Source organism: Malaclemys terrapin, chromosome 2 (assembly GCF_027887155.1).
Source record: "Malaclemys terrapin pileata isolate rMalTer1 chromosome 2, rMalTer1.hap1, whole genome shotgun sequence".
In the NCBI taxonomy this organism is placed as follows: Eukaryota; Metazoa; Chordata; order Testudines; family Emydidae; genus Malaclemys; species Malaclemys terrapin.
This window is the reverse complement of record NC_071506.1, coordinates 106,113,135-106,689,850: the sequence shown is the minus strand read 5'-3', so window position 1 is coordinate 106,689,850 and position 576,716 is coordinate 106,113,135. Positions and strand designations below refer to the sequence as shown.

At 41.2% G+C, this 576,716-nt stretch overlaps 4 protein-coding genes and 1 long non-coding RNA gene across 11 annotated transcripts in view; 3 read left to right on the top strand and 2 right to left on the bottom strand.

Moving 5' to 3' along the window:
• The window catches only part of CDKAL1 (CDK5 regulatory subunit associated protein 1 like 1), a 774,423-nt gene extending 705,921 nt beyond the window's left edge, over nt 1–68,502 (top strand). The window contains exon 18 of the mRNA XM_054018031.1: nt 67,019–68,502. Coding sequence (XP_053874006.1) covers nt 67,019–67,076 — 58 coding nt within the window. The 3' untranslated portion in view covers nt 67,077–68,502. The remainder of the gene's footprint in view (nt 1–67,018) is intronic.
• A 44,956-nt stretch (nt 68,503–113,458) lies between these two features.
• Nucleotides 113,459–118,027, top strand: SOX4 (SRY-box transcription factor 4). The gene has a single exon (XM_054019265.1). It carries the CDS (start codon nt 114,267–114,269, stop codon nt 115,581–115,583), a length of 1,317 nt encoding a protein of 438 aa, XP_053875240.1. The 5' UTR covers nt 113,459–114,266; the 3' UTR covers nt 115,584–118,027.
• A 33,712-nt stretch (nt 118,028–151,739) lies between these two features.
• LOC128832548 (uncharacterized) lies at nt 151,740–570,933 on the top strand. Of its 4 annotated transcripts, XR_008444003.1 has the most exons (9): nt 151,740–151,934; nt 154,239–154,538; nt 263,305–263,384; nt 339,991–340,120; nt 406,317–406,490; nt 417,813–417,962; nt 427,727–427,911; nt 472,616–473,105; nt 570,496–570,933. It is a non-coding gene; the product is annotated as an uncharacterized LOC128832548 (long non-coding RNA). The 4 variants fall into 4 exon arrangements; XR_008444000.1 differs by lacking the exon at nt 570,496–570,933 and having other exon boundaries at nt 472,616–475,642; XR_008444001.1 differs by lacking the exons at nt 417,813–417,962; nt 570,496–570,933 and having other exon boundaries at nt 472,616–475,642.
• Nucleotides 195,629–293,925, bottom strand: LOC128832547 (uncharacterized). 4 transcript variants are annotated; one of them, XR_008443998.1, is made up of 2 exons: nt 276,657–277,193; nt 195,629–198,994 (listed from the first exon to the last, which is right to left on the bottom strand). XR_008443998.1 is itself a non-coding variant. In XM_054020029.1 (2 exons), the coding sequence occupies exons 1-2, from the start codon at nt 293,793–293,795 to the stop codon at nt 198,552–198,554; spliced, it is 639 nt and encodes a 212-aa protein (XP_053876004.1). In that variant the 5' UTR covers nt 293,796–293,925; the 3' UTR covers nt 195,629–198,551. The 4 variants fall into 4 exon arrangements, 1 of the variants encoding a protein (XP_053876004.1); XM_054020029.1 differs by lacking the exon at nt 276,657–277,193 and adding an exon at nt 293,600–293,925; XR_008443999.1 differs by lacking the exon at nt 195,629–198,994 and adding an exon at nt 293,600–293,925 and having other exon boundaries at nt 273,332–276,813.
• Nucleotides 534,914–546,375, bottom strand: PRL (prolactin). Its single transcript, XM_054020028.1, has 5 exons — nt 546,331–546,375; nt 544,306–544,487; nt 542,103–542,210; nt 540,349–540,528; nt 534,914–535,393 (listed from the first exon to the last, which is right to left on the bottom strand). The coding sequence occupies exons 1-5, from the start codon at nt 546,365–546,367 to the stop codon at nt 535,202–535,204; spliced, it is 699 nt and encodes a 232-aa protein (XP_053876003.1). The 5' UTR covers nt 546,368–546,375; the 3' UTR covers nt 534,914–535,201.
• Nucleotides 570,934–576,716: the final 5,783 nt, after the last annotated feature.

Genomic DNA, 576,716 nt, shown 5'->3' with positions numbered 1-576,716 from the left:
ATGCTTTGAGTGACCATGGTTGATAAAAGGCTTTTTGCCTCTAGCATGAACACTGTCTGTGTGTATTTCATGCTCAGGATTGCTTTTATGTACATATTTACAGTAGTCTAATGCTTTCACTTCCTGTAAGCGCTCGCGCTCTCTCTCTCTCTCTCTCTCTCTCTCTCTCTCACACACACACACACACACACACACACACACACACACACACACACACACACAAAATCTTACTGAAATAAAAAAAAATAAGCTGGGGGGGAGAGACAAAAGAACAAAAAAGTAAAGGACTGGGAAGGGAAAGGAGGACTGTCCCAAGATACAGTCCTTTTGGCTAGAAGTAGGAAGGAGCATTAATATGGTCATAGAGAAGTCTTTAAAAATTACTTCCCAGAACTGTGTTTTGGAGTCTCTCCCCTCATCACAGAAAGCTTGGTTCTATAGAGCAGGGCTTGTAGCCAAATGACTCCTATTGCCTAGTGGAAGAGGAGTCTGCCTCAGGGGATAGAAGCTGGGCTCAATGAGTTGGCTGAATCAGTAGGTAAAGAATGGGTTAACATTTAGGAGAAGGACCTCAGATAAATTTGAAAAGATTTGGTCTCACTTTTTAGAAACCTTTGATTAATCCCTAGCAGATGGAAACCAAGACATCGCTCTCCTTTTCCTTCCCTTCCCATTTCTCATGATGCTTCTGACTTTCGTGTTCTAGTACTACAGGTTGTAATAATGTGTGAAGACTGCACACATCTAGCTGGCTGAACCAAGGGCTCTGTTTAAGTTACATATATGGTGCTCAGCTGGGGCATGAATTTATGATAGGCTGAGCACCCTCCATTCCCACTGAAGTTACCGGCCACGTGCAAAAAAATTTTTTTAAAATTGTTTGTGCCCTTTTTTTGATGTTTGTTGTATAAAGAAGGTCTCAATGGTTGTTTGGGTTAGGTTGGGGGCAGGGGGCGGGGACGGAGGAAGAGGGGGGTGAGACCAGATGCAGAGGCATACTGGTTTTTTGACTCTTGAAATATCAGGAATATTAAATCTGGTCTTTCCTGATTCGGCAGAAGGATTTCTTGATGGTCTCAGCAATGTCCGTTGTGAGCAATTTTATCTTAATTAAAGCTGCTTGAAAGTAATAACAAGGATAAGTTTTCTCCTACATGTTCATTAGACAGAGTTCATAGATGTTAACAAAAAATACACAGTTTGACTAAAAGTCCCTCCTTCCGTCAGTGCTGAACTTCTAGTCTTTTATCTTGTGATGTCATCATCTTGCTAGTTCTCCAGTCACCACAGAATCTTCCAGTGTAGACAAGACCTTTATTGCTAATGTGAATTGGAGGCAGAATGCTTCTAGTGTGAAAAATCCCCAACCCTAATTTTCAGTTGCCTTTATACACCATTTATACAGCAAATAAAAGAGTACAGACCTGTTTTATATTCCTTTCACTGGTCAGATTTAAAGGGAGTTCGCACTCAACTCCTCATAGATTGGGCATTAACTGTCTCTCTCCAGGTTTCATCTGTTCTGTGAAGCAATTAGTTGGGTGCCACTTTAAGAGTCTTCAAGATGAAGCAGATGTGGGAAGGCTAGAAAACTAGAATTTAAGAGAACTCATGCCATTTTTGACTATACCTGTTTGAATAATAATAGCTTCCGATAGTGCTCATCATCCTAACTACTTGGACAATGAACATACCTTATACCAGAGTATAAGGTAAACAGTTCATTTACACACACACCTCGCAGTTTGAATATACAGCTAAATCTCCACCAAACTTTAATGCCTCCACAGGCACCAGTAAAGGTGATTTGCATTTAATTGATTAGGGTAAATATGATTTAGCGCACCAATGAGAAATTACAAGGTGTTTAGGTATCAGACTGAAGTAATGAGTTATTACTCTGTTTTATAGGTCAAGGCCAATGCTATATTTGATATCAACTTGTGACCTTGTGCACTTCTGCCTGAGGTCAAATCAGGCCTTCAAATAAAATAATTGACCTGCTGATTGTAAAACAAAGAGAGGAATTTAGGTTGTGACAGTCTTGTCATCTCTAAAGACTTACATCTTTAGTAAACTCCGTTTTAGGATATTTATTTGGTTTAAATGAGTGAGAGAATTGCATTTGGAAAGCCTGGGGAGGAGGGAAAACAAACATATCCCAAGTATTTATTTATATAAGTGTCCTTTACCATGAGCAGTGTGACTTGGTGTGCCTAGGGCAAAAAAGAGAGCAGATACTCCCAAGACTAGTGGGTAACACTGAAGTTAAACTTCCCAACAAGTCACAACTGTGCTTCTGATTCCCCACACTGGTTATCAAGAAGAAAAAAAGAAATCACTCAGCCCCTCCGTTATTGCATTCCAGTTCTCTGGCTTCCGGTCAGCACATAGGTCCAGTACAGTGAGAAGTTATTTTAAAATAACTCTGCTCACATATACAAAATGTTATTCTGATCCCAAAGGATCAGCCACATTACCAGGTCAGTATAAGTTTGGATCTTACCCAAAATACCACGCTGCCAACCAATCCTTTAGTATCTAAAACTAAAGGTTTATTATAAAGAAAAAATAAAGAACAAGCAGAGAGCTGTTAAATGGTAAAACAGTCACATACATACAAAGACTTCAAAGTCCATATATCAGGTTCTTAGCAGTATTGGTGAGTTTGCTGGCTTGAAAGTCCCTCTGGAATACATCCACAGCTTGCATGAGTCATTCAGTCCTCTATTCAGAGCTTCAGTTTGTAGCAAAGTTCCTCCAGAGATAAGAAGCAGAATTGAAGACAAAATGGAGAAGATGCAGCAGCCTTTTATAGTCTTTTGCCATGTGGCTTGTGCTTCCTTTGTCGCCAACACAAGCTTCCCACCACATGGCTGGGCAGCCTTAGTTCTGTACATGGGCATGCCCCTGTATGCCTTGCTGAGTCACAAGGTGTACCCCTTGCCTTCTCTCAGTGGGTCAGTTGTATAGCTGATGGTGCTTAATGGGCCATCAAGCAGGCTAGGCAATGCTGAAACTGTCTCGGGGTGTCACCCAGAAGCATAGCACAAGTTTTGAAATACAGACATACATACATATCTATAACCCACAATACAAAGGTGATACAAACATATAAACAAGATTATCCTATTTAGCAAATTATAACAATTTTGCAGATACCTTGCATGGCATATCTGGCATAACTCACTGCAATTTTACTATATTGATATTCATAATATCCGCAAGTGTCCCCCAGATTCCATACAGCGTCACAAGCAGTATGTGGGGAAAATTATAACAGCTGGGTTGGGTTTGTTTTTTTCCCCCTCCAAACTCTGGCTGTAAAACTCTTCTGCTAACTGAAATCAGTCTTCAAGGTATTTTGTCTTGTGGCAGAAAACCTTCTAAAGACCATAGTGGAAATATAACAGGCTTATATAATCCAGTTTAATTTCATAATATACTGTTCAGACTCAAGCTTTTTCTGATGGTTCTGGTCTCAGAAATTTTACCGAAGGTTTCTGAATGGGACAGGCTATCGGGAGTGTTTTAAGAAAGGCAAGTTGGCTGAGAGATATGGGAAAGAATGGTGTCATAGTCTTCTGTGGTAGGAACTGGAAGTGAGACGCTGGGAAAAGCAAATCCATGTAGTAGGATTTTGTGAGACAGGTTGAAAGGTAGTAGGCAGTGATTAAAGAGTTGGGGACAGGAGTGAGTCCAAGAGGGAGTTCATGAGGTGAATACTAAATTTAATCAAGGCTAAATTTTCTGAAATGGCTGCTTCTAATAATTCCCACCAAATCTGCATGCATGTATATCTGCTGCACCTCTAGACCCAGCATTTACTTACACAAAACAACCAGTTGCACATGTACCTTTTTGCACGTTCAAGTACCCTTTTTGGATGTGTAAATGTGAGTTTTGAGGATATGTTTTTTGTTGGCACACCACCAGCAACTAGTTTTTAAAATATGGCCCTGAGTGTGATTCTAGGATGACCTAAAAGGTTAGGAAAGGAAAAGACTTAGCATTTTCCTTCCAATCTCTGTTTTTGTTTTTAATTAAAATTGGATGGTGAAAGTTGTTGAGCACAATCCTATAATGGTGTATCACTTATGAGTTATCTCAGCTCAACACCGAAATTATAAAACTGTGGACAGAAAATCAAATCTCACCTTTTAATTACCATTTGATGCTTTATGTCAATTACAGGAAATATAAATAATCCTCCCCTGCTGCCATGAATGAGGTTTCCTTACACTTTGCTCGTCACACTATTAGGAGTGTAGTTTGGTTCTGTGAATTCAGGCAGATACAAACTTCAGTAAAATACAGGGTTTTATATATCTAAAGCTTTGGTGGGAATGATATTGATTTTTCCTGTTTTTTTAAAAAGGGTTCACCTTTGTTCTACATTGTTGTTTTATGTAGTTCCTCCAGGTTTGTGCCGTTTAAATGTTTATCTTGTGACAACATGTTTTTAAAAAATCAGAATGAGCAAAATACTGAGTTAGATTTGCTTTTGGCATTTGTTTTTGTACAAACTTTATGCAGCTGTTCAAACTGCTGTAATGAAGCCATAATTTCAAAGATGAGACACACACCAGGAGGCTATAGGTAAGGGAAACTGTGGATTACTTATTTCCATTTCATCACTGGGAAGCCTGATGGAGTTCATCTCTGAATAGAACGGCTTAATGCATGCAGAAGCTTAACTGTTAGGACAGCATAGCCTTTACTATGGAACCTCCACAGTGTGCTCATGCTAAAACTTCCCAGTGGTACAAATCATGGCTGCCAGAGGTTTAACACTTCAAATCCAGATTCTGAGCCACCATCAACACTCAGGGTCCCTCTGTCTAGTATTCAAATTAGGCTGTAACTGGTATAGAGGGCCTGCCACTCAAGTGTAATTCAATTCTCATTTTATCTGCTGCTTCTAAGGTAGGAAAGTCCACTACCCAGAGAAATATTCCCTCTCTAACAAATTTAGAGTAAAGGGCAATTATCTACAGCCAAAGTGTCTTGAAAGGAAAGGAAACAGCAAATATAATTATGGCAAATAGCCTTCCTTTAAGAGACTACATTAGTTGTACTGATTTTCAGATGGGGGGTGGGGACAGATCCTTAAGAGCTATCAACACAGTCAGCAAGCCCTGGTTGTGTGTGTGTTTTGTTTTTGTTTTTAAATAAAGTGTCACATTCTGAACCAAACATATTCACTCACATTTTGTCACAGTGCCGTTGATACCTAGCTTTGCTGTGAGTGGAGAAAACGTAACGATCTAATTAGCATACTGAAATATGACCCTGTAAAGATTTCATTACACTATCTCTGATTATTATGGACCTTATCCCTAAAATTATTAGAGTGGAGGTGATACAAGCTTCTGGGCTGTTTTGTTTACAGTAGTTTGCATGGGTTTTGAAGGGAGGAGATGAGATCAAAGAAAAACAGCAGCGGAGAAATATACATATTTGGGGGAAAATAGCAGGTTTCTTAGCAGAAAGATTTTCTACATGGCCACGAATGTTCGAACAGGCAGCTCACTGCAGCATCTGAATGAAAGTGAATGTAGAGGTTTCTCAGGCTGATGATCAGGTCAACACATTCCATTTTCCTGTTGATGTCAGTATTTTCCAGCATGAGGGAATGCAAACTGCATAGCAGATGAGGCACTCAGATGGGAAGCATTTCATCTGATGGAATGGAAAGAGAGAGCTCTCAGTGTGAGATGCGGGGACATATATTATTAATTGCATTTCTAGCAAAATAAATCTATTTGCTTATAGGATCTCTCTTTTCCCCGGTTCTCCTCTACATGAAATGATCTTGTAAATATGGAGAGAGCAACACTGCAGAATGTATAATGTAATGAAAATTTGCTGTTGCCATGGCACAGGAGTTCTGATTTTCTATCCTAAGACATTATTTATTAGTTTTCATTTGCATCTCCCTGGCTCTCTAAACAGCTACATCAATCATTATGATTCAAACAATTAAAAATGCTGTATTATTAAGAAGAAATTAAAAGAAGTAATCAGCTTAACACAATTCCAGCTCAAAACCCTTTCTTTGGCAGCTCATATGGAAAACACATTTACATGCTGTTAACATCCCAAATTGGCTTAGATTAAAATATATCAGGACAGGATTGAAGCAGAAGCAAATCAATGTGTATGTGGGGGCGGGGGGAGAGACTGTTTTCTTTCGCAATGAACCACGTGGATTTCCATCAGTATTTGTCGTTAACACTTCAAACGAAAAAAACCACTCCCAAACCCACTAAACTGGTAGCTACACTCTCCTAAGTGAGATCCTGTTGATGTAAAAGTCCAGGCCTCCATTTAATTCCTCTCTCTGAATTATCTGAAATGCTTATATTGCCAGACTTGCTCTTGTTCCATCTGCAGTATTCTGATAAGTCAGTGTGTGATTCTTTCAATCTCGATTTTAGTGGATGGATGTAACACTTTATAGAAGTGAAAGGACTGGCTTGATTAGGCAAAAAAGGGACATATGCTGTGCATCTTTGCCTACTTCTGTAAGTGCACTTCCAGAAGTGCACTTCAACAGACTCAGCTATTCCTGTGTTGGATTTCTCTGGAGTACAGAAGGTATCAGACCAGGTGGTTTCATTTGGTGGACCAGGGGACGGGGGCAGGGATGTCTATGATATGACCATCAAACCCATTTTAACTTTGATTAGACACAGTGTTTACCCCAACTCCTACATTCAGAAATGCCTGGAACTGTGAGACGGTTTGGAGCCTGATGTGTCCTGTTCCTTTAGTGGGCCTGAACTACAATTCCAGATCCAAGCTGAGGGAAAGTTTGGATCTGGATCGAGGCTGTGTGTTTTCACCCCATCTGTTTGTGATGGATTTCAACCCAGGTCACCAGAGATGGAAGACTAAGCCACTTCCTAATCCTTGCTGGGATGTGTAACACACCTTAAAGCAGGGGTGGGCAAAGTACGGCTCGCGGGTCGGATCCGGCCCGCCAGCCATTTTAAGCCGGGCCTCGAGCTCCCACTGGGGAGCGAGGCCTCGGGCTTTCCCTGATCTGGCACTCCAGCCAGGGAGCAGGATTGGGGGCCGCTCCATGCAGCTGCCAGAAGCAGCCACATGGCCCCCCCTCTGGCGCTCCAGCTGGGGAGCAGGATTGGGGGCCGCTCCACGCAGCTCCCAGAAGCAGCGGCCTGGCCCCCCTCCGGCTCCTACACGCGCCATGGCCCCCTCCAGCACTCCAATGGGAGCTGCAGGGGTGGTGGCTGCAGACAGGGCAGCATGCAGAGCCGCATGGGTGCGCCTCCGCGTAGGAGCCGGAGAAGGGACATGCCACTGCTTCTGGGAGCGGCTTAAGGTAAGCGCCGCCCAGAGCCTTCCCCCTCAGCCTCTCTCCACACCCCAACCCCCTGCCCCAGCCCTGATCCCCCTCCCTCTCTCCGAACCCCTTGGTCCCAGCCCAGATCACCCTCCTACACCCCCAACTCCTCATCCCCAGAGCCCACACCCTCAGCCGGAGCCCGCCCCCCGCACCTCCTTCCTCACCCCAGCCCGGAGCCCCTTTCCACACCCTGAACTCATTTCTGGCCCCACCCTGGAGCCTGCACTCTGAACTCATTTCTGGCCCCACCCTGGAGCCTGCACCCCAACCCTAATTTTGTGAGCATTCATGGCCCGCCATACAATTTCTATTTGGCCAGATGTGGCCCTCGGGCCAAAAAGTTTGCCCATCCCTGCCTTAAAGTCATGTAGACCAAATGAAAGGTCATTGCCACAAATGTCCCTGATGTCCATTGTCCATTCTTGCCAATATAGGAATTTATACCAGCTGAGAATCTGGTCCCATATTTTTTCCATGTCTGTAAGTCACACTACTTAAAGACAACATTATGAAACAGTCCTGGGTCTAACAGCCCAAATTTACCAGATCTAATCACCTCACACTTAAAGTGAAACTTACCCATGTGCAGAGGGACAGCACAAAGCCAAGACACCATTTTTAATCCCTATTTTGAGAGTAAAATGTCTTTTGCCCACAGTTTAATTTTTTACCCTTTTTTACCCTTAGTGATATTTTGTTAATGTGAAATCCCAAAAGTCTTTTCTAATTGGTAATAACGCATCTGACTTCCTAGTTTATACTACAAAACTTGAAGCATGGAGAACTTTAAAAAAGGGAAAATAATTGTTATTACGATTGGTTTCTTTTGTGAATATGTATACATTGTCGAGGTATAAGCCCTTCTCTATTACAACTCAAACAATGTTGACTAGCCCATTTAAAACGCAATTAAAATATGCAGTGTGGATGGCACATACTTGCCCATAACTATGTTAAAGCATTGAACTATAATAGTATAGAGGGGACCTAAAAGGCATGACTGATTCAAAGGACAAGTTTACTTATTTAAAAGACCTTAGAGTAGTTTTTTCTGACTTTCCCTTCCCAATTTCCCTATTTGCCTCCCAGTATGAGACACCAACTTATATTTAATCCGCATTTTACAGTGTGCTTGAGAGATTGCTTCGTACTGTATGGTGCAATTCTATTTTTCTAGCCCTGGATACCCCCGTCAGCAGGGCCAGTTTGCATACTTGATGTAATATTATTTTTCTAGCCCGCAGCAATCTGAGGGCTGAGATTGTTTGCCTGGTATATTTTATATTTTTTTGAGCCTGCGGTACCTCATGTGGGGCAAGGGAGGAAGGAAAAGCTTTTTCATCTCTAATGTTTATTGTAGTTGTGTTATTCTAACCTCCTGCATCCTTCATAGGGGATGTAGAAGGAGGGGAAATAACTTTAGTGGTGTAGTTTCTACTTTTCTGCTTTATAAGTTCTGTGTCTTAACTGCAAGATGCATGCGTATGTTCAGCTAATCATTACAAATATATTCATACGAGTGCTTCATGTTCTTCACTGAGCCCATGGCTAGGGGGAAAAAAACCCTGCACAGAGGTGCTGAGTTCCATTTCACTAGGGAGCATATACTGTATCCAGACATTTAGCTTATTTTGTGAGAATGCACAATAAACCCACGTTTATCTTCTGGGGCCCACCACTAAACCACCTAAGTTGATGCTTTTGCAACTTTGACATGCTGGCATCATGTTGTGCCCAAAATGAGTTAATAATCATAAGTTCAAGAAAATGTTTTCACCACTTGCAGCTTCAAAGCAGTGACATTTACATAAAAGATTGTAGTTGGGCCAAGTAAGTGGAGTTAAACATCAAAATACATGTGTACAGCACTGACCCATGTGGTCAGCATTTAATAAATAAGAGTATCACAGAAAGCCTTCAGTGAGAAGGATCATAACTATGCTGTAGAGCTGTGGTTCTCAACCTTTTCAGACTACTGATCCCCTTTCAGGAGTCTGATTTGTCTTGTGTACCCCAAGTTTCACCTCACATAAAAACTGCTTGCTTACAAAATCAGCTCTAAAGATCAGATCAAAAGTGTCACCGCACACTATTACGGAAATTGCCTACTTTCTCATTTTTACCATATAATTATAAATAAATCAATTGGACTATAAATATTGTACTTACATTTCAGGTATAGTATATCAAGCAGTATAAACAAGTCATTGTCTGTATGAAATTTTAGTTTGTACGGACTTCACTAGTGCTTTTTATGTAGCCTGTTTTAAAACTAAGCAAATATCTAGATGAGCTGATGTACCCCCTGGAAGATCTCTGCATATCCCCAGGGTTATGCATACCCCTGACCGAAAACCACTGCAGTAGAGAAGAGTAATAATATTGCTATCACATGAAGAATTAGAGCAGAGAGTCTCCAAACTTTTCTATCTGTGGACCATTTTTATTAAGAGATCCTCCAATGGGGTGCCTCCCAATACCTCATTCTCCTTCCCCTCTCAAAATCTGTTGTCCCGCTGATGGACTTGTGGACTACTGGTGATCCAGGGTCCATACTTTTAGAAGCACTGGTCTAGAAATAGGAAAACTTATGATCAGATTGACTATATTTTTAATAAGCACCATGAGTAGGATTCCCATTGCCACAATCTCTATATTAATTTGGTCTGCCAACAATGTTGCTATAGATTTTGAGAAAATCAATGTCTATCTGAAGCAACTAATCTATTCAATGCTTTCCCTACACTCTTCCTTTCCTACCTATCAAAGAAATCTTGGGAGATCTGGTACTGTACCTTGCAATTCAGTTTTCACCTCATGACTCCATCTCCTCAAGAAGAGCTAAAATTAGATACGGTTAGAAAAAGCAAATATTAACAACAAACCTGGATACCTTGGAGAGGACTTGATCTGACATCAGTGCAGGTGGAAAATATCACATTTTGTCTACTGAGAGTAATGTGGAGATTTTTAATTGCACTTCTATAGTTCCACTATTTCCTTTCTTGGGGAAAGAGGAGGGGGAAGATTTGGAGATTTTAGGTGGGATTTCTGAAGAGATGCTCAAATTTCTTTCTTAGGTTAAATGAGAACAATCAACACTGTCCTTTTACATATCTGCTATTATGATTACTATAATCCATACAAACGATTCTAGTTAAAGAACATTTTGAAGTATCAGAGGGGTAGCCGTGTTAGTCTGGATCTGTAAAAAGCAACAGAGGTCCTGTGGCACCTTTAAGACTAACAGATGTATTGGAGCATAAGCTTTCATAAGCACTTCGTCAGACGCATGTAATGGAAATTTCCGGGGCAGGTATAAATATGCAGGCAAGAATCAATCTGGAGATAACGAGGTTAGTTCAGTCAGGGAGGGTGACGTCCTCTGCTAGCAGTTGAGGTGTGAACACCAAAGGAGGAGAAATTTTGAAGTAGTAAGTGATTAAGGGAGACAATGCATCCAGGGTTCTTAGAAATAAACGAAGGGCTTAATCTTTCTGTGTGTTGCTGTAACAAGGAGAGAGCAAGCACTGGGGACCACTTCCTCTGTGCATATGGCAGGGCACAGTCTTTCTCTCTAGTGCACAGTCCAGCACACAGACACAATTAGACAGCTTTGTACTCTGTTGCTACCCACTTGCACTCTAGCCACTTCCTTCTCAATTTTGTATCATAAGTCATCTGTTCCTCAACAAGTCCTTTGAGGATGGCACACTGGTTTTTTTAGGAACCAACCTATAAATAGTCAAGGGCCAAATATAATGTTATAGCTGTGTCCATTTAAATTATACCTTAGAGCAGTGGTTCTCAACCTATTTACCATTGTGGGCCACATATGCAGCTCTGTGTGTTATGTGGACTGCATCCACACAATGTGTATACTATCTGTATGGCCCTGTATGTCAGATGGGCCGGAGGTGTGTGCTGACTGAACTGCAAGCAGGCCACTGGTTGAGAACCACTGCCTTAGAGAAACCAGAACGCCAGTTATGGCCATCAGCCTCCATGGGAGCAGGGCCAGCTCCAGGCACCAGCGGAGGAAGCACGTGCCTGGGGCAGCAAATGCTGAGGGGCAGCATTCCGTTCATTCTTGGGGCGGCACAGTCCGGGCGACTTTCCGAGTGGCTTTTTTTTTTTTTGCTTGGGGCAGCAAAAATGGTAGAGCCAGCCCTGCATAGGAGGGCAAATGAAATAAGTCCTTTGCATCAATAAGAGCATGAATGGATTTGAAAGTGTCCATCCCTCCATCAGCCAGTGCATATGCTATTGTCAGAAGCAGATACGAGCTCAGAGACAACTTTGTTCCTACTCAGAGGAATGGTAAAGTAGACTACACAGTATGTCCCGCAAGACTTCCTTGGGGAATGTTGCCCTTGAAATGAGTCCTTCTGCAGAGGAGGGCACGCTGAATGGAATTGGGTTGGCCAGGACAGGATTTAGCTCATAACATTTATTATTAGCAAGAACTTTTAATTGTGTCCAAAGGCTAAATTGATGTTTAATTTCTCTTAATTTTGCTTTTTTTGGCTCTCTCTACAAAAAGTGGTTTAATGTGGTCATAAGAACGTAACATAAGGGAAAGACAATGGTACTGTACACGTAGCCTAGTGCAGTGGTTTTCAAACTGCGGGTTGCGACCCAGTACTGGCTCGCAGAATATAAGGCACTGGGTCGCGGCAGCTCTGGTCAGCACCGCCGACCGGGCCGTTAAAAAAGTCTCATCAGCGGCGCTGCCCAGCTAAGGCAGGCTAGTCCCTACCTGTACTGACACTGCGCTGGGCCCCAGAAGCAGCCAGCAGCGGGTCAGGTTCCTAGGCAGGGGGGCCATGGGGCTCCGTGCGCTGCCCCTGCCCCGAGCACCAGCTCCGCACTCCCATTGGCTGGCAACCGGCCAATGGGAGCTGGGGCGCGGTGCTTGCAGGAAAGAGCTGCACAGAGCTGCTTGCGTTCCTCCACCTAAGAGCCGGATTCACAGCTGGCCGCTTCCGCGGCGCAGCGCGGTCCGTGGTGCCAGGATAGGCAGGAAGCCTGCCTTAGCACCCCTGCTGCACCGCTGACTGGGAGCCGCCCAAGGTAAGCCCACACCCCAAGCCCACGCCCCAATTGCCTGCCCCAGCCCTGAGCCCCCCCCAAACCTGGAGCCCCTTCCTGCAACCCAAACCCCTCATCCCCGGCTCCACCCCAGAGCCTGCACTCCCAGCCCTGACCCTCGCCTGCACCCTCATTCCTAGCCCCAGCCTGCCGCCCTCACCCCTGCACCATAACCCTCTGCCCCAGCCCTGAGCCCCTCCCACATCCCAAACCCCTCATCCCCAGCTCCATTGGGTCATGGGCATCAACAATTTTCTTCAACTGGGTCATCAGAAAAAAAGTTTGAAAACCACTGGTCTAGTGCATGACTAACAGATCATCAGAACGGCCATATTGCGTCATACCAATGGTCCAAATAGACCAGTATCCTGTCTTTCTACAGTGGCCAATGCCAGGTGCCCCAGAGGGAATGAACAGAACAGGTAATCATCAAGTGATCCATCCCCTGCCGCCCACTCCCAGCCGCTGTCAAGTTATATCCTACTCCCATCCCCAAACACAGTAAATAAAAGGATTTAACATAATAAATATCACCAAGAGGCTTATACCCTCCTTTGGTAAGACCAGCAATGCAGCCAATGGTTGATTATGGCCCTCTTTTTAATTGTCCTGCTTTTCCAAGTGATGCATTAACCAGGACGTTTCTATAAGATTTGGCAGGGGGGTTGTCTGTTTTTGGAATAGGCAGTGGCACCCAAAGACCCTAGTCAGAACTGAGCCCCCGTTGTGCTGGATGCTGCACAAGCACATTTGAAGTTAGTCCCTTATTTTAATGTTTCCTGGTTACCCCAATAACTATTTGCATATATTTGGCAAGGTATTTTCTTATCATACATTACTGAAATATTGTTGCTTGTCCTTCCTTGGATTTCCAGTAAATGTGCCAGTCCATCTGTACCCCTTAGGCACAAAATTTAGGCTGGTGTCTCACTGTTAGCTTCTAATGCTGAAGAACTCTAGGGTAACATTAATTTGTTTGGGAAAATATGACTCTTAGGCACTATATGTCTAGTATGAGTTCTCTTTGACAGACTGTTCTACAGGCAAATTGGGTTTATTACACTTTTTTATTTCTTCAATAGGTACAGAACAAAATAGCAATGGCAATAGTGTAGGAAGAATTCATGCTATGAGACCTCTAGAATTGCTCCCGATCCTCATTTGTTTTACATTCCAATACAAAATGAAAATAACAAAAGATCCACCTATATTTTGAATAATTTGTTTGTTTTATTAAAAAAAATATTTAACTTGAGGAAGAAGTCCCTGTATATAGTGGAGAATTTATAACTAATTCATAACTTGTGTATGAAAATAACAAATTTGATAGCTGCAAAATGAAGACATACTATGATAATTAACAAATTAGATAATGAAAAGCTGTTACTAGCATGGAGAGCAATGTTCAGCAGGGATGCAAAGTGAAGGGAAATCTCCTTGCAGAGTCTCACCATCACCCTGCACAGCACCATTCATAATCTGGCTTTTAGAACAGGAAGTGCATTAAAAGCAGCTGGATGTCCCCAAACAGCTCCTGAAAGGGAAGGGTACTTTGAGACCTGGGGGTAATAGAAAAATATCAATTTTTCCCTTTTAGCACCTCTTCTCTTTCTCCTTTCCCCAACTGCCTCTCTTAGCTTTGTCCAACTGCTATCTTTGCCTTGCTACCCTTTTAACATAACAGGCATAGGGATTTGTTCTTCTTTTCAGTGACAAGCTCCCAGCGCTGCACTGTTGGGAGTTGATATACAGGTCTAATGTCAACAAAAGGCCAGTCAGAATATGGCTTTGGAAAATTAGTGGCCCTGCTAGACTCCTGAGCTCCAGTGGCGGATCTGGCCTAGTAACTATTTTTCAGAGTTGCAAGAGACAGTCAAAGAGAGGCAGACTGGTGTTTATTGTTTTAATGCCCTAGGCTCAGCCTAGGCCTTCAGGAAATTGGTATTTATTTAAAGTAGTGTCTGTCCAGAATATTATCATAAGTGGGATCAGAGAGTGTCAAGTAGAGCAGGTTTCTATCTGGAAGAGGGACCTAGTAGTCCAGAGTTAAAGGTGCTGGGGTAACAGTACAGGCTGGCCAGTGACTAACCCCCCTGGTAGCTTAGGGTTAGCAATCTAGGAAGCATAGTTATTAAATGAGGATCAGTATCAGGGATGCAGAATGAGCGCCTCCCTGAAATTGGTTGGAAAATGTAGCTCTGAACCCAGATAGTGTAGGAATCGTGAGAGCTGATACAAATAGGACTCTGCAGAATAAGTTGCAGGGCCTAAATTAGGTGTACCATAGCAAGTAAAGAAAGGGTGGAAAGTTGTATAGGAAGATGTGTTGTAAGTGTGACAAACTGATATATATTTATTCTTATATGTCTCTTTTGCTACTTTATGTATTTTTTGTTTAATAAAATGGGGACCAGTGTCTAGAACAGGGGTAGGCAACCTTTGAGAAGTGGTGTGCCGAGTCTTCATTTATTCACTTTAATTTAAGGTTTCGCGTGCCGGTAATACATGTTAATGTTTTTTAGAAGGTCTCTCTCTATTAGTCTATATTATATAACTAAACTATTGTTGTATGTAAAGTAAACAAGGTTTTCAAAATGTTTAAGAAGCTTCATTTAAAATTAAATTAAAATGCTGATCTTACGCCGCCAGCCTGCTCAGCCCGCTTCCAGTCTGGGGTTCTGTTCACCAAGGCCTGCAGCGGGCTGAGCAGGGCCTGTGGCTGGGATGCCAGCTGGCAAGGGGCCCGGCAGCTGGGACCCCAGACCTGGGGGGGGGGGTTCAGGGGTCAGGGCAGAGGGTGCAGGGCAGAAGGCTAGGTGTGTGGGGGGGGTTCAGGGGTCAGGGCAGAAGGCTGGCGGGTGTGGGGGTGCAGGGCAGAAGGCTGGGGGTATGGGGGGGTTCAGGGGTCAGGGCAAAAGGCTGGATGTGGGGGGGGTTCAGGGGTAAGGGCAGAGGGCTGGGAGTGTGTGGGGGTTCAGGGCAGAGGGCTGGAGGGTGTGTGGGGGGTGCAGGGCAGAAGGCTGGGGTGCTCGGCTCGTGGGGGTGCTCCCAGCTCCCTGCCCTGAGTGGCTCATGGCAGGGGGCTGGGAGGGATATGCCCTGTTCCACTCCCGTCCAAGGCCCATCCCTACCTCTCTCTGCCTGCTCTACGGAGCTGTATGCACGCTGCCGCTTGGCTCTGCTCTGCTCCCCCTCCCCCTCGCAAGGGCCATCACCAGCAGGGAGAGGGAGAGGGAGGGGCAGAGGGGCCGGAATGCACCAAGCTGTGGGAAGAAGTGGGGGAGGAGGGAAGCTTGGCTGCCGCAGGACCAAGCTTTTGCCTCCTGCCCCGGCAGGGGAGAGCGGTGGGCGGGGGGGCTGAGTGGGGCGGGGGGCCGGGACCCCCCCACACCGCTCTCCCCTGCTGGGGCAGGTGGCAGAAGCTTGGTCCTGCGGCAGCCAAGCTTCCCCCTCCCCCGCTTCTTCCCCCAGCGTGGCGCTTTCTGGCCCCTCCTCCTCCTCCTCCTCTCACTGGGCAGGCAGCGTGCCACTCAGAATCGGCTCGCGTGCCGTAGGTTGCCGACCCCTGGTCTAGAATGACAGACAAAATGGAGTTCAACAACCAGTATGACTGCAGTATAATACTCTGATCACATCAGAAGTACAACTGGTAATATTTTGTGGATTGGGGATGATATTAATACTATGTAATAGTGGCCTACAAACAAAGTGGTTTGAGCAGTGTGTAGGGGATAGACTGAAAAATCAGGTCATCTTGTTAACTAAACTGGTACCAATGTAATATCTATAATATGGAGATATACCTATCTCATAGAGCTGGAAGGGACCCTGAAAGGTCATCAAGTCCAGCCCCCTACCTTCACTAGCAGTACTAGGTACTGATTTTTGCCTCTGATCCCCAAGTGCCCCCCCCCCCCGGATTGAACTCACAACCCTGGGTTTAGCAGGCCAATGCTCAAACCACTGAGCTATCCCTCCCCCTCATTAAGCCAGTGGGCATAAGTGACCTGAAAGGAATAGTGTAAATGACAGCACCTTTCAGATTCCAAGAACAAAACAATCATTTCCAAGTAAGTTCTCTCAGCTGACAGTGCAGCTCTCCCCTTCCATGTTACTACTAGTAAAAATATTTGTATTTCTCTTACACCCTGCAGCAAAAGCTGACCTTCTAAAAGCTATTTTAGAAGTGGAGGAGCACCAGTGGTCACATGAGCTTTAGGCCTTTGAGGGTTTAACCTTCCGAAAACTTTAGTGACAGCCCAGGAAGCCTAATGTACTGACAGCAGAATATCCCTGTCACCCTATCTCAGCAACTTCTCTCTTGCATCCTTCTGAAACCCAGAAGTGCCGATTTGAAACAGGATAATTCACCTGCAATTTTAAAGCTCTGGAAAGATTTTGGACCAATCTTTATTTTACAACCAGATAATCTGCTCCCAGGGGTGCCAATTTTGGAGACGACAATCTCTTTGAAGACAGAAGGACCAACCTGGTAAACTGTGAATCTGGTGAACATACAGTGAGCTGTATTTATTGCTTTAACAGCCCATAGGTGTGTGAGGAGAAGAGACCAGAGACAGAATTCTTCCATGGCCCTTCCATGGAAGTAGGTGCTCCACCACCCTTTTAAAAGGTGCAGCATTTATTCCCCCTGCCCTGACTCAGCATAGCTGGCTAGTATGGAAAGGGCCACATCCTCCCTGCCCTCTTTAGTGAGTCTAATGCAGTTGCTAATGATAGATTCAGAGCTAAAGAGGTTGTGAATGGCTTCTACACACTAGCCCAAATGAGGTGAAGGGTGCTGCCTTATCCCTTGTGGATTCATATAGGGCAACACAATCTGTCACCTTTTTTGTTATAAACAGCTAGAATATGGAATTAGGGCAACGCTCCATCCTGGTCTCTGCTGACCTGGGAATAATCTTAATATTAAAACAACTAAATACATTTTTCTTCTCGCCAGAGTGGCCACACTAATTTTCTCTTTCTGGCTATTGCATTCCTGAATTTTAGGAAAACTGATGTCTTTGACCATCTTGTGTCATGATGATCAATGTCACATTAAAGAGAGAAAAGCCTAAGGGTAGATGTGTATAGTACTGTGAGTATTGCCGTTCATGGAAACACTGGAGTGGTGATACAACTTGCTGTCACAGAAAACTAGACAAAAGCTCCTGATGGAGGGGGTAGCAGTGGCCTGAAGCTATTCTGTTGAGGAAGAGGGAAGGTAAGAGTAAGTGTTAAAGGCAGTAGACGTAGGGAGGAAAAAAGTCAAATGACTATGAAAGAACAGTAAATGTAGTAGCAGACATAAGATTTAAAAGGAAAAAAGAAAAAGACAACCTGAAAATGAATGTGTGAGAAAGGAGATCCAAGTAGTTGAAACCTTTCCTAGCATCCCTCTGAGATATAGGTGCACTGAAGTGGAATATTCTAAAACATGATCAACCTGTTAAGGAGCAGGAAGGAAAATGGAAATAAACAATGATGAGACAGAGTAGATGACTTAAAGTGGTACTGCGAACAATGTCCTTTTTCATTTTCTTCTAAAATTCACTGGTAAATATAATTCCATCTCTTCTTTTGCTAAAATTGCAACATGTTTTTTTGCCCGACCCCTAATTTCAGAATTCATCATTAAATTTGGCTAAATGTTTAGGTCTGCTACTGATCCCACAGTGAGAGGAGAAGCCAATACTGAGGATGCAGTGACAAAGCCAGTAAAATATTAAAGGGCAAAATCCTGATCTCATTGGAAGTTGGTGTGGCTCACTATCTCTGAAAATCAGGCCACTTTTATTTAGGTGCCTAATAAAGTTTGAAAATTTGTTTTGATTCTTTCAGTGGTTCTGAATGTTAGAGGTGCGATCCTGGTAGCAATTTTATATAGCAATGTATAGTGTTTATTTCTCTGTTTCTGGTCATGTGGTGCTTTTTGATGAAACAAGTGTTTGGCATAGGAGCATAGGGAAATTATTTGTATTTTAGTAGTCACCAAGGGCCATAGTCAGAATGTGGGCCCCACTTGCTAGGTGCTGTACAAACACACACAGTCACTGCCCAAAAGAATTTACAATCTAATTTAAGAAAAGATACAAGTGAGTGAAAGAAACAGTCGCAATACAGCGGGAAGCTGAATGAAGGTGACAGTAATAAGAACATATGGGTACTTAGGTAGCTTAATGTACAAGTTGATGGTTTTGAGCCATTTAAAATACAAGTAAGTAAACAACAACAGCCCCCAAAACTGGCCCTCTGCCTCGCTGTTTTATGGTTTTGTGTAATGCTGATACTAGCTCACTGCATATTTTACTATTTATGGCACACTAATAGCATGTTATATTTTTAAAATATTAACACTTTGTTCAAAAAAATCTCATTGTTTGACATTCAAAGCATAGCCCTAGGTGACATGACTTTGTAGGAGCAAAGGGACAGCTAGGCAACAGAGCACAAGATTCCCACAAATAGGAGGAGATAACTTGCCTGGCTTTTCTGTCTGTTTATGCTTTAAATGCTGATGCTGGCTCTCTGAATGTTTTTGTGTATGTCTAATGGGGAAATGTGCACCGCCATTTGGGATGTGTGGCTTTGGTTTTTGGCACTTGTAGTCTAATTTGTTACTTGTGAGTTATTCTAGTCAGAATTCCAAATAAACATCAGGCAGGTACTTACCTTTCAAGCATAAATATTTTTGTTCTGCAATACCCGAAAATCTTCTAAAATGCAGGGAAATTCACACCTGGTGTTTCAACTTTCTCCAGGGGAGAAGCCCTGCCCCCTATTAAATAAAACATTGCCTCCTTACATTTTCCCACACTTGTCTAGCTGTGGGCCTGCCCCTGACAGACGCAGAAACAGCCCCCAGGAAGAGTGGCCCCAGAGGAAGTTCCACAGGAGCAGCCCCTGGAAATGGAGGAAGGCGCAAGGACCAGGGCACAGGAAACAGAAGCTAGATAGGAGAAAAGTCAGGGACACCCCTTCCTATCTCACCTGGGGGTGGGTGGCTTTCACTTCTGGAAAGTTCCAAATGCTTGACCAGGCCTAGGACTTTGGGTCCATGGGACACACTGTGAGGGGCAGCTAAGTGGGCTCACCCTTATTCCTAATACAACTAAGGAGATAAACACTGATCCTTTCTCCTTACTTGTGCACCTGCCTAGGGGCCAGGCACAATTTGCCCTCTGTGTCATGATACTTACTGATGTCTGGTAGATCTTTTCCCCTGAAGATAAGGCACTTCAAAGGTCAGATGCAATGAATTTGTAATAAGGAACTCTTTGTTATATTGAAGGAGAGGCAGGACTTAAATATTTTGTTTTAAAGAGGTTTTATGCATGGTCCATCCCTGAGCCTTTGGTGCATGTGGGATCAACTTCCAACTGGGGCAAAAGATCAAAAATTCTAGCAGTCTGGGACCTCTGATTGTTTTCACCCATGAAATTTAGAGGTGTGTGAAGACCAGATCAAAGAACAAGTTTATTTAGTGAGGGAAGGGAGGGGAAAAGTGACTCTTAATTCTGGAGTAACGGCTAGCAGCCAGATTATAGAAAATGTCACACACCCCTTTTCAAATGTTTGAAGTGAAGAGGACTCTGGAAATGGCTGTTTGCCAATATTTCATACCGTGCTTGAGACATTGCATGATTTACCACATGCTATTATATTAATTAAAACTGTTTTATTTATTTTAAATGTTTGAATTGGAGGGGGGGCTGATCCAAACCTTTGAAGTCAATTGGAGTTTTCTCATTGACTTCAGTGCTCTTTGGATCAGACCCAAAGTGACCTCCTATCAATTTCTGTCACAGTGTTTAAATAGTGAGATCATCTTTGGCAGCTAATGGTATCTTTTTTTCTAATACCTGTGCGAAAGTCTGTGTGGTGTTAGCCTGTTGAACATTAGTTTCTATTACTGCAAAGAAACCAGTGTTTCCTGCTCAGTGCACAGTTTTAACTTTCTCTGTCCTAGTGAAGTGCACAGCAAATGGGGCGGGGAAAAGAATGCACAGTTCAAACATGTGATGCTTTCGCATATCTCTGCAAAGATGCTTGGGGAAAGGGTTTTTCCGAAGGAACAATTCCACACATGCTTACCAAATGTTTCAGGGAGATAGCCTCTTGTACCAGTAACAAATAAATGGGTAATTTTATTTTCCTTACTAAGAATCCCCCATATCTCCGTTAAATTCCTTTACCCCCAAGAGATCTGCTACTTACAGAGCAGTTCTTGCTGGCTCCACGCAATACTTCAGTCAGTCTGTTTTCCTCCTCCTAGCATTGTTTTTCTCTGTGCAAGAAGACTACTTGAAGTCAGTCATCACTTACAATGGCCAATAAAGATTGTTAAATAAACTGTAGTTGCAGTCCCAGTGTGGCTGGCAAAACTGGGTCTCAACCAGCAGCTAATATGTGCACTGACCTGAACATGTCCCAGTTCTCTGCAGTAACATATACATTGCATCGTGCTGACAGTCATTTGTTTTTTAGCATGGGTAATCACCAATATGTTCTTTTAAGTGAGATTCATAGATGCTGATTACATTTATTGCATAAATTACTTCATTATTAAAATCAGGTCATTTGAGCCCAAAAACCATTAACATGCAATCTATTAGCATAATTTCATAAGCTAATAAATCAAGCACAGGAAAAGAATTAAGCGGGTTCTTAGTGATAAGTGTTTCTTCAGAGATTAAGGAACACCATTTTCTTATGAATATATTAACATTTTAAGAGTGAATTCATGCAAAAGCAATTTTTCTGCATATATAAAACTTGTGCTAAATAATTTTCATACTCAACCTCCAGAGCTGTTTCAAAATTAGGGTTTTTTCCAAATCACTGTAAAGCAATTTGATGTTGAACCAATTAACCTGCTGTGATGTTCTCTACCTGTAAAATTCTTACCTTTCCACTTTTATCAAACCGCTAAAGCCAGGAATAAAAAATGTCAAGATCATGTTTAAAAGAAAACAACAAACCATAGTTAATGGAGTGTTCATCCAAGGTGAATTTAAACGTATTCTTTATGTTAAAATGTACCAGTAAAATTATCTCTCTAATTACTATGCTGGATATATCTAATTAATATCTATGGTTGTCTTATAAAAAAGGTGCATTAAAATGGATTTTATTCCTAGTCCTTCTGTCATAGGCTCTGATACTTGCCAGAATAATACAGAAATGGGCTTTTATTCATTTCATCAATTAGATTTTGATTGCTTCTGAGTAAAGCAACTGTAATTATTTGGATACAAGAATGTCGCATGGAAACAGTGAATTCAAATGTAAACTAAACCATAATAAGTAGGAGAATGTACAGAAATTTTACCAAGTACTAGACAACCATGATTTTTTTTTTTTCACTTGTAGATGGTGGTGTTTTTCCAGTCCCTCGCCTACTGTTTTAGTATGTTTAATACACTTCACCCTCAATATCAGACTCTCTGCTGTGACACAAACAATCGTATTTATTGTATAATGCTCACAATGCTTGGCATTTGTGGCCTCATAATTCCTCAGGACAGTAATATCAAAGCTTCTTTCTTCTCTTTGGCACTCTCAAAGAAATCCGGTAACTTTATGAGATTGGTTGAGCACACTGCTGTATACTGACTGGCTCAATGGAGATAATCACGGAAGGAGAAATATACTCAGCCACAGGAGGCTGAGAGAATGCCCCAAACACAGTGGAAGTTGTTCCATTGAACAAAGGTAGTGGGCAAGCAACAGAAAGGCCATGCTGAGAATGCATGTTGCAGAGGGGAGTGCACTAGGATTGCTTTCGCTATGGCAACACACTCCACTAATCCTCGTAAGTCATATAAAACACAGAGGGTGAACTGCTTTAAGTACAAATCAGAATTCCATCCTTAACTATGGCATTGGTATTATGACACCATAATACCGTACCTATCTTTTGTCTGCTAATCCATGGAGTTCTGTGCTGAAGGTGGCAGAAGGTAGAAGGCCTTGCTGTCTTCACTGAAGATAACTTACAGTGCAGATATTTTAGGAGAAAAATCCAATTATATATTAATATAATTCTAAGATTTTTGAGCTAAATTGTGGTTTAAAGCCAGAAGCACCGAACTGAAAGCTAATAGGAGTCATCTGAACAGGGCCGGCTCTAACTTTTTTGCCGCCCCGCCGTAACCCCCCCCCACCCCCAGTGCCGCACCACCGACCTCTTCTCCGCCCCCCCCCCCCCCGTGCTGCGCCGGGCTGGGCTGCCCAAACCCCCGGATCACAAGGCCGCTCAAACCCCCGCCCCCCCGAGCGCCTCGCTGGGCCGCCCAAACCCCCAGAGCGCAGCGCTGGGATGGCCAAAACCCCGCCACCCTCCCCCTCCCGAGTGCCACACCGGGCCGCCCAAACCCCCGGAGCGCCGTGCCTCGCCGCCCCACCCCCCAAGCACCGCACCGGGCCGCCCAAACCCCTGCCTCCCCCTGAGCGCCTTGCCGGGCTGCCCAAACTCCCAGAGCACCGCGCCGCCCAAACCCCAGCACCGTGCTGCCCAAACCCCAGTGCTGCACCGCCAAAGCCCCCCACCCCCAGCACTGCCAAAACACCCCCCCGCGCTGCCCAGCCGAAACAAACAAGCAAAAACCCTCGAGAGCTGCCCCGCCGAACAACAACAAAAAAACCCCAAAACACCACGAGCGCCCCACCACCACTCCAACATTGGCCGCCTCTTCTAAGGTGCCGCCCCAAGCACGTGCTTGGTCTGCTGGTGCCTGGAGCCAGCCCTGCATCTGAATGACTAAGCAAAATTTCTCCCACGGAAACCTTGGTGAATTCTGCCACCCTGGGAGAGGGTGAAATGAACTTAAATGGTCAAAAGTAGAATTGAAAATCTAGCATCTTTATATCTACACAGCATACACCATAGGAAGAGGTCTATCTATTCAATATGCAAATAATGTTACAGTATATAACATATGGATACTGTAAACCTTTTTCAAAAGCACTTTCCATTCAAATAAAAAATTGTCCAATTTTTATGAAATCTAAAGAGATGATACAGTAAATATTAGGAAAACATGAGGTAACTAGACCTGATTGCATATGCATTTAAATTTATTAAATTGATTTTGTTCAAATCTAGCAATTTAAGCCAAATCTGAGAGCTCCTTTCTTTTACTTGTCTTTTCCTTTCTACTTAAACTGATCTCAAATGCATAAAACTATATAGCTGATTAGTGCTTCCAGGCACCAAGTCACACAAAGGTTCAGATTTGTTTCTATTATGAGTAAGGTTACATTTTAGTCACGGGTATTTTCAGTAAAAATCATGGACAGGTCACAGGCAGTAAACAAAAATTCACAGCCTATGACCTGTCCATGACTTGTACCCCTGACTAAAACTTGGGAGCTCTGGGAGCACCGCAGGTACTCTGGAGGGGCGGCCTGAGACCACCGCTGGTGCTCGGGGTGGGGAAGGATGTGATGTGAGGCCTAGGACTGCTGCTGGTGTTCGGGGGGCTGGGGGCCCAAGACTGCCCCAGAAGCGGCCATTGCAGCTGGCCCGGGGGCCTCAGGAGATGCTTGGGCGGCCCTGGGGTCAGTCGCACCAGCCGCTGCAGAAGTCACGGAGGTCCTGTGACAGACTGGCAGCCTTAATTATGAGTTACCTCAGTGGATAGTCCTCCTCATGGGTGTATAAGAACAATGTAATCAGAGGGAAGGCGAGGATGTTATGTTGGTGTCTATAGAGTTTGGAGATTGGCAGCAGATGTTCAATGACATCCAAGCAAACACAATTAATCTTAAATTATGATTTATTCCCCATTAATTTTTAAATTTCCTTTTTCAGCCTATTTATACTAGTAATTGTCTCTATTTCCTGTTATCACTGAATCTTACATTGTTTTCCAAGAAAATATGATGATACAAGGTTTGATGTAGGAGGATAGGAAAGGGGCGGGCTAATAATTTTACACTGAAGAATTATAGGCAATGCTGGTAGTGATGCCTATAGTTATGATTGCCCAATGCTTTCCATTATAACAGTGGTCCTCAACCAGGGGTATGCGTACCCCTGGGGGTATGCAAAGGTCTTCCAGGGGGTACATCAACTCATCTAGATATTTGCCTAGTTTTACAACAAGCTACATAAAAAGCACTAGTGAAGTCAGTACAAACTATAATTTCATGCATACAATGACTTGTTTTCTTCTATATACTATACACTGAAATGTAAGTATAATATTTATATTCAAATTGATTTTTATAATATGGTAAAAATAAGAACATAAGCAATTTTTCAGTAATAGTGTGCTGTGACCCTTTTGTATTTTGATTTGGTAAGCAAATAGTTTTTTAAGTGAGATGAAACTTGGAGATATGTAAAGACAAATCAGACTCTTGAAAGGGGCACAGTAGTCTGGAAGGGTTGAGAGCCAGTGCATTATAAGCCCCTGCTTCCAGTTACTTACAACTTTGCCAATTTTAACTGTCTGGGCTGAAATTTTCCATACCGGTTGTCTGCCTCAGGCTGAATTGATTTTTGAAAGTTTCAACTACAATAGTTCTTCAGAAATAAGTTAGGGAAAATGTTTTTCCCGTGTTAAAATATTCTTAAAATAATGTATTGTGAAGCCTCCATGCTTTGGAGCAGGGGACTTTAAATTTGGGCGGGGGGGGAGGGAGGGAAGAAGGAGAGAGTGTCACCATAATATCACAGATGTGCCTTTCATTGTCTTGTGAAAATCCACTCAAATTCACCAAGTTAATGAGTTTCCAACCCTGTTTGTGTTTTGATGTAATGCAATCAGAAACATAACAAAAAAAAAAAGATAATTAAAAACAGACAGAATATAACAATAATAAACACAGGAAATTCCTGTAATGAAATTTCATCTTTAAACAACTTTGTGTTCTAAGCTGCTTTCCTTTTGCCTTGAAAGGTAATTAAGCAGTGTAAATGACACACCTTCTTTATTGGAGCTAGCAATACTTTATTATAACACTGGTCTACAATTTTTGAGAAGTCGTCTGCTTCAGAGATAAAATGTGCTATTTACTATGTATTTTGATGTGCTGAATTCAAATATGACAATTAAAACAACTGATTGGCTACTGTTTCTAAGATATTTAAGTTTTTACATTTTATGTCTATGTATATTGTGTAGATAGTAGAGTTTTAATCATAAATTGTAAACCTAGGTCTTTTCACGTGTTTATGGTTGCTTTACATGATAATATTTCACCTGTCCTGTTTATGTAACACTTTAAAAATCAGCAAAAGGGTTATATAAATAAAATTTATTATGAAACAAAAGGCAAAAAACTATTATGTACATAGTTTAGTCCTATTCAGTGTCTACTCGGCGCTTCTTGGCTTGTCTCTTGTATTCATTAAATGGAGCATCTCTTGTCACTGTCCAGCAATAGTCTGCAAGCATTGATGGGCTCCATTTGCCCTGATAGCATTTCTCCATTGTTGCAATGTCCTGGTGAAATCGCTCGCCATGCTCATCGCTCACTGCTCCGCAGTTCGGTGGAAAAAAATCTAGATGAGAGTGCAAAAAATGTATCTTTAGTGACATGTTGCAACCAAGGCTTTTGTATGCCTTGAGGAGGTTTTCCACCAACAACCTGTAGTTGTCTGCCTTGTTGTTTCCGAGAAAATTTATTGCCACTAACTGGAAGGCTTTCCATGCCATCTTTTCCTTGCCACACAGTGCATGGTCAAATGCATCATCTCGAAGAAGTTCACGAATCTGAGGACCAACAAAGACACCTTCCTTTATCTTAGCTTCACTTAACCTTGGAAATTTTCCACGGAGGTACTTGAAAGCTTGTGTTTTGTCAATGGCCTTGACAAAGTTCTTCATCAGACCCAGCTTAATGTGTAAGGGTGGTAACAAAATCTTCCTTAATTCAACAAGTGGTGGATGCTGAACACTTTTCCTCCCAGGCTCCAATGACTGTCGGAGTGACCAATCTTTCTTGATGTAGTGGGAATCTCTTGCACGACTATCCCATTTGCAGAGAAAACAGCAGTACTTTGTGTATCCAGTCTGCAGACCAAGCAAGAGAGCAACAACCTTCAAATCGCCACAAAGCTGCCACTGATGTTGGTCATAGTTTATGCACCTCAAAAGTTGTTTCATGTTGTCATAGGTTTCCTTCATATGGACTGCATGACCAACTGGAATTGATGGCAAAACATTGCCATTATGCAGTAAAACAGCTTTAAGACTCGTCTTCGATGAATCAATGAACAGTCTCCACTCATCTGGATCGTGAACGACGTTGAGGGCTGCCATCACACCATCGATGTTGTTGCAGGCTACAAGATCACCTTCCATGAAGAAGAATGGGACAAGATCCTTTTGACGGTCATGGAACGTGGAAACCCTAACATCACCTGCCAGGAGATTCCACTGCTGTAGTCTGGAGCCCAACAGCTCTGCCTTACTCTTGGGTAGTTCCAAATCCCTGACAAGGTCATTCAGTTCATCTTGTGTTATGAGGTGTGATTCAGAGGAGGAGGATGGGAGAAAATGTGGGTCCTGTGACATTGATGGTTCAGGACCAGAAGTTTCATCCTCTTCCTCTTCCTCATCTGACTCAAGTGAGAATGATTCTGGTGCATCAGGAACCGGCAGTCCTTCTCTGTGGGGTACTGGGTGTATAGCTGATGGAATGTTTGGATAATGCACAGTTCACTTTTTCTTCTTTGACACACCTTTCCCAACTGGAGGCACCATGCAGAAGTAACAATTGCTGGTATGATCTGTTGGCTCTCTCCAAATCATTGGCACTGCAAAAGGCATCGATTTCCTTTTCCTGTTCAACCACTGGCGAAGATTTGTTGCACAAGTGCTGTAGCATATGTGTGGGGCCCACCTCTTGTCCTGAGCTCCAATTTTGCAGCCAAAATAAAGGTGATAGGCCTTCTTAACCATAGTGGTTATACTGTGCTTTTGTGATGCAAAAGTCACTTCACCACAAACGTAGCAGAAGTTATCTGCACTGTTCACACAAGTACGAGGCATCTCTGCTCACTTTGGCTAAACAGAAATGTGTCCCTTTGCAAAATCAAACACTGACAAATAAGAGAGCACGACACTGTATGATTTCTAGAGCTGAAATAGGGCAATTTGTTCAGCAGAGTGATGTAAGCTTCGTTATGATTGCATCATCCATGACTTCTAGGAATAACACGATGCAATTCATATCATATATGACGCAATACCAGCTTCAGATTGCATCATTCATTCTTTTGCCTAAAAAGCAAGTACTGTCCAAACCCAGTCATAGATTTATTCATAGATCGAGTCAAAGATGTATTTTAATCATTTCTGGTTTAAATTGAGATCCCTTCCCTTTATAACTCACTTATCCTCCGCCATTCCCAAGTCAAGAGTCGTATATACTGACCCAATAGCATATCTTGAAAACTAGAGCCAATCAACAATTTTAAGCATCATTTTCATTCTCAGTGTCCCAGAATTAGTAAAGTTTGACTACATTTATTTCAGAAGCATTTTGACTGTAGAGCAGTGTAATCAAAAACAATGTTATTTAGTGCTGCAAACAAAAGTCTATTGATCTAACGGGAATTCTCTCAAATTTTACAGGCAATATCAGTTGATAAATTTCTTGAAAAACTTGAAAAATGTTGAAATAAACTTCAAAATTGTCATGGGAATTCTGTCATTTTGATTTTGAAATTTAAGCTAAATTATAGTTCACCTTTTAAACAAAATGTAAAAGGTTTCAATTAATCGCAGTTAACTCACGCGATTAACTCACAAAAATTAACTGCACTGTTAAACAATAGAATACCAACTGAAATTTAGTAAATATTTGGATGTTTTTCTACATTTTCTGTATCTGTGTTGTAATTGAAATCAAGTGTATATTTTTATTACAAATATTTGCACTGTAAAAATAATAAATAAAAGAAATAGTCTTTTTCAATTCACCTCATACTAGTACTATAGTGCAATCTCTTTATCGTGAAAGTGCAACTTACAAATGTTGATTTTTTTTCTTACATAACTGCATTCAAAAACAAAACAATGTAAAACTTCAGAGCCTGTAAGTCCACTCAGTCCTATTTCTCATTCAGCCGATCGCTACTTGCACTACAGTACTTGTATTAGGTGAATTGAAAAATACTATTTCTTTTGTTTTTTTAAAGTGCAAATACTTGTAATGAAAAATAAATATAAAATGAGCACTGTACACTTTGTATTCTATGTTGTAATTTAAATCAATACATTTGAAAATGTAGAAAACATCCACAAATATTTAAATAAATGGTACTCTATTGTTTAACAGCGCGATTAATCACAATTAGTTATTTTAATCGCAATTCATTTTTTTAATTGCTCGACAGCCCTAGTTTACATTGAAAAACATTTTGACATTATTAAAATGAGACTTTGATCCAAACTGACTTCCCCTCCTCTCCCCAGATCTTTGATGCATTAAAATTTTTTTGAGATTTCAATTTTTTCATTCTGATTTGGGACAGGAAAAATATCCCGACTTTTGCATGATGGGATAGCCATTTCCAGCTCAGCTTTAGTAGCCAGCAGAAGAAACTCTACGCAACTGGAGACCAAGCTCAGTAACCATGAATAACGAGAGCTTGAAGACCATTCTCAGTCCCAGGCTTCATGCAGACCAATACAAGGCACTGTTGCAATACCATTCCAGTTAAGTTTCTGCCTTACTTTTAATTATTCATTACCAGTCAGAATTCCTGTAGCTTTCTTAGCAGTTATGTATTCCAGAAGCCAAACGAAGAATAACAATGAATGAATTTGAATCCATTATTTTAGCTAAATAATTCTAAATGCCTCTTATTCTAAATTTTATCTAAAAATGAATATGTGAATGCAAAGTATTTTTTTTTGTTCAATTACGTTATCACATATATATTGTGGGTAAATCAGATATTTGCAAAAGTTTTTTCTTAAAAGTTGGAGAATAGGGCAAGTTTAAATATTCACAGATGTGAAAATGAGCATCTAAGCATTTCATTCCTCTACTGGGTAAAACAGAGCAGCTGAATTTTCATGTCTCTGGAGGGAGCATGTACCCAGATTTCATTATTCACAGGAGTCTTACATGATTCCTCAGACACTGCAATGAAAAATATATTCCCAGTTGTATTTCTTATTAAAAAATATTTGTTAAATGGAGGTTATTTACCTGTAAGTGAGGGTACCCTCTCTGTATTCCACACGTGGGTACATATGTGCCGCATGTGCCTGAGACCAGAGGTTTCTAGCAAGTAGTATCTATTGGTCTGCAGTTTCTCCCCTCATGCTGTGTACCATAGGTATAAAGTGGCAGTGTAGACCAATGCCTCTCCAGTTACTCCTCTTATCCCAAAGCAGAGGAGAAGAAGGGCAGATAGTGGACTACAGATCGGGACCACAAATCTCAAAAAACCTCCAGTTCTTGGTAAGCAACTTCCATGTCTTCTCCAAGTGCAGGTTTCTATGTGTATTCAAACAGAAGTGGGGTGGAAGTAGGCAGTTGGTATAGATGTCTGTAATACTCCTGTCCCAACAGCTGCATCTGTAGATGAGGTCTGGACTAAGGTGCAGTGTTTCATGAAAGTATGGCTGGAACTCCAGGTCTTAAAAATGTCCAGATATTTTTGAAAGAAGAGATGCTATTGAGGTTGCCTGTGGTCTAGTGGAATGGGCCCTCACCCCTCCAGGGAAGGAATACACACCAACTAATAAAGCATGATACAGCTGGAGATCCACTCAGTTGCTGAGAAGATAATGCTTGATCTCATGATCATTCTACTATAGCAACAAATAGTCTAGGGCGGCATTCTCCTAATTGATTTCATTCTTTGCAGACAGAACGCTAAAGCCCATCTGATGTTGAGAGAATTAAGTCTCCTCTTCTTGTTGGAAGCATGATGTTTTGGAAAGAATACTGGTAAGAGAATAGGTTCATGTGAAACTCAGAAATTACCATAGGGATGAATTTATGGTGGAGATGAAGGGGAACCTTCTTATGAAATGTGGAGTAAGGCAGTGCGCCCAGTTCACCTACTCTTCTGGCTGATGTGAAAGTGACTAGGAAGGACAGATGGTACATTGAACACATGGGAAAAATGTACAGAGAAAGGCAATGATTAGGAATATGGAACAGCTTCCATATGAGAAAAAGATGAAAAAGACTGGGACTTTTCAGCTTAAAGTGAAGTGAATAAGGAAGTGTTATTTACCCCTTAACATAATACAAGAACCAGAGGTCACCCAATGAATTTTAATAGGTGGCGAGTTTAAAACAAACATTAACAAGTACTACTTCATACAACACACAGAACGTGTTGCCAGGGGATGTTGTGAAGGCCAAAAATATAACTGGGTTAACAAAAATTAGATAAGTTCATGAAGGATAGGTTCATCCATGACTATTAGCCAAGATGGTCAGGGACATCTGGGTGTCACTAAATCTCTGACTGCCAGAGGCTGGGACTGGATGACAGGATGGCTCACCTGATAATTGCCCTGTACCATTCATTCCCTCTGAAGCATCTGGCACTGGCCACATTCAGAAGACAAAACACTGGGCTAGATGGATGACTGGTCTGACCCAGTATGGCCATTCTTATGTGGTCAACAGTTCAGAGTAGTCTGGTAAGTATTGAGAGTACAAGACTGATGTCCCATTGTGGTGTTTGTTTTACCACTGGCAGGAATTTCCTAATGAAACCTTTCAGGAATCTGATTTTAGTTGGGTGAGTGAAAATAGAATAGCTTTCAACCAGAGGATAGATGACTCTGACTGCTGCTAAGTGGATCCCCAGTGAACGAGTGGAAAGTCCCAATGTACTGAGGGATGAGGAGGTAATTAATTCAGGAATACCTACTGTTTCTGAGGATAACTGGTTCTGTTGCGTCCAAGTAGAGAAATGCCTCCATTTAGCTGGATATATTCTCTGGTAGAGGCCTCTCTGCTGTATTTGAGAACAGTTTGAACAGCCTCTGAACATCAACACTCTAGGTCTGAGGCCCATCCAAATAATATACTGTGAGTTGAAGAGGGCCTGGGTTGAGAGGTCTGATATTCTCCTGAGTGAACAGATCTGATGGGAGGACATTCATAAAAGGTCCGGAAGCCAGAACTGTCTAGGCCAGTTGGATGTGATGAGAATGAATCAAGCTTTATCATGATGGATCTTTTTTAGGACCTTTTGTACTGGTGAGAGGAAAGGTGTACATCGCTCCTGGAGTCTTGGCCTAGTGCTGCTCTGGAGCAAAATAGAATAAACATTCTGTTCCTAAGGGAGGCAAATGGTCCCAGGATAGCGTTCCCCATGAAGTGAAGATTTCATTCAGGAGAAAAATCCCACTTTTAGTCTGTGGAGAAGTGCCTGCTGAGATTGTCTGCCAAAGTGCTGTGTGCACTGGATAGATACGTTGCTGAGACTGTAGTGTGGTTCCTGATGTGCCATTTCCATGAATTGACTGGCTGTGATGGGATGCACACACCTCAAGTGAGCCCCCCCCTTTGGTTGAGTGTGTCCGTGCCTGCAGTTTTCTCCATTTCTCCACTCACTGTGCCCCCATCAGCCACTGTACTTAGGCAGATCTTCGGTGACTCAGCTCTGCGAGGCTTCCAACAGCGGGCCTCAGGGCCTAGTCTACCCCGTCACATGCCTCTATTCAGAGAAGAAGAGATTGTGCTCTGCCTTGTTTTTTACATAGAAGACTATCGTCATGTTTTCAGCCACTGAGTGACTATGACAGATCCGTGTATCTGGGAGGATTGCACTACAGACTGCCTTAGGCTGGGTCTACACTACCCGCCTGAATTGGCGGGTAGAAATCGACCTCTCGGGGATCAATTTATCACGTCCCGTCGGGACGCGACAATCAATCCCCGAATCGACGCTCTTACTCCACCAGCAGAGGTGGGAGTAAGCGCCGTCAACGGGAAGCCGCAGAGGTCGATTTTGCCGCCGTCCCTACAGCGGGGTAAGTCGGCTGCGATACGTCGAATTCAGCTACGCTATTCGCGTAGCTGAATTTGCGTATCTTAAATCGACCCCCCCCCCCCCCCGTAGTGTAGCTGTAGCCTTAGTTCTAGGAGAGCAATAGGCATCCTGGCCTCCATGTGCCTTGCGTAGCCCTTGTGTGCTCCCCATCCTATGAGGGATGCATCTATGATTATGGTCGCATCATGTGTGGCTGAAAGGAAAAGGTGTGTTCCAGGTACATCCAGTGAACAAGAGAAACCATGATCTTGGTGGGGATTGTTACCTTGATACTGTCTTTGTCTAGAAAGTAAACAGATCAGAGCCAGCCCTGTACATAATGGAGGTGAAATCTGGCAAATGGTATTATATAGGTAGATGAGGCCATATGGCTTAGTAGGGAAAGACAGACCTTGTCTGTGGTTCAAGGTCTGAGGATGATCAGGCTGTTCGATGCCTGGAATCCCTCCATAGGGAGGTAGGCCTTTGCAGAGGCTAAGTCTAGAGTGGCTCCTATGAAATCTGTTTTTTATGGGAGTCAGAGGAGACTTTTCTCTGTTTATACAGATTCCCACGGATGCCAGGAGAAGGTCAACCACACGACCTAATCTTTATGAAGACCCTGGGTGCTGTTACCAGGCCGAATGGAAGTACTCTGAACTGGTAGTGGTCTTGTCCTAACAGAAATTTGAAGAACCTTCTGTAGGATGGGTTAATGTCAACGTGAAAGTAAGCATCTTTCACGTCAAGAACCACAAATCATATGCACCTCTCCAGGGAGTAGAATAACTGAAGCCAATACAACTGTAACCAAATGCACCCCTGTATATACACCCTATACACTACTATAGTAATCTTTGTACAAAATATGCCTTGTAAGGTATCATATGAAAACTAAACATAAACCCGGAAACCCTGGACGCCCTATCATCTCAGGCATTGGCACTCTGACAGCAGGATTATCTGGCTATTTGGACACTCTCCTCAGACCCTATGCTACCAGCATTCCCAGCTATCTTCGAGACACCACCGACTTCCTGAGGAAACTACAGTGCATTGACGTTCTTCCTGAAAACACCATCCTGGCCACCATGGATGTAGAAGCACTTTATACCAATATTCCACATGAGGATGGACTACAAGCTGTCAGGAACAGTATCCCTGATGAGGCCACAGCAAGCCTGGTGGCTGAGCTTTGTGACTTTGTCCTCACCCACAACCACTTATACCTTCAAGTCAGTGGCACTGCTATGGGTACCCGCATGGCCCCACAGTATGCCAACATTTTTATGGCTGACTTAGAACAACGCTTCCTCAGCTCTCGTCCCCTAGTGCCCCTCCTCTACTTGCGCTACATTGATGACATCTTCATCATATGGATCCACGGAAAGGAGGCCCTTGAAGAATTCCACCTGGACTTCAACAATTTCCACCCCACCATCAACCTCAGCCTGGACCAGTCAACACAAGAGATCCACTTCCTGGACACTACAGTACAAATAAGTGATGGTCACATAAACACCACCCTATACCGGAAACCTACTGACCGCTATACGTACCTACATGCCTCCAGCTTCCATCCAAGACACATCATACGATCCATTGTCTACAGCCAAGCCCTAAGATACAACCGAATTTGCTCCAACCCCTCAGACAGAGACAAACACCTACAAGATCTTTATCAAGCATTCGTAAAACTACAATACCCACCTGGGGAAGTGAGGAAACAGATTGACAGAGCAAGACGGGTACCCAGAAATCACCTACTACAGGACAGGCCCAACAAGGACAATAACAGAACACCACTGGCCATCACATACAGCCCCCAGCTAAAACCTCTCCAGCGCATTATCCACGATCTACAACCTATCCTGGAAAATGATCCCTCACTCTCACAGACCTTGGGAGGCAGGCCAGTCCTCGCTTACAGACAACCCCCCAACCTGAAGCAAATACTCACCAGCAACTACACACCACACCACAGAAACACCAACCCAGGAACCTATCCCTGTAGCAAACCTCGTTGCCTACTCTGTCCCCATATCTACTCTGGCAACAGCATCAGAGGACCCAACCACATCAGCCACACCATCAGGGGCTCATTCACCTGCACATCCACTAATGTCATATATGCCATCATGTGCCAGCAATGCCCCTCTGCCATGTACATTGTCCAAACCGGACAGTCCCTCCGCAAAAGAATAAATGGACACAAATCGGACATCAGGAATGGTAACATACACAAGCCAGTAAGTGAACACTTCAATCTCCCTGGTCATTCTATTACAGATTTAAAAGTCACTGTCATTGAACAAAAAAACTTCAGAAACAGACTTCAAAGAGAAACAGCAGAACTAAAATTCATTTGCAAATTCAACACCATTAATCTGGGCTTGAATAGGGATTGGGAGTGGCTGGCTCACTACAGAAGCAGCTTTTCCTCTCCTGGAATTGACACCTCCTCATCTATTATTGGGAGTGGACTACATCCACCCTGATTGAATTGGCCTTGTCAACACTGGTTCTCCACTTGTGAAGTAACTCCCTGCTCTCCATGTGTCAGTATATAATGCCTGCATCTGTAGCTTTCACTCTATGCATCCGAAGAAGTGAGGTTTTTACTCACGAAAGCTTATGCCCAAATAAATCTGTTAGTCTTTAAGGTGCCACCAGACTCCTTGTTGTTTTTGTAGATACAGACTAACACGGCTACCCCCTGATATATGAAAACTAATAACTCACTGGTTAATAACATCATGGTGACATGTATGTAGCATCATTATATATAAAGTTATGAATTTCCCATGTATGATAATGATAGCACATGTTGAAACCCACATAGCCTTGACTAGGCATAAGTTGTTAAACAGGTCTATCCTAAACAAAGAAATGTGTTTACACGTCAACTTACATGTAAGTAGTAAACAGGGCCCTTGGGACAGCAAGAGGGGGTAAAGCAGATTCTCAAAGATAAAGGACAAACTGATGCCTCTAGCCAGGTGTCATCAGTTGACTGGCACTCATCAGTCAAGTGGCCTTTCTTTGACAATGAAGTAGGGCAGGAACAGATCAAACTGCATTTTAGCAAGCAAACGCCAAGGAACCTCTTTCACCATGAGACTTTGAGTCCATCCTTGCAGCTGGAAGGAATTTTATCTAGGGCTAACCTTCAGGAAGATGCATTTCAAAGGATGACTGGACTATAAAAGTGAGAGAAACATAACCTGGGGTGTGTTTGCCTTTCTCTCTCTTTCACCTAAGACAACAAAGGAACGAACCAGCCTTTTGTCTTTGGAAGGGATCCTAACATGTAAATTTGGTTAGCAACACTGCTAACCAAAATGTAAGGATTTTACTTTGAAACAAGTTTAGTTTACGCTTCAGTAACTAGAACGCATTTTATTTTTTTCTCTTGTAACCATTTCTGACTTTAATACCTTGTACTTGTAGTCACTTATAATCTATCCCTCTGTAGTTAAATAAACTTGTTTTATTTTTTTAATTAAAACTAATCCATTGTTGTGTTTAAACTGAACTGTTTGGGGTAATTCCAGTTTAAAGTGTTGCATATTGACCCCTTAAATGTGGAATGGACCTATAATATCTGAACTGCCCAGGAGAAGGCTGGACAGTGTAGAGCACACATTTGGGGGGAAATTCGGGAGTGTGTTGGGGTTACCCTGAAGTAGGATGACCAAATGTCCCGATTTTAGGGTCTTTTTCCTATATAGGCTCCTATTACCCCACCCCCTGTCCTGATTTTTCACATTTGCTATCTGGTCACTCTACCCTGAAGGTAGTAACCAAGGTTGGTGGAAGCCATAGTGTGGCTGTTGTGGTGCAGGTAGGCTGCTGGGCCAGCTCTGTAGCTATACACAGACACTCAGGGTATGACCTGCATGCTGTTTGCAAGCAGTCTAGCGTGGAGGCTACAACTACAAAGCAGTATGAGGCACCCAAGGTTGCAGGGCAGGTGGTAACACAATGCCTCACTGGATTGGATCGCACCTGGAATGCGACAGTAACCGTGTGGAATTTTGATTTGTGCATAAAGATATTTAGCTGACAAAAGTCAAGAATGGGTCTCCATCTTCTTTTTCCTAGGAACTATGAAATAGAAGGAACAAACCCCTTTTTCTTGAAGTTGGGGTGGCACTTTCTCTATAGCCCCTTGCCAAAGGATAGAGTCCACCTCCTGAGGGAAGATTTCTTCATGAGAGTGGTCTTTGAAGAGGGGCTGTGAGAGGCACTTGATGTAACCAGAATAGACTATATCTGATATTCACCTGTCTGTTGTTGTTGTCCTCTAGTTGTGGGTGAAAAAGGCGAAGTGGCCACAAAAGATTTGGGAGACCATACGAGATGCCATGCATGAGGGTTCTCAGGCATCCTGGCAAAAATTGGTTGGTGAGTGGGGTTGAGCAGCTGCAGTTGAGAGAGCTGCAAACCTAGTCTTTGTACCCTGTGGCATTTGGGCAGTGGTTCAGAAGAGCCCTGGTGGTAGAATGGCTGAGGAAGAGGTCTTGATTTATACACCTGTTTGTGATGTGTTCTCTTTGGAACTGGGGTATGAATGCCCAGAGAGCAGAGAATTGTCCTGGAGTCTTTTAGCACGTGTATCTACTCATCAGTCTTCTCACTGAAGCAATTAGACTTGTCAAAGGGCAAGGCCTCTATGGTACTCTAGACCTCCCTGGGAAACACAGTGAGTGAAGCCAAGATTCACACCTCATAACTATTGCCATAGCCAGGGGCGGACTAGGGTTTTGTGCGGCCTCTGGGCCAGAGCAAGTGGGAGCCCTTCTGCCACCAGTCCCCCCCTTTCTCCTGGCATTCCTGTTGGGGAAATGGGTTGGGGCGTGAGGGCTTGCCCCACTCACCCCCTGTGGCTAATCTGCTACTGGCCTTAGCTATATAGCTCTAGACATGTTATCAGCCACATCCATTGCAGCTTGAAGAGAGGTCATGGCTACCAGTTTGCCACTGGGACCTTTCCTCCTAAGGGAGTTTGTCTTTGAACTCTAGGAATTTGGAATAGTTTGTAAAATCATATTTTGCTAACAGGTCTGTTAGTTAGCAATACTAAACTGAAGGCCGGTGGATGAAAATACCTTCCTCCCTAGAAAGTCTAGGCATTTAGTGCCTTTGTCTGCAGAGGTTTCCTTGGGGGTGCTGTAGCCTGGATCTCTCTGTGGCTGCTTGCCATAATAGGGAGTTGGGTGCAGGGTGAGTAAACAGACTCTGACTTTTTATCTGGTACAAAGTATCATCACCTCTCAGCCCTCTTTGAAAATGGGGGGCACAGTTAGCAAGTGTTTGTCCGACTGTCCTGGCTGGTGCAACGATGACCTTATTTACTGGGAGAGCCACCTGGCTAGCACCAGAAGGCTGCAAGATGTCCAGCAGCCTCTGCTGCGTATCATGGAGCTCCTTGAGCGGGATCTAGAGTTCAGTCAATGCCCTCTGCAAGAGCTCTTGGTATTGCCTGTGGTCATCAGACAGGATGGGGCGATTGCCTCATTGGGTGAGGAGGATGACACGCCTATCGGAACTGTTGGCACTGGCAGATCCAGTTTGATTTCTTCCTCTGTGTGCTCTAATGGAGCCAGCTAGTGTCAGCTAGGAGGAGAGAGGGCTGGTTGGGATTCATGTATGGCTACGGAGTGCCTAGCATAGGGATCCCCAGGCACTGGGTACTATATGTCTCCTGGATAGTCATAGCTGGGTAGAGGATGGGTCTATCATGGGATATGCAGTGCAATCCAGACCAGTGAGGGGTTGCCACCACCTTCCCTGTAACCCTGGGTGCCTTACAATGCTTTGCTGCTGTAGCTCCCAGCCTGAGACACTCAGAACCGGCTTACAAGCATGGAAGTCACTCCCTGTGTGCTTCAGCAGCTCTTACCCCAGCAGCTCTCCTGGACAGCTCAGAAATAATAAGGTTCATTGCTCCTTTAAAGCAACAAAAGCACATTACATCTGATTAACTTACATGGGGTAAATACACTCTTTCCTTTGGGGGCAAGGACTCTCTCTTACAGGGCCTACTACACTGAGGCCCTCACTCCTGGATGGAGCTGCAGGGTGCCATTATAATAGACACACAAGGCGGCTGGGGGGGCCCTGTCAGATGATGCAGAGTGAACTCAGGATACTGACCTGTATCAAAACTGCCAAAATGTATTTGCCACTTTTGAAAGTGGGTTTCTAGTTTTCTGAAGCTTTATTCTATGGACTTACCTACATTCCCAGCACTGAAATATTCAGCTGAGCCCCACAGGACTCCAGCACTTCATCAAAGAAGCTAATTTCAGCTAAGGGATCATCACAGGGAGGACTCAGAGCCTGAAGAAGGAGAAAATGTTTTCATATGATTTAGAGGGTTAAAAAACGCTGCAGTGAAAAACAATTTGCTAAATTCAAAAACTTGGCACAGCTCACAACAGATGTATGGAAAAGTGGATTTGCATCCTGCCAATCCTGGGGCTGTGAGGGGTGACACAGGCGCAACTACAGTGGTTCTGTGCTACTCGGCGCTGCTTTAATGGACTGTAAGATCTGACTCTATATCAGGACTGCAGAGGATATTGTGGTCATGGTATAAAAGCATACTGAAACATATACAAATAGTAACAACCACTAATTGATCATCTCAAAACGGTCACCAACACTCAAGCCTAAGTTTCCCGCAAACACGGTGGTGAAACAATGAAGAGGATGCAAAAACTACATGTATTTAATAAGGCTAATTTCCTCTTCTCCAGTTCTCGTCTTGATGGAGTCCATACAGTACCTAAGGGCAAGCAGAAGCTTGGAATAAAACATTATTTCAGTCAAACTTCCTAATTTATTTTTTAAAGGATAAGGCACAATCCTTAAAAGCTGCAAAGAACTAAAAAAACCTGCAGACCCAAGACTTTAGTGCACAGCCCACCTGAAAAGTGTGGTGGGGTGTACCAACCACACTGGGTCTGAAGGGGTTAACATGAGTCTGTCGCTGCAATCAGCCTTACCCCACCTTCTCTGCGAGAGCCTGGAAAGGGGAAATAAGAGGAAGAGCCCAGCTCAGTGATGGCTGACTGGAAAAGGGAGCAGACCTCTTGAGCTAGCCCTGTCACGGAAGCTTGGCTGTGAATATTCATGAGAGCCATCAGGCCCAACCACCATGTGAGTGGTAGACCTTGCTTATTGGACTTTCTTGGCATGCTAGACACAGGCTAGGACCCACATGGACTACTACCTGTCTTCCCACCTCTAGGTCTCCACAAGAATTGTGTGAGTATGTGCATGGGATGACATGGGGTGTCAAACTAATATTACACTGGAGCTACGTTCTCTTTTGAATTGGCAGATTTGTGCTTTTACTAACAGTGTTAATACAATTATTAAGAACTCTGCTTTGCCCTCAGTGTGAGAGTCACTGCTGTGCACATGGGGGTTCCCAAACAGACAACAATCTTAATTCTGTTGTGCTTGATTCTGGGGCTGGAACCTGTCAAAGCTCAAGGGTCTAATTACTTTTATCAATTGGGGATTCTAAATCATAGAATCATAGAATATCAGAGTTGGAAGGGACCTTAGGAGGTCATCTAGTTCAACCCCCTGCTCAAAGTAGGACCAATCCCCAACTAAATTATCCCAGCCAGGGCTTTGTCAAGCCTGACCTTAAAAACCTCTAAGATTCCACCATCTCCCTAGGTAACCCATTCCAGTGCTTCACCACCCTCCTAGTGAAAAAGTTTTTCCTGATATCTAACCTAAACCTCCCCCACTGCAACTGGAGACCATTAGTCCTTGTTCTGTCATCTGGTACCACTGAGAACAGACTAGATCCATCCTCTTTGGAACCCCCTTTCAGGTAGTTGAAAGCAGCTATCAAATCCCCCCTCATTCTTCTCTTCTGCAGACTAAACAATCCCAGTTCCCTCAGCCTCTCCTCATAAGTTATGTGCTCCAGCCCCCTAATCATTTTTGTTGCCCTCCACTGGACTCTTTCCAATTTTTCCACATCCTTCTTGTAGTGTGGGGCCCAAAACTGGACACAGAACTCCAGATGAGGCCTCACCAATGTCAAATAGAGGGGAATTATAACGTCCCTCGGTCTGCTGGCAATGTCCCTACTTATACAGCCCAAAATGCCATTAGCCTTCTTGGCAACAAGGGCACACTGTCGACTCATATCCAGCTTCTTGTCCACTGTAACCCCTAGGTCCTTTTCTGCAGAACTGCTGCCTAGCCATTCGGTCCCTATTCTGTAGCAGTGAATGGGATTCTTCCGTCCTAAGTGCAGGACTCTGCACTTGTCCTTGTTGAACCTCATCAGATTTCTTTTGGCCCAATCCTCTAATTTGTCTAGGTCCCTCTGTATGCTATCCCTACCCTTCAGCATATCTACCACTCCTCCCAGTTTAGTGTCATCTGCAAACTTGCTGAGAGTGCAGTCCACGCCATCCTCCAGATCATTAATAAAGATATTGAACAAAATCGGCCCCAGGACCGACTCTTGGGCTACTCCGCTTGATACCGGCTGCCAACTAGACATGGAGCCATTGATCACTACCCGTTGAGTCCGACAATCTAGCCAGCTTTCTATCCACCTTATAGTCCATTCATCCAGCCCATGCTACTTTAAGTTGCTGGCAAGAATACTGTGGGAGACCATATCAAAAGCTTTCCTAAAGTTAAGGAATAACACATCCACTGCTTTCCCCTCATCCACAGAGCCAATTATCTCATCATAGAAGGCAATTTTAGGTTAGTCAGGCATGACTTGCCCTTGGTGAATCCATGCTGACTGTTCCTGATCACTTTCTTCTCCTCTAAGTGCTTCAGAATTGATTCCTTGAGGACCTGCTCCATGATTTTTCCAGGGACTGAGGTGAGGCTGACTGGCCTGTAGTTCCCCGGATCCTCCTCCTTCCCTTTTTTAAAGATGGGCACTACATTAGCCTTTTTCCAGTCATCTGGGACCTCCCCGGATCGCCATGAGTTTTCAAAGATAATGGCCAATGGCTCTGCAATCACATCCGCCAACTCCTTTAGCACCCTCGGTTGCAGCGCATCCGACCCCATAGACTTATGCTTGTCCAGCTTTTCTAAATAGTCCCGAACCACTTCTTTCTCCACAGAGGGCTGGTCACCTCCTCCCCATGCTGTGCTGTCCAGTGCAGTAGTCTGGAAGCTGAGCTTGTTCATGAAGACAGAGGCAAAAAAAGCATTGAGTACATTAGCTTTTTCCACATCCTCTATCACTAGGTTGCCTCCCTCATTTAGTAAGGGGCCCACACTTTCCTTGACTTTCTTCTTGTTGCTAACATACCTGAAGAAACCCTTCTTGTTACTCTTAACATCCCTTGCTAGCTGCAACTCCAAGTGTTATTTGGCCTTTCTGATTTCACTCCTGCATGCCTAAGCAATATTTTTATACTTCTCCCTGGTCATTTGTCCAATCTTCCACTTCTTGTAAGCTTATTTTTTGTGTTTCAGATCAGCAAGCTGGTCACCTGCCATATTTACTATTCTTTCTACACGTCGGGATGGTTTATTCCTGCAACCTCAATAAGGATTCTTTAAAATAATCAACACAGTCAGAATAATCAATAACAGCTCAACCAATCAGGCAACAGAGGGGTATATGCATATTGTAAATCCTGTCGTCTTGCCTTAAGAATAAATACACTTATTTGCTATGTGATTTTGTTAAATAATGGCTTGACAGCTCCTGGAACTCCAGGTGTCCTGCCCCTGAGTTCTATGCACAAGCTACAACACCATACTTGTTTCTCTCTAAGGCCTGATAATAAGAGTTGCTGTTTGCTGGTCACCTCAGACGGAGCTGTGGACATTGAATGTCATTCAAGATCACAATAAAAGGCATGTCACTAAAGGCTCGGTCCTTACAGATGATGAGCACTCTCAACTCCCAACGAAGACAGGATCAGGCCCTAAGACATGCATGTTTGTTTTCACATCTACGTTAGGATTTTAATTAGAACAAATACAAAACACTTTTTCAGCAGAGCCATGCAGAACACCTGCAGTAATCCACACTCAGGAAAACAATTTAAATTAGATATAATATTCTAAAACTGCTTTATTGCAACATCATAGTGCTACTGTCCAAAACTGAGTCTGTATAAAGTGCTATGTTTGCCAGACTGATGTTAGCATGTATGGTTTAAATGATGACACAAGCAAAACTCTCCTCTGGAATGGACAAATTAAAGATACCAAAATATTATGTTTCCTTTTGCCAATGAGAACAGCTGGCAAGATGGCTTTACTGAACACAATTGCAGCCAGCAGACATAGGTTATAATTTTCACAGGCTTTGTTTCTGAAATATGGAGTTAACAAAACATTCTATTTTTTTCTTTTGAAATTTGAGGGTTTATGTCTTTCATCTGGTGAAATTTAGCATAAAAGTGAAAATAATATCAAGGTTACAAGTACCATAGGGAGGCTGCTAATGTGGGGAAAAAGGGCATTTGGCCAGTTAAAATAATAAAAGACTATAGCGCTTTCCCAGTGATGGCTGAAGCCAAGTGAGGTCTTTCCAACTGGAGCCACAATAGTCCTTTTCGGATTATGTGGTTTGGCACAATACAGAATGAGTAAACTTACTTTCCTAGACGAGAAAACATAATTAACAGAAACAACAAGGTCATGCAGTTCTAGGCCTTAGGTAAGCAATCACACACCACAGGGTGTATATTAAACAGCCAATATATGTACACCTTGGATGTGCTGAAGCATAGCAGAATGGCTCAACACGGAATATGCATATTTTGTCTCATGACCCCATATTCTTATTAAAGAATAGATTTTCTATTAGCAATATGTAATTTAAAATAACTGTTAAAGTTTGGAATCTGTGTTTCTGGTACTTGAGCTGCTGTGCTGATACCAACAAGAGGAGTGGTTTTGCTCATTTCATCTCAGATAATAATACCTAGCATATTTAGGGCCAGATTCGTATTTACACTAATGCCACTTTACACTCCTCTGGCAGTGCTAAAGGGCCCTTAGCACTACCGAGACTGTATAAATCAGTCTGAGAATGAGGCACTTAGTGTCTTACATGTTGAAAGCCCTGTACACAAATAGGCTAATTAATCATTACAACATTCCTGTGAGCTAGGTAAATTAGTAATATTACTGCCTCACCTACATTTTACAAAAAATAGATGAGAAACCTAACTGAGAGATGTGGAAAAAATTGCCCAAAAGCTTAACAATTTAGTTAGTAGCAAGGCTGGAATTAGAATTTAGGACTTCCTGACTCCCAGTGCGGTGTTCATTCCTCCAGCCTTTTTAATCTTTTTCTTATATCTTCATGTACCCATCCCAGTCTTCTTTCAAGCCCATTATGCCCCTTTTGTGGACAATTAATTCCATTCTTAAAGTTTGAACTGTTTTCTGGTTTGAGAGTACCCTGCAAAGGATCTTCACTCCTAGTATCACTTAGCCATGCCCTTTCATAGCATTGATACCGCCTTCAGTGTTTTAAACATAGGCTCCTACTTCTCTCAAGAGCTACAACTTGGGGTTTTTAAAAATGGTGATTTATCTTCAGTATGTCTGCCACCTCAGAGCTCTGAGTGGTAAAACATATGCACTGTTTGAGTGTCAGGCCAAAAGTTCAGGCAACTTTGGGAACTTGGCTGAAGGTCCAAACATTACAACTGGGGTGGAGGAAGAGGAGACATGGAGAGAAGAAAATGCAGAGTTGAAGTCTTTTCTCAAGTGACAAATATATAGTTCCTCAGATATTTTAGGCTGCAAGATGAGGTACTTAGGAGTAAGATGTGTGGCTAAGGGAATTCTGTGCCTAAATATTCTGTGCCAAAAACTTAAATTCAGTGTACAATATTTTAAACTTCTGCAAATATTATTTGTCAAAATAACACTATATAATTATGCCAGTTTCAATTGTTTTGTTAATTAATTTCAAAATACCTATCAACAGATATGTCTGTAACAATACTGACACCAAAAAAGATTCAGGAAACGTTTTTTGACATATAGATTCCTTACTAGGCATATTAATACAGAACTTGGAGTAATAATTCATTTAAACTACAGTAGAGAAACTTATTTCCCGCACCTCTGAGAAGCAGTGCAAAGGCTTGGAGGAATCTGGGCTAATGGAGGAGCTGAAGGAGAGGGAAGTAATTGCTGGGCAGAAACCTGGGAGTGAACCTGGAGGGTGGTTGGTGTGAGTGGCCGAAATATGGAACAGGTTTTGGGATGGGATTGTTAGGGAGTTTGGGAAGGATTCAACAAACATGTGGACAAGGGGGATCCAGTGGACATAGTGTACTTAGATTTCCAGAAAGCCTTTGACAAGGTCCCTCACCAAAGGCTCTTACATAAATTAAGTTGTCATGGGATAAGAGGGAAGATCGTTTCATGCATTGAGAACTGGTTAAAAGACCGGGAACAATGGGTAGGAATAAATAGTAAATTTTCAGAATGGAGAGGGGTAACTAGTGGTGTTCCCCAAGGGTCAGTCTTAGGATCAATCCTATTCAACTTATTCATAAAGGATCTGGAGAAAGGGGTAAACAGTGAAGTGGCAAAGTTTGCAGATGATAAACTGCTCAAGATAGTTAAGACCAAAGCAGACTGTGAAGAACTTCAAAAAGATCTCACAAAACTAAGTGATTGGGCAACCAAATGGCAAATGAAATTTAATGTGGATAAATGTAAAGTAATGCACATTGGAAAAAATAACCCCAACTATACATTCAATCTGATGGGGGCTAATTTAACTACAACTAAAGCAGTCAAAAAAGCAAACAGGATGTTAGGAATCATTAAAAAGGGGATAGAGAATAAGACGGAGAATACCTTAGTGCCCTTATATAAATCCATGGTATGCCCACATCTTGAATACTGCGTACAAATGTGGTCTCCTCATCTCAAAAAAAGATATACTGGCATTAGAAAAGGTTCAGAGAAGGGCAACTAAACTGATTAGGGGTTTGGAACGGGTCCAATATGAGAAGAGATTAAAGAGGCTAGGACTTTTCAGCTTGGAAAAGAGGAGACTAAGGGGGGATATGATAGAGGTATATAAAATCATGAGTGATGTGGAGAAAGTGAATAAGGAAAAGTTATTTACTTGTTCCCATAATATAAGAACTAGGGACCACCAAATGAAATTAATGGGCAGCAGGTTTAAAACAAATAAAAGGAAGTTTTTCTTCACACAGCGCACAGTCAACTTGTGGAATTCCTTGCCTGAGGAGGTTGTGAAGACTATAACAGGGTTTAAAAGAGAAGTAGATAAATTCATGGAGGTTAAGTCCATTAATGGCTATTAGCCAGGTTGGGTAAGGAATGGTGTCCCTAGCCTCTGTTTGTCAGAGGGTGGTGATGGACGGCAGGAGAGAGATCACTTGATCATTACCTGTTAGGTTCACTCCCTCTGGGGAACCTGGCATTGGCCACTGTCGGTAGACAGGATACTGGGCTGGATGGAACTTTGGTCTGACACAGTACGGCCGTTCTTATGTTCTTATTTTCTGTACCCCGGTCTGTGACCCTTCCAGCAGCCCCATGTGCCCCACACAATCCGTCCCCATCGTATCCTGTGCCTCCTCACCTGGCCCTGCAGACAGGGCGCTGTGAGGAAAGCAGCCTCTCCTCCCTCTCCACAGCTGCAGCAGCCCTGAGCCGGCTGCCCTCTCTTCTGTTGCCACAGTAGCCCCTGTTGGATGAAAGGTGTAATTGCAGTGCCTCCCCAGAAGAATGTATTATTCTGCAGGGGGGGGAAATCTGCAGGGGCATGAATTCTGTCCATGCTCAATTGTGCAGAATTCCCCCAAGAGTAATATCTTTTAAACACTGCATGGATCTAATTGTTTTTAAACATCTGGTTAGGGAATCATTGATTTCAAATTTCAACAGCAAAGGGATTTGACTGTATATGTGAGATTTTTTTAATTTAATTTTCATAGTATTGTAATAAGATGAGGTAAGCCAATCCAGGAAAAATCAGGAGGTCACATCCCTTCTACAAGCCCCCTTCCAATAAAAAGCTGAGAATGATTAATGAGACTTTGAGAGGTCTCAGTGATCATCGGTGCTCTTACTTCACTTTCATGATCAGGTACATCCATTAGGCTAAGGGGCATAGCTATTGCATGCTGACTAAGATATTAGCTAATTACTCTCACAGACTGTGCTGCACTATCAAACTTTGCTATGGTTTTCTAGCTGCACCTAACTTGGGCAGGTTTGCATATCATGCTAGCAGTAAAGGCCCCCAAAATACCTTTAATGGTGTTCACTTGTTCACAGGGACGATGCCTGAGTTCTAAAAGTGAAATGTTTGGTGACTAGCCTGGGCAGAGTAGTTCAGCCATAGCACCATCAGATTAGGGTCAAAATCTCTTCTGGGAGCTAACATAAGAGAGAGATGAGAGTTGCATAGTAGGAATAGACAGACAGCTCTGATGCACCAATTCTGCACAGCACTTAACCACATGTTGAAATCCTATTGATTTCAATGGGAGTTAAGCACATGCTTCAGTGCTTTACTGAACTTGGGTCTGAAGCAGTAGAGGCACAGCTCAAGAAGGAGTTAGATATCAGTCTCTTGAAGGGAGGGGGCTGAGCTTCTGTAGAGATGGGCTCCAGCAAGGTGTGAGGATAAGGTGGACAAACCCTGTTTTGCTAGGCTGCCAACAAATACCTACTGGTACCTTCAAAATTCTAGTTCCAATCCTGGGAGCCCTTAATGGTGGTGTAAACAACATTTCTGAGAGCTGCTGAAAAAGCTAGAGGTTAAGGTAAGTGGACTCATAGCAGGGCTCAGAAAATTGGAGGAGTACCACTCAATGATTTGCAATAGCCTTTGTTTTTTAAACAAAAATCTAATACAGAAGGATAGCACGTTCAGTTTTTCCTTCCAAAAGAAGGAAAAACAAATACTATAATGTAAAGGAAAGCATGATGACCCTGGGTAAGCATAGACTATGGTAGCATTATGAAAACAATCCTGCTGAGACATCTGGTTATTTCTCTTGTAATGAGATCATTCATAAGAAAACAGGGCAACATGCCAGAAGGAAGTTGGCAGGGGGAAGAAGAGAGAGCTTTGACTCCCACCACCAGGTGGACCACACACCTAAAAGAAAGTAACCAACTTATACCTGTATCATCAAATATATTCATTTGACAACAACTGTATCTCCCCTGCAAGTCAGCCATTTTGAGACTATATAGAAGGTGTTTATATAGTGGAACTTTCTTATTTATTATTTACTTTACTATTATTATAGCAAATTCTGAGATTAGGAGCCCTGATAGGCTACACCAATCTCCATGCACTAGCCTACTTCCTACACCAGCCCTGACCAGTGGCTTTTCCACTTAAAGCTCCTCAAACTGCAAATTTGAAACTGTAAATCAAATATCCCTCAGTGTAGTACAGTCTATTTTTTTTTTCAGTATTCTTTATCTATGTTCCACCACCACCCTATCTTGTAAAAATATATATTGGTGCCCAAAACTCTCCTGTCCTTATAATTGATTAACCTGTTCTGTGCTGGTTTATGACTTTTTCATTATAAAAAGATTGCAAAATAAAATTCCAGGTTTTATTTTTATTATTGACCAAATAAAAAAAAAACCCTCTTATATTTTATTACATATAGTAGTAATAAAAATGGTTTTCACACCTCATCACTACCTAAATATCTCACTTAGAATGTTCACAGTCTAATGCAAAAAAAATGCCAAAATTGTCAAGCAGGCTACCTAAGGTTAGGCACCTACATTTCTGTTTAGTCCCTGATCCTGCAAACACTTCTGCCCATGAGCAATTATTCATGTGACAAGTCCCCTAATTTCAAGGGGACTCCTTTAAAGCACAAAGATCCTCAAAGGTGTAAGTGTAAACAAGATTAGACCCACAGGCACCTAAATAAGTGTTTTAATTTTCAGTTGTGCTGAGTAACTTCAGCCCTCACTGATTTTTGTGGAAACTAGGGGTGTTCAGCACCCCTGAGAATCGGGACGTTTATTCGGGTGCTCAAATATAGATTTATGTGTAACTTTTTAGGCACTCAAGTTTTTGGCTTTACTCTCTATATTTCCATACCAAAAACTTCTTATCTCTGCATCATCAGCTTTGTGCTATCTTTTGTAAATTTCCCACAGCAGAGCCACCCTGGGTATATTCAGAAGAGACACAAAATTGTGAATTGAGAGCAAAATCTGACTAGAAAAATCTCTTTCCAGGTTACTTACCAGAAAATACTCTCTGTATGTTTCAGCATATATAGATGCCAAACAAAAAGCCTTAATGTTTATACTATAAACTCATTAGCCAATCAATACTTCCCATTTCCGTAGGTAATAAAGCTTTCTTATCCTGAAAAGTCTCTCTAGTGCTGCATTTAAAAAATTCATTCACAGATTGCTGGTCAGTGAAAGCTGCAGGAGGGGAAAAGAATTATTTAATAGAAGAATTCTCCTTTAATTTCCTTCTTCATAATTGTTGTAAGGTGTTTCACTACCCTGCATTGAAAATTCATTATTCTGCTTTGGAAAACCAGTGATTTACAGTAGTATATCAATGTTTTTATATATTAGCAAAGATCATGCTAATTATATATGTGACCATCTTGTTTACAATTTAGTTGTGAAAATCATCATTCTTGCCTCTACAGTGATTCTGTTCTACTTCTGTTTTGTATAGATATTGGATAGGCAACCTATGGCACGCGTGCCAAAGGTGGCATGCAAGCTGATTTTCAGCGGCACTCACACTGCCTGGGTCCTGGCCACTGGTCCGGGGAGCTCTGCATTTTAATTTTAAATGAAGCTTCTTAAACATTTTAAAAACCTTGTTTATTTTATATACAACAATAGTTTAGTTATATATTATAGACTTATAGAAAGAGACCTTCTAAAAATGTTAAAATGTATTACTGGCACGCAAAACCTTAAATTAGAGTGAATAAATGAAGACTCGGCACACCGCTTCTGAAAGGTTGCCAACTCCTGGTATAGATACTTGTAATGCCCTTACTCCAATAGTTTCATTAGTGCATTCCAGTAGTGCATTAAGCAATGTGACTGACTTCTGTAGTGTATTCTGTCAATCATTATTACACCTTTATCTGATTAAAAGTAGTAATACAATATACTCTTCCCGTCGCACCTTTTCAATTGCTACATGACAAGTAACTTTGTGTAGGTATTTTGCAAAGACCTCTGTTTTAGCACTGCAGAATAAATCTAACATGTCCTAAAGAAAAGAAATTAATGAGACAGCTTCAGTGAGAGCTTCAGCTTGACAAATACACAGTTACTGACTTAATTAGCAAAGCAGAAGGGGTGGGAGGTAGGAAAAGTTGTCGCCTTAGGGCAACTCTTGTCAAATTGATAACTCAAGAAAGTCATTCAGTTTTAGCTTGGGACTGTTTACTCCTCTGGTAAAATGAAGGTCTGTGAGAGCTATTTGTTTATACTTGTCCCAAATATCTCTCAACAGCTAATGAACAAAGATCAAGGTAAATATTATCTTCTGACATGAGTACCAACTCATTTATACTATTTGCATATGCCTGGTTTATTTAAATCAGAGACTTAGGGCTAATTTTAAAAACAAGGCCTTTCACACTGAGCTTTATATTTTAAATTAACGAGGCTTCCCCACATCCCTAAAGTCACTATATGACACTTACCTGCTTAGTATTATAATAGCCCATGCCTCTCAAATCAAGACATATTCCCAAAGTAGAAAAACCATTAAAAGAGCTGTAGGAAATCAACATTTAATACTCTCACCTTAAACTCTTGAACGGGTAACCCATATTAAAAAATGAACTGGCCCTTCTTTTATCTGAAAAAGCAAAAAGATACCTTATAACATAAGAAACAGCTGTCCTTCAAGCTTACCAGCAAATTTGGCAAATTAGCTAGCAGTTCATATACAGCTCAACATCAAAAGTATTATAGCAACAGTCAAGGTAGGATATTAGGTAAAATTAGTTACCAATTTACTAATAAAATTAGCCTGAATTTCTATAAGCAGCTGAATATTCCTGAAGAGAAGCAGTGTCCTACTGACACCAAGGGGTTCTTACAGGAGTTAAAATTCCCTGCATTAACAGAAAATATACCATACACTTTTCAGAATGCCATAATTTTGAATGAAATCCAAGAAGCTATTAAATAGCACCAATCTGGTAAAGTTGCAGGTTCTAATGCAGGGGTCGGCAACCTACGGCATGCGTGCCAAACATGGCATGTGAGCCGATTCTGAGTGGCACGCTGCCTGCCCACTGAGAGGAGGAGGAGGAGGAGGGACCGGAAAGCGCCACGCTGGGGGAAGAAGGGGGAGGAGGGAAGCTTGGCTGCCGCAGGACCAAGCTTCTGCCTCCTGACCCCGCAGGGAGAGCGGGGGGGGGGTCCCGGCCCCCCCCCCCACTCAGCCCCCCCCCCCCCACCGCTCTTCCCTGCGGGGGCAGGAGACAGAAGCTTGGTCCTGCAGCAGCCAAGCTTCCCTCCTCCCCCACTTCTTCCCCCAGTGTGGTGCATTCCGGCCCCTCTGTCCCTCCCTCTCCCTGCCGGTGATGGCCCTTGCGAGGGCGAGGGAGAGCAGAGCAGAGCCGAGCGGCAGCATGCTCTCTGCTCCGTAGAGCAGGCAGAGAGAGGTAGGGACGGGCTTTTGGGAAGGGGGTAGAACAGGGCATATACCTCCCAGCCCCCTGCCATGAGCGGCTCATGGCAGGGGGCTGGGAGCACCCCACGAGCCGAGCACCCCAGCCTTCTGCCCTGCACCCCCCCACACCCCAACACACACCCTCTGCCCAGCAACCCCACAGCCCCATCCCTCTGCCCTGCACCCCCCACACTCCCTAGTACTCTGCCCTGACCTCCCCCCAACACCCAGCCTTCTGCCCTGCACCTCCACACACACCCCAGCCCTCTGCCCTGACCTCGAGTCGCCCCGCTCACCCGCTGCAGGCCTAGGTGAACAGAACCCCAGACTGGAAGCGGGCTGAGCAGGCTGGCAGCGTAAGATCAGCATTTTAATTTAATTTTAAAGGAAGCTTCTTAAACATTTTGAAAACCTTGTTTACTTTCATACAACAATAGTTTAGTTATATAATATAAACTTATAGAGAGAGACCTTCTAAAAAACCTTAACATGTATTACCGGCACGTGAAACCTTAAATTAAAGTGAATAAATGAAGACTCGGCACACCACTTCTGAAAGGTTGCCTACCCCTGTTCTAATGGCTACTCCATCAATTTCTGTAAGAAATTTTCTAATCCCATTGTTCTGTTTACAGAAAATACATAACTACAAACAAACTAGCTCTACCACTTACTTTTAACAAGGCTACAATAATTTATTTCACCCAGAAAGTAAAAACTGGAACTGTGTGCCTCTTACCTTCCTCCTTAGCACAAACATGAAGTTCTTGCTAAAGTGTTTACCAACAGAATTGCTCTCTGTTCTCTGCTATTATACATATACAGCAGTCTGATTTTATACATCACTGCGCATCTAGCAACAGTATAGAAAAACTTAAGCATTAGGCACTTCCTAAAAGATTTAGGCTATCGTAAAGCGCTTTGACACATTGGTGTTTCAAACATCTCAAAGAACCTGCCCCAGCAACTGAAAAAGCAGAAAAGTATATTTTTGGTTTGTTTTTCTTCCTTTTCCCCTTTAGCACCTTCCTTCCAATCAGATCTGTAACTGCTTCTATCATGTGCATGATATTAGCTAGGAAGTACAGGTTACTTTCCTACTGCTGATGTGGTGGTTTGGGTATCTAGTCTTTTTCCACTTCTTCAGCGTGCACTGCCTTCACTGGTGTATGAGTGGCACCTGGGATTTTAAGTGCGTCTTGTTCCAAAGACCTAATTAGCTACTTCTGCAAACATTGGGCCTTGTTTTGTCTGTAACCAGAGAGAGGGAATATGTACCCAGAAAGAGGTGCATTTTGTCAAGACTAGTCTACCTTCAAATTTAGTTCTGTCCCATCTCCATGTGAAAAACTTATGAACCAAATTTCTTCAAACATGTCAAAAGTACTTGTCCTCATTGAGGAACAAGCATATGGCATATCTGGAAACCAAATAGTTTTGGGGCTATGCAACACAAGAAAAGGTTGCAAACTGAAGCAAAAAGCAGGAAAACGTAGTTTTTTCCTCACCATTTTATAATTTGGAAAGTGCTGAAGTGACTTTTTAATTTTACCAAAAAATGAATCACTGGGATAAGACTAAGCATAAGAAATTTCAGCCCACAAGGAATATTTGTGAAAGTGACAACAAGCTTAAACCAAGTTTTAGAACAGAATGGCTTTTTCAGCCTTAATTACGTAGTGGCTATCATTCCTCCATACTACTGCAAGAGAATAGAAATATCGTGATTTGGCACATAAACATCCCATTTGTGTGCACCTTGTCCTGGCCACACCATAAAAAAGACAAGAAGCACGGATGGTATAATTAGGCCACAACATTATTCACTTACTATATCTGGGAATACCCCATAATAAATTCAACAGTGCAGGTCATCATTTTTTTTCAGCTATTTAGGCTGGTGTCAGCCTTTCCCAACCTGGGAAACAGGCTGGGGCCCTGCCACCCTCCCCTTATATGAGGGTTAAGGGAGCTGAAAAAAGAGGTAAGTTATCTCCCCACTGTACCAGGGGTTAGGAGACCCAAACCTCTTCCTCCGATTCTTTAGGGGATGCCCTAAATCCCCTTCAAATCCTGTTTATCAGAGAACCATATATCCTCTCTGGAATGAGTATGGCACTGGACACCTGCTAACTATTAAGTTGCAACCATTTGACCTAATTTCCTTCCCTACCCCACTGGGTCCCTGACTTGCTGTGAAGAAGGGGACAAAAACCCACCCCCACTTTTGCCAATCTGAGGGGAAGGGAAAAATTCCTTCCCAACTCCTAAAGAAAAAGGCAACTAGCACAGTGCGGATAGCAGATCACTGGAAAAACAAAATCCTCCTCTGATCCTAGGTCAGAGAGTGCATGTTGCTACCCCATGATTGCTGAGACACAGGGCTTCTCCAGAACTGCTAGAGGTATAAATACCTACCTTCCATGAGGATCTGAAGGGGTAGTGTCCCCCACCCTGCCTGGCCACTTCCTGTTCTTCCCTTGATCCGTTCAAGTAACTTCTCCTACCCTACGCCCACTGTAACCTAATTGCAGAGAGGCCCCTTACAGAGCAATGACCCTTTTTCTTTCAGGAAGCTGGACAAAGACCCACCACATTCAATTGCAGTGAGCACATTTGTGAACTAAATGCATTGAGTGCACAGTTAGTAAACAGGTTAAGGCTCGCTTGAGGTTTTGTTCCCTAGTAATTTTTAGAAGTTATGCTTATATCCTTTTATTTTTAATTTGTACATTTGGGTATTAATGTGTCATAGGCATGCTCTGGATTTTGCTAAAAAGATTATCTCAATTTTCCAACCCAACCCAACCCAATAACCACACTATTTTGGGGCGGAAAAGAACAATAAAAACTAGTAGATGCCTCAAAGCACTATAATCTTGAATCGGGTCATCTTCCAAAAACACAAGATGGAATGTGTTCCAAGAAGGAACTACCATCTGTGCCCTGGGAAAATGTAAATGGGATGTAGAGGAAATTAAGCATGAATGGAAAAATGGTTTTGTCCTTGTACTGTCCAAAATAGCTGTTTTGTTTTCTGAAAACATAAGGTAGAAGAACAACAGAAAGAAAATCATGTTTGTGCATAATACAGTAGAAAAATTGTTCAAGCAAGAGTCAACCATGTGTAAATGAGCTCTGTAATTGTTTTCTGTTTTGCAATAAGAAAACAATTTAGCTTGATAAATAGGTACCAAATTATTCTTTAGCAGCTAGGAGCAAGTATTTTTTGTTTTCTCTGTTTCTATACAATTCACTTTCTATTGCATTTATTTTTGTCCTGCTCTGCTCTTTCAGTCTCTGACTGTTTGTTCTAGGATGTTATGACATCAGAATGCTAGAACAGACAAACAGGAGGCAGATAGAAACTGAATGGGATGCAAGAAGAATGTCTGTCTGACTAGGTATGTGCTGTTAGGCTGAAATAGCATCAGGAAACAGTGGCAAAATTACCACAGGAAGACAGAATCTGAGTATTAGGAAGAGCAAGGCAAACTTAATATCTTAGTGAGAAAAACAACCCAAGATTCCGGAAAGCTATAAAAAAAGAAAACACAAGAAAAAATTAAGGGAAGCAAATTCCATAAACATTGTAAAATTTTGCTGAGATTGTGCTGTGGCCTAGAGAATCAAAATTAAAACAAAGTTTTAAGGTTTTCTTGTGCACTCATAATCTATTCCTTTGAAAACCGTAATATTTCCCCTGTTGATAGATAAAAAACTATGGATCACATAGCACTATGGGGGCTCTTTATATTTTTCTGCTCTTGAAACATTCGAAAATACGTCACAGCACTGTACTATTTAAGGAATTGCCATTATTTGAGAACAAGACCAGATTCTTTGGTCAATGAAGCAAACAAAAAAACATGGCAAAGGAGAATTAAAACTGTTTTTTAGATTCTTCAGTAATCTCAAAATATAAAGAAATCACAAATTATTTTGAAAACAAAATATAACAATTATATATGTTTTCATTAATGACACACTGAATATTAAGTAAACACACAGAAACACACATATATACACACACACAATCTATATATTCATTAAAAATCATATATACTTTCCTATTAAATGTGATTTACAAAATCATTTGGAATAAACTGCAACTTTAAGATCTTTACCAAAAATTCTATTAGCAGTTGGTAATAACACACTTAACATTATCCTGAAAAATAAAACATGTAAATAGCAAAGTGAAAATGATGCTGGGCGGGGGGGACCTCCATGAATGGTGCAGCTTGTTCCTCTCTGAGTGGCTGGTCAGCTACATTGATCAGTGTGAAAATGAGCTAGGGAAAGAGACTTGGTTCTCTTTCCTGTCCCCTCTGGGGTGGATTGTGCATAGGAGTAGTTGTCTAGGACCTCCCTCAAGTGCAGGGGGCTGTATTTATCCCCCCCTTGCATGGGGAGCATACAGGAGAAAAACTCTAAGTGCATTCCTTCTCAGCCCCCACTTCAATAACAACAATAATAATTCCTAGCTCTTATATAGCGATTTTTATCAGCAGATCTCAGTGCAAGGACAAGAATTATTTTTCCCAAGAGGTAACTTCTGGCCCAAAAAGTTTCCCTGAAAAGGGTTCACGTTCTTAACCAGAACAGAATGTAAATTAGCCAATAGCAAGACACAGTTGAGGTCCTCATTTAGGGATATCATCAAAATTGGCCAATATGTTGATAAATGTCAACATTTCAGCAAGTGTTTAAAAACACGCCTGCACACGGTTAACTGTCATGTGAAATATGGGTGTGGTCTCAAATATTGTGGGTGAATTTCTGGAGGTGTGCAGAAAATTTGGTCATAAGAATGTGGATTTAGATAATGAGGACTACATTTACAGAGCTCATATTAAAGTGCCTCATGACATGTAAAATTGCACAAGCACAGGAATGGAATTATTTTCAGATGAACAACTCAAATACTTAGTGCGACTGAAAATAAGGGATTTGTGCTGTCCAAAGGTATATCTAAGTGTTCTCAATGGTCTGTACAACTTATTGATAGATTTTCAATAATAGCAAGAGGCTTTTTTACATGCAGTTTTACACTGATCAATGCCATTTTGATGATTAAATATGACCCCTTCTAGTCGTGCATTCATTTGCATTATGGTTAACATCTTATTTCTTGCCATATCAAACAATGGACTTTGCAACTAGGAAGAAAACCAGTAGCAGGTGAAGCTAATTTTCAATCCTCTTGAAACCTATTTGCTATTAATTTCATATAAAAATAATTTAACAGAAAAAATGTTTTTAAGTCCTCACAGGTTAATTAGGGTTTGTCTTGCCTGTACTTCTGAGCTATTTGCTCTTCCACAAATGTTGAAAGTCTGAGTTTTTACTTGTACTCCCAGGGTAAAAATGGCATCTCTCTTCTCTCCATTTATACCTCAATACATCCAGAGGGTCTTGTGGTTAAAACACAACAGGAGACCTGTGCCCACTTTGCCATAGAACTCCTGTTTAACTTTGGGTAAGTCATTTAATCTTTCTGCACCTGTTTTCCAAAATGGAGATATTTACCTACAGTTGTTTACAGTGGCTTAATTAATTAAGCCACTGTAAATTAATATTTGTAAAGCACTGTAAGATCTTCACATTGAGGGGCTATATATACATATATATGCCAAGTATTATGATTATATGCTATGCTGATATAATTAACTGGGATCTTTGATCATTTTTATAAACTCACAGTTTTTTCTAGTATCAGAGGGGTAGCCGTGTTAGTCTGAATCTGTAAAAAGCAACAGAGGGTCCTGTGGCACCTTTAAGACTAACAGATGTATTGGAGCATAAGCTTTTGTGGGTGAATGACCACTTCGTCGGATGTGGGCATTCACCCACGAAAGCTTATGCTCCAATACATGTTAGTCTTAAAGGTGCCACAGGACTCTCTGTTGCTTTTTACAGATCCAGACTAACACGGCTACCCCTCTGATACCTGACACCATGCAAGGCACTGCATTTATCCGTATGGAATGGAAATCTATCAACCTCATGAAGAAACAGTTTTTTCTACACTTTCAGATGTCATTTTATTGGCAACTGCTCCAAATTTACTTGGACTGTGAAATATGTTTGGGGTTCTTTGTGCAAGAACAATTTATTTATTGTCCTAATAAGTATGTGTTAGTGGACAAGATATCAATGAGGAATTTCTCTTATATCTCCACTAGTTAGTTATTTTTCATTTTTGGTGTGTTCTTGTCCTATCTTTTCCGCTTAGTCATGTGTCTCTATATGGTCAATTTTTTAACTGACAATACTTTGATACAAAGGAAATGTAAACAATAGAAGCATTTTCAAAATGTATTCACGATCAGATGTCTGAAAAAACTGATTTGTTGGAGATAGTAAGCAGATTATTAAAATAGTGCTTTTCAGTTATTCATAAGTCCTTAAATGTGGAAATGATAAATCTACTATAGTACCTAGATACCACAGCGACAGGCACCTTTGAAATATCAACACAGACAGTCAGATGCTTGTCATCAATGAAAACTGCATCCCTAATTATTCTAAAAAATACCATGCTGTTTTTCCTAACTCCTAGTACACAGTTTACCTATGTATTTTGCTTTTTTGTTCAAGCAAGAAATAGTGTTTGAACTCTGGACTGATACCTGTTGAAAGTGTTCAAGAATCTAAGTGCACTTCTGCTCCTGATTGGGCGCACAATTCAGGCCCATCTTTAAAAATATGGCCCTGATTGTCTATACTTATAACTTTTATTTTTCTTATCAGCATAACAATAATAACCGACAGATTCTGATGGCATAAGTTGTATGTCCTTCTATACTGATTTTTTTTTTTTTTAAACAACTGACATGGTAGATATATATATTGGGGACATTTCCTTAAATCTATTAACTTAAAAAAAATCAACCTTTATGCTTCTCTGTTGTATTATTTATTGTATTTTCTCTAGAAAATGCAATGAACATTTTCAAAATGTATGTAAACTGTAAATTCTTTAAATGAAAATCTAGACCCATGTCTGACTTGATGACAGGTTACTATGCTGTTAAATGAGGAGAGTATATTTCTGAATATCTCATTTGTAGGATGCGTTCTGTTTTAGGCCTCTTAGCCCAGGTCTACACTGGGGCGGGGGGGTTAATAACGTAGTTGAAGTCGACGTACTTAGATCGACTTACCATGGTGTCTTCACAGTGGTGAGTCATAGAATCATAGAATATCAGGGTTGGAAGGGACCTCAGGAGGTCATCTAGTCCAACTCCCTGCTCAAAGCAGGACCAATTCCCAACTAAACCATCCCAGCCAGGGCTTTGTCAAGCCTGATCTTAAAAATCTCTAAGGAAGGAGATTCCACGGCCTCCCTAGGTAACCCATTCTAGTGCTTCAACACCCTCCTAGTGAAAAAGTTTTTCCTAATATCCAATCTAAACTTCCCCCACTGCAACTTGAGACCATTACTCCTTGTTCTGTCATCTGGTACCACTGAGAACAGTCTAGATCCATCCTCTTTGGAACCCCCTTTCAGGTAATTGAAAGCAGCTATCAAATCCCCCCTCATTCTTCTTTTCTGCAAACTAAACAATCCCAGTTCCCTCAGCCTCTCCTCATAAGTCATGTGCTCCAATCCCCTAATCATTTTGTTGCACTCCGCTGGACTCTTTCCAATTTTTCCACATCCTTCTTTTAGTGTGGGGCCCAAAACTGGACACAGTACTCCAGATGAGGCCTCACCAATGTTGAATAGAGGGGAATGATCACGTCCCTTGATCTGCTGGCAATGCCCCTACTTATACAGCCCAAAATGCCATTAGCCTTCTTGGCAACAAGGGCACACTGTTGACTCATATCCAGCTTCTCGTCCGCTGAAACCCCAGGTACTTTTCTGCAGAACTGCTTCCTAGCCATTCGGTCCCTAGTCTGTAACAGTGAATGGGATTCTTCTGTCCTAAGTGTAGGAATCTGCACATGTGCTGGTTGAACCTCATCAGGTTTCTTTTGGCCCAATCCTCTAATTTGTCTAGGTCCCTCTGTATCCTATCCCTACCCTTCAGCGTATCTACCACTCCTCCCAGTTTAGTGTCATCTGCAAACTTGCTGAGAGTGCAGTCCACGCCATCCTCCAGATCATTAATGAAGATATTGAACAAAATCGACCCAGGACCGACCCTTGTCGCATTCCGCTTGAAACCGGCTGCCAACTAGACATAGAACCATTGATTACTACCCGTTGAGTCCGACAATCTAGCCAGCTTTCTATCCACCTTATAGTCCATTCATCCAGCCCATACTTCTTTAATTTGCTGGCAAGAATACTGTGGGAGACCATATCAAAAGCTTTCCTAAAGTCAAGGAATAACACATCCACTGCTTTCCCCTCATACACAGAGCCAGTTATCTCCTCATAGAAGGCAATTAGGTTAGTCAGGCATGACTTGCTCTTGGTGAATCCATGCTGACTGTTCCTGATCACTTTCCTCTCCTCGAAGTGCTTCAGAATTGATTCCTTGAGGACCTGCTCCATGATTTTTCCAGGGACTGAGGTGAGGCTGACTGGCCTGTAGTTCCCTGGATCCTCCTCCTGCTGCTCCCCCATCAACTCTGCCTGTGCCTCTCGCTGAGCTGGAGTACAGGAGTCGACGGGCGAGCACTCGGGGGTCGATTTATCGCATCTAGCCTAGACGCGATAAATCGATCCCCGCTGGATTGATCACTGCCCGCCAATCCGGCGGGTAGTGTAGCCATACCCTAATTAGCTCTTAGATTAATATAAAACATGTACAGAGCCTCTTAAAATTAACTGCAGTGATGGGAGTCGTTTAGGTTTTCTTTTATTATTTGCATTTAAGTTGAACTTTTCTTTTTGGAAGGGTGTGGAGTTATGTGGGTTTTTAAGTTTAAGTTTTTGATAGATTGTGACACTCAGAGCTCATAAACAAGAGTCTTGGCTGGGAAGTCACAATTCTTAAAGCAAAAACTGGACACACTTCATTAGTTTTGTCTTTAAAATTACAATCACCAGTTCATCACTCCTTAGAAAGTCGTCCTGGTTAACATTGTTTCATTGTTACGTTGCTGATCAATTAGGGAACATGCTCGTTTAAAGTTGCGCAATGCTCCCTTACAACTTTGTTTGGCAGCCACCTGCTTTGTTCACTGCTTGCAGAAAGAGTAACCCGTTGGCGCTAGCTGGTGGGGGCTTGGAACCAGGGTGGACCAGCAGCCCCCCTATCAGCTCCCCCCCCCCCTAAGTTCCCTGTGCGGCAGCCGACCAGCAGGCTATCAATTGCCAGGCAGTTCATCTGTCCCTCCCCCACTGCCTGCTCCTGCCCTCTGCCTTGGAGCTACTTCTGGGAACCTCCTGCTTGCTGTGCGGGGGGCGGGCGGGAAAGAGGGGTGCTAATGTCAGGGTGTCCTGCTCCTGCTCCCTGCTCCTTTACCCCATCTGTCACTCCACAGAGCAGCGGGGGACACGACAGGGCTCAGGACAGAGGGAGCTTGCTGGCGGCAGCTGCTGTCTCAACTTGCTGATCAACTTAAAAAGGTAGTGTACTTAGAGTGGGGTCAGCGTACTTAAAGGGGCAGTGCAGTCTCTCTCTCTCTCACACACACACACAGTCTCTCTCTCTCTGCCATGCTGTCTTCCCCCCTCCCCCCTCCATTCGTGCTGCCTTGTAGAGTGTGAGGCTACATTAACAACAATGTGTTAACCCTTGAGGGTTCAGCCGAGTGCTAATTCATCATTTAGCAGTAAGGCATTCCCTGGGAAATATCCCACCCTCTTCCACCCTCTGACTCCATCACCTCAACCATCCTACACAATCATCATTGCTGTGTACAGTATTAAATTGTTTAAAACATATACTGTGTATATGTGTGTGTGTATATATATGTATACACACACCACACACACACACACACACATATATACACACACAGAAATAGTCTTTTGTCTGGCAAAAAAAAAATTCCCTGGAACCTAACCCCCACAATTTACATTAATTCTTATGGGGAAATTGGATTCGCTTAACATTGTTTCACTTAAAGTAGCATTTTTCAGGAACATAACTACAACGTTAAGTGAGGAGTTACTGTAGTTGAAAATAGATAATAGAATTACATCAGGCTTTTAGGAAACTGACCTGAAAATACAATGCAGATTTTTTCCTCTATAGTTAATAGCATTATTAGTAATTTTTTAACTGAGGCTGGAATGATGATATTTAGAAATGGTATGCTGTTCTCTGAAGTACTGAATACATATTCTAGAGCAGGATGAAAACTAGGTCAAAAATACAAATTTTCAATTTGCTTTTAGTACAGCACTAGCAAATGAAAGAAAACTTCTGAGTAAGGTATGCCTACCTGATGATCCCGTCTTTGTTGATCCAGAAGAAGTGAAAGGATCCACCACAATCCAAGCCATGGGGATGCGGTGGAAATTTCTTCCTGGTCCCAAATTTGGCAAAAATTTTAATCCTGTATAAATGAGCAAGAAATATTGTAGTTAAACAGCGAATCTCATTCATATATTAAGAAACCCACTGATATCCAAATCAGTATAATTTTTTTTTCTTGAATCCAAGAAATGCCTTTAAGGATGGAGAATTGTGTCTTAATTAAAATGTTGCTAGAAATTGTGTGCTCATGCTATCCTTTAAGAGAAGTTTAAATGATGACTTCATTTGTATTTATCATACTTACTATACACAGGGCAGGTAGCACTGCCAATCATTAAAGTTGCTCAGTATTTCCCATTATAAGACCCTATCAGTTACTTATAACTTTACCAAACTTTTGAGCTGAAATTTTCCGTGCTGGGTGTGTGCCTCATGCTTATCATTTCTGGAAAATTTCAACGAGAACAACTCAGCTGTTTCTGAGAACAAAGTTATGGGAAAATATGTACTGGAGTAGTGTCCAGTGCTGGGAGGAACTCGAGGAAAGATATGGACAAATTGGAGAAAAATCCAGAGGAGAGCAACAAAAACTATTAAAGGTCTAGAAAACACGACCTAGAAGGAAAGATCGAAAAAACTGGGTTTGTTTAGTCTGGAGACAACTGAGAGGGGACATGATAACAGTCCTGAAGTACATAAAAGTTTATAAAGAGGAGGGTGATAAACTGTTCTCCTTAATCACTGAGGACAGAACAAGTAGTATTGGGCATAAATTGCAGCAAGTGAGATTTAGATTAGACATTAGAAAAAACTGCCTTACTATAAGGATAGTAAAGCACTGGAACAAATTATCCAGCAATGTTGTGGAATCTCTGTCATTGGAGATTTTTAAGAACAGGTTAGACAAACACCTGTCAAGGATGGTGTAGATAATACCTAGTCCTGCCTCTGTGCAGGGGACTGGACTAGATGACCTCGCTTTCAGCCCTACATTTTTATGATTCTACGTTATTTTGCCCATGTTTAAAAATCCTTGAGACCTTTTATTTGAAAAGCTCAGCTGTCCCCATGCTTTGCAGCAGGGTCTTGAAATTTGGCAGGGGGTGGTCTTTGTGCCAGAGATGTACCTTTTGCCATCCCATGAAAAGCTGCCCAAATTTGACCAAGTTACAAGCCTCTGAAAAATCAAGTTGGTACTATGGTTGCCAACTTTCTGATTGCAAAAAGCCAAACACCCTTGCCCCGTCCCCTGCCCCACCACGAGGCCCCGCCCCTGCTCCACGGCCCTACCCCTGCTCACTCCATCCCCCCTCCCTCTGTCGCTCACTCTCTCCTGCCCTCACTCACTCCATTTTCACTGGGTTGGGGCAGGAGTGGGAGGGGGTGAGGGCTCCAGGCTGGGGCTGAGGAGTTTGGGATGCAGGTGGGGGCTCTGCGCCGGGGCTGAGGGGTCCAGCTGTGGAAGGGAGTGTCCGAGGGAGTGTGGGCTCTGGGAGGGAGTTTGGGTGCAGGAGGGAGCTCAGGACTGGGGCAGGGGGGTTCCCTATGGGGAATCTGTGGGGATTCCCAGCCAATGGGCGCTGCGGAGCCGGTGCTCAGGGCGGTGTCTGTGCCACAGGCAGAGGCAGTGCACAGAGCCCCCTTGGCCACATCTGCACCTAGGAGCCGGAGGGACATGCTGGCAGCTTCTGGGAGCTGCATGGAGCCGGCCACTGCAGCCAACTGGACTTTTAGCAGCCTGGTCAGCTGGAAACCGGACGCCTGGCAACCTTAGTTGGCACATGTTCAGTCAAGATTTCTTAGATTGGAGCAGCTAAATTCCCTGAAGAGTCCATCCACCCTGGGCATGCTCTAGCGTGGGGCTGATTAGGACTTTCCATGAAATTTCAGCCCTGGGACACTGCAGATCATGCTAGATCTGGGCACCTTAACCGTGAGCAGGGAGACTGTCCTTCTTGTGCTCTCAATAACCCCACTACTGGGCCAAACAGCAGTGATAAGAAATCTGCTTGATCTGAATGAAGAAAGGACAAGAATTGGACCTGTGGGGGGTATAGATTGGAACAAGGAGCCTGAGAAAGGAGAGGCTGGCAGAGGTGGGGATGGAAACTGGGAGTTAGGTGGAGGGAGATTAGGGCTGGTTGGACAATGAGACTGGAAGCCGGGGGTGGTGGGTGACTGGGACTGGGTCATCCAGGAGACTAGGAGTCTGGGAAGAAAATGGTTAGGGGAGGTGATAGGTCATGGGGAGACTGAAATTGGATGAAGAACCAAGAGAGAGACTGGGACTGAGAACCAGTGGGGTGGAGGAAGCGGAATAGATCAGATGATGAGCCAGGGAACAAGGGGAGAACTGGCACTGGCTGGGCAAAGAGACTGGTGAGGAGTGGGGGGGCAGACACTGAGATTGGATGAGGAGCCCAGGGAGGGAAACATGAGCTGTGAAGAGAGGACGGGTAGCACAAGACTGGAAATACATCAAGTCATTCCAGAATGGAATATATTACTGAACCACTAAAATACACTTTAAAGGGTGCTTAAGGACCTGATTCAAATCCCACTGAAGTAAATGGAAGTCTTTACGTTGACTTCAATGGAATTTGAATCAGGCCCTTAAATCCTTTATTAAAATACTGTAAATAAAAATTGTTAAGGATTGTGAAGATGATGAGCCAAAGAAATAGCAGTACAAGTTATTGACACACGCATCCTGTTTTTTCATAATGCTGTGAAAAGTGTATTTAAATTAGAGCTGTGCAAAACTCAGTTCATTGTAAAGTTTTCTTTACACTACTGGGGCTCAGTCAGAGAAACCTCTGTGTGAGGAGCCCTTAGTCATTTGAGCAGTCCCATTGACATCAGTGGGCCTAATAGCATGAAAAATGACTTAAGGCCTGGATCTAAAAAGGGACATAGGTGCCTAAATCTGTGAGATAGGAGCCTAAGTCCTGTTTTAGGTGCCACTGCGATCCACAAAACTGCTGCTCAGCTACCACACAACCCTGTAGGTGCCTAAAGTCACTCGGCTCCTAAGTTTTTGCAATAGAAGTTCCCTAAGCACCTATGTTCCTGTCTCTGGGCATACACGCTTCTGCCTCCCTTTAGGTGTCTGGGTTCATAGCTCCTGTCTATGCCCCAGAATGATCCATGAGTGGGGAAGATAGGGGCTCCTCTGCCTAACTCGTGTGCAGAGCCCAGTCTGGTAGGTGTGCTCAGAGTCTCCTTAATGCCACACAAATCAGCCAGGGGGGAACCTCCCTTCAAACTAGGCTTGGAAAAATTAGATTTTTAAATTGGCAAATCTCAGTAAAGTCAATTTCACAGTACACACACAAACTGATGAAAAAATATTTCCATTGATGATCATTGAAATTTACAATAAGCGAAGAAAAAGGTTGCTTGAGAACTTAGAGTTTGATTGAAGGCTATCTGCTTTGTATATTTTGGTATGTGAGGTTGAGAATTTGTGTTTTAAATGGTTATAAACTTTTAACTTTCTGAATCTCAATGTCTACTGTCATTAAATAAGTGTCTGATCCCCCCCCATAATTTCCTGCAACTGTGAAAATTTAAATAGATTAAACATTTTTTAAAAAATGCTTAAAAATAAACATCAGTATTATCCATTGAAATTATTGGGGGGGGGGTATATCAAACCTACTTATAACCTTTAGCCCATTGGTTGGGGTACTTACAGAACTTATAATGCAGGAGGTTCAAGTTTTCCCTCTGCCTGATGAGATGGGATTTGAACAGGGATCTGCCACCTTTCAGGTGAGTGTTCTAACCACTGGGTGATTCTCACTCTCTCTAGCCCAATCATAGGTGCCGACTTCATGGGTGCTCCAGCCCTGGAGCACCCACGGGGAAAAATTAGTGGGTGGTCTGCACCCATCGGCAGCCAAGCTCCCCTCCCACCCCTCCTCCTCCTCTTCCCCCCCGAACGCGCCGCATCCCCACTCCTCTGCCCGGATGCCGCTAAACAGCTGTTTGGTGGCGTGAGCAAGCTCCAGGAGGGAGGGGGAGGAGCGGGAACGCGGCACGCTCAGGGGAGGAGGCAGGAAAGAGGCGGGGCTGGGGGCGGGGATTTAGGGAAGGGATTGGAATAGGGGCAGGGAGGGGGTGGAGTTGGGGCAGGGACTTTGGGGAAGGGGTTGGAATGGGGGCGAGGCAAAGGTGGGGCATAGGTGGGGCCACATGGAAGGGGTGGAATGGGGGCGGGGTAGGGGGCAGAGGGTGGGTCAAGCACCCAGGGGAAAGCGGGGAAATCGGCACCTATGAGCCCAATTAATATTTAATTATTCAATTATTTCATTGAATTTAAATTTAAGTGGAACACCTCAATAGGAGAGACTGAAGGAGAACCACATCAGAATATCCCATAGCTCAGTGATTGGAGCATTTACTTGGGTTTATTGTAGTTCTTATTCAAGAAAACTCTAACTTCAATAGACGTTTGACTTGAGTAAGTAGATGGAGTCAAAACGTTAAAATACAGACCCTAAAATTTGTATCACATGCTGAGAACAATAAACCTGATTTATGCACCTTACTCATAATGAAAATGACATGTCAAGTTAAAACACTGTTCAGAGTACAAACTTTTATTAGTACCATTGCATTACATTTTAATTTAATGCCTTGATATTAACTATCCTATGTTACTTATTTACAGTATTAGATATGTAATAAAATATAAATTAATATATTTAAATTCCTGTCAGTTAAAGGTTGAAGGTTGTCTTTTATACTTGCACAGCAACTGTGAAAGCCAGTGGGATTTTCCTGTTTCAGAAATTGTGGGATAATGCATAAAATGAATCCTTAATCATTTTAATAGACCTTTTCTACTGGGTTACGTTTACATGAAATAGTTGGTATATGTTGGGGCCAGGAGTTCCTGAATAAGCTAAGGTCATCCAGGAAAGAGCTAAGTTATTTATACCCATTTTTTATTATTTTTTGCCTCATGAAAGAAGAAGTTGATTAACTTGCTTCTTGCACAATACTACTACATTTAGATGATTCTAACTCTGTTCATTGCTGAAACATATGGGAGTTTTAGTGAAACAGGAACATACTGACACTGTAGGACTCATTTGATTCAGTGATTTGAGGACTAAAATATAAATTGATATCGCAGACTTCTCAGGAATTTTTGGGTCAAATCCTTCTCATCTTATGTGAGTAGAGCCGCCGAGTTATAAGGGTTATTTGTATGAGTAACGCAAGCAGAGATATGGGCCACATTTTGTAATGAATACGGAGGATTAAGTTATGAGGTCTGTATGGCATTTTCTATTTTAGGCCAACGGCTTTGAGGCCTCACTAACATGAGTCTGAGTCTTTCTACAGATTACTACAGCGCCTTGTCTGTCTGAAGCTTTTTTGATAATGTCTTGATAACTTTGTAAATTATGTAAAGCACGTTGTGCTGCTGTTGCCATACTGTTACATTATATGGAGTTTAAACGGTGTTTGATTGACTTTCTCTCTGGCATTTGTCTACACAGAAATCTAGCACCAAAGGGCTTGATCTCAATGGGAACTGAGCAGTTCTGCTCCTATTAACTTCATTGGGAGCTGACGGTACTCAGCACTTTGCAGGAAGCACCCAACCCTTCACAGCAATAAAGCCAACAACAGGAGGAGAAATCTAGGTGGAGATGTTTTATTTCTGTCATGCAAGCTGAAGACATTACAATACAGCCTCTCTCCCCTGGTTCGGATCATCAGAGGCATTTCAAGCTGAAGCCCAGATGGTACAAACAAAAAGGGTGGACTGCTGACAAGGCACTCTCTTTGGGGGCTCTGCCACTCTGGAATTCACCTGATGGTCAGAAATAGCCTGAATTTAAGGACCATCAGGGTACGGTGCAAATCTTAGCTTTTTTTACAGGCTTTTGAACATGACAGAGAATTGAGAGGGTGGTGAGCTGCTGGAGAAGAAGGGTGGTTTCAGCTTTTGATTTGCTTTGGATTCTGGCTGTGGGTCATACTGAATGTCATTGATTCATGTTAGCTAAGTTGGAGTGTTCTTTTGAGGTTTTGTGTACTTTCAAATTATATCAGGGGGGCGTAGAGCATATGGACAGATACCCTTTTTTAATGTGTGCATATAAATACAAGATATGTAAAGTAAAGGTCTGTCTGGTTTCCATTTTAGGGACCATGGAAATATAAATGCTGCTGTAAGCAACCAAATATTCATGACCATGACTAGTGCTTAGATAATAATGGCAGCTCAGCAGCTACACACAGCTAAGTAAATAATCAGGCACCTACAGACTTTAGCATATGAAGACATTTATTCTTCTTTAACTATTAATGTGCATTTTGGTCTCTCCTCTTTCACTCTTAAGCAGTTGCATGCTAAAACCACACAAGGCCACATTCTGACTCTATTTGGTTCCCCTTCCCTCCCACACAAATGGATACAAATTAATGCTGGTATTACTGCCCAAAATTACTTGTTTTCTATATCTTTTTATTGTGTTTATATAGTACCTAGCACAATCACGGCCTAATCCCTGAGTGTGGTTCCCTGGTACTACCACAATACAGATAAGTTTTATTTTGCACCCACATTCTCATCAGCTCAGGATCCCCAACCAGCTGTCCACACAAATTATTTCTGGACAAAACAAGAGTATTCTGGACAGGTAAGGATGGAAAGTGGCCACAGTGATTCGTGGATCAGCACTAAAACATGTGGCCCCGATCTCCAAGTACCACTTGGAAACAGCTCTCTATGGTGGACTATGAGTATCAATTCCACAGATTTTCAGGGATTGGGACATATTAACTATGTCCTGGCTTTCCTTTCAGAGTGATGAGCTGCCAAAATCTTAGGAACCGGTTCCCTATCGGGTCTACGGCGGCAGCAGGTCCTTCAGTGTTGGAGCGAGTGAAGGACCCGCCGCCGAAGTGCCGCTGAAGACCCGGTAGGGAACTGCCCAGTGAGTACAAGCCCCACCATCTCCCAAAACAGCCTATCCCCCCCCATCCGACCCCCACCCATGTTCTGCCCCCGACTGCCCCGCTCAGAACCCGCAACCCATCAACCCCCCACTGCCGCTCCTTGTCCCCTGACCACTCCTTCCCAAGACCCCCCACCCTAACTGCCCCCCAGAACCCCACCCCCTACCCAATTTGCCCTGCTCCTTGTCCCCTGACTGCCTCAACCCCATCCACTGCCACCACGACAGACCCCCGAACTCCCACGCCTACCCAACCCCCCCGTCCCCTGACCACCACCACCCCGAACCTCTGCCCCATCCAACCCCCCCCCCCCCGCAAGCCCGGAACTCCCTGCCCCTTATCCAACACCCCGACCCCTTACCATGCCATTTACCCCCACCTCCCCCCACTCCCGGAGCCTCAGCGTGCGGCGTCCAGGAGTGTCTCTGGTCAGCACTGCAACGGCATGGTGGCTCCACCAGGGCCTGAGCTCCCGCCGCTTGGCCCGGAGCTCACAGCTCCGCCCTGGCCTTACCACGTGGGTCTGAGCGGGGTAAGCGGCATGGTAAGAGGCCGGGGGGGGGGGGTTTGGATGGGGCAGAGGTTCTGGGGGGCGGTCAAGGGAAAGGGGGGGTTGGGTAGGGGGGAAGGCGGAGGTGGGGCCGGAGGGGAGCCTCAGATTCTCGTGGGGGCCCCGAGCAAATTGCCCCACTTCCCGCCCCCCCCGGGGTGGCCCTGGAGCTCACAGCCCTCCCCCCCCTTACCATGCCGGCGGCTGCTCAAAGCAGCAGGTCTGGGGAGCTGAGCTGCTGGCAGCTCGGCACACTGTGGCTCTGGGGGAGCGGGGGAAGCGAGGGCAGGGCAGGGGAGGTCCCAGCTGGGACTCCTGGGAGCTCAGGTGGGGGACAGGACGGTCCCGCAGGCCGGATGTGGCCTGCGGACTGGAGTTGTTTGCCCGCCCGCCCGGCCCTTTAACAGCCGGTTCTCCACCGGTGTCTATCATTTTCTGGTAATATATAACATATATACCTGTCTCAGAAAAAAAATGGACCTCTGGCCAGATTCAGTCTTCACTAAGGTCAATGGAAAGACTCCCATTGACTCCCGGGGCATTGGATCAGACCCCTAATGAAATTTTCCTTTGAAAGTTCAGTAAAACCGATCAATAATGTGCACAATACAAAACATCTACCAAAAGAACACTATGGACCAAGCAGGTCTGCAGTTGATATGACTGACAACAGAATTTGGCCCAAGATGGATAATCTGGTCATAGATGCACATATATAAGTATGTGATCTTGAGGTTGAGGGGATCTTTTTGTGAGGCTTTATGCATCAAATAGCCATCATGATCTCAAAATTTGCTTTATTAACTGCACCTAAAAATAGGTATACCTAAACTAAAATGTACATGACAATAAATTTTGTCCAGAACAACAGTGATATTTTTATGGACAAAGCGAGAAGATTTTTATTGTATATATTACTAGTATGTAAAAATACTATGGAGATGCCGACAGTGACTCCATAGAAAAGACCAGTTACATTTGGCCATAAAGCCTATTCAACCTCTTTGTTGTGTATGAAAAATACAACCTAGCTTCCCAAATTTGCAGCACTTATTCTTGAGTACAAGATGAATTTACAAATAAATCTGTTAATTTGTTTATGGTTTAAAATAAATTAAAATTTGCGTCCTTTAAGAATTTAGCATTTTGTCAGTCTTTTCTTTGTCCTGAATGATCTTAACGCTGGAATTAAGTAGACTCTTCAATTTTCCATAGAGTTAACAGAAATCTTGTGCATAGGCTACATTTGAAGAAATTAATTTGTAATTAAGATAAGTTATTAATGATCATTGTATCTAATTGTTACGAAAATAAATATTTTAAAAATCTAATCCTTTCAAAATCAATTTAATTTAATTTAGAACCATAGATTCTGATTTAGGCAACTTAGTGTATCATATGGTCATCCTCTGGAGTTACTGCAGGGCAAAGTAAAGTTGTTTGGGTACTTTAATTAGGTTTTTCTTATCTTAAAATGCTTGAGTTTCTTTTCAGTAACTGAGTTGTCTGGATTTCTAATGCTTGGTTTTGGGATGCCTACAACATCCTTGTAATTTGTTTTTAACCTTAATTTACTGTAAGATGGAGTTAAGGTTAACAGCATGTACCATCTATTCTTATTTCCAGAAAGAAAACTATTGTTTTTATATATTATATCAGCCAGAGTACAGAGGACTCTAGAGTTACAATGCATAACTGTACACTCATCAGTTATTCATTTCTCTGCATTCTGAGAGGCTCAGATTTCCATCAGTGTGTACAGTTATTTCTTAGTAACTATACAGTAAAAAAATGCCTGTGCTCTGAAGGACATTAGCCAAATGGAATAGAGGAATGTACAGTAATTATGACAATCCCTCAGCTTTGTCCTCGGTATTGCCCATCCATTAACCCACAGAAAACATGGAAGCCTTAACTTCTGACTTCCCTCTCTACTATGTTACTCGGTACCCCACTTAATTTGCAAACTGGCTCCAATTCAGAAAGGAACTTGAGCATGCACTTAAATCTATTCAGGAAAGTACTTAAGTACATGCTTAAATCCCATAGGACTTTTCTGACTAGGGATGTTTTCCTGAATTGGGGCCTCTGTTTGTGGAGAGAGAGGAGGGGGAGAGATGTGGCTTGTCTTCACTGCAACAGTTAGCTTGAGTTACTATATTCGAGTACTCCACTGACTTTAATGGGCTTTAGATCAGGGAGTTCAGAGAGGCAGTGGCCACCCAGAACCAGCATGTTTTAGAGTATCCATAAGAATGCAAGATTGACAGCCCGGATGGTACATTGCATTATAATAACAGAAATACAATATCTTGCTGTTCCTTGCTAAATGATTAGCCAACATATTCTGGATGTTCATTCTTAGAATTTGTTTACTCCAGGATATGAGTGTTTGAATACTTTGAATACAGGAAGCAACTTCCATTGATCATTTCATCAAATATACTTCACTTATAGGAAAGAAACAAAAGCAACTTTCACAAAAAGCAAAAAGGCCATAAACTTAAAGCAAACAGGACCAATCATGCTGCCGTTGACTTCAATGTTAGAAGAATTGGTCCCAATATTTTGTTATATGTGCTATAGAATTAGGATCACTACCAAGTGTAGCTTTACGGCCTGATCCCACAAACATTTACACATAAGTAATTTTATTAAGGTGAGTAGCTCCATTTAAGTTGCTCATGTGCAAAAGTGACTGGGACCATATTTTGCCCGTATTGAAGATTAAATTGTATATAATTGTATGTAATAGTACATCATTTCAAAGGAATAATAAGTACAAAGCCAGAGCCAATCCACCCTACAATATAATATAGGATTTTAGTTAAAAAGTTTAACTTTGTAGATTGTACCATTTATTTTATTATATGTAATTATAAGAACATAAGAACAGCCATACAGACCAAAGGTCCATCCAGCCCAGTATTCTGTCTACCGACAGTGGCCAATGCCAGCTGCCCCAGAGGGAGTGAACCTAACAAGTAATGAATGATCAAGTGATCTCTCTCCTGCCATCCATCTCCACCCTCTGACAAACAGAGGCTAGGGACACCATTCCTTACCCATCCTGGCTAATAGCCATTAATGGACTTAACCTCCATGAATTTATCTACTTCTCTTTTAAACTCTTCACAACCTCATCAGGCAAGGAGTTCCACAAGTTGACTGTGTGCTGTGTGGAGAAGAACTTCCTTTTATTTGTTTTATACCTGCTGCCCATTAATTTCATTTGGTGACCCCTAGTTCTTATATTATGGGAACAAGTAAATAACTTTTCCTTATTCACTCTCTCCACATCACTCATGATTTTATATACCTCTATCATATCCCCCCTTAGTCTCCTCTTTTCCAAGCTGAAAAGTCCTACCCTTTTTAATCTCTCCTCATATGGGACCCATTCCAAACCCCTAATCATTTTAGTTGCCCTTTTATGAACTTTTTCTAATGCTAGTATATCTTTTTTGAGATAAGGAGACCACATCTGTATGCAGTATTCAAGATGTGGGCGTACCATGGATTTATATAAGGGCAATAAGATATTCTCCGTCTTACTCTCTATCCCTTTTTGAATGATTCCTAACATCCCGTTTGCTTTTTTGACTGCCGCTGCACACTGCGTGGACGTCTTCAGAGAACTATCTACAATGACTCCAAGATCTCTTTCCTGATTAGTTGTAGCTAAATTAGCTCCCATCTTATTGTATGTATAGTTGGGGTTATTTTTTCCAATGTGCATTACTTTACATTTATCCACATTAAATTTCATTTGCCTTTTGGTTGCCCAATCACTTAATTTTGTGAGATCTTTTTGAAGTTCTTCACAGTCTGTTTTGGTCTTAACTATCATGAGCAGTTTAGTATCATCTGCAAACTTTGCCACTTCACTGTTTACCCCTTTCTCCAGATCATTTATGAATAAGTTGAATAGGATTGGTCCTAAGACTGAACCTTGGGGAACACCACTAGTTACCCCTCTCCATTCTGAAAATTTACCATTTATTCCTACCCTTTGTTCCCTGTCTTTTAACCAGTTCTCAATCCATGAAACGATCTCCCCTCTTATCCCATGACAACTTAATTTACGTAAGAGCCTTTGGTGAAGGACCTTGTCAAAGGCTTTCTGGAAATCTAAGTCCACTGGATCCCCCTTGTCCACATGTTTGTTGACCCCTTCAAAGAACTCTAATAGATTAGTAAGACATGATTTCCCTTTACAGAAATCATGTTGACTTTTGCCCACAAGTTGTATTCTTCTATGTGGCTGACAATTTTATTCTTTACTATTGTTTCAACTAATTTCCCTGGTACTGACGTTAGACTTACCGGTCTGTAATTGCCGGGATCACCTCTAGAGCCCTTTTTAAATATTGGCGTTACATTAGCTACCTTCCAGTCATTATATTACTCAATGTCAGCATACTTCAGTTTTGGCTGCATTTTATTAATTGCTTATACAACCATACAAATATTATTGCTATAGTTGCCATTGCTATATGAATATATAGTTATATTTTTAACCATTTTTAATAATGTAACAATGCCAAGATTTATCTAATTTTTGGAAATGTTTTGTATCTCTCCCTCACCCCCATTTACAGTCAGCAGTATATTTCGAGGCACATGACATTTAGAGGCTGCTTATTTTTAAATATACAGCAGACCTAAATGTATAGCTAACTTGCAGTGTTCTCAAACATTTTCATAAGGTGCTTATAGCAGAGTGTCTCATAGACCCCCTCCTCTCCTACTGGCCATCTCATAGCAACCTTCTGGCAACTACAGCGGATGCTTACATTAAAAAAAAGTAATATTAGACTGGACCAGGTACCGGCACTGCTTATTTTGAAGCATGAGGTAGATTTGGAGCTACAGAAGGAATCAATTGGCAGATTAAAGGTGGGACAATTCAAAGAGGATCTGAGTCACGTTTATTGTTAATAGGGGCCTGATCCAAAACCCAAGGAATTCAATGGGATTCTTCTAGCTGACTTCCATAGGCTTTGGATCAGATCATACAAATTTAGGGGAACAAATCAAGACATTGCTAAAAATACATTTTTTTATCTAATACTGTTTTGTAGCTGGAAATGAGGACAACTAGCACCATGTGACCAACCAACTCTATACAGACCATCACCACTGTGATGAACACGGTATAAGGATCTGAACAGAAGGGCTCAATGGACTACCAGTAGTCAACTGTAATACTAATATCAGTGGTAACCCATATTTGTATGGAATTTTTCAAAAATTATTCATGTTCCAGTATGCAAAATTCATATTCTACACTAGTTATTACATTATCTATTATATCTTTAAGATGCATACAAATGTAAAATATGTTATAAAGCAGCTAAAGTCTAAAATATACTTATTTTAATTCTCTCATGAAAAGTTTGGTTTGAATATTGTGCCTTTTATTACCAAGGTAGCATAGCATAGTTTTCACACTTTCACCAAAAGATTAGCAGTCTTTGCACTGTATAAAGACCTTTCTTTGTTAATTTCTGAATACCACTTTAAAAGTGAAGAACACAAAATAGATTTTCACATCACTGATTACACTAATTAATTCCTGATAGTTTAGCAGCTAAAGAATCTGCTGCCTAGGAAAAACTGTTTGCTAAATCACAGTTACTGAATATTAAAAAACCTAAACCTTTTGCATAAGCATATTTAGAGCCTTTTCGAAGCCCTTTGTTACCACAGCACAAACTGCAAAACCTTCTGCCACTTCTACACATAGTATGAACACAGACTGGACTCCTATACTGAAAATTCAGAGATATAACACAGTGTAGGACAACGTAGTATCTTAAAATCCAAAATGGTACCATGCAAAGTTTTAAGAACACTCATAATGAAATCTAGTAGATCCTTATTAAATAATGTTTAAGAGCAAACATTCAATGTAAAAAAAAGAAGTCTTTTGTGTAGCAATTTTAAAAAAAAATGTACTTTGACTAAAGAACACCAATTTTTATTTTAAAATCTACTTTATTTAGTTTTATTAAAAACAGATACTGAGGATATTTTGTACAGTATGCCATGAGATACTAATTGTCTATATAAACCTACAATAGAAAAGTGCATTTTTCCCCAAATGAGATTAGATAGAAAATATTACACAATCATGGAAATAAGTAGAAATACTTACCTTCTTTCCATTCGAAAATATCTTTTGAAGATAAAATAGACCTGATGGTGGAATGAAAATAAAACTGAGGTATATAACTCAAACACATACCAAAAAAACCCACAACTGCCTCCATAAAGAATGCATATTTCTAAACTTCTGTGCCTCTCTCCCACTCCTACTATTAAATGATAAGGACTCTATCTCAAAATACATGTTAAAATACTATCCTGTATCCTAACTGTCAGAACCGACATACTGTATAAATGCTATCTATTGTTTCAGAAGTCATGCATCCCGCTGTACGAAATTATGGCCAGTTCCCAAGTGAAGATTTGTTACCAGAACAGCTTCTCAAGGCGTAATGAGAGCAGATTCAGAAGCACTGTGTTTCCCAGCTTGTTAAAAGAAGTTATTTTCAGTAAGAGATTTCCAATGATCAGCACATATTTTTCAGAGCATACACATATCATGGTTTAATTGCTGAAGAGGGGAAAATATCCTGTTAGTGCTACATACAGTTGTTTTTACTGGCAATGGTGGGCATTTTAAAAATCAAATATTTAAGTAACGCAACCATGACCAGCAATTCCAGAAAAGGATTTTTAACCTGAAAACTATTTAACTATTCAAATAAGGCACAAAACCCATATTGGCTTAATTTATGAAAGCACTGCTATTGCCTTCATAGTGCGGATTCTCCACACTGTTAATCATTTGCTGCAGTCTTTGTGCAAAAGTATACGGTATAAACAAATTAGTAACATAATGCCAACCAGTACTCAGGAGCTAAACAAAATCATGGAGAATCACTCATACCTTAAAACACACTTACAACGCAAATTTTTAACACTGTATATAGATTTTCCTGTGTTTTCAAAGTTAAAAGTACCAAAGATTGAGGCATATACTAAGACATTTTTGTTCCAGTGTGATACTGATCCAATACCAGACATGATGACACACGATGGGCATTAAAACCACACTGTCAGCCTTAGTAAATTAGGAAAATTAGGTATCATTTGATGATATTCTATTGTTGCTATTGTAATCACAGTAATTTTCACTGGTAATGGTGCTTCGTGATGAAGTGCGGTTCTCACAGGAAAATTGTGAAAGGTATCGAAAGATTCAGAATGTAGCATCTGGTTTTAAAAGCTCTTCAGATTCAAATTGGCGTTTTACTTTATCTTGAAAATTTATTAGAGATTCAGATCATGCCGGTTTAAATGGAAAGGTGAAAGCAGGGTAATTTCATTCTATGAATTATTCAGTTTCAGACTGGTGAAATTGCCATCCATGAACTGATTCTCTGACAGTCTCTTTTGCAGAACCTCCATTACGCTTGTCATTTTTATTTCTTTATCTACGATCTTTCTCTCAGTTACTGAGCTTGTCCCTTAGGGCTCTGCTTCACAAACCAAGTATTTCAAATTGGCAATAACCTAAATGTGTTGCTGTCTCAAATCACAGTCTCCACAGGCTGTCTTTTCCAAATCATTAAAAACCACATCCATGAGATTGTCTGTTAGGCTCTTCGATTAGACGAATTTAAAAAAAAAAACAGAAAAGAAAAAGAGGGCGGCATCATATCGAAAAAAAGAGTTATGTTCCTGTAACAGCCCAGAAGATAAAGTGATGCTTTGTGCTTCCTCCTTTGTTGTCAGTGTAACCCATTCTAGCTGCATAGCATCACGCAGAAAGAAACAACTGTTAAAGCAGGCTGACTTAGTGCCCTGATTTCCAGCTAGAGCAGATAAGGACTGCATTACAGACAGACTAATCCACACAAATATACACTTAGAAACCAAGCACAATTAATAGCTGCTTACAGGGAAAGAAGGGGAAAAAAAAGAAGCAATTGGATAACCGAAAGTGGAGTGTTTCATTCTCACAGGCTCCAACTGACACAGATTGCAATCCCAGAGACTCTCCACTTGATGGCTGGTTGTGTCATTGCTAGTCGACTGCTGCCCTGTATCCAGAAGGACTGGGATTGATTTAGGTCAGCGAGTCTGGTTTCTTGTTTGAGGTTTGCTCTAACTGCTGCAGTTTCTTACAATCGATCTATAATGCCAATATTATATGTGACCCTTGGCTCGTTTAGACAGCTTCAGCAGTGAAGTGGCTGCAAAGGCCCCAATCAGACAGTGAGAAGTGCCGCCTCCTTTGTCCTATTCTTGCAGGTATATCACCGTGGTATAAAAAACTATTAGTAAACAAGGTGGGAAACCAGTTGTTCTTCATCAGAGGCAATTTGGGTATCAGGCTCCGAGCAGTAGCTGCTCAGCTGAAAACGCTGCCAAGTTAGAAGCCAATGTGCACATCCAGGCTGTATGTCTGCTCTTATGCTAACAAAAGTAAATTTCCCTCATATAAAAAAAAAGATCGAAGAATAAAAAACCTATGTTGCTTTGTGCCCAGTTCTATGCGTCTGCTTTGCCGCACTGCGACTAGAAAACTGCAGCACTAAGAGCTCTGGCAGTTGCGATAATGTAGAAAGCAGCAGCTCTGTGACACAGCAGTCAGCTGACTTGCAGTGTTATCATTCAGTGTCCTCTATAGGATAAGGCCAGTTTCTAAGGTAGCACCAGAAGGATGACCTTGCATACAAAAATTGGACTAGAAAAGGTAGCTACACTCAGATACACCTGGCAGTGATTTTTGGTGCCATTTTCCATCTACATAGTTTTCAGCAGTTTCACGGGGGTTTTGAATTTTTTTTTAAAAATGCCTTACAAGAATGGAATATGTCTATTGGATAGTTAACCTCCTGTCATCAAAATAAGCAATATGATAAGCTATTGTTAATGACAACAGTTGCTATGACTAAGTACAGTGTTACAAATGAACTAAAAATGCTGAATTGTAAGTCATGTGCCTACAAAAAAGGTGAGGTTTATCTATGGAAGTATCTTGCCTGAATATGAACATGAACATGTCTCTGGCGCTTATATACTATGGGGTTTAGTGCCTTAGAAATATAAGCCAAAATTTGGGAAGATATGTGCTTGAAGTTAGGTCCCCATTTAGGCATCTAAATAAATGACCTGATTTTCATAGGTGCTGCTGATCGTTATGCAGCTCCCAACTGAAGTCAGTCAGTGCTGTTGGGTGCACAATACTTTTGATAATCAGGACACTTGTTCAGGTACCTAAAGAGGGACTTCCAGGGGAGAATTTCAAAGGTACGCGTGGCAACTGGGTGGCTAACTTCCATTCAAACTCGATGTGAGTCAAGTGTCGAACTGCTATTTGTGCCTTTGAAATTCTTCCCCTAGGATCCTAAATTTAGGCATTCATCTTTGAAAATCTTGGCCACATATAATTCTAAATTATTCTTATAGCTATGGCAGTTCCATTAGAAATGGTTATAACACAATTAACTCATCATCTGTCTTAAGAAATAGTGAAGTCCTACAAAAAAGCATGTATATTGTATGGTCTAAACGCACTCGCTTAGGCCAGGGCTAAATTTTCCCCTACTTTTCTACTGTATGCTGTGCATCTCAGTGAGCCACTAATGTCAATGAAAAGTACTTATAAAGGTGTTACCCTGGGGTTTAACACCACTGAGGGCTTGTCTACATGGTGCCAGCAAAGCGCACTGGGGGGGTATGATTTGTAAAGTTGCAGTCCTAATGCCTGATGTGGACCTAATGGTGCATTCTAAAAAAGTACCTACTTCACATTAACGTAGTCAGGACTATGTTAATGTGAACTGGGTACCTTTTAGAGCACACCAACAGGGCCTATACAGTGAAATTAGAGCACAGCACGTTCGTGCTCTTTACCAATCACATCTCTCTAGCCCACTTTGCAATGCCATGCAGACAAGCCCTAAACTAAGCAAAGCAATTGCTATAAACTAGGTTGGTATTAATAGTAATAACTATCATCATACTGAATTAGTTCAGTATTTTAGTGGAAGCAATATGGAATTATACTATAACAATTTGCACCAAAAACTGAATAAACTGTATTAAAATAACAATATTAAAAGCTTTGTTGTGACTTCTAAGCCACAGCTTTGTGTTGGGAGAGGAATGGAAGGCATGATGCCCAGATCTCCCTGATGCACATAGAGCAGACATCTACTGCTACTCTGCTTTGGGGGGTGAGGCATGTGTCCCCATGTATGACCAGATAATGAAGGGGAAACGGCGCCATCATCCTACTTCCTCCCTAACCATTTTAGGGTGATTAATGTCCCAGAGGGCACTAAGAAAGAACGGTTCTGTACTTAGGAAAATACAAGAACTCCAATAGTAACCAGCCCCTATACATGTGGCAGAAAAGTGGGGAAGCTTCTTGTGCCTCCACCCTTTCCCCTGTGCAGGGCTATCCTGAACTAGTTTTTGCTGTGTCTCAGTAATGCCCCATATGGTATTTAAGATTGCCTTTTCATTTACTATTGTGAGACCCCTAACACTTGGAGAAGCATAAAGCAAAAAGAAGCAAGTTAGAATCATAGGGTTGGAAGGGACCTCAGGAGGTCATCTAGTCCAACACCCTGCTCAAAGCAGGACCAATCTCCAGACAGATTTTTGCCCCAGATCCCTAAATGGCCCCCTCAAGAATTGAACTCACAACCCTGGGTTTAGCAGGCCAAAGGATACCAGTTTGTGGAGCTGTTGGATGAGTAGTACACTCTGTCAAATGGCACTTGGTCCCAAGAATTGGCATCTACACAGTCCCTTCTCAGAAGCGTACACCAGAAATGTTAAGCACGTTTGCCTGGCGGCCTCAGATACTATTTGTTCCTTGCCCTGAGATACCCTCCTCTTATATTTGCTCAGGGGATCCCTCTTCCACTGGGCTTCTCCTGGGGCTGAAGTGGCTCCCTTTTGCCCTCTCTTGGCCCTTCCACCATTAGGTCGGTGGGAAAAGGGAAGCATTTTTCTCTTCCACTGCAGCCACCACTCTACTGAGCTGGCTTTAGATATAGCATACACTAGCTAAGGAACACTCTGAAGCATAGGCACTGAGTTTTCTTTTTTCCCGGGGATGGTCCACCCCAAGACTTTGCTCCCACTCCACTCCTTCTGCTAAGGTCCCGCCCTCGCTGTGCCCCCTCCGCCAAGGCCCTGCCCTTGCTCTGTCTCTTCCTGCCCCGCTCCAACCCCTCCCCCAAGGCACCACCCACCTGCTGCTCGCTGCTCTCCGCCCTTCCCAAAGCACCTCCCCCAGCCATCAAACAACTTTTGCTGGTGGGTGCAAAGCACCCACTATTTTTTTTCCATGGGTGCTCCAGCCCCAGATCACCTATGGAGTTGGCGCCTATGCTCTGAAGTGTTTCCCCAATCCTGCTGCTTTATTTCAGTGAGAGGATAGACAGATGCACCCTATTCCCCAAAGTTCCTGTAGGAATTGAGGATTGATCCTGAAGACCGTGCTGGTAGAATGGTGAAAGAAGTTAGTGGGCCGTAGCACAATGAGGGCATAAGTCCTGGGGAGTCACTGAAAGTGAGCTGAGTATGAAATGCAGGGCTGTGCAAATCCCACCGACCCAGATTCAGGAACCTTTCTGAAACCTATGTTGGCTTATATGGACCTTTCAAACAGCCCTGCTTTTTGTTTATTTAGTTATAAATATTGCTGAAGGATAATGAACTTTCCAACAATGTGTACACAGTTCCTTAATCAGGCATGTTAAAAAATAATATCTTTGGTTGCCTTAAAATATTTTTGCAGAAGGTGCATAGTTCAAACTACAGCAGACCCTCAGATTTCCAAACACCTCAGGCATGGAAGTTGTTCATAACTCTGGTAACTCTGAACAAAATGTTATGGTTGTTCTTTCAAAAGTTTACAAATGAACATTGATTTTATACAGCTTTGAAACTTTACTATGTAGAAGAAAAATGCTGCTTTTAACGGTCTTAATTTAAATGAAACAAGCATAGAACGTTTCCTTATCTTGTCACTTTTTTTTTTACACTTTTCCTTTATTTTTTAGTAGTTTACGTTTAACACAGTACTGTATTTGCCTGTTTTATTTTTTTGTTTTTGCTGCTGCCTCATTGCGTACTTGTGGTTCCAAATGAGGTGTATGGTTGACCAGTCAATTTGTAACTTGGGTGTTCATAACTCTGAGATTCTATTGTATTGAGTAGTTTCTGGCCAAATTTTTTATTATATATTTAAACTAGGACATTATTGATCTACAGTTTGGAAACAGTCACTGAAAGATTGAAAGTTTCACATTTTTTGGCCATTCAGCAAGTCAGTGAATAGGACAAATCAATTTTTTAAACAGAAAACTGCATCCAGGCTCATAAACTTGTATGCTAAGATTTAGGCCAACACAATTTGAAACAGCTGAGGTATTATACTGAAAATGTTATCCAATGATATTAAAGGGAAAGCCCTGACAGGCACTTAACTCTAGTACTGCTGACAAGATGCAGTACTACAACTTGTTTTTAAGGCATAATCAAAAAGATTTATATTTTATGTGAAATGATGAACTCAGAACACTTTGCAACTCTTTTTGATGTTGTCTCCACTTCCCCTTCTCCCCTACAAACATATAATTCCATTGTAATGCAGCATTTATTCATCTGCTATTATTTTAAAGGTTTACAATGATTTCTTCACAGTTGGGAGGAAAAACAGGACAAAGTATACACAACAACAGAAGTATCCAATTTGGAGCTATTATACAAAAAAACAGTGCAAAATAAAAGGTTTCAGAGTGTCTCTGTAAATTATTAAGACAAGGGTTTATATTCATGTTCTGTGCACTTTTGTTTGTTTACTCAGTTGCTACAAATGTGGCTGTATTAGAGCACTAGCTTCTTATCTTTAAACTCACGTTGGCAGAGGCCAGCATGGTCGGAATTTTCTAGAACTTGTCAAGATTTTTTCAGCGTGATGGAGTATACCAACCCTACACTGAACCAGCAACAGTTAATGAGGTGCTCTGGGCCCACTCAGCCCTGTCCCGCTACACCTGCACTCACTGTCAGGTAATGAAGGGGCAGTTAAAAGGGAAGGATGGCAGCTCAATAGCTGGCTGACTAGGGAGGAGAACAGACCTTCTCTCCTTTAAGAAAAGACCAGCCCAGAACCTCTTCAGAGACTGATGACTGCTAGAGCCCTCTGGAAGAAGGTAGGCCTGCACCAGGACTATTGAGTGGGTTTTTTGTTTTGTTTTTTGAGTAAAGCAAAAAAGTAGTCCCAAAAACAGCTTTTGGGGCTGTCTAGGACAGCCTCTGGCGCTCAAGGACTATTGGTGTGTCTGTGCTGTCTGGGACAGGCCTGAGAGGCCTAACAAGACTGTTGCATAGAACCCTTTCCCAAAGGTGGGGTGTGGGAAACTGCCTCAATAAATGCAGTGGACTTTACATCCTACTCAAATCTGCCCTGATGTTTGTCTTGGACCCTGAAGAGCATGGTCACATTTGGATAAAATCTGTGTCAGAAAATGCCTATTAAAACTGAAACTCTTTGTAGGAAAGAGACTGTTTCAACACATTTCCCATTTTGAGACTTTTTTTAAGTTTTGAAATTGTCAAGATGTCCCTTTTGACATTTTCTAAACTAAAAAGTTCCATTTATTTAGGTCAAAACAATCTGTTTACAGTTTTAAGCTAATTTTATAGCAAAATAAAATGTAGAAGGTTGACCTCAAAATGAAATGTTTCATTTGGTACAATCAGAAATTTATTTTTCAGATTTCCAGTTCACAAAATTTGAGATTATGACTTCCTCCCAATTGAGGATGGGAAAATTTAAAAAAAAAAATCTCATTCTTATGGGAAGGAAAAGTCGTTTGCCTCCCAGCTCTAGTATCCTCACCCAGTTTTGCCCATATATAGCGTTTCTTCCGTAGGTTTTCCCATGTACACTATACCTTGTTTCTCCCCTTTTTATAGCTACCCCAAATTGTTTTCTCATTATTCCTTCCACCAGTGCTGTTCTTCTCAACAAATGTGAATACTGTATTATCCAAAGCATAAACAAAGGCTGACAAACAGAGGTCCCAGTGGATAATCTTATATATTACTCCATGATTAGACGTTCTCAGATTTATCAAATGCTGCATCAAAATAAGGTAAAAAAATCATAAAATCCCTAATGTGACCCTGTCTGTCCGACCATCCTGAGTGAATCGCTGTTTACTGTCACAGGGAGGTTGGATAACTCTTCGTTCACCTCAAAAAAGCAGCATCTTGTGGTATGTACTGAACATATCTGAAAAACCCTAGGGATGACCAGCTATGACATGCCACGGACAAAGACATCTCATTTGCCTTTCCCTTCACTGATACTCATGCTACATGCCATGTAGCAATCAACACTACAACTTTCTTTCACATTTCAGATCAGCAATTTCCATTGCTGTTGTGTTCTCGCATGCATGGTGTTTTACATAAAATATTTTTATTTAATTTTTATACTAACATTTTTATTTCTAACAACCAGCTTTGTTTATACTTGGATTACTTACATGAAAGATTATCCACATAATTATCAAAGTTGAAAAAGATACATATTCTGAAGGAGTGTAATCTCTTTATTAGTTTATGAACTCTAGGTCCCACAGGGAGAGTCACAAATTCACATTGTCCCCTTGATTTCACATTTAGGTCTCTGCATTAGCTATAAATGTGTAAAACAACAGAAGTAGAGAGCTCCTATTCTATGCATCTGAAGAGTCATAGGCATTATTTTCTTTCACCATATGTGTGAAGTAACTTTCACTCAACCAATTCGATCTTGATGCAATTGTTTCAGAAGGGTTAAGAAATACAAAGCTTCTCTTTCACCTCTGGCACAAGCATTAGGTTTTTGATCAACCCAATTCTGCATTTAAGCCTTGATTTTTTTCACCCCATCAGATATTGAACTGTGCTTTCACACTGCCATTTTTATATACACGCTTGGCCAAATTCAAAGGCCCTTACTCGACTGTTATTCAGTTATTACAAATTCCTGCTCAGTGGGAGTAAGTGACCCAGGATTTGGTTACTTTTATAACCTCTGTCTAAGTAAAATGTATGGAAACTCCAGAAAGCACTGGAGGGTGGTATATAGTGTAGTGGATTGGTGTTCCAGGCAGACCATTTACTAGAAAGGTGTTCTACAACATCTTCATATATTTTAAAACAACATTTCTCCCTCCCTCACCCCCAACCAGGTCCAAGTTTTGCATATTTTTTACATCAGGCCAGAAAGAAGAAAGGTGGCCTAATACTGAAATGGAAATTACATCCATACACTGCCCCTCATCCCTGTATGGCTCTGGAGCCCCCTCCCATTCAGCCCCTGGCTCAATGCTGTCACCTCACTAGCTCTTGAGCCTGTGCCCCAGTCTGTCCCCCTCATTAGCCCTTCTGAACCCCAGCAGCCCCATGAGCCCCACTCTGCCTCCTAACCTGGCTCCACAGGCAGGCCACAGTTACTGCTAGTCAGCCAGCTGTTCTGGAACCACAGCAACTTTGGGTGGGCGAAAGGCAGAACTGCAGCACTTCTTGGGCGGAATGTATTTTCTGCAGGGGGAAAAAAATTCTGCACCAGACATGAATTCTGCACGTGCTCAGTGGTGCAGAATTCCCCGAGGAGTAAACTAAGTCATGGTAGCAAAATGAAGTCTTATACACAAAGTTGCAAAGTGATACTTTAGCACTCCTCAGTTGTCTGCCAGTTTTCCACTAAAGATGTATGATGAACTGAAAAAGCTTGAATAGAATATGTTGAAACAATTGTGAATTTTTTAAAAAAAAAAAAGAAAAAATGGGGAAAGCAGTTTCTCAGAAAAGTGAGGTAAAATTGCATCCAGCCATCAATCATAACAAGAATCTCCAAGTAATAAATGTTTTTGAAAGTTGTGTGTTTGGTATCAAAATCCAATTATTTTCATGTTCACCATTATTACACAGTCATCTCTCAAACTGTATTACATGTAAATAAAACTAAATATAAATTATTCAAGCAAGACATAAAACCTATAGACATGTTGCAGTACCTGTTCCAGCATAAAGTATTTCAGTATCTGTATCTCTAGTGAACATGGCTTAGCCTCCATATTGAATTGAATATCCTGAACAGAGGAAAAACAATGTTTTTCTAGTTAAGCATTATTAAACAGCAAACAGTTTTTCTACATGATAGTTTGTCCTAATCAGCACCAATGTATAAATCATTGTATTTCAGTTCCAGCAGATTGGACAGGTTTTTTTGTTTTTGTCTAAGCTTATGAGGGCCCTACCAAGTAATTACAATTAATACCCAACCCTTTATTTTACTTTGATTTTATTTGGCACTACGAGAACTTTGAAGATTCCAACTGGAAAAATTCCCCTTGTGTAGGGGGAATCTCTACCATTGCAAACCTGGCAGAGATGGTGTAGCCACTTCCTATGGTGTGTGGGGTTTTTTTTTTTGTTTTGTTTTTTTTTTTTTTCCGCCTGCTTTCATTACTGGGTGGTCATGGACTCATGACTTGTAGTAGGAGTTTTCCTCAGTCACTCTGGATTTCTATTTTGATTCATTTAAAAATGATGAATGGGAAGAAACATACCATTCTGCTTTTGCTGAGATTGAAAATATTTAATTACTAATCCATACATTTATGCAATGTTTAAAAATAGATGTTCCTGAAAGTATGCTACAGTCTATTGGCTAGATCTTCAGCCGGTGTAAATTAGCATTCTACAACTCAGTTACTCCAACTTAACACCAGTTGATCTGGGCCTGATCATGTCACCCTTACATGAGAAGCCCTTTGAAGTGAGTATACCCATAGCAGTCATACACTTTCTCAGGGTTCCCAGGACTGAGAGTCCCCATGTTACCCGCCCTCCCCTGCCTTCAGCAAGAGGGAATCTGTCTTGTGGTGGCTGGGTGTCAGCACCTGTACACCACCAATCTTTCAACGACTCTACCAACCCTACTTTGCTTTGCAGGTTAATAGGAGGTGTGTCCCAATCTATGACCATCCTTGAAGAGCATTCCCCTATAGCATCCAGTCCCTATCACTGGACACTCTCAGTAATTACCAGGTTGGCTACTCTAGCATAAATACACCTGCTTGTTTGATTCAGCTGGGTATCCACTCCAATGTAACAACACAACTCTAATCTATTTTATAGTGAAAACAAAATCATGAAAGTGAACAAGGGTAATAAAAACAGGTTACACATAAAAGTAGAATATGTTTTCTAGAGATTAAAACGTAATAGGCTACAATCCTTGTCTAACATAGTCTTACCTCACCTAAGCCTTTTCTGCAGTGTTTCAATCCAGCTAGGTTGAGATCCTGTTTCCATGGATGTAACTGCACTGCCCAGTTACCCCCCTCAAGCACAAGATAAAAGAGGAGTCTGGGGCCTTGGTTCTTACAAACTAAAGCTCTCTTCCTCCCCACACCCCAGAGTCAGGTCGACTCCCTGGGATTCAGACTCTGTGCTCTCCCCAGTTGAGTTCACATTCCCCCCCTCCACACACACACACACACATCCCTTATCAACCTGTTTTTCCTGTTGACTTTTTATATGCAAATGGCACTTGGAGCATTGTAAAGCCAACACAAAGCATTTCCAATCAGAGACTTAGGTAGATAGGTGATTCCATCACTTTGTCTGGCAAAGGCTGCTTGTCAACCCTACCTGGGATACAGATTCTAAACATATTTCCAGTACATACCTACATCTTTATATCCCCCATACATACATCACAAAACCATTAGGAGGATCAGTATGATCTAAGCTTCCATTAGACACTTTGCAGGACTCTTTCTGGGTAAATATTATGAAAGCAGTGTGTTAGGAGTTGCTGTTACAGAAGAGTGACCCCTTTGCCAGTTGGCACTAAAGCATTCTTAGGATCACATAGGATTCTTAAAAATTGCAGGATCAGGTCCTATTATAGTGTTACTGCTTTATATATGACGTGGGGCCAGATTCTGACACCTTTACTCATGCTGAGCATCACACCTTGAATATTAGCCAATGTGAATAATGGTATTCAAATCTGGCCCTTCATGGTTTTTAAATAAAACAAAAAAATTAAACAACAAAACAAGCCTTTCAAATGGCTATAAACGTAGTTTGAGGAGAATTTTGACACTACACCATGAAGCTAATGGAGCTACTTTTGGAGTAAGGTACTACTCATGCATGTGAATATCATAATCTGTTCCTATGTTTCTGCTAAGTGAACCATTTTCACTGAGTTTTTAAATTGTATGTTGAAGAGTCAGGTCTAGGCTACTGGGCCTAAGATGTAGCTGGAGTTGTGCAATAACAACATAGCTGGAGTCGACATACCTCAGGTCGACTTATTGCAGTGTCTACACCAAGCTGGGTGGACGGGAGAAACTTACCTTATGCTTCTCGTTCCGGTGAAGTACCAGAGTCAACAAGTGAGTGATCAGTGGTTGATTTAGTGGGTCTTCACTAGACCCACTAAAATCAAACCCCAGTAGAACAATCGCCATGTGTCAAACCCCAGTAAGCGGAGACAAGCCCAAAGGAAAAGGAGGCCTTCAAACACTCCCAAAAGTGTGTTTATATAGACACACACAGAGACAAAACCTATTTTCAAAGGGGGAGGTGGGGGTCAAAGAATTTACTGATGAAATTATTGGTGCAATGTGTCATACACATTTGAAAGGACAGCTTGAAATATTGCCACTGAATTCTCAAATGAAGCCCAGCAGATCATGCAGTTACATAAAAAGATTGCATATGCACAGAATGTTTTACCAGCTCCGAGTAACATTGTGCTTTTATGGGTCTCAAATAACCATGCAATTACTCCTTAATAAGTACATGGTAATTATCATGTAGTCATAGAACAAGTACATGCTTCAAGTGTAATTGCCATGTAACGTGGTAGGCAACTATGTAACTTTAAATATAATCATGCTTTGTGTAACTTTTAGATCTTTTGGTACAATAATTTGCAAGAAATGCATAACCAAATGACTATTACATGCAAGGTACTGAAAGGTAATTACTAATGGACACTTGTTCTAATTTGTGCATGGATATTTGCATATGCCCAGCTTCTGCATACACAAAATTCTTTCCCCACATGGAACTACATGGTCTCCACATGCAAATATACAAACATAAGTTAGGAATTAAAGGTGTGCATTGGAGTACGCATTTGCACAAGGGTATGCTCAAGGCGTGCTCTCACTTTCAATCTAGTCCTTAACCTTCAATATCTTACTATGTTTTTATGTGTGTGGTTATATAGGCCTTGCAAATTAATTGTTAGATTTATAGACTGGTGAAAATTGTTATAACGTTCTTTTCCCCAGCCAAAACAGCTTTGAGGGAAATAAATTGGCATTTTTTACCACCTCAAATCTAATTCTCTGCTGAAACACATTAAGTGAGTCCCACGCCCTACTAAACTCCGTGGGAATTTTGCCATTCATTTCACCCTGGGGTTGCCCAGATTTCTCCCCCAGTGTTTTTGTTCCCTCAACAGTTTGAAACCTTTTTGGGACAGCAATTGTGTGAGTGCACAAAGGCTCTCTGTGCATGTCTGGAAACACTTATGCCCCTTTCTGGGGAAGTCTTTCTGTCTCAAGGCATAGGAGAACTGATGGAAATATCTCTGAAAGCACCATTGGCTGCTGATGGCTCCCAAAGTGACATCTCCTTGTGGCCAAGGAACGCAAAGTGGCTTGGGAGTCATTAAGAGACTGCAGTGTCAGTTTTCTCAAAGAACAAGAGACTATTATCAAACAGCAAGTCTTCTACACTTGGCTGGATCTATGCCAGAGGTTTGTAATGATGAGATCCTTCTCATCGTAATGGTTAGGGCCATGAACCTGGACGAGGCATCCAATTAACCAGGGCTGACTGCAATGATGTCTTGGCCACTAAACGGCCCTCTGCAACAAAAGACTTTTACTCCTCCCTGAAGGATTCTGGTAGCTGAGCCACAAATTTGGACAGAGCATCCCAGTTCAGTCATGTTAGACAGAAGCACTTGCTGGTTGGCAATACACATCTGCAAGAAAGAGACTGATGAGACTTTTTTCTTTCTATCACATCCAGCCTTTTTGCCTGTCTTTAGGTGCAGATTTATATCTCCCCTGCTGCTCTTATTTGCCTCTGTTACAACCAAGGAATTAGGAGATGGATGTGAGAAGAAACATTTGAAACCCTTCATGAGCATATAGTAGATGGTCAGCATGTTTTGCTATGGGCATTAACATAGACTGGGTATTTCACAGGGACTTAGCAGGCTCTAATATCACTTCATTTATAGGGAGAGCAACTCTCCCAGGAGCTAAGGTCTAGAGGATATCTATTAACTTATGAGTATTTTGAACAAACTCTGCCTGAATACCCAACACTGACACCATCTGTCTTAGGCAGTCCTGACACTATTTGAAGTCCTCCAGCAGTGGAAATGATTAATTGGGTAATTCAGTGTCCTCTGGCAACAAGGATGACAATGGATGCAGACTGTCTTGTGATGATGCTATCAGAGGGGCTAAGGTTTCAGGTTGCTCCAGCACAGAAGGAGCCCCCATCTCTCTGTGGCTGCAGGATTGGTGGCTCCAGAGGGGAACTTCCCGGGTGATCTTACCCAAGAGTGGGCAGATGACCAGGACTTAGCCAAATGAAGGATTTCCCAGGGATTTCACGGAGACCGCTGAGGGTAGGGATATAGCATTGATGGGTAGTAGGATCAAGCCAGGAGCCCTTGTCTCTGGTGTGAGAATGGTACCGAACCTGCTACTGACAAAGACTCCCACTGCATTTCAGTGACCTTCAACCACAGAAACATGAGAGGTAAAGAGACGGAGCTGCCTCAGAAATTGATCATGAAGACTCCTCAGTGGGGTCATGGGGCTGGAGGAGCTATTCCTGAAAAGCCACCATGCACCTCATATCATCCAACGTCCAACACTTCGGTCCAATCGGTACCGAAGGAACAGCTGTTGGCCCTGAGAATAATAGTACTGGCATCTCGCTCAGAGTTAGCCCCAGGACAGGCACTAGTATCAAAACAAGAGTTGGTTCCAGGTCCACAAGATGCACACTGCATTGTAAGCAGCATCAGTACTGAAGACCTCATCTGCATTAGCAACCCTCTCTGTGCTGAGCATAAAGTCTGCTGTGGCACGGGCAATGGTGACCGCAACAATGATACTTCTGTTGCCCATCTAGGGATCGCTGAGAACCGAGGCTAATGCTACTGCAGTCGAATGTTCCTCAATAAGTGGCAAGTCAGGAGCAGAGAAACACAGCAAATCCACTGCTACTTGATATGTGGTCAGTGTGGAAACAGACAGTGCTGACATCTGTCATCAGTACCAGACTCAACGGATACCCCTGAGGTAGTAATGGCATCAACAGTACAGTGTCCACCTAGTCCCTCATCAGCACCGGAGAGTGGGTTGACAGCCCAGTTCTATCTCACCTACCCGAAGACTCACTGTGCTGGTCAGAACTTCCCCTGGAAGGAGAAGAATCTATCAGAGCTCTGAAACAGCCCTAGTTTATTCTGTGGGTTCCCTTCCTCAGGGGACCTGAAGGATAACTATCCCTCTTCCTCTTGGGCAAGAAAACCAAGCCCTGTTGAGGCATCCCAGACTGTACCAGGGCTCTTTGAGAGGTCTAATACTCTACATTGGTCCCTGGTGCTGAAGCAGGACCATGGCTTGCTTGAGAAGATGCTGCTTCAACCTCAAATCTCTGGCCACCTGTGTCCTTCCCCCAGCCCCCCAAAAAACGTACGGATGGAGTACCTTTCCTCAATATATCCCTCCCTGAGGCACAAACATTGAGTGTCACTCTTGGGGATAAGCACTGTCCTTCATGTAGAGTAGCTAACACCTGGTGAGGGCATCCCACGGGGGGGTGGGGGGGAGGAGGAAGCCATCACTAAACATAAGGATACTGACTGACTAATGTACAGAAATCAGAGAAATTGTGAAACAAGCATGAGGTAAAACTACACTGAGCTCTCTGACTCTAGCTGTGGGTGGTAAGAAGGAAATGAGTGGTTAGAGCAGCACTGACCCTGGCCCCACCCATTTGTCTTTCCACTAAAGGAGGATCCGTCTCCCTACATGAGTGATTATTTCCAATCAAGGATTGCTGGCTGTTGCTTGCCATATACATGGCTTTGTAATACCAAGTCCTATTCATTACATGCTACATATAAACAAAGGGTAAAATGAGATTAAATCACCCAACTGCCAAGCTCGGAAGGGACTGTTTCATTTGAAGGACACCACAAATTAGCCATTCAAACCACATAGAAACCATTGATGGAAAGGTTCCTGTTCTTACACACTATAAGCTTTAGGATACATCTCCTCCTGTGCCTCCTTAACAGAGCAGAGTTTTCAAACCAGAAGACAAGCTGAAATAGGATATCAGAAACTAGATGCCAAGTTAGCTAAAGACCTGAACTATGTGTAACTAGAAAGCTTGTCTCTTTCACCAACCGAAGCTGGTCCAATAAATGATTACCTCACCCACCTTCTCTCACTAAACACCTGAAGGCAGTTCAGAAGAGTAAATAAATGATCCTGGGTGGGAGAAAACACACACACAAAGAACCAGTACTAAGGAGAACTTGAGGTCTGCAATATTTTATAGATCACTGTCTGAAGGCCAGATTTGCCTTTACACACAGCCCTGAGGAGGAGGAGCAGAAGCCTGGGAGGTACTAATTCTAAAATATGCTTCCTCTGAGGGAAAAGTAAGTTACTGCCCTTGAAAAGACTATGCTTGCTTTGCCCTTGCGACTGGCCAGCCCTGCCTGCTGCCCACACTTCTCTGCCATTTCCCAGCCCACTTGCTCATGAGAGCCGTTCCTGGAAAACAGGGACTGAACTCCAGACCCAAGATCTGATCTGTCTTGTCTGAACAAAGATAAGGCCCTCCTCATTCTTTCCACACTCACTCCCCTACTCAGCCCTCTAAGACAAGTGCATAATCTAGCCCTAAAAGTTTCTACATCAACGTCATAGTTCATCAGAATGGTCCTTAATTCAAAGTGACATTAAAGTTACAAAAAGTTCGACAAAAAGATAATCGTGTGTCTGCAGGAACATGCATTCAATAGTCTATTAGGGCTTGGATACTTACATGGTTTCAGACTTCCAGGAACAGATAAGATTTGTCTGAGTTTGTTGGTGTTTGAATTTTTCTTTTTTAAGAGGAATAGTTCCATTGTGAATGGAACAGGCATTAAGAATCCTGTTAAGGGAGACAGTTTCCATCAGTGCAGAGACTCACATGTGGCAGATACTATATCCTCAGAGAATCAAACAGAAATTTAAGTCACTTTGTATAATATATTGCAGGACTAAAACCTTAAATACAGCATGAGGAAGTAGCTACATTAGAAATGTTGTCTTGTTAGACTTCACCCAAGGGACAAGTTGAATCCCCCTCCATAAACTGGAAAATAAATATAAGGAATTGGACAATACTGATGTCTAGCTATGACATTTCTAACTGTTTAAAATTACTAAATTTACATCCATAACTATTTTATTGTACAATGAATTCCATACTGTCAAATAAAAATGTGAGATATAAAGAGACTCTATATGAATGTCAAAAAATAAATTGCCAATTCTAAGCTCCACTGAGATATATTAAAGGGAAAATATTGGTATCTAGCTCATGCAATGAGTACTGGTATATATTGTCATGTACAGTGTGGTCTGAAATGTTTCAAACATGAGATTTTTGTTGGGAAGGGTTTGGTCTAAGAACACCACACCATAACCACACTATGTATCCTGCACCATTCTTACTAAAATTTACCACAATCAATAATGCAAGGACTACCATTATATTTCAAAGACTCCTATATACCATTACTCTATTAGAACACAGCCATTTCTTGGATTGCCAGTAGAAAGACCAAAAACTAGGGTGGGTGTGCGGGTTGTTTTTTTTTGTTTTTTTTTTTTTTTTTTTAATAAGCTATTTAAATTGCAGATATTTTCAGCATGGGGACTTTTGTAGAAGCTGTCTATTGAGCCTTTGCTTATAGGAGTTCATGGCTAGAGGAAGGAAATTCAGAGCAGGATAGGAAAAACACACCCTAAAATTTAATTTACACTTTGTACTTCTAATCATTCCTGCACACATCAACATTTGTAATAAGGGTGAAATGTGATTGTGATAGGTGATTAGAGCTACTAAATTTGTGCATGTGAAAACTTAAAACTGAAATTTGATGTTACCTTCATTATGCACTAGGGACATAAGTACATGAAAGCAGCATCTTGAGTAGGTTTTGTAAAATATCTGGTGCAACAGCAAATTGCTTAGAGTCAAGCACTAAACGTGTGAGGAGGCATGAATTTCATGGCATATAAACTGAAATGGGGTATATTATTTCTCTTGTGATCACAACTCAAATGGGGGAGGGAGCAAAGAAGTGGTGGTACTCTCCCAAGGTGTTTCACAATAAGGGCTAGAAACTTTGTTTTGTCAATGAAAGCTCAGATTCTGATGCTATTACAGAACTCTGGGAACTAGGACTCTGCACAGATGGTTATTCTGCCAATGCCTTAATCTAGCCCTGCCCCACTTGAGATGCTCCCTCACAGCACAGAATAGATATGTTCAAAATAGGATCATGCAAGCTCTGCTGAGCCCCTCAGGCTTGATTCTTCAGCAGTAGATTTTTTTTTTTAAATATATATTTTTGGGCAGGGCTAGATTAAGGCATTGGCAGAATAAGCATCTGTGCAGAGTCCTAGTTCCCAGAGTTCTGTAATAGCATCAGAATCTGAGCTTTCATTGACAAAACAAAGTTTCTAGCCCTTATTGTGAAAGAGGCTCAGTTTGCAATAAATTAGATCTACACTACCGCGGCACAGCTACAACACTGCAGCTATGCTGCCATAGTGCATACGCCAGCTACAGCAACAGAAGGGATTTTTCCAACACTGTTAATCCATCCTTCTAAGAGGCAGTAGCTAGGTTGACAGAAGAATTCTTCCATAGAGCTAGTAGTGTTTTTTTCACACCTGAGCAACATAGCTAGTTTGATCGAAGTTTTAGCTGTACTCCAGGCCTGAGTATAAATTCTAATGTCTGCCTGAGTTTGTGAGCAGCCTTCAGCATATGGAGGAACAGCAGTCATTGAAACCACTGACCCCTCAGGATTGGAGCTAACTGGAGGGAGCAAGGGAGCCTCTGTGTAACTAGTTCCCCCCCCTTGTTAGGCCTCAGGGCTCTTCTTTCCCTCTTGCCTTTTGGTTCCACAGGTCAAAATTGGTGTGGTGGGTTTTTTTGTTTTTGTTTTGTTTTAAAGTGGCAGTAGTCTCCAAAACAGTCTACCACTCCCAATAAATTCCACAGGTCTTCATAATGTTACTCCCACTCTTCCATGCTTTGAGCCGCAGTGAAATAGTTATCAATAGAGAGATTTAAATAACGATCACTGGTCAGCTGAGTTAACAGTATATTTCAGGGTTCTTAGAGCTATTATTTCAGGCTCTCTGAAGACTCAGGCAAGCCTCAATAAATTGATTTATAGTCACTATACATTTTCAAGGTTTCCTCCACAAAAACAAGGGCTAGAGACTATTTTTTTTTTTAAATGAAAACTCAAATTTTGGGGAAAAAGATGGTAGTCTCAAAAAAGTGCTGCATCACTGACCTAGCATGACCCAGCCCAGTTCAAGTCCTGATTGTGGTAGTAGATTGATGCCTCAGACCTGTTTCAAGGCCCCACTATGTTAAGCACTGTGCGCATGTGCACACACAGAAGAGTCCCTTGCCCTACAATGCTAATAATTCTAAACATGCAATTGCTTTAAAGTGTGGTGTTTTTTGTTTTTGTTTTTTTAATTTGTATTGTAGTGGTCATCTGAACCACTACCCCTTTAAAAAGTTGCAGCAGTACTTCCCTCAAGGCTAGATGATGCACAGGGAGCAGGCCCCAGGCACATCTTCAGCCTGGTTCTTGCACCTCTGTTGGTATGTGCATCACTAGCTAGATCTCACTTGCACTCACTGCCAGCAGCGTTGTGGCTGCCTCTGGCTTTGCTACACTGGGGAAAAAGGGCTTCCCATGCCCTCTTCCTACTCTATTCACCACTTAGAAGTAGGCACACTATGGCCCATAATATGGAGTTGATCATAGCTTGTAAAGTAAATTACCGTACTTTAAATAAATCCCCCGTCCTGCATTGAGAACTACGTACATGGACCCAACTCCTGCTAAATGCCAAAGAAATCAATGGGATCTGTGTGCAATGGTCTGGCTGTGTAGTTCTCCATGTGGGATTGGGAGCTAACTAAATCTGATAAGTACACAGCACAGAACACTGCAAAACTGGAATCTTTACATATGTTAATACCTTCCACATTAAATTCTGAGAAATGGAATGTCTAATCAAATGTAACATTAAAGAGCATTTTAAAAAACTTAATATAAAATATTCAATAAATGTGAAAATGTAGAAATATGCATTCAATATATGCCCAGTAGAGATGATTAATATGAAAAGTGATTTGAGAATAAAAGCACTGAGTTCACTTTGCTTGTATTTGAGGGCAATATTAGTTCTTACGAAGTATGCAGATAGCTGCCCGGTACTTTGTGAAAACCTTTGTGAACTCCCAAATTTAGCACCAACTATTATTCTGAAAATTCACACCAGCAATGCATTTGTATATCTATTCAAGATTTGTTAGTCCTCATCCTGTTCTTTAAAAAGATTCAATCATGGAAGATCAAGCTATGGGAGCATAAGCAGCCACAGAACAGGGTCTCAATACCAAATTCACCAAATAGTGAATATGAATCAGAATAGTCCTTGTTTGGCAGCTAGAGCAAAATCAAGCTGTGGCAGCAAGATCTAGATTAGTCAGTTACCAGTGTTGTCTGCCCATGAAGAAGTTGACTTCTGGTCAACTGCATGTATGATTCAAACATGTAGGAGAGCTAGCAACTGACAATGGAAACTGCCATTGTTTGAAATCACCAATAACAGTGAAGCAGGGCCGGCTCTAGGTTTTTTTGCCACCCCAGGCAAAAAAAATGTTGGCTGCCCCCCATCCCAGCCCTGGGCTCCTCGCCGCACCCCCCTGCTGCCCCAGCCCTGGGCTCCCCCCACCCCGCCGCCCCAGCTCTGGGCTCCCTCATTCCCCCCACCATTGCCCCCCACACACACCTCCTGCTGCCCCAGCCCTGGGCTCTCTCCCACCCCCACCTGCACCCTCCTTCCACTGCAGCCCTGGGTCACTGGTAACTCACTCCCAGGGCAGGTCATTCAGCAGGAATTTTAGATGTGCACAGAACACAGACAGGATTGGTTCCCATATGGTTACAGAACTGCAGTAAAGTGGAACAATTTTCAGCTTGTGTGATTGGAGGATATCTGGATGCATATTATAAGACTGTCCTACATAAATGAGGAAAAGTTGAGGTGCCTTTATTATTCTTTTGTTCCACTCTTTCTTTCTATGGGGAATTTGCCAATGCAATATCACTGTCTTCCTTTTAAACAAACAAACAAACAAAAAAGGCAATGGTTGTTGAAAATAGCAATTCCAGTCCTAATAACCACTGGGAAGCATTTCTTGCTCAATTTTATCCTACTTTTTCTACAGCAAGTTACAGCTGCCCAAACTGAGCTTGAGCATGCCTGAATTTTGAGGTGTTCAAATCTGGAAGGCAGGTGCTGGAAGGGGGCTGTGGCTCCACGGGGGAGCACGGCAGCATGTATGCAGCAGTGTGTCTGGCGCTGCACGGAGCCAGACACGCTGGTCTGAGTGGCACGGTAAGGGAGCTGGGGGGTTGGATGGGGTGGAGATTCGGGGGGGGGGGGCAGTCAGGGGACAGGCAGCGGTTGGATAGGCATGGGAGTCCCGGGGGTTTGTCAGGGAACAGGTAGGGGGTGGGGTCCTAGGGGGAAAATTGGGGGGGGGTCTCAGGAGGGGGCAGTTGGGAACAAGGAAAAGGGAGGCTTAGATAGGGGCAGGGGTCCCAGGAGGGGGTGATCAGGGGACAGGGAGCAGGGGAGGTTGGATGGGCTGGGGTTTCTGTGAGGGGCAGTCGGAGGGAGTGGATGGTGGCAGGGTGGGGCTACCCTTCCTCCCTGTGGAGTGTCCTAATTTTTGAATGTTAAAATATGGTATCCCTACCCTTCCTAGTGCAGCTCTCCATTCACAGCAGGCTGCAGCATGAGGTCTTGGCTACCTCCCCCCCTTTCCTGTTGGTAGTGGCCAAGGGAATGCTGGGAAATGTAGTTCTTTCCCTGCTCCAGGGCTGGCTCTACAGGCAGGGAGCTAATCAAGGAACTACAGCTCCCAGGGCCCCCTGTTGGTTCTCAGCTCCCATGCTGGATCCCTGCCGCCCCTGCAAATGGGCTGCCCCAAGCACGTGCTTGCTTTGCTGGTGCCTAGAGCTGCCCCTGCAGTGAAGATAGCATCTTACATGAAAGACAGTAGGACAAGGAAGTTAGCACTGTGGTTTCACCTCCCACCAAAAAGTCCCTTTAATGTGGAAGTGTCAAAACTGCTAATAAGCTGTTTTTGTTGTCTAATAATATATCCTCTACCTCACTGCTCAGCCAGCATCCTCTCCACTGCACAGCAGGGATAGTGGGAGCAGACATTTAAAGGCCCAAAGGCAGCAGCACCATCCCACCAACAATGTTGAGACCATGAGCAGATATTCTGAGGCCCACTACAAGCACCATCCTCCTATCAAAACTGGAGAAGCAGGAGTAGGAAGGAGCCAGAACTGGACAGCCAGAGCCTTCTGAATCAGTTGCAGAGGAAGGACAGGTTATAATTTTTGTGAATAACATTAGTTTATTGGAATGTGTACATTTTTGTACTTTTAGGATTTTACCAAATAAAATTCATCCTAGAATTAGACTTATTTTGAATATGTCCTGTACAGTATTAAGTAAATTGTTAGTATTAACTAACAGAACAAAACATTGTATTAAAAACCTGAGGAATTAGAGGGAATTACAATCTGCTCATGGGCAGTCTGTCAGCAGAAAGAGTAAATTCTTCACTACAAATTATTAAAAAAGTCACATGTTTAATGGTTCATAAATATGTTGGTACAGAAGAGAAGTTGTACAAGACAACACTCCAGATGAGGCATTGCTAAGGCCTGATCAGGATGGGGGGCCTACGAGATTACAGCACTTTTCTTCGTTTCTCTGTTGGTTAAAAACACTCAACCTGCAACCTCATGACTTAGGAGAATGCCTTACTAGTCCATTCTATAATTACACCCGACTGCACTGTCTGTCTTATTTATTATTGAAGTTTTGATGGCCAAAACTAGGAACAAATTATCTAAAAGTAATATGCATTTTAATAGAGTATATGCAGATAATAGATAAATTGAATATAATGTACTAACTTAAGAGCAGAGAATAGGGTAGATTGTATGCAAGTGGAAACAAAAGTTTGGAATAACTGAGAATCTATTGCTCACTTTTAGAAACTGCAGACTACTCACTCCTAATGAGTACATTTGTTTATCTTCAAGTAGCTGCTTAATATTACAGTGAAAGAATACAAGAAAGCTTTGGGGGTTGTTCAGGGTTTTGTAAGTGATTCTACTGATAATGGAAATAGGGAAAATGCAAATCTCCTAGCTGCTGCCATAGACTCCTGGGCAGAACAAATGCCTGTAACGACAACCATAAATGTTTCCATGAAAACAAACCTTTACTCCAAATTCTTTCCTTGAAATGTGTACAGATCCCATTGTCTTTAATATGCATGAATCTAAGGACAGAATTTGATCCTTAGTTTTCAGGATATTATTTAAAAGCAAGTTCATACAGACTGCGATTGTATTTAGGAAACTAAGAGCCCAATCTGTCTTGGTGCTAAGCACCTCTCACGAGGTGCTGAGTATCTTCAACAACCAGGAGTTGAGGCACTCTGCACCTGGCAGAACTGGGCCCTACTTAGCAATAGCTCATTCTTTTCTACACTCACCAGCTTTCTTGATCCCCTCTTTACAACATTAAAAGTCCAGAAATTAAATGTTATATTTTGAAAATTCCAGATGTTAGATCCAGAGAAAATATATGAAATGGAACATGTTTAGCAAAACCTACTTTTGATTGCCATAATGGATTCCTCATTAACCATTTTCATTCTAAATCGAGTGCACTAAATAATGAAAAATCTGAAACAATTAAATTCAAATTCAGCAGCTAATACACAAGTCAGGACCGTTTGTAAATAATTTCTATAGCTCTGAGGCAGGATAAATGCTAAAAGGAAATAAGTTTACTTGATGGTTAGTAACCTATTAACTGACACCAACTGTTACAGCTGCAAATAAAACAAATGCATGATAAGATTAGGTATGTCGATTGCACCTGGCCATCTATAAATTGCAGTGTGATTTCCACTAGTCACTGTGATAAGTATGGAGTAACTGCTTTTCACTTTGGTAAACAATGAAGAGAACTTTTGTGCATTTGTAAGAACTGATTTATTTTTCTATTTAGCACCAAGTTTTTTGCCTGTTATTAGATTACTGATTTACAAGAATAAAAGTGCAAGTAGAACAAACAAGGTTGTACCTCACTTGTGTATGTTGATTTACTCATCTAGAGCTGTACTTTTCAGCTAAAGGCAAACAATTTACATTGAAATTACCTACGACATTTTGTTATGAAACCTTGCCATCTTTTTCTTCCAACAGATTAATAACTTGTTCATGATTTATACAGGCACAGTGGTCACATTCTTAGTCTGTTTTAAGTTAACAGTTCCACAAATAGTACTCCATTTTTCAGTATAGAGAACATCTCCCAAACCAGTAGAATCTTTGAAAACAGAAGAAACTTGTAAAGTGACCAATGTATGCACATAACCTGACCCACACAGGAGCAAATCCAACTCCCCGTCTCCACAGGTGAATGCTTGTCAAATGCATTAGAACCAGGGCTGCCCGGGGGGGGGGGGCAAGTGGGGCTTTGCCCCGGGCCCCACAGGGGCCCCCACGAGAGTTTTCGGCTGCATTTCAGCAGCGGGTCCTTCACTCGCTCCGGGACCCGCCGCCGAAGACCCCAGGCCTCCTGAATCCTCTGGGCGGCCCTAATTAGAACGACAGTGGTTCCACTGCATACCAGAGATGAGGAGATGTAAGACATTGGCAGCCATGGTAGGGTGTGCAAAACCTCCTGCACAACATGGACCACAGCTCCACAGGTGCTTCCAGCTGACTGATACAGGAGGGGTTGGGACAGAGCAGGGGGTACATGGGGGGAGGAGGGGAAATGGGGGTAGGATTAATGGGTCTGCCTCTATATGTATTCTTTCCACTGACCACTTTCTCTATGCAGCTATGATGCAGGAGCATCTCTGCTACTACTCATAGTCCTGGAAGGAAGGACTCCTTTCCCTTCTCCAGCTGTGAAAGCCTTTTGTTGCCCACGCTAGCTATTTGTCTGAGTACATGGGCGGGGGAATTTTGCCTTTCAATAAATATTGCTGAAAATTATCAGGATATTCTAAATGCAGCTTTTTGTCTGGTGCTGCACTTGTAGAATGGATTCTGCTAAAGATTTGTGTGCATAAACTTCCTTGCTGACCATTGACTTTACATCAACATACAGATAGATCTCACAATTACTGATGTATCTATTTCCTCTGCAGAAGCACTATGAATCTGAACCTAAACCGTGAGTCATTAATTTTCTTAAATAACTAGATACCTGGATCCAAATGCTTTCTCCACAAAACAGACTCAAAAGTAACATTGTGTTCCCATAGTCTAAATGTCAACTTCTCCCTTCCTCTGGAACAGGAGTAATCTGCACAGTAGAGGGGTGCCTGGGGTCATGGCATGTCAGGGCAAGTGTCCTTTATAATGCATGGATCATATCTTCAGCTCTTGTGGATCAGGAGAGGAATCGCGCTCGTGACAGTTTTAGGAAAGCCAGAATCAACATTCTTTCATTGTCCACCTCAAGCGTTAGCTTTTCTGGTATACAAGGAGGCGCACACACACCAGCCAAAATTTAGCTCTAGGAGCTTGCTATACAGGTCTCCAAACTATAAAATAAACTTATCCATTGGAGTGACTGCCAGGAACCTCTATGTTGAAGTGATAGTTAAGGCAAACTGATTCTTCCATCCTTGAAAAGTGCACGTGGCTATAGCCTCCGATCAGCTGCATTTGTGATGGTAGACCACCAGAATCAGACAGATTTACCCCAAATGCATAACTTGTCTGTTTGCTATCAGTAGATTTCGATCAGTTATAGAGAAACTTCATTACAGCCGAGCTGATGAAGAGTAATTTGTTTACAGGACCTGTGTGACTAATAATGACTTTCTGGATCCAATTGTTTGATAAATTTTGGCTCCAAATTGTTTATGGCCAGTATAGTATTGACTGAAATTTAAAATCTGTTCTTCTCATCTCTTTGTAATTGTAGTTTAAAAATAACTGTTGTTGTTGTTGTTGGTTCATTTGCATAATGTCCTATATCCTAACTGAAGTATTGTAGAATATAGCAGTCCTTATTAAATTATAAGTTCCAGTACTAATGCCAGTTTATGTCCTGTGCAGTAATTGCTAAGAATCCCATTTAGCACCTATATCCCAAAATAAGGAAAGCATCAGGGAAAAAAATAAGTAGATATATATGTGTATAGACACACAGGTTAAACACTCACCATGTCTGGCAGGTGTACAGATGTCATAACTCCTCCCACAGCCAGATGCTTAGAAATCTGAAAATCCAAAGGGCAAAATCTGATATCAGTTCAGCTGCCCTGATCTGCTATTATTCTGAAGTTAAAAAGAGCAAAAATTTAGCTTTTTCAACTTTTGTTTTAATTGGTTTCTGATGCCTGGTTAGGACAGTGGACAGTTTCTTGCCATAAAGTATATGAACTGAAGCTATAAGTGTTACGATACAGTGAAAGTACCTGATTTTAAGCTGTATTTAGCAATGTAAAATAGATACTGGAGCTTCCTGGTGTCCCGTCGAGAGGATTTATTACTTCTGATAGCAATTAAATACAGTAATTTAAAACAGTGATGTAAATTCAAACATCCTGCCTCACTTAAGCATACCTGGCACATTAAGATTAATCATACGCACTGCCTGAATGTGACAGGTTTCAATGTTCTATAGAAAGTGGTACAGAACGCTTCACTTTTACTGGAATTGTGTTAAAAGATATATAATTCTAAGAACAAAAGATTTTAGAAGTAGAAAATACTTATTTGGAAGTTTACTTGGAATATTTATTCATAGTTAAAATTTTAAGTCTTACTCCGCACAGACTCTATAGTCAAGGTAAGATAAGTTACAGGATATACATGTCTGGACATAACTGCCATTTAAACAGTCTATGCAGGAAAACAGAGTATATTTACTAGTTGTAAACACCTTTACTGCTCTTTTTGATAAATAAGAAAAAAGGGAAGAAACTTTGTTGTTTGCCCTGGATACAAAAAACATAGTAAAGAAATCTACTTTTTTTTTTAACTTTTCCTTCATTTTGGACTAAAACATATGTTTTGCATCACCCTTCAAAAACGTGCTTTTTTTTCTTTGGCATTCTAAATTGTACACCTGAAATGCCAAATCAGGAAAATGAAGCTGTGAAGAATATTTGTGCCACAGGATCTAACCCCACATTTTTTAAAGACTGTAGTGTAGAAAGGGCAGGTTTACATTGTGGAGCACTGAGTAATTTTATCCCAGCAGTTACTACAAGTGTTATAGCCTAGAGCAGGGGTCGGCAATGTTCCGCACGCGGCTCGCCAGGGTAAGCACCCTGGCGGGCCAGGCCAGTTTTATTTACCTGCTGACACAGCAGGTTTGGCCGATCGCGGCCCCCACTGGCCGCGGTTCGCCGTCCCGGGCCAATGGGGGGTGGCAAGAAGCCGCGACCAGCCATCGCTCGCCTGCACCGCTTCTCGCCGCCCCCATTGGCCCGGGACGGCTAACCGCGGCCACTGGGGGCCGCGATTGGCCAAACTTGCCGCGTCAGCAGATAAATAAAACTGGCCCGGCCCGCCAGGGTGCTTACCCTGGCGAGCCGCGTGCCGAACGTTGCCGACCCCTGGTCTAGAGAGACAAGATATAGTAAGCCAAATCTTAGTAATTGTCTCTTAAGGCTAATGCAGGGATGTGACTCCCACTATTTAGTTACATGGGGTTCTTTCCATGTAGCCTGGGATCAACATAATTAAAGACAAGCAAAACGATCTGTTATTAGTTGTGTCCATTTTAATATTGAAAGGGGGGGAGGAGGAAAAACTAGCAAAACCAAATCAAAACACACAAAATAAGCAGCAAGCAATAGTTACTTCACTTACAATCTCTTTTGTATGTTGCTCAAAAGAGACTTAAGAGTTTGGCCAACCCTGGTGGCAGGGCCGGCTCCAGGGTTTTGGCCGCCCCAAGCAGCCAAACAAACAAACAAAAAAAAGCCGCGATCATGATCTGCGGCGGCAATTCGGCGGAAGGTCCTTTGCTCCAAGCAGGAGTGAGGGACCATCGCTGAATTGCCACCGAACAGCTGGACGTGCCGCCCCTCTCTGAAGTGGCCACCCAAGCACCTGCTTGATAAGCTGGTGCCTGGAGCCGGCCCTGCCTGGTGGGTACACTCTTCTCTAGTTAAAACCAAAGTATATTATTCCCCAAATGTGTAGAGTTCTGTCTTAGGAAGGAACAAAAACAAAATTCCTTTGTCCAAAGAGTTGGTGAATCCTGCTTAGTTTAGCATGAATAAACCAAACAGTTTATAAATGGGCAAAGGTAAGCGATCTTAAGTGTTTACAGATCCCCACAGTTCAGACACTGGGGATGTGAATTCCAGGATGCACTAGAGTGCCGCTCTGTAATTCCCCCCTCCCCCCCCCCCGTGTGGATGCTGCTGGTGTGAACTAAAAGGTATTTAGTTTGTTTTAATATAGTCCTCTTTCAAAGGAGACTACACTAATGCAAACTAAGATACTTTTTAGTCCTGGTTTACACATGAAAATTAAGTTGGCTTAACTACATCACTCAGGGGCGTGAAAAATCCTAACCAAAGGGGCATAGTTAAGCCGACCTACCCCCAGTGTAGACAGTGCTAGGTCAACAGAAGAATTCTTCTGTCGACCTAGCTACTGCTTCTCATGGAGGTGGAGAACCCCTCCTGTTAGAGTAGGTTGTGCCTAGACTGAAGCGCTGCAGCGGCTCAGCTGTGCCGCTGTAGCATTTCATGTGTAGACATACTGAGTTCATGCCAGCAGCATCCACATGGGGAAATTACAGAGCAACACTCCAATGCATGCTTCAATTCACACCACCAAAGTCCAAACTGTGGGGCTGTGTAGACAAGCTCAAAGTCCTATGAAACTGAAGGAAGTTTTAACTCAGTTACTTAAAAAGAAGCCATTCAAGGAACTCTCTTGAGACAGGCAAATTAACAAATGTTAATCTTAAATTCAAATAAAATTCCACTATTTGTTTACCAAGGTTAGGCTATGTCTATAGTACGGACCTTACAACGGCACAGCTGTACCACTACAGCTGCGCCACTGGAAGGTGTCCTATGCAGCTGCTCTATGCCAGAGCGGAGCTCTCCCATCAGCATAATTAAACCATACCCAACAAATGGTGGTAGCTATGTCAGCGAGGGATGCTCTCCTGCCGACAGTGCTGTCCATGCTAGTGCTATTGTTGGTGAAACTTATATCAGTTGGTGTGTGGTGGGTTTTCCCCCATGCCTCTGACCAACAAACGTTTTGCTGACAAGTGCTGGTGTAGACAAAGCCTTAGCTTCTGTCTCCTTTCCAGGAATATCTTGTATTACAATAGCATTTCAATATCCCACTAAATTAGACTTAAATTTGTTTTTGAAATAATCAGTTGGCAGGGCTTTTACACCTTCTCACCAATGATGCTGAAGTCTCAGTGAAGTCCTATTCACAAGCAGTGCTGGGCTGTATATTTCCTGCTCCTTGATGCTGTATTGTGGCTTTTTCTTCTTAGCTGTTTTGTTGATGTAGTTTGCTTGCTTCTGGAGATAGGATGAAATGAACAGGTCAAGTTGAGATGAATGCTGAAAGTGTAGGACTGTAGGCATGTATAAAGGTAAGAATATAATCATGACTATGCATTTGTATAAAGAGCACAAGAGTTCAGAGGAATTTATATTCTTCTTTCCATAGTCTCACTGAAAGTACAAAGCACATCTTTTTCAGGGTCCTGATTGGATTCAAAGAGACTCCACTTTTATGACTTAAGGATGTATTATCAGTGTCATGACTTAAGCATCGCTCCTCTCTGATTCTGAATAGAGGGCATCCTCATTCTTTTACACAACCAAGTCTCTTTCTCACCCATCCTAAAAAAATTGGTTGCGTATTTCTTGAGATAAAGATCGCATCTATACCAGGCTGGCATCTTTCACAGGGAACAGGGTGGCCATTCACACATTCCAGTACCCCCAGGAATGACATGGCCCTGTCCCAACCCCACCTCCAGCGTGACACTGTCCCCCTTGGTGTCACCTCACACGCACATCAGCCACATGAGAATTGCATTTTGCAGAGCATGCTGCTCCTTTCCCATCAGCATGACCTCACACACATTCTGTGAGGTCACGCCAGCAGGGGCAGAGCAACCTGCTCTTCAAAATTCCACACACACCCCCATCCAACACTGGACAAAACCACATTTGACATACTAGCCATGCAAAAAGATGACTGTCCAGTTTATAATTTGACAAATGGCCTCTCTGACAAGAAGGATGGGGGTCAGCCGTTCCTGAGCACCTGCTCATGGCCAGAGGATGGGGGTCAGCCCCTCTCTGCAGCACCGTGCCTCTGTTTCCCCTCTTATTTCTTTAAGAAACTCAAACTACCCAAAGTTCATTAAAACACTTCTCCTCTGGGGAGCCTAATTTATTCAGCTCTCAGGGTACACAATGGTCCTTCAAGATCACCGACTTCAGTGTGTGTCTCTTTCCCTTAGGTACAGCAGCCCTCTGTTCTCCTTCCCAGGGCTGGGTCCGAATTCAACAGTCACTTTCAGGCTTTACCTGGCTGGAGTTCAGTCTCCTGGCTCTGACTTCTCAACTCCCATGATATCAAGCTCTGCCCTGCAGCAACCTCTCTCACTCCCTGCAGTTACCCAAGTTTCCCCTCCCTTCATAGGGGAATCACCTGTCTGCCCTTCATCACGCACCATCCATGATGATAACACAAGTGGCACAAGTGGGCTGGAGCATTTCCTTCAGTGATCAGGGTTGGCTGGCCCAGGCATCCAGCCCTTAAGAGGCCAGCCACCCTATTACAGTTCTGTTCTTTGAGAAAACTATCTTGTGTTTGTTGGCCTCTCTGACCAAATGATTGCCTAGCTTATTGCATGCCATTTGCAGTACATTTACAACTTGCTGTTGAAGACCCCTATCAAATATTATATGCAAGGCAAAAATCACAACAACACATATACTATCTGTTAAAACATAGTATAAAAGAAAACAGTATACAATATTAAAGCTGTATTCTGGTCAGTGTAAACACATTTGCAGGAAATAAATAGGCTTTCTGGACATAAATGTCATATTTTTTGACATTTTTGGTGCTTGTCACAGGTTGACAGATTTCTTAGGAATTTACTTCATTAGATGGAGCATTTCATTGCAGTAAATAAGCAACCAAAAACATAAGCAGGTGAAGCAAACTATTTTCCAAGAGTCACATGTATAAAATAACTGTGTCCTAAATTCAGTGATGAAATTAAGAGGGTAATAACTAAAGTAAGAATAACAAATTATAATTGTATAAATAAGCATATCTGTTAGTTATGAATAACAATATTATTAACCAATATAGAAGCCTATCCCCTACAGGCAGCTTGCCTTATTATTTAGTGTTGGTCCTTGTGAGTAGTTTTTGTCTCTAGCAGAGAGACACATTTGGAATGGGGACAAAATGGGGGGGGGGGTTGAGAGACAGAAAGGGACAATTGGGAAAACAAATCTCTACTGAGATGCTACCCTCCTGTTTGAAGGAAGTAAAGGAACAACCCTGACCATAGCACTACAGGGCCTTTTGAAATGCCATACAATCAAGATGTTCACACTTCAACCCAGAATACCTGATCACCCTTTGCACCAGGTAGTACATCTACACTGTACCCCAAAGGGGGAGAAATCAGATACAAAATTCGGGCTGCCCCAAGTCTCCCCTTTCAAAGGCTCAGGAATTGTTCCATAGTCACTGTAGAGTCTTTCACCCCAAACAAATATGCAGGTAAAATTCAACTGCGGCTCCTGTCCTCGCCCGCCCCCAAGCCCATGCACTGGTTAAAGTGCCTAGTGAGATTTTCCGCGCTTGTCTCGCCGCGGGTGGATTTAATTTTGCAAGACTAGACTAACCGCTGCCCCAGACTGCAGTCCCTTGCTGGGAAATGCGAGAACTGGAGCCTCAGGTTGCGGCTGAGTTCGACCCGCATCTCCCGGGGCAATGCTCGGGTAATTAAAAAAAGAAAAGTGGCCTGAGCCCGGAGAGGGGTGAATTCAATCCTCGCACACACTCGCAGCCCAGCTGAGGCGGGCCCTGTAGCTGAGCCAGCACAGAGCGAGGGTGTAGGGAAAGCTAAAGCAGCTCCAGCCGGCAGTGAACGAAAACCACCCTGTGCAGCTGCCCTGGACCGAGACGAGCCTGCACCGCGCGCTCCCTGGCCCGCGCCCCGCCCACTCGCCCCTGTGCCTGGCTGGCTGGCGCCGGGCTAGACCGGAGGAGCCTGCGCCTCTCCGACTCCCGCCGCTCCGCGCCACCTGCCTGTCTCGCGCCGCCACGCGCCCGGCCCATACCCCTCCTCCCCCTTTCTTTCCCCCAGACAAGCGTCGCGTGGCAGCTGTTTAGGCTTCCTACTCTCCCCACCCCCACCCCCCCAGCCATGTCTGTGCACCAGCTCTCCCCCCACCCCAGCCCTCCACAGGCTGCAAAAAGGGGGGACAGGCAAGAAAAAGGGATGCAATTAACAGCGAGCGTTTCCTCCACGTGCAACCCCCGGGGCTACATATCTAGCGCTGCTGGGTGTGTGCATGGGACTGGAGTGGTGTGACTCATTTGGACTGGCGGTTCCTGACTGTGTTTGGGATTGGGAGGGTGCGGGGATTATATGCCCTGGGTTGGAGCGGTTGTGCGCATTAGATTAGCGCTTCTTTGTATGCAGTCGATTGGGGACGTACGGGCATATTGCGTGCACTGGGTTGGAGGGCTCAAGATTCCTCCCCCAGTATCCCTTATAGCTCTAAAGCGGGTAGGTTGACCTGCGGTTTTTTAACTGTGGAAATAGCGATAAAATTGACTGCGTGGTAAGGGTTTTAAATCTCTCCGTTGGGCGAGTTTCAGGCACGGCGCTAACGGGCAGTGACAGCGGCTTTCCGCACAGGGAAGTTGTAGGGACTCTTGCTGAAGGCTCCCTATTTGCATGCGGTGCGCCTGGCTCTGAGAGCTGTGACTTCAAAGTTCAGCTACAGCATGTCAAGCCCTGAAAAGCTTCTCCGCACTGATGCCAGAGGCAACCTTCGAAAGCGACCTGTTACCTACCTGCCATCTGGTGCCTCATCTTCTGTTCCTGATCAAACTTGACCCCTCCTCCTCCCACAGGTGCTTTGATCCTCACAGAAAGCAAAGGGTTCTTTTAAACTAAACGCTGCCTTGTTTTTCTATAAGCGGCTGCATCAGCTTCCTCTGTTTCCAGTTTCTCTCCGCGACCCCGTCACAACCCTCTGGGGAGAAAACAGGAAAAGGGGGGGAGGATGGAATAATTAGCTTCAGTGCTTGCTGCTCTGGGGATTCAGACACAGCCTGCTTTGCTGCCCTTCGCTGTGCATTTATAGTGGGGAGGGGGTAATGGGAGGGTCAATTTTTTTCCTCTGCAGCTTTCAAGAGATAAGTGATCAGAAAGCTTATAACCGAATTGTCTATTAAATCTTATCCTAAGCTCTACTATGGAAAATACATGATAAACAAGAATCAGGAAAACAACAGTTTGGAGTTTGGATGTATATATATTTATAAATAAAATACATGAACTATACCATAAAGCATACATTTGTAGAGTTAAAGCACACTGCAGTGGCGATGCATGTACTGTATATCTACAATGTACACACTACATTCAATATATACATTATGCACTATATAAAAATACAGCAATACGCTGCATGTTTAAAAGATATGTCGTATGGATGTGATATTTACTAAAGTATGGACAGCAGTATACTGTATTGTAGCTATATAGGGAAATGGTATTCTGTACGCAGGCATTAATAAGAACACTGACTTCAGAAGGAATCAGCCATTCCCCATGTTTGGGGATTCACAGAAACTAGTTGAACATTTTGGCACTGTAAGGTGTAATTGACTATATAGCCACTTTTAAGGCCATGATCACTTCTTATTCATAATTTCTTATGCTTATTGTCCAGTCATTATACTTGAAAGGGAGAGAAGTTTTTAAGTGTGGCTGACAGCAACATGTCAAAAACATGTTTAACACTAGGAAAGGCTTGTTTTCAAAAGCACAATCTTAGTCGATTCCAATTAATTTCTCTCAGCACAATCGAAAAAAACATCTTCAGCAGCTGCTATTGAAGGTTGAGCACCATTAATCCTTGTTTTAAGAGAAAGAAAAGATCTGCTGCATTATTAAATCAGACATTTTAACTGATGGAACCATCTTTGTACCTTGCTAATTCTTAAGTAAAACTTCAATGCCTTTATTTTTCATATTGCACATATATCTTGAAGACATTTGTATGAATAACTGATCTACTAAATACTCCTCTGTTTTATAAGCAAGAGATAATATAACACAATCAATTGTAAACTCTAGTTTTCTGCTATAAGTATAATAATTTAATTAACACTAATAACGACAGTGCTTAATTTATGCCAGGGCTTGCCAGGGCTCAGGCTTGGCAGTTCAGCACCTCTGGGCTTGCTGCATCAGTTATGAAAGTAAAAACATGGCTCGAGCCCTAGCACCTCTTTCATTACAAATTAAGCACTGAATAAAGACCTTAATTTTCCTTGTCAGATTGAGATTTTCTGTCAACTGGAAAGTGCGTAACGTGTGTGTTATTCCTCATGAGAGGTCCTTTCTAGAAACCCACTGGAGTTCTTTCAGAAACTTTAGAGCTGTAAGCTGCTCAGTAAAATGGGGGTGGGGAAGGATAAAACCTTGGATTTGTTAGATCCACGTTTTCCCACGTTTATTTGTCCAGAAGAGGCTCAGCTCTGCCACCTAGCGTCCTTTTTTCCACCCCCAGACTTGGAAAACCTACAGGTCCAGTCCTTTTAAGTTATTAAACGTGGAGAGATTTTGACAGCGCTGTTAAAACTGCCTTTTAGCTGAAAGCAGAATGTTCGCACTTTACTTATATGTCAAATTTCTTTGGCCAGTCTGAATGGTTCTCAACCCACGTTCAATAATTAAGAATGGAAACCTTGATTAACTTAAAGGACGCTGCCAAGAAATTATCATAAAATACTTTTAAAATTTTAGTTACAATTACAAGGTTCAAATTTTTACCAACCATTTTGTCTTTTTCCAGTTAGCAAAAATTGATTTTCCCTTCCCACACACATACTCTTTGAATGGAGATAAAACTGACATGACTGTTTTAATTAACATAAACATTGACTTATATTGCCACAGTAGTGATAGTGATCAAGACCCTGCTTCTGGTAACAAATTTAGAGGAAAAGGTTCTCTTGGACTCATTTTCCTGTAGGTTTATTTGCTACCTTTTCTATCTATCTCTACAAATGCCTTTAGATGTGGTATCTTGATTTCTTCTTTAACCTATTTAGAAACATGAGGCTATTTTAGATATCTTGCAGTTTAAATACATTTACAGTTAGATTTTAACTATACATTGAAATGTCTGTAGATACCCAAGATAACAAGCAAATCAGTGGACTTTGTTACTGGCTCTGTTCAGTTACAGCTGTTTCAGGATTTTACACAGGGATAGAAATGGTGTGAATAAAGTCAGTAGCACTTTAGGACAACAAAACACTTTTGAACCTGTTTAGACTCCCACTGATTGCAATAGATGTAGGTACTTTGAAGTAATATATTTAATGTCAGCACAGCTGTGAGAAAAATGTGCCAAATTCCTCTCTATACTGGTGTAAATCAGATGTAACTATACTGATGTTACTGGAGTTGCCATTGTAACTGAGAAGAGACTTTGATCCAAGGTTTGAAGAAGCTACTTCTGAAGAACCAACAGACTGAATACAAAATATTAATTGTATAGGCCCAACAATAAGAGACTACTGTCTTTTTAAATAAATATCAGTGATTTAGTTCTAGGTTTAAAACAACAAACATAGAGAGCAGATAGTTAGAATTCACAGGACCTTTCTCAGCACTTCATAGCAGTTCTAGTTTGGTTCAAATTTGGAGCCTAAAATCTCATAGCTTGTATTCAAACCAAATAGTCTTTGAAAGGACACTATCATAGGCTTTCCATTTCTGAAAAATATATAACTTTTGTATACTACTTTCTTAGAACCTTGAAACGTTCCCTACAATGTTATTTTTTTCTATTTAGCAAACATTATTTTCATTATTTTCCCTGCTCTTTCCCCCTTCCCCCTCCCCCCCATTGGAAGTGAAATTGACATATCTGATTTGCTTAACAGCATTTTGGTTACTGGCATAACCACTGATGTCAAGGAAAGTTTGGAAAAGAGTGATTTTTGTTGTTTTTTGTGGGCCTATGCCTTTAACCCCAGTGTTTATTTAACTGGTGCTACAGAGAATGCAGGAGAGCTCTATTGCACATATCATTATTACATTTTATCCTTTTAAAACTTTACTGATTTATTTTATTTACTGGAGGCAGAATGTTGGATTAAAAATATCCCTAAAATATCTGTTTTCCATCAGGTTATAACAATTATAGCACATACGAGATTAGAGGCCTAAACTACTTTGACAGTGTTTTTAAAATAGACAAAAACAATAAAGTACGAATATGTGTGACAATTTAGATATCTGTTCTAATTAGAAAAAAATCAAAATAGCACCCAATTTATAATCTTGTCAGTCATGTCTGCAAACCCTTCGTTGTTGAATATATTGGTCACAGAGTAGCAACTTCTCACAAGAGATACCCCTTTCCTTCCCTCATCAGATTTAAAAAAAAAAAAAAAAAAAACACAGCCCTGTCACAATACTCACTGTGTACCAGGGATGCTGCAAGAAGTTCAATGACAGATGTGGAACTCCATCACCTAGCCCCAGTGCACCCTGAACCAAGTGGGCTTGCCAGCAGACAGGATGCCAATAGTACAATGATGAAGCAAACAGGAGGGTGTGAATGGTAAACATTAGATAAGAGAAATGCCTCTTCCTCCCACCCAACTTCCAAAGGAAAATGAGATAGAAGCTACACAAAAATTATTTATAATTCTATTATTATAATAACAGAACTGTGTCCCAAACTATGTCCCATGGTTCATCCTTCATTTGAGCCTTGGAGAAAATGTGATCTGATTGCAATCATTGCAGTGTTCAAAAAGCAATGTTTGGGAGGAATGGGAATCTTTGAATTTCCTATAAGCATTGCAAGTATTTTGTGATAATTATAAGTGAATAAATTGTTGTAAGGAGTGTTATACAATGTATCAGCATCTGTGATATAGGAATTAATGTGAAAATATTTGTGATGACAGGTGTCTACCCACTTTCTCAGTGGCTTTTAAATCATTGATTTATCCTTGCTGTCTCTCCCCTCCCTTTCCCTTTTCCTCTGGTCCTTTCTCAGAATGAATCCTATCCACAAGGAACAGATTTTTTACACCACATGCTGATTTTTTTTCTTTCGGTGCTGAAAGGAACTAATATTCGCAGATAATCACTTTTCCCTTTATGCAGAAAGTAAAGCTCCCATGTACAGTATTTCACTTCTCCCCATCCAACTTATCTAACATAAAGGATAGAATATATTTTCCCCCTTCCCACTCCTCAATAATTTAGTGCATTATCACACACACGGAGGTGGGAGGGAAGAGAAGAGGGGAGGAGAAATGCAAAAGGAAAAAGAGACTCAGAAATCTCAGCTGCACTTCTGGCCCTTTTAAAAAGTTTGCTCTGTAAATTGGAATGAGGTCAGATTTGGAGCTTCTCATTGCACGCGGTGATTATTATTGCATCGGGTTCCAAGCCAATAGCAGCCGGCGGGGTGGGGTTTGGCACGAGGAAGCGTTGGATACAGCGAGTGATTGGCCGGGTCGAGGACTGTGAAAGGATAAAGAGGCGCTAGGCGGAATTTGGGGTCCGCTCTAAGCTGCAGCAAGAGAAACAGTGTGTGAGGGGGAAGAGGCCAATACCAGTAGCCCCGGTCTGTGTATGTGACTCTCCTCTCTTTGGGGTTGTGCATGCAAAGGAAGGGAAAACGGGACTAAATATATTTATCGCATTAGTCACCGCTCTTCCTACAGGGAAGGCACACATTTATTAATGCTACCCGGTTGCATGAGACGGGTTTTTTTTTTTGTTCAGTACCTCTCAACAACCAAATAATTAACTGCACAAGCTCCTGATCACTGACTGCACAGCCACGAGTCCTGGAGTCCGGTTTTTATTTTTATTTTTTTATTATTATTATTTTTTGTGTGTGTGTTGCTGGGCACAGTAGTGGGAGGCTTTACCAGCGCGTGTGCTGTTTTCCTGAAACATCTTGGGCAGAGAAAAAGCACTTGTGAACTGGAATCAACTGCTTCGGGGAGGGGAGGGGGGAAACACTGACAAGGAGAGGGGGAATTGCAGCATTTTTAAAGAAACTCTGTTTCTGTTCCACTTTGAGCACTGGCTGCTGCCCCTAAATTAATAGAGAGCAAAGGGGGAAGGACTGCACAGAGCGCTGGAGACGAGCCTGTCTGGAACTACAACTACTTAGCAGAGGGGCTGCGCGCTGGCGAAGGGCTGAGCATTTTGCTTTGGTTTGGGACTGTTTGATTCGTTCCCCTTCCTTGTACCTGTTAAAGTTGAGAGCTTTTTTTTTTTTTTACGTTGCACTGGTGCCGAGCTGAGCCCCGGCGACCTCCCTGCAAGCAGCCGCCGCCGCCGCCGTGTGTGTGAGACCCAGCGATGGTGCAGCAGACTAACAACGCGGAGAACACGGAAGCGCTTCTGGCCGGAGAGACCTCGGACTCCGGGGCCGGCATCGAGCTGGGCATCGCCTCCTCTCCCACGCCGGGCTCCACCGCTTCCACCGGGGGCAAAGCGGACGACCCGAGCTGGTGCAAGACCCCCAGCGGGCACATCAAGCGCCCCATGAACGCCTTCATGGTGTGGTCCCAGATCGAGAGGAGGAAGATCATGGAGCAGTCCCCGGACATGCACAACGCCGAGATCTCCAAGCGCCTGGGCAAGCGCTGGAAGCTGCTCAAGGACAGCGACAAGATCCCCTTCATCCGGGAGGCGGAGCGGCTGAGGCTCAAGCACATGGCGGACTATCCCGACTACAAGTACCGGCCCAGGAAGAAGGTGAAATCGGGAAACAGTTCCGCCAAGCCCGGCGAGAAAGGAGACAAGAGTGGCGGGGGCAGCCCTGGCGCCAGCGGGGGCGGCACCGGCAGTGGCAGCAGCGGGGGCAGCACGAACTCCTCCAAGCCCGCGCTGAAGAAGAGCGGCGGCTCCAAGCTCTCCCCCGGCGGCGGCTCCGGGGCCAGCAAGCCGCACGCCAAGGTGATCCTGGGCAGCAAAGCCGCCCCCTTCCCCGCCGAGCAGCCGGCTCAGGCCGCCCTGCTGCCCCCGGACCACCACTCGCTGTACAAATCCCGCGGCGGCGCCTCCAGCTCCTGCTCGGCCTCGGGCAAACACCTCTCGGAGAAGAAGCTCAAGCGGGTCTATGTCTTCGGCACGGGCGGGGGCCACGGGCAGAGCGCGTCCTCCTCCCCGGGGGGCGCCGTGCCGGCCAGCCCGACCCTGAGCTGCTCCACGGAAGCCAGCGACCCTCTGAGCCTGTACGAGGAGGGGGGCGCCGGAGGGTGCCAGCAGGACGGAGACTGCAGCAGCATCTCCTGCCCTTCCCCGCCGGGCAGCAGCTCCCCCTCGGATCACCGCAGCTACACCAGCCTGAGGGCCTCTTCTCCGGCCCCCTCCACCTCCCATTCCTCCTCGGCTTCCTCCCATTCCTCCTCGTCCTCTTCCTCCTCCGGCTCCTCTTCCTCGGACGACGAGTTTGAAGACGACCTGTTGGACCTGAACCCCAGCCCCGGTTTTGAGAGCATGTCCCTGGGCAGCTTCGGCTCGTCTGTGCTGGACCGGGACCTAGATTTTAACTTCGAGCCTGGCTCGGGCTCTCATTTTGAGTTCCCGGACTACTGCACCCCGGAGGTAAGTGAGATGATCTCAGGGGACTGGCTGGAGTCCAGCATTTCAAACCTGGTCTTCACTTACTGAAGAAAATAAATAAATAAATGCCGGGGAAGACGTAGACATACACTATTGAGAGGACTCGCCCACGCTGTTGGGTGTATCTTTTTTCCTTGGAGGGGCAGATGAAACTGACTTGCTGTGCTTTTAAAAAACCGAGATGATAAAAGGGATCATCCTTTTTTAAAAAAAATAGACACACGCTCGCTCCCTTCCTCTGCTTGGAGATAGACACACACACACATCCCCCCCACGCCTCTTCCGATGCCTGATGTTAATTTTTAGAGACTGGCGGGAGTGATTTTTTTTTTTTTTTTTTGAGAGAGAGAGAGAGAGAGAGAGAGAGACACAGAAGGGGGAAAACCACACACACCTCTGGGTTTTTGATATTTTTAATCCACGCTATGTAAAGAAGAAGGGGGAGTGAAAAATTGTGCTGAGTGCATTGGCGATCTCGAGTATTTTGTTCTGAGAGAGATGAGAACTGTTTTAAAAAAAAAAAGACTGCAGGGTTTACATGGTGTGGGGGAAGGGAAGCGAATCCTATTTCGATTTTTTTCCTGCAGCAAGAGGAGATGAAGATGATAGGAGGCGGAAAGGGCGAATTGAGCTGGGAACTGAACTGAGATCCTAGTTGGACAGAGAAAAGAAGGGGTTTGGGGTTTTTTTGTTTTGTTTTTTGTTTTTGCCTTTTTTTTTAAAGATGAACTGGAAACACGACTAGAGGAAGATAATAATAAACTGAAATGCATTTGCACGTATAGAGGAGAAGGTGGCAGCGCTTTTCTCAGTCACCTTATTATATAGAGAGAAATCAATCAATAAAATGGAACTTCATGAACACGGAAAACTTTTTTTGAAACGGAGACAGATACAAAACAGTTTCTATAATGATGTGGTACAGGGGAAATGGAGGGAGGGCGATTGCTTTTGCAAAAACAAAAAACAATGTTTTTTCTTCTTACTCAGAATCGTGATGGTGTTGGATTATTTCACTGGTGGGGTTTAATATAGCATGTTATCCTGTCTATCTTTTTAAGATTTCTGTAAGACTGTTGAACAGTTTAAAAATAGTGTTAGGATACTATAAAAGCAGATAGATGGCGCTATGTTTGATTCCTACAAAAAATCACCAGCTTTTTTTTCATTCTTAACTCTTTAAAGGATTCAAACGCAACTCAAATCTGTGCTGGACTTAAAAAAAAAAATCAGGACCAAATTTTTTCTCAGAGTATGTATGTGTTTGTTCCTTATAGCTGTAAATGAAAAGACTGTTTTTTCTCACCGATGCTCTATTCCTTTATTGTTTTTTCCTTGTAAATGTAATCGGATGCCATTTTATAAGTGGATGTATTTATACTGGCCAAACATTTTTGACTTGTATTTCTTTGTCCTTTTTTGGTAGTCCTCGTTGTTACTCGCACCATTTTTATGTCTCCTTCACTGAAGGGCTAGAGTTTTAACTTTTAATTTTTTATATTTAAATGTAGACTTTTGACACTTTTAAAAACAAAAGAGAAGAGAGATGAAAACGTTTGATTATTTTCTCAGTGTATTTTTGTAAAAAATATATAAAGGGGGTGTAAATCGGTGTAAATCGCTGTTTGGATTTCCTGATTATAATTACAGGGCCGCTGGTTAATGTCTCACCCATACACACAAAAATCAGCCCCTATTTTCTCCATGTTTACACTCCAATCTGCAGGCTTCTTAAAGTGACAGTATCCCTTATACATACCACCAGTGCCCAGTGTTTAATCTCATTGATTTCTATGAGGGGAAAGAATAAACGTAATACACTGTCTCCTAACTTTAAAAAAATCCCATAATTAAGTACAACCATATATCGTACAGGCGCTTTAAAGCAACTGGTGCATTTTACAGAAAAAAGGGATCCTGTACCTTTAACTTGTAAACCACATCTTTTGCACTTTTTTTTATAAGCAAAAAACGTGCCGTTTAAACCACTGGATCTATCTAAATGCCGATTTGAGTTCGCGACACTATGTACTGCGTTTTTCATTCTTGTATTTGACTATTTAATCCTTTCTACTTGTCGCTAAATATAATTGTTTTAGTCTCTTATGGCATGATGATAGCATATGTATTCAGGTTTATAGCTGTTGTGTTTAAGATGGAAAAAGTGAAAACATCTTTGTACATTTAAGTCTGTAATATAATAAGAAAAAAGAGGATTGTGTGTTTATGTATGTTAATATAACATGACAGGCACTAGGACGTCTGCCTAATGAGGTGGTTCCGTTAAGGGTTTTTTGTTTTGTTTTTTGTTTTTTGGTCATCCATCCTGTGCAATATGCTGTGTAGAATATTTTTGTCTAACGATCACCCCACAACACAACGTTGGGAAAGAGGAGAAAAAAATCATGCCAGCTAATCATGTCCAGTTCACTGCCTGTCAGATTGTTGATATACCTTCTGTAAATAATCTTTTTTTTTTTTTTTTTTTTTTTTTTTTGAGAAGGAAATAAAATCAGCTGGAACTGAACCCTAAACTTTGACTGTTTTTGTCATCATTGTTATGCTACAACTTTTCTATGTGGTTATTCTGTAATGGTCTTAGACACTGGTACTCTCTGTATTAGCCGTTAAATAAAATGTACTTACAGTGACGACTATAAAATACATCTTTTTTGCAGGAACATGTTTCGTTCCCCGCCCCTCCCCCGTCCCCCCGGAGAGACTTGGCAGGCCAAAGTCTGGAAGTAAATGGATGTTAGTCTGAATGTGTGCCATCGCTGAATGCTCTCTAGGAATTTTCGTGCATTAACCAAATGCTAATAACCTTTCGGTGGAAGTAGCAAAGACTGCAGTGGGAATGGGGGATGGGGAAGCTGCACTCAGGAGCTGGGCGAAGCCCGCTGCCATCCGAGACGAAATCTAGACAGCAGGAATGTGTAGAAGAGGCCACATCAACCGTTTTGTTTGACCTTGTGACTTGAATCCTGCCTTGCCATTTCAGTAACTATCTTGCAGGAAACCTGCCCGGTGGGAGGATTTGTTCATTTCAGTCTCACCTCTTCAAAGTGAAAGAGACATTGCTCAGTATCCTAACAAGAGAAAAGAACGCCGTGCAACGGATTGAGTTTGTTTATAAATACATCTTTTTGTGGGGTGGGGTGGGGTGGGGGCTAGATTTACCTCCAACAATTTCAAATGCAAAAGAAAGAGATTTGCTCTGCTGCCCTGCAGTGTTCCCAACAGATACATTAATGAAGAGAAGTGGACCCTTTTTCTCCCAACACACCTTTGCTAGTCGATATGAGAGGGAGGGCTGCCAAAATAACCCACAACCTATTTTGCCATTAACTTTGGCTCTGTTCCCCAGCTTGGAAAGAGTCAAGCTTTAACATATGCAGACGTCATAGCAACAAGGAGACTGTAGGGAAGGAAAATAATTGTCACCATTTATTTCTACAGTACAGTAGGCATGCTGTTTGCAAACTGAAAGGGCAACTTTCTGGGTGCCTTGGGTTTTACAAGATTTCCTCAGTCAGGGGGCTGTTTATATTCCTGTGTATCTTTGTCACAACTTCTTAAGCAGAGTGAGAGTGAGAGGCTATGGGAAAAGCTGTCAAGAGTTGAGGAAACTTTGAAATAAAGTAGGTGTGGGGAAGCGTAGTATTCGCATTTAAACTAGGGGAGGGGAATGTGTGAACCTAAACTAAGCAGTTCATTGTACTGTAAATTCAGTTAAAATTGAGTGATTTGAAAGTAGTTCAGCTACAGTATTTCAATAAAATGTCTCATTTGGAAAACCTATGTGTCTTTAACTACTCCAGTAATATACGAATTCCAAAAAATCCAAGACTTCTTGTTTTTGCTGTTTATAATTTCTTTACAAATTAACACTATATTCATTAGACCTGAGTAACTTTTTACATAGGCAGTTAGAAGAAGTCACCTTTAACTTGAACCTGTGGCATTCTGATTATAGGTGGCCTGTTTGAATCAAGGACTACATTTGGGTTTTTGCAATGACAGACTACTCTTTGTCCACTTTTTTGGCCAGGTGTCTTGTCTAATGTGAGCTTAATGATACTAAACATGTGCATGCTTTCTTAAATCTGAATCAATTTTCATTCCCATGGGGGTATACAGCAGAACTGTAATAATAAACAAACTCAAAACTTAGGAATGATTGGACAACTTTGTTTCAGGCAGCCGAGCACTGATGCAAAGTAGATTCTCTGGAGGATTTTCATTAACTCTTTGCAAATGGTGATAAAAACCAACACTAAGTTGAGCACAATTGGAAGAGGGGTGGAAATAGGAATGTGATGATTTCATAGAGTGTTAGAGTGGACCCAATCGGCCTGCAGCTAGATCCATGATTAACTGCAGGGCAAGAGGGTAAACCTGAGGAGAAGACTGCCTGAAATGATGGGTTGAGTGTGTATAGGCTTCTTGGCTCTGCAATTTCTCTGTTCACTATTGTGGAGCATGTTATTCTGCTAGATGCCTACTTGGTGTGGGAAAAAGCAAAGGTGTTCAGGAGGCCAAGGCAAACCATTCAGTACTCACATGTCCTTCCCCTCCGCCCATCCAAAAAAAAATAAAAATAAAAACAAAAATCTGTATTGTACTCTTAATATTTTGTCAAGCGCATTTTAAAATTCCATATATATATTTAATATAATTCCACCTGGGTGTTAATTTACTGTTGAGTTTAATCCATAAACATTCCTTTCTTTGAAAAAAGACCATACATTTAATTTGGGATTTTGCAAAGCTGCTAATGTGATGGAGGTTACTTTTACACCACACTACCCTAAATCAACTCCTGTATAGTATTTCTAATTCAGATCTCTCCAGTCAAAGGCACTCTAATTTTTCCCTTAACATCATCCACCCAACCTTATTTCTAAGTTCTATCATTTCATGATAGCATTTAAAAATAAAATTGAATGAAAAAATCCCAGTAGGAGCATCAGTGGAGTTTCTCCCACATTTGCTACCCAAAGGACTCCTACACTTCCTTCTCAAAGTGTGTGTAATGGGGAGGGCCGCATCCTTTTGTGGGTGGTGGGAGATGGGAGGTGGCAGGGGGAGTGATGGAAATTATAGTAGTAATTAATGTGTGTAAATAAAAACCTCACCATTGTAAGAATTTTTAAGTGCCTAATACACACAGGCTTTTGAGACTAGACACAGATGATGGAAAAAAGGATATGGTGGGGGGAGGGGTGGCAAGATTGAATTGCAGATTCTTCCTACTGACAGCATTTGGAATTCAGTCAGACCATGAGCCCTGAGCATTTAGATTGTGCCACAATATGTCTATTATCTCTAATGAGATTTTACCGTTGACTACAGTTAACTTGAAGGGTTTTATGGTTTCCTGCATAAGTTGTTTTCATTTTCAGTTATAATAAAGTTCAGTATTACCAAACTGATTTAGATCTCTGGGGAATATTTGGTGGCACAAGTTGCTGCATTCATATAACTAAATGGAAATTGCTGTCTTACATTCTTTTTAAATTAAAAAATATTTAGACATTCTTTGCTTTCTGCAGTAAGAGCCTACGCAGTTGCTTTGTCCAGAGGAGATACACCAAATTAAAGCACAAAATATTAAAGAAAATATAATCCAATATTATTTTATATACTCAATTTTGTTTTGCTTAAAGAGGAGTATAATTAAAATAGCATATCATTAATTTTTTTAGAAGAAAAATTAATAGTAAACAGGAAAATCTGAAATCTAGTGTACATAAAGAGGGATTTTTATTAGTAAAAACTAGTTTAGGGTAGTTCAATTAGCTTCTGTATACAACACATAGACCTGCTGGTGCAAGGATCTGAACTACTAGTTTCTAACTTATTTAAAGAATTATCATACCAATGTAATTTTTTAAACAAATGGTGCTTATTTTTAAAACAAAAACTGGACTTAAAAGATATGTGATTGCCGTTTATTCATAGAGTCTGTGATTTTATACCATTCAGGCCTGCCTCTTCTTTGAGTCATTTCATTGCCTTCCCTGGGAAGTAACGTGGGATGTGACTGCATTCACAGAACATTTTCTCTCTTTTCCAAAGCAAAGTACCCCAAGAGTGCTTAATAAAAAGAACACTCTTTGTACTTTCATGTTTTACTTCTGCCATGGTCTCCAAGTGGCAGCAGCAGGGCACTGGAGCCTAAAATAACCTCTCCCTGCTCTTATCCAATGTGGTGCACCTCAAAAGCTCAGAGGAGAAAAGCTAAATTGCTAATGTAGACATTTTAAGTAAGAGTTATGCTCTTTAAATGTAATTGGGGGTAGGGAGAGGAAAATCGTAGTGCATGAAGAGCAAATTATTTAATTGAGGTTTTGTTTTCTTTGTTTGCAGCATTAGTGTAAATTACCCAACTGAAAATTAAAATAAGTGTTTGCATGTAGAAGTTCAACAACCAACTACTGTAAAACATTTTGTTTTGATATATAGATAAAGATTAACATGAACAGCTTTTATATGAGATAATTTTCACTCAGCTTTTAAAAAGCTCTGAAGTCATTACAAATATTTAATGACTGGCTATATAAATGTAAATACAGTAGAGTTTTTGGTTTTCCAGGATACAAAAATGATAACGTAGTGTGTGCTTTGTGGAACCTTTCTTCTAAAGATCTTGAAGTACTTTAATAATATTACCTATGCCGCTTGTCATCCAGATGAGGAAGGTAATATGATTGTCCTTTTTTTATGGTGGGTGAACTGAGGAACATAAGTTGATTTACCCAAGACTGCTTACTAAGCATGGATTACTTGGAGTCTTTTTTTTCTTGTAGACAATTAAGGGTGTTAACTTGAGTTTTGCAAGTCCTCTTACAAACATATCTCAGTACTAGTAATAATGTTCACTGAATCTTTTTAACCCTCACCAAAACTAAATAATCTGGGATGTAATGATTTATGCATGTACTTCAATGAAAACTTCCTAATGCACCCTGCCCCCATTATAATTTCTAAATGCACTCTCTCCACATCTTGCCTTTTTCCTAGCAACACAGTAACTCCCTGCTCTTGCCCCCCAACCTTCTGACATGGCTCCCTCAACCTTCAGCACCTTTAAGAGGTTAATACCTCTGTCACATGACTGGTGTCAGTATTTGCTGACTCCAGTAGTTACCCTTACATCTGCCTTTTTATTTGAATTTTATTTAAAAAGAAGATAATGTACCGGTAGCCACTGATATCAGTGTCCACTGACCTCTGCTATGTGATAGGAACTTTTTGTAATCCTAACTGATGCCATGTTACTGGAGCCAGGAAATAAAGGCCAGGCTCTCACCAGCATTCCTGCCTGTCCCAACTTTATTACAAGTAGGTGGGTGGAGAATTTTAAATTCTTGAAGACTTGAGGAGTATCCATCTTAGTGAGGATAGGTACAGTGGCAAGGGCAAGAGGGAATAGCTCACGGTGGAGAGAGGGAAGACAAAGTGGATGGGGAACAAGTCTTGTAGGATAAGCAAAGGTATTGTTCTTGTTTTGGGAAGGGGGGCAGTCACAAGTGTGGGAGAGAGTGTAATGGGCAAGTGTCTGACAGGAGAGTGGATCTCTCAGAAAATGGGAACTAGACAACAGGGGAGCTGTGGGCAGTGGTATCTACAGAGTACAGGAAGCAGTTCTTCCACAGCACATCAGCCTCCTTTGAAATAAGAGTTGACAGTCACAAAGGTTTCCCCTGCAAGGAAGAGTTTAGTATTGTGTTATCTGGGCAGTTGGATCCTCCTCCAACCTATGCCAACAATTTTGTGCCTAAGTATGGAGTATTAAGTATTATTAGTGCAGTGAGAGGGAAGCAGGAACTCGGGCCAAGTCTACATTACAAACTTTTGCTGGCCTAGCAATGTTGGTCAGGGATGTGATCTCTGACCGACATAGCTCTGCTAACAAAAATCCATAGTATAGATGCAGTTATACTAGAAAAACTGCACTTTGCTGGTATAGATTATTGTGCTTGGGGAGATCAGAGGCTTGTGTAAACTGCATCCCCAGTAGGAGCACTTTGCCAGTAGAGACTACTGGTATAGCATACCACTATAGCTATGCTGGCAAAGTGCTCCTCATGTAGACCTGGTCTTACTTACCTTTTCATGGGAGGAGGAAGGGAAAGGTTGATCGATTTTTCTTTCCCTGCCCCATTTTCTTTGTACTTCATTTGTTTTTTTTCTATGGCTCTTGTCCGTTTTTCTGCTTTTGGCTTAATATTCACGTCTCTTTCATTTTCCCCTGCTTCTCCCCGCCTTCATGGAATCTTCTGATTCCAGCATTGAACCTCTTTTTCTGCAAAAGGGGCATTGTACAGAACATATCAATAGAGGACGATGGACCACTGAATATGGATCTACTACATATACATACTAGGTATCACTAAGGAGCTATCACCTTGGTCTCAGACCCCATCTTTCAAATTAGGATATTTCTATATGTTGTCTGTCTTGACATATCACCAAATCATGCTGGGTACAAGCTGTGACTGTATCCATTAAGGCTAAATTAAAATAGCTGGTGACCTACATAAATAATGTAAAAGATTATTGATCAAACTGACTATTTTGAATGGCGGGGGAGGAGCTTACCATGAAAAGGTGAGATCAGACTAGATCTAGCTGTGTGATCTTATCACAGATTATGAATACTTATAGTTTCATGTTCAATCACAACAGATCTTGCAATTTTATATAGGAATTCTTGGCATATCTGAGGAAACAGAAGTCAGTGACTTCTTATTTTAGCAACATACGTGAAGCTTTGCAGTTAAATATGATTAACAGTTCCATCAATCTCAAGGCAGTGGAACAAATATTAAAATATCTTGTCAAGACTCCAGAACTACAGTCATTAAAAGTGCAGTCCACTTTTAATGATACCAGACTAAATTCTGTCAGTGTTGGATGGGTGTAGGGTGTAACTGGGCATACGGAAATCCCTCCTCCCTCCTCATATTAAACATCAGCACAAGACAGCCACGTAGCACTCTTCTGTACTAGATGAACCTGGCTAATACTCTTGTAGATGCTTCAGGATTGCACTGGGGCATGGTCTGCTGACTTGAGCAGGTGGCCAGACTGCAGCACAATCTAGAAAGGGACACATACCGTTTCTTTTGGAGTACCAGTATGGTTCATCCCACGAACACCATACTCTCCACAGGACTTCACTGAGCCACCCTGCTCTACATAACTATGATGGATCAAGGATGCTCAGAGTGGCTTGGACTTGCTTTTTTCTTCCTCCACACACCAACACAGCTACTAGCAGCAAGTGTTATGGTTACCATTTTGACTGACACAGGCTGTTGAATTAGGGATCTGAAGAGATCTACTGCTTCAGCTAACCTGTCAGGCTTTCTGTAATAGATTCATATCCTCTGTAGATTGGGCACAGACAGGGACACATAACTCACACTGATCAGTGGATTACACAGGTACAAAATTCATTACTGCCATAGCATGAATGACATATTGAAGAAGCAATTTTCAGGAGAATCCACACAATTTTTTCAGATCTGGTTCTTTCAACATAAAGAAAGGAAATGGGATTAAAACAAATTTACATCCTTTTGGATTTAGAAAATATAGTTTTTATGGGGATGGTATAGCTTAGAATCCTTGTAGCTTACTGGTTCAAATTTACCTCAGGTCATCAGAAAGAAAGGCAAAGCAACTTCAAAGTTAACATGAGGTATTCTCTATGTAGGTGTAAGAGCATATGTTCTGTAACGTAGGGTTGCCAACTTTCTAACTGCACAAAACTGAACATCCTTGCCCGGTCTCTGCCCCACCCCTTATCTGAGACCCCGCCCCTTATCTGAGGCCCCACCCACACTCACTCCAGCCCCTTTTCCTCTATCACTCGCTCACTTTCACTGGGCTGGGGCAGGGGTTTGGGGTGCAGGAGGGGGGTGATGACTCCAACTGGGGGGGTGGGCTCTGAGGTGGGGCCAGAAATGATGGATTCAGGGGGCTCTGGGCTGCAGCTGAGGGGTTTGAAGTGTGTGGGGGGGTGCGGGGTGCAGGCTCTGGGAGGGAGTTTGGCTGAGGGAGGGGGTCTCAAGGATGGAATAGGGGGTTGGGGTGCAGGAAGGCATGTGGGGTGCAGACTCTGGGAGGGAGTTAGGGTATGGGAGGGGGTTCTGACCTGGGACAGGGAGTTTGGGGTGCAGGCTCCAGCCGGGTGACGCTTAACCTCAGGTGGTTCCTGGTTGGGCACACTGGGGCTAAGGCAGGCTCCCTACCTGCCCTGGCTTCACGCTGCTCCTGAAAGCAGCGAGCATGTCTGGCCCTTAGGCAGAGGCCAGGCCAGGCGGCTCTATGTGGTGCATGCTGCCCACACCCACAGACGCCGCCCCTGCAGCTCCCATTGGCTGCAGTTCCTGGTCAATGGGAGCTGTGGAGCTGGCACTGGGGGGCGGGGCAGCAAGTGGAGCTTCCCTGATTGCTCCTGTGCCAAAGGGCTGGACATGACGGCTGTTTCCAGGAAGCTGTGCAGAGCCAGGACAGGCAGGGAGCCTGCCTTAGCCCCACTGTGCCACCAACTGGATTGTTAATTGCCCAGTCAGCAGTGCTGATTGGAGCAGCCAGGGTCACTTGTTGACCGGGTGTTCCGGTCGAAAACCGGACACTTGGCAACTCTATCTACATGTAGAGGGAACTTTTGCAAGATACAGAGCATAATCCCTAGATAGGGACACATTTTTCTGTAAGTATTCAGATATTCTGGAAATCCATTTATTTTTATAGTAAGTAAATACCAGTATTATATTGTAATGAAAGACTGTACATAGTTTAAATATTGCTGAAATGTATTGCTGTCAAATGTAGCTTTGGCAGTGGGGAATTGGGTGTTGCACTGGATAAATCAGCAGACTGGGAAGTAGGCCTCCTCAGTATTATTCCTGGCTTTGCTGTTCTCTGGAGCCAAGACTAAAAATAAATAGAGAATTTTGGTTTCCCAGTTTTTTTTATATGTTACATTTGAGATAGTCTGCTTTTAAGGGGATGGGTATTCAGCACTTTCTGAAAATCTAGCCCCCTTTATGTAGTTTCAAGTTGTGCTCTCAAAAATGGAGGCATCCGAATCATTAGTCACTTTTGAAAATCTTAGATATGTTTTTTTCGCTTGGTCAGGCTTCTTATGCCTCATTATACCTGTATGTAAAAATGGGCATACTGATACTTACCTATTTTGCAAGGTTGTTATAGGATTTTGTTATTGTTAGTTAATGTTTACAGAGTCAATTGAGATTCTTGGCTGAAAAGTACCAGTTAGGTGAAAAATACAAAAGAGTACAGAGAATTAGTAAAGGATTGTTTGTTCCTACATTTCTAGTAAACTAGGTCAGGAAACAAAATAGGAAGTAGGTAATTAGTGTCGTGTTAGGATTTTCAATGATTTCTTGTCTTCTGGAATCAGTTTTGGAAAGGAGTGTGAGAATCTCCCTTCCATTGGCACATGTACATACTCAACATATGTTACAGAGAAGTAACTACTTGTGCACAGTGTAAAAAAAGGTTTAACAAATTACAAAAAGGAATGATAATTGTCTTAGCAAACTGTGTCCTTTGTTTCCCCCGCCCCAGGGAAAGCAAAATATGCACAGACTACATGTGAACTTGCTTCAGTGAATTAGATGCAACTGAATGTGCACAAATTCTAATTCAACTTACGAAACTGATGCATTTAGTATAATGGAAAAATGACATATTACAAGAAAAAGTATAATATATGAAATAAAATTAACTATAATATTACTAATCAAGGACATCTGTGATGGGGTGTGCACCCCACAATGGCCCTGCAAGAGCTGAGTTGGATCGGGTGGGCCCAATCAGCTAATTAGGCTGCAAATGGGGAAGCTTTAGGCTGGAGTAAGCTAATTAGAGAAAGGTCACCTGTGATAGACAAGCAGGGCTTCTATAAAAGACTCATAGACATTAAGCTTAAAAGGGACCATTGTGATTCTCCTGTCTGGTCTTCTGCAAATTGCAGGCAACAGAACTTCACCCACCCATGCCTGTAATAGACCCCTAACAGCTGGCTGAGTTACTCAAGTCCTCAAAGCATGATGTAAAGACTTCAAGTTACAGATACTCCACCATTTACACTAGTTTGAACCTGCAAGTGACCTGTGCCCCAGGCTACAGAGGAAGGTGAAAAACCTCCAGGGAAAATGGAAACAGAAGGGGCACCAGGGAGAAGGCTGCAGCCACTCCCTGGGAGAAGGGAGGAGCGTTTGAGGGGCTGCAGGGACAAATTACCTAAAGTTACTCCGAGGAAGGAGAAAGTGAAGAGATTGGAAAACCCAGAAGAGTGGGGAAGGCCAGGAGGTTTGGAAGCAGCTCAGGGAAAGGCAGCAAGGGGCAGGGAATGGACTGGAGTACAAGTCTAGAACTTGGAGTACAGGATTGGCCTGTGGTACTGCAGGAGTGACACTGAGAGGAAACAAAGCAGAAGACTGCCTGAGACAGCAGGAACCTTAATACACTCCCCCTGGAAGGGGAAACCACAATAGTAACCTGGCCGGAGGGCTGAGTCACTAAGAGGACAGCTGTGGTTCCTGAGAGCAAGAGAGGGATTGTAGAGGAGAAACTGATGGGCTGTAACCACTGGAAGGGGCGTCGGCCTGACCGAGTTCATCCCCAGAACTACTAGCAGGCGGCACCATCCAGCAGTGAGTAGAGGATCCTATCTCTCACTCTCATTTTTTTTTTTTTTTTGGTAATTTCATTATTAAATTGCTATATATTTTGAAAAACAATAATATAGTAAACAAATAACAAATCCTAATACTGTTGGGATGAGGCTGTAGGAGAAATCTCTGGGTGGGGGAAGAATCTGTGTAACTGGTTCTATCCCTGTCCTTTTCTAGTGTATGGGGTGTAGTCAGAGGAAAAGGGACATAAAGTGCCCTTGAGCTATAGCAATTCTCAGCTGCTAAAACAGGCCCATGGGTGCAGTTGCAGCTCATGCAGTTTAGGGCAGTTCTGAGGCTATTCTGAGTTGTTGTTTGGGACTGGACTGGCATCTGGTGGCCTAAGGGTCAAGTATCATAATGGCTACTTACAGCTATTTTTGTGGTTTGCCTGTGGTAGCACTGACTACCAAATGGCCAGACTTGAGGATCTGGTTCATAGTTCTTTAATCAAAAAACATATTTTAAATTTAAAAATAAATTATTTATAAACAAAGGAAGTATTATCTGTAGATAGTAAATTGAACTGATTATTTCTAGTCAACCTGTCCTTCAAGATTTTAGAATTAGTAGATCTCATCCTCTCACACTTGGTTTTATTCGTAGACTGGAAAAGGAAAACAAGCTTTCCTGCTTTTTCAAGTCCAAACTGTTCTCTCAACTTTCAGTGAACTTGTCATTGAAATAAACTAGTTGAATAAACTGAAATTAACAAAATGGTCTCTCTGCACCTGCAAAAGAAGCTGCTGCTGTCAAAAGCACTTCAACAAACTGGAGTTCCATGTGCTTAGCCAATGACTCCACTAGTTCAGTGGCTTAACATACTTGAAAAGTGTGCCAGCAAACATACACTACTTTAAATTATTTTAAAAGATTATAAGAAGTTTGCCTTACCATAGAATTGTCATAATTTCATATTTAATTTAAATACCTTTCTTTTTTAAAAAAACCTATCTAATTTAAATTAAAAATCTGTTATTGATTTTTTTAAATCAATTATTTTTACCTACGCTATCTTACATTACCAGAAAATAACCACCCCAGCTCCAGGACCATTGTAGTCAGTGGGTGGCTGTAAAGTCCTCTTTACTCCTCCCCTTCTTCTGATTCTGAAGCCACTCTTGTAGAGCCTCCTATCTTGCTGAGATTCTGATTGTTCTGCTATCTCCAGCCCTGCCTCATTATCTTTCTGAGCAGTTCCCCTTTATCCTGTTGCATTGGTATAACTTCTTTTTTTACTCAAAGTTAACTCCAAATATTTCATTATAACAAATTAATCTTAACCCAATGTGTGAAATTCAGGACAGGATTTCAGTAGATCTTCAGTACTGATGGAATATAAATTCATTTTAGACGTACAAAAATAGGAAATATTTCCTATTTAAAATTTGATCTTTGTGTGATGGCATTTTGTGTAAAGTAAATAAAGTAACTAGTCAGGTTAAAAGTAAGTTCATGTGATGTTCTATACAGTAAATGTTATATTGAAATAATATCTTCCATCTGATAACCTACATCAGATATTACAAATGGAGCAAAAACATCGCTTATGATGATTCAGCAAAGTATAAATATGAATAACTTTAATAAACATCTAATAAAAGATACATTTTTGAATTATTCAAATCAGTTTACCATAGCAAGAAACATATTTCTGTTAACTAAGAAGTAAAGACTGTATTTAGTCCAATATAGAAGTATTTTCATTAAATATCTTTTAAATAATATTTAAATTCAGCTTTATCTTTAGACAAAACTTTCTTCAGAAAGAAAATGATTATCTTATAAGACACCTTATAGCCTGAACATTCTAACCTTGATTTTAATCAAGTGAGACTTGCTCTATAGAGGGTTCCTATGAACTTGTGTGTAATTGCTGTAAGTTTCATAGTTTATTAATAGGAAATCAAAACTAAAACCGCCTCTGCACACAGCTAGGAGAACTGTGCTCATGCAGTAAATAAAAAGGTATCTCCAAGAGAATAGAATGATTCTGCTAGAGAAGCTTTTAAGTTGATAAAATAGCTACTTTATCATCAGAAATGATCCCTGACATATACTTAAATATTATTATTATTCTGGGACTGATCTTCTGTCCTCCCTCAGGGAAAAAGATCTCATTTAACTGAGCAACATCAGTTTCTGTGCAGATACATATTGAGTTATGAGACGACATTGCTGCATATACAGCTGCTCCCAGACTCCACCCCTTTCTCTGCTACCAAAGCCCTGACAGAATGGGAAGTGTCATAGAGGGGCATTGAAGACTCAGGAAAAGAGAGGAGAGAGCTCTGGCTCTATTTTTCCTATTCTCTGTGTCTGGGGGATTTTCCACCCCTATTTACTCTGTTCCACATGGGAGACTTTAAACGACGGGAAGTGAAGACCCAGAATTATTTAAATAACATTGATGCTACAAAAGGGGAAAGTGTGATCTGCTCATCAGTTAGAGTACTGTCAATTAAGCAATTTCACCTTATTATCTATGATACTCCATGAGAACTGAACTAGAAAAATCTGTCATGTTTTCATGGTTGTTTTTGGTCTTTGAGAGCAGTGGTCTCCGAACTTTTTTGATCGCACACCCCTATCAGTAAAAAAAATTTGAGCACGCACCCCCTGCCGTGCCGCAGGGCCGGCTCTACCATTTTTGCTGTCCCAAGCAAAAAAAAAAAAAAAAAAAAAGCCGCTTGGACTCCTGCCTGACCTGCCGAAGCGGGGGGGAAAAAAAAAAAGCCGCCCGAACTGCTGTGCACTCCAAGGGATCCTCTTGCGCACCCCACTTTGGAGACCACTGTTTTAGAGCTCCCTAATGAGAACACCTATAGGTGATATTTGATTAAGGTGTGATTCAAAGCCCATTGACACCACTGGAAAAGCTCCCAATGACTTAAATGGGCTTTGGACTAGGCCCTTAGTATTCTTTCTAGTCAGATGTTATGCTTCTGACATAATTTTCATCAAGTTCTAACTTCATGACTGCTGTATTCAATGAATCACGTCTATACAAGTAAATTCTGATTTACAAGTTTTTGTTGTTGTTTTTGCCAGTAAGAGCTGAGGTAACTCAGTTCACAGTTACTGTAAAGAGTAAGATTGGATTAACTGGTATTGGAAGGGATGTTGTGTGTTATAAAGGTATGAAACACGGTGATACTAAGATGGGACAAATCTTTATTTCCTGGCCCTATCACATAGTATGGGTCAGTGTTACAGAATGTTATACCTCCTTTTCACTTGTCAAGGGCCACTATCCATTGACTGCAGCCGCTAATTACCATCCCCCTTCTAAAAATAATTCCATGCAAATAAACAACAACAAAATCACAAACTAACACAGCCAATTAATACAACATGCAAATAGTAACTTTGAGGATGGAGGTAATAGTTTTGGACATCTATCAATAACTACTATTTCTGAATCTCAATGGCTCTCTGAACAATAGGTTCACTTACTGTTCTCAGAATAGTAGCATAAAAACATCTGTGTAAAATATCTTTAAAACATTTTCATTAAAATATACAAAAATCACAGTAAACAAGACGGAATCCAGTGCACATACCAAATTAGAAAAGACAGTATCAGGACACTGTTTGGTTTTCAGCTTTTGATTCTGGTTGTAGATTGTGCATTTTCACAGCTACAGATGGAAATTCCTGGAGGTTGCATATCTCATAGCAATATGTGCCTCAGTTTATCATGTGGGTTTAAGCTTTATTCAGCTGAGTTATTGCATGGAAACAATCATTTGTAACAAAACAAATGAGAGTGACAAAATTGACAAAGGTGAGTGAGGTGATATCTTTTATTGGACCAACTTCTGTTGGTAAAAGACAAGCTTGTACACTGTTTTAGTTTTCTTTACAATTCTTGTTCTGAACATAAGGATGAATTTCTTAGCTCCCGTTACTGCTAAGTATGAACATTAACATACTTGATCCAGAGAGATTCCTGCTGATAAAAATGTGAGGTAATAAGTTCAATGACTAGCAAAATATTTGTGCTGAACCATGATTTTATGAAGGCATTAGTAGTGACACAATAGTTAAAGCTGATCTTAAAGCAGGGAGTTAATCTGTTTGGTATGTATTAAAAACACAGTGTATCCTCCCAAAAATTACAATACTTAGCCTTTCAATAGAAAATGAATTTTCTGAAAATTTACAAGTAAAACTTGTTATGTAGGCATACAAATTAATTAAAAGTGGGTCCTTTAAGAAATTTAGCAACCACTGCCATTTTTTTAAAATTTTTATTTTTTGCCTTCCAAAATGTCAGTAACCTCCCATATAGTTAAAACACAGAGGACAGGATGAAGGGGGAACTCCAGCTGTTTTGTGCTGCTCTGGCAAAGCAAAGCAACTCAAAATGCAGTTAGCTGGCCTATAAGCTTTGGCTGCTTTATGATATTCACAAGTGGGGTAAAGCTGTGGTGAATCTGACCATAAAAGTTAAAAACAAATATAGATAGGTAGATTTAAGATTGATGCGTCATATTTTCAAATCATATGAAATATCGATGCACATTGCACAGCACCATCAGTGGGCATTGCACCACACCATCTCTTTCCCAGGGTTCTGGAGGAGGGTGTTGAAACAGTTGGCTCTGGAGTAGGGCTTTCAGTTTCTATCACTCACTGAGGCCAGGAGAAGGAAGAATTAAAATATAAACGTCATTAATAGTGGTCTCAGGGCTCTGAGTTACATATATTATAAGTGAGTTATCATTTGGAATAATGTCAAAATGGAATTGGAGTACAGTAACTCCTCACTTAGTCGTCCCACTTAATGTTGTTTCGTTGTTACGTTGCTGATCAATTAGGGAACGTATTCATTTAAAGTTGTGCAATGCTCCACTCTTACATTGTTTGGCTGCCTGCTTTCTCCACAGCTGGTAGCCTCCCTATGCCCCCGTCCCCACCAGTGCCTCCCGCCCGCCGGCAGACCCTATGGATCAGTGCCTTCCCCATCCTCCCCCGACTCCTGCCCACCTGAAAATCAGCTGGTTTGCAGTGTTTTGGAGGCAGGAGGAAGGAGCGAGGACTCCGCGTGCAGACTCCCCCTCTCCTGCTGGCGGCAATCAGCTGGCTTGCCACATTCGAGAGGCAGGGGAGGGAGGGGGAGCCTGCACGCCGAGTCCTCGCTCCTTCCCCTCCCTCCTGCCTCCAAAATACCCCCAGCCAGCTGAGTGCCCTGGGCAGGAGGGAGGCAGGAGGAGCAAGGACTCGGCGCACCTCCCTTCTCCATCCCCTGCCTCCTGCTGGTGGCAATCAGCTGGCTTGTGGCATTTTGGAGGCAGGAGGGAGGGGGGAGGAGCGAGGACTCGGCGGGCAGGCTCCCCCTCCCTCCCCTGCCTCCCAAACGCGGCAAGCCAGCTGATTGCCCCAGCAGGAAGGAGGGGGGAGGAGCGAGGACTCGGCGTGCCTCCCCCCTCCCGTACGCGGCAATCACCTGGCTTGCAGCGTTTAGAAGGGAGGGGAGAGCGGGGGGAGGAGCCAGGATGCAGCGAGCGAAGTAAAGGGTGAAGAGGTGGGTCAAGGTGGGGGCTTGGGGGAAGGAGTGGAGTGGGCGGGCTGAAGGTTGAATCCCCTGCCTCTTGTGCTTGCAGAGTAGGGGAAGCTGCCCTGGAACCTAAGCTAACCCCCCCCTATTTACATTAATTCTTATGGGGAAACTGGATTCGCTTAACATCGTTTCACTTAAAGTCGCATTTTTCAGGAACATAACTACAACGTTAAGTGGGGAGTTACTGTATTCACCAAAGAAGGAAGGATTTAGGCACTCAACAAAAATATTTAGAGCCTGATTCTCCACTGCCTTGGCGCTTTTGTCATAATTTATACCCATGTAAAATTTTATCATTGACAATGGGTGGGGAAATGATGAAAATAAATCCTTTGTCAGTTGAGTGGTTTAGGAGACTTGTAATAGGAAGATGGTCTCTACTCCAGATTACTGAGCAAAATCCAGGTTACAAGTAGCCAAAAGTCATTACCATCTGATGGTGGGTGAATGACCTAGGAACTGAATTGGAGGTGTCAGGCAGAATGCATCTCTGAACTTCCTGAAATGCAAGGCAGTGAATTTGGTAGTGTGCCCCTTTATGGGTTGCAGCTAGCTAAACCTTGTGTGTCAGCCCCAATCTGCAGGCATAGTGGAGGGGAGGGAAGCATGGCCTCACCTCCTACCGATCCCATTTGTGGCACTTTGCAAATGGGGATAGAGCAGTGTCTGCATTCCACTGAGCACAGGAACTGCAGGCAATTCTGCCTTGCCCTTACCTGGGCTACATAAAGGGAGCAAGACTCCTAGTGCTCCTCACCCCTTCCACTGTATAGTCACTAACAGCCAGGCAGAATAAGGCCTTTTCTGATGATGTGGTAAACTTCAAGCAAAGGAAGCAGCAGATGTTCAGAAGGGATATGGGTACTTATTGCATCAAGATATTATAACAAAACTAATGAAACAAATAGCACATTACCTTCAGTTATGGAAACCACAGACTTTCTCTCAGATCCTTAACCTCATAAAATTGGAATTTCAGCCATCTTTTCTTAAGAAGTACTCAGATTTTCCTAAACTATACTCCCGGTAGCTGACCCTTTGAATCTGGAGAGAGAACCAGCTGCTGTCCTAAGGTAGTCATTTTGCCTCACTCTGACTTTCAGCTGGTAAATATTTACTTCTTTTTAATATTACAATTATTTCTCCTGGCTTTGTCTCTCATCACTGAGGAATTTATAGTCAAAATATATGCAAGGAGAATCATTGCTAAATGTGTAGGAAACTTAAAAAATACCTAAATAGCAACAGAGGAAATATTAAGGGTATTACTACTGTTTAATGTTGTCATCTTTTCCACAATTAGCTTAACTTTATAAGAAAATGAGTATCACACACATTAGTGAAAATATTTATTATCTGTGCTACTTCTGTTTTATATTGGAATCTAATACAATACAATCACTGACAGACCTAATTAACATCTTGGTTTCTGCTGGTCTAGAAATCTTGAAATTTGGTGTATTCATTTATAATGGCTGCAGAAAACAAGACCAAATTTGAAATTTGACCTTTCAGGCAGTGGTTATTGAAAGATCATCAGTTTATTTAGTAAGGTTTCAACCCCTTACCTATTAAGGATAAGAATTTTCAAAAATTGTATTAATCTGTTCTAGGATCCATTTTTGTTGAGCACAAAGCATCACACTTGGAGAAAAGAAGGTCACTGGAGTTCTAGTTATTGGATTTTTGTCAAGAACATTTCCATAAAAATATTTATCAGGCAGGTAAACCCTTAAATTTGAACGTTACATGCTATTGTCCCCAACTCCTCCTACCTTCTCCTGGCCCCAGTGAGCAATAGAAACTGAAAGCCCTGATCATGGAAACATTTATTCATTTGCTTATCTTTACTCCTTTGAAGTCAGTAGAACTACTCATGTGCATAAAGCTACTTGCATGTGTATTTGCAGGGTTGGATTCTAAAAGTGTATGTATTTGGTCATGGGTAACTGCATATTGTACTAGGACATATTCAGTTATGACTGATATCAATCTTTAGGCTTGCTCTACTGAAGTAAGTCGGAATCTTTCAATTACTTCAGTGGGAGTTAGACTAAGCCCTTGGTACAAAGAAAATGACTAAATCCCATATGCTACCAGTGTAGCGCTTCCACAGTTTCTAAAGGGGTAGAAGCAATATGTTCTTGTGATTATTAATATAACTTGTCTTAGTTTTACTGCATTTTAAGGTACACTGAAATGAATTCCATTTTTAGCAAAGTAGGATTATTACTTATATTCCGGTAGTGACAAGAGGCCCCAGTCAGAATCGGGGGCCCTTTGTACTGGGGCTGCATAAACACATATTAAGACAGTCCTAAATTACAACTATACGTGTAAATAAAAATAAAGACATGCATATGAAGCTGAACATCTGTATTTTTATGACTAAGGGACAGATGATTATGATAAAAGCATCCTGTATTGATCACAGGCACCCTGCTGACAAAAATAATAAAACTAAATAATGTCACAACATTTAAAGTCAGTCACTGATGTAGTCTGAGTATACCAGAAGTGCTGACCCTGATAATCATATAAGCCCAAAGGGTTGACTGCTATCAACTGCTATACTATAATACAGGTTATAAACCAGACAACTAGTTCATCCTGTGTATATATATCTCTACATCTTTGCTAGAGCTGGATTTACCAGACCTGATACATTGCAATTGTAATAAAAATGCCAGGTTGAGAAACTTCTATATTTACAATGCCCTTGATCTTCCTTGAGATGCATGTAATACCGCATCTATTTTCACAAAGAAAAATGGGTCCCTTTTTATTGTTTGGTTTTACTATCACAGATACATGTTATTAATTCTTGCAAATTTGACTTTTTTCATATGAAAATGAGGGTCTTAGCAGCAATTCAATATTCATATAGGCCCAGAATCTAAAAAGCAGCACCATGGCTGAGTTGCCAGATCTGTTGCTGGGAAGATGCATTGTGCAGAGGGAGAGGAATCCGCTTTTACAGTCTGCAGAGTGACTGCAGAATAGCTCCATTGAGACTCCTCCAGCTTAATGCCTGGAGTAGGCTCTGGAGTGTGTAATGTGGCCCTTATGGGCTGCTGCTGCACAGAGCTGTGTAATCCCTGTATGCCCATCCAGTTCTTCCCAGTTCCACTGAATGGGGAGGCTCCATGGAGGTAGGGGATGGATTTAGACAAACTGAATAGCTCTAGCTACCTATCTAAGGATTCATTCCACTCAATATAGTGGTATCTGAGAAACTAACCAGCTAACTTTTATTAAATATTAGTGCTTTAAAATTGAAAACCTTATTCAGGTCTTCTCCCTGTCTTAAGTAAGTACTTCAAAGACTGACAAAAATCAGAAATGGTCTTTTAACAAAGGTGAAACATCATTGTACTCAGATTCACACCTGTGTTCATTATGTGTTGGACACAGATGAGGGAACTAAGGTGTCTGCAAAGGATGTGTTTGTGGCTCATCAGAACTGGAGGATTGGGTCTACTGGCCTGGTCCCAGGAACGAGGGTGGCTGCGGCTGCAGTCATAAAGACACCAGCTGGGGATCACTGAAGTGAATAGCACTCAGGACCTTTTGCCTGGCACTGTTCTCTACATGTCCTCTACACTGCGGAATGCCAGAGAATAAGGATTGTGTAGATCTCTACACTAGTTCGGGATTCCTTTATGCTGGGGGAATCCCCAACTCACTGGTTAAGCCAGATTTATGGTTTGTTTGTGCTACTCTCAAAGGGGTAACATTGGGGCTAGGATTCTGTCTCAGTACTTTGTGGATATGTTAGGGGTGATCTCTTAAAATAAGATGTTATCGTAGTAATGTTAGTCCCTTATACAAGTTTCATGTGGCAATCTCTTATGCTACTGGGCTTCTAGACTTGGATAAATTTATAAAAAGTCACCCCATGCTCATTATTAAAATATTTAAGGATAGCCTAAGTCATTTTGATGTGTTCTGTATTGTGCTAATGATTATAGAGAGACAAGGTAGGCAAGATAATATTTTATTGGGCCAACTTCTGTTGGTGAGAGAGGGAAGCTTTTGAGCTTACACAGAGCTCTTCAGCTTGTCTCTCTCACCAACTGAAGTTGCTCCAATACAAGAGATTACCTCACCCGTTTAGTCTTTCTAATATCCTGGGACCAACGTAGCTACAACACTGCATACAACTAATGATCATAATTATGTCTGAAGTGAACTGAAACAAATTCACAATTGGGAGAAAACAACTGTCCTTTTCTGCCTATTTTTTTTAAATAAAACAATCTTGTTTTAACTCGAAATAGCTCTTTCAGTCATCACAATGAATGCTCTCCCTACATCAGATCAGCAACTGAAATTCACTGTATACATACATAAATTATAATTCCCAGACAAATTCAAATAAAGGGTTTGATGCAACAATATATGTATAGGAATACATCGATGAATCAAACCCCTATTGGAGTTTGTCTGGGAATGATTATGTATATGTTTAATTACCAATTTCTACAGTATCTATTAGATGGTCCCTAGGATACTGGATGAAATAGTTAAAATAATTGAAATAGAATTGAATTTATGGCACTGAGCTTACAACTAGACTGCCAAATGGAAGAAAATAGACAACAAAAAGGAAAACAAAAAAGAGTAGGCGATAAAGGGGGGTCAGCATGGGCTAAGATGACAAGGGGACTCTGGCAGATATATTCAGGGAGAAGGTTGGATTAACTGAATTCCAGACCTTTCCCCTGGCCTAATCAAGTGGACCCTTGAAATAAAGAGAATACACAATTTAGCTAATCTCATTTGACTTCAGAGAATATATGGAAAAAATCATTTGCTCAAGAATTGATTGCAAATCCTTTTCCTCTATATTTTGGAGGTCGTGAACAACCTCTAGGTGGGTTAAAAGAATGCTGAGCTATAAAGCGTGTGTTTTTCTATGCTCTTGGAATAACACTGTTGTTTTTTTTTTCATCTGAAAGTTTCCAGTACTCGCATATCCAAAATAAACAGACCATGAATTTGCTGAGTATGTGTCTCCAGACAAGAACATATTCAAGCCAAAACAGCTCTTTCATTTTCAGACTCATCTGTCTTGATCATTACATCTGCAGGAGTAGATTGAACCTAATGATTTAACTCATGCTTCCAAACAAAAAAATTATTGTTAATTGCAGAAGCATCTTCTGTAAGAGGAAGAAGCTGCTGGTAGGAAGCAGGGAATGGAAAGCAGTGCACTGCTTGGTCAGCAAAAGCAAAGGACATCTAGAGAGCTAAGATAATGTGAGTTGGCAGTTAAAGGAGAAACCCATTGCCCATCTCCTACTATAAGAGAACTATGGGGAGAAAAAGATTCAATTGCCTATTATTCTAGGAAAAATAATGGGACCTTAATATTTGAGTGTAAATAGACCTGGTGACAGAAACACCCTGTAAGAATAGCCTCTGTGTAGGGAGCCTGATAAGGGGCCCTATAATGGCAGCGTAGCAGTCAGCCAGAGGCACAGAAGCCAGCAAGGAGTGTTGAAAATGGCAATTTGAGTAGGAGTTTGTAAGGGGAGCTTGGGGGAGGGACTGTGCGGTGTTCTGGTTTTATTTTGGAGTGTGTTTATTTTCTCTGACTGGAGCTTAGGCAGAAAGGCTATGACAGATGCAGAGGCAGCAGTGGAAGTGACCCAAGGAATGGAAGAGACAATTAAGATGATTGGATGTGGAAGCTGCGGCATGTACGTTTTCCTGGAGTGGGTACCCAAAAAGAGCCTTGTTTGTTTGAAGTACTGCCTGATAGAGCTGATGGAAGAGAAGATCCGAGATTTGGAGATGCAAGTGGTAAGTATGGTTGAGTTTCAACGGGGATTTGAGCTGATGATGGAGGGAAGGCAAGAGGAGGCTGAAGGGAGAACTCAAGACTCGCAGAGGCAAGGACTGGAGAATGGTGAGGAAAGCGGCCAGTGGAGGGATGTGACTATGAGAACCAGGCAGAGGAAAAGACCAGGTAATGAAGGAGAAACAGAGCTCAGGAACAGATTTGCTGAGTTGGAAAATGAAGAAGGTGCATAACAGGCAATGAAAGAAGGTGGTAAGGCAAGGAAGAAGAGAAGAGCAGCTAGTCCTCCAAGAAGAGGGCAAGGGTCAATGGAGTAGCCAGAGTTTGGAGCCCCAAGAGGATAGAGGAGGACTCACAGAAGATTGCAAGACTGGACAAAAGACAAGAGGACTTGCAGCCAAAAGGAACAGGAGGCAGGCTGGAGAATTGCACCAACACAAGGAAGAGGCAGGTCTATGTGACTGGGGACTCTCTGCTAAGAAGAATGGACAGGCCTGTCACCAGAGCGGATATGGAGAACAGAAGGATGTGCTGTCTGCTGGGAGCCAAGAAATGGGATTTGGCCCTAAGGCTGAACAGGATCCTAATGGGAGCAGGAAAGAATCCAGTGATTGTCCTTCATGTAGAAACAAATGATACTGCTAGATTCTTGCTGGGACACCTCAAGGGAGACTGTGCTAGGCTGGGGAAGACATTTAAAGAAATGGAGGCTCAGGTGATCTTCAGTGGGATTCTACCTATCCTTAGAGGAGGAGAATGAAGGTGAGACAAGATCATGATGATCAACAGATGACTCAGGCATTGGTGCTATAAGGAGGGCATTGAGAAGTTCAAAGACTGGGAGGCATTCATGGACAGAGGACTGTTCTCATGGGATAGACTTGACCTAAGTAGGGAGGGAAATAGACTTCTGGGATGGAGGTTGGTTTACCTGGGGCAGCTCCCGTTTGGTGCACGGGGTCGGGATGTGTGTGTGTGTGTGTGTGTGTGTGTGCAGGAGTCAGGGAGGGCAGGTGGGTGGGGGTATGTGAGGGGGTGCAGGAGTCATGGCTGAGGGTGTGTGAGGGGGGTGCAGGAGTCAGGGAGGGCAGGGGGCTGGGTGTGTGTGATAGGGTGGAGTCAACGGGGGGTGCAGGGTCTGGGAGGGAATTAGGGTGCAGGAGCGGGCTGGAGGTTGGGGTGCAGGGTCTGGCCAGGAGTTAGGACGCAGGGGGAGGGCTCAGGGCTGGGGCAGGAGGTTGGGGTGTGGAGTGCTTACCTGGGGCAGCTCCCATTTGGTGCAAGGAGTGCAGGTGGGAATGTGGGAGGAGGGTGCAGGAGTTCCTGTTTGGTGCTCAGGGTGGGGGTGGGTATGTGGGGGGGGAGTGCAAGAGTCAGGGCATAGGGTGTGTGGGGGTTGGGTATGTGGGAGGGGTGCAGGAGTCTGGGGGGCTGGAGGTGTGTAAGAGGGGATGCAAGACTCAAGGCAGGGGGCTGGGGTCATGGGGGTGTTCCCAGCCCCCTTGCCCCACTCCAGCCCCCTGCCCTGAGCAGCTCACAGCAGGGGGCTGAGGGGGGCATGTGTAGGGGGAGTGCGGGGGCCCCGCCTTTGGTCTGCCCTGCCCTGATTCCACGCACTTCCTCAAGGCCCCAACCCCGCCTCTTCTCTGCCTCCTCCCCTGAGTGTGCTGCGGCCCTGCTCCTTTCCCTCCCTACTGGAGTGACCTGAGCTCCGGCAAACAGCTGTCTGGCAGTGGGGGAAGCACTGGGAGGGAGGGGGAGGGACGGGAACGTGGCACGCTCAGGGGAAGAGGCAGGGAACAGGCTGGGGGTGTGCTTGGCTGCTGGTGGGTGCAGAGCCCCAGGAGCTGGCAGGACCAAGCTTCTGACCCCGCAGCTGCCTGGTCCTGGGGATCCTGTGCCAGGGCACCCTGTGTTTTACTGTTGTGGAAGTAGAGCAAGGCCTGACAGGGATTGGAAGGGGATTTTAATGCAAACAGTTTTTTTTGTGAGCAAAAATCAGGCTAATTATAACCCTAATAACGCGAGATTTGTAGAAGTAAGAATTACGTAAGGCAAGTAAAAAAAAACTAAAGTTGTGTAAATAATATAAAATGTAAACTAAAGTCTAAATAAATAAAATAAATAAATAAATAAATAAAATATCAAAATGACCTATGTATAAACAAAATGCAGCTGTTGCTTATTATTGTATGTAACAAAAGGAATAAATGCTTGCTATAATTGTTTACCTTTAGAGAGACCTGTATAGTTCTCTTCCTCCACGCAATTGCTAGAGATAATAAAGTATCTAACTTTGCTGCACCCAATCAAAAAGTAAAAACTGGTGTTTTTCTCCAACACTGTAAATCCGCCTCTGCCAAAAGCGAAACAGAGTTGGACCTTGCAAGGGAAATTAAAACCAATAGTAAAATGTTCTATAGCCATATAAATAAAAAGGAAACAAGGAAAGAAGTGGAACCACTAAACACAGAGGATTGGGTGGAGATTAAAGATAATCTAGGCCTGGCCCAAAACCTAAACAAATGCTTTACCTCAGTTTTTAATAAGGGTAATGAGGTGCTTAGGGGTAGTGACATGGTGGCTAATGGAAATGAGGATATGGAAATAGAAATTACCACATCCGAGGTGGAAGTCAAATTCAAACATTTTACCTGGATTAAATGAGGAGCCCGGATAATCTCCATCCAAGAATATTAAAGGAACTGGAACATAAAATTGCCACCCCAATAGCAAGGATTTTTAATAAATTTGTTAATTTGGGGGCCATACCCTATGAATGAAGGATTGCAAATATACTACCTGTTTTTAAGAAAAGGAAAAAGTGATCCAGGAAATTACAGTCCTGTCAGTTTAACCTCAATTGTATGCAAGGTTTTAGAACAAATTCTGAAAGAGAAAACAGTTAGACATAGAGGGAAATGGTAATTGGGATAAAATATAACACGGTTTTACAAAAGGGAGATTGTGCTAGACCAAACTGATCTTTCTTTCAGAAGATAATTGATGTTTTAGACAAAGGAAATTAAGTAGATTTAAAATACCTGCATTTGATACAGGAGGTTACTAGTGCAGTTCCTCAGGGATTGGCCTTGGGACCAATCTTACTTAACATTTTTATTAATGACCTTGAAACAAGATGTGGGATTGTGATAATAAAATTTGCAGATGGCACAAAGTTGGGAGGTATTTCCAACATGGGGGAGGATTGGAGTATCATACAAGAAGATCTCGATAACCTTGAAAACTGGAGTAATAGAAATGGGATGAAATGTAATGGGAAAGTTCAAGGTCATGCACTTAGGGACTAACAACAAGAATTTTTGGTATAAGCTGGGGATTTACCAGTTGGTAGTGACAGAGGAGGAGAAAGACCTGGGTTTGTTGGTTGATCACAGGATGACTATGAACCGCCAATGATAATGCAGCTGTGAAAAAGGTTAATGTGATTCTAGGATGCATCAGTTGAGGTAGAGACAGGGAAGTGTTAGTACCATTATACAATGCATGGGTGAGATGTCATCTGGAATACTGTACACAATTCTGGTCTCCCATGTTTAAGAAAGATGGATTCAAACTGGAACAGGTGCAGTGAAGGGCTATTAAGATTATCAGAGGAATGGAAAACCTACCTTATGAGAGGAGAGTCAAAGAGGTGGCTTGTTTAGCCTAACCGAACGAAGACTGAGGGGAGATATGATTGCTCTCTATAAATACATCAGAGGGATAAATACCAGGGAGGGAGAGGAATTATTTAAGTTAAGCACCAATGTGGACACAAGAACAAATGGATATAAACTGGCCATCAACAAGTTTAGGCTTGAAATTAGACAAGGTTTCTAACCATCAGGGGAGTGAAGCTCTGGAACCACCTTCCAAGGGGAATTGAGAGGGCGGGAGGAGAAACCTTAACTGGCTTCAAGACTGAACTAGGTAAGTTTATGGAGGGGATGGCATGATGAGACTGCCTACAATGGCATGTAGCAGATCAGCGATTGCTAGTAGCAAATATCCTCAATGACCCCTGTGATGGGACATTAGATGGGAAGGGCTCTGAGTTACTTCAGAAAATTCTTTCATAGTGTCTGGCTCTTGGATCTTGCCAAAATGGTCAGGGTCCAACTGACCACCATATTTGGGGTGGGGAAGGAATTTTCCCACAGGTCAGATGGGCTGAGCCTGAGATCCTGGGTGTTTTTTTTTTCCTGCCTTCCTCTGCAGGATGGGGCTTTGGTCACTTGCAGGTTTAAACTAATGTAAATGGTAGATTCTCTATAACTTGAGGTCTTTAAATCGTGATTTGAGGACTTCAGCACCTCAAACAGAGGTTATCAGTCTATTACAGGAGGAGTGTGTGAGGTTCTGTGACTTGCCATGTGCAGGAGGTCAGACTAGATGATCATGATGGTCCCTTCTGGTCTTAAAGTCTAGGAGTTTGAGCTTTTCTGGCCAGTGCAGAACTGGCATGAAGACTATACACAAGCCCTGATTCCAACCCCTGGTTATAGAGGGTGCTTTGGAGGTGAGCCAAGTGCAGGTAAATCTAATCTATCAAAGGTATAATGTAAACTAGTGGTTGGAAGTTAAGCCACACAAATTCAAACTAGACATAAGGTACACATTTTTAACAGTGAGGGTGATGAGCCATTGGAACAAACTTCCAAGGGAAGTGGTTGATCCTACATCTCTTGATGACTTCTGATCAAGACTGGATGTATTCCTGGAAGATATGTTTTGGACAAGCATAAGCTATTGGGCCCAATACAGGAATAAATGGATAAAACTCTATGGCCTATGTTATACTAGAGGTCAGACTAGGTGTTCTAATGGTCCTTTCTGGCAATAAATTTATGAATCTCTGGCTAGAGCGCACTGCACTGCAGTTGTTCTCTGCTTCGCAGATCCCATAAGGGCCCTGGAAAGCAGAATACGAGTTAGAGCAGCCCCCAAGGCTAAAAGACTTAAACAATAACTTCTTTGTACAGTAGGTGATGAAGGATTCTAAAACTAAATCAAAGGAAATAAATGTTAGGTGAGTGCAGCCATCTGTCCCCATTATTTAGGAGCTCAGAGATGACAGTACTGCAACTTTCTCTAAAACATCTATGACTGTTGTTGAAAAATGGTTTTATTTGAAAGTGGAGGATAAAGTTCTATTCAGACCCCTCTTACAGCAACTATGAAATCAAGGTCCAAATAGAGAGGAAAAGGGAAAGAAAGGGCCCTTTAGATATTGGATGAGAGTTAATCAAGTGAGAATATGATGTGGAAAAGGAAGGCATGGAGATCCAGGACAGCAAGGTGAAACGTACATTTGGGGTGGGTTGGCAAAGAGATTTTATGTTTCAATGAAATATGGCAGCAGCAGGAAACCTTAAGTTTTGCAAATACATACATTTATAGAGTTGAAGGTCAGAAGGGACCATTAGAATGTCTAGTCTAACCTCCTGTATATCACAGGCCATTACATCTCACCCAGTTACATCTGAACTAAGCCCAATAACTTGTATTTGACTAAAACATATCTACCAGAAAGTACTGATTTGAAACTATCAAGAGGTGGAGAATTTACCACATCCCTTGGTAATTTGTTCCAGGGCTAATCACCCTCATTGCTCCAAATGTGTGCCTAATTTCTAATTTGAATTTGTTTGGCTTCAGCTTCCAGTCATTGGTTCTTGTTATGGTTTTCTCCCCAAGATTAAAGAGCACTTTAGTATTTTTTCCCTGTGAAGATACTTATACACTGTAATGAAATCACATCTTAATCTTCTTTTTGATAAAGTAAACAGATTGAGCTCTTTAAGTCTCTTGCTATAAGGCACTTTCTCCAGTCTTGGAATCATTTTGGTGGCTCTTTTCTGCACACGCTCCAATTTGTCTGTATCCTTTTAAAAATGTGAACAGTATGCAGTATTCCATTATTGGTCTCATCAATGCCATATACAGAAATAAAATCACAACCCTACTCCTAATTATTACTCCTCTGTTAATTCAAGGATTGCGTTAGTCCTTTTTGCCACAGCATCCTGCTGGGAGCTCATGTTCAGTTGCTTGTCCACTGTGGCCCCTAAATCATTTTCAGATGCACTCCTCCATTCTGTAGGTATGTCCTGCATTCTTTGCTCCTAGATGTGTAACTTTGCATTTCTGTATTAAAACATGTTTTAATGGTCCCAGGTTACCAACCAATCTTGATCATTCTATGTGACTGCAATGTCCTCATAAATATTTACCCCTCAACCAATCTTTTTGTCATCTGTAAATTTGATCAGCGGTGATTTTATATTTACATCCAGATCACTGATAAAAACGTTGCATAAAGTCAGGTCTAGTATCAATCTCTGTGGAAGCCCACTAGAAACCTCCCCTTTGATGACAATTCCCCATTGACAACTACTATTTGACATCTGCCAGTTCTTAATCCATTTATCATGGATTCCATTGATATCGCATAGTGCTATTTTTTAAAAATCAGAATGTCAAGTGCTATTAAGTCAAATGCTTTACAAAAATCTAAGTATATTACATCTATACATGTTTGGTTGATAAAGGTAACAATAACCTCAGCAAAGAACAATTAGGTTTGTTAGACAATACCTATGATCTGTAAAACCATGTTGACTGGTGTTAATTATATTCAATATTATCGTCATCATCAAGGCATATGCCAGAGGGACATAGCTTCTTTGCTGATCGAATGTCACTCAGATTGAGATTGATCTCTAGTTACATCCTTAATACAGACTGGCTGGATGTTCAATCTATGTCCAAAAGTGGTGAATTTATTGTGCCACTAAAGCTTTTGGCAATCATTATCACTGAAAGTGGCATTTCTTGGTAACCAGGCTTTGTAATTGTTTATATTCCTATCCTTTAATTCTTTATCAATTGAATCCCATATCAGGTTTTCTGTTTTTCGCCTGAGACTGTCATCAATATAACTGGTCTATTGTTACCTGGATCCTCCTGCTTTCCCTTTTTGAATATTGGCACATCATCACCTCTATTCTAGTCTTCTAAGAATTTCCTTGCTATTCCAAGATTTATTAAAATTAACACCAGTGGGTCAGAGAGCTCCTCAGCCACCTCTTTTAGGATTCTTGGGTATAGGTTATCTGGGCCTGGTGATTTAAAAATGTTTATCCCTTGTAACATCGTAACATCCTCCTCAGTTACTAGTGGACTGGAAAGTACTTCACAAGCCTCATATAATGTGACACCATCATCCTGCTTCTTTCCAAATACAGAACAGAAGTATTTATTAAACATTTCTGCTTTTTCTGCATCATTGACAATTTTACCATCTCTATCTAGTAATAGACATATACCATTGCTAGGATTTCTTTTGTCTCTAATATACTTTAAAAACACCCATTATCCTTAGCCTGTATTTTTCCCTGCAGTCTTTCGCTTCCCTTTTCAATTTTCTGTACTTTGTAACTTCCAGGATATATCTATTTCTATCTGTTCCCCCTTTCTCCGCTTGTTATATGTTGCTTCCCCCACCCCTGATTGCTGCCTTAATTTTGCCACTTGAATCAGGATGGACTTTAGCCAAAGTTGTCATCTTTCTTGATTGTGAATTATGGCTTTTTGGCCATCTAATAAACTCTTAACCCCCAGTTTTCATTCATATTTTTCTGCCTATTTTTTCCTCACAATCAGTTTAATTCATAATTTTCCTCAGTTTTGGGAAATTAGGCTCAGACCCTCAAAGGAGGTAAGCACCTAAATACCTTTGAGGATATTGGCCATAGCCTTTTTGAAACACTAAGTCTGTCTCTCTGTGTGTGTGTGTGTGTGTGTGTGTATGTTTTTATATATACATATATATAAAAAATCTGGTAGGGACTGTTTTTATTTTCTCTTATTAAATGTAACCAGGTCATGATCACTGGTCTCAACCATCAACTTCCAGTCCAATGATTAATTCATCTTTATCTATCACAATGATGTCCAAAATAGTTACCCCTGTGTTGTGTGCAATACTTTTTGTTAGAAAATTATCTATAATTTTTGGAAACTCTGATTAACTACCATTTGAATGAGATGTGTGGCATATGTCTCTCAAATTGAAGTCTACCCATGACAGGAACAGTTTTTCATTAAGGATTTGTGGGACATGGAAATTATTTATAGGGTGGCTACTGTACCTTTTGTGGGCACTGCAAGATTCCTTGTGGCCACAATACATCTGGCTACTGCTAGGAAACTGTTGGTGGGGTTGTTGAAACTTCCATCCAGGTTGCAGTCAGCATAAGGAGCAGGTGCGAAGCTGGGATTCCAGCTACTAATTCAGATATCAGAGACAGCGCATGGGTCCCAATGCACATGTTCTCTGCAGAGTTTCTTTCTACTGCCTCTGCTCTTCCAGCACCAGCAGTAATGGGAAAGAGGAGTCTCTGAGCTGGGGAGATGTTTTGAAGTAGGCGATAAGGTGGGAGTGAGACAAGGTTTCTGATCCTTACAGTGTCATAGAGTGATTGCCAAGGGTGGCAAAAATATAAACAAATTTACTAAATAACCTCACTTACCTCCATTTCTCCTCAAAAATGCATTTCTTCCTTTGCCTTCCTACACATTTTAGTGTTGTTACTCCCATATCTGTAGTGGGGGAGGGGAAGCACAGGTGATACTGCTAACCCAGACCCCAGGGAATGGTGGCAAGTCACAGTTAGTGCTTCTCTTTGGGCATACATTGAAAACAACTGGGGCTGCAGGTGTTCCACACTTCTAAAAATCACCCGCAAATTGTTTTGGATCAGGTACCTAAAAACTGAAGAATCTGAAATCAGTGCTTACTTTTGAAAATGTGGCTGTTGGCCTTTTCCCAGAACAGGATGATATGAAAGACATGCTGGCAGGATAAGGACCTTAAAAGAGGTCTATTATTTCTGCCTATTCTCACCACAAGATTCCAGTCAATATATTCTACTGGGTTATGGAACAGGAATAAGCGAGAACGTATAAGTGTGATTAAGGCAGCAGTGTGCATGAGGAGGAGTGTATATGTGACAGGTAGGAAGAAAGTAGGGATGTATTGAGGACATACGTTAAAAGGGAAGGAGTGGGGAAGAGACTGAGGATGTGGACAGGTTGAAAATAAGTAAGAGAAGGATGAGGGGGAGACGATGATAGAACAAAACCCAGAATTAGAAAAAGAGGAAGAAGTGGGATGGTAAGAAAGTGAGGAAAAGAGGAAACAATTATTATACACTACAGGAGAATAAGTTTAAGAATATGAGGGAAACCAAAAATCATGTGTGTGGTGGGGGGAAGGGATGACAAAGGAAAGAAAAAGCAGAGTTAACACAACACAGACCTGGTGGGTACTTAATATAAAACTGCTTTAATGCCAGAATGTTAGACTGAGTAGCAATAAAAAGTAAAATATAGGATGGGATAAAATAGGGGGGGGAGCGCACACAGTGTAGTTTATCTAAGGCAGCAAAATGCCTACAGCAAGCGCGGCAGGCCCCAAGAATGGGTGTGAGCAGGATCTAGTTGAAACAAGAGAGGTTTTGAGCCAGGGTGGAGGACCATTTGGGAAGAGAAGGGTTCAGAGCTGTGCGCAGGCCACTGGATAGGAAGGATTTTATTGGGGTGGGGAAGAGGATGGATCCTAGAAGGAGGGGAATGGTTTTGAGCTGATGGAGGGGAAGGAACTCTGAGCCTGGTAGGCTCAGGTAGCAGTGGATAGGTGTGAGCCTAGGATGTGAGGTTCAGCTGTAAAGAGGTTTCTGTGGGGATAGGGGGATGGGTTGAAAGGACCCAAAGGAACTTGTATGGGTTCTGAGCTGGGTTGAGCTGGCAGAGTTGAGTGGGAGGGTGAATTGGTAGGTGGGAGGGAGAGACAGAGGAACAATAGAGGATATTGCTGGGTAAGAACAATAAGACCCTACAGGGTCTTGGAAATAAATATTAGCTCCTAAAGGGTCCCAGAGGGCAACTGTTTTTTCTCTCCCCTGCCCTTTTATTTTAAGAGTAGTGGGAGTGGGGGCTTCTTTTCCCTTCACCTTCCCTTTGACTCTCCCTCTCTTTCAGTTAACTTTGAACAACGATCTCTCCTGTGGGCCCGGGGAGGGGAGGCGGGAGCGCAGCGGGGGCTTCCTACCCTGCAGCCCCATCATGTATTTTGGACACCGCCAGTATAATGTGTCGCGCTCCTGGCCGCCCGGCAGCGGGGTGCTGCCCTGCGCGGGGGCCCTGCGGGCGTGGAGGAGAATAGGAGGAGGGCGAGCCCAGCGCTGCCGTTTTATGCTCGGGGTGGCCGCTTCCCTTGCTGGTGGCTGGGCCGTGCCTGCGGTGGGGACTGGAGGGCGGGATCCCAGAGCTCAACAACAAGGCGCGGCCAGAGCCTCTCCTCTCACACGTGCACACAAAGGGACCCAGAGCAGCCGCCGCCGCTTCTTCCCATCGGACTAATAACTCCCCTCCCTCCCTCCTGTCATCCTCCTCCTCCAAAACAAAAACGCGCGCAGACACACAAACCGTGTAGGGGAGTCAGCAGCACCTCGCTTAGGCGTAGGGCTGGTTCCTGCAACTTCTAGCCCCTGCTCCGATGTGAGTCAGAGTGAGGTTCACTTTCTGGGTGTGTGTGGGTGGGGGTGGGAGTGTGTCGTTTGCTTGTTAGCGAGGGGTGCAGTGGTTGCAGCTCAGGACTGATTTGATTTCTTCCCTCCCCCCTCAAGGCACTCCGTTTGAATTGGGCTGGAAAGTTGCGAAGCGGGGTGGGCGGCATGCGAAAGTTAAACACAAAGCGAGGAGCGCTCCTTTGTTCTGCTAGGGGGGACCTTTGGAGAGGGTGGCTGAGCCAGACACATGCAGGTCAGAAGCGATCGACAGCAATTAGCCTTTCCCGTCAAACGCCTCCCTCCACCCAAAGGAGCCAGGCGCTTGGAGGAGGAGGAGGAGGAGGAAAGCGGAAGGTGTATCACACCAAGGTGAGTTGCGATTTACTCTGCTTTCCTTTTGTCTTGTTGCGAAACTAACACGCCGTCCATCCCACTGCACCCGGTTTCCTTTCCAAGACAGTGAAACTTAAACAAAAAGTTAGCGCACAAGGTTGCTGCCCATGGCGACTATCTGCTCCATCGCAGATGAAATGGAGAGAGAGCGAGAGCGGGTCCTAGAGCCAGAACTGGCCTTTCTTTTCCTTGGGGTGGAAGGGGCTGTCTAATTTTCCTGGCTAAATCGTCGGCATCAAGGAGCAAGTGAAAGGGGTTCAAGCTCTGAGTGTGGTGTGATTTATTTGTGCAGATAATGAATGGGATGGGCCGGCGGGCAGGGCTTCTGGAAATCCCCCGTCTTCCTGGCTGCAGATTAGATTTGGGGCTCTTGTCTGTTGTTACCTTTTCTTCCCTTCTGGTTTTATTTGGAGAGGGGCTGAGTAGATGGTCTGGTGGCTGGGGGACAGGTGAAGGAGCAGTGTGGTTTTTGAACTTTTTTTTTTTTTTTTTTTTTGGTGTGGTTTGCCAGGGGATGCTGCTGGCCCCATCTCTGTGGTTTGCGCAACAGGTAGAGATGCCAAAGACTGGAAATATCTTTTGTTGTTGGTCTCGTGTCCGGGGATTAAGCTTTTGTTCTGAAGGCTGGATGTCTCCACAAGTGAAAGGACAAAGTCTTGCCAAATCCACTCGCGCGAGTGTGTGTGCGCCTGTAAATGAACCCTTCCTCCCCTCTTGTTTTTATATTTTCCTTTAATCTACATTTGTCCTACAGACTGTAGAAGATCAAACTGACCGAAACCAGATACCAAGGGGATTGTTCTCCGTGATTGTCAAGGGAATCCAAACAAAGAGGTGCATCTACCGGAAATAATGATTTGAGAGATGTCTCTCTCTCTCTGTCTCTCTCTCTCCCCCCTTGATTGAAATTGTTTTTCTGGGAGGCTCAGTTAGCAGGAAGTTTGGACTTGTAGCCTGCTAGAGATGGGGAGGACTAACAATTGCAGTGTTAATTGAATGGAGGAAGAAGAAGAAGAGGGGAAGGGCAGTGTTGGACCTGAGTTGCTCCTTTGGATACGCAAGGACTGGGGGAGGGAAAAGGGGGGGAGAGGCAGAGAGGAACCTGCTGCCGCTTGCTGGCTCTTTGTCTGCTCAGGGAACTTGAACAAAAGGAGAAACTCGGATGAACTCTCCATCTCTCTCTTCTCCTGGGTTATCTAATCTTCGGGAACTTTATCCAGAGAGCATTACCCAACTTCCTTCAAGCTCTCTCAGTACTTACAAAACAAACGGCCCCATCGTGGCCTCATAAGGAATTCCCTCGATTTCGTTTTCAGACTTTAAAGAAGAGAGAAGGTGAGTTTTTGTCCTATGGTTTATTTGTTCTTTTCTCCCCTCCCCCTGTTACAGGCTTCAGCGTGAGTTGAAAGCGTGAAGTGAGGGTGCTCTAGAGGGAAGTCACAGGCTAGAGGAATCTTTTTCTTTCTTTTGTACTCGTAACAGCTCATGGAAGTATTGTTTTATGACGGCAACTCAGCTATTCTGTATCTGCTTACGTAAAACAGATTGGTGGACGCTAGTCAGTCCTGCCCCCGTGCAGGCTTTCTTTAGGATATAGAGAACTTTAAGAGTCTGGATGTATTTTTTCCTGGGAGGAGGAAGGATCCGACCAGGAAAACTTCCCAGGATTATGGGAATAATCGGAACGAAAAATGTTCAGGAATGCTGGCAGCAAAATCTGGCGGGGGCGGGGGGGGGGGGCGAGGGGCATTTTAGTGGTAAGGGGAGAGCCCAGCAACGGGAGGGTGGGGGATGTGTAGTGCATTTGTGGAAATGTGGGTAAGATGCTGGGAAGTGCCTGGTATTTAGACACTGCTGGTATGGGACTTTCATGGAAAGGTAGAGTAAGGTGTGCAGGAGGGCATAGGTGCAACCACATACAACCAGTTTGGGGAGCGGAGTAGAGACTAGGGAAAGGGAATTTTGTTCAATTTACGATGGTGAATTTAGGATGGCCAGACCAGGCTGGTCCCAAGTGAAATCCCCTTCACCCCCACAGTATTTTTTTAACCAATGGCCTTAAAACAAAACAGAAAACCAAACCTTAATTGGTTATTTATTGTAGTGTTTTAGCATTTGTGCTTTCTATTAAATACTCTGCAACTCTGGAAAACTTATTCTGTCTTCCTCGTATTTCTTCTTTTCACTTCCTTCACTTTTTTTCTGTATACCTTAGCTATTGTTTTTACCCATATTCCTTCTCTTCACTTCATCCCACTCCACAACTTTCCCCCTTTTTTTCCCTGTGGTATTCTTTTCCTACCCTGGGCATCCCTCTCCCCACCCCCACTACCTCTCTGTCCTTCTCCTTTTTACTTCCCCTTGCCAATGTCCCTGTACTTTTCCAGACTCCAGCTACGGTCACACATTATCCTCTCTCCCTTCACTTGCCTGCCTCACGTACCAAAAATCCTTCTCATGTGCTAGGGTCTCCCCCAAACCATGCACACGGGCACACACCCACATCCACTCAAGGGTGCAGGCTCCTTCCCTACTCCTCCCCCCACCCTCCAAATAACTTTCTCTTTCACTCTCACACATATGTAGGCTCCCCCTTTACATACACAGGACTCATTACACAAACTCCCCCACACACATAGACTTCCCCCCACCAAGCCTCCTCTCCCCTATACTGGTGCAGTCTCCCATCCTCCTCTCTATAGGCATGCCTCATCCTCTCCAGAAAGGGTTTCACTATTTCTCCCCCTCCCTCTGCTATGTAGAAGTTTGTTCTCTCTCTCTCTCTCTCTCTCTCCTTCCTGCCCATCCAGCCCTGGTAGCACAAAAACAGGTTCCCTTACACACACCCCATCAACATACACAACTCTAGTGTGCACCAGCATTCCCCTCCCCCCTAAAATTTCCCATTGCTGCTACCACTGAAGGAGCCACACCAGAGGCAGGAGCAGTGGGAACACTAGTGTAGACATGTTGCTGCTTTTAATTGCTTTGTCATCTGTTCTATGTAGGGCCAGGTCTCAGCAGCAAGGTTTGAAATACTGCCAGCACCTTGTCTACACTAGCACTCCCACTGGTGGAGATGCAATACTGGGAAACCTTAGCAGGGGAAGGCTACTGTGGACAAGGCTATAGGTTCTGCCCTGCCCCGCCCCCTATCCCAGCTTTGTAAGTGTGTCTGAGCATGTGCACTCCCTTACTCATCACACTCTCCCAGATACTTTCTTACTTCCCATATCTTTCTAACTTCAAGCTTTTGAAATATTTCTGAGGCCTTTTGAAGATCCTCTACGTCACTTTTCCCCTTCCGCTTTAGGGTTTTCTAAGATGTAAGAGTACTCATTGTGTAAAGAAATACCCATGCCTGTTTCACGGGGTATTGAAAGTACTAAATAATAATATCCAACTGGATTCTTTTGAAGTATTCCAACATGATGAAGTTTTCCAAGTTTAAACAATCAGCAAATTTAAATTTAGAATATGAACAAATAATCTATTAAATAAAACAACTGAAGTTATTCAAATGCTAGACTGTAACTTTGATATTTATACTTGAGCCAGAATGGTTCTGCAAAAATACTATATAGTATTATTGCTCATGTGTTTAGAACTAACACTCACTCATTAATTTTATCTGAATAGGTAAAGTGTGATTGTCAGAGAAGCATGATGGCTGCCAAAACACCTTATAGCAATAGTTGCCATATTGCATTTGCTCTTCAAATGGTGGAATACAGCTGTGGATACTTTAGTGGGGATTAACAGAGTACAAACACTGAATGACTAAAGACATCAAACATCATCATTTGGATTTATATATCTATTAATAAACTGATAAAACTGGTGGTAGTGGCTCTTGAAGAAATCAGAAAATATGGAAGGTGCTGTTGAAAATGGTCTGGTGATCGCTTTGTGACAATGATCTTCTACAATTAAAATAAGGTATGTTTGTTCTCTAGTCATTGCAAAACGTATTTTTATCCATTGAAATATTAAATATTATGTTTTCATTGCAGACAAACTTGTATTTGTTCTTTCCATTTTCTTTTATAGCTATCAATAGCATTATGTGGTGTAACTGAGAAGAATGTCTCTAATTTTGCATGCAACGTACATTTCTTAAATTTAGGCAGAATACAGTAAGTTATTTATTTATGGCCTGATTTTGTCAGAGGTACTGAATAATCACAAATCCCTTTGAAGTCACTGGGAATTAGAAGTGCTGGGAATCCCTAAAATCAAGCCACTAACTTTTAAGAAAAGAAAGATTAAAAACAGTTTAAACACATTATGACTGTAGGGAATGTAACAGAATGCTGTTTAAAGGGCCAATCCTGCGTTGAATTCAATCTAAAATCAGTGTGTTCTCTTTAAAATATATCAATTAAAAATACCACACTCAAAACAAACATTTTTACAGAAGTTAGGATCAATATAATTTTTCATTAACAAAAATAAAATGAAAAGTTTTTTTTTTTTTTTTTTAAGTTTAGATTTAAACATTCTTGTTCTACCATATTTATTTGCAATTCAGATCTTACAGCATTGTGGGAGTTGATGAGATCTGGACAGTTGAACCTGACTCCATTCTCTTTTGGTCGTTCAAACTGAGAGACAAGCAAAAATTAAGGTTTATGGAGAAAAAGTAAACTATTAAGCATGGAATAACATCATGAATCTAAGATGTTAATAACATAGTTGGGGAACTCTATGCTGTCTCTAAATGAATTATGACGTTTGGAAAGAGAATCATAAGTTTTCAGTGCAAAAAAGACTTGATATCAATTTGATGCCTGTTTTGTATGGAATGTATTTGCAACATAGTATGAACAATATTAAAATGGTGTTTGGTGTTGCTTTAGATATATCCTTTCGCTCCTCTGGCCTATACAAGATGTAGGGCAGACAAGTGTACATTATCTTAAGAAAAGTGCTGAGCTGGTTGGCCTAGTTTAGAGCAAAATTAGAAATCTGAACAAATCACTTGTTATCCTTTATAGCTGTAAAGAGAGACTGATAGCCTTTGTGCTTGTTTTGTGTATAGTTACCTGTACCTGATTTTTGTGTGTGTGTAAAGTAATGCAGATGTATTTTTTTATTTCCGTTGCTTATACTGAGGCTATGATCTTGCAAACTACTGAATGTCCTTAATATAGTTCTAGATTTGTACCCTTAAAATTTGTTTTCTGTGGATATTTTTCTGGAACTTGGGACACCTTAAATCAGCAGTATGGAAGTCTTTGTTTTCAAGTCCTGCCACAAAGAAAGTACTGAGATGTTTGTAAAAAGATCTGTGCTGCATGAAATTTTGCCATTTAGCATCAACTCAGAGCAAAAGCTCAGTCATTAAGTTATAAAAATTTAAAAAAACTTGTTTTCAATGAAGATAAATTCTCTTCCTCACCAGTTGCTTACCCCTTACCCATCTACAGCTCTTTGCCTTTGTTCAAAGTTAATTTTACTAGTTTTTCTAATGAATCATAGAATCATAGAATATCAGAGTTGGAAGGGACCTCAAGAGGTCATCTAGTCCAACCCCCTGCTCAAAGCAGGACCAATTCCCAGCTAAATCATCCCAGCCAGGGCTTTGTCAAGCCGGGCCTTAAAAACCTCCAAGGAAGGAGACTCCACCACCTCCCTAGGTAACGCATTCCAGTGTTTCACCACCCTCCTAGTGAAATAGTTTTTCCTGATATCCAACCTGGACCTCCCCCACTGCAACTTGAGACCATTGCTCCTTGTTCTGTCATCTGCCACCACTGAGAATGGAATGGAAAATGTGATTTATTTTTACATCGATTTGAAATCTGTTAATTTGATCAAAATTTGATAACTGTAGCAAAATTTATATAAATCTTTAAGAAGGGATGACTACTGTGCTTTACAATTATTTGAGTCTTTGGTGTTATTGAGGTTTCTTGCTGTCATGGTTTTCAGGGCATAAAAAACAAATTACTGTATGATATTTTCTTGTAATACTTTGATTTGCATTTGCATTACATTTCTATTGTTAATATCTTAGGGACTGAAATAAGATTTAAGGATAAAAAATACAATTTATGTTGTCTCATATTACTTTGGACCACTTCCAGGAAAAATGAAAAGCAGGATTCAAAGAGAGAGAAGGAAAAATACAATGGTTAGAGAATGCTTTTGAGTTACTTTATTAAGTGAAATAAGGTCTCACATTACAACTGACTAAAGTTAGGGAGAAAACCTTATGCTATAAAGTTGTCTTCAGATCCACCTTAGGTCTAATTATTCAACCTGTTGTCACTGAATAATGAGAACATCATAAGAAAAGCTTTTGACCCCACAAGCTTTGGTTGTAAGAAATACTCTTTTTCCACATTCTTTTTATTTCTTATTGACGTGAAAATGACCATGGGAATGACACAGAGCAACAGTTAGAAGTGGAAGTTAGAGAAGAGAATATAAAAGGTATGCAAGTGCTTTCACAGTCTGTCATGGATGGTTAAATTGTAATATTGAGCTTGATCACTGGGAAGAAAGGAAGGAAGAAACAGGGATTGTTGTAACTTCTGTTTTGTAGGTACTTAAAGGGGTGGTGCAGTTAGATGTTATGGTGAATAGCGGCCATGCAGAGGAAGGGGAGAGATTGCCCTCTCCTGTAGGAAAAACCTGCCGATTGGGGGCCCCACGGAAAGGAAAACTCAGTGAGGTCCTGCCCCCTCCCCCTTCATTTCACTTCCTCCTTGAGCTGTTCTCCCTATCCCCCAAAAGAATGAGTTCTCCAATTCTTGCAGAAGAAAGAACCCGAGATCTGCACAAATTCTCAGTGACTATTTGTCAGAGGGCCCTATACCTTGTGCTAGCTCTGTGGGGCCTTTCTCATTTCCAGTGGACTAGAGGTGCGTGAGCTTCCTTCACTGGCAGCTGCACCCAGCATAGCAATTGGGGAACAGCGAGAGTTTCGATGTTTAGACTATGAGGGCAATTTAATGCAACGTTGAGATTGAGATTCCTGGCCTCAAGGGGGTGGAGGGTCTTTAGTAGCCCAGAGACTGAGTATTTAGGGCAGATAGTGCCTCCGAGGTGGTTGACCCCATATTTTACACTAGGAAGGTGGGGAGAAAGATGTATGGAAGAGCTCCTCTGCAAGCAGATGCACAGAATGTAGTCTGGTTTATTGTCTCTGATTGTACAGATTTTTACATTTAGCTTTGGTGCTAAAGAAAAGGCATCAATCTATTGTTTTTTGTCTCTTATTATAATATACGGAGATATACCTATCTCATAGAACTGGAAGGGACCCTGAAAGGTTATCAAGTTCAGCCCTCTGCCTTCACTAGCAGGACCAAGTACTGATTTTTGCCCCATATCCCTAAGTGGCCCCCTTAAGGATTGAACTCACAACCCCGGGTTTAGCAGGCCAGTGCTCAAACCACTGAGCTATCCCTCCCCAGTGCCATGAATGGATGGGTAGGAAGGAAGGAGGGGGCGGGGGGAAGAATCCCAAACTTCTACATAGCAGAGGGAGGGGGAGAAATAGTGAAACCCTTTGTGGAGAGGATGAGGCATGCCTATAGAGAGGAGGATGAGAGACTGCATCAGTGCTGATTCATATTGACATCTGTTATAGTTCATAATTATAGCTAAAATACAGTATTCTCTTCTTCCATTCGGTATCACCTCACTGGTTTGTCAATATATCTAGCATTCTTAAACTGAATTATTAGCATTTCGAAGGATCAGTACAAATATTGGGCCTTGATCTTTGTAAAAAATTTATATTGACTTCATGAAAAGAGGATGGTTTGTGGCCCAGTAAATGTTGAACAATGTTAGAAGGGAAGAGTTACTCTACGTGAATTATGTAGCCATGTTTTTTTTAAAAAAGTAATACCTCTATATTAGAGCTCTGACTCAGAAATATTGAGGTGCAGCATATTGCACAAGCAAAGCTTAGGCACCAGCATGCAAGCACTTGCTTTAAAATGCAAAGTTATAGGTCAGGAGGGAGGTGAATAGTTATTGGAATACATTTTTCATCTTGCTCTATTTTTCATCTCAATTGTATTTATTTTTATATAACCTGGGTGGTGTTTCCAATCCACCAGCAGACTCTATTCTGATCTTTTGTACTTAAATGGACATACTTTGAAATTTGCTGCAGACCTTCTGTGAAGCCTGAGCTGTATGCTATTGTGCTTGGTATCTTTCCCTTTTGTTGATTAAAATGCATAGACATGTTTAGGTTTCTAGAGGGGATTGAGCACTCTGTCTTTTAACACAGAATCAGATATGGCCACAGAGGGAGAAACTTTCCCCTATATGGTTACAATGAGGCTGCAAGTGCAGATTCTATGTGCATAACTGTACACATTGTAGAGCACATTGCTAGGAAAATACTTGTATTTACTTACTGTACAGAAATAGAACACTTCAATCATTTGCCTTAAATCAGGATGATCCTGTTGAAAGTCACACATGCAACTTTTCAAAATAGGTGAAATTATATATAATTACAGTAAACATTTACATGTTGTGTGTGGTTGTATTTCATATGATTCAAAATGTCATCTCTTATTCTATTCATTTTATTGTCTGTTTTACAACATTATGTAATGTTTGTAAAGATCTTGGTAGATGAAAGCACTATGCAAGTGCTGAATGGTAGTATGATAGTAATATTATTGTTTTGGATATAAACATGAGTATTTTCCATTATGTGGAAATAATGAACCAGCGCTTTAGTATACCTAAGCAACTAGACACAGGAGTTTGAATTTTGCTAAATGTCTTTACACCTAAATGCAGTGTTGGAAACTAAGCCATGTGCTACAGTCATGCAAGCTATTTATTTAGCTAGAAGCACACTTTTGAATATCTAGTTCCGGTTATGTTAAATGTCTCCAAATAAAATATGTTGTTAATACTGATAATATATTTAACATGCAAAAAATTATTTCAAACTATCAACCAAACAAAAATGAAGACTTTTTTTTTAACTCTTAATTTCTTTCTGTTCTGAAATGTTGCCTTAGTCATCATGAGTGTAGCACTTGTAACGGTCATAGATAGGTAATACTGGTTGTAAGATGGCACTTGAAGAGTTGATCTTCTATGGCTGTTACTGGCTGTGTGCTCACAATTTTTTGCTGTATATTCCTTTTTGTGTAGGAAGCGTTCATTTAGCATTTTAAGGATTAAATCAAGAAGCACTAAGGAATGCCTAGTGCCAATACAAAAATATAATTTAAAAAAAAATAGATTTTGGGGTAAAATTTTCAGATTTGTGACTCAGAGAGATAAGGTGGACCAACTTCTGTTGGTGAGAGAGACAAGCTTTTGAGCTTATACAGAGCTGAAGAAGAGCTCTGTGTAAGCTCGAAAGATTATCTTTCTCACAAATAGAACTTGGTCCAATAGAAGATATTACCTCTCTTGTGTCTCTAATATCCTGGGACTGACATGGTTACAACAATACTTCATATTAGTTATTTAGTCTCCTGAGTCCCATTTTCAAAAGCGACTTGGTCCCTTAGGTACTTTGAGTACTTTAGGTACAGAGACTTAAAATACCTCATATTGTAGGAAAAATGTTTAAACTTGTAGTTTAACTGGTATGCCAAGGGTGGAAAAATAGTACCAATGTATCTATGTACAGATAGGGAAACTGAAGCTCTCAGTTTTATTGGATCTCTTGTGACCCACCTTTCTTGACCTTTGATTGCAAAGGGATGGACAAGATAACCCAAGAGGTTCTCTTTAACTTTATCTGTGAATATTTTATTAGAGATCTAAACAGGAAGCTACTCAATATTACTGCTAATGTATTAATAATTTATGAAAATATGCTGGCTGACAAGCATTGACATGTTCAAAGATAAGCCATTCTGAGTAGATCTATAGTATGTGAGTTACTTAGTTTTGGTAGAGCTCTATTTGCATAATTTTAAGTGAACTTGTTTGAGTTTTCAAACCCAGTAGTTCGTGGGACACTAGTTTGCCATCCTACAAGCTGAGCATTTCTTTTATCTTGTGGGACTTCTTTTTGGATATGGCTGATATGAAAGTAGGCATATTTATACCTCCATGATCATTCAGGTGGATGTTTAAATGCAAATACCAAGAGGTGGTGTCACAACTTCCTAAATATATTAATTCTAGTTCAGGCCACAGCTACTCTTGATGTCACTGGAAACAACACTTTTTATGGGAGAACCTGCTGTCTCATGGACATTATGCTCCATTCAGTGACTCAAGGATACATCTTGCCATACATCCAGGTCTCTCAATTCAACCTTCTGGGATGAAAATCCCCTTTAGAGGTCCTCCCTCCACCCATCTTTCCAGTATTCCTTTCTGCCACTTGATTAAAAAATGAATTAGGGTTTCTTTTTGACAAGGCATATAAAAAAATTCAGATCTTCCTTCAACATCTCAGACGTACAAAATGAATTGGCTGGTCCTGGATTTTCCCTTTCTTCTTCTGGGTTATTTCCATTTTAGGAAGTGTCCAGATACTGGGGGAGTTTTTCCTTTTTGCTCTTCTACCCAGGGCCGGCTCTAGGCACCAGCAAAACAAGCTGGTGCTTGGGGCGGCACATTTTTAGGGGCGGCATGGCCGGCGCCAGAATGCCGCCCCTAAAAATGTGCCCCGGCCGCCCTAGCTCACCTCTGCTGCTGCTGCCACGGTGCGCGAAACAGCTGATTCGCGCGCCGCCACTCGCCCTCCCTCCCAGGCTCTCAAACCTCCCACCCAGGCTCTCAAACCTGGGAGGGAGTGGGAGCAGCGGCGTGCGAATCAGCTGTTTCGCGCGCTGCGGCGGCTTGGGGTCTCCCCCTCCCTCTCAGGCTCTCAAACCTGGGAGGGAGGGGGAGATCCCGAAACAGACATTTCGCGCGCCGCTGCTCCCCCTCCCTCCCAGACTTGAGAGCCTGGGAGGGAGGGGGAGAAGCGGTGCCCGCGCCGCGGCCACTTGGAGTCTTCCCCCTCCTTCCCAGGCTCTCGAACCTGGGAGGGAGGGGGAGACTCCGAGTGGCCGCGGCGCGGCGCTGCTTCTCCCCCTCCCTCCTAGGCTTGAGAGCCTGGGGGGAGGAGGCAGGGCTGGGGATTTGGGGAAGGGGCGGAGTTGAGGCGGGGCCGGGGGTGGGGTAATTAAATAAGGGGGGGGGCGGCCAAAATTGTTTTTGCTTTGGGCGGCAAAAATCCTAGAGCCGGCCCTGGTTCTACCTATAGGTAGAAAAAAAAATTAGTTCCAAATAATGAACTAGACTCTGGTTCATTTAAATGCTACTTCTATGAAGTTTAAACAAGTTTCTTTAGTTAAATGTGAAATTTTGAGAGATGCAGAGTGAATACTATGAGATTGGAATAGGGGAGAGAATTAACCCTGTTGTTTGCAATAAATTATGTGTCTCAAAATTGTGCCATCAGAGTGCTTCAAATGGGAAAAGTTAGTGAAGTCCTTAAATGGGTATGATATGGGGTATAGCTATCTTGGGGATCAGTGGGATTGATCCCCATATAGTGAATGAAAAAACTGTCATACAGTGCTCTGAAAAAGGGAAAGTGCTTTTTTAGCACTATATGTTCTGAATGAAATTGTTCTCTGAAATAACTCTGCTATCCTCAGTGGGGTTACACGTGGGATAAAATTAGCCTCCTCTGTTTAAGTTTGCAATACTATGTAGTGTAAGAAGGCCTTTAGCTAAATGCTAACATTTGTCCTTCAGAAAATTCAATAATTTAATACTTTGGATATGTGCCACTGTTGGGCTTATAATCAATTTTTCCACTGTAAGCAAGTACTAGCTTTAACACAGTGAAATTTGCTAAATTCATACATGCTGTAAGCAAGGATTTGTGTGGCCATTCACTGAGCAATTTTCAGAATTTGCTAATCTACTTTTGGTCAGAGTCCATGGGTCAGTACCATTACAAAATTGATGATGGATTCAGAATAACTAAGTTGACGGATGTTGAGACGTCGGTGCTTATTGCGTGTTTGGCTTCAATCTAAAGAGGCTGCAAAAGTGTAGTAAAAGAGAGACTTTGTGTGTGTGAAGTTCATAAGTTTGAAAATGGGGCCTGATGAACAATTCATATCCTCATTGATGAAAACTAAATTTACAAAGAAAAAAATTAGACATGTTTTTCTGGTGATTAACACTTTCCATGTCAACACAATTTGGCACTATAATATAGACAGTAGCTCCCCTCATTAGAAGCTCTGCACTCAGAACTGGGAATGGCAGTCAGAAATGAGGTGCTTTGAGAGATCCATGTTTGGGAAATTTTGAGTGTTCCTGCTTGGGTGTACTTGATGTTCTCAATATCTCACTTTGTTGATCATTGAAATTCATTAAGATCACAAAACAACTTGTGAAATACACTCATTTCTAAAATAAAAGTATGCTTCTTATCATGTAGGTGTGCTGCAGCTTCATGAATCACATGTGTAATTTTATGGTCAGTCTTAATTCTAATCCATGCATTCTATAGGTTATCAGTTTAACACTTCTCTTCTGTGCATGTTTAAAGATTATGTCCATATCTACTTGATTTATCTGGATGAACTGACATTTCTTTCATATATTCTTTTTATCAATATCAAAACCTGATATTTGAATACTGTCATTCAACTTTATATTTACCTGATGCATGAGACTATTTTAGTTGACGATCTGATTGTTCAGCAAAAAAACTTTGTTTAAATCAAAATGAAGCTTTTGAACAATAGAATCTCTTGGTTTTGGTCATCTGAATGAAATTTAGGAAGTTCTGAAATATATACATTTTCTGTATGCATTTCATTATTATGTAAAGCATGTGACCATCAGGTACTGTACATTATGTTGTATGTTATGGATTGATCACGTTGCTTTTTAAAAATATAAAATGCTTCAATGAAAACAAAACCAGCAAAAATTTAAACCAGCTATCTTTATAACAAGCTGCATTACCAACTCAAATTATAATCCTATGCAATTTTTCAGGCACATGCTACTTGAGATAATTGTAAAAGTTTAAATTTCTAATACAATTTAAAGTTGATCAGTTAAACTGACTTTAAAATTATCTGCACATGTTTTAGACACTCTTTCCCCTTAAAAAAAAAGTTTTTGTGGTCTAGGGCAATTTAGCATAGCTGACAGAAATGGAATGAGATTTCATCTGTTCTGGGGTAGTCAGATTTCTTGAGAAACACCAGGGTTGGAGAACTAATACTATATGCCATTGCAAAGCTGGAATTTTCAGTTTTACATTGGTGTGTGGTACGACAATTACTTCTAGCTCTAGCAGGCTGCAAGACACCAGATATCCACGTCATTCTGATGACCATCTTTCTTGAAATTCCAACATTTTATCAGCGGTATCTCAAGAAGAGCTATAGCAGAAATTGAAGCACTATACCTGAAAACATGAGATGTAAGTGTTTGAATGGTGAAGACAGTGATGACTTGTCTCGCAGTTTGGAATATACTGTTGCTGGTGTAGCACTGCAGTTGCATGTCATTTTCACCCATAACATTTAAAGTCCAAAATTATTTCAGTGCTAGTAACGGTTAAGAAGGCTAACAGATACATTTTCAGACCCCCAAACATTCCAAAACATTGGAAATGGATAAGTGAACAGAAAGGAGAAAAGGTTGACTTAGTACGGGGTATTTCCTGTTTTTTTTTCTAATTTCCCTTGTTACGTCTTTTCACCACTTTCAAAAAGTAAATGTAATTGTGACCTTGCCTCACACTAAGTGGGTCTATGAGGCTCCCCACAGTTCCCTTCTGAACATCAGACATAAGGTGTAGCTGGAAACAGTTGGTGATCCTACCTTCCAAAGGACTAAAGTCACTTTGGTTTTTATGGTGGTCAGAGACCAAGCCTTGTGCACACTTTCCCTGCATGGCAGCAGATCAAGTTTTCCCAACAATGTGTTCATATAGGAAACTTAATATATTAAAACCAACAAAAACAAAACACCTCTTTCCTGCCCCTAACAATAACAATTTGTTTAGTTCTTGTTCACACTGCTTTTGGATCCAGTCATAATATAAATGCCTAAACATTCAGGATTAACTAGAAATTCTCTATTAATTTTCCATTCAAATGCCTCCTTTAAAACTCATGTTAACTCACCTAATTCGTAAGAGCTTTTCCATATTCAGAAATTAAAACCAAAAGTAGGCTACTTAAGTGCTTAAAGTTAGGCACCTATCCAGGGTCATTTAAATCATTAATATTAATCATGATTTAAATCAGCAAACTTGATAACTTCTTCTTGATAACCAGGAGGATACATTATTTCTATATGCATTTATTTAAGTGATTAAATAGCTTAATTTACATATATTTAGAGTCTTTAATTTTTACATTTTTTATAATGTTAAAAATGGTGCATTTCTTACGTACTAGATTATGGTGAGTTTTTTACTTGTGACTTGTGTCAAGCTCTAATTGCATGGAAATTTTAATTCAATTAAATACAACAAAGACAGCATTTTTATTAGTAACATAACACTACCTTAAGTGTGCTGGATATAGAAGGAAAAAAGTAAGTTTATTAAAACATGTTTTTACATTTAAAACTTGTCATGGATCCACAGGTTCTGTGCTACATCTCAGCTTTTAAACAGTCTTTTGGAGGAACCCTTTCAGTGTGCCAGACCCCCAAAGGGTCTCACCCTTCCTTCAGGGTAGGCCATACAGCTTCACAGTCTCTTAGACTGAGCCTCTGGGCTTCAGAGTCCTGCAAGTCCAAATGAGCTAGACTCTGGGTCAGGGTGGATTTGATTTAAATCATGATTTAAATCACTAGTCAGGAAGACTCGATTTAATCATGGATTTCTACATTTTTTGTTGGTTGTTATAACCTTATTATATACTCTTCACAAGTCAGAGATAGATGTAGGTTTCATTTTTAAAAGGTACACACTATATGTTTTTAAAGTGATTTATTTTGAAAACTTTTCAGATTAGTTTTACAGCTATATCAGAAAATGAATGATCATTTGATTATTTCATTTACCAAAGGGGAGGGAAGGCTAGCTCAGTGGTTTGAGCATTGGCCTGCTAAACCCAGGGTTGTGAGTTCAATCCTTGAGGGGGCCACTTAGGAATCTGGGGCAAAAACAGTACTTGGTCCTGCTAGTGAAGGTAGGGGGCTGGACTTGATGACCTTTCAGGGTCCCTTCCAGTTCTAGGAGATAGGATATCTCCATATATTATTATAAAGGTAATTTAAGCAGATATTTATGAAGTCATTGGGAGGTGAACTATCTCCAATTCAACAGGTTAATCATTAATATTTGGAGGATTTTCTTGCCATGCTTTATTAGGAGGAGAACATCACCAGACAGACATTTAAAATTGTTTTAACTAAAACAACAATGTTATCTATTCTGGATTTTTTTTCAACAGCAAACATATAATATTTTAACAAAACAAGCATATGAATTTTTGAATGTAGTTAAACATTCAAGTTTTTTAAAATCCGGTTTGTTTTTGTTAAAATTGGTTTTAACTAAAATAGTTAAATGAAATATTTTTTAAAAAACAAAAACAAAAATTAAATCTACTACATCAGCCAGGTCAACATGAGAAACGTAAAATATTGGCTTCTGCAGCTAACTCAATTGTCTTCACCTTCATTTTCCTGTTTGTTCATAATCTGGAAAAGAAAAACAAGCTTTCCTGCTTTTTCAGGTCCCAAATGATTTCTCAATTTTGGAATGAATTAGTCCAAAGGAAGAAAATATTCTTTCTACACTGGCAGAAGAAGCTACTGCTGTTAAAAGTGAGATTATCACTTCAACGGTCTCTGAATCCAAGTGCTTAAGTGACTTCCACCAGTTCACTGTTGTTATCTTTCTTTAAAACATCATCAGCAAACATATATTTCTTGAATGGTTCACCCTTAGCTCTGAAGTTTATTATAGTTGGAATTATGGAGGGATGATTGCTGGATGTCCTTGTCATAACCTCTTCTTCAGCAGTTAAGATTTGACCCTGGTACCGAGTACTGAGAATATTCACAAGAAAATGAGCTGGAGATAGTGCTTGTCCCATTCGGTTTTTTAATGCTTGTAATTTAACTCTGTCATTGCAAATTTCTCTTTTTAAGATCTCACTCAGTTCCTTCCACATTTCAACAGCGTCAGCAATAAAACAGCTATTTCCCTGCATTTTGTTCAAGGCTACAGAAATAGGCTTCAGGGTACTCAGCATGTGTTCAACATTTCTCTTAAACCCAATGTAGAGAACTTTGGCTGTAACCGTGCCGTCTATTTTTTCACCCCAACTATACATACAATATGATGGGGGCTAATTTAGCTACAAGTCAGGAAAAAGATCTTGGAGTCATCGTGGATAGTTCTCTGAAAATGTCCACGCAGTGTGCAGAGGCGGTCAAAAAAGCAAACAGGATGTTAGGAATCATTAAAAAGGGGATAGAGAATAAGACTGAGAATATATTATTGCCCTTATATAAATCGATGGTACGCCCCCATCTCGAATACTGCGTACAGATGTGGTCTCCTCATCTCAGAAAAGATATCCTGGCACTAGAAAAGGTTCAGAAAAAGGCAACTAAAATGATTAAGGGTTTGGAACGGGTCCCATATGAGGAGAGATTAAAGAGGCTAGGACTCTTCAGCTTGGAAAAGAGGAGACTAAGGGGGGATATGATAGAGTTATATAAAATCATGAGTGATGTGGAGAAAGTGGACAAGGAAAAGTTATTTACTTATTCCCATAATACAAGAACTAGGGGTCATCAAATGAAATTAATAGGCAGCAGGTTTAAAACAAATAAAAGGAAGTTCTTCTTCACGCAGTGCAAAGTCAACTTGTGGAACTCCTTACCTGGGGAGGTTGTGAAGGCTAGGACTATAACAGCGTTTAAAAGAGAACTGGATAAATTCATGGTGGTTAAGTCCATTAATGGCTATTAGCCAGGATGGGTAAGAAATGGAGTCCCTAGCCTCTGTCTGTCAGAGGGTGGAGATGGATGGCAGGAGAGAGATCACTTGATAATTGCCTGTTAGGTTCACTCCCTCTGGGGCACCTGGCATTGGCCACTGTCAGTAGACAGGATACTGGGCTAGATGGACCTTTGGTCTGACCCGGTACGGCCTTTCTTATGTTCTTATGTTATGTTCACAATTTTGTTCACAAACTGTCATCAGATTAGGCCAGTTCCTGATATAGTGCTCAGAACAGTCCACTACTGAGTTCCATCGCACGTCTTGTGGGAGAGTTAGCTTGGTTCCTCCCACTTTTTTCAGAGCAGCTGCTGCAAAGTGGTTGTTACGGAAGTATTTTGCAATTTCAACAACATTAGCCTTTATTTCTGGAAAATTGAAGTCTTTGGCTAGGAGGTGCATCAAATGAGCACTGCAACCATATGTTATTAGCTTGGGACTCTCTTCTAAATAATTTCTTCTCATCTTGGATACATTTGCAGCATTGTCTGTGACCAAGCTGTGTACTAGACATTTTAATTTTTTTTCACAGTTTATCGCTTTTACTGCTACTTCTCGTAAGTATTCTGCTGTGTGTGCATTTCCTGATGTATCAATTGTTTCTGTAAGGAAGACATTCCCTTCTTTTGTTGTCACACAAGCACGTGCAATGTCCACAATGATCCTGTTGTTTCACCCATCAAGTCTCAGGTTAACAATTTCACCCTCTAGACCTTTTGCACACTGCTCAATTTCTGTTCCATGCACTTTATCCAGCAATTTGCCTGTGACATCTGCTCTATTGGTTGGACTGTATCCTGTTCTTAATGACTGAACCATGTTAATGAAATGTGGGTTCTCAATCATACAGAAAGGAGAGTTTGTTGCATAAACAAACAGGGCAATTTTTTCATCAATTACCTCTTTTTGTAATCTGCTGGTTCTTATCACAAACTTATCTAAGGTTTCTGGATGATTTTTTTTTTTTTTTTTTGCTAAAGGAGATATACTGTGGCTATGTGACATACATGATGTAACTGAAACACTAATTGGTAGATAACTCTGAAACTATAGAAAATGATGGCGATCTTGAAGGTGGATGGTCTTCAGAATCCTGTATGTTGAGGATGGATTCTTCTAAACAAAATAAGTCAACACAGTTATTTAATTATTATTACCATACTGCTCATTTAGTATTACTCATTGTGTTCACTGACACTCAGTACTACTTTAAAGGTGAAATTGTGAAAGGAAGATCTGCCTTTTTCAGCTATTTATTTTTTATCACAACGGCATCTAAAATGGTAGTACCATAGAGTAACAACTATGTTTTTTGCTCAAACATGAGAATTCAAGAGTAGTCCAGAAGAAGACAGGCAGTCCTTAAGAAAAAAGTATGAAATAAAAAAGTTTACCAACCTGAAGATCCTGCATATTCAGACATGTTCCTTTCATCATCTTCAACGCAGCTTCCTCCTGAGAAGGAACATTTCTCGTGATGTTGTTTCATTTGGGCAACCAGGCCTTTGTTGCACTGTTTGCATTTTGCACGCATGCCTGTCTTACCCAAAGGTAGAGGAACTTCATTAAAATATTCCCAAACAGGGTCACTTTTATGGCTTTCTGCCATTATAGGTTTTCCCTTCTAGTGAGAGAATGGTATGGTAGATCTCAAATCAATGAAGGCTACACTCAGAAAGATCTCAAGACTTCTGGAATATGCTGCTCAAACAGTTTCACTTTTGTTTCTACTGCCTGTCCCTCCCTTCTCATATTTATCTCCAGACTTCTTTTCCTTGTCCAGATCTATTCGGCCTCCAACAATCTTCTATTCATTGAACTTTTTGAAACTTTGCACTTTTAGAGAGAGGTAAGGGATTGACTCTGTGTACACACATTTACAGTGGTACAATAGGGTTGAGGTCTGTTATGTCTCACCTCTATATATTATTTATTTAAACACATTTTTGCTGTTAACAAGCATGTTATCTCTGGGGAGAGAAATCCACAGTTTGAGAACTGTGAAACTAAGCATCTCTGATGGTATCTTCTAGATCGAGTACTGAGTCCCATTGGGTAGATAGAAAGCTTAACCTAAATAAGCTATACAGAAGCCCCTGGAAACCCATAAGTTTGGGTCCCTAATCCATGAACTATAGGAACTCATTTACAAAACTTTTCTTAAACGTTACATGAATATATTGTCTCATACTATAGACTTAGAATTTATAATCTCTATTCCATGATGAGATATCTTTGAGCTATAATGTATCTTAATTAAAATTATCTTTAGATAGGTTTTTTCCTCAAAAAGCGTTTTATAAAAAAAAATCCGATTTAAATAAAAAAAAATCAATTTTTTTAAAAATCGTTGATTTGTATCCACCCTGCTCTGGGTAGAGACTTTTACACTCCCCAGTCAGTATTTGCAGTGACACCCCAAACAACAAAGTGGATTGATTAGTCAACTAGAATTCAACATTGGAAGTCCTTAGGTTACCACAGAGAAACAAAAGCTAAAGCATAGTCCATTCCGGTCAAGCCACAATTCACCAATTGTAGTGAACTCAATTTTTCAGGCTCTGTCTCCCTCTCTGACTTTCTTTCTGAGGCCTTGTCTACACTACAGTGGAAATTCAATCTAACTACACAATTTGAGTTACGTGACTAGTGTAACTCAAATCGACGTAGCTTAGAACTACTTACCGTTGTTTCCACACTACGTGATGTCAACGGGAGACTCTCTCCCGTCTACTCCCCCTACTCTTCTCAATCCAGTAGAGTATAGGAGTTGACGGGAGAGCGATCTGTGGTCGATTTAGCGGGTCTTCACTAGACCTGCTAAATCGACCGCCGATGCATCGATCGCTGCTCGTCGATCCCCCGGTAAGTGTAGACAAGCCCTGAGTCAGTTCCCAGATGAGAGAGCCAGCTTCTTCCAGAGCTCAGACTTGTTCTCTGCTGGACACCTCTGTCCTTTGATCTTTAGGCCAGGCCCATGTTGAATTCACAATTCCCTTGGCTGATGTGCCCAGCTGTTGAGTGTTGATTCCTGAGTCACTGGAACTTGCATTGTCTCTATGGACTCTTTGTTGATCTGGATCAGTTTCAGCCAGTTCCTTAGCGACTCTATTTATTCCAGACAGGGTGATGACATGCCTATGTCTCTGAGTCTGCCCTGAGAGGAAGTAATCCTTTCCTTCTGACTGGGTAGCAATGCAAAGAATAGGGGGAAACTGAGGCAGACATAGAACTCATGAAAATACTGCAGAAAATTCCCACTTTGTCTCAAAACTAACAAAGGAAAATATTGTCAGTAGTTAATGAATTGAACTGATTGTTTCTGGTTGCCATGTACTTCAAGATTTTAGAGCTATTAGATTTCATTTTTATTTATAGATTGGAAGAGGAAAACAAGATTTCCTGCTTTACCAAATCCCATCTGGTTTCTTAACTTGGAATGAATTACAATATAGTGATTTGAATAAACTGAAATGAACAAAATATTTTCTTTGCACTGCAGAAGAGGCTATTGCTGTCAAAAGCTGGTTTAGCACTTCAACTGTGGTTCCACATGCTTAGCCAGTGTCTGCCACCAGCTCTTTGACTGAGAAACTTGATAGCAAACACGTACTGTTTAATATATTTTTATTTAATTTAAATGATTTGAATAGATTATAGTAAGCTTAGGTTTAACATAGGTTGGTTGTCATTTCACATTTAATTTTAAATAGGTTTACTTTTAAAAATAAATCTGTATTTAATTAAAAAAAACAAATTTAACTAAAAATGTGATTTTTTTTTTAAATAAAAAAAATCACGGATTATCTACCTTGCACCAGACATTGAAAATGATCACCTTAAATTACAAATCTCACGGAGCAAAGACTTTCTTCCATTGTGTTTTATATAGCACCACTGCACTATCAGTGCTTAATAAATCTCTTCCATTTTCCTCAGAGAACTCTGATAAGTGTTCTGTTTTGACCCTGTCAAATGAGTCAACTTCTCCAGAAAACCCACAAACAACACCTAAATAAGTATATTGCCTATTTTTCTCAGAAAAGACTCTTCTACCCTGCAAATGTTCATAAAAAAATATAAGAGAAAGGGACATTAATTGTATTTAGTTGTGATCAGAGACATATGGAAAGAATACCGACATAATCACCTGTTAAATATTTAATCTCAGTTCTTAGGTATATGATTAATTCTTCACCACCACCCCTCTCCAAACTATAACAACAAAAAAATAAGGCACATCTGAAGCAGAGCTATGACAAGTTTTATGAAAATAGTTAAGTTTTGCGCCTGGTATTTATAGACAGATTAATAATTTCCTGTGGTGGTTTTGATGGAGTTCTGGACCCCATCCAGTGGCACAAATAGAATGTTCATAAAGAAGTGGCCCAGAACTCTCCCCCATCACTTCCCCCTCTCCATCCAGTCCTGAGCGCTCTCACACTGCCTTTTGCACCCAGACCCAGATCCCTCCCCCGTACCCAGCTCCATACACCCTCTCCTCCTACTGCCCCACCCCCAATTCTGACTCAGAGAGGCAGTCCGGCTGAAAAGCACCATCACCACCAGGGACCAGGGCATTCTGGGAGCCCCAATTACCATCCTCTTCCTCTGTCTCCACTTCTCCAGGAAGCACAAGAAGCCCTAATCCAATTCTCTTGGGTACTGAGGGTTCCTGGTACCGCATGTTCCACTTTTCCCCAGGGTAGCGTTGCCAATTTGGGGGGGACGTATTCCTGGAGGTTTCATCACAGGACATAATCTTTAATTAAAGATTAATCTTTAATTCCTGGAGGGTTGCCAACCTACCCCGGGGGCTGGGGTGCCTGGTGCCCATGGGTGCCAGAAGGACTGTAAAAGGTGGGGAAGCCATGCAGGCAATTGGGGTCACAATGCCACTCAAATTTGGCCTAGCCATGCCTCCGTGATGCCAGTAGGGAAGGGGCTCCACTTTTATGCCACCCAGCTTTGATATGGGCCAAAGGGAGTGGGGATTGGGCCTCCTGCATGCCCCCACGTTGCACCCCTGACCCATCATATTAAATAGTGCACTGTGTGGTATTTTGAGTACTCAGAGGAGAGGTTCTGATGTGTGTAGTGTTAACTGTTATGGATTACAGACGGTATGGGTAGTGCATGTTTCTGAGACGAGTCAGATGATACTTACAAAGCAAAAACCGAAGCATTCATGGACTCATTTCAGAACATTTTACAGAAAGCTAGGAATTCGTGTCTAGCTGCTCAGTTCCTCAACGTTGCAATGCAGCGCATTTGGAATAGTCCCTGCTTTGCATTCAGTAGCAAAGGACCTTATAGCCGAGAGGAAGAATATGGGGGAAGAGGCCACTTGCTGATGGAAGTGGCCAAGTTCCCCTCCAAGTGATTAAGCAGCCACCAGTCAACATGTAGAGATGGCAGCTCAGCGTATACCTTCTGTGCAAAGTTTGTGGGTGTAATGGATCACAGTTGTGTAAAGAAGATCTGATGGAAGCTGACTAAAAATGTATATCAGATATTTAAGAGAAAAGATGATGGCATCTGGACATATGGGCACTGAATTGTCTGTGTGATCAGGGAATAACTACAGGGATTATATGACTGAGTACTCTGATGTGTTGCTTTCACATGGCAAAAATGGTTTATCAGATGTAACTGGTAAACTAATGGAGGCTGCTGGGTGCCTGGTGTGGGTACAGCTGTGGGGGCAGGAGAGAGGCTGAGAGGGGTGCAGAGGACCAATGATGGGGATGAGAGAGGGAGGGGGTAGAATGGTAACCCCCTCTGGGTGTAGTGGTGGATAAGGAGAGTCCAGGGAGGGAGACAACAAATTGGGGAGGTATATTGCTGATCTGGGGAAGGTGAGAACCCAGGAGGCAGTGAGATGGGGGAGAGGAAGGGGGAGTCAAGACAATAATAGGAAATGTATGGTAGTAATAGTAATTTGCCTTTCTTAGGGGCTAGGAGAGAGGGTAAGTGGAGTCTCCTTCTGAGCAGCCAGAGAGAGGCTTGCACTTTTGTGTGAAATGAAAGGCTGACTTTTCAACCTGAAATTATCTCTCACAAATAGCCGCAAGAAGAGAGGAGTGTTTAAAAAAAATCAAGAGACAGACTAAAAAACATGGTTTGATTTTAAAATCTCATGATTTGTGGGGCCAGTCTCATGATTTTTGATCTCTTGAGGCTGGCAATACTGAGCAGGGTGTTTGATGCTTGTACATGCCCACTGTAACCGTGTCCAGGGTGGATTGATTTAAATCAAAGTTAATTAAATCACCAATTTTAATCAAGAGTTAAATCAGCAAACAGGAAATCCTGATTTAAATAGTCAATTTTAATCATGTTTTGCTTTTTAGTTATTTTTCTCTTTGGTTGGTAACCATTAAAACCTTTTGATTTGCAACTAAATATAGCCTTTACATTAATTTGGTGCTTTTTTTTTTTTTTTTTTCCTAACCAGGAGTATATTTATACACATTTTAAGCAATTATATAGTTTAATTATATTCAGATCTTTAATTTTTACTTTTTTTATTGTTAGAAATTGATGAATCATGCATTTCTTATTTATTAGATGAGGCTTGATTTTTTTTTTTAACTTGTGATTTATGTCAAGCTCTCTTTGGATGAAAATTAAATTAAAATGCACAAAAATGTTATTTAATTTTTTGTATTAAATAATCCTACCTTAAAAGTACTGGATACATAAGGAAAAAAAGTTGATCAAATATGTTTTGTATTTAAAACTAACTGATTTACTAAACAAAGGAAGTACTAGCTGTATTTACTGTATTGAATGGCTTGGTTCTGGTCACCATGTCTGTAGAGTTTTAGAACTAGTTCATCTCATCCTCAGACCTAGTTTTCATTCATAGATTGGAAAAGGGGGAAAAAAACTTTTTTTTTCCAGCTCCCAACTGGTTTCTTAATTTGAATGAACTAGTAATTGAACTAAACTCGTTGAATATTCTGAAGAAGATATTCTCTCTGCACCTGCATAAGAGACCACTGATGTCAAAAAGTTATTTAGCACTTCAACAAACTCTAGTTCCAGGTCTTTAACCAGTGATGTCAGTGGTTTGACTTTCTTTAAAACTTGCTTAATATTTTTTTAAATTTAATTTAAATGATTTTAAGAGATAAGTTTGTCTTAAAATAGGCGTTCAATTTCAAATTTAATTTTAAATAAGTCTACTTAAAAAAAAAACCCTGTATGTAATTTAAATAATAAAATTTTTTATTTAAATCTTTTTTTAAATAATTTTTATCCACCCTGCTGTTCACATAGGCAAGAACACTCTTTTCTGAATAATAGATAATGGAGTAACTCTGGTGAATGGGACAAAGTAGTTACTTGTCAGGAAACATGCTTGGAAGTAGTTTGCTTTCAAGAGCTACGTGGGTATTTTGTGCATCTCTGTATTGAATTAGGTCCTCTGTCTCTAAAGTTTGAATGTTCTCATTTACAGTTAGCATATCTATTATGCACATAAAGTATTTGATGTATCTGTTTCACTGAAGTTTGACTTAATATCCTTCCTTTTTGATCTTAAAAAAACAGCACATTGAGAACATTGATGTGAGGAGTTGGGTGTCTGAACTTCCTCACTGGTGTCTAGCTCTCCACTTTCAGTTTATCAGTAATTATGGACCTGGCAGAGGAGGTAGGTGGATAAGCCTAATAACTAATTATTTAGTTTTTCTTAAAAAAAAAAAAATTCATATGGATAATGGCTGCTGTTAAAATTATTACCAAAAGTGCATGTTGCAGTTATTGCATAGGGAAAACTTCCTGATTCCTGCTCCACTATTTTGTGAAACTTAAAATCAATGGAAGTTTTGCAAGGCAATTTTCCCCTGAGTAAGAGGTCTTATGGGAGTAAAACCCTGGAATTCACTTAGGAAGGAAACAGTACAAAAATGCCAGGCAAATGACAATGTTTACTGAAAATGATGTTCTGTTTAATGCTTCACGTCTCTGAATCTCTTTTTAGGAGAACTTGTAGAAAGCCAGCTATATTTAAGTGAAACTCTGTCCCTAAATTATGTCTGGTTCTTCTGCCAAGTTAATGCTAATTAGTTTAATACATCACTCATAAAAGATGTCATAGTTGAGTCAATGAGTAGGTAACAAATCGGGCGCTGACTTGCAATGAAGAAATAATACGTCTATTGAAACCCACTTTCAACCTGGGAAGTCAGTATACAACCATGATTTTTGTTACTATTCAGTTAATACAAAAGAAAACATTGAAAAAGTTAGCTTGCAAGGAAGGTAAAGCTTTCAAGAGAGTATACTGTACTAAGAGAAAAACCAAGCAGGAATATTTGGTTTAAACTGGAATCAAGGCTGAAAATGCCTATAACTACTTTAAGTTTTAAAAATCTTATTAGAACATTTTGTTATCTTAACAAAAAACCATGCACACAGCAAAAAAAAAATCAGGTAATATAGAATTAAGGTTAAATTTAACAGACAGCCAAACATTTGGAAGTATATACACTCAAAATTAAAGTAGCTAAGCAACCACAACCATCTCTGCCTCTGGAGAAGCATTAAAATAGTGGCTATATTGGAAAGCAAGTCTTGGTCATAACTATGGCATGATTATTGCCACTCCGTAATCTTAGTTAAAACTACTACTATAGTAGGGTTACCATATTTAGTGCCTCCGAAAGGAGGACACTTTAAAGGGGCCCCAGCCCCGCCCCCGCCCCAACTCCGCCCCCTCCCCAAAGTCTCCGCCCCCTCCCCTGCTTCCTGTGAACATTTGAGTCGCAGGAAGCCTGAAGCAGGTAAGGGGGGGGTTGTGGGGGGAGGAGGCGCGGCCCACCCCCGGCCCCTGGCACCGCAGGTCCCCAGCCCGTCCCCCGAGCCCCTGGCCCGGCACCGCTGGCCGAGCCCCCGACCCAGCCCCCGGCCCAGCACCCGAGCCCCCGAGCCGCCGGCCGAGCTCCCAAGCCGCCGGCCGAGCCCCCAGCCCGGCCCGGCACCGCCGGCTGGGCCCCCCGAGCCCCCGGCCCGGCACCGGGCCCCCCCGAGCACCGCCGGCCGAGCCCCCGAACCCCCGGCCCGGCACCCGGCCCGGCACCCGGCCCGCGAGCCCCCGGCCCGGCACCGGGCCCCCCGAGCACCGCCGGCCGAGCCCCCGGCCCGGCACCCGGCACCCGAGCTGCTGGCCGGGCCCCCCGAGTCCCGGCCCGGCACCGCATGTCCGATTTTCCCGGACATGTCCGGCTTTTGGGGATTTCCCCCCGGACGGGGATTTGGAGCCCAAAAAGCCGGACATGTCCGGGAAAATCCGGACGTATGGTAACCCTATACTATAGTGCAGTAGAGTAGAGGTCCCCAAACTGTGGGGCGTGGAGGAATGTTTAGGGGGATGCAGCTGGGGCCTGGGCCAGCCCCCATGCGGGGCAGGGAGGGAACGCCACCCAGCTCCACTCCTGGTCCCGGACTCCCGGCCCTGTACCCAGGGCCCCGGCTGCCAGCCTTGGCCCCCTTACTCTTGTCCATGTCTCCCCCACCCCACCTCTCCAAGCCACAGACAGGGCCGGCTCTACCATTTTTGCTGCCCTAAGCAAAAAAAAAACAAACAAAAAACCCAAAACCCCACTCGGACTGCCGCCGCCCGAACTGTCGAAGCACAAAAAAAAAAAAAAAAAAAGCTGCCCGGACTCTGTCTCCCCAAGAATGGATGAAATGCTGCCCCTTAGCATGTGCCGCCCCAGGCACGTGCTTGCTTTGCTGGTGCCTGGAGCCGGCCCTGGCCACAGCCCCACTCCAGCCCCAGTTGTGGGGGAGGCACAGACTGATGTAAGGGTCCTGCAACCCTGAAAAGTTTGGGGACCACTGCATTAGAGGATGTAACATTCTAGAAGTACTAATGTAGACGTGAGTTTGTTGTGATACTGCTTTTTAGCTTACCAGTTCTAATGCTATACTTGAATATTAACAATATCCCATGAAAATGACATGTAGCAGGACAAGCAAAGTAATAGTCAGTAGCTTGACATTCTTAATTATCACTGACCTCTTTGGTACCTGCCAGTATCTGAATGGTAACAAACAATTCATTAAATGTCTGAGATTTCTGGAGCAAATGTAACTTATTTTCTCCTGTGACATTTAAAAGTACACCTCTACCCCAATATAACGCGGTCCTGGGGAGCCAAAAAACCTTACCGCGTTAGAATTATTCACTTCAGAATTATTCTACACCTCTACCCCGATATAACGCGACCCAATATAACATGAATTCGGATATAACATGGTAAAGCAGCACTCCGGTGGGCGGGGCTGCGTGCTCCGGCAGATCAAAGCAAGTTCGATATAACGCGGTTTCACCTATAACGCGGTAAGGTTTTTTGGCTCCCCAGGACCGCGTTATAGGTGAAACCGCGTTATATCGAACTTGCTTTGATCTGCCGGAGCACGCAGCCCCGCCCACCGGAGTGCTGCTTTACCATGTTATATCCGAATTCATGTTATATTGGGTCGCGTTATATCGGGGTAGAGGTGTAGAATAATTCTGAAGTGAATTGAGGATGAGTTGCAATAGTTTTGCTTGACAAAACAACATTTATTTACAAAATGTTCTGATTGTAGACTCTAGGAGCATAAACAACATAAGAACAATTACAAAAATTTTAACTGAATTACATTCATAATGTAGTCTCACTTGCCCTACTGCATAAGTAGTACCTACTTTTGCACACTTCTACACCATTTCAACTCACTCTCTTCTTGAAAGCTTGAAGGCCAGGAGGGACTATTATGGTAATCTAGTCTGACCTCCTGTATATCACAGGCCATAGAACTTCTTCAAAATAATTCCTAGAACACATATTTTAGAAAAACATGCAATCTTGATTTAAAAATTGTCAGTGATGGAGAATCTACCATTACCATGGGTAAATTGTTCCAATGGTTCATTTCTCTCTCTGTTAAAAATGTATGCCTTATTTGCAGTCTGAATTTGTCTAGCTTCAACTTCCAGCCATTGGATTGTGTTATACCTTTCTCTGTTAGATTTAAGAGCCAATTATTAAGTATTTGTTCCCCCTGTAGGTACTTATAGACTGTAATCAAGTCACCACTTGACCTTCTCTTTGTTTAGCTAAATGGATTGATCTCCTTGAGTCTATCACTAGAAGGCATTTTTTCGAATCCTTTAATCATTCTTGTGTCTCTTCTCTGAACTGTCTCCAATTTATATCCTCCTTGAATTGTGGGCACCAGAATTGGACATGGTGTTCCAGCAGTAGTAAAATAACCTCTCCACTCCTACTTGAGATTCCCCTGTTTATCCATCCCAGGATCACATTAGCTCTTTTTGCCACACTGTCGTGCTGGGAGCTCATGTTCATCTGATCATCCACCACAACCAAATATTTTTTTCAGAGTCACTCCTTCCCAAGATAGTGTCCCCTATCCTGCAAGTATTCTTTGTTCTTAGATGCTTACATTTACATTTAGCTATATTAGAACATACATTGTTTGCTTGCACCCAGTTTACCTTGCAATCTAGATCCCTTTGAATCAGTGACCTGTCCCCCACATTATTTACTGCTCCCCCAATTTTTGTGTCATCTGCAAACTTTATCAGTAGTGATTTTAAGTTTTCTTTCAGGTCATTGATAAAGATGTTAAATAGCATAGGACCAAGAATTGATCCCTGCGGGATCCCACTGGAAACAGACCCGCTTGATAACGATTCCCAGTTTACAGTTACATTTTGAGACCGATCAGTTAGCCAGTTTTTAATTCATTTAATGTGTGCTATGGTAATTTTATATAGTTTTAGTTTTTTAATCAAAATGTCATGCGGTACAAATTCAAATGCCTTACAGAAGTCTATTATGACAATACTATTACCTTTATCAATCAAACTTGTAATCTGATAAAAAAAAATCAAATTAATTTGACAGGATCTATCTTCCATTAACCCATGTTGATTTGCAATAATTACAGTACCCTTTAGTTCTTCATTAATCAAGTCCTATACTAGCCACTCCATTATCTTGCCTGGGATCAGTGTGAGGATGACAAGCCTATAATTATCCAGGTCATCCGATTTACCTATTTTAAAAACTGGCACATTAGCTTTCTTCCAATCTTCTGGAACTTCTTCAGTGTTCTAAGAGTTACTGAAAATCAATGGCCTAGTGAGCTCCTTGGGCAGCTCTTGTAAAACTCTTGGATGCAACTTATTTGGATCTGCTGATTTAAAAATGTCTAACTTTAGTACACTTATATTAATTAATATCAATTTCCCCTTTCTCCATTTATTCTACAGTATTATTTTTAATTTGTAAAGATGCTCTAAACTAGGTTATTTTTTTTAAACCAGTACAGCCTTCTTTCTCAGTTTTTGAGCATCTAGTAAGGTGTTCTTACATGATTCCCAATTATCATTCACATTTTTCTGATTAAATTCTTTCTCACCACTGATTTGGCTCATAATTGTTTTCAGCTTTATGAAATTGGCCCTATTAAAGTACCAACTATATATATTTCTGGTTGCGACTTTATTTTGCTTGCACGTTAAAAAAATGTGATGAAGTTATGATCACCTGTGCCTAAGCTACTGTTAATTTTTAGTTCTGTGATCAATTCTTCTTTATCTGTTAGGACAACATCTAATATAGAATTCCCCAGTTTTAATTGCAACATTTTTTGAATTAGGAAATTGTGATCAATTAGGTTTAGAAATTGCAAGAATATTTTAGTACTGGCAGCACGAGACCTCCAGCATATGTCACTCAAATGGACGTCCCCAATGAGTGTGCAACTTTTTTTCCTATACGTCAAAAGGTGTGTAAGAAAGCAGTCATCCTGTTTCGTCGTGTGATTAGATGGTCTGTAGCTGACACCAACTAGTACCCCATCTTGTGATTTATCTGTTACGATATTGATTCATAAGCATTCAAGATCATTGTCTTCGGTGTTAGCAGTGACTCGGAAACATGTAATGCCATTTTTGGCATAGAGTGCCACTCCCCTGCCCTTTTGCCCTCTTCGTTCTTCCTAAATAGGTTATAACCATTTATTTTAACATTCCAGAATCATCCCACCAGGTTTCAGTAATACTTAGCTAGATTTAATAAAGATGCTAGTAAATGAGCAATTCCAATTCCTTTTGTTTATTACCCAGGCTCCTAGTCTTGAAGGACAAGAGACTCTGGCTTTGAACAAGAGTGGGAAAGTCAGTTCAAGAATCAAGAGCCTTCATTGAAAATATCCTGCTGAAAGCTCCCTTGCGTTTAAATCAATGATCTGTTAGTTCAAAATCCTAAGCTGATTTCAAATATCCATATCACACAAGCAGAAAGATGGTTTCCCAGGTCATCAATTCTTTGCAAAATATACCAGCTAAATAGATAGGATGCCACATTCTGCATCAGTTGAAGTTTGTGAGTGGTCTTCAGGTGCAGTTACATAGAGAGCACGTATTACAGTAACCTAACCTCAAACTGACCAAGGCACGGGTAAATATAATGAGATGAGCCTCCAAAAGAAGGAAAGATTGCAACCTTCTTGTCAAGAGCGAATGAGGAAAAAGCATGCTTTGTCATTGCTGCCGCCTAGATTTCAAAGGCAGCTAGGGAATCCAATAAGCTCCAATCCTTCCTTCCAAGTCCAGGATTTCAAAACTGAGAAGTGAGAGCCTTGCAAAAGATTAACCTCAGGAAGGCAACCAGAGTCCTGACAAATACTGCTTGGAGAGATGCTAGAATCTTGCTTCCTTGAAGGGCAAGTACAAACATACAGGGCCCATTAGCCTATTCTGTACATCTGTTTACATGATGGAAAGCTGGTAAGTCAGTGATTGCTTCTCTTGTTTTAGAATTTAGGCACTAGAAAGTTTAGGCCATAAAGTTAACTTATCTTGACATCTGCTCCATATTGTAGTTCTTGCATTACCACAAATACATTTGTGGATCTTTACAATGTGTCTCAAAATAACTTGGGATTTAGTTAAATATTTACAGTAGTGAGACAGCTATCATCATTTAAAAAAAACACCGCTGCAATCTTCCCTGTAACAGCCCAAGTATCTAACAACTGTCGGGGAAGTTTATTTTAAGGCTTAACAATATTGACCATCTCCTCATTTAATGAGAGGCTTGCTAGTCAGTCTCTCTCTCTCTCTCTCTCTCTCTAGTGCAGTGGCTCCATGAATTGAACTCCCATTGGTTCAAATGGGTTTTTCTGTTCATAGAAGGGCTGCAGAATAACTCTCAATTAGGATATGTTTTATTTACTTGAGTTCTGTTTGCTATTTAGCTTTTTATTCATTTGCAATTATAGTTGGTTAGCAAAATAGTTGAAAAACCACAGAACAAATGAGCAATGTCTTCCTGAATTTGCTTTTCCCCTTGGATTGATGATGTTCTTCCAGAGACTTTTTAAAATTGTACCTAAAAATTCAGATACAGTAACATAATTTTATTAAGATCAAAATGCTCTACATTGTTTTAATGTAATTTTGAAAGTGTATAAAGGACTGGTTTTAGGATTCTGAAATTCCTAACAGATGTTCAGTTATGTTTTCAACAGTTTAGCTTAAAGAAGAAAGGAATTATATGACTGTAAACCTTTCTCTTTCTGTTTGTATAATTAATTACTTTCATTTAAGTAGCACAGAGGTTTAACATTCCGAATGGGGTAGATAAGCAGGAAAAAAGGGCAGACAAAGATACATATTTGGTGCATGCAGAGTGTGATAATTCACTTATTGATAATTTTATTGAGCCAAAATTTTTGGTGCCTATTTATTTTTAGTCATTTAAAAACATTTATTTGAGAAGCTAGTAAATCCAAAGACACTTCTGCAAACTCCAATGTATACAACATATATTAATATATTTGTTAAAACGGGATATTTCTCACAGTACATTCAGCAAAAGTGTATTAAAATAAGGGCTTGTCTACACTGGCACTTTACAGCGCTGCAATGTTCTCACGCATGGGTGTGAAAAAACACTCCCCTGAGTGCTGTAAGTTTCAGGGCTGTAATGTGCTAGTGTAGTCAGTGCACCAGCACTGGGAGCCACGCCCCTCGTAGAGGTGGGAGGCGCGACTACACAAGCCACGTTAAAGTGCTGCTGCAGATATGAATATGAATGTGAAATGATCATATTTTAGTTGTCCTGTTTTCACTTCTTCTTAAATAATAAAGCAGGCTTGGGGAAGTGAAGGATTACAGTACTTAGAGAGAAGTGTGCAACAGACAGCTTGAGTGTGCACGTGTGTAAATATGGGATATGATACCTACCTCTTTTTTACTTTGATTTAGGAGAAAGCAATGCAAGAGGCTGCTGCTGGTGATTTGAAAAAGCTCTAAAAAAGAAGAACAGGAATACTTGTGGCACCTGTACTCCTGTTCTTCTTTTTGCGGATACAGACTAACACGGCTGCTACTCTGAAACCTGAAAAAGCTCTGTGTCAAATCCAGCAGATCACCGTATGAGCAGCCTTCATGTGGCCAAACATGAGGTGTTTTCCAGTAATATAGCATATACTTGAGTTCTGGAAATAAAAACATGACTGGTTTAAACTTTAGCTACATAAGCAGTATGTATTCTGGATTGCATTGAAATAAACTTAGCTATGTTTACATGGCATTTTAAAAATATGTAGTGTATAATACATTTTCTGTTTGATTTTCATCCTTTGAGAAACTAGTGTTGAATTTTGTCATATTGTAGTAGAAGCTCACTAATTTTCACTTCGTTAATCTGCAGTCCCACAAAAACATTGGTGGTCTTTCCGTATTTCTCAGCAAATATTATTAGCAGAAAACTAGTGAGGTTTCACATTATTAAGTTTTCATTTATTTGATATTAATATACTACAGTGCATTGACTAAGAAGCACATATAACTAAACTTAAATTTGTCAACATAAATGAACAAAGTTTATTTTCTAATCCACTATCCATGACTTCTTAAAATCTTGTTTGTTTGTTTAATAATTGGTAAAAAATAATCTGCAATGTGGTGTACAATATGATGTCAACACTGCAGTATGCAGATACCTGTTTTTTCATAATATGTATTATTTATTTACAGTGAACAGCAAAGTTAGGTTTGTTCATAATAAAATATATTGGGTATCAGAGCTCATCCAAACAGTATTTCATTCATTTGTGTTTTTTTTGTTTGTTTGTTTTCATCCATCTGTTCCAGTAAATTGGAGGGGAAAAAAAAGGGGGGGATGGGTGGGGGGCAGAACCTGTCTGCTAGTGGAGCAAAGCATGTCTCCTGACAGCTATTGACATAGTTTGTTAGTCAATGGTGTAGGAAGCTTGGAAAAACATTTCCATTTTGTGGTTGGCATTTTAAAAGAATAGTTTAGCTGTATTTGTTTTACTGTTTTTCTTTGACAATGTTGAAATTGAAGAATAGATCATAACTTCATGCTACTTCTCAGTCCTAATGCTCAGCTCCCAGCATAACTTGTATACTCCAAGACTAATATCTCCATGTTGCAGGCCTTTGCAAAAGCAATGGATGTGTTCAAAATTTTCATTGGAGAGATGATGGATTGCATTGCAACAAGCTACCCTTTCCTCTGTAGAAGTGATCCTGTAAAGGAGGGGGTTTCTGAGAAGTTGACAGCTCTTGGTAGCTGTATAGAAACCTCTGCATATTGGACCATTGGAGTGGTACTGAAAGTGAAAGGAAAATCTTGAGCAATATATGAAAGGTTCTTAGCACTGGTAGGTAGGATCAACTGTTTGAAGAACAAGAGCCAATCCAACAATGTGAGATTGCTGGAGTGTGATTCTGCTAGGGTTACCATATTTCAGCAAGCAAAAAAGAGGACGGGAGGAGCCCCGCCCTAGCCCCGCCCCCGTCCTGGCCCCGCCCCCGTCCTGCCCTAGCCCCGCCCCCACCCTGCCCCTCCCACTTCCCGCCCCCCCAGAACCCCCAACCCTCCCCCCGTTCCTTGTCCCCTGACTGCCCCCTCCTGGGACCCCTGTCCCTAACTGCCCCCCAGGACTCCACTCCCTATCTAAGCCTCCCTGCCTCTTGTCCCCTGACTGCCCCAACCCTTATCCACACCCCCACCCCCAGACAGACCCCTGGGACTCCCAAGCCCCATCCAACCACTCTCCACCCCCTGACAGCCCCCCCCCAGAACTCCCAACCCATCTAAACCCCTCTGCTCCCTGTCCCCTGACTGCTCCGATCCCTCTCCCCACTCCTGCCCCCTGACAGCCCCCCCCAGAACTCCCAACCCATCTAAACCCCTCTGCTCCCTGTCCCCTGACTGCTCCGATCCCTCTCCCCACCCCTGCCCCCTGACAGCCCCCCCCAGAACTCCCAACCCATCTAAACCCCTCTGCTCCCTGTCCCCTGACTGCTCTGATCCCTCTCCCCACTCCTGCCCCCTGACAGCCCCCCCAGAACTCCCAACCCATCTAAACCCCTCTGCTCCCTGTCCCCTGACTGCTCTGATCCCTCTCCCCACTCCTGCCCCCTGACAGCTCCCCCCCAGAACTCCCAGACCCCCACTCCGCTCCTTGTCCCCTGACTGCCCCCTCCTGGGACCCCCTGCTCCTAACTGCCCTCCAGAACCCCACCCCCTACCTAAGACTCCTTGTTCCTTGTCCCCTAACTGCCCCCTCCTAAGACCCCCCCCAACTGCCCCCCAGGACTGTATCCTGACTGCCCAAAACTTTCTCCACTCCCCCTCCAAAAAGCCCCCCCCTGTTTCTTGACTGCCCCCTCCAGAACCTCCCTGCCCCTTCGCCTGCCCCCCCTTACCCTGCTGCTCAGAACAGGGTGTTGGGCTCTGTGCGAGCGGAGCCGGACACCAAAACCCGGTCCCTGGCCCTGCACAACAAAACCCGGTCCCTGGCCCTCCACAGTGCTGCCGGACCGGGTTGCAGGGGAGAGCTGCCCCTGGCTCAGAATGCAGGGCGGATCCGGCTCCTCTACAGCTGCTCCTGAGTCCAGCCCGGGACTTCCCTGCAGCCCTCCCAGCCGCTCGCTCTGCCGGGGGAGGGGGGAAATCCCGGACATTGTGAGTGCTTTACAAATTCCCCCCGGACGCTATTTTTAGCACGAAAAGGAGGACATGTCCGGGTAAATCCGGACGAATGGTAACCCTAGATTCTGCAAATATATTAGCCTTCATAGTGAACTTGTTACTTGTTAAGTGAATGTTAAAATATTGAAAATCATAGATGTTCTGTTGTTAATAGCCTTTTAGAATCCAAAGATTTTGTGACCATATGTTGAAACGTTGTGCTTACTAAGAGAGAGAGTTGGGAGAATAACATTTTCTAGTCTGAGTCCTATGAGGATGTCAACTGAACTTTTTATAAGAAATTCTTCGTTAGAAGGGGTTGTGGCTTCAATTCTCTACCCAGTTAAGCTGAAAGTCCAGGGTAGGAAATTGCTTTTTAGAAATGTGATCCAGCTGGTGTACTTCCAAAAAAGCTCGAACCAGAAGCCTCTCTATGGCTCTGATAATGATGGCATGGTTACCTGACTGGTTTTCTATTCAAGTTTTATATTACATGTATCACTATGGTATCTTAGTAAGTATTGTTACTTGCAACACTAGCCAGTGGTTTTTGGACTCATATATAGCACAGAGGTAAGCACCGCCCGGCTGGAGCCTGAACCCGCACCCCAACAACCTGCCCCAGGCTCAGCCCAGTGCCCTCTCCCACACTCTGAACTCCTGTCCCAGCTTGGTGAAAGTGAGTGAGGGTGTGGGAGAGTGAGCGATGGAGGGAGGGGGACTGGAGTGAGCGGGGTGGGGCTTGGAGAAGAGTTGGGGAAGGGGCGGGACATGGGGCAGGACAAGGGTGTTTGGGTTTGTGCATTAGACAGTTGGCAACCCTAATTCAGGACAATGCACATAGACTTTCAGGTCAGAAGGGACTATCATGATCATCTAGCCTAATGCTTAAGCACTGCCCTGAATAGGGATGCTTTGTTGAATTGGGGCCTCAAATATAGTGCTGAATCATGGCTAACATATTAATATGTGCATTGCCCAAGCAATTAAACAAATCTATTGATGATGTTCCGGTGATCATGGAGATTATACAAACAGTGTAATGTAGATTCTGATACCCTCTCTACTTCCTAGAATGGAGTAGACAAGTAACATAGAGAGAAAAGTGCACACAACTCAAAACACAAGATGGTTTATAGTAATTTTAGACTTATTGGTCTTCACAGTATGTTGTTGGTTCTGTTGTGATTCAGTATGAAATTTTTAGATCTTAATTTTACTAAAAATATTCATGTTTAACAAATTGAGTATGTGTCAAATCAGAGGACTACTCCTGAAGGTGGTCTTCCTAACATTGCCTTATGGCAGTGATAGCCAAAATGCTGCACACAGATGTAATAGAAGTGCATGAGGTTCTATAAAGGAGTCCACTGTTGCTCTCATTTCCAGTGCAGCCTGGGATGATTACAGGTTCCGTCTTAATTAGAGCAGCATATCTGCTGAGGCCTGTAATTTCTTTATGCGGACTCTTTCTCTGTATTAAAAATGACAATGAGTGCATTTATACTTATTAGATATGGTTTTTGGGCTCCTGGCAAAGTGTCAATGTAGCCCTTGGTTGGTTGGATGATCCTGTTTACAATGAAATTTCCTGGCACTATATTACACATGTAGTTGGCTCCAGCAGAAGAATGTGCTTTTGAGTGGTCTTCAAATAGAATTTCTGTAGGAGTATCTAGTGTAATCAATATCTAAACATATATGGCTTACCAAAAAATAAGTGCTTAATTTGTTAAAATGAAGAAAAGCACTGTAAACATATAGGATATAAAACAAATCAAAATTAGGTTGCATTTTTTTTTGTTTTTGTTTCTTTTGAGGAAGAATAAAAATTGTTTGGAAAGTCTTGGCCAGAGTACTTAATTATTACTGATATTACAATTAATCATGAAACAGATTACGGTTTTTATTTTTATTCCAAATTTAAGTAAAATGTTTGTTTCTCAGTTATCTTGATTTACATTACAAACTCTAATCACACTGTTCTAAAATCAGTGATATTTGATGTAGTCTATCTTACAGTGTTAAAAATTGTGTGACTGTAAAGGTATTTTAAAAACATATGTTTGCAAATAACTGTAATTACTGAGTGAGGCAGAATTCACATTATCATTACACCCTGAATGTGTGAACCTGCAAGTACCTACTGTTAATTACAGAGCTTGACATTTCTAGGTCTAAATAAAAATGATAGCTGGTTATGAATCATATCTTGCCATGCTGAAATGCCAAATCTATGTTTTATTACACTGAAGTTTAAGTCCACTAGAGTAGTAGTTTTTATCAGTGTCAGTATATTTGCTGCCATCAAACTGCTGATACAGCATTTGTTTAACACAAATGGACCTTTGCACCTTTTTCAAGTGCCTTAAATCTAGACAAATTTATGTCTTATCAAAAGGTTAATCCTGACAAATCATTGTAAATTATTTCTTGTGTCTGATCCAGGTGTGATTAAATGAATTCTCTGCTGTGCAGCCTGATGTGTGTATATATTAGAAAATAGCTGTACATTTTCAAAAGGAATAGCAAAATTTTGAGCACCAGGATTCTTGAATAAAATAGTTCTGTGGATGCACTTGCAGCATTCTTTTGTTGGGTCAAACCTTCTTGAGTAGCAAAGTTACAAGTGAAGCAATGAGCTTCACTTCTGCAGCCCAGTATTTTGTGTGGCCTTGATTCAGAAAAAACACATGCTTAAATCCCATTGAAGTTATAGTTACCTCAGTGCCTTGGTGAATCTGGGCCTTAGCTTTTTCATTAGGAAATCATTCTTTTACTGTACGAGTGCTGCATTCTCTGCATTTTCATGGTTGCCCCATTTTTATTAAAGACCTCATGATGGTGTGTAACCTCCACCAGTCCAATAACTCCAGTTTAAGGAGCTTATGAGTGCTGTGAGAATTCCACACATTCTTCCTAACCACCAAATTCCTATTCCCGTATCTAAAAAAGACCCTTGGCCTTATCCTTTGAGGGGGACATCTTTGTCTGGCTCTAGACATCTGTTCCATTCCAGTACCCTCCTTTCAGACTTCCCTTTATTGTTATAGTCACCCCAAAATTCATTGCCTCCCTCTTAACGGTGGTAAACACTAGAAGAAAGTTGAATAGAGAATTAGAATTTTGAAGAGAAATTTGAGTGTAACTCAATAAAGAAAATGAAGGTTTAATGTAATTACCTAAATGGATGAGGTTTTTTGCTACCAGTTGTTTCAAGTTAACACAATGGTCATGTAACCCCTTAAAACATCTTTTAGAAAGCATTATCACTATTAGCTATTTAAAGAAATGTCCACAAACTTATAAAAATGTCCACCTCTTAGGATACTTAATGGAGGGTAATATGTATTTTTTTATAGCATGTTTTTTTTCAAATGGCTCACTTTCAGATGATGCAAGGAAGCATGAAATTAAAGGAAATATTCTTTGTTTAGGGTTCAATGCAGGAAGGGTATTGAGTAGATTGTATGATAGTCTGGACTTAGAAAATTATGTGACAATTAATTCATTTGTTAGTGCAAACCCCACAGTTTATTAGTTCTTATTCACACATGGAGTTAATAAGTGATTATTCAATGTGTAGACAAGCTCATAGTTTTGGTTATCTATTTTTGGTAAGGTGTTTTTTTTCCCAGAGGCACAAGTGAAATGCTTCAAAGCTATTAGTCTTATTTCCCCCCCCCCCCCCCCCCGCCCAGCAGATCAATTATTTTTTCTATAAGAATGCACAGATCATTGTCAACATTTGTTTTGGGATTTAGAAATAGAGTGTGGTCATAGTTTGAATAAATTCCTAGTGTAGCATGATGCAGTGAAATTTGTGATTTTTAAAGAGTTGCAATCAACTTAAAAATGACACTTCTGTCTGAATTATTTTGCCTATTATTGTTTCCACGTGGTAGAACTGCTATTTTTCTCTAATTATTTTCAGTTTGGTTAGTTTGTGCATTTGTGTATTTTAGTTTAACTTTTTTCCTTCACACAGTCATTCTTATCTTCTTTGTGTGTCTTTCAGGGCAAGTGAAACTAAAAAAAAAAATAAAAGTAATTTACTATACTTCAGGTCTGCTGTGTCCTTTTAAAATAAATAATGCTTTTGCAATGGATTAGATATAGAGATAAGGCTGCCATTTTGTTGTTGTTGCTGTTGTACATATACATCATCACTGTGCTACCTTAGCAGTGTGGTATGACTTGTAGATTGAGTTATCCTTCAAGTATGGTAAAGGTACATTGGTGGGCTCTAGCTGCTCCGTAGTGGATGCTGCAGCTGTGTAGTTTGCAGAAGCTCCATGAGTTTCCCTGTGTGCAGTTGCAGAGATTGCTCCACGTTCTGATGGAGTACTTCTCTCTTGGGTGCCGATGTCCACGCTAAACCCTAAATATATGCCTTAGTATGATGGATTATGTCTCTGAAGGAGCCATTATGCTGTATTGTTTCAACAATTTGAGTACTGAATGCAGTATCTGTGGACAAAAGATTGCCCAACTAGGCCTTTGACAAAACAGACCACAATGGCTGCATTGTTAGGACAGTAATATGCATATGAAAGAATCCTTAAATAAGCTTTTCCATTAGCCGTTAGTCTATTGTGGCACTGATTCATGTAATGAGGAATCCCTAGGTAGTCATTAGCATGTGTTGTCTCATAAACATGTCTTGCATAGCTGTTACTGTTTCAGTGAAATGACTGTAATACAACTGAATCCAGTGTACATTTAAAAAAAAAGTGCTTACTCTAATAGAAAAGACCTAAAATCTGTACAGTGAGAACAAAATATTCATTGTAAAATTATAAATACTCAAAATTAGCCCCTTTTCTTCTTAGTTGTTGGAGCTCCAGCAAAAATGCATTTCATGTGAAAGTTCTTACATCAGAAGAGGCCAGATTTTACAGGGTGTGAAGCACCTGCAATTCTAACTTGCTTCAGTTGGATATGCAGATATTCAGCATTTCTGCCAATCAAGTTCAACATATCTTTTTAGTATCTGTATGTTAGAAATTTAAATTTTTGCTAAGTTTTGAACTGCTTTTATGCTTAGTTTTTCTGTGGTAATATTGGTGTTTGAATTGTTATATTTATAGTCCAAGAAACGGGGCAAGAATTACTTACTGAAAAGAATATTATTCCAGTTTTGGAATCTGACTTGAGAAGGAGAAAATTGTCAAGTGTGAAATATTTCATATTGCTATCAGATGCAAATTCAAATCGAGGACCACCCTAGTGTTGTCCTATCTCCGTTTTATACAGCTTGGACAGCAGCTTTATTCAGCTGTTCCTTTATACATAAAAATATTCATTGTATGTGGGAGTGGCCACCCTTTTTGTTTCTCATTAATTTTAAATAGTCTGCATAGGGCCCTGTCTGTAATGCAAATAAATAACACACTATTAACTGGTAATTCTTCCTTTTTTTATTCAAGATGCAACAAATCACTATGTTATGATAGCCACAAAAATGAGAATTTCCTGACGTCCCCATTTTTCTTGACTTTTTCCTGTCCTGGAAATGCTCTATATTTTCTTCTGCAAGGGGTAGGTCAGTGGGTCTCCTCTCTGCTATGTGGGAGGTAGTAATAAAGAGAGCCTCCCGAGATGCAGATGAGCAGCACTGGACCTCTGCAGCAAGAGCAGTTTCCCAACTGGGCTTACCTTTAGAAAGAGGGAGAGGATTGCCCTGTTGGGGTAAGGTGAGATGAGGCATTATGCAGCTCTTAAATTATTCTGCCCTTGCTGTGCTTCAGCCCTTGAGAGGATGTGTGAATGGTGGCCATTGTAGTACTTGAAAGAGAAGGCAGTTGCCTTCCTCTCCTGTGGAGTTCCAGAATACTTTGGTTTGAACTAAGTACCGGTAGGTCCTAAAAACTTTGATATGTTTTGGAAAAGTACTTGGGACTTGTGAAAGTGGCTGAAATAATATAGACTTAATTGCACCCTGTACCGATGTTAAACAAAGCCTTGGTGTGCACAAAACCTCATTCATTGATCAGTGTTGAGGCCTTTCAGAGGACTGCCTGCACTGGCTGGTACCTGTCTGCTATCATGTGTTGGTTTTATTTTCACTTGGTAGTGCATTTTTTAGAATTATTTCAACAAAAAGAAAAAAGGCTTTTGGCAATGGAAGAGGTTCTGTTTTCAAATTTCTGACGGTTACAAATTGTGAGTGATGGATTTTAAACTGCATGAAAAACATTTTGACAATATCCCTTTAATTAAAAAAAAGTTGGATTTCTATTTGTTTTTCATTTATGCTAAAGGTTTTAAGCGTTTAGAATTTGTAGACCAAACCTTGACTCAAGGTCACCTACAAGCAAGGGACACATCAGCCCTTTACTGCTATGCAAGCCAAGTCAGGATTAGTCAAGACATGCAAACGGTGGCCATTCTGTTATGGAAGGGGCATGGAACTACTTTGGGGTCATGCACTTAAATGCAAAGGCCTTTCTTCCCAACTGTGAGCAGCTTTTGACAGACTTTAATTTCCTTTTTCTCATTGCACAGTATCTGTATGGAGGTTACTGCCACTTCAGGGTAGCAATAATCACTGCAGAGGCGCTGTGGGAAAGCTGGAAGGTGGGAACAGGAGCCCTTCCTTTTGGTTGGTACTGGGGGAAGGATGTGGAGAGAGTGTTTTTTTTTTTTTTTTTTTTTTTTTTTGCCTCTATTTTCTATTCACTCCCTCAAAACTGCTGCCATGGTGGGGTGAATATTTTGTTCCTATGGATTCTTAGCCCAGCTACCCCATGCAGAAGACAATATTCATTGTATGATGAGAGTAGTCACACTGAGGTGTCGCTCAGCCAGGAGAAGATAGAGGTGGAGATGAGCTGTTCTACTGTATTGAGTTTGTTTAGACTACTCATATAAGTAGTGTTACTGGTGCATAAATGTCTGCACAATGTCTGGGATGAGGTCATATGCAAAATGCATGAAGTACACAAATTTGAAAAAATAAAGGAAACATTTTAGTTTTTTTTTTTTTCAGTCATAGTAAAAGTTAGATGTTACTTATAACAATAACAGACAAGGAATTTTCAGACCAAAGAAAATTACACCATGGTAACTTTAACATTAAGGTGGTGGGGTAAAGTTGCAAAAGCAATAGGTGTACACATTTAGGCCCCAATGCTGCAAGGAGGACCACCCAGGCAGAGTTCCTTGCAGGCGTGTGGTCTTAGTAACTAATGTTAGCCTTCTGCTCCACAGTACGTTTAGGCAGCAAATGTTTCCTAGTCACTGTCATTCTCCTGTTTTGTGAATATCAAACATAACTATATCATTTTTTCTACCATTCTTAATAGTGTGAATAAATGACACAATCTGTGAAAACTATATGGTCACTTTTGCTTCCATGTGTAACAAATATTATTGGTAATGGTAGGGTTACCATATTTAAAATAAAAAAAGAGGACACTCCACGGGGCCCCTTCCCCGCCCCAACTCCGCCCCTTCCCCAAAGTCCCCACCCTAACTCCCCCTCCTCTCTCCCAGCCAAGCGAAAAGGGCTGCCCAAGCGCTACCGGCTTCACAGTTTGCTGGGCAGCCCCCAGACCCTGCGCCCCCGGCCAGCGCTTCCCCAGCGCAGCTGGAGCCCGGGAGGGGAAGCGCCCAGCTGGGGGCGCAGGGTCTGGAGGCTGCCCGGCAAACCGTGAAGCTGGTAGCGCTCGGGCTTCAGACAGCCCCCATGCCTCCGGACCCTGCCGGGCACTTCCCCTCCCGGGCTCCGGCTGCTGTGCTCCTCCCCTGACTCTTCGGCTCTGTTTAAGAGCCAAGCTGCCCGAGCGCTATCGGCTTTGGGCAGCCCCCTTGCCTCCGGACCCTGCGCCGCTGGCCGGGCACTTCCCCTCCTGGGCTCCAGCTGCTCTGCTCTGGTGGCGCAGGGTCCGGAGGAAAGGGGGCTGCCCGAAGCCGGTAGCGCTCGGGCAGCTTGGCTCTTAAACAGAGCCGAAGAGACAGGGGAGGAGCACAGCAGCCTCGGGAGGGGAAGTGCCTGGCCGGTATTTTCCTGGACATGTTCGGCTTTTTGGCAATTCCCCCCAGACGGGGGCTTGATTACCAAAAAGCCAGACATGTCCGGGAAAAAACGGACGTATGGTAACCCTAGGTAATGGGGTAAATAGACATCTGCTTGTGAAAATATAGCACTTGAACTTGAAAAGATCTTTCTCATGTCTCTTTTCTCTAATCTGTGATGGTGGGCGGCTGAAGTGCAAATCAGTCCATTAAAATATCAAATGTAATTTTAGAAGAAATATTTTAAAACTATACATGCATAGAAATGGCACCCTCTGAGCTGCTGTAAGGGTGACACATTAATTGTCACATATAAGGGACTAGAGTCCCCTCACAGCTCAGGATTTCACCACTCATTATTTATTAATCTTATCACTCAGCAGAGGGGACAGATATGCTATTCTCACTTCATTTTAAAGGATGATCTTATCTAACACAAAACTCATAGCTTGTACTGTAATTTTCTGAAAACTATTAGTTCCTTAATATTACTTCCTAAAAAGGTACTTTCATTTGTCTTCTAGGAACTCCACTTGCTATTATTTTTACAACAGTGTTTTATGATAAATATTGATTTTATTCTAGGATGTATTGAAATGCAGACAGTTAAACTGGTGGTTCTTATAGAGTGCCTAATAAATAATCTCTTGTCTAAATTTTCCCTTTGTCCTTTCAGTTTATTTGATTTAGCTATGTAGCTAATCAGCTTACTGCTGCTGCAACAATGTTGCGGCAAGTACTTTTCCCCCCAGTATTTATACTGGCTCCACTTGTTACCCTACCAGTAGTTATTGCTATATGCTCTCTTCCATCTTTGTCCTACTTCTGATTTACTCTTTGTACTCTAAATTTGAATAGATGCACATGAGTGTTCATTGCTTTTTAACAGAGAAACTTCACTCCTGCCCATGATGATGACCCTTACTCATCGTTTGAATTGTGAAAGGGAAATCATGTCATGCAGGGATCAAAAATGAACCATCCTTTCGTGTGACCATTCTATTGAAATCTACAATAATGACAGGTTGGGCATTCATTATTATGGTGCCAGAAGCCACAGTCATGGACCAGGACGCCATTGTCCTAGGTCAGGGGTGGGTAAACTTTTTGGCCTGAGGGCCACATCGGGGTTGCGCAACTGTATGGAGGACCGAGTAGGGAAGGCTGTGCCTCTCCAAACAGCCTGGCCCCCGCCCCATCCACCCCCTCCCACTTCCTGCCTTCTGACTGCCCCCCTCAGAACCTCCAACCCCCCCTGCTCCTTGTACCCTGATTGCCCCCTCCTGGGACCCTCGCCCCTCCAACTCCCTTGCTCCCTGTCCCCTGAGTGCCCTGACCCCTATCCACACCTCAGCCCCCTGACAGACCCCCCCGAAACTCCCACCCCCTATCCAACCGCCCTCTGCTCCTCGTCCCCTGACCACGCCCTCCTGGGACCCCCTGCTCCTAACTGCCCCCCCGGGATCCCACCCCCTTATCCAACCTCCCCCGCTCCCTGTCCCCTGACTGCCCTCCTGTCCCCTATCCACATCTCCATCCCCTGACAAGCCCCCCGGGACTCCCACTCCCAACCCTCCCTGTTCCCCATTCCCTGACTGCCTCCCCCAGAACCTCTGCCCCATCCAACTGCCCCCTCCTCCCTGACTGTCCCCCAGGACCCCCGCTGCCCTCCCCCTTACCAGCAGGAGCTCGCAGCCGTGACACCTAGCCAGAGCCAGCTGCGCTCCCCACACTGCCCAGTGGGAGCGGCGGGCTAGAGCACGGCCTGCGTGTTGGCGTGGCTTCGGGGGAGGGGGGATAGTGGGGAAGGGGCTGGGGACTAGGATCCCTGGCCGGGAGCTCAGGGGCTGGGCAGGACGGTCCTGCAGGCTGGATGTGACCTGTGGGCCGTAGTTTGCCCACGTCTGTCCTAGGTGCTGTACAAAGAGAAAAAGAAGATAGATTGTAAGCTCTTTGGGGCAGGGACTAAGTATGACAAGACACAATACGTGGTGGAAATACAAAGAAAATATTAGACAATTGAATATACCACGATATGTTTATAAACATCACATGGATTTAAAATCATTACAGCAAAATAAAACATGAATATGAAACTGTATCCGCACTTGTGACATCACTTACAGTGCTGCTTTTCCAACTACAATTCCAAAGTGTTTTTAGTTTATTGCAGTAAATTCTTCTCTGGTAACGTGCTAAACCAGAGTGTTAGATTTCCCCCTCCCCCCCATAAAAGTATTTCAACCACAGATCTTATCAATTCTTTACATTAGTTTATTTTCCCACATCCCTCAGACTAAGAAAATCCATCAAGATTTTTGATTGTTTTTCAGTAGTAACTGATCTTTGAGAGAATGGCACACAATACAGTCTTTGCTATTTTTGAAGGTATTGAAAAACTGCATCTGAAATAAAATCAATACTTGATGCAGTAGGTTGTTTACATTTGAAAATATTGAAAGGCAAGGCAATTTATCAGTTAAAGAAAGTGGGACAAAATAGAATCATGGTATTTGACAAAAATCTTCAATTGTGAATTAAGTAGAAGAGGGTAATTCCTGTATAGTGCTTGTCTGATCTATATTTGTAAACACTTATACTTAGCATTCATTTTTTACTTTCTTAAAGTTAAAGATGATGCCCTGGTTTGTAGATGCTTAATATTGTGTGTTAACAATTACAGAAAAGTGTGTCTCTGTGGGCCAGATTGTGGTTAAACCTCACATGGCTGGTGAAGCATGTAAAGGGGAATAAAAACATGTGGGCATGTGTACATAGCCTCTCTGGACCTTACCTCTTGGTACAGAAAGGGGAACTGGGGCTGTAACTACACTGCTATTCCCCTTCCTTCCTGAATGGGTGAGCTGTGGGGGTTGAGGAGTAGATGAAGCCTTGACTGGTTAATGCATCTGTCAAAAAAGCTGATGTGGTGAGGGGAGAAATCTGTGTCTGTTGAAGGACTGTTACAGATTACTAAGGGCATGGCTACACTTGCAGATGTAGAGCACTTTGAGTTAAACCAGCCTTTGTAGAGCACAGTAGGGAAAGTGCTGCAGTCTGTCCACACTGACAGCTGCAAGCGCACTGGCGTGGCCACATTTTCAGCACTTGCAGTGGCATTGGGAGTGGTGCATTATGGGCAGCTATCCCACAGAGCACCTCTTCCCATTCTGGCGCTGTGGCTTATGGAAAGGGGGCGAGGGGAGCGGGGCATTCTGGGTCCTGTCCCAACGCCCCATGATGCATCGGTTCGCATCCCAGCAATCCCTGTGCTTCTGTTCACATTTGGTGCCATCTTTCAATGTTTTTTGTACTGCGCACTCTATCTTCCCTTTCGGTCTGCGGGAGTGGAGCCCGAACTGCTGAGGAATATGCTGACGAGTCTCACCAGCACATCATGTTTGGCAGTCAAGTTACTCCTTAAGATCCAAACTGACAGTGAGGAGTCCGATGATGATATCGACTCGAGTAACACATATGACACGAGATTGCTTGTGGCATTCATGGACATGCTCACCACCGTGGAACGCCACTTTTGGGCTCTGGAAACAAGCACTAAGTGGTGGGATCACATCGTCCTGCAAGTCTGGGATGATGAGCAGTGGCTGCAGCACTTTTGTGTGAGAAAAGCCATTTTCATGGGACTGTGTGAGGAGCTCGCCCCCATCCTGCGGCGCAAGGACACGAGATTGAGAGCTGCCCTGACGGTAGAGAAGAAGGTGGCTATCGAAATCTGGAAGCTGGCAACTCCAGACAGCTACTGATCGGCTGCTAACCAGTTTGGAGTGGGAAAGTTGACCATTGGAATCGTGTTGATGCAAGTTTGCAGGGCCATTAAACGCATCCTGCTCAGAAGAACAGTGACTCTGGGTAACGTGCATGACATTGTGGCTGGCTTTGCACAAATGGGTTTCCATAACTGCAGAGGGGTGATAGATGGGATGGATATTCCAGTTCTGGCCCAGCCCACCTAGCCACAGAGTACATTAACTGGAAGGGGTATTTCTCTATGGTTCTCCAGGCGCTTGTGGATCACTGTGGGCGTTTCATTGACCTTAACACAGGCTGGCCCGGAAAGGTGCATGACGCACACATCTTTCAGAACACTGGCCTGTTCAGGAAGCTGCAAGCCGGGACTTTTTTCTCAGACAAGAAGATCACCATAGGGGAAGTCGAAATGCCCATTGTGATCCTGGGAGACCCTGCTTACCCTTTAATGCTGTGACTCATGAAACCCTACACAAGGAGCCTGGACAGCAGCAAGGAGCGGTTCAACAACAGGATGAGCCGGTGCAGAATGACTGTGGAGTGTGCTTTTGGCCGTTTAAAGGGCTTCTGGCGCTCTCTGTATGGGAAGCTGGACCTGGCCGATGACGACATCCCCACGGTTATATCCGCGTGCTGTACCCTCCACAACATTTGTGAAGGTAAGGGTGAAAGATTCAGTCAGGCATGGAACTCTGAGGTTCAACACCTGGAGGCTGAATTTGAACAGCCAGAGAGCAGGGCTATTAGAGGGGCCCAGCCCGGGGCTGCAAGGATTAGGGATACCTTGAGGGAGCAATTTGAGGCTGAAAGCCACCAGTAATGTTTGGTGCCCTGCATGGGATTGAAGTGCAGTGGTTCTAATGTTAGTTGGAATCTGTGTTTGCTATGCTGACTTGCAGTGCCTGTTGCTTTCCTGGGCTAAGGTATCTTTTACTTTAGGCAATAATAAAGAATGTTTTCAAAGCCAAAAAATCCATTTATTGAAAAGAAACACAACTGCTTGGGAAACAGAAAGGGCAAAGGGGGTGGGGTGGGGAACAGGACAATCACAGATTTGCATATATCCTGTTGTTATACTCAGCCTTCCTGTCTGGAGTGCTGTGCAATGAGTGCTGCACTTCAGGATGGCTATAATGCATGGTGATGGGGGTTGAGTGCAGTGGGTAAGGGTCATAGTTTTCAGGGCTGGGTGGTGAAGCTACAGGTGTTGGAGGCAGCTGGTGGTGATAAGAACCCGGATGTTGGGGAAAGTGGGTTGGAGGTGACATGGGGGCCCAAGGGAAAGAGTTTTGGGACAAGGGCTCGGGGTGTGTGTGTGTCACGGTAGTGCTCCACCTGCATGACCACAAGCTCCTGGATTGAGTCCGCTTGGCACTCCATGATGCTTATCAGCCGATCCGTGCTTTGCTGCCAGAGCTCCGTGCTTTTGTGCCGGTGCTCCTCATTCTGCTGGCGGATCCTCCTTTCAGTCTCCTTCCACTTCTGCGCTTTTAGATTCTTGTTAAGTGACTGCTGCATTACTACATGCAGCATGTCTTCTTTGCTTTTACATGGCCTCTTCCTAATTCTTTGGAGTCTTTTGGCTGGTGATAACACAGACGGCTGAGATCTCAAGGTTGCATCTGTAAAGGCAAAATGCAATACTAAACAGAGGCAGCATTGTTCATACCAGACAGAGCAATGATTCCCCCATAGTTAAGGGAAAGCACAGTCTATACAATAGCATAATTTGCCCATCCCAAAGCGAGCGCACATAACCCACGGGAGCTCCAAAATGGTGAGTAAGCATAGGGTCAAGGGGAACTGATTGTTTCACGGCCGTACTGTCCTCTGGGTTTCTGTGCCTTGGGGAGAGCCAACAGCGCGTAGCGGCATGGTCACCTGGAAAGATTCGCTGAGTGCACTCCATGCCTGGCTGAGCAACCAGGAGGGGGATTTTCAAAATTCCCAGATAATTTAAAGGGCAGGTCTGACAGTTGGTCACCTAAGGGCAGGGCAGTAGAGTTTAAAGTGATGACCAGAGTGGCTAGAACAGGCATTGTGGGACACTTCTGGAGGCCGATCAGAGTGCATTAATAGACCAGGGTCCCCTACACTGAACACTGTCCCCACATTTTCCACGGGAGTTTGTCCTGGAAGATATCTCGCTGCTGAGGGTGACCTAGGAAGCAAGGGAGGGTCTTCTATTGCAATGCAGCTTCTGCCCTGGCCCATGTGCAGCTTGCCTGCGTGCAGCAATGGTCCCCACGCCCCTCACGGCACAGTGGAGTGTAGCTGGGACTGTACAGCTTCCTCCCCCAAACACTGATGAGGTCCAGTACCTCGCCATTGCTCCATACTGGGGATCGCCTGGCGCATGGAGGCATGGTCACCTGGAAAGATTCGCTGAGAGCACTCCATGCCTGGCTGAGCAAACCGGAAGGGGATTTTCAAAATTCCCAGAGAATTTAAAGGGTGGGTCTGACAGTTGGTCACCTGAGGGCAGGGCAGTAGAGTTCAAAGTGATGACCAGAGTGGCTAGAACAGGCATAGTGGGACACTTCTGGAGGCCGATCAGAGCGCATTAATAGACCAGGGCGTCCACACTGGTGCTGCGGTGCTCCAGCAGGGGTGCATCAAACATTATTCCACTCGCTGAGGTGGATTACCAGGAGTGCTCTACCCGTGGAGTTCGGGCGCTCTACGTGCCTTGCCAATGTGGATGCGTCGTGAGTTAGAGCGCACGGGGCTTTAATGCGCTCTAACTCGCAAGTGTAGCCATGCCCTTACTCCCTGGTGCAAGGTGGGACTCATGGAAGGAATTGTGGCACCTCTTTACACAAGTCATTGATCAAAGGCTCCATCTGGCTTTATAGCTTTCTTTAGAAAATGGATATAAAAATGTGATAATGGCATGGAGAAAAGCGTGATAATGAGAGAGGACTGTTTAAGTTAGAAGTTTGTAGTATATTCACTGTTTTTCCTACTTGAGATAATTTATACCAGTTCTTTTACACTTCATTATTATTTTAAAATAGTGCTTGCTACATGGTATTGGAACATAGAAAAAAGCATGGTCCCTGCCACAAAACACTTGTGTTATTAACTTCTTCCTTCAAATGCTTCACCACTTCTGTTAGTGTTGAAGAAGGGAAAGAAGTAGGAATTTAGGACCAACTTCTGATTTTCAGATCTGAATCTATTCTCTAGAGTCTGTCACAGTTCAGGGTACACAGTTCCCCTGTGTAGTCTGGTAAGGGTACCCACTCTAGGTTCCCAGTTCCTCTCTGCCTCTCTTGGGCAGAGACCTACATCTCACCCTCCTGACTGGGGTTTTTCCAGGCTTCACAGTTCTCTGCCTGCACTGTGGGTTCCCCAGCAAATCAGACTGCCTCAGCAGGCCTGCTTTGCTTTCTCCTCAGAGCGTATGAACAGCAAAATTGCCCACAGTTACAAGTTACCACACAGCTCTATCTAAGCAAGCATGTTTATTGTTAAGGTGAAATCCTTACAGAAAAAACATTTAAACAATAAAAGAACCTACACACATACTAATAAGCTTACCAGCACCCCCACTCCATTAAGGACTTTGGCAGGTGATTGATCCTTCAAACCACACCAAGGGTTTTGTCCCTGGTTACTAGTTTGTAACAGCTGCTAGATCAGAACAAGCACCCCCGTGAATCTGTGAATCCCTCCTTTATACAGTCTGGACCTTTGATCTTGGGACCCTGGGATCAGATATTCAGTGGGCATTCACCCTCACCTCAGGGTGTAGCTTTAAAGGGCTGGGTTTTTGCATAACAAGAGGTGTGGGGCGGGGGGATGATCGGGGGAAATTTGCATTAACCTCTCCCTAGAAATCCTCTTCCCAAAAGTTCATTCTTGTCTGTCACATTGTTCAATATAGTCCTTTGATCATCCCAGTCCACAATAATTCATAACCTTTGCATTTAATGCAATGGACTCTGTAGATACTTCAACTTACTTCAGTAAGGTTGCCCAAAGGTATTGCAGATAATTGCCATCTCTCTATTAATCTTTGACTCTAGCCTATTACTAGCTCCTATGGCTTATGAACATTTTTGGTTCATGTATGTTTGATGATTCTTTTTTCTGGGCCTTCTTACCCATGAGACTATTGTCTCTTTTCAGGAAAGCACTAAAAATATTTTAATTTTAAATAGATAAATACTCAACCAGAAGTCCTAACAAGATTGAACATTTTTAGCCTGAATATAAATAAGTGTAAGTAGTGTTATGAATACAGTACCTGAAGACGCAAACTTGTTTCATTTTCACTATGGCTTGTAAATATTTCTAGCGAGCAATACGACAACAAAACTAGTAGATGTTTTTAATGGAAATACATTATTTATGTTTCTCATATTAGCACTCGGAAACAGCAAACAAATAATGCTTTCTACTCAACTGTGTTATAGTCTAAGAAAACAGTGAGGGCAGTCAGTAACTTTATGTAATATAGTTATGAAATTCACCACTGTAGCTTTTTAAAAAGTAGATAATTGAGAGTGAAATTTAGATGTATTGCTTATGTTTGACTGTTAAGTCATAGTGACTCATTTTCATTTCTCCATTCCTTTGGTGGTTCAAGAGCTTTCAGGTTTAAATTTACTGTATTTTCATCCTTTTTCCTCCAAGGAATCTCTTCTTTCTAGTTGGTAATGGTTGCTTACTCATTTAATATTATTTCAACTTAAAGACTTTCTAAAAAGTTGTGACATTCTTCTGTATATTTCAAATGCTTTTTAAAAATAAGTATATATCCTGAATTTTATTAAAACTTCCTCTGTGGTTCCCACCTTATTTCTGCTCTTCAGTTTGGTTTTGCTTTTACAGATCTAGTATTCTTCATGCAAAGTAAAACAACTGCTGCTTATTGAAATGCTATTTTATACTAGTGGAAAGAGAGATCATCACACTTTTTACTTCCTGCCCCACGCAGTTTATCAGGGAGATTGTATAGAGTAGAGTTTAACAACAAAAAAAAACCTTTTAAGCTAGTATGTGTAAATGATGCAGGGGACTTAGGAGTATGTGTATTTGCAATTTTATCTTGGTTTTCCTGTCTTGCTTTCCCCAGGATTTCATAACAGAGTATTTTGAATGTTATTGCTATAGTAAATTTTTGCTGTAAGCAAATCAGAAATGATTAATTGTTACAGACTTTGTCACAGCATAAGAGTAGAAAATACTGAGACCACATTTAATGCAGTGAATTGTGATCACTTGGCATTCACTTAGTGAATATAATACAATTTGCTTTTTTTAAATAAAGCTGCTCTAAAATCCACAATTTCAGTTTGTTAAACCAGGTTGGACCATATTGACAGCAGAGAGAAGAGGCAAGATCAGGCCATTTCATACAGTGACCTCACATCTACCAGAACAGATAAAAGTAAAATTTTAAAAAGATGAACAACAAGGAGTACACAATTGACGGACACATGAAACGTGTGCTCTCGTAAAATTGAGAAAAATAAGATTAAATATTCCTTCCCTCCAAGCAATGGCCAAAAAGGCTATATTCTTTTCTTCATAAATGCATAATTTATATCAGTCAGCCACCTTTCATCCATACAGTGCTGTTTGTGAGATTATCATTAAGAACCATGTTAACTGGTTGGCAGTTTCTCTTGTCTTTTTTATTTTATTTTATTTTATTTTATTTTATTTTAACAATATTAGTGCACAAAATACAAAACTTCAGGATAAGCAAACATTTAAACTCTGGAACGAAATCCTTGCACGGCCCCATATCAACGAAGAAGTGAAGAGCTTTTACATGTGCCTGAGTGTTAGTTTTTCTGAATAGGGTTCCTTATGCAGTATATGAGAGCTAAATTTTAAAATGAACCCTATGTAAATAATATACAAGCACAAAAATAGAGCACTTTAATGGTTTAAGAATGACTTTTATGTATTGTACCCTGACCTTTCCAATATATATATCAGTAATATTCTGGTTTTGACTGTAAATACATATGAGAGAGATCCTGGCAAATGCTGATTCTCCATCATGCTCTTGCGGATTGTCGTGAAATCCAAGATTGTCCTGATTTTATGGAGGGCAGAAGCCAACAGCCTTTCATATGTTCCCAAAAGAGATCCTGTAGTGCAAACTTGCTATGGCTCTGATTGTGCAAACACTTACATGCATGCTTAACTTTGCCAGGGGTATGCACAGGAATAAAAATTCGATGGCTTTTGAAGGTGCACATTCTGTGTCCCCACCCCAACCTTGGGGCCGGAGAAGTTCTGTGCCCTCCTGCTGATTATTGGGCGGGCCCATGCCCCTGCTTGCCCCCACTTGTGCACGCCCCTGACTTTGACTGTGAGTATTAATTTCAGTGGGACTATTCAAGGTAGTAAAGTTAAGTACCTATGTAAGTGTTTTCAGGATCAAGGTATATGCAGAGCATTGCTGGCGCTTGTACAACTATTTGCTAGCTTTTCCACAGAAACAGCATATTGTGAGATGTGCATGGCTGTTTCTTGTGCACTCCAGCCCTACTGGTACAGTGTCATGCATTTCTCAGACAGTCCAATGTTACTGCAGAAAAGTTTCTCAGGTCTCGGATGGAATTTAGAGAGACAGACTGGACCCCGCCATTTCTCCCCGACCCCCGTGCACAAAGTTCCTTTTCTTCAGTTAAAAATATTTAGTGGTAATGAGAGCAATAAAACTATGTAATCTAGGAACGTATAACATGCTTTACCAAAATTTAGTATATATTTTTATAACACTTCATTGTGTATTCTCTTTGTATGTTTAAATTTTTAAATACTCTGACTAAAAATATATAATTGAAAAACGGTGAGCGGTGGTTTTCTGTTCTTATCTAAAATTACTACTCTTTTGCCATGGCAAAGCAGTGATTATTTTTTTTTCCACTTGTTTCTATAAGATACAACTAGTTTTAACCATGACTATCAACTTTAGGCCATATTTGTGTTACACAGAGATCAAAAGAAGTCAAAAGCCTACTGAATGGGATGCTACATCAACAGGATGAAACAAAGGCACTGCTTAAGTGATAAACATAAAAAATGTGAGAAGAGAAGTTTAATTAGATATGACTTTGATTACTGTGGTCTTAAATCTGATCCTTATTCGTGAAATGCAAACAATATATAAACAAGACACCAACTTCATATTTATTTTGGAAGGTAAAGAGGGTTGAAATGTAGTTATATGAAACACAGCATTTATTTCCAGTGCTGACTGGTTGCAAAATACTGGATCTTAAACTCATGTTGTTATGATTACCACGTTACTTTCCCTGTCACTCACCAATGAATTTGATGCTATTTTATCGGCTGTATCTCAAAAACAAGAGCTAGAAACCAGAGCTTTACTTCTTTTGAAAGTCTGAAATCCAAGCATTCAGATGTTTTAAAATGTTGTTCTGTTTCTAGTATTTTTGTGAGAGATTACATACTCAAGTGACTGAAGTCAGGTGGAAGTGGAGGAGTGCGGAAATGAAAAAAAAAAAAAAAAACAAGTTGAGACATGAATTGAAGGTGCTAAATCGTTGAGCTAGAAACACTTCAGCTGTCTGATGCAAATGCTTCCAGGACCAATACATTTATCTAAATCATGGATCGAGGGGGAAATTTAGTCCCTGGGGAGGGTTTACTGGGATCTTATAAAATTATGTATAATATATCACCTGGTATAATGGGGATCTTTTCTCACACTGAGCAGGGCTGGATAGGATTTCTGCTAGATTTTCTGCTAGATCTGGAGGGAATAGTTCAAGAGTGACCTAAGTTGTTGACTCCTCCTCCCATAGAGCCTGAGCACACCCTGTCTCCATGATGGTCCCATTTCTTGCTAGGCCTCTCAGTGAGGGGACAAGGTTTTGATCTGAACATAGTCACTTGGATGGCAACAGTACCAGACACGCTCAACATTCTTTTAGGTATGGCAACATTTTAGTATGCTTATTTCTGACCCATTGCATTTTGAGTTTTGGATTAAATTCCAGTATAAACACCTGAGCAATCTGGATTACTTACAAATTCTGCATTAATTTCCCATCTAATGCTTCCCTTTTCAATGTGCTTCCTGAGCAAAGCCAACCAATCTAAACCTACTTTGTTACTTAATAATTTATAACCAAGACCCCCATGACCTTGCAGCAAGCTAGAAATGGTCTGCAACAAGTCCTCCTGGAGTCATTGACACTCCAGAGTAGCAAGCTGGAATTTTTGTGATAGTTCTGCTTGATTTATTTATTTGTAAATGGAGCTATTACTGTTAATAAAACTATTAGCTCAGCCCCTATGGCATTTATTTTGAAATTAAAATTAACTTTTTTTATGCTGGTCCTGCATTTTCAGTGTGCTGCAGTCTTTCATCTTGACAACATATAGTGTATTACTGTATTATAGAAGCTGTTAGGGTAAAACTGGAGGTTTTGGCAGCTCAGGAGAAGCAGTTGTGGTTTTTGCTAGTTGAAAAGCCTTGGAAGTCAATTTAGGATGGTGATGAATTTTGGTGATTGAGATGAATGAGGCAATTGAGATCTCTTAGGATGGTGGTTTCGGGCTGTCTGCAATCTCGGGAAGAGATCGCTGTATTAGTTTACAGTCACTTCTGACTTTAAGGGTCATCTTCACAATCAGGAGGGCTTGCACCATGAAGGGTGATTGTGTGTGTGTGTGTGTGTGTGTGCAGAAGAAAAGAGGTAGAACTCAGGTGTATACACTAATGCCAAAGACACTTTGGCTCTTAATAATTAAACAACTCAATGGAATGAAACCTCAGACTAAATCCATAATTTTACCAATCAAAAATGATATCAATGGAAGACTTGTATTGAACCAGAGGGACGAGCTCTGTAAGATCTACATAAAGAATTAAATAGGATTGATCCATCAGACAAGAAAATTAGGGCTATGACCATTCTGCATATTAATATACACCATTGTCAATATAAAGCTTGTATTTTCTGTACTTTGCGAGGAAAATACCATTCATGAATTTTCAGTGTTGTCATACCTGTATGTCTGTCTGTGCTTGAGATGCTAAGTGAACGTGCTGCTTCTATGCTAAAAGAAATTCTTCATACTTTTTGTCTTCAACAGTTCACTAATGTCCTTTGAATCAGAGCTATTTAGCTGCATACACACTTGACCAGGTGCCGGTCAGCTCTCCAGCTGGAAAATGTTAGTAGAATTTGAGAATTAAGAATAACCTGGGTGGAGGTTTGAACACATCAGCTTTACTGGAGTTCTGAAAGTTGGTTATATGTCTTTGCAAGTTTTGCTGCTACTGTTTTGTCCATTGTTGTTCAGATAAAGCACCCTTTAGAAAACCATGTCCTGAATTTAGCCTATCATTCCTTACTCTCCTGCTGCACACATGGCTACCTGCTTACCAGAATCTGCAGCAGAAGCAGCATCAAGGTAAAGCTTCCAAACTCCTCCTTGGAACAATAGAGGCGTTCCAGGGAGTGAAACCCCTCCCCAGCACCTTGTAAGTGTCAGTTGCTCCTCAGTATTTGTTGGGATCCAGAAAATGCCCCTCCAGGGCTCCCATTGCACTCTAGCTCAATGCAGGGGCCTGGGAAGTGAAGTCGTAGATCCTTTCAGTTTCTCCTGTCTCCCAGTAGTGGTCCCAGGAAAAGATGTCATGCGCATGGTCTCAGATTTAGGCTCTGAGCTCTTTGGGGAAGGGATTGTCTCTTATTTTATTATATTTATGTACAGCACCTACCACCATGAAAGCTTGATCTGAGTTGGGGCCTCCAAGTGCTACTGTAATAGAGATACAAATAAAATCCCCACCTACAATAATGATGACTCTACTGCTTTTTGTTACCATCCTGCCCGTAAGCTTTATTTAGAACAATGCTAGTGCCTGAGAGTGGAAGAGCAACTGACCATCCATAGAGCAGTGAACTTGATTATAGTGCTGTCACATGCACAAAGTAAAACTGAAGAAGATAGTAAAAACAATTATTTCTCTAACTTGCTTCAGTTTTAGTTATCATGGATGTTTACAATTAACTGATGTGATTTCCCCCCTCTTCCCATGGATGGTGTTCCATTTATAAACATTTTATTCACTTTAAATATATTTCTTACAAAATATCAAAAGCCATTAGCACTAATGGCATACAAACATTCATGTTTTCTTTAATAAATAAATAAAAATCTGTTTTTTGTTGTTGTTTTGTTTTTGTAGTAAGCAAAAACTTGGTCTAAAACTAGGGGAAAACACTGTTTAGTCCAGTCTAGCCAAAGAAAGCTAGAGTGATTTCTTTCAGATATTTGAAAAAAACATTGTCTCGGGAAATTGTGCCAAATTTCAGCCTGGCCGGAATTGTTTTCATGATGCTATAAATTCCCGAAGGCAGAGATTTATAATGGAAACACTGGTGCAATAGCAACCTTAGCATCAAAAATGCCATGTTGATTTTTGGGGTTCTGTTCTAAAGAAGGAACTTTCAAGCTTTATTATGATAACATGTCATTTCCTACAGCTTTAAAAATGAATACAGTTCTGTTTGGTCTGCAGTCAGAAGTACAGTAACTCCATTCTATATGCAGTTATGCCAAATGTGTTCAGATTTCCCTCTTCTCAGTTAATTTAATGTTCTATTGAAACAATTTTGTTATTTTTATGGAAAGCTGGGCAGAAATTTATTTTCGATTTAAGCACCAATAGTTAATAGATAAGATACTGGAACATTCTGGTAAATGGTAATATACATTAACATTTCTTTAATTTTCAATTTAGATGCACTAAAGCTAGGGTCAGCTAGACAAGAGGGGTGCAGGGCCTGTCTGTATTTGGTTGACATAATTAAAGAAGGTGGCTATCTGCCAGGATGGCCCAGCAGGCAGCAATGCGCCATGCATCAGGCATCCCCTTCACTGTCTGTCTTCAGGGATCTTTCTCATGCAGGCCTATTACAAAGAGAAGTGACCTTGTTGTTTTATGTAGAATAGAAGAGGTTCCATCAGAGCTGATAGGAAGAGACTTCTCCTTCTGGTATTTCCTTATTCCAAAGAAGAAAGGAGGGTCTTCATTCTATACTTGACCTGAGAAGACTCAACAAATACGTACATTATCTCAGATTCAGGATGGTAACGCTTGCCTCCATTATTCTATCTTTGCAACCTCATGACTGGTTTGTGGCTCTTGATTTGCAGCATGAATATTTTCATATAGCCATCCATCTGGCACACAGGAAGTATATAAATTCACAGTGAGGTCCAACTAGGGTGACCAGATGTCCCGATTTTATAGGGACAGTCCCGATTTTTGGGTCTTTTTCTTGTATAGGCTCCTATTACCTCCCACCCCCGTCCCGATTTTTCACACTTGCTGTCTGGTCATCCTAGGTCCAACCATCACCAGTACAGGGTTTTGCCCTTTCAACAGCACTGAAAGTATTTACCAAATCCCTGGCAGGGATGGTAGCACATAGTGTATTTAAGGAGACAGGAAATTCATGTCTTTCAGACCTGGATGACTGGCTGATCAGAGGCAGATCCCAACAGGGGACTGCAACAGCTTTAGACTATGTCCGTTCCCTGTTCTGTCAGGTAGGACTCCTTGTGAATGATGAAAATCATTGCTCACACCTCACAGATAATAGAATTCATAGGGGCTCTGATAGATACCCAATGAACAAGAACCTGGCTCCAAGATGACAGGTTCCAGTCTCTTCAATTGTTGGCAGATGACCTCAGATCAAATTCCACAATGTTGTGAACGTGTCTGGGACTCTTAGGCCTGATGTTGGCCTCAAAGCCTCCGATATACCTTTCCTCTCACTCCCCTGATCCCAAGGATAATATCCAAGATCAGATGGGAGAAGGCTGCAGTCATCCTGATAGCTCCTTACTGGCAGAGGTAGTTTTGGCTGTCGGACCTATTGCAGCCTCTGCCTTTGAATGCCAAGATACATTTCACCAAGGCAGAGTTAGAATCTTCTGCCTGCTTCAGGAGTTTGCCAACAATTGAGATCTGCAAGGCTGAAAAGTGGAGTAACCCACTGATTTTTGTTAAACATTATGCCCTTTGACAGGGCAGCCAGATCAGATACTAATTTCAGGAGAGTAGTATTGCAATCACTATTTGATAGAGACAGTTGACACGCTTCACTTCCAACTTTCAGGAATGATTCTGCTTGCCAGCACCTACAGTGGATTCATATTGACACATACTCTAAGAAGAAAGAGCAGTTATTTACCCTCATAGTAGCTATGGTTCTTCAAGATGTTGTAGTCAGTGTGAATCCAATGACCTGCCCTCCATCCCTGCTTTCAGAGCCCTCAGCTAACGCAAGTTTTGCCTTGCAAGTGAGCTGAGATAGGGTTGTGGCTGCCCCACTCAGTATGCCCTTGTGCAGGAGCATGAGGAAGCACAGGGTGCATGCATGGCTCCAACGGACGCTGCCACTCAAAACATTTCTGGTCTTGTGCGTGAGGCACATATGTGCCTACAGTGAGGAATCCATGCTGACTACAACATCTTGAAGAACCACAGTTACTATAGGGAAGTAACTGTTCTTTACAGACATTTAAGTTCAGAGTCTAGAGATTTCCCCTTAACTGCTCCAAATATATCAAGTTTATGGGACTCTGGAGTAGTTAAAATGTCTCCTGGGAAAAATATTGGCACTTACGTGTATGCTGTCTCAAGCACTATTGAACAATGTCTAGAGTTCAATATGTGGGGCATCGGGTGCTATTTAGTATACATCTTTATGGTGATTGAAACTTTACTCTGAGCCTCTTGTTTATTTTGTCTCTGCCTTTGAATTTAAACATATTGTAATTCAAATTTGAACTTTTGTTTGTAAGGCTGCCTTTGAAAGCCTCTAATTTTAACAAATAATAGTGAAAATGATTAGGAGACAATTGCAGATGGAGCAGAAAAGCCTCATTGTGATTGTTTACTTCATGATGTAGTCCTGTTATAATTTTTGTGTATATATTAATGTACGTTCGCTTCAGACTATATTCTATGCTTCTGACTAATGTTGGAAGAAAGAAAAATGCTAAGGTGTGGTATTCACCTGATGTGTTATACTCTGACTTTATGAATAAATGTGTCCATCATAAAGTCAAAAGTATAATTTTGGTTTATATAGTCTTTTCATAAAACAGAACAATAACTGGCTAAGTAAATATTCTTTCCCAGCTTGGCAAAGGACTCAGTCTTCCTAAAACTTTAAGGCTTGGTGGTAAATAAGCGTTCACCTCAGACACTGCCATCTTTGGAGACAGCCTTGGTGGAAGCAGCTTCTTAATGGAACTCTCATCACTTCCTGAACTGTAATTGGGCTGCTTGTGGTGGGAAACATGAAATCTCTTTCTGACAGAAAGCTAAATATAAACTGTGGTGGATTAGTGGATTGTGCCAAAATGGAATTGTTTTGTTCCTTTTGTGAATGACTATAAAGACTATAGCTTTGACACACTCCAGTGAAATGCAGTGTTGAATGGAAACTGTGTAGTGTGTATTGTCATTAGCTATTGATGAAACATTGATAGCCTTATTTTACAGACCATTAATATATATGGACCAAACATGCAACTATCATTTCCCAAGTTTTTCTTCACACCTAAAATTGCAGAGAATAGTGTCATCCCCCTCCACCCCAACTTCTTTAGTTGGTATTGACTGAAGGTCTTGCTATTCTGCTTTGTAATGAAACTGCATTCTTCATATAAGAAATCATAGCCTTTTCAAAGTAATGCACTATTTATCATATTTGCAGACCACAATGTAAAATGGTTAACAGGGTTTCTGGGTAGATAGTGGGGACTGTAAGATTCAGACTTTTGGTAAGTGAATTTATAGAGCATTGTGCTAATCTGATCTCACATTGGAAATTCATCATTTCTGCTCTACAAATCTATTTAAACAGGCAGTGTTTTCTTAAAGGTTTTAAGAGCTCCCTGGGTCCTCCAGTTTATTCACACAGGGCTTCCAGAATGGGTAAACATAAACTTTAATGGTTTTGTAGTCTCTGGGGAATGGCTGGTGTAGAACATCATCAAAACATGTACTGCTAATAGCATGGCAAAATACTTGATTATGGCCCCTTTCATTCAGAACATAGAGGAAAGTGTCAAAATGAAATTTTACCTGAGGCTCTAATGACAATTTAGACAATTCACTTCATAGATAGAGGTAATGGTATTTATTACAAATTCTCCCTGTGAATAGGGGGGGGTCAGTGTTCTGTGGTAAATACATATGGTGAAAGAAAAAGGCAGAAATGAAATAACTTTTTATCCTGAAATTTTATGTTGATAATATGCTAGTTAAAGATAAATTATCTGTAGAATCGGTGAACATATTTCCTCTGTCACCCTTGTATGCCTTTCATGGCAGAGTGTTGAAATAGGATGAAAAAATTACTTTGAAGGCTTAAAGTTCACATTCTGACATCTGAGAGCAATTAATTTCTTAATACCAAAAAATCAAGCTTGTGGCATTTAATTAATTTTGATAATGGTACATTCTTGCTCTAAATCGTTTTATTGATTGTTGTTAAACTAAAGGTCTGACAGAACTTGAGAAACAGACCAGTCAGGCCTTATGCAAGTTTTCCCCATTGATCTTCTGTAGCTACTCTGGCAAAGTAAGCATAGAATCCATAGCCTGTCCATAGACGCTAACATTTTCAAACAAAATGTATGCAAGCTATACATTTTTTTGCTCACAGGACTTGGAGGAAAACTCCAAAGTATAGGTGCTAAATTTCTGGGGTCAACTTCTTCCCTTCGTTCTGAAAACATGTAATGTTGCTAGGGTATGCGGATGGAAGTGTCTATTTAGGGGAATTGTATCTACTGCTATAGTGATGGGTTCCTAGAACATTAAATGCAATAAATAAGCTGTGCATAAAGCTGTCCATAGTGAACCCTGAACTTCACCAGTCCTAGGTTTGGCAGTTTTGATTACTGTTTCTTATTTTCTCTTGCATTCTCTTGTTGCTGTAATTCCTTTTCTTCAGTTATTGTGAGGAGGGCAGTGTTAACTGTATTGGTTATTGTCATCCTGAGTGACAGTAGCTGCATTATCCTAGAGAAACACAGCTCTCTTTGAGAGTTCTGACTGGAAAGGTATTGTGATGTTGTGTCTACCCCATTCAGAGCAGGTTGTTAGGTTAATTAACCTTATATGTTGCACCTGGGAGGAGAGGCAGGGCTTAATAAAGTCTAATGAGAGATGAAGTTCAGTTGGGAAGGACCAGGTTGGTCCTGTATAAAGGGATGAAGCTGAGAACAGAAAAGGAAGTAGTCTGCAGTCACTCACAGGGAGAATGGGAGTTTTGTTTGGCAGAGTTTGGCAAGGAATCAAAGTGGGGAGGTACTCTACAGGTACTGCCTGGAAGGAGGTCGTTTGGGACAATAAACCTGGGTGGGGGCAGAAAATAAAGGAAATAGGAAGGAGTCCAGGGAAATAGTGATGGGGTCTGGGAGCAAGCAGACCATAGTTGCTGGATATAGGGTCCCTGAGCAGGAATCCAGAGTAGTGGGTAGGCTGGAGTTCTTCTACCAGCTGCTGGGAAAGTGACACAGGACTTGTCCCTGGGCTGGAAGACTCTCTGGAGTGGCATGAGGAGAGCTGATCCAGTGGGACTTTGATACTCCAGAATGGGAGGACTGTACAGTGTCCTTGTGAAGTCGAGCACCCCGAGTCCTAGAGAGAGCGGGGTCAGAGTGCAAGGAAGGGGGTGTTAGATCTGAATGGAGCTAATCCCCAGACACCGCTACAAGGCTGTAAATGAACTCTGACTCCAATAGGACACCAAAGTTTCATATTAACTTGTTGAATGACGTGCAGGTGGCTTAGGTGGAGGTCGGTCAAGGGGCTAGCTTCTCTGAATGTTACCTCCTTTTCTATCACCATCACTTCAGTCTTATGCCAGCTTTTCTCCCTGTATATGCGATTTCTTGTAGTCCTGTTGACCTCTTTGTGATGGGTTGGTTGTGTTTGCTGTGAAGGGGAGTTAAAACTGGGGGTTGTCAGGATATTGTTGGCAGTGGAGATGTGACTTCAAGCAACCTTATCGCAGTGTGTAAGAATTAGGGTGACCAGACAGCAAGTGTGAAAAATCGGGACGGGGTGGGGGGTAATAGGAGTCTATATAAGAAAAATACCCCAAAATCGGGACTGTCCCTATAAAATTGGGACATCTGGTCACCCTAGTAAGAATATGAGGGTGGGATAGAATAGGAGGGACTTCTGCCCCTTACTGGCTGCCCCTCAAAATGGTGGTTGGGTAGTGGAGTGCTTGGTTTTCTCTCCAGGGGTGTTGAGTCTGTGTGTTTGGAGACCCCCCGCCCTCCCATCTTTCTGATCAGAGTCGTGCTAGAAGGTGTTTGGTAAATTTTTCAAACCTTGATTACATCCACTTTCTACTCTGGTCATGCTTATTTTTGGGACTGTTGTATAGTGTTCTGTGATATTTATTCTTTTAAAGACTAATTTTCTTGAGGCTGTGACTGATTCTTGGTAGCTGAGATTACTACGGTTCTGGTAGGGAACTTCACAGGCAGGAGGACAGTTATGTTGGAAAGGCTTGCAGGAACTGAAGCTTCAGTTAACAAGAACGTGTAACTGCAGCTCCATAGTGACATGTCAATTACTTGCCAGATGCTCTTATTTGGAAGTGCTGTGGATTTGGAAGTGTCACCCACAGCCAGATGCATAAACAGCATTTTCAAAAAGGAGTCTTCAAACCAGGGCTTTCAGGTTTTCAGCACATGTGTTTTAAAAGGGCATGGATATGGCCATGTTGGTCAAATTTAATCTCTCTCCTGAAATTGGCTCATTGCTCAAGGAGTTTTCATGATGTTTATAATCGGAATTGTACAGACAGCCAATAAGACAGTATCCCATCTGCTTGAGACCTGTAAGCCACAGAATTTAAGCTGCTTAGTGTGCTTTCCTTGATGTGTAAAACAACATGCTCTTGGTAATGCTGCTACAGGTATGCAATGTGACACCATTTAAATGCACAAAAAAGAAGAAAATTCTTCCTGTTGATGGATATCTCTGACAGTTTAGGTAGCTTTGTAATAACTTGTATCACTGAACTTGCTATTTTTGTTTTTAATAATAGGAGGGGGAACAGCCTACAAATTTTAAATATCCATAGAATATCTTGTCAGTGATACTGAATAAAGTGTTTCAAGCTTCTAGTTTCTGCCATGTCGAGTAGGAAAGCCTAGATATGACAGGTCCATTATACCATTCAACCAGCCATAGCAATGTCAGTCTGCTTCAAGGTATTAATTCCAGGCAGACCTCCAACTGTATATTATATTTCAAAATTTAAAAACTACATTAAGATGGAGATAAGGTTGAGATTGTGTATCAGTAACTGGAAGGTGAAAAAACATTGCAGGCATGTTGTAATTATCCCAAAACCAAACATTATAAATCCAGGACATTCAAAATTAAGTTTATACTTAAAAAGAAATTCAAATATGTTAAGTTAAAAATGCACAGTTAGGGCACCCAAACAACCTTGACTCTGCCCTTTAGTGATGCCAGCAGTAATCACACCATTATGATTAAGGCATTGTAGTGTTTGTGGTCCAATATTACATTCAACTGATTTTTTTTTTTTTAAAGACAAACTTAGGTTATTTTCATTCCCCTCCCCAACTGCTTTCAGAGCATCGCTACAGGGCAGAATTAAAGTTGTTTGGCTTCCTTAACAGTCTTCAATGCAAAATGCTGGATATATTTTAAATGTCAGGAGCTGAAAAATGAACAAAAGTTGGTGTCTTTTATTTATTTATTGAATGGGTTCCCATATACGCTCTTTGATTGTGTAACTTGTATAGGACATAACAGAAATGAAGGAAAGGAAAATAGTTTAAAAACAACAAATTAATTTTTATTTTATATTTCATTTATCTTACTATGCATGCCAGTGACTAAAGCAGTATCCTGTCACTTCCATTGGTGTTATACATGTTCTGGGGGCTGTAATATCAGTATAGCTGCTCTGATTTGTATATTGCAAGAGTTTATATACTCTTTGCCACTTTGACAGTGTCTGAGATGCTACCAGTTATTGTTATAATGGACTCAGCATCATCTTATCCGTTCCTCTTGGTCCTCTGGTATTAAAAGAATTATTACAACTTGATTGTAATGTACTGGTATCACTTAATCTCCCTGTGTGGTGTATTTGAGGGATGTACTGGAATTGCAAGCTATCACTTTAATGGGGTGAGGAGTCCTCTAGTCCTACTTGCAGGCTCAGGAAGTATGTGATCTGGGCCTAGCAGGAGTCGTCTGCAAACAGCCAGTTGAGATTAAGATGGGTTGAGTTGTGTCTCTCTGTTTCAGGGAGCAGCCTGGTTTGTGTATCTCTTTGGGGGGTTCTTGTGTGTTCTCATTCTGAATTCTAAGAAACAAAGTAGTGTTATGTGACAACCTCCCAGCAAGAATATTTTGTTTTTATCTCACTTCTCTGTTTATACGCTGAGAAATGTAACACCCTAAGCCTCCATTTCCCATCTGTGGAATGGGGATGATAATGTTTTGTATCTTCTATACTGTCTGACTCGTCTACTGAGATTATAAACTCTCTGCGGCAGGAACTGTCTCTTACTGTGTTTTTTATTGTACCCACCACAATAAGAACTACTGTAGACAGTGGCATAATATAAATAATAATAATGAGAGTTGGCTGCAACCAGTTAACAATAGTCTTTACTTTTTATTTTTAAGTTTCTCTCTCTCTCTCTTTTTTTGTGTAGAGGCTAATTCTAGTTGTAGATGCCCCTTTTGGCTATTTGTGTTGGTGAGAGATCATTTTGGCACTGAAAATCCACTGACCCATATGTGAAATTAATCTGGCACTCAAGATGGACATTGGAGGGGATGCTGCTAGTGTTGCTTGCTTCTTGTTTTTAGCCTTCATAGATAGTAGTTATGGCAAATTACATGAATTGGGCAGGTCTTTCTTTGGGTGGAGATGTGTGTAGGTCACCTAATTGCTGTGGGAAATTGTGATCCAGGGACTTCTTGGTACAAACTGGCAGAGGGCACCAGGGGGTGCTTTGAGCAGGGGTTCTCAAACTGGGGGTCGGGACCCCTCAGGGGGTCGCGAGGTTATTACATAGGGAGCTGCCAGCCTCCACCCCAAACCCCGCTTTGCCTCCAGAATTTATAATGGTGTTAAATATATTTAAAAGTGTTTTTAATTTATAAGGGGGGGGTCACACTCAGAGACTTGCTATGTGAAAGGGGTCACCAGTACAAAAGTGTGAGAACCACCGGCTTAGAGGGATCTCCTGGGTCAGAAATGTTCATATTAGTTCACTAAAAGATGGCATGTAGGTCTCTACCAAGAGCCAGTTGCCCCCTGGATATCAATCATTGCAAAATGTGTATGTAAGGATAATATTTAAGAAGTTATGTCTCCATGCAAAAATATGTTTATAAGGCCATGAAGGTAAGGTGGGTCTTCAGGAAGTGACATGGCTCAGACAGGGTTCTTTCAGGAAGGAGGTAAGAGACACTTATCTTCCTGTCTGGTCTTGTGTATTGTCTGCTTCACAATGTATGCCTATTTGCATACTGAGCCAGATGCTGATGAGGAGATTATAAAAAGGAGTAAATGGGGGAAAAAACAACCAGTGATTGGGCATTAGGATTGCCAACTTTCTAGTCACACAAAACCGAACACCCTAGCCCCACCCCTTCCCTGAGCCCCCCCCCCTACTCACTACATTTCCCCTCCCTCGGTGGCTCGCTCTCCCCACCCTCGCTCACTTTCACTGGGCTGGGGCAGGGGGTTGTGATGCAGGAGGGAGTAAGGGCTCTAACTGGGGGTGCAGGCTCCAAGGTGGGGCCAGAAATGAGGGGTTCAGGGTGCAGGAGGGAGCTCCAGGCTATGGCAGGGAGTTGGGGTGCGGGAGAGGGTGAAGGCTCCAGCTGGAGTTGTGGGCACTGGAGTGGGGCTGGGAATGAGGGGTTTCGGATGCAGGAGGATGCTCCAGGTTTTGGGGGGGGGGGATCAGGGCTAGGGCAGGGGGTTGGGGCTTGGGGTTGGAGCATGGGCTTGCTTCGGGTGGCTCCTCGTCAGTGGCGCAGCGGGGCTAAGGCAGGCTAGTCCCTACCTATCCTGACACTGCGCTGCGTGTGCCCCGGAAACAACCAGCAGGTCTGAGTCCTAGGTGGGGGGGCCAGGAGCTCTACACTCTGCTCTCGCCTGCAGGCACTACCCCCCACTCCAAAAAGTGCGGAGATGGTGCTTGGGGCGGGGCAGCGCGTGGAGGGGCCCCCTACCTAGGAGCCAGACCTGTTGGTCACTTCCAGGGTGCAGCACGGTGCCAGCCAGGACAGGTAGGGACTAGCCTGACTTTGCACCACAGCACCGCCAACTGGACTTTTAATGGCCCAGTTGGCAGTGCTGACCAGAGCCACCGGGGTCCCTTTTCGACCGGGTGTTCCCGTCGAAAACCGGACACCTGGTCACTGTATTGGGCATCCTGGTTATGAATAAGGTGGTTCAAACAGACACCTGGGACCTTTCACTGAAGAGGTCCCATAAACAAGATCACAGCTAAACCTAGCTGTAAAATGCTGTAAGGATTTGATGGAAGAACCTGGAGAATAGGGCCATCAATGGCTATTAGCCAAGATGGTTAGGGATGCAACCCCATGATCTGGTTCTCCCTAAACCTCCAATTTCCAGAAACATCTGGCACTGGTTACTGTCAGAGACTAACTATACTGGATCAGACCAATCCTTTCTTATATTCCAATGACTTTGTGTGAGCATTGCCCTGAGACATGAAAGCATCTGGTTAAGTGAGTCTATGTTCTTGAAAGTGTGTTATGATTTTATTGTATATGTAACTGTTTATTTTTTTCCAATATCTTTACTCGCTGTCACTCGAATCTACTTGGTTAAATAAATGTTCACTTGTTTTCACTATAAACATACCTTAGTGCCGTGTGTCAGGTGGAGTAACTGGTAAGCAGGGTGTACTGCTTCTTTGGAAGCAATGGATCTCTAAATATCTGTAGAGAGCGAGATAGTGGGGCCTATGTTGGCCTAGAGGGGAGTGCTTATGTTGCCTATGGCTGGTGGAGTTGGGGAGCTGATCCGCAGACAAGGCTTCCACATGCTAAGGGCAGGTGGTAGCGAGGTGCCTCACCACCCTGGGTACCTCTGGCAGGATCACAGAAGTGGTGATGGCAGTTCAGCAGGTGGCACAGTATGACTCTCAGTAAGCATTGATTGAAAATCCCAGCATGGTGCTAGGGTGGGGTAAGTACCGTACCACTTCAGTTGCATTCATTCTCATATACAAAACTGAGGTCCTGAAAGTTTAAAAATGATATCCTGTGAAACTATTGTCATAAAAGATCCTATAAAACTATTTGCAGCAATAGGTGTGTTGGCCCCTAGTGTTCTGGCCAGGTTTACTATGTTCTGACTACCTACAATTTTTCTACTGTTTCAACTAGATACTATATTCTTCTCACTTTCTGTCCTAAGCTGTTCTGTGGTATTACTATACATTGTTAAATAGATACTGTGTTCCATCGCAAAATTTGTTGCATTTTGGCGATGGGTGAAATTTTTCCTTGTGTGTACTTTGTAAAATGTTTTGAGATTCTTTATGATGAAAAGCATTACAAAAATGTGAAATAATGCTGTATATATCCGTGCTACACCTTATTTTGCATGGCTGCCAAGAGTGCTGCTATGAGGATGCTGGGGATAACCCTATAAAAGTTCTAAAATGTTCACTAAGAGCTGCTGCCTTCTAAATATGTATTTACATGACAGGAATTTTTTTAGGCTATAACTGCTGCTTATATCCACATTTATGGACTTTTAATAAAGCTTATTTTTTTGACTGTATGGATGTCAAGAGTTTGAAGGAGCTGTTATGGGCTGCTGTGTCAATGAGGAATTAGGGATTTCTTAAACCTCAGGATTATGCTATTGCTGTGCATGCATACTGTCTGTGTTCTAAAATTCATTTTAAATTCTAATTAAGAGGAGCTTTACTTTTAACTGCTTTGGTGCTGGTCCCTTTCACCATATGTTGTGATTCTGAGTTGAATGATGTTCCACTATTGTCAATGCAATGTTAAGAAGTATCCGCTATGTTCGGCGACGTTGAATGGGTTAATACAATTTTAAGTGTTCCTTTTATAATAGTTTTGGAAAACCTTTGAAGGGGTGTGTGTATGTGTTTGTGTGTGTGTGGTTTGTTTTTGTTTTTTAAACTCTGCTTTAGTTGGCGTGACTGCAGCTTTGAGAAGCTTTTTGTTATATATAGCTGATGCCTTAACTTTTATTTTACTTCTCAAAACTCATAAATGATATGTTTCCTGAGATAGTGGGGCCTATGTTGGCCTAGAGAGGAGTGCTTATGTTGCCAATGGCTGGTGAAGTTGGGGGGGGTTGGTTTTAAATTTTATAATAGGAAGAGAGTACATGGCAGCCACAACTTTCCTATTTCTAAGAATGCCTGATGCAGGAAAAATGGTGTATTAGTGTCACACCAACAAGAGGGAGAAATTGGCTATCTGGAGAAAGTAATTAGTAAAAGTCATTGTTCAACATGCCTCAGCATCATATATCTTTTAGCATAGCTTTGACACTGTATATAAAAAGATTAAATTAATAGGATCTTCACATTGCATGTTCGTGTCATCTTGTCAAACATACACATTCACTGTTACTACATAGTGATATTTAAGTCCTCAAAATATTTGATTGGACTTCAATAAGTATTTGTTTTAGGAAACAATTCTGTAACTGGGTTATGAGTTAAGTCACTATTAAATAATGAAATCATGAAAGAGACGTATTCTGAATATACTGGAAGTTTTGTACTTGCTAAGAGCATATTCAAGGCTAAATTCTGTTCTCTAATTAGAAATCCCAAAGAAGACAATACAGTAACTGTGAGAACGGATGTTTAGTGCAAAGAGCATTTAATCTTGTATTTCACATTTTTATCTTTGTCTCACCTCAATTAGAAGGGTAATTCAAGATTTTAGAGTATTGGTGTGAGATCATCTTAATGTTTGTCTGGGGTCTGCCGTCTCCTCCTTTCAAACTGTCATGGCCAAAAACAGTTTGAGTAAAAGGGGGATTTGTCAAGCTGTCAGTTAGCTATGTTATCATTTGACTTTTATCTTTTCCTTTCTTTTTAGAGGTACTGATGATTAGTTTCTAGAAACAGGTTGTACAACTTTCTCAAATACATTGTGATTTAGTCAATGTATTTAAATCCTGGCACCATGCTGACAATTTTTAGTTGTCGTTTGTGTGGTGATTTTATCTGCTAAATCAGAGTAAAAACATGTAGCTTATTTCTTGTGACCTATGCCACATTTGAAACCTTATCTTTATAAGAGAAGAATTGATTTACAGCAACTCTTACTAATTTACCCCCACCTTCAACTTTTTTTTCTTATTGAAAATGTGGGCTAGCAGGGGAAAAAAAACTGTCAGCAGCATTACTGCTAATTAGGCTTGAAATAGACTTTACTTTGAAGAATTTGCAACCCAGTGGAGTGAAAGGTGGAACCTTTAGAAATAAACTAACACTTTGAAAAATTCTTTTCATGTTTTCTTCCTTTTAAGCTCATTGACACATGTCCTGCAAATTCATCACAACTTCATTTCATTTACATAGCTTGCTAATTTTGTCACTCTGGGTGTCAGCCTGTGTATGGGCAATGCTCCTAAAATGTGCATGGAAAAAGACCAAAACGGTCTATTTTTTTTTGTCTTTAACACTGATTATGTAATTGTAAAGGGAAGATGCCCCCAAAAAGGAGTATATAGGCTATATTGGCAGTACAGAAAAGCTTGCCACAGCAGAAACATTGATATGTGGTCCCCAATGTAGAATTTATCCACTAGATCTACACAGCAGAGTTATTGACTTTTCCTGTTTGTTTTTTTTTTGGCCCCCTCCCCCTCCTCCTTGCCCTAAACTATTTTTTATGTATAGCGTATGTAACTAGGATCTCTCCAAAAGTTCCATAATTTTAAAATATGCTTACTTCATTTTCCTCTTTCAAAATGTTTCTCTCTCATTTGAGTTTGAAATACACCTCTACCTCAATATAACGCTGTCCTGGGGAGCCAAAAAATCTTACCGTGTTATAGGTTAAACTGCGTTATATTGAACTTGTTTTGATCCACCAGAGTGCGCAGCCCCGCCCCCCCGGAGCACTGCTTTACCGCATAATATCCGAATTGGTGTTATATCGGGTCGCGTTATATCGGGGTAGAGGTGTAGCTTTATTTCTTAATGTATTTTTGCTTATTTGCAAGAAAAGAAAGAAAACAATAAATATACTGCAATGAATAAATCATTATTATCAGTATCAGGACATAGGAATGTTAGCACTTGCCAAAATTTTCAAATTTGAATGCCTAACTTTAGGCACCAAAATCCATATTTAGGACTTAAATAAGCAGTCTGAGTTTCAAAGGTGGAGGCAGAAATACCTCAGTTGATTTGGATTTGAACTGCATGATTTTATTCTCTCTGAAAATCCAGCTACTTATTAGGTTCTTAATAAGTATGAAAATTTTAGCAATAAATATGTTTAGAATCTTGCAAAGATAATGAATTAGATGCATTTCTAGTGTTCCACTATATTTCTTCTGAGACTAATCCTGAGTGAATGAGAGATGTAACTCAGCTGCTACTTAAATTCTAACTCCTGCATCAATGGGTATGACAAGAAACAATTTCTATGAATTTTCTACAAGTTGTACTTACTACCAAACCTCTTAACTAAGTCCTTGAAATAAATTATTTTCTTAGGATTTGTATTTACTTTAATATATTCTAAGCTTTATAACCAAGATGGAAACAATAATTGTCATAAGCATATACTTGCTGTTTCTGTATTAAAGGGAATAGTAGACTCCTGTTAATGAGCATACCTCTCAGGGCACATGCAATATTGGGAGACCTACGGATTGGAGGGAACAAAGAGCACTTTCACCATAAAGAGAAAGCATCGGTCAGACAAGATAGATATGTCACTTGTGGGTGTCAGATGGTTTTTGGGTATGCAGTTGGGGAGTGGCAACTGGGTGGAATATGGTTATAATATGTGGGTGTGGGAAGTAAGACTGGGGGTGGGGAGGGAGAGGAGGAACCATGTGATAGCTGGGAATGTTATAGTTCCTGCTCTAGCTTTATGGCTTTCATTTGTGACTATCTCCACTCTCACTGCCTTTCCTCTAAAACTCCCTTCCTGCCTCCTAAATGACAGCTGAAGATGGACCCAGGAGCTGCCTTTATCTTCCTTGGTATGTCATGTACTAGGCCTTACATACCCTAGTAAGGATTTGCTGGTATAGCTATACTGGCATTTGACAGTTGCTACTTGCTCAGTAACCCATCAGGTCAGGTTAATACTTAGCTGACTGTAATTTAGGGTTGGTAGCTGCTTGATGGTAAAGATTTATCTGGATTAATAACTGGACCTGGCATGCTGCTGCTTGCCTGACCAGACTGGCCATCAGCTGCAGCAATTCACCAGACCGAGCTAACAAAGCAATATGATTGGTGTATTTGAGGTCTTAAAGGAAAATGTTCCAGGCCATGCAGTAGCTTCTGAGATGTCATGACATGAAGCTTTCTACAAAGCTGCAGATCTACGGAAGCATGGTTATACCAGCTTTCTTGTACAGCAGTGAAATGTGGGCACTGAGGAAGGTTGAAGAGCAGCAGATTGATGTTTGAGTCTCATCATCTTCATCAGTTCCTCCATATTTAGTAGCAGTATAATATCAGCAATGAGGATTTTGGTAGTTGAGTCCAGCAACTGCATCCATTAGCATTGGTTCAGTTTTGGTGTCTTTCTTGATACAGCCATATTAGAGTTGACAAACTAATTATGAAGTATGTTCACCAAAGAATGTTGCTAACCGAGCAGCGATCACATGGTGTCCAAAAGCTTTGGTGACATAAAATTGCCAGTGATGGACATAGACTGAATATCCAGCCAAACTGTCTGAAGGTCCTAGCTTAGAGATCAATCTGCAAGGAGGCTATGTCCCTTTGAGATTTGTCTTTTTGAGAGTGATATACTGGTATAGCTACACTGGCAAACACGTCTAATGGAGATGCAGCTTATGCTGGCAAAAAAGTCCATCTGTTGGTATAGCTTATAGCCGTTCCTCAAATGGACTAAGCCATACCTTGAGAAGGACTTCTGTCTGTGTAACAGTGTCTATTCTAAGGCTTTTGCAATGTAGCCATCACTTGGATGGGTTCTGACTTTTCCCACACACCTAACCAACAAAGCTATGCTGGCAAAACTTTTAAATGTAGAGCAGGCCCTAGTCTGCTTCTCTCTGTTTTTTCTGTCTCCTCTTGTGTGAATTTGCCATATTTACATGAGTGGCATCTGAGAGACAGGCTAAAATATGGTAAGCCTGAAGAATCAGAGGAGATGGTTGTTGTGACAGTCTACTATTATGGTCACTACTTTTACAAGACTGATCAATCCTGCACAGCGTATGCCTTGTATAATTTGAAAACTCATAATCTGCTGAATATTATTATCCCATTGAAGTGTGTAGCAACAGTATATGTGAAGTTATGAGATTCTACTGTATGATTTTTACTGAAATGTGTTGTAATTCAGGGTAACCAGTTTTTCAGAGACAAAGACACACTGCCACTACCAGAGAAGTATCAACAAAGTCAAGTGGGCTATCACTTACATAGGCAGCCATTCTCCAGCATAGGGAAGGTGTGAATAAGAAATTTACATTGCATCACAGGAACATTTCAATCCTGATGTCCATGAGGGACTATGTCAGAGGTAGCCAAACTTACTGACCTGCTGAGCCACATATGGCAATCGTCAGAAGTTTGAGAGCTGAGGCGCACCTGCCATGGATTGAGGCTTCAGCACCACAGGAGGAGACCCACTCCTGCTTCAGCGCTGAAGCCCCTAGAAACCTCCCCCCTTCCTACTGGGCAGAAGCCAGAAGCAATGTGTGAGGGGGACATGTGGGGTCACGTGCCCTCCCCCAGATTTTTGTCAGGGTTTGCTGGCTCACTCGGTAACATGGTGACCCTGGGGCCCCCCCTGCATAGCAGCTGCTGGAGCCAGCAAACTGGGAGCTGAGGCTGTGGGGAGAGGCAGCGGCAGACAGCTGGGAGAACAGCTGCATTTGCGGCTGACTCATTCAACCTCCCTGCAGCTCCCAGCTGTTTGCTGCTGCCTCTCCATGTGGAGCTAACATCTGGGCGCTGCAGGGAGAGGCTGCTGAGGGCAAGGGGAGAGTGTGGCTGGGGGGGTATGACTCAGGGTGTGGGGGGCAAACCTTTAAATTGTGCTCCCCACTCTCAGCAGGCACCAGTTGTCTCTGGCAGAAGCCCCTAGCCCCAGCACCCTGCTGTAGAGCAGAAGCCCCGAGCTCTCTCTCCCCCCAGTGTGGTAGGCAGGGAATGGGGGTGGGATGGAGGGCTCCGAGAGCTGCACTTTAATAGTAAACGAGCCACATGTGGCTCAGCCACCCCTGGACTACATGTTGCCTACACCCCAGTGGTGGGTAATCCTCAAAGAGGGGAGGGTGGTATAAGAGAGAAAAATACATAGCGGGCCCCATTTCACCTCTCCTCCTCCTCCTCCTCCTCCTCCTCCTGTCTCTCTGCTAATGACAACAATAACTATCGAAGAGCTAAGGGGTAGTGGTCCCAGGCTGGAAGGAGACCCAGCATATAGCTGTTAAGAATTTCATGGTGAGACCAAATCTTTGCTTTTAAGTTCACTTTGCAGGTTAAGTGAGGTATTAGCTTGGATATTAATTACTTCTTTATTTTCTTTTGTAACCAATCCTGATTTATGCATAATCACTTAAAATCTATCTTTCTGTAGTTAATAAACTTTACCTTATTATCTTAACCAGTGTGTGTTTGGATTGAAATGTGTGTGGAAACTCCATTTGGGATAAGGTTGGTGCATTATAATTTTCCTTTGATGAAATGATGCACCCACTATGAGCTTGTACTGTCCAGGAGGGTACTGTGCAGTACAAGATGCACATTTCTTGGGGAAAGTCTGGGACTAAGAATTTGCAGGTGTCACCCTGTATGTAATTCATGAATGACTGGTCAGAGTGCTTCTTTATTTAAATGGGTATGAATTTACATGCTGAAGGCTGTGTGTGAGCGGAACCGGAAGAGGTGGTTGTTCTCCAGCAAAGCAATATAAGAGGCATCCCAGGGTGAAATTTTTAAGGAGACACTAACAGTCCAGTGTGTACTCTGGGGAATGTCACAGTGGTAAAGGTGGAGGCAGGGCCTAGCACAGTGGCAGCTGCTGAGTTTGATTAAGAGAGGAAGTGGGAAAGGAGCCAGACAGGGAAGAGTTGGAATGTTACAGTGGGAGAAGGAGCCACAAAGATAAGAGAAAGGAGACAGGCAGAGATTGCTGCATATTACCCTGACTGGCTCTCCTAAAATGATGACTAAACACTGATTTCAGTAGAAACTGGCACATTTGCTTATCCTAAACGTATATCAGGTGTATGAATTAGGGGTTTGCACTGAGAATCTTTGTAGAAAGGAAAAACTACTCTGCTTTCTGCTTAGCAAGTCTGTCTGTCCTGCCTGTATTTTTAATTTCCCTCTTAAGTCAAGGACCCATATGACTTTTTTGGCAATAGAGATTTCTGTATGTTGGTTCACAGAACTGTTGAATTGTGGGACTTGGGAGCACTTCTTTTCTACATCTATTTATTGCCATTGATAACATCTTATTGGCATGGTGACCTTCATAGATATATAGAGGGTTGTTCTGAATTTTATGTGTTTTGTTCTCCTTAACTGGCTGTCAGTTATATAAATGAAGGTCACCATGCCAATAAGATATTGTCTATAGAATTATGTGAATGTATAATAGAAGACTGATACAGACCTGAACTACTCTGACGAGTATTGTTTTAAAGTCATATTTCTGTATCTGAGTTATGTATTTTATGTTGCTACCATGTTTACTATATATAAGCAAAAATACTCCTTCAATAAGCTATTGCCTCTGTGCCCCAGATGTCATGTATCATCTGACATACATGATACGGTCCTGCCCTTTCCAGGAGAAATTTTCGAAAGCAGCTGAGAAAACCCTGAGCAAGGTATTTGACACTCCTATAGATTTATCCCCCAATATCTACCTACTTTGAAAGTAAAGTACATCAAACATGCAAAAGAATACATTCACATAGCTTTATCAGCCAAAAGAAACAAAAGAATGGCCATACTGGGTCAGACCAATGGTCCATCTAACCCCAATATCCTGTTTTCAGACACTGGCTGGTGCCAGATGCTTCAGAGGTTATGAACAGAACAGGGCAATGATCAGGTGATCCCTCCCCAGTCATCTAGTCCCATCTTCTGGCAGTCAGAGGTTAAGGAACACCAAGAGCATGGGGTGGCATCCGTGACCATCTTGATTAATACATAGTGATGGCCTATCCCCCAAGAACGTATCTAATTTTTTTTTTGAACCCAGTTATACTTTTGGCCGTCACAACATCCCCAAGCAATGAGTTTTTGTTGCTCTTCTCTGTACTTTTTTGAGTTCTAATATCTTTTTTTGAGATGGGATTACCCGAACTGCACGCAGTATTCAAGGTCTGGGTGTACTGTGAATTTATATGAGGGTATTATTAACAGTAACATTACTAGACCTTGCAGTTTCTACAAATCTCTCACCAATACAACTTGGCTTGTCAACACTTATAAATTAGTGTACTGGAAAAACTGTAGCCAAACTGGTATATTAATGTGCACAATCTTTTCATCATGAACTGTAGGCTGTTTGTGCTCCTTCATTGTCTTTTATGATCTCATAACTTCACTGTAATAACAATAGGAGTTAATGTTTATAATCTTATTATTGGACTTGTGTGATACACTTGATACAAATACCTTCAAACAATATATATAGATGTGGGCACTGGATGCCTTAGTTGATTGATGAGATGTAAAGCCTATATGATTTCTCCCTTAAATCAAGTCCAGGCATGTAGAGACCAAGTAATTATCTATATGTTATACTTTTAGGACCTCATTACCAAAATAATGAGTGCCTTCACAATATTTAATATAGTTATCCTCCTAACACCGCTCTGAGGAGGGGAAGTACTATTAAGTAGTGAGGCATAAAGAGACTAAATGACTTGCTCAGGGTCACACAGGAAGTCCTGTGGTAAAGCAGGCATACGCATTTGGCTTTCCTGAGTCCCAGGCTAGTACCTTAGTCACTAGACCAGCCTTCCACTTGGATTACGTATCTTTATGGAAGTGTACAAATTGTGCTACAGACACAGGAAAATACAGTTCAGTCTGTGAAGAGAAACCGATAAAAGGTAGTGGACAGGGATGCAAGATACGAGCCAAATGATCATGGTGAAAATTGGCATACATCATGTTAGTTCCATTTTATATGAACCATCTTCATCTGTACATCTGCCAGACCATTGATGATACTGTATTGCCAACTCTTGGTTACTTTTATGAGTATTGCAATATTAAGCTCTCTGTGTGGGTGTATGGGCTAAAGCTGCTCATGATGCTAGGAACAGCAGGACTTCACTTGTGAATTTTTGGCCTTAACTGAAAATGGCAACATGTCCCATTTCTTTTCAGTGGGGCTGATTTCCGTTTCCCATTCTAGCGTTTGGAAACTCCGTGACCAGGAGTTATTACTAAGGGAAGGATGTTGGACTAGTGATTAAGGCACTGGACTGGGACCTCCAGAGATTTGATTTAATTTCTCAGCTCTATGTCAGACTTCCTGCATAACCCTGGGCAAGTCGCTTAATCTCTCTGGTGCTTCGTTCACTTTTATGATGATCCTTTCATACCCCGCAAGGATACAGTGAAGACACATTCATCAGTGTTTGTGAGATTCACACAACAAAGAGAGAAGCCAATCAGTATTAATGATGTGCAAAATGTCCCAACAGTACAAAAAAGCAGTCAAAATTCATCTAGTTTCAGGTTCCATTATAATCTTCATATTCAATCCAGGTTACTCAAAATGTTCAGTAAAGGTTTTGTGAACTTTTGTATGGCCCATAGTTGATGTATAACTTTGTTGAAGCCCTGTTAAAGGATTGATTTGTGTTTGCTTTGCTTTTTTTCTTTGGGGTTCTTTGAATAAATGAACCAAAACACAACTCCAACTTATTGCTCCTGGGGAAATTCTGCACCACTGCTCAGGTGCAGCATTCATATTCCCAGCAGATTTCTTTGCTTCCCTGCAGAAAAATGACTTTCTGACGGAGAAGCAAAGGGAAGCCATGAGCGGTCATGCGACCCTCCCCAGCAGTATGTTTCTGGTGCCCAAGGCAGCAGGCAAAGAGGTAAATCACTGTGGGGTAGAGGACGGGATTGGGGAAGACCCAGCTGGTGGCTCCTACCCTGCGCCGGCTCAGCAGCTAATCCCAGCTGGGCTGGGGAGGACGGGACTTCCTCTTCCCCTGCACAGCATCCAGGGCTGGGTCAGACCCACCTCCAGATTTCTCCCCGGCTGTAGGAAGCTCTGCAAACTTCCCTCATCCCTGTGCTTCCTGCCATTTCTCTTCAGCCACAGGGGAAGGGATCACTGTACAGGGAGCTGCTCCCCCATTCACCCAACTCCTGTGCTTCCAGACCCCCTCATACTCAAATCCTCCCGCCGAGCCCTTATCCCCCTGCACCTGGGCCACCCCAACAAGCCACCTGAACCCAGATCCCCAGTCTACCAAGCCCCAAACAGCTGCACCTGGATCCCCACCCCACTGAGCCCCACTCGCCCAGCATCTGCACCCCCACAACCAGACCCCCTTGCTAAACTCCAACCACCTTCACGAGGACCTCCCTACAGAGTCCCATTACTGTTGTACCCAGAACCCCCCCAACAAGCCTCTGTGCATCCAGATCTCGCTCCCTGCACACCCAGATCCCCCACTGAATCACCCGCACCCAGATTGCCCCACACAGAACTCTCTCAACCCACACTAAGTTCCTCCACACTTGGGTCCTGCCTTGCTGAGCCTGCTTGCCCACACCTGGTGCACCTGGCACAGAGAGGCAGGGCTCTGGGGTGTTTCTGGAGCAGGCCCGGTCCTTGCGCTGTGTCAGGGTTGGGTGCAGCCTCACCGCTGAGTCCATGTGCCAGGGGGTTGGGGGAGAGCTGCACAGTGATCTCCCACCTCTGTGCAGCCAGTGGCCTGTGCTTCCCAATGCCATGCTGGAGCCTCCACATTTATTTGACAAATAAAATTTGGAGAAAGTTGCAGATCTTTTATATATTGTGTGTGTAATTTTTATTTTTTTTGGTGCAGAATTTTTATTTTTTTGACATAGAATGCCCTTAGGAGTATCCTTATATTTTTTTTATTTACCTCCCACACTATTTCTTTCCCCCTCTGCTACTAATCTGTCTTGTCTTTCTACATTCACCTTCAATGCAGCCCTTATGCAGACATTACCCCTCCCCCCACCCTTTGCTCTTGTGTTGCCCTCCACTGCTGTGCCTCTCTGAGTTCAGTGTGCTGGCAGTCAAGTGAAATATATGAAAATTTGGAGCTCTGAAGTGCTGTCTCAGCGCTCCAGGGATTAAGATTTTTAGTAAATTTCACTTTGCTGCTTGGAGAGGACAGGTAGTAAGCTCCCAAATCCATGGGATTAATGGTAAGTCTGTGGCCACTAAATGTATTTATTGTCTCTTTCCTTGAGATTGCTGTGCTCTTGACATTTCGGGGCTGAGAACTGCTATAGAGTCAGCAAATACTCTTTTTTTAAAATTGTTCTTGCAATAGGTTAGAATTACTTGGATCTGGCAGTGTACTGCCATCTGTTTTGTTTTAGTCCTACTTCAGTATTTTCAACACACAAATCTGGAGTCCCCAGATTTCTTTAACCCCTCTCAATCTGATTTTAGGCCTGGGTATGGTGGAGACTGTGCAAGCATAGGCGCGGACTCCATGGGTACACTGGAGCACCCACAGAGAAAAAACGGTGGGTGCTGAGCACCCACCAGCAGCCCCTCTATCAGTCCTCCCCCCCCCCCCCCATTGCTTCCCGCCTGCCACGATCAGCGAGAGTGCGGTGCGGTCAGGGGAGGGGGATGGGGGTGCGAAGAGGCGGGGTGGGAACTTGGGCGAAGGAGTAGAGGCGGGCGGGGCCAGGAGTCGAGCACCCCCTGGTACATTGGAAAGTTGGCGCCTATGTGTGCAAGTTTTGTTAGCTGAGTAATTGCTTCTAGCACTGGCCAACAATCAAGTGTTGACCATAGCAGAAAGGCTGACGTTATGTTTGATCCCGAGGGGAGAACTAACTTAAAAGGTCTTTTGTGTGCAGTATTGCAGGGCTCTATTCTGCCATCCTTCCTGCTCAATTTCATTTATTTTAATTTAAATTTGTTTTTTGGATCCATAAAGTACCTATCACTTATTCTAGGTGCTGTGCAATACAGTAAACAAAACTAAGAATAATTCCAAGCTGCCATTAAACACCTCTGCCACACATCAGCCATCTACTCTGAGGCTGTTCCAGCTTGATCACTTCTGCTAATTGCGACACTGGCAATATAACATGGTGTATTCTAGGGGGAACTCTGCACACAATATTTTAAAATCTTCATATTTTATTTGTCAAAATAACACTATATATAATCATGCCAGTTTCAATTATTTTAGTACTTTATTTCAAAATACCCGTCAGCAAGTATGTCTGTAAAAATACAGACACCAAAAAAAAATTCCCTCAGGAATAGAGAGTTAAAGAAATCCCTATGACAACCCATTTCCAGTTCTCTGACCCCCTTCTTCCCCAGAGCCCAGGGATCCAGAGGGAGAAACAGCCTGATGCTGGGTCCCGTGGGGGCTTGGATGGAGTTTCTTGAATGCCACTTCCTTCCTTCAGGGCATGCTGAGAATTGCCGCTGCCAGGAACCTTCTAGCTCCCTACCCTTGCTCCCTGCAGTGTCGTCTATTTGGGAGATGGACTCTGCCGGGTCCAGCGGCCCACAGTGGCAGCCAGCAGCTCTGCAGTCCTTTTCGGGGGGGGGAGGGGGGAGGATTAAGGAAATTCTGCACACACAACATTAATTTCTGCACAAATTCTGCATTGCGCAGTGGTGCAGAGTTTCCTCAGGAGTAATGGTGATAAGAGGTGGTTTCCTAGAGCAGTGGTCTCCAAAGTGGGGTGCGCAAGAGGATCCTTGGGGGTGCGCGGCAAGAGGAACGCTTTTTTTTTCTTCGTCAGGCAGGAATCCGAGTAGCTTTTTTTTTGCTTCAGCAAAAATGGTAGAGCCGGCGCGGCAAGGGGTGCGTGCTCAAAATTTTTTTACTGATAGGGATGCACGATCAAAAAAGTTTGGAGACCGCTGTCCTAGAGAACAAGGTCCCAAGTCATGTAGAACTTTATTGATCCAAACCTACACTTTTTAACTTCCAAGTGGTGTTCAGTAGACAACCAGTATAAGTCAACGTATATGTGAAACTGGTAGGGGTACTAACACTGCATCTTAAATTGCCTCAACATAACTATGTTGGTGATGCAGCTGTTCAACTTTCCTGCTGCCTGGATGAGACTGGGGTTGGATTAGAGTCAACTGGCTGAATCTCTTTCTTGATCAGATCAAAGATGATGCTGGTTGTCTGATTGGGGAATAACCCAAGGAGGTGGCTGTGGTGATAGCTATCACTGACCAGGAGGGAATGCCTATTTCTCCTTCACTGCCTATTGAAGTTTGCAATCTAGGAATTCTAGTAGTTCCTTTGCCACATCTTGATAATCTGGTGGCTGAGAATGCTTTTTTCAAATGTTGCGTGACAAGGAGGTTGCAACCTTTTTTGCTTATATGCTTTTTTTCCTCTGTATTTCAATGCACTGGGGCTACCTGTGAAGATCCTTCATCCTTCAAACTTCAGCTAGTGCAGAATTTTCTGTCTGCATACAGGTGTTTCATAGATGGAATATATTCGTTTTTCTTCCCAGACTCCCGTTTTTTTTCTGGGGTGCAATTAAAGATATTTTTAAAATCTGTAGAAGTCATTAGAAGCTTGGGCTCTGTGTACCTCAGACCACTTTTTTTTTTTTTTTGTACTCTAGCCACTCATTTGGGACATGGTAGGGAAAAGAACATTCTCCGTGCAGAAACTCCTATTCTGGAATTCTTTCTCCTCTGTTGGAGACAGCCTAAAATAGTTGACTTCCATTGCATGTTGCAAAGCCCATTTCCTGTGCAGGGAGCTTTGAGGGGTGGGAATATGTCTGTGGTTTTGCATGGCTGGGAATGTTAGTTACATTGATTCAACTGATGTATAGATTTTTTTTTTTTTGAAGTAATTTTTATGTATGTGCCTTAAGGCCACAGGAGGCACATTTTTGTACATTGAAGTAATATAGCAGTGTAAATGAATATTCTCAAATGTCTTTGATTAACTGATTATCGAATAGTGTAGTATTTTAGAAAATTTCAAATCCCAATTGGAATCCCTAAAATGAGATATACTTTGCAGGACTGTATAACCCACTAACCCACAGCAATGTTAGACTCTAATTAATCCCACTTTTGTATACTGTTAATTTAAAGCATTACAAAAAATCCATTAACCAGACAGATGAGACAGGAACTTGCAACAGTCTTGTATTATTTCTCCTTTGAGCCAGGGTATTACATATCTGTTGGGTGGGCCTGATTGAGACAGATCTATATTAGAAATGTTTCAAGTAGCTCTGCATTAATGATGGGCAAATCTGTCCTTTTATTTGAGGGCCTGTCAAACTGATCAAATAAGGAGACCTACATGTATTTGTTTATTGATAGAGGCAAGTTGTTATCCCTTCCAAAACTGGGGTATTCTATACTAACTCCCACCAGTTAGAATTCAGACTTTTGTCACACTATCTGCATCAGGTTGCCTTGAATAAAGATTAGATGAGTGGTTTGATGTTCTTCCTAAACTTTCAGACTTGTATGCCAGTTCAACAGAAGGTTGGGCAATTAAAATTACTTAAATCTCCCATTTCATTCCTACATCATGAGACTAAACCTTTTTTAAAGCATGAAGCAGGCAAATCACTGTGCTGTCATCTTTAGTCAGGGCTGGCCCACAACATTTTGGCACCTGAGGCGGGGAGCTCAAATGACGCCCCCATGCCCGCTCGCTTGGGCCAAAACTTTCAAAGGTCTCAATTCTGTCGTCTTCCTGTTCTACTCCTCTCATGGTACTGCTCTGCTACCTACCCCAATAAAGGAGAACTAACAACTTAAAATGCCTTGTTCAAAAAATTTTAAGTAACACTTAACTTTCAAACGCATGAACAGCAAATGTAACTTTTCTTCTCTGCATCGTAAACACTGGGATTTTTATCTGTTTGAATAATCAAAGTGGTGCTTTCCGTGCCTTCTTGGTTGCAAAGATTTGAACTGCTTCCTGCTGACACACTCTGGGCCAGCTCATGCTCCATTGAGATGGTTGCAAGGCCGACCAGCCTCTCCTGTGTCATTGTGGAGTGTAGATGTGTTTTTATTAACTTCAGCTTGGAGAAGTTGCGTTTTCCATTGACAACTGTTACAGGAAGTGTTAGAAGTATGTGCAGAGCAACAAAAGCATTTGGAAAGAGGGTGGTCATCTTATTTGTGCACATATATTCCAGAACAGCCTTTGGAGTTGATCCTGCTGAAATGTATCTTGAAAGGGCTTTCAGTTCATCACCTAAATCACTTGCATCAAGATCGCGAATGTGTCAGCACTGTCTCTAGTACCCTACATTGCTGGTGTAGGTTTTCTTCAGGTATAGTGAGGAGTTTTGGAATATCATACAACATCCCAGATACACTGCTGTATTCCTTGAGCTGCATGAAACGTTCTTCAACTGACTGTATTGCACAATCTAGCACCTGATTAAAGAATTCAACTTTAATTGTTGTTTGGGATCTCTTATGGGATTATCCCATGCCTCGTAATCAAAATGTCGTCTTCGGTGACTCTTGTATTCTTGAATGGGTGGGAAAATAGCTTCAGTGTGAAGTTCCTATGCCAACTTCTGTGCCCTCTTCAGAACATTTTGAAATCCCACATCTGACCAGTAAGACTGTAGGTATGACTTTGTTTTGTCCAGTTGTTCCATTGACCAGATATATCAAGGTCAACACCTTGGAGTCTCTTGCTTACAACATTTATTTCGAACAATATGTAATGCCACAACACTAAGCTACACAGAAATTTGAAGTTATGTATGTTTCTGGTGAGTCCATTTCCCTCTGGCACTGTTTTCCCACAAACAGTTCCTGTCATAGCATTATCCTCCATAATGGCAACTATGGAATGCTCTATCTTCCCAATTTGGTGTTTGATAGGCTTTATCGCCTCCACTTGACTTTCCCATCGTGTGGCACTCAGTGGTTTCAGTGTCAGAGAGAATGTTCCCAGATTGCTTCAAAATTTGCCATCAATGAGTTGATGCAGAGAAAAATACATAGATGCTTTGAATTACATTAAAAAATTCAGCAGCCTCACTAGAAGCTGATGCTGCATCACTGACCACCAAGTTCTGACAAAAAAAGCTCGAGGGTTTAACTTTTGGATCTGTGTCTGCACTCCTCTGTTCTTTCCTCTCATGTTGGCACCATTATTGTAGCCCTGACCTCTCCTATCAGCTATCGCAATTCCCGTATCTTCCAGTTTAAGAAGCACATTTGTCATACCAGCTCCTGTAGCATCATCAATGTCAATAAATTCTAGAAAATATTTGGACAGTCACCATTGCAGGACATTTTTACTAGGTTCTGTTGTTGTTAGAAAACGCACCATTAAAGTTATTTTGTTCCGTATGGCTGATGTCAGGTGTGCAGTCCAGATTAACGGAGTAATATCTTGCTCACTTCAGATCTGCCACAATCTTCTGTTTGACTTTTGTTGCCAGTAACTGTATGATTTTATTTTGAATTGTTTTTCCAAGGTAGTAGTAGTGTGTACATTTCTTGGGTGGTGACTCTTCTTAGATGCTCCTGGAGTACAGCATCAAACTCAGCCATCAGCTCCACAATTTTAAGGAAGTTTCCATTGTTTGGCACATACAGCTGATCTGAAGTGCCATGTAGTGCTAGGTTTTGGGTAGCAAGCATTCTCACAATGGCAATGAGCCTTTTCAGAACATTTTGCCAGTAAATAGACTCTGATGCAATCGTCTCTTGATGCTGATCATCTCTAGTGGCCTTTAACCTTAGTCTCATCTCAAGCTCTTTCCACCTATGGAATGCTCTCTGGTGATTTGCTGCCTTCTCATGGCATGCCAGGTTTCTAGACAGATTTTTCCAGTCCTTTGTTCCTGTAGAACCCAATGTGGCTGGAACATTAGACTGGAAGAATTTGCAAGAAAAACAGTATGCAGCATTCTGGGTTTTTGAGTACATAAGCCATGGCCTCTCTACTTTGTCACCATTGGGGATTTCATGCCAATAAAGTGTTGGATGGAAACTTCTATTTTGATTGTCTTTGGGGACCATGAAGTTTTTCACTTGCTGTGGCCCATGCAGTACAAGGAAGTCCCTCAGGCTACTGCTCAAGTGGGTCCACAGTCCTGGATCATCTAGACTTAAGGAACTAAACTCAGCAGCAGCTGTTTCTTGTGCCTCTACCACACTCTTCTCTGATCTACACTTTTCTTCAGGAATGTGCATGGTTACATCCATTTGTAATGGAGATATGGATGCTGCAGTAGCTGCCAGGTCACCTGCACTCTGACTAACTGGAAGATGAGGCATCTCCTCACCACTCACATCCTCACTGCAGCCGGAAGGCTCACCGTGAACATTTGAGTCTATGTATCTCAGGAGAGCTCCTTCCTGCTTAGATAGAAAAGCTTCCTTTGCTTTCTTTCTTTTTCTGAATGCTGCCTCAGAGGGGTGTTTTCTTCTTTCACTCATGACTGCTGTTCTGTGCCAGCTATAGTGGCTCTCAACACTCAGTTGAAGGGGACAAATAAACAGGCTGGTAGCTGGGCCTGAGAGAGGGAAGATATGAGCGTCTTAAGGGCCTAACTGGCTCCTACTACTTCAGTTGACTGCCTGTTCTCTTCAAGTGGGTTCAGGGAAGCAGCAGGAAACAGGAAGCTCCCTGAGAAGCTGGTGTTAATCAGTCCAGGCTCCTGGGGATGCTAGAGAGGTTCCTCCTCCTTTCTCTTCCAGCAGGTCCTGCTGCTTTCTGTTATTCCCTCTCACCTTTTCTCCTGTCTGCCTGTTATGTCTCTTGTGCCCTCCTTCCTCCAGCACAGAACTCCACCATCTGTATGCATCTAGAGCAGAGAGAATACATGTGCACCAGCAGCAGACACAATTTTCTACACTCTGGCTCCCCCCCCCCCGCCACAGTCTGGCACCTGAGGTGGCTGCCTCAGTTCGCCTCATGGTAAGGCCAGCCCTGTGCTTTGTTGTTTCAGAATCAACAGACTAACATGACGAAGCAACCATTTCTTCCCACCAAAAACTGAACGGACGTACTAAATAAAATAATGTATGGAAAAACTGGATTTTCTTAAGGTGGGGGAAAAAATGAAATGAATATGCTACCAAACTAGAACTTGCTTTATTTAAACAAATCAAAACCATCAATTTTGTTTGTGGTGCGCAGAACAATAGAAGAAGTGAAGTACAGAGTAATACCTTCGGATATTGCAGTAATAATCAAATTCACTAGATCAGTAGAAGAAACAATTGGCCAAAAGAGACTGCTAGCACATTTTTGTTTCTATTGTTTCATAGCATTTTGAGAAGAATAAGGTTAGGATTTGCATTTATGGACACATTTTCCTCCAGCTCAGTGGAGGGGGCAGGTGGATCAGAAATCAGAATCCCCATGCCATTTCCCCTTCCTTGCCCCCCCCAGCCTTCCCCAACGTGAGGGAAAACAAGGGCTGAAGATTCATTCTATGCTGCTCTGTGGCTATGGAGTAGCTCCATTCCCTAAGTGTGGGGAAGAGGGGAGATGGAAAGTGAGGGAGGGGAAAGATTATTCTGTCCTCAATTTGCCTGACTATTTGCAGTTGGGGTGGAAGGTGAGAAAAGAAGGATTTGCTGCGCTATCACTGCACTTTGTATATATCTTCCCTGTAGGCCCATCTTTTTGTTTGCGCAGATTGAGCTTCACTAACTTCTATCAATAGTGTTTTTTCCAAACATTAGCTTTTTCTGATGAGTAATTGATATTTTTATTTTTCTGTATATTTATATGGCTAAGCTCTGCCCACTGAAACCAGAGGAAATCAGGCATATGTCTGACAAAGAATTCAGCTCTTGGTCTCCCATAGTAGGTTACTAATCATAAAATAATATGCTGGGGAAACTTATACCTATAAGGCCAAATTTTCAAAAGCAGTATCTATTCTTATGTGCTCAAATTTGCTTCATGTTCTTGTGTGAGTAGTCTTTGCTTGCCGAGAATGTGGATTTGTAGATGCAAATTGTGTAGTCACATAAGTGCCCAAAATCAAGCATTCAAATATCTGTAGGAGCAGTAACTTGGGGGTACAAATTTAGATGCACAAATCTGGGTAGCTTGAAAGCATTTTGAAAATTTGGCTCAAATATGTATCCTAAATGTCTCCATAATTTTCTCTTTCCCAAGAGATGTGTATGTGAACTTTCCCTTCCCTCCTCGCATTTCATTTTTTCAGTAACTGAAAGAAATCCAAGTTCTCATAGCTTTAAAATGGATTGAGTCCAGGGGGATCAGTGCTCTCTTCTCATTATTAATCTAAAGGGCTACATACTTTACAACATGTAACTCTGCAGTTAAGAGGAAAGAGGGGGCGGGGGTGCCCACTTTAGAAAAAGAGGCCCTTTCCTGCTGAGATGCCTGTGATGCTAAGCATCTCTTAAACAATGATTTCATGGTGAATTGGGAGTGGGATAGTGTAAAGTCAGGCAAGCCCACACTGTTCTCACGGACCAAGTGACTAAATGTGGGAGGAAAAAGAGGAGGCTGGCTGCATCCCCAGTTATGATCTGGCTCTGTAGTAGAATCAGTCTGCTAAACTCATTGCATTTTTATGCAATTTAGTCTGAGAGAAAGGAGAAGATCACTGAACCCTGACCCAACTGTGAGATTGGAATAATAACTAGAGAGACTTAGAGCTACCAACATTTGAGTCACACAGCATTTAAATTAAAATAAATATTTAGTGTGTGTTTTTTCTTTAGGATCATCTCATGCAAGATTTATTAAATGCCAGTGTTTAACTCAAGCGCAAATGTAGCTTTAATTAGAAAGGATATTTTTACTTAATGCTGCACAGCATCATTAAATGGTGTTTGTAACTGAGAGTTATGAGCAGCTATGTCTAATGATCTGGATCAGACATTCCCAAACTGTGATCCATGGATCACTTGTGGTCTGTGGTGTGTTGGCTGGCCACATAGTGGTGGCTATCATTCTTGTTTCCAGCCAATAAATTGCATTAAAAGAAGATAAAACACCATTACTTTTCTAATGTTACTCTTCCAAGTAAGCCAGTGCTATATTTGTCAGTGCTATTATGTATTTGTGAATGGAAGCAGGGAGTGATCCAGGCAATCATGGTGGGGTGGAGTGGTGGTCCACACGACATTGTATTAAAGACTAGGCCCTCTCCATGAAAAGTTTAAGAACCTCTGACCCAGATAAGTGAAATGATGACCTATTTTTTAAATTTTGTATTACAAATTGACCAGTTTGAAAATATTTTAGTATTTGTCCTACGCTAATACATGTATGTTAATGTAATCATTCCTACAGCAGGTCTTGTCTCTTGATTAGAATCACATCATCTTTAGGCCCTATCCCAACAGTAGTACCTCTGTGATTTGTTTTAGAAATAATTTTTATGGTGACTTTTCTAAGGGTCCAGCAGATATCTGGGATATTCTGGTTATTATTGTCTTTTTAAAAAAATCAATGTGCGGAGAGGGGAAAATGGGTGGATAGACTACTTATTTGTGGATCCAAGATGGGATGATTTTGTTTTCTTTCAGTCTCACAAGCTAATGAAATAGAAAGCAGTCCACAAAACACAAGGGTCCATCCAACTTCTGTTTTCATGTAGGTTTCTTTAGAAATTTCAAAGACACAGCACTCACCTTTTAAAGAGCTGTGTGCATTTCATCCATATTCATTTTGTTTGGTGTTTTCTGAATTCTTTGTATTATGTTGTCAGTCTCTAAAGCTGGAGGATTTTTTCTCCTGCAATAGAATCCTAGAAACGTAGGGCTCGAAGGGACCTTGAAAGGTCGTCAAGTCCAGCTACCTGCACTGTGGCAGGATCAAGTAAACCTAGGCTATCCCTGAGAGGTGTTTGTCCAGCTCATTTCTAAAAGCTTCAATGATGGGGACTTCACGACCGCCTATCCCAGAGTTTAGAAATATCTAACCTAAATCTCCTTTGCTGCAGATTAAGCCCATTACTTCTTGTCCTACCTTCAGTGGACACGGAGAACAATTGATCATCAGCCTTTATAACAGCCTTTCACATATTGGAAGACTTTCAGGTTTCCCTATCAGTCTTCTTTTCTCTAGACTAAACATGCCCAGTTGTTTAAAACCTTTTATCATTTTTGTTGCTCTCCTCGGACTCTTTCCAATTTGTCCACATCTTTCCTAAAGTGTGGTGCCCAGAATTGGACACCATTCTCCAGCTGGAGCCTCCCCAGTGCTGAACAGAGCCAGACCATTACCTCCCACGTCTTACATACAACACTTCTACTAATACACTCCAGAATCTTATTAGCCTTTTTTGGAGTTGCAGCACATTGACAACTCATATCCCATTTGTGGTGCCCTATAACTCCCAGATCCTTTTCAGCAGTACTACCACCTAGACAATTATTCCCCACTTTGTAGTTGTGCATTTTATTTTTCTTTCCTAAGTGAAGTACTTTGCACTTGTCTTCACTGAATTTCATCTTGTTGACTTCAGACCAAGCCTCCAATTCATCAAGATCATTTTGAATTCTAATCCTGCCCTCCAAAGTGCTTGAAACTCCTCTCAACTTGGTGTCCTCTGCAAACTTTATAAACACACTTTCTACTCTATTATCCAAGTATTAATGAAAATATTGAATAGTATTGGATTCAGGACTGACCCCTGCACAATCCCACTAGATACGCCCTCCCAATTTGACAGCAAACCATTGATAACTTTATATTTTGAGTATGATCTTTCATCCAGTTGTGCACTCACTTAATAGTAAGTTCATATAGACCACATTTCCCCAGTTTGCTTATGAAAATGTGATGTGGAACTGCATCAGAAGCCTTACTAAAACCAAGGTACATCATGTCTACTGCTTCCCCTTTATCCACTAGATCACTAATCCTATCAAAGAAGGAAATTAAGTTGGTTTGGCAAGACTTTTTTTTCTTGATAAATCTATGCTGGCTATTCCTCATAACCCTGTTGTTTTCCAGATGCTTGCAGATTGTTTAATAAATTGCTCCAGTATCTTTCCAAAGGTATGCAAGTTAGGCTGACTGGTCTATAATTCCCCAGGTCCTCTTTTTTCCCCTTTTTAGAGATAGGTACTATGTTTGCCTTCTCCAGTCTTCTGGGACCTCTCCTGTCCTCCAGAAGTTCTCAAAGATAATTGCTAACAGCTCAGAGATTGCTTTGACTGGTTCCTTAAGTACCCTAGGATGAATTTCATCAGGCACTGCTGACTTGAATATCTCTAATTTATCTGAATATTCTTTAACCTGTTCTTTTCCTATTTTGCCTAGTGTTTCTTCCCGCTGGTTGTTAATATTGTGTTGAGTATCTGGTTCTACTTTTTAGTGTAGACAAGCAAAATAGGAATTAAGCATCTCAGCTTTCTTGATGTCATTAATTATTAGCTCTCCTTCCTTGCTAAGTAGAGGACCTACACTCGGAGCAAGAGAGAGACAAAGGAAAGTGTATTTAAAGAACATCTTCGTACTGCCTTTTGTCTCTTGCAAGGTGTAACTCGTTTTGTGCCTTCGCCTTTCTGATTTTGTCCCTACATACATGTGCTGTTTTGTTCTCCTCATCCATTTGACAATGTTTTTACTTTTTAATAACGTGAAAATCAAAAGGGAATGCTACAAAGAGTTCCCAATGGAGCCATATTGGCCTCTTACTATTCTTCCTCTTTCCTTTGTATCAGAATAGTTGGCAGTTATGCCTTTAATATTGTCTCCTTGAGGAACTGCCAGCTCCCCTGAACTCCTTTTCCCCTTGGGTTTTCTTCCAATGGGACCTTACCTACCAGTTCTGTTTGTTAAAACCTTTTTTCGAAGTCCATTATCCTTATTCTGCTGCTCTCACTCCTTCCTTTCCTTAGAATCATGAAATCTATCATTGCATGACTGCTATCACCCAAATTGCCTGGAGTGTGAAAGGTTAACTCGCTTCTGTTAGCTGAGAAGAATGAAGACTCTTTCAAATTGTGAAGATGCTTATTTTTATTCTGATCTACAAGGATGTTTTATGAAACAAATGTATTTTCTAGGGTAACAGCTGGTTTCAGCCTTCAGGTTCTGTCTAAGTGTTTTCACTCTCATCTGCTTACAAGCAGCTGGAAGGGTGTGTAACCTGGGTGCTTATTTAAGATGCTGATGTGCCTTCTATGGAGCACACAGAACTGGCTTCACTGAAAGGAATACATTAAGATTGTCAGTGATTCTTTTCAGTAGGTTGAGCCGACACCAATTCCTTTTGTTGAGAAAATGCTTTAGTCTGAAAGTCTCTCTGATCTTTTGTACAACAGAAAATACTGTGTTCTGTCGTTACCAGAATGGCTCTGTAAATGGGGGTTTGGTGTGGGTTTTTTTTCCTGGACTACATTAATTCCAAGTGTATGTCCTGACAAAAAGAAAAACATTTATTGAAGAATTATTTTTGTTACACTAATTTATAAATAGAGGAATCCCTTTGAGTTGCCAAAACCTTACTGGAGTCGTTGTCCCCCTTTAGTGATGTGCATAATATAATTTTTCCACCTGGGTAGACAGGAGCTAGCTACTGAATGCGACAATAACAGGAGAAACAAAATTCAATTTCAAGCAACACCATAAAATATTTTCAGTAACATGAGACTTTATAAGGAAAGGTGTAACATTCAGTTGACTTATTATTTAAAGAACTATATATAATTGGGTAAGACTGTCTATTTTCTCTTAGCTGCCCACACTGAGGAGGAGAGATGCAGAAGAGGTGGGGCTGAGGTTAGAACTTCTAGGCCTAGGGTTTGACTTTGCACAGGCAAGCAAACCTGAGGTTCAACTGTGAAAAATGGACCTTTTCGGCCTTCAGTTTCCCCACTACTGTGCATTTCATCAGTTTCTGGTTATAAGAAGGAGAAACTCTGTCTCTAGGATAGGTATCACTTTTAAATGTTGGCACTTTCCTTCATAGTTAAATATATTTATTCAAGAAATTTCCTTTAGGAATAATTCCGAATGGAAAGAAGGCAGAGAGTGGGAAATTGTGTGTCTAAGGCCTAGTCTTCACTTACCGGCTGGTCCGGAGGCACGCCATCGATGTTCTGGGATCGATTTATCGCGTCTGGTTAAGACGCGATAAATCGATCCTGGATCGATCCCGGAAGTGCTCACAATCGACGCCGGTACTCCAGCTCGCCGAGAGGAGTACGCGGCATCGACGGGGGGAGACTTCCGGCCGCGTCTGGACCGCGGTAAGTCCGGAGTAAGGTACTTCGAATTCAGCTACGTTATTAACGTAGCTGAATTTGCATACCTTAGTCCGAAGTCCGGACTAAGTGTAGACCAGCCCTAACATTGGTTTTAGTGAGAGCCATTCTCAAGGTGGTAAGAACAGCAACAGAGGGGAAAAAATGGTAGCATTCACCTGATGTTTTGTGGATGCACATCACATTATGTGATACTGGAGAAAAAAATGCAAATGATAAATGTAGTATGCAACAATGTTTTTTGTTTATAAAAATGTATTAATTCCCTTTTTCACAAATGAGGCTAAAATGCATGAAAATTTAAATATGTAAAGGTATGATTATGCTTACAATTTGTTTGCAATAATTAGCATGCCAGCAGCCAGTTTGCGTATTTATAATTTTAAAAATATTTTCTGAATAATCCTATTGTGTGTGGGGTTTTTTTTTTTTAATTCATTCCTATGGATAACTGATGTGGAGCTGCCTGCTGAGTGAAGTGTTAATTCAGGATGCAAAAATCCTCAACTGTGTATCTTGAATTTTGCCAGAGGTTTAAATGTACCCTATAGAGGTTTGCTCATATGGACAATATATATTGAAGCCTCAACGACATGATCTCTCATGTTTTATTAGAGGTCAGTTAATCCCACACTATTGTGTGCTAGCCCTTTGAGGCAATGTTCTGTTAACTATCATCAGTGAGTTTTCAGGTGTGGATTGTGATGGTATTGACTGCTAGAGTCGATGCTGTGATACACATCCCTTATTTGCAATTTTATATATTCAGCCTATTTCATTTCAGTAATCACAGTGCAACAACCAATTTTTTGTCACTTCTCTTCTGGAGTAACAATGGTCCTGGAGAATATTTTTGTTCTTGCTTGCTAAGTGGGTTTACACACAGTACAATTCCTCCTTTTTGGCTGTATTCTGCCATTATATCTTCTAGACACTAGACATGGATCTGCTCAGGCTCCTCACAGCAACAGACACCTGCTGCTTTTAAATTTGTGTGTGAATTTATTGCAAGATGTAGTGCTGGCAAGTGGCCTTTCTCAACAGGGCTGCTATTCTTGTGACACGTAGAGGACAAACACAGCACATGCCTGTAGTATATAAAATCCTTTAATAATCTAGGACCCGGGTGCCTTAAAGGAATTTTTGCATGTGTCCCAGGAACAGAATTTCTCATTATCTTGAGATTTAATCTGGATCCAGAGGAGAGCCTCCTAAGAAGGCCTGAAGCTATGGTGCTCTTCATCTAAGATCATCCATCTTTTGCTATCTTGAAACTTTTAAGTCCTCCTTATTTGGGTCATTTTATCAATGATGGTTTAGCTTCCTATTTTTGTTTATATTCGTGTCACAGATTGCAGGCTACAGTTGGACTATTTGACCCTGTATATGATTATTTATTGAAGTTTCTATTTTAGTGCCAGTCACCTTTTGGCACCTTACATAAATAAATAAAGTAAAAGTTGCCATCAGCTATGAGATGGTGGGTAGTTCAGTTAAGATCTTGGCTTTGAGTGCAGGTCAGTGCACAATCTCCACTTTTTCCTGTCTCTAGTTTGTAGGAATTCCATGCCTTAGTCCGAGCATTATCTCAGCAGCACCATGTCTGCTCTGCAAACACTCTAATTCTTATTTTCAAGAATGCCAAATTAACTTTAAAAATTGTATTTAATAATTTAAAAACATTCTAAAAGTTTATGGCATTTTTATCATATTAGCATGTCTTTGAATTTCTTTTATTTTTAAAGTTTTCTCTTAAATGCTCCCTAAATTGATTACAATAAAAACATCTTATAATAAATCATAAGTAGGGGCAACTAAGTCTGAACACTTTTTTGAATTTCTTACAAGCTTCAAGTTGCGTTTAATAAAATACTTATTTGTCAATAAAATGGAATTAAACAGCCTTCTAACTATAATACAAAACCAATTATATCTATGTGAGACCTTTCATCCTGAAGGATCCCAAAGTACTTTGCAAACTAGATAGTACCACTGAAATATTGTCACTGCCAGGATCGAAGATGTGTATAGTTGAAGGGGAGGATATTTTTGGTGAAGGATGAAGAAGCAAACACCTGATAAGTAAAGTACAGGTCTGTCTCATCTTATGCTGGGGTTATGTTCCGCAGTCAGTGCGTAAAGCGAAAACTGCGTACAGTCAAAATTACATTGAGTGTAATGGCGGGCGGAATCGCCCGCACTACAGGAACATTATTTAAATTGTTGTTTTTCTTTTTTTTGTTTTTGTTTTGTTTTTGCCAACCGCGTAAAGCTGAATTCGCGCATGTTAAATGTGTGTAAGATGAGACAGACCTGTACTTTAGGGATCTCTAACATTGTTACAGGCGAAGTTTCACGCATGGCCTCACAAGAATGACCAGTTGAATTGATCATGCCAAGATTTGAATCTGTGTTTCCAGGAATTCTAGGGGCAGGTCTACACTACAGCCAGGATCGAAACTCTGAGATCGATCCACCGGCGGTCGATTTAGCGAGTCTAGTAAAGACCTGCCAAATCGACTGCAGATCACTCTCCAGTCGACCCCTGTACTCTACCCCCGATGAGAAAAGTAAGGTAAGTCGATGAGAGATTTTCCCCCATCGACCCCCCGCAGTGTAGATCCCGCAGTAACTTGACCTAAGGTACATCGACTCTAGCTACGTTATTTACATAGCTGGAGTTGCGTAGCGTAGGTCGATTTACCGCGGTAGTGTAGACATAGCCTCAGTATTTTGCACCCTAATGCTTAGTCCATTCAGTCAGTATACCTTGGGCATAAACCTATCTCTGCCCTGTATACACCATGCTGTTTGGGTTGCTTTGATTATGTAATTCCTGGAAGTTGCTGGCTGGAAAGCTGCTACGTCAGCCAGTAGTCACTGTCTCTTTCTAGGAAGTACTGTTTTTGGAAGTGGCATTCAAAACAGGGTAATGCCTACTGCTGTTCTGAAAAATGACACTAACAATTTCTGCCTGTCTCTGAAAAGGGGTCTTCTACATGGCCCTGCAATAAATCTTGTTCTTATCCTGTTCAATCAATGAACATTACCAGACCCTTTAAAACTTATTAATGAAAATCTTAGCATACTGTTTAGATTATGGCAATGTTATATTTCACTAGACAAATATTATATAATGGTTACATTTGGACTTTTTCATCTTTCCTTTCCCCAGTAGCATCCTGGGGTGGCCTTTAAAGGTATCCTGTTAGATTCTCTGTGGGTGGTCAGAAAGCAGAAGACTTTGAGTTACAAAGGCTCTTGTTTGTTTTGGGTGAAGGCTTCAAAGGCTCACAGACTTCCTTACATGATGATGCAGTCAGGAAATACAATAGCGGGTGAGAGGGAAAGAATTTGCTGAAGCTGTTTTATATAAAATGGAACTTACAGATGCTATCCTTCTTGTGTTTGAGCCGCAAGCTAATATGGTCACGGATTTTTCTTTGGTCTAGGTGTCTTTGATGTTTGCATCAATTGCCCTCAATAAAGATTCCAGGGTTTTTGTACACATTCACTTTGGAAATGTAAAATACAATGATGCATTCATAAGTCAAACTGTAAATAGTGTATTACAGCTGAGTGATTTAATGTACATATTTGAGGTGCTTGATGCTGGGACACATTCCAGTCCATATGTTCTGCAGATTCTGATTAGTAAAACTCTCCAGCTGCAGTTTGTGACAAAAGTGTGGGTTAGGGCTTAAAGCTGTACTTTTTTTGGTACATTCAAGGAATTACCTCATCAGCTCCTTCCAGTTCTCAGGATTACTCACTCATGCAGCTTGCCCAGGATGGTCTGTGTCTGTAGAGCTTGTGATTTAGGTGTACATCATCTGTTAGTCATTTATTACATAAAGTTAAGATACATTTCATAGAAATTCAGGGTTGAAGGAGACCTCAGGAGGTCATCTAGTCCAACCCCCTGCTCAAAGCAGGACCAATCCCCAGACAGTTTTTTAATCTCCTCAAGGATTGAACTCACAACCCTGGGTTTAATAGGCCAATGCTCAAACCACTGAGCTATCCCTCCCCCCAGTTAATCATCATTTTTATTTGATACTGCACTTCTACAGACAACTTTAGGAATATAGGTGTTCATATAAAAACTATTCGGAAAGGAATAGCAAATATCATAATGCCATTATATAAATGCTTGGTGCATCCACACCTTGAAAACTGTGTCTAGGTCTAGTAGCCCCATCTCATCAAGAATATAGTGGAACTGGAACAGGGTCAGAGGAGGGCAACAAAGATGATCAAGTGTATGGATTGGCTTCCATACGAGAAGAGACTAAAAAGGATTAGGGCTGTTCAGTTTAGAAAAGAGACTATTAAGGGGGAATATGACAGAGGTCTATAAATTCTTGAATGGTGTAGAGCAAGTGAATAGAGAAGCGTTTGTTTACTCTTTCACACAACACAAAATCGAGGGGTCACCCAATGAAAATAATAGGCAGAGGTTTAGAGCAGGTTTCACACAATTACCCTATGGAACTCATTGCTATAGGATGTTGTGATTGCCAAAAGTATAACTGGGTTAAAAAAAACTAGATACTTTCTTGGAGGACAGGACTATCACTGGATATAATCCAAGATGGCCAGGGATGTAACCCCACGCTTGGGGGTGATCCTAAACCTCTGACTGCCAGAAGCCAGGAGGGCAAGATGGGCAGATCTCTCCAAATGGCTCCATTCTGTACACTTCCCCATGAAGCTCTGGTACTGGGCACTGTTGGAAGACAGGGTACTGGGCTAGATGGACGTTGGTCTGACCCACTATCTCATAGTTTTATATTCAAAACATTTTGATAAGCTAACTTATTTATTAATCAATTTAGTGAATCGAACTGATAATTTCTAGGTCACCATGTCCTTTAAATTCTTAAGAACTAATACCTCTCATCCTTTAACGCATCATTTTTATTCATAGACTGGAAGAGCTAAACAAGCTCTTTTTCAACTCCAAAGTGGTTTCTTAACTTTGAATAAACTAATCATTGAACTAAACTAGTTAAATAAACTGAAATGAATATATTTTCTTTGTACCTGCAGAAGAGGCTACGGCTATTGAAAGCTGGTTTAGCACTTCAACAAACTCTAGTTCCAGGTGCTTAGCCAGTGACTTCTACCAGTTTAGTGGTTTCACTTTCTTTAAAGCTTGACAGCAAACCTGTACTGTTTACATTTTTATTTTAATTTAAATGATTTTAAAAGATTATAATAGGTTTAGGGCTTAATATAGGTTGGTACAATTTCAAATTTGATTTTTAAATAGGTTTATTTTTAAAAATAAAAAATCCAGTTTAAAGCAAAAAGCTGTTTTTTTTTTTTTAATCTGTTTTTATGCACACTGTGATCCTGAGTCTCAGTCCTGTCCTTGGCCAAAGCAGATTCTGACGGAAGCAGACCATTCTAGGAAACGTATTTTAAATGTATTAGACTTTGACAGTTGTTGTCACTTTCCTATTTAATTTCCCAACATTTTACTGCAAGTCAGGCTAAGTTGGTTGGTTTGCGTTTGAGTACTCTAATTATATAGGAAAAATCAAGTACAGTTAATTTTTTTGGGAATAGTTACCCATTTTCCATTTCAAGAGGACCTGGGGTTCTCCTAAATGTAACTGGAGAATGTTTTACATGTCCTCACATCAGCTTCGCAAAGCTCAGCATGATGCAGAACTGACTCTTATGTCAGCTCTCCAAAAATTCTGTAACTTGCTAAAAACATGGTCTTTGATCAAAGAAATAATATGAAAGATGAGACAGAGGTAAATTACAGCTGCATTTGGGAAGGTCTCATTGTTATTCTCTATGAGGGATTTTTTAAATTTTCTTTTTTTTCTGGAATACTGCACTTGAAAACAGATTTTGATTTTAAAGAAAATAATATGTAAGCTTTCTGCTAAAGTCAGGGGAAAATATTTCACAGTAGCAATTCTTTTGATGCAGAACTTCTGCTCTGATAGCGGATGTCACGGCAGAAATAAAACCCAATGTGATTGTCCATTATGTAGAAAACAGGATCAAATCAGTGCAGGAAATCAAATGCCTTTAATTTCTGTCAGGCTTTCAGACTTGGGTCATTCTGCCAGTTATTAAATGAACTTTGTTGGTGTAACACATTCATAAATAAGAACGTTACAAATAGCTGATATCCATTATACTAGCAGAAATCAGCGACACTTGAGAATGTGGTGTTTAAGGTGCATAATATCCTATTACTTTTTTTTGTTTAAGACCCCCACAGTATGTCTCTAAAGAATATAAGGCATGAGTCTCATTTGCATCAAACTCACTTTATGCTGCTCAGGCAGTTTAAAGGCCTTTAATGTACTGAGAATAAAAGTTCCACATCAGTTTATGGTTATATACAGTATATTGTTGCATTTCTAAAATTTTAGAAAAAGCATTCCTGAAACACATATATTCATGAAGTACATGTTTCTGATTAACATCTAAGCTAGGCCTTTTAAATTGCAAAAATAAATTAATCATTTATCAATAAGATGCATCCTACAAAAAACTACATTTTAGACAATAGTTAAATTCTTGTATGTAATCTTAGGCCCATATTCAAGTTTATCATGATTTTTGCATCAAATATACTTACAATTAATTACCTACAGTCTATGAACCTACTAATGTTCTTACAGTTCGTCACTTACTTTATATTAAACACACTTAAAGTGCATTTAATCTTAATGATAACATAGACTATAAAAACGGATTTTTCTAATTGAAATATTTATTTCTGTATTCTGTACTGATACTTGAAGCCTTATTTTTGTGAGTGGTAGGTCAAAAGGACACATGCATCTGTTGTTTAAAAAATTAGTATTTGACATCTTATTTATTTTCACTTGTTTGCAGTACTTGTTTGGAAGCTTGGAAATAATATTTCTTTTCCTATCTGTTGTTTTCCATTTGTAGCTGTATCAACGTGGATTCTTTTAAAAATGATAGTAAAAATGTGAAGGTCATTCTCAATGAGGTTAATAACTCCTGTGATTTGTCATGTAGGTGGTAAGACTTGGTTGCATCTGACATTTTGTGGAATTCAGGCACATCAGGAATTGCAGTCCATGGTATTGGGACTGAAGGTCAAATTTTTGCCAGTGTTCCTTTAAAAAAATATTGGCAGGATAAAATATGTAAAAGGTTTTTAGAATTTAAATAGAAGAAAGGATATAGAAGGAAATACCTACATTTTAAGTAGCCCATATCCAAGACAAATTTGTCTTAATACTAGTTGTTACAGTCATGCTGGGACAGATTATGCTCCATGTCCATACACAACTTCTTAATTTGTGAGATGCTGGCTAGGCTTGTTTCAGGGTTAATCTCAACATAGCTTCAGTTGAGTGAGTCTCCATTGTGTTGCTGCCATTGCAGATGAAAGTCACTACTCTATTAACACATGACCATTTGCCCTGCCTCCTAAATGCAATCCCATAGTGAACCAGGCTATTTAAACTCAAGTGTCGTAAACTTAGCCTGGCCAAAACCCACCTACCTGCACAAATAGCCCAGCATGGGTATATGGGCCTTAATTGTGAGGTGTTTTCAAAGTGATCAGCTTCTTTTGGCCACGGATCTGCTATATACACCTCTACCCCGATATAACGCTGTCCTCGGGAGCCAAAAAATCTTACCGCGTTATAGGTGAAACCGCGTTATATCGAACTTGCTTTGATCAGCCGGATTGCGCAGCCCAGCCCCCCCCGGAGCACTGCTTTACCGCGTTATATTTGAATTCGTGTAGCGTTATATTGGGGTAGAGGTGTATACCATTCCTGATATGTTCCATATAAAGTCTTATCAAAAAATGTGAACACAGCCAGCATCTCAAAGCTCATGGCCTTCAATACTGAGAGTCTGCAGGACCATGGATGCCATGGGAGAAGCCAGTCAACAGATGATGTCATTTCCTGGCATCTTGTAGAGGGAGGTGTACATCAAAATGGGGAAAAAATGTAAAAGCCCTAAAGTAAGCTTACCAGAAAGCCAAAAACAGTAACAGCAAGTCTGGGTGACTGTTCTGTGATAAGATGGACAGGATAATGAAAAAAATGCCCAGTCACTCAGCTGGATGCTCTCGTGGATAGATCCTGTGGAAGTGATTGTCTTCATGACAGCGAGGGGAAGAAGTGGAGATGACCATTGTGACCTTTCAGACTTGGGAATACAATGTCAGGGATCTGAAGAATTTGGTGAGGGACTTGCTTGAGTTTCAGGTCCTTTTTTGCCAAGCCAGAAATGGCTGTAGCCTTGGCTCCAGAGAAAATTTAGTACTTTTCACATTTGATCAGTTCTGCACAAAATATTTTTTGTTAGATTTGTGCAGATAAAGTCTGTCGTCATAAAGTGCTTTGTTCCAAAGGGTGCCACAATTGAAAATGGGCTAGTGAACTCTAACCGTCAACTCTAATGAAGTCTATTTATTTTTCCTCTTTTAAAACTGACCATTTTTTAACATGCAAAGTGCCCATCTCTAGAAAATAGCTATGGAGAAAAGGGAAAATTTTACTAGTTTTATAATAGTCTCTGAAGACTAAGTACCGTGTTGATTTATTGTTGGGTCCCCATTTTGGGTATTTGTTCACTCTGAGGGATTAGGTTTGTTGGAAAAACTTCATGTAAATTTATTTTGCAGAAGAGAAATATTGAAGCAGATACTGCACAATTTGTCTTTTTCTGGTGATAATGGAGATGCATGTAAAAATGCCCATCTAATGTGTACAATACTACTTTTCTTTCAGATTTACAAAAAGATATTTATAAAATAGCCCTTACAAGCAACTTAGTTGTAGGGGTGAATGAAAATATCTCTGTAGCTACAGAACCCCTGTCCCTGCGCACCCTGTCCACGGCAACAAAGGAGGTATGTAACCTTCTCTCTGAAAACCTCCCCCTACTCATACAGCAGAATAGCAATAGGGGAACGCACAGAGACAGAACAGGATTTTCCCCACATTGCATATGGATTCCTTTTGTGTGAGGGAGTGATATTAACCAGCTGAGTTCCAGTCCAGTGCTCTATCCGCTATGCCTTTCTGCCTCTTCAGTCAGGTTTAGCTGTGACACTGACCAGAATCTCTCAAAGTTGAGTCTTTCTTTGGGAACACAGTGCTGACAGCAACTATGCAGAAATGATTATCCTCATTTAGGGCAACATGTCCTTTATAGGTATGTGGGGGGAGCGGAGAGGGAGTTGGCAACAGAAGTAACCATCCCAGTCAAATTACCTCCCCCATATTCTGGTTGAGCTAAAAGGGCTCAATAAATGAGTACTGAAATGGCAGAGGGAGAATGCGTATCATTGTTATGATTGAATTAAATGTATTTTCATTTCAGAAGGATAACAATGTTAGATCTAAATAGGATTAGTTTAATTGAAATTTGTGGCATCATTTTGACACTAAAGATCATGGATTACCCAAATCCCTCTATTTTGAGACTGGTACGGATTCTACAATTTTAGTAGTGCCCTGTTCATGCTGGTACAGCTAAAGGTTTGTCAGAGTTTCCATTAGGAAACTTTTTTCCCCCAAAGGGGCTCTAATTTAGCTGTAATGTGCTCTAATGTGAAACTTACAATTGTGTAGTGAATCTCAGTCCTTTTCTTAAAATTTAAGTAGGTGTCAGCATTTTAAAAGTTGTTAGAAGGGCAGGAACTAGAAGTTCCATGACTTCAGAAGTTCTCTGTGCTCAAATCCCCTTCTTTTAACACACTCCCTTGAATTTTTGCATTCAATTAGGATCTGTCCTTTTGATTCTTAAGTTAGAGAAACAATGAGTTGAAAAGATATTAATGTCTGAAAATTGGCAATGATGCTCAGTGATGAGAGAAATAGAACTACACATTTCAATATAATCTAAAAATAAGTGGGTGTACATTTATGTGGGTGTGCATTTTTATATTACTAATCAGATTGATGGGTCAAATACATACTTTATTGAAAAGCCCCTGAATACATACAGATGTGATCTGGTTAATAATGCAAGCTTTAAAAGTCGCTACATACTTTGCCAAAAGACATTAATCTGAATCGTCAAGTAAATATTTATCTAAGGAGTTTTTAAGAGGCTAGTTATGTTGGAGCACTGTTTGAGGAATTTTCTTTTTTAATACTAATGAAAAATACCTATATAAATTAATCTATAAAAATAGTTTCTGAAGTCTTTGACTTAAATCCATAAAAACTAGAAGAGCCACAGTTTAGACTGAGTGACTCATGCTTTAACTTGCTCTCTTATAAGTTCTTCATGTGATTCAGGCTATTGAGTGACCTTTCATACATACAACATGTGATTCACCACTGCTTTGTTTCAGATTTACCATTTTTAAATGTACCTTTTCAGTGTACCTTTTTAAAAACAAATTGTGCAAAACTCAAGTATGGCACTTCAGTAGTCCTGATTCTCTGCTTCCTTATACCTTGTGTAGTTATTTACACATGTGAAAAGTGAGTATAAAATTCTATCACAGGTTTAAATGAATGGGGAATTCTGATTTAATAGTGAGTTACTGCTAGCGACTTTGTACTAACTTTGCAAATGTGTAAATGACTACGCAAGGTACAGGGCAGAAGAGAACTGGATTGCATTAAGCAGAAAACCCCAAATTAATTCCTATCTTAACTCCTGTCTTTAATAGGCTTGTATCAGGGATGAATTTGGTCCAGAGCTTTAGTCCTGATTTTCAACTTTAGCTCTGAATTCTTTGCTTTGTGGGTTTGACAGATGCGTAATAAAGTTATAATTATTTTAAATGAGCTTAATATGCCATGGAAACTTTCTTCATATAAGGCTTTGCCATTTTCTTTTCTTTTAATGAGGGCTTGGTTATATGTTTTGGTTTCATGCCATTCTACATATAAACTGGTGTGATTCAGGTGCTTTTGTAGCTCTAGCTCAGACCGTTCACCTCTAGGAAAACCTCATGCAAATAAGGTCCTAAGAGAAATATTAGATGATTTCAAGTTGTTCCTTTTGTTATTTCATAAACTGAGCCCAGCAGCTAGATCTTGGCTTTATTTGCAATATTTGCTTAGCAGGGGTCCAGGAATGAACTAAGAAATTCCAGGGATTTGGAGCAATCAAATTTTTGAATTGCTCCGCTACGGCTCCACTCCAGCTCTGGGCAAAAACCTACTGCTCTGCACTCCAGCTCCGGGCTCTGCTCCAAAGCCCGGAAAATTCAATGACTGATTTTGTCTGTTCTCTCTCCATGAGAGGTGGTCTCTTCATCTCACAGCTGATGTTGCTCTTGAGGCATACAGGAAAAATAACTTTACAGTGGTTGGCTTCTATTTTGTAAAATGAATTCTTTGAACCTGAGTCTGGAGATCTTGCTGTGTTATATTAGTGGGTCATATAGTATAGCTTTGAATCCAGGCATAAGAGAGTTAAAAAAAAAATCATTTGCAGGCAATGTCCTTCATTTCATTATTACAAGCACAAGTATATATCAGAAAATCTTATGGTTTAAATAATTTCATAAAGACTCTTTCTTCCTTTTGAAAATACAGTCGGACTGAACAGGGACAATTCACAGCAGCTGGGTAAGACTACTTTTCCTGCAGGATGCCATCTTGTGCTCCTCAAACTAAACTTTCATATCATCATCATTATTATTTTTTTAAATTTTCTAGCATACATGGTGATGAAGTTAATCCTTGTGATGAGACTATGAGAACTAAGTGTCCCCAGACAGCCTGAAACAATGAGGCAGATTCTCTCCCGCACCAGAACTCTGCTTAGGGCAGGGAAGGTTGGGGTGGAGGGGGGAGAAGGGACATCAGGGTGTGGGCTATGGTGGAGCTGGGCCTGAGAACCAGGGATCTATAGTGTTGCTTAGGGCTTATTGACTTTAAGGCCAGATGGGACCATCGTGATCATCTAGTCTGGCCTGCAATGTGCAGGCCACAGAACCTTACCCACCCACTCCTGTAATAGACCCATAACATCTGACTGAGTTACTGAAGTCCTCAAATCATAATTTAAAGAGTTCAAGTTACAGCGAATCCACCATTTACTCTAGTGTAAACCTTCAAGTGACCCATTCCTCATGATGCAGAAAGTGAAACTCTCCCAAGGTCTCTGCCAATCTGACCCATGGGAAAATTCCTTCCCAACCCCTAATATGGTGGTCAGTCAGACCCTGAGCATATTGGTAAAACTCACCAGCCAGACACCTGGCAAAGAATGCTCTGTAGTAACTCAGAGCCCTCCCCATCTAGTGTCCCCATCACTGGGGATGTTTGCTACTAGTAGTTGCAGATGGGCCACATGCCATTGTAGGCAGTCTCTTCCATAAACTTATCAAGCTCAGTCTTGAAGCCAGTTAGGTTTTTTTGCCCCCCACTGCACCCTTGGAAGGCTGTTCCAGAGCTACACTCCTCTGATTGTGAGAAACCTTTGTCTAATTTCAAGCCTAAACTTGTTGATGGCCAGTTTATATCCATTTGTTCTTGTGTCCTCATTGGCGCTTAACTTAAATAACTCTTCTCCCTCCCTGGTATGTATCCCTCTGATGTATTTATACAGAGCAATCCTATCTCTCATCAGTTGTCTTTTGGTTAGGCTAAACAAGCCAAGCTCCTTAAATCTCCTCTTATAAGGTAGGATTTCCATTTCTCTGATCATTCTAGTAGCCCTTCCCTGCACCTGTTCCAATTTGAATTAATCTTTCTTAAACATGGGAGACCAAAATTGGACACAGTATTCCAGATGAGAGCTCACCAGTGCCTTGTATAATGACATTAGCACTTCTGACTCTACTGAAAATACCTTGCCTGATGCATCCTAGGATTGCATTAGTCTTTTTCACAGCTGCATCACATTGGTGGTTCATAGTCCTCCTGTGATCAACCAATACACCCAGGTCTTTCTCCTCCTCTGTCACTTCCAACTTGTTGTTAGTCCCTAAATGCATGAGTTTGCACTATTAAATTTCATCCCATTTCTATTAACTGCAGTTTTCAAGATAATTTAAATCTTCTTGTATAATACTCCAATCTTCCTCTATGGCTATACCTCCCCAACTTTGTGTCATCTGCAAATTTTATTAGCACACTCCCACTTTTTGTGCCAAGGTCATAAATGAAAATGTTAAATAAGATTGGTCCCAAGCCCGATCTCTGAGGAGCTTCACTAGTAACCTCCCTCCAGCCTGACAGTTCAGCTTTCAGTATTATCTGCTATAGTCTCCCCTTAACTAGTTCCTTATTCACCTTACAATTCTCATATTAATCCCCATCTTTTCCAATTTTATTAATTTCCCATGTGGAATTGTACTTACTGAAATCCAGATAGATGAGATCTACTGCATTTCCTTTGTCTAAAACATCCCTTATCTTCTGAAAGAAAGAGATCAGGGTGGTCTGGCAAGGTCTACCTTTTGTAAAAACATGCTGTATTTTATCCCAATTATCATTTCCCTCTATGTCCTTAACTATTTTTTCTTTCAAAATTTGTTCCAAAGCCTTCCATACAATTTAAGTCAAACTAACAGGCCTGTAGTTTCCTGGGTAACTTTTGCCCCTTTCTTAAAAATAGTTACTATATTAGCAATTCTGCAGTCATAGGGTACGACCTCTGAGTTTAGCCAGGATTTTTAATGAATCTGTATTGGTCTTGCAATTTCATGTGCCAGTTCCTTTAATATTCTTGGATGGAGATTATTTGCCCCTCTCCCCCCTCCCCCAATTGGGTCCCATTAAGCTGTTTGAGTTTGACTTCCACCTTTGATGAGGTAATTTTGGTTTCCATATCCTCATTTCACTTAACTATCCTGCCACTACCTCTAAGCTCCTCATTACCCTTATTAAAAACTGAGGCAAAGTAGTTGTTTAGGTGTTGGGCCAGGCCTAGATTATCTTTAATCTCCACCCCATCCTCAGTTCTTAGCGGTTCCACTTCTTGCCTTGTTTTCATTTTGTTTATATTGCTATAGAACCTTTTACTATTGATTTTACTTTCCTTTGCAAGGTCCAATTCTGCTTGGCATTTGGCAGTTTACTTTTTCCCTACACTTTTTGACCTCCAAGAAGTAGCTTTCCTTGCTGATCCATCCCTTATTCCATTCTTGTAGATATTCTACTTTCTCTTAATCACCTGTTGAGATGCTTGCTTATCCAGTTTGGTCTGCAACCCTTCCCTATGAATTTTTCCTCCTTGCTTGAGATGCAGGCTTCAGATCGTTTCTGCAACTTTGACTTAAAGTAACTCCAAGCCTCCTCCACATTCAGCTCCTTGAATTTTTCAGTCCAGTCCACTTCGCTAATTAATTTGCTTAATTTTCTAAGCTTGCATTTTTTAAATCAAGGACCTTAGTTGCAGACCTATTTTTGTTTATCCTTTCATTTAGCTTAAACTGAATTGGCTCACTATCCCTGGAACCAAGCTTGTCCTCTACAACCAGCTCTTCTATGAGGTCCTCACTACTTACCAATACTAAATTGAAAATGGGCATCTCCTCTTGTTGGTTTGGTGACTATTTAGTGAAGAAATCTGTCAGCTATCACATCCAGGAAAATCTGGGCCCTACCATTATTAGTAACTCTTGTCCTCCAATCTATATCTGGGAAATTCAAGTCTCCCGTAATCAGAGAATTGCCAGTGTTTATTTCATTAAAAATATCCAGTCTCTAACCATATCCAAATTGGATCTTGTGATCTGTAGCATACTCCAAGCACTATCCCAGAGGAGCGCTTGGTAGCTTTCTTTCCCAAAGTGATTTTGACCCAAACAAACTCTGTTTTATCAATTCCCTCACTTCTAATTTCTTTTCAGATTACCTCATTAACATATAATGCTACTCCACCACCTTTACCTTTATTTGTCTTTCCCGAACAGCACAAGCCTTTCAATACCTGTACTAGTCCACCATGTTTCTGTTAGTCCTATAATATCTGGTTTCACTTCCTGAACCAGTAGTTCTAGTTTCTCCATTTTGTTACCCAAGCTCCTTGGATTGGTGTACACACATCTTAGTTGTTTCTGCTTGGCTTCGCCAAGATTCTCATCCGACTAGGTACAGTCATTCTACTGCCAGTGTCACCTACCTCTCTGTTAGCGTCACTGGTATTGGTGTCAAGTATCAGAGGGGTAGCCGTGTTAGTCTGAATCTGTAAAAAGCAACAGAGGGTCCTGTGGCACCTTTAAGACTAACAGAAGTATTGGAGCATAAGCTTTCGTGGGTGAATGCCCACTTCATCAGATGCAAGTAATGGAAATTTCCAGAGGCAGGTATAAATCAGTATGGAGATAACGAGGTTAGTTCAATCAAGGAGGGTGAGGTACTCTGCTAGCAGTTGAGGTGTGAACACCAAGGGAGGAGAAACTGCTTTTGTAGTTGGCTAGCCATTCACAGTCTTTGTTTAATCCTGATCTGATGGTGTCAAATTTGCAAATGAATGGAGCTCAGCAATTTCTCTTTGGAGTCTGGTCCTGAAGTTTCTTTGCTGTAAGATGGCTACCTTTACATCTGCTATTGTGTGGCCAGGGAGGTTGAAGTGTTCTCCTACAGGTTTTTGTATATTGCCATTCCTGATATCTGACTTGTGTCCATTTATCCTCTTGTGTAGTGACAGTCCAGTTTGGCCAATGTACATAGCAGAGGGCATTGCCTACACATGATGGCATATATAACATTGGTGGACGTGCAGGTGAATGAACCGGTGATGATATAGCTGATCTGGTTAGGTCCTGTGATTTATACCTGCCTCTGGAAATTTCCATTACTTGCGTCTGATGAAGTGGGCATTCGCCCACGAAAGCTTATGCTCCAATACTTCTGTTAGTCTTAAAAGTGCCACAGGACCATCTGTTGCTTTTTACTGGTATTGGCGTTATATTTCCTCTTGATGTCCATTCTCCTATCCACTGCTGTTCCTTCATTGCTGTATCCTTTTTTTTGATTTTCTTCCTGATCAATATTAGAATCAGCAGTGGAGATTACATGAACATCTTCTAACCGTCTTCAACTGCCTTCTCTGAATTCCTAGTTTTGAAGCTCTTTTAATCAGTGGTGCCAACCTCCATCCCAGAAGTCTATTTCCCTCTCATCTCATGAGAACAGTCCTCTGTCCAGGAATGTGACTCCCAGTTGTTGAACATCCCAAAGCTTTCCTTATAGCACTACTGTCTGAGCCATCTGTTGATAATCATCTTGTCTTGTCTTTATTCTCCTTCTCTAGGGACAGATAGAATCCCACTGAAGATCACCTGAGCCTCCGTTTCCTTAATGTCTCCCCCAGCCTGGCATAATCTCCCTTGACGCATTTCAGCCAGAATCTAGCAATATCATTTGTTCCCACGTGAAGGACAATCAGTGGATTCTTTCCTGCATCCATCAGGATTGTCTTTGGCCTCAGGTCCACAGCCTGTATCTTTGCTCCCAGAAGATAGTGCACCATTCTGTTCTGTTCTGTTCAGCTCTGTGACAGAGGCCTGTCCATTTTTCTTTGTAGGGAATCAGCATTTACGTTGACTTGCCTCTTCCTGGTGTTGCAGCAAGTCCTCTTGTCTTTTGTTCTCCCTTTCAATCTTATGAGAGTCATCCTCTGTCCTGGGGCTTCAAACTCTGGCTATTTCCATTGATATCTCTTCCCTTCTTGTAGGACTAGTGACTCCTCTTCCTCCTTGCCCTCCCACCTTCTGTTACTGGTTGCTATGCCCCTTCTTCATTTTCAAACTCAGCAAATCTGTTCCTGAGCTCTATTTCTCCTTCACAAGCTGGTCTTTTTCCTCTGTCTGGTTCTTGTAGTCACATGCCTCCACTGGCCACTTTCCTTACCCAGCAGTCTACCCTCCAATGTTCTCCAGTCTAGCTTGCATCTGTGAGACTTGAGTTTTCCTTTTAGTCTTCTCTTGCCTTCTCTCCATCTGCTTGAGTCCCCTTCGAAACTCAATCACAGAGTCTACCTGCATCTCCAAATCTCGGATCTTCTCTTCCATCAGCTCTGTCAGAGGTACTCCAGAGTAGCTTGTAAATTCTGCAAGTGTCAGAGCGTCCTTAATGGACCCTGCAAAAGTGGAGGATTGACTTGGCAGAGTTCTTCTCTGAAGCTCCTAAAAAAACCAAACAAATGGAAAAAAAAATCACCCCAAAACACTCTGCCCCTTCTCCAACTCACTTCTTTTGCCCAGAGCGGGAAGCAGAGGAAGTAGCAATAGGGAGTTCCCTTCAACGGGGCATTCTCTGCTAGTCATTTGCATCTGGGTTATGGTTCTTCTATACCACCTAAGTCGTGCAAATATGCTATAAAGGAGATTGAGAAAATGGTTCTTCAGGATTTTCCTTTCTGGGATTAAGATATGTGGACAGTGATGAAAAATGTACAATCATAGTGATCTTGCAGTGAACGTTCAGCCTTGGCCTGTGCTCAGTTAACAACTACTGAGCTAAGGAGGCCTCACTTAAGTCCTTCTGGATATAGGACTGCTTGGTTAAGGTACAGTTGAGGTAAAGTCAGGAGGCAGTGCATATACTAATACTTCTTCCCCTTATTCTCAGAAAAAACAAAGCAGGAAGTTAAATGCCTAAAACTACTGTGAATGCATTGTTTGGTATGAGTAACCAAGCAGTCAAAAGATAGAAAATTCCAATAGCACAGCCCTGGCTGTGGGTCAGCACGGCTCACAGCCCGAATTGCAGGGATGAGCAGAGGGGGGGGGGGGGGGGAAGCGCTCACAGCCCTGGCTGAAGCCAAAGAAGTCACAGAGGTCTGGTAAAGTAACGGGGGGTGTGTGTGTGTGTGTGTGTGTGTAAATAAATATAAACAAGCATGACCTGAAATGCAAAGACTGAAGCCTGTAAAATTTTTACCTTAGCCAGACTAGGCCATAGGCTTTAAAATGCTTGACATGAGTGGGTGACCTAGGAATAACCCTATGGCAGTAAGGTCACAAGGTTGCCTGTTGGCACATTACTGTAAAACAATGTTATGGAAACATAACCTAATAAACTGCGATTTATTGTCCAAGATCACAAGACACCTGATTGTGACATCATGGAATGTCCTTCCTGACTGCAGAGTACATGTTGTGCATAGATGCTAATAAGAACACAAGGAACTAAGAAACAACCTATGAAAAAGGGGGCAACCCAATATTCATGGACTGTGGAAGTACAAATAAGGAAAAGAGGGTTGAAACCCCTCATGCATATGTATTAGATGAGATGAGAAGAACAATATAAAAGAGGTTCCCTGGTTGGGTAAAAGTCAAGACCCCACAGGAAACCCCAGCAGGAACCATCCCTCTACTGATGATCATCTGAGAGATCCATCAGAACCTAGAATATCTTCTGAGGATGTGAATAAGTCTACAGTATTAGTCATTGCATGGGTTTTTGTAGGATTTCTGTATGAATGGGTAATTGTAATATTACTTATTGCTTTAATAAAACTTGTAGTACAGAAAAAGAGTTTGTACTTGTGATTGTGTCTGTGGTCACTATCCTTGGACTTTATGTGTTCCTGGAGTCTCCAAATTTGGGAAGAGCACCAGAGGTGATTTTTCACGCTGTTGAGCTTGAAACTGTAGCAAGGTAACGAGCTGCTGGCTGCAACTGCCTGGACGAGCCGCCAGCCCCGCTAGCGCCAGGCTGGCCCCTCGAGCTGCCAGCCCCTCCTGGCCCTGAAGGCTGCCCCCGACAAGCCGCTGCCCCCCCCCGCCAGGCCTGAGCCGCTAGCACCCCAAGTGCCAGCTTCTTCTGCCCCTGAAGGTCCCCGAGGTGTTCGGCAGCGGGTTGGCAGCGTATTATACCCGCTGCCCATGATGTCTGTTAAGAATAGTTACAACTCTAAACGTTCTTGCTTTGGTCAGAGGGAGTTAAAACCTCAACCTTAAATGAAAATATTCTTAAGCGTGCTGGTATCAGAGGTGGTGTTGTAAGCTTTATAAAAGAGAGCCAGATATTTGTGAGTGGATTTCATATGCTTCATTTCTTACTAACACAGAAATAAAATTGAGAGCAATGCAGCCACATCCCTTAGATTGTACAGGGAATGATGCTTTGCTATCTCTATTTAGGGTGAGACTGACAACTAAGGTAGCTGTATCACAGTGACAGAACACTCCTCCATGTGTTACAGATTGCTAGGAAATTGGATAGGACCTCCTGTGAGAAATTGTCTCTCACCTTAGTCCACGATAATTCTGTGATATACATAAGGGGGGGAAATGTGTGATATGGGTTTTATTTAAAATAAAATGTGCACTGGTGTTCATAAAATCAGCCTCCCAAGTATATTATGCAGTAGTACCTTTTCGGTGCCCTAGAAAGCATGATTTGCCCACGAGGTTTAAGGAGACATGCTAGCAAATATGGAAGAGGTTTGCATTGCATTGAATCTGCAAGGTTAATTTAATAGCTTACTGCATGGTTACTCTCCAGTAATCAAGGAGATGTATCTAACATTAACACAGTAGAGAATCTGAGTAGTTTTACCAATTTAATACTTGATTAGAAAAATAACTTCTGCTGTGTTGTCACTTTTCTGAGTTGCAGAAGCTTGTCTTATTTGTGTGATAATATTATATCCAGAACATAAATCTGGAGAATGTTGTGTTCAAAATTCAAAAATATTTTTTATACGAAGACAGTTTAGGAAGATAGAGCTTTCCAACTGAAATTAAAAATAGAACAAAGCTTTGAGAAAAACCATATGTTTCACATTTAGAATAAACAAGTCATTCTCTCTCTCTCTAGAACCATTTGCAAACCATTCTTCCTTCTCCTATGAGAACTGTAAAGCTGTTTTTTCTGCTTTCAGTGTAAACGAACAAGAACAAGCATCTCTCTGGGCACAGCATAGGAGACAGATCTTTAAACTTAGATGGCTTTTATTTTTATTCCATTTCATAGCAGATATATCTGGTGAATTCATTGCTGGTTTCTGCTTTAATTATTATTTATCGTTCTGATTTGTTTTGCATTTGTTTTGCCCTGAGCTTTCTATCCAAAATGAAGTCACCCTGATCTCATTAATACACCACAATTCTGTCTGAATTTGTGCAATAAAATACTTAATTAGCTATACAACACCAAGCCATCCCAAAATAATAATTTCAATGGAAACATATGAACCAGTTTTGGCAAGTCTTTATTTTTCTGTATCAGTTTATTGGTGTCCTATTGAAAGTTAGTTTTGTGGTTTTGCATAGTATAACATGCCTATGTTTCTCTTTTAAATGTACAGGGAATTGGCCATATCTCTTTCTTTCGCCTGGTTGCTGAAGCATTGTCACAGGACAGCAAGGATTGATGAATATTCTTCAGGTAGGAAACTGGCAATATGCTTTTTAGTGTGGTGGTTCATTAATTTTCCCCACAACTTTGCCTTCCATTTTTTTCTGGATATATTCCAATAGTAGTAGTATTTATGTTACAGCAACAAAATGCCAGTGAAAATATCAAAAAGTTCCATCTCTTGCTCTTTACATATGTCTCTATTTAAATCAGTGAGAAATTTTTTTAAAAAATGTGGTGACTCTGACAACATATGATACAGCAAATTAACAACTGAAGGATTTACCAGTTAGTTTGTTTTATCTTCTTTCTTTTGTCAGCCCACCTGCCCAAATTGAATCTAGTTGCTTCAGCCAGATCTGCTGCAGAAAGCTCTGCTTTGCCGACCCTGTCTGGGTGTGCACAGAAATGTAGTGGAATTTGTCCCTTTACTGAATATTTTTCCAGTTCTTTCATATAGGTAGTTGGGGTCATAAACACCAGCCCTTCAGTTGAAAGACCAGATAAGTGGCTGTATTTTTTGAAAATGCTAGTGCAGGTGAATGGATGAACTAACTGGGGGAACTACAGCATATTTAGTGCCTCTCTTTCTGCAGGGCCGGCTCCAGGCACCAGCGAAGGAAGCAGGTGCTTGGGGTGGCCAATGGAAAGAGGCGGCATGTCCGGGTCTTCGGCGGCAAGTCCCTCAGTCCCTCTCTTCCTCTTTGAGGTGCCGCCAGAGAGGGAGCGAAGGACCCACCGCTGAATTGCCGCAGAAGAAAGAAGCGGCACGATTGAGCTGCCGCCGATGGGCTTTATCTCCCCCTCTCGCCGCCCCCGCTTCGCCGCTTGGGGCGGCTAAAAAGCTGGAGCCGGCCCTGCCTCTCTGGACGCACAATCCTATCACCTCAGTAAGAAACTTTATGGTTTGGGTCTCTAGAAGGTATTACACTGTTGCCATGTGTGGATTTCTGAAGGTTCTGAACAATTTGCTGTCATCTAAGATCTCTTAAGTGTGACTAATGTTCACATACAAGAAACTTATTCTTTTAAAGACATTTATTTCTATAAAAGCTTTGCTTAAGAGCATTCCTACATATCCGTGATGTTTCTTTGTGCAGAATAGCAAAAGGCAGATATGCCTTTGAAACCCTAAAGCTGAACTGGAGAAGCAGAAACCTGGCCTTCCAAACTGAACTTTGAATATTTAGCACCATTGTAAAATCTGTCTTACTATATGGTGCTGAATTTGGAGACTTATCAAGACCATACTATCTAAAGTTCAAGGTTTTATAAACAAATGCCTTAGACAAATTCTGAACATTAGATAGCCAGAAAAAAATCTGAAATGAATTGTTCTGGAGGAGGATGAAACAAACTGATAGGACAGGAAATTATGGGAAAAAGTGGGTGTGTAGGACGCACATGGAAGAAATAACCAAACAACCTAACAAGACACACATTGGACTGGAATCCCCAGACCAAGAGGTGACAGGATAGACCAAGGACAACTTGGAAATACACAGCAGAAGCAGAACTGAAAGCTATCAAATTGACATGGGAAGAAGCCAAGACTGCAGCAAGAGACTGCCAAAGATAGAAGGCAGTGGTGAAAGCCCTATATTTTGTATGGAAGAAAGAGGCATAAATTAGCCTCTCTGCATGAATAAATTTATTTAAACCCCAATTCTGTCACATGCACAAATGCTCTTATGTTGTTAAATCATAAGATTATCAGTAATACATGTTTGTCTAGAATGCTGGACGCAAATGGAGCTTTGTGATTGGTTGTCATACCTGTGCAATAGTGCCTATTCAATGTATAAAGGAGACAATTTCCCTCCTATTTATTGCTGAATTATATTTCAGATTAGCCATGAGAAACTCGAGACCTGGAACTGCAATGTGATTTTTGGTGCTGCTTGGGTGGTTTAAGTAACTCAGCTTTTGGCCTTGTGGCTATAAATACCTCTCAAGGATATAATTGCCAAAACATGCACTGCCTGTTGGGTCTCATTGCTTAGGAGCATGATCCAGCACAAACCCCAGAAGGCCACAGAAGCTGGCACCTTAGAAGGCCAACCTACTCAGCAGAAAGGATAACTTGTCACTCATATTCCAAAACAAATGTTTTAAAACCCAGCTCTGTGGTAGCAGGGAGTTGTAGAGTTACCCTAGGGCAAGGAGACTAAGCATTCATACGAATGAGTTTCCTTGCTCCCGCACTTCATAACTCCCAGCAGTCTCACAGCCTGCCGGAATTACTTCCAGCTCAGACAAGAGTAGGGTGTTGGACAGGCATTGGGCTTGGCCTACCAGACAGGTTTAAAATAAACAAAACTTTTTAGAAGTGAAGTGGGGGTCATGGCTTCCTTGACTCACAGACTGCTAGAATTCAGCAGAGAGGATGAGCCAGTCTAATCTTCTCCTGATTATCCCTTTCTTATTTTTTTTCCCATATACAGGGATAGTTTTGGGGCTGCATGGCCCTTCCTGTTCTGTTTAACACAGCTCCTTTCTGGAGCTCATTCAGAGAGAACGTGATACTATTGGGCTGCAATGCAGCTCTTTCAAAATTCTTCCCTGGCTGACAGACTCCTAGTCCGAAGGGGGAAGAGCTCATCCCCAGTGAAGAGATGCTGTGTAGCATTTCATTTTGAGCACATCTATCCTTGTTTGCCGTTGTCCCTGCCTACACGCTGAACAGAAAACTTTAAGGCAGTTCTTATTCTTATTCAGCTCTTCAAAGCTCTGGGCCTTCTCTAGGTTAAGCTGGTGAAGTGAGTCATCATAGGTGGGTTGAGAGTGGGATGTGACATTCACGTAAGTCCTTCCTCTTTGAAAAAATGATTTGAAGTTTATTGACTGTTCTGATGGCTCATATGGGAGCTCATAGTACATTGCAGGACTCTCAATTAGAGAAGGTTTGGGTCACTTGCTCCTTTAAATGTGCTGAGGCTAGGTAGAAGGCAGAGGGACAAGCTGTTTCTTTGGAAACGAGGACGTTGCTATTAAAATATGTCTGCACTAGAATGAGGGGATGGGACTAGAACTTTAGTGAGTGCAAGAGGGTGAAAAGCCTCAATAAAAAGTCCTTGACCCTACTAGGACCGTGCATGTGTGGTTTGTTTGTGTGTGTGTGTGTGTGGTTTTTTTTTTTTTTTTTTTTTTGAGTGAGTCAGTCACTAGAGGAGGAGGAAAAGTTCTGCTGTTACATTCTGCTGTGCAGGAATGGATGATGGAGAGATGGTATATGTTGTGCAGGGGCATGCACATGAATTAAAATTTCACTGCTTTTGGAGGGGCATATTCTGTGCCCCCGCCATGACCCCAGGGCCCGAGGAGCTCGTTCTCCCCTCTGCAGCCCTGGGGCTGGAGGAACTGTCAGCTCCCACTATGGCCAGAGGAGTTTTGTGCCCCTGTCGATGATTGGGGGGGGATTGGGCCCGTGCCCCTGCTTGCTCCCCCTTGTGCACACCCCCGATGATGCACATGTTTGGGAGTAGAGAAAGTGAGTTGGCCAGTTTGATTAGGCTACAGTGAAATAAGAGTAATCATGTATGTATATGAATGTAAGGAGCTGGGTTGTTTCTTGCCAGACACTTCATAAAATTGAAAAACAGAACAAATTTTCTGTGGCAGGATATAACTAGGCTGTAAACTTTGGCAGGATTTTAACATTTTAATACAGTTTGAAACTCTGACAATATTTATATTCAACTGTGAATCTGAAGTTGGAATAAATGAGAAGTAACATTTTTTATATTCTTCCCGATGCTAATGTGAGGTAACTTTAAGTTTTTTGTTTGTCCAGTATAGCTTCAAAGCAAGAAATTTGGGAATCTAGAGGAGCCAAACAAAGATAAATAATGAGCCAATTTTCCAAACTGGCAGTGACATACTAGGATTTGGAAGAAGTACGCTTGTAAGCTTCCTTTATTATTATAACCTCTTGAACAGAATAATTCAGTCCAAATAGCTATAAATGCTTTCCAGTGGAGAAGTTTATGACCCTAGTTTCTGACTGAAATGCTCACAATGTAATAAAAGTGTGTGAAGGAGCTAAATGGAGAAGACGCTGGTGGGCTAAAGCTTGGTGTAGATCAGGAACTTTGAGTTAGAAATGTTGTATGTTTGGGAGCTTCTGTCCTTTGCAAATACTTACTAGTGGATTCAAGTGGCTAAATTCACTTTGGAAACTGGTTTAACAGAACCCTCTCAGATCTTTAATAGAGGGCTGCTAAGGAAAAATAAAATTCTAGTAGATCCCTAACAGTTACATGATGCCTTTCTATAGAGACCATACTCTTCTGAAGCTAACAGAGCAGCACAGTAAAATACTTGTCTATAGTGTATGCTGACGCTGTTTATAATAAGATATCTGTTCTAGGGAAAGATGAACAAGATCAGAGTATAGAAGAACTGGCCCAGATGCCTCAACGGCAGCTCATATAAAGATCCCCTTCTTCCTCAGTACGATCCTTCAGTAGGTGCCTGGTAATCTCCCATAGCGTTAGAGCAAACAGTTGTTATTCATTGGCAGCTGGGCAACACACAAGGATTTTTTTAATGAAGGGGGCAGGTATCATGTGGATCTGGCTAGGGGTCCTGTCTGAGGGCTGAGAGTTCAGAGAAATGGAGCCACCATTTTCTTTCTCTGTATGTACCTCAACTGCCTATCCACATCTCTTTTCTCAGTCCAGAGCTTCAGCCTGTGCCAATCAATGTAGCTCCTTTTTACACCAGGTGTGGCTCCTGCTTTTGCTTTCTACTCCTGCAAGTAAAAAGTGATCTTATTTTACTATTCATGTTTCATGTGATGATGGATTTTGAATTATGTTGAGGTAAACTAAATTATAGCTAGAATATGTAACAATAGCTATAGTTAAGGTTTCTTAAGTGTTTGCATTTTAATTTTTTTTCATTTGCTTGTAACTTTTTGAAACTTTTATCATTTAAGTTTTCCAGGCCTGGCCTCTGCTGAAAGTGATTTTTTTGGAAAGTATTGAGTGAATAGGGTTTAGGCTTTATTTTATTTTATTATATTTTTTTACTAAGAGAAGAGGGGGAATATACTTCTCTAATTATTATTTTTTTTTGTAAAAATCTTCTGACATTTGAACCACCCAGGTGCTATATTGGCTGAGGGAATAAAGGTGAAATTTGGCAGAAGTGTCTTTTGGTGTCTTAATGAAAAATTGGGACAGAACATTCTAGTGCTATTGTTTTAATAAATCTCAACCTTAACTCTGGCCCCCTGTTCATATGTATTATGATACAGTGCATTTATCCTATCACATACTACTATTTTTCCATGATCCACGAATCATTCAGTACATGTATTGAATGGTGTGCAGTGACTGAGGCAGGGCTATTGGGGATCCATTTTTCATTGGCTGCTTCTACCATAGCAAAATTTGAACTTAGAGAAATTCTGTAGTCGAGCATCTCCACTGGTGTAATATGTAATGTAAACAGAGTGCAGACATTTTTACCTGAAGCCCACAGCACAGCAGAGCCCAAAGGCAAGAAATAAGATCTACTAACAGAGCTGATTGTTTTTCCTAAAATGTTTTAAATGATTTCCCCCAATTCCATTGTAAAGTCCCATCCTTCCAGCTTGAGGAGGATTGAAGGAATTTCCTTTAGAACCTGCCATAATCCTTCTTTTGATCAATTTGAAGTACTGCCCCTTCCTCCAGGGCCTGAGAACATTGTGTCAACAGCACTCCAACCCCGAGAGCCTGGGAGAATGAGACAGAGGCTGAGAATTGAACCCAGGCCTGTATATCAGTGCAGAATACTTGCCTCTAAGCAAATGGCACAGCATTCTTTATTTTTAATTTCCCTTTAGCCTTATTTTTGCTTTCTCCTTGTGTATCTCCTTCTTGCACATCTTTGTCATACCCTGTCATTATTTGTTTGATCCTCTTTTCTCTTTCCACCTTCAATGAGATGACCTTTGGATTACTTTGAGGATGACTCATCATGTGCCAGGAACGGAGAATTGCCATTAAAGTTAATAGTGCTTCCTGGGGACCACATTTGTAGTAATAAGACTTGCAACAAGGCATAAGCAATTTTAATTTGCAATACAATATTTTAATTGTCTGAAGAGATGACTGTTAAAATATAGTATGGCAAATTAAATTCACTTGTGAACTGTTGCAGATTTTCTTTCCCAAAAAAATGGCCCTTGGGAAGGCCTATTTTCTTTAATGCTGAATCACTGCTACTGGCTCAATCAGTTTAGTCAGAAGAATTGTTTTTGGCAGTGCTGAAGGTGGCTCTGAGTTACATGTCTTCTAGATAGTCCAAGTAGTCTTCTGTCTGCTTTGGCAGGTTATTGTCTGAAGCACAGACAGGTGAATGTGTTGAACCCTGCAGCAGTTGGTTCCTGAAATTCTTCAGTTTGCAGCTTATACCGAAGTACCTAAAGAAAGGGATCTTTCTGGCCTGAAAGCCTGTATTATAAATTGCTGCTTGTCCCAGTTGAAGGTATTTCATTATCTATCTTGTGTAGAGTTTCCTGGGGATTAATTATGGTACAAAGACTCTTGCAGCCCAACCTCAGATGATAGGTGATGTGGAAGGGCTGGCTGCATTGTTAAGTAGTCACAAAGAGCCTTGAGCTTCAGGAACCCATTCTAGGGGAAGGTCCTTCATTTCGTGTCTCGCCCAGAAGACCTCACACTACCAGTGCTTAATACACAAAATGGTGGCATGTGATTCTCTCTCTCCCCCCCTCCCAAGTTTGGACGTGGGGTGGAGGGAGGGGGGACTTGCCATCTAAACCACTTCACCTGGCAAATTTATCCATGCATGTCTAATGCGCCTCAACTGAAACAGCAGGAAAAATGCACCACTGTTAAAGGCACGTAGTCGGTTTGAAAATCACACTTCTCTGAAATTTGTTACCTACTATTGTTACAAGAAACACTTAGGATCGTGGGCAGCTGGTGACCCGGCCGTTGCTGGAGGCTAGACCCCGGCCCCTCCCCCTTGTGCCCACAGCCCTGCCCCTCCCCATCTGCCCCCCTTCTGCACCTCCCTCCTGCAGGAGACCAGAGCACCTCCACCGCGGCCCCCGGCCCCAGCGCCGGGTGGCCAGCTATGCAGAATGCTCTGAGAACCACAGGAGGGGGCCTGGCCTGGGAGCGGAGCATGGGCGGGACCACGCTAGGCTGTTTGGGAAGGCAAAGCCTACCCTTGCCTCAGATACCTGCCACTAGGGTGACCAGACAGCAAGTGTGAAAAATCAGGACAGGGGGTGGGGGGTAATAGGAGCCTATATAAGAAAAAGACCACAAAATTGGGACTGTCCCTATAACATCGGGACATCTGGTCACCCTATCTGCCACCCATGTTTAGGATGTTATAACTGAAAGAGATTAGGAATTTTTTCTCTATTGTTTGTTCTGTGAATTTGATAGCACTCTGTGGGTAAAATCAATTAAACTTTGTTCCTACAAACACTTACACACATGCTGAACTTTAAGCACATGACTAGTCCCATTGAAGCCAAAACTATAAAACAAAGTTACAGAAACTAATAGCACTGCTGTTGTGTTTAAAGTTCAAGATGCTCACGTTTGTAGGACTGGGGCCCTAGTCATTTTCCCCGTCCTCTGTGTGTTTTTCACACAGCATCAGGAGAGAGACACTCATTTTGAAAATAGGAAAATGTGATTGTAAATCCACAAAAATGGGTGGGGTGGGGTAGGAATAGTGATCAGGGGCAGGTTTAGTACCTGAAATTACTTTCAACTTTTTTCAGTTGTCAAGATTTCAGGCTGACTGCCCCATTAATAGGTACAGTTCTCATGAAAATATCCAGGTTAGTGGCATATAGTCACTGAACCCATTCTGGATCAGAAAAGTCACAAATATACCATTAAAATAGAACTTTTGGTCCAAATGATTCTAAAGTAACACTCTTCAGTAATTACAGTATAGGACCATAGTAGTCTCGATGATTTGAGACTGTACAAAACTTCTGATCTCTAACGACTCCATTGGCTATACAATACAGTTTGATGCATTTTTTTAAATCTAGGACAAAAATAATTAACAAATTATTTTTCTAAATGTTTAATTTTTTCCCGGGCTAGTATAGATCCCGTTACCCTTGCATGCATCCCTCTAATAATACGGACTAGTGTGCTTTGAAGGCAGACTCACATTCTACTGTGTTCCCTCTCCTTTTGGTATATGGTAGCTTGGAGAAATCAGTCAAGGAAATGCTAACTGAACTGCATTTGTAGGTATAAAAAAAGAAATTACTGAAACATATTCAGGAATACCAAACTACAATTATGTTGAACTGTAACCAATAAAAATCTCTCTAAAACCATAAGCTAGATTTCTCTATGCTCTGTGTCTTGAGAATTGAACAAGTTGTTCCTTTGAAGTCTCTGCAATCAGCCTTGCAGCCTGACTTGCTATTCACTCCCTTAGAGCAGTGGTCCCCAATGCGGTGCCCGCGGGCGACATGGTGCCCGCCGGGGCATTTATGTGCGCCTGCCTATTGCCTAGCAGGGGAGAGAAGCCGCGGCACCGCGCCTGACAGGGGCAGAGAATTCAGGCTGCGGGCGCGGTGTTCTCTGTTCCCAGCAGCTGCGGGGGCTGCCTAGTGCCCTGCAGGGGAGAGAAGCCGCGACCCCCACGCCTGCCGGGGACAGAGAACTCTGGGGCTGCAGGCACCGCTGTTCTCTGTCTCTGGCAGGCACGGGGCTCGCCTAGTGCCCAGCAGGGGAGAGAAGCCGGGGCCCCGCACCTGCTGGGGACAGAGTACTCCGGGGCTTCTCTCTGGCTTCTCTCTTCTCTCTGCAGTCATATATTATGTAATATTAAATATGATTTTTGTATTATTTAATGTACAAATACAAAATAAGCCTTGAAAAATTGTTGGCGCCCGCCACGCTCTTCTGAAAACATGAATGTGCTACTGGCCACAAAAAGGTTGGGGACCACTGCCTTAGAGGAACAACTGAGCCAAGTTGTTAAGCTAAACTTGGAATCTTTCTGTGCACTCATTGGTTGAGCATCTAACTTCAGATCTACCCCAAGCAAGCTTGCCACCCAGAATTTCTTAGTTGACTCCCCTTTTTAGGGAAAATTCTAGAATCTGCATTCTATGAGCTTCCTTGACAACTGACATGTGACCCACATAAAATTGCCTGGCATGGGCCTAATATACCTCAGACTTGCACCAGTATTTTTATTAGGCCTGTCAATTAATCGCAGTTAATGCCTGCAATTAACGGAGAGCAAAATTAACACATTTAACATGTTAATCTCATACCTCTGGGTGGGGAGGGAGGCTGAACCTGCAGCTCCACAGGCAGCCAGGAGATGGGGGGTGGCGTGGGGGGCACTGAAGCCGGGAGCCCAGAGCTCCGTGGGCGACAGGTAGGGTTGCCAACCCTCCAGGATTGGGCTGGACTCTCTAGGAATTAAAAATTAATGTTTAATTAAAGATTTTGTCACCTGAAGAAACCTCCAGGAATACATCCAACCAAAATTGACAACCCTAGTGGCTGGAGGAGCCAGGGCGGAGGGGACTGGAGCCCCGAGCCTCCTATGGCTGAAGATAGGGGGTCACAATTTTTTTAAGTCCGAATGGGATCACCAGCACAAAAAGTTTGAGAAACACGACCATAGAGAACAGGGGCCTGGCAAGATCAGCCTCCCTGCACCAGTCTCTCCTCCCCCGCTGCATCCTCCCTTGCAAACAAAGGCTCACTCAACTGAAGGGGGTTATGTAAAAATAAGAATTCTACTTTTGTAAGTTCAACTTTCATGATCTAGATTGCACTACAGTACTTCTATGAGATAAATTGAAAAATACTATTTCTTCTGTTTATCTTTACAGTGCAAATATTTGTTATAAAAATAATATAAAGTGAGCACTGTGTATTTTGTGGTGTAATTGAAATAAATATATTTGAAAATATAGAAAACATCCAAAATATTTAAATAAATGGTATTCTGTTTAATTGTCATTTTAATCAGACTGTTAATCACAATTAATTTTTTTAATCTCTTGACAGCCTTAATTTTTATTTCTACTCTTACAGCAGGGCTTGCTTGTCCTAATACATACAAATGATTCACAATAAGATCAGCTTTTGTTAGTTCCTGTTGCAATGCTTGCTATTGTAAATGCTATGAGAACATGAGAATCAAGGCTAGGGTTGTCAGTGCTGTATTTCAAAAATAAGGGACTGTTTTCTTAGTACCCTCTCCCCACTCCTCCTCCTGATATTTATTTATTTTTTTAATAAGCGGTACTCGTCTACATTCAGCAGGGGTATTACTTCCTGCTTTTTCCAGCATTAAGCAACTCCCAATCTTGTTGTACAGAGATTAAAAAAAATAAGGACATCCCTTGTAATAAGGGACTTCTGGCAACTGTACAATCAACATATTGGTAGTTTTGTGTAAATCAAAGTTGGCAGAATCTCTTTGGAGAGGCCAAATTCTCCTTTTTTGTAGTATCCATCTTGAGTTTTTAGTGTGTCACTAGAGTCCGTGTTTGAACTGAGAATTATATCTCTGCCTTTCAGTGTCTGAGTGCACAATTCTTAAAATATAATGTAGGTCAAGATTTTCAAAGGTAGGCCCCTAAGTCCATCTTAGGTACCAAACTAAGTGGCCTGATTTTCAGAAGTGCTGAGCTCCCAGCAGCTCCCACCGGAATTTTGAAAATCTTCACCTCATCGTCTAAATTTTGCTCTCAGAGCATGTGTGCATGCATGCACTTGTGCACTCAAACAGCATTAAAGTTTAAACCTAGTCATTTTGTTAGCTGTAAAATGATCTCCCATTTATTAAGATACCTTAGCAATAGGCACTCAGAGCAAATAATCACTGTAGTTTTATTATTGCAGATACGCATAATTATTGCTACTATATGTAGCAATTTTTACATTACTTGTCACAGAACTAGTCAAGCGATCCCTCTTGGCCACTCCCCAAACCAATGGATCCTATGTGGTTTAAGCCTCTGGAGTCTGAACAGAGTCCAGGCATGGCAGCACACACTCAGGGAGCAGACCCTCTGTCCAGCAGCACTCCCTCAGAGCTGAGACCATGTGGTCAAACTGCACAGCACTTGAGACCAGTGCTGGCCCCTCAGACTTCTCCCATATCTTAAACACATCCTCTCCCAGAACTCCAGCCATGTGGGTTTTCTGGGTCCACAGGTTAATCGTTCAAGAGCATGAGATAGGTGTAGCATGTAAAATACAGGCAGACTTGGCACAGGATTCTAAATCACCGTTGTTCTTTACTCAATAGATAAAGCACAGAGTGCAGCTGAGGTAGAAAACAACCTCCCTTCTCAAGGCTGTGCCCCTCACTCTAGCTCTCTCTTCCCTTGGTAGTCCTTGGGGGGACAGTCAGAGTTCAAGTGTGGAGGATTCCCTCTGCCTCATCAGATTCCTACCACATCTACCCTCTGCTTGAGCTCGTAGAAGTGGCTGAAGATCCCAAACAGAGTAGCTCTTGCCCTTTTTATAACCTTCCAATCTCCTTTGCCAGGAGACTCTGTTAAACCTCCTCAAGAGATCAGACCCCTACTATGTAACTTCATGGGAAGACGACCTCTCCCCCAACAAACCAGTTTTCCTAAGCAGGAGCTGGCATATTCTATAGGATGTTTTGTATTTGTAAAGAGGACTGTCCTGATTTAATGATATTGTTTTCAGCCCTTTATCACTACTGCTTGAAATCGCAGTCCAACATGGAGGTAAAGAGACAACAGAGAAGGCAACTAGCTCTCACATTCAAATTGGAGTTTGCAGTCTGATAAAGATACATACAGAGTTCATGATCTTAAACAGCATTCATAAGTTGTATAGAGTCTCTTTTTTCTTTTTTCTTTTTTTTTTTGTTATCCAAAACTTAACTATAAGAACAAGTATTCTGCCATTCAGAATGGACCTTTATGCTAGGACAATTCAATAAACAAAGATCTTTCTGACTTGGTATATTTCAGAACTGGAGTCACCCTTTAGCTTTGTAGGTCAAGTTTAAATTGAGATTGCTCTTCTCCACTCAGATCCTAGTAGACGTCTCCTAGTTGTTTTTATTATTGGAAGTCTCAGATTTTAGGTTTTGTGATGATGACTGCATTAGAAATGCATAGATAGATAGATAGATTAAACCCATGAAATACACATTACAAAATCTATTTAAACTCCCTCTCCATTTTTGCGTCCATCACCCCTATCTTACCTGTATGTTATATTTGTCAATAAAAGCAACACCAAACAGAAAAGTGATCTAAAACCAGACTCCCACAGACTAAACTTATCGCTGACTGAAAGCCACTGCTGTTCTGTTCAGGAAAAAATTAGAATGCCGCATTTTGTGTGTCCAGATAATTATGTGAACCCATCATGGAGCCAAGTGACCTTTTCCCCCCTCTAGATAAGTAAGTATAGTCATAGTCATCCCATTTTCTCTGCAACAAAAACACATCAGCTTTTAACCCCCCCCAAATGTCACCTCTTACCGATGAGCATTACTAAGAAAATGGTGACCCACAAATGGCATGTTAATTGGGTCAATTACCAAACCCTAATTATTGCTGAAAAGGCTTGGAAATTAGTTAGCATTATTGCATTATATTACTATGCCAGTAAGGGTGGCCCTTTCCTTTACTGTTGGAATCAAGGCAGGGGAAACCAGCATTGCAGGTGCCGGTGTGATATTTCTGGACTTCAGTTACAGTTGCTGACAGATCTTTGTGGTTTATAGAATGACTCCCTACCCCAATCCAAAATTAAACATTAAAGGATTATTATGCTGGTTTAGATCCCTATAGCTGACACAATTTCAAATCCTTTTTTATTAATTACTATGTATTTTTTTGCAAACAGAAATATCTGTGAAGAAGCAGAGGAAGATTAGTTTATTTGAGAAGATCCAGCAAGGCACTATTACAAAAACAAAAAAGGAAAAAAAATATACTGTTACATATGATATGGACTGATAAGGAAAGCAGAGGCCACAGTGCGTGCACCAGTACTGATTAGTGTTGTGCTTCACTGATATGGGGAGTGACCTGAATTGGAAAACATTTGGATTTTCCATGAAAAATAATATCCAGTCTTTTAAAACGAATAGAAAGAGTCTGTACTTTATAGACTGGAATCTAATGCAGAGGTGAGCTAGTTACAAGGCAGAACCAGGAAAATCTATGGTCATGGGCAGGCTCATATTTGCTTTCCAGATAAAGCAAAGCCAAGTGGGAGTGTTTGTTTTGTCTCTGGGGGTTTGCACTGCCATTGTTGGATGGAAGGGATGCCTACTTACCTCACAGTGGTAGTTCTGCATAATGGCAGTCCCACATTTCCATTGCATTCAGTGCAAAGAGAACAAATGTGATAATTCTGTCATGAGAAGGTATCCGTGAGTAAGAAATTTCAGTGTGGGATAGGATGTGGAATTCAATCTTGCTGGATGGACCACCCTGGGATAGACAGATTGCAGTCAGTTGAAACAATGTTGGTGGCAATGCTGACTCTCTGCTCTGTTTGTAAATTCAGATATGCCTGAGATTAGGCCTGTTTCAAGCTGTCTCTTTCATGGCCATACCCATTCCTCTGATCCCAATCATTAAGAGATTAGGTTTCTTGAAATATCAGCATTGTCGGCCCCCGGGCTGAAGCAAACCACTTAGCCTACAGATACAGGAATTCTTGAATAGCTTTTCAGTGCTAAAAATATGCTGTTTCTAAGATGTACAATTTATACTGCAGAATAGCCTTTCACCTGCAGAGTGCTGGTAAATGCTTTTTTGTACTGTGGTCAAGGGCATGCACCGATAAGTTGGTAAAAAAGGAACCTTGACAGTAGGTGTGTTTCCCCCCCCCCCCCCCCGTCCCAGTCAGTGAATACAATACAATTAGGAATATGCATCACAGAATTATAGTGCAGATTTCTCAGGCTTTCAGTAATGAACTGATTTGTTCGTTCTTTTGGCAGGACTGAAGATTGAGACATTTCTATTTTTTCATCTAGGCTTTTGTTGTAGTTGTTTATGGCTTCACTTTTTGCAGTAAGAATACTGTTGTGTTTCCCATTTCTAAGGTTGCTGTCACTCACCAGGCAAGACAAGGAGCAGATAGGTGATTTTCTAGATCCTGAAGAAACCTGAATGTGATTTGAATACAAAGAACACTTGTCCAATGCTTACTACGCCATGATACATTAAAAATACCTGATGCCTGGGGGGGGGTGTGTGGAGGGAAAGGGGAGGAGGAAGAGGGAAAGGGAGATCTCTTGTAGGGTGTGATTTGATGATGTTGACACTGCACCTTTCTGAAAGGAGTACTTGTGTAAATAACACACACACTGGCACCCACGAGGTGAGATTAGTGATGTTGTAGTAAATGGGGTTGGGCCAATGGTCTGGGTAGAAATGGAAACAAGCTGGGCCATCTGCTTTTGTTTGCTGGACCCAAAGATTGCTAATTTGGATTTGCAAGCTTTGAGGCCCAATTCCTGGACCGTGGGAGAGGACTGGCATGCCAGATGTCTCTTCATGCAGCTGGTCTAGGGCTCCTTGTTAATGAAGCTTGGGTTTAGGTTCACCACTTTTTATGGCCAAAAAAGAATCTAGATCCAAACATTTTTGCATCCAAGTGACAAATATTCATAACTAATCCTTCCTACGGGCCAACAAAATTTGTGCAACTGATTTCTGTTGCATAGAAACAACGTCTAGTAGTTTTTTTTCCAAATTGTACAGTCTATTTGCTAATGTATGTCTGGTTACACTTGTGTGTGTGGGGTTGTAATACGTTGCTGGTTTTTAATGAAGAACAGTAATATGAACAAATACTTGTCTTTTTTGTAGATCTAGCTCATGAGCAAAATTCTAACGTACTCTAAATGTGAATAAACACACGTTTTTGTTTTATCTTCAGGATCTATACTAATCTAAAAGAGAGCATAAGAATATTCTCTACTCTGAGGAAATTATAACCTAAGCCAGTGTATACCTGTCTCTTTTGAATCTTGTTTGAATGCTTCTGAGGGTTCCTCTGTAAATAAAGGTAGAAAGTGTATAAAGATAATTATCCTTTTTTTTTTCCCCTGGTGTTTTTATTTTCACCTTTTTATTTTAGTTTTTCTGGGACTGGTCAGTAAAAATTGTAGGCCTGAGCTCTCCTTGTACACCCATTTGAATTTGAAGCAACTCTATTAGCTTCATTGTAATTACTCCAGATTTGAACGTTTGCAACTGATGGCATGTCTACATACATGAGCACCTACTCCACTGCAAACTGGTGTGTAACTCTACAGCGTGGACCCTGTTGCTGCAAACTCAAAGTTCGCTAGTGCACTTCAATGTACTGCGATTTCAAACAGCTGAACGTCAAAGCTTGCAGTGGAACGTTAAGTGTACATCAGCAGGATCCACACAGACAGATAGCGTGTGGCGTGCTGTAGATTTATTTACATGCCAGCTTGCTGCTCAGTAAGTGCTCATGTAAACTGCGGCCCGTAGTCCTGCAAAATTATGGTGAAGATTAAAGAGAAAAGGATTAGATAAATTTGCCTGCTGCTAAAATATCTCAATCTTTCAATACGTGAGAATTTACTGTTGAAAAAATTTCCTTTTCAGCTGTAGATTCTCCAGCATAATTTAGTTTAATAAGTTTTAAGGCAGCTGTGATTGCCTTCCTTTCCCTGCAGCTGTTCACTTTTTCTTTACAGGAGAGTTATAATTGGACTGGCTGAAGCAGTTGGTCTAGACATTGTTAGTTTAATTCAAGGGAAATCTGAACACTGATCTTTCAGTTTAACCATAGACATATGCATGTATGTATTTGATAGAAGCATTTATAAGGTGCTCTCATGTGGTATCCTGTATATAACAAAATAAGAAAACAAGATTGGTTTTGCAGAGAGATTGCGCCAAACACAATTATCTAAAATTCCAGCTCCATAAATAGTTTGCTTCCTGCTGTTCTTGGAGGCCACTCAGCAGCTGAACCAAGCACTGTATGAACCAGATCAAAGCAGTTTACATTTTTGCACTTTAAAAAACACTATTTAATTTTACAAGTAGACTGAAAGTTAAGCAGGCACTAGAACTAATTATTTCCAAACCTTATAGTCTAATCTGAATCCTTAAATCAAGGAATAATTTTTTATCAGTTCTCTGAACCATCTCATAAATTAGGAGGATATGCCTTTGCACATTATTGTTAGGGGCCATTGATGTGAGTTGTCTCTGGGCTTGATTATAATAAGGACTTTGTCAGTCTTCAAATGTTTACTTTGCATGTGTGTGCATGCACATGGAAAAAAAATCACAAAACAACCAAGCTAACTCAGGGGAAAAATGAGGATAAAATTTAGTAAATGTGGTGTTAACACTATTGCCATGCTTACTTAAGATTATGTATTGGTGTATGTGTATAATACAATGGCCTGAATATCATGACAATGTAAATTAATAATCAGCAGGAGAGTTACTCCTAATTTGCAGTGCTGTAATTGAGATCTGACTCTGTGTGTGTGTGTGTGTGTGTGTGTGTGTTAGGGTTGCCAACTTTATAATTGCACAAAACTGAACACCCTTGCCCCGCCTCTTGTTCAAGGCCCTACTCCCTCCATCCCCCCCCCCCGTTGCTTGCTCTCCCCCACTCTCACTCGCTTTAATTGGGCTGGGGCAGAGGGTTGGGGTGTGGGAGAGGGTGAAGGCTCTGACTTGGGGTGCGGGCTCCGGGGTGGGGCCAGAAATGAGGGGTTCAGGGTGCGGGAGGGGGCTCTGAGCTGGAAGCAAGGGGTTTGGAGTGCGGGAGCAGAATCAGGGCTGGGGCAGGGGGTTGGGGTGTGGGCAGGGGTCTGGCATGGGGCAGATGAGGGGTTTGGGGTGTGGGAGGGGGCTCAGGGCTGGCGTGCAGGCTGTGGGAGGGAGTTAGAGTATGGGAGGGGGTTTGTGACCTGGGTTCAGGTGTGGGGAGGGGATGAGGGGTGCGGGCTTACCTCAGCCCTGCTGCACTGCCGACCGGGAGCTGCCTAAGGCAGGCTCCCTGTGGCTCCCAGAAGCAGCTGTCTTGTCCGGCTCCCAGGTGCAAGGGCGGCTAGATGGTTCTGCATGGTGGGTGCCCACAGGCGCTGCCCCCGCAGCTCCCATTGTCCACGGTTCCTGGCCAATGAGAGCTGTGGAGCCGGCGCTCGGGACGGGGGCAGTGCGTGCAGCTTCCCTGACTGCCCCTATGCCTAGGGGCTGCAGAGACTTGCCAGCTGCTTCCAAGAGCCGGGGCAGGCCTTAACCACGCTGTACTGCTGACCGGACTTGTACCAGTCAGGTCAGCTGTGTGTGTGTGTGTGTGTGTGTGTGTGTGTGTGTGTGTATTGACAATATATAAAATAATACACTTCAGAAGAATTTGTATGCCTCTGGCACTTTGCCAGTAACACCCAAATAATTTGAAACTACATTGGCCTTAAAAACTTCTCCATAGAGTATTGATTGTTCAAGTGTATAATGGATACTTTCAACTGGAACGTGAAAGTATATATCACGATTAAAACACAGACCAGTAGATGAGCCAAATTTGGTGGAAGTGCCTGAGATAAATGGCTGCTATAGCTATTGGTATAAACTTAGCACTAGCCAAAATTATTTTCAAGGGCCCTAATTACATCTCTTTTAATTTAGGATGTAAAATGCAGGATACTTTTTTATATATACATTTAATTTATGGTTAATCTACTGATTGCAATATCTTTCCAGTAGGAACAATGTAGTTAGGGCAGGATAATTGGAAACTTCCTCTTAGATTTTGCAGCCATGCTATCCACAATTATATGTTTAAATATACACGCTGCACTACAAATATACATATAAGTGTTAGTGGTTGTACATAAAAAGTCTGATTTAGAAGCTATTTTATAGAATCTACATTAACACTCTATACAGTGCAACAGAGGGTCCTGCGTCTGACGAAGTGGGCATTCACCCACGAAAGCTTATGCTCCAATACATCTGTTAGTCTTAAAGGTGCCACAGGATCCTCTGTTGCTTTTTACAGATCCAGACTAACTCGGCTACCCCTCTGATACTTGACTCTATACAATAATTCACTCATTTTAGATGTGTAAACGAGCAATCAAGGCTTAATATTTTTCCACACAAATTTTTCAATATTTTTTCTGAAACACACACAAAATATTTAAGTAGCTTGTTACTAGAAATGCTATATAGTAGGGTCAGCAATACGTAAGGAGGGAGATTTGAGCTACTCAAATGCTTTTGAAGGTAGTGTGCAACAAGCAAAATAAGGAAAAGAAACTTTGTGAACAATGCACACTATGGGTCTGATTCTCCATTGTCTTGCATCTCATACAGTAAGTTATACCTGTGCAAAGTGAATGCAGAGCAGGTATAAAATTCTACCAAATCAAAATGCAAGGTGCAGTAGAGGATATAGCTGTTTATAAAAAGCACACAAGAGTAGAGTTTGGAAAATTAAAGACACTATATAGATCAGCAGGTTCAAATTATATGGATCCCAGAGTTTTTAGAAAATTTAGCTAATGATTTTACCATACCATTGACCACTATATCTAAAAAGTTGTGGAATACTGGGCACTACTAAAGGATTGTGAGGGGAAAAAAGCAAATCTGGTCCTAATCTTAATAAAAATCTGACAATTTTCTGTTTCTCAATTTGAATCACTAATATTAAAAGACAAAAAATCTTGTCTGAATATAGATAATAGAATGATGAGCAATAAACAACATAGATGTTATAAGGACCACATCATGCCAGACAAACTGGTTTGCCATTTTGATGGAATTACAAAATAGCTGAATGGAATTCAGTCAATGTAATAACTTGGTTTTTGTAAAGTATTTGATATTTTGTCTCATGAAATCTTATCCATATTGGTTTGTATATGAGAACTGGCACATTGGTTTAAATTTAAAAACTGGCAGTGGGAGCAGCAACAAAAGTAATAGATAAGAGCAGCATATTGAGCTAGGGAAAAGTGTCCGGGTGGGTACTACAAGGATTATTGTTAAACTTGGTCTTATTTATGGTTTATTCATGTAGAAAAGAGATTACCCATTTTTTGTGCCCAACTAAATATTTTCCATGTAATTATCTGTTTTCATGTGTACACTGTAGTAAATACATCATATTGACAATATCAGAAGTTTAAATCTGCTGAGAATGAACATGAGATTTTTCATAAAAGTAGAGATTTTTTTCTCATCTTCTAGATCAAACCAGACGAGCATTGGAAAGAAATTGTTTCCACACTGAATTTCATGCATTCCAGTTGCAAAGTCTGGCAAACTATTGAAAGACTGAGCAGAGAAGCTAGTCTGAGCAAAAGGAAATACATAGTCACGGTAAATTCCATTGCATCCCAGCTGGTGGCCAATGGCAGAGCTCCTAATGGAGACAAAGTTTTCAGACAGGCAGTTAAAAGGATGGATGCTGAGAGATAGCAGGGTCTGAGTGTAGACACGAACCTGATGGCTACTTTCGCTGATCAAGAGCTCAACCTGGCTATGTATCAACTGCAGCTCCGTGTTTAGATAACATGTCTATACATCAGCAAGGCTCCTGGTCTGGATAACATCCACAATGAGTTTGTCTCTCACTTCAGACACATCACCAAAAGCTGGCTGCTTTGATTTCTGAATTGTTCTATCCAGGACTGCAATATCCCAAAAGCTTGATGCAGAGAAAATGTGCTAGCTTTTGATAGACCCAAACAGCTACCAAATGATTGCTCTGCTCTGTTACCAATAAGTAAGGCTGCGAGTCTGTCATGGAGGTCATGGATTCCGTGACTTTCTGGGACCTCCATGGCTTCTGCAGCGGCCGGTGTCTCGGGCCTCCTCCTCCTCCAGCAGCAGCAGCGGTCTTGGGCCGCCGCCTCCCCTAGCAACATCGGGGTTCTCTGGCCGCTATGTTTCCCCTGCCCCCCGCAGGATCGGTGGTCCTGGGTTGCATACCGCCGCCCGCCACCACCACCCCCAGCAGCAGAGGGCCCGGGCCGCACGCCACCATGCCCCGCCACCCCCTAGCACCTGTGGTGCCTCCCGGGCTGCCCCATTCCAGAGCACCCAAGATTTAGTTAGGGGTATATAGTACAAGTCATGGACAGGTCACAGGCCATGAGTTTTTGTTTACTGACCATGACCTGTCCATGACTTTTACTAAAAATACCCATGACTAAAATGTAAACTTACCGATAAGCTATGCAAAGACTAATCCTGATGGGGATTAATGATGTTGTTGAAACTTCCAGTGCCTCATGTTCAGGCTGGATGCAGGGGACAATGCACCCAAAATCAACTATATCCTCTGACTCAGGGCATAGAAGATGCATTTGAATCAGGAAAGAAAGTTGGTGCAGTTCTTATTGACCTGATGGCAGCCTACAACACTGCCAACATGCTGCAAGTTATTCCTTGTAGGCCGATGGTGCAGTTCATCCAAGTGGGTTCCCCCAGTGCTGTACATATTCATAACATATTCATAAATGATCTGGAAAAAGGGGTAAATAGGGAGGTGTCAAAGTTTGCAGACAATACAAAATTGTTCAAGATCGTTAAGTCCACAGCAGATTACGAAGCGTTACAAAAGGATCTCACAAAATTGTGTACCTGGCCACTACAATGGCAGATGAAATTCAATGTTGATAAATGCAAGTGATGCACATTGGAAAACATAATCCCAACTCTACATACAAAATGATTAGGTAGATTCTTGGAGGATAGGTCCATCGATGGCTATTAGACCAGATGATCAGGGACACAACACCGTGCACTGGGTGTCCCTAAACCTCTGCGTGTCAGAAGCTGGGACTGGGCGACAGGGGATGGATCACTCGATATTGCCCTGTTCTGTTAATTCCCTCTGAAGCATCTGGCACTAGCCATTGTTGGAAGACAGGATACTGGGCTAGATGGACCGTTGGTCTGATCCAGTATGGCCATTCTTAAATTCTTAAGAAATTATTAGCAACCAAAGCTTCATTCCTCAAAGATAGAAAATCAATCATTTTAAACATCTCCATAATGGCCTTCCCAAGGGTCAATGTTACTCCCCTTTAGTTCACTATATGCGCATATGACAGTCCTGAAATGCGGGCTGGGAAGTCTGCATATGCTGATAATTTCTGTGTTGCTGACACTGAAATTGACTAACTTCCACAGGATCTAAAGGAATCTTAGACAAGACACAGATATTTTGACACCGATACTTCCAGGAATGGAGATGAATTCTCATACCAAGACAATGGCACCTACTTTCCATCTAAACAATTGTCTTGCCTTCTCGATACAGGTCCAAGGATGGCTATTGCTATTCCATCCAGCTGTCACATACTTGGGGTAAAATTCAACCATAGTCTGACATAGTGGCCTCGCGTGGAAAATGAAAGTTTCTACCTGGACTCCCTTGATATGAAAACTGTTGGGAACCCCTGAGAGGCAGACTCTTCAGGCCTTGATACATCTGTATTGGCCCTGGTGTGTTGCTTCAGCTGAATACTGCTCTCGGGGTGCAGCCATCCTACTCAGCCTGTTGATACAGAGCTGAATTTGGCCATTCGTAATATTAGTGGCGGCTTGAGCTATACTCCAACCTATGGTCTGTATGTGCTAGCGTGCGTAGCTCCGCCAGACCTTTCACGAGATGCCATTGCTGTTAAGTCTGCCTGGAGAACTGTGATAGGTGAAAGCAACCTGTTACATCTTCAGTTGACTTATGCCCCCTTCTCAGACAGGGAACAATATACTGTGCCAGCTTGAAGGCTTGCTTGTATTCAGGGAAGAATGAGGGTGACGGGCAGGGGGGTGTTGCCTGCAGGCGAGAGCGGTGTGTGGAGCCTCCTCTCCCTCCCTTTCCCCCCACCTAGGGCCAGGACCTGCTGGTTGCTTTCGGGGTGCGCACAGCACGGTGCCAGGACATGCAAGCAGCCTGCCTTAGCCCCGCTGTGCTGCTCACCAGGAGCTGCCCAAGGTAAGCCCACACCCCAACCCCCTTCCCTAGCCCTGAGCCCCCCACAAATCTGGAGCAACCTTCTCCACCCCAAAGCCCTCATGCCCGGCCATGCACCCCAACTCCCTGCCCTGGCCCGGAGCCCCCTCCCACACCTGAACCCCTCATTTCTGGCCCCATCCTGGAGCCCACACCCCCGGTTAAAGTCCGCACCCCTGCCCCAGCCCAGTGAAAGGGAGTGAGGGTCAGGGAGAGCGAGCCACAAAGGGAGGGGGGAATGTAGTGGACTGGGGGCGGGGCCTCGGGGGAAGAGGCGGGTCTGGGTGTTCAGTTTTGTGCGACTAGAAAGTTAGCAACCCTAGGAAGAATCCCACTCCTGTGGACTGGGGTGTGACATCATGGCTAATTCTTCAACACCCCTTTCCTATGGCAGCTGCTGCACGCTTGTATGAGAGCACTGCTGGCCCTTTACCATACATCAGTGCCACCAGTGAGCCGAAAATCACATCGTAACAGAGTGGAAGTATTAGTGGGGAAAGAGTCTAATGCACTAAGTAAATTCGGAGCCTACCCTGCACCCACCTCCTTTTTCACTTGGATCAGGCTCAACAGGCTACTCTCTGGCATGACCAGATTGTCACAGCCATGTACTGGTGTGGTCTGGTTTCCGTCTCACGCTGTGACTGGTGCAGCATTGCAGATGTTAACTCATGGAACAGTGCCCAACCCAACATTTGGAGGGCTGTCTACAGTGCCTAGTACAGAGGCCGTTCTCTGGTTATGGAACCTGGGCTTTGAGCTGAGACATCTGCATATGAGAGAGAGGCTGGGATAAATCACAGTGTTCCTCACTCTGCTCTGCAGGGATTATATTCTGATGGCTAGAGTGGGGATTTGTGGAGGGGAGTGGCTGCATCAGCTATTCCACTTGTCCCACGTAAGGGGGAGTGGAGGAGGAATATAGCAGCCATGGAAACTAAAGCAGCCTCTGGGGAGGATTTCTTTTACACCCCAGATTTTGAATTCAACTCCTTAGTGCTTTGAGGCCTGATCCTGCACCGTTAAAATGAGAGCTTTAACTTGATTTCAATAGATGCAGGATTAAGCTCTTGAGGAGAGTTTGGCCTGTTTTGTGGGTATAAATTAGTTGAAAATATTATCCTTTGTCTTTAAAGTCATCTGTTCGTTTTATTGCTAAGCCCAAGTTTTACTAATGGAAAGCCAGGACTGCATTGGAAGAGTGAACTTTATTTCATTTGCTTTCATGAATCACGAGCAAAACTACCAGCTAAATTCTGATACCAGTGATCTACTCTCAAAGATCTTTTTGTTACGGCAGAGTCTGGCAAGTGCCACTTGGAGTATTACCAACCTCAAGTATTAAAACATCCTAAAACAGGCCCCCCAAAATCATGATTGATTTAAAAACCAAGAGATTTAAAAAAAATAATAAATGTGAGGTCTTTTTATTTCCCTTTTTATGTTTGAGATTTTAGGACTTACTTTTTCCAGGTTTTCTCCACAGCCATGAGAGCTAACACTTATTTTTTTTAATAAAAGCTGAGAGTCTAATGTAAACATATTACATGACCCCTAGAGTTGGGACTTTAAGAAAAACACTAAATAACATGAGACTCATAATAAAATCATGAGAGTTGGCAACATTGCTCCATGACGGATTTAATGGTAAAACATTTCTTTCTTAATGTGGCATTAAAAATGGAAGTTGACCAGATCAGATACTGAACATAGACCTTTATTTTTTTGCTGTGAATGTAGTGAAATTTTACATACACTCTGTTTTTAGTAACTCATAGAGATTCGGCGTATTGGAGGTTTGTTCCATTTTGGGAAAAGTGTTTTGGGAATATGAGGTGGCCAGTGATGATGGAGAACGGAATTAGAATCATTTAGCAACTGCAACTCTCTTAAATCCTTGATTTAAAACCAAAGAACTCCTAAAAGCAGCCTGTCCCAGCAGCAATGAAAGGGGTGGGGGAAGCAACAGCTATCCCAGGCTGTCACTGGCCTTTTCTTCCTCTGATACACAAATCCAGAGCAAATCCAATTCAACCAAAAGTTGTACTAGTACTAAAGCATATTAAGGCCATAAGGCTGTGAAGCTTACTGCATAAGTCAATATGAGAATCCCATGAGAGCTCAGGCATCCCTGTCAATTCAAACCCTTCTTGCCCATAAGGAAGGCTGATGCCTAATTTGTGGGAAAACTGAGCATTACCTCAACTCCTGACCTCTGCGGGAATGATATTCCCTGTTAATGCTACCCCTTTGAGATAAATTTAATAGTTGCTACTGGGATCAGCCTCCTGAAGTTGTAAGCCCGTGAATTTAACATAATTCAAGTGCATCGCAAAATGAAGATTATTGTCCAATAGGCTGAGTCCATGCAATGCAAATCTGTACAAAATTTAGATGTATCCTCCCCTTGGCTGTTAAACTGTGACTCCCTGACCTGACAGCACAGAACCCTATGCAGGTAGTGACAGTAAATTGACACTGTGTAGCCAATAAGCGAAAGGAGAGGGGACATTGGGATTTTGCAGTGACAGGTGGAGCTGGAAGAGACCAGCTTCTGCCCTGTGCCACCTTTTTTGGGCATCTGGCCAGTCTTTGTGCCTGTCAGAAGCTCTGGGATGGACCAGAGCTGCAACTCTCCTAAGGGACCAGCAGAAGCCATGCTGCTGCTTTGGAGCTATGACCTCCCTGCAGGCTCCCACCCAACAATCCGGAGCCAGTGGTGATGGTCATCTCCCCTTAAGGTGCTAGATATGGAGTTTGGTTAAGGACTTTGTGTGTGTTTCATGCAAAGGTTGAGAGGTTATGAATTGTGTGTGGTAGAAAATACTTGATATTTCTCCTTCCACTGAGTTAACCATACCTGCCCTGTGTATGTGTATTGTCATCTTTCTCCTGCCCACTTGTTCAGAATGGGATAGAAGGTGCTTTTTCATAATGTTTTGCTTTCAAATAACTTAAAGCTAAGTAACCTGAAGTGTTTAGATGACATTCTGTTTGCTCTTTGCTTCAAGTGTAAATGTTGCAGAATGATTGCCTCCCTATAAACACCATTTTAATGCCCTTTAGTCTCCTCTTTCCAATAAAAAAGTATTCCACCCACCTACAATGCATCATCCAGTCCCACACTCCAAAGAAAATGCTCAAATGCTCCTTAGAGTTGGGATTGTGTGGGGGAGGTGGTGGTGGGGTATGTGTGTGGAGAGTGACACACTGAGTACTGGCAGGGCTATGAAGAATGATGAGCATTGTCATCCATTGCACTCTATGGTCATTTCCAGGTAAGGTTCAAATTGGAGCCATATTACTTTTAGTCATGGAGTCTCCTCATGTAGTTTTTTCCCCCTCAATCACCTCCTATCATGGGTTTTTACCATAGAAGAGGGTGATATGGCCCAAGATCTGACATTGTTTCCAAACAAGCTGTGTTTAGCTAAATCTATTTAAATACACCAATAGTAAGTTACAAAACAATCCCCCTCAAACATAATGTTATCTGTATTGCAGTAGTGTGTAGGGCAGTGGTCCCCAAACTTTTTTGTTCCCACCCCCGCCCCCCATTTCTGGTCCCCCAGCCCACCCGGGAGCGGGGCTGCAGTAGGAGCCGGAGCCAGAGCTGTAGCTGGAAGTGGGGCCATTGTCGGGGCCGGGGTCAGGAATGGAGCTGGTGGCAGAGCAGGGCTGGATGGCACACTCTCCCTCCCCCTGTAGGGGTGGCCCAGACTGCACTGAGTTCCCCCTCTCCTCCCGACTGTTTCTCCATGCCCCTCCAGGGTGTGTGTGCGCCCCACAGTTTGGGGACCACTCGTGTAGGCATATGGTAAAAACACAGTCCCTGACCAAAAGAGTTTCACATTCCAATTGTCAGGTGCAGGAGTCCACTGGCTGACTTACTGAACTGTTTTTGGTGGTATGCTATGAATTTGCTGCATGTTTCCTCATTTAAGATTATTATTGGATTTTTTTGGAACTTAAAAATTATTTGTTATTGCCTCCATGTTTCAGTGGGTCATATTTAGAAAAGATTCATACTGGTGCACGAATACAGGAAGAAGCAGCTGTTATTGTGCTTGATCCCATTTTAGTGAAGAATCCATAAAGCGCAACCTGCTGTGACATTGGAATATTCTGTGGGAGTTCATTTTTGTATTGTGTTATGGTTTCATCTTGATTTATCTTGCTCTGCATCCTGTGATGTTATAACTTATTATATAGAGATACCAAACAGGGTTTTCTAGAAAAAGAGCAGATAATTGGTTTTACTTTGTTAATTTCTTTTTGGAGCTAGGCTGTAATCTAGTAAAATTCTCAATATTTTGATGTAATATTTTAATAATATTAAAATGTTTTGTGGTAAAAATGAGAACAGTTTCAAAATTCCAGATAAATAGTAGAACACTAATTGGTCAGAACATTTTTTTTTTATATGTGAGTGTCTTGTGGTACTCTATCTCAAATTTCTACAGCTGCCTGTGCTGAAGACGGCTTGTTGATATTAATGATCTTCTGCAATATGGAATGTAAACAGAGCAATTAGCAATAAAAATATTCTAACTGCATAATATCAAAAATAGCCAATGTCCAATGATAGGAATATGAAAAGGTTTCTACGCAGAAACCTTTGTGGTAATGTCACTGTGTGCCGGTGTTTTACTTTGATGTTTCTATATTTTGTGTGACTTATTTAACCCATGTTGGTGCTGAAATTTTAATTTGCAGGTCTCAGCGGTGAAAGGCTACTCCTTTAATCTACTGCTGCAGTTATACTTCATCTCTTGTTTCTGCTTAATATCACACTTTGCTGATCCTGTCCCATTTCCTCTGCATCTGATACTGCCATACACAAAACAGAGCAAGGTGGCCTCAGCTTCAGCTCTCAGTGTTGCTAGAGGGTTATGAATAATAAAAAAAAAAAAAAAAAAAAAAGAGAGAGAAAGGGAAGTTCTGGATCTGAACTACGCTGAGGGTGATCAGATGTAGGTTTAGCTGGGAATTTTTCTAATTTTTTTTCCCCTCTTGAAAACACAGATTTGTCAAAACTGAAATCTTTTATGGAAAACGTTTCTGTTTTGACAAACTTCTGCAAAACACAGGTAGGGTTTGATGGAACAGTGGCAAGGGTTCTCAGTGTCTCGGTTCCAGGTTCTGCAGCAGGGAGCACCAGTGAAGTCTGGCTTTCACGGCTTCTAGGCTTCCCACTTTTTGTCTGGAGACTCCTCAGGTAACTTCTGGAGTCGGGGCAGCCAGCTGTTCTGTTTCTTTTTGGAAAATCAAACCGAAATATATCAATATTTTGGAAACAATTTTGGGGGGGAATTTCTTTTTTGCAGGAACTTCTGAAATAAAAGCTTTCATTTTGTATTGGCCAGTTTTGACCAGCACTACTCAGATGTGGTGTTGATGGGGGCTGGTCTAGAATTCAGATTCAGTTTTCAGGTTTTGGCCTAGCTCTAATTACTACTATCTTTGTTTGTCTTGGACAGAATAACTGTGAGTAACAGCATGGTTAGCCTGGTTCTTGATATCACGTTTCCTTCTGTGCATTATTAGTTTACTTCAGTGGTGCCCAACCTTATTACACAGTAGGGCCACATAAACCTAAGCACAACCTTGTGTGGGCCAAACAAATTCTACCTATTTTAATAAGATTTAAAGTCACCTGTATTGATTTATATTTTAAGTTCAGCTTCTTTCATACATACTTAGATAGGTTGTTTCTATGTACAGCATTGTCTACTACTCGTGTAAACTAAAATGATGTAAACATGATGACAAAATGCTAATGAATCAGCCGTTAGTATATTGTGTTGAAGCAGGCTGTGGGCCTTATGAAACATTCTGGTGGGCTGTGTGCGGTCTGTCGGTGGGGCACCCCGGTCATGAGTTGAGTCATGTTGTGATTGTTGCAATGTGACTCAGTGTCGCATTGTGAGCTTGCAGTGCCTTTGGAGTTCACTAGTTGCTCTGTAAGCTTGTAGGATTTAAGAAAAATTGTTAATGGTCATAACTGTCCTGCACATTTTGGGAATCATGAAAACGCAAGCATTCTGGTTTTAGTATTTATTTACATGGTGGTGATTATTTTTTGAAGGCTTGAGAATGGCTTTCCTACACATGTTCTCTTCCTCCCATTCACTGAAAATAATCTTAAATGGAACTGATATTAGGGATGAGGGAACAGCTTTGACTCAAGAAAGGTCTGAGCCAGACCTTTTCACATTCCTTGATTTGAAGCTGAACAGACTTGAGGTTTTAAAAAGCTTTTTTCACTTCTCCTGTGCATTTTTTTGCATTTTCTAGTTCCTATTGGAAGTAAAAGTACTACATGTTTTGATCTCAGTCTGTTCTCTCAAGATTTCCAAGCCAATTTTTCAGACAATTAGGTTTGTACAGTTGTACAAACTTTCAGGTGTTCATCTAAAATAAATTTTGTAAATTTTGAGTTTCCTTGCTGTTTTTCAGAACAAATACCTAAATAGGTCACAAAAACCAAACAACTTATTATACCTAAAGTACAAAGAGCATTTCATATTCACTGATAAACAAAAATATTGCTCGGTGACCTACATAAGCAAAATGGTAGAAAGTATTTACTAACCAGTCAAAATAACATCCAACAAATGAAGCATATCTGTTTAGTTTTACGTGAAGATGAGAGAGCAAAGGCATAATTCCATAAGGTAGAGTCTTTGGACTAATGCAGCAGGGATTTATACTTCCGGTGCAAGATTTATTACTTAGATTTTTGTTTTTATATGTGCATTTTGTAAGTCCTTTCCTAAACCTATCTGACCAGTCTTCAAAGTGTGGGGTAGAATTTTGAACAAATGTTACATTTATTATAAAATCGTCCTCTCCACTTTTCTAATCATATTCTCAATTTATCCCATTCAGAATTTCTCATACATTTGGTCCCTCTGGCATTGAATAGTATAGGTAAGACATGCTGCAGCATTTACTTGCAGCAGCTACGTCAGTTCAGCTTGCTTATTACATAGATCTGTTCATTTCTTCTGTAGAAGCTCATTAATCCATCAGCATGACACAGTCCTCCCAATGAGGTTGTGCCAAATGTTACAGTAGCACTCCAGCATAGTTTAGAAATCTGCATGTTGTTTATTTTTCCAGAGATTAAATAGGATCACTTCCCTATCATGTAGCATTTATGCCCTAGGGCAGTCAAATTGACTCCCACTAATATTTTTTTCTTTAAGGAAAATAAGTGCAGTAATTAAGGGACATTGAATATGTTGCTGAAACTTTATATATTGTATGAACCACTACTCTGTAATGTTAAATATAAACCAGAAGAGTAATGGTGGGTAGGGTAGGATGGGATGAACAGGGATGAGTGGGGGAGGAGCTCAGTGTAGGACTCAGTGACATTTAAGGCTGAGCATTGGAGCTGTTGAAGAGTTATTGCTGCTTATGACTGTTTGGCCTGGCTGCATATCAGAGCCATTAACCTCTGAATAACATAGCCCTAAAGAGAATGTACTCTTTTAGAAAACTCCTCATTAATTAAATTTATGGAAGGGAAAAAAAAGCTCAGGCCTTGGAGCATGGGGCTTCTATAGGTCCTGGAGATGCATAAAAATAGCCAGGAATGTTGTGCTTCTTGCAGAAACTAAACATCCTAGCTTTCCCTCTTGAGGGTCTCAGAGGCTTGCAACACTGGGGATGGAATTTGCTCAGTGCTGGCCTTTGCATCCAACTCTCCAATGTGGGGCTAAGTCTGCATGCCTTCAACTCCAGTTAACTGTGTCTTTCCAGCATAATGACGATTCCATGTGTCCGTAGACTTTTCTTCAATAAGTGGAAGTGTTTTAAAAAAGTGTATGCTTACCTGCAAACTTAAATCTCATACAGTGTACATTTTTGCCAGCATACATTCAGAAAATGACACATGCAAAGCATTTAATTTTTTTTAAGTGAACTCTTGATTTGAGAACATCAAGCCTCATTTAAATGGTTACACTTGGTGCTGGTGGTTTTTCAGACAGCAGGGTATGAAATATAGGGGAAAATATGATCTGTCGCTGCAACATGCAATTTTGAAAACTACCCCATTAACCTAGGGACTTTTCCAACAGTAAGCAGCAATTTGGCTCAAGTCCCTTCAGCATCAACATTTTGCCATCACCTCCTTTCCCACATTTACAGAGCTATGGGAGACTTTGCCAGAGAAGTACAGTACAATGAAATGTACAAAGGATACATTAAAAAATCACTAACCTTCAATATTGTGGCTCTGATTCTGCAAATTAATTAACGATTTTTGCCTGCACAAAAAGTCTGAAGGATTAGGCCTTGTCTGAGTTACATTTATAAAAAAATAATTTTCTTTGTTTCCTTCATTCTCTCCTAGTTTCTTTTTTCCTCTCTCCATCCTTTTTGTCTGCTCTGTTTTCTTCTTCCTTCTTTTTCTCATGCCGAAGCTTTTCTGTTACCTTCATTAACATAGATTTTCATAATCAGCTTCCTGTTCTGCATTGTATTGTATTCCAGTTTTGTCTCTTGTGATCCCTCTTTCTCCTCTGTTTTTTCTCCCTGCTTCTGTTCTCTTTAAGTTTATTCTTTGTTTCTTCCTCTCCCTCCCAGCCAGAATGTCTGAGTTAAGTACCCTCCTCCCGACCTTTCCAAAATAGGTGCTGTAATCAGAAAGTACATGGAACACTTAACTAATTAGGAACTTCAGGTTCTTGATAGGGAGGGAATGATTAAGGATATAGACTTTGTATTTTGACTTCTAACTCCAGTGAATACAATTACAGGTAACCCCCCTTTTTAATGTATGCTACAAATGCACAAAATCCTAGGCTCCGAGGAATATCTACACACAGGAGAATCAGTATATTAGAGCAGTGTCATTTGCGCTGCTAGCTATAGTTATTATTGTGTTATTTCTAGTATAGACCCCTGCTTTTGAAGGTTTATAACTGTGCTATTAAAATTCATTGCAGACTGAAACTTGGCACACAAGGTCTGAGAGCCCAGAGCAAATTTTTAATTTTTGTTTAAAATATTTTTTAAGCTAAAGGAATGCAATAAAAACCATTACACTGGTGATTATAAATACTTTTATGTGTTACTACAATACAAAAAATACTTAATTTATTTTAAAATTCTGTATGGCATTAGTCCATGGCATTAGATGGCTTCAGGTATTCTGGAACAGAACAGTGAACACTACAGTTACTTTATTAGGGAAAAGCACTTAGGTGATCACACATTCTCAATATCGCTTAAAATCTGATTTTAGTAGGCTCTTTAGAACACTACTGTACCATAATGGAATCAAGTGAAAACAAACAAACTTGTGCAACTCATTAAGCTTCACCACCACCACGTGTGACCATTTAAAAGATGCTGGATGTTTTCAAAGCAAGAATGGGCCTTAAAACATTTAAAATAAAATAACCAAAATGCTCTGCATGTGTCATTTTCTGAATGTATATTCATAAAAATGTATGGTATATCAGATTTAAATTGCAGTTATTTGCAGATAAAGAAACTTTAAAAAAATGCTTCTACTTATATACTGAATATTTCCGGACACTGGGTACGGGACATAGAACTATTCAAATCCAGCCCAGCCCAGTCCAGTAGTGACTTAATGTGGTACCATAGGATGACAGATGGATGATCTATATGTATAGTAGTAATATATACAATCAGTTGATTAAATTACTTATTTGAGGTTCAGACCCCTTGTCTTTATAGTTAAGGGGCAATTTCCCTGATTCGCCAGTTTGGTGACTTACATGACAGGCTGGTCAGACAAGCAAATACACATTCCTTTGTCTAGGTAAGACTGTGCTTATGCATTGCTTGCTGAACACATTTTAGGAACATAATTCTACCACATACTTATAAATCTTTGTAAACACCCCATACAGCCATCATGCAAGAATGTTAATGATCAGTAAGTTATTAGTTTTCCGATGAGATATTACATGCCATCCTTTGGGTATATTTCATGACAACAGTGTGTTAGGTGTAGTGAGTATGTCAGGTCTGACAAGAATTGCTGAGAAGTGAAACACCAGTAGGTCTCTGTATCACAGAGGGCCATATCAAACTGGCAGACTGTGTGCCTCCTACAAATTTCTACTTCCACAACAAAGTGGAATAAGACATTTTGACAGGGTTGTCTGTAGGTCTGCTTGAGTCAGTCAGCAGAGATAGAAAGAATGAAAAGAGAAGAATTTTCATGTATTTATCAGTTGGAGCGAAGAAGGAATTTTACTCTGTAGGAGTCAGTGGAGAGTGGACAGTGTTTCCAGGTCTGCAGCACTCAGCCATCAAGCTTCGTGAAGACTTGCTCTGTCACCAAACCCTCCTTCTCGTAGGTCTCTACTACATCTGATCTGGATAGGTAGACCAGGACTTTCATTGGGAATGTATATTATCACATTCTGGTGCAAAAGTGCCAGAATTTAGGCATTGAACCTGCAGTGTAGTGGAGAGTTTCTGATTTTGTCATATTTAAGTGAGGATTTGTTATCCATTTTGTGATAGCTGCCAGTCAGGGAGTAATTGTGAGTAAACAGCTGGATAGATTTCCTTCCTTTCCTTCTGAATTTTTATATCACTGTGCTCAAATGGCACAGTTAGGATTAGAAAATCATTGAGTGGAAGGAAGAGAAGATGAATTGGTGCTTTTAAAAATACTTTAAACAAATTGTGTAAGAATGGGAATTAAGTCTCTTTCCTGTTCACTAATGGCTTTTGTTTTATAGCAGGTGTTCAAGGTATAATGCGGAACTTGTACTCTAGTATGAGCCAGGCCCTTCTTCCTCCTCTGACATAAAAATGCTAGTGAAATTTTAAACATTCTCTTTGCCGGCATACTGGTGTCTTTGGTGTCTGTGTATATATGTGTATCTGAGAGAGCAAGCTCTTGCTGACAGGAGATCATATTTTTACATGTAACTTGAATTAAATTATTTCAGATGCAGACCATTTGGAATAAATGTTTACAGGAACTGGTTTAGATCATTATAAACAGTAAAATTGAAATCTTGCTCTAGTAGAGTGGAGCATATTAAAATAAAAAATTGAACATGACTCCTCATGCTATTGTGTGTCAAAGAAGACTCCTGCCCTTCTGGCTCAGGTTTCCTGCCTTTTTTGAGAGGTTCTTCAGGAAATGACAAAGAGGACAAGAGGGATCTTTGACAATGAAATACATTCTTATTGTGAAGTTGAAATATAGCTATTTAGAGCTTCCTTGCTTGAGACCTCACATTTTATGGCATAGAAAGTTAAATGCAAGCAAAGAAACTTGCTAAGTTTTACCAGAACTACTAGGCAAATGCTGTAACATCATGTGTTAAACCAAACAACCAACCCTAGAACTTTATCTTTGCCCAGTCCACTGTACACAGGAAGAGGAAGAGGCCTATGAGAATCCTAGAAATGTAGGGCTGGAAGGGACTTTGAAAGGTCATCAAGTCCAGCTCCCTGCACTGAGGCAGGGCCAAGGGAACCCAGACCATCCCAGACCTATGTTTGTCCAGCCTATTCTTAAAAACCTCCTATGATGGGGATTCTACAACCTTCCTTGGAAGCCTATTCCAGAACCTAAATACCCTCATAGTTAGAATAGGAATCCAATGCCATCTGGAGGTGCTGCTTAAAGATTACCATACATATTTAGCCCTTGCAGTCCACAACCGTAGATGATGTCAAGAAAACATTTTGGGCCATATCATGAAACTTCACAAGAGCCTTTAGCTCTGATGTATGGGAGGGTTTCTTTGTGGGTGTACATAACCAGGAAAACCCCTGACTGTGGAGGTGTGCTCATGGAGTGGGAAGTTTAGAAAATGGAAGGCTTTGTCAAGAAGTTTGATGCATAAGCCACATCATCATCCGTACATTTGGCGGTGTTTCTCTGGCTTTTGAGAGCTTTAGGGGGTAAGAGTTCAAGAAGACATTGCTCTTTTTGCAGGAGGTTGTTCTGCCTAGTGTGCTTATAAATTCCAAGGCCAGAAAGGGCCACTGTGATCACTAAGTCTGACCTCCTGTAACACAGGCCATAGACCTTCCCCAAAATAAATCCTAGAGCATATATTTTAGAAAAACAACCAGTCTTGATTTAACAATTGTCAGTGATGAAGAATTTACTATGACTCTTGGTAAATTGTTCCAATGGTTAATTACTGACAGTTAAAAATGTATGCCTCATTTCCATTCTGAATTTGTCTACCTCCAATTTCCAGCCATTGGATTGTGTTGTATCTTTTTCTGCTGTATTGAAGAGCCCATAATTAAATATTTGTTCCCTATGTAGATTCTTGTAGACTGTAATAGCTTAATGGCCATTTTAGGTATTGACCCAGTTACTCTAGCTCTTTTTCTAGTCTGGTCTGACTATTCTGTAGTCCTGACTAATTTCACTGTAAGGGGGCGGCGGGAAGCGGCGCAGGCGAGGGATGTGCTGGCCGCAGCTTCCCGCCACCCCCATTGGCCCGGGACGGCGAACCGCGGCCAGTGGGGGCCGCGATCATCCGAACCTGCCGCATCAGCAGGTAAATAAACTGGCCCGGCCCGCTAGGGTGCTTACCCTGGCGAGCCGCGTGCCAAACGTTTCCGACCCCTGGTGTATAGGCTTACAATTGGTTGTCACCAACGAAAATGATTACTTTTCAGTAAGAAGTCTGTCTTTCAGTGTTAGGCCAAGAAATGACAATTGCAATTAAGTTTAGACTGTTTTGGGGATGATAACCATTATCTACTGGATATCTTTGAATTGGTGATTTGTAACAGCTCTAACAGGTGGTGGGTGAGGAGACATAATTTAGAGGTTAAACGACAAGACTGGGAGGAGATCTGGAGTCTGATTGTGGGTCTGCATTTGGACTTGCTCATTTGGACATTTATGGACATTCTCCTTCTCTGGAAGTTGGCAAGAAGGTAGGGGAAAATACCCCCATTCTCCCCTTTTTCCCCTCTAAGGCCCAAGCTTTCTCCAGTTCCATATTAGAACTGAAAATACAATTTTCTTGAAATGTTAATACTTAAAGATAATCCTATGTACTCTCAGCCTTAAAGTGGTTTTCTTTTTTCTGGGTATGGACATAATTATACTTCCTACATAATAGGTACTGTGGAGCCTCATTCACTAATCTTTCTAAGATATTATAAAAGTACAAATAATTATATATTCATGAGAAAAATAATTTTCTATTGGGTTCAGAACCTCTGCAAAGTTTAGTCCAAAGTCAGTTGTGAGTAGTATTCTGACCACTGAAAGTATTTTCTCTTTGAATTAAGATACTGGTCAATTTTTAGTCATAGTGGCCATTATTAAGTAAAATTTTGGCAGGATTTCATATGACTTATAATGGCATTGATTGTACTAGCTGCTCTCAAATTGAAGCAATTCATACTTTTTTGCCCCTGTGTGTTGAATTTTCCTTATACTGCTTCGGTTTCCATGTCTGTTTCTCTTCCTTTTCTTAATTGGTCTTGGTTTTGGATTTTTAGACATTCACAATGACAACACCCAGTGTAGTCACTTGATTCTGCCAACAAAACCAAAACAAGACAAAACTCAAAAAGATGTTCTCTTCAGTCTTCTAAACCAGTCTGGACTCTCTAGTTCTTCCCAACCAGCAAGTGGAGAGGCTTTTACTGGTCTTTTGCTGATGACATGCGTCCATGTATAATGTAGCCATCTCTTAGCCTTAATTTAAAAAGTAGAAAAGTAGAGCCCAGGAAAGCAAATAGACTTGCATCATATTTCAATGAACAATTAGAATATTTCAGAAAGCATGAATTTTCTCTGTTAGATAGTACACTTTTTAGGAAAGTATGCTGGACTGGTACAAAAAGCTTAGAGAAAGAAAATTAATCTTCTATGAAAAAAAAAATCCCTCCCTTCTTCAGTCTTCTATACCAGTCTAGACCCTTGGAATCTCTCAAAAGCAGTTTACTTTGGTAAACACTCTGGGGGGGAGAGGGGGAGCTAGCACCTGACAGCTTTCACCTTTCTGAGACTGCATATGTACAGATATGCATATGTGTTCCATAATATTTCAGAAAGATGTTTGGTGATGCCCATGCAATAGACTTGCAAATCTTCAAGAAAGACGTTTCTTCTCTCTCTCTTCTCTCCCTCCCCTTTGCCCCCCCCTCCCCCAAGAAGAAATGTGTAGAGTGAACTTTGAGGAAGTTGGAATTTCCTTTCCTGCAGAACTAGGCGTTTGTAATGAGTTATAACAGAAATGTCTGGACTGGTATAGAAGATTTTGAAGAAAGGAAAAATAACCGGTTCCTTTTTATCCCATCCCATCTCCTAGAACTGGAAGGGACCTTGAAAGGTCATCGAGTCCAGCCCCCTGCCTTCACTAGCAGGACCAAGTACTGATTTTGCCCCATCCCTAAATGGCCCCCTCAAGGATTGAACTCACAACCCTGGGTTTAGCAGGCCAATGCTCAAACCTTTGGTAGTAAACTGTATCTTAAAAGTATAAAATGACAGTTTTTTTGGTAATGGTTTAGGCGACCTTGCTATCTAGGACATATTGTAAAGGCATGGGAGAAGACATATCTGATTATATCTAGTAAACAGCAGAAGACAGGGCACCATGCTTTAGCTCTCAGCGATACAATGCAAGTAAAATGAGCTGTTCATGACTAAGTAACGTAGGGATTCAGTATTGGCCAATAAAACCTATGTTCACATTACACAGTCCATCTTTTAAGTCTACTTTATTAGCTTTATACTTATATTGTCCTCTGCACTTTTTGAGCCACATTAATTATAAGGAGGTGCATACCATGGTCAGAATGTTTATATGTGGATTTTGCACAAGCAAGAGAACAGGAATATCTCACAAGGAACTTTGAAGCAAGGTTCTCAAAGTTTGTTGTGGCCAGGTTGGGTAAATTTATTTTTTTCCCCCTGTAAAATTTGCTAAATCTAAGAATGAGAATAGAACATTAGTTTGAGAGTTGTCAATATGGCTTAACGCCAGCATGTTGAGATCTGTCATCTTTGCTGCTGGCCAAGATCTCTACAGCATATTGTTAGTTCTATTTCATGATGCAGCATCCAGCGATCCTGCTATTACTATAATGGTTAAAGGCTGAAAAAGGAGAATGTGTTTAGGCTTTTTTTTGAAATACTCTTGAGAATGGGTTTGTGGGGCAGCAGAATGCTTGTGGAAATGTATCATGATGGTGTGAACTTTTTTTCTTTACCGTCTAAAATCTTCCTTTGAAAATCTACTGCTACTAATAGTAATAACTTAAGCTGTCAGAAAAGCTCTGTAAGATCCCTGCTGCAATGATTTTTTTGCTACTGCAGCAGAATGCTAAGGCCACAATCTCCGTGAATAATATAAGGACAGATGGAGAAGAATATGACAATTACAGATGTGTAAGTTCCTTGACCTTTGTTCTGCACTCCTCTCAGGCCAGCTGCAAAAGCTTGGTGTCTCTGACTGGATGGCCACGACTTTTAATACTCTGACCTGTTCACACTGCACCTGACTAGGATTATGTATCACGTAAGTAAGTAATAGGCCTTAAAAAGGCTTTTAACAAAAAAATCAGAGGAGAATGGTGGTGAAGGAAGCAGCTAAGTGCTTAATTTACAGACAGTTTTAAGTATCTAGATGGAAATAACAATTGTGTTCATTTGTTCAATAATAACAAAAGCCTTGACCTAGTGTTGACCTGTTGTGCTTCTCTTTCCCTTGTTTCTGTATTCCATAGCCAAGGAAGACATGATCTGAAGCTCTGTGCTGCCTACAGGTTTGCAGGAAACAGTGACATGTAGTTCCAGCCATTCTCCCCCGCTTTCCACTTATTGTTTTAGGATTTGTCAGAGAATGTGTTGAGATGAAAGGCTGCATATTTTTTTCAGGTCTGATATTGAATGGAAGCAGTTGTGGTTTTTTTTTTTAAAAAGAAGTAGGTAGGGAGGAAACACACAGCTTAGGGTTAACACCCTCCTGGTGTTTACTCATAAATATAAAATGGTGTAACACCAGACACATGGCACTTTCTGATTGGTTGCTGATGATGTCATGCACATGTCACTCTGGCCAGTAAATTTGCGGATCTGTTTTCCTTATTCGTATGTTTAAATTCCGTTTCACAATAGCACCATTTCCAGGGGATTATTGCACTTCTCAGGTGGTGGAAATCATTTAGGCCTTCACTTGAGCCTGGCAATAACCTGCTGTGTCATATATAAACGTGTGTGTGTGTGTAAAAACACTTGGATGGTAGCAATTGACCTCTCCCTGCATTAAATGCTAATATAATAGGTGGGAGTTCTGAGCCTTTCAGCCTCACAGGGCATCACCACAGGCCTTGAGAATGGGAGGCTGGGTAGAGAAGGCTAATTGAATTGGAAAAGTGCAGTTTTGTAGAAATGGTCTAGTTCCACCCCCCCTGTCGTCCTTAAATTCAGGGCAGAGCATAAGCTCTGTAATGTTTTCCACCCCGTGCAGGCACATGAGCTGTGTGGTTACAGTAACAGTCTAACAACATACACTGGTGTGCATGTCTACTCCATGCATTTGAAACCCTGTAGTAGTCCTAACAGTGGGATGTGGAGCTCCCCTGAGGAAAGCTAGATTGTCCACTGACATTTGGATTAGTTTTGGATCTCCGAGTCTGGGATGGATTGGATCCCTTAATCCTTTCACTCTATCTAGCAAGAATGTTGTTTTATCACTGAAAATTAGGAATATTTTGTATGGAAAAAGCTATATTTTAAGTAGATAAAAATTGCCTTTATGAGCAAAGAACATTGGTAGAAGGTGGCTGGAACATTTTTCTTCAATTTCAGTTAACTGATTATAGTTTTTTTGTTTGTTTATCCGTTAACTAGAGACACTTATTAAACAAGGATTCAGGAATCCCTTTTGTTACTTTCAGGGGGGTGCATTCTCCAAGAGACTGCAAAGTCACTGCTCTGATCAGTTATGTGAATTCTTAGGAATATTTTGAATGCTGTCATTTCATCAACTTCTTATTGGGATTAGAAAAATTCCAAGAAAGCAGATTGGATGATGTTGTTTAGAAACGTGTCTATATTTAGGTCTTATCTACTCAGGCATCTCTCAATTTCAGATAGCCAGTAGTCCATAGAATCAGCAATTTGCTGGGTCAAAAGAAAAAAGCTTCACATTCAGCATTATAAAATGGTAATGGGCTCAAAGGAGATATTTTGTGTTCCAGGTTAGATCCATGCCTCTGACAGGCTGCAATTATGTGCGAGCTGAAACCAGAACTGATCTAAACATGCATAAGAATTTCAGACACAGCTTTCTTCAGGTGGTGATTTGGACAAGGTTAGCTACCTAAATCAATATTATTACTTATTCTGTCCATGAGGGAAGGCACTGCTCCGCTGTGCCCTCTCTGCTGCCTTTTCCTCCCCCTCCTCCTCCTGCTTGATCCTGTGAAAGCTGTTTGAGACTGAGCGAGAAAGGCTATCACTCACTAACAGGATACTTAATCCCACGCAGGTGCAGTTTTGAGTAACTATACAGGGCCTCAAGGTCATGTTGGCTGCAAAGTCGGGCAGACCCAAGCTTTTGCAGATGGCCTGAGTGGGAGGAGCGAGATTCAATAATGTTTTCCATCTGTAGCTTCCATGTTCTTCTTTCCCATTTCTCCTCCTCCTCCTCCTCTTTCTTTACGTCCTTTCACAAAGCTTTAATACAGCACCACAGCAACTTTGGAAATAGAAGTAAATATTACTTTAAAACCAAGCACTTAAGAGTTGTTTATACTTTTCATGTAAAAATGTAGTTGGCTGAAAGGAAATCATAGACAGGTAGGCAAATTTTCTTTCATTTACGTTGGTGGTCTAAATTTGAAGCCAGTTCTTTTATTTGCTTCCTCCTTCTATGTTCTGATTTAAGCCTGCTTATAAAAAATAACAAAAGCAGGATGTTGCCACTAGCTGCTTCTCTGCTTCAAACAGAGCACTTCATCCTCCTAAAGTGTAGTATGCCAGACCCCTCTGTCTCATTCCAGTCCAAATAGGAGTATTCCAGTCCCTTCACTAAAAGCATAATTTTCACAATTTCAGATGTCATTTTATTTTTGTTCGTTGTTCTCTCAGTAGTGATGTTGCCCTTTTGGAATTATTTTGCCAAGGAATCTACAGACTTTTAAGCTGCCATGTCTCCTTTTTCCCCTTAAACAAAGTGGGGAAAAATCCTTGTAAGAATAGTATATTTTAGAAAGAACTGCTTAAGACAAGGAGAAATTATGAAGTATTGAGCTGCGATTAGAGTGAATCTGAGCAATGGAACCTCTGTATTTAGTGGTTAATATTATTAACCAAGAAAGCTGTATTATGTTCTGGGGGTGGGGTGGCGGGGGCAACATTTCTATTCTCAGAATCATTACTAATAAGAGCTACTTGTGGGCTTGCTGGCTGGAAGCATGGAATTCCACAATTGTAGTCTGAAAATGAGTACAGTCCTATATGTGTGATACAACACTTTGTGGTAAACAGCTATATATGGCATAACATGAGCACCCACTTATGAACTAAGAATATACATTATATCTCAATTTGTCTTTGACTGAAGTCATGCTTAGGAGTGAAGTGCTTAAGTATAGCTTGATTCGTCCCTTCATGGCTGACTGCACATCAAAGTCTGAGAAGAATTCAGAAAATTTTCTTTATAGGAGTTAGGACTTTTAAAAAAAATTAACAACAAAAAAACCTCAAAAAATTACTCCACCTTTACAGATCATAGCTAGATTCTTCCTCACAGTAAAGGTAAAAATAAATTGTGAGACCGGGCACAGTGGTTGTCATTTGTGCAGTTCTGTGTGGGATTGGGAAGAATTACTCTGCTTGCCAATTTTCTTCTCACACCATATGAAGACTATCAGAGGAGTGTAAATAAAGGCAATCATGTTTTTTGTGTGTGTGTGTGTGTGTGTGTGCTTTAAAAGGAAAATAAATCAGCATTTTCCACTTCAGCAGGGCTTTGGCCAGCAATCTTGGGAATCATGTAAAATCTAATGGAGAAATTCTAATTAGCCTAGCAGCAAGGAAAATATTAATTTTGCTGTCTAAAATGCAAGTCTGGTATCCTTTGTGAATGAAAACATTAAAGATAAGCTGGCTGGAGAGCAGCTGCTGTCACATTCATGTGCATGTGTGCACACAGAGCAATCCTTGAGTTTCCTGTATCAGTGTCCTGCCGTAGTATCACAGTGTGAGAGAAAGGGACCAGCCTTGTGAGATTCTGGGCACTCTGTCTTGTTTGTCTTCAGTAGCCTCACAAAATTTGGCTCCTGGTGACCAACGTTAAGCAGGAAAAAAGTAGTCATTCATTGGACTTGTTCCAGTATTGGGCTTTGCTTTTTCGCAATCATAATTGTGACTGTCTTCAGTTAAATTAAAGAAAAAAAAATGTGATCAGGAGTGGGAAAGGGGAACCGTGGGCCAATGATTAGGGACCTAACCTGGGACTTGGGAGACCTAGGTTCAATTCCCTGCTCAAACACAGATTTCCTGTGTGACCCTGGGAATGCCTTTTAGTCTCTCTGTGCTTCAGTTCTGCATCTGTTAAATGTGGTTAATAGTACTTCCCTAACAGGAGTGTTGTGAAGTGGTCAAATATTACAATTATTGGGGGATACAGATACTTAAGAGGTCTAAATAGATGGAAGGAAAAGGCCAAGATATGAATTAGTCATAAAAATAATGCATAATATTTCTCAACGATTGAAGTTACATAATGATCCCACATTACGTATACTGATTCATACTTGTAAATATGTCAATGGAAACTGCTCCCTTATTTTTCCAGCTACTATCCTGAGGGGAAGTTCCCTTCAATAACTTAGAGAACAAGCTCTATTTGCAGAATATTTATAGGATATCAATTTATTTCTTTTCCCTGCTTTAAAGCATTTGCATTTGGATTCAGCACAGTGAAATAATTGAATCTGAATTCCTTTCTATTTGAAAATGTTAGGAATAAAAAAGGAGAAAAATATTCTGTTTGTTGATGTTCTTCATTGTTTCAGAGCTGCAGCCAGCAGCTTCTCTCCATCTTGATCACCCTTCAGGAGAAGGCTGTAGACTAAATAACCAAGAACTTTCCAAAATGAAGCCAGATTAAAGTGAGGATTTTTTTTAACTCTGTACTGCAATCCAACTTGCCTCTTCTTTGAATCACTTGTCCCTGTGACGAGAACATAGTTGTACAGCTTCTCTGAATTTTTATGTAAGCTCATTCCATGATCAACACTGGGGAATGGCCTTCGGTTCTGCTGGTCAATCCTGTCCCATTTATTATTATTTTTTAAACTATCTATTAATGGATTTAGGCCAGGCATGGTTGTTACATCCTAAGCCATTTTGGTCTGACCCAGTATGGCCGTTCTTATTTTATCATTTATCTTATTTAGGAGCAGGGTTTGGATTTTTTTTTCCCCTCTAGCAGTACCAGATTTTTTAAAATAATAAAAAAAGAAAGGTTTCTTGCTGGTATACTCCAGTAGAAATTGTGGACAGGTTAGAAAAGAAACAAAATAAAATAAAGGAAACTATATATGTTTTTGTTTCTATGTATATAGTTTCCTTTATTCCATTTTGTTTCTTTCCTAACCTGTCCACAATTTTTATTGGTGTGTGTGTGTATTATTTATTTATTTTAAAAGAAAGCAGAAAGGAAAGAAAACATTGCAAATCTAATTGGACTGCTTTGTCTTGAATGCTCGCTTCATTATACCCCAGGCCTTTTTGCTTTGTTCTCTTATTCAGATTCATGCTGCAACTTTACAAAAAGTTTCTCCACATTTCTTACTTCTTTAAGCACAGATTTAGCTAACAATTCAGATACTCCAGGAGACTCTTGTTTTTTGCAATTCCCTTCTCATCAACTTACTGCAGTGCCAAGTTATTTCCAGACATCCTAGCATTTCCCACTTTATTCATTTCTTCCACATTCAGCTGTACTCAGATTCACAGTGAGATGAAAATACCAAGCTGCAGTCAATTTTTGGCAGTGAATCTTATTATTTCAAGTACTTCCATGTTTCCGGTAGAGAGTCCACTTGCTGATTACGTTTCTAAATTGTGGGCAACCCATTCCATCATACCTGTTTTGGAGAAACTTGCTGTAATTACACAGTTATGTAGAAAAATAAACATGTTCTAGCAGTATTAGCCTTCAGTTATGTATTAGCCTTCAGCTGCAACACAAGAAGTCTTTCCAAGGCTTTGCAATGAAATAACATCCTGAATTCACGGGCTGCTTGGTCACAGTCAGGATGCAGTGTGGAGTGCTACAGTTATATAATTAAAATCAAAATACCCATGGTACAGAACGGGACCAGTATGTTATCTAAAATTAATTTGTTCTTAAACATTATAGTTCTTGGAAGAAAAAAACCCCAATAATACAAACTGGGTTCCTGCAGAGTTGGCGTGGCATCGCTTTGGAAGCCTGTGATAGTCACATATTTTCCTGTGAATCTTTGAGAATGAAAGTTGTCCATATTGCTAGATCTTGGCTTAAAAAACAAAATAGAAAAAACAAACAAACAAAAACCCCTGTCCATCTCAAACCATTGGTTGCTATGTTTTTAGCTGCCAGAGGGCAATCCATGCTTGAACCCTTTTGTCTTTTTTTTACATAAGATGTTTCTCTTCCAAGATGAAGGAATAAATATGATAGACTATAACAGATTTTTGAATCTTCAACCATAATATTTTGGGGGATGTGATAGAATAACAGAGAGAATTAATTATGCAGGTTTTTTTTCCCTAGCACCTGGAGCTCATGCTGTTGCTGCTTCTGCTGGCTAGCTGTTGTTTTTCATAAATCACCCTGTCGGGCGGTGTGGGGGAGGGGAATCCATTGAAATATGGAAAAAAGTAGTCATGGCTAGGATGGAAGGAAAGCAACGTCTAAATATTTCACTATCACCCAATAAGCATAGAATCTCCAGGAATTTCCATTTTCCTTGGCTTGTTTCCTTGGCTTTCAGCTTGGAAAAGAAACTTGCCTAGATGGCTGTATTTAAAATAATAATTTCAGCCTGGATATTTAAAAAAAGTAATAAAGGAATGAAACAAGAAATATGTGGCTTATGGTTCCATCTGAGGTCTTAATGAAGGCTTTTCATCCACACAAAGGTCTTCCACAAATCTGGCCATTCAGATAGATCTGTGATAGGGATATTTTCTTTCAATTGTATTTTAATTATGCCAACTCTGATATGGCATTTGGTTTGCACAAGTAACTTTACAAGTTTTGTAGGCCTATTGTTTCTAGCATGCTATTAAACAGTTGCAGGGGGATTGGGAAGGGAGGGAGGAGTCATAACTCCCACACAAATAGATGCCTCTTCAGCCAAATTCAGTACATGTACAATAACATTTCAGCACCATTTCATGTAATTTTTCCAAATGACACAGGCCACACAGTTTCTGAGAATATTTCAGGAACACTCTAAGCCCTCTTCTTCAGCCTTTACTTGCAAATGTTATTCAGAGTGAGTAATCTCATATATTATTCAACAGATGTAAGGGTTGCAGAATCAGACACATAGAAAGTAGAGACTGGACTTGTTAGCATGTTTTTAAAATTCCCCCTTCTAAGTTTTGCCGTGGTTGTTATTTTTTAACTTGTGTATTAGTGGTGGTGTTGCTAAAACATTATTTAATCAAACTAGACTGGGTGATGGTGGTTCTTGTTTTCAAATTTCTTTTAAGGAAGATAAAAGTAGACTTCAGAGGCTGCCATGGTTTCCTCAGGGGACCCTGTGTTTTTGTTACCGCAAGCCTTATTTTGAGAGAAAGTGCACTTAAAAAACAAACAAAACCAAAAAACAAACAAACAAACCCAACCAAAACAAATAGCAACCAAAAGTTCTTTCCAAAATTTCAGTTTGGTTGGTCAATCCCCCCTTCTCCCCCCAACTCTGCTGAAACGTAGACCTAAGATATTATTTGTCATTCTTTAAAGTAAAGAACTTTAGTTGCCAGGTTCACTGAACTGTACTTGGGAGAATATCAGCATAAATCCAGTAAATAACTTCTGTTAGTGAATCAAGATTCAATTTTGCTTGAGTATAGAAAATGGCACCTGAATTATTTTAAAAGTGGAGCATGAACCTTTGTTTTTTAATTTGTTTTGCCTGAAAGTAAGCAGAGGAATATTACGATTAGTCACTCCCTGCTGTTATAATAAACACCTGTTTTCCTCATAGCATTCATTCTAAGCAGTGGGAGTAGTTTATCTACTAAAACTATTCTCTTGCTCATACACTATCAATGAATGATGTAGCTCCATCGTGTGTATAGGTAGCACCTTTCCTTTCCTCTGCATGGGTGAGTTAAGAAACGAATGCCCTATGCTTCACCTCCAAATTCCTGGGTAGGGATTATGCTGTGATCACATCTACTGAGTCAGAAAAACAAATTTCACTTGTTCCATTATGCATGGAGGACTGAGTCCCTGATGACTACACTTTGGATTGAACTGCAACCTTTTGTCAAACTGTAAAATTCTTCACAATGGTGTAAAACAGAGCTTTCCCCCATTTCTTTGGCTTTGTTATTTGAGGCTAGGTATTTTGTAAAGTCATCTTTGAAGAAAAGGATGGCAAAGAGAGAGTTAGCTACGATAAATTCCTTTTCATGAGGTCACGGTCAGGGTTCAAGTAAATCTTGGACTTTAGATATTATGAAACACAGTCAAAGCAATTTCACTGGTTTTTTTTTTGTTTGTTTTTTGGGTCCTGGTAAATTATGTATTGCACCAGAATTTATTTTTAAAAAAATTATACATGTGTTTCAACAATCAAACAGGCAACTTCAAACAACTTACTCCTCCTTGTTCACTACTAGGAGTAGGGCCAATGATAATTAATCAGAATTGTCCTGAGACTTACATCAATCTTTCTACTTGCCTTCTAAGTCTTGGTCTGATGCTGTCATAGGTGGTAAATTCTCAGGTGTGATGTGTCTGAGATGGCTAGGACTATCCAGTGCTGATGCTTCAGCTGTATGTGTTCCTGCTTTTTTACACATGCAGCATCACACCGTAGAGAGAATGCAACAGTGGCAGGTACAGCAGGTTGGTATCAATCTAGCCACCAGAAGAAAATCAGTAATGGCTTCTTTTCTACATAAGTTTCGGGCATTGGGGTGGGAGGAGCAGGGGAAAGTTAGTCGGGAAACACCCAGCTGAGCACAACGTAATATGAAACAGTTTGGGTTATTTGTGGGAGGGGAAGAGAGAAAAAGTATAAGTATTTGAACAACTAGTTAGGTGAACAGTTTTCTGGCTTTTTATAATGCTATAAATAAACTGTAGATATTAATGGTACTAGTAATCCCTACATCATGTTACTCAACAGCAATCCCTCCATATGATTACAGTGTAGTGTTGTAGTCCAAAGAGCATCAAGGTTGGCTTTTGTGGGGAAGAAGAATGGTGACTGTAAGATGATTGGTGGGGCTTATTAGCAATTAAAAATCTGACAAATACCCAAAAGACCAAGTTCAAGTACAAGAAGAACTCATGGCACATACACCCTGAAAAATCCACTTCTGCATTCATGGGGTTCAGTCGTTTTCTTTGTTGTTGAATTAGGTTATGAGGGAGGAGAAAAGGCAAACTACCCCTCCCAAAGAGTTTCAAGGTATGTCTATCGGGAAGGAAATGAGAATCATTGTTCTCGTGTTCATTATGGATTTGGTCCAAAGCCCTTGGAGATCAGAGGGAGACTTTCCATTGATTTCAATGGACTTTGGATCCAGCTGTACATTAAGTCTAATTACTTACTTAAAAAGTAGCAAAGATGAATCATAAAAGATTAGGATTGAAAGAGACCTCAGGAGATCATCTAGTCCAATCCCCTGCTCAAAGAACCTCTAAGGATGGAGATTCCACCACCTCCCTAGGTAACCCATTCCAGTGCTTCACCACCCTCCTAGTGAAACAGTGTTTCCTAATATCCAGCCTAGACCTCCCTGTGACGAAACCTCCCATAAGGCTTTATGGAAATATGCTTAGAATGTGTTTTATGCTACATATGCCATGTAACATATCTCTGTAAAGATTGATCTACTGAATCTATTAATCCTATTTGTATGCATGTATCATTTTTGTATTCGAAGTTATGAATATTGGCTGTGTACTGGCTTGAGTTCTAAATAACCTTAGTAGAGCATTTGGTCAGTTCCTGGAGAAAGGAATGTTGAAGTTAAGTACCTAATCAATAAACACTTAAATGACAATGAATCTTGGAATGCTCCAATCCACATAAGAAGTCTACTTGAGGACATTCAAGGTAGCATGTGACCCCTGGCTGTTACCTGATAAGAAACTGTGAGTCATGCTTGGACATGTGACTTGCCCAGGTGACTACTAAACTCCATCCTGGAGCTGGCCTTTGCATAGGAGTGAGGAGGGGGTCTCCACCCACAAGAGAAAGTCTATTTAAACCCCTGGGAGACCCCTCCTTTTTGTCTTCAGCTGGCTAAAGATAGAGCCTTTCCACCCTCCAGGATACCTGAAAGAAACTGGAACAAAGGACAGTGACTGCAAGGGGTGTGAGTGATTGCTGGACCCAGGCTAAAAGGAGATTAGTCTGTAAAAGGGAGCATTCTGGAACTGGTGAGGATCTTATCTGTATTCAGTTTAATTAGACATAGATTTGTTTTATTTTATTTGGCTTGGTGACTTACTTTGTTCTGTCTGTTACTACTTGGAATCACTTAAGTCTTACTTTCTGTATTTAATAAAATCACTTTTTACTTATTAATTAACCCAGAGTATGTATTAATACCTGGGGGGAGGCAAACAGCTGTGCATATCTCTCTATCAGTGTTATAGAGGGCGAACAATTTATGAGTTTACTTTGTATAAGCTTTATACAGGGTAAAATGGATTTATTTGGGTTTAGCCTCATTGCGAGTTGGGCACCGGAGTATTAAAGACAAGAACACTTCTGTTAGCTGCTTTCAGGTAAGCCTGCAGCTTTGGGGCAAGTAATTCAGACCCTGGGTCTTTGTTGAAGCAGACGGACGTGTCTAGCTCACCAAGACAGGGTTCTGGGGTCCCGAGCTGGCAGGGAGAGCAGGAGCAGAGATAGTTTTGGCACATCGGGTGGCAGCTCCCAAGGGGAGTTCTGTGATCCAACCCGTCACACTCCCCCACTGCAATTTGAGACCATTGCTTCTTGTTCTGTCATCTGCCACCACTGAGAACAGCCAAGCTCCATCCTTGGAACCCCCCTTCAGGTAGTTGAAAGCTGCTCACTCTTCTCTTCTGCAGACTAAACAAGCCCAGTTCCCTAAGCCTCTCCTCGTAAGTCATGTGCCCTAGGCCCCTGATCATTTTCATTGCCCTCCGCTGGACTCTCTCCAATTTGTCCACATCCTTTCTGTAGCGGGGGGCCCAAAACTGGACGCAGTACTCCAGATGTGACCTCATCAATGCCGAATAAAGGGGAATAATCACTAATCACTTCCCTTGACCTGCTGGCAATGCTCCTACTAATGCAGCACAATATGCTGTTAGCCTTCTTGGCAACAAGGGTACACTGCTGACTCATATCCAGCTTCTCATCCACTGTAATCCCCAGGTCCTTTTCTGCAGAACTGCTGCTTAGCCACTTGGTCCCTAGTCTGTAGCAGTGCATGGGATTCTTTCGTCCTAAGTGCAGGACTCTGCACTTGTCCTTGTTGAACCTCATCAGATTTCTTTTGGCCCAATCCTCCAATTTGTCTAGCTCACTCTGGACCCTATTCCTACCCTCCAGTGTATCTATCTCTTCCCCCAGCTTAGTGTCATCCACGAACTTGCTGAGGGTGCAATCTATCCCCATCATCCAGATCATTAATAAAGATGTTGAACAAAACTGGCCTCAGGACTGACCCGTGGGGCACTCCGCTTCATACTGGCTGCCAACTAGACATCAAGCAGTTGATCACTACCCGTTGAGCCCGACAATCGAGACAGCTTTGTATCCACTCCATACTTTTTTAACTTGCTGGTAAGAATACTGTGGGAGACCATATCCAAAGCTTTGCTAAAGTCCACTGCTTTCCCTATATCCACAGACCCAGTTATCTCATCACAGAAGGCAATGATAAAAATAAGTTAACTTCATTGACATTTTCTGGTCAGGTTTAAAATTTTTCTTCATTCTTAGATTGGTACTGAATCACTGAAGAACCCTCATTCTGAATACCTCTGTTTTTTTGCTAGAGAACACACATGCACAAATGACTCAAATAGGAATAAAAAGAGAACACAAATAGAAAATGAGAAGCCTCCAAATGTTTGAATCGTATGATCATGAGAGAAACAAAATAACATCTACAGAGAATGAAAATATAAACCCCTTTTTAAATGAGATTTCACCTTTTTTCTGGGGATTTGTTCGGAGCTGGAACCACTTACTGTAAGAGGTGGGCAGGAATTCCACTTTTTTTCCTTTAAGGGTGAAGATGGTTGTGTTTGACTCAGTCTGCCTGCATCTTTCATATGCATAAAAAAGAGCAGTCCTTTGCTGTGTTCTGAACTATGAGAGAGAAGGAACCTCTCTTACCTCTCACACGGAGTTGGTCAGACTCTTGCTACAATTATGTACACAGCAACTACGTTTGGGATTAAATTCACCCCTGTGTGCCACAAGGGCTGAACCCTTTTATGGCTCAAAATAAGGCTTAGATGAGATTTACATGGTGCATAGGTCATTTGCTAGCCCTGTGCACCAGAAATGCCAGGTGTCCGGTTTTCAACCGTAATGTCTGGTCGAAAAGAGAATCTGTCAGTGTCTGGTCAGCACAGATGACAAGACATTAAAAGTCGCAGTAACTGGCCTCCACCATTGGGGGTGTGTGTGCATGGGAAAGAGCAGCAGATGCGGCTGGAGCCACATGGAGGAACTACTATCTGCTCAGCTGCTGATGCCTAACAGAACAGTGGCTGGCTTCTGGACTGGGCTCCAAGAGGTAAGTGCCATCTCCTGGGGGGCATCCTATGTACCCCTCCTTCTGCCCCGCCATGCCCTAATTGCCCTGGCCTCTTGTTATGGAGACCAGCCCCTTGCTCTGGGGACCAACCCCCCTCCACCCTGTTGTGCCCCAGTTGGGCAGGCGGGTATAGTGCACATCAGCTCCTCTCAGCCTGGCTCTGCAGGAAGCAGGTGAGTCCTGGGCAGGGGTGAAAGTAAGGCGTTACGGGCCGATACAGTGTACCGGTAAAAAGTAGCCGTCAGTACCGGCCCATACCACTGACTTTAAAGTGCTGCTGCGGCGGCAGCGCCTTAACATCACTGCCCCTTTTGCCCACCCCCCGGCCGCCAATGGGGGGGCGCAAAAGAAATAGCTGTCCCGGGGCCGCGATTTAAAAGGGCGGCGGCAGTGGATGGAGCCCCGGGCCCTTTAAATCGCTGCTGGGGCCCTGGGTGGCGTGGGCCAGACAGCGCAGATGGGCTGGCTGGGGGACACTGACCCCAGCCCCGCCCCTTCCGCCCAAGGCCACGTCCCCTCCGGGAGCGGGGGGGGAGGGGGGCGCAGAGCTGGCCCCATACTGGTAAGAGCTCAATTTTACTTTCACCTGTGGTCCTGGGAGAGGGAGGAGTGGAAAGTGAATAATGGAGGAAGGGGAGCAGGGGAAGGGTTGAGGCATGGGTGGAGCCTGGAGGGAAGAGGTGGGGCAGGGGTGTTTGGTTTTCAGCAGTTAGGAAGTTGACAACCCTACTCTGCATAATAGTGAAATTCACTCTTAATGCGTTAAATCTAAGGGTTTGTCTACACTGGCACTTTAAACACTGCAAGTTTCTCGTTCAGGGGTGTGAAAAAAACACCTCCCTGAGCTCAGCAAGTTTCAGTGCTGTAAAGTGCCAGTGTAAATGGTGCGCCAGCGCTGGGAGCCGAGCCCTTCGTGGAGGTGATTTTTTTAGCGCGTTGGGAGAGCTCTCTGCCATGACCACGCTTCACGAATTTGCATGTCATCCTTGCACAGGGGCCATGCTAATCTGGGATAATTTAGCTGGGGGTTGGTCCTGCTTTGAGCAGGGGGTTGGACTAGATGACCTCTTGAGGTCCCTTCCAACCCTGATATTCTATGATTCTATATGTGCTGCTGAAGCGAGTACAAGGCACGTTAAAGAACTGCTGTGAGAAAGTTGCAGCGCTGTAAAGTGCCAGTGTGAACAACGCCTTAGTGTTACACAAATATAGTGGGAATTTCACAGGATGTGATCCTAATGTTTTAGTCTCCCCGGTTTATAGCTACACCTCCACTGCAGCAATAAATGGAATATTATACTAACTAGAAAAGTGAATGTTTTTAATAGATCAAATAAAAGCTAAAATTAGTGTTTGGATTAAACATAGCCCCTTACGTGAAAAAATTCAGTGAATACAATGAGTTTGAGGCCCATATATTACAATAGAAACTATAATAAAAATACTTCATATGTCAAATACATGATGTGGCCAAGTTATGGCTGCAGCTTTTAAATTTTCTGTATTGTTCCATCTCTGCTTCTTCATCTATTTCCTGGTTTCATCTGAACCCATATATTTCCTCACTTTTCTATACCTCTTAATTCTTCAGTCCCTCCTTTAGAGTTTATATTAAGCTTGTCAATAAGCATGTTAAGATACATTTTGTATGCAAGGTACTGTGTAAAATATGGGTGTGTTGAACAGGATCATTCCTGTCAAAAGAAAAGTGTGAGGATGAGAGACAGTTGTCAACGGCTTTGGGACTGTGCAGGGGTTGTAAGACTTTTCTTCTTCTTTATTCTACTGCTAACTGTTTCGTTCTGAAAAATATTTAATGGGAATTTTCACAAAAAATTTGTCCCGTTTTAGATGAAAAATTTGGAAATTCCAAATGTAAGTATGGACATTGAAAAGTTTTGTGAATATTTTCAACCAGCTCTTCTTGTGTGCAACAGTCAGAGCAGCAGGGACTTCTGCTCTGGGTGATGAAGCAGAAATAGAATTTTTTCTTTCATTTGCAAAGCATCAGAACACTACCATACTTAAGAACGAAATATACACCAATCTGATCAGTTTCATTCCTGCTTCCAATACATGGGGCAGACTTGAACATAAGAATCTTGCAAACTTCACTTTGCCCCTACTGCCACAGTAGTGTAGGTCCCTGGTTGCCAGAGAGGCTAGGTCTTCACTAACCCCTCTCCGCCTCCACCCCCAAAAGTGTTTTTTACTGTGGGATAAATAATGTGTGTTAGCTATGCTGCTTTAAAAACATAGTGGAGACAAGGGACTTTAGTTTTATTATGAGGTAAACTAGGCAAGGTTAACCACAGGCAGGGGCTATAGTATTGATCTTGCCTAACTATCTCGCGGTAAAGGCTACATGTGCCTGGTCTACATTTAGGATTTTACAGTGAAATAACTATTTGGTATTTGTTATCTTGAGATTAGTGTGTGTCCCCCCTTGTGCGCCCCCCCACCCCTCCCCAAAAAACAACAACACCTTTTGTGTCAGTGAAGACAAAGCCAGAGAATTAACTGCTTGCCACTGGAGAGAGTAAAATTTTCATGCTATGCATTCAGCTGGCGGAAACTTGGAATTTTCATTCCGTGGGAAATACATTTTAATATTTCCTTTTCCCCAAATTGGAATGAAAAGTTGAAATTTCCTGCATAACAAAAATTCTGAAAAAAATAATTTTGGAAATATTGAGATGACCTTTTCAAAACATTTCATTTTGATAAGGTTGAAATGCTTCATTTTGACTTACATATCATAATTTATAGCACATATGTTGAAACATTTTGACAATGATATATAATAAATGATAGTCAAACTGAAGCACTTTGATTTTTTGTGTAAAAAAAAGAAATTGACAAAATCTATAATTTTTCTTAAAACATTTTGATTGAGTCAAATCAGCATTTTCTGACAGAAAACCGTTCTGCTGCAAGATATCTGACCAGCTCTATTTTGTATAATGTAGTGTTTTTGGTAGTGGAAGTGTCCCACCACTAAACAAAGATTCTTCCTTCCCTCGTACTTAGCCAGGCCCAATGTCAACCTCTCCTTCCTATAAGCAGGGAGTCTACACTGCAGTTTATAGCCATCAATGTTCTCTATCTCTAGTGTGTGTTCAAAAGCAGTTTTAACCCCCCCTCGGCCCCCATCTCCTCTTTCACTTCTAGATGTCGCAAACTTACTTCTGTATAAGCAAGCATCCTAAATTACAATCCCATGTTTGATGCCTCAAAGTGCCTAATGAAATTTAGGTCAAAGACAGGACTTCGTATAGAAATTGGAAATTTTGGGAAAAAAATAGTTTAAAGCCTGAACTCAGTGTACGATTGTAACTCCCTATATGATAACAGGCCCTTAAGAAGTCCTATAAATTCAGAGGTTGGATTTTTAAAAAAAAAGTCTCCATGTCATTTCAAATGATTGTCTCTCACCATTTCAGTGCCACAGCATGGCTTTCGTTTCAGTAAAAAGGACTAATAGATTACTATATTAAGGATTCTTAACTTGTTTCACTGAGCAAAGCAATGAGAATTAGAATGTGATCTCTTAACACAATTGTGCAGAAGATGGCTCTATACATGGAAGTGGTGTTAAATGTCAGAATAAAAGCCGATGGTTTTTACTTTGTTTTTATCACCCATCAGCAGCTATTCAAATGCAGTCTATGTAATTATACCCAAAGGAGAGATGTCCCAATTTGTCATGAAGGTAGTTTTAGCAATATATGTGGATGCTAATGGCACATAAGGGAAGAGAGAGTACAGTGTTTCATTAAGGTTCGTTTGATCAGCTTTAAGTAATGACTTTCATAATTCACCAGCATTTTATCATGAGCTGGGATGTTTTGTCGTGTCCTTACATCGTCATTCCTTATATCAACACCCGAGGTGATGAAGTAGAAGGAGTTGCTGATTTGCAAATGTCTTGTGTATTTAAAAGACTCTTCCTAGAGTTTCCATTTCAGTGTCTGTGGTTTTTTTTCTTTCTTGCTGCAAGCCAAAGCAGGAGCACTAAAAGTATCTGAATGAAAAGTGGTTGTTCAATATTCATAGTTAGTAATTTGGAGTTGATGAGATGTTATTAAAGAAAAATATTGCTAGATGTCCTATGGTAACAAATTAGCAAAATATGATAAAAATGAATAGTCCCCACTAGTTCCCGTTTTGAGAACTGGGTTTTCTGGTGCCTCAATAATTGTAGATTCCAGTTCTCTGGTGTTCTTGTTGGATTTGATTTTACATACTCAAGTTGCTTCCATGCCAAAGGTTCATTTCCCTTACTCCCTTTAAGCACATACTACAGGTGCTTAAAGAGTGAGCCCATGTTTGACAGGTGAAGGTTTAGCAAGTTATGGGTAAAATAATAAAGAAGCCTTTGTCTAGATTTTTATCTTGGGCCAACAGATGGCGAGAAATGAAGGCTAATGCTTGGGTGGTCTTTGTCAGACACTGCAGTGAGCTTGTGTTCACATTTAGGGGAAAGGACAACAACCTGAGGGGAGAGAAGAAATCCTAAGAGTTTAACTAAATGCCTAATCACTCAGTCTGGCTATGTGAGAGGCCCACCAGTGTTTGAGAAGTCCCACAAGGAACTTTTTTGGTATTGTTTATCTTAGAAGCAGAGAACAGTAATGAAATCTGGAATACCTTATTCAATGTGTAGAAATCCTATGATGCATTAGTAAAGGCTTGATGGAAATCAACCCTCAGCACTCTTTACGCTGCCATATGTTTATTTGTTTTTAACAATCCAGGTGTATAGTGGGATGCTGAGATACAGCATTCCAGTGATATGGAACAGTTTCTAAAAAATGCATTAAATGAGCTGTGACTGAAGTGATTTCATAGCTCATTTTTAGATAAGCGCTCATTAATGGAAGGACGGGTGGTGTGCGTGGGGGGCGGGGAGGTTTGCTTGAAGTTGGGTTAAGATGGGGTTATCTGCTTTTGCTTCAAGCTTGGCAGAGTTGGCAGAAAAGCTTACTAAACCCTGTGAACCCTTACAAGCCTAGCCCTGAAAATATGCACAAGTCCTTGAAAGATCTGACTCCTTCCAACTCCTTAACACGTGTTACCCCAGTCCTTTCCAACACAAGCTGGGAGGCTACTAAATATCTAGCGTAATGCCTCCTCCCTATTGCTCTCCCTTCACTTTCATTTGAACCATTCCATGTGTTGCTTTGTGCTGCATGAAAATAGGAATAAGGTTTTCTCTTGTTTTTTAACCAAATGTAAGTTTGCTTTAAAATCACCCTATCCTAGCCTACCACAAACCTCATAATAATTGGGCCAAATCTGGCACTTTTTACTCCAGGCAAAAATTCTATTAAAGTCTTTGGGAATTTTGCTAAAGGATTTAGTGAAGACTGCAGAATTTGGATGAGTTTCAGTCCTTCAGGTCTAACAAAGTGACGTGAGAAGAGGACTAAAATAATTGCCCTTTTTTTTTTCATATCTGGGCCAAGAGTTCCCTGCTACTTCTACCCTTCTGCTGTCTCATGTTTTATGACAAAGCCTAAAAGAAGAGGTGCATTTCTTCTCCTCTCCTTCTTTAAGACTAGCCTGGGCAGCTTCAGACAGGGCTATATAACAACAAGCTGAACCAACATCCTTTCAAAGGGAAAAGTTAAGATAGCTGGGCTATCAGGTAGAACTGATTATGTGCAAGTGATATGATGAAAGTACCAGACAGGCTGATTCTCTGTCTTTACAATGTGAATAAAATACTTCAGGAATAATAATATAATAAAAAAGTGGCTTGGAAAAAATGTGGTGGTTAATGTGGATGGATTAGCCAATATCAATGTATTTGTATAATGTTGTTGATGTGACTTCACTGATGCATGCAAAATAGTGTGTTGCTTTAAATAAACTGATCTGCCAGTGCTGAGAGATGTTCATTGTGGGGGTGGCATTGATGTCTCAGCATGGACTTGGATTTGGGCAGGTAAGATTCTCTTGTAAATAAGCACTGTGTTCCCCGGAAAAGTAGTGTCCAAGAGAAAATCTTGTGTCCATAGAGCTCCGGGATGTTAATAGTAGAAATATAATTCCTTTACTGTTTGAAGGAAGAGATCTGAAAAGAAACATATTGCTTCTAAGAAGAGTGAGATATTGATGAATGCCAATTTAGCGCACACCTTCCTAACTATGAGGATGTAATATGCTTTAGGCAGGGCAGTAATTTTGTATTCAAAAGAAATGCATTTTACTTTTCTATCCCTGATACAAGGAAGTGAGGCCATCATTTAGAAAGAGATAGGGAAGCTCTGCCTTAGTGGATGGACAGTCATTTCAGGCCTATGTATCACGTTATGGGAAAGTTTAGTGATTGCAAGAAAGGCTACGGAAGTGCTTTATTCTTTTAACTACTGCTTTTTCTTGCTTGCTAATCTGTAGTATCCAGACATCTTTGTTACAAAAACTTCTTAAATTATGGTGGGGAGCTGCAATGCTGGCTTCTGCTATACTTTTCTTCCATATGGGACGAAGTACAGGATTCAGCATCTGTGTGGGAAGCTTATCTTAAACCAGGCTTGACTAAGGTTCTGTCTACACTTTGAGCTAGGGGTGTGATTCCCAGCTCTAGGTCACATTACCCCACTAGCTTTCATTGAGCTAGTGCTCTACAAATACAGTGTAGCCTGAGTGATGGGAGGGGCTAGCCGCTCTGAGTGCATGCCTATCAGAGACACCAGGTATGTACTGGGGGCTACCCCCTCCTGCCGCTCATGCTGTTGTGGCTACATTTGATTTTTAGCGCACTAGCTCTGATTGCTAGCATAGGATGTCTCCTCAAGCGGGGAATCACTCCCAGCTTGATGTGTAGACATACCCTGAGATGTGAAAATCTGCTATGCTTGTCCGACAGTTTGGATTTATGCTGCTTGGTTGGGGGGGAGGGGAGGGAACCCTACTTGCAGCTTAACTGAAGTTTCTGCTATGAAGGGATTATCAAATTCATATACACTGCCATTTACTGTATTCTAGCCTGAGTCTTGCTTCAGAAGAGTTGAAGTGTGTAGACTGAATGATATGGTGTGTACATCTTTGTACTGTAGTAGCAGTGCACTACTAAACACTTCTTGTATTGGATGTGACAACTAGCATTTTTCGATATCTGTTTGACCACAGAGTTTCCCACATTACTAGTGGCTTTGTGATTTACTACTTTTCAATTTGTTTAATTGCTTGCAGTCTACTTGGTGAATAATACTATGTGGGAAACTGAGAACCACAAAGCTTTTTCCAGTAAGAATTTTGCTTCTAAATTTTAGTTGCAAAACATAGATCCAAATGTAGCTTATCTTAAAGTTTCATGGACAAATTTTCAAAAGCTGTCTCTAAAATCATTCTTCTCAAGTTCATTAAATACAAAATGGGTATTTAATATCTACCTATGTAATTTACATTTGGAAATACAGTTTGTGTGTACAAACAAATTGAGTGGAAAAAATGGACATACAAAAAATTGTGCCATCAAGTTGCGGTCCCTTTGAAAAATGTGACACTAGGTAACAGATTTTTTTATGTTAAGTGATTACTATATTTTATTTAGATTAAAGTGAGAACAACACACCGTCACTTGAATATTCCAAAGCAATGTATCCGAAAAGAAATAGATTCCAAATCTTTCAAGTTCATTAGAAGGAAATCACAAATCTGAGTCAATTTATTTGTGTAGGCGTTCCTGAGATACACACAAATATGATGGGCATAGAGTTTAACAATCAGGTGTGATTAATAATGATATAGGTGGATCTCCCGTGTAGGTCTTATATCGGTGTCCAAGTTTATGGCTTCTTAAAAATGATTTAGACCAAATCATTAGACGCTAATCAGTTTCAGTAGCGACAGTAGTGACTAAATTAAGGAAAACATCCATTCATCAATGTGGGGAACTGTACCTTTAAGAGGTTCATGTTATGTAACTAAGGCAGTTAGAACTGTGACACTGTATGAAGCAGATCTTTGTCAAGCACCTTGTCTCTGAGTGATTATTGAACATCACAATCCATGTGTTTTAATGTTTTACTTTTTCCTTGGTACCATATAGAAGGCAATGTTTTATACATAGATGATGAAAAAAGATTTTCATGGTAAATTATATGATTATTCTGCTTCTGCTGAATACAGTCTAGACTAAGTGACAGACCTTTACTTGGGAAAACAAGGAAGTCTGGATGGAAGATTTTTTTTTAAACATTTAAAGCTTAAGTCAGAATAGTGAGAGTTCTTTTCATCAAAAGGAGTTCTTATATGCCAAACTGGAGTGGAGAATTTAGACTGTCAGATAGAAATACCTCCGAAGAGAAAGTGGTACCACACACAACCACTGTGACAATACAAGGCTTACATTTACTAACTGATTTTGTGATGGGGGGAGGAGGGTAGAAGATGAAGACTGAATCCAAGAATAAAACCCGGTCAAAAGGCCACATCAGTCCAGCTTGGCAGGCTGGCATAGTGGCTTCTGTAATTATGCTGGTGCCTTGTATATATGTGTCTTTTCCACTGAGTTTAAAAAGGGCTGTCCTCTAACTATCGGGTCTTCCACCAGACAAACCACTTTTGTACTCATTGTTTTTTTTCCTGTGGAGTCCTTGATGAGTCTTTGCTCTGTGCTTGTGTTTGCTGACTCCACCAATGCTCTTGGCACTGCTGTCTTGTCTCTGTCTGCTCAGTGAGATCACAGCAGACTTCTGAGGACACACACTATCTGGAACAACTCACGCAGTAACCACACTTCTGTATGGCTAGATTAGCATTCATGCCTACTGATTAAGTTTTTCAGCTTTAGTTCATAATGGTTCCTTGACTGAAATTACCAGAGCTTATACTGAGAGCGTAGTTGATTTTAGGTAGAAACTGGTTTGAATGGTGTATTGTTCTTTGCATCACCTCTGACCACAACTGAATCTCCTCTCCTCTCCACTCCCAAACATCTCCTCTATAGCTTTAATTTGATAACATTCAAAAGAAAGAAAGAAATCTGGAATAACAGTGTGCCAATACAGGCAAGGCAATTAAAAAAGGATGAATAAACTATGGACAACTCAAAATGAGGATTTAAGTTTAGTATTAAAATTCTACAAAATAAATTTTAGGTCTAGTTCTCTTTTTCTCTCTGACTAATATGAATGTACAGGTTTAATTTCCCAACTTACAGTAGAGTGACCAGATGTCCCCATAAAATCGGGACTGTCCCGATATTAAAACCTTTGTCCCGTGTCCTGATCAATGTACGATCGGGACACCATTTGTCCCGATATTCAGGTAAGGAGGCGAGCAGGAGGGAGGTGCTGACCCAGTGGATGCTCCAGGGCTGGAGTACCCACGGGGAAAAATTGCAGTCAAGCTCCCCCCTCCTTGTCTCCTTCCCCCACCATGTGCCGCGTCCCTGCTCCTCCCCTCCCAGCGCTTCCTGCCGCCTAACAGCTGTTTAGGAGCACTTAGCGCTTTCCAGGAGGGAGCGGGGAGGAGCGGGGATGCAGCGCGCTCTGGGGAGGTGGTGGTGGAGAAGAAGCAGGGCAGGGGTGGGGACTTGGGGGAAGGGGGTGGAGTGGGGGCGGGGCGAGGGCGGAGCAGGGTCGGAAAGAGGCGGTGGGTGGACGAGCACCCACCCAGCAGAGGAGAAGCTGGTGCCATAGGGGTGAGAGGCGGGCAGGGGGGGTGAAGAGGTGAGTGGCGGGCGGGTGAGCAAGCGCGTGGGGAGGGGAGTGGTGGGTGCGGGACTGAGGAGGGACGCAGCAAGCCAGCAGCAGCCGGGGGATGAGGAAGGGCACGGTGGGGGGGGGGGCGAGCGGGGAGGGGGTGGGACCTGGGGCAGAGTGGGGGCAGAGCCTGGGAGGAGCGGGGGTGGATTGTGGGTGGGACTGATCGTACCCCAATGTGTCCCGATATTTTAGTTTGGTGATCTGGTCACCCTAATTTACAGAGAAAATTATAAGTTCCTCCACCAATATTTTAAACTCAGTAACAAAGGCAACATCCTCTTTGATTTGTAATGGATAATTTGGTTGCATATCCTGCAGTTGTTTCCTGCGTGGAATGTTCATTGATGACAGCAGGAGTTCCATGCATGGAATGGGTGCAGAATATGCAGAGGAGAGTTGCACTGTAGATTGGAGAGTTTTACCCTAATAGAAAAATTGGCTGGCTAGAAAATTGGATGCCAGCAAATATTTCTTTATATCTTGCGTACAGCCTCTCCAATGTTTTTGTTAATAGAAGTTTGTCTTTTAATCTTTAAAAGGTAGGGAACCTTTTAAACTATACATCATCTAGAAAACCAACAAGCCAACAGATTTTTTCCCCCATTTTTATGTGAGTTGGGACTCTGTGTTTTTGTGAAACAGCGATCTTTTGGAATGTAATCTGTGCCAGGATTTGTTTGTGGTTTAATCTAGTCATTTCATCCCACTGTACTTTTTCCCCCGCCCCTCATCCTGTTCTCTGTTTTGTTTCATACATATGCTATTTTTCCTCTTTTCTGAGCCCAAAATTAACCAGCAAACAAAAAACCCCATGTTTAATTTCTGGTTTCCAGATTTGCTCTACGTTTGGATGCAAACCTAATGTGTTGGACCTGTGGTTTAGCTTCTGCTATTCAACTCTGCTTTATGACATTGATATTTACAGTGCAAATTCTATAACAATTAACATTCCTTCAGGCTGAGAATAGCACTAATAGAAAGCCTGTCTGTGAGCGGGAATGGGGGTGGGAAGGCTTAACATGGGATTGAACATCTTAAAAAGGAAGAAAAATGAGTAGAAATAAGAGAACAATAAATATAAGCCTTCAGAAGGAATTAGAACATGAACAGTGAATTTTTGCCATCAGATCTGTACTTTAGGTACAAGTAAATTCCAACTATTTTAACCTCAATTTTTGGACATTTGGATTTGTCTCTCAAATCGAAAATTTATATAGATATCTAGTTAGATTACCTGAAACCCTGACTGTTCAAAAGTTTCAGTTATTCCTAGGGATAGTTGAAGCAATATGGGGTTTAGTTGTACTTTTAGTTTTTGCTGGTTGTTTTTCTCCTTATCTTCTGACTCAGCAAAACTCTGCTTCTCCTACACAGTTACTTCAGGCCTCCAGTCATCGATAAAAAACCCCATCATAGGTGGAGCTGCTCCATAGCTCTTTCTGCAGGACAAGTGTGGTGCTGCAGGCATTCCCTTTCTTTGTCCATTGTTATGGCCACCTAGTAGGAGCAGCACGCTCTGTGCCGTAAACTCTGTGTCAGTCTAATACTCCTGAGGGCCAAAAAATTAAAGAAGAATGTAATGTGTGTTAAAAATGAAAATAAAGCAAAAAGCGAAAATTGGAGCATTTTGGTTAGAATGAGGACAAAGTGTAGTGAGAAAAATATTTATAGCTATTGCTAAGTGGTGTGAGCATGATGGGAGAAGATTAAAAGCAAAGAAGAAAAGTTTTTGGTATTTGAAAAATGATCAGTACACCTGTTCTACCTATGGTAACTTTATATTTTTCTTTTTAGAGTGTAAAGAAGAAGCTCATTTTAAAATGTAAGTTGTCATATTTTTGTCTTGTGTGTTCATGTGCAAATATTTTTACATTTTGCACAGATTCATATTTTCTTGTCTTGTTATGTGTAATGATAATGAGAAATGAGAAAACAGCTTCATAGGTGATAAAGGACATTACAAATGTCATGCTGTGAGTTAACTGTAAACTAAATTGTGTTCAAATCATCAGCCTTGGGGATTGTTCCCCTGCTGTGTTTTATCCTTACTTCTTCCTTTATCTGTTTTCTGATAGGCTTTGCAGTCTAGTCCCTGCCAAGAAAACATACAGCATTGGAAGAAAAACAGGAGTTGATTTATTGTTTATTTAACAAGTTTAAAAAAAAAAGATGGTTTCAAAATGGATAGTTGGTGTCATTCTATATACTCTGACTTCTAAGCTCCTTTTTAAAATATTACAAAAATCCTCCTTCATAAATATTAGTATGCTTAGTGAAATACCATAAATTGGTATTGTTGAAATTAATTGATGTGATCTAGTGTGACTTCCTGTGTAGCCCAGGGCATAGAACTTACCCAAAATAATTCCTATTTGAGCTAAGGCATACCTTTGAAAAATAAATCCATTCTTGATTTTAAAATTGCCCATGATTAATGCTATGTTTTAGTCACGGGTATTTTTAGTAAAAGTCATGGACAGGTCATGGGGAGTAAACAAAAATTCATGGCCCATGACCTGTCCATGACTTGTACTATATACCCCTAATTAAAATTTGGGCCGGGGTACTCTGGAGGGAGGGGCAGGGGCGCCACAGGTGCTGGAGGGGGCAGTGGTAGCATGCGGCCCGCGACCCAGGCTGGGGGGAGGGTAGGGGGTGGTGGCGGCATGTGGCCTGGAACCCCCGCTGGTTGGGCTGGCAGTCTCCCTACCCCTGCATGTCCCTGCAACTCCTAGGGGGAGGGAAGGCCAGCGCTCCCCTCGCTGCCCCCACCATGAGCTCCGGCTCCGCAACTCACATTGGCTGGGAACTGCAGCCAGTGGGATCTGTGGGGCGTGGCGCCTGCGAGCATGGGCGGTGTGCGAAGACTCCTGGCCCCTAGGAACTGCAGGGACATGCCAGCCGCTTCCAGGGAGCCCCCCGAGATACGTGCCACTCCGCACTCCAACCCCTGCCGCATCTCTGAGCCCCCTCCCACACTCAAACTGCCCCAGTAGCGGCTGGTGCTGCTGGCCCAGGGGCTGCCTGGCAGTCCCTGAACCAACTGCACCGGCCACTGCAGAAGTCACGGAGGTCACAGAAAGTCCCGGAATCCGAGACCTCCGTAACAGACACGCAGCCTTACCCATGATGGATTCTTGTTGATGTTCTCTGTCAAATTGGCTTCAGTGGAGCATTATAGGCAACAATGAATTTGGCCCACTCTTCTCAATCAGACTGTGTCTTCTTAAGATGGAGCTATTTTAATGATTCAAACATAATTGCATTTAGAAAAGAGTATATTTGAACACAGGCATGGTCATGTTTAAATTGACCAATTATTTAGCCTAATTCTGAGAAGCTACTGCTAATGTTTTTTTTTTCTATTCAAGACCATACCTAAAGCCAACAGAGTTTTGTAAAGAAATATTTCACATTTGAATGTTGGTACTAATGTGTCAACGTTTAGACATGCTCCCTATCCCTCTCCTCCCACCCCATGGATCGTTTAAGCAAAAAATTGGACTAGGTGGTAGCTATTGCCATTTAGAAAACAATGTGAAGCCACTACTGGAGTGTGAGAAACTGATGCCATGGATTTGCCTCATTTTTAAAGTGGTTTCCTTTCTTGGTGCATATAACTGATACTCATGTAACCTTACTTGAGGAGAAAAGATGCAGAAATATAAATAGAATGGGATTTGTTTTTTCATAATTTATTTAGTCTCCTTTATGACATTTTGTATTTAAAATGCATTTTAAAAAATAAACATGTACATTAGAAACAAAGCTGCTCTTTGACTAGCTTGAAGCAAATTTTTCTCCTACCTGCCTTAACCACAGAGTCACAGTTTAACTAGTAGGCAAAGTCAAAGAAGTGGTAATTTTGAGGCAAGTTTTCTAGTTAGATATGCAGTGGTGGATCTTGGAGTGCAGGGACACCCATGCTTGTTGTAATATTGAATTTCTCTTTGTTGATAGTGGTTCCTATATCATTTACCTTCTCCATGGCTACTGGACACTGAAAATATAAGATGTATCTAAAAAGAGTTATGAAGGAAGATCTGCATAGTTATCATTCACTGGCAGAGAGGGGGTTGTGTAAACAAAACTGGATGCAGCTTTTAATTTGGGAGGAATAAGATTTCAATTTCAATTCTAAGACCCCTATTTGAAATATTTTATGCCCTGAAACATATGAACTTTTCACATAAAGAGGTACAAAAAAGGTTTGGTAATGCAAATCTGTTTGGTAAATTAAATGAAATATGTATTCCATGCAAATTGTTTTACAGTTAATTTTCTGAGAGTGGGGTGTGTTGGGACTGTGGTAAAAGAAACGGAAAGAATTGGTATATATCAAGAAAAGGATAAAGAAAAAAGAAAATAGGTTAACTTTTTTCATTTTGAATTAATTCTACTGCTGAACTAATTAATGCAAAGTTTCTGTGTCTTAACGGGTCGGCTGTGTAAATCAGGGCTCTAACCAGCAATTAAGTGGCAGATAACCCAAGATATGCATTGTGTGTATCAGCATAATAGGTCAATTTTAAAATAATGAACTCTTCAGGAATAATTTCTTCAACATATTGGGCATACCACAGAGATTGTTTTTAACATTAAAAAAGACTGAAAATATCTCATGTGGCAGCCAAGGAAAAGCAAAAACTCGCCTGGACAAATGGAATTTAATAAATTAGGCCCTCGAACTAAGATGGGCTCCATGCCTGTGCAAGGGTTCATCTATGTGGAGATTACTATAGGACTGGAGCCTTATTCCTCACATGACTAGTTGCTGAACTGCACTTGAAAGCCTTTGATGGATGGACTAACTAGCACATCTGGACTCCTGCCTCTGTTTCCTAAATGCCTGTGATCCACAGAAGAAATAAATGACTTAATTTGTCCGCAGGGCCAGATTAGGGTATAGGTCCTAGGCACTACTGGCCCATATTAGAGCCCCAGCTTCTGGAATTGTGATTACATCTGATTATTGTTCCATTAAAACCCACCCAAAAAACCCAAGTGAGTTTGTAACTCTACGGTTGAGAAGAAAATATTTAAAATGTGACCCAAGCTATGGGTGGCTGTCTGTATGACAGAATCATGGAAATGTAGGGTTAGAGAGGACCTCAAGAGTTCATCAAGTCCAGCCCCGTGTGCTAAGGCAGGGCCAAGTAAACCTAGACCATCCCTGGCAGGTGTTTATCCAACCTGTTCTTAATCTCCATTGATGGGGATTCTACAATCTCCCTGGGAAGCATATGCCAAAATTAACTATCCTTATAGTTAGAAAGCTTTTCCTGATATCTAACCTAAATCTCCCTTGCAGCAGGCAAGGAGGCCTTTTATTTCTTGGCCTATCTTCAGTGGACAGGGAGAACAATTGATCAGAGTCATCTATGTAATAGCCCTTAACATATTGGAAGACTGTTATCAGGTCCCTCTCAGTCTACTTTTTTCAAGACTATAAACATGGCCATTTTTTTTAACCATTCCAAGTAGATCAAATTTTCTAAACCTTTTATCATTTTTGTTGCTCACCTCTGGACTCTCTTCAATTTGTCCTCATCTTTCTTAGTGTGTGGACTCAGTACTCCAGCTGAGGCCTCACCATTGCCAAGTAGAGTGGACTAATTACCTCACATGTTTCAGATATGACACTTCTGTTAATGCACAAGAAAATATTATCCTTTTTCTCAGTTGCCTCATGTTGTTAGCTCTCATTCAATTCATGATCCTCTATAACATCCAGTTTCAGAGTAACAGCCGTGTTAGTCTGTATCCGCAAAAAGAAGAACAGGAGTACTTGTGGCACCTTAGAGACTAACAAATTTATTACTCTCACAGATCTTGGGAGACAGACCTGTCCTCGCTTACAGACAACCCCCCAACCTAAAGCAAATACTCACCAGCAACCACACATCACTGAACAAAACCACTAACCCAGGAACCTATCCTTGTAACAAACCCCGATGCCAACTCTGTCCACATATCTATTCAAGTGACATCATCATAGGACCTAATCACATCAGCCATACCATCAGGGGCTCGTTCACCTGCACATCTACCAATGTGATATATGCCATCATGTGCCAGCAATGCCCCTCTGCCATGTACATTGGCCAAACCGGACAGTCTCTACGCAAAAGAATTAATGGACACAAATCTGACATCAGGAATCAAAATACTCAAAAACCAGTGGGAGAACACTTTAACCTGTCTGGTCATTCAGTGACAGACCTGCGGGTGGCTATATTACAACAGAAAAACTTCAAAAACAGACTCCAAAGAGAGACTGCAGAGCTAGAATTGATATGCAAACTAGACACAATCAACTCCGGTTTGAATAAGGACTGGGAATGGCTGAGCCATTACAAACGTTGACTCTATCTCCCCTTGTAAGTACTCTCACACTTCTTATCACACTGTCTGTACTCGGCTAGCTTGATTATCACTTCAAAAGTTTTTTTTTCTCTTAATTAATTGGCCTCTCAGAGTTGGTAAGACAACTCCCACCTGTTTATGCTCTCTGTATGTGTGTATATATATCTCCTCATTATATGTTCCATTCTATATGCATCCGAAGAAGTGGGCTGTAGTCCACGTAAGCTTATGCTCTAATAAATTTGTTAGTCTCTAAGGTGCCACAAGTACTCCTGTTCTTCTTATAACATCCAGATCTTTTTCAGCAGTACTACTGCCTAGCCAATTATTCCCTCTTCTGTATCTTCCTAAGTGAAGTAACGTATATACTCATTCATAAGCCGAATATTTTTGGTAAAAAAGTGACGCATCAAAGATCCGGGGTCGGCTTATAAATGGGTCTACACCAAAATTTGATGATTTTAAACTCTATGGAATCATTGAATTGAATATCAAATACATTGTCGTTTTGTTTACCTGGAGTGTATGCAGGCACGGAGCCCCTCAGCTCCCTGTGGCCACGGTTTGCCGTTCCCAGCCAACGGGAGCTGCGGGAAGTGGTGTGCCACTTCCATGCCTGTGAGCGCTCCAGGTAAACAAAACGTCCAGGCCCGCTAGAGGCTTACCCTAACAGGCCAGGAGCCAAAGTTTGCCAACCCCTGAAATATAGGGTCAGCCTATGAAAGAGCCATACAGTTTTTGCTATTTTTACCTAACCATCTTGGGGGGTCGGCTTATAAACGAAGGGGCTAATGAATGAGTATATACGGCACTTTGCACTTATTTTTACTGAATATCATCTTGCTTACTTCAGAACAATTCTCCAATTTGTCAAGGTCATTTTGAATTCTAATCTTGTCCTCCAAAGTGCTGGCAATCCCTCCCAGCTGGCAAATTCTATAAGCATACTCTCCTCTCTATTATCTAAGTCATTAATGGAAAATATTAAATAGCACCAGAGCTAGGACAGACCTCTGCAGGACTCCATTAGGTAACATCCTCTCAGTTTTGACAGCGAACCATTGATAACTACTCTTTGCTTATGGTTTTTCAACAAGCTATGCACCCATTTTAGAGTAATTTCATCTAGACCACATTTCCCTGGTTTGTTTATGGGAATGTCATATGTGACTGTGCGAAAAGCTTACTAAAATCAAGATAAATCACATCAACTGCTTCCCCTTATCCACTAAGCCAGTAACTCTGTCAAAACAGGAAATTAGATTGGTTTGGCATGATTTGTTTTTGACAATTGTATGTTGGCTATTCCTTAAAACCCTATTATCCTCTAGAGCTTGAAAACTGATTATTTCGTTATTTGTTCCAGGATCTTTCCTGGTTAGGTTGACCGGTCTACAATTCACTGGGTCCTCTTTGTTTCCTTTTTTTAAAGAGGTACTATGTTTGACCTTTTCAAGTCCTCTGGGACCTCATGCATCCTCTGAGTTCTCAAAGATAATTGCAAATAGTTCTGAAGTTGCTTCAATTAGTGCCTTATGTAACATAGGGTGAATTTTGTCAGGCCCTGCTAATTCGAATACATCTAACTTGTCTAAATATCCTTTAACCTGTTCTTTTCCTATTCTGAGTTATATTCCTTCTCCCTTGTTGTTAATATAAATTGTATTAAACATCTGGTTACAATTAGTTCTGTGATGTCTACCTGAGTCTACAATCAGCCTAAAACAATAGTTGTCTGAGGGTATGTCTACACTGCAATTAAAAATCTGTGGCTGTTCCATGCCAGCTGACTGGGGCTTGGGCTAAAGGGGTGTTTAATTGCGGTGTAGACATTTAGTCTTGGGCTGCAGCTCGAGCCTGAACGTCTACACTGTAATTAAACAGCCCCTTAGCCTGAGCCCCGTGAGTCTGAGTCAGCTGGCACGGGCCATCTGTGGGTGTCCAATTGCAGTGCTGACATATCCTGAAGGGCATACTGCTCCATTCAGATAGTGGGATACTAACTTTAAGACCCACATCTCTGGATTGAACTGCCAACACTACCCTAGCAAAAGACTGTTTGTGGCAGGAGGAGAAGGGTTTAGCAGGCCAAGACCACTCACCTGAGCTTATAAGTACTGGAGGACCCCACTGCTGTCATTCTGGCTCTTGGGTTCAGTGGAGGTAATTTCTGTACTGTCCCTGCTACTTCTCCTGTTCATGCTGCTGCCCCAATTTCTCTGGGAAGGAAGGGGGTGCCCACTTTCCACAGCTGTTCCAGGTGGTTTTGGACCTTAACACGGGAACAGGATTGTGGGGCTGGGGCCATGTCAGGCTGTACCTAGTACCTAGATTTGCCTTAAATCAGCCATGAATGTTTTGCCTCCCACTTCGCTAAATTCCTCCTCTGAGGCCTGGTCTACACTATAGAGTTAGATTGACATAAGGCAACTTACATCGACTTAACTATGTCAGTGTACACACTACAACCTTGTTCCCACTGATGTGTGTCCTACTACACCAGCATAATAACTCCCCCTCTCCGAGAGGCACAAGGCTTATATAGGTGTAGTTGAGGCAACGCAGTGTCCGTGTTAACACTGCAGGTTACTTACATCGGCTGTTGGCTGTCATTCTTGTCAGTTTCTGTGGTCAAGGCTGAAACTGTAAAATTGACAAGAAAGTCACTCACAGCTCAGTCTGTTGCTCCTGGCTCCCCACTCCCTGCAGGGAGCATGGCTGCACCAAGGCTCCTGGCTCCCCGCCAGGAAACCAGCTACACTGAGGGTCCCTGCTCTCCTCCGGGAGCCCATCAGTCACCCAGGCTCTGGGCGCGAAGCTCCCTGCCAGGAGTGTGAGCGGCAGCCATGCTCGGAGCAGGGAGCTGAGAGCATGGGGAGCAGCCAGGCTCCTGGTGGGTAGCAGAGAGCTGAGAGCCCCTTCGGCTGCCGGGTTCCCAGAGGGGAGTCGAGAGCCTGGGCAACAGCTGGGCTCCTGGCGGGGAGCTATATGCAGAGCTGTCAGCCCCCCACAGTGCCCCTGTTAAGTCTGTGGAAGTGCTTCTGGTGAGGACGCGTGCCACCGGCAGAAGGAAGGTATTGTCGACATGCACCACCTCAGTAATTACTGCGGTGGCTGTAAGACAATCTAACATAGGTTGAGTTAAGTTTGTAATGTAGACTTGCCCTGAGTCCTCTCAATCAGTCCCTGTTCTATCCACATTTAAGAAGAGTGCACGTGACTAACAATACAGTGGTCCTCTGTTATGTTCATGGCATACCAACAGAGAAATTGGATAAAATTGTAATATACTCTTTCTGGAAGGTTACAGTGTAACACTACTTTTTCTTAAAATCCAGAATCTTAATGCATGAGAACCAAAAAGAGAGAGCAGGATGCTTTGTAAGACAGAGATACACAACTCACCCCATCTTGCTCTAAGCTGACTCTTTACAGACTCTCTGCTGCTAGACCAAGATCACATGCTTCCCTACAGAACCCCTTGTCTGCAAGCATGACCAGGAAAACTCCTGAAATTTAAAATGGTAGCTTACAATTTTAACATAGTTTTCAACACACCATATCCTTCAAAATACACCAAAGAGTGTAGCTGCTTTTTAATAGTGTTTAAGCAGACACAGAGGAAAAAGGTCATTTTTGTTTGAAGATTCTATTCTATTCTGGTTCTTAAACTGCCCTTGTTACCATAATATCTGAGCAGCTTTCAGAAGTGAATGGAGTGATATGACTAGCATTTGTCAGATGTGGTTTGTTTGTTCTTTCTCCCTCTTCCTTGGGGAAATAGTGCCAGTAATGTGGCACATGGTTTCACATTTGTGTATGCCATCCATCAGTCAGTATAGCTTGGATTTTTAAGTGGAAGTTGGATCAGATAAGCAGCCTGTTCACATCATGTCTTTTTTCTAGTGCTACAAAAAAATGAGATCCATTTTTTGTTTTTATTGTTTTTCTTTTGTTTAAAAACCACATTGGTAATCTGTGTTGTCCTTAGAAAAATGACCATGGTTTTTAATAAATAAAAATAAATATTGTGGACTGCTCTCTGGCATGTAATTAAATTTTTTTAAAAAAAAATCATTGTGTTCAGTTCTCTGAGGCTCGTGATGTCTATTTCATGTTTGGCTGTCTTTGCCATTTTACAGTATCCCCTGGTGGTGTTAGAGGACCAGATTGTCGCTCATGTCTTGTCGATTTTGCGGGGTTTCCCTTCAAGACTTCAGTGCTATAGAGCAACTGGCATTTAGTGACCTTCTGCATCAGTAGTTCCTTCTTCTGGGCATTAACATTGATTTTATGTGTCTTGGCATGTGAAGATCTAGAGCGTGCCCCCTGACCCACCACCAAAGAGCATATATTGGCTCCAGCTGCCAAGGAGGCAGAGGCAGCATAATGTCAAGCATTAGAAAGTGGCAACCATGGGAGATTCTGTAGGGGCAGTCTGGGTAAGGGTGTGAATGGGTCCACAATGTGATTTTTTGGGGGGGGGGGGAGGAAAAAGGGGGCATTCCATCTGCTCGGTGTATGAAATCTGTGTCCAATTATGCGCTCAACCAAACTCAGCCCAGATGCTGGTGTGTACATGTTAAATGCCGTTTTCATTGAACATCTTAAAGCCAACTCACTTCTCTTACTGCAAAGGAGTGCGCACGCGCATGTGCATGTGGAAAGAGACATACACATGTTAATTGTTTGGGAATAAAGAGCAATAAGGTGAAAAGAGGCTTTGCCATAGGTTTGAATTGATGGGAGTAGCTTTTTATGTGTAAATGAGAATGAAGTTATTTAAACTGTATCTTGTACTGAATTAGGGAACAAGATAGATTTGACTTGCTCTAAAGAAATGCATTGTGTGGTTTTATACAGGCTATCAGATTTGAGAGTTCAGCCCTGAATCTGAGTAGCTCAAGTTAAAATCCAGAAGTACATACTTGAGAAAATTAAAAGTAAGCATGTTATAAGTGCTTTTAAGAAAAACATTCTGTTTCCCTGAGCTGTTAATTTTCTGTTGGTGGTGGATGGAAACATGTCATAACTATATTCACCGACAAATAGTGAATCCAGACAAGTGGAGGGAAAAATGGAATTCAAATGATGGCAGTTCCATCTCTAGTGGGTTGTCTGCTTCTCTTTTGCCCACCAATCTTTGCCTTTATCTCTCCTATCAAATAATAGTATTCTTCTACAAAATAACTTCTATTGCATATTCTATCTGAGGATTTCCAACAACTTCAAACATATTAATTAATGAGTCTTTATACTCCTGTTGGGTAAATAAACGATTACTCCCAGATTATAGATGAGGAAACTAAAGGCCAGAGAGATTAATTTTCTGCCAGTCATAATGATAGTCTATTACAGTATTGGGAATAGATCCATATTCTGGGGTTCCCTGTCTTTTGACTTAATCCCAATATAATTATTTTCTCTATCTATCTATCTATCTATCTATCTATCTATCTATCTATCTATCTATCTATCTATCTATCTATCTATCTATCTATCTATCTATGTAATGAAGCAAGGCTCTTATAAAGCAAGGCTCACCCTTCTTTAGTTCAGTACCAAGGTTCTCTTTCACTACTGACCTCATCAGATGCTAGCCTCTTTTCCAGGCCACTTTCTCTTCTAGCACTGCCCCCCCCCCCCTCGGATATGTGCTCTTTGGTTCACCCACAGGTCTCCCCATTATCTATATCTGTTATCTCCTCACCTTCCTCTCTCTTTCCTTTCCTATTTATTCCTCATTCCAGTTTCCATCTTCCCATCTCCAATCCTGTGTTGCCAACTTCTTAGTTCTGATCCTGCCGGTTGTTTCCCTATTTTGCTCCCTGGTTTTGATCCCCAGATTCCTAAGCATTCCTTTCTATCATAGGGTATATCTTCACTGGAGCTGGAGGTGTAACGTTCAGCTCAATACCCACACTAGTTCTGATCGAGCTAAAATAGCTGTGGAACCACAGTAGCATGAGTGAGCTGCCTTGAGTATATACCTCAGGTTTCAGATGGGATCATGCTGGGAGAGGCTAGCCTATCCCGCCGCTCACACTGCTGTGGCTCCATTTCTGTTTTTAGGGTACTAGCTCATTGAGAGTTAGCATGGATATGTCTACCCAAGCTGGAAATTACACCTCCAGTTCCAGTGTAGACATACCCTGAGAGTGAGATACTGTACCTGTCACAATGCCCATGTGATGCTAAACCAACAAGAGGGATATGAACAGTGCACCCATCATGTCAGTATTTGAAGACTGGGCTAGAGGAAACTCACCTATGGTGTTTTTTGTTTTGTTTTGTTTTTTAAATGGTCCTAAGATCAACAGCTGCATCAAGCAGCTGATACTTCCTATATCTCCTTTTGGTATATACTGACGATAAACAAACGCATGTAATATAGGTAACTGTATTGAGCATCTCAAAAGGAGGCTTGGGCCTGGCTGACTTGTATTCTTGTGATTTTTTTTTTCTGTCTGCCTTGTTTTAAATAAAGTATTAAAGGCTGTTGAGTGGTTATGGCCTACTAGATGGTAAAGCTTGTGTGGAGAGAAGGAAATTCACCTTCCAAGTCAAGACTATACCTTGATTTTATTATTCCGTTAAACAGATGCCACAAGAAACTTGGGCACATTGGGTAGGTAAAAAGTTAAGTGAACAGAAGTTTACATCTCTCTCCCCTTTTTTACATTGTCACTGTCTTGGATCTTATATAAAGATGTCTGCACCGTGAATACATTCAACAGAGACTTTATAAATAATGAAATTTACTTTTCTTTTTCTCAATGATGATCTTAAATCTTAATGCCATCTAGTCTGCTTTGCCCAAAGGCTAGCTTAAATTACACCTCCCAAGACCAGGAAAACTTTCAGGGCCAAATTTTCAAATCACGGCCTCTAATTATGCAGTATATTTCACGTAAATAGTGGAATTTACCTGCATGAACCCTAAAATTTGAGTCCATAAATGAAAGCATGTAAAAAAAAATTGCATACACAGGTGATTCGCATGTTCAATTTTCATGCACACTAATGGAGGCCAGGATGATGCCCTTTAGCAAACATTGCTCTTAGAATATTTATAGACAAATCCTAAGATCTAAATTTCTGTTGATTTTGGTTGGAGCTGAGCATGCACAAGGAGCTCAAGATTTGGCCCTTAGCCCAGTCACAACTCCGGTGCCCCGCTCAATTTTTATTTTTAACTCTGCTCAGTGTGGCAGATGAAGAATATGTCCCAAGTGATTCTTCCAGCACCAGCTGAGAGACTCCTGGCTTATTTTTGTTCACATCAGCCACTGACACATTTTAAGGTGTGCTTCTCTGCATACAGTATTTGAAGAATCTATCTCAGATACAGGTGGCAGCTGGGCTTTGAAATTTTCTTGGCAGTCAGCTCAAAGTGTATGGGGAGTGGGCCTTTATGATAATATTCAGAGTGAACTCTCTTCAAGTGGTAAAATCTTCTAATAGTGATCCCTTCCATCTGAGGCTTACAGAACTACAGAACATGCCCTTGGTCCACAAGCAGAGCGCCGATCATTAAATTCAAGGATCCAAGGAATACTTTTATGATTAATAAGATTAATGTTGATTGCGTCTACGTACTAGCTAGCTGCAATCTTTGTTGTGACTGCCAAAGAAGTCCAATCCCTTATGACTCTCTCATAAACTTGTGTGTGGTATTTTTCTTCTTGCGGGTTTAGTTGTTACAAATAGAAGTGGGTTGTTTTGCATTTGAAGACAGGGCAGTCTGACTGGAACTTTAATGATCTTTTATTTATCCACTGCTGATTTAATGTGCAGAGCATTCCTTAGCAAGATCATTAAACACAGCATTTTATGTTCTGTCACATAAAATCAGATAAGTTTATGGTAGGAGGAAATCTTTATCTGTTAAGTGCTCTAACTGCATCAGGTGCAAACTGAACTAAAAGAAGTATGCAACGGCAAAGCATGCAGACTCCTACACAGTTATTGTGACCATGATTTCAGTATATCAGAAGAACATTACACTATATGCATCATTATATAAAAACTCATAGCAAGTTACCAAACCACCCCATTTACATAAACCTCAGGCTTCCAGACTGTCATGACAGTGACCTCATATGTAACCCTTCCACCACTGTATCTGTGCAGGATGGGATCTTTCTCATAAACCACAGTGGTAAAAATGTTGTGGCTACCACTTTTTGCGGGTGTTGCTTAGTTTGTGTAGTCAGATTCACTCTCTATAATTTGGCGACCTTTAGTCTATCCCTGATAGCATTAGTATCTAGATTGTTTGAGACCTCGTATATAATACAGTCTGTTTTCATGTGGGCCCTCTTATTTGCTTAGTTCATGTGTTTTTTTGTTTGTTTGTTTTAGTATAAAAGCTTGTAATTCAGTTTCTTTTAACTCCCAGCCTTTTAATTTTGGGCAGAGACCATGACAATGCTCTACAGGAGGCTAAATAGACCTCTTTGACCTTAACTAATCATGACATTTTAATCCTCATATATAAAATGATATTTATGTTTCTTGTCCTTAGATAGAACTAATGAAAGATTTCTCACAGTAGAAAACATTTTTGCCCTGGCATTTTTGGCATAAGTACCTTCTCTTTGACTTTACTATCATTAATGGGACTGGAATGTAATTCAAGGCTATGTTGCTGAGGTGTAATCTTTGGACACTTCATATCTGACAGGCTTTAGCGTCTGCAGTTTAGACTGTATTGTTCAAAGAGCTAAAAGAAATGTGCTTAACGCTCTGGTGATCTCACCAGAAGAATGTTTACTTAAGTTTATTTTCTTCCACTTCTTACTGCATGTGTTCTTTCAGGTGAAAGTGTGTGTGTGTGTGTGTGTGTGTGAATATCTGTCACATCAGGTTTTGGTGTACCCCCGCCAACTCTGCCTGTAACATACAATGATTTAGTCTCCTGTTCAATTTCAGTGGTTGGGTTAGTATGTGGGTAGCTGGATGGCGTTGGTGGCCTATGTATACAAGTCAGACTAGATAATCTGGCGACCACTTCTGGCCCTAAATTCTGATATTAATTTACTGATCTTACTTGTATCATAGGTACATTAGTGTTTATAAATGTACTATTTTATTTAAATAGTCTGGGCCAAATTCTGTCCTCAAATATATATATTTGCAATTCCCGCTTGCATCCATAAGAGTTGTGCATGAGTGTGCATCTCCAAGCAGAATTTGACTTTAAATTAAGAATGAGAAACTTAATGTTTAAAAAAAAAATGTAAAAAGGAAACAGCCAGCACAGTTCAGGAAATACGGATACACGTTAGTACATGTAAAAATTCATTCTGCTGGGGAAACATGGCATAGTTTTTGTTCTATTGATTTGTTACCAAATTTGATTGTTGGCAGGCATTTGAGATGGTAGTACTTGGTAATGGTGCAAACTCAACAACAATTACAAAAATCTTCAGGAAAGTGCCCTGTAAGTAAATAATGTTGGTTTTGCTACCGGTTTTCAAGTTAATAGTCACTAAAATGTAGTTGGAATTTCAGGTAGGGGAAGCACGAAGTTATTCAGAATTACATGATTTTTTTCAGGTCTAATACTGTCTGAACTGGTTGGGCTGGAAAATATTGTTATACATCATTGGGAAGTTGGAATTCCTAATGTATATTTAAAAAAAAAAGCCAGAGAACTTAAAATAATCACAGATCTGGTCTCTCAGCTCAGGAAACTATATGTAGGCTACTTACTAGACAGGCCAGGATGCTTTGTGGGTCAGTTCTCTGTTGTGCTAATGTGTTCTACATTTAATTTATTTTATTTTTATTAGTGTTTACTTCGGTATAAGTCTTGCTGAACACTCCAGACTGTTAATTCTGCTATTGTTGACACAATTTGGTTTGCAAGTTTTTGTCCCCTTCACAAATAGTGAAAGTGTGCCTTCTCTTGTGGAAGAAATGCATGGAAACTGGCTAATGTTATGAGACATGTTATTCTATCTGTCTTTCGGCACATCCAAAACGATTAAAGGATGGCCTCTTCTGTCTGTCTATAGCACATTGGTCCTGTTTTTATGGCGCTGGTGCAGTAAAATAAATAAATAAAAATTATTAAAAACAGACTACAAAAGGGTGCAGAAACCATGAAAAACACCCATTGTAAGGGTGTATTTGTGTTGCATAGATATATTTTGGCTTCCTTCTGCAGTGTGGAAGTAGGACATATATTTTATTTTTAACGCCCTGTCATGTTTCTGCTTTTGAAAGTTTTTGTAGGAAAGGGATCCTAACAAAGACTTTGCACTAGTTCTATTAATTGAGGCAATGTCCAGACTGCAATATGTAACAGGACATTCTATTTTAGCTGAATTTAACTTGAAATATGTAGGTTTTTTCTATAAATGTGTGGTTATCAGGGGCTGTTGAAACTTAATTACAGCAATGCATTTGACTTCAGTGTCTACTTGAGAAAATACTGGGGACTTGGCTAATTACTTTAAAATGTATTATTTTTTTAACTTTTCCATTGACATAAGGTTACTGAGAGCTTGTGTCCTGTTCTCTCTTCATTTCAGGTATGAGTCATGTCAGTACAGTGAAAGAGGAGGATTTATGTTTCTGAAGTGGAATTGTGTATGTGATCAAAGGATTTACATGCAGCTCTCTGTGCTGTAGTTCCTTCCTGCTCCAGGAGGGACACCTGGGGTGAGTAATGGGATAATTTATAATTAACTCAGACCTTTCTTTGGGAGGCCTGTCGTCAAAACAGGAAGATATAACTCTCATGGTTTCAAATGGGAATAGAAGAAACTTCAGATATTGCAGAAACACCCTTTAATTATAAGCACCAACCTTCAAAGTTTACTTTTCCTCTTTAGTAACAAGAGATTTTCTGTAAAGAGTGGCATGAGGTTTTGATAAATCCCATGCATTTGAGCTTTCCAACACTCTTCAATGCAGCACTTTTTGTAATTTGGGTAGCTTTTATTTGCTAAGCAATCAAAGAAGTTGAACTGACTCAGTCCTAAGAGAAAACTAATCATAGTAGAGCTCAGGGTGAAACCTAGGAGGTAGAGTTCAATCAAACTTTTGCATATGCTTATGAGTGTATCAGAAAGGTTAACATTGGTCAGGGATCTATCTGTATTGCAGCTGGGCTACATGTGTGTGTTTTCAACTAGCTGCTGCTGCTATTTCCAAAAACGATCACCTTAATCTGATTTGGTCTCTCTTCTTCCCTCCTTCCTCATAGACAAGGTTGTGGGTACTCCTCCAACAACCATATCAGCTGTACTGGCTTAAATTTAACACCGGTTATTCTCACCTCAAGCATGCACCTTGGTTAAATATATCATTAAAAATTAAACTAAACTGTTCAAAGAGGAGTAGATAAGGTGAGAGATGGAAAGATGCAGTAGTAGAGAATAGAGTGGGTGGGGAAAATTTCTATTGAACTGTGATTTGACAATAAGTGACAACCATTTTTGTAAAATATGTTTTCTGATGGGCTGTAATTGAGAGTTGCAATGAAGATGCTTCTAGAGCTGGTGGTGGAGGGAATATAGGAGGTAGAGGAGAAAAGATCCAGAGAGAAAGGTTTCTGCACAGGGAAAGAGAACAGAAGCATAGAAGTGCTTAGGGTGTAGTGGGAGAGGTTTTGCACTAGGGAAGCATGTTAGGTAAAGGGAAAGCAGGGCTCTGTACCAAAGAAGGTGTGAAGAGATAGGATTCAGTGTGTCTGATTTCTGCCCACCACTATATTGTGAATGGCAGAAACCATTGGATAGTGGAGAATACAATTTGATTAATATAGTTTGTCACGTGTGCATTTAGATACCTTTCTCCAACTAGACAGTGAGAAAATCAAAATATGTTTCTATTGTACCCACATGGACAAAATATATCTTAATTTAGGTGTAGTTAAGGCAATGGGAACTACAGTACTTTCTATATTTTGTGTACGTTTTCAAGAGAGGCACCATATAATACCACCCAGGTACCCAATCACAACTTATGAAGCTACATACCCAAGTTTGAGTGATTTGAGATATTATTTGAAAATGGAGATTTGTGTGAAGCCTTGTTTAATGTTTTGTACATTTGGTGACTTTCAAAAGACGTTACAAGAATACTTAAAAAAAAATTACTAACATACAGTAAATTCCTTTATTGTTCTGCTTGTTCATGTTTTTTTTTTTTTTTTTGAGGGGAGGGGATAAGATTTGGATGATTTAAATTTAGTTTTACAGGATACATACTTCAGTTTGTTTTTTTTTAAGTAAAGTTAGTGTATTTGCTCTTTCTCCTGTTGTAGTCAATGGGGAACTACCATTGAATTAAATGGGACCAAGACCGAGCCCATTGGTTTATGAAAGGATTTTTGTTACATTATTTTAACTGGTTAATGAGTGCAATTATATCAGATATGCTCATATTTGGAACTTTCTGGTGCACTGCTCATTTAATAATGACCACTTTGTGGGCATTCTGTATAGGCAGAATATCTATCGGTGAGGTATGGTATTAAGGGTATCATTAGCATGAGTTTGGGGTAGCCATGGTGGGTCATTCTTAATGAATGCCAGTAAAATCTTTACATTACACCACACCATCATGTGCCACACATTTAATTGTTCTAGGAATGTTTTAGTGAGTGCCTGAAATTTTTCAGTGGAACTACTACTAGTATCCCTCCATCTGTAAAGCCAGGTTCTTTAGGTGCTATGAATGCAAATTATACAAGGCTTAGAGGAGAACAAGAAGCAGTGGTCTCAAGTTGCAGTGGGGGAGGTCTAGGTTGGATATTAGGAAACACTATTTCACTAGGAGGGTGGTGAAGCACTGGAATGGTTTCCACCACTGGAGGTGGTGGAATCTTCATCCTTAGAGGTTTTTAAGGCTTGGCTTGACAAAGCCCTGGTTGGGATGATTTAGTTGGTGTTGCTCCTGCTTTGAGCAGGGGATTGGACTAGATGACCTCCTGAGGTCTCTTCCAACCCTAATATTCTATGATTCTATGAGAAAAAAACCCCTGCTATTTTTTAATAACAATTACCTAAATTTTTTCATCCACAAAAATGTAATTAAAGTCAATATTTTGGAGTCTTCCAGAGCTAGAAGCAAATGGCTCTTTGGGAAGCTGTGACTCTCCCTTCTACTTTGGATGTTTCTATTTCTAGTCCTTCTACTCCATAAGGATTGGATGCCCTTGTTGTTGGGCTTTAATTGCTAATCCCATAGTTCAGTCTTTAATTTTCTGGGGTTTAATCTCTTCATAAAAAAGGTAGGTAGGTAATTCTATTGAATCTGTAAAGATGCTAACCTAGCATCAGATGGAAGAGTATGATGAGTGATCAATGGTTCAAGCCCCTGGCTCTTATCTCTGGTCTTGTTTTTTTTTTTTTTTTTTTTTTTAAATCCTTCTCAAACTAAAGTGATTGAAAAGCTTTCCAGATCTGATCATTGAAAAGATTTCAAGTGAAACTTTTGGCTCTTATAGCAGCATGAGATCATATAATGTGATATGAGCTGAATTGGTACCAGAGTTTGAAATGAAAACGAAAACATGTTACTATTAGCGCCTCTCCGCTATTTTTCAGGACTGTGGGTAAAATACTGGCTTGCTGGTCAACTGCTGTACATTATGACTCCATAATTTAAAAGTGTAGAGTTTCTTTAGTATGTGTGAAGTGTGTGTATTTCTGTTTGCAATTAGTATGTTTAATTTACATCTACTCTGGTGACAAAATGTTTTAGGTTTGGAAACTATTTTAAAACTTAGGGCAACTAAAGAAAATCACCGCAAGAGAGGTTTTACGGAAGCTGTGTGTATTCCTAGAGTTTCTTACAAATGCAATACGGCACTGGGGACACAATCTTTTCTTTAAACTTTCTATTAGACTCAGGGTCTTGCTCCTTGTTACTACTCTAATTAACATTTATGCATGTGCATGAGTGTACACACGTGTGCGTATAATATGTACTAATGTATTAATTGTATACACACATACATGTGTACGTTTTATCTTTCTCATCAGAAATGTAAGTTACATAATGCCTAAATTACAGATAAGAAAATTACATTAAAGGAACTTTAATGTTGCAAAGTCAAGCACTCAAAAGTGCCAGAACTGAAATTGCCTAAGCAAACTTAATTCAGCCCCTTATATATATGCATTATGATAGTGTTTTAATCACATGATCACAAGCTCCTATTTCATTCAGAGCACAGACTGGATAAGACTTATTGGATGGGTAGTTATTTGATATTTTGTTTTGTCATTCAGTGTGTGGCCCTATGCCTTATTTGCTGCACACTCTTCAGACCCTGCATGGAATGCAGAACTATTATTATCCTCATGGAGTTTTTATGGTGCTGATCATGTAGTATGTGAATGTGTCACAGATAGGAATGAATTTGTCTTTACAATCCCCGCCCCCCCCTTCATTCCCATGAGTTAAGGTTGTTATCCTACTTTTACAGATGGGATCTGAGGCACAGTGAGAGTAATGTCAAAAGCATCTGCTGATCTTAGTGCCCAAACTGAGATGCTTTGGGTCTGATTTTTTTTTTAAGCGTACTTTGTAAAGTTTAGCACTTTATATATTCAGAGCAGACCTCCCATTGACTTCAGCTGACCATGAAACCACCCTTCCTTTTCCTGCAGTACATTGCCTCATTCAGTACACACCTTCTGACTTTGCAACAAATGAGGTAGGGTTCCTGCAGATAACTGCCTTATTCACCACACGTTTCTGATTTATTCTTTGGGCACTGTCCACCTGTGCAATGAATCAGGCGGGGGTCCTATGGAAAAATACTATGTTATCATGTTATTAAAAATGATATCATCATGCATACGTATAACGGGCTGGATTAAGTTTGCATAGGCAACCTTAATTCTGGCATTTCCTAACTTTTGAGTTGATTTGCAACTGTAATATTCTTTTTAATGTATTTTTTGTATGTAATTTCCTAGTTTTTTTAAAGTACAATGAAAAAATTCCCTCATATTGACCCCCAATCTAGGTCGTCATAAGGATTTGGACCTCTGCCACTTGAGGTAACAGAGTAACTGGTAGCAGTAGTAAACTGATATTATTCGAGTGGGATGAGACACACACTTTGCTAGTGCATGTCACAGATCTTTGCTGATAGCAAAGGAATATTGAGACTCAGAATCGTAGATTCAGCTCCAAGTTCTAGAGGGAAGTGTGCTCTCCATTTGATCCTGTCCATCCCACAAGTCTGATCCTTTCTAACCTTATCTTCTCCAGCCTGTGCCTGTCTTAGCCTCTCCCTGCTTCTCGCTGGCTCCTGGCTCCACATCACCACATGAACCACTTTGTACAAGGTGTGGACAGATCTAATATTGGCATAGCCATCAATCGCTATGGAGAGACTGACCACCGGAGCAACTAATGCATTTTCTGGCCTGTACTCAGACTGACAAGAAACCAGGATAACTGAGGCATTTAAGTGCTCTGAGAGTTGGACACAAACTTGTCAATAATCGATCAAGACTGAAAGATTAAATCGTGGATGATATTTGGCCACATTGTTATCAATTGATGTTTTTCTGAGGAATGGGCCTGCCACAGTTTTATTTATAGCAGCTGGGGATATTGTCCTCCCCAAGGGCAGGAAACTGACAGTTTCCACCAGCTGTGGGCCCAGTTCTTCCCTGTTGGCTTTCAGAAGTAGGTAGTACAGTGGGTAGCACAGGTTGTGTCATGAGTAGGGTTACCATATTTTGTGCCTCCAAATGGAGGACACTCCCCGGGGCCCCGCCCCCAACTCCGCCCCCTCCAAAAGTCTCCGCCCCCTCCGAAAGTCTCCGCCCCCTCCCCTGCTTCCCGCAAACATTTAATTCGCGGGAAGCCTGAAGCAGGTAAGGGGGGCGGGGGGAGAAGGCGCGGCCCAGGCTGGTCCCCCCGCGGCTCCAGCCTGGGTCGGCTCGGGCCCTGGGGTGCCGGCCCCGACCGACCACCCCCCGGCTCTCAGCCCCGCAGGCCCGGCGCACTCCCCGGCTCCCCGACCCCGGCGCACTCCCCGGCTCCACGACCCCGGCTCCCGGCCCGGCGCACTCCCCGGCTCCCCGACCCGGGCTCCCCGACCCCGGCGCACTCCCCGGCTCCCTGACCCCGGCGCACTCCCCGGCTCCCCGGCGCACTCCCCGACCCCGGCTCCCCAGCTCCCCGACCCCGGCTCCCCGACCCCGGCGCACTCCCCGGCTCTCCGACCCCAGCGCACTCCCCGGCCCCGGCTCCCCGACCCCGGCGCACTCCCCGGCTCCCCGACCCTGGCGCACTCCCTGGCTCCCCGACCCCAGCGCACTCCCCGACCCGGGCTCCCGGCCCGGCGCACTCCCCGGCTCCCCGACCCGGGCGCACTCCCCGGCTCCCCGGCGCACTCCCCGGCTCCCCAACCCCGGCGCACCCCCCGGCTCCCCGACCCGGGCTCCCGGCCTGGCGCACCCCCCGACCCCAGCCCGGCTCCCCGACCCGGCTCCGCGGGCCCGGACCGGCACCGCGCCCCCGGCTCCCGGCCCCGCGGGCCCGGCTCCCGGCCCAGACCCCGGCCCCGCGCCCAGCCCGGCCCGGCACCATGCCCCCGGCCCCGGACAAAGAGGCCCCGGCCGAGCCTCCCGATTTTCCCGGACATGCCCGGCTTTTGGGGATTTCCCCCCGGACGGGGATTTGAGCCCCCAAAAGCCAGACATGTCCGGGAAAATCCGGACATATGGTAACCCTAGTCATGAGGTATCTCTAGAACTTTAGTGAGCAACACTGGCCTAAACACAGGCCACGGAAGGTTTACTATTTGTATCCTCCAGAAATGGCTATGCCACCGTGGAAACATTCTGAAGTAACGGTTTAACTTTTATGAGCTAAGAACTTGAGGACACGACTTGAGGAGGATTGCTACACTGGAAGGAGTAGGGGAACTGAACCTTGTATGTGGTACCTCTTCTACCCCTTCCTCTGGTTTTTGTCTTACAGAATGTAAACTCTTCACTGGGACCATGCCTTCCCATATGTCTATGCAACATCTCAAGCACTACTTTAATATAAACAATAATAGATGAGGGCATAATATATCAAGCAATGTAATTGAATTCACTGTCTGTGACGTTAAAGACCTTGCAAGAACCAGCTCTCACAAAAACAACTGCTGAACGGTCAGTGCCATTCAGACAGAAATGAACCTTTTCAGAAAAATGCACTTTTGTAAAGCCTTTCAAATACGGCCCCATTTTGAAAACCCTTTAGATTTGTGAATTGAAAGAATTTAGTATTGATTTTTTGTTATGTATTGCTATAGATGGGCCACATCCTACAGCCTTTAATCATAAGATTGCAGCTGGACTTCTTGCATGAGTAAGGATTACTTGTGTGAGGGAAGATTAAGGGTCTGACTTCTGTTGTATCAAGCAACCCTTGTTTCTCCCTGAGTGGTACCAGCTTACCCTAAACTGCCTGCCAAATGAACAGAGATTGGGGCAAAGTGTGCATCTCAGTGGAAACTGTCAAGCTTTAGTATAAATGCAATGTAATCTTTAAAAGTCTACATTGGAATTAATTCACTTACAAACAAAACAAGAAAAATATCAATTAAAATTGTTTTTCCTATTTGTGTTTCTGGTTTCCCTGCCATAAACTGAATTTCATTCTGTAAAATAGCCACACAGTGTTTTCTTTTAATAGAATCTTATATACATTTACAAAATAGGCTGCCAGTTTTGTCTGAGCAATAAGGCACTCTGGAGTTTGAAGTCTTAACCAGAGGTATTCTGTGAGGCTGACCCAGTACAGTACCTGAGGCATGTGTTACTACTAACTATGCCATAATTACTGTACGCATGTAGCTACAGGTATATGCACATATGGCTTTCCTATTGTGAGCATTCAGATGATTTGCTAATGCAGGCCAATACTCACATCAACCTTTGTCTCTTTGATCTTAATAGATCACCACAAACCAGGTTATAAACTGGCATACAAGGTTCAACAGTAGGGCTCTGTAAACACTTTGCTTAGAATCCATCCCCTCCTTGAAATTAGGGTGGATTCAGAGCCTCTTTTATCAGTGAACATCAGCTCCACCATTTGCAAAGTTGTGATGGTGTTATGTTTAGTTGCAAAGTTGTGATGCCCGCTCCCTGCCTGTCTTTGGGGACAGAGGTGCGTGTGGCCTATACTCTTCTCACTCAGTCCTAAAACCAGGAGCCTCCTGCTGTGGTCTTTTCTGGGATGCTGGGTTACTTATTACATCTTCACTCCCCAACCTGTTTGTTGTACATATCTAAGAATGGTGGTGAAGGAGACAGAGGACTACTTGCTATTGGTCACTACCTCCCTGACTGTAAAAGGGAGTGATCTTTCCTCATAAACAGAAAAACAGACGTGAAGAAAGAGCCAGAGTGGTGCTCTAGTGAGCTCAGGGATAGATACCCATAATTCCTTGAAACTAGAATGTAAAGAAAAGAAGCCCTTTGCCTTAATCATTCCATAGCAGCCATGTCAAGGATTACAGGGTATCTGTGGTGCTGAGCCCAGTCTGGAAGGTGGCTGACAACTACAGTGCTTCCCTGCTATATAGTGGGAAGCAAGTGGGCAAGGTCTACTGACTCCAAAGACCCTTGAAAGGTTTGGGAGAGACAGCGTTCCATACCAGGCAACTCTCCTGCTGGGAATAGCAGCCATCTTGGGTACTTTGAGGACCCAAGGTACAGCAGGGAGGACCACGTGTCCACACGATGGAACAGGTAGTCAGGCTCCCCTCCCCAAGACACACACAGGACATCAAAAGTAAAGCCTGACATAGCCAACGTCTTCAGGGCTAGGAGGGGTGATGGAATGTGGTTCTTGGATGTTACACTAGAAGTTTCCTTCCCACGACAACTCCTGTATTGAGTTTGTGTGAAATGGCCCCTGCATGCACATTTCTTACAGTCCTGTTCAATAATAGCATCTGACTGGTGGTGGAAAAGCCCACTTGCTGAAGATATGGGTGCATTAAAACACCCCAAAACTAAAATTTACTTCTTAAAAAAGCCTTTAAATTAAATTAAGTGTCTGTAATTTTATTATACTGTTTTAGTGGCCTGATTGTGACCGGTTAGGCTCTTAATAAACCTCATGATAAAAAGAATAGAAACATTAGTCAGTTTGCACCCCTTTATATTGCTGTTCGTGTTCCAATTATTTTGCTGTGATTCTTCTTTTTAAAGTAGCCAGAAAGAGTACAACAAAGTATGGTGAGCCCTAATTTAGAAGCAAGAGCCGGTTCATCCTGATAAAAGGGTCAGCCAAGCCTCACTAGCTCTTTATTAGAATCCGGTACCCACTGTGTTTTATCTTCTATGAATATTACTCTTCTATTATGCTCACTATCATCTCTATGCAGATGATAGTTTAATACTTGCAAATGAGCAAAATATAATGAGCGGTGAGCTATAAAAACATTGAAAACTTACTAAGATGAGGAGACAAGGGCAGTGCTGGCAAACTAATGTTAATTGTTTTTCTTAGAATAAGCGTAAATGTGTTGGATGTAAAAAGCATATTTTAGGATCTACTTTTCCATTGCTACATGAATGCAACCCCTGTTCCTGCTGGGACTCCGCTTTACATACTTCAGGTAGAGCAGAGACACCCGTTTCCCACCCATTCTTGCCTATGGTGTAATCCAGTCACTTAAGGTTTGCAATTAGCATTGGCTCATTATTACTGTTGTAACTGTTGGGCATGTTAAAACATCCCAGTGATTACGCAGGGGCAGGGAGTGCGGTAGAAGTCATAAGCAAGGCATGTGGCACGAGTCCCATGTAGTTTTGCTCTAGAAGCCCAAACCTGGTCTTTCATCATTTTTGTTATGAGGTCGATCCTGTACTTATGACACTTTTTATAGTAAAAATTACTTTTTCATTAAATTGCACAAAAATATATGTAATACTATATACTCTATAGCAGAGTGACTAAAGCCTTTCTTGGAATAAGAGAGATCTGTCAGGTCCTGCTTTTTGCTACAGCTGCAGAATTTTTACTTGTGGAAAGAAAGAGAAAGAAAGACACACTTGGGAGGGCCTAGCATCAGCAGATAAAAGAAGCACCACCAGTAATTGAGGTCTGACTTTTTTCCTTCTTGTTCCTTTCCCCCAAAATGACCATTTTGAACTGGTTGAGCTATTAGGGTGGAAAACCTCAAAACTATTTTTTTAATAAAACTGTTTGTTTTTCAGAAATAGAGAAGTAGAAACTTGGAAAACGAATAGTTTTCTGAATGGGTCACCCTTTTTTCTCAGGAGTCACTGTTCAGTTGTTTGGATGTTTTAAAAATGCTGGCCAAATTTTAAGCCAGTTTCATGTTATGATACACTACTGCGGGGGCCGGCAACCTTTCAGAAGCGGTGTGCCGAGTCTTCATTTATTCACCCGGGCAGTGTGAGTGCCACTGAAAATCCGCTTGCATGCTGCCTTCGGCACGCATGCCATAGGTTGCCTACCCTTGTACTAGTACTGTCTGTCTCTATAAGCTGGGTGGCTGAAAACAGTTTCCTGCCTTTCAGTTGTCCATTTGATATCCTGCCCTATCCTGTTGATATGCAGGGGAATATTAATTTTAATATAATCTTTGGGATCGTTAGGAATTTATAATACAGGAGCAGTCATGAGAGTGCACTTTGGCATATAATTTTTTTTCTTCATGTAATGGCATAATTTGTTTGAAAAGGCTTTGTTGTTAAGATGCATTGTCCAGATATGCTCTTTCCACTGGGTATCTCTCAGTACTCCACACTGGGAAAAAACGGCAGTAAGTTCACGGGGTCATGCTTGTATTAAGTCTCATGCTTCCTGTCACACTGTATTTGACCTGGATTGAGCAGCTGATATGACATCATTGTGGGTGTTGCCAGCACATTCTTCTTTTTATATTAAATCTGCAAAAATATTTTCTTTTTGAAGATCCCCTTCCAACTTCCTCCCCCCCCCCCAAAAAAAAAAAAAAAAAGATCTCGTCTGGCTTTGTATACCCCATAGGTATGTCTGGTGGTTTTGGATGAGTGAGATATTGTCCTGCTGTTTACCTCTCTCAAAGGAAGTGTCTGTTGACATAGTCTGCATTTCAAGCATCTTTATTATACAACACTCTGGGAAGCCTTCAGGGCAAGCCAAGTAGGCCCTAAAAAGCAGCTTCTTAGTCACAAAGGGAGACAGAGCTAACCAGACACCAGCAGTTCATATTTCTTTCTTTATAGAGATCTGTGTAATGATAATGTCAGACCTCACAGAAGACTAAGGCTGCTTATTTAGAACTGTATGTGAGGTGAGGCAGGAAGGCCTCCCAGCTGCTGTTTTTACCTGCCACAGTAGGTTAGTGGCAATAGCCTTTTTAAGAGTGAGCAGTGGAGCAGAACAGCACTGCTTTAATCCTTAAGGGACTGACTCTGCCACCCTTACTCATGCCCAACAGTGCCTTACTCCACTACCTACAGAGTATCCATTGTGAGTAGGGTTGGCAGAACCAGACCCTCAGTAAGTTGCTCTGTCTGTCTTTTTCTGGCCTTGGCTATGCTACAGATTTTCTGAAATTGCTCTACCACCAGTGCCAGGAACAGTGGGAGCACTAGACTGATGGTAAGAGAATTAAAAATAACCCTTAGGGTAGATATAGTCTCTCTCTGTACCTCCACACTCTTAATTAAGGACTTCCATGGAATGATCACTATTAATTTTCATCATGGCTTAACTTTTTATTTACACATTTTTTATTTAATTATATGAAAGTATGTGCAAAGAAAGCCATATGGCCAAAACTTTTATAAAATATACTTCTATTTGGATAACTGGTCCTCATGGTACTTTTGAGATCTGGTGGCACTATGGATCGGGCATAGACCGGTCAGCCTAACTTCAATACCTGCAAAGATACTGGAAAAATTATTACACGGTCAATTTGTAAGCACTTGAAGGATCATAGGGTTATAAGGAATGGCCAGCATTGATTTGTAAAGAACAAATTATGCCAAACCAACCTAATTTCCTTCTTTGATAGGATTACTAACCTAGTGGATGGGGGGAAGCAATAGACATGATATACCTTGATTTTTAGTAAGGCTTTTGACACAATTCCATATTACATTTTCATAAGCAAACTAAGGAAATGTGGTCTAGATTAAATTACTATTAAGGTGGGTACAGAACTGGTTGAAGGGTCATACTCAGAAAGTAGTTATCAATGGTTTCCTATAAAATTGGAAGGGTGCATCTAGTCGGTTTGTGCAGGGATCAGTCCTGAATCCGATACTACTTAATATTTTCATTAATGACTTGGATAATGGAGTAGAGAGTGTGCGTATAAAGTTTGCAGATGACACCAAGTTGAGAGGAGTTCCAAGCACTTTGGAGGGCAGGATTAGAATTTAAAATGATCTTAATGAATTGGTCTGAAGTCAACAAGATGAAATTCAGTAAAGACAAGTGCAAAGTACTTAACTTAGTTAGGAAAATGCACAACTACAAAAGGGAGAATAACTGTCTTAGGTGGTAGTACTGCTGAAAAGGATCTGGGACTTATAGTGGACCACAAATGGAGTATGAGTCGTCAATGTGCTGAAGTTGTAAAAAAGGCTAATAAGATTCTGGGGTGTATTAATAGAGGTGTTGTATGTAAGACATGGGAGGTAATGGTCCTGCTCTGCTCAACACTGGTGAGGCCCCAGCTGGAGAACTGTCTCCAATTCTGGGCACCAAATTTTAGGAAAGATGTGGACAAATTGCAATGAGTCCAGAGGAGAGCAACAAAAATGATAAAAGGTTTAGAAAACCTGACCTATGTGGAAAGGTTAAAAAAACTGGGCATGTTTAGTCATGAGAAAATAAGACTGGCGGGGGGGGGGGGGAGAGGGGGGTAATAGTCTTCCAGTATATGAAGAGCTGTTGTAAAGAGGGAGATGATCCAATATGTGAAGGGCTAAAGGCAGGACAAGAAGTAATGGGCTTAATCTGCTGCAAGGAAGATTTAAATTAGATAGTGGGGGGAAAAAACATTCTAACTATAAGGATAGTTAAGCTCTGGAATAAGTTTCCAAGGGAGATCATGGAGTTCCCATGATTGGAAGCTTTTAAAAACAAGTTGGACAAACACCTGTCAAGGATGGCCTAGGTTTACTTGGTCCTGCCACAGTGCAGGGGGCTGGACTTGATGACTTCTCGAGGTCCCTTTCAGCCCTACATCTCTATGATTCTTTGTTACCAAGGCGGTCTATTAATATTTGCAAAAGAAGAGAGTTTTACTTCAGATTAAATTTGAGAGTCAGGACCAAACTTTGTCAGTAAGCAAACTCTGGAAGACATACATGATATTATGACAGTTTAATTTTTTTTAAAGTACTGTTGCAAGCCTATGGAATATGCAGCCTTAGCTTTGATTTGCACACGTACCATTTTTTTTTCTTTTAGTGCTTAAAAATAAATCCTAAAATACCTATCTGGGCATATTACTTGAGAATTAATAGAAATCTTGTTATTTGAAGAACATCCTAGTCTTTGGCTTACGTGACCCATTGATAGTTCTACAAACTTGACCAGCAGTGTTATTAAACCAAGCTTTGTTTTTCCAGTTCAGTGTATCTTCCCGACAGCTCCAAATACATTAAACTCACCCGCACTGACTGATCCTACGACTTTTCAAATCAAGAGTTGGTTTACATTGTGTTAATAGGAGGAAACCAATATAAACCTGGCCCTGCCAAGATGCCTGCAATCCCAGCACTGAGCTTTATGTTGGCTTCAGTAGTTGCTACTTTAAGGTGATTGCTTTCTTCATTAAAAACCAACAGATAGCCATGAAAACTGCAGGTCATTAAGAAAAGGCTAGGGTAAGAGTGAACCAGTTCTCCAGTGTCTGTCATTCCTTGTGATGCTTAGGCAGGTGCTTAATGGCTAATTATTTTAATTGCTATTAGATAACTGTTCAGAGTCATACATTAATAGTGGAAGCAGCCTATATCTTGATAGTAGGCACAGACACCAAGGGCCAAATTCAGTGTTGGTGTAAATAGTTGTGCAAGTTATATGTTGGAGCCCAGTTGTCTCCTTGTAGGATATGAGTAACTCCCTTTTAAATTACTGGAAGTTATTTGTATCCTGTGGGGAAGAATTGAATCCCAGGTGTAGCTGACCAGAAAATGGTTGTAAATAGTAAAATAGTGTAATCTGCATAGATTTAGTATTTACTATCTGTTCAAATCAACAACTGTAATTTACATAGAGAGGAGTGCTGACACCAGGCCAAGGACGCCTTTCACTTACACCAGTGACCCCAACTGAGCTGCACCATTGTAACTTAGAGCTTAGCACACCATTTGTAATTTATATTAGTGCTTGCACTACTATGGAATTTGGCCTGGTGACTTCAATATGAATTGACATTAGGCGAATTTAGCCCTATGTCTGTAGACAAAAACAAAATGGTAAAAATAAGATGGAGATCCATAGAAGGTAGAAATTAAATCTCTTTGGTTTGCCCTCATGCCCTGCCTCTGAAAATGTCTTTAAAATCTAGACGTTACTAGCACTCAGAACCTTTATTAGCTGATGACTTGTGAATTTGTACTCCTTCAGATTGTGTGTAACAAAACAAATAAGAAAATCAAATCCAAGCTTAAACAAACATTTATATAAACATGGGGTTTTGATTTCAATACTAGTTAGTGTTATGATTGGCAAAAGCATGCTTTTTCACAGAGCCTGTGCTGTGGCCAACTGGCATGAAATGTGGTGTTTCTCTTAAAGCCCCTGCTTCTGGAGGCAGGTGATTGCCTTCCAGCTTTCACGTAAGAAGTTTCTAGCCCTAGTGGTTGTGGAGAAAAGCATGAACCCAGTGCTAAGAAACCAGAAAGCAAATAAGATTTTTAAAATAATTTTTGGTACTTTTTATTTTTAAGTCAATCTCAAGTTTTTTAGGGTCTGACTCATGGTTTTGAATGCTTGGGATTGGCAATACTGAGCCTGACAAGGCTACCACTACTCACGTTTAATAGTCCCTTACTCAACAAAGAGTCCCATGGATATAATGCAAAGTCACTGTAGAACTGATTTCAGTGGGACTATTTACAGAGTAAAGTGCTGCTCATTGTAAGGATAGCAAAATTTGGCTGTTCGGTAGAGGCACCCTGATTTGGCTAGACTGGCGAAACACTAAACCAAACTCCTCCTTTCCCCACTTACCAGTCTTCAGATAGCTTCCCTCTTCCCTTCCTCAGAGAAGAGTGGGGCTGGGTGGGGGAAGAAAGCAGCATTTTCTTGCCCTGTTGCTTGTGGGCAGTGGGGCTAAATAGGACATTCTCTGCCTTCCCGGCAGGTGGCACTGGCAGCTGTCACTTTATTAGGTCTGTTTGCTCAGTTCCTGGTCCTCCTGATTCAGTGGGGAGCACTCCTGAGGAAGCAGATCGAGTGGAGCTCCTGTCAGCATTCAGGCAGTGGCCTTATTTCACCTACTGGTGTGAGTGCTGTTCTGCAATGCTGTGTTGACCGGCTGTAAAGAACTCAGTGATACTACCAAAAACTCTAGAGAAAAATCCTTTGAAATATCTCTCTAATCAGACATTTTGATGATTCTTTTTGCTTTATATGCTGACTAATAATGTCCGTCTGCTTCGGTGCATCTCAGGCTAACCTCCCTTCTGTAAACAAGTATGTTCCTTCACTGTCTGTTTCAGTCTATAGCCTAAGATGAACTTGTGCGAAAGAATCATGTAGCTATAAATTGTCCTATATTGACTAATTTTATTTTGTTTTTCCTTTTGGCAAAATTAAAAGGAACAAGATAAACGATACATGCATTACATCACAAAAGTGTACCTCCTATCCATTTCACGGTGAACTAGTCCACCATGTGTTCCCTCACATTTTTGTTAAAGGTTAACAAAACTGTTTAGACAACTCTAATGGCCGTACATCAATCTGCTGTATCTAGCTGATTAATGTGACTGATTTCTGTAGTGAATTCCTTTAACCACTTCTTATTTACAAAGTGAGAGGATCTTGTTTAAAGCAGCCACATGGAATGTTCATCCATTTTGGAAGCGCATTTCTTGACTGAAATAAATTTAGGAAACATAAATCTAGTAAACTTCTGAAAAACAATATTCAGCCAAGGGTTCCTGTGCAATTGTAATTATGGATTTTGCTATAGTAGAGTTCACCTCTCCCTTTCCCCCAAAACCAAACCCAAATTAAAAAAAAAAATCTTATTTCTGCTGAGAAGTTTGTTATAACCTCAGACAAAATGTGAAAGACCAAATGCCTCTTTAGCCTAAGAGGAGGTGCATTGAGCTGGCAGCAAGTTCTCCATCTCATTTCTGTTACTGAGCAGTTTACATACAAATGTTATTTCTTACCTACCCCTCATAAGCCTACCCTAAGGGTAAATATAATTGACCCCCTTGTAGAAATAAGGTAAATGAAAAATTATAGTAGGTCACTTCAGGCAGAGTTGGGTACAGAACCCTCTCCGGTTTATCAAAACCCTCAAAAATTGTATTGCGGGCATCAGAACTGGACACAGTATTCCAGAAGTGGTTACACCAGTGCCAAATACAGAGCTAAAATGATAAATTATCACTTATGTCCTGAGACATCCAGTACCTCAATACCTAATGACTACAAAGCCTTTCACCTCTATGCCACTAGTTTTAATCCAGCCAGCTCAGTAGGGACTGAAAGTTGTTCTCAATATAATGAATATTTGGAAGTCCCCGAAAGAAATGAGTTTGGTGCATCCCAGTACAAATTCATTCCTGTGGGTTGCACTAATTGGCAAACTCAGCAGAGAAGCCAAGATACTACCCATAGAAAGGGTGTAAAATGAGAAGAGCAGAGTGTCGAGGACAGAGGCTTTAAAAACTCCCAAAGTAACTGGGGGCTGTATCTAGCTGATTAATGTGACTGATTTCTGTAATCACAACCCCTCGAGCGATGTAGTTAAGCCGACTTAAGTCCCCTTGTAGACAGTGCTAGGTTGATGGAAAAGTTCTTCTGTTGACCTAGCTACTGCCTCTCAGGAAGGTGGATTTACTACAGTGATGGGAAAATCACTCCCATTGCTATAGTGAGTGTCTATACTGAAGTGATACAGTGGCACAGCGGCAGTCCTTTAAGCATAGACGGAGAGCATTCCACCAACAGAGATAATAAAAGAATGGGCAGAGAGGTAGGAGGAGAACTAGCCATGTGTCTTGAAAGCCCAATGAGGATTAGGAAGAGAGGATGATCAAGAGTATTAAAAGCAGCAGAGAGGCCAAGAAATGTTGAAGATTGAGTAGAGTTCCTGACTTGGCCAGGAAGAGGTCATGAGAGACCCTAGTGAGAGTGGTTTCAGTAGAGTAGAAAAAATGGAAGTCAGATTGGAAGGGATCCAAGACAGTGATTGTTGAGGGAGAGAAAGTGAATGCATGGGCTGTAGACTGCACATACAATGAGTTTACAGATAAAAAGGGGCATGAGATGAGCAATAGCTGGAGTAGCAGGTGAAGTTGAGGTTTTTGAGGATAGTGGACAGGGAAGGAGCCAGAAGACAATGAGGGGTAGAGATTTGGGCGGGGAGGGGCTGGTAATTACATAGGAAGAGATGGGATCACTAGGGAAAGTAGAAGGGTTAGAGCTGGAAAGAAAGCAGGAGACATATCTCCTTCATATTTAACAGGTTACCACATAATGATGCTTTCGTTAGAGTACGTAGGAACAGCATGATAACATAAATTTTCTTTGTGGAAAATATCATATAGTGAGCAAAGGAAGAGACATTTATTTGCCTAAAAGAGCAAATGTTGCTTGTGAGTTTTGTGATTTTGATGATGCAAAAATAAATACATAAATCAGCCAAATCAGCCTATTTCAATAATTTTTTAACTGAACTGGAAAAGCAGCACATTGCTGTGGTCCCCCTCCACCTCTCTGGGGACATAAGCCCTCCCTTTGATTTCCTCCGCCCACTCACACCACTGCTACCACAGGAGACAGCTGGGCAGCAGGCTGATCTGTGTTGGTTACTGTGGGCCCGGTGGAGTTCACTTAGCATTGGAAAGAGACTGACACATCCAGACTTCAGGAGCAGAACTACCTAATTGTCTGGCTCCAATCCAGCTGCAGATTGACCCAATAAACTCTAATGAATCTGGATTCCTGCAGTCTGATTTGCTTCCTCTTTCTGTTATGTGCTCCTTTCAGTCCACGAAGAGTTGAAACCTGAGTGCTGGTTTTGACAAAGGGGGGCGGTTAGGGAGAAAGGAGGGGAAGAAAGGGCAGATAACAGCCGAATGTAATCAGCATTTTATTACCATCCTTAGGAAGTGGGAATAGTTTAAAAAAAAAAAAGTAGGTTTGAGCGCGGAAAGTTAATTATGGTGAGGTTATTTGACAGGAAATTACAAAATACAAACAGACAGAAGAAACACGTTTTAAAACAGGGTAGGAAATCTCAAGTTACTTTACTGTGTATATTCAAAAACCCCAAAGCAAAGGCTGAAAATAACAGTTTAAACAAAAGCTATCTTATCTGATAAAAACATTTCAAGTACAAAGGGAAATTTATATATTGGGTTGACAGTCTTGAAATAAGCTGATTTTCTTGATAACACTGTAGATATAATTGTGGGAAAAAATTGGGTTCATTTGGATGACCTACCGACACAATAAGTTTCCATGTATAAATGAACTGCATTTTATCTATCCTTTTACATTTCTAGTCTTCTAAACCATGTTTATCAATGTTTTCCAGAAATTGGAAAGGTATATTTATGAATGTAGGACAAGACTGATAAATATGTGCATATTTTAAAGGCGACTACACAGAGCGGATCCAGTTCATTTCCCATACAACTGTATGTAGACCTAGTAGTGTTTCCCATATTGGGAAAGAAATGAATAGAAAATAAGTGCTTTGGGGCTGAGTGTAGAATTTCTAGTACTAGTGGTGTTCTTCAGGTTTATTATTAAATTCCTTTCATTATTAGCATGATTTTGTCGACCTCTTGGATTTTTGGCATGTTTTGTTCCGTTTCCTTTGGTTATCTTTCCTGAAACAGTAACGCAAGGACAGCAGAACTTGCTCCTTACTATTTCGTGGTTCTTTATAGCCCTGCCATAGGTACCAAAGCTGCAAAGGACATCAACAAGGACCTTTTCTGATACCTGGTCTCTCTTCTAGCTTTCCATCAAAGACAACATTCTCCTCAAAGAAAGGTGCTGATTTTCTTTGAAGGGTTAAGATTGTTCGCTTTGAAGGGCACTTCTTAGTATACTTCCTTAAAGATTACTTGCTAAGATACTGAATAAGCATTGAATTCCATGTAGTTATGTGTCCACACATTACTATATAGGATATATACAATAGCTATATTGTACTGGGCAGCGGGAGGGATCCCTGTGTTGCCCAAATTATGTATTAGTTTAGCTTCTGTTAAATCAGAATACATTTGATAATAGATTTTATAATACCAAGTAGTGGAACAAAAACTTGCTTGCTTTGATGAAACTGAAATAATAGTAATGAAGTAGAAGCATTAGGAGGTTTGTAGGTAAAAGTTATGTAACTGTTACTGGCACCGACATGGTTTCATTGTCAAACTGTTTTTTCCCCCTCTCCAAAGGCAGCATGTTTCTGTGTTGTTTATCATCCTCACTGACCACTGTTCAACACATACAGATCAGGGGAAATAATACCCAGGCTAAAGGCTCATGCAAAGAATCCTGCTCACACAGCAGAAGTGGTACAGGTCATGTGACAAGTTGCTGGCTTTGAGACTGTGGGATTAAGGCACAGAGGATTACAAAGTGAGTGCTACTACGCTAATATTATAAATGCACCAAACATATCCATGATTCAGCAGTGCATCATCGTGCTGCCATGGTCCCCTGAGAAATGTAAGATGATATTTTCTGATAAGTGGTCTGCTTTGCCTGTAATCTGCCCTCCTCCCCATATTGTGGAGCTTTCATAATTAATAGATACAACAGAGACAGGAGATCTGTAAGTAAGTGTTGGATGCCCATTTATATCCTATAACAAGTTAGTGGTACGATGTGTTTTGTGTACTGGGCTGAGATGCAAGCTGGCAGCCATATGATTAAATTGGCAAAGTGACCCTTTTCCCTTATATAAATGGGTAGGACGTTGACTAAATGTTGGAAATCTTTTGCAGTGGGTGACGTGAATGTATAATTCTCTGGGAATGTCTAAGTAAGCTCTAGAAGTATTACTTAAATATGGGAATGATGAATACACATCTGCTTGCATTCATAAACACAACACTAGGAGGCCCAGTTTTAAATTACCATCCTACTATTGCAAAACCTCCCTAGTAATCCTATAAAGCTGTCAGACACCGATGAGTCCGTGAGGGTTATGGCAATATTCAACACCCAAGTATCAAATGTCAAAAGACCGTGAGGATTGGGTTGCAACATAAATATTCTGAACTTGATTTTATCGTTTTTTATCACCGAGGGGAGCAAATGGCACCTGCACAAGAAAGATCTTTAGCTGCCACACTTCCCATTTATGTCTTATTTAAATCTTCTACTTGATTTTATTGTTTTTTTCCCTTGCTTATTTTTTTTTATTAAACCAAATGGCACCTTCACAAGAAAGGGCCTGGCCTGACACACTTTTCATTTATATCTCATTTAAATGTCCTACTATTTGAAAAGAGTTTTGTAACTTCCACCTGGGGGGAAAAGTTCATATAATTGTAGGGAAAAATAACTTCCTCCTTGAAATAGGAGAGTATTGATGTCAATGTGGATTGTTATTATTAAGCTCCCACTGTTTTGAAGAGCATCATTAATATTTATACAGTGTATAAATTTCAAATATCTTAACAGACACAAGCTAATACATTAAACTTAACTGCAGCCCTGTCCTGTACAATAGGTAAATGCATCTCCACTTTACAGATAGGTAAAATGAGGCATAGCGTTTATTTGCCAGAGTTCACACAGTCAGTCAAATAGAATAGAATCAAGTCATCCTAACTTCCGGTTTCCTGCTCAAACCCTCTAAAATTCTTCCCTGCTGTACCTGTAAAAGAAAGTCAGGTGCTGGCGTAGCAGAAGGAAAAAAGGCGTTGATACAACTTGTCATGTAGTCAACACTCAGGTTACCATGATAGTAATGGGGATGTTTTGCTTTTCCCTTCCTTTTGTCATAAGAACAGTCTGTCTATATGTTCTTCACAGTTATAACTCAGGTTTAGGAATTTCCTTCTCATGGGTTAGGGCCCGTTTCAAAATTAGTATCTTCCAGAGATTGCAGGAGTTTATTGGAAATTAGATAAATGTTATCCAATATCTCTTATCTGTTTTTTTTTTCCTTTCAGGGAGAACCTAGTATGAAGGGCATTTAGGCAGATGTTCTAACCTGGAGTCAAATAATATGGTTAATGAAAGATTAAAATGCAATAAACTATTTTACTGCTACATTGTAGTTGATATTTAAAGTACAGTTAAATCAGGAAATTCAGTTATGGTTCTCATTGGAACTGTTAACTCAGACCCCACTCTGTGAACATGTATTGCTTTATGTTTACTCAATATGGATTAGGATAGCTTTAATTCCTTAGCTGTAGTTGGGAGAAATATTAACCATGAAAGTGTTTTTTAGTGAAATTTGCTAGTTTTCAGGTTTACTGCAATTTGAATAATGTTATGAAATGCTGGCATTTTTTGAAGTGTCATGTGAAATAATCTTTGTAAAAATTAGAGAAAAACATTTTTTTATTAGAAAATTTACACTTGTGAATTTTGAAGAGTCTAGAGTTTGAGCTGAAAATCCATATGACATAGGGGATTAGCTACAGTGCTAGGTTCAGGAAATCCAGAGTTACAATTCTGCCTCCTGATAATGACCAGCCTCAGTAACGTGTTGCCGTTATATTGCACTTCACAAACACTGTTTAGTTAAATAAGTAAATACTATTATTCACATTTTACAGATGGGAAAACTGAGGCCTAGTGAGTGTAAGTGACTTAACTGAAGTAAATCTTGCTGAGAACCTGTATTAAATACCAAGTCTCTTGACTACTATGCACAGGCCTAGTCCATTACACTGTAAAGGTGTTGCTTAATGGCAGCATTAGTGAAGTCAAAGAGAACCATCAGTTGAATTTTATGATTTTAGTCCATTACTCCATTCAGCTTTTAAAAACATGGCTCATTTATTTAACTTTTATCTTTGCATCTTCAAAACTCCATTGTGGGTAAAGTTTAAACAAATTAACCATTAACAGATGTAAACCTCATTCATATCCAAACCACATGTTATCCTGGTAGTTTATCTGTTCTTGCTTCCTTTGAAAACAGCAGAGTCTCAATGTATACTTTGTACATATACATGGTATGAGTTTTGCAACATTTATTTTATTATTCCCAAATACAGACAATAGTGCAGTTTGTTTCAAGGTGTTTTGAATAGAATCTTTGGCACACTTACAAAGTTTCTATCAGTCACTAAGTAACCCCCTGCTTCTCATGTTGTCACATGAAGTGATTATTTGTGTTGCAGAAGTACCTAGTGAGGTTCCATTCCGGAATCGACTCCACCTCATGCTGGGTACTGTATCACTGTGTTGCCAACTCTTGTGATGTTTTGTTTTACTTAAAGACTCAGCTCCTGGAAAAAAAGTGATTTATGCGAGAATCTCAGCTGTCATGTATCATTCTGGGATGTCCTTTTCCAACTTTTTGTTCCCTTCTCTTTTCCCTTTTGTTCCCACTCCTCTGATGGCCCTACAGTTGTCACCGATTTCTCTCAAGGCAAAGAGTGTATCATCAGATTAGGTAGGTTCTTCCACAGCTCCTCTGTGCTGCTCGTGGAGCCAGTGAGGGTGTCATTAGAGAGATTAGACGGGTATAATGGCTGAGGGAAAGTCTATACTTAAAAGGCTGCATCAGTGCAGCTGTGCCACTGTATCACTCAAATGAAAACGCTCTAAACCAATGGGAAAGAGCTCTCCCATGGGCATAGTTAATCCACTATCTATGGTGGCGGGAGATGCTCTCCCACTGACATAGCACTGTCTATACGGGGGATGGGAGGTTAAGTCAGTATAACTCTGTTGCTCAGGAGTGTGGATTTTTCCCACCCCTAAGCAACGTAATTATACCAGTACAGGTGCTAGTGTAGACCAGACCTGTGCGGGAAAGGGAGAGTTAAGTTTCCTCAGCTCTCTAAGTCCTGGTCGACAGTACAAACTTATGTCGCTATAACTGAACTCAGGGGTGTAGGTAATCCACCACTGCCTCTTGGGGAAGCAGAATACCTATGCAGAGAGGTAGGTTTTCTAACACTTCTTATTTCTGCCTGAGATAAACGCTCCTATCAGGACAAATGGACATTAAGTAGCTGATTTTCTGACACTGAATACTAGTGCACAGTAGAACAATGAGCTATCTTCAATATTTACAGAGCTTTGCCCATCCGCGTTGGTAGAGTCTTTATTAAGCACTACAGAGTTGTAAGTGTAGACAGACCCTAAGGCTTTGTCTACACTAGCACTTCTGTTGGTCGGGGGTGTGAAAAAACATACCCCCTGACCGATAAAAGTGCCGGTGTAGATAGTGCTCTGTCGGTGGGAGACGCTCTCCCACCAACATAGCTACCGCCACTTGGTAGAGGTGGTTTAATTTTACCGGTGGGAGAGCTCTGTGCCGCCAGTATAGAGTGGCTACACGGGAGACCTTATAGTGGTGCAGCTGCAGTGGTACAGCTTTGCTGCCATAAGGACTGTAGTGTAGACAAAGCCTAAATCTTTGGCAAACTGCAGACTTTCAGACTGAGGTTATATTCATTATGGGGCAGCATGGTGTCTCAGGCTTGTTGCCTTTAAAGTTATTCAAGTTGATCAAAATTTGAGATGAAATATTTGACGTTAATCTGGAGATTTTCAGATTGATGGATACTGAATCTCATTGGATGATCTTTGTGAAATAGATTAATAAATGTAGTGAGAATTTTCAAACTGGTTCTGACAATATATTTCTTTCCTATTAGTAGCCCAGTATGTAGATTGGGTCAAACAATTATTTTTACAAATTATATAAAATGTTATAAAATATATGGTGAATTTCTCTTTTTCCAATTATGCACCAAACTATATTAATTACAAAGAACATCCTGTTCATCTTCCAGTGTTTGCTGTTATAATTATCCCACTAAATCTGTGCGATACCTCATTATATGGTGATATTCGACTAAACATAACCTACATAAGAGGAATGTAAAGCTTGGATTGAAACTGCTTTTTTTTTTTTTTACATGAGATAAACACTCCTATCAGGATGAATGGACATTAAGTAATTGATTTTCTAACACTGAATACTAGTGCACAGTAGAACAATGAAGTATCGTCAATATTTACAGAGCAGTGAATTATCACAGCATACCTGATTTTTTAATTTCTTTTAAACTGTCCCTCCTTTTATGCACAATTGTTCCAAAATAGTAGGCATAAAATAATGGCCAATACAGAATTTAGCATTCATATATACAGATCTTACGTGACTGATAGCCGTTTAATGCCTGTGCTTCAAATTTTATGGATGAATATGCTAAAACAAAAATACTAAAAGCTTTAGTGTTCATACACAACTACAGTTGGTACTGGTATTTACTAACATTCTTTTTGTCGTGCCATGATTTGTTCCAGTTAAAACTAGCGGTAGCAGCCCCTGTTTTATCAGCTGGCCTTCTCCATCAAGAGCTGCTTCACCTCACCCCTCCCCTCCCAAACCCTGGCAGGGCCTCAGGCTTCATGATTTTAATGCTTTTGTTCAGACTTGCCATATCTCTTTCTCACTTTGCTACCTTAGTTACTACACTGCTCCTCCAGATGGTAAATCCTCAGATTTGGGTTTCTCCACTTTGATTGCTTGCAGATGCCAGCCATGTCAGTTTCATTATATTTGTGGCATTTCAGAATGAAAAGAACAAATAGCTTTGTGAGACCTCTCTGCTGTGTACTTTAAAAGCTTTAGGGGTCAAATTTACAAAATATGCTAAAATCTTAACGCTGAATTATGAGTTCTACAAATTTCCCAAGATACATGTGTATTTGACCATTGTGCTAGCAAAGCCAAAAATGTTAGCTTTTTCAGTGTTCTGTGTAGGAGGAGAAACAAGATAGGACAGTCTTGTATAAAAGTAAATATGAGAGCAGAGCTACTTTGATCTGTGAGTGACTTAGGAGATATTAAAATTGAATCGAAGACATGAGCAGAAAGGAACATGCATGAGGTTGTTTGCCTCAGGAAAGCTATTCTTCAGTAATTTTATTGATGTAACTAAATGCTGGCCTGAAAGCACAGATGCGGTTGTTCTATTATAGGGATCTAGCCTCTTAGAATGATCCTCCCAGCCTGGGTCAACAGATTAACACTTGGTCTTGAGATAGCATGCTAAAAATAGTAGTCTTGGGCTCTCAAGATTAGGGGGTTGGGTGGTCCAGCCCAAGTCACAACACCCACACTCCTATTTTTAGCCACACTAGCACAAGTCTGTAGTGCTGGGCTGGGAGGCTTGCTCCTAGTTGCAGTGTAGACATACCCTTTGAGACCAGGGATTTTTGGGAGGAGTTGTCTTCAGATGGAACACATGTTGAAGAGTGGTCAGATGACTGTTTCTTGTGATTGGCTTCTGGAGGCTATATAAAGAATGCTCTTGACACAATCTGGTGGAAGGATCAGGGCTGAGGCAAGACCTGGAGGGGAGGCTCTTCATAGAAGCCAGGCAGAAGACCTGGGAAAACAACCTGTGAGGTCAATTAGGAAGTAGCTGTGGGGACTGGTGAACAGGCATGGAAAAAGTAGTAGTTGGCTGTTTCACTTACTAGGGTTTGGGAGTCCAGGGAAAAGAGGGAGGGACCAAGCTTCCCAGTACCATTGTTGCAGAGGATTAACTGCAGTCTTTAGAAGAAGGGCTAGAGAGAACCCTGTGCCATGGCTGACAGAACAGCTAGACCTAGGGATAGGACAAATGCAGAGAGGTTTCTTCTGCCGCCTCTAGGAAGAGGACTGCGGAGACCTTTGTTGCAGCGCTGTATATGTAGACAAGCACTGGGAGGGGCAAAGTGAAACTCTGTAGCCCAAGGTGGCAGGGTCGGCTCTGGCTTTTTTGCTGCCCCAAGCAAAAAAAAAAAAAAATCGGGGCGGCCAGAACGGCAAAGCGAAAAGAAAAAACAAACCTGCGGGGCGGCTGGAGCCAGGGTGCAGGGGGACTCCCTGCGCTGCAGACGTGCCCCGGCTAGCAGGGAGAGGGGGAGGGACCGGGGGGAGAGAGAGAAGAGGGGTGGCCAGGGCTTTGCGCCGCACCGGTCAGCGGGGAGGGAAGGACGCAGGCTGCCCTGCCGGGCTTGCTACAGACCTGGCACTGGTTGGGACAGACGGAGGGCGCAGCCCGCTCCCAGCAGGGCGCTTCCCTCCTCAGCGCCACCGCCCCCTACAGGGCGGCCAGATCGGCGAACAAAACAAAAACAAACAAAAAAGCGGCCATGCTGCCCTAGGATTGGGCGGAATGCCGCCCCGTAGAATCTGCTGCCCCAAGCACGAGCTTGCTCGGCTGGTGCCTGGAGCCGGCCCTGCAAGGTGGGCAGAGAAACTGCTGCTGTTTAGATCTTTTGCCTAAATTGTATGTTTGAAGAATAAAACTGTGCCCAGAAAGAGATTTGGGAAGGTTGGGAAATCCACTCTGAGCGAGGAAAAAATGAGGCAGGGACTAGCCTGAAGACAGACCAGTAAGGGAGAGCCACTGCACTGTATGGCTTTATAATGGCAGATGGTCTCTTTTTATTAATTGGTCTAAATGGAAGCCAAAGGAAGTGGGAGGTTAAACAACTTTCCTACTGCACCAGCTTTTAAGAAAGAAGTTTTTGGTAATCTCTGGAATTGGAGCAGCTTGTTCCTAAAGTCAATTTTGTGACTTTCTTTGATGATGGCTCTGAATGTTTAGATTTTGTGAATGAAAAAGAAACCATGGAAAGATATTTGAAGCCACAATACACCAAAATGTGTCAATAATTTAGCCTGACTGATAACTCCACTTGTAACCAAAGTCACCAGCAATTTTTTATAGTCCTGTAGCATAAGCCATCCTGAACATATAATCAATTCCACTGCACAGATGGAGTTGCTGCTTTTCACCACACTCTCTCCCTACCTCCCTGAGCAGAATCTTTAAAAATCAATTCAATCAATCTAAAATACTGGAGACCATTACACACAATTCTTTCATTTCAGTTCACTGCTAGGAAAAAAGAGCTATTTACAGTACTATATTAAAGGTCTGTCAGTATTTCCATTAAAGCATTTATTTTTTGAAGTTTATAATTGGGCTGTAAAAATGTCCTCCTGTCTGAGACTTTTTACCATTTTTATTTATTTTTGAAGATATTTGGTTCAGTTATTTTCAAATTTACACTTTAACTGAAAACAAACAAAAAAAAAGGATTCTAGGTTTTGGAGGTTTTTTGAGTTTCTGTGCTTTGTATTTTAAAATGTAGGGCTTGATCGAGGAACTTTTCCATTGGTTTCAACAAGAGTGGGCTTAGGGACTTTAGTTTGCATGTCATTCATCTGTAGTATGAAACAATGCATCCGATGTATAAAACCACACAAGATGCCAGGTGGTTTTATAATTTAAAGAAAGCGGCTATTGTGTATATCTGCTCTTGTCCCAATAAAAAATGTTGCTAAAGGTTTTGAATACACAGATTTAACAAGTACTGAATGCTCATTAGATACATTCACTCATTACAACTGTAACAGCTCCAACACATGAGCGAATGGTCCTATTGTATGGTCCAAAGAGTGGAGAACATAGACATACTTCCCAGCAGGAGATGATACTCCACCACAACTGTGAAAGAGTGATTAAGGTCTAGCTTTTCAGAAATAATCAGGTCCCTTAGCATGTAGCGATCATGCAATAATGTCGATGTGGGTCACACACATATCCCGATATAACGAGCCTCTCATTGTCAGGAGGTCTTTCACATGCTTACATTGAGACCAGAGGTGAAACTCCCATTGCTACCCCTAAACAAAATGTCCTTTTCACACTTTCACTCAGATTTTTATTTATTTTAATTTGTGTGTTTTTAATCTGCTTTCTTATCATTGTTAGATAAATATAATCTAAACCAGGGTTTCTCACAAAAAAATTTTTGGTGGCCTCAGAGTGTGGCCACCAACTCTTGCTCTCACAATTTTTCCTAAAATACTTAATTTTAGGAAAAACACATAAATATGCACATATACATGTCCAAATCATTGTAATTTATTTATGTAGGGTTGTTGTTTTTTTTGAAGACTCCGTAATAAAGTAATGTACAGTTGTCTCTATTCTTTACTGGACCTAAACAGATTAAAAACACAAATAAGGTGCTTTGCATGTTTTGATTTTTTTGGTTGATTTGTCCCCAGCAAACTTGGGGACAAATTAACCCGTAGGTGGGGATGGAGGCGCGGAGGGCCAGGGGCCATGTGGGGGGTGAGCCAAGGGCTGGAGCCTGAAGCCCTGTGGCTGGAGGATGGAGTCCACTGCCACACGGCCAAAGCCTGCTGCCCACCACCCCAGGGCCGAAGTCCAAGCCCCACCACCCCCAGGAAGGTGGGGAACTCAACTGGTCACCTGCCCCCTTCTGGAACCACAAACTGTAGGAGCAAGGACCACCTGCTGGTGGCTCTGGGGTGGGGTGGCTGCTTTGCCCCTCCTCCCATCATCACCCAGGAGGCTGTGGTCATAAGAAAAGCCCCTGGTGGCCACATTTGAGAAACACTGATCTAAACCACATGCACATTAGGCATAAATAGCAATGGCAGTGCACCAATCTGCATGTAAACATCATTTAAGAACATTATAATTTAATATTTGAAAAGTGGCAGATTCAAAAACACCAGACTGGTTGCTGGTGCTCCTTTCCTCTGTGACATAAATCAGGGCCTAAGTTGGCGAAGAATAATATTATAGTGCTTTGCACTTTCATCCAAGAATATCAGTGTACGTTACAACCAACTCATTAATCATGACAACAACCTATGTGAGATATGTAAGTATTTATTGTCCCTCTTTTTATGCACAGGTAGATAGAAGCCCAAAGTGGGTTTGGCTTGCCGGCGCTCATATGGTATGTTTGTGGCAGAGTCAGGAATACGACTCAGAAATCTGGACTACTAGTCTTGCCCTGTGATTGCTAGTCTCAGAGTTTGCTAGTTTACCAAGCCTGAGACTAGAAAGTGGGGAATGTTGTACCCATCACTAGACCTCTAAATGCCCTAAAAAGAGAAGCCAGAGCTGGCAATAGCAAAAACATTACTTCCAATACAAAGTCTGAATCTTTATATAGGAATGTTATCGCCAGTAAATAGGTAGCAGCCTCCCAAGAGGATGCATTTCATATCTCACCATTAGGAAGCAAAAAGTCTTCCAAGTAAGAGTCATCTATGGTCATATCTTTCCTCCACTACCTCCTTCTTGTTTTAATCCAAAAACATAATAAGTCTGTGAGGGAAAGAGAAAAACATCTCTGTGACTTTCAGAGTAAAAGCTGAATCTAGCAGGATAGAACAGTACAAAGCTTCATTCCAGTAGATTTTATTGTTACTGTAAAAACAGGGTGGATATTTAGGGGAAAAAGAATATTCTCAGTCCTAGAAATACTAAGTTGCCATCAGCTTTAGACTTTTTTTCCTCCAAGAGTTGTGCATTTCTTGCAGAAGGATTAGATAGGGTGCTGTCTTATTTGGCTCTGTCAGAGAATGCTACCTGTAGCCACTCGTTTAAAAGGGAAATCAGAAACATCTTCACAATCCATTGGAAAAGAAAAACCCAGACTGCCCTACTTCCATCCCCTCAGGAAACTCCATCAACCTGACATTCTGAGTTACTCTCAAGGTCATCAATGTAATTTTTCAAACCTTGCAGCCCTTAGTATTCTCATAGATAATAGCATGAGGCCCATGAGTCATTATCTCCAAGTCCTCAATTTTCTTTTTGGCTTCCTGCAATTGACATCTGATTGTCCACTAATATTTTTCGCATTCTTTTACAATAAATTAAATAGCACTTCCTGTGCTGGCTCTGGACTTAATAAAAACCAAACATGCAGCATCAGGACTTTAAAATAGCATATTTTAATACAAAGATGTGAGATGTCTTTTGAAATCTGTGCTGGATGTTTGTTTCCTGCTGGGCTTCATTTCAGAATGTGGTACTAACATAAAACCAAGGGAAAAAAATTTTTTGCTCTTTCGTCTGTGTGCCACATCCCACCAATTCCCGTCCAAAATCACAAACAGTTCCCTTTCTGTAAATGTATTGTATGAAAGCCTGTTGGATATATGAGCCATCCAAAGCCTTTAAAAAAATGTTTCTGAGCCCCGCTTTAGAGTCTGGGCTTCAGCTCATGATCAGCTATAGTTTGAGAGTGCAGTAAATGTTTGTTGGATCTGGTTTCATTTGGTTTAATATTGGTGAAACTTCTCCTTTTTTTCTAAATAAATTTCTATCACGCTCAGTCTGAAATTCAAGTTTTTAATCAATAAAATAAAACACAAGCCGAAACATAGCAGCTAGAAGGGGTGGCCATCATAATAAGATTGGGTTTACTTCTAATTTGAATACCTAAAATAGAAATACCGTCAAATGATTTGTGTGAAACCTGACACACGTTTTATGTAAATCAACTCAGTTCAGTTTAGGGTGTATTTCAAATAATTCTCTCTCTCATGCTCTCACTCCCCAAAACGATTACTATGTCTTGCTCTGCATATAGTTGTGTTATTGAAAGTTACATTTGGGGGAGCAGATGCAGAAAAAAGTTGTTTCTCTGGGAGTGTTTTGATCAGTTGCTGTACTAGAATATAGTGGAGCAGGAAAAATTCTGTTAACAACAAATGAAGACGTGGGCTAAAAAAAATTTCTAGATTACAGTGGCGCAGCACCTGCCAAATTTGCTTTATTGATATTCATACTGATCCATTATATTCACTGTTCATGTGCACATGTGATTTCTCATTATGACACTAAGTCTGCATGCAGGCAACATTCACTCATCCAACAAATGAGGTAGAAAGATAAGCATTTTGAAGGCACAGCTTTCTGGAAAAGCAGCTATGCAAGAACCTATTCTCTCTCCCTCTCATCATAGCAGTAAATTGTAGCAAGTCTGACTTATTGTGTTGAGTTACCATTTGTCTGTTATCACCCATAGAAGAACTTGTAGTTGATCAGCTTTGCAATCACTTGTAGGATGAAGTCTGAGGAAGGTGTCAGGGAGATACACAGGACAGCTTAAAACCACACAAGCAATATTTATTTAGAAGAAGAAAAAGTAAAAACAAACAAACAAACAAACAAAAAAACCCACAACAACCTGTAGTTGTTACTGTGGTGAACTTGTTTTTTGTTAAATCTATTCTTTTCAGTTGTCTGCATAGGAGGATATGCTAGAAAGCAGATTTTAGAGTTAGGGTAAAATATTCAAAAGTGCCTAAATGACTTTCAATGAAACTTAGGCTTCTTAGAGCCTAGATCACTTTCAAAAATGGGGTTTAGGCTCCTAAGTCACTGAGGTGGTGTTGAAAATTTTATCCTAAAACGTTCCTCATTGTGATGGTGCAAATTTTTTAGGGTGACATTCTGGTATAATTCCAAAAATGGGAACAATGGGTGATGTCAGCTACATAGATGGGTATCTTCAGCTACGTTTCAGGGTAGGAAATGAGGGATATAGGTGTAGGGAAAGCAAAAGGTTGGAATTAAATATATAAAATCAAAGAATATAAAATTTTTTAAAGTTAACCTTACTTGGATCCTAGCTTTTGTTGATAAGGATTTCCACAATATATAACCTGCAAATACAGTTGCATAGACAATGATGGGGAAAAAATTAAAATATCTGAAAATAATGCAAGAAGAATTTCAAGTAGTGATATGTAAACACTACATAAGGTTCAGAAGAACAACTGCTGCCAACTTCATTTTGGCTCTGTTTGATTTTATATCAAAGGCTTAAATGCATTTGTCTCACTCCTGACTTCGATAAGAGCTGTAGAGGAAATGTGGAATAGGCTCTTAAAATAGAATAGAAGTGCTGTGACAACAGGTATAGATAGACGACAGTGATGTAAACATCTAATTTTTTAAAATTGTGCCTACTGTACGGTAACTAAAATTACATGCTAATTGATTCATTTTTAACCTACATTATGGCTGGTAAATAGGATTCAGGTAGAGTTGAAACATGTAACACACATTGCATGAATGTTTCTGGATTAGGACTGTGCAAAGAAGTTTTTCAGCTTTTAGCCATGTACCCTCTTAGGCATGTGAATGAAGCTCATGTTTCCTCAGTAATACAATATTTAGTTCATTCCACTGAATTTATATGAAATTGTTTTACAGTTAATGTCTGTAAATTGTCCCTGTAGCCTCATGATATTCCATGATTGGTTAGATGTAGCTTTGTGTTAGATTGGTACCCAAATTGATAGAATTAAGTGAGGAAGTCTGTAGCATGAATGCTGACCCTCTTGCATGCACGAGGGTAAAATGCATTGCAGAACACAGGTCTTCATAGACTTTCAAGGAAATCTCACAGCAAGACCAGCTCATGTGAAGAGTTCAATTTTCAGCACTGTTGTTAAGGTCAGAGCTCCTGTTATGATGAGCAAGGACTCAGCATGCCAGAAGACAAAGGTTGCTTTTGAGGGCTTTTGCTCTATGGGAGATGGGGAAGCTGGAAGAAGGATGTAGGGGTAACTTTACTCTGTGAGCTTAATCCATACTCTTAGAAGAGCTCTTCTGGGGAGCAGGGGTGTTCTGACATTTGTGAGTGTGTTGCCTGACCACAACATTGTTCCTCCTCCTCCCACAGAGTTTTGCTGGAGGCATTAGTGCAACAGAATCTGAACTTCAGTGCAGACAAATGGGACATTGAACATACTTTTCCTCGAAAGAAATCCATCAGTGAAAAGGGACAACCACGGAAGTCAAAAACTGTATTGTAACCGGCTGTTACTGACTAAGCCCTTTTGGTTATACATATATGAAATACATATGTAGTGTCATACACACACACACACACACACACATTTTACCTGTATGTGTCTGTAATTTACAGTTGCTTTTCATCAAGATGACGTTACATACATTGAAATATGAGATTTGGGCTAGGGGTGTGGACTTGGACTGAGTGACATAAGTTACACTGACCAAAACGCCAGCATGGGCAGCTTCTCCTGCCGACATAGCTACGGCTGCTCGTTGGGGTGGATTAATTAAGTTGACGGAGAGCTCTCTCTTGTCAGCTTAGAGCAGTTACACTAGAGATTGTACAGCACCTCAGCTGCACTGACACAGCTGCGCCGCTGTACGCTGTCTAGTGTAGCCATAGCTGTTGAGTTTCCAGGCGGCCTGGTGTCTGTCTGATATCGAAAAGTGAGGTGATCTCTAGGAAGTGAGCACATTTTCTGTTGATAAGATCATGAAGAATGTGTGACTCCTTTGCTCCTGCTTAGGACAAGCAGTACAAATCAGAAAAGTTTCTTTTTATCTATCACTATTGAGGCCAGTATTCTTAACTACCCCTTTATTTGATTGAGCTCCTCCTTTCCTTTCCTGCATTAATTTGACATTAATTTGCTCTGAATTTTGGCCTTCCAGCATCAGAAAAACATGTGCAGCATTAAGTAAATAACTTAATGTTTTATTTATTAATCAATTTGAATCTATAGCTTTCAGCAACTTTTGTCCATTTAAAAAAAAATGTGTTCCTGATTTTAATCTTTCTCTGTAAATATTTGAGGTATGGTTTTAGGTTGATGAACCGAGGAATTCAGATTCATGGCCAAATCTTTACGAAAGAGCCATACAAATAATTCTAGATAAATGATTTAATTATTGGACGTTATGCGAAAAAATAAAGATTAGCCAACTGTTTTGATATGTTTGATTTCTAGAGCTAAGTAGAAATGAATACAGGGCACCACAAAGTTACTGTTGTTAACAATAGAAAGAAATGAAGTGCATTAATTTTGAGCCCCTTTTGCACATGTTTTTTACTGGTCCTTTTTTTTTTTTTTGGTGAAGCTTTTACCGAATCCTTTTAAAATGAAGACATTTTTATGGATATTTTATTTTAGGATTATCTGCATAAATTTAACTTTAAATATGCTTGTTTTCATTGTAATACATTTACATTTCCTGGATGTGCAAAGCCTGACTTCGTCTTTCCTATTTGGGCTTTTTCACAGCTAAAGAGGTAAAAAAAGACAGAATGATAGTCTCAGAAAAGATGTGAAGAAACTATAAAACATGAACTAACTGTAGAAGAACCAGAACACTTTGCTACTGATCTATTTTAAATAGCAACACGCTAATAATAATAATAATAATAATAATAATAATAATAATAAAAAACATACCCACCAGCAGCACATTGTTCAATTGGTATGAGTCAGATGAGCTAATATTTCGGTTCAGTTTCATTAAACATTTTCCTTAAATGGGGATGTGGTTTGGAATGGCTGTTTATAAATATGCAGATGTACTTAAACCAAATAACTGTCAAGCATTTGCATGTTAATGAACTGTTACTGTGCTACGCAGCGAATAGTGAGCAAATACTGCAGAGACCAGATTTATTTTGAGGATGCTGCTGTATAATCCAAATGGAAGATACAGCTGATATTGACTGGCATGGACCTTATTCATTATTGACACTTATTTTCTTCCATTCTACCACACTGACAGTAGAACTAAGTTTTTGCTGTCTCCAAACATTCTGGCTTTCTTTCTTTGTTTCTTTTTTTTTTCTTCCCAAAATAAGTCTTATTTTCTTCCATTCTACCAGACAGTAAAAATAAGTTTTTGCTGTCTCCAAGCCTTCTGGCTTTTTTGCCAAAGTAAGTCAACCTACGGACACAAATGAATACTCTTCTTTCTCAGATAGACAGCAAAATTCATAAGGGAATAATTACAAATCTAATTCAGCTCTTTTAATGATATCAGTGGAACAGCTCTAATAGTCAAAACCTTGCATGATTTTATAGCCTTTTAAAAAAAACCCTCTAAGCTTGTGGATCTAAAAAAAGATGGGAGGGGGGGTTGTTTGAAGTTCATGGGGAATTATTGCAATATTATTTAACTGTATGTGATTTTATTTGTCTATTCTCCCAAATGTACTTGGTCTGTATGTATGTGTGTGAGTATGCGCATGTGCTGGATGAGATGAGGATGAAAGTACTGGTATGTTTCTGTCTGTGTGGGAATTGTCTCTAAAGATGATGAAAACTTCCCAATATCTGTCACCCACATATACGTTGACCTGAAGATTCTGCAGTGAGGCTTTACCTGGTGACCCTGATGTTAACTAATTGGTTGGATTACGAAAGGGTTAGTTTGTATCAATGTGCATTTTATCTTGTTGAACATGGATGGGCTTTGTGCATGGGAGACTTACATAATTTAAATATTTTTTTATTTGCGGATGCTTTGTAACTTCCCTTTTTGGAAAGGGAATGAGATATATAACTCTACTTCATGTAATCAAACAATCGAGGTGCTAGCCTGAAGTACTGTTTGTAAGTCTGAAGTTGCACAGGACACTCTGTCATCTTTTCCACCTTTCCTCCACCCTGAATTCAACGATATTTAACGGCATGTGTTGGCTGCAATTTTTAAGAATGGCAAGGAAAATACAAAAGGCAAATATGATAAAAATCTAGGACAGGCTTCTGAATTTGTTGCTATCCTCTTATCCAAGCTTTACATATATTTCAATTATTTGAATAACTGAGGTGTTGCTACTGTACTTGAAAAATTAGAGCAGGGATTGGCAACCTTTGGCATGAGGCCCACCAGTGTAAGCACCCTGGCGGGCTGGGCCGGTTTGTTTACCTGCCGCATCCACAGGTTCAGCTGACCGCGGCTCCCTCTGACCGCAGTTCGCCGCTTCAGGCCATTGGGGGCAGTGGGAAGTGGCGGTCAGCACATCCCTTGGCCCACGCTGCTTCCCGCAGCCCCCATTGGCCTGGAGCGGCGAACTGCGGCCAGAGGGAGCCACGGATGCGGCAGGTAAACAAACTGGCCGCGTGCCAAAGGTTGCCGATCCCTGAATTAGAGTGTTTTGGAATTATGCACACATTGGGGGAAAGTATAGTGAGTGATGCAAGGTTGGTGGATAAAGGTATTTGAACAGTCTCTTTCCGAATTTTTCTCATGATGACCATCTTGGATTGTTAAACAAATATTAGATGGATGGTGTTTTTTTCCCCAGTTGGCACAACATTTTAAATAACATCCTTGTTATTTGCCTGAACATTTAAACTCTAATCCTGACAGAAATGTGAATGTTAATGTGTAATAATACCCTAAATGCATAAGACACTGTTTATAGATTATCACCCTTTCTCAAAAGAGACAGCCATTGAACCACTGATCATTCTCAATATGTGAATGGATATCCAGTGTAACTGCACAGTCATAGACTCAGTAGCTAATTGGTGTCTTGGAAATTTATAGCCAAATCCTTGGGTATGGTTGACTTGCATGCATCATGAGGCTGTGTGGGAGAAGACAAAGGGATGATTGGTTCAATTGCACTGAGGTAGAACAGACTGAGGACTAGTCTGACTTATGCCATCTGTAAATGGCTACAGGGGGCTAAAAATGCAGCTAAGAATTGGCCCGGCTCAGGTGTGTCCTTAATCCATTTTCCCTGCTGCACGGACAGCAAAGGGAGAGAATGGTGTAAGAATGGCTCTTACCCTGGGGCTTGTCTATGTTCAGAAAATGACGTGCTAACAATAGGCAAAGGAACAACTGAGCTGGTACTGAATGCAGTTTAGCTTAGTGTAGGGAAAGAAAAAAATATGTTCAGCATACTTTCAGAATCCAAGATTAAAGCCTGGTCAGCAGTTGGTCATTTTTCTAGTGTAAGACCAGGCCTAAGTTTGGAGCTCTGACATGTATTACTGCTCACTAAACGTTACTGTTAATGTTTCTATGTATGTTGTGTTTAATACACTGCCAGCTGGACTGTATTAGAACTGGTGGATTTCTTTGCTCCTAGTATAAGGGGGGCTCAGCTAAACTGTCCTATTTATTTTTCATAAAAAAAAAACATGCAAGTTTGGAAGATAGTTACAATAAGAAAACTCCATGCCTACCCATCTTTTTGTTTTATATATCCCCAGATGCTATTGTGTGCTATAGTTTAATTAAATGATGACTAGAAAGGAATGTACACTTCCAGGTAGATGTGTGAAAACACATTTTACATCTGACAAAATGAACATAATGTTATGTCTGTCAAATAGAAGCAAGAATGAAATCCTGAAGTGCCAGACAAAGACATTCCTTTGCCCTCCCAGTCTTATTAGGATGTCCCTCCAGGGCTTAGTGTCTGTTTCCTTGCATAAAACTCCCCTTTACGCTCTCCTGATCCTGAGGCCGTGGTATGCAGGGCTAGTCCTCCAACATATATTAGAGAGCCTTTCATTGTCTTTAATTTATGTTGGCTGAAAATAAGCCCCAATGAGCCAAAGCTGCAGCCAGGTATTGGCATGACATGCAAGTACTTGGCCATGCCTCCTTTCCTTGTGGGTAAACATAAGGGAAAGGGGAGTGTCAAAGAAGCCTCTACGCTAATTCTACACCACCGCAGGATTTCCCCTTGCCCTGGGAGATCTCTCCAGGGCCATATATCCAGGCTCTGTGGGCAGAATCTGCCAGCAGTGTAGCACACAAGGCTGCACTACACTGGAGGATCTGGTCTTTGATATTTAGAGAGGGCAGGATGAGGAGAGGATGGTAGTGACAAATGAGGTGGGAATTATGTACTTTAGGGATTAGAGATAATGTGACTGAATGCGCACAGATATGTAGACTATACTCAAAGGCCTGTGTAGCAACACTCTCTCTCTCTCTCTCTCTCTCTTTTAATTTCAGAATATTATTCTAATTCATTTTTCAGTCAGCATATTTACTGCTAAAGCCCCCCAAAGTAGATTTTTCATTGAGCTTCCTGGATAGTAAGAAAATAGGTACTTGTTACCGTGAAAGTCTCCTGAAAATATCAGTGTTTTGTCTTTTTTGAGAATTTTTTAGCTAAAGAAAACATGTGTGACTTGTAGAATAACACTTTGTAGAAAATTAAACCTTTGTACCTACTCCAATTCATCTCTGCACTTGCCAACTCCCCTACTCTAGCTCTGTTTAGAGTACTAGTAATGCCCTCAAAGTGTCTTCTATAGCCAGAGCTCTTCTCCAGGGCAGCCAGAGAAGAATGCATTGATTTTAATTTGTGTAGTTTGGAAAAATCTTTTCTTGTCTGTTTCTGCTGATTGTCCATTATAATCGTGTCCCTTAACTACAGGACAATGTATCTGCAATTGTCTGCTGTACTTCAAAAACTGGCTTTGTGTCAAAAGCTGAAGTAATCTTCCCCTCTCCCCACTATTATGCTGATGCTTCTTGGCAATTCTGAACAGAATATGAAGTTAATACAAGCCAAGAATTAGTTTTTAACTAAAGTTTACACAATTTCATAATGTAAATCACATGTAAATAGTGATTTATTTATTTTTACATCAGAGAACTATTATATGTAACACCCATACCTGACTATTTTCTCTCTCACACACACAATAGCATTGAGGGAGATGATGGTTCTTGTTGCTGCTCTCGAATGGTTCAAACAACTGTCATAATGAATGAGTCATTAAATAATAAATAATTGGCAGAGTTAGAAACATTTCAGTAGCATGCCAGAAAGTGATCTCACCCTTCACCACCAATTATTAAGGGAGTTACAGCAGCCTTGAGGTCAAGCTGGATTCCTTCATTGCTCCAGGGAATACAGATATCAAGAAGTGGTGAGGAACACTTTTTTCCATTACAGCCTAGCCAAGAGACTGCTTCCTCCTCTTCTCTGACAAGCATCTTGCCACTGTGAGATGTCACTTCCAAGCTAGTTATCATTTCCGGGAGTTGTCACTTTCACGCTAGTTCATTGGTACTTTGTGGAGAAATAAACACCATGTGAAGCCACTACTGGTTGTCTGCTGAGCAGAATTGGCTGACATGAACTCACCACATATGGGTGCTTTGCAGACTCCACTGGCTGTTTGTTCATATCAGATATCTGGGTTGAATTCAGAGTCAGTCCGAATTTACAAGACCCTTGATTAGGACTGGGCTATCTCAGAGACTGCCTATCCCTCCATCACTTTCCAAGGCATCTAGTCTCTAGGTGTGCTGCAACTAGTCTAGGCCCTAGATCAGACTCATGAGCTCAAGTGGGCTGCCATTCTCAGTGGCAGGACTCCAGATATGGAACACTTAATCAGAATAGATTAAATTGATTCAGAGTTTGCCTGTGTTCAGGTCTAAATACAAGACCTGTTGCAAAGGCCTGAAAGCACCATCTCTCCCTCACCGGAGAACCAATCTCTGGTGAGAAGATTAAGACGGGAATAACAGGCAAACACCAAGGAAGAGGAGGAAGTAGAAATACAAATGGGAATGGGGAGGGTTGAGAGAAGATTTCTGCTTTTGGACATGCTCAATTTGCCATTAACAGTTATCCAACATTTATGTGTGATGGTGACAGGAGCCCTTGAAACACCTGATATAAATTATATTTGCATAATTGTTGTTCTTTCACTCTTGCCTGGAAAGACTAACACAGGAGCACTCTGACTTCTGTTTTTTACAATGATATTTCTAAGGTCTTTAGGCCCTAAATTCTCTTACTGCTTGTTACTCACCTAGGCTCACATTCAGTTTAAAAAAATTAAAAAAGGCAGAATGGTGTGGGTGCATTGCAGGGCAGCTCATATTGCTAAGTCTTCATATTTGGCTGGCTACTTTATGAGAAAATATTGAACACATGTTCTGGTGCTGTTTGAAGGCTCTGTGAGAGGCAGGAGTTGATTGAAAGCTCTCAGTTCTGCTGAAGTGGGTGGCCTAAGTACTGGAATTGAACAGCTGCTATAAACCTGCTGAACTTTGTCATTTGTAAGTTATTTTGTATGCCATCTGGAACAAGAATGGTGCCACAGTTAATGGAAGCTATTGCTGAAGCTCACATCCAGTGAGTACATTTAAAAAAAATTTTTTTTTAAATTATGCTCAACTTTTTACAGGCTTCTTTGCCTCAATGGCTTAAAGGCAGTTTCTAAGAATGTAGTTTTTTTTAATATCAGGAGGTAGCCATGTTAGTCTGTATCCACAAAAACAGCAAGGAGTCCGGTGGCACCAGGGCCGGTGTTACCATTAAGGCAAACTAGGCGGTTGCCTTGGGCGCCAAAAAGCGGTGCCCCCCAATTTTTTTTTTACAGCGTTCCTGGGTTGGGCTGCCAGCGGCGCACTGACATGTGCGGCTCAGATTCCCTCTCCCAGCGCAGCGGCCGCTCCACTTCTCCCATCTCCCAGGCTTGCGGCGCCAATCAGCTGTTTGGCGCCGCAAGCCTGGGAGGGGAGGAGAATTAGAGCGTGCTTGGGGAGGAGGCGGAGCAGAGGTGAGCTGGGGTGGGGAGCTGCCGCACGGCTCCCCCAGGTGGGGGGGAGCGCCTCAGGGTGGGCGGGGGCGGGGAGCTGCTGCAGGGATTGGGGGCGGCGGGGGGGTGGCGCAAGGTGGAAGTTTCGCCTAGGGCGCGAAACTTCCTTGCACTGGCCCTGGGTGGCACTTTAAAGACTAACAGATTTATTTGGGCATAAGCATTCGTGGATAAAAAACCTCACTTCTTCTCCATGCATCTGCAGTGAGGTTTTTTACCCACAAAAGCTTATGCCCAAATAAATCTGTTAGTCTTTAAGGTGCCACCGGACTCCTTGTGGTTTTTTTTAATATTAACTGAAATGCTTTGCCTGCTTTTTCTGTGCTTGCAAATATTTTGTCTAATTTATTTCTGGGTCCATCCACCATCAAGTCCTTAAAAGCATCAATGAGGCTTCCTGCTTGATTGCACTGGGAGAGAGGATTACTTTTGTGAGTGGATCTACCCTTCGCCAAGCAGCAGGGGGATGCTGTTGCCTCATAGTATCATTTCCCTTGGAGAACCCTTTGTAGGAGGAGAAGCCAGGAGAGAGAGTAGACCACACACTGTGGTACTGTCCTTTGCTAATCCAGTGGATATTTGAGTGGGAGTAATGTCAAACCTCCTTTCTGTATCTTCTCTGAAGCTACAGGGGCCCCATTCAGTGAAGCACAGGAAGGGAGATCAGCAAAAGAGAGTGGAAGCCATTCATGTAGGCAGCACCAGCCTCTGCAGAGCTAGTAGTCTCGTCTCTTTGGATCCAGAGGGTTGTGAGACTTTGCACCTTGAAAACTAGGAAGAGTCGCTGCCTCTCCCTTCAGCCTCACAGTTTTCTTGCTTCTTTTGGACCTCTATGAAAGGTTCCTCTATAAGCAGGCGTGATCCAAGTATCAATCTGGCTATCCTATTTTTCCTTTGTAAACAATTGGGAACCTAAACGAAATGGTCAAGTATTATTGCTATTTGACATATATTTGGTTAGGAAATAAGGACATCTCACTTATTTGTTTTCAGTGAGAAGGTTTGAAGCAGTGTTTCGGTCATGTAATGTGTGTGGGAGAATAGTCAAGTAACTTCCTGTGGGAGAGGTTATTAATGGCAAATTTTAGTTATTTTGGCACATTGGGGGAATGACCCATTAGTGAACTGGCAGGGTTTACGTTAAGTGCATTGCAGCAACACCAGTACTTCTTACAGAGGGACAGGGGGTGCAGGCAGGTGGAATTAATTGACTTATAGTTATTGATAGAATAGTGCCAATGATGGCTGATGTTCATCATACAGAAGTGGTGTTTGTGTCATAATCCGTTGCTCAGTCCTTGCTAGGAGGGCACTTCTTTGCGCTCATTGTTGAAGTAGGCAGAGGACTGATCTGATTGTTAAACTGAAACAGTTGGCTATCTCTAGTAACCACTAATAAAGAGGGCTTTATGGTCAATTGCTTTGTAATGTTGAAGAGGCAGCTCTCAGATATCACTCTGTACCTCTTTTGTTCAGCTCTATGTACAGAAATTAAATACAACCCTCCATACATTATCCTTATTGTTTATAATGCAGTCTCAGAATAGACCATCGTGGCTCTTTCAGAGATCAATGGCATTTGTTCTGTGAGTGCATAGTAACTGTAATATGCTTCTGACTATTATAACTTCATAATAGGGAATATGCAGTAAAAAGCCTATGAGATGGTTGCACATGCATTGTAGCTGCTTTTCAAACTTGCATTTACATTTTTTTCTTCTTCTTCTTCCCCAAATGACTCTCCCTGTTTGTCTTATGGATTTATAATCTGCATAGTATATAAAATAGAAACAGGTTATTTTAAAAGTTTAGTCACAAACCGCAGGTAACGGGTGCTTTCTTTTCTATTTACTCTGGTAAACTTTAAAATAACAAAGGTTTGAATAAATAAATCTGCTTTAAAAAGAAATATTTGCCTCTGGATTCTTTCAAGAGCAAATTTTTCTCACTGTAAATCCATCCTCGTGGGTGGTATAATAGAAATCCCTGACAGACCTTTAACTATGACAACACTAGCGGGTGCCGCTCAGAAAAGAGTTTAATGAGTTCAGTGTCTTAGAGTTGGAAACTGAACATTCTAAAGCTGATTTAAAGGCATTCACCAGTGAAAAAGGATATGCCTTTATCAATAGCTAGTCAGAAGTGAAGAGTTAGCTGTAATTATTTACAAATCAATTAATGGACCTTTTCTCTAACACCCTATCAGTCAAAGACTGGCAAAGAGTAGAGCATCGATAAGAATACACCATGAAACGAAATCAACTACCTTTTGTCATTCTGACAGAAAGAGCCATATATGTGGATTAACCCAGAATGCAATGGAAAAATGTCCACAGGCTGGAAGATAACCTAATTTTGTAAAATCAAAGTTGTCATAGGAATCTTCCATAATTGATGACAAGATTTCGAATTTATCTAGCGTCCCAATGGTAAGAATCAAATTGATCTCTGGTGCAGCATTATAACTATTTAAAACTAGATTAGATTCTTCAACTCAGAAATCTCCTCTTGGTGTCAGTTAATATAGAGGGTCACGTGTGCCCTACATTTTTAAAGTTGCATGGAAATGAGCCACACATTATTCACAATGATTGTTTTGGGCAATTATGTAGCTAACAAGTAAAGCTTTGAAAATAGGGATATAAGTATGTATATGTATATGATGCTAGAGAAAGGGACATTTGCAGTGAGGAAGGAGAACAAAATTAAGAGGAGTCCAAATTAATTTCTAGAAAGAAGAGATCCTGGAATTAAATGTATCTCACTGATGACACATTTGACTAAACCAATCTGAATAAAATCAAAATCGCAATACTACACAGATAATACTGGTAATAGCTTGTTGGCTCTAGCCTGATACCCAGCACAAGGTAATGACAACAATCAAAACCTAATCTAAGTGACTGAAAACATCTGAATAGCTACTATGATTACGAGTGAAGCCCAAATATGCTATCTTGGCAACTTTGAAGTACATTTATTAGCATATATAAAATTAACAGTTGCAACAAGTTTTAGTTCTTTGCCTAGCTATATGATGATAAATATTCCAGGAATTTTCAGTCTATCTAGTGTTTTTTCTCTCCACACCGAAATCAATTACAGCAGTTCTCTGACCCCCTGCGTCCAGCAGTGCAGTACATATTTTATAGCCTTATGATTAACATAACTTCATTCCACTGAAACATTCCTCATCAGCATGTGCCTGCTTCAGTTCCATGTCTAGAAGACTAATCTAAGATGTAGATTCCACAAGTTTCCGTTTGATAGGCATTTTGGAAAATCCTAAAAAAAATGATGACTTAAAAATAAAGTGTAAGCTACAAAGTTTCCTGCATTCACACTAAACACAATTCTGCGGATCGAATTACTGTATAAATAACATAGGAGGAGCAGAAATTGCCCTGTTCATTTGTTGTACTTGTTTTTGAATCTGGGAAAGATACAAATTTCCAGTAGGGTATCGCCTTCTAAAAACAGGATCTTTTATCAAACAGTACTGCCGATAACAATGAATACCTAGTAATACTTTCAAATGTAAGAGGCTAAACAACTCTTATTGAAATGAATATTACCAATTGTTTTGTGTGGGAGAATAAGGGTCAGCATAATGACCTGTCAGGAATACTTGATGCAGTCATGCAGAAGACCTGATTTTTGTTCCCAGGCTTGGCCTGGTATTTCCTGGGTGGTTTATTCAACCTCCATATGGGGAAGGCTTTACACTGGGCCTGACATTGCTCAGTGATTTGAAGAATGACCTTACAGACTCAAGTGAGTCCCACCCAGTCAGAAGTTTGGCTCCTGTGATGAGAATTTAAAGGGGAGCAAATTATTGTGGCTTTTCAAATGGCTGGAGCACTGACATGAATGAAAAAATAAAGATACAGTGTTAGCTTTGAAATGGAACTTTCATGAATCATAAGAGTATGAGAACAGGTAAAAATACGCATAGTATGGGTGTGATGACTATTCTGTGCCCATATTATAGTACATAAACTATCTCAAAGCACACCTGGGCATAGTTACTGTGAGTTCTTAGGTGATTTGCTTGTAGTTTTAGAGATACTTAAGCTAATGAACTTCTAAATCTAAAAGAATATTCAGGGCAAAAAAAAATTAGTTAAAAGAACAGAAGTTGGGAAGGCTAGGATTTCCTCAGTGACTATAACTAATGGATCAATGAAATCTGAGAGCGTTTGCTTGAGTAAGATAGTTGGGGTTTGTCCCAATTTCCTAATTTCCCTTTGGTTGTTCAGTATTAAGGTCTTTTTATTTGTGTTCTTTGCATCTTTTCCACTCTTCTTCTTCCCGTCCGCTTTAATTTTTTGCCTTTCACACTTCCTTTATTTTACTGTCTAGTTCTTTGAGTACAATCATTTTTGTTTGGTGAGGTAAAATGAAAGTGACAGATTGCAAGTCACAAAATTAAAATCAATATTGAAGCAGGATCTTTATTGGAGTAAATGTTTTCTAGGAAAATACTGTCTCCCTTCTCTGCAAGAACCGAAAGTCTTCATCTAAACTTAATGTATTGAAATGACACAATGATGTGACAAGGATGTAGACAAGTAGTAACATGAGAGAACTAAAATAATTGGCATTTTCAGCCCATTTTGACATGAGCTAATTGTTTTATATCGGGAACTGCTTATTTGACTTTTGTATATGTTACCTGAAATGTACCATAACCTTGGCATTAGTTTAGGAGCATGAACGTGAGATGGGATTGAGATGCCTTTTTCCCCCCCCTTTCTTTTTCCGATTTCGCTTATGTTCATGGACTGATTTATCTTTTTTGGTAAAGGAATTGTATAGTATGTGAGTTAGAAATGGACCAATCTGTTTGGGGAAAAACTTGAGTTTATTTGAACACAAGAGTGTTTGGAGCCAAAAAAGTATGCTAAGTTTTCTGACTCCCCAATCTCTTTGCAAATTTCTGCCTGCCACCTTCTTGAATTATGTCACCTTGTTATCCCTGAAAGAGGTGCTTCTGAAAGTGACATCACAGCAGTGATCAAAAGTAATTATCTGGCAGGGTTAAGTCCTCATCAGAGTCACTCCACTTTCAGATGTTGTTTTCTCTAGCAATAAGAAAACATAGAAATCCCTTGTCATTTGATAAACCTTATTCATAGAGGGAGTGTTGTCTTTTGCTTTTTACACAACAGTAAACATTATGAAGAATCCAAATGGGCACAGTTGAGTCGCAGTTAACTGTATTTACTAAATCTGTACAAACATGCAAGACCTAGCTGCATACCTACATCTGCTCTGACTGGTTTCTAAACCTAAGACAGAGAGCATCGCTAGAGGTGCTCACAAACTATTTAAGGAGATACTACCCTACCCTCCAGGGGTTGGAAAAGGCAGAGTGGTTTGGTTATGTCCCACCCCTTGTCAAAGTCTCATAACACTGAGTTAGGGAGTCTCTGCTGATTTCCTTCACACAGCTAGTGTAGGTGCATGCTCTTTTCTAATTAAAATCCTTTAGTAACAAACAGCCTACTCTCCCCTTTCCCTTCACACTCATGTAAGAGTGATTTAATATCTATAATGGTTAAGGTCAGGCTTTGGCATAGGAGTATGAAATTATGTAAGTTTCTTGGGGGTTTTTTTAAGGGAATTTTTATAGGTGGGTGAATGCAGTTGAGCAAATGTTGGTTGAGAGTGTTGGGCACTGCAAAGTTAAACTCTTGGTTACACAAGAGGGTAAGGGCAGGAGCTCAGCTGCAATCCTGAGAAGACACAAAGGACCAGACCAGTGGCCTTTCAGTAAGAGTTTTCATTACTCAGGATTGCAGGGCTATTCCGTTGGGTGGCTCAAGATTTTTTTTTTTTTTAGGTTTTTAAAAAACAAAACAAAATGTGAACAGCCGTTACAAAAGTAGATTGGTTACTCCAAAACCCAGCCAGGATTTTTGATCATTTTGCTGCAACTTCTCTATGACTGTTTGCAGAATTTACCCTTCTACAGGCTTCCAGCCCAGAATGTTACACAGCAAGCCAGAGACTAACTGTGCGTGTGCGCGTGCAGAGGGATGCCCGTCTCTTTCCAATGCATCTGATTGCGTAGAGTAAAAGTAGCCAGCAATAGTTGGACAAAGTTGTTGTTCAAAACCATAATCATTGTGACCTAAAAACTACCATGGTAATATCAAAGCCCCAGTTACAACAGACTGAATTGTGCTTTGAACAATTGCCTAAAGTTACGCACCTCATTCCATAGTTGTGTGTCTAAATAAATGTATTTGGGTGCCTTGATATGGATTTAAGTGACTAAATTAGGGCAGATACATTAAAAAAAATTCAGTTTCTCATGTATAAGCTACTAGAAATCCAGAAATTATTATTCATCAGTCTGGTTTACTATTTATGCAACTGGTCACTCTTCTGTGATAAATATTTAGGTTTCAGGTTTGTTCTCAGATCTGTGATTGCTTAATACCAGTTATTTATTGAAAACATAAATGTAATATACATTACAGAATTTTACATGGAAAATCACTTGAGATCCAGCATCTTGCTTTCAGGTCCCAGGAACGGGGTAATGTTGGCAGCAAACCAAAAAATAAAATATAAATTAAATCTTAAATGAAATACAATTGCAAACAGCTTTAAAGCGATACAACAGTTTCCCAGTAAAATAAGCCAAGGAGGAAAGATATTTAATATCTTACGATTAAACAAAATGACACACATGATCAAGAACAGCTAATTTTCTATAAAATGTCTTTAAAACAGTTGTGTAAATAACATCTCCATAATTGCTTAAAAGCACAATCATTTGTAGGGCAACCTTTTACACACAGGAAACAGGCTACTTTTTGTTACTGACAAGCCTTGCTAATTTTATGTGAACTCTAATTAGTGTTGCCACAAAAGATATAAAAATTGTTTTGCCTAATTTCAGCTCACTCAGACAATTTCCATTCTAAATTTTGACTCTGACTTGAAGGTTTGTAGAACACAAATACAACTTATGAAATACAAGGACCAAAGTGGAGGTCATGGTTTAAAAAGCATGAAAAATGCAGTAGAGAATGCGTAGAGTGAAAAAGAGAAGTAGAAAGGAGAAAAGGAAGAGACCAAATTCTAAATTAAAAATTGCAATACAAAACATATATGGTGCATAGGGTCACATTCAAACCACTAATGTCAGCTTGCCTTTTGGGAAGGTAGAGGGTAGGAAGAGGGAGAATTCTGTGCTAAGAGGGAGTTAAGTCCTGTCTTTGTGTGCTTGAATTGTTACTTGCAGTGTTCTAATAAATCCTTTGGTTTCTATGAGTGAGTATTGTAGTACCCTTCCTCCACAAACACAATTTTATAAAAATTGAATCCGATTAGGAAAGAAACCATGCTATACTCAAAATTAGTGTTTGAGCTCAAATGTATTTAGCAAGTCTAAAACATAGCTTAGGGAATACAAAACCTCAAATTCCCTGAGGTTTGCCCATGTCTTGATGCCACCGATCACAAAATTTATGGGACAATCCCTACTTTCATTTGTTTGTCCTCATCTTCTATTTAGAGAGAGCTCCAGATTTTGTGATGGGTGTTTGACTCAGCGTCACAAAGCGAAGATGGTATGTTTTCACGGTGTGGTGTTGTCTGTATGTGATGACGTTGGGCCCACTCTTCAGATGTGCTTAGCACTGGCAGTTCTCAATGAAGTCAATGTGATGTGTTATTTATTATGCAAAATCATGGTGCATTTAAGCAATGATAAGCTACAAAGATGCAAACATAGCAATCTTCTTTCATAGAGTAGCAAAATGGTTTTGGACCTTAGGATGAATATTAACACATGGAAGTACATGAATGTTAAAATAAGGTAAAAGTAACTAGACATGGAGCAATACCAGCTATGGAATTTGAACCTCTTTACCTTTACTGTTGCTGTTATACACCTCTACCTCGATATAACGCTGTCCTTGGGAGCCAAGAAATCTTACCGCGTTATAGGTGAAACCGCGTTATATCGAACTTACTTTGATCCGCCAGAGCGCGCAGCCCTGCCCACCCGGAGCGCTGCTTTACCGCATTATATCCAAATTCGTGTTATATCGGGTCACGTTATATCAGGATAAAGGTGTACTAACATTTCCTACTTTATATAGTTTAATGCATTATGCATTTTATACACAATTTTGAATTAGAACTGAATTTCAGATCATTTAAATTTGATAAAGGCAGATTATTGTGTTAACTTTTAGCATGCTTGGGGCCAATTTTATCTTTTTTTTAAAATGTGCAATTTACAGTAGGTTATAAATAAATAAAATAAAAAATCACTTGTTTTGTGCTTTGAGAGTTTTTGGATCTGACTTTTTAAACTTGCCTGAATCTGGCTTCTCTTTTGTGCTTGCAAATAACTGTGGGAGCATTTATTTGTAGGCACAAATGAAAGCATGCCAACATCTACTTAACTGATCTGAGACTACTGCCGGTATTTAGATGCTCTCATTTGCGCTTGCAAAATTGCTTCTGTGGTTACTTGTGGGAGTAAAATATAGATTAAAAGAAAGGAAACTGAGTTTTAAAGGCCATACCAGTAATGTTTTTCTTTATTCTCTACATTAGCACTACTGCAAAATTCTAAGAATTAATCTCTGCATTAAAAAATTGATTGAGGTTTGACAAGTCTGTCTTCACAATTGTCACATTTAAACAATTGTCCAATTTTACCTTGGACAATTATACCTCAGTATTGGCGGTATTTTCTGTTCTTCCCTTTACTTGGCCTGAGGAATATTTAGGGAATAGTGCAAATGCCAAGATAATGTGACCTAGTTGTCTGAAGCAATTGACAAGGTTTAATCGCAACCATTGTATATTTTTTGAAAAATGTAATTATTTAGATAAAAAAACCACGAAGGGGTGAATTTTAAAAGCACTGCCTGAGGGAATTACGTTGTAAATCTCTTTCATTGTGATAGGAGTGATGTGTTTTTTACCCTGCCCTATGTTGAATATGCACACCTGTATCAGATCTGAAGGCAAATATTTTCGAAAACTGTCTTAGGGTGGCCAGTGTGCACCTCAGGAGGCATGTGCAGTCCTCAACATATGGCCTATATTTACTCTCTGCCTCAAATATGAACTTCACCTGTTTGCCTACAGGTTGTTATTGCTGGTGAACTGAGGTTACAAGAACTATCTGATATTATGATGGTTTGAGTTTATTTTTTATTATAACAATTCATGTCAATATATATGCAAACTAGCTATGGCTCAAGGGCTTCTGTCGAGTTGCTAGTGCAGTCTTCAGTGCTGGAAAGTTTGGGCAGATCTGGGTTAAAAGCTGTGTCCTTAGACTTATGCATAACATTTAGAAGATCTACTTACACTGTGTGGCCATAGGGCTCGGTGTTATCTGGACACATTAATGTGATTTGGTGGGGTTTTGGATGCTGTGAAAGCAACATAAAAATGAATCCTCCAGAGCCCTTATGAACTGTTTTCGCCACAGGATCGCTCTTAAATGATCACACTGGCAGCCATATGTAATGTCTTTCAGCCAGCTGTATTAACTATTCCTTTTGATGTAGGCGTCCCATGCAAGTCTGTCAGCACTTTCCGACATCAGTGAGCTCTTTTGGTATGTCTTTGACTTATTAAGAATGATGATTGCTACTGACTCTTTTCATTCATTCTGTTTAAAACAGAGCTATTATAATGCAGGTGCTCTATAGGCGATCTGTTGCGAAAGACAGAGGCGCAAGGTTAACAGCAGCCAAGGATCCTGACCCTATATTAACTGAAAATAGAACAATGATTATGAAAATTTAGGGCGGAAAAAAAGGGCAAAACTGGAACTACTTTCAAATTCCTATAAACCTTATAAGTCAAAGGCTTCTGCTTAGGAAATCTCTCAATATAGTGAAGAACCCCTGGTGAGCAGTGGTAGCTGATGAGATAAAAATTTCAACTCTTATTTGACTACTCTTAGCTTGTGATTGGATTGCCTCAACCATCTCATGTACAATGCAGTTGCATGGCAATGTACATAGCAGAGTTGGCCACACACCTACTCTGCTTTCTAGTGTCTTATGCAATGAACTGATTTGACTTTAGTATATGTGGGGTATATGGCGATGTATGAGGTGACAAGTTCAAATAGACACACAATTTCTGACTGCAGGAATGCTTTGTTCTCTTCCTCATAGATGAAAACCTTGCCTAAGATTTCTTTGGAGCTCTAGGAGCGCAGAGTGGAATTTGGGGAAATTCAGGCGGTGTGGGGTGGTTGGGGGGAGAGGTGGTAGGTTTGCAAAGGTGGCTTTAGGTCCTCATTATGGAATGACTGTCGGCTGGGCTGATCAATCTGCTCTAAATTACACTAGCTGCCAATGATACTGCACTAAGGATTGCTGGGGTTCGGGGAAGCCCGGGCCATCTGTCCTCTTCCCCTGCTACCTCCTCATATTCCTTACACTGGATGCAGAGATGGGGAATGGCACAGGAGGCAATACAGATCTGGCTGTACAGCAATGGAGAAGCCCCTACACTGGGGTGATCCTTCTTGGGATGGCTGTGCCGGCTTAAGAACCGTATTGTGCTAGTGGCATGGTGCAAATCATCTCCACCCCAGGTGAAAATTATCCACGGCATGATTAAATTGCTGTTAGAATTGAGCGTCCAACACAAGCTAACAAAAAAGCCCTATTGCTTCAGTGAGATGTGATAATAAGGTCTTATCTAATCTATATTTTAAAATGCCAGTCATTATGGTATCGGTCTGTATCTTAAGTGGTAGTTTATATTGCATGGAATCTTAAGTGGAGGAAAGGAACACCGGATGCTCAGCTATATTCCCTCTCTCAACATTTAACAGGATCTAGACTGCATGGTAGCTTTTGCTGAGACCAGAATAGCACCTTTTGCCTATAACATAACTGTAGTACCAAAATACTTAATTCATTGCTCTGCAAAGGATTTAGGGATATCTAGAAATATCCAACTTCTTCTGTTTCTAAAGCAGATGAATGGAACATTGCTATGTGATCATTTGATACTTGGTTTCCATACCAATGTGACATATATGTTGCAATGTATACTTCTATATGGGTACTGCTAAAATAAAATGTGAATTTAAAATAAAAAAGAAAAGCCTTAAACCCTGCATTCAGAAGCATAAGTGTTTTGTACTTATCTGTTGAAATTAATTTGTAGAGAATCAGAGTTTTAACAGGGATGTTGAAATGTTCTTGAATAGACAAATAAAAGGATGTCCAAGTACCTGTATATAGATTCTTGTGTAAATCAGAGCGTGTTTTTGGAGATTGCATTCTTCAAAGCTGATGTTCACAATAGCTTGTCATTCCTGTTATACAAGATTTTTTTGAAAGCAAGTCAAGATACCAAACTTTCTGTTTGCTGCAAAATGTTCTATTTCAGGTGGAAGTGCCACTTCTTTGCACCTACCCTCTTTGTTCTTGGAGAAAGAATCATTGTCTCTCTTTTTTTCCTCTAAAAGTTAGGTATCAGTCTAGATGCTCTCCAGAATAAGGAAAATGAAGTTTTCTATACTGTGTTTGAATATCTGTTTTCTTTTTAAAAACTGTGGGGTGGGGAGGAAGAGATGGTGAAGTTGAGGGAGGAATTTCTTATATTATTTAGTAGGCTTTATTCCATGTTTAGATAAAATCACTCATACACACCTGTGCATCTCTCTCTTTTTATTACCAGCCCTCCACAAGATGTAGAGATTAGCACTAGTCATGCGGAAGTGTTTAAAAATTCAAGCAGTGACAATAGGAAGTGTCAGACAGTAATGGAATAAGTACTGCAAAATTACAAAGACAGCAGCTATTCATTAATAAATTAGAACCTTGTGAATTTCTTTTTAACTGAAGGATTCTAACTTGCAAATGATATTGTTCTGGAAGTAACTTTTATAATGTACCTTTCACCCCCTTTTAAAAAAAATCCCCTCTTAATCACAGACTGAGTCATGTACTTTTATATGCAGAAGTAAATTTGAATACATGGAATTAGAGGTGCACCAGCCTCCAAGTGACAGGTGAAATGCGACATGCAGCTATGGACACGGTGTTTAAAGATGGAGCCAGAAAGACAGATGAAATCTTTACTGCAGTAATGGCATTGTAAAGCTATGACATTTGTCATTCATTTTGTACTGAATTTGAGAACACATGTAATCAAGTAGCACTAATTACACTGTAAAAACAGTCCATGCAAAGGAGACTAAATAGTGGGGTAATTTTCATGCTGTTACAGGGACCTATAGGGCACAATTTCCTTTATTACTTTCATTGCTGATCATCACGAGTGTGCAGTGCAGTGGCATAAGGTACTCCAATAAAATTAACTTGAGCTTTGCACAGGATTCCCTAACACCCAGTGGATGATTCAGAGAGGCTGTCAGGAATGAACCCCCTGTTCCTTTTTAATCTTTCTGTTCCGTTCAGAGTACCACCCCAGATCTCTGCAATCATGTTTTCAATTTAAAACTGTTTAGAGCTGCTGAAATGAAGGGCCACCCAGTGCTTTGGATGTGCAGCTGCAGTAGTAGGCCTCTGATTGGTCAGAGCAGAGCGTGTTCTTACTTATCTGCCCTAAACATGGGTGGCCACAGATCCCTCAGCATAATGCAATCTCTCAGTGTCTGGAGGTGGCAACTGTTGTCTCCCACTCCAGCGTCGCTTTTTGAAATAGTTTTGTTCTGCTTCCTGTTTCTGCTGAATCACACACATTTGGTTAGTGGTCTTGAAACAGCACATGGGATGAGACCTTTAGAGTCTGCAGTTCTGGTACAGAGGGACCAGCTTAATGAGAAACACTCTTACAAAATCTCTCTGTCACTTTGCAGTCCCATACTCCTCCTTCTCTCTATTTCCTTCCAATTGGGGAGTGCAGGTTACTTCTGTTTGTAATATGTTTTTCTCATCTGCTGTCTGAAGGCTTCCGTCCTCTGCTTTCCAGTATAAAAATGCAATTTGCGATTAAATTTTTATGAACTGAGCTTATTAACTTGCCTTTTTCATTTTGTGTAAATTGTAATTAAAATGTATGAAGAACTCATAGCGTGTGCTTTTGGGCTTATTGTTGGGTGTCTGTTTTAGCCATGTGCATTGAGAGCACACTAGTGCTTGATGGATTTTTAAAGGGAGAATCAAGCTCTTTCACAGGAGGCAAATGGAGTCTTTGAATTGAGAACCTGGGAATGCCTTCTCCTTTCTGCAAGAGTCACTCAGCCACTGAGTGTACCAGTATAGAATTCCAGGCTGGAAATGTGAAAAACGAGCATCGCTCCCCATCTCTCTTAACAGTGTCAGCAAATTCCAAGTTTCAGAAGAACAGTTTTACTTGGTGATCTGGGTTTTCTTTTTCTCCTTTTCTCTTTTGTCTGGGGTGTAGGGAGAAGACAGTGGGGGGGATGTTACTGGAAGCATTAGTAGAGCAAATATTTAAAGTATTTTGTTGTTGTTTAATAAAGACAAAAGTAATCTTGGTCACAGATGTGACAAGCTGTAGTAGTTGCAGAGAACTGGAAGAATCTTGGAAGAGTCCAGGTTACTGGTAGCTTGTTACTCATAGCTTGTGTGCCAAAATTGTGCTCTTTAATTTGGAAATTTACCTCTATATTTTGAACATTCCTTCCTATGTATCTGAAGTCCATGTGGACATTGTAATGTATATAGATGCTTTTAGACACATCTATGCTAAAAGCTATATTCTGTCCTTGTGTGTCTAGGTGGCTCCTGCTGTCTCCAGTGTGAACCCTGTGTACATGTGAGGGTAGCACTAAAAAGATATCTCCCCACTGTGTAGTTCATATGTCAGTATGTAACACATATTTCAGGAGAGGCTGTCTTCAGCCCCTCTTCCCACCTTCCCTTTCTTTTTAATTTCTTTCATGCAGGAAAGGTATAGATAATCATGAGTGGGTAGAAATGAAATATTTTGCAACGTGAATTGTTTTTTGGGGAAAATCTCCTCCTCTCTTTTTTTAATGGCAGCAGGGGCAGTTTCCAAAATTTCAGTTGAATGGTTCTGAGAGTTTCTTTTGCCTACTGAACCAATTAACTCAAGTGCAGTCTTCACCTTTGTTAATCTCTCGGAGTCTACTTTTCACAACCCAGGATGAGTAAGCATTGCTTAGACAGCCCATTTTTCCCCTTTTCCTCTAAGTGTTAAAAACGGTGCTGTTTTGTTGTGTGCTTGTTAACTGGTTGAAAGTGATAACAGCCAGCAAAGCTTTATGTGCAAGAAGCATATTGAAATGTCATTTAACAAAACATATCCTGCATGGACTCAGCTACAACCAGTCAATCATGGGAACAATGTTAACCTAGTCACTTATTTTCTTCTGTTTCTATTTTTACTTGGGTTTCTATCCCCTGCTATTTTGGGGCTGTTCTTTCCTTTCCTTTCTTTCCTATCTCCTGCTGCTGCAGTTTATGGCACTTCTCCATACAGAAGAATGAAACTGACAACATTGCGAGGCAGAGCATTTTAGCACCTGGAGTGAGCAAGCATATTTGCGCCCCCTACCTCTTTTTCCATAATTTTTCTGCTCCATTTTTCTCTCTCTCTGCCCCTCCCCCCACACACTTTGTGCCCTGGGCAGCTGCTCCTCCGTTCGCCCCACTCTGGTTACAGTCTGGTTGTGAGAGGTGGGGCTGAAAAAGAGGAGAGATCAATAGTTTGTCTTGTCCTTCCCATGCAGAATTCCTCAAGCCACAGCACAGAATCACTGTTATCCCTTTTGCACCTGCACATAACTCATCTCTAACAGCAGCAAAAGTGTCTGATTTATCTGTTTCACCCTTCTGATGATCAGGAAGCGCTAGGTACAGCAGCCACAGAGGCCCTGGCTCCCATCTCCCCCAAGGTATTATTTACTCAGAGTGGAATTTAAAAGTTGCAGAGAGGCTGAATGAGGTGGAGATTGGAGACAGAAAATTATGGGAGCCATACAAAATGTAAACCTCTGGTATTACATTAATGGTCTTTCTGTTGGCTGAATCTATTGAGTAAAGAATTTGTTTTGTGTCACATCATGTAGGACTAGAATATATCCTGTGCTGCATCATACCATGAGAGACTGAAAAGTTTTTTAAAAAGCAATCATTTTTCCTGTGGCAGGTAAAAGATTACCTTTTTAAGATGCCCATTTTTTTGACACCACACAAAGTTTCTGGTGTTAACTGTGGAATAGCCAAACAGTTTAGTAACATCATGTTTCCACAGTCAAATTGCTTCTGGTGCATACCCTATTTAATCAGTATAATCTATCCACATAAACCCCTCCTCCCAGACAGTGGCTTGCTCAGATGATTTCTCATTTAAAAACACAGTAACATTGTTTCTTCTGATGCTGTTATCCTTTCTTCCAAAGTGCTGGAGTAAGCCAAGTTTAGTATAGAGGCTATGTGGCCTTCAATTTGTTAGCTGTGGACAAGTAGCATGATCTCTGAGCTGAGCCAATTCCAATGACATAGGATTAATTGGATTGGATTCCATAGTAACAGAATACCCCTTTCTCTTACACATGAAAAGTAACTTTCTAAAGCCACCCATGCTTAACTTGGAGTGATTTTTTAATGCGGCTTTTGCTTTCCTGTGAATATTGTATAGGATTAGCAAAATATAAAAATCATAACAAACTCATAGACTGAGTGCACAGGGTCTATTTTATAGAGGAGAGTATTATTTATGGAAAGTGTGTGGTTTATTCCCCCCCCCCCCCCCGCCCCAAAAGTGGGAATGTTTCTTAGGGTTTTTGGTATGTTCTTTTACACATTATGGAAGGATGAGAAAACACTTTTGGGAAACTGCGCACACGTCTTTTGAAAGTTGATACAGCATCAAATTTCATATTTTAATGTAGTTCCTATTGTTTATATAGTATATTCAGACTTCTCTTTTCTTTCATTTATAGTCAAGTCATGTATTTTCTCTCTCTTCATTAGTGGTAGCTTGCCAAACTGAATTAGTTGTAAATTATCAGCATGCACTGATTACTAGCAATAAGAAAACAGACCATCACATGTCTTTTATGATGAGTAGCAAATAATTTTTAGTATTGATTTTTTTCCTTCTTGATATTACACATGCTGACTTGTAAAGGCATTTACTAAACTGTAAACATTAAATTTCATTTAAGGATATTTGTGAAGTTGGGAGAGAGAGCATCTTTCCACATTGCTAAAATAGATCATGTGGCGTCATTTGAGATACTTCGTTGCCATCCTGTTAGTTATGGCTCATCAGATTATGTTACTATTTGATGCAAGAAGTTTACGAGGAGAAGATACTGCTTTCCTGAGCAGTTATACTCTACTAAATATTTATTGGCTGCACAGTTGAGCAAGTTGCTCTGTTCCAGGTGCTTATCAGCAGTACATATTGTTATAGGGTCCTCTACACTTATTAGTAGCTTGGGGCAAAATTAGTCAGTTTTTTTCATGTCATAAATTTTTTCACCAGTTTATTTCACATGACTTTGCACAATCTGAGATTTCTATTTAAGGAAAAATTGTCAGGAGACTGGTAACTTTTTGCACTGAGCCACACAAAAACTTGAAAAAACAAATTTTTTGCTCAAAAAATGTACATGGAAATCTCAAAGAGCTATACTTTCACCCACCTCCACAGCTTAGGACAGTGATTCTCAAACTTTTGTACTGGTGACCCCTTTCACATAGCAAGTCTCTGAGTGCGACCCCCCCTTATAAATTAAAAACACTTGTTTATATATTTAGCACCATTATAAATGCTGGAGGCAAAGCAGGTTTTGGGGTGGAGGTTGACAGCTGGCGACCCTTCATGGAATAACCTCGCGACCCCCTGAAGGGTCCCGACCCCCAGTTTGAAAACTCCTGGCTTAGGAGAAATCACACAGCTCTTGCCTAGCTGCATTTACTCTTCTCCTTCTCATCAGTACTGCTCATCTCTACTAGCAATGTGCAGAGCAAGGAACAGAACTGTCCATCTGAGGCAGTGGAACATCATTGCTCCTGAATCGTGGAGGTTGGTGACTAGATAAGAGGCTGAGGACAGGAAAATGATTGAACGGAAGGGTGTCCTGAAATGCTGTTTTCAGGCTTTTTAAAAAGAATTTACATTTGGGGCCGTTCACAAATGGTGAAAGTTTTAAACCCTTAGATATAATCTACCTGCTAAACAGTTCATGTAATAAAAGAAAACCCTTTTCTCTGAAAAATGGGAAAAGACAAAAACGAACACTAAACTAAATCAACTGACTTTTCAAAATTTAATTTTTATTTAAAAGCTTTCAGGGTACCTGGTGCTTAGCTTTTAAAGTCTGGAATTTTAAAAAATTGATCTATAAAAACATGCGGTGTTTCTGTAGTGTGCCTAGTTGAGTGCCTTTTTTTTTATTGGGCTTTAGAAACAGATCAGGAATTACAGCTCACTGCTTTACAGTCCACAGTAAAAGTCAAGAAATGCCCTCAACAGAAGAAGTTAAAAGGGGTCATTAGGTGTACTGCTTGACTATATATAATGGATCACTTTCTCTCCCTCCTATATATAAGCATTCTTCTTGATAGCTATTTCCTTCCATCACAGACTCCCTTAGAAAAATGCCTCTTTCATTTATCCAAAAAAGGACAGGTTATTTAAAAAAAAAAAAAAAAATAAAGAGGAGAACAATGTTGAAAAGAGCCCTTCCATTATATCTGCAGAGATCTGTGGTGATAGGAACTATTTATGTGTTGTCTTAAGCATAGCTCTATTGTTTCTTGTACCATTGCTAAAAAACTATGTAACTCCTCTGCTTGCTGTGTAGTCACATTACTATGGAAACCTGCATGCAACAAACCTGATTCAGATATCATGCCTGGCTAAGTACAGACAGAGGTCACATGCTGGCATTTGCCCCATGTTCTCCTTTTGTAGTTTGCAAGCATTCCTAAACTGGCGACAGGGAGAAGTGGATGGTGGGTTAGAGGAGAGGGAAGAATGCAAAGAGGGGCACAAGATTTGGGTGGCGGAGTTGTGGGAAATGGCCTGTAAACTGTGAATGGAAAATGGTGTGGTTCAAACATTTCATCTAAGGAAATCTTGTTGCTGTTGTTCTGTAATGTCTCTGATAACCACTTGCTGGGTCCCAGAATGAGAGAGGAAATGAGTATAACAGGTACAAAAGATTGTAACTCTTTGGATGTTTTTTTATTCCTTGCACCATATTTCAGTAAGCCTACTCAAAGGAATTTTGTGTGAACAAAGCCAGAACTAAGAGGGTGTAAAAAAAAAAACCCAAAAAACAAAAGACCTCCCCCACATAAACATTAGATGTACACAGAGTGGAGGTCTGTAATACAGGAACAAACCTGTACATTGCTTTCTTTCGCTGTTTCAATCAGGATTTTTTAAATTGACATTTACCTTTGCTCTGCTACTTTGTCCTATTCTTATTCTTCACTTCTTCCATCCTCTTGTCTAGCTGGATTCCCTGTATATGTATGTGTGTGTGTGAGTGGGTTTATAGAGGAGAATAGGAAGGAGACCAGGGTCAGAGAGGAGAATTTTTTTTCAAAACGCACATTTTTCCTTCCTTTGGCAGAAGCAACTTCTTCCAGCTTGCTTCAAGTCCCTTATTTACTAGTCCTGCAGGTGACTTCATAACGTTGTGGCCTTTAGCCATCCTAAAACATTAATTTTCAGTCATGCTGTGTAGGCTGGATATCTTCATGGTGTGCACAGAAGCCATTCATTCCTTGTGAACCGTTTACAGTGAGAGAACTCTACTTCTCCTCCAGTATGCACACCCATGCACACTAAAAAGGCATTCATTGCATGGCGTGCGCTGTGGACTGAGCACAGTGGAGGGTGCCATGCAGCCTTTGTGTACTGCCTTCCAAATGCAGAAGAAAGAAATAACATTTAGAGCGTCTGTAAAGAAGGCCGATTTCTTGGTTGTGAATGTTGCTAATTTTATTTTGTTGGCTATGATGTAATGATGGCTGAAGGGCTTGTAATCGAAGTAAGAGAGAAAGCATGAGTAATATGCCAAATTCATGCATTTAAAAAAATATTTCTTCCTCTTGCTCTTACTGTCTTTCTCCTTCGGATTGCTGAGTTTGGTTAATAAGGGGTAACAGTGTGTGTGGCCTGAAAACCAAAGCCGCTGGGCAATAGTATGCACATACTGGTAAATAGTCTGTCAGATGCCTGCCCCTCCTTTCTCCATCCCTCCTTCCTTCCACCTATGAGTGCTGTGGGTAATGGGCCATAACATCAAATAGTTTTCAGTTTTGGGCAACTTTTTACTGTGACTGCCCCTGAAGCATGCCAGTATTTATAAAATGCTTTATATGTGGTAGGTATATAATCTCAATGCACAATATATTTAAGATTAATTTAGCTTTCTATAAATACTCTGAAATACTAGACCTTCATTTATGAAATATGCAACAATTAAATTAGACCGGGTCCCTGAGAGGTTATTTTAGCCAAACATTTGTTATTTTAACATTTGCTGTGGGGGAATTTAATGAAAGGTGCCAGAGACCGAAACTCTCAATTCACAAAAGAGCTGAACTGTTGTTGCCCCATGCTGTACTTTTCCTCACACCACCCACCTTGTGCTTCACCACTATCCTTGTAGGAACTACTTCACGGACAGATGCCGGCAGGATGTAGGAAAATTTATACTTGTGGTGCTGCTGCTTGTTATATTGTTTCTCTTCTGTGAAGCATGTTTGCAAATTTTAGCCTTCGGAAAATGACTCTTAAGGCATTCATGGTTATACACAGAACCAGGAATCTATAAGCATCTCAATGACCCTCAGTGAGACTACTCTCATGAGAATGGTAAGGGTTTACAGGATGAGGCCCTAACATGCCTCCAGCAATGCCATTGTTTATCCTGTATTATTCCTTGTGTTTCCATTGCCTGCCCTCTTATGCGTTAGTAAATGTAACTAGCTCACATGAGTTGGGAGCTCTACAGGACCTCTTATTCACATACATGTGCCAGTGCTGACTACAATTACAGCATAGCCATGTGATCTCATTCAGAAGGGTGAGATCATTATCATGAAGTCACTGACTAAACTTGTGTGGGCCCCACTACAGCATATTCAAAACATACGTACACTGATATAAGCCATTGCCACATACAGTGTAATTGTTGTGACTTGATATGGTGACACATTAGAAATGAGCCTGTCATTTTGTTTTTGATTATTCCCTCTTCAGGGCCGGCTCCAGGCACCAGCCCACCAAGCTTGTGCTTCGGGCGGCTCCTGGAGGGGGGCGGCATGGTGCTCCGACCGCTGGGGAGAGCGGAGCCCTGGCCGGGCTCGCCACCCTCCCCCCCCCGGCGCTCTGGCCGCCGGGAAGAGCGGAGCCGTGGCGGGCTCTCCGCCCTCCTCCTGGCACTCTGGCCGCCGGGGAGAGCAGAGCCGTGGCGGGCTCGCCGCCCTCCCCCCGGCACTCTGGCCGCCAGGGAGAGCGGAGCCACGGCGGGCTCGCCGCCCTCCTCCCGGCACTCTGGCCGCCGGGGAGAGCGGAGCCATGGCGGGCTCGCCGCCCTCCCCCCGGTGCTCTGGCTGGAGGGGGAGAGGGGGGGGCGGCAAAAAAGCCAGAGCCGGCCCTGTCCCTCTTAAATGAATGGAAAAGATTTCCTGCACTGTCCCTTCAGGGGAAATGTCTTAATTTGTTTTGTTGCTGGATATTTTTCTTTCTGTGATATCAATTTACTTTGTGTACAGGTCCTGGAAAGAAGTCATAGGCTTATAAAGATTAAATAGTCACTATCTGGATGCTTTCAGCCCCCCATTTTACTCTTTTAAATTCCATCTTTTAAAATAAAACCTTGTTTAATTTCCTAGTCTTTTGTTGTATCTTTAAAATGTTACTGCCAAGAGAGCTTGCCATAGGGGTCTGTACAGCGCTTGAAAATGTAAAGGAGAATCTCTACTTTCATTTACAATAATAATAATAAAAAACTAGCCCTATTCCTTAGAAAGGCACAGTAGCTGTGAAAATGTCAACCAATAGAGACCAGTATAAGTAGAAACAAGCAGCAGGGTTCCTCTGCAGCAGGAGACAAGGTATGCATAAAGATATCTTCCCCATACCCGATATGTGAAATTAGTGGGTTAAATTTAGTATGTAACTCAAACAACCTTCTCACCAGTCCTCCCCCAAATCCTCGGTCATCCCTCTGCATCAGAATGGTATGATTATGGTGGACAGGAATAAATTAGCACAATACAAATAATATTATGGTATTGCCAACCTCAAATGGTCAAACAATCACGAGACTGGCTTAAAAATTATGAAATTCTTACATAAGCATTTGTCTCCAGGAGCTGGGGCTTCAAGTTAAACATCAAATATAATGAGATTTGCATTAAAATTGAGAGTTGGCAACACTATAATAAAACAATGAGTGGGGGAGGAAGGAAAATTGTTTTGCAAGCCCATTCTAAAACGCTATGGCCAGTTCTGCTTTCTAGTATCATTACAACCATATGTTTGTGACCTATGGGGACATATTCCCATGCACTTAGATGGACATGTGTTCATAGTCAGAACTTAAGCCTGTGGATTCCTCATTAAAGAAACTAGTCTGTAAAAATGAATAAAGCAGATAGTGTCTGTGTGGCCAATTCCTTGCAATCAAGGGAGAAAAAAGTCTTCCACTATGGACACACCTTTCTCATGATGCGGAGCGGGGGAGGGAAGAGACCCCTCTAAAAGGTGGAGAGGAAGAGAAGAGCCAGCCACTTCCAAATGTGCTAGAAAAATTGTGGTTGATGAGAATGAGATGTAGCATGCACAGTTTTTTAGAAAGTTGCAGGGAATGTTGAAAATTGTAATGGAGAGCTAGTTTCAACATAAACTCCGGAGCAATCAGTATCACTTCATAATGAACTACTTTCACATTGCCTGATCTGTTTTTACTGTTCCCAAGCCCTAAATATTTTGTACCTTTGCAGTTCTTTTTAAAAAGCAATAATTTACTTAATTCTAGTTGAAAATATGTGTGAAAACATAGGCCTTCCCACAGTAATTTAAAGAAGAAGAAAAATCTTTTGTGGTTAAATAATTTCAGTCATTGTGTAGGAGTATTGTGGAGACTATATTTTTTTGGTGGGAGGTGTAGGTTTAAAGGACAGAGGTTATGCTGATTAGTTATGCAGGATGCAGCTTTTTGCTTTGAAGCAACAATTTGTTCACAGAAATGCAAGGAAATGGGAAGGGAATAGCTGAGATTTATGGGAGAAGAGTCATCATTGATGTTCCAATTGGGATATTGGTTGTGGAGTGAGAAAACAACAAGCATTCAGACTTGGTTTAAGTTCAGTCTCCCAAAATTTGCTTGACTTTGAAAGTAGAAACCTAAATGTTGTGGTAACAAAAAAGCAGAACCTCTTTACATTCTTAAATGTAATTTATGGGACAATTCACCATGGTCAAAGAACCAGAAAGCCACATGATTTCTCTAAAATGTAATATGGTGCTACAACACATTAGCAGAACAGGGAACGTGATTTTAAAAATTGGACTACAGTGATGCTGACAAGTGGTTTCATCCCAAATTTTAGCTGCCTCCAAATAGTTATGTGATGATGAATGTCCCCAAAATGCTAAATATCCACTACTTAAAAACTAACCCTTTCTCCAAAAAGACAAAATACAAACTCTCTGTCATCTTAGTGTTTTGATGTCTCATGTCAACTATGATTTCCTATATGTCATTGCTTTTCATTTTGTGGGTACTTTATTTTAAATTGGAGATGCTGTGAAAAAAACCAAGAGAGTGTATTCTTGCAGTATTTTCAACTTATATGCTACATTCCTTCATTTTATCTAAATGGCTATAATCCAGCATTGTATGACAAGAGAAGAATTTCACCCAATCACAGCCTAGAAGAATCTATCACTCTCTTCAGAAATTGCATTGAAGTACTTATTGGACTTACCAGACCGATTTTTTTCCTCAGTAGGTATCTAACTTACTGCCCACAGTGTAACGTTTATGTGCATGAAATTGGGTAATTGAATATTTAGTACTAAGTTCCTATCCAGTGTACATGGGTGCAACTTCTTTGAAGTCAAATGATTTGCACATGCTTGAACCATGTCAGAAACTGATCCGTTAACTTTTCCAAGGACATATTTAGGCTCCTATTTTAGGAAATTTAGTCTCCAATCACATCACAAGTTTTTCCACTCAGGACACTCTTTTGCTCAATTATTTACTCACTTCACATCAAACAAATTTGCACTTTTAAAACCTAGCCTTGCTCGGTTACTTACTTACCCAAGCCACAAATCGTCCATCTCAGCATTAGCAGAAAGTCAGAAGGATATGATGGGTCCAAACAGAATCCATGCAACTCCAAAAGGTGAAACAACAAGAAGGAAACAATGAGGATGTCTATATTTTTCTAACCCTGTTGTGTTATGAGAATGTTAGAATTAAGAGGATGTTAGAATATCCTTACTAGAAACTGCTTTTACAGTTATCAAAGGTCTCAGCTTTGCTTCCAGATTTAACAAGCTATAAGACATTTATTGCCTCATATATTCTTCCACCATAAACCTTATCTCTTAAGTAAATAATTTTAGTGTAAGTTTATAGATGGCTCTAAAATGAAGATTTTTAAAATTTGTTTTGCTTAATAGCCATATATATATAAACTAGTACATTAAGAGAAGGCAGCAACCTGAATTGCAGGATTTGTTTTTTCCCAATGAATAAGATAGCGTACTATGAATAATACATTGTACTGTACCAAAAAAAGCAGCTGACTGCTGTATGTTATAAGAGCTGGTCACCAGCAGGCATGGCCTATTATGAACTCAGATGCAGGACTTAAGATTTCTGCAGTCAACAAACAATTTTGGCCGATTCCTGGATATTTGTTCTTTCAAAGGCCCCTTAACCTGCCTCATTAAAACTCTGATTCAGCAAAACACTTAAGCATGTGTTTAAAGTTAAGCACTTGCTTAAATTCTTTGCACAGTAGAGAAGGAATTACTACTAATGTGCTTGAAGTTAAGCATGAATGTAAGTGCTTTGCTGAATAAGGACACTGAAGTATTAAAGTTCTTGAGAAGCTTTCAGAGAAGTTGCTTTTCCTGAAGTACAGACCTATGCCACTTTCCAAGCTGAATGTAACCTGGAATTCCATTAAACTTGTAGAGTTTCCCAGGAGAAACAGAAGCTTTTTGTGTTGACTATTTATTGTATGTTATCCTTTTTGCTTGAGTCTCAAATACAACTACTGTTCAATCAATGCTGGAAGAGGTAAACCAATCCCTCTTGTGTAAAAACATAACCTACCAAACGAAGTAATATCCCATATCATTGTGGGGCATTCTGTAAAGTCTTCTAAACTCAAGGTCTCACGCATCATCAGCATCTCAAAGAAACCCTAGTGGCTCGTTCAGATTTGGGTTTGTAGTGTTGACGGTCAGGGTATTTGAAATGAAATGAAATATTTGCTAATAAAGTGTTCTTATAACAGTGTAACTTCTTTGTGAGAAAGAGAACAGAAGAAAGAATCGTGACCACAAAAAAAATCTCTTGACTTTAAGGGTATGTCTACACTACAGTTAGACCCTGCGGCTGGCCCATTCCAGCTGATCCAAGCTCAGGCTAAGGGGCTATTTAATTGTGATGTAGAGGTTCTGGCTTGGGTTGCAGCCTGAAATCTGAGACCCTCCCACCTTGCAGGGTCCTAGAGCCCAAGGTCCAGCCGGATCCTGAATGTCTACACTGCAGTTAAACATCCCCACAGCCCAAGCCCTGAGAGCCTGAGTCAGCTGGCGCAGGCCAGCCACGGGTTTTTAATTGCAGCGTAGCTATACTTTAATACACCTAACTATACAAGGATGTGTTTCATTGTATTCTCGTGTTCTCGTGACAATATAAACAAAGAGTTACCATTAATTAATTAATGTTTGTAAAGAGCTGAGTAAGTACTGAGTGTTTTAGTCTTACTCTTATTTACTTGTGTTTGAGATAAGAGTGAACAGAAACACCTGAACTTTGCAGAAGTTGGGACCCAGATCTGAACTTTGCCACTGGCCAAAGTTTAATGATCCAGCTCAGACACCTACATCTAGAGTGACCAGATGTCCCGTTTTTAAAGTGACAGTCCCATTTCTTGGGACTTTTTCTTATATAGGTGCCTATTACCCCCCACCCCTGTCCTTTTATTTCCACAGTCGCTATCTGGTCACCCTACCTACATCTGAACACATGCTGAGCTTTAAAGAAGATTGGATCTGGATCAGAACTTTGCAGCTCTCTCTCTAAATGTTTTGCTAGTGACATCAGAATGTATGTGAACTGTAAAAGCTTGCAGTGTGCAAGGTTATATTCCATGCTCATTTATAGAAAATAAATAGCTCCTATTTTTATAAATTTAAAAAATGTCACCTGAATGTTACCAAAGTGTGTGTGTTGGCAGTAGGGACTCAGGTAGTTTGATCTAATTTTTAAGTAATATATGCACAGTAATCTTTTGCCTGTTTTAATCCAGTCAATAGTGCAGAACTATTTTTGGACCCATGATATAGTTAGTCAAAGTTGTGTATTGGGGGGTGGGGGGAATAATATATAATGAAACTATTTAAATAATTACTTATGATCATTTCCATGTACAGCAGCAACAGATATACATGTCTTGATATGCTGTCACATCTATTTTCTGCTTTTGGCATATGGTATATTATATAAATAGATAAAAGCTAAAAACAAAAACATTTTAACCTGATTATATATATATATATATATATATATATATATATATATATATATATATATATATATATATTTTAAACATGGAACAGTGTAATCTAAGGAAAGGATTCAAGCTCCGTTTTCATATTTTGTCGCCAGGATCCCTTTATGTTTTACACAGGCTTTCTTTTTTAAACCTTTTGTGCTTTGTATTCAGTACTCCTTCAGTTTTAGCAGCTCCATCACTCATAGAGATGACTGATCTTCACTGTCTTTTACTGTCTCATGCTGAGTGAACACGGGGCAGAAAATCTGCTTTCCCCCAACCCTTATAGTTAAATAGACTCATTTTGATAAAGCAAGTTGCCATTTTCTGTCAGCTTCCCTCCTTGGGTAAGTGTCCTTCAAATGGCTAAGAAAAGTGCCACCTGATGCTGACTGGGTTGAAACTGAAGTATATACTGCTGCAGCAGTCTGTTGTCTGAGACTTTGAGGGCGTGGGGTAGAGACAAACCACAGTATAGAAGAAAGTGGTGTCTCTCGGGATGTTAAATGACCATTGCTTTAATTTTTTATAGGTGATGTCTTCGAACGTGGTAAAGGGCCTCTATCCGCAAGCTGGCATTAAGATACCATCATTGGTCTCTGCAGCACCAGCTTTAGATACCACTGTGATGGGCAACCTTGAAATACCAAGAGCGGCAAGCAGCATACCACATCTTCATTTTTAGCTCTTTTCCATACTCTGCTCTGTAAGTACAGTATGCCAGTGTTGTGCCTGCCAGTTGGAGTTCCCAAATTGCTTAATTAGGTGTTATGTATTAGGGTAGTACAGCGTACATATTTAAATAACTTGCTACTTCAGGGAAGCGTATTTGCCATTTGACATGACATCAAATAGCTTTTAGCTGTATGAAACTTTGCAGATGGCTAAGATAAGCAAGAAGGCTACTTTTATGTGTTTTGATTTACTAGTCCCCACAGTAATGTTATATGAAATTCAGCAGAATTTTCTGTGATCATTAGGGAAATCAATATTTTTCCTACAGTAAATCACAGGTATGCTGTAAACAACATGAGGCCAAAATTGACAGGTAGCACCTGATAAATAGAATTCATTATTTTGCCAGTCTGACTAACGAGAAAGTTAGCACATGCATTATTTACTTTGCAAATATATTCCTTAAGACCTTTGATAGGCTTAGAGGTGTCTCCCAATGTTAAAGCTAGAGGGGTATGTCTAGTTTAAATGATTTTATATATGCAGGTGCAGTTTCCAGCTTTAAGAAAAAAATAACTGCGACCTAATTGCATTTACTTGTGCTGAATCACTTCTTGGGAAGGATTTAGCTGATCAACTATTTCTGGTCTGTTGAAGGGAAAAGTGAGTGAGTGACTGTCATTATCTTGATGCTGATTACTGGAATTGACCAACTTAATAGCAATTTGCTAACCTTGTTTACAAAACTGGCCTCCCGAACCTGACTCTGCGATTTAGAAGGGAAGAGAGCCAGGCCACTTAAAGTGTCAGTACTGAAAACACTACATCATCTACATGATGTTCTGATTCAGGGAAAGGAGATGATGACTCAGAGGTATTATCATCAATCCCATCTCTAGTCCAGAGAAATTTGCATAAGGAGGGAAAATATCATTTTTGGCACTTTAGTCAAGAAAAAATGTTTTATCTCCCCCCCCCCCCCTTTCTTATTTTGGAACTTAAGGAAACTGGGCTGTAATCCAGTGCAACCTCAGGATAAGAAATATGCTATATTAGCTGGCATTTGCAACAGTTCTCTCTAAGAGTTCTTAAATGATGTGCTGCCAGATTCTCTGTCTCTCTCTCTCTCTCTCTCTCTCTCTCTCTCACACACACACACACACACACACACACACACACACACAACTAAGAAATATGCTATTGGCTAAAAGCACAAGGCTAAGGGTATTGCAAAATTATTACTGGTTTGTTTTTTATTTTTTATTAAGGGAGGGGCTAGAAAGGTGAGAGACCAGAAAGGTGAGAGACCAATCATGTATATTAATTTGCTTCCCAGTAAGAAGAAAACCTCTCCTAGACCTAGGGCCCTGGTTGAACTTTGACCCTGAGTACTCATCTCACAGCACTGCTGCTTTCTAGGCCTGCATTTGTTTTCCCATATGAAAAATATCACAGTGCCAACTACCTCTATGTCCATAAAGGGAGCTCAAGGTATTAAATATGAAAATGATCAAGATCTTCACAAACTGTGTACTCCCTTCACCTCCTTCACCCACCCAAAAAACCCTAATAAAAAAAATTAAAATAAAAGCAAACACAGAAAACCATGTTTTCTGCCTAAACATAAAAATAAACAGTAAATAAAACAGGAGTTTGTAAGGATCAATGACTCTCTACAAATTAGCTTAATTTAAATGCTCATTCTCCCTGTCTCTCAATTGGGTCCAAAACCCCTGTCAATATGCTTCCCTTCCTGCTTTGACTCACAGATTCTTCTGACAGTATCCTAAACCTCTCTCTAAATCTCTTGGGGCCACATCGATTCGCTATCTGCTCTCCACTAGGCCCCTCTAGATTTCCTGGTTTCCAGGGCTGCTTTTCCCCCACTCTTTTGTCTTTGCTGCTGCTCCAAGTTTGCTTCTTGCATTGGAACACACTTTCAACCTGTGCTGCATTTTTAGTCACCAGTTGTGCTACTGTCTCAAGCCACTCCAGGCCCCTCTTTTCCTTTTGAGCCTTTGTTTTAATTCTTTCTGGGCCTCAGTGCAACTCTCAAGATGCTCTCTGTGGCCTCTCCCACATCTTAACTCATCTGGCCCCTCTGGGCTTCTCTTAAAATTCATCTAATTTCATCTGATTAATTGTTTCAAGGTTCCTGCTGTTCTGATCCTATCTGACAGCTGCTTGGTGTCATCATGTCTTTATTCTTTACCACATCTTTAGCTGTTGGGTATTCATCAGTAATATTGCCTTCAAATGCATTGAATTTGCTGGTATCTTGTTTACATTTTCTCCATGACCTGCATAGTTCTAGACATTCACTTCTGGTGTTGCCTTCTTTGTAGTGATATAAAGACAAACGAGTCTGATATTATAGCCAGACTGCCTGCCTGCCACCTGTTCTGTCTTTTTACCTCTCTCCTTTTCCACTTTGACTATATCCCTGTCCTAGATTCCATTCTAATTTCCTAGTATTTTTATTCTCCCTGTCTCTCCTCCCCTCTCCCTGGTTGATGCTTCATCAGTGTTTGGGCTGCCAAAGCACTCTTTAAACCCACATATAATTCTGTTTTGAGCTTGGAAACTCTGCCCAATGGTCCTTTCAGTTCTCCACCTTCTTTTTGTTTTCTGTCTTAAATGAATTGAAATAGACATGGAAGGGGAAGGGCTCGGTCTAGACTTACAAAGCAATTTCCCCTTCCCGAAAGGGCAGAGCACATTTCCTTCCAAAACAACCTGGCTGGGAAGTCACAAATTTCTTGTCAGTGCTGCTTTTTCTTATCCCTGAAAGCTGTTGAGTCAAAACATGACTGTCAAGGCTGACCCAAAGGAACGTGAGCATGGGTATGAGAGTGTTTCCCTTCATTCTTCCTTAAAAACAACAGAATGGGGGAAAGAGAGATCTGGGGGAGCATTCATATGTGTGAAGGTTAAAAGGTAATTGGAAAGCAAATAATCTTGGCACCCCTCCACAGAGAGACTGGCTTATGGATTGATCTTGCACTCAAAGTGCCTTGCAGGGGGTTTATTCTGACCAAATAGTATAAATATTAGAATGACTGTAAGGAGGGAGAAAGCTTAACAAATAGGAGGCTAGTAAGCATGCAGGCAAGGCTGATCAGTTGCAAAGACTTTTCCTTAGCAGGAAAGAGTTAGTTTGTGGTTTTTACTTTAACCTCTCTGATGTTACTCTCACTCAAGGATAAGATACGTTTTCTTGTTGCTTCTCTAAATGCAGTTGTGTTTGTTAACTTACTTAATTGTGGTGTTGTGTCCTGTCAGGGATTTTAATTTCAAGGCATCCACTCTTACCTTGCTTCTCTCCTGCTCTGGGTATCTCCTTTGTTAAAAAGAATCACTTTATACATGACAAATAAAGAAAAAATAACATAGACGTTACTGGGTGTCTCCCCTCACATATTTTAGTGATCCTCTCTGCTTAGATACTTCAAAGATATTAAAGTCAATCTGAGTGGAAGGGGGGAGAAGTTTAAAAAGAAAAAAAAATGTGATTGAGATCTTAGTTCATTAATATTTCTACTTAGATGCCCCCCTTCATCATTTAGGTTTGCTATTTCAGTGGTGAAATTTCTGGCTTGGTCAGAATCTTGCAGGACTGAGTGGGGAGATGAACTGGAGTGTGACTGGATCCTGGCTGACTATTACATTTTGAGATAACTGCTGATTCACAGATTCACATTTTGCATTCACTGGAAAAATGAGGGTGTCTGGATCTGTTGGCCTGAAACCAATAATTAGAGTGGAGTATCTGAATAGTTGGTTACCATCTCTGAGTCTGAAGCAGCCTGTATCTGTGTGTGGTGCATAATTGAAATATCACCATATCCTAAGCAATAGTACATGACTACTATAGGTACTCAAGGTGCTTTACAAATATTAATTAAGTTCACAACACCCCTGTGAGTTAGGTAAACATCATCCCTATTTAGTAGAAGAATAAACGGAAGGGTCCACCCTTTTGCTTTATTCCAGCAGTGACAGTTCACCGTCCCAAAGGCAATGGGGCCAGAGGGCTTGCCTCTTTTCCAGATCCTTTGATTAGAATTCCAAACTACAGTCAGTTTTATTATGAGATTCTACACAGGCTTGCAATTTATAGCATTGTTTAGCATGCATTCCTTTTGAGCTCTTTCAGTTGCATCTTCTGCTGCTATTGCAGCATTTGGTTATTTCATATGAGACAAGTATCAAAGTCAAATGTTCTTACGTGTTTAGCAGACTAGGCGTTGGACTAGTAGTGAGTATGTGGTCTCTCTTGTTTCCAAGAAGGCTAAACAGCTCAGCAGATTTGAGCAAATTATTGCAAGTGGGGCTGATCCTAGTACAGGTTCATGGTTGTGTTGAGGCTTTTGATGCACCAAGGCGATATTTATGCACTTTGACAATGGCTAATAACTGCCGCAGTGGGTTTCTATTAGTCACCTTTGGGGATACCAGCCCATGAAAAAAAATAAGTCAGCGTTTTTATTTTTCAAGTGGGTGAACATCATTCATTCCTATCTTGTCTGATGATACATTTACAGTGTTGTGATGCAAAAAATATGATTTACCTGGCACAAATTTTAATTTGGGACTTTTTTGCACCCCGGGGTCTGATGTTGCAGGAGGCAGGACAAATCCACAGAAAAGTAGAAGTGTCCCTTTAAAGACAAGATGAGAGGCAATGCAACAGTGAATTTCTGTTGCTCAAATCCATACATTGCAAGTAGTAGTTACTGGATTAATCAAGAAGACCCAAATGGAGGAAATATAGGGGTGATTGTTTTTAACTAATAAGCTATTTTTGCTCTCTGTGATCTAGCAGGTAGGACAGTGCAGTTACAGTTAAGAATCCTGGGTCATATTTACAGCTTTGCCAATAACCTGCTATATGACCTTTGACAAATACCTTTATCTCCCTATTTTTCAGTTTCCCCATCTGTTAAATTGAGATGATACTTAACCTCTGCTTATTATCATAGTTGTTAAACAGTTGTTACTATTATTATTATTTTCTCTAACATTGAACTTCACTTCTCTTTTCTCCTTCACCTATCTATTCATGGGCATTTCAGACCAATGCTGATCATTATTCAACAGAGATGGATTCAAGATCATGGATAATATGAGGCATGCAAAGCCAATTTTTTTATTACTTCACCCAGGAAAGTTTAGTCCAGATGCAGCCTCTGGTCTGAAGTTTTAGAATCCTTTGCTTTGCTACTGACATTTAAAATCAATACGTCTGTTAGTCTATAAGGTGCCACAGGACTCTGTCGCTTTTTACAGATCCAGACTAACACAGCTACCCCTCTGATACTTAAAATCATTGTTACCTTTCATATATCTTCTCCCAGATGTAGCATTCATATCCTGCTATGTTAATTCCTTTGTGGATAGACTGTGGTACATAATGTTTTCTAACAGTAGTCTTTTGAGGACAAGGTATTTCACCAGGAATTAAGTATAGTGGTTTCCCACTAACATTCAACAAACAAAAGTAATCATTAAAAAGTAGCCAGCATTTACTGTTTCTTTTTGAAGTTCTGTCATACTTTGCAAAACAAGACTTGAGGGTTTGGATGTAGTGTAACATCCACATCTTAGGTCAGTATGTTTTATGCCTAACTGAGGTCAGTGTGAGGAAAAATAGATGGAAAGCGCTACATTTTTAGCTTCACAATTGCATCTACAATAACCTGCCTTATAACCCTTGCCAAATATTTACTGGCAGACTGCTGATGCAAGTGAAAGTTAAATAATTCTGTTTCTTCCAGGTGTATTAGTGTAGGTAAATGTGGTTCAGGATTTTAAGTCTCTACACAGCAAATACTTCATGTGGCCAAGATTTAGAAAAGAAAAGAAAAGAAAAGAAAGACTTTGAATGCCACACATTGTTGGGTACCTAACTTGCTACACCAGCTTGTGTTTCAAAAATGCTAAGCAACTATCCCCTGATAATTAGGTCCCTTTGAACTATCTCATGCGGGACAGCCAAAACTACTGGTCACTTTATCAAATCTTGATGTATATTTCTAGCTACAGTTCCAAGAAAATTCCCCAAAGAAAAATTACAAGAATCTTATAATTCCATACACAAGGATTCTATAGTGCTTTAATATACCTTGGAAAGTCTATTATACACACATTATTATTATTATTTAGGACCAGATTGTGTAGTTTGTACACAGAACTGTGCTGAAGATATGGGGAGCTAGGGTAAAATATATATAGTGAACAATACCACTTCAGTGGTCTGGTTTATTTAAACAAAGGCTGAAACAAATGTTTGCCGTTAGTGTCCGTTAACATTAGTCCATCTGCCTCACCTGAATCCAGCCGTCTCTTCCATCCAGGCTCTTCACCAGTAATGACCTCTTGACTTGAAACACTCTTCTGGAGTCTGGCCTCCTGCTGTCACCTGGGGAAGGGTTCCTTCTCTGGATTCAGGGACCCTGCAGAGGGTTTTCTCTGGAGTGATGTGTAGTTCCCCAATGACCTGGACCTCTTGCCACTGTCAGGTGAGGTCCTTCTGCTGGGACAGGGCCTTCCTAGGGCTTTGTCACTCATAGCCCTTTTGGAGGAAATGTGCTGAAACTTTGAGCACGTGTAATTGTAGATGTTCCTTAACTAATTAACTTCCACCCAGCCACCTAGGTAATTAACTGTTCACAATTGGATCTGGGTTGTCTTGTTCTCCTTAGTGGAGCCAGTCACAGGTAGGCTGGTCCCTGACCTCCCTGAAAGGGCCTGCCCCCAGGACAAGGACATAGCACCTAGCACTCTTATGTCTCCTGCCTCCCTTTCCCTTTCCGAGGGATGATAGAAAGTAGCAGTGGCTGTGTACCTCTCTTGTATGTGATTCTGGCACAGTGGGTGCAGTTGGAGTATGATTGGATCTGGAGTGAGAGTTCAGGTCTATCTCTGTTCTGCTCACATCTCTCTCTTTCAGTGCTCCTCTTCTACAATTACACGTGCTCAAAGTTTCAGCACATTTCCTTGTGTGAATCCCAAAGTTTCTGGGAGACTTCTATCCACAGCCTTCTATGAACAGCCTTTGTTCACACCCTTCACCTTAGCCACAAGCTGCTGTATTGACTCAGTTTCTTCCAGTACTGTAACTTCTTAAAAGGAACCATACTCTATTGGGTAACTACGTAGCTATGTACAACATGGATAGAGTTGGGAGTTAGGTGGCTTACTTACATATACGTATTATTTTGGAGCAGCACAATCGTTTTCTTTTAAACAAGTGTAATGAATAATTTGCCTTCACAAAACTGGATTTGGAGTAGATGGCACAACACATGGTGTGGCAAGAACAGAAGGTGTTTCTGGAGGTGAAAGAACGCTTACACAGGAGGAATTCTTTTTTTCTGAAATTCCAGGAGCCCACCTTTTTTAATAATAAACAGAGTATTCCCAAGGTATTTAAGTGTAATTTACTGGAAATGTTTCCGGTGAGCATGGTGACATTCATTAGCCCTTGAACAGGAGACCATACAGATGTTCCTGCCTTCTAAAAGAGAGAGGGTGTGTATAATATTGAATGGTCTGCTACCTTTTGGGGTACGAGTGAACCAGTTTTTTTGTAAAATCAAACTAGCTTGAGAGCTTCCTTTTGGATGTTTAGCCAAACAGACCTTTGGAAACTTTAGAAGTTTGCTCATCTCTAGTTTCCAGATGCTCCCCCACTGCACCAGCCCAAACTTAAACACACATTTTGTTGTTGTTATTATTGTTCAGGATTGTTGTTGTGTCCTTGCTTTCTGTGATAGCATGGACTCAAATTAAATAGCCAGGTTAAATTAATAATATTTTGAGCAAAGCACTAGCTATAGAGGGTAACAAGTATTGTAAAGGTAATGGGCCAGCCTCATCCCCTCAATCCATTTACATCAGTGGTGTTCCACCAGGAATGGAGTTAGCTCTTCATTGTTTTTATGCCCATGGTGTTTTCATCTATGATTTATTTGCTTCACTCGTGAAAGATGCTTCCTCCTTTTTGCTTGTTTCCTGACTTTTAAGGTCATGTATTTTTATATCTGTCTGTTTGTCTGTGTGGGTGGGCATGTGAAAGTCTCCGTCTCTCTTCTCCTTATGTAATGTCAGATGGAAGTTTAGAACAGTGCACTGCAGAAAGCCAACCCACATCCTTCACCCACACAGCCTGCGAAGCAGTTACACCGACATCAATCAGGGAAAACCCTCAGACTACATGCACCGTTGGAGCAGGTGCATGAGGGTTCATGGCTTCATCATGTGACTGTCATACTGCAGTGTATCACCTACTGCTGTCTGTTACTTTATCTATACACAACAGGCCTATTTATCTACATAGCAAATGAAATGCTTGATATAAAACTTGCAGACACTCTTGAGTTCAAATTATACTATCCCTTCCTGCACATATGTGGACGAATGTTCTTTCAGTACATTGCTGTGGAAACATCAAGAAAAAAAGCTGCCTAGCACCATTGCCTTAAAAGCAAGTTTTGCAGAGGGAAAAAGCAAAACCTAAAATATACAAAGGGGGCAAAGGGCAAATGATACAGACAGAGGAAAGCCATATGCAAAACTAAGCCAAGAGTCTGAGAGATACAAAGAGCAGATATTATACTGGGGAGAAAAGATTGTACAAATGGTGTTATACCAATGACAGTAAAAAGTGAGTAATTTTTTCTGGAATCATTCAAAGAGTTTCTGAATTTAATTCTTTGGGTACGAGAATTTCTGCCACAGAATGGATGTGAATGGCTTTTTAAATTTTTGTGTATAATATAGACTGACTACTGCTGCTGTGTTAGTTTACATTCAGCCTTTTCTATTTAAAGCTGATAATGTACTCTCTTTTTTTTCCTTTTAATGACCAAAGTAAATTACTGCTCCGAGCTATGGGTCTGATCAGCCAGTGTGAGAAAATATTTAGCAGAGCAAGATTTCTAAAACGATGCTTGAAGGAAATAAATATACATTCTCCCTCACAAAATTGAGCAACTGGCTTTTCCCAATTCTACCTGCTCTGGAATACATTGTGCTGAAGACTGTGAGCCCAAATTTGTTCAGTTACACTGAAGTAAATCTGGAGTAATTCCATTGACTTCATTTGGCTCTGTGGAAGTCAGTGGAGTTCCTCTGTACTTACATGAGTATGTATGAGAGAAGAATTTGGCTCTGTATCTATTGCTATAATTTTAGATGGGATATTAATATATAATCAACTTCCCAAAAACATATAAGGGGTAAACATTGGAACAAATTGTGCCTGGCACGTGTTCAGGTGTGCAGTGAGGAGGAAAATCCAAGGAACCCTTAGGCACTGGATCCCTGGAGTGGAAGATGTGTTCCAGACCAGTGTTGCTAGTGATCCTGGGTAGAGAGCGAGCACAGTGTGGGGCCAGAGCCATGGCTTTGTCACCCCTCTCCATACTGGCTGGGCTTGGACGGGGGCACATGCTGCACTCTCTGAAAGGGTGGCGCAGCAGCAGCCCTCCATAGGAGCTGTGGGAGGTATTGTGCCTGCCTGTAGCATGCTGCCTCCCAGTGCTCCTGGGATAGGATGCATCTGTGCCACCCTTCAAGGTGCAGTTGAGCCCTTTCCTTTTTGCTCTGTCCCTAGTTGCTATGACTGGCTGCTATATCTGCTGCTGCTGCCGCTTTGCAAAACAGAGCTGAAGGAGTAAAAGGCGTCTGCTAGGCAAACAAGAGAAAACATTCTTTTTTAAAAGAAGTACAAGGTCCAGTGATTTTTCTTGCATTTAAGCTGGAGGGTGCGAGTTGTAAAATAGTGGCCAGGTAGGGTACATCAATAATCGCTGCATAAACTTTGACTAGAAGAAAGAAGACAAAAAATCCCAATCCCTTAAAAATAAATAAATGTAAGATACCATTTAGTATCCCAAATTGGTGTACAGATGGAAATGTAAAAAATGGACAGTGTGCATTTTTAAACAGAATAGTTGAAAAACAGTTCGCCTTTAATTGACCTGCCAAGGTATTCTTGGTTCTGTGTTTTGCTTGTTACAGGCGGTAGAGTAGCAAGAGCCTAGAGCAGAGTGAGGAAAGCAGCTTGTGCTCTACTTTGTGTGTTTCTTATAGTATGTTTTCAGCTGCAGAAGAGAAACTCAAGGCCCTGAACTTTGAAAACCTTGAAATTAAAGTTTTTAATGTTTAAGGGCACTCATGCAGGATATTCTGCTAATGATCACTTTTTTTGAAGTGTCTGGAGCTGGCCACTCTTGAAGACAGAATGCCAAACTAGTTGAACCACTGGTCTGATTCAGTTTGGCAATTCCTATGTTTTTATGTTTGCAAGTAGCTCGGTGTCTTCACTTTTCATACGCCAAAGCCACATTCATTGCAGTAACCATGTTGAAAGAGCAGAAGTTACATTCCAAATGTTTATGATAACTTTGCACAAGTGCTGTTCTCTGGGCTCAAGGAGTTCTTCAACAGGAGAATAGCCATGTGATGGTCACAATGTAATTGGCTTTAACAGGTCTATTTTGCTACTTCATCATACAACTTAGGTACGTCTCATAATCGGGTTTTCCACACAATTAGGGTGGAACTGGCTGGTTCAGATGGCAGGAAGAGCTAAAAAAAGAGAAGAAGAATATTTGTTAGGATTGATAGTGTTAATGAAAATATGAAAGGAAAGAAGGAAAGCCACATTGGGAGAGGAAAGTGTGACCTGACAAATATGACCCCCTGGATTTCCCCTAGATTTCTGACTTTGAAATCAAAGCTGGCTTTAATGTGCACCAGGTGTCATCAGGGTGTTTTGATTCCCTTCAAGCGAGGGACTGAGCCTCTCAGTTTCAGCATCTGCACATCTGTGAATATCAGTGACAGGGTGTATTCTTGTTTAGATCATAGCCCATGAGGTTCAAAGGACATGAACAATTTAATAATTGACCCTGTTAGTTGCCCTGGAGCTTGGCAACCACAAAACTGTGCTCTGCTGTGCACAGGCTGTGGTCTGTTCATTCCCCCCCCGCCCCATTTCCAGTGCCCATCCCTTACATTGACATGCTTAATCCCATTTTAACTGTCTCAGTAGCCAGACAAAAGAACAGGAAAGCCAGGAAGATGGCAGCAAAGCCAGAATATTAAAATTATGTAGCAAAAAACTAAAAATGGATATTATCAAAAACATTCATTATTGATATTAAAACAGTATGTTTAAAACAAATGTGTTGTGATAAAACTAGGTATTCTGTAAATTTAGATTAGTTAAATCCTGTGGAAGGACAGGATGCCATCTTAAGATGAATGGTTGTTTGATGCCTATCTTGAGGTTGGCAGTCTTGCCATTTGTCGCTCTGTTTCTAACCTTTTCTTTCTCCTGCAGGTTGGGAAGACTGTGGCAAGGTGGCTCTGATATCATCTAGAGACCTCCAGATTTCCTTGGTTTCTCTCATTCTTGCTTTCAGCCTGGGTCTTGCATGAGACTGCACTGGTTTTCTTGGTGGTTGAGCTCGTCCTGTGAAAGAAAGATCAGGTGTGCTTGTACTTTTGGCTCTGTCAAAAGACTTAGTTGTTGTTGACCAAAAGGGTTTTGACTTGTTTGGGGACCTGTTTCCTTATTTTCTTTCTCTGAGAGAGTCCAGGCTGCTGGCGGAAATAGTGCGATGAATTAGTGAGATCATTATGTAGAAAACATGCATCTGTTTCTCTTTATTGTATCAAATTCTGACAGAGATCTTTGCTTTCAAAGAACTTGGCCTAAATCGTAGATTAGATGAGACCAAGTTAGCTGGAGTCCTGCCTAGATAAGATATAAGTGATGCTCGTAAGTTGAAAGTATGGCAGGGTGGCCCCCTGTAACAAGGCACTGGTGCTTTGGGGGAGGGAGGTAAGGAGGGGGGGACATTTGCAGACTAGGATGTCTGTTATAGGGACATAGTCCCTTTAAGGCTGGAGTTTCTTTAAATTTTAGTCATCAGCTGGAACATATGATTGATGGTTCAGGAGACTAGGAATATGACTCTGAGTGGATAATATAAGAAGTAGCTGGAGCTCAGCATGGAGGAAATTAGGTTTGGCAAACAACCTGGGCCGAGTTCTCCAGACAGGAAGCCTGGAGCATAGCCAAAAGAGGACCTGGAGGAGTGGAGAAGTGTCCAGTCTGGGAAAGTCTGTAAAGAAGCCTAGAACTGAGCAGGCCATGAAGGAAGTGATGCAGGGAAAAGGTGATGCAACCATGTCAAGTGAATTGGGCAGTTACTGAATATATAGAGTCCCAGGACCAGAACCCAGAAGAGAAGGGGGCCTGAGTTCCTATATAGTGACATCTGGAAGTGGTGGACTAAACCCCTAAATTCAGGGGAAGAAAACTAATTGAGCCCTAAAAGAGAGACTACACAGTTGGAGAGCCTAAAGAAGGCTGGGAAAGAACTTTCTAGAGCCCAGATTGGGGCCTAAAGAGACTTTTAAGCCCATAGGAAGGTCTGTACAGAAAAAGGCTCGGAGGAAGATTGTTTTCTCATTGGATCTACAACAACCTATATAGCATAGATCCTAGGTTTCTGAAAAGACCTCTTCTCTCTCTGGTCATCAGTGTGGAAATGCCAGCTTTTAGGTACTTGTGCTAATATTCAGTAATTTAACTCTGTGGCCCGGTACAGTTTCATGGAGAACTCTTGATACTGGAATTGAGCTGATCAGGGATCCAGCAGAGCCAGGGTGGTGGTGGTGGTGATCTTCATCAACATCAACTTCATGGCATGGTGTAAACCCAGCTGGCCTTTACCTGTGGATGTGGGTGCTTAGTTTATTTTGTAAGTGTTTCTTATTTAGATTGGCCAGCATGATTTATGTAATTGGCCTCCTTAAACCCAGGGTTGTGAGTTCAATCCTTGAGGGGGCCATTTAGGGAACTGGGGTAAAAAAAAAAAAAATACTGGCTGGGGATTTGTCCTGCTTTGAGCAGGGGGTTGGACTAGATGACCTCCTGAGGTCCCTTCCAACCCTGATATTCTATGATTCTATGTAGTGTTTGGGAGGTGGGGTATTGCACTTGCACTAAGAGATCTTTGTACTTGGGAGCATTTTATTAATTAACAAATAACGACACACTGAAGCATACTGCTATATCTTAATGCCTAGAGTTCCAAGACTGTCATTAGAGAAATAAAGAGTGTGTGTGTGTGTGTGTGTGTGTGTGTTAGTAATTATAATTGTATCAGTAATTGTTATGGCACAATGTATCCCAATGTCCCTTTGATCTTTCAAGCAGACACCTTGTTACTGTGTAATTCAGTTTCAGAGGCTGGGCGCCCACAGAAAGCTGACAGGAGCCATCCTGCAAAGATCAGCAAAGAGCATAACACTAAAATTTATTTTTATCAGTTTAAATACAACACAACAATGTGTATGTATAATTTGGAGGCTTAATATATAACAGTAAAGTAGCTTTGAAAAATTGTCATGAAAACTTATCAACCCAGACACAACATCTGTTCATCTGCACTTTCCTATAATGAGAGTTGATCCTGGAAAAGAACTAGAGTGGTATTTTAATTGACCATCAAAATATGACTTGTGGAGGGTCAGGGCCGGCTCCAGGGTTTTGGCCGCCCCAAGCAACCAAACCAAAACAAAACAAAACAAAAAACTAAAAAAAGCCGCGATCGCGATCTGCGGTGGCAATTCGGCGGGAGGTCCTTCACTCCCAGGCGGAGTGAGGGACCGTCCGCCGAATTGCCGCCGAATACCTGGACGTGCTGCCCCTTTCCGGAGCGGCCGCCCCAAGCACCTGCTTGAGAAGCTGGTGCCTGGAGCCGGCCCTGAGGAGGGTATGGGTGTGTGGGATTTGGCAAGGCTACAGGAAGGTATCCAATGTGGCTGATCATCCAGTCATTACTGATGTTGATCACATGTTGATTGAAAAGTAGAATCTCAAAAAGCCTTTCAAATCAGTTGTTAAAGCCAAAAAGAATGGCAGGATTGAGGGATTTGAATTCATTCAAGCTTTGCTAGTGGAGAAATTGAGTTCAGGCTTGGATTGCTGGTATATGGTTACATTTCATAAAATACCATCATTAATTGGGGTTGAAGGGAGCCTTGAACTTGAGCCTGTATTATGGTAAACCTCATATTGTCAAGTTTGATAGTTTGCCTTTAGACTGAGTTTAGAGTTCCTTGTTAGAATAAACATACTTCAACTTCCTGTAAAATGCAGATCTTGTTCATTGAACTGAATTATTTTAAAGCTCCGACAATTGTTAGAGGTAGTTTAGTAGACTGGATAATAAAGCCTGAAGGAGTGTGTACCCAAGTTTGTTTGAATGGATGAGAGCAACTGGTCCCTCCTGCAAATACTATTGGAATAAATGAAAAAAAGTCAAGTCACTTTTCATGCATTTGGTAAGCGGTAAGTAATATTACCAAAAGCCTCCCCAGGCTGTCTTCAGCAGCAATTTTTGAGAAGTTCATGGGCCATTGTAGGGATAATGGAAGAGAAGAAACTTTGAGTAAGGATGTTTCAATATGCAAGGCTAAAAGGGCTTTCTGCTACATTCCCTATTTTTAACCATCAGCTTCACTTCTTAATAACATACAATTCTGAATGTTTCATTAAAAGAAGCAACAGAGGGTCCTGTGGCACCTTTGAGACTACTTCTGTTAGTCTCAAAGGTGCCACAGGACCCTCTGTTGCTTTTTACAGATTCAGACTAACACGGCTACCCCTCTGATCATTTAAAGAAAAATATTTCCCAGAGACATATCAGGCTAGAAGAAATAATAGTTCTTAATTTTTTGCCCTAGTTTAATATCTGTTATCATTACCTGTGCTATTCAAAATAAACAAATATTTTGAAATCTTACCCTCTGCCCACAGCTATCTTATATACCAATCTGGTTGCTGAGTGAAATGAGTGAATCCTCTGTGTTTGAATGAATTAATATAGGTGTGCTTATATTTACAAGTATCATAGTTGGCATTCTGTGCATATTTTGCTTTTGATTCTTTGATTCTACTGTCCTTGCAAATCACTATAGAGTTGCAAATTAACCCATAAGATGATAGACATTAATTTATGGCACTAAGTTCATGAATTAAAGTACGATGCCAGTAGATTTTCATGTACATTTTCCTGGTTGGCAGAGTTAGTAAGAATACCACACATGTGCTACACCAGGCTATATTTGCATAATCAGTTATTTGCTGTACTACATTTAAAAATGTCTGTGATCATTTTCTCTTCACGTTTCAAATAGCTGGTGTAAAAGCAAATACCACAATGCACAGCTATTTCTCCTGCTATCCCACTGTAGTGAGGTGGCGTGGCCTCCCTCAGGAGGTGGATGCGGAGGAAATGCCGCAAGTCACCTGGTGAGTGGAACCAGGAGGCCACGCCCCGCATGCCGGAAGCAGAGGTGCGGGACAGGAAGAGGAAGTCTAAAAGGCCGGCCAAGCATCTCTGTCGAGAGGGAGCTGCCGAAGGAGATAGATGCTTCTTCCCCGCTGCTGGAGTGGGACGCCAAGGAGAACTGCTGCTGCCTAGAAGACCAGCCTGAGCTTCCAGAGAGCCACTCCTGACGAGGAGGAGCTGCTACCGTTACCCTTGGCAGAGTATCCCAGGGAGACTGAGGGATGACCCCTGGATGCAAATACACCCAAGGGGGAGAATAGGAAGCAGCCCAGGGGAGTCAGACTACTGTCTGGCTGTGGTGCCGCCGGAAACATGGTCAGCGTGTTGCGGGTGGAATCCCAGCTGACCCAGAGGCAGACCACTTTGCCACTGTTTCTGGCCTTGGGCTCGGCCATGGTGGAGTTGAGCAGGCCTGCGTCCCCCCTGCCAGCCCACTCCTGGGGTGGCAGTACTCTCCCTCCTTAGGCCAGGAGGCCTGTGCTTCTTGGGCATCCCTACTGGAGCCCCAGCAATGTTGCTTGGCATTCTCCCCTGCCGGAGCCCCTAGACTGGGCGGATAAACTGCTACAGCTCTGCCTACCTGCAGGCCAGAGCCTTGACTGCTTGTTTCCCTGCCCTGTTTGAAGGCCGGGGCCCATTGAGAACTGCTAATTCCCCCTTTGTTTTTTCTTCATTTGGGAGAATACTGTAGCATACCAAACTGCAAGGAGGCATGGCCTCCTTCAGAGGCAGAGGGACAGCCATTCCAGCTTACACCCACCAATCAGGAATGAAATTTGAAATGCGTGGGAGTGTTAATTATTTTTGTAAGTTAATGTGTAGTGTTAATAGGTGTTATCCCAGTGCTCATTCAGACACTTGCTCATGTCCCCACACACAAGTGCCAAGAATCTATTTCATGAATGCTGATACCACTCAAACATGAAAAAGAAAATACTGGGCTGTCATTAAACTCTTAAAGCTTTAACATGTGTTTATTCTGGTATAGCTGTCTATGACAGTTCCTTTCAAATCAATGTAATCTTAGGGCATAATGTAATGGGGACGTGTTGGATGGGCTTGTTCACAAGAGAAGGTTGGTACAGCACTCAGTGCTGAATTGGTAAGTGCACAGATAACTGACACAGTAGACGAGAAAGCGGTATCTGTGCCAGAGTTAATATGTTTAAAATGTAGAAACATCTTAAATGCTTACAACTACTTTTGACCATTCCAAAAACCTAAAGGCTCAGCCGAGAGTGAATTTTTATAACTAAGTTATCGATGTGTAACAATCAGATACTGAAATGCTGGCATACCTTTGGCTATAGCAGCACTAGTGGATGAAGCTATAATAATGTTTTAATACATTGTATGAAAAAAGGATGTAGAGTGGATGCGTACATCTGTTGACAATCTTTCTTTTTAATTTGAAGCCACCTGAAGGCTCTAACTAGCTGAATAATAACCTGATCGCCATATGGTTTCCGTTCTTTCAGCGTAATAGCATGCAGAAAAAGAGTCTACTTTTAGCTCTGGCTTCTGTTTGCTTCTTTGTGAGTCTGAGAACGCTTCCTGTCTGCTTGGTGATAGGAAATGTAACCCAAACAGACTTAGATGAGTGACATTTCTCATGTTTGGCTTTCCACTTTGGTAACTTGTGTAAACGGGTACAGAGAACCCATTTGTACAAGCTACTGCATGCATGCAGATAGAGATGGTGTCTTCAGGATGATTTGCAGCTCATTTTTAACTATAATTTTTATCTTGTTAGCTCTTCAGTACTTATACAGTAGATATTATGGAGTATTTTCCCATTTATAATTCCTCTAATCTCTCAACAGTTCTGTACTGTCACTTTTCAATTGAATGTAGGTTTGTGACTAAAGCAATTGAAAGGCACATTTTTAAATAAATGCAATTAAATTTTAAAGGCACTTTTGCTTTGGTTAGAGAACTACACATGGAAAACAACTTTTCTCTTCTGCTTATATCTCTTAATTTTTCTTACATTCCCTTGCATGTGCCCTCAATTTCCTTCCTGCCCATATGTTCCTGTTCTTTCATGGTTTCCTGTTCATTTTCTACATTAGGGATACCAGTGGGTAATCATTTTCACTAAGGACAGCCCTGTTTCATCCTAACTGTGGGGAGGGGAGGGAAATGGAGAAATGGTAACCATTTTGAGTAAGGTTTAAAGTTTACAGGGATGCTGACAAACATCAGGAGACCATGGGAAGTGTGATTTTTAAAAAGCCCAAAACAACAGCAAACAGCCCCCAACATCCTACAGTCATGAGATTCTGATAATGTGAGAACTGTCGACTCCAGATTTTGTGAGAAGGGCCTTGCTCCACAATTTTAGCCCCCCCGCTCACTTCCAGTCACATAGGATTTGACATGCTAATTCTCACTTCTAAAGAAGTGCCTTGTATTGACTGCCAATACCCCAGTAAAATAAGACGATTACATTAGAGGAAGAGGAGAAGAGACACATACTGAAGACTGTGGGGCAGTTTGTTTGGTATTAATGCTGTTGGATCACTGTGCAAAATGAGTGGACTGTATCAGTACCGACCTCTGTATCAGTCATCTTATTTAAATAGTTTATTAAATACGTTAATGTATAGAAAATAGCATCCCTTCATCTTCACCGTTGTGGAACCCCAGACTTATATGGAGATGTGTGATTCTGTTGAATGTTGTTTAGGAGCTGGCCCCATGGCCTACTCTGATGGAGCAACACAACTTATGCCATTTTTACTTATCCAAAGGCAAATTTCCACAACATGCCTATGCCAGGGAGTGTCAAGTTTAAGGATTCCAAGGCAGCATCATGGGCACTGAGTAATAGGGTTGACTTTTGGGTTGACATTTTATTAAACAGTCCTGGTTTGGAAAATTTCAAAAACCCGGCGATTAAGAGGACATGCTACATTACTATAGCCTCACCAACTCTTGCGCTTTGTTTGCCAGTTACAGGATTTTGGCTGGGGCTGGACTGGAACCAATCTCACAATGACGGGAGACACTCCAGCCCTTTAGCTAATTTGAGCTCTCTGCCTGCCTGCCTGTCCCCAACTTGCCTTCCTCCTGGGACAGAAGAACCAATCAGAGCTGTTGCAGATGGAACTGTCTCCCCCTTCTTCTCCCTGCAGCAACCGGAAGTTATTCTCAATGGGAGTGAAAAGGGGGAGCGGGAACAGGGAACTAAAGGGACCAGCAGCTCCCCCCTCCTCTTCTGCAGGGCCGGCTCTAGCATTTTTGCTGCCCCAAGCAAAAAATTTGCCGCCCCAAGCTTCAGGAGTGCAACTGCCAAAGCAAAAAACAAACAAAAAACGGAATGCCGCCCATGGAATTGTGCCGCCCCAAGCACGTTTTTGCTTTGCTGGTGCCTAGAGCCGGCCATGCCCTTCTGTGAGCAATGGGGCAGCTTATTCGTTAAGCACGGAAAATATACAAAACAGAACTTTCATGTTTAGCGCACTCCTATGTCACATTCTGTGCTTTGGTTTGGAACTCTGATTTGCTTTGCTGTCTTGCTCAATAAAGGAAGAAATATTAGCTCATGAGAATTTCAGCTGCTCTGGGTTCGTATATCATCAGTTAAAAAAAACACCCCACACAATATGTAATGGATTCTAGAAACCTGAATCTATCCCACATGCGGTACAGAATCCAACCCTATGAACAGTGGTTTGGGTCCTTAAAAAAAAGCAAAACAAAACAAAAAAATTGCTTTCAGTCTCAGCAGAGCTTAGTTATCTGTTTCTAGATGTGCTCAAGCAAGAGGTGTTCTACCTACAGATTCATGTTAGAAGCTCCTCTATTACTGTATATGCTAAACTATTTCTCTTGTGTGCATGGGCATGTATGTGTTTTTTTCCTTAACCATTTTAATATTTGTTAAGGTCTTTTATTGTGGAGGGTTGGATATTATATTGGTAACCTCTTTGTGTTGCATTCTTCATACTCTTTACCTTCAGGGCGATGTTGCTGTCATGTTTCACCTTGAGCTGGGAATGCTGCATAGGGGAATGCATTGGATTAATATTTTAGTTCTTGATGCATTGTCCACCCAGGTGCACCTGGCAAGGCAATAAGATGCAGTTGAGTCATAGTTTAATTATTTTGCTTGATGTGGAAAGCGGCAAGGTGCTAGATAGTGATTTTGATATTATGGTGCAGCAGAAGCTGCACTGTAGTTAAGGATGCATTAGAAAATTTCAATCTAACAGTAGAAGAAATGGTGAATTCTGAGGTCAGTGAATTTTAATACAACAAAAAATTACATCATATGCTTTTTATATCAATTTTGTCAACAGATCAATACATCAGATTGTCACACGTTCCAGGCATATGGGAAGTTATTTTGCCTTAACACTGCTGAGGTCACTGTTAAGGTTTTTCATTAGAGTATGAATTTGATGAAGCTGGGATAGCTTCAGGACATCATGCCTTGAGTCAGTAGGCGATTGAGCCTTTGCTCCCTCCGAAAATTCATGTAATTTCATCTCTCCCCATTTAAAAAAAAACCCTCAAAGCTTATTTTTTGAGATGTTCTGAAATTACTATTACTGTTGTTGTTTTATTGCCTTGTTTTTATTCTTTTTGTTTACCCATGTTGTCTGTAATTTTGTGGAGGTTGGGGTGTTTTTGTTAATGAGGATTTTTTTATTGTTCAGCACACAAGTCCTTTTTTAGCGGCTGGGGTACTGTATAAATAAAATTGTTGTTATAGTGTTATTTCTGCTTTGGATTATCTGTTGGAGATGGTAGCAAAACTCTTATGGGACATTGCAGTGTATTGCAGTTGTACTCAATATGAAGGTGAAAAGGACTGCACATCTTTCCCATTAACTTTTTATTTCCCTGCTTTTAAGGTTTTGGGTGGGTGGGGTATGCCCCGCTGCAAGCTTATCTGTCATTAAATGTAGTGTTTGTTGCTAATATATATATAGTGTATTTTATGTGTGTGCAAAATATAAATACATATATTTCCCATTTGTAGAAGATCTGTACTATCTGTATAATTAATGTTGCTTGGATGGTATTAAATGATAGTGACAGATCACGTGGGTGTTAAGGGTTTGACACAGCGGGAGGCGGCACATATGTATCTTCAGCATTAACGCGATGGACATCCATTCAGCAGAAGGGTGGCCAGGCCTTTCCCTAGGAAACATATGCCAAAACTATTATCAAAGACTACGTCATGGCCTGCAGCAAACTGGACAGGATGATAATGAGGCGGGAATTGTACAAGAGAGAATATGCGGGCATCCCATTTTATTACAACAGAATGCCAATAAACAGATTATTTCTATGACTAGTACAATATTTGCTTGGTCAGCAACAATGGCATTTTGGTCTTTATCAGGTTTATACTACTGTTGTTTTACTTTTTGTTTACTTTGGTTGCTATTTTTTTTTTAATGAAAAAATAAACAAAGGGAAACATCTGAGATGCTGTAAAAAGTGCCGTGGACCCAGGACAGCTCATTATTTCTCCTTGAGGGGGAAATCTGTGGTGCACTCTGTGATGTCTGTGACAACGTGTAATGAGGCATTCCACTATGTCAAACCCAGAGTCATAATTCTGTCTTATCTGCTGTGATAATAAGACTTTTTGAACTACTGAACTCAACAGAAGTTATAGATGGAAAGGAAATGGATTGTGTTTTGCCACCTATTTAAAGTAGTCAGAGTCAGTAATTCTGGGTAATTCAAATCAGTTAACCTTTTAGGACTATATATCCCAAATCTAATTTGGAAATCACATTGCTTGAATGGTGCCAAAGTTGCCTAATCCTCATTTTTCAGCAGTTTTCTCCATAGTGTTTGTATTGGAGTCAGTCTCTCTCTCTTTTTTTGGCTGATCCTCTTGTGTGGTTTTTGTTTTCTAAAGGTTTCCCTGGATAGGAACGAGGCCCAGAATTCAAGCCAGTCTTCCTAAGTGAGGGACCCGCTCAAAACTGCTCACTGATGGACAGTAGGTCTTGCCTGTCACTCTTGCTGTTATGGCAGGAGGTACTGCAATGGTGACCAAGCTATGTCCAGGTTATGCCTTTCTTCAGATACTAAGGACTGCAGGTGAGAACCAGTACTCCCAAACTCATATTTAATTTTACTTTTTTTAAATCCATCTCTCATAAACAAGTTAGCAATGTCAGAAATAGCATTTGCTTTAAATTTATTGGCACTTATATTTCCCCCACTCATTTTATTCTGTCTTCATTATTCTTGGTAGTTGTCTATGAATGTGGACATCTGAATTCCAACAAGAGGTGATAGGAATTACTTATGGGATTTATGATCTTCACCATTTTGTAATCATTTATCATTAAACTTGAAATAGGCATTGGTCTGATATGTATCTTGGGTGATGCTGCAACATGCTCCTGGCATATTGGCAGGTCAGCTTTACATTATTATTTTTACATTTCAACTGGGTCATGTCATTGCATATTAATGAAATTTTGTAGTTAAAGATGAACATTTCAGAAGCTACACTCTATGGGATTTAAAATTATGTAAATGGATTGCTGTTTAAACATTGTCAGATGGGGAATTGAGCAGGAAAAGGAGGCAGGAGACTTTTCATATTTGAAAAAGCCCCTGAATTTTGAATGAATTTAGTTTTACACCCGTTAAAAATATCTAGGTGGATATCTTCAAAGATGTCCATGTGAAAATGCTAATTGTTGCTATTCCACCTACACCAGTGGAAAATCATTGTTATTCCTACAAATATTTCAAGTCAATGTACTCTTCTTTTATGTGTATGGGACAACCACCTTTCTCTGGAAAAGATATTCTTATCTTTTGGAGGAAAAGAAAAACAGACTTTTCTTCAGCTGTTAACTTCCAGTAGTTTTCTTTCACGTCTGGAATTTTTTCTGAATAACAAGTTTAAGATTAGTTATGAACATCATCAGTTTTAGCAGTTTTTCCTTTAATTCATTTTAGTGCTCATGAAAATTGACAGGTCCTGGATACGCTTTCAGAGGAGGTTAGAAATGCATCATCTAGTGTTAATTTGATGACACTGGAGACTTATGCCTTCTGTTTATGGACAGAATAGGTTGAACCAGTGTCAGGGCTGTTTTGACTTATACAGTCCCCTCAATAGTCTTGTCTTCACTAGGAAACAATGTGTGTTCTTACTACATGTCAGCTAATATGCAGTAACTACAATGAGGTAAAAATCTTGTTGCATTTTTAACACGTTAGCAGTTTGATTTGCTAACGCATGTGAAAATTACAAACCGTCTTATCGTCACCATCTGCCATTTTTGGATGCAGTGTTGTTGTAGCCGTGTTGGTCCCAGGATATTAGAGAGACAAGGTGGGTGAGGTAATAGCTTCTATTGAGCCAACTTCTGTTGGTGAGAGAAACAAACTTTCAAGCTTATACAGAAGAAGAGCTCTGTGTAAGCTCGAAAGCTTCTCTCTCTCACCAACAGAAGTTGGCCCAATAAAAGATATTGCCTCACCCACCTTAACTTCAGTAGCATTTTACCATATGTTAGGTGTATTCCTACCATATGTTAACTTTGTAACTAATGTGGATGCACCCAAAATTTCTCCATCCTGACCTGGAGATGTATATCCTTTAGGGATGCAAAGATAGTGTAGTCCCCAGGCTTGTCCCAACATTTGTCTATCAGCTGTGGTGTCAGTCTGTGATGAGGACACCTGTCCACCATAAATGAGGCACAGCTCATTTTTCACAGTCCACCAAACTACTGTCTGGCTCTGACTTCATTCATCCTCCACTTGGGCTTGATCTGATTCTGTGACTGATAGGTGAAAGTTTTATATTCAAATTCTTATTTCCTAAGCCATCCAGTTTTGTTTTGTTTTTTAATCTTTATCACAAGAAAAATTACTGTTGAGTACAGGGATTCCAGGGTGGGGAAGATCTGGTTGCAATTCATTTTGTCAAATTATAAAAAACAAGTGTCACTGGGCCCCATGCTTCTGTCAGAGATGGTGAACAGTGACAAGTACCACGCAGGTGTGTGGGATTTTTGAAAAGATGTGAAAATTATGAAATAGGCTTGGCTTTCTTGGATGGAGGAACTTGACCCCTTCCTTTCAGCTCTCCCTGCGCAACTTGTGTGTGCCCCACAATGCATTGTGAAAATTTACAAGAAGGAATTGTGTTGGAGGGTGGCACATGACTCACGGGGATACCTATCCATAGTGAACTGCACTTTGCATCTACACAAGCACTCCTTGTGAGTATGTGCAGCACTAACACAAACAGTCAAGTATAAACGCACATGCGCAATCTACTAACTGCTGCGGTCTTAATGCTGATGTAATTGGTACAGACCAAAACTTGTAGTGTAGAGATGGCCTAACTGTAGTGGATTCAAATTCTTTAGTGAGTGTAACACAATAAGCCTCTTGGAGGAGGAATGCAATTGCTGTATGAGGCTGAAAGAAAATAAAGAAAATCTTAGAATTCTGCTGTTTCAATTAGAAGTCTGTTCTCCGATGAGCATGATTTGAGTTCTTTGTGGTGCTAAGTGTCACTAAGGTAGAAACTAAGGAACAAAAGGGACAATTATGCTTTTGGAGAGAAGGCCCTAGCTGAAATGTGAAATTATAAGAAATATCTTTGTATGTTAGTTTTGGGTCTACTACTTTTTCAGGTATATTTCTGCATTGTAGGCATCAAAGGCCTGCAGTAATATGCACTGAAATTAATGGGAGTCTTTTCATTGACTTTGATTAGGTCAGGTCCTAAGTAGAAGTAGTAGTTCATTCTGACTTGTAAGCCTGCAAGAAATAGCTATGCTAAATTTGGAAAGAAATATAGCAAAAGAAAGTCTCCATTACAGTACAGCTGAATATACAGCATACTTAACCCCTGTCATTATGTATGAAGCTGTCAAATGCTAACTATAATGCAACATTAAATAGAATGATTTTGCACCGCAGCGAACAAGAGCAATTGTTTTTGTTTTCCTCAGAGAGATATTTGAATTGTTGGTATATTATCAGAAACCGGGATCCAGAACTTGAAACAGTGCAAAATAATACCAATGCTACAAGCTGAAAACCAAGGCCTGTCAGGTATTATCACATCCACTCCCCTTTTTCACTTTATTAGACACAGAAGGAAATTCTTTCAAATGTTTGCTAACCTTCACTGAACAAGAATAACAACTTAATAAACATGAATTTCCCTTGGGGAATTCTACTGCATGGTGCTGGTTTTCCCTCCAACATCTTGCCCACCTTGTTTTGAGTGTCTTTCAAGGAACAAAACTATAACATTGCTTCTTGATATTACAAAACTATCTCAAGGAGACAAGTTGCACTGTTAGTTTCCCAGAAAAATCTTATATTTACTTAATGAAAAATTAGACTAAATGCTACTTTGTTAAGCCCACAAGGAAAGTATATTTCTACTGTGAAGAATTCCCTTTTGGAAATCTCAGACACTTTAAATACTGATACCATTTAACTTTACAGGAAAAATGAAAAACTGAACTACTGGATATCTGTCAAACTGGAAGTTTTTAATTTTTTTCCAGCACATCCTACTAGTAGACTTACACTGACTATAGCCCACATTTATAAAATGAATGAAAGGAGGAATGGATAAAGGTTATTTACAGAAAGGAAGTCAACTTATAACTCTTTTCTCATTTTAATTCTAGTGTGAGATGTATTCTCGGCAGTTGCTTAGCTTCAGTCAGTGAAACCCCTTAATAGTAAGAACAGGAAATTGTTAATAATGTTTGGTTCATCTGTCTTTCTTGTGAAATCCATGCTCAGTCATAGACTGAATACATGCCAGTTTTCACTGATTTCCCTCTCTTGGTGAATGCCCATGAGCCAATGTACATAATATTTTGAAATAATACATATGACCCCCCTCTTCTAGAATGCCATTTCATGTCTTTTCTCCTAACCTCTGAATGTGAAGGATTGGTTGTACTAGTTTGTTTACTGTGTCAGAGCTAAATAACATGTTAGTTTCCCTTTGCTAACTCTCATGCTGCAGAGAAAAACTCTCCTCTTTATAGATCTTTTCTGTTTCTTAATTGGTCAACACTGCCTGAATCACTGTAAATAAGCTTCTCACTCCAAGTGTATATACTGGAAAACTATGATGGTAAAAATGAGTGCAACTGATAACGTATTTAATAGACTTGTCGGCTCTATGTAAATAAACACAGCTGCATAAATTAAAATGGAGGTCTAAGATGTATTGGACAGGGTGCCAATGGAAGTTCTACTGTGTTTAAAGACAGCATCATGGTATTTAGGTGTCTAGGGGTACGTCCACACTACCTGCCGGATAGCGATCGATCTATCGGGGATCGATTTATCGTGTCTCATCTAGATGCGATAAATCGATCCCCGAACGTGCTCCCCGTTGACTCTGGAACTCCACCAGGGCAAGAGGCGGAAGCGGAGTCGACGGGGGAGCCGCGGCCATCGATCCCGCACCGTGAGGATGGGAGGTAAGTCGATCTAAGATACGTCGACTTCAGCTACGCTATTCTTGTAGCTGAACTTGAGTATCTTAGATCGATCCCCTCCCTCCCCCCCAGTGTAGACCAGGCCTAAGTAACATAACAGATTTTACTCTTCCTTCTGGCTGGTTGATAGTTGTATGTTAATACTCTACAGAGAATAGCAGTAATGAACTCAAAGCTATTATTTGTCAAATCATTTTAGCATCAGCTTTCTATAATGCTCAGATTTAACCCTGCTGTGCATTGTTGTAGTCATACCACAGCTTTGTGCTCATTCCTGCTTAATTATCAAATAAGCAGCGCTCATTCTTGCATCCTGATTGATTAGGAAGTTTATAGAATGGAGGTCATTATTACACAAGTAAAATCGTGGTAGTATTCTGAGTGCCAAAAAGGAAATATTATAGGTATTAAACTACAGCATTTTCCCTGGTCTCCTTGAATAATTCCATAACATCTTATAAAGATCTTATTTCATTCAACTTTAAAAATGCCATGCTCACGGTATAGCAAAAATTAATAACTGAAATAAATAAATGCAGTGAAAAAGTCAATGTTATGTAAATAGGCTAGTTTCACAAGGAATATTAATTTTTAAATTATTACACAGCAAATTGATGAAGGAGAATATCCTTGATAATGAACACATTTTTCTTCACTTGTCTTAAAGTGTACTATGAAAAGTGACTTAAATATGAGATTGTGGTATGCTGATTGTTTCTGGATGTGACTGGACAAAAGTTTGTAGCCATATTGTAACGCAAATTAACAAGCCCTGGGATAAACCACACACTTCCGTGTCCTGAAGCAGCTAGGGATATGTCTACACTGCATTTTAAACCATGGCAGCAAGTCTCAGAGCCCAGGTCTACAGACTTGGGCTCACACTATATTGCTAAAAACAGCAATATAAACATTGTGCCTTGGCCTGGAGCTTGGGCTCTGAAATCCAGTCCCTTCTGAGGCTTCAGAGCCTGAGCTCCAGCATCTACTCAGCTGTTTCTAGTTCTGTAGTGCTGGCTCCGCGAGCTTGAGTCTGTAGACCCAGTTTCCGATACTCACTGCTGCAGGTTTTAAAATGTGGTTTAAACATACCTTTAATGGACAGTTGCAAAGGCCTTAGCTAACTCTAAGATAAATGGCAAAGAAGAATTACCTCGAGTTACAGTCGGGCCACAAACTCTAGTCTAAGTGTATTTTCAATAGCCTATTTTAGACAACGATTTAAAGGCGTCATGTTAGAATATATTAAGTCAAGTGTACATAAGGCAGTGTATGCCTTAACATGTGCTAAACTGGCTAAGTAAAAGCCTTGGTTCCCCTCAGGCTTTAATTGGATGAGTTTACCATTTGTTAAAGTATACATTGCATTATCCACACTAGACTTTTAAAATGTGTTTTAGTGTGCGTTAGCTAACATGTTAACAACATGCTTTTAAATCTTAATCTACACAAAGACAATGACTCCATTGCACATTTGCTCAGTGTATAAGTAAAAGGATGGTTGTGGGGGGTGGTTTTTTTTTTTTTTTTTTTTGTTTGTTTTTAAACTATCAATCCTGTACATTCTGCCTGGTTTCTGAAAGTCAGGCTGTCATCTTTATGGTTCATAATTTAATGAACAATTCTGTTCAAGCTGTGCAAAATAGAAAAGACTCAACCTCATTCTTTTGGAATTGTGGTGGCTCTTCAGTGCTAATAGGTGTGAAGTAGTATAACTGCCTTCACCCTGATAAAGTCAGCAGCTACGACTGACTGTGCACACAAAGAAGTTCTGGTGAGCAAGAAGGTGGTATTTGGACATTGTCCTAGGGCAGCGGTTCTCAAACTTCTGTATTGGTGACCCCTTTCACATAGCAAGCCTCTGAGTGTGACCCCCCCCCTTATAAATTAAAAACACTTTTAAATATATTTAACACCATTATAAATGCTGGAGGCAAAGCCGGGTTTGGGGTGGAGGCTGACAGCTTGCGACTCCCTGAGGGGTCCTGACCCCCAGTTTGAGAACCCCTGTCCTAGGGTCTTATTCTCCACTGCTTTGCAATTTATGTAATCATTTATTCTAGTGCAAAAAGCTTTAAAGTGGTACCCATTCAGTAGTGTTTCACATCCACTTTGCACAGGGTAAATGATTATACAAGTTGCAAGGCCCTGGAGAATCAGGCCTGTTACTAAAACCAAACTTTAAGAGAAAAGTAAATACTGTTCTATGTAAAATACATATTTCTTTTAGAAATGTAAATGTACTGAACAATATTTAAAGCAAAAATATTTTGCCTACTTGCGAAAGATACTATTGCAAAGTTTTCCCAGGACAATGTTCTGATCTCATGGTACATTAATTACTGTATTATTCTTAGTACGCTCTGTGTATTCATGCAATATACATTAACAATCTTATGAATTGTACTTATTGTTCAATATCAAATTAAATCTGTATTGTGTACAGTCTGTTTAGACTAACAAGACTGAAAGAAGAATGATATGTAGTAATATTGTCCAATTATTTGTCAATTGATGCACATATTTTACACCTTCTGACAGGTGTAAATTATTAAGAAGCAAATTAAGCACAGGTACTGATATTTGCACCTGCAATTAATTTTTTATATGTGCTGTGTGTCCCCACAAATATTGAAAATTTAGTCCTCTACATTTATGGGGGGATTCAAACTATGTATGAAAAATAACAAAGCAGAAAAAGTCATTGGCTCACACCATGGTCCCACCCATATCAGAGCTGGATCTTGGCAATAAAATACCTTAAACCTTGAGTGTTTTGTTGTTGCTGTTGTTGAATTATGTTAGTTTGCTGGCTTGTAAACATAACAATATAGGGTGACCAGATGTCCCGAGTTTATAGGGACAGTCCCGATTTTGGGGTCTTTTTCTTATATAGGCTACTATTACCCCTCACTCCCTGTCCCGATTTTTCACACTTACTGTCTGGTCACCCTAAAACTATATGACTGGCTATAGGCCTATACTATACTAAATAGATCAGATGTTGGGATATTTAAAAGTGTGGTAAAGAGGAAAAAGATTATTATTGCATGGCAGCAATGGACATAATAAAAATAAAAAATCACCTTCCCCAAAAACATGCATTAGGAATATAACTACCGGTCATCGGGCACTATTTACAGGACAGTTTTTTTACTGTGCTAATCACTCTTTGCTCTATTCTGGAGAAAGACAGTTTTAATAACTAGATTCCCCAAAAGTTCCAAACCTGCAAGAAACCCTTAATATCTGTCAGTTTTGAGTTAGCCAACTTATGTTTTGGTTTTTTTTCAGTTACTGTAGAAATAAATGAGTTGTTGAAGCAGAGAGGAGAACATATGACTATTAAGGTATTTTAGTCTATGAAGGTCAGTAATAATTGCCTTTTGCTGTTCCATCATGCTGATCACATAGTATTGAGAGAATTGATAACCATTTCATATATGAAGATAAGGTGCAGACTGAAAGAAGTATTTACAGTCATTTCGTACACTGGGATTGATGCAGAATATGTTTCTATTTTTGTCTGCAATGATTGGAGTATATTGCGGAAACAGTGAATTGGGAGCAGCCAGGTCTGTTCTAGAGAACAATACACTTAAAATCCTATAGGAACAAAAACAAAGGATATATGGGTCAGTGATAAAGCATATGGTTACCCATATGTTTGAGATACCCTCCTGACCCTGGATAATATCCAGTAATTTGAGGAGTTAAATAGCATATAATAATACATTTTAGAGTGTCTGGTTGCTGGTTTCAGAAAACTGACACATGAGGCGTGTGGATGTATTTAAAGTGTATGAATAAGAAAAGTAATGTAGTAAAGTTGTTTGGACACTTATAAAACTGTTACCATTCAGATAAGCATTGCATCAAATTCTTGTAGCTAAATCTTGTTAGCTGTAACTAGGGCTGAACCATGATTGTTAAACTGCAGAGGCAGAATTGAAGAATACATTTCTGTTTACTTACACATGTTTATAGATTCTAGGACTGGAAGGGACCTCGAGAGGTCATCGAGTCTAGTCCCCTGCCCGCATGGCAGGACCAAATACTGTCTAGACCATCCTTGATAGACATTTATCTAACCTACTCTTAAATATCTCCAGAGATGGAGATTCCACAACCTCCCTAGGCAATTTATTCCAGTGTTTAACCACCCTGACAGTTAGGAACTTTTTCCTAATGTCCAACCTAGACCTCCCTTGTTGCAGTTTAAGCCCATTGCTTCTTGTTCTGTCCTTAGAGGCTAAGGTGAACAAGTTTTCTCCCTCCTCCTTATGACACCCTTTTAGACACCTGAAAACTGCTATCATGTCCCCTCTCAGTCTTCTCTTTTCCAAACTAAACAAACCCAATTCTTTCAGCCTTCCTTCATAGGTCATGTTCTCAAGACCTTTAATCATTCTTGTTGCTCTTCTCTGGACCCTCTCCAATTTCTCTACATCTTTCTTGAAATGCGGTGCCCAGAACTGGACACAATACTCCAGCTGAGGCCTAACCAGAGCAGAGTAGAGCGGAAGAATGACTTCTCGTGTCTTGCTCAAAACACACCTGTTAATACATCCCAGAATCATGTTTGCTTTTTTTGCAACAGCATCACACTGTTGACTCATATTTAGCTTGTGGTCCACTATAACCCCTAGATCCCTTTCTGCCGTACTCCTTCCTAGACAGACTCTTCCCATTCTGTATGTGTGAAACTGATTTTTTCTTCCTAGGTGGAGCACTTTGCATTTGTCTTTGTTAAACTTCATCCTGTTTAACTCAGACCATTTCTCCAGTTTGTCCAGATCATTTTGAATTATGACCCTGTCCTCCAAAGCAGTTGCAATCCCTCCCAGTTTGGTATCATCCGCAAACTTAATAAGTATACTTTCTATGCTAATATATAAGTCGTTAATGAATATATTGAACAGAGCCGGCCCCAAAACAGACCCCTGCGGAACCCCACTCGTTATGCCTTTCCAGCAGGATTGGGAACCATTAGTAACAACTCTCTGTGTACAGTTATCCAGCCAGTTATGCACCCATCTTATAGTAGCCCCGTCTAAATTGTATTTGCCTAGTTTATCCATAAGAATATCATGCAAGACCGTATCAAATGCCTTACTAAAGTCTAGGTATACCACATCCACAGCTTCTCCCTTATCCACAAGACTCGTTATCCTATCAAAGAAAGCTATCAGATTGGTTTGACATGATTTGTTCTTTACAAATCCATGCTGGCTGTTCCCTATCACCTTACCACCTTCCAAGTGTTTGCAGATGATTTCCTTAATTACTTGCTCCATTATCTTCCCTGGCACAGAAGTTAAACTAACTGGTCTGTAGTTTCCTGAGTTGTTTTTATTTCCCTTTTTATAGATGGGCACTATATTTGCCCTTTTCCAGTCTTCTGGAATCTCTCCCGTCTCCCATGATTTTCCAAAGATAATAGCTAGAGACTCAGATACCTCCTCTATAGCTCATTGAGTATTCTAGGATGCATTTCATCAGGCCCTGGTGACTTGCAGGCATCTAACTTTTCTAAGTGATTTTTAACTTGTTCTTTTTTTTATTTTATCTGCTAAACCTACCCCCTTCCCATTAGCATTCACTATGTTAGGCATTCCTTCAGACTTCTCGGTGAAGACCGAAACAAAGAAGTCATTAAGCATCTCTGCCATTTCCAAATTTCCTGTTACTGTTTCTCCCTCTTCACTAAGCAGTGGGCCTACCCTGTCTTTGGTCTTCCTCTTGCTTCTTGTATTGATAAAAAGTCTTCTTGTTTCCCTTTATTCCTGTAGCTAGTTCGAGCTCATTTTGAGCCTTTGCCTTTCTAATCTTGCCCTTTGAAAAACTGCTAGTTTTCCTCAGTTGTTTTTCCCCTCAGTCTTGATTCCCATGGGACCTTACCTATCAGCTCTCTGAGCTTACCAAAAAGCTGCCTTCCTGAAATCCATTGTCTCTATTTTGCTGTTCTCCCTTCTACCCTTCCTTAGAATTGCAAACTCTATGATTTCATGATCACTTTCACCCAAGCTGCCTTCTACTTTCAAATTCTCAACGAGTTCCTCCCTATTTGTTAAAATCAAGTCTAGAACAGCTTCCTAGTAGCTTTTTCAACCTTCTGAAATAAAAAGTTGTCTGCAATGCAGTCCAAGAATTTGTTGGATAGTCTGTGCCCCGCTGTGTTATTTTCCACCATATATCCGTATAGTTGAAGTCCCCCATCACCACCAAATCTTGGGCTTTGGATGATTTTGTTAGTTGTTTAAAAAAAGCCTCATCCACCTCTTCCACCTGGTTAGGTGGCCTGTAGTAGACTCCTAGTATGACATCACCCTTGTTTTTTACCCCTTTTAGCCTAACCCAGAGACTCTCAACACTTCCATCTCCTATGTCCATCTCTACCTCAGTCCAAGTGTGTACATTTTTAATATATAAGGCAACACCTCCTCCCTTTTCCCCCGTCTATCCTTCCTGAGCAAGCTGTACCCATCCACACCAACATTCCAATCATGTGTATTATCCCACCAAGTTTCAGTGATGCCAACAGTGTCATAGTTGTATTTATTTATTAGCACTTCCAGTTCTTCCTGCTTATTCCCCATACTTCTCGCATTTGTATATAGGCATCTAAGATACTGGTTTAATCTTTCCTCCCAGTTTTGTCCTGACCCTCCTTTCTCTCTGTCAATATAGCCCACACTCCCTCTCGTTTCCGACCCATCTCCCAGGTCTCCATGTTCCCCACTTACCTCTGGGCTTTGCTCACCTGTCCCAGTCGAACCTAGTTTAAAGCCCTCCTCACTAGGTTAGCCAGTCTGTGTCCAAATAGGGTCTTTCCCCTCCTCGAAAGGTGAACGCCATCTCTGCCTAGCAGTCCTTCCTCGAATAGCATCCCGTGATCTAGGAAGCCAAAGCCCTCCTGGCAACACCATCTTCGCAGCCAGGCTGTGAAATATGAATATAATAAAACTAAGTAAAATATTATACAAAAAAATCTAGTTTGCACTTTAGGAATGCCAGAAAAAATACACACAGCCCTCTTTTTTTTTTTTTTTTGGTTCTTGTAACACCTTTATTTTCCCTCAGTGAGCCTGATTGAAAAATCTTTCGGCAGCGCAAACCGTAAAAGACTGCAGATGATGGGATTAAAATAAGTCAACCTGTCTGACCCTAAAAGAAGCAAAATAAAATCAGGTGTTTGTTCAGGGGTGCTTTGAGAGTGACCTCTCCCTACTTTCCCCATATGTCTGTCCATCCAGTACAGGGTGGGGTCACTCACCTAATGAGAGTCACTACAGTCCTAAAGCTGGAGTGATCCTTCTTCACTGCTGTTTGTGAGGAGAGGAATGACTCTGGGCCTGATCAAATGGCATGAATGTATAAATATACAAATAACCCAAATTTACTTGTGGTTGGAGGAAGAGAAGAGATTCTGCTAATCCTCATTGCTGAAACCTGTTTTTTGTTAGGAGGGAGCATCGTTTTCTTGACAGGTCTTGTGCTCACCAGAACTCCAGTTGCCATTATCGGAGAGTCCTGAAAGGGACCTTCCATGCACACCCTCAATCCAACTTTGTGACTTGTTTTTGTAAAGGCAAGGTTGCGTGACCTTTTGATTTGTCTCCCTGACTCACCCCTCAAATGGAGTTATAAGTCATAGAAAGCCTGAAACCTTTGGGTCACAGATTATGTAAAATTGGCTTCTGAGAAAAAGTAGCCCCGCTTCCCCTCATATTAGAGAATCCTGTACTAAACTGAACATCATCTCAATATTATTTCCCTGACTCCTGTTCAGCAAAGTTAACACATGCTTGACTTCAGTGATGTTTAAGCATGTGCTTAAGTGCTTTGCTGAGTAGGATGGATTTAAGCACATGTTGAAGTATTTTGTCAAATTTCCCATAATTTGAAATGTGCATGTACCTAGTGAGTAAAATAAGCTTTTAACAGTTTGGGGGAAAACTGCTTGTAAAATATGAAATTTATTAACAATTTCGAATAGAGTATTGCAAGATAAAACAGTGTTAACTTTTAAGTAATCTTAAACATGGATGTGGTGCCCCTATATGTGCAGCTATTTAAATGTAAAGTGAAGTATCTAGTCAACTTATTTGATCTAAGCTTACACTGACAATCAGAAGTACTCCCCTGCCCTTTTCACAGAGCCCTTGAACAATGTTTCTCAACTGGTGGCCCTTAACCCTCAAGGGGGTCATGAGCTCCATTTAGATATAGGAAAACTGTGGTTCAGATCCACTAAGTGGTTTGTCCAAGGTCATACGCAAGTGTGAGAGTCAGGGAACTGGATTCTAACTGCAGCTTGACAAGCACCTGTTCAGGACCATATTAGATTCCTTCAAGGAAACCCCCCCCCCCCCCCCCAAAAAAAAAACCTGGTCTACCATAGGTGACCTACCATAGGGACCTTCCATCCCAAACAGAGACATTTATTAATGTTTTTTCTTTTTTGGTGAAGAGTAAAACGTAGAATTTGCAAAAGCTGCTGCTATCCTCAGAGGCAGGAGCCTCTTATTCTTTGTATTAACACCTTAATTGTATTAACAATTTCATTCTTGGAGGTTTCTTTTAGACTTCCTAAAACGTTAATAGAAGGGACTCTGTTGCTCTGTTGGCACCCTTTACAGCTCGGATAATAACGTATAACATGATACTTAGAAAATTCAGGGCACAGTGCTCTTTGTTGCACAGCATTTTACAACGGACTAGATTCTTTTGTGCATCCTTCAAGTCAATTAGGTCTTTTTTTGCATTTTGTAGCTCCTCACAGTAATCAAATAAAGTGGATGAGAGACAGTGTTACAAGATTGCTTTTCCTTATTGCAGTTACTCCTAAATTTCAGCCACAGAGTTTTGCATTGACTTTAAAGGAGCGTTATAAAGGCTAAAGGTAACATTTTCTTAAGTGAGTAAATGACGTAGCCCACAGTGTCAATGAAAGTTAGTGGGGCTAAGTCAGATTTGAAAATGACACTTCAGGCTTGTAAGTCACTTTAAAAATTTTTACCTTGAATTTCAGTGCAAGTGTAAAAATCTTAAATTCACTGGTGCACTATTCAGACTTGGTTTTATATGTACTTATTTAACTTAATCCACTTACATCGGGGACATTTATATCCTGGCTTTACCTGGGGTAATGATCTGCACAGAAGTGATTAAGTTTCAGCAGTGAACAGGCAGTATGGGATGTAGTCCTGTTTATATGTCCCCTGTCCCCTCTGTGTTCTCAGTGCTGTGGGTAATGCATTAGCAGACTGATTCCAGTTTCCTGTTTATACAGGGTATAGCTTTGATGCAAGTACAACAGGCTAACAAGCAGAAGCAGAGTTCCTGTTTTAGCAATTTCTCATAAAGATATGTAAAACTCCAATGGCCTGTGATGTCAACAATTAAAAATGTCAGGCCACTGAACAGATACTTTTCATAAACCTCAATGATTTAAAGACATACAAGCCGCTCAGTAGGCACTTCACTTAATCCAAGGTTAGGAACCAAATATTAGAACGAAATGCTTCTTTTTCCATAGCTAGCCTGATGGCTAAATTCATAGATGTTAAGAGCAGAAGGAACTATTCTGATTTTCTAGTCTGTCTTCCTACACAGGACAGGCCATAGAATACGATCCAATAATTGCTAAATTAAACCCAGTAACTTGTGTTTGATCTGGAGCATATTGTTTGTGCACCCAATCGTGATTTAAAGATTTCAAGTGATGGAGAATCCACCATATCCTTTGATAAGGTATTCCAATGGTTAGTTACCCGTAATGTTAAATATTTGCACCTTATTTAAAGTTTCAGCTTATCTTCAGCTTCTGGGTATTGGTTCTTGTTATGCCTTTGGTCTGCTGTATTAAAGAGCCCTCTGCTCTTAGATATCTTCTTCCCATGTAGATAATAATAGACTGAGATCAAGTTAACTCTTAACCTTACTATTTCCATTGTGCTTAATACTCTTTTGCAACCCATATTTTTTGTTTCATTGGGAGTATCTGATCATTTCATGTAGAATGGCCATGTTCTTTCAACATGTCCTCTTACATAATGCTGCACCTCAACCACGGTTTCCACCCGAGAGCTGTATTTTGGTAGCTATTTTGACAACTCATTGGTAGACTGCTGCAACATGCATAGAGGAAGTATCAGTTCAACCTCCTCCTTCCCCCCTTTATAGGAAAGTGTTTTTGTATTATCCAATACAAATAGCTGAACTGATATCCTAAACCATCCCATGATGTCGTATTATGACAGGACAAGTGAATTGATCCAGGGTGAACTTGTGATGATCCTTTACAAGAAGTTCCAGCAACTTGGCGGTCAGGCTGAGCACAGTTTCTTCCTTTGCCTGATAGGGGTTTCTCTTGAAACAGCTGAGATGGTATATCCCACACTCTTCTGCTGGGTTAACTCCTCAAGCTGACTAGCAGTACCAAAGTATATGTATGTGTATATATAGTGAGAAATTATCAGCAATAAACATCTGTCCAGGATAACCCTGCAACACTACCTCAATCCCTTTCCCCAGCAACTATCTCTGCACAAATCAGAGAACAATACAAGGTGCTTAGGATATTGTTTCCTTACTGTGCTTGGTGCCAAATTAATGTTGTTCCCCACAGGTTTGGAAGTCTTTTGCTTTAATATAGTTGGTATGTTAAAACTGCAATAAGTTATCTTTATGAATATTCCATGGATTATACCTCCTTATTTTTATTTTTGGTTTTATCTTCTTTGGGGTTTTGCAGATGGGGGAGGAGAGGAATGTGTCTGTGTGTATACATATAATACATATAATTCCAAAACTAGTAGCAGTAGCAAGGGTATCAGTAACAAAAGGTTAATGTCATAGATGCTCCGAATCGTCCCTTCCCCATTCCTATATATTTGAAATACGTAAAGGCAGTCAGTTTATTTTCACTTACTTTGGTCGTCTGTGCTCACCCAAACTCTGGCATTATTCCTCTCTACTACTTGATGTTATGCATCAAACTATACATAGATATGCATTTGTGTACGTAGTTAATGATCCCAAACTTTAGAAAACAGAAAAGGAATATTCTATTATCCATAATCTGATATCTACTAGACCATCTGTTGGAAAAGGGTTAGCTTTTTAATGATCAAGCTAAATATGATCCTCTTGGGCCTCATTTTCCCCATAAATATTCAGGGACATGTATCTGTTAAAGTTCATAAACATATACATGAGAGCTGTGAATTCAGGACTGGGCCAGGTTAGTCCAAAGTTAGCTATGAAGTTATTTGCTCTTGAAAACAAGGACTTAGAATGAAAGTCAATTATCAAACACAAGTGTCCTGTCTTTATTACAGTGCCACAATATAATGTAAATTATATTGTGAAATTATGAATTAGTTTTTTATGAAAAAATATATCTTTTTTTCAAGGCAGATTGCATTTCTCTCTAACCTGAGTCTAAAACATGGGAAGAAGTTGTCAGCTTTATAGCCCACACCGGAAGAACACACACTTGACCTTACATTTTCATGGTGCAATTCTGAGTTGTTGTTTTTGTATATGTGATTAGAGAACAGAGCCCACAGTGAAAGGTTAGTTTGAAGTGATGTAGCCATCAAAGTAATCTATGCTACCAAGTTAATATGCATTATAGCCAATCTTTGCCAGCATGTCAGATTGCTGTATGCCTGACATAGTATTCACCTACAAAAGTTGAGAAAAATATTAGCCAGTCAGACAGCAGTTTATTCTTAGAAGTATGTTGGCCAGAATTTTCCTAGTTAGCTGGCCCCAAAATGAGATGATATATGTAGGGAATTTATGCAGTGCAAGGTGTCTGTTCTTGGGGAGAAGTCACACATCTTCTGGGCATTGTAGAGATGTCCATTGGATGACGCACCCTACAGGGATCTTTAACCTGTGCTAGGAACCATAATAGGGTTTAAATACTTTAAGGTTAGTTAGAACATTCCAGGGCTAACCTAGATGGATAGGTGCCGGACCATATCCCTCCTCAGGCCCAAGACAGTGCTACAAGAGGTTGCCTGTGGACACCTACAAAAGATGCCTATTTAATGAGAAAAGAGAGTTAGTCTAAAGTCTCAGGCAAAGGTGTATTATTACAAAGTGATTATATCTTGTGAAAGCATAAGGATAAGAGAACAAAAAGTCATTCCAAGACCTGGTAAACTTTTACCAGAATTAGATTAAAGCACATTTTTTAGCTTGCCTTTCTGGTCACAGTACTTTGCAAGAGTGGATTTTTTCCTAGCTGACAACCATAGCTGCCCATGAAAAGAAAGGCAATAGCTCTTCTGGGTCATTTGAGTTAATAGTCTCACCTCCTTGCATGTAAAATTTGCCTCTCTTTTCTGGAGTGGGTCTAACAAGCTGTCTGCCTTGGAACCACTGCCTGAAACAGGTGCCAATATCATGCTCACTGGATGCATTAGGTGCTCTCATCAACAGGCTGCTTTTAAAAGTCATGAAAATGTCACTAGCATATGTCAATAACTGATTATAATATGTAAATGACAAAATGTAAATGGCACAGTGAGTCAGAACCACATCTATGTCCGATGAGACTAGCAAAGTAGTTTCTTTACTTTTGAAAATCCCATTGTTATCTGAGACTGAAAAATACTCTGTGGCTTAATACACAATTCCCTCTATGCTCTTCATCACCCACTGTCAGCCAGATGTTTTGCACTCTTCCCTTATGGACTATCCACAGCAGCCGTTATGGGTGGGCATTGCCTGCACAATAGCAGTATGTATTTGGAAGCATATTTCAGTGAGTGCTTAAAAATTTACCAATGCCTGTGATTAATTATCCTCATTTATATCAATATGCATGATCAGTGTATCCTCCACGGGTTCCCTATCCCTGGTTTCGAAATGTCCCTGATCCCTACACCTGCATTCCTACTCTCTCTTTGGAGCATTAACTACTTCTAAAGCAAGTTGCTTTCAAAGACAACTGCTTCGCATCCTGTATCTTACAAGTTTGTATTGAATTCAAGTCATCCAAAAAAATGTAGGCTTGCCAAACTGGGCCTGTGCCAGGATTTCTTTGGCACAAATTCAGGATGAACTGTTAGAGGTGGCATCAACAGACAGAGCAGTTGAAATGGTAAATATGTATCCCATATTGTTTACCCAGTCAGTGTGTATAGAAAGTTTATATGTGAACCAGTTTGCTTCAGTATTCTACCCACTGTGGACAGGAATTTTCTTCAGCAGAACTTGGGGACCCTTGTCCCAGTCCTTCCTTTAGCCCTAAGCCCAACATGGCTCTGATCCAACATGTCCCAAAATCTAGGTGCACATACTTTGTCTCTTTAGACTATAATTGGTATATCATTATAAATCACCACATGGATTGGGGGTTGGGAAACCCAGAGAAGTTCAAGTTTGAGCTTGAATACAAACTACTCTATTCAATGGGAAAAACTACATTAATTCAGAGTTAACATTGCTTGGTGATATGTTGTCCCTTTGCAGAATGCGGAGTTGAGCAAACTTCTGGAAATAGAGAGTTAAGCCTTCTTTCAGCAATACCCCCATACATTCCATTAACACATATACCTTTACTGTGCCCACCACACCGTTGCTGAAATGTACTAGCTCTTCATCTCCTTTTACAGCCCATTCTTTCTCCCTCACAGGATTTCATTTAACACTATTAAAGGACAAAAAGTCATTAATCCAGTCATTCGTTACCTCTCAGTTTACCAGTACAAGGCAGCAGAGGGAAACCTTTTTTGGAGGGAGGCTGTAACTCAGGAATCCCTCAGTCAAAGGACTCCAGATTTGGACCACCAATAGTAAGTACCCTGTGGCACATGAGGCGCACCAAATTTCAAAGCAAGCCATTGATTGTATCTCCACAAGCCTTAGCTCACGTGACCTCAATTTGGGGTCACTAACTCTACACTATACCCTCCTGAGGCTAAGCATGTTGATTTTAGAGGACTTAGGTCAACCTTTAAGCAGAAGTTGTGATGGTACCTTAAAAATTGTGGTGCTGCTGTGCCACTATAATACACCACCGATGGCTTTTGGAAATGCAGGATGTTCAATTCAGTTGAATGTGCAAATAATGCCCTGCTCTCTCCTCTCATTGTGCTCTAAAGTTCAGGATCTCAAAGCAGAGCTTTTCTAGGTGGGTCTCATCAGGAAGCAAGTGCCCACTCCTCCACAGTATGATGTGATGTTTATGTCACAATGCAAAACCTCCATGTAGTATGTTTGCTGAACTGAAGTCATGATGTCCAGCTCTTGTTCTTTTCTCTATCTTGTTAAGTAACACAAGACTCAACATTTGTTCCATCTCTCTGATGTCTTCGTGTGGTTGCCCAGAGAGAACGTGAGATTCTCCAGACTGATCAACACCATGTGGATGATATTCAACTGTTTCCTTCTCCAGTGACTCAGCCTCTGCCATTGCCAAGATAGCCAACTCCTGGAAGAATTCAACAGGTGGATGAAGAATTTGTTGGCTTGGGCTCAAGCCAGGAAAGACACACATGATGATGGTAGGAAATCTGAGAAACTTGCCAGTATGCTAACATCACCAGCAATCGAGGTCATCAGACTGTAGATCATCAGGGTAGTGACCTCACTAGATATCTAACCACACCTGGAACAGATTGCCACAATGGCAAGAAATCCCTTATTTCACATGTGCTTCTTCAGGAACCTTTACCCACTCCTCTCAACTGAGCACTGAGCCATGGTGATCCACACTTTCATTGCTCTGGGATGGACTGCTGTAAGAGTCCTCGCTTACAGACAGCCCCCCAACCTGAAGTAAATATTCACCAGCAACCACACAACAAGAACACTAACCCAGGAACCTATCCTTGCAACAAAGCCTGATGCCAATTCTGTCCACATATTTATTCAAATGACACCATGCCATCAGGGGCTCGTTCACCTGCACATCTACCAATGTGATATATGCCATCATTTGCCAGCAATGCCCCTCTGCCATATACATTGGCCAAACCAGACAGTCTCTACGCAAAAGAATAAATGGACACAAATCTGACATCAGGAATCATAACATTCAAAAACCAGTAGGAGAACACTTCAACCTCTGTGGTCACTCAGTAACAGACTTAAAGGTGGCAATTTTGCAACAGAAAAGCTTCAAAAACAGACTCCAACGAGAAACTGCTGAGCTTGAATTAATATGCAAACAAGATACCATTAACTTGGGTTTGAATAGAGACTGGGAGTGGCTCGGTCATTACACATTGAATCTATTTCCCCATGTTAAGTATCCTCACACCTTCTTATCAACTGTCTAAAATGGGCCATCTTGATTATCACTACAAAAGTTTTTTTTTCTCCTGCTGATAATAGCCCATCTTAATTAGCCTCTTACAGTTGGTATGGCTACTTCCACTTTTTCATGTTCTCTGTATGTATGTGTGTGTATATCTATATCTTCTTACTATACGTTCCATTCTATGCATCTGATGAAGTAGGCTGTAGCCCATGAAAGCTTATGCTCAAATAAATTTGTTAGTCTCTAAATTGCCACAAGTACTCCTGTTCTTTTTGTTGTAACTTGCTGTACCTGGATGCAGCTACTGCAAAAAATCTGAAGAGGGTAGAGCATGCAGAGGCACTCTTCAGGAACAACAAATGTTGGTGAGAGCACATTACATGTGTGCTTCACAAACTCTACTGGCTTCTCAATGGGTTCAGAGCCAAGTTTAAAGTCCTGGTCCTAATCCACAAGGCACTTAATGAACTCACAGACTACATTACCCTCCACAATTCCCTAAATTCATCTGTGTATCCTAGAGATAGGCCCAGGTTCCAACTTTCAGGTACTGTGAACAGAGCTTTGCCAATGGGCCTGACTGTGGAGCTCCTTACTGAAAGACACAAGGCTAAGCTTGAGCCTGATGGTGTCCTGGTCACATCTTTTCTACGAAAACTTCCCAAGAATGGATGCTTATAAAATACAATACAATGAAAACAGAGAATGAATAAACACACAAAGTCACCCTACTCTGACCTAGAGGAACCCCGAGAAAAACAGTTCTTTTGGGGCATTTGTTTTCTCAAACATGCAGACCTTAGGTATCATAGTGACATGCATTATATAATAATCAATGATAGATATATAGAAGAATGTATAAGTTCAAACAGGTTTGGCTTCCTGTTTGTCCAGCCCTAAAATGGATGTACTTGACGTACTCTTATAACAGGGAAATACAACTGAACTCTGTTGGTTGGAGTATGCAATTTCCATAGACTATAGGTTTAAGTAAGTGTCATCTCTTTGTATTACAATTTCTCCTGTATTAGAAAAAAATCTAGTTAACAATGAAATTACAATAATAATAATTATGCCTGTTTCAGTTGCTCAGAATGGAGCTCTTCAATTGTAGTAATGAGTAGTTTTAATTCTATTGTGTCAGGTAAAAATAATTAAACCTACACAAATAATTTTCTATGAGATGGGGAAAATAATTTAATACCCCAAAAAGTAACTTTAAAAGGGGGAAAAAAATCATAAAACTAGGAATTTTCTTTCTTAAATATCAGTGGCTATTCCCTTCGGGTGAAATTCATCCCAGTATGGAGGACTAGTTCAGGCCTTTCTCTCTACTTCAAGCCATCTTCAGATGTTAACTTAAGTGGCACGGAGGCCCTTGAAAGCAGCCTCTGCAGTAAATTTTATCCTGAGTTCTTTATACATTCAGAGTATTTTTAATATTTAAATTATTTTTTACTAGATGGTATTTTATTTGCAATCGTTGATTTTATATAAGTCATTTGCTGTAAAATTGGTGTCTTATTGATGATATTGGAATAAAAGTTATAACTGGATGAATTTGCAAGACTAATGATATAGGTTTACCTATACACATGATTAAGCTTGCAAAAATAAACAGATTAAGGTTAGCAGTATAACAACAGTTTTGTTGACTTCTAGATCAAATTAAAGAACTTGGCTTTGTTTGTTGACCATTCTTAGAATATGCCAAAACATTCTACTGCATGTGTTTACCAGCTGCTAAAACAAAAACACTTAGATGAAGAGGGGTTTAAAAAAGAAAAGCTAAAAGGAAGGCCTTGAAACTAGTGGCATTCAGTCAATAAGATATAATTACCTTGACCAAAGAAAATGTAACAATTCAGACCTCACAATAAAATATGTAGAGTAGAAGTGGTATTGTGGCTTGTATGTCACCAAGAGAATATGTTGACAGAACTTTCAGTTTCAAATAATTGGGGGTGAGCACAGCTGAAGTGAATGAAATGGAAATTAAAAATACACTCTCTGCTTTTACAATTTGAAGCAAGTACGGTTATGGGCACTTTGTTACAGGTCCCTGAAAAGTGCTAAGAAAGAAGTAACTGCATGGAAATCTACATGGAATAATGATACTTCGCAGTCTGAGGTGACTACTTACGTATCAGACAGGCATTTTAACATACCTTAAAAGATACATGACCTGCCTTCTGCTATGTGAAATTCTGCTACATATTGCTTTGACTATTTGTTGAAAAAGCATAATTTAACAGATGTGAACCAAGGGTGAATGTCAAATGCACTAAGTGATTAAGTTTAGTTTTGTCATAGCATCTAATGTATTCTTGAAAGTTTTAGACATTAATACATTGTAAATCTCTTAAATAACTCTTCAGAATCAGATTACGGATTCCCTCAAGTCAGACACATAAGGAGCTAGAGCCTTTTAACTTTTTTACATGGACCTGATCCTGCATGCATCAAGTAAACAGCAAAGCGCCCATATACTCCAGTGGTACAGGATTAGTCCCTTTAGGCCTCTGTGCAGAGGCCATTTGAAATCAACCCTTGTACTTCTTGAGAGAAAGGATTGCTCGAAGCTAGCATAGCTTGTCTGCATAGTACAGTAACTCCTCACTTTATGTTGTCCCGGTTAACGTTGTTTCATTGTTACGTTGTTGATCAATTAGGGAACATGCACATTTAAAGTTGTGCAATGCTCCACTCTTACGTTGTTTGGCTGCCTGTTTTCTCCACAGCTGGCAGCCTCCCTACGCCCCTTCTTCCCCACAGTGCCTCCTGCCCGCCGGCAGACCCTGCTGATCAGCGCCTTCCCCCTCCTCTACCCCCTCCCCTCCCATCCGCAGCAATCAGCTGGCTTGCGGCGTTTCGGGGCAGGAGGGAGGGGGGAGGAGCGAGGACTTGGTGCGCAGGCTCCCCCTCCCTCCCCAGCCTCCCCAACGCTGCAAGCCAGCTGATTGCCCTGGGCAGGAGGCAGGGAGGGCGGGGAAGTCCGCATGCGAGTCCTCGCTCCTCCCCCTGCCTCCTGCTGGAGGCAATCAGCTGGCTTGCGGCGTTTAGAAGGGAGGGGAGGGAGTGGGAGGAGTGAGGACGCAGCGTGGGAAGTAAAGGCCGGTGTCTTCCTACCGGTACACGCCCCTCCCCCTCAAAATCCCATGCTTTTGCCCAGCGCAGTCAGAGGATGCCCCTCTGGGCATGTTCGCCTCTTCTCTGCCTCGGCCAGCTGCTTATGCAGACGTTCCTGTTCGTCTATGGCTGCCTCCCATTCCATGACCATGTCCCTGGCGTTCGCCTCTGCCTTGTGGCAGGCCTGCTCTGCTGCCTCCAGCTGCGCACGTACGCCAGCATCCCCCGGACCCTCTACCTTCAGGGTCTGGGTCCCGACTGCAACCTGCTCCTCGACAGCTTGGGTCCCAGCCTCTTGCTGGGCCCACTCTGTCCCAGTCCCCTTTTAAGCCATCTCTCTGGGATGGCTCCCTGGCAGGTCTACCGCCATCATTGCAGCATTGACCCTGCCAGCCTTCGACCCCCCTGGGTCCTTAGGCACCTCTTCCCTCACCCCTCGTCCCTTGAGGGGGCAGTGCCTCTTAATATGGCCTTGCTCATGGCAGCCAAAGCTGGCTCCCCGCCTCCTTGCTGCCTTGCACCAGGGCACTCCCTGTGTAGGTGTCCTTGTCACCCACAGGCCCAACATGTCTGCTGTCCGCTGGGTTTCCTCACCCAGTGGGTCTTCCCAGGGCCTTGTCCCTTCCCCTGCTCTGGGTGAGGCTCCTTGCCCCCATCCCAGTAGGGACAATCCCTCCTTAAATGTCCACACCTCCTGCAGGCGTAACAAGCCCAGTACTCCGCCACCGGCCTCCTGGTCCTGGGCTTTTCCCACCACTCTCGGCAGCTCTTTGTAAAATCCCTTCTCAGGAGTCTTACTAGGGCCCACTGTTCCCTTGCCAGCTGCCCCACCTGATCTTGGAGGGCCCATTGCACCTCCCATAGTCCCTCTTGGGTTTCCCGGATCCCTTGCAGCAGGGACTCCCATCTCCTTTGTGGGTCATCTGCCCCATTCCGCCGGGGCACTGACGCCGGGGCCCAAGCAGGGATGGCATAAGCACCTTCCACAAAGAAAACCTCTGCGTAGGCAGGATCCATCATCCCCTCAACAGTTCCCCTTGCGTCAGGGGTGGGCTGCAGATGCCCACATTCGCCACCATGCGTAGCACAGCAGGCACTCACCGTCGCAGTGCCTCCTGCTGGTTGTCCGGGAATTAGCTCAGTTCCAGCCTCGGAGAGCCTCCTGCTGTCTGGTGTCTTCCTTCCAGTGCCTGCTTCCCCCTGATCTCCACAACTTATAGCACTTCAGGTCCTGCATCCCTCCCAGATCCCAGCGCCCCTTACCTTGGGGTGCTGCCCCACAGCAGTGCCCCCACACTCTGGGTCTCTCCCCCCGGGGGAACCCCAGTCCCCTAAACCCACCTCATCTCAATGACCCACTGCCAGTCCTCATCTAGCCCCTTCCCTCAGGGGCAAACTACAGTCTGAAGTGGCCACTCATCATTGGCAAGGGGGTTGGACCTGCTGCCTTTCTAGCCCCAGCTGCCTCCCTGCAGCACTAGTACCTCCCCATGCCTTCAGCCTGGGGACTCACCGGGCTAGAGCTCCTCAGCTCTTCCTGCCTTTCCCCAGCCTTGCTCTGCCTCAGGTACCCTTGCTAGCTCTCCCAGGCAGCCTGGTCCTCTCTGCTCCTGAGCAAGAGTCTTTTCTCTCACTCCCTCAGCCTGCCCTTTTATCAGGGCCAGCTGTGCCCTAATTGGGCGCAACCACCTGTGGCTGTTTACCCAACGAGCCTCCCCTGGCTGCTTTTAACCCCTTCCTAACCGGAGCGGGGTGACCGCCCCACTACACTTCCCCAGAGGCAAAGGAAGAATCCTAGATGAGTCTTTCAAAATTCTTCCAAGGGCCCTGGCTGTAGTGCAGCTTATTTATTGCTTATGAACTTCCTTGTAATGTCATTAAATTAGGATATCTCTGTTCATAAAATACCTTTCATGTTCATAGGTTGCAAGTTATGGCCTACCTACATTTTCAAAGGCCTTCCTTTTGCACATAATCCTTATGTCCGCCCTTTGAAAAGTGAAAGAACATGCACAGATGTTTGCACATGCATCTCTGCCTGAGCAGGCATTCAGCATTTGCACTGGTCAAACTGTGTGTGTGTGTGTGTGTGTGTGTGTGTGTGCATGAGTGGAGAGGCATGCAGGAGCTAGAATTTTACAGCTCCTACATAAGAGTTTGTATCTGCTACTACAGGCGCAAGTGTGCATACTGGCAATTTTTCATGTGCGTGCAGAGAAGCTGAGTAGAAGCCCAGATGAAAAGTTACCATCTCTTTCATTTCAAACTGAAATGTAAATTATACCTTTTTACTTCTTTTTGCACGTGATGATAAATGGCACAGGTATTTTCAGTTAATAAAATATCTTCAACAGTATCCATACATTATTCAAAGCAAACTTATCTTATTCAGCGTCCTATTTGAATATTTTATTAAATGTGGATATAAGCTTTTAAATAACAATGACAGCTACTGTACTTGAGTATTGTCTATGGCTATGTACATCTGAACATTGTAATAAAAGTGTGTATGTATAATAGACTGTGCTAAACTCTGCCCTTTCACTAGTGATTCCATTGTAGTTAGGCACATTCAAGATATGCTATTCCCTTGACAATGCCATGCAGAAGTGCCTTGATTAATGTTATTATTCTAAGATTATATAATTAAAAATATATTCCAGTGGAGCAAGAAAATTATTATTGCAATAAAAAACATTGAAATGAACATGCTTTTTATGCTTCCCTCATTGCACAGAGACTGCAAAGTAGAAAGGGGTGTTCTTTTTTCCAAGTTGCTCTGCACATTTTGTCATTATGATGCAGAGCTGTTTCGATTGCTGTCTCCTGGTTATGATTTTCAAATCTCAGCTGATGATTAATATCATTGGCTCAGACAATTGTAAAGGGCCTTTGCTCTAGCTGCATAAATTTTCATGCAGCATTAGTAGTAATGGCATGCATCACCATGTGGCATAAAGCTGGGAGTGGATTATGATGGAGAAAGGGGGAGAGAGAAATAATATGTCGTTCAGGAGAAAAAGCTTGCAAATATTTCTCATTCATCAGGTCAGTGATTGGAAAGATTCAAATACAAAGCATGTTATCCTAATAATATCTTTCATCCAGAAGTATTCCAATGCACTTTGTTTTCAAACTAGGATATCCAAAATTTGACTAGTCACCTTGATAAAGGTGTCCCAACTAAGTAGGGAATCTGAACAAGATGCTGAATTTCACCAGGTTTAATGCAGGGGTGTCAATGTGGAAGTGGTGGCTGTATTGTAACATCAAAAGGGTTATACCTGAAAGGAAAGCAAGATAGTGGGTGATGTCCTTTGGCAATGAAAGGGATTACATGTGCTGTTTGTATCGGGTCAGGCATTAAATAGTGGTACATGGTGGGAAATGAATGGAAAGGTCAGGCAGATAGTGCCAGTGGTCTCTGTCACTACTTATTTTTCTCCAGGACTGCCCTCCCCTCTCTGACTTCCCATTCTATCTCTCCTTGTCCGTTGCACTCTATGCCTACCTTTCCTTCCTGGTTTCCTGTCCAGCCTTTCTATTCACCTAGTCCCTTTGCCTTTTCTTTTCTTTCCCTCAACGCCTCCAAAGGACCTTTGACAGCCTAAGTCCCTCTCTTAAATGAATTGAATCGAACTGTTTGTGGAGTAGTCCAGTGGTGTGCTACTGAGGTTGGTCTCCACACCCATTCCAATTTCACTAGATACAGCTGTGTGTTCAAAACTGCCAACTATTCTCATTTGGCATTAATGATAGGGAAGTACCTTTGTCACAGAACTCATAGACCTCAGATCACATCATTTTCTCCTCCCTTTCTTTCTAAGACCTCCTCAGTATTTGATGTGTCACTGCAAAGGAGAGATGCCTCCATGTGTTCTGCCAAGTGCCCTTTGAGAGATGTTGTAGGGATGTATAAAAATTCTGCCTTCACCCTCATCGGGGCGGAACTGACCTGCTGAAGGAAAGTGCTTCAGCATCCTCTGCATCTCCCCAGTGGGGGCAGAAGCAGGAAGTAATAGTGGTTCAGAGCCTGGCTGGGGCTCTTACTAGTGGTGATGCTGGGGAAGCTGCTGAATTGGATGTTGTAACAAAACTATATAACCGGTATATATGAATACTATATAAATAACTTATGTATTTATAGTGGATTTTCAAGGTCACAATTTGTTAATGTACTAATGCGAAAACAGCTCCTTTCCTATATTGCAGCCAACTTGTGTAACGGTTTATATAGAACACCATGTCTTTTCTACATGAGGGATTTGGAAGGAGTGCCTAAGCTGTGAAGATTCCACCATTGCCTGCTGCTCTTAGGTGATTGTGAACATGCTAGAGACTAGGAGCTTGAACTCTAAAACAGAAGCTTGGGCAGTAGTCTATGAATGTCCTGTGATGTTTTAGATGTCTCCATGATGTATTTCAAACCAAGTATGTTGAATATTTGTGTGAATGTGTGACAGGAGCTGGGCAGGAACACATGAGCCAGCTCCCTGTCACACCAGCTCCAATTAAGGGAGGTATATTGGAGCTAGCTAGAGAAACCTGTGCCTGATTGGCAAAGGGGAAACAGCTGCCAGGCTAATTAGCCTGGGGTTGCATAAAAACCTCTGAGGAAGGAAGCCAGAGAGTGGTTGGAAAGTGGTAGTCCTTTCTTCCTGGCTGCAGACTGAGAAGCCCTTAAGGCTGAAAACCCCAAAACTGTATATCGTGAGAAGGTGGTGGGATTGCACCTTGTAAATAAACTGCACCAGTGATTGCTGAGCCAGAAGGTCTCTGAGTGGTTTTTGGAGCAGAGCAGAAGCAGGACCAAAGGGGACCCTACTACGCCCTGTTACAGAGTGTAACAATTTTTGCTTAAAATTTTATATTAAATTAAACAGAAACTTAGATTACAACAATGACTGTTAACTGTAAAAATAAATAAATAAGAGTTCTGCTGTGACATGATGTACTCAGTTGGATAGCTGATAAATCTAAGATTAAGAACCAAGCCTTCCTAAAACTACTCAGTCACTAATTCTCAACAAGAAGAAAACACAATAAACTGAGAGACTGAGACCATAATGACTGAATCAATACATTGGCTCTATGTGCATGCATATGATAAATAGATATTAACTAGGGCTGTCAAGCAATTAAAAAAATTAATTGCGCGATTAAACAATAATAGAATGCCATTTATTTAAATATTTTTGGATGTTTTGTACATTTTCAAATATACTTATTTCGATTACAGCATAGAATACAAAGTGTACGGTGCTCACTTTATATTTATTTTTTATTACAAATATTTGCACTGTAAAAAACAAAAGAAATAGTATTTTTCAGTACACCTCATACAAATACTGGTTTGCAATCTCTTTATCATGAAAGTGCAACTTACAAATGTAGGGGTTTTTTGGTTACATAACTGCACTCAAAAACAAAACAATGTAAAACTTTAAAGTTTACAAGTCCATTCAGTCCTACTTCTTGTTCAGCCAATCGCTCTGACGAACAAGTTTGTTTACATTTGCAGAAAATAATGCTGCTTGCTTCTTGTTTACAGTGTCACCTGAAAGTGAGAACAGGCTTTCGCGTGGCACTCTTGTAGCCGGCGTTGCAAGATATTTACATGCCAGATGCTCTAAAGGTTCATATGTCCCTTGATGCTTCAACCACCTTTCCAGAGGATATGCGTCCATGCTGAAGATGGGTTCTGCTCGATAACAATCCAAAGCAGTGCAGACCAACGCATGTTCATTTTCATTATCTGAGTCAGATGCCACTAGCAGAAAGTTTATTTTCTTTTTTGGTGGTTTGGCTTCTGCAGTTTCTGCATGAGAGTGTTGCTCTTTTAAGACTTCTGAAAGCATGCTCCTCATCCCTCTCAGATTTTGGAAGGCACTTCAGATTCTTAAACATTGGGTCGAGTGCTGTAGCTATCTTTAGAAATTTCACATTGGTATCTTCTTTGCATTTTGTCAAGTTTGGAGTGACAGTGTTCTTAAAACAAACAAACGTGCTGGGTCATCATCCGAGACTGCTAAACATGAAATCTATGGCAGAATGTGGGTAAAACAGAGGAGGGGACATACAATTCTCCCCCAAGGAGTTTAGTCACAATTTTAATTAACACATTATTTTTTTAACGAGCATCATCAGCATGGAAGCATGTCCTCTGGAACAATGTCTTAAGCATGAAGAGGCACATGAATCTTTAGTGCATCTGGTACATAAATATCTTGCAATGTCAGCTACAACAGTGCCATGCAAACATCTGTTCTCGCTTTCAGGTGACATTGTTATTAAGAATGGGCAGCATTATCTCCTGTAAATGTAAACAAACTTGTTTCTCTTAGCGATTGGCCGAACAAAAAGTAGGACTGAGTGGACTTGTAGGCTCTACATTGTTTTGTTTTTGAGTGCAGTTATGTAACCAAAAAAACCCTCTATATTTGTAAGTTGCACTTTCACGATAAAGAGATTGCACTACAGTACTTGTATGAGGTGAACTGAAAATTACTATTTCTTTTGTTTATCATTTTTACAGTGCAAATATTTGTAATAAAAATAATATAAAGTGAGCACCGTACATTTTGTATTCTGTGTTGTAATTGAAATTGATGTATTTGAAAATGTAGAAAAACATCCAAAAATATTTAATAAATTTCAATTATTATTCTATTGTTTAACAGTGCCATTAATTTTTTTGAGTTAATCACGTGAGTTAACTGTGATTAGTCGACAGCCCTAATACTAACATATATTATGGGCCAGATTTTTAAAAGGGCATGCAAACTTTTGTACACACATCAGCTCATACAAAAACTCATGCATTCTTTTAAAAACCAGGCTTCATATTTGTATGTAGAATACTGTACACATACATGATCCCAAGCTGTTTGTATTCTTTGTAATGTAAATACCTCTACAAGGGGAAAATGCAGTGTCAGGCATTTTGGATCTCAACATTGAGGGAGCTGGTATTTAACAGTACTGCTGTGTCCTTGTCTTTTGTCACCAAGGCTATATACACAGATTTTAGTATTGTTTGGATTTTGTTTTGGGAAAAGCAGAATGCTCAGACCAGGAAGTGACTGTATCCTGATGTGTGTCATTTCCCCTTCAGGCAGCTCTTGTTTACTCCCAGCTGTTTTGTTACAGACACATAGCTGTTTTTGATACGGCTGGCCCCATCCCTGACTCATAGATAGTAAACTTTTTGTGGCTGTCTGTTTTTCACAAATGATAAGGTCAATAGCAAAAAGAATGTCATGGGATCTTTCACAATCTTCTCTACTCAGACTACTGTACAGTGTGTTCGCACTGAGTCAATAAAAGGAAAAGAATGATGACAGGGGGAAACTTCAAGTAGACTGAAAGTAGCTAGTCAGTCCTGTGAGGCACAAATGCTTTTTCAGCATGATGCACAGGAGATCCTGTCGGAGGGCTGGACTAGTTTGCTGCCAGGTTGTGCGTGCGTTCTTTAGAATGTCACTTTGAAATGTTTTCCTCTAAAAGCTTTCATTATGTTTTGTCATTTGATACAAGGGATTGTGTTTTAATGCAGTGGAACCTCAAATATAGTTCAGTTTAACCTTTCTGTTCCTTTTAGAGGGCTCCACTGTATTTGAAAACGAATTCAAGTGTCTGAAAGTTTTGACAGTTTCATTAGGGAAGGAGTGTCCAATCCAAATTACTGTAACTCACTTAAAATTGAAGTTAAATGTTTTAAGGGGAGTGATCTGATAAATATTGGCTTAAACTAATTGGATTTTCAATAGACAAATTACTGCAGTTTTCTCATTACTTAGTCTTCTCTAAGGCTATCATGTTGTAATGGAGAGTATTCTTCCCTGTAACACAAAGCCGAGAAGCCAGATTGAAGCTGTTCACTGTTTTTGAGCCCTATCCACCTTAAGTATTTGAGAGCCTTGGATGAAAGTTGCTATGTTGTTGCAAAGTGGTTATAATTTTTGTTGAAAGTATAGAGTGTTTTTGCACAGGTTTTCTCTTCTTTTTCCTCATTGCATTGGTGAAGCAATTGGCATGCTGCCACTCACCCATCTCTTCAGAGAAGCCAACCATCTAGATAAGCAAAGGGAAAAACAAACCAAAAATCCCCCCCCCACACACACACACTCCCCAAGACCTCAGATTTTATACAGGTGGCAGATTTTTTTAATGAAAATCTGTGTGATGCTCTTTCCAAGTGAGAGGAAAAAAATGCATGTCGTTTCAGAGGCAGTTTGTGTGTGAAGATCATCTGTTAATTGTATGTAAATGGGAACTAAATGACCATAAGGGTTATTCATTGTAAATAACAGCATTTTAAATAGCTTTCTTGTCTATAATAAGAAGCGGCACTAATCCAGTCCATTGTAAGATTCATTAAAAACCCTTCTCCTGTGGGCAGCAGTGCAGGCACCATCATTTCAATTCATAAGAATTCGCACATGTGTGTTTGGTTCCCAGCACTAGTTCAAGAAGCTACCATTCATGAATGTTAAGTTTGCAGACACTGCTGAAACGTAGCTCCTCCTCAATAACATATTCATTAAGGTACAATACCATATGGGCCTGAGGGGTGGCAGAGATGCTGAACAGGTTCTTGTTCATTAATACTGAAATATTTATATGAGCAGCAATAATAACAGCATCTGTGTGGTATGAAATTGAATGTTGATGCAATTAGATAATATTGACAGTCACAATTGTAATTATGTAAATAACACCAAGATATTATTTCCTCTAACTTCGTACATGTGGAGAAAGAGAGAGGAAATTGAGTACACTGGTACAGAATTACTGAACTATTTATTTTTCTGACAGAATATCTTGAAGCAAAGATTACCTGTGGGTTATTTGTTGGTCCAATTTAGGAGAGTTCAGCAAGTTGTAGGAATGAGGTATGCAGGTGTGTGTATTTTTGAGGGGAGATTGGATATCTCTTATGTATGGAAGTTTGTCCATCCCAAGTCTGGTACCCTAACTCAAAACACTTTCAGTCAATGCATTGCATTCCATTTAATTATGCTGCTGCTTTTTTGTTGCCTTTTCAATAGATAATTTTAAATGGCTCTCTGTAGGGATGTTCTTTGTGTCTATCTGCCTATCAATCTTTCTATTTGAATGCAGAAGTATTTGATTAGTGTATTTAAAGTAATAAAGATGTCCACAGTAGTGTCACATTGATTGATTGTAATTATAAGTCTTTAATGGTTCCTCCAGTTTGGCCACTCTGCTTGCAGATTGTGATTTTATGGTTAAAATAATGCCTTGCTGTCCACAAGCTCAGTCATAAATTTTGGTCTATCTTTCTTTAATGACTCTGCATGCAGCGGAGTAATCCCAATAACGTACATTATCTTTGCTAAAGAAGGCAGTGACTTTCATAGAGGTGATTAATGGGTTTATAAGGGCTAGCTAAAAGACTGGCTGGGATCACACCAGAGGTTATCTTGGTTATGCTTCTTGTGCATTACAATAAGCAGAAACATTAGGCAGGCAGTCTTAAATAACTGATGGTTTTCATTCAGTCCCTCTTTTGCATATCCATGTGGTAAATAAGAACGGATGAATATTGTGGGAATCAGACTATTATGGCAAAAGGCTAAGGATTTGGCAAAATCCAAGAAATCCTTCAGTATGAGATTGCTAGATTTACAGAACCAAAACCAATTCAAATTCTCTGAGCGTGTTCTTTTTAAAGAACAGACATAATATTGTTAAATGCATTTGGCATAACTGGTTTTAAAGTATGTCAGTGGACATACGTTCTCCACTGGGTTTTCAATGCCAGTTTGGCCTGATAATGATTGCTGCTGCTCATCTGAATTTACTTTTCTAATACCTCTTGTTACAGAGGGAGCATTCACAGATAAAATTGGGTCCCACTGTTTCTGAAAAGTGTTTAATATTTTGCCAATGACCATAAATTAAATTTCAGAGGCAATAATGTAGGGACGGGGGGAGGCGGGGAGACGCACACAAGTCTCGAGCTCCATATACATGTATATGCTTTTTAAAAGAATCTGATTAAAATAATTTATAAGGCAACACTGTATTATTATTATTAATTATTATTATTTTATTTGTTTGTTAATGAATTTGTAGATAGCACCTAGAGGCTCTAGTCAAGGATCAGTGCCTCATTGAACTAGGCACTGTACACACACATGACTTAAGAATGGTCTCTGCCTGCTAAGTAGCAGAATTATTTTAAAAAGAGGAATTCCTGTCTGAAATGAGCTCCTCACAGATGCCAGCTGAGAAATGAGAGTTCTTTCGGAAAAGATGCAGGTATACGAAACGATTGTGTTGGGAACAGGCACAGTAATACCCTGTAGCTTTACTTAGCTCTTTATGTATGTGTGGAGTTTGATCCTGCAACAGTGAAATCAAAGGAAATTATCCATTGACATCAGTGGGAACAGCGTAGGATTTAGAGATTATTCTGAAATATAACCCAGACAATAGTAAAGGATGTCAGAAATGTTAGAAACATTTGCGCCCCACTGCAAACTGCCAGCTCCAATATCACATCCTGTTAGTAGGCATGAATCACTCCTGCGATCCCTGATTAGCTAATGACTGGAACAAGCTGACTAATGTTTAATATTAAACAAGGAAGGTTCGCTAGCATTTCACAGGACAAAAATACGCAATATACAAAAGTACCTTTATCCCTAATAAATGTAAAGCTTATTTTAAAACAACAACAAAAAAAAAGAGCAAAGCAGGATTTATATAAAGAGGATCTGGACACTTGCTAACCAGATTGTACCACCATTCTTCTACTTGGGCAAAACAACAGCATTTGTTTGCCCTGCTGCGAAGTATATGCTTCCAGAAGTAGCAACATTCGGTTCCTTGACCAACTCGCCTAGGCCCAAAATTCTTCGAATTCTATCATCAGATCCTGTTGATGATGCTGTCTGGACTGCCTTGCCTTTTTGAATATTATTTTCTTTTGACTACCCTTTAATTCAGCAGAATTTGTTTTTCCTTCCATTTATGCTTGGGTTCTGGAGTATATCCATCATGAGGACTTCATGCAGGCTTTTTATGGTACAAATATGTCTTCTGTTTCAGCCTATATGCATGCTAATCCCACCCATAGCCAAGTGCATGGCTTATTTGCTTTACTGAGATTTCTTTGTGAATTAAGTTTAAAATGCAGTATTACTGACTACACATTTCATGCATATATATGTGCACATGCTCCCACTTTCATGGACAGAGAGCCCTCAAATTGTATTGCTTGTATGTGAATGTGCACACGCTTATTGAATCTAGATCTACCAACAGAAAGGCATACTGCATGACCAGAGAAGGTAACAGCAGTGTTATTTCTGCTGTCACAATTTGATTATTTTGCTTTGTTGTTTTTGATAAATTAACACACGCTCATGTGTTCTACATGATATATTTTTTAAAAGCCCGAAGGCTTCTGTTTAAAAATGCAGGTTAATCCTTAGAGGCTTTCAAAAGCATTTCTGTAGCATGCTACTAATTAAGATAAGGTTATCATTTTTAAGTTATACCGGGAATGCAATTAGTGCTTCTACTAAGAACTGGAGCAATCAATTTTATACAAATTATTCAGATATAGTAGGGTAGAATGCAGTTTTAATAGGACAAGAGACCATACTGTGGTTTTATTAAATATAATGTAGATTCAAATTATGACTGAACACAGAATCTACAACCTATCATGTACCAAGAGTCCATGTATCCATATTTAAAATATTTTCTTAGAGTGGATTAATTCAGGCATCTTCCTTTTTTTCCTCTCCCTTATTCAATGACTAGTATAATTTTTTATCTTTAAAAGTATTTTTTTTTATTACTGGCCAAAATGAATATTTAAAACATAGAAAACAAATCTACAGAACAAACAGTGCAAAGCATACATATAAAGATCAGATGTATATGTTTATATTTTCTGTAGCTGCAGACGACAGTAGATCAAATTTATCCCTTGTGTAAGCAGGCATAACTTGCTTGAAACTAGTAGAGTTGCACCTACTTACATTAAGGCTTTATTTGGTCCAACATGTACAATAGTTTAGGCAATGTCATCACTTTTATAATCCTGGCCAAACTTTATAACCTGGATCATGTGCTGGATAAGGAACTAATATTTTAGTTACTTACTAACTCTCATGTTTGTTTATTTAGTCATTAAGCGATATCAATTTCCCAGGCATAGGGACCAGTAGGAATACAAACTACAAGTGTATGAAACTGTGGAGGAGTTTCACAGTCTTATTATACAGCGTTGTATTTCTTATCTCTACGTTGTGCCCTTCTGGCTTTATCTTGCAAGCAGCGAATGTTTGCTCTTTTTTGTTTTTCCAGAGCAGGCTGATTTACTACAGTCATTTTTTGCTCAAGTGCTGGTTGCTCCTCTATTTTGTATCAATTAATGTTATTGATTATTAACTATTATAAACTGGGTAAAACCATTATAACCGTTGTAATTATCCTCCATACAAACATTATGATCTCAGGAATTCAGAATTAGATAACATTTATAAGAAATCTAAACATGTTAAGGTTTGGAAATGCACAATTATGGCACCCAAACAACCTTAACTCCTGCATGTAATGACTGCATGATTAGTGATTAATAGTATTTGTAATCCCACGTTGAATGAAGCTGACTTGTAAAGACATATTAGATACTTTTTCACTTTTTTCTCTCAGGGGAAAGTTAAGGTTATTTGGGTGCCTAACCCCATCTCCAATTCAACATATTTTTTATCTGACAATGATTTTCAGTGGGACTAGTGCTCCTAAATCACTTAGGTTCTTTTGAAAATCCCACTTTGTGACTTGCTCAAGGTAACACAGGAAGTCTTTGGCAGGGTCAGGAATTCAAGCCACATCTCCCAGGTCATAGTCCAATATTTTACACAAGACTAGCCTTAATCTCTATACAATGCTAAATAATGAACTCCTTTGGAATAATTTACAATGTCTAAGATAATTAGAAACACTATTATTTTATTAGGACAGGATAATCCAGACTGCACCTTCCCAAAACAATTTCTTTTAGAATGTATCTCTGATCTGGGGAAACAATTTTATTAATATTTAATCAGGAGCACAGTTATTAAGCTTTTGGGGGTTGTACCACAGGATTTACTGATACAACTGTATAGCCATGTGTGACTGCAGTTAATTTCATTTTTGGCATGTGATTTCAAGGTGGAAATATTGAACGTTTTTGTGGCCACAAGCCATCACTTTATCAGCAATAGAGGTTTGTGGCTGAGAATAGTTTTTGCAATATTCCCATTGATCTCATGATAAATAACCTGTGCCTTCAGTGTATTAGCACAAAGAAGCTCAGAAGGGAAATAGAGATCTTTTGAACTGAAAGGTTTTCTCTACTTGATTAATTTGGAAGAACCAAAGCAAGATATGTAGACATCCATATAGTCTGAATATGATGATATACGCACAATATGGCATTTAGTTTGTTGAAATTCACTTTAAGACTCTCAGTATTTGATGCACCCAATCTTTAATTTGTTATTCTAACAAGGAATAGAATGTATAGTCTTTAATTCAATTTCACCTCCAGTGTCAAACTGGCACTTTCTGCAAGAATTCTCTTTTTCCCTTAAAATGAATACATGCTACTTTATTAGCCAAGATCCAGATTGATTTCTTTCTTAGCTAGTTTTAAAAATAATATTTTTGGGTGCAGTACAACAATTGTTCCACTATATAGAGCCATTAGCAAGAATACAGCTGTACTGCATATGCTCAAAAGCTTTAGACACCAAAAGTGAAATCCTGGCCCATTGAAATCAATGGGAATTTTGTGTCAATGGGAATCCCAAGGCAGTGGGTGCCTTACACATGCTCTGTTGAATAAAGAACGTGGCTGCACTATTTTTAGATACTTTTCCTGTAGCCTGATGTGAGGAACTGATGAAAAAGGTTGTAACAAGAACTCAGGGATAAGCTACTTCTAGAAAACCTGGATCTAGGGCAGATTCACCCTCTGCATTGTTGGTTCTATAGATATGTGGATATAGATATAGATTGCTATAGATAGCAATAATTATGTAATTGCTAAAACTCATATTTTAAGCTATCAATACTGTATAAACTTGTGTGTGTCTATGTATGTATCCAGTATGGCCCCAAGTGAAGCACTGCATGTGTCCTCATTCTAAATTATATGGTCATTATGTAACTTTAATGTGGCTTAAACAAAACAGCTGTAATGAGGGAGAGTCTTAAGGAAAACAGTTAGACATGATACTCATTTAGGTACATGTGACCAGGCCAGTCCACTGTGGAGCAGCAGCTGTAATTAGATGAAGCCAGGCTGTCAGATGTAGTGTGTGAATGTTGAAAACTCTCCCCCTGCCAGCAGCGGCTCCAGGCACCAGCGCTCCAAGCGCATGCCTGGGGCGGCAAGCCGCGGGGGGCAGCCTGCCGGTCCCTGCGAGGGCGGCAGTCAGGTAGCCTTCGGCGGCATGCCTGCGGGAGGTCCACCGGTCCCGCGGATTTGGCAGCAATTTGGCGGTGGGTATGCCGAATCCACGGGACCGGGGACCTCCCGCAGGCATGCCGCTGAAGGCAGCCTGCCTGCCGTGCTTGGGGTGGCAAAAAAGCTAGAGCTGCCCCTGCCCCCTGCACAACTGTTTATGCAGGTATTCAGTCATTCTGGAAGGCACATTCAGAACTCTGCAAGGAAAATTTCAGAACTGGAGGTTGAAGACTTTCATTACCACCACCATATGTTTACAGATGAAGGTTATTTCATCAAATACATGACTGAAGAGAAACTGTTGTTGTGGAAAAAATTTCTGTGCACTAAACTTAAAGGGACTGATAAAAATATGCACATACTGCCAGCACCGGTGTCAGTTTCATTTAGTTAATTTGAACATGCAGTAAATATGTAGCTCAGTTAAAATATTTCAATAGTTACTTGCGGATTAATAAATCTCTGTTGAAATGGACATTAAATATTTGGTGCAAGTATATAACTGCCTTACGTTCTTGGATTAAATTTCTCACTATACGGCAGAAATACTTAAAGTGAAGTCCTGGCCGCACTGAAGTCAATGGGATCAGGATTTCACCCTTGGAGTGTTTATGAAGTGTCAGAATTATCGCTGTATAAGGTGAAACCAGCTCAACCCCATTGCTGAACCAGAGCATTTTATCTGGTTAAGATCTATATGAGCCAATGGAAACCACAGTTGGCTATCAGACTATTCCTTAAAGGGCTTTATCATGTCCTGGAGCTGTACCCTCAATATCATTGGTGGAATAAGGTTGTCATACCTGTACTGAGATCTGTTCCTTGTCCTGGAAATTGGATAAATGGCAAATCTTGTACTTTAGCTCATGAGATGGTGGGCTTCAGTCTCACATCACACAATTCAGCATGAATGCAAGTCTGAAGCTTTTGTTTTGTGATTTTAAAATGTATATAAAACATATGCATGAGTTAATGACAGTATAATACAAATGCTAGGAATCAACATCCCGTTATGAATTTCAGATTTGGAGGAATTGAATTTGCTTCTAAATAGCAATGAAAAGCAGAAAACATCTGCAAATGACTTCTTGCTGTAAGATGAGAGACCAGGAAACATTCATCTTGTTGTCAATAGTTAGTCTTAAAGCTCTTCAAAGTTTCTCGCAATTGGTTACAAGTAAACATATCTCCTACTTCACAAGCTAACAACATGTGGCTCTTGCCTCCATACTCTCCTGCTAGTGCAACATCCATTTTCTGGCTGCTATGGTCCTGATTCAATAAATCATCCTTATTCACGAAGAGCACTTAACTATATACTGAACACCAGTTGAAGACAGTGAGACTTAAGCACATGCTTAAAGTTAAGCAAGTCAGGACATATATTTAGTTTGAGGCTTTTAGAGTAGTCTCTGAGTTGGTGCTTTTTCTTCCTCATTTTTGTATGAAGGATACAAAGTTACAAACTTAAGGACATATATTTAGTTTGAGGCTTTTAGAGTAGTCTCTGAGTTGGTGCTTTTTCTTCCTCATTTTTGTATGAAGGTTACAAAGTTAAGCACACAAACGTTAGGAGGTTTCAGAATTAAGTTTGCCCACTTCTGCATGTGCATTATGATTCAGTCTTTAATTATATGATCACATACTCTTTTTTTCCACAAGATGCCTGCCTTGTAGTGCACAGGATGGATTGCTCTCACTTAGTGAGCAGCTATTTAATACTTTGATTTATTCTCCATTTTTCAGTGTGTGGCCCCTTGCCCTGTTTACTGCACACTATTCAAAACCTGATCTGAAGACAGCATTATTAATTTCCTCATCACCTTTTCTATGTTGCACTACATTAGACCCTTTTTTCAGTTGCTCGTAATTATGCCAAACAAACTGTTTTGGCTGAAACTTTCCAAAACAATTCAGGCTGATGCAGACAACCAGCATGGAAAATTTCAACCAAAACAGTATGTTTGACAAAATTATAAGCAACTGAACAAAAAAGGGCCTATATAATCTTGTATGTATTATATGATGAATCCCATGTTTGTCATGCTGCCCATCTAACCAGAGTAGTGAGAAGAGCAAGCAAAGTTTGGTACTCTAGTGGTTCTCACTTCAATTTCTGGAGGCAGTCTTCGACTTTCTTGCAGTTTGGTCCCTGACCTTCTGTAACTCTTGGACGCTTGCCATGCAATCTTTGTTTACAGTAACAAGCGTGGAAAAGTTACTTCCTGACAGTGCTGCTGAAGTCTAAGGTGAAAATATTCACAGGTGAAAAAACATAGCTCTTCCACTTTGCACTTGGAATGTATTCCATGTAAAATACCAGTCTAAAACGGGGTAGTTAACAAAGGGAAAGCCCTCTCTTGCCAAGACCAAATATTAATCATTTTGTCAGCAATTTCACAAAGAAGCTGGTCATAGTATGTTTCAGTACATTTTTCACTTTGTAGAATACAATTTGTAATCCTAAAACAGATATCAATTGGTTATTTAATTTGTATTCACATGCAGTGTGAATTCACCAGGCAACTTTAAAGGCAGTTGTTCTCACCATGAACTCCTAATTATTGTGCACACAGATCTTCAGTCTTCATGGGGCATCTCCTTTACAATGATTTCTTCTGGATTGTAAAATATTTACTGGAATCTGTAAACTTGTTTGTATAAGGAATTCATAGTTCACACTATATTATTTTTTATGGCATCTCCATACCATCTAGAACATATTTTGTTCAGAAACATTTTGTGATACAGGTACTACTAGCAACAAGGCATCCAAGGAAGAACTGATATTTATAGCAGATCTTAAATCTACTAAATTCTTAAAGTATGGGACCACCACTGAATGGCTGTACAGTAATTCAAGACTTAGGGCCCAATTCTGTCCAATGGTTCAAGTCCCTTTGACTTAAGGCAGAGTCATGTCCATGTAACTGAAAGCAGAATTTTGGCCCTAGAGTCAAAATCAAAGCTGTATGTGAAGTGGATGCAAATTCTGATGGAAATCTCTTGGTCAAATGTAGCGTGATGTTACTGGTGGCATAAGTTATATATTTGGATATGGTGTGATCAAAAAATGAGCACAGAGGCTAAATAGTATAACTAGCACAAATTTAACATTCAGCTTTTGTGCTCAGTAATTTACTCGGAGGAAATAAAAAGGGAAACATAGCAGTGTGAAAAATAAAGCAACATTATCTTCTATCCTCATGTAAATTGCATTTCCAGATACATGAACACTCTCACTTTTCCGAGTCCTCTGTTTATAAATTAGGCTCATTTTGCACACCCACAGTATATCAAATTAGTGCCAGTGACAGTACTTCAACACCAGCTTACACCCAATATGTATCTTACACCAACATTTATGTTACTGCTGAATTTGTAACTCAGAGAAGAATTTGGCTCCGGATCTTACACAGTGATTGGTTACAGAAAACAACTCAGAGTAAGTCTGAGTAATAATGGCAGTTTGAACCCTAAGAAGCGTCTATCAATGTGGAGTTGGTATTTTTCATCAATTTTAAGGAAATACTGCAGAATATTATGGTAGATGAATTTCAGTATCATAATAGCAAATATTCACATTGGAAACCTAATTCTAAGTGTTACAATCAATCAATCAGGGAATAAAAATATCCCATGTGATCTATTCTTTCAGTCAAAACAGATCAGATTTTGAATAATTGCAACACACTGTTCACAACTGAACCGCAGACCAAGAATTATTGAGAAAATTATTTAGAAAGTAATTTTGAATAACATAAATTCAAGTAAATTGTGATCTGTTACTGGATAAATCTGAGAGAAGATTCACTGAATAATGGTTATGTATTATTTGCCTATCCCTATTGATAATTGTCTCCCATTCTTTTCCCTCCTGAAAGTGTGGAACTTATATTGACCATGAATTATACATTCTCAATAACATATTCGAGAAAAAATCAAGTTTTCTGTGTATTCTAGCAGCATGGAGCTTAGGCACAGCTAGTGAATCATTACAGATAGGAGGGCCCTGAGTTTCCATCTGGAGAGATGGACAACCAAAGCGATATCTTCCAGATGAGACCATGGGCACTAAACATTCCATGGCATTCTATGCAAAGGGTTGGTGCCCTAATATTTTGGCCAACATCCTGTCTGGCTCTTTACTAGAGCCATGCGTAGCATTGAGGTTTTGTTCACTTGTGGTTGAATAAGTGTGTGTTTTGGTTTCAATCCACAGAGTTCACCTACCTTAGTTTCACTTTGAGGTTTCAGGTTCAGTGACAAACCCCAAGTTTTGCCTGGCTATTGGGTTGAAACCTCAAGCATAACCATAAATCTCTCTCCAAAGCTTGTATGGAGGGAGACAGTTCACTGAAAACACCTTAGATTCACTGAGATTTGTGACCCAATGAAGGCAATCTGGGCTGAATTTTCAGTGAACCCTTTCTTACAGGCTCAAGGGGGGCTTTAGAAACCTTGGCCAAGTTTTGGATTTGTAATAAAATTAGTAACCAGAAAGTTTGTCTGATTTGCAGATGTCCATTAGTGATATTCTGGTTCCTGGGGAATTTAGAATTTCTCTCCAGTTTCAGTAGGATGTTTATTCCTCACTTCCTGCCATAGAGAGCATTGCTGTGTGGTGTTAAATAGGAGTTATCTTCCACCCCACTGTAACAGCATTCCATTGGTGGATGAAATAACTCCTGTATTTACTGCATATACATTTGTAGTTCATAAAGAGTGTAAAGCATTTCATGCTGAAACATGCTATACAAATGTAAGCCATGTTCCCATAGTGAGATGTAAAAGAATAAACATTTCAAAGATGTCCTACCTAGATTTTACACGGCATACTACGCAGATGTTGACTTACATGAGCAGAATGATGTATGTACAGTAGTGATGAAAAGATACAGAAAATCCAGGTTGTTTTACATGTTAATTTTAACACCTTTAAGCCAAGTCACTATATCACATTTCATATGGCAGGCATCTAGTCAAATGTGATTGCTCAGACTTAAAGGGGGAAACCCACTTGAGTGCAAATAAGGCATCAATGTCTGGCTGTACCTTTGGGAGCGACTTCCTGAAGCAGTCAGTAAAAGCAGAACTTTGCAGTGGTTAAGCAATAGGGTTGTCATGATCAAGGCTTAACAATAGTGGAAATAACAAAACATAAAGAGGTAGGGTCAACTGCTCTGCGCTATGACAGGTTTCAGAGTAGCAGCCATGTTAGTCTGTATCCGCAAAAAGAAGAACAGGAGTACTTGTGACACCTTAGAGACTAACAAATTTATTAGAGCATAAGCTTTCGTGGACTACAGCCCACTTCTTCGGATGCATATAGAATGGAACATATATTGAGGAGATATATATACACACATACAGAGAGCATAAACAGGTGGGAGTTGTCTTATCAACTCTGAGAGGCCAATTAATTAAGAGAAAAAAAACTTTTGAAGTGATAATCAAGCTAGCCCAGTACAGACAGTTTGATAAGAAGTGTGAGAATACTTACAAGGGGAGATAGATTCAATGTTTGTAATGGCTCAGCCATTCCCAGTCCTTATTCAAACCGGAGTTGATTGTGTCTAGTTTGCATATCAATTCTAGCTCAGCAGTCTCTCGTTGGAGTCTGTTTTTGAAGTTTTTCTGTTGTAATATATGCGGGTGACTTACTTTGCATTTAGATAATGCTGTATGTGGACCTTGGCTCCTCATAGGTGCAGCTGTTTGAAAAAAACCTTTCTGTCAGGAACCAATGAAAATGAATACTAACTGCCTTGTGCAAATTCTTGTAATGTGCCATTGCATGAGCAGTTGGGAAGGTTGAAAGCCACACAAAAGAGCACTCTTTCATGCTTGTACTCCCCCTTCCTGCCCGAATGTTATACATATCCTTCTTTTGGGGAATTCTATGCTTGAGTGCTGTGATATAAACTTCACAGCTTGCAGTGAGATCTCGTGGAAAACAGCTGTGTGTGTTCAAGGCACTATCCTTTTACATTTTCCTGACATCATTTACAGTTTCAGTATAAAGAGCCAGGGAATATGGCATTGCAAAGTGATGCCCTGCTTTTGCAAACAAAGGGGATGGGGGAATCTGTGCCACCTGCTCTGTCATTTTCACAAACGATAGAGTAAAACAAGATTCAAACTGCTAACTGTTCATTGGATGATAACCTTATGCCAGCAGTGATTCCATCAATCATCCAGATCAGCTTCCACCCCCCGCCCAGCTAACCACTCCCTCAGTACTATGCTCCTACAGGCATGATGGTGAAGCAAGGAAGAATGTTAACCTCTTGGAGACCTGACAGCAAACAACGTTGTGAGGTTCCAGGGCCTTAGTTGGGCATTGCAAGGGCTGCTGACATGCTAGTAAGTTAAAGACTGTGGCAGAGCACCTCTGCAAGAACTAGCTGGCCAGAGAGATTGCCTGTTTTCTCAATGCTGAGAAATCGAATCCTCAGCTTCGATCCGAAACTCTCATCACAGCACTGTTAGAAAAAAATAATGCAACTGTTTACAAACACAATATGCCCCACTGCAGACAAGAGCCATGTCACATTCAGTAAAGCAGGAGAAACCTTTTGCTTGTTTTTTCCTGACTATTTGAGGGACAGGTTGTTTAGTAAAATCACCAATTATGCCCATGATGAATGCGATCTCTGTTTCCATGTTGCACTGGGACAGGCTTCCCCACCTTAGTAAATCTAGCCTGTGGTGCTAACTGGGGAAAGGAGCAGTCTTGGCAAACATCTTATTAGTCTAAAATAAATTATTCAGAATGCAGGTTCGGCTACAGATTTCAGGGAAGGATAATGGAATTGGTTTTCTGAGCCTGTTCAGGCTGTACAGACATGGAGTATGCTTTTCAGGAATTCACTTAAGTGGAATCAGCTTTGTGTAATGCAGCCTGGAAGTAATATTGCTGCCATCCAGCTAGTGTCTGTGGAACAGCATCCTCTTAGCACTTGAAGTATCCGTAGTTTATATAGAGATAGAGATCTAATTTTTTTGGTGATTGTTAAAAAAGGAAATTCTAGCCGCTAGAGAGGGGCATGCCTTGTTCAGCATATTTTTTGTTGTTGTTCGTTGAAATAGTTGACCACATCAGCATCCCATTCGGGTGTGTCATGTGGTTTCTCATGTGATGCTGGGCTCCCTGCGCTTTGGAGAGTGAGCCTTTGTGACTCGGCACTCCTGGACAGTAACATTCAGCAACACAAGAGACTTTGGGGGAGGGGGAAAAGAGCCCCCGCAAAAGCCCAGAACAATAGAAATAAAGTTGAATCAATTTATTATTATATTTATAATAATTATTATTAATCCTTAACTCTTTGGCTTTTATTTTTCATTTTGGGACTTCCCGTTCCTCCGTTCCTGCAGGCTTCGAGCTGCGCTGTTTGGAAGAAGCAACGTCGTCGTCTCACAGCTACGACGCGGCACTGCTCTCAGCATATCCTGCTTTTTCCCCCCATTTACCTGGGCGGCTTCTGCTGTCTCTGTTGCTGCTGCTGGGGCTGCTGCAGTTTCGCTGCCTGTGCTTCACCCTGGCATGTCTGAGTCGGGAATCACTCGTCTGCACGCTGCTAAGGAAGAGCAGCGATGGAACTCTGGCCACATTTTTTTTTTCTGTTGGTGCTGGAAGAGAAGGGTTGTGATGTGGGGTGAGGGTTTTTTTTGGAAGGGTGGGGACGTTAATCCAAAGTGAGGTGGGAGAAAGTTTAAAGAAATATTACGCAAAATAATCCAGCACACGACAAGGGCATCAGCAGCAAGAATCCAGCCTCTGCTGCTCGAAAGGATTAACATGGGAAAAGCCACAGTGATGCAGTAGTGTTTCACCTCAGCATTGTGCTGGAGATGGATAAATAAGGTATCTGATATGTCCGCCTGTAAAGGCAAAGCTATGGGAGGAAGAGAGCGAGAGAGCAAATGAAAAGGAAGAAGAAACACTGTATTCTGTTTGTCTGATTCTGTGCATTCTTATTCTAGAGATGGTTGCATAATTTACCAAACAATGTATGGACGGAGGGACTGTAAATTGTAGTCTGAACACTCCCGACGCTGTCTGGGAGGGAACTGATGGGCTAGGTGACTGCACTGACATCCCCAGGGAAAACAGCCGTCATGCAGTATATATTTATATATGTATGTGTATCTCTTGTGTGTCCATGTGCAGACATGAAAAAAGGCATTTCTACCAATTTACACAGGAAGTTTGTCACTCTGCTAGATCAGACTTGATTGCAGCTTATATTTTCAGCTACAGCTCTACACCCATTTCCTGAATCAGAAGGTGTTTTGTGAAAACAGACGTATGCAGAATTCTTTTAAGAAATGTGAAAGCAGCTCCTTTTGATTTAACACCTTGAAGCACTGAATCTTCGGTACTGTGCCGAGAGGAGCTGTGTGGGTTTTGTTTTTTTCATCTTAAAATCTTTATAAACACAGCTGTATTCAGTATGGTGAAAAATTCTATACTGTAAATAGAAATGCGATCAATCTAACCAAAATAAATGTATCCCAGATGACTGCTAGACCAGCTGGCTACCACAGTCTTCAGATGGCTAAATGCTCAACTGAGATGGATTCAGCATTATATTTACTACTACTTTTTTTTATTTCAAAATCAGCCTATAATTAAAAAAAGATTCTTGGTCCGGTTAAAAGAGGCAATGCTCACGACTGGCAGTGCATCATTCTGAAATGGACACTGATATTTTTCATTTCTGGACATGCCTTTGGAAGATTGTGTTTTTAGAACAGATGGACTTGTCATAATACAGACATAGTTAGTATGGTGAAAACTAGTAGACGGCTCAGGTTGGCCATATCCATGTAATGTGCAAAATGAAGTTAAGGGAAACAAATGCTGCACTCAACTAGTGGGGACTTGGTATGATTTTTAGCAACCCCCTACAGTGAGAGTTTTGGGTTTTTTTAAACACAAATCCAAAACCCATAAAGTCATCTTAAAATTTGTATGAGGGGATTTCCCAATAGTCATGGTGAGCTATCCTGCAAGACGCCTGTCTGGGCCTTCCACTATTTGTTACCAGGTCTACAAAGGCAGCCCTGTATGTTGGATTATATTTAGCCAGCTGTTGGATAACATTCCTGTGTTGTGGGCGGAGGAGTCTTATTACTTCCAAACTGTAGTTATCTGTTTAAAGGAAAAATAGTTTTGGAAAATACATTGAGCTCAGCTGAGGAGTTGCACCTCTCCTGTACCTTTCTCAAATGCTCTGTTCCCAACCCAGCCACTTTAAAACAAAACTGGGAGGAGGAAGAGAGACTTAACTCATAGCTTCAAAGCTGCAGAGACAAGCAAAATGTCAGCAGCTTGTAATTAGCTGCTCATGGTTATGTCAGTGACTGTATCTCTCCAAGAATAACTGTGATGCGTGCCACAAAGTAAGGAAGATAGTCATAACCTAGTTATCAAGCCTGGTTCAAACAAGAGCAAATGGATTAATGAATCTGCTGTGTTCATAAATCAAATATGGATGGATTACATATATAAGATTTACTGAATTCTGCATAATTGAAGGGTGAATTAGGAACTTGTCAGAGGGCACGTTCGCTAAGTAAAAGTGTGAATCCTTTTAAAAATGCAGATGAACTATCCCTGAAAATGTCTTTAAGGGCTCCATCTAGTACAAGCAGCTGTGAGACACTGAAGCATGCTACAAAGGAAAAAACCAAGAGACGCACGGAGGTGCTTAAAAGAAAGGGAGTAATAAAACAAAGAAAGCATGCTGAAATTCTGTTTTGGCATTACAGATTTGATACTAAAATACCACCCCAGAGAAGACATATTGTGGTCTGATGTGGTTTAAATTGACTCCTCTGTTTGAGTGCAAAAAAAGAAAAAAGATTTTGTGAGGCTCAGTGCAACATCTTGGAGCCAAGCAGAGAGCAGAGTACCAGAAATGCTTGCTTTTAAAGGGACAAGATCAATCCATACTAGGATCTTTCTATACTCTGCAATTATTTTAGGTCTATGCTGGCAATTCAGCAACATTTAAACAGTGAGATTGTGGGGGGTACTTAATCTGCTCTGATTGGTCTTTTTCCACATTGTTGCTGTAAAATGTTTACATGGCTTTTATCCATACACCTTACAACATTCAGTTTGCATTTCTGTTTGTGTTCATGCTGCACAATTGCTACAAGCCTGGTTTGTTTCCATATTCCCAGCAGAAGTCAGTTTCAGTTCAGCTATGTTTATTTAGCTCCTTAATACACCAAGATAGATAGATTGTATTTTGCAAACACAGATTTTTTTTTTTTACTGTGAACACAAATTTGTAGGAGGAGATGACTGTATATTAAACCAATAGCTCTTTGAAATGCATGTAATATAATTTAAATATACTTAATTTAATTAATAGAAGGTTACAAAAGCTGGCATTGTCTGAGCCTGTTTAATTTACATCTTAGATTTAGTCAATGAGCATAACCTGCCTGATCGGAATAGTGTATTCTATGCGCCCAACAGGGTGGAAGACATTATTTTGTTTGTGTTAGTTCAAACAGCTGGTCATTAATGCAGGACCCATCTCCAGAGTGAAGTGCTAGTGGACATGAATGGCTCCCTGATTAATGCTGCCCCTCGAAGGGTCCTTCATCCAGCAGCGATGCTTGCAGCAGAATAATGCAGCATGATTTGATTGCGCTCTAGCAGGGTAGTATGTCATTGTGTCACCAGGCAATTGAGGTTATTATGGAGCAGGGCAGACAGACGGGACAGTGGGGTTACTAGACCGTGGCATTTTTAGAAATACAGGCCTGACCTACTTAGAGTTATTCTTGCTGGCTGGCAGCTTCATGGTGCATGGAGTGTCCTGATAGGCCAAGGCTGTTGCTAGGGGGAATTAGCATGAATTTTTCCACATACAGACTCGGTGATTGAATGATAAAAGCTGACTGGAATTAAAGAGATTCGGTTCAGTATTATGCAGATTTATCTCCCTCATTTTTCTCTCTCAAATGCAGAAAAAGGAGCAAAAGACAGTTTGTTTCCATTTATTCTTTGACCTATTTTTTGCAGAGGAGGGCAAAAGAGTTATGAAATGTTAATCATTTACTGTTTTAATCTCTAAAATGATACTGCAAAGGGTAAGATATTTAAGTTCATAGACTGCTTGGAACAGGTAACAGATTAGTTTTTTTCCCCTCTCTCTCTCTCCTGTGCACTGCACTATTTTGAGGCATGCATCTTTCATATACTGTATATTTGAACTCTGTTCCCTTTAGAAGAGAACGAAACATGTATATAAATTTTGTTCTATCCAAACAACTGGCTTGTTTAAAAGAAGCTATGTAGGATTCCCAGTTTGGAAAGGAAAATATATACCAGCTTTTATTGCATAACATTATTCTTGACTCTTTTTAGCTATCCTTGCTTCACAAAATTAGTCTGTTTATGTTCCTGGATGAAATTCTTCTCCCCAGTCTCTGTCTCCCATATGCACAGACACACCCAGGATTTTCTACAGAGGACAGTGTTGTGTGTAGTGTTTATCTGGAAAACTGTTTGCATACTGAAGACATATCTGTACAGCATGTACAGTAGATAGTTATAGCTGGCCTGTGATCAGTTTGATAAGATAACCTCTTCTGGATTTCCAAATAGCTTTCTGTGTTCAGTTTGGAACTGGATTTTCTCAGTAGCTCTTTTTTTATACCCATCCCCTTAAATCAGTGTGGTGGTGGTTTGTTTAACAGAATTCTAACCTCCCTTCAAGAGGCAAATAAAAACAATAGTCAATCAAGACTTCTTTGATGTAATTGTGAATATTTCCTTTGTTGTTATCACTAATTATAGAAAATCTGTGTTTATATCACAATTCTCCTCTGTTATCCTTCTCCATTCAAAGAAATAACAATCTTGTGCTTGCAATTTTAAATTAATTTCCATGAATACACGTTATGATGTCACAAGCAAAGAATTATAACTTCTTGAAATAGAGGGAAGAGATGGAATGTGGGAAAGAGAGACAAAAATATTTATTTGTAAAATAAGAGTGTGACTGTATGATGAAAGGCAAGTTGATTTGTGTTTGAAACTTTTCATTTAAAATTTCTTTTAAATGCTTTTTAAAGTGATGTAAACTGTGTTCATAACTGTCTAGACACCCAGAATTCCCAGTGAATGCAAAGTTTTCTGGCCCCTCTATTTTGCCCGCCCCACAGATTCTTGGACAGGTATGAAGATGAAGCAATTGAAAACTGAGACATACATTCTTATGTCTTAGTCCCCCTCCCCACAAAAGCCCTTAAGTCTTCTAATCACTACTCACATACAGATTTAAATTTCTGCCATCTCTTCTCCACCTTTGACTCTCTCCTCAAACACAGACCACCTCCTTACCTTTTCCTCAGTCCAAGAGGTTGGCAGTGTTTTTTAAGGAAAACTGACACTATCTGATGCAACTGGCTAACTTCTCAAAGATAAACTCAGTATCGGATGCTTGCAGTATCCTTCCCAATCTCTGGTTCTGACCTCTCAACCTATTCCCTTGACCTCATCCCTACTTTTCTTCTGATCTGGTGTCCCCCTTAGCTCTGTCTTTGGCTGCCACTTCTTCTACATGAAATCCTTGGGTGGTCTTAACTGATCTCATGGCTTCAACTACCCTCTCTATACTGACAACTCACAAATCTACCTCTACACCCTGATCTCTTCCTGGTTCAGACTTGCATCTGCAAATATCTCTCTGACATCTCTAACTGTATCAGCTCAAAGACATGCCTCCCAGAGCTCCCAGGTCTTCAGGGAGTATATGCCTGCGGCTATATCTTGTAAGGGGATACATTCTTGTAAGAAGATGTATCAATCATTACTTCTTTGGTTTACCAGCTCTACTGATAGATGCAGAAGAGGGTTGGGCCACGGCCATGCTCGACCCCTTCCTGTCCCTTTGGGTATGCATTTGGGAGCAAGCCTCCCAGCTCAGGTTCACAGAATTGTGCTAATGGGGTTCACACTAGCATGCTAAAAATAGCTGTGTAGATGTTGCTTTGACATTGTGACTTGGGCTGGAGCTTGGGCTTTCCAGTCTACCTTCCTTCCCCTAGGCTTGAGAGCTGTAATGTCTACCCAGCTATTTTAAACCCCCTGGTGTGAGTTGTGGACCCAGGCTAGGAAGCTTGCTCTCCGATGCAGTGTAGACACATCCTTTTAGGGTGGCTTGTGCTCGAGGCTAGCAGGTGGGCAGCCTCTGTGCTAAGGAAAGGAAGGAATTAGGATTGTGGCTAGCTCCTGGTGGAGGAGAAGCCTGGTTTTGCCCTCCTCCCAGCCTGCCTCTTCCCAGGCCAATCACAACCCAGTCTTTAATTATGATTTGGAATCTCTTTCAAAGGGCTTTTAACAGCCCCTAGAAATGAGATCTCTAGTCCACAGAACTGAAACATCAGCCAATAAAGATGAATGTGCAATAAGGTGTGTGTGTGTATAAGAGAGGGAAATATGCTTGCAACCTTTCTTCTAGGAAAAATGAACGATTAGGTGTCCTGAAATTCTAGCACAGCACTGGATGCAAAAGATGGGAGGAAGGATTCTAAAGGAAAGCAAGAAATAATATGGAAGCTTTCCGAAACAAGCATTGTCCAAACAAGTCTACATATTCCTTGATGTTTGGGATTTCAGTGCAGAACATGTCTCTTCCCAAAGAGAGAATGTTTTCTTACCACAAGCTACAAAATCAGTTGGTTTAATAAACCATTGCATTTTTCTGTGCATCTAATAAGCCACTCAATGTCCCATAAATTATATTTGACAATAGGTTACTTTTCTAAAATTCTTTTTAAAGTGACTCCAAAAAAAAAAAAAAAAAAAAAGAGGGATCCAATCTGGTTTCCTTTGCAATACCTTAAGTACAAAGGCATAATGAACTGACAACCTGTACTTGGTGGAAGAGGGACAAAAGAAGATTCATGTAATAAACCTGTTTACCCACATTCTTGTCTTGATGTTGGTGGAAACTATAAGTGGCAGAAACATAGGCTTAATTAACCCAAAAGAGCAAGAAAAATGCTTTTACTAAACCTCACAAAAAAGCAGCATATCCCGGAAGATTTTGAAAGAAACCTCTACATTAAAAATATTGTAAATTCTCTGCATTCCTTTAAAAACATGTTTATGGAAATCTTTCCTGATTGCCTTCCAATGACCTCCTTTGAGACTCCTGTTGCTGCAGCAGCTCCTGCTTTTTAATTAAATGTCACTTGTCTGCAATGACAATTCTAGAATACTGCCTGCCATCATCAGATTTGCTCAAGGGTGTGTCATAAACCCTAGCATTGCTGCAACTAAAGATGATTCACTTTTAACAAAAGCGGCCTGTGATTTTGGTCCTATCTCCACTTGGAACTGTGAAGTCCTAAAAGTGTCCATGTTGTTTGGTATAGTGTTAACAGTGAAGTCTTGGGTGGTTATGGATTTGTCAGACATTTTATACTGTAACCACACAACCTTCCAGTTTGCTGAAAATGGCCATATGATATAGCATAAAAATATGGCAATGCAGGTCTGCATTTTCTTGCCATCAAGAGAATAGAGCTGTGAGGAGTAAACCACCTTCTTTAGCCTTCACTAGGATTACCATATTTCAACACTGAAAAAAGAGGACGCTCCACGGGGGCCTGGCCCTGCCTCAACCCCGCCCCTTCCCCACCCCCGGCTCCGCCCCAACCTCGCCCCTTCCCCAACTCTGCCCCCTCCTCTGAGCACCCTGCATTCCCCCTCCTCCCTCCCGCTCTGATCTTGGTTGGGGGTTGCTAAGTGCTTCCCTGCTCCCCACTAGCCCTGCACCCCCTGCCCCTGCAGCCTCTGCGCCTCCCCGTCTGCCCTGCCCCTGCACCCCCCTCGCAGCCTCTATGCCCCCGCCTGCCCTGCCCCTGCACCCCCCCGCCCCTGCAGCCTCTGAGACCCCTGCTCCCCACTCGCCCTGCAGCCCTTGCACCCCCCGCCCCTGCAGCCTCTATGCCCCCGCCTGCCCTGCTCCCCCGGCAGCCTCTGCCTGCTGGGGGCTTCAGACGCTCTGCAACGCGGGTCCCTGCAGCCCCGGCCGCAGCTTCCTTCCTGCAGCCGAGCACGTTCCTGTCTGTCACTGCTGGAAACAGCTCCCGCGGCGCTGGGTTCCAAGCTGCGCGGGGCAACGGGGCCACAGGAAGGGTCCCCCAGTGGCCGGGGGGTCCCTGTCCTTGAGGGAAGCCCGAGCCCCCCCGCTCCCCGCCTGAGCATTGTAGCTGGGTTGCTCTGCGGACCCGGCGGATTGTGCTGGGTGGACCCTGGCTTATGCCTCCCTATTTCTCCGGACATGTCCGGCTCTTTGGAAATTCCCCCTGGACGGGGATTTGAGCACCAAAAAGCCGGGCATGTCCGGGGAAATCCGGACGTATGGTAACCCTAGCCTTCACCATCCTGCCAGGACACCAAGATCGACACTCCCTCTGCAGATGTGTTTAGGTTCTGAGTTCAAACCAGAAGTGCAGGGAATTATAATTCAAGAGTAGCAACTGGCATATATTTCTTTTATTGCACTACAAAGTGTACTGAGTGGTTTACAAATTCAAAAATTTGGATATGGGCAAAATTTCCCTTCTTACGGGAGTACTGTAACTCAAAGAATCTACCAAACCAGTGGGGCATGAAAATCTATTCTTGCTTCCACATTATTGATACATGTTTATATGTAGGTGTATGTGTATATACATACAAAATAATACCACACATAGCATGCATGTGCAATATGTGATGTAGAATAACAATCTATGTCAGGAGAAGGTTGCAATTAATGGCTCCAGAAAATACTTTTATTTGAAATTAAATTATGTCTTGACATAAAACTTGCATAATTCTCATGAGTGGCAAAGTCACAACTGAAATCCTGTCACCCGAGTCTCATGAAAATACAAATCTACTAGTGTTTTATACTAGAGATAAAGAAGTGTGTGGTGTAAAGACAGGCAGCTAGACCTTCATAGCAACTCACGTGGTCACACATTCTGTTTTCAAGAATTAGAGGGGTAATGTAGAGTATTAATACTACAGAATATGCTCTTTAAGTTAGAAACGCAGGTCTTAAATATTATTTTTCATGCCCCCTTCCATTAAGCCTCATCCATTCCAAAACGTATCTATATGGGTCCTTGGCAGAAATCCTGGCCCCATTGAAATCAATGGAAGTTTTGCCATGAATTTGAGTGGGGACAAAAAAAAGGAGCAGCGAGAAGTTACCCAAAAGAAAGAACAAAGGAAGCTAGTGGGGGGGGGGGGGATAATTAGCAAGCCACACAGAAGCAAAGGGAGCTAGACAGGAAGAGAAAGCAATGGACAGGAAAGAGCAAGGTCACTAGGATGTAGCAGCCTCATGGGGTCAGGGCCCTGCCCACTTTCTTGAACCCAGCTGATCCCAAGGGATTCTGACCCCATTCAAGAATCCCCTGGAATGGAGAGGAAACTGAGGAAGGGACATATGTGTAGTTTGTCTTGTATGATGTGTACTCTCCTGTGCTTTGCATGAGTAAGTTTAAAAGAGCCTAAAAGTGTTAGACTAGGTGCAGAGTGTATGACTGTTTGTTAACTGCTTCATAATTGCTGCATGCGACTGGGAGAGTTAAACTGTAACTAGAAGCATCACACCTTTTGGATAGAATTCTGGGGGGGGAGGTGTGTTTGAGTACTAGAGAGTTTGAGGGATTACCGGTGTGCCCAGAAGGGCTAGGCAGCTGGACTGTCAGTGCCCTGAGAGTGTGCCTGGAGACCTCAGGATCCAGGCAATGGCTGGGCTCTGTTTGGCTCCAGGGGCTAAAATATACCAGAGATCAAGAACATAGTGTCCTGGATTCCCCTCACAGTGGTCCTGGTGAGCAGGGAGCATTCACCAGAATCTGTGACAGCCTTCATCAGTATTGCTCTGAAAATTAGCTGGCAGCACTAAATTAATGAACTGTGTACCAGAGTGTGCTCATGACTATAGAAAAGAATGTGGGGAAATTTTACCTCAGTCCTGAATGTGTAAGGAATGTGGTGATGCTCTCCACTTTGTTTTTCCATACACAAAGGGAAGCCAAATACTTTCAACCTAAAATGTCTTTTATTTAAAAAATAAAATAAAACAACAACAAGAAAGAACACAAGTAAAGTCTCCATGAGAGTACACTGTCTCCTCTGTAACAGACAGTAGAACTTCTGAGAATAAGATTGCTGCTGTCGCACAAAGCAGTGCTCCTAGTTATAAAGAAGCCATACACAATAATAAAACATTAGGCATTGTAATGGGTTTCTGTATTTCATCCCTGTTTTGGTATGATTGTCTGCAACAAAGTTGTTCATGCAAGTTTTAGGTCCTGATGCAGTACATCTTTCTCTGTTAGTTTGCCACATATTTTTCTTTGTATTTTGATGCCTAGTGCTTGTTTTTCTACAGAAATAATAATTACAGCCCATTCCAAGGTCATGGTGTTTCAAATACTTCAAAGGTATTTGAAATAACTGTGCTTTTTAGAGGAGATGGGGGGGGGTGGTATTTCTTTGTATTACATCAGGGCTCAGAGGCTCAGTCATGATGGTGGGGGAAGTGTGGGGGGCTCATTGTGATGGGAGCTTTTTTTCTGGAAAATTTTTAAACAAATGTTTAGTGAATCTTAATCAGACTCTTTTATAATGCAGATGTTGCTGTATCTCCTAGCTGTATTCATGTTTACGTATGTAACACATACCCCTTTATTTCTCGGGGAATGTGTTCAAAATAGTAATGATATATATGCAATAATACTACAATTTCCATGTTATTCTTTTCATTCTCTTTTAAATCTCAAACGTAGGTATTTACACATGGGGCCGCCACTTCTTTTATATGACTTGTTTACATATATAGATTAGCCATTGCAATAAGGACTGTGTTTCAATTTTTTTTTTAACATTTGAAAAGATTATGTCCCCTTCCTATAGGCCAGTTTATGGCAGACCAAGGAGTCCAAGCAGTCAGATGACATGTGATTTCATAAAACAGATATTCTTCCTGCAGTATAATGAGAAGTAGTGCAGGGAGGTAGTCACACATGGATCCAACTCACTGTTTGTATTTTCTTCATTAAAAGCTAAAATTAATAATTTGCAATTAACACTGCAGTAATAGTGCAGTGTTATATACTGTAAGTTATATTTGTACTTATTGAACTATTCTAGTGATTTGTCTAGACTCCAGTTTCCAGTACAGATTTAGAGAACTCTTAAAAAGAACTGTCCAAAATGTTAAGTGCTGTCCACTCATAAGTCATAACAATTGACAGGCCATCCAATCCTGCATTCTTTGCTCAATGAAACCTGCATTGACTTCAGTGGGCATAAGTGCTGAAACCCAGGGGGTGCTTGAAGTGGTTTCCATTATATACAGGGTTTACAGTTTGGTTCAATGGCTCTCAGCACCACCACTATAAAAATTGTTCCAGCACCCCTGCCTTGTGGGAGTTTTGGGTATGGAAGGAATACAGAATCAGGCTCTGGGTTTGGAGCAACAGTGTCTGTTACCTCATATTTCTTGATGGTCTTTTATGCCAGAGAGGCACTAATTGTAAAACAGACTGGAAAAATTGAAGGCAGGAAAGCTGTAATAAAATTTTCACCATACTCCAGTTCTACATAATGATAGAGACCAATAAACTTGGTTATACTGTAGCATTGAAACAGTAACTTGCTTGCAAGCCTGTAAATCACATTAGATAGAAGAAAAAATCAAGAACACCAGCCGTCTTTTTTAAGAAAAAGAAAAATCTCTCATAGAAACGGAGTTTTATGGATTTTATTTTGCCCTTGATGATTCAGCTGGAGGCCAAAGCGCTCATGTATTTTTATGATGGATGCAATGAGAAATCAGTATGTATTTTTCTGTCTTTTATTTGAATGTTTTTAAATTGAGTATGTTTAGTGAAGACCCTGAATTTTACAGTAGAACTGAAGTTACTCATCTTTGTAGGCTGGAAAGTGGATCTAGGAGATCAGAGTGCTGATCATATGATATTTTCTGGAAAACATTTAAGGCACAATGCTGGCATATCTCCACACTTTTTTTGTGTTTTCTTTAAAGATACTGGCAAATCCCAGAAGCTTATGGGGAGAAGAAACATCTTTAGATACTTCTGCAAGAAGGACTGATTTATTGCTGAAAAAAAGTCATTGCGATCTATGATTGATGAATTTGTTTTGTTTTCAGTGATTGTTTGGGGTAGATAAAGATTGATCATACTGCAAATGGAAGACTACAGTAATAAATATTGCAGTAAAGAAGGGAAATATTTCTCTTAGCAAAATAAAAATAGCAGAATAACTTTTTCAAATTTTAATTCTGTTTTTGTTTGTAAGGGGATGTCCACAAACTTAACCTAGGGTAGATTTACTTTATATTAGAATGCAGTATATTGTTCCCCCTTTGGCCAAAATTCAGGAACTTGTAAGGTTGTTTCCATTTGGATGAAAAGTTGGTGATACAAGTCAGGTATATTTTTGCTGTAATTTTGTTTATTCACAAAAAATTTATGCAAAGGTCTGTTTCCCTGAACACAGTAGAAATACACAGCAGGCAGTTTCCTTATTTAGAAATCCCCAAGTCTGCCCCTTCAGTGAGCTCAGTGTCCAAGAAGCTCTCTCTGATTCCTTTCAGGGTCATGCTCACAACTTCTTCTGTTGCCTTTCTTCCTCCAGCATATCTACAGCCTGAAACTAATATCATAGCCCTTGTGTTTGCAACCAGTAAACCCCTATTAATCCACCAGGCTTTAGCTGTGCCCTGGCCATGTGGTTTGGTCCTTGAGTGGTCATCCTTATTGTCTGCAAAGTTTTTACTATATAAAAAGGGCTTGATTGCTCCTTCTTTTGAACCTAAAATAGAACAGTTGGCATAACCATTTGCTTTAAAGAAGTCTCAGATTGTCTCTGGATCCAAGACTCATAGACTTTAAGGTCTGAAGGGGCCATCATGATCATCTAGCATGACCTCCTGCACATTGCAGGCCACAGAACCTTACCCACCCACTCCTGTAATAGGCCCCTAACCTCTGGCTGAGTTACTAAAATTCTCAAATCATGTGTACAGACTTCAAGTTACAGAGAATTCACCATTTACACTAGTTAAAACCTGCAAGTGACCTGTGCCCCTGCCGAGGAAGGTGAAACCCCTTCTGCCAATCTGACCCAGGGGAAAAGTCCTTCCCAACCCCAAATATGGTGAACAGTTACACCCTGAGCATGTGAGGAAGACCCACAAGGCAGATACCTGGAAAAGAATTCTCGGTAGTAACTCAGAGCCTTCCCCATCTAGTGTCCCGTCCCCAGCCATTGGGGATATTTGATACTGACAGTCACCCATGGGCCACATGCCATCGTAGACAGTCCCATCATACCATCCCTTCCATAGCCAGTTAGGTTTTCTGCCCCCACTGATCCCCTTGGGAGGCTGTTCCAGAACTTCACTCCTCTGATGGTTAGAAACCTTCACCTGATTTCGAGCCTAAACTTGTTGATGGCCAGTTTATAGCCATTTGTTCTTGTATCCACATTGGCGCTTAACTTAAATAACTCCTCTCCCTCCCTGGTATTTATCCATTTGATGTATTTATAGAGAGCAATCCTATCTCCCCCCAGCCTTCTTTTGGTTTTGCTAAACAAGCCAACCTCTTTGAATCTCTCTCATTAGGTAGGTTTTCCATTCCTCGGATCATCCACTGCACCTGTTCCAGTTTGAATTCATCTTTCTTAAATATGCGAGACCAGAATTGCGCACAGTGTTCCAGATGAGGTTTCACCAGTGCCTTGTATAATGGTACTAACACTTCCCTGTCTCTACTGGAAAGACACCTCCACCCCTTCCATGGCAACCTTTCGCACTTTTCAGCATAACAATATATATACATTTTTTGAACATTGAAATTCATAGGGATGAAAGGAACCACTCTTCATACCTTAATCCCCTGCCAATGCATAGGAGCATGCAGCATTTTAATATGGACATCAGAGAGATTTTTCTTCTTTCTCTGGTTCCCAGAACCTCTGCTTTGAAATAGTCTCTAAAGAGATGAAAAAGAGATAGATGCAGCTTTAAAACCATGAATGTTACAGTGATGTAAATAGATAGTCTCTTTTTATTCCAGAGCCCAGTTTGACATAACACATAAAGGTGCAAAAAATATGGACATCTTCCATTTTAATTTTTTTCTGCCATTTTATTTTTTACATTTTTGGGATTAAAATGGGAAGAAAAGCATAGGAAAACCCAAACGAAAACAACCCAAAGTGTACTGATGTGTGAAATTTCTCATTGTTATGATCCAAAACCTCCGACATTTGATAGGGTTGATGTAAAAAAATGCACACTAGAAAACACACAGCTATAAAGGAAAAAGACTTGACTCTAGAATGTATTCATACAAAGTGAAGAATGCTACAACTTTGAAAGCATTAAACCTGATCCAGAAAAATGTGAAATGCCCCAGCCACTTAGATGTGGATCTCTTTAATCCACACAAGTATTAGAAAAATCCAAAATATGTGAAAGTTCAAAAGCTATAAAACCATGACATTACTTCTCATTCATTTCTCAAATATTGGAACTTTTTCTAGTGTGCTGAATGTTTTTTTTTTCCCCTTTTATGCCGTAAACAGACTGCAGTCACTTAACAATATATCATTGAATATTACAAAGCTGAAAGTAATTTCCATCCAGTAAGATCTATTTGGCTGTATATCCTTGGCTTATAGTAGGATGCTTTACATGATGTTTAAATAGTGGGTGATGTGCACAATTTCAATAGTTGCTGTTAGGAAAAGGAAGGTGACAAGATTGTTGGGTTTTTAAAATTATGTTAATTAAATCACATTTTATAGTAGATTTAAGCCATTTTAATCATTATCTCTGTTTTTAGATGGTGCTTTATTCACAGATGCAGGTTAAAAACAACAACAACAACCAACCAACAAACAAAAGCTACATTTTTGCAATTTCCCTGCACAATTCTAAAATACTCAAAAGCCACCTGTAATTGAAAAAGGAAGTAATTGTAGAGTGATTGATAGGAGTATATTTACAAATGTAGGAATCTGAGTAGTTACTACAATTTCCAGCCCTAAGGGCTGCTCTAACTTATATCCATGTGTCAATGGCCAATCTGAGGATTTGCAGCAGCACATAACTGCCTCTACCCACTCCTGTCCTCAGATTTCCCCCGCCTTCCTATGTACTACCCTGAAACACCACCAGCAGCTGAACTTTCTGTGGTGGGACACAGAGCTGGAGCTCTGAACCAAGAATTCTTATGCCTTTCCTGCAGCCCCATTGTGCTGACATAGCTGGTGTAAAATGGCTACAGGGCAATGATGAATTGGGACCTGTGTGCATGTGGGAACACATTGACCTCTGTGGGCTGGCTGCAGTTAAGAAAGACTAGGTATGTTTTTCTAGTGCTCAAAGCCAACAGAGATCATCCTCTAGCTCAAGTGGAAAAGGCCTGTGCTTTTGGGGCTGAAGGAGCAGATTTTCACTCTCAGTTCAGCAAGCAAGCGTGATTTACTCTAGAGAGGGGGTAGCTAAGTTTGTAACTACAGCTTCATTGTAAAGCTAATGATCCTCAGGCTTTCAAATGTTTAGGGTTAAGTTTCATTGGGAAATGGATCATGCTTTTGACATTTTGATTAAATTAAGTACTTTTAAACATTACAATACTTTAGAATAGCTTCTTGGAAAGTTATTGCAAAATGTCTAATGTTTTTGTTCTTTGATCTTCCCAGTTAAATGACATTACATGACAACATTTGAAGCAAAGGTAGATTTCAACATAGGTTTACACAAGAGGCAGTTTAAGAAAAAGTGCTTATTTTAAAAAGAGCCATGATTTCTTGTCAATGAAACTGATACAGGAGAGAAAAGGGTGACAAAAATATTTTCATTATTGATGTCCAAAGCAGTCAAGCCTGCTTTTCCAAAATGACAAGCAGTTGCAGGATGTGATAGAGGGCTTGTCAGTACACTTGCAATGTGAATTAAGCTACGCTGAATCAAGGCCACTTTATTTCTGAATGAGTGTGTGCAGGGGTTTAATGCAGTTTAACTGATCTACTTTTAATTCATACTTTTAGTTAACTTGGATTAGCTTTCCTGACTGTCCTTATGTAGACAAGTCCAGAGACTCCCCCCCCCCCCCCCCCCTCCCCGTGTGTTTCCCACCAAAATGCCTCTTTCACTTGTGGGAATGCACACAGGTCCATTTTCCAGAGGACCAGGGTTTAATTGATTTGCCAATACTTACATAGGAAGTTTGTGGAAGAGCTGGGACAAAATCCTGATTTCTGAGGTACTAAAATAGGAAAAGAAAGTGAATTCTAGTACTAGTCCTCTGAGCTGCATAACAGGTGAAACAAATATAAAACTGAGAAAAGGGGAAGTCATTTAAAAACTATTAAGATCTTTCTGAGGAAAACAGATCTTCATGTAAAGTTGATGATGTAGCAGTTACAAAGAACTCTGCCAAGAAGCAAAGAGACTGGAGTTTGGATTTGACCATTAGATTAAGATTAGCTCTGGAAGTTTTTTTAAATATTATTATTATTTTGACAAGGGAGAAATGGAACAACAAATGGCAATTGATCCAGAAGGTCATTTAGAAGGGATGGTGTTTGAAAAGACTGGAATTACCAAGGATGAGAAAAGTATAAAAATAGTAATCCAAATGTGAGTGGAGTCCTGGACATCAAGTATTCAAGATTCAGCGTCTTGTGTTTGTGTATACAGATACAGCACATGTCTATAATCCCCTGGATGTATAGAATGATATGGAAGCAATATATGCCACTCCTCCATGACCCTCAGAAGCTGAAATGATCGGTAATTATATGTATTCCTCTAAGTAAAAATCGGAAATGTAGTATCGAAAGGCATAGTATGGTATTTTATGCCATTTTTCTTCAGGTATAGTGCTGTTCACAGCCACATGATGATGTCCAGTGGCCACTACTCAAATATTACTCTGGCAGACAAACCTTCACTCAATAGCAGCAGCTGTTATGGAGATGATGCAAACACCTGCCTTTATCATGATTATCTTGACTGAACCCCCCCCCTTCTCTGTCTCAGATGGCTCAAAAAGCCTCTCAGTGCATTAATCTGTCTGCTTTTTAGATGGCTGTATAAAGAGGGGATACTTATTTCATTCTGCCTGGGAACTTCAGATTATCAACCTTTTCTACCCTCAAAAGATTAGTAAAGGACAATTGCACTCGGAAAACTGCTGTAAAAGGATTCTAAAATACAGTGACTCCAGTGACATTCACAGATGACAATCTTGTATGTAGTTGTGGGGAAGAAGAACAAGTGTTGCCAGTGAATGACAAGTGCCAATCTCATAATGTCATATTACCATTATCGATGAATAAAGAAAAAGGGCCATTATGTGCTATTTAACTAGATGAAATTTAACAAAGAAATACACTGTGTTGATACGGAGAGGAAAGGACAGACCTGTGGTTAAAGCACTGGCCTAGAACTCAGGAGATGTGGATTCAATTTCTGGCTCTGCAAGAGATTTCCTATGTGATCTTGGGCAAATCACTTACAGCCAAATGTTCAAAACACCAACAGTTGAAACCAGGTTCTCAAAAGAGCTAAATTCCCATTTAGACAGCATTAATGTTTCAATGGGAGCTGCGGGGCACTTTTTGAAAATCTAACCCCAGTTGTTAAGGATACGATTTGGTCATGGAGGTATGGATTCCGGGACTTTAACAGATCTTCACGACGACTTCAGCTTCAGCCCTGCTCAGGCTTCAGCTGTCAGTCCCATCAGAGGCAGGGCTCGGGCTTCCATGATTTATTGTTTATTGCCCATGTCCTGTCCCTGACTTTTAGTAAAAAATACCCGTGACAAAATCTTCACCTTACCAATTGTGAATGCTGAGCACTTGGGAATCTGACTCTTAATCTCTTTTCCTTGGTTCACCATCTGAAAATGGCAATAATAATTCCTTTATCCCACTCCCTCTGCCTGTTTTGCCTAAATAAATTGTAAGCAGATTGGGGTAGGGAGTGAGTGTGTGTGTGTGTGTGTGCGTGTGTGTATATAGGACCCTGATCTTGTTTGGTGGTGATTGGTAAATGATAAATGGTACGGGGATTGATAATTGATACTGAAATTGATATCTTTGAATTAGAGGTGGGTTCAGGTCAGTTCAGGAATTTTGGATATGGGATCTTGATTGGGAGAGGACAATTTGTAAAGTTTGGATCTGGATCAAAACTGCTCTGAGCTTTGCGGGTGTTCAGATCCAAGATTTTGCTGTGCACTTAACTCCAGTTAGAGTGAAATCACAGTGTGTATTAAAGTAGGTTTTCAATTATACACTTTAGAAAATGATGCTTAAATTTGTTTTGAGTTGTCACACTGCTTCAAAGCAGGCCCTTTCTCTCTCTCCAAGGCCTTGAATAAATGCAGGAAGTGTTGAGGCAAAACTGTTTCCAATTAGGCTGGTACATACTATACTTGAATTAGCCTTGAAATCCTTAAACATTAAAAGAAATGTCCCGTAGCCTGGTTTCAAAATGATGATGCATAGAAAGCTGCCTGGAAATCAGAATCGTTTGCCTGAATTACTGTCTCTGCACACTCTGGGCCAGCTTCTCAGCAAATCAACATAGCTCTATGATCTTCAGTGGTGCTATGCTGATTTATACCAGTTGGAGGGTACGGCCCTTAATTGTTGTTTTTTGTTTTTTAGGGCAAGAGAAAATTCAAATTTTTTTTAAGCCTATGATATTAATGTGATGCCTTTTCTCTCTTGATAGTTAATGGGGACTCTTCAAGCATTTCTTGACTTGGAGAGAGAAAAGGCAATCCAACAGGTCTCTCCCTTGATTTTATGCAGTGTAAATCGTTACTGTAATGCATGTGCTGTATTCGCCAGAAGAAGCAATTCTATTTTTTTTCCTTTACTGAAGAATCATTGTCCATCACCAATAGTTTTTTGTGTGGAGTGCTGGCCTGAAAACTCTGTCAAACCAAAGAGTGGAAAAGGACTACGGGTGAGTGATGGGTTCTTCTGGTAAATGTATGTACGCACACAGTGCATTCATTGTTAAGGTTCAGTTCGCCTGCTCAAGACAAATACCTGCATGGTTATGTTTGATTCTTTTATTTGTAAAATCCTGAAACTGGTGCTGCTGTTGTGAACCCTGAGCAGGTTTGAGCATTGACCTACTAAACCCAGGGTTGTGAGTTCAATCCTTGAGGGGGCCACTTAGGGATCTGGGGCAAAATCAGTACTTGGTCCTACAAGTGAAGGCAGGGGACTGGACTCGATGACCTTTTGAGGTCCCTTCCAGTTCTAGGAGATAGGATATCTCCATTAATTTATTTATAATTTATTTTATTTATTTATTTAGCTCTCTTCTGTAGCCTCTCCCTCCTCTCATGCTTAGGCTAACATGCTTCCCTGCTAAATGGCCTCTGAAGTCAGTGAAGTTACACTGTGGCTTAAATCTGACCCATTGCTAGCAGTGTTTTGAAATGCCCGTTCAACTTTCATTTCCCACAGGGGTGAAGCTAAGACTACTCACAACATGTACTTTGAGTTGGTTTTGGCAAAAGTAAATTGTATTTGGAACGAAAAATAAAAATAAATCCCTGTTTATTTATTTTTCATAATACCAAACTAGGCCCCTCCCTCCCCCCTCCCCCAAATAAAGTAATCTGGAACTAAATGGCCAGTTTCTTTGTTGGGTCGTGAGCTCTGTGCAGGTGGATCCCCACACTCACATGGGCCCCCTTGACTTCAGTGGGGCTCCATGCAGAGCTCTTTCTGCAGGGGGATCATTGCCTTGTAATTTTTTTCTTGTAATGGAGAAGAAAAGGGTAACTTTTCCCTTTAAAAATATCATTCATAGGCCAGGTCTACACTACAGATTTATATCAGTATAACTATGTCATTCGGGGGTTTGAAAAATCCACACCCCTGAGCAACGCAGTTATACTGACCTAACCCCTCTTGGGGAGATGGATTAACTATGCCAACAGGAGAAACTCTCCCACCGCACGCTGTGTCAGTGCAGCTGCACCCTTAGTTCTATAGAAGAAGATGTTTGAGGAAGAGGAGCTGCTGGATTAATCTTCCTAGCATTGGTCACTTAGTTTGAAGGAGTGAGTGTCCACTTAGAGCTGAGCTAACCATCCTTAGGCAACCATCAGGAGAAACCTAGGTCTTACCTGTTCAGCTATGCTGTACGTACAGTCTAGTCTCTGTGTGGGACTGAATGAAGACTCTGGCTGTGAGAAGAGAAAAGCTTGCATTTCAACATGCCTCTGGGTTTTGTGGTGTTAATTACTTTCACTTTCGATTTAGGCCATTTAGACATTTAGGTAGGGTTACCATATTTTAACAATCAAAAAAGAGGACACGGGGTGCCACCTAGCCCCGCCCCCTCACACTTCCCGCCACCCTCAGAATCCCCCTACCTGATTTCCCTCTCCTGAGACCCCCTCACCCTAACTGCCCCCAGGACCCCACCCCCTATCTAAGTCTCCTTGCTCCCTGTCCCTTGCCTGCCCCAACCGCTCTCTACACCCCCTTCTCCCGACAGCCCCCCCAGATCCCCTGACCAATCTAACCCCCCCGTTCCCTGTCCCTTGCCTGCCCCAAACGCTCTCTACACCCCCTTCTCCTGACAGCCCCCCCCCGAACCCCCGACCAATCTACCCCCCCCCCCGGTTCCCTGTCCCTTGCCTGCCTCCCCCACCAGGCCGAGGGAGAGCTGCGAGCTCCACGTGCAGCCAAACACTGTGATGCTGCTCTGCGGGGGAGGAGGGAGCGGGGGAGAGGGAGGGACTCTGGCTGCTAGAGGCCTCAGTGGCTGCAAGCGGCTTTCAATCAGGCCCAGCTGTCCAATCAGCCGCGCCGCACTCTGCATGAGGGGAAGGGGAAATCCCGGACATTTCTACTTTATTGGAAATCCCCCCGGACGGCCATTTAAAGCTGAAAAAGCTGGACATGTCCGGGGAAACCCGGACGGATGGTAACCCTAATTTAGGTACCTAATCAATATACAAAAACCTGTAGGAGAACACTTCAGTCTCCCTCGACACACAACAGCAGATTTAAAGGTAGCCATCCTGCAGTAAAAAAACTTCAGGACCGGACTTCAAAGAGAAACTGCTGACCTTCAATTCATTTGCAAATTTGACACCATCAGCTCAGGATTAAGCAAAGACTGTGAATGGCTAGCCAACTACAAAAGCAGTTTGTTCTCCCTTGGTATTCACAGCTCAACTGCTAGAAGAGGGCCTCATCCTCCCTGACTGAACTAACCTCGTTATCTCTAGACTGATTCTTGCCTGCATATTTATACCTGCCTCTGGAAATTTCCACTGCATGCATCTGACGAATTGAGTATTCACCCACGAAAGCTTATGCTCCAATACGTCTGTAAGTCTATAACGTGCCACAGGACTCTTTATCGCTTTTTAGGTACCTAAGTGTGCCTTTAACTTGGCCTAAACTGTGGGCACAATTATTTTAGCTGGCAGTTATTAGCCCTCCAAATTTTCAGCTGCAAAGTGACTTCAAAACCTGGCCTCTAAGACATGTGCAAAAACTGTTAAAAAGTGTAAAAAAAAAAAAAAAAGCTAAGGACACTATCTTGAATTATAGTATGGTTTTATTTGGGTTTTTATTTATTATTTCAGCTAAACTGGTTTTCCCATCCTTAATCATAAGCTGTTTTAAATAAACCTCTTGGACACAGAGGCTGTTAACATTTTTAGTTATTTTGACATATGCACCACAGGATAATTGTTCCTCCACTTCAGCATGATATTTGGTTATATTATCCATGGCAAGTGTGGTATTTCCTTTATCTGCATTTATAATCTCAGAAGTCTGTTCTCTTTGTAGACATGTATAACTTCTCTTAATGTATATATCACCAATTCAGGGATAACGAGTAAATTGCCCCACTCGAGTTGGACATCTTTTAATAAAAATTCATAGGATGTTGATTTAGCTTTGGAAAAAAAGTGAATTTTAGTGGCAATTTAGATAAATTCTGGAATGGTGGGCTCTAACTGGTTTCTGCATAACAGGGTACAAATTTTATATGCCCTGTAGAATTGCACCCTGGTCTCCACCTTTGAATTAATTATTGACTGATTGAGTGACTCTTGTCCACTTTGTGAGCCGTAGCAGAATAATATTTCACAGGGTTGTCGAGCTGTCACAATTTGAACGAGGGGGATTTTTAAAAAAAGAGAATTTTTAAAATGTTTCATTGAAACACAGCAAAATTATTTATCATAAATGCGAAGATGCTTTTAAAAATAATCAGAATGAAGAAATATCCCTCCAAATGAGTGCATGTAGACAGCTCTTAGTGTCATCTATGCATGCGAATGTTCCACTTGTTCCCTCCTGCCCTCAACAGCTACAACAAACTAGCTATGTGTGGTGGTGGAGTTAAAAAATCCATTTTTCTATCTTTGGAAAGATGCAAAGTACTTTAGATCATCCTGCTCTCCCCGAATCTCTGAGAACTCACCACAAGAAAAACCACAGTTGCTGATGTTCAAAGAGCATCTGTGCCCATGTGACATGTAATGTGACTTAGCCTTACATCAATGACCTGTATCCTGTGAGTTATATCTGAGACAGTTACATAGCATATAAGTGAAAGTGTAGGTAACTCTTTTATACAGCAACAAAATGATTCCTAGTAGTCGCAACCATTAAGCTGTATTGACAAATAGTTTGAGAGAGACAGTTTAAATATTACAAATGGTTTTCAAACTCTGAATAGGTGTTTCATATCAGTAAAAGGTAAATATGACAGACGCAGATAATTTATGGATTGTGTCAGGACTTAACTTTAAATGAGACTATTTTCCAGAGACAGTGATACAGAAACCAGTTTAAAAAACCCCACATTATTATAAAAAATTAGAAGATATAGGGACACTGGATGGTTTAGGAGACAGATAATGGATCAACGTTTACCTCTAGAATCTCATTTTGAATTCACCCCAAGTCAGTGGGGGCTAAAAGTTATTCCCCACCTAGTGATTGCTGTTAGGTGACATTAATTTGATCTCAAACCAATTTCTAGTGAAGAAGTGTCCATGTTCAATATCTCTACTGCAGTTATCATTAATTGGCAAGCTTGTTAGCTGTGTCAGAAGAGAGGCCAAGGCTGAATAGTCATCATGGAGACTAAGGCCCTGATTCAGCATGCGTGTGGCTTTAGTGGACTACTTGAGTTCTTATTTGCATGTGCTTAAGTGCTTTGCTGGACCAGGGGCTAAATTGCCCTCTTACCGCTAGAGGACTGCCATTGACTTCAGTGGGCATTGGATTAGGCCCTAAATCAGGACTCAGACATGATGGTAGGAATATGCTGGTATGGCACTGCCAATCCCTATTCTATAGTTATGTGTTAATGTTGGTACTTACTGAATATTTTTAGTGTGACTTCAGTTGGAGGTGCACATGTGTCTCTCAGATCAGAATATTGCATACTGTATGGAAACAGAAAGAAAATGTCTAAACTCGTACCATTATGATTTTTTTTATAGTACAAATTCAATATTGTTTAGAAAGTTAGGCTTAAATGGCCCTGATCTTAGCATATTTTGACAAATAACTATTATTAGAGTGAATCAAAGTGTTCAACTTTTGGTTGACCTAGGACCTAATTCAAAGCCCATTGAAGTTAATGGAAAGGCACTCAGTGATGCCACTGGGCTTTTAATCAGTCCGGTAAGTGCTTTGGACAAGCTCATACTTGATTATGATTGGGTGGGCTTACTTAGTATTGGGAAAGAGAAGCCTTGACAGAATTAACAGCAAAATCCTCTGTGTGCTCTGGGTCAGATCTGTTGGCTCTGCCTGCTGCCCCAGATTACAGAGGGAAAGACAGCTCAGACAGTAGCTCAGCATCAGTGGGGGGAAAAAACCCAGAGAAAATTAGCCACTCTTTCAGGGATAATAGATTTGCACTAGTGGAATTTCAAACCTACTTATGAACATTCTTGGATTTCACAGAAGGAAAGGTGCTTTTGTTTTGTCATCAAAATAATGTACTTGGGCGGCTTGAGGTTTTTTTTAGCTGTTTTAATGTTTACTTCTCAATGGACATACACACATATATACGTGGTTGTAAGGGACAAATTCTGTTGTCTTTAATCAGGCAAAACTCTCACTGAGTCAATAAGACTTCTCACATGCTCAGAGCTATGTACCTGAACTGGGGCCTTGGTATCAATAGTACTTCCCTCCAAGGAATCCCACCAATGTGTGCCCTACGTCAACAACCTTCCTTTTACCATATATTAAACTGCCTCCTCCTTTTCAGTCAGGGTTTGAAAGGCCCTACTTCATTGTAAAAAAAAAAAAAAAAAAAAACAATGAATCCAAAATGCTGCTACCTCCTTCTCAGGATTTTTAGTCCATCCCATTTTCTGTGTGTTTATTTTTTAGACTGTAAGCCATTTGAGGCAGGGGCTGTCTTTATTTTTGTTTCTGGTACAATGCAAAGTACATCTTTAGTGCCAAATAAAGGAGTCAGGTTACACCTTTTATTCTTCCAGCGCCATACTTTCTCTTAGCCTCCAACATCTATAGATAATAATTCAGTTTAATATCCTCTTTGATTGCTCCTTTCCAGTCCTCTATGCATAGTCATTAGGGTTAATGATCCTTCAGTCCTATTTTTGAGATCGGCCACTAACAATTCCCAACACACCTTTGGTTATAAGTTGGGGCATTTTAGTTAGGTAAGACTTTGCTCCAAAACTGCCAATATAAGATATTAATATAGGAATTACATTACAATTGAGAAGTTCTAAATCAGTTATAGCTATTTGTTATAGTCACTAAAGGAAAAATGTTCTCAGGCCCAAATGGCAGGTGAAGTCATCTAACTCCCATTGAAAATCTCCCTCTACAATATCAGAACCTGGGGTAACTAGCACCACTTACCATAGTTCTAAAGTTTCCTTAAATGTTTGTGTACAAGTTTAGATCTGAATGTTGGAATAAGCTTTGTCTGCTCAGACTACTGCTATTATGTAGAGCCCCCTTTGACTTTAGTGGGGCTTTGCATTGGCTACCTGCACAGATCCAGTTACAGGATCAGACTTTTAATGTCTGTGAAAGGAGCAAGCCAATTTCAATCTTGGGGTGGTGAGAGGAGCCCACCAAAGCAATGAAAAAGACTGCCCTTCAGACGAGGAAGGGGCACAAACTCAGTATTTACTGATTACAGGGGACAGAGGATGAAAAAGAAAACAAACAGGGATGGGAAGGTGCAGGACACAGGTTTAAAATGAGAGATCCAGAGGGGGACACTGAGCAGAGAGCTCTGTACAATACACATTGCTCCAAGAAAGAGTCATTCTCAGAGAATGAAATTGGTGAAATTTGAAAACCTGGGCACTAAATGTGGAGTAAACAGGACTAATTACTCACTGTTAATTTAATGTAATACAAGGCACATGACTAAATAAGGTAGTTTTGCTGGCCACCTCAAACTGTCACGAAATAAACATAGACACCGGCTTGTAAAGGTTTTCCAGTGGCTCAGGAGACACTTCTTGGATAATGTGCTATTTCAAATGACACAGAGAGAAAATATTTAAACAAACCTCTCAAATAATTTGAATCCATTTAAAGAAAAATAAATAAAGCATCACAAAAACAAATAGCTACAAAAAACAGCCAGTATTAAAGTTTTTAAAGGATTTAAATAATTTTGAGTCATTATTTCATATAAGGAATGAGTCTCATTCTTCCCAGCGAAGTTGATAGTCCAGCTGCCTCTCTGATAGACAGCTGACTGAAGAGAGGGTGGGGGGAAAAGGAAACAAACTAACAAACACACCCTAAAAGGAAACATTTTTTTCAGGAGAATCCGGAGCTTGGGTGTTTTGTTTTTTGTTTTGTTTTCCTGGCTGTGTTTGAGCTTAACATCATGTATTTTAATTATTTTATTTTATTGATAATAGATATAAAAGCACCTACCCTGAACATATTCCTATGCCTACAATATAAAAGCTTGTATTCTGTATTCTCTCCATGCACAAGTCAGGGATGTTTCATTTAATAAATTACAACTAGTTGCATTGATTAGACAGAAATAGCAACACAAGCACCTCCTCCCTCTATGCAGCAGGATATACAATAACAATACCAACTCACCACAGGTCCAGTTGTGCAAGAGTGTGTATTCATCACTCTGTATCTCCTCAAGTCTGAGTTCTCCTCTCTCTGCAATGAGTAGCAGTACCACACACTAAAAGCAAATAGAAATCCCTGGAAAGTACTACAGTTTGAGTTTTGCTGCAATTAAATATTTTGACCCTTTCTATGAAATTAAAAGATGATTCTGGCAGTCAAAAAGCCTCTTTTCTTTGTGGGGAAAAGTAAAAAGTTATGCTCAAGCAAAGATAAAATACGAGGCAGATTTGCTTTAGGGTGAAACTTTTATTCCACAAAAAATGTGCCTGCTGGCAAAAATTTGGCCTTGTCCATGAAAGTGAATTCTTTCAAAAGCCCACAGCTGTCTCAGCTTTTCTAAGTATGGGTTTACATCTCTAATGTTACTGGGTTTAAAACAGAAATGGGGAGAGGTGATGATTGACATTTGGGGTCAAATTTAGACCTGTGTAATGTCACTGAAGTCAGTGGAGTTACATTAGACATGAAATAGGACTCTGGCTCTACTCAAGTTCACTAGTGTTGCAGGTTGCCATGTTTCCCACATTTATACTATTTGCAGCATCTTGTTCCAGTGGTTAGGACACTAGGCTTGGTCTTGGGGAGCCTGGGTTCAAGTCCCTGCTCTAACACTTAGTATGTGACCTTGGGCAAAGCCTTTCTTTGTCTCAGTTCTCCATCTGTGAAATGGGGTTAATAGCATTTACCAATCTCACACGGGTGTACTGTGAGGATAAATATGTTCAAGAGGCACTCATACTATGGCAGTGGGTATATTTATCTAATATAAATAGATTAGTTTCCACTTTCTTCTTCAATGCCCTATGTCATTACCCTCTTAGGGTATGTCTACACTGCAACTGGAAGCATGCTTCTCAGCGTGCCTAGACAGATATGTGCTAACTCTGCTTGAGCTGGCATGCTAAAATTAGCAGTGTAGTTTGGGAGTAGCATGTCCAGTAGCTTGCACTAGCTGCCTGAGTATATACTCAGGGCCTCTGGGTGGGTTTGTAATCAGGCAGCTAGCCCAAGCTACCACCTGTGCTATCCCTGTGTACAGGGATTTCCCTACACCCCCCCCCGAATTTCCCCAACTCCCCCCAGTTTTGTGAACTAGTTACATGCAGTGTTGCCAATTTAGTGATTGTTTGAAAATTTGAATTGAAATTGAAACATTAATACACACTTTAAAAGCATATAAAGTGATATATGATAAAATACGTGTATCTGAAAAAGTATAATAGATTTGAAAAGTATGAACATAGACTAGTTTCCTTATACAGCTGTTGTTTTTTATGACAATGTCAGTGCATTCATTTCGGTGATGTTGGCCAACCTAATGATTTCAAATTATGATTTGTAAGCAAAGTCTAAATGAGCTGTCCCTGACAGCTAGTGATGAGCTGGGGCTGGTGGGAAAGGCTTCAGGACCAGATTGTATTTACATTCACCCCTAATCTACCTCAGTATCCAGCAAACAGAGCTGTGTGTTGCCCAAGTGATAGATTTTGGCTGGGGTTGGGTTACAAATCACTTGAATGCAGAGGGGTAATGAAATGTTGTTGTTGTATGAGTAAAGGGCAGTAGAAGTGTACTTAGCCTGTGCTGATTCAGGGCATCGTGAGAGATGGTGGAGACATGTGTTTTGCTTGATGGTCTGCCTGAGTCACAAGTACTATTTGACCTGCCCCTCTCCACTGTTTAAAGACAGAGCTGATTAGTCTCCATAGATAGTATTTTGTTTTGTTAAGTGACCGCTACACCTGAAATCACTGATAATCAGGTCTGAGTGTTTAGAACTTCTGTGGGACAGTGTTTCTGTGGAAGAGATATCCCAGTCTGTACTAGCAGCGAGGTTCCCCACTTATTGCTCAGCTGAAATCACTGAAAGCTGGGTGGAACCAACTCGCAGGAGGTCTCAGTGGCAGGTGGCAGCAGAAGGTGACGGCACAGGGCCATTGGCAACAGAGCGGTGGAGTGAACGGTGGCACAACGAACAACAGTAGCCAGAACGAACAGTGAGCAGCTGGAGGAACGAGCAAGGTGCCTTCTTGTTCCCCACGTGGGAGGTGAACTCATGTGAAAGCACCTCTGAACTCTGAGTCTCCACAGATGAAGGACAACAACACCAGTGAATGTTAATGAGGCTGTTAAGAATGCTGGAGACACAACACAGTTCATGCGAACAAACATGGCTGTGCCATCATACTTTCTATTTAGGAAAGAGATACCACACGCTACAAACTGGAGGCCAATGTTAAGTGCACTGTCACTTGTTCATCCTGCTTCCGAACAAGACCAGAAAATGCTCACTATCTTTCTGCAAGAAACTCAGCTGACTGGCTAGAAGCATGTGGTGCAACAGTGAAAGACTCAACAGTTGAAAAAGTGAAGAACTCTCTCACCGCATTCAAAAAATTTGCATACATGGCTGATGAGTGAACTGATGCAAATGGACATCAAGTATTAAGTCATTGTGTACATTATCTTGATGTCAGTGGTAGGCCAGTAGGTGCATTTCTAGATGTTCAAGTTATAGAAGACACATTGGCTGCATCTGTGACAACCCTAAGAAGAGTTAAATGCTTGTCAATTGGACTCCAAACAGATGACTGCTTGTGCATTTGATGGAGCTGCAAACTTCTCTGGAAGACATAGTGGAGTACAAGCTTTGCTCAGAGAAAAGCGTAACCCTAATCTCTCCTATACACACTGTAGAGGCCATCTACTCCAAATAGCACTAGTACAAGCTGCAGACTCTTCAAAAGACATTAAAAAAGCTATAAATTTAATGTCTTCATTACATTCTTTTTTCAGCAAGAGTCCAAAAAGACAGAATATCTTGGAAAATATAGAAGATACACTGGGACTGAAGTTCAAATTAGTCCAACCTGGGAAAACCCTTTGGCTTTCTCATGAGCAATCCTTGGCTGTTGTCTTAAAATTACTCCAGCCGTTATTACTGGCTTTGGAAAGTATCTACCAGGATGGGATGGATCTAAGTAGTGAGGCTGGTGGATTACTTTTGCTACTACGTTCAGTGAAGACTATTGCCATTCTCTCTCTTGTAAGGCTACTGTTGAAACCACTTGGGTCATTAAACAATGCCATCCAGACATCTGCTACAACAGTAGTAGATCTTTGTCCAGCAATAGAAGCTACGTTTGGATCAACCAGAGAGCTATCCATTGAAAAAGTACTGGAAGAAGCAAAGATTTCAGTCCAGAAGTTGACTAATGAAGGCATTTATATTGAATACTTAGTGAAGAAGACAAGAAGTGTTTAAGACAACTGAAAAAGTACACAGACTTGATTCTTAAAAATCTACAACAGCAACTTCTAGATTCTACTCAGCCTCTACGTAGCTTTTACAGCTCCCTGTCCTATAAAACACTGACAATTGAGTGGATTGAGGCACTACTAGAATGGTGCTGCCATGTGCTCAGGACAGAATAGAGAATTTGAACACAGAATGGAATATCCTACGATGAATGAATGAAGATTTGACTTCAACTTCTTTTTTATCACTAGTGGCTCGATCCAATTTTTATGCTATGTTTCCTGGGATGAAAGAAGTAGGAATTCATCTCTTGCTACCCCAGTCACAACAGCTACAGTTGAGCGTTCTTTTTCATCATTGAATAGAATTCAATGTGTTCTGAATGTCTTCTGCCTGTTCATGTGAATGAACTAATGAGCATATCAATTGAAGGAATGGAAGTTCCGGACACACGAGAAGCCACCAAAGATGAATGCATTGCATTCAAGAAGTTCATTAACAGAGTTGTGCAAAATTATAACAAGAAACCAAGAAGGATGTAGATGTAGTGTTTCATAGAAGGATTAAGTAGCCAACTTTAATTTGTGCGATGATTTTAAAACATGAATTAAATCTAATAAAATGGTCATGAAACATTTTTCATTTTTTACTATGGTGTCATACAGCCAAGCTTCACCCTCACGGTCTCATCCCTCATCAGCCCTGACCCCCTGTAATTTCGAACACCCCCCTCCCCCAAATTTCAATTCCTGGGGAAAACACTGCCTGCGTAAACTGGTATTTTTAGTATGCTGGCTCAGGCAGAGTTAGTGCATGTCTGTCTAGCAACGCTAGGAAGCATGCTCCCAGCTGCAATGTAAACATTTCCTCAGATACTATGCGACAGAGAGTCCCTCCTTCCCTTTTCAACTCTCACCAATTCAACTTACTAGCTTCCTCCCTTATCTAATGGCAGCACCCGCCTTTCACGTCTGTTTTCATTCTAACAAATTCCCTTCTCATTTCCACTTCTGCTTCTTGTTCTTCTGCAGAATCAGCCCCCCCCCCACACACACACATGCCATTTCCCTTGTATCTGCTCTCTCTTCTTCCACCTGATGAGTTCAGTCCTACTGTGCCTTCATCAGCTCCCATGCTGACTTCCATTCCGTATTTCCCCTGGAACTCCTGCTCCATCTCTGAGAAACTTATCTTAGTCCATGATTGCTTATTCCACTATTCTCTCCATGTCCCCTCCTCAGAGAAACCTGTCTCTCTTCATTTCATTTAATAGCATTTCCCTTTACCTTTACCACAGTGGTGGTAGTACTGAGTTCTTGTTCTAACTCATCTGTTGCTTCCAGCTCCTCCTCCTCCCTCTCATAGTCTATGGTTTATCTGCTGCAAGAACCTCCTTTTAAGAACATAAGAACGGCCATACTGGGTCAGACCAAAGATCCATCTAGCCCAGTATCCTGTCTTCCAACAGTGGCCAATGCCAGGTGCTTCACAGGGAATGAACAGAACAGGTAATCATCATGTGATCCTATTTCATACTTGTTTCTTCCTGTTCCCTTCTTTTAATACCCTATTTGGCAACTACAGCTTCCACCTTCATGGCTGTCCAACCTCCCCCAAGCAGTCTTGCATCTGCTAACATTATCTCCTCTCCCAGTGCTCTGTCACTCTTCTTGAAAGGTAACCAGTGAAGGGATTCACCTTTTCGTCTTAAAGCCATTAATAACTCTGCCTCTTTCTTGATTTCTTCTGCTCCCCCTTCCATTGCAAATGTGTCTTCCAACTAAAGTCCCTTCTTACACACTCCCCTGCCATGATTATGCTATTTTTAATGTAACCTATATGCTTGGAACAGTCTCTGTTTCTGTATCAAGCAGCCTCTCTCTTTTTATTCAAATCCCTCTTTAAGACACCTGTGGCAGGGTGGACTAGGTTCGGAGGCCTTGTGGTCCTGCATCACCCTGCCTCAGAATAGAGCAGCAAGAGGTCCCCCAGGCAGCCTAGAGTGGTCGCTCTTCGGCAGCCAATCAGAGAGGCTGCTGGAGTGACCAATAAGGGGCCAGAAGGGCCAGATAAAAGGCAAGCAGCAGAGCAGAGCCTTCAATTGCTGTGTGGAGCTTGATGAGGGAGGACTAGCTGCCTGGCTGGCTAGACAAGCAGTAGGCCACAGGCAGCTCACTGCAGAGAGCTCACCAGGCGGAACTGAGCCGAGGGAAGGCTGCCAAAGACCAGGTGCCTGGCTGGCTGCATAGAGTAGCAGCAGGACCATGAAAAGGTCAGTGCGGGCAGGCTGAGCCCAGGGGACTGAGCCCAGGACCTGGCCAGACCAGGCGAGGGTACCGAGATGGGCCCTGTCTGGGTGGTTGAAGAAGGCAGCGCCTCAGGGAAGAAGCCTTAGAGCTACAGCCCCATACCAGGGCCAAGATAAGAACTCAGGACTGTATATCCCAGAAGGGGGGCAGTGTGCGCAGCTTGGCCGGAGGCTGAGCTGCTGAAGACCAGCCAAGAGAGCCAGTGGCCGGGGGGTGCTTGCGACAGGCAGGTGCCACCCTGGTGTAAGACCAAAAAAAAAAAAGGCAGGCTCACTTCTAACTGAGAGAAAGGGGGCCATGCACAAGAGGTAGAAGCCCCCCCCTCCCCCGCCCAAAAAAGAACTGTGTTTTCAGGCATTATTGACCAGAGAAAAGGGGGCATGCATGAGAGGCGGGTGCTGACCCCGTTACAACATCCCTTTGTGTAGTCCAACAAGGACGTATTAAAAGAATTCTCTCCCTCAAGATTAATCCTTCATCTGGAGTATTGTATATCTGATCTGTATTGCCAGATCAGATTCAGGGCAGTGGTAATGTCTACCTTTGTTTGTACAGAATGGAGAGCATAAATAATTATAACACGAAACACTGGGGAAAATTGGATATTGGGACTGTTCCTACAAGGTGAGAAGTAGGATTCATTCTCAGAGAGCTCCATCTTGATCAGCTAGGATTTGTTTCTAGTGTAGGGATTTTTGCCTGTCTGGGCTCAGACTGAGATGAGAATTTGTTTTGCTGTATAGACTGGAATTACTTTTCACCTGGTTGCTTTTTTCAAATTCTGTGCTTCATTCTTTGGTGTTGGAGTCATATCTACAGTTTTGGTCAGAATTCAATTGGTTGGATGGAAGTTGAACCTCTCATCCTGAAAAATACATTGCTCAAATCCCAAGCTTTTAATACCTGCCTAGTTGGGTAGCTGGAGAACAGTGTCTCAGGAGTAGAAAGGGTAGGGCGGTCTTTCATCAGCAAGCTCAAAGACTTGGGAGGTGGGAGTCTGCAGCCTAGAAAATGCCTTGTGTTTATCACTTATAAAAGCCAATAAAGTGTTCCGCCAACCAGGGAGTAGATGATCGCTGGAGAGTGAAAGGAGAGTAGTGAGCCTTTAAGTGGGAATACTTTAAATAAATGAATCTAGGGATATTAATATTAACTAAACATTAATTAAGAAATGTTTGCATTGTGCTTAAAACATGGAAAGCTCTATGTACGTGCAAAGTATTATTATTATTTTATTGTGAATAATCCTGAATGTTAATTTGCTTGATAGCTCGTGACATTGTTCGAATAAGTGGGTCCTTTAGAACCCTTCAGCTGGTAAAAACACTTCAGCATCATCATAAAATAATGTTTTGGTTGTCACTTCTGAGGCTCGGTATATAAGGCTGTCCTTAGAGCTGAGTGGAAGACAGCACAAACTTGGTATCCCATCATTTGAACATTGCCAAGTTTCCTGACTAGAAGAAGAGAAAACATTTTCAAAAATGTTGCAGTGAAATCTGGTGTTGAAATTTGCCCTCAAATACATATGTGGAATAATGTCAGATGGAATTTGAGGGACAGGTGTTTCTGATGTTTGTTTATTTCGCTTGGAGATATTGTACCATCTTTACCACTCACTGGGCAAAATCCTGCCCATAACAGTAAGAGTTGTGGAAAATGACCCAGTCATGTATCTGCTCCAGCAGCCATCCTTCCAGCAGAGGGCAGCATAGCTCATGGAGTTGTGGGGAGGAGTCACAGATCACTTATTGCTGCTACCACTCTAAAAAGAAGCAGCATTCATCTGTGGCTAGCAGATGTTGCACATTGTAGTAGGCACCCAAGCCTGCTGGGAGATTGCCCTCTTGTTCCTGTGTAAAGCATCAGCAAAGCATGGTAGCCCTGCTCCCTTGAATACTGGGTAAGAATCTCGATGTTCTGTTTCCTGAGTGCGTTAGAGAAAGAGAGAGACGCTCATGGCCTTCTCTCGCCAAATGCACACGCTCAACAGCACTCACCCAAGACTATTCAGGCTTCTGGTCCGTGTTCCTGACCTCTGATGCTCATTCTCATTGATGTGTCCTGGAATGCTGGAAGATAGCAAAATGATCCCTAATATAACAGGTTTTAGACTCTGCTTGCAAGGTTTTTAGCCCTTGAACAGAAGCTTACTGGCAGTAACAGAAACAAAAGAAGGGAAATGAGGGAAAGCAGGAGGAAGAAGCAAAAACGAATTGGTGTCTGAATCGCAGGAAGGCAAACCTAGAGTTCATTATGAATAACTCATGTCCTTCTCTTAACATTGTATTTGGCTGCCCCAGTATTAGTAATTTATGCAAGGGTACTTTACAAGTAGTTTTAGATTAATAGATAATTTTCTAAGATGTTACTTGCTTTCATATTCTTGGCACAGTCTCACATGCAGAGAGATTGGGAGGGCATAGATGCTAAAGACAACCAAATAGCAAGACAAATTATTCTCCTCCATTTCTAAATCTAAGCTTGTTTTGCCTGACTTCGCACTCCTTCTTAATTCACTTTTTTCCAAACACCTTGGCATTCTATTTAAGGTGATACTGCTCCATTTGCAGCCATCATAATTTATTAAGACTGACCCAGTAGCAGCCTTTGGGCTAAAAGTATAGTCCTAATGGTTTCTGGAGATAAAGAGCAGATGTGAATGATGGTGCCTCATTTTGGAAAGTTTGTGTTGTATATAAGCCATGGCTCCTTAGTAAATGAAAGCCCAACCAAGATTTGGGAAATCTGATGTAACTGAAAAGCTACTATATAAATTGTTTGCTGGCACTAATAGCTCTAAGGATTTTGAGCCAGGCCTGAAACAAAACCCTACATCTGAACACCACTGTATTTTGTGGAGGGAAAATGTTCCAAAACCTATATTTGAATTTTGCTGCTCAGGTTAATCTCTAATAAGGATGCTATTAATAGTATCAGCTACTCAAGAGTCCTGTAGTAACACAGTCTCGGTGCTTGAAATCTTACTGAAAATCTGTTCTTTTGCCTCCTCATTCCCTATGTATCTGTGGCTTTTCTGCTAACTCCTATGCTTGGGTTTTTAATCACCTCACAACATGCAGGGCTGGATGTGGGTAGGGGGTCTAGAAAATTCCCCTTCCCCACAGGCATTTTTCACTGTGCAGCTGCTGATCATGTGAACATATTCATGTTTCCTTCACAGCTGACACCCTGCAAATGTCTAGAGTGATTGGGAATGGTAAATGCGTGCTCAGAGGGAAAGGGGCTTTCTGTGTATAGGGTCTGCATGTAAATTTCCCTGAGGGGTTAAGGGATTCTTTAGTGGCATTAAGACAAGCAGCATGTAAAATTCAGTGCCAACACCAAATAAAACAAAACAAAACAAAACAAAAACTGTTCCTATTGGGATCATGCATTAGATGAGCCATGGAATCCAGACATTGTAAAAATAAACACTTTTCTTTATTCTTTTTCCTTGAAAGGAAAATGTTGCCTTGCAGAGACATTGCATTCTCATTTCTAAACTGGATTTGGGAATTTATACCATAGTCACTTATTTTTTGTGACTTTTTTTTTTAAGATCTCGATTTACATTTTTCTCTTCCCCATAACCCCACAATTCACAAACAGGACTAAAACATAATGTTGCCCTTAAATAGTCATTTGCAACTCCCAGTGATGATTTGTAATTCTCTGATCTGACCTAATACATTCTCTAAAGCAGGATAGTTTTTTTCCTTTATGCCTTACGGGGGTTTGAATTTTCCCTTTTCTACAGTGCCAGCAGCAGTGCTAATCTTTTGTCAGGAGTAGCGTGCGCAGGCTGGTTGGGGACCAGAATTCTCTTCTGTCACTTCTAAAACTTTGATCATAACACATTCTCTTTTATTTTATTTCCAGTGTTCTTTTTCTTGTTTGAAATGAAGTTTTGTTTTGTTTTTTACTTTTCCAGCAAAACTCTCACTGTATTCTATTCTATTTAGATTCATATACCCCGTTATCGTGATTTCACATAAAGTCGCATCTGGTGAGCAAAATCAAACCCAAATTACTGTAAATCCAGAAAATCTCAATATAAGTGCAATTATATTTTTGACAAGAGTCTAAAATGTTTAAAGAAGAATCTCTAAAGCGTGAACTTCTGTCAACACTTGTCTCTTCAGTAAAACATGACTCGTGCTCCTATACCAGGATTGAATAATCCAGACACCTAATTAACTATACATGCTGTCATATTTTACAACGCTTTTATTTGGAAGCGCATGATGGTTTCCCTCAGTAACCTGGTGAACCTAATATAAGGCAGTGACTTGTTATTTGAGCTAATCTCACCATATTCTTTTCTCTATTTAAGGAAATAATAAGGCTACAAAGACACATTTATTGCATTTCAAATTATTCAGGTCTTTTGTACTCAGTGAAGCTCAGTTAAACAAAATTCTGATATGCAACCATGGGGGTGTTTAAAAACAAATGGAGGTGGGGGAGAAGAAGAAAGTTTATAGGGTGTAGATGACATATCTAATTCTAATATTAATGGACTTAGCACCAGTAGATAGGCATGCACACCTCTGTATTTTCTGGTGCATAAATCACCTGATTAAGTATCTTACTCTTGTATGCCAGCAAAGTGCGCAAATGTACTGTTAACCCTTCAACAACTTACAATAATTTCCTTCCATCATCATGTGCCCCACAACTAGAGGTTGTTGGGAATTTTTTGACTAAATGGTTTTCATGAGAAAATGCCAATTCATTGAAACCTGAAATTTTCATGAAATTTCTCAACTAAACTTTCTTGGTCCAGGATGGAATTTCAGAGAAGGGGGAGTGGTAGAGAGAGGGAGACCCCACAATTGCCAATGGCCCTATAGATTAGGTTAGGGCACTCACTTGGGATGTGAGAGACCCACCCCAGGCAGACCTGAATCTGGGTTACCATATCCCAGACCAGGAGGACTGCTCTCACCAGCAGGCAATGGACTATTCTGGGGTCTCGCTTTCTTTCTCCTCTTTTTTGCAAAGCATATCTAAAGGTCTAATTTTTATTCCAGAGCAGAACAAAAACAAATTTTGATACCTTTAAATTTTTAGTGAACCAGAATTCTTGTTTTCTGGCCAGCCTTACCCATGACTCTCCCTGAACCATTGATCCTTTCCTTTCCTCTACTCTTCAACAGCAAGTGATCCAATCCCCACATGCCTTGCACCTGTCCACAACCTTGCTGAAACTCATCCCCCTGCTACACAAATGCCAGTTCCCTCCATCTGTTCCCCACCCAGGCAATGGTGTCCCCCAGCGCCCCTACAATCACATGACCTACTTCTCTGACTACTGAAGATTTGACCAACCTCCCAGCTGCGGAATCCTGCCCTTTTCCAAATGGGAAACAACAGCAATTAAGCAGACTCTCATATCTTGTGTGATTGGGGGTTTTTCTGAGGGCCACATAAGGGATTAGATGATGTCTCTCTCCAGTTGAGTCCTATCCTTAGTACCAACTACCTGGGAAACTCTCCTCAGTCTCTGGATTAGCTACTCCCTCTCCATCTTTTTCCCAAATTCTAGGTATATCGAGTTTCCAGATGTCAGCCAGCTGCAAATTGGTCAAATTGCAAATTTGAAGGGTTAAACTCTGCTGTAGCCATTAAAACAGTGTAAAAAATTCCCATTGCTAATGCAAGGTCACATTTTTATGAAGTGCGAAAAACCAAACCAAACAACAACAAAAAACAAAACAAAACAAAATTCTCCCCCAAACCTCCTGAATTATTTTCAATTCTTGAGGTTTTTTGTGCTCTCTCTGTCTGAATAAAAAAACTTTTCTCATTTTCCCATGTGAAAGCTCTCAAAGAGGAAAAATGGTTTATTTTCATGGGCAAGGATGGGATTGGAAGGTCCATAATTACTTTCCATTAAGGAAAGAAAATTTTGGCAAAAGTCATGTGTTGGGTGCTTTTTACATTGAGTTTTTTTTTTCAGTTCTCAAATTTTAAGAATGTACAGTTTGTTAGAAGAAAGAAATTAATTTATGAGTTTATGGTAATAAATGTTAATATCTTAGGGACTGATCCTGCAAAGACTTTCTGCTGGGTAAACTGCTAATGAACTACTTATTGTAGTAAGAACTATGCCCAATAGTAACTCTTTGCAACATTTTCCTTTCAGTATTTTCATCTATGACGCATTTAGATACCTTCACAAACACATTTAAAAGCATAGGGTCTGCTCTTGTAAATGCTTAGGCTTGTGAATGGTCTCTACTTTTTGGAGTAATCTTATTAAATTAAGGGGATTACTCAGATGATTTATTAGCAAATAAACAGTTTGACCAAATGAATTCAAATAGAAGGACAAAAACAAATACAATATAAATTAATAAACCCTCACCCACCCACCAGCACAACATACAATAATTATGCAGTATAGTGACTGGAGTATATGGTTGTGCCCCTGTTGACATACAGCAAAGTGTTAGTTTTGCCCTGCATTCTGTCTCTGAACATTCATTTGACAACATTACGATCAAGGAAAATAACAGTTCTTTCACTACATTGCCATGGCACAATCATCTAAGTTTTGTTTTTAATATTAGGATTATTTTGCATTTTTTTTCACTTCTCTACTTTGCATTATATTGTGTATTTGTAAGGAAAGAACCATGTATGTAAAAGGTTACAGGATAATTAGGAAAAGGCCTTTTTTATATTTTTGTTTTTTGCTTGGGACTTTTAATGCTCACAGTAAAAGGACTTCCAGGCATGTGTTACTGTGAGATAAAACACATTTTGCATCATTGTTTTCACCTTTGCATCTTGGGTTGCTGTCTTCACCTCCTTGCTGTAACTGGCCCCGAGACATGCATTATCTTGTATCAACATGCATTCTGACATGTCTTGTCCCCTGAATGAATAAAAAACTTGTTTAGCAAATAGGGAAATGTTGGGACAGATTGAACCCTGTAGATCTACCTGGAGAAGGCCTGCTGTATGTAGATCTACCCCTTCCCACATGCTGGAGATGATAGGGAACACTAGCTTGATGGCTCCATCTTCCCATCCTTGGAACTATAAAGGGTTTGGTGCAAGTCTGTGGATCTACATCTTGTTTGTCCTGATCCACGTACTTAAGCACATGCTTAGCTTTAAGCACACGAGTAGTCCCATTGGACAACTTATGCTTGAAGCTTAAAGCACGTGCTTACGTGATTTTCTGTATGGATACCCCAAGAAAGGTTACAGTGGGGGGTGCTGCCTGGGATGCACTGAGGGTATACACTCTGCCATTGCCTGTGTGGCATCCACTTGGATTAATACAACATGAGGCTGTAGTAGCACAAAATTAGAGTGCAGCTGAACTTTCCTTCTATGGGAAAAGAAGGAAGGTTCTGTCTGTAGTTCTTGGCACAGGAAGCCCTGTTAGCATGGCTTTACCAGAGAAGAGCAGAAGGATGCCTTGAGGCAGTGTGGACAGCCCTTTGCCTCCAGCAAGATACAACTCTAAGCTGATATGTGGGGCTTGGGTTCTTAACTACCAGCTGGAGGTGGTGACAAGACACTCTCCTGCTCTATGGAAGAAACTCAGTGAGGAGGAACCTCACAGTGCTTTCCTCCCACCTATCCCTTGCCCACAAGAGGACATGATCCAGGCCTTAATGATTCTCGCCTATTAAAATGATAATATGAATAGCTGTTTATCTTTGTTGTCACCACAGAGAGATTCCTTTAACAGATGCTATTGCTATATGAGTTATTGAACAGGAATTCCCTTAAATATGATGTGGCAATCATATGGTAAGATTAGGACCAGGAGACACATTCTCTTGTTTTGAACTCTGAACATATTGGGTGACATTTATCTCAATACAGAGGGCCCATGCAAGGACATACACATTACTTACACAGAATTTAAAATCGTAGAACCTGATCACGTAAACCATTTCCCCCTTCTTTAATTTCAATGGATATCTTTGTACTACTCTGTACTACCTACTAGCAGTTTTCATCATTATGCCCTAAGAATACTGTCCCATAATAAGCTACTTCAATTGCATAATAGCCAGAAGATGTCATACAAGAAGGAAGGGGATGATCACATTTCCATTTATCTGGGGATTAGCATTGAGCCTAACCTTGACATGGACCCCTGATATTGACAAGTTTGCCCAACCTCTGGTGCAGAAAACACACAGAGGGCTCAGTTATGGTTTTGCCATGAGCCCTGAGCAAGGGGGACAATTTATTGTTGCCTCACCCTGGAGTAGATTGGAAGGCAGATTGTAACTCTGAGTTACACTCTCTCAGTTTACCGCTGTTGTGCAGAGGAAGTATACTGCACCAGAGTAGCTACTCTAGACATTGATCCACCCACAAACCAAATCACCACCTCCTAAGTAGTGTGGTGAGAGTGTAGCAGCCAATTAAGTACAATCCAGGTAGCTGGTGCAAGGCAATAAGGGGGCATCTTTTACCCACATACTTATTTGTGCTGACATGCAAACTTGGCCAAGATCTGACTCATAATATTATATCTACATTCTTCATTACACTTTGTTACAATCTATGTTGACACTCCTTGGGGATTAAAAATCTAATTCAACAAAATTGATCATTCACTCCTTAGTCATCTGAGTAGTCTCATTAAAGTCAATGTGAATATTCACATGAATAAGGGATGCTTTTAATTCCTATAACATTCTTCTTTAACTGAATCAAAATATTACTCCGTATTTGGATTAGGTTCAGTTTGTAGATGAGAGACTGTTTGGCTTTTGGGTTCCATTCACATGACTCTACTCATAACCCATATATGGTAATTTATATGACATGCACTCAAGAATATGTCATGGGAAAAATAATATTTAAATAGCCAGATACCTGATGCAAAATGTATATGGTTAACCCTTGTACCTCCCTAGAAAACCTCTCCCAAGTTCCTCATATCTTTGCCTTTCACAGTTTGAGCTGGTTTTCATAGTAAATACAATGGCAGATCTTTGGCCTGCATTCTTGTGTCAAATGAGGATGAGAACAATCTGCATGAGAGTCACATTCCTAACATAACCAAATCGAACCAAATCGTCAAAATTCAGTATCTTCCACATTCCATGTGTGCATTCGAGCTAGCAGGACATGCATTTGCATGTGCAGCTGGTTAGTTGTGTTTGTGAAAAATCATGTTTTGAGCATGTCTCATGGGCACAGTCCTATTTTGCAGGAGTAACTTAGGCAGCAAGTTGTGAAAACATGGCCTAGTGAGCCAAAAATATTAAACTAAGATTGATTGACTAATGCAACCGATAAAAACAAAGAAATATAAAGCTTAGGCTGTTTTCTTATTCATTCTTCTCCCTTTTTATGCCTAATTATTACAGAGTTCTAAGTGCAGTTAGTGAACCCACTCTGTGTTGCATTTTCTAGCCCAATACAAAAACCCATTTTTTTTCTTTTCCATTGGAGCCTGCAGTCACTGGGGAAATGCCATGTAGCTAAGATGGGTAAGTGATTTGGAATAGTTAGATGCTTCTAAATATTGCAGCTGTGTACTGCTCAAAAATATTTGACTATTTGCACTTCCATCTGAGTGAATTTATGGCACCATTTTTAATGCTATCACAGGAAATACTTGTTGCTTCAAGGAAATACCTCTGAGAATGCACTGTACTGTGCTAATTGTCCTCTTGGAAAGAATGATACTTCCTGATTAGTAGTAATTGAGAGGATTGTTCTCAATCTTTAATGTGCCAATAATTGCTGGCTATCAGATATTTACAGTGGTCTAAATTCTGTCCTTGGATGCATGTGAAAGTATATCTCTTATTGAAGTGAATGGGAGCCCCATGCATATTTTTATAGTAGGGTAGAGTTTTGTCCCCCAAAATGTTTCACGGGGATAACTGGAAAGAGCTTGATCCACTTGATGTAAATGTTAGAGAGATGTATTGGCCACTATGCAGTCCAGGAAATAAGGAATCTGAAATTTCTGAATTTTTTTCACTATAGAATTATGGATGCAGTCTGCATCTTGACCTCTTTGTGTATATCTGTGACACTGACAGTTCTGGAACAGCCTTACAAGGGGAGTAGTGGAAGTCAAAAAAGCAAACAATGTTAGGAATAATTAAAAAAGGAATAGAGAACAAGACGGAGAATATCTTATTGACGTTATCCATGGTACGCCCACATCTTGAATACTGCGTCCAGATGTGGTCTCCTCATCTGAAAAAAGGTATACTGGCATTAGAAAAGGTTCAGAGAAGGGCAACTAAAATGATTAGGGGTTTGGAACAGGTCCCATATGAGGAGAGATTAAAGAGGCTAGGACTTTTCAGCTTGGAAGAGGAGACTAAGGAGGGATATGATAGAGGTATATAAAATCATGAGTGGTGTGGAGAAAGTGAATAAGGAAAAGCTACTTGTTCCCATAATATAAGAACTAGGGACCACCAAATGAAATTAATGGGCAGCAGGTTTAAAACAAATAAAAGGAAGTTGTTCTTCACACAGCGCACAGTTAACCTGTGGAACGCCTTGCCGGAGGAGGTTGTGAAGGCTAGGACTATAACAGGGTTAAAAAGAGAACTAGATAAATTCATGGAGGTTAAGTCCATTAATGGCTATTAGCCAGGGTGGGTAAGGAATCGTGTCCCTAGCTTCTGTTTGTCAGAGGGTGGAGATGGATGGCAGGAGAGAGATCACTTGATCATTACCTGTTAGGTTCACTCCCTCTGGGGCACCTGGCATTGGCCACTGTCGGCAGACAGGATGCTGGGCTGGATGGGCCCTTGGCCTGAGCCAGTATGGCCATTCTTATGTACATCAAGATTTGAAGACTTCAGTAACTCAGCCAGAGGTTATGAGTCTGTTACAGGAATGGGTGGGTGAGGTTCTGTGGCTGTGATGTGCAGCTCAAACTAGATGATCATAATGGTCTCTTGTGGCATTAAAGGGTATGTCTACAACTGCAATTAAAAACTAGCAGCTGGCCTGTGTCAGCTGATTTGAGCTGACAGGGCTGTTTAATTGGGGGTGTAGAGATTCAAGCTTGGACTGCAGCCCAGGCTCTAGGAGGCTGCAAGGTGGGAGGGTCCCAGAGCTTGAGCTGAAGCCCAAGCCTGAATGTCCACACTGCAGTTAAACAGCCCCTTAGCCCAAGACCTACCAGCCTGAGGCAGCTGGCACAGACCAGTTGCGGGTTTTTAATTGCAGTGTAAACATATCCAAAGTCTAGGAGGCTCAACAGGCTGATCCTTCCCTGGACAAGGAGAGGAATGTGGCTCAGAATAATATCCTGGCTGGGGAAGGCCAGAGTAGATTTTCCTTAGAAGGAGGCTTCTTGTACATAGGGAAAAAAAGATGCTCTGGTGAGGTTTGTAAGCAGGTGCTCGTGCCTGATAAGTATGGGACAGAGTTGCTGCAGGTAGTTCATGATTGTCCCTTTGCAGAACATCTAGGAGTGGAGAGAACCTGTGATAAGCTCAAACAGAATTTTTATTGGCCTCATGTGTTTGAGACGGTAAAAAATTACTATAAGAGTTGTGTTTTATCTCAAAAGCATAAGAGGTTAAAGGGACTCTGCAAGGCACCTTTGCAGTCATTGCCCATCATTAAGGAGGTGTTTGCCAGAGTGTCTGTAGATATTATTGGGTCCCTACCTAGACCTTCCAGAAATGGAAAGAAATAAATACTGGTTGTAGATTCTGCCACCAGGTCCTCTGAAATCACAGCTTTGTCTAATATAGAAGCTGAAACCATGGCTACTGCCCTAATTACTATTTTTAGCAGAGTGGGTTTCCCCAGGGAAATCATGTCAGACCATGGTGAAAATTTCATGTCTGTAGTTTTCAAAAAGTTATGGGAGTTGTTTGGAGTGATGAATGTAAAGTCCGCCCCGTATCATCCAGAAACTAACAGTCAGGTAGAAAGAGTCAATGGGATGATGAAGTCTACGCTGAGGATGTATGTTACTTGGTGAGAGAGTGACAGGGATGTGTTGCTTATTTGTTATTCACATACGAGTGAACCCCAAGAGTCTATGGGTTTGCCCCCTTTGGTCTCCTTTACAGGAGAAAGGTGAGGAGACCCTAGACTTAATTCGAGGCTCTTGAGAGGGTAGAACAGAAAAGTCAGGACCGCCTGTAGGGGAGTATGTTGTTCATTTTAAAGAAAATTTAAAGACTATGATGGGCTTAGTGCATCAGGACCTTGAAATGAGTCAGGTGTCTCAGAAAACATGCTATGATAGGCATGCTGGAGAAAGATATTTTAATATAGGTGACTTGGTGCTAGTGTTGATTCCAGTGAAGAACAACAAGATGCAAGATTTGCGGGGGGGGGAACCTTTCAAGGTGATAGAGTGAATGAGGTCACTTATGTAATGAAACCCGGTGGAAGGGAAGCTGTGCAAACAGTACATGTCAATAGATTGAAAGCTTACCACGGAAGAGAGATGTCGGTGAATGATCTGTGGTGCTAATGAGTTAACATTTACTGACCCTTTAATTGATTTGATCAGGAAGAGTAAGGAACAGACTTCTCAGGAGAACATTTAGATTTGGGAGGATTTGGACCCAACCCAAGAGCTGGAGATGTTGGCCCTTTTGGAATGCCACAGGCAGGTATTTTCCAACCTGCCAGGTTTAACTAACAAAATAGTGCATTCCATTGAAATTGAATGGCCATGTCCTGCCCTTAGCAGAGCATACTGTGCTGAAGGAGAAATGCAAAGACAAATTCAAGAGGAGGTGGAGAGCATGCTAGCCATGGGAGTGATTACTAAATCAAAAAACCTCTGGAGGTTTCATAGTATAATAGTACCTAAAAATGATAAATCCAGTGGTTCTCAAAGCTGGTCCGCCTCTTGTTCAGGGAAAGCCCCTGGTGGGCCGGGCCAGTTTGTTTACCTGCCACATCTGCAGATGCGGCCGGTCCCGGCTCCCACCGTCCACGGTTCACCGCTCCAGGCCAATAGGGGCAGCGGGAAGTGGTGCGAGCCGAGGGATGTGCTGGCTGCCCTTCCCGCAGCCCCCATTGGCCTGGAGCAGCGAACCGCGGCCAGTGGGAGCTGCGATCGGCTCAACTTGCGGATGCAGCAGGTAAACAAACCGGCCCGGCCCACCAGGGGCTTTCCTTGAACAAGTGGCGGACCGACTTTGAGAACCACTGGTGTAGATTTTAGAAGGGTATATGCCATCACTGAGCCTAATCCTTACCCCACACCTTGGATAGAGGACTATTGGATCTATTGGGGGTGGGGGACACTGCAAAATTCATAAATTCTCTAGATTTAACTCAAGGGAAAAGAAACTATAGTGGCAGATACCTTATTGAGACCAGAGCAGTGGTGGGTAACCTGCAGGCCACACACAGACCATCAGGGTAATCCACTGGCAGGCCGCAAGACAGTTTGTTTACATTGACTGTTTGCAGGCACAGTCGCTGAAGCTCCCAGTGGCCGCGGGTCACCGTTCCCGACCAATGGGAGCTGCGGGAAGTGGCAGCTAGCATGTCCCTGCGGCCCATGCTGCTTCCCGCAGCTCCCATTGGCTGGAAACAGCTAACCGTGGCCACTGAGAGCTGCGGGCGGCCGGTCAGACGGTCAATGTAAACAAACTGTCTCACAGCTTGCCAGCAGATTACCATGATAGGCAGCGTGCAGCACGCGGGCCGCAGGTTGCCCACCACTAGACTAGAGGGAGCCTAATGCATATTCAGGAACATCAGTGACACCTCTTCCTGCACTATATTTGTGTTGGTGGTAAGACAGTGGAAGATCAGGTGCCATCTCATGCCAAAGTCCTCATATCTCTGAACATTGATGAATACGTAGCTGGAGTCCGTCTGTCTCACAGGTGTGCTACTATTGTAAAAATAGGTATTAGAATTATAAGAATGTTGTTTAGTGTTTAGACTTTATTGAATGCTTATGAGTTGCTGCATGAATTAATCTCACTTAAACCTTCTGTATCCTATATTGTAAGGTAATATTTGAACAGGTGCATTGTGAACCTCTGTGGCTGTGTAAAGCACAGAAGAGAGACACTAATTAGTGTGAAGGCTGATATTCAACACAAGGTCTTATGCCCTTCCCAGAAGGAAAGGTCCATTGATACCAGACAGACTATTGTGGGAAGTTACAATTGGAATTTCACTAGATACTGTCAACAGGAGGACAAAATACTTTTTTTGTTCTGTGCTTCTGTGAAGATGAATCATACAAGTGGACTCCTCTCATCAGCTGAATTTGCAGGTGATAAAAAACCCCAAACAAAGGAATGTGGTATCGCTATGCTACTTAGACTCTTGGGTGCAAAGATTTTCTAGGCATAAGCAAGAGAACCCCAGCTGCTTAGCCTGGGTTAGCCCTAAAGCTTGCTGATTATGGAAACTTCTATTACCTTTTGGAACTTAAGATTGTAAACCATTTGGGTGTATGTGATTAGCTGCATGAACCTTGTAAATAGCCTTCATTTCCTTCTCCTATTTAATAAATTTTCATACATCTTACTATAGGATTAGGGTGACCAGATGTCCCGATTTTATAAGGAGAGTCCCGATATTTGGGACTTGGTCTTATATAGGCGCCTATTACTCCCCCCACCCCCGTCCCAATTTTTCACACTTGCTGTCTGGTCACCCTGTATAGGATTGGCTACAAGCATAATCTTTGGTTTGAGATCTAATGTATGATTGATCTTGGGTAAGTGACTGGTCCTTTGGGACTGAGAGTGACTTGAATATTGGTTGATTCTTGGTGTAAGGGATCTTCTATTACAAAGGTTTGCTCACCTGGTGGTAAGATAGATTGGAGTACCAAAGGGAATTGTCTGTGACTCCAGGTTAGGGATGTTCTAGTGCCTGAGGAGTTTACACTAGATAATTGGTTGATGACATCAAAGTATATAACTCACCGCCAATTTGGGGTTTGTGCCCTGCTTCCTAACAGTCTGCTTCAAGGTTGATACTCAGGCTCTTGAGTCACTACAGGCAGTGTTACAGTATCTTTGAATAAAATAACATAAAGCTTAGAATGATTTGTCCTAGTAAGAAGCTTATTTATATTGTTACAGTCACCTCAGGAAATATTTTGAATATTGAAAGAAAATAAATTTAAATGTAAAATATGTGGTAATTTGTCTTTACTATTCCTAAATTATTATTTCCTATAATCTCTGGCAAGTTTTAGAAAGAGCAAAGCTCCTAGAAGACAAGCACAAGGACCTAAGAGCCAAAACTCCAGGAATCTTATTTGCAAATATAGCTGTGAATGTTAGAATGCAGGGATATTTTTCCCTCTTGATGGCTACACATACAGTATAAGTGACAACAGAGCTGCCCCAAGTCTCTGCTGAAATTCACTATCACCCATAGGAGTCTGATTGAATTTGGCAGGTGTCTGACTTTATCAGCTAGCATGTAATATCACATACTCACCAGAAGTTGTGGACTTGAGAAACCTGGAAGTAATTTGAGTTTTGTCTGCTATTTTCAGGTCTGTGAGGCAGTATAAAAATACTGTGTCTTCTTACCTAGGATTCTAAATGTGTCCTATGGTAAGGTGGTTCCCTTCCAGTGGCACCACACCAGCCTGGTTTGAGTTTGAAAAAGTTTAGTCATGCCGTTTGGTTTTGTTTTCTTCTTTTATATACCTTAAGAGGCTACTCACATCCTTGAGGAAAAATCCAATCTTTGCATCTACATGGAGCAATGTGTTGGGATAATTACAGCATCAGATCTTACTAATTCTCTTCCTATATTGCTATGGGATAACCTGTGCCCCAGGATCAAGGCCACCTCCACGATTAAGACAAATTTGGCTACAAAAATTAAAGATGTAATACAAGATGATAGGCTGGCCTCCTTTGATTACATGTGTAACAAATATTAACCTCAGGGCTGTCACACAGGGGCTATGCTTCTTTCAGGGGCTATGCTCAATGATTCATGCATGGATAGGGGACAGTTGCTCCATTTCAACTCTCTCACCTCTAGAAGAACATGTTAAGAAATATGGAAACAAAACTCACTTCGTAGGAATTAACTATAGGTGGCTTAATACTTTGCATTACTCACTCAGGCTCAAATTAAAATGGGGAAAAGAACTTGGCCTTACTATCTCAACAGAAACCTGGGAGGATATCCGGCTTAACGTGAAAGATATTTCAAGTTTTTTATCCTTGTGATTCTTCCAGAACACAACATTAAACAGGTACTACTAGACTCCAGAATATTTGTTTAAGGCTAGATTGACAGCACACAGCAAATGTTGGAGATACAAACAATCACATGCCAACCTTTCACACATCATCTATACCTGTCCAAAATGCATGTATTCTGGAACACTATATTCAGTGCTCACTCAAAAAATTTAAGTATCACTATCTTTCCTTCTCAAACCTTGTGTATTTTAGTGGTGCTGGATGAGCTGGCATCACCAATTAACATTAAAAAAATGGATTGCAGTAACTTTTAGTGGCCAAGACAGTTATTTTGAGAAAATGGAAATCTGCAATTCCTCCCTCATACACATTCTGGTTTAGTGAGTTCTTTACTACTGTATTAATGGAAAAAACTGACTCAGTCTAATAGAAACACTTGAAAAAATACAAGGATGTCTGGTCATTAAATTAAATTTAAATTAAATTAATGGAGATATCCCATCTCCTAGAACTGGAAGGGACCTTGAAAGGTCATCGAGTCCAGCCCCCTGCTTTCACTAGCAGGACCAAGTACTGATTTTGCCCCAGATCCCCAAGTGGCCCCCTCAAGGATTGAACTCACAACCCTGGGTTTAGCAGGCCAATGCTCAAACCACTGAGCTATCCCTCCCCCCTAAAGGTCATTGAGTCCAGCCCCCTGCCTTCACTAGCAGGACCAAGTACTGATTTTGCCCCAGATCCCTAAGTGGCCCCCTCAAGGATTGAACTCACAACCCTGGGTTTAGCAGGCCAATGCTCAAACCGCTGAGCTATTCCATATTTTTGAAGTTTAATATTTATTAGTTCCTGATACTCACAGGTTATGTTCTCATTTATATATTTATTTAGTTACTTGATGCACTGACCTCTATGGGTTCAGGGTTTTTCCAGGTTTTGCAAATAATTAATTTTATTTATATACTATTTCAATCTTGTGTGTGTGTGTTTATAAACATTTTGGTTGGTTACGTGTTTATTTGTATTGTTTTAATATAAAAGACAAAGTTTAAAAAAATACTATGTCAGATGCCCAATAATGGGAAGGCCAAGGAAAGTGGAAGGATTCTTTAGATATGAAACATGCAAACTAGGAAAAGTTGAATGATGATGACCCTCAACAAAATTGACCCAACTGGACAAGACACTTCAAAATGACTTCACAGAGATCCCAAAATGGCTCCAAGTCATTCCTTGATTCCAGGTTGTTGTTATGCTACCAAAAAGGGTGAATATTAATTTTTAGGAAGACTTACCACCGTATATCATTCAAAGTAAGGAGCACATATGTTTCTCCACTCATGTCGCAACTTCTAGTTCTTATCCTCTGAATACTACACTCTCACATCTGAATCTCTAGCATTTCCATGTTTGTTGACAATGCGCATGTTTAACATGGTTTTTTCATATTTCAGTGCAGTTGAGGCCCCTTAAAGCAGAGGGCTGCGAGTGCAAAAAAGAGATATGTTGTTCCCTAATGGCTTATTACCATCACATTTGCAATTCAGATCAGTTCTAAATTGACTGAATTTTTTAAACACATAGCAGGCAGTTTAAACTAACGATTGTCTGGAGGTTCACATCTGACATGAACTAAGCTTCTGTTCAAAACAAATTGCAAATAATTCCTCCCTTAGAGTCAAAATGTCACTTTTTAAACTGTGCATTGTTGCCAGATTTTGTCAGTTACATAAAAAAAAAAAAAATCACCCATACAGTGAATGCTGTACAGTTGAAAGTACTGACTGACACCATTTTTTGGTTGCTTTATTTAAAAGAATATATATTCACATCTCAATAGCCTGACTAAAAATCCTTTTCCCGCCCCCCCCCTCAAAAATCCTAATGGTAAAGTAAAAGGCCCTTGGGGCAGTGGTAGGCCTGAGTTGCTTAGCAACCCTCAGCAGGTAGCAGAGATTCAGCTGCAGCTGTCCTGATTCTTTCCTAAGAATCTCCTTATTACTGTTTGTGTTAATCTTTAACCAGGCTTTTAAGCCATGGTCTTTCTCTTTGGTCCCTTGTTGTTAGATTGCAGAGGCCTACTCAAATGTTGTCCCAAAGGTAATGTATTAAGGATGACTATTGAATGTTTGAAGAATGATAAGCTCTGAAAGGATTAGAATTGCATGTTCTAACTAACCTTATTTTACATGCCATGCTAAATATCATGAAAATTGTACCCGAATAGGAACAATGGTCAGTATTGACACATAGCTTTAAACCTGCTTTTTCTTCCAGTCATAAGGCTGTCTCTACATAATTGCTTCTTTTAGCATTCTCCTGCAATGATCGCTCAAGGAAGTAATTCAAAATTCAGATTCAGCGTCAGAAGGATTTCAAAGTAGAAGCAAAAAAACCTCCCCTATCACGCACCTTTAAAATATCTAGAGGGGTTTGTGGGGATATGTGATTGAGAATTGAGACAGGATTTTCCTTGAAAGAAATACTCTGCTGGTACTCATTGGAGAATCTTGATGATCCCACTGCTTGGTAGTTGTGGATGGGAAGGTTGTTGCTAATTTCTAAAGGAAATAAATTAATGTTGAGAAAAAATCAGGCCAGTTACCTCTGATATCACCTTTTTTTGCTCTTTTTAAGCACTATAGCTTGGTATTAGGGGCCCAATTTTGAGCAGACCATCAGCCCAGCCTCACTTTTTTTCACTCGCTGATACGGGAGCAAATAAATGCAGGCACAATATTGTTGTTCACATATCCGCCTTACTTGATTTGTTCTCAGTCATTTGTGTGCACAAAGGCCTATAATGTACTTGTCCTCTGAGAAAGTGTTTTACTTTCAGGGCTTGTCTACACTGCAACGTTGACAAAACTTTTGTCTTCAACGGCTACTTAAAAAAGCCCCCCTGCGAAAGACAAAAGTTTTGCCGATGCAAGTGGCAGTGCTCGCCTGCCAACAAAGCTACTGCTGCTCACGCGGCTGGAAGTATTTTGTCGGCAAAAGTGCTGACAAAATACTGATAAAGACTGTCGACACAGCCTTGTCGCTAAAAGCTGCGTAGTGTAGACAAGCCCCAAGTTACTAGTCACATTTTTTTTCTTGATTTTGTAGATTGATATGATCGGATCAACATCACATTATGTGTTTCCAAACCCTATATATGATGCATCATGATATCATTTGTGTTTCCTCTCTGGGTAACCACTATGGGGAAGTAGTAACACAGAAGAAAGTGGAAATTGGGTAATTTATGGAGTGAAGACCAGGAGTATTCTCTATGCTCTAGTTCTGATATCTTGTGTGGCCATTTAAATCATCTGGCTACTTTGTCCCCCTTCTTCATCCCTCCCCTTTGCCAGATGCTTCTAAACACTCATCTAAATTATAGAGCTGGCTGGAATTTTGCATGAGGAAAATTTTCCCACCAAAAATATTTAGTCAAAACTTTTTGTGTGTGGGGGGGAAAATGTCAGTTCCAATGGAAAAAAAATCTGAGTTTTTCCCACAGGACATTTTGAAACAATTTTCATTTCTCATTAACATTTTTAACCAAAACAAAAATTTAAATTGAATTTTGACTTAAAATGTGGCTTGGTTTGGTTTTTTGAACAATGTTAATTCAAAATGAACAGTGACCTTTTGTTCAAAATGAAAACTTTTCTGGCAATTTTGATTTCACACAAAATTTTCCACCCCACCCCCTTTTTTATTAAACAGAACACCAAAATGTGGTGCTTTTGATAATGTTTTTAGTTTGGGTTTTTCATTGAAAAGAAACCGAACTTTTCTGTGAACCTTTTTGAAAAAAACATCATTTATTTAGTACATTTTGGCTGAAAATAGTTACCTTTGTATAGTCAGCTCTAGTTAAGAGACAGGTATCAGCTATGTTTTCCTAATGCTTTGAACACAGGTAAGTGAGAGTGGGATACTGTCCCCTTAATAGAGAAAATTCCTCATTTCCCAGTTGTTTTTTAATAGAAATTAATTCTAAAGATATTTCATTGCATGGGTGCAGCAAACAAAATAATGTGTAAGGCCTCAGCAACATTATGTAAATCTAGCATTTTGCAGGACTGTTTCAACACTGTAAGGCCCTGACACAGTTAAAGGTTGTGTGCTCTTGTAGCTTATGCAGCAGTGAACCTCGTTTTAACTTTGGTCTCATATTGCGCTGTACCGTTGGCAGTGGTGCAAGTAGAAATCATTTCTTGCGGGTACACTGCACTCATGGGAGGGACACAAAGGGGGGGCACGTGACCTCCCCACGTGACCCACCCCCACGTGACTTCTCCCTACCCCCAACCCAGGGCCCCTGTGCTCTCTCCATCCCCTCCCCATGATCCACATCCATCCCATGTACCTGGGGGAGGAAGAGGGGAGCTCTGTCCTCCTGCTGTGCTGGAGACTTCTGCTATATAGACCCCAGGCAGGAGGACTCAGGAGACAGCTGCATGGAAGGGCTGCAGGCAGGCTCCTCCTGTGTCTTTCCAGTACGCCGTACCAGCTATAAATATCTTACTGGTATGGCGTACTGGACCATACCACTGACTGTTGGGCTTTGCAGGGCTGCGGTACAATTTAGGAACACAATTCTTTCTTACCTACGCTGCAAGAATGAATTGTGTTTTAAATGTCTGGCACTTCTAAGTTGTACTAGGTCAAGTAGTAGCTTACCATTTTAAATGAGGACTCAAAAACAATTGCATTAGTGCTGCAAATAAAATCAAATGGGTAACCTCCTCCCTTCCTTTTTATCTAATAGACAAGAAAAATATGGCAGATGCATGCTTCACTGAAAAAGAACATGCACATGCATTGAAAATCCCTTACATATTACTGTACCATGCAACTGAGAGTTATGGGGGAGGGGATTGTATTAGTAATTAGTGGGTAGAGCAGATGGTGCAAGCTTGGTTTATAGTGATGTGTCCATGGAAATAATCTGCCAAATGAATGTTCACTGTAATAGAGTTTTTCTTTTTTTAAATGCATTTGAACCAAATACTCACCTTCTCAGAGGACCTCCTATGAGAAAAAGCCATGGCAGCATTAAAACAGCTAGAGGAAACACACTGCTTTCATCTAGGTGCTGAAAAACTCTGCTTGGTATTTGTTTAGTGGATACAAAATATAGATTTAATACGCTGATCCGTGATAGAGCCTAAGAATCCAATCCCTCAGATTTTGGGTCATTTTAATTAATCTCGGTGGACTATGCTCAACTCAGGAGATAGTGCATGGTATGAATAAATTATTTATTTTACATAGATTCAAAAGAGCAAGTGGCTGCTTATTTGTAAGATTATTGCCATCATCAAAAACATCCTGTTTCAACATGATTACAGGGAAGTGCGTATGTGTTGTTTATGGATTCATTCCCTGATAAGTATGGTGTATATTCGAGAGACTCAGGCGGGGTCCTAAACTTCCTGATATGACTCTAACTTGCTCCCCTTGGTCCTGAGCAGACATATGTCATAGTCATAGGTGTCTCTGACCCCCTAACATGTGCCAAGCCAATATCCACAATCAGAACCCTTTCTTCAAAGGGGCAGTGTGGTACAAGATATATAGTGCTAAAATACCAAGGTGATGAGCACTGTATAAATACCTAGACAGAGATTAAGTAGAGGTAGTAGGATTTTCACTGTACCCTTCACTTTTCACTGGCTCTTTTGGCACTACTTTCTTCTCCCAGAGAACAGCAGTGAACCTTCTCTGTGGATAGTATATTGACACAAGCTGGAATCGTTGTCCCAGAGACAGAAAGCATCACCTCCAGGATAATGCAGTTATCTACCATGCTAAAAAAATGCTTTAGATTTTTTTCATCAGGTTCTTTTCATATTGTATGTTCACCTAGATTGATTTGCTAGTGAAAATAAAAAGAAATAGATCCCCCTAAAACACCTTGCAAATACTTATTTAGGCTTTTGCTGTACATTGGTTATGGTACCATCCATCAAAAGCTAATCTCCCAATAAACTCAGACTGCATGTTGCACTTTCTTCATTCATATGACCCTTGAGAGAGGAGAGAGAGCTTTCTAAGAGTGATAAAAATATTGTCTAGTTCCAAATCTTAAAAAACAGGATCTTACTGTTTTTATTGTGTCACTTTGATGCAAAAGGGACACACAAGGAATGGATTCACCTCAAATAGCCCTAGAGCTGCTTATAAGACTTGCCCTGTTGGTTTATTGCAGTAGCCTTATCACAGGGGACCACAGTTTCTATTGCAATGCACTGATTCTCCCACAGGTATTATGTCAAGGCACATTAATTTAAGCAGCTTTTGTCATATAAGGTTACAGTACAGGCTCTGTAGGTTCAGAATGATGGATGTGCCTCAGAAAGGTTCAGAGGTTTGTTTTGGGTTGGATAAGCACTTAGCTCAGATAAGTATCTAAACTTTTATCTGAACCTTTCTTTGTCAAGAAAATTGGGCTGGAAACCTCCTGAAAAATGGGTCCCTCGTAAGCTTATCAGTGCTACTTCCTTCTGGAAATAAGGCATACATTTTGAATGGTGATAGTAATTAACCAGTGGAACAATTTACCATAATGATGGATTCTTCATCACTGACAATTTTTAAATCTAGATTGGCTGTTTTTCTAACAAGTCTGCTCTAGAAATTAGCTTGGGAAAGACTAGATACCTATACCATAGAGCTGGAAGGGACCCTGAAAGGTCATCAAGTCCAGCCCCCTGCCTTCACTCATAGGACCAAGTACTGATTTTGCCCTAGATCCCTAAATGGCCCCCTCAAGGATTGCACTCATAACCCTGTGTATAGCAGACCAATGCTCAAACCACTGAGCGATCCCTCCCCCTGATGATCACAATGGTTTCTTCTGGCCTTGGAATCTAGGAATCTCTGAAAAAAGAAAGAACCCATCATCATGCCTGTTTATAGGCCTGATCATGCAAATAGTGCATGATGCTTATCATGAGCACAATCATAGTATGTTAATGTTGCAGGATGTGTCCCTATGTTAGCAATAATAAGAAATAAGTTATAAAGAGGCAGACTATGATATAGACTAGGTTGTATAAACTGTTTCATCTCACGTAGATAGTAAGCTCTTTAGGGCAAAGACAGTCTTTTAGTTTGTACAGTGTCTATAGTGGGGTACTGGGCTATGCCTGGGGCTCCTAAGCACAAATAATAAATAATATTCAGCAATAACTTTCTTACAATAATGATAAACTTGTAAATGAAGTTACTAGGTCAGGTAGAGAGAGGTTGATACTGAAATATATCGATAAATAGGAAATTTTCTGGATATGTGGGTCATTTAGCACCCAACACAATTCACAGGATAGAAATGCACATGAGATATTTCATATTCTACATTCTCCCTTGTGCAAAAGGGGGAGGGATAGCTCAGTGGTTTGAGCATTGGCTTGCTCAAACGCAGGCTTGTGAGCGCAATCCTTGAGGGGGCCACTGAGGAATCTGGGGCAAAATCAGTACTTGGTCCTGCTAGTGAAGGCAGGGGGCTGGACTCAATGACATTTCAAGGTCCCTTCCAGTTCTAGGAGATGGGATATCTCCATTTAAAAAAAAACAAAAAACATAGAATATCAACATGAGTTTTAAAGCTGCTTTGATGTACCAGCTTGAGTGATCTTAGCATTTTTGATGACTCACACTGTGTAAATGAACCCTATCATTTATTAAAAGAAGAAAAGTGCTTACATAATAAGTGTTGTGATATTTGACAGGAAAAGAGAATTTTTGTGGAACTATTGCTATTAAATACTGTCGGTAAATACCTTTCATTTTTATGCTTTGTAAAGTATTTCCTGCTGGCAGATTGGATAAAAATGCACAGAAGTGTCTGCTGTATTGTTTTTCTTAAACATTATGGAACTTTGACTAGTATCTATATCATAATTTTCCAAGTTGGCATGAATGTAGCAATTTCCAACAAAAGGCTCTGCCTAAGACTTTGGTCTCCAGTAATTCTTTTTGTTTGTTTTTAGATGAAAACTGTGTACATAAAAACCCACGACATTATGGCTCTCTACAGGTCACTGACTTTTGTGCAAGTTAACAAGTATTTCAATGACCCCAAAAGTGCTAGTCTTTCTGTATACTCCTGCTCACTTACTCTGTTTCCACTAATAAGTGGAAGTACAGTGTGCCTATGAAGTGAATGGGGAAGATGGTGATGGTTTGAGTTACTTCTGAACAAAATGCAACCTGAACTTCTGGACAAAATGCCACCATTCAGCAAATTACATGAATGCTGCTCAAAGGGCAGGGGTGGCGCCTGCAGACGGGGCAGTGGGCAGAGCCGCCTGGCTGTGCCTCCACCTAGGAACCAGAGGGGAGACATGCTGCTGCTTCTGAGAGCTGCTTGATGTAAGCGCCCCCCGGAGCCTGTATCCCTGAGCCCCTCCCATACCTCAAACCCCTGATCCCCCTCCAACCCTCCGAACCCTTCGGTCCCATCCCGGAGCACACTCTTGCACCCCCAACCCTTCATCCTCAGTCCCACCCCAGAGCCCACACCCAAGCCGGAGCCCTCGCGCCCCCCCCCCGCACCCCAACCGCCTGCCCCAGCCTGGAGCCCCCTCCCGCATCCTGAACTCTTAATTTCTGGTCCCACCCCAGAGCCCCCAGCCAGAGCCCTCACCCACTCCCACCCCCAATTTCATGAGCATTCATGGCCCGCCATACAATTTCCATACCCAGATGTGGCCCTGAGGCCAAAAAGTTTGCCCACTCCATAATAGGAGATAGAGAAATGCATGATAAAATTAATTTACCAATTGGTAGCCTATAGCTCATGTGCTAAAATGCCATTATATTTTTTTGCACTCCATAGAATTAGCCTTTGGGGACTTGAATATATCAGAACAAAGAAAATAGCAGGAAACATGTCCCCTTTACCTAATGTAAAGACAGTTCATGTTGCTAGCCCCTGCCAGAAATAGATGTAGTTTGCAGTACATCAGGCACTGTTGCTCATATTTTTTCATTTCCTCTTCCCAGCTGAATAAATGAAAGGAAATGAAAAAATCACTACCAGAAAAATGTACATTTTTGTGTATGTTCAGTTATGGAGGGATGTCTCTAAACACAGACATAAAGCTCCGAGGAAGGTAGATATTGCTGAAATGTTGTCTGATAGTCATTTTAACTTCCAGATAAGAATTGCTTAAAAATAATGAGATATGAGTCAGTGTTTTGTTTTTACTTGTGACTATGTTAAGCCAGTTTCTTTACATTTATTTAAATAAATTTATGGGGGAGTGATCTCTGGATACAATTCCCACTGGTTTCAAGATTTGATGTTTATTTGAACACAAATGCATGCCTGAATGTGGATTTTCCAAATACCAGATGATGGCAGTTAAGAAATTCTGAATACTCTAACATATTTTTTAATATTAACAACATTTTGTGGATATTCAGTCTTGGCCTTGGGTTTAATTGAACATTGAGGAAAATTTCAGTCATCTAAGCAGTGCCTACAAAATTTGAAACTACAAATTAAATATCTGATCTTGCAAATACTTGCATGAGAGTAACTTTACAGACATGAGTAGTCCCAATTAGTTCAGTACGAGTAAGTATGTTTGTAAAGTTATTTATATGCCTAGGTGTTCATAATATTGGGATCTAAATGTATGCAAATGTATAGATAAACATGAAATTACCTAGTTTGTATTTGGGCATTACACCTGCTATTTGTGTCTATGCCAGTTTTCATTCATAATGTAGGTACTCATCTTTGGCAATATGCCCTAAATGATTGGGGAAATCCTTAACTTTTTGAAATTGAATGTAAAACTTCAAAAAGGTGTGTCCTGTTCCCAGGCCACAACCCTTGTTAGTAAAGTTGAGCTCCACTAGGAACTATTTTTGTGAAAGTAATCTTTATTGGAGAATTACCAAGTGCTGGAATACAGCCAGTTAAACCTAGAGAAAGAGAGAGTGTCTAATAGAGAAAGATTAGTAGTTGCTGGCAGCTTACTGTAGGAAAAGACAAAAAAGAAACTGGAGGTTGTCACAGAACTTACTGCATCAGTATTTAGTACTTGATTATACATGGCATTCACTGTGTATAACAGCTTCCCCTTTCTATTGGTATTAAAGCTGGACAAGATGGGTAAAGCTGTACCAAATGTAAGTCACAAGAAGGTGGGTTAGATTTTTGCCCTGCCTACACATTCCACTTTGTTGTGATTGATGATGAATTGAACCAATGAATTTGTTAGTCTCTAAGGTGCCACAAGTACTCCTGTTCTTTTTGCGGATACAGACTAACACGGCTGCTACCCTGAAACCTGAATGATGAATCAGTTTCAGCTTCTGTATCATTTATATTTGGTGTAATAGGGTGAAATCTGGTGAAATCTAGGAGCTTTATCATTCATTGACTTTCATGGAAACAGGATTGGGCCCATACTGCGTGCAACATGGGGCCCACATTTCTGTTACGACTATTACTGGATTCTCAGTCAGGGAAAACAAACATAAAAATGTAGATCAGCAAAGACAAAAAAGTAGACAGATTTAGTATTGAACATCTGAACATACCCAGAAAAGTAGTATCCAGTTCAAGAGCTGCCAACGTGGTGTATCTAGAAGGTGAGACTACCGAAAACTCTTATTAATTGATTTTGTATTGTAAAAAATATGGTCTGCCTCAATAGCACACATCAAGGCTATGTAATCTCTAACGTCTACATAGAAAAACTATACTCTGTGCTTGTATACTGATATCACTTTTTGCCTAAAGATCTCAAAGCACTTTAGAAAAGTGGGTAAATATCATTAACTTAGTTTGGGAAACAGAAGCATGGAACACTTAAGTGATCTCCCTATTGTTACACAATGAGTCAGTAGAAGAGATGGGAACAGAATTCAGAAGTTCTAAGTTCCATTCCAGTACTCAATTAACAGATTACTGGTTCCCATTTGAAGATTAACTATAACCAATAATAACCATACATCTATGTTTATAAGCTTTAAACACCCAAGTAGCTGAATGTTTCATAAATATTAGTGAATTAACAACATCCCTGATAGCTAGTAAAGTATTATCCTCATTTTATAGATAGGAAAAGGGAGACACAGAGTAGTTATGGGACTTAATCTTGTAAAGTCCAGAATATTTCTGGCATGCACCGCCCTCAACTCTCATTACTGGCACAAAACTAGGCACCAGACAAAGTCCCTTCGGTACCTACATTTCGGCCATTGGGCAGGTGCACAACTGCCTAGGCCGTGAAGCCACCAAGCTACTTGGCGCCTAGCTCATGCCTAAGCCCTGGTGAGACTCTCAAACTAGGCATTCCCCTGTTTAGCTCTCCAATGGCACCTGATCCAGTAGGTGTTCTCACAGCATAACTAACCTGCACGAAAGATAGCCAGGAGATGAGGATGCCTACCCTTGTCCATACCCAATAGCCCAGTGGTTAGAGCACTCACCATGTTCAAATCCCCATTCTGCCTGATTTGAAGCAGGGACTTGAACCTCCAGGTGAGTGCCCTAACTGCTGGACTATAGGGAATCCGGAGTGAAGGTCTCTGTTGAAGCTGTTTCACTTTGTGTGGCATACTTAAATAGTTATTGGAGCAGGACTAGATCCCATGTTTGTGTCTTCCCAGTTGAGCAGAGCCGGCTCTAACTTTTTTGCCGCCCGAAGTAAAAAAAAAAAAAAAAGCAGTGCTGCTCCGCCAAAACAACCCCCCCGAGCGCCGCCCTGCCCTGCCGAAACAACCCCCCCCCGAGTGCCGCCAAAACAACCCCCCCAAGCGCCGCCCTGCCCTGCCGAAACAACCCCCCCCGAGTGCCGCCCTGCCCCGCTGAAACACCCCCCCCCCAGTGCCGCGCCACCAAAACAACGCCCCCCGAGCACCGTCCTGCCCCGCTGAAACAAACAAACAAAAAACCCTTGAGTGCCGCCCCGCCACCCGAAGCTTGGCTGCCCCTTACAAGGAGCCGCCCCAAGCACGTGCTTGGTCGGCTGGTGCCTGGAGCCAGCCCTGCAGGTGAGTACCTTAACCATCAGGCTATAGAGTCAACCTCTCTCTCTGTGGCCCAATGACTATTTAAGTAGTCCATACAACAGCGTTCCCCAAACTTTTGAGGGTTATGCCCCCCTCTTATCCCTGTCCATGCCTCCTGCTCCTCTGGAACCTGACTGGGTGTAGTGCTGTGGCTCCAGGAGGTGGAGGGGGGAGACATGGACAGCGTTAAGGGGGCTGAGGCTGGGGATGGATCTGGGGTCAGGAGCAGGGCCGCAGCCGGGGCAGAGGGTGAGAGCAGAGCCGCAGTCGGGGTGCGGTGGGGGCTGGTAGCCGGGTCCATGGCCAGATGCTGCTCCACTCACGGCTGTGCCCCGGGCCGGCAACAGAGCTGCTGCTAGCAGCTGAGGTTGGGGGCTGACACAGGGCCGGGAATGGAGCTACGCTGAGGCTGGGGATGTGGCTGATGGCGGGACTGGAGAAGAGCTGGGGGCGAGGAAGGGCTGGGTGGCACTCCTTCCCCACTCCCATGGGGGCTGGCCCCAGGCTCTGCCGTGACCCCCCCGAATGTTGCTCCGTGTCCCTCTAAGGGGCGTGCCCCACACTTTGGGTACCGCCGCCATACAAAGTGGAACAGCTTCCTCCCATGAAATGTTCAGGTTTAGTTATTAGAAGTACTTTTAAAGTTGTAAGAATTTTGAATGTTTGCCTAAACCATTTAATATAACCTTCTAACAAAAGCTCTTAAAAACGAAAATTGACCTTTCCCTGAGCATCTGATTTTTGTTTCTAATATCAAGAGTGAAATCCTGACTCCATTGAATTCAGTGGGAGCTTTGTTATTGACTCACCTCACATATTTGCAGCCAATGACTTCCTCATTTTTACGGGTTGGTTCTTTCTCCATTAACTTTAGGTAACCATGTTGTGGAGATGGCCTGAAGACCTGGAGAGTAGAAACTGCATCCTACAGGCAATGTCTGTGCCAGGACATGGGAAGAACAGGTCTAATTTTGACTATGGTTATGGGATTGTGAGTCTCTCTCTGACAGCTGTGATGACTCAGTAAGTTAACCAGATCTGTTTCAAATGTCCCCTTAGCTAAACAGCTGCAAACCCAGTCTACTTTTCAGTTGTTAAAATCCATTTTTGCTCATCTTTCCTCTGCTTCTCCACCAAATTAAAAAGCTCCCAAAACCCAAAATCATACTAAACCGAGCTGCAATAAATCAGATGTTTATGCTTTTTAAAAAATAAGTTATCCTTTACAACAACAATTGTTTGAGGGAAGTTGAGAAACTGCACTTTTGAAGCTGCTACCTTTTCCTTTTGGATGGCTACATCAAATCTCACTTATTTTTTTGTAGAATGAAGAAAGTTACAGTATTATTTTAGCTCTATTCCTATAACAGTCTAGAATTAGAAATATCTACTCTTTTTAGACTAATTTCTACTGAATTCAAAGTTTGTGTGTATCAGTAGCCATGCTACTTTGGGCTTTGATCTCAAGAGAAATTACAAATTAATTATCACGGGGACATCTCAACACATAGATAGGAACTCTTGAGTTGGTGGTGATTCAATAGGTTATGCTCTTCCTCCTGAGCTGGTACTGAACAGTGCGACTAGAGATGTGCGGCCTTTTTTTTTTTAAATGAGATCTCAAACTGAAGTTCTAAGCATTTGTGATCAGTAAAGAACTTGTGGCATTGTTTTTACAACAAAAGGGATGTTACTTCCAATATCCAGATGAAATTCCACTTTGAGCAACTACATTCTGCCTACCCAGTTTTACCCATTTGCTCCCTGTCCTTAACTGTTGTGTTGTTATAGCTGTAGACTGTTAAACTACTGCTGCACCCAACCGTAGTTTGCTGTATTTCAGTGGTGGCTAAAGTGATGCTGCTTATAACAGTTGTCAATAGTGACTGACTAGGAAGAAGTTTGTTTTGTTCTGCCTCTCATTAAATAGCTGTAAAATGGGGATAATTATATAGTATACAAATGAAATATGAAGTTATAAGGGATTTAAAATATCCAGATGTGTACGCAGCACATGCAGTTTAGATAGGCGACTATCATTACACCCACTGGAGAGATGGTTAAAATGAGACATGGAGAAATTAAGTAACTTGCCTGGCAAGGCATTGTAGTCTAATCAAATAACTATGTGCCTAGTAACTATGAGCCCAGGTTCCGATCTTGATTCTCAAGTTGATTTGCTGTGTGACTTTAGGCCCAAATTTTCCAAAATGCCTAATAATTTTAGGTGACTCAGTTGTTGGGTGCTCAACCTCAGTGTGTCAAGTTGAGTGCCCAAAAATGGAAGCACCCAAAATTAGTGGAGACAATTTATCCCTTAACTTTTCTTAGCTTCTGCTTCCCTACTTGTACAATGCAGGTAATACTAAATGCGTACTTCTTAGTGCTGTTGTGAGGACTTAGTAATGTTTGGAAAGTGGGAGAATTAGGATTGGAATGGAGGACCACCTTGCTTTCCAGTGCTGAGGTTAATCCTCTAGATTACATCCCTTTAATTTTAGGAGTAGGATGTGGGAGGAGGGAATTAGGATAGCCCATGTTGTGCATTAATAACTGGAGATGGAGACCCAAAAGGAGAAGCTCCTGTTGCTAAAGATTTAAGGCATAGCAACCATTTTTCCTGCACTGATTCAACTCACATATTTATGAATTTTGGTTTTATAATATTTTTATTTGTATTTGCATGATTTGGTTATCACTGAGATGCCAGTAGCTGAGATAAGTAGACAGTACAGTGTATTACTACAGTACAAGGGATTTATGATAAAAGTTTTTAAACATTGAGATAAACAACATTATTGGTTGCAGCCAGAAACCATGCAAACATGCATAAATGTTATTGGTGATCTTTATACAGCACAATGTAATTTCTCAAAAAGTTTGCAACAAAAAATGGCAAAGCAACAAGAAGGCCTCTTTGAACGATTTAGTTATATCATTTCAGAGAGGGATGGGCCTAGGGAATACTTAACAGTTGCTATCATGGATAAGGCGACATTTTAACAGCTTCAGGTAGTTGTCAATTTTGTGGGAATCCCTACGCAGGCAGTGCAGCAGACTGTAAAAGGCAAAGAGACGGGAGTCCTCATCTGCCATTTGCAGGGATGGGAGACCTGACCACCTGGAGTAGACTTCATTTTCTATTTCACCAGGATGAACCTAATCAAAAGGAAACAAAGTGATAGTATTTCATTGACAGCACTACTAGGCTAAGCTATAGAAGCTAGGGAATCAGACAAGGGAGTTCTAGGTAAAGCACCAAAGAGCCAAGTAATGCTTGCCTTGGGTATGCTGTCTAATTGATTAAAGCTTGTAAAACTCTGGTTTACATTATGGTCCCAAAGATCTTGCGGGCATGACACACCCTAATGTATGGAACATTAAATCTGTACCTCAAAATAATGCTACATTATATTTCTATGTGTATCTATATGATTTTGCTATCAGTCTTTCACTAAAAGTTTGCTCTTCTACAGTATATACAGTGCTTATCTGCTCTAATGCCTGATGGAATCTGGTTTCATAACAAAGCCATTCCTTCCATCATTTGCAGCCCTGCCAGTGGCATTGCCTATTGGTTCAATCTGCCTTTAAGTTTTCCTGGGCAGGTGGATGGATCTGCTCTTGGGAGTTCTTTACATGTGCCCCCCTCCCAGCTTTGTCTCAGCCCTTCTCTGAGACAAAGACTCTGGTATGGACAGCCTCAGGAGTATGTTAAAGACAGAGACCGACATCATGAGTGCTTCTTCATATAAATATCCACTTCTACAAAGCAAATACTGGGGTCCAGTACAACATAAGGGGGAAACCATACGTGATACAGTGACATCTGATAGAAGATTGAGTAAAAACTCATGTAGTCAGTAAGCATGTAAAATAAAGACTGGTTAAACTCTCCTCATTTGGAAGAGGCTTTCATCTATTTTCTCTTGTCAAGAAAAACTATACCTAATAGCAGGAAGATCACCTGTTCCTATCACCACTTGTGAAGCTGATTCAACCCTCCTGTGAAAACCAGTGGGGAACAACTACAAACCAAGACTGCCTATGGCTGTCTCTGTCTGGACAAGCTATTGGCCACACTGCAATAGTCTTGCCGGTGGACAAGAAACCATGACTTGACACTACTGATCTTTCCAACCTGATCTCTAAATCTGTTCCTAGAATGAGAACATGTAAGAAGACGATTCTAGCAGCACCTGATTTCCGCTGTTATCTTGGACCTCTTCCTGCAGGTTTTACACATGGATGTGGATGGAGATGTCTTGGCTTTAATTGGTGGATGCAGTTGGGGTCATGAACAAAGTCAGGTTGCTGTCTAAACAGACTCCAAACTGAGAGAATAAGACCATGTTTTGTGTGTGCTGTAGTAGAAGTTGGTGAATACTGTGAGCACTTCTTAAGGATGTTCAGCTGTTTAGAGCTTGACCAAAGCCAGTGAAGTCTGAAACTTTGTAAAGTCCAGTTCAGCTACTGATTGATTTATGGGATCTGTCAGAGGCCCCATTAAACATAAACAAACTTGAGCTGCTTTTAGTCAGGAAAGCTTTCAATCAGTTACTCATAACTCATATACAGGTTCTGTCAGACAACAGCTACGTTGTCTAGCCTTACCAAACTAAGGGGGGAGGGACTTTCTCATAATGCCCAGGAACCAGAGCCAAGACAGAGAGGAGGACACCTCTGCAATGAAAGATTCCATGTTTATTGTCAGGGAATTCTTGCAAAATGCAAGACTTCAAGAACAGACTCTTAAACACCTCTTTTCCTGTTTGGAGAATTGTAAGCAATACTATATATATTACTTACAAAATATATATATGTTAAAAATATTATTAAGGTTGCAAAGTCAAGCACTCCAATGTAAGGAAATGCCAGAATTAAGGTTCCCTCCTTGTGTGTGTGGATTATGATACAGTCTTTAATTACATGATCACAAATTACTTTTTCCACAGAGTACCTACCTCATTCAGTGCACAGGATGGACAGCACTCAGTGAACCACTATTCAATATTTTATTTTTCCTCATTGCTCAATGTGTGACCTAGACCTTATTTACTGCACACTATTCAAATCCTGCTCTGAAGAATGAATTATTTCCTCATGGTATCTGTGTGTTTCACAAACATTAATGAATTTATTTAATATTTATTTTGTTAATATCCCACTTTACAGATGGGGAACTGAGGAACAGAGAGATTAAAGTAAAAAGTATCCACTAAATGTGGGTGCTAATCCTCTAGTTCAAAAGGAAATATATTCTATGGCTGTGTTATACAAGAGGTCAGACTGGATGATCACAATGGTCCTTTCTGGCCTTGGAATCTGTGAGACCTCTAAGACCTGATTTCTCAAAGTAAATAAGGCAGGGATCCCTTCAGACAACAGCCTCTTTCTTTATCCAACCCTGATTCATCCCAAGAGCAGGTCCAATGTGTGCACAGAATGAGGCAGGAGTACTGTGGAAAAAATAGTTTGTGATCATATAAGTAAAGACTGTATAATAATGGATGGCACAGTGGGGCTGAATTAAGTTTGCACAGGCTACCTTCATCTGTCATTTCCTAACTTTTGAGAGCTTGACTTTGCAACCTTAATAATGTCCTTTTAGTGCAGTTTTTGTGCGTGTAATTTCCTAGGTTTTTAAAAAATAAACTGAAAAAACAGAAATTCCCTCATGCGATATCATATTGACACCCACATAGGACATTTGCAGAGTTGGAATCTTTAGATTCTCTATAGAGACCCCTGCCACTTGAGCCAATGGAGTAAATGATGGCAGTAGTAGGTTGTCATCCTCTATGTGAACCAGTACTAGAAGGGGATGAAACTCTCTGCCAGAGGGTTTCACAGATATTTGCTCTCAGGAGAGGAATAGTTAGATTCAGGGATCTTGAATTCCTTTCCAGGCTTTGGAGAGATGTGTTCTCTAGTGGCCACAAAGTCTTCTTCCTGTTTTTCCCCAAGCTTGACTCCTTCTGCTCTTTCCTCTCCAGCCTGTCCGAGTCTCATTTCTCCTCATGTAGCCAGTCCCAGACTCCCTTACTCAGGTTTCTCATTCCAGTACCAGTTCCCCACTCTTGGCTCCTCATCCAATTTATCTCTCTTCCTCCAAGGCTTCCAGTCAGCCCCACACATCCTGTCCACTCTGGCTACCAGTCAGTCTCCTCTGACTCTTCACCCACTCAGTTCCCAGTGCTAGTGTCCTTGCCCAGCCAATCCCAGTCTCTTCCCAAAACTCCTAGTCCCAGTTCTCTCCCCCATGCCAACTCTCCCAGTCTTCACTCCCCAGGCTCCTTGTCCCATTCTACTCCCCCATCTCCACCAGTTCTGGATTTTATCGTCTCTACATTCGATTAAGGCACCTTCTGCTTCCATTCTGCCTGGGACAAGCATGAGAAGCACTGAGTGCACAGGAAAGACAGACTCACTGCTCTCAGTTCTGGTGCCTGGATCCAGACTCATCACAGCCTGGAGCAGCCAGGAACATCAATTGCAGGGAAAGTCCTTCTCGGGCCCCTGAAGCCCCAGGCTGGAGCATACTCAGTTCAGATGGAATGTTTGGGGAATTAAGCTGTAAAGCTGTAACAAGTCTCTATTGAGCATGTGTGAACTGCAAATTTTCAAAGGCTTATCTCTTGGAGCAATTTGGGTGAAGCTTCAGGTGGAGGCAAAGACCACCCACCTGTCAAATTTCAGGTTGCTACTCCAAAATATGAGGCCATCTAGAATATTTTTCCCTAGCTTTGTTCTTGGAAATGACTCAGCCATTTCGGTTGAAATTTTCCAAATAATCCAGCCTGAGGCAGATACCCAGCATGGGAAATTTCAGCCCAAATAGGTAGTTTGGCAAAGTTATAAGCAACTGGAAACAGGGTCTTATAATGGGAAATGTTGTGTACCTTAATAATAGTCGATGCTATCATCTCTAGTACATATATGGGCTATGCATTTCTGCATCACAATCATTCCATTACTAGAGTAAAGCCTCTTGCATAGTGGAAACTTTTGCCAGGAGGCATCGTTAGGCCTGGCATAATCTTAGATACAAGTGAATACCCATTTGTGGAGGAAAAAAAGTTCTCCTTCCCCTCTAATAAACAGAATGAATTGTTCTTAAAATTAAAAGTAATCTGACTTTCTAGCCTCTTTAGAGAAATATAAAGATGATTAAAAATTAGGCAAAGGATATTAACACAGCAGCCACAAACCACTTCACAAGGTTAAGACAGCACACATTTCAAAGATTAATCATTGAGTATAAAAGGAAGCATGCTAGCGTCTAGTTATAATAATTCTGCTTGTCAGTGTTGTAGCATATGTTGGACGTAGCAGGATCTTTTTGTGTCAACTGTTTGTTTATAAAAGGTGATCCCTTCCTTCTGCCTACAGATAGACACCAAAACTGTAGGGCAATAAAAGCATATAGTTTCTTAGGGTACGTCTATACTTACCCGCTGGTTCGGCGGCAAGCAATCGATCTTCTGGGATCGATTTATCGCGTCTAGACAAGATAAATCGATCCCGGAAGTGCTCGCCGTCGACGCCGGTAATCCTGCTCTGTGAGAGGAGTAGGCGGAGTCGACGGGGGAGCCTGCCTGCCGCGTGTGGACCCGCGGTAAGTACCTTTAAGTTTGAACTAAGATACTTCGACTTCAGCTACATTATTCACGTTGCTGAAGTTGCGTATCTTAGTTCGAACTGAGGGCTTAGTGTGGACCAGCCCTTAGTGGCCAAAAGGGAAGGAATTAAGGCATTGCTTCTTTAATGGGCAACATTGTGGGCCAGATTCTCAATTACAATTCAGCCTCTCATCTAGTGCCTCTTTTGTGATGCAACACCGGCAGACCCAGGTCCTGCTCCAACTGCACCCTCCCCTGGTGTAGGGATGTGTTCAGGAAGGATGGAAGCTAAGCTATGCCATGCCAATCTTCATAGGGTCCCTTTAGGGACAGCACATGTTTGGAATCAGTTAGAGCAGATGAGTCCTGAGAATCCCTCCCACTCCATCTCCATCTCCATCCCTCTCCTGCTCTGAACAGAGGGAGCCTACTCCTGTATGTGGCTTCCAGGGAGCTTTGAACTAGGATATCAAGGCCCTAATGCTAACCTACCTGTCCAACTATTTTCTCCATTCCTTCTAGAAGACGCTTGTTTTGTTCCTCAATCTCCACAGCCTTCCAGAGGATGGTATCTGGAGCTTCTTTGATACTTTGCACTTCAGAGACCAGGTGGAGCAGGGGATCATTCCAGGAGCGCAGTACTCCGAGCACTAAATTCAGTAGGTCTTCATGCTATTCATCAATGTTAAGAAGATGCAGTTAAAGCAAAAAGACTGTATGAAGGTAACATGAGGAGGCAGTGCTGTATTCAGGTTAGAGCAGTGGTCTACGACTGAGGGAACCTAGATTTTATTTCTAGCTCTGTCACTGATTTGCAGTGTGCCCTTTGGCACATCACTTGTCTTCTCCATATATTTCAGTTCACCCCTCTGCGAATGGTGTATTCATGTACATACAATCAGTTATTATTAACAAGAGAATTGGATGAATGGATAAAATACTGTAAATACAAAATATCACCAAAATTGTCTCCACAGTATATTGTATAATGAGAGTGACTAGGTTTAGCCTCTGTGAACGGAATTGCATTTAACTTGATAATTAGCCAATTTTTAATGAGACAGATTTAGAAGTCTGGTGGGATCTGAAAAAAAATCTCAGCACCGAATAGAAGATACACTCTGGGGTAGGCCACTTAATGCCTTTTATAAAGGATTTCTACTGTCTACAGAGCATAGTAAACATACCCTGTCATCTTCCTCATCCCCTTTGAAGAGTTTTGCTTCCAGGGAAAGTTCTTCTCTTTAGAAACTTTCACTGCTTGGGGTTAGGTGGAAGCTCAAAAAGCTTTTGCTCTTTTGGGGGTGCTCCTAACTATTCTGCGGCACTAGAAACCTTTTAAAGTTGACACATGGGACTTATATTCTGCATCTGCTCCTGTGCTTAAAGAAAGAGAATTTGTAACCTATTGCATAATATTCTAAAAGGAGGATCTTGGGATTGCAAAACTCGGACTAGGGTGCAACTGGGAAAACATCAAACTCTGGTGTAACTCTTTGGTGACTATGCTTGCACATTGTCCTCTCCAAAGCATTTCCAAGGGCTAAAAGAAGGTGGACATACACATCTCTGTTTACAGCTGCCATCGTAAAATGGAGAATACAGAATTTAATGTGGCAATATCCAACATGACTCTCTTTACAAGTTGTTTGATTGTTACAATTACCTTGTGTTGTTAAAGTCTGTATCTGAGTGATGATGTGGCCACTTCTTATCTGGTGGCTATTGCATGGTTATCTATTTAGAGTCTGTCAACTGCTACAGTAACTATAGAGCCAATAGCATAGTACCTACTGTATTTATGCGTCTCTTTGACTACTGATGCCCGCTTTGCTCCTTCCCGTACCTTTATTATTATTATGCTTAATTATTATCTAGTTGTATTAAAGTAATGCCCAAAGGCTCCAATGAGAGTGCTATACAGATATAAAGAAAGACTTGGCCTCTGCTTCAGAGAGTTTATAATGTAATTTGAAACAGTATGCAGTAACTGAATGTAACATACAAAGAGAGGGAGACTGAGAGCAAAAGGAATAAGATTGTTTCTTTTATAGTACATATATTGAAACTGAATATCTGTAAGAATTTTCATCAGTATTTGACATTTTCTACTTTTCTTTTCCTTGCATTTGATTTTGAATTAACTGTTTTATCTCTTTCAACTAGCTGTGACCTAGCCATCTCTAAATTCACTATTGCCTCTCTCTCCTCCTTTCATTCTGAAATAGGTTAAAAATGAGACTCACGTGAATCTGCTGAGCTTGCTCCTTGTCTTCAGGAGTGGTTAGGGAGGAAGTGTGGCAGCCATTAATGGCCTTTGTAATAAATCCCCGACCTTGAGCATAGCGCTCATCCTGTGGATCAACAACAACATGCATTTATGAAATAAATAAATAAATAGTTGAGTCGTGGCTCAGATATTCTAAAGGAAATTAAGTAGGTATTTTCCCTTTGGTTTCATCTCTGCATGTGCTGTGTTTGTCCAGCCACTATATAGAGAAGTAGTTGGGATTAGATTCTTTTATTTGAGTTGATATGACCTAAAACTGTGGAAGGAAAATACACTTCTACCCCGATATAACGCGACCCGATATAACACGAATTCAGATATAATGCGGTAAAGCAGCACTCCGGGGGGCGAGGGCGGGGGGGCGGACGTGCGCACTCCGGTGGATCAAAGCAAGTTCGATATAACACAGTTTCACCTATAACGCGGTAAGATTTTTGGCTCCCGAGGACAGCGTTATATCGGGGTAGAGGTGTACTTTCTGGGATTAGATTCCTGCACAGAATCTGTTTAGAAGGGATAAGTCCTATATTTTAGTATAGTGGTTCTTACAACCCTTCCTGGTGGTCTGAAAAACTAAATCATTTTGAGAATCAAATAGTAGGGGATTTGGAGATCTAGGGGGTAAGATGTGTGTGAGGAGAATCTTTCTTATAAAGTGGTCCACTGAATGAATTATGTTGATATCTTTTTTCTACCTTACAATTTTGAAGTTGTTTAAATATATTGTGATAGGAATGGGAGTTTCCTCAAATATTCCAGATGTAACTGGCCTGTGGCTTGCTTATGGCTCTTTATAACTGGCCTTCCAAAAGAATAATCTTGTTCAGTATATTTCACTGGAGATAATTTTTCTACTTCCTCCTCTCCCTCCCAAACTGTCTTATTAATAATTGCCAAATATTGGCACCTATACTCTTGCCATCAAATTTTATATCAAGGATGTATAAACTCAGCAGTCAGTGACTGAAAGCCTGCACATCACTGAGTCTAGAAGGAATAGAGTAACTTGATGTCTTTGATATCTGAGTTTGTATTCAGTCAGTCCAGATCCAATCTTTCTGAAAAAAGGGTCAGTTTAATGAGACCTGGTACAGTTTGCTTATGTCCTAGGAAAATGTTTAATGTTGTTTGTAGAAAACTAAATGACCAGTCCTATGGAAAAAAAAGTATGTGATCATGTAAAATTAAAGACTGCATCATAATAAGGCTTGGCAGAATTTGATTTTTCTTTTTTTATAATTTCAATGGATAATATCTATGGCTATTTTGAAACATTTTATTAGCTATTTAATAGTTGTGGGAAATGAGTAGGTCAGATGATGAGGAGGGTCAGACAATAATTGTTTAATGACAGTAGATGCTGAGATTCAAAAGGTTAAAGCTTTATAACTGTTAAAACACAAATTGTCAGCACCACATATCAAATATAGAAACTAAATATCCTTAAAGCAAACTCTAATAAATTCTCAAGCAGCATGTTTATTACTTTGCCTATCTGTACCGTTTTGATTATTGTCGATGGGAAATGTTCGTTGGTTTATGTGTACGGTGAAATACACAACGTACTGACATTTACCAATCCTTCCAAGCCCAATCCTCATGTTATGATAAGGGGGATGAATTAAGGTTGAAAAGGCAACCTTCATTCTGGTATTTCCTAGCTTTTGAGTGCTCAAGTTTTCAACCTTAATGTTCCTTTAATGTAGTTTATTGTGCAATTTCATAGGTCTTTTTGAAAAGCAAACTGAAAGAACAGAAATTCCTGCACGTGGCACCTTATTGACACCCACTTGATTCATCAGCAGGGTCAGAACCTTTAGCTCCACCACACAGACCTCTGCCACTGGACCTAGTGGAGTAACTCATAGCAGTTGTAGGTTGTTACTTCTGTGTGGACCAGCGCTGGAGGGGAATGACAGACGTTGCCAGTGGGTTTCACAGATATTTGCTGACCGCAGAGGTATGCTGAGACTCAGGAATCTCGAGTTCCATTCCAGACTCTGGAGGGGAGCGTGCTGTAGTGGACACAGACACTACTAACCTTGTTTCCCCAAGCCTGAACCATTTCATATTGCTAAGCTCCACTTGTGGCTTTTTTTTTTTTAAGTATTGTACTGCAGTTTCTGTCAAGTCTCACTCATAAAAGGCTGAGTACTTACAAATTCGTTGAACATTTCTGAGGAGAGGGAGTGGATGTAGTGTGAGAGTTTAACTGCACGATCAAAAAGATTCCCAAGGGAGACCTGACAACCAACAGACCCACTTGGACAGATTGGCAATGAGGTCACACCTTTCTTTGACAGGAACATGTTAGATACCAGCAGAACCACCAGCAGCACACCTATTCAGGTTTAAAACAAAAAACAAAACGCAGATATATGGATTAAGAAGGCGTTGTATAGCAGAAACTATCACAATTTTTTAGGAAACAGTGTTCCCTGTGTTACAGTATACTGCACTCTCTGTCTCTTACCACTGCACCTGCCTTCATTATACAGCAATAAGTGGGGAAAAATCAGCCTTCCCCACTTTGTAAATATAAATACATAATTATATTTTCATAGATACATAGTTGGAAAAGTAGGTTGCTCCCTTTTATTTTTCTCCCAGCCCTCCACAAATGTGCTTTTCTTCTTTGCAAATGTTTGCAGTTTTTAAATTAATTTTGAGGGAGGGTGGTTATGTCACTCTCTAAAGATTTTGATTGTCCTGGGAATTCCCTCAAAAGATTTCCAGCAGCTGTGCTGTTTAGCAATTTGAGTTTAACCCTAAAGTGCCTACTGCTAACAAAACCCATAGTGTACTTCAGTCCCTTTCTGATCTTTTGAAGCTTTTACAAAGGACTTCTCAATGTCTTACAGACAAAACAGATCTGGTAAAACTTTTAACATTAACTTGACAGAATCAGTTTTCTACCCAGTGAAATAAAATATGCGCATAAGTACAGTGAAATCTTTAAAAAAAATAATACCTGATAAATTAATACATTGGTTCAAATATTAGTATCCCATGCAGCTAGAGGTAGAATTCCCTCAGAAAAATGACTTGATAAATATACTGTTTTATCAAATGTATTCATTTTATGTGTGCCAAACTAAAATATACCCAATAAAACAGAAGAACCCCCTTTATATCATCTATTAAAGGAATAACATGTAGTTCAGCAAGTTTCTCCCTGGCTCTGAACTCAAGAAAAATTCATTTTATCTACACAACCATTATAATGCAAACCCCATAAACAATGTGCACTCAAAATGCTGCAGATAGAGGAGTGTGTTGGGAAAGAATCAGATAGTGAAGGAACATTAAGACTACATGGCTCAAGAGATTGGGATTAGGTTACAGGGCCATTCACTTGTAAATCCCTAGTTTGATTCTGGACAATGTAGGTAATGACTGAAAGTCATTGCTTTCTGACAGCTATTCAGTGTTTTTTGTGAAATAAATAGGCAATCTGGATGTGCCGATGTCACATCCTTAAATCAATTATAATTGACATTAATCAGTACTTCTGTTAGTCTGAGGCCAGTACAATCTTATATTGGTATAATTACATTGCTCAGGGATGTGAGAAATCCAACTCTCAAGAAGGTGGATTAACTATGACGATGGGAGAAGCTCTCCTGTCAGTATAGTAGCATCTTCACTAAGGCCGTGTCTACCTACAACTTTTGTCGTTCAGGGGTGTGAAAAAACACTGCCCTGTGTGACAAAAGTTTTAGCGCTGAAAAGCACCAGTATAGACAGCGCTTTACCACTGCTCATTCAGGGTGGGTTTTTTTTATTGCTGGGAGAGCTCTCCCCTGGCGATAAAGCATGTCTACACTGCCGATGTCACAGCGCTGGGTAATGTAGACATACCCTTTAAAGCACTACAGCAGCGCAGCTGCACTGTACATGAAGACAAGCCCTCAGAGAGGCCAACAGATAAAGGACTGAATAGATATAGGGACCAAACTACCTTCTCACTCCTAGGAATAGACTCTCCACATAGAGATGGAGGAAGCTTGCACTGATGCTGCCTGTACTGTATCTGTTGTATGGCTAAAGAGAGGACTTCAGTCTACAGACCTGTCACTCCAACAACTTTCTTCATTCCATACCAAATTCACTCTAACTTAAAGGAAGCACACACGCACATGCACACACACAAAATATCAAAAAGCCAATGGCAAGAGACTTACCTTTCAACGAAGCCCCCTTGCTCATGGTAGTGAGCATGTGTGGCAACTTTCTTCACCAGAAAGAAGCGTGAAGTTCTTATTCTCATCTTCTGTGGGTGCCAGCTTTATACACCCTCCAGGGGCCATGCTGAATATATTCAGCAGGTTGTTTCCCATGCTTCCTCGTCATTGAGTTTACATTCTTAATTACAAACATCAAAATGCTCCTCCATTTCATATTCATATTCAGCATGACTTTGTGGCTTGCGGGAGGGAATTTGATAAGTTTGGCTGTGAGATCATAGAGTGGACTGGAGTAGTACATTGATGGTCAAAATGAGAGAGTAGACATATCCTGCTCTTAGGTGCAAATCCCACTGATCTCTGTGGGAGTCTAGTTTAGGCCAGAGTGTTCTAGTTAGCAAGCTGGGAAAGATATCCTCAACTTTTACTGTCTTGTTGATAGCTCCCTCTCCATATCAGTTGGGCGCATTATTTTCATTATTTATAATTATGGGTAACTATGTAAGGGAAACAGTATCTTGCAAAGTCAACATTACAGACCTTGAGAGAGAAGTGACACAAATTGCCCTGAAATCTGCCAAAAGAAAGGAAATGGAGGCTCCTCCAAATAAAATGCATCATCTAGAAAACTAGTATGTTGAAGACTCAGCATGATAGGAACACAGCTCAATTCAGGAAAGAGAAAGACTAGGGAGCCTGAATTTGAATCCAAAGTATTAGATCTTTAAATAGTAACCAAGAAGTTTGAAAGGTGCTGAGAGGGAAGAGTGCAATTCTTTTAAACACATTTAAATAATAATAAAAAAATCAGTATAAAACATACATGTTTGCTGCTTACTTAAGTATTATCTATTAGGTGAAACCTGATAAAAGATGAGATTTTTAGTGTAGATGAAAGTTGCGTATTTAAAAAATCTACATATCCACTTTATGGAAAGCGGTGGTTGTTCTAATCAACAGGATGTATAATTTGTTTCCAGGTCTGACATTTCTCTGATAATCTACAAGCTACCCAGCTGGTCAGCTCTAGTAGGCCCCGTGTTATTGTGTGAGGCCCATCTGTATGAATGTATTAGCGAGTGCTTAATCTCTCATCTGTTCCTCAGATCCATTTACCTATGAAAAAACTTTCCAAATTAAATGATTATTATGAATAAGGCATTAATTTTTAATGAATATCTTACCTTCAGATAACCCATTCCATACCCATGTAATGGGCACATATGGAACCCTGAATTCTTTGTTTTGTAACTGTGGATGTAAAGGGTGAAAATTAAAAACATGGGAGAGGAGAGTTAGAGAGGGTAAACTATGAGATGCAGGGGTCGAGAAACAGTATCCAATTAGAAATGCGTCAGCAACAGGCTGTAATTACCAACAGGATGTTGCTCAGGACTGGATCAATTACATTGCTCTACAGCCAAAATGCTTCTGAAATAAATGTAGTCAAACTTTACTAATTCTGGGTCACTGAGAATGAAAATGATGCTTAAAATTGTTGATTGGCTCTAGTTTTCAAGACATGCTATTGAGTCAGTATATACGACCCTTGACTTGGGAATGGCGGAGGATAAATGAGTTATAAAGGGAAGGGATCTCAATTTAAACCAGAAATGACTAAAATACATCTTTGACTGGATCTATGACTGGGTTTGGACAGTACTTGCTTTTTAGGCAAAACAATGAATGATGCAATCTGAAGCTGGTATTGCATCATACATTATATGAATTGCATCATGTTATTCCTAGAAGTCATGGATGATGCAATCATAACAAAGCTTACATCACTCTGCTGAACAAATTGCCCTATATCACCTTTAGAAATCATACAGTGTCATGCTCTCTTATTTGCCAGTGTTTGATTTTGCAAAGGGACACATTTCTGTTTAGCCAAAGTGAGCAGAGATGCCTCGTACTTGTGTGCAGATAACTTCTGCTATGTTTGTGGTGAAGTGACTTTTGCATCACAAAAGTGCAGTATAACCACTATGGTTAAGAAAGCCTATCACCTTTATTTTGGCTGCAAAATTGGAGATCAGGACAAGAGGTGGGCCCCACACATATGCTGCAACACTTGTGCAACAAATCTTTGCCAGTGGTTGAACAGGAAAAGGAAATCGATGCCTTTTGCAGTGCCAATGATTTGGAGAGAGCCAACAGATCATACCAGCAATTGTTACTTATGCATGATGCCTCCAGTTGGGAAAGGTGTGTCAAAGAAGAAAAAGTGGACTGTGCATTATCCAAACATTCCATCAGCTATACGCCCAGTACCCCACGGAGAAGGACTGCCGGTTCCTGATGCACCAGAATCATTCTCACTTGAGTCAGACGAGGAAGAGGAAGAGGATGAAACTTCTGGTCCTGAACCATCAGTGTCACAGGACCCACATTTTCTCCCATCCTCCTCCTCCTCTGAATCACACCTCATAACACAAGGTGAACTGAATGACCTTGTCAGGGATTTGGAACTACCCAAGAGTAAGGCAGAGCTGTTGGGCTCCAGACTAGAGCAGTGGAATCTCCTGGCAGGTGATGTTAGGGTTTCCATGTTCCATGACCGTCAAAAGGATCTTGTCCCATTCTTCTTCATGGAATCTTGTAGCCTGCAACAACATCGATGGTGTGATGGCAGCCCTCAACATTGTTCACGATCCAGATGAGTGGAGACTGTTCATTGATTCATCGAAGACGAGTCTTAAAGCTGTTTTACTGCATAATGGCAATGTTTTGCCATCAATTCCAGTTGGTCATGCAGTCCATATGAAGGAAACCTATGACAACATGAAACAACTATTGAGGTGCATAAATTATGACCAACATCAGTGGCAGCTTTGTGGTGATTTGAAAGTTGTTGCTCTCTTGCTTGGTCTGCAGACTGGATACACAAAGTACTGCTGTTTTCTCTGTGAACGGGATAGTCGTGCAAGAGATTCCCACTACATCAAGAAAGATTGGCCACTCCGACATTCATTGGAGCCTAGGAGGAAAAGTGTTCAGAATCCACCACTTGTTGAATCAAGGAAGATTTTGTTACCACCCTTACACATCAAGCTGGGTCTGATGAAGAACTTTGTCAAGGCCATTGACAAAACACAAGCAGCTTTCAAGTACCTCCGTGGAAAATTTCCAAGGTTAAGTGAAGCTAAGATAAAGGAAGGTGTCTTTGTTGGTCCTCAGATTCGTGAACTTCTTCGAGATGATGCATTTGACCATGCGCTGCGTGGCAAGGAAAAGACGGCATGGAAAGCCTTCCAGTTAGTGGCAATAAATTTTCTCGGAATCAACAAGGCAGACAACTACAGGTTGTTGGTGGAAAACCTCCTCAAGGCATACAAAAGCCTTGGTTGCAACATGTCACTAAAGATACATTTTTTGCACTCTCATCTAGATTTTTTTTCCACCGAACTGCGGAGCAGTGAGCGACGAGCACGGCGAGTGATTTCACCAGGACATTGCAACAATGGAGAAATGCTATCAGGGCAAATGGAGCCCATCAATGCTTGCAGACTATTGCTGGACAGTGACAAGAGATGCTCCATTTAATGAATACAAGAGACAAGCCAAGAAGCGCCGAGTAGACACTGAATAGGACTAAACTATGTATATAATAGTTTTTTGCCTTTTGTTTCATAATAAATTTTATTTATATAACCCTTTTGCTGATTTTTAAAGTGTTACATAAACAGGACAGGTGAAATATTATCATGTAAAGCAACCATAAACACATGAAAAGACCTAGGTTTACAATTTATGATTAAAACTCTACTATCTACACAATATACATAGACATAAAATGTAAAAACTTAAATATCTTAGAAACAGTAGCCAATCAGTTGTTTTAATTGTCATATTTGAATTCAGCACATCAAAATACATAATAAATAGCACATTTTATCTCTGAAGCAGACGACTTCTCAAAAATTGTAGACCAGTGTTATTAGTATAGTACAGGGGTAGGCAACCTTTCAGAAGTGGTGTGCCGAGTCTTCATTTATTCTCTTTAATTTAAGGTTTCGCGTGCCGGTAATACATGTTAAGGTTTTTTAGAAGGTCTCTCTCTATAAGTCTATATTATATAACTAAACTATTGTTGTATGTAAAGTAAACAAAGTTTTCAAAATGTTTAAGAAGCTTCCTTTAAAATTAAATTAAAATGCTGATCTTACACCGCCAGCCTGCTCAGCCCGCTTCCAGTCTGGGGTTCTGTTCACCTAGGCCTGCAGCGGGCTGAGCGGGGCGACTCAAGGTCAGGGGAGAGGGCTGGGGTGTGTGTGTGGAGGTGCAGGGCAGAAGGCTGGGTGTTGGGGGGTTTCAGGGCAGAGGGCTGGTGTGTGTGTGGAGGTGCAGGGCAGAAGGCTGGGTGTTGGGGGGGACTTGAGGTCAGGGCAGAGGGCTGTGTGTGTGTGGAGATGCAGGGCAGAGGGCTGGGGTGTGTGTGGAGGTGCAGGGCAAAAGACTGGGTGGGGGGGTTCAGGGCAGACAGCTGGGTGTGGGGGGGTTAAGGGCAGAGGGCTGGGGTGTGTGCGGAGGTGCAGGGCAGAAGGCTGGGTGTTGGAGGCGACTCGAGGTCAGGGCAGAGTGTTGGGGGGAGGTCAGGGCAGAGGGCTGGGGGGGTGCAGGGCAGAAGGCTGGGTGTTGGAGGCGACTTGAGGTCAGGGCAGAGTGTTGGGGGGAGGTCAGGGCAGAGGGCTGGGGGGGTGCAGGGCAGAAGCCTGGGTGTTGGGGGGGAGGTTAGGGCAGAGGGATGGGGTGTGTGTGGGGGTGCAGGACAGAAGGCTGGGGGTGACTCGAGGTCAGGGCAGAGGGCTGGGTGTGTGTGTGGGGTGGTGCAGGGCAGAAGGCTGGGGTGCTCGGCTCGTGGGGGTGCTCCCAGCCCCCTGCCATGAGCCGCTCATGGCAGGGGGCTGGGAGGGATATGCCCTGTTCCACCCCCTTCCCCCAGGCCCATCCCTACCTCTCTCTGCCTGCTCTACGGAGCTGTGTGCACGCTGCCGCTTGGCTCTGCTCTGCTCCCTTTCCCCCTCGCAAGGGCCATTGCCGGCAGGGAGAGGGAGGAGGAGAGGCAGAGGGGCCGGAATGCACCAGGCTGTGGGAAGAATTGGGGAAGAGGGAAACTTGGCTGCCGCAGGACCAAGCTTCTGCCTCCTGCCCCCGCAGGGAAGAGCGGTGGGTGGGGGCTGAGTGTGGCGGTGGGCTGTGATTCCCCCCACCGTTCTCCCATGCCGGGGCAGGAGGCAGAAGCTTGGTCCTGCCGCAGCCAAGTTTCCCTCTTCCCCCGCTTCTTCCCCCAGCGTGGCGCTTTCCGGCCCCTCCGCCCCTCCTTCTCTCACCGGGCAGGCAGCGTGCCACTCAGAATCGGCTCGCGTGCCGTAGGTTGCCGACCCCTTAAACTCATAAGGGAATCAAATCAAGACTAGGCTTGGTTTGAGATCTGAGGCGCAGGAAAGAAAGCAAGTCAGAAGAACTGGCCTCTGCCCTCAGCCCTTTGTTCCACATACTTCCAGTTGGATCTTGGGCAAGTCATGTGTTAACCTCTGTGTGTGTCAATCTGATATACTTACCTACCTAACGGGTATTTTTGAGTTCTAGTTCATAATATTTGGAATCCTCAGATGCAAACCACCAAAGAAGCACAAAATAGTCTTCAAATTTTGTTGACATCTGCATTTGGAATTACTGAGGACTCGTCTTCACTACTGGGGAGATAGACGCTGCTGCAATTGATGCAGCGGGTGTTGATTTAGCGGGTCTAGTGAAGACATGCTAAATCGACAGCAGAGTGCTCTCTGGTCAACTCTGGTACTCCACCAGAATGAGAAGAGTTTAGGCAAGTAAACGGGAGAGCATCTCCCGTCAACGCAGCGCAATGAAGACACCGTGGTAAGTCGACCTAAGCAACGTCGACTCCAGTTACGTTATTCACATAGCTGGAGTAGAGTAACTAAGGTAGACTTAGCCCCGTAGAGTAGACAAGGCCTAGAAATAGGACTGAGGATATTGTGCTTTTCTATTGTTCCTTCCTCCCAAGATCTCCAAGTGAGTTACAAACACAAATGGATTAAACTTCAAAACAATCTGAATAGGCAAAGGAAGAGAAGAAACACACCTATGAGAGAGGTAAATGTAAAGGTGAAATCCCCTTTAACAGATGTGGCTGCTGATAGAGAGCGGTTAAGTGGCTTGTCCTAGCTCTCACAGGAAGTCTATGGCACAGCTGAGAGAGAAGCAAGAACTCTTGATTCCTAGACCTGTGCCTTAAGTAAAGACTTCCTCACTGACCTTATCATAAAGCCAAAAGAAGGGGGGGATATAATAATGAGGTACAGACAAAGAAAGAAAAGAAATAAGTCAAAGGGGTAATATTCTTTAAAACTATAACAATTTGTATTAAAAACAGTGAGAATCAACTATTATGTATAGCTGAATATTATGTTTATGTTAGTAGAAAAAAGGAAAGCCATGACTGGCAAGAAGGTCATACAATACAATGCTATATTCATAATACTGTGTCAGTTTTTTACTTAAGATAAATATGTCAGTGTTAAGAAGTAGGATTTTTCTCAGAGATAAGAATGATTCTACCTCTACAAGTTCATACCATTCTATACCTTTCTTAGGCTCTCTAAAATGTGAAAAGTATGTTGCATAGTTGATATACACCTGAAATAGGGCTTTTCAGAGGAAAGAAAATGGATTATTACCCTTTAGCTATCCCTGTTGGATACACACTTTTAAATATCTGAACTGAAGACTGGATAATGTATCTTGATTTTGCCATACAGTGAGCTGGAAGTGCATTTATCTGGTAGAAAAGAACACAACTGATACAGAAGTTTGAAAAAGACAGTTTGGGCCACATTTTAAAAAGCTGGGCCCTAAACTGTACATGCAAATCTCACATTTGAGTGTGTGAATAAAGTACACATGAAATAATCATTTGTATACTCCAGGGGTTCTCAAACTGGGGGTCGAGACCCCCCAGGGGGACGCCAAGTTATTACATGGGGGGTCGCGAGCTATCAGCCTCCACCCCAAACCCCACTTTGCCTCCAGCATTTACAATGGTGTTAAATATATAAACAAGTGTTTTTAATTTATAAGAGGGGAGAGGCTTGCTGTGTGAAAGGGGTCACCAGTACAAAAGTTTGAGAACTCGGCTAAATGTACAATAATATTTTGCAGTTATAATTTAGGTATAGAATATTGAAAATATAACTATTTGTGTCTTTGGTTCATATGTAGTTTACACACTTCTCCAATTAGCTGCATTTATCAGTTAGCTTTGGAAAGATACAAAACATTTTGGTCTGGAGAAAGAACAGGAGCTTGCACCAAAGGTGATCAATACAAAAAAAAAAAAAAAAAATACAATTATAGACTTTCTTTATCTAAAATGATTCTTGACTTTTTTTTTCTATTCTGATTACGCCCTACAATCTCTAAGATCTGGGACTTTCATGCAAAAATAAAAGGGAGAGACTGATATTCTGGGATTCTGTAAATCAAGTGGCTTTTATCGCCACATAAAGAATCTTGACAATTGAAAAATATGCTTTCAAAAAGTTTGTCACAGAAGGAACAGAAAAATGGAGAATAAATATTTCTGTAGTGAGATCTCTATATGCAGGCCTGTGAAAAACAGATAAGAACATAAGGGACAATGATTTCATATGGGGGAAAAATAAACAAATGGAAATCTTTGGGAAATTTTCTCAAAAAGAACAGGAGTACTTGTGGCAACTTAGGGACTAACAAATTTATTAGAGCATAAGCTTTCGTGGGCTACAGCCCACTTCTTCGGATGCATATAGAATATATGCATCTAGAATATATGCATCCGAAGAAGTGGGCCGTAGCCCACGAAAGCTTATGCTCTAATAAATTTGTTAGTTTCTAAGGTGTCACAAGTACTCCTGTTGTTTTTGCGGATACAGACTAACATGGCTGCTACTCTGAAACGGGAAATTTTCTGTTGACTTTTAATGTAAATTTAAATACCTATGTGGTTTCATACCCTCTATTAGAAGCAGACATGGCAGAACATGTTTCAAAAATAGTTTATTATCATTTGCACTGTGATGACACATACTCAAGTTGCACCATAAAAAATTAAGTGCGAATCCCAAGTAGTGTTCCAGCTGATGCAAGCCAAACAGATGAACTCACAAAGAGTGAAACAAAGGCTAGAAAATACATACTGATACTGTGATATTTCAAGTTGCTCTGAAAGTAAAAACGAATAAGTGCCTATTTTAAGTCTGAATGTGTGGATTCCTCTGAGCATATCTGAGTAGCCGAGGAATTCAACAATTGTGTGTAACTACTTGCATGTAAAGGCCCAGTGCTGTAAAGACTTTCCACCAGGCATAGTGCTTGCCATAGGCTAGTACTCTCAATGATGTCAGTGAGCTGAATTGTGAGCCTGACTGCACACCTGCAGATGAAGGCCCACTGCCACTGCTGGAGAGCATAGCTGCCAGCCGGCTGCTATTCACAATTCTACTCAGGTGGGTAGAGAGTGGGCAGAACCTAGTCTCTGCCTTCCCTCAATGTGCTGGCCAGCAAAGCTGAGCTGGTGCAACAGGGGAAGCAGGGATCAAACTGTGACTCTCAGTCACTGTTTGGTCCCTGCCCTGGTCCTGTTGCAGCAGAATTATGCACTGCCCCTTACTTGGACAGATCAGAAGGTGCAATCTAGTCCAAAGGGAGTATTCACAATAGTAAATACGACACGCAATAGTAAGCTTTTATAGAGTGAGTCCCTAAATGAAAAGAAATTTGTTATTCAAACATTACTGAATGCTGTCTATCATGTCTCATATCTACTGGAAGAAGTGCACTTGATTCTGAAGCATGATGAATGTAACCGCTGTAGAAGTAGAAAGATTAATGATTTAAACGGTCTATATTATATGCTTCTATTTTCTTATGTTTGCTTTAATCTCTTAACTCATTTTCCATGGCCAGTTTCTGCTCAAATCAGTAAGTCATTCCCCATAAAATCCTCATTTTACTTCATTGCTTTTCATTATATCTCTAAGTGGAATGAGCCTCCAAGAATTTACCTACGCATAGCAAAACAGAAATTACCAATTGGCAAGTGAAGGTAAAACCATAGATTAATTCAGTGACATGCCAACTGAGTATCTTATGAAAGTGCTGTCTTCTATACATTATACAAGTTGATCATTATTGAGAAGAGGGTTTGTTTTGAGGGGGAACCACTACCTGCACAAAAAGTATTTCAATTGTTGTTATAATTGTAGAAATATAATGGGAATGTTTAAAAAAAGTAAAATTTACTTCTCATTGGAAGGTGCCATTTTCCTGAAATTAATCAGATTGCAACCCAAGTCAGTAAAACACTTAAGTATGTGATTAACTTTAAATATATGCATATGTCCATTGCTCATTAGAGATGAGCTTACTCATGTGCTTGGAATTAAGCATTTACTTAAGTGCTTTGTAGAATTGGGGCCTACAAAAACAACAGGCTGATTTAACATTGAAATCCTGTGGAAAAAGCACTGAAAACATTTTCGAAAAGTTTCAGTAGAGACCCATTTTTTTCAAATATTTGAGGTAAATATATAGTTTTGTTTTAACCTGCCATCCTCTATTTTACTAATTGATAGTGTTCAGTCATGTCAGATAAAGAATGAAACCTGTCAGAGAGAGTGCATCCCTGAAATGCTTCCCCAGCTCAGTACTTTCCAATTAGACTCTTCCTTTTGAGTGTAGATGAGGACCTGATGCAGAGAACAGGGCGACTGGAAAGATGACCTTGGGGAAGTGGTATAGGTTGAAAGTACTGGGCTGAGGAAGCAGCAAAGGTTGGCAGAGGTCAGGGGTGAGAGTCTGTGCTACGCCAGGGTATGTCTACACTGCAGAGGTGTGACTGCAGCACATACTGGACCTAGTTTTGATCTAGCTAGCTTGAATAATAATAGCAGTGAAGCCACGGCAGCACAGGCAGAAGCATGGGTCGTACAAACCCAGATGGGACCCTGGGTATATACTCAAGTGAATAGCCCGTGCTACTCCTTATAGTTGATTTCAATGGGAATACTCAAGTAAAATTATGCATGTGCTTAAGTGCTTGCAGATTCAGGGCTTAAGTACATCATTGATGGTGTTTTCCTCCTTCTTTGGAGGTCCAGAAGTTGGATAAATTATGTAGTTGCTCTATACATCTCCTTAGTACCAATTCATCCAGTGCAAATAGAAACTGTGGGATCAACACCTGACTCAAAGGACTAGCACTTAGCCAGGTAGCTTGTAATGACCATTCAGAGGATTATAGTGCAGGGTAAGCATATATATTCCAAAACTTTTATTTTACATCTTAAAAAAACCCCTCAGAATAAACTCAAATAATAGTGGATGATCAATAATTAAAAATGAAGGGAAATAATTATTAATACAATTAATAAACTTCAAAACTTGAAGTAAACATTTCTAAAACGAGAGAGAGGAGAAATAATACAAAAGACAATTTCTGGATAGTAAGGGCATTACTCCATTGCTGACCACTGTTTAAAAGGTCAATTACATTAGAATAGCACACCTGCTGCACATTTGTGTCTTTAAAAATTCATTAAAATGGAAGGTGTCTTCCTGTTTAGCATCTGCTCTAATTAATGTATTTGCATCTAATTGCAGCAACTCACCTTTAGAGCTTCCTTACTCATTTCCTATGGCTTCAACCTGAACCTTGAACATCTAATGGTTTGCGAAGTGAAGGCTGAAGTCATGATGTAAATTGAATGGCTTTGCCATTGTCAAAAATACTGACTGTCATAAGTCTCCTATGTGGTATCCTTTTCTCTTTCATACAAAAGAAGTGTCACAAGTCTCATTATGTGACTTATATTATGAAAATCTTTATGTTCATTCTCTTTTTAGAAGACACTTTTAATTTTTGTTCCTTAAATTGCAATTATAAAATTACAGTTTGGTTTGCTTTAAATGGAGACCTTCCCAAGGGTTGAGGGCTCCTCACAATGAGCCAGATCTGAGGGAAACCAGTAGGAGAAGTAAGTGGAAGACAATCTTCACAACTATTTCCTTTCACAGGGTTTCCTCCTGAAATCTTATATTAGGGTTTGGAGTTTGCCTCCTGTATGGAACAGGCATTGAGAAATATTTGGGCCACCATCTTTGACAGAGATCCATGTTCATCCCAGCTGGTGGAAGCCAGGAAAAGTTACCTGTGACCACCGTGAATGGAAATAATAGTGTGTTCTTTAGAGGAGGGAACTGCCAACTGGAAAAATCTGAAAATCTAGAAATTTCAAAATTCATCAAAATTTCTTTCAAACATTTTTTTCAAAAAAATTTCCATGAAAAAAAAATGTCCCTTTTCAACCTGCTTTTGAAAGGGCCAATGTTTTTTAAAAATTCAACAAAAAGTTTTCTGAAAAAGTTTTAACAAGTTTTATGAAAAGTATTCTGCAGTTTTTGACCAGCTGTCCTGCCAACTTCTCTGAAAATGCAAACGTTACATATATTAGTCCAATATATGAATTAGAATCTGAATCTTCAAAAAGCCAGCAGTCAGTGCAGATGACCTCTTTAACTATCACCTCATCTACAACTCATCAATCTTTGAGCAATGGTCTCTATATGTATTCCAAATGTGGGTGCACATGAATGCCATGGGTCTGAGCTGGAAGATTTCCGTAGCAGTGTCTGTTGGCCAGCACATGGACTGTATGTAGCCTCATGGTGCAGGCGAGGTTATATGAGGCTGTGCGGGATGAGGCCTCCTCAGTTCCCTCTTACCACTGCATGGTCAGAGTCGGAATCCTTGTTCCTCCATACTCATAGAGTGCCTGTGAGAACAATTTGTCTGTTGTAATTAGTGTTTCTCTTTTCTGATATTGTTAGTGTTAGTGTCGTTAGTCTCACCCTCGCCTTGTTTGGGGCTGGGCTTCCCTGCCCCGCTTCTGTGGAGGACTGTGCCCCATATTCCAGGTTTCAAGAACTGAGTCATGTCCTCGCTCATTCTCAATGAGCACCACCCTTGCTTCTGCTGCTTCAGGGAAGCCCATCTAGCTGCTTGCTTCCTATTCATAGGCAAAATCACTGAGAGAGATGACAACTAAGCTCAAACAATATGACATCTGTCAACATTCTGGCTGCATCCAATTGGCCTGTAGACTATGGTGTAACATGGAGGCAGCCCTGATAGCGCACAATATATCTGTAGATCCAAGAAACACCTTCTACTTATCACACATCAGCCACAGACCATCTTTCTGTTCAGCGTGAAACCCACTAACATCTCCTGTTACCCATAAATGCTACTCTGAAACAAAGCCCCCCTCTTTTTAGTAGTCCATTACAAAGCCTGAGAATCCAATCGGCTTCTTCCACATTCTTTAGGCAAACTAGAAAGCCCACTGTATTTGTCTCATTCATCATCCTCATATGGCAGTTAAGACTAAAAACAGGCCTGATAAGTACCTGATTAGAAGTCACAATGACTCCATAATTAAGGTTGTAACTAGTTTTTTTTGTTATACCCCTGGAAAACTGAGAGCATTTTTATACACATGATATTTTCATTTGTTGTCCATGATGCAGTCATAATGACAAAGGTTTCTCGTGTAATGATAGTCTAGTACTTAATATACAAGTTTCCCAAATAGGTGTACAGAGGATGGGGATACAGAGATAGCATTAAGGCTGTTTGTGGCACATTAACTCTGAGCTTTCTGATTTTCTTTTCTTTTCTTTTTTTTCTGGAGCAAAGCCAGTATTGAATACTACCACGCATAATTTACAGGAAGAAGTAATGTGTGTGGTTCTGAAGCATGTTGCATGGAACAACTCTTGAACCAATAGTGATTTGGGCCCTGATCCTGCAGTTGGTTCCATGTAGGTGCTTTTAGTATCAATGCTTTAAATGGTCAAAGAAAGATAGGAAACAAATAACAATTTCCTTCTGTTTTCACAGCATTTTGTTTTTTAAAAATAAAGCTGCTAATTTAGCCTCCAAGGTCCTTTTCACATATAATCAGCAAGTTATTCTCTTTAAAATCTCCATTTTACACACTTGGTTAGATGGTTGCCAGCCAGGGAGTCATGTCTGCTGCCAAATCTCCATGTCATTTTAAACAGCCTAAGTGGAAAGAAACTCATTTCTTTGTTGGAGATACAGAAGATCACAGAAAGAATGGAAAGATACAGTAGGTGGTGGTTCATTTATGCCAGGCACTGAGCCTCCTCCTACCACGTGTAGACAAGTGTAGAGGTTCAATAGCTACGTGAGCAATAATGGAAATGGCAGATATTTCGTTTAATAAAGACTTCATTATTCTCATAAAACCTCAGTGTGAGGCAATGCTGCTGTAACCATTCTCATTAAGCTGAATGTGAAGATCCTTCAAAGCTTGTAAACTTGCCAGTAGCAATCAACGATTCTTGCACATTCCCTCCAGCCACTTTTCACTGCACAAAGGTTTTTTAATTTAGGCTTTTCACTTCAGTGAAGAGTTTTTCTTTTTTTTTTCTTTCTATATTTTTAGGGGGAGCGGTGTCTCTATTCCCTTCTTTTCAAAGCATAGATCTTGGGGGTTGAGGGAGGGGGGGACCCTTGACATCTGGAGAGAATTTCAAGTTGCCCTTCACCCTATGAAATGAAATCTGCAAGTTTTTAAAAAGAAGAGTAGAGGGATCAATCAGCAAGAGACACAATTAACTTTTATCTGACAAGCTTGTGACAGTGTTCAGGACTCTCCACTGAAGACTTTGTGGAGGCCTTGATTTGTTTGAAAAGTTCGTCCTCAGAACTTCAGGTCAGAGAGGCCTTGTTGGCCTATGAATAAAAGCAGATACAATTACTCTGATGTTGTCTGGTGCCACATTTGACACACACATACATTAAAATGTGTAATGGAAAAAAATGTCCATAGTTGTTAGAAATCCTGTCTGGAGGTTCTGCTGCTGCTGTTTCTATTTATTTTGTTTGTGTTGGAAGAGAGGCTTTAGTCACAGTGTGTATGTTTTGTGATAGATCTAAAGGCTTATTGAACTGGATTTTAGAGGTTTTTGATAAAATCAAGAGTGCATATGTTGCTGTTTCTGTAAGAACAGTTTAAATGCAGTTTTTAATTTTGTATCCATGTATATCTTCTGGAAATTGGGATATTTGAATATTCTGAACAGAATATTAATTTTTCTTTATGCAAAAGCCCACACATTCCTTACATGTATCACATGTGCATAAATTCCACATACAAAGCATGCGCATTCGGCACACACATCCCTTATAAATCCTACAAAAACGCACACGAATCATACATAACTTAGAACTACAGCCTCTACTTCACTTGTACCTTCTTCCTTCTTTTGTTTCTCACACGTCCATATGCATTTATTCATGCTGAACACTTATGGAGGTACCTCCTGTACCTGTACCATTTTCATGCATGGTACAAATATCACATACAAATCCATTAGATGATTAGACTGTCACCCGTGACTGCTTCATGCAAATAGAACTCTTATATATAGTACCACACACTTTTGCACACAACCCAGGTATGTCCCTTACACATCCACATATTGCATAGATATGCTACACACACATGTACAGAGAACACAGTACGTGGTATACCAACACAAACTTAGAACATACACATACAGGCATGTAAGCTTGGTCAGAGCCTCACTCCGCGTGGCTACTGTCAGTTTCAGTTATAGGTGCAGTACTAATGAGAAGCCCATTCAATGTTGATGTATAGTGTTTTTGACAGGATAAGGGTCTACCCACACAAAAATAATTATATAACCCACCCTCCGCCCCCCACCTCTCACTCCCTGTGCCTGTACTATTCTCTGTTTCTTGTTTCTGTTATACTAGATTTGGTGCCATTAGCCAATAGAAAGACAGACAGAAAATCTTACAGCTTCATGGACATATCACCGAAGTAAATTGAAATCACTTTTCCATTAAGCAACAAGATAATAAGATTAGAAAGCAGATCATAAAAGTAGTTCCAGAATAATGAAATAATGCCATGCTATTGCTGGAATCTGGAAATGATACTACATTAGCCTACTCTGTGGGATGTCATTTAGTATTTTAAGATATATTCCTCTAGGCATTAAAACAGAAACAACTTTCAGACCCTTTCTTTGACATGGAAATAAAATTGACTGTTTCAAACAATACTGACATGGTTTGGCAAAGAAACGATGAAGGGAATTATTAGGAGATAAGTACTTTGCTGACTGCCAGGTTTGTAGTCTCACTGATGTGCCAAGAAGAATAACCTGTATGAATATTGCTGGATTACACTGGAAATTCCTTTCCTGTTGCTTTAATCCATTATTATGGGACCTGAAACAAATATATATTTGTTTCCTTGGCAAAGTCTTCTGAATTCATCTGCTATTAATATTTTAATGTTCTATTTGAGGTATTACAGTGCCTTATTCTCAAGTTAAACTCTGACAAAGTCAATGCAGGGAACAACCAAAAGTGAGAGAGCCTGACCTATTCAAATGCTAATCACCCTGAAAGGTACTGTCAATCAAACCTACTGCATAGGAGTATTGTGATGATAAACTATTAAATCATAGAATCATAGAATATCAGGGTTGGAAGGGACCTCAGGAGGTCATCTAGTCCAACCTCCTGCTCAAAGCAGGACCAGTCCCCAAGTAAATCATCCCAGCCAGGGCTTTGTCAAGCCTGACCTTAAAAACCTCTAAGGAAGGAGATTCCACCACCTCCCTAGGTAACCCATTCCAGTGCTTCACCACCCCCCTAGTGAAATTTCCCCCCCCCAATATCCAACCTACACCTCCCCCACTGCAACTTGAGACCATTGCTCCTTGTTCTGTCAACTGCTACCACTGAGAACAGTCTAGATCCAATCTCTTTGGAACCCCCATTCAGGTAGTTGAAAGCAGCTATCAAATCCCCCCTCATTCTTCTCTTCTGCAGACTAAACAATCCCAGTTCCCTCAGCCTCTCCTCATAAGTCCTGTGCTCAGGGCTGGCTCCAGGGTTTTTGCTGCCCCATGCAGCAAACAAACAAACAAACAAAAGCCGCGATTGCGATCTGCGGGAGCTCTACCGCCGCCGCTTCAGTCTTCGGCAGCAATTCGGCGTGTTTGAAAGGTGCTATATAGTTGTGTACTAAAAGTAACCAGAGCATACCACAAACCCATCCAGCTGGGGCTGGTGACTTAACCTCCAGACCCATAGTATATTTAAACACTTGTCCCTTACAAAATTTACTGTATAGTTGCTAGAGAACCATGCACATTACTCCTTGGGGAATTCTGTGCCACTGCAAATGTGCAGAATTTATGTCCCCTCCAGATTTCTTTGCTTCCCTGCAGAAAAATGACTTTCTGATGGGGAAGCAAAGGGAAGCCACAAGAGCGGTCATACAACCCTCCCCAGCAGTATGTTTTGGGTGCCTAAGGCAGCCAGCAGAGAAGTATATCATTGTGGGGCAGAGGGCGGGACTGGGGAAGACCCGGCTGGTGGCTCCTACCCTGCACTGGGCTCAACTGTTAGTCCCAGCTGGTCTGGGGAGGACGGGACTTTGTCTTCCACTGCACGGCATCCAGGCCTGTGTCAGACCCACCCCCAAATTTCTCCTCTGGCTGCAGAAAGTGCTGCAAAATCCCTATGTTCCCCCCCTCCCCCGCTTTCTGCACCCATTGCTCCTCAGTTGCAGAGGAAGGGATCCCTGTACAGGGAGCTGCTCCCCCATCTGTCCAACACCCATACATTCATACCCCCTCAAGCCCAGACCCTCCCACCGAGCCCAACTCCCCCACACTCAGAATCCCCCCGATGAGCACCCAACTCCCCCTGCACCTGGACCACCCCAATGAGCCACCCGCACCTGGATCCCCACCCTACCGAGCCCCAACCAGCTGCACCTGGATCCCCACCCCACTGAGGTCCACTCCCCCAGTATCTGGACTCCCCGCTGAGCCCCCCACAATGACCCCCCTGCCAAGCTCTATCCTCCCCCACACTCAGACCCTGCCCACCGCTGAGCCCCAACTACCTTAATATGGACCCTACTCCAACAAGCTCCTTTGCATCCAGATCTTCCCTGCACCCAGATCCCCTGCTGAGCTGCCCGCACCCAGGTTGCCCCATACAGAACCCTCTCAACCCATACCTGGATCTCCCCACATTAAGCCCCTCCACACTTGGATCCTGTCTTGCTGAGCCTGCCTGCCCACGCAGTGGGGCAGGGCTCTGGAGTATTTCTGGGGCAGGCCGGGTCTTTGCGCTGTGTCAGGGTTGGATGCAGCCTCACCGCCGAGTCCGTGTCCAGGGCGGGGAGCTATACAGTGATCTCCCACCTCTGTGCAGCCAGTGGACTGTGCTCCCCAATGCCATGCTGGAGCCTCCACATTTATTTGACAAATAACATTTTCACAATTTTGCAGAATTTTAAAATATTGTGCACAGAATTTTAAATTTTTTGGTGCAGAATGTCCGCAGGAGTAGCACATATTTCAGTACCAGCTGCTGGGTTCCACTTCTCCTGCACTAGGAGGCTGGTGATGACCTGATGATAACCAGCTTACTACTTGTATAAAATATGTCAGTCAACTTGGAGAGTGCTCCCAGGCACTATCTTGGTAATCTTTCCCCTCATATCCTTAGGCTGGCCGTGCCTTTAGTGGAGTGATCACAGCTGGAGCAGAATATGAGGTAGTGGTGGTGGAGTGAGACATGAAAAATAGTTTTCACAGGCCCTACCAGAAAGTTAAATCTGGCTTTACAAGGGCAGAACTACTTCAACAACACTAGCAGGAGGAGTGAAACAGATTCTGGTTCTGAACACCCCAAACTTTGAGGAAGTTGAGATCCGGATCTGAATACAAACAAGCTCTCAACTGGCAATGATTTCTGTTAGGGTTACCATACGTCCGGATTTTCCCGGACATGTCCAGCTTTTTGGGCCTCAAATCCCCATCCGGGAGGAAATCCCAAAAAGCCGGACATGTGTGGGAAAATAGGGAGGGAGGAAGGGAGGGCCTGGCAGTGCTCGGCTGGGGGCCAGCGCCGCTGGGGCGGTGCCGAGGCCAGGGCCGGTGGTGCGGGACTGGGGGCCGGGGCCGGCGGTGCGGGGCTGGGGGGCCGGGCCGGGACTAGCGGTGCTCGGCCAGGCCAGGGCTGGTGGTGCTGGGCGGGGCTGGCGGTGCGGGGCCGGGCCGGGGCTAGCGGTGCTCGGCCAGGCCGGGGCTGGTGGTACTGGGCTGGGGCCGGCAGTGTGGGGCCTGGGCCAGGGCCGGCGGTGCTTGGCTGGGGGCCAGGCCAGCGGTGCTCGGCTGGGGGCTGGGGCCGGCGGTGCAGGACCGGGGGCCGGGCCGGGGCTAGCGGTGCTCGGCCGGGCCGGGGCCCGTGGTGCTGGGTCGGGGGCCGGGGCCGGCGGTGCTGGGCCGGGCGGGAGACGCCGGGGCCAGAGCCTCTTGGCCTGGGCCGGCCGGCCACCAGAGGGAGCCGATCGGCTGGACTGGGCCGCATCGCGCCGCACCCCAGCCCCAGCTTACCTGCTTCAGGTAACCTGTTTCAGGCTTCCCGTGAACATTTGATTCGCGGGAAGCAGGGGAGGGGGAGGAGCAGGAGGCGGAGTGTTCAGGGGAGAGGGTAGGGTTGGGGGCGGGGAAGGGGCGGAGTTGGGATGGGGCGGGGCCTCATGGAGTGTCCTCCTTTTTTAAAATTAAAATATGGTAACCCTAATTTCTGTAATGTGGGAACTCAAAACGTTCCTGTATATAGGAAAAGTTTAGATCTGTGTCCAAAATTTGTGGTCTCTGCTCATCTGAGGTAATGTCACAGTCTCACATGATAGCTGGTCAGATAAATTCCTTCAAAATGAAGTTAGAAAAAAAAAAAAAATAATGGAGATATCCCATCTCCTAGAACTGGAAGGGACCTTGAAAGGTCATCGAGTCCAGCCCCCTGCCTTCACTAGCAGGACCAAGTACTGATTTTGCCCCAGATCCCCAAGTGGCCCCCTCAAGGATTGAACTCACAACCCTGGGTTTAGCAGGCCAATGCTCAAACCACTGAGCTATCCCTCCCCCCAAAAGCAGGAAGAAAAGCAGAAAAACAGGAAAATCCACGATCTCCTTTTCCAACCCACCTGCCCTTTTTTCTGACCAGCTGTGTTCATCTAGTCAATTTCAGAAGATGAGGTTTGTATGTGTGTATTCACTGCAGAGTATGGTCTAAAATATAGAAGGTTATTCTCTTTTTTTAATAATAGAGGAATCATCTTTCTGAGGCCCAGCCAGAAGGGAGAATGGATACAGTGAGGCCCTGAATGTCTGAACTCTTACCACTGTTTTGAGCTATGAGACAGGCAGTGTTTAAAAATAGAAACTACGGTTCTTCTGGCTGTGCAGCCTCTTCCCCAGTGATTCATTCTGAAGAATGAAGTCATGCTCGGAGCCTGCTGTTGACTGGGCAGGCTGTTTCCAACAGAGTGAGCAGCAGCTCGTACTGCAAGCTTAAAAGGCTGTTAGAGATTTGCAGGTCATACACCCAAAGGCAAAAACAAAGCCAAAAAACAACAACAATAGCACACACCCACACACAAAGATACAATTTTTGAAATTAGAAACATTAAAGGAAGATTTATGAGCCTCTGGTTTTAAGAAACCATTTGGTACTTTGGAGTTTGCAAGCAGTTTACTTTGAGATTGAGTTTTGTGATTTTTCCCCCTTTTTTGAAGTTTTAAATAGTTTAATTCAGCATGTGCACTGATCTTTTTATACTGAAGTTCTCTTAACTTGCTGTGCTACTTGTAAAAATCAGAAAGAGTTAGGGGAAAATACCTGTTATTTTTTAACAGCAGCATTACTGTTTGTTACATGCATTAAGGAGTCCTGCTTGTGAACTCTGACTTTACTGTCTGCTCAGTTTCCTCACAGGAGCACTGTGTAATTTTGTTTTGTTTTGACAGTTGGTGACCTATGACCCTCGTTCCATAAAATGTTTAGGCTGAGGAAGGCTGAAAAGAGCTTTCAGACGTGATGGTTCAGGGTTCTTTTGAGACAGGCCAATCATCTTTTCCACCAGCCAAGTCCATATATAGTGCTTACTTTTAGTCTATACAATGCTCTTGTGGAACAAATCAGATCAAAGGATTTAACATGTTTGAAAAATGCACATCCGCAATGCGGAGAAGAAGCACGTTATGGAAATCCCTAATATCGCATTCAGGCAGCCTCCACAACTTTTACTTCAAAGTGACTCCATGTTCTCAATTTTCAAAAGAAAAGAGGGAAAAATGAGAACAGGGTGCACAGATCCTCCCTGCTTAATTCTATTTGAAAGCCAGCTAAGTTCTAGAATGTTTCTTTACTGCTTTTTAAAGGGTCCCCACTGAGCCGCCTCTCAGGGTGCACTGCTTATTAATTGTCTGCACCTGTAATTATCTCCCACATTTGAGGTTGTATAAGTTGCAGACTGCCTGCCTTCCTGTTTTTGGAATGCAAATGACTCTCACTTTTATGGGAGTGGAGGGAGCAGCGAATAAATGCATAAAGAACAGCCTTCAGAAAATAACCTCACTGTTTGGGTCCTGTTCACAATACGATGTGCTGGAAAAATCCATGTTTAAACATAGTTCTTGCTTGTGCGGGCCTAATATATATTGGTTCCTTGACCAATATGGACAGAAGTCTTTTTTTTTTCTGAGAACCATGTCAGTTAATAACAATACTTTGCATTTCTGTACCACCTCTGAGCCTACCAGTGTTTTACATACATTAATTAAGCCCTATAAAACATCTATAGAGAAGAATTATTATTAGAGCTGGATGAATAAGTCACAATGAACATTTCATTCAGTAAATACTACTGTTTTTGTCTTCTGAAATTGTTCATTAAAATTGTAATATTCTTACATTTATTAATTCAAAATTAGTTGTCAGTTTCTTCAGAGAACAATTCTGGGTCTGTAGATCTTTAGAAAACAGTTCATATGAGAATATTCACGATTTTCTCTGTGCTGGTTAGTTACAAAATCACCTGGTCTAATTTCTGTTCCCTGATTGGGTAACATATATCTAAGCAACAATAATACAAATTTAGAATTGCATGTTTGAGTGCAAAAATCACAAGCTGGAATTCACACAGTTAAGAGTTAATTATATACTTTAAAATTTGCTTTTGACACATATTCAATCATTTGAGTTTACAATTTCCTCTTTCTGAGTTTTCACATTAGGAAAGCTCATCTGCTATGATATTAATGAAAAGTGAAGAAAATAGGCCTGTGAATGGAGGTGGAGTAAATTCATTTACAAATTCAAACTAATATTTCCAGATATTTTTGGAATTCATATTTTAATTATCTCCATTTTACAGATGGGAAAATATAGTGTGAAGCAGTTACCCATTATCAAACAGAAAGTTCATACAAAGCCTATCTCTTCTGACTCCAGGGCCTGATTTTTAACCCTTAGTAGACTTTCTTCCAATGCAGTCTCTATAGCATAGTTTGCTGAGCACAATTCTTTGAAAACTGAGCAGGGATGGAGATCCCTCTACAAAAATGGGTAAAGTAATATCTAATTTGTCACTTGTCCAAATAATAAATCCTATCCTATTATGAGAGGCAGCAAGTCTTGGCCAACAGGGCACTGGTCTGGGGCTCAAGAGAATTGCTGGGTGAAATGTTTCAGCTGAAATTTTTTTTTCAGTGGTCAGTGCAGATTTGACAACATTGAAATGTTACATAAATGTATCTGTTTCAATGAATTGTTCATGTCGAAAACACAACGAAACAATGTTGTGAGAATGTCACAAGATTGTTTTGACATTTCTGAAATGACATTTTTGATTTTTCTATGTGAAATGACTTTGTTTTGAAATTTCCTTCTGTTTTATTAAAAAAAAAACATTAAATGCTTGAAATCTAAACAAAATATATCTTGTTTGATCCAAAATGATTTTTTTTTTGATTCTCTGAAAATTTTGAACAATTTTGTATTTTGGGTAAACCTGAGATGATTTTTCAGAATTGTGAGTGAATTGACAAATCGATTATTTGTACAGCTCTGTGCAGGAGACTTGGGTGCTAGTCCCAGCTCTGCCAATGGGCACATCACTTCACCTCCCTGTACCTCATTCACCCTTCCCTACCTTTTGTCTGTGCGGTCTGTTTAAAGTATAAGCTCTTCAAGGCAGGGGCCATCTCTTACTGTGTTTGTACAGTGCTTAGCAGAATGTGGCCCTGACCTTGGTTGAAGCCTGTAAGTGCTACTGCATTATTTATAATAAATGATGATAATATCTGACACTACCTAGGGGTGAATCCACACTAGGAAGTTATGCTAAATATTTATCACCATTGCTAGCTCTGGTGCAGTTCCACCGGTGATAGTGACAGCAAGAGCACCAATGCAGGGTGGGGATCTAGGTGGCCACTGGCGTATTAAGCACCATGTCATCTGGACCTGTTCAGGTATTCATGACACATTGTTTAAAATATTGGTGGCTGCTGATGCTCCCACTGCCTAACACTGGTGAAGCTGAGCTGTGTTAAAACTCCTAGGAAATTTTAATAGAAAAGACTACTATAGACACAGCCTTAGCTCCTATGTCCATTGTGTCTGAGAGTTTAACACAATTCAGAGACACAGCTAAATCATGATTAGGTCCCATTATGCTACAAGACACTACTATGTTTTAGAAAACAGGAGTGTTGACTGTCCTTTAACATGGTTAGATTTTGTAATGTAGACTATTTGGATGAGAGTCTGTTTTAAGGGCTTGCACCTTTTGTGTGACTGAGGAGGCTGAAGTAATCATTTATTCTCCAGCAAAATCTGTGACTTTCCTGTCTTTTGGCTTCATTCTTGGCGTGGTGGCAGAGAGGTTTAAAAACGGACCTACTGATGTGTAGCTCCGTGACTCTGGCTGCAAAGAGAAGGTAGTAGTGAGGGATTAGTGTCAGAGCATCCATCTATTTTCAGGCTTTGCCTCATCACTCCTGACATTCTGCCAAAGGTCAGACATGGACCTTAGCTATTATCCCAGTCTCTGCTTAGTTTGAATTTGGCTGATTTGGAATCTTTTCTTACCCTAGCCTCAACCTACCAAGGCCCATATGTGGGGAGAAAAGAAAATACCTAGTGCAAGAAACTTTAAGCCACATGGAGTTAATTTAGTTAGTCTAAGTGATAGCATTGATTGCTAGCATATTCATTCTGCATTTCTGATCTACAGGCTGCAGTTTACAGCTCTAAAAGTGGCAGAGTGCAATGAACCTCATCCTGATCCTGTTGGCGTAAATGGGAGTTTTGCTGTTAGAGGTAGCTTCAGGTCCAGTGTATGAATGAGAGATAAAGAGGTGAAAGCTGCTTCCTGATAATAAGGTCTGCGGTTAAGGCACTGGCCTTCTGGAGATCTGGGCTTAATTCTCATCTCTACCACAGACTTCCTGTGTGCCCTTAGGCAAGTCACTTAATATATCTGTGCTGCAGTTCCCCATCTGTAAAAAATGGGGATAATACTCCTTTCTCTCAGCCTTTGTCTTGTCTGTTTAGATAGTAAAGGCTTCAGCTCATGGATTATCTTTTACTGTGTATTTATATAGTGCCTTGCACAATGATCTTGTTTGGGGCCTCTAAAGCCTTCTGTGATATGACAAATAGTAAGAAAACGTTGCAGAGGTTTTATTTCCTTATTGATCTGAAAACTCCAGTAATAATAGTAAGCACTTATAAACTGCCTTTCATCTGAAGCTTTCACAGTACTCTCCATGCACTAATTTGTCTTCTCAATAACCCTGCGAGGTAGGTACTCTTATTCCCATTTGTCTGATGGGGAAATTGAGGAGAAGAGAGGACAAGCAGTTTGCTAACACTCACACTGAAAGATGTTGGTGAAGGTAGGAAGAGAACCCAAGATTTACCCACTCCCAGTCCCTTGATTTAACCTGGCTAACCAGGATTGCTTAACAACGGCATCCTCTGAGAAGGTTAGAGTGGGTGAATATTTTCTTTGGCATGTGAGTAAATGACTATCCCTTTTCATGTGCTATTCCAAAGTGGGATTGGGTATTCTAGTGATTTAACATGACGCAAGCAGAATGTTAATCCATATGCTATAAACGTTGTTTGATTTTTTTTTATTTATTTTTTTTAACTAGGTGCTGCGGGAAGAAAACTTTGGACCATCTCCAATGCAAAGTTCCCAGAGAACCTAACAGAACAATACACTGAAAGTGATTGAAAATAAAAAATGAATTAACAAGCTTTGGTGGAAATGCTCTCCTTCACTCCTCCATTCTATCAGTCTAAAGTGAAATCTCTGGGTGAAACCCTGGATCCACTGAAGTTAATGGGAGGTTAACGAAGGACTTTAATGTGTCCAGGATTTCACCCTCTGTTTGTTCAGTCTTTCTCAACTCAGCCTTCTCCTTGTGGCAAGACTAACAGGAGCCGACCACTGAAACAAATCACCCAGCTGCTGGAGCTATCAAGTGATCAAGACTTTAATCAACAGGCTGAGGCCCCTTTGACTTTCAAGCTGAGGTTTGCATGATTGGTGCAAAGGATACTTGGCCCCTTGTGGGTAATTAAAAAAAACAAAATGAAAGAGAACCCCAAGGCAAGTTGTGATTTATTTCTTTTGTTAAATGGCAGGTCACAAAAGCATAAGGACATGCACAAGGCAGTAGCCTGGTTATGGAACATACTGTAGTTACATTCTCATCTATGCTATGGATTGCAACCATGTTGCAACAGGATCAGGTCATTGCAGTGTAACCACATATGAAAAGTTGTGGGAGGGGAGGACTGGAGTGAAAAATGTGTCAGTTCTGCAGCAATACAGAGGGGACATGTTCCCATTTTCTCGCCTTCTCTCTCTCTCCCTCCCCCATGCTGTTCCTATATGTCAAGAGACAACCATGTAAAAAAGGCCCCCTGACATGATTGTATTTGAGGTGTAGATGGTTGTAATATGGTTTCAGATCTGCCCCATTGGCAGTAAAGGATGTACCATATTGCTCTAATACAGTGGTTCTCAACCAAGGGTATGCGTACCCCTGGGGGTATGCAGAGGTCTTCTGGCGGTACATCAGTTCATCTAGATATTTACCTAGTTTTATAACAGGCTACATAAAAAGCACTTGCGAAGGGAATACAAACTAAAACTTCATATAGACAATGACTTGTTTATACTGGTCTATATACTATACACTGAACTGTAAGTACAATATTTATATTCCAATTGATTTATTTTAATAATTATATGGTAAAAATGAGAAAGTAAGCAATTTTCCCATAACAGTGTGCGGTGACACTTTGTATTTTTATGTCTGATTTTATAAGCAAGTAGTTTTTAAGTGAGGTAAAACTTGGGGGTACGCAAGACAAATCAGACTCCTGAAAGGGGTACATTAGTCTGGAAAGGTTGAGAGCCATTGCTCTAATACATTAAAGGACAAATGCAGCAAGGAAACAAATGAAAGAAACAATGGATTTTTCTGTTATTTTCTTAATCATTTCTATATTCTTCTATTAACTTCTCCACTTTGCTTGTAAAAGCAAATGGATGTTGGAAAACAGAGTTGACAGTGCAATTCAGGCTTATAAGTAGTGTTCTAAGTAATGTTATATAGCAATTTGGGTTTATAAAACCAGGATGCTATATATGAATCCATGTCCATATGCCAAAGAGCTTTGGAAATTTCACCATAAAGTTGCATAGTAAAATTCTGGCCTTTGAAGTAAGAAAAAGAAAATGACCCACAATATTATAAGTGATATGTTTTGGGAGACAACTAACCCAGATTTCATAGTCTCTGGGTATAAGACAAAATAGGGAGAATGATGTCCCAAGAACACTGAACCATGGACTAGACAAATTATGATGGATATCTAGCAAAATTTCCCCAGTGATTCTTATCATTTTCACACAGCTATGCTGATTGCCATCTATTTGTCTGAATTATTTGTTTTATTTGCCTTTTTAAATTATTTTCATTGAGGCTCAGATATATTCCCCCTCTCCCCCAGTATGTGACACTGCAAGAGTCATTTAGTAGGTTCTCTCCGTTCAACAAACACATTGGATGTGACCTTGAGACATACTAACTCTCTGTTCTATCCCCAACACCGAAATCTGCCAGAATGCCTGGCTTTCAGTTTCAATGATTTGCATGCATCATGGTGTCTGTGTGTTTTTGTGGATGAGGCAGATTTACACACACACATGTACAAGTAAGTGTGTGTGTGTATACATATATATATGTACACACACACACACTATATTTATGCATAGCTGCCCAGAGAAGAGAATGGCCTTTGGATGTAATGGAGGGTGCAACAGATTGTAATTAAAAAAATCATTTATTTTTCTCTTTTTTAATGTCACTACCGTGAAGAGATGGTCCATTTTGTTAATCTCTCAACTCATAACTTATTGAGATCAGTTGGAGCATTTAGTTTGGCTCAACATCATGATAGAAGGATAATAAACTCTGGGCCAGGTTCTTCTCTGAGATAAGCAAGTGCAACTCCTGTTCAAGTCAACTGAGTTTTGTGCACCTAGGGCAAAATTTGACCCTTTGATCTGGAAAAGAATAGAAAGACTTTGTACTCTGATTCTCCAAATTAAGCAAAAAACTTCTTTTTCTATAATGGGTTTGTCTGGAATGCCATTGGAAGACTTTACAAAGAACAATTGTATCTATGAACAGATGATATCTAGAGGGATTTTCTCCTTTTGATGCATGAAAATTTATGCACATAACTCCCTGCACCACAAGAAACTCATGATATATGCCTTAATATTATTGAGTCCTTCATTAGAGTGTCCATGTAACATGTATATATTATTCTCCCTTTGGTTTGTGCATGTAACATTATTACTGGGAACTACAATTAGGTATCAGTGGAGCATATGGTCTTTTGTGATGGCTTCTTCTTTTGGTCACATCAAAAAGCTTTTACTTAGTACAGGTTTCTGCCATGATTTTTTCATACATATATAATAAAATATGAAATAAAACTCTAACAGAGACTGGCAGAAGTAAAGGAATTATATTATATCCTATAAACTTGACAGAAGTCATGTTAAGTACATGCTTTAACCTGTGCTCTTGTTTAATCCAGTAAGTAGAACAGAAGTTCTCAAACTATGGTTTGTTGCCTATTTGGCCACATCATACTGGGTCCTGTTTTGTTTTCCACTGATAAAATCAGAAACTATGGGAGAGGGAGATGAAGGGAAGGACAAAGTAGGCAGCATGTTTAATTCCTTTCAAAAAGGACAAAACACTTGCTATAATAAAGATTGCAAAAAATGCATAAATGCTTTCCTATTCTCACTTTTCCATTTAATTGCTGTAATTTGACAAAGGGATTATAAATAAAAGGGAGATAGTCCTTGAGATTGTGAATGTAACAAGGAAAGAGGGGCAATGTGATTTGAGAATGATATTGAGGTGTCCACAAAGCATTCTCTCTAGAAGGATGTGGTCCACCCATGAACAACTTTGAACCCCCCTAAATGAGTGGATTAACAATTTCACAGTGTATATTCTTAGCTAAAATGGAGTCTAAGTTCTAGTTATTTCTCTTCAAATGTCTTTTGAGTAGAAGGTGCTGGGAACATCCCAAAGATGGCACGTTGTTTCAATTAATGGTCTGGCTTTCACTCAGTCCTACTTAAGTTTGCATGCACAGCACCCCCTACACACTGCTAAGATATGTGCTGGCTGCTGCTAAATTGGCAGGCCAAAGTCTGAAGTTGTGGTTGTATGACAACCAGGGAACTATCCTTCCTATTGTTCAAGACAAGGAATTTTTCTCATCGTCAGGATAGCAATCAGATTTTCCTTATGTCACTATAGTAGAAACTACACTACATCATGTAATGATGCAAGTCTTCTATAATCACTAGTGAAATGGGGAAGATCCTGTTTACTCTCTGTGTCTGCACGCCTTACCTCCCTTGTAAACTTTGTTGGTAGTCCATCCCTGACGCCGATGACAATATTGTGGCAATTCTCATTTATGGCCATGTATATGACCCTGAAGTCCGAATCCTGATGCACAGAGTCGGCCACACTGAGGGCAGGGGAAGTCTGTATCTCTGATATTTGATGATGCAGCTTTGTGGCACCTTTCACGTGCAGCCTGGAGATGATTTTGTTGATCCTGCTAAAACCTGTTACATATTGATCTTGTCAGAGATCACCAGTGAGTCCTGTTCTGAGCCATTTGCTCGAGTTCTTTGCGATTGATGCCAGCCCATTGGAGACTGCTCTTCAGGTTATCTTTGAAGAACTTATATGGATGACCCTTCTTTCTTTTGCACTGACTCATCTCCCCATATGAGATCTGTTTTTGGGGACAGTGGTCTTCCATTCTGATGACATGTCTGGTCCACTTAAATTGTGCTCTCAGTATCATTTCCTCAATGCTGATTGTGTTTGCTCCTTCAAGGACCTTAATATATTGGTCAGTTTGTCCTGCCAGCGAATCCTCATTATTGAGTGGAAGGAGCGCATGTGAAATTGTTCAAGCTGTTTAATGTGCTGTCTATAAATTGGGTGTATGGGAGTATTAGGGAGGGGTAGTACCTTTGTCGGAGGAACATGTCATGCTCCTTAGGGAGTAGTTCATCTGCTTTGGTCCCCACCTATACCCAGCTCTCACCAGTGGCTCCAAGTTGCTGTTTGCAAGCGACAGGAGGCACACTCCCGTAAACTGCTTCGATGCGTGGGCTAAAATAGGTGAGGGCAGCTGATGAGTCCTGTACCTTGGCGAGATGGGGAAATTGCCTTTCTCTAGCATGTGAAGACTACTCAGGTGATCTGGGTGGAGGAAATCAATTTGTGATTTAACAGCCATGAAGGTGGTTCAGTAGAGTGCTGTGGGGCATGGAGAGCATGAGAAGGCATTGAAGATGTCCTGGTCACACACTGCAGCTAAGGAAGTCCCATGCCGTAATGATCCTGCATGCCACTGGAATCAGGCTTCTGCAGGTGAGGGAGTTACCTATGTAAATTCAGGTATGGTCCTTGAACAGATTGTGTTCTCAGTTTCGGTGGCATACATCAGGATTACACTAACTTGAGACCAGAATAACTCCAACTAACTTCCTCAGTTACTCCTGATTTACACCATTCTAACTGAGAGTATGATTTGGATCTGTGGTCTGAGCAATGGTCTGTTTTTAAATATATCTCATTTACTATCATTTAAAAATTCAGAATAGCAAGGATTAATCTGAGAGATCCTACCATATCTACCTGTATGAATATAGCTAATCATCTGATGAACATATTGCTTTGTTCTCCATGCTCTTTCTTCTCAAATATCCTCCCAATTACCGCCTCCTTTGGGAAACTATTGTAGTTAGCTGCACTGTTTTTTAATTATTGTAGGCAAAGCTTAAAGAATTGCTACTTTCCATTTAACATGCACCACCTCTGAAGCCTTTATGCAAACATGCTCCTCTGAAACTCACTTTATCATAGTGTTGCCTCCATTTATTTTCAAACTGAATACAAATTATTGACTAAAAACTGCTTCTGTGGCTTAAAAGCAACAAAATCCATCTAATCTATCACATAATTCCTTTTTTTCTAATTTAATAAAGCCCGCTCTGAAAATTAGACTTTAAATTGGAGGATTAACTGGAAAATATTTACTTATACATATGTAACAGGCAGGAGAAAAAGGGCAGCCTGAGACATGTAACGGGCCTTGTTTATCTGAGTAAAAGAAAGAGAGAGAAAAATAATTTAGTGTATGCAATTTAGCATGCAAAAGGTCAAACTGTTGCATGCCTGCAGGGAGTTAATCTGAAGAACGCTATAATTCCCAGCCCAAACAGTGATAAGCAATAGAAATTTAAATGCTGGCCCTTGCTCTGCAGGGCTGATATCTGCTGATATTCATAAACACTTTTTGTTTTTGTCATGAGTAATTTACATGATACAAATAGCTTTAATTAAAGAAGTGCCCCCCCCCTTCCCTTTATTGGGGCTGGAGAGGTGTGTGCATTAGAGGAAAAATGCAGTGGGAGTGTGTGAGGGGGGAGAGCAAGGTGCCTCTCATGGATTTAAGTTTGTTTTAACTGGTTCTTAACTTACAAAAGAGATTGACACATGGCATGTGCTGTTTTGCAATCAACAAAATGCTTCAGATCAATGCCAGTTAAGTTCAAAGAAAGACCCTGCTTGATCAGCTGAAAACAGCTTTCTCAGTTATTGTGAAGTCATGAAATGCGGTAGCTGCTGGGCAGTCTTTTGCTTCATAACAGTACTGAAATCCTGGTGGAGCTGATTCTCCCCTTCTTTTTCTCTCCCATCCCCCACATTAATTTAAATCTGCTATCACTTTAAAGTTACAC

Coding starts and splice junctions, on each gene's coding strand:
- SOX4 (XM_054019265.1), top strand. CDS start 114,267: ATGGTGCAGCAGACTAACAACGCGGAGAACACGGAAGCGCTTCTGGCC.
- LOC128832547 (XM_054020029.1), bottom strand. CDS start 293,795: ATGAGAAAAAGAAGGAAGAAGAAAACAGAGCAGACAAAAAGGATGGAG. Junction 198,995..293,599: donor TCAGAGCCACAATATTGAAG/GTTAGTGATTTT, acceptor TTGCCTTTACAG/ATGCAACCTTGAGATCTCAG.
- PRL (XM_054020028.1), bottom strand. CDS start 546,367: ATGCTCACTACCATGAGCAAGGGGGCTTCGTTGAAAG. Junction 542,211..544,305: donor CAGAAATGTTCAACGAATTT/GTAAGTACTCAG, acceptor GTTGATCCACAG/GATGAGCGCTATGCTCAAGG. Junction 535,394..540,348: donor TGGAGAAAATAGTTGGACAG/GTAGGTTAGCAT, acceptor CCTTTTGATTAG/GTTCATCCTGGTGAAATAGA.